Genomic DNA, 576,716 nt, shown 5'->3' with positions numbered 1-576,716 from the left:
CCTTGTGCTTTGCTGAGCATCCCTTTTCATAGTCTGGCCCTGATTGACTGCTTCTAAGCCTTCACCTGGTTGGCTTCCAATAAGTCTTTTCCCCCATGGCTGGGCTTTGCGCAGCAGCTCTGAGTTGCTTTAGCCCCTTCCATACCAGTGTGGAGCAATCATCTCACTTCAGGCTCTGTCTCTAGTGGTCCTCATGGGTGGAGGCATCTTTGATACCTGATCAAAAGACATGTAACTATATCACAATTGTGGGAATTCTTGGACAGTTTTCAGTACAAGTCAAGGAACAGTTTCTCCCACAGCAGACAGTTCAACATACCAAGTCAGCTTCAGCACATTTCATCTCTTCCATCAGTCCCTGCCCCTGAGGAAATAAAATGTTAGAAGACTGACACTTTCCACTTACTGCCTTATAGAAAAAGACTTGATAAATGTTATGCTGATTTATTTTTTAGACAGAAACCTAGCACATAACTGGAAATCAAGAGTGTTGCAGTAGTTAGCCTCTCTTACGGATACTTGCCTTAGTTCAGTTTTTGTTTTGAGAGCAAGTGAGTCTGTCAGAACAGAAGAACTGATAAGCAGAAGCAAGCCAGGGCCCTGTAACTCCATCTTGAGCTAAGGGAATTATAGACTATAATTTGAATTTGCTTGGTAAGGTCAGTCCTTAAGATACACAGCAGCTTTCACTGCCAGGAATGAAACATCAACTTAAGGTGATGAAGAGAGCTCTACACTGCAGGATTCAGATCGTTAGGGTGAAAGCCTGGGTCCTGTGAGGTCAATGCAAAACTCACATTGCTTTCAAAGGGACAAAGTCAGACCAATAACTGGGCACTTTTAAAAAATCCATCCCACATGGACTCTGTTAATTCTCCTGTGCCTCTGAAAAACTAACATAGGAATAGCTTTCCCTGGCAGATATTTTCAGCCTGGACTGAGGCTGCATCTACATTATGAGATAAATTCAAATGTCAAGGCTTTACTCAATATTACAATGTGGCTGTCTTCACACATAATACTGTTAACTCGATTTATTAAGCCATAATGCCAATTACAGAATATCACTATTATGGGATGGGTATAGCGTCTATCTCAAATTTAAAATCTCGAATCAAGGATAGTGTGGAAGCACCATGTCCTTAATTTGAATTTATTAGCTGCCAGAAGTGTCCCGTACATATCCCACAAAGCTACACGGTGACCCTCAAAGTATGGCCACTTCATTGTGCATGGCTGTCAGGTGTGCAGGAAGAAGGTCAAAGTAAGCCCACAAAGTTTGGTTTGAATTTGCATTGGAATGAAAATTTGAATTGGACTTTAGCAGCCCAGCCCTGCAAATAAGAAGGGCGTCCATTTTGAAAAAATCCCTTTGCCCATCGTGTTGCACCACATTGGTAGGCATCGCGCCACATAGGCGGCAATTATTGGTAGCCCTGTACTGCGATCATGAGCACTTACTGTAGTTATCTGACCAGCACTTCTCAGGCTCACAAGAGAGCCCCAGCTTGGACCCACCAGGAGATTCTGGATCTCATTGCCATTTGGGGAGACCAAATGGTGGTGAAGAGACTTCAGGTGGCCAAGAGAAACGGGGCAATCTATGATCAGATGGCACGTGAGATGGCAGCCTGAGGTTACTCCCGGGACTCTGTGCAGTGGTGGGTGAAGGTGAAAGAACTCTGGCAGGCCTATCAAAAAGTCCATGAAGCCAACCATCTGTCAGGGGCAGCTCCAGAGAACTGCTGCTATTATCAACAGCTCCACATGCTGATGGGGAATGACCCCACCATGGAGCCTGAACTGAATTACAATACTTGTGGAGGCGCTGATATGGATTCCGAGTTGAGCATGGAGGAGCAGTGTAGACCAAAGGAATAGGGCAATGGAGAGGAGGAAGTGAGCAATGAGCAGCGGGGAGAGGAAGTTTTTCCGGACAGCCCTGAGCTCTTCACCACGGACCTGAAACCAGTCTCCTCCATGCCAGTCACCTCCACACTAGTCCCCCAGCCCTCTGAAGCAGGTGGTTTGGGTGAGTCGTTATTCTGCATGCTAGAAACGGGTTGGGGGTTGGTACAGCTATAGGGTTTTGCATAGGTACAGGTTTGCTAGCTTTGCTTCTGCATCCCTCAGAACAGCGTGTTACTGTTTCTTGTGATGGAGCACGTCTCCTTTTTGGAGATCTCCTCAAAAGCCTCATCCAGGCACTCTTGTATTTTTTTCCATGAGATTCTTGGGTAGCTATTTTTTATCCATATTTGTCAGTGTTAGGAGGGTGATGTCTTCTTTGACAACCTGTGGAAGTATGGGAATTTACATCTTTTTTTTTTTTTTCAAACAAGCTTCCTGCCCCTTTACATTGGCCTGCAGCAGCTGGCGGGTGCTCCATTCCCTACCCCACAACACAGTTTGCAGGCTTTGGGGGGGCTCTTCCCCGCATGTCTCTTTCCAACTGGCATTTCTTTTAATTTTTCATGTTCCCCCACTGCCCCTTGTGCCACACAGCTGCTGTGCTGTGCTGGGTGTTTCCCCTCCCATGTCCCTTACCAAGCAGCACTTGTTTTCATTTCTCAGGAATCCCCCAGCACCATGCGCGCTATTCCTCTGCTGTGCTTTTCCTCTCCCATATCCCTTTACTTCCAGCCTTTCTTTGGATATTTTTTTTCTTTATATTATTTTTATTGTTCATCGAAGCCCCACATGCAGCCGTCCATTTGTCACTGCCACAGGACACCCAGCCAGGACACCTGGCCGCTGCCCCTGCTTTGCAGACTTTCCCATTCTAACCAAAATCAGGGGATGCAGGAAAGCGAAATAAGATATGATCATGCAGCACATACAAGACGTTCATGCAGAGTGTAAGAACTTGACAAAGGACAGTGTTCAGGGGCGTCACAGTACAGCTGAGTGGCGTCAGAGTCAAGTAAAATTCAGTGAGAGAATGCTTGACCTGCAGCAGCAGCAATTGTCCAAAATGAATGAGACCATGGCAAAGCACACTGAGGTCACGGCAAAGCAGACCAAGGTTGCTTTAAAGCTTTTAATGGCCGTTACTCAGCAGATGGAGATTCTGCGCTCCCTGCTTGAGTTGCAGAGAAACTCCCAAACCAGCAGGGCATCAGCTGATATCTGCTGGTGAGAGTCCCCTGAAGAGAGGCCTCCCCCCCACCCCCCATCATCAGGGTCCGTGCAACAAGTCCCCTGAGGGGAGGCCACCCACACCCCATCATTGGGGTCCCCACACACAGGGAGGGAGGGCAAGGCTACCCTGCCACTTCAGCCCTGAGGGACATTGCAGAAAGCTATTCAAGCGCCCTTGAGAAGTCTTCTTTTTCCATCCAATTAAATATCTCCTAACCCCAAAATAAAATCATTCCTTTCAGCTGGGTGTGATTTCTTGTCCTGCAGGAGCGTATGTGTGTGGCGGGGGGTAGGGGAACACAAATCAAAATGGGCGGGTGGGGGGAGGGTGAGTACCACCAAACGTACAGATGCCCAGTGATACTCCCTTGTCTGCAGCAGACACGCGACTGAGGGAACCAGGCAGTGTGGATGAGGATGAGTGCTGCTGAAGGCACAGCTGGGCAGTGAAACTCCCAGGTCCACAGGAGACGTGGCTGAGGGAACTGGGCAGGTGTGAGGAGGTGAGTGCTGCTGAACGCACAGATGCCCAGTGATACTCCCATGTCCTTAGCAGACATGTGGCTGAGGGAACCAGGCAGTGTGTGGGAGGGTGAGTGCTGCTGAAGGCACAGCTGGGCCATGAAACTCCCTGGTCCACAGCAGACGAGCGGCTGAGGGAAATGGGCGGGGAAGGGGGAGCAGTGAAACTCCGTTGTCCCACCAGACAAGAGCATTCATTACAGCATGGTTGATTTATTGGCATTATGGTAGAAACATACATAGGTACGATGTGAGTTACAGATCATTCATAAAGCTGTTTTATAAAGCAACCCTTATTGCTGAAGACTGAATGTGGGTACTGGTGGATGGCAGTGTAGACAGCTGTGAGTAAGCCCTGCCTATTGTCTCTATTTCAGAATGCCGTATAGATGGGAAACTCTCCTGCCTTGATTCACATACGTTGTGAAAAATAGCGCACACTGTAAAAATGGTGGGGATATTAGTTTCATAAATGTCCAAATGAGTTAATAAACATCTCAACCTCACTTTCAAACATCCAAGGGCACATTCTACAATCATTCTGCACTTGCTTAATCTGTAATTAAAGATTTCTTTGCTGGGGTCTAGGTCTCCTGTGTAGGGTTTCATCAGGCAGGGAAGCGGAGGATAAGCAGGGTTGACGAATATAACAATGGCCATCTCCACATTGTCAATATTGGTTTTCCAATCAGGGAAAAAAGTCCCATCCCGGAGCTTTCAGTACAGTCCTGAATTTCAGAATATGTGCCTGTCGTGAGCCCTCCCTGACCAGCCAACATTGATGTCAGTAAAATGACGTTTGTGATCTACCAGCCCCTGCATGACCATGGAGAAGTACCCCTTTTGATTAATATACTCTGACACAAGGTGTGCTGGGGCCATGATGGGGATCTGCGTGCTATCTATTGTCCCACTGCAGTTAGGAAAGCCCTGGGCAGCAAAGCCATCCACTATGGCCTGTACATCTCCCAGGGTCACAGTCTTCCTGAGGAGATGCCAGAAGATTGCATGGGCCACCTCCATCAACACGGATCCCACTGTAGATCCGTCCACACTGAACTGATTTGCCACTGACCGGTAAATGTCAGGGGTTGCAAACTTCCATAGTGCAATTGCCACTTGCTTCTGTACCATTAAAGCTGGCCTCATTTTGGTGTTGCTGAGCTTCAGGGTGGGCACCAGTGCATCACAAAGTTCCATAAAGGTGGACTTGCACATGCAAAAGCTCTGCGTCCACTGTTGACTGTCCCAGGACTCCAAAACAATGTGATCCCACCAGTGTGTGCTGGTCTCTCAAGTCCAAAAACGCCACTCCACTGTCATCAATGCACTCATGGCAGCCACCAGCTTGGCATTCTTGGTACGCAGTTGACACAATTGCTGTTCTAAAACACCATCGTCGTCATCATCATCGTCGTCGTCACCATCATCATCAGCAGCAGCAGCAGCACTACTAGGATAGGCAAGCGCCATCGAGCTTTGGAACTGAAGGACAAATTGCGTGACAGCCGCTGTGGTTGCTGAAATGATCTGTACTATGATGTGGAGCGTTTGTGGATCCATGCGTGTGCTGGAATGCTGCAGCAGGAAATGGCGTGATCTCCAGTTCTTTTTTCGCCCTGTTACTGATGCAGTGAATTATGGGATAGTGATTGGAATTCTGGGATTCCAACATGAAACGCCCACAAGCAACCAGGGCTAAGGCACTGTGGGATAGGTACCTACAATGCAGTGCTCATCCTGTCGAACTTGCCCGGGGCAATGGGGACACAGAGATTCAACACAGACAAAAGGTGGGTCGAATTTCAAGAAGCTTTGTGGATACTTTTTGCGCATTCATGATATCGAGATTAAGCATTCCATTTTATTATCTATCAAATTTATCTTGTAGTGTAGATGCAGCCTTAGATTGCTAACAATTCTCTGGAGTCCTCAGAATTACTAGAATTTGCACTGGCTTTTTAATTGCTTCTGCATCGATTCATTGTGAGAAGAGCACCTCAGTGCTGCCTGCCTGCACCAACATTGCTCAGCTGCTAATGCTTTTATTGCTGGTGATTTTTTGAGAAGAAATTAAGTACCTCAGCAAACCCACCAACTACAGAGTATTCTAAAACCATGGTTAGAGAATGGTTACAAGAAATCAGAAGTAAAGCTTAATTTAAAGAAAAGGCTTTAGCCTGCTGGATATTCAAATGGTGATGGCTGCGAGTGAAATGCCTACTAAGGCAGCACCGTCTGCAGTTGGGACCCCTGCTCCAAAACGTGAACAAAAATATCTCAGTAAATTATAGAAAGCTTTTGAAAGATCAACTTATTCTAGGAAGCATTTTGAAATCTCCTCTCCCCAGGTAATTAAAATGGGTGTCTTACGTTTCCTTCATTTCAACCCTTGGCCTAATGCAGTTAGCTGTCAGAGAGCAGGGTGCGAGTAAACATTTTGATTCTCTTGTGTTGTCTTAATTTTATGATTTCTGGCTTGGCCTGTGATGGAAATATCATATGTCTTTGTATGTGAACAGTCTGTGACAGCACATATAATCCTCTTTGTTCTTTGACCAAGGAGTTTTTACTTTCTGGAATTTACAATTTGCTGTAGTGGTTCTGGAGAGACACTGCAAACATCAGAAAGTAAGATGAGGGTAAAAGACGCCAGAAGAGCCTGAACCATAACACCAGACTTAAACATCTCTGAAATTCAGTACCAGTCAGAACTCACATTTGGTTTTCCCAGCTGGCTCCTGCTAAACCAACCCCCTCTCTGATCCGAGCACCTTCCCTGATGAATTTGGGGGCTTTGAAATTTGCATCCCTATATTACTGCTTGAGCCCACATCAGTTCCAGTCACATTCGCCATGGACTTTATGTTACCACAGCACATTTATATAGGGCTTAAATGGGACTTGTGTCTCACAGCTTTTATACAACCTCTCCAAACAAAGGTGAATTCCCTTTAGGATTAATTATGATTTATTTATAAAGCTCCACAAATGTGCATGTACCTTACAGGCAAATAGAATATGCTACCTGATACCCTTCAGTGAGAATTGTCAGAGGTGCTAAACACTAGCAACTTCCAGCAATGTCAGCAGGAACACAAGGCCCTCAGAATTCCTGATAATCAACAAGACGTAACAGAAAGCACGAGAAACAATGGAGTGGAAGGGACAAAGCAGATCAACCATCCTTTTTACTCCTTACTCAGATTCCAGCCCAGTTGTCAAATATGGCAGCTCCCTGCCCTCTGTGTCTCAGGGTAAAGATGAGGCTGCTTAATTATTGGTGAACTCAATCAATGACCAATTTATGTTAAAGTGTAAATGAAGATACATGTATAAGCAAAATATAGTGGTTATTTATGTCTGATTAAGGCAGTATATAAGCAATGCATGCAAATGATGTGCAGTACTCTGATTGCTGGCAAATGGCCAGCACATTCCTCAGATTTGTGGAGCTTGAGTACCCCTGTAGTGTAATCATATGAAAAGCTTTTAATTTATAAATCAAAACTTTGATGTATGATGTGCGTGTCTGGTTGTAAGAGCAACTGAAATCGATTTCTATTGTGGGGTTCACTTCTGCTACTTAAAACCACCAATGCAGCTTCCTGTGATGAACATATTTATAATAAAGCCAAATATGGTTTCAAACAAGAAAAAAGATTCTTAGGTTGAGCACGTAGTGCCAAGTATGCATTGGGCTCTACATAAAGAAATAATCTTGTATGCCAAATTTTATCCTAAGAACAAATCCTTCAAGATGGAGGAGGGCAAGTGTGGCTAGTAACAGAAAGTCTGATAGTGCTTCCTGTAAAGTACGCGCAGCCTCAGAACCCATCCTACAGCTGAGCCCTTAACGTCTAACAATGCATTGAAATAGGTCTTTTTGTCGTTGTCTCTAAACTTTTAAGAATACAGGACAGGAAATCATTTCTTTCTGCCTTCACTGAGAATTTTGTGCAGACTTCTTTGAATGGAAAGGCCTGTCTCTGATCATCATAGCAGAACTAAACTTTTTAGTTGTAGAGAACATGAACAGAGTGCTGGTCTACAACTGAAGGAACTTGTAATGCAACAATTAAAAATTCTTTTTTTTTCACTTTGAAGTGTTCCATGTTTTTCATAATCCTTTTCAATTTATTAATTTTATTGAAAACATCATGGAAATGTTATGTGTACTGAAAGCTTAGTAAATAAATAATATACTTTTGATTTTTTAAGAAACAAAATATTGTTTCATGAAAATGATTTTAAAATAATTGGCAGGAAAAACATCATTCTCCAAAAAGGCCATTTTCATCCAAAAAAGTCAACCAGCTCTATGCAGGATCAAGATATTTCAAAAAAATAAATGTCCAACGTTAGGTTTCTGTATTCATACTTTTAAATCAGCTTTTTTGAAAATCAGGCCAATTATTTGGGCATTTACCTGTGGACTTAGTTATCTATTTTAGATACGCATTTTTGAAAAATCTTGACCTGTAAGCATAAGTGCCAGAATACTTAGTGCACTAGTAAAAGTTAGCTAACAGTTAACTTCAAAGTAATCTATTAACATTAGCCAATTAGTATTACTATATTATGTGTTCAGCAGAGCTATGTTATAATAATTTGTTTTAACACACACCTCAAAATCTTTATTGGTTAGGTGCTGATATCAGGTATTTAGTCATAATTATAATCTAATACGCTGATCAAATGCAACCATAACATCCATATATTTTAGTGATTAATCATCACTTTTAAAATGTGAAAGGGCTATTGTGCTCTATCCTAAAACCCTTTAGGACAGAAGAATGCATGTGTTTTATGCCATACACATTCACTAGAAAATCAAAAACAAGAAAATTGAAGCATCAGCATCAGCATTAGCATTATAATGCATTAATGGAGGGTTTTGCTGTCTCAGTGACTGATATTAACAAAACATCTGTTAAATCATTTAAATTATGCTTGGTCTGACCTAGTTTATATAATAAATATTTTTGGCAAGTCTGGATTGAAACTAGGTATAGAAATTATAAATGACCCGCAGATGTACAGTCAAAGAACAATAACGATAAAAACTCTGCACAGTAAGTGTATAATTTGAGATGCAGCATTGTGTGCTATGATTCCATATTTAAATACCATAGATGAGCATATATTGAAACACCTGAGCCAGGTGGATTACTGAACATCAACAGAGAACCACTAGTAATTCAGTAACCTGTTCCCAGAAAAGTGCTGGTCAGCTTTTGAAAGGAATTAATGGAAATGTATCTGCTCAGAGCTTGCAATATTTTTTGAATTTGTTTTGTCTGGAGTTAGGTCCACTAGCATGAAGAATTAAAAACAAATTAAAGGAAATATGAAAGTAAAAGTGATATGACCCCTCCTTATTTCTCACCCTGCTCAGTCAACTAACTCCTTCCAACGAATCTGGTCCCTCCATTTTCCTAGGTTGCATATTCTATTGATTTTAGTAGATTCTGTATACCCCTCTGACTGCTGCTTCAGAATCAGCTGATGGGAATAAGGGGACTTGGAAGTAGGCGGGGTCCTTTTGAAAAGGAGCCCCGTCGGGATGAGCCGCGCGGCGGCAAGGCGCGCCAATTTTGAAGTGCCGCGGTCGCCCACATGCTAATGAAGTGCTGAATATGCATTTCAGCGCTTCATTAGTAAACTTCGAAATGGCCATTTGCGTGGCCATTTCAAAGTTTGGGTCTAGTGTAGACACGGCCAAACTGTCTTCCTTGATGTTCCACTTGCTGTTAAAACCCAATATGGTGAAATCAAATGATGCTTTTTCTTCAAACTATCACTGCTGATTAGTTCTCCATTCTAGCTGGTAGTTTTGCTATCCTCCTTGTGACAGGGCTGTGTAACCTCAAGCATATTTGTACCATTTTGAGACTGGATTTTACATTTCTTGTCTTCTGATCTTATGGTCTGAACTGTATTGTTTCCAATTTTGTTCACAGATCTCAGATTGCAGGGATTATGGTTTTCTCTATGTATTGTACAGTACTCCATACACTGACAGGTGTTGATAAATAATAAAGATGGCTAGACATAAATACACTGTGGGCTTCCTCTCTGTAGGAGATCTCCACTACTTCTGTTCATAGTTAATGAATTAGCACATGGTACATTCTATAGATGAAGCATAAGAATGATCATAGTGGATCAGGACAGTAGTTTTGACACTGAGTTATGGGATAAACTTCCTACATTGAAATTGTCTCCATAATCCCTTCAGTTACAGTTCATGCTTTGAACAATGAGGGATTCTTTTGTTGTTTAATATTTACAGTTACATTACATTAAAAAGTAACCATTCTCCGTGTACATATCAAGCCTTGTGTGACTCCTACTGAGCTCTCCGTCTTAGTGCTATCTTGTGGCAGTGAGAATCCATAAGTATGTGTTGTGTCGAAAGGTATTCTTTTATCTATTTTGAATTTATTGCATTTCAGCATTATTGAACATTCCCTCTTCTTCTTGTACTACAAAAAGAGGTAGAATGGGTTCCTGATTTACTTCCTTTTGTTATTCAATATTGTCCTAGTTCTGTCATGTCTCCTCTTATTTGTGTCCTACCTCAAATAACAAGTTTTTCAAGGTCTCTTAGTACAAATCCCCATTTCATGCCTCTCAGCCTTTTCACCACTTTTTCCTAATCCAGTGTCGATCCATTGAACCCTTTTGAGACAGGCTGATGAGAATTGCACACGACATTCCAGTTTTTTTTATTTTCAGCCGCAGAAGGGTATTGTTTTCATAGCTCATGTCTCTCTATATTCTACAGGTGTGGAAGAAAAAATATTCAGTGAAAGATAGGTGGCAATATGTTAACATTGCTTCTCAGTAAGAAATTCACTGTTTGCACTCTGTAGTCATTAGGCATACTCCCATTCACTTGACTTTAGGTTGTCTGAGTCTGGCTGGGTCTACTTGCACTGTGGAAGATCAAATGCCTGGGAACTCCTTGTGAACTGGCAAGGATTAAGGAATGCCGACAGGAGGAGCACTCCCATAGGCATTCTGCAGTGAGGACAGAGATGAATATCAATGGCCGTTAAATCGATTTTTGGAATGCAATTGATGTACCTAAGATTGTGTAGCAGCCCTTGATATTCAAGGTAAGTGTAGATGCAGCCTCTGTTTCTACTATTCTGCACAACTGGGCAGTAGATTCCTAGGGCTTCATTTAAATGGCCAAAAGGTAGTATAACGCCAATAGATATGGGTTGCTAGCCCTAGGGATAGAACCTGTGAGCATAGGGTTTAGAAGCCCTGCACTGTACCACATGAGCTAAAGGCTAGCTGGCTTTCAGCTAAGGCTGTAGAGCAGAGCTTTCACTCACCCCAGATGAGGTCTCAGTGCCTCTGGGTACTACATTAGTATGAACCAATCACTCCTCTGTTAAAACTCTTGACCTTGGTATTTCCTCAGCTGGCTCTCTTTCTTTTCTCACATTATCAGCACAGGGTATTTTGGTGTAAATTGTGTTTAACATCATCATTAATTCTAGTTATCTCTAAAGCAAACTGAAAAGAAAGCAAACAACTGAATGTTTGTCCATGAGCATGTAGAATAACCCCCCCATTACACAAAAGGAAATGAATGAAAAATGGAAAGGAGATGCTGCCTGATTTCTGAAGTAGCTGAAGAACTGTAAGTTTGCTATTCAGACACTGAAGCTCTACATTGATTGTTGGTTGTCTCTGAAGGCACAGTTGAACCAATCACCTGACCTTACCAGGCCAGACTTCTGTAGGGAGTTCTCATTCACGAGCAATGAAGAGTCCTGTGGCACTTTATAGACTAACAGATTTATTTTCTCTCTAGTTACAGATCATGCGCCTTTACAGTGGCTACACTCTATCTAAGAAGTATTCTAGCTCACTGACTATGTGCTGGTATCTGGCATATTCTCCTGAAAGCTTACAAGTGCATAAAAACATAAAAAATGGCCATACTGGTTCAAATCACAGGTTCATCCACGTTAGTGTTCTTATGATAGTGTCCACTGTATTTACTTGTGCTTCTGCAGGTACAGGTGATTGCAACTCCTGTTGGCTGTGGAGTGCCATTCCTGGCCACTTGGACCTGCAGGAAGTTGTGTTCCAGACTGTGCTGTTTCCTGCAGTTCCCATTGCCTAGAAATGGTGATCCACAACCAATGGGAGCTGCAATCATCTAAACCTTTGGAGGTGCAGGTAAATATAGTGGCTGCACCCTGCCAGAGGCCAACTATGGTGAACAGCCACTCTTTTATTGCCCACTCCTGCTTCAAAATTTTGAGATAGCACAACTGCCAGGCCCATGTCAGATGTCTCCAGGTAAAGAGTGCACTCACAAGAGAACTCTGGCTGGTGAGGTCTGGAGCTTGGCTCAGGTTGTTAAGAGCTTCAATGCACTGCTTCTCCCACTGAGCATTTTTGGTGTCATTGCCCTTTGGCAGAGCAGACAGAGGTGCTGCTGTTAATGAAAAATTGAGACTGAACTAGCAGTAATGATAATGCATGGCCCAGAAAGCAGTGTAGTTGTCTTCCGGACAGGGCTTCAATCCATCCAGTAATCTCTTGCCTGTTTCATGAGACCTTCTTGTGTCTGATACCCTACACAAATCACTTCTGTCATGGCCAGCTTGCACTCAGCTAGGTTAACTGTGAGGCTAATCTTTTAATAAAGTCAATATTGCTCTTATGTGATGGAGGTGGTCTTCCTATATATGGCTATAGATTGCAATGTCTTCAAGATAAGCCACAGTGTTATTGCAGATGGGGTTGATGATTTGATGTATTAGGTGATGGAAGGTAACTGCAGCTAGTCAAATAGCATGTTTTTAAAGTGGAAGTGAGAAAGAGGTTGTGATCTTCTCTGCAAAGAATAGAGACTTGGATTTGCCCATAGCCTTTTGTGAGATCCATTGTGATGACATATTGTTCCAGGCCTACTTACTCTTAACAGCTCCTCAAACTGAGGCATTGAGTAAACATGGAGATACACATCTCAGAGACCTAGAAGAGACCTCAGGAGGTCATCAAGTCCAGTCCCCTGCCCTCTTGACAGGGCCAAGCACCCTCCCTTTTTTTTTTTCCAAATCTATTTTGCCCCAGATCCTTAAGCAGTCCCCTCAAGGACTGAGCTCATAACCAGGGGTTTAGCAGGCAAGTGCTCAAACCACTGAGCAATCCCTCCCCCAGATCCTTCAACCTTTGTGATGGACTTAGCTTTACAAAACTCAATATAGAATCAGTGTGTGCCATCCACTTTGGGGGTCATGATTGTCCAGCTCCATCAGTCACTCTTGGACTCCTCAGTGACTCTCATTCTCAGAATCAGCTGCACTTCTTTACTTTTTCTAACCATGTCCGGTACTCTCTAAGATAAGTGTTGAAGATTCTTTCTGACTAGTTATTTAGAGCCTGCACTTAGTCAGTATAACATAGGTACACAACTGAGAGCTGAGTGTTTTAAGAAGGATTTGAGAATGCTTGTGCACTCCTTGGGTGTCCAAACCCTCACCAGAAGTCCAGGAAAGGCCTAAATGTACACAATGTTTTGAATTATGAAATATTTAATTCCAATTAAACGTTCATTTGTTTGAAACTAAAGTAAATAGAAAATCCAGCACAGACTGCATTTCAGTGCTGCATCCGGGGAGTACTCTACAGTAGCTCACAATGCAAGATTCGTGATCTTTTGTAGCATTGAAAAAAAATCCTCATGTGTATCACCACAAACAGAGGGGAAAATGCATAACTGAATCTAACTTGTACAACATTCATGAACTAACAGATCACATTTCCGAACCAGTGTCTGGAATGAATTATAATGACAGATGTTGAGGTTATGTAGCACTCTTTTCAGTATTAACAAGCACCTGACAGATGCTGTAACCTTGGTGCTGGTAAAGCAATTATTTCAGTATAAGTTGTTATTTCATTTGATTGCATCAGCTTTACCATCTCACTTTGAAAGTGGAGGATTCTTGAAGTGGGGGATTCTTGGTGCTTTTAGGTTTCTCTAAAAATATGATCAACCTCTACTTGTCCTGGTTTGTGCTGTGTATTGTAAAAGAGTGGCCTGCTCCTTAGGAGGTTGGGGGTGTGGGGACAGCTAGCCCTGTTCTGAGGCAGAGCCCCTTTTCAAATAGCTTTTTGGATCTGGCAGAGGTATAGATTATCAGACTGAACTGGAAGGAAGTCAGGTGATGCCTATAAAGGGTTCAGAAGGCTGACTCCTATGACTGGTTTTGGGCACCCAGACATATGGCCTATAGGAAGAGTATGGAACAGATGCCACGAGAAGAGACATTCTTGCCTACGAGACCTTGGATGAAGTGGACAAATAGGTTTACGTGTGGAACATATATTGGGCTCTTTTTATTTTGAAGAAATAAAACTGAAGCCCTGCAAAAGAGGGTGTGGTGTTTAGTGCTTTCCAGGCAGGGTAGACAGGCCAGTGGTGTCCAGGTGAACAATCTTCTAGACTTCATTATGATTTTCTTATTTATTTATTTCACACTACAAGTTAAAGAATCTTTTTAAAAAGCACAAGCTAAATCTGCCACGCAGTCCAGTAAGTACCTCAAGCCAGCTGGATCAAACCTGTGAATATCAATGCTCTAAAAGCTGCAGGCCATCATGTAGGTGACTCACTAGAGTGTGCTCTTCTCTCTGAGGCGGTATTAAGCCTGAAATAGTCCAACACATTTTTACAGAGCATTGTGATCCTGGAAGTATTGTTTTAATATGTTATAGGCTGGAAGTGTAAACCCTGCTGCCCTGGACTAATTTCACCTGTTGTCTTATGTCTTCTGCTGACCAAAACTCCTCCACAAGTCTTGTATGGGTATATCATTCTTCTGCCCTTCCTGTCACAGAGAGTTGCATAGTGGTGGTAGACTTGTCATATTGCATCCCAATGTGGGGTGCAGTCATTTCAATATACTTCTTATTTACCTAAGGGGCACATTGTGAAGCTTCATTACTTAATGATCTATGTTTGTGAGGATGAGATAAAAAGTGCTAAAGAAGCCCAAGTATTACTATTATTCATCTAGTCCTTGGTTTCACAGGCTATTGTATTCTGACTCAGTTTTCTTGGTGTGAAACTTTAGGTAGGAGCGACTCTGAAGAAACATAATTTGGTAAAAACCAAACATATTGTAATCAATGTGTTGCTAACTTAAACTCCATGCTCGTTGCTATGTTGCACATTAGGGCAACTCAAAACTTCACAGCGGTGGTAAGGATTGAACTCAGATCTTCCTAGTCTAAAACAGAACCTTAAATGTTGGTATAATATAGAATCATAGAAGAGTAGGACTGGAAGGGACCTCGAGAGGCCATCGAGTCCAGCCCCCCGCCCTCAGGGCAGGACCAAGCACTTTCTAGACCATCCCTGAAAGCCATCTATCTAACCTCTTCTTAAATATCTCCAGTGATGGAGATTCTACCACCTCCCTTGGCAATTCGTTCCAGTGTTTGATCACCCTGACAGGAACTTTTACCTAATGTCCAACCTGAACCTCCCCTGCTGCAATTTAAGTCCATTGCCTCTTGTTCTATCCTCAGAGGCAAGGAAGAACAAGTTCCCTCCCTCTGCCTTATGGCACCATTTTAGATACCTGAAAACTGCTATCATGTCCCCCCTCAATCTTCTCTTTTCCAAACTAAACAAGCCCAATTCTTTCAGCCTTTCTTCATAGGTCATGTTCTCTAGACCTTTGATCATTCTCGTTGCTCTCCTCTGGACCCTCTCCAATTTCTCTACATCCTTCCTGAACTGCGGTGCCCAGAACTGGACACAATACTCCCGCTGAGGCCTAACCAGCGCAGAGTAGAGTGGGAGAATGACTTCTCGTGTCTTGTTCACAACACACCTGTTAATGCATCCTAGAATCATGTTTGCTTTTTTTGCAACAGCATCACACTGTTGACTCATATTTAGCTTGTGGTCCACTATAACCCCTAGATTCCTTTCTGGTGTACTCATTCCTAGGCAGTCCTTTCCCATTCTGTATGTGTGACACTGATTGTTCCTTCCTAAGTGGAGCACTTTGCATTTGTCCTTATTAAACTTCATCCTGTTTACCTCAGCCCATTTCTCCAGTTTATCCAGCTCCTTTTGAATTATGACCCTATCCTCCAAAGAAGTTGCAACTCCTCCCAGCTTGATATCATCTGCAAACTTAATAAGTGTACTTTCTATGTCAATATCTAAATCATTAATGAAGATATTGAACAGAACCGGTCCTAAAACAGACCCCTGCGGAACCCCACTAGTTATACTTTAATACTTTTTATACTATAATACTTTACTACTTTACTTTACTTTAATACTTTTTATACTATAATATTGCTAACATTCAATGTTGCCATTGAATGTTAACATTGGGCTTATTGCACGCAGTTGTATTCAACGTTTCTTCCATCCAGCAGCAGACAAAGGTACAACTAGTCAGTTTATTACAGTTATATGGAATCTGTAAACTGAAAAAAGAATGGCACATGTAGTACCAGCATGAACAAAAGGTGCTGTTCTTGGACTTCAAAATATGCTGGTTCCCATTTGTCTACTCAACTTTGACCTATTAAACAGTGCATCAAGCAGAGCTCCTGAGCCTGTCACTGGCTGACAACACATTTACAAATGGAATGCAAGAGCTTGGTTTAAATTTAAGCAGCAACTTGTCTGTCAACTGGCTTTTTGAGAAATCACCTCTCTACCTGTGATCATGCCACCGCTATGGTCTTGTGAGATACACAAGGGCGGTGAGATGGTGCTTATGGACTGACAGAATAAGATTTTCAAGGGTCTGAAGTAGGGGGTAATGTGATAACTGATTTATCCAGCTATGGTAGTTAGATGGCCCTCATTATTGGATTGTTTGAGTTTTTCAGAATCTTCATTTTATTTATGCTCCACTTCCCAGCGAGACAGGAATTATGATTGTTTTCAGATGGGGAATTGAGACATAAAGGCTAAGAACAAGATCCTCAAAGGTATTTAGGTGCCTGTTTCCCACTGATTTCAGTAGTAGATCTGTAGCAGAGCAGGGAATTCAAGCCCAGTCTACCAAAGACCATGGATTAGTGCTCTAACAACTGGACAGTACTTCCCTTATAGGGTTATAGCCAGGGGAAGGGTTAGCTCGTGAATGTGATACTTAATTTTCTGTGTAAAAGGAAATGATAATGTTTGAGGCAGATCTTTTAATTGGTTTTCTTTTTCGTGATGTGATGTGCACTTTGGAATTTGCCAACCATACCAAAGAACCAGATGAGCATTTAAAATTTAAATTTGAAGACAAAGGCTATGTCTAGACAAGACTAACAAAGTTGATGCAGATATACAATTTTAGCTACACCTCTGGCCTAGCTAAAATTGACATATCGGAGCTTGGCTAACTTGTCTGTCTATACAGAGGAAGGTTGACGGGAGAGTTTCTCCCTTTGACTTCCCTTACTTCTCACATCTTGCATGGAGTACAGGGGTAAACTGTGACACCTGACAGCATGATTTTGTGTGTCCATACTAGATACATGAAATTGAACCCCAGAAGATTGGCCCTGAGAGGGTCAACCTTTTGTGGTAGTATAGATGTAGGCAAAAAAGTTATGGTAAACGACTAATGTGAAAAAAGTTACAGCTTGAAGAAGCACAGAGTAAGTGAAAGTTTTATTAAACTACATGGAATGAATGAAACTATCAACATAGGCTAATGAAAGGATAAAATATTCTAAACAGGTCTGAAGAGGTGCAACCAATAAATATTTGTAATAGGGGCATGTGGTGGGGTCTACAGGCCCCATGTTGAACCACAGCTGGAAGGACAATAGTGGGCTAGGGATGCCCTGCCACTCAGCAAGTGCAGGGCATGTTCCTAGTGGAACAACAGTTTAAAAGGACACTGGTAGCAAGTGGGGAACAAGTGGTATGTGGTGTCAGGAAGCAAGGCTGATGCTGGGCCAGGAGTAGAGATAGCTTTCTGAAAGCTGTGCTGGCAGCAGGGGCACGAATTCTCCTCCTCCATTTCTTTGAGAGTCAGTACTCCAAGGAGAGATTAATAGCCCTTGAACATGACACCAAGAGATCAAGACTGAGGAGTGACTAAGCCTAGTGACTATGACCCATACTAGAAGGAAGTGACCCAGTAATATAGCTTAGTAAATGGGATGGACACTTAAGTAAACCTCTAGGACCTGGTGTTAGGACTTGGTGGAGTGGGTGGGCCAGGCTGCCACTCCCTCTGTTCCTTAATAGTGACTGGACTCTGGAGGTGCAACTGGAGCATGATGGGGTGATTGAGGCTACAGCTGGACCCCCCTCTGCAATGAATACATGGGCAGAAACTGTAAGACCCTGAGCTGACCATCAGACCTTCCTACTGCAGGATGTAACACTTGTATTCCCAAGTTTATGCAGTCTTATTGGTAAGGAAAATTTTATTCTGAATTATACTTTATGCATTCTTCTTTCATTATTGAGCAACATCAGGTGTATAAAAAATTCTGGGCCATATGAGTTTTCATGACTGTTGATTTTTCAAAATGAAAATGTCTCTCTGAACTCCATTTCATTTCTTTCATATGCTGAATCATAACAAAAACACCCTCTTTACAAGAGCTATTAGTGAAATGAGTCAGAAGAAGGAATGGTCTCTGGATCACCCTGGAGAGTTTTTGTTTCATTTTTGGAAAAATATTTTATTTGACTGTTTTGTTATCTTTTTTAAACTGTGAGTTTCCTGGGAGTTTTTTTTAGTGTCCCAGGGGTCCTGCATGATTAATTTTTCATGTATGCTCGTAAATACCCTTTTGTCTTTTGTACAAATTGGTTATGCCTGCTCACTCTAACTAAATAGCAGTCCCAGATTTTAATCTTTTTCTCTGCACAGTCAGTCTCATATATTCACCATTTGAATAAAATGGAGTTGGGAAGGGTCATAGTCCATTGGAGAAGGGCATGTGAATGATTGAACTGAGCAGATTAAAGCAAATTACCCAAGCAAGTTACACCCAGAGAAAAGGGTCTATGTTTCCTCATTGCCTGCCACCAAAGGCCTCAGCCTCAGATGAAGTAAAGGCTCTGGTTCTGGATATTGAAGGACTGTCCCCTGTCAGATCCTGGAGTTGGGGTGCTATCTGGTAGGTTGCTTAGTATGCTTTCTTTTATTGTTTTTATCTGTAATGCTTTCACTTTAGGAATAAATGTGTTTGCTTAGAAATGTTTATGTGATAACCAGTAACTCAGGCAATTACATCCTTCTTACATAACCTCTGGAGATGCTGGCCTTTCAGGTAATGTGGCTTGCTGTAGCAATCATAGAAAACTCCATTCAGGAGGGAGACCCATGTCTCCACTTGAGAGGTGATGGCTAGGAAGCCAAGAGTCCAGTGTGGGTGCCCTAGAGGAACCGTAGAGGAGAATTACAGGTGTAGATATCCTGAAATTGTGACAGCTTGGTTCCACCTTCCAGTTTACCTACTAGTGTGGCTGAGATAGAGTGGAGCAAGTAATCTATGCCTCGTATAGGGGCATAGCAAGTAGGGAAGCAGACACTCATAGTACATTGTCCCATCTGTCTCTGGGGCTGAGAAGCTGTGAGATTGTTTTTTGTTTATAAATTAAGTGCTCAAATTAGAGCAGTTGGTTGGGAGCCAGGAGGTTCGAGCCCTGCCTCTCATTTGTAATGAAAAAAATGAAAGAATTTGAAGGGCAACAAAAATGATTGGGCCATGGAACAGCTTCTGTGTGAGGTGAGATTAAAAGGACTCAGGCTGATCAATTTAGAAAAGAGATATCTCAGAGGTGCAATGATGAATGAGATCTATACAATTATGAAAGGTGTGGAGAAAGTAAATAAAGAAGGTTTATTTACCCTTTCAGATAGCACACAAACCAGATATCATGAATAGGCAGCTGGTTTAAAATAAACAAGAGGAAATATTTCTTCAGACAACCCACAGTCAGCCTGTGGAACGCATTGCCGGGGCTGTTAAGAACACCAAAAGTGTAACTGGGGTCAAAAGGAACTGGAGAAGCTCAGGGAGCATAGGCCCATCAATAGCTATTAGCCAAGATGGTAAGGGATGCAATATTGTTCCTTGGTTGTCCCAAAAGCTTGAACTTGACATGGGACAGATCATGGGTGGAAGGTATTGTCAATGGGGCAAGGCAATCCCTTTCCAAACTTCCTGACTTGGCATTGCCCATGCTCTAGCAGAGACCTCCAGGCTCCATTCCCCTAGCCTGCTCTTGTGGGTGGTAGAGGCACACTGGGGCCAGGCAGCCATACAACTCACCTGCTCCCTGGAGCTCCAGGGCCAGCTGCAGCCATGTCACCTTCCAGCTCCCAAGAGCTCTGGGAGCCAGAAGCTCCACTGTGTGCGCGGGGGAGAGGTTTGGGTTGTGACCACAGTGGTGCAGGGGCCTTGGGTGAAAGGGGCATGGCTGGGGGTCTTACCTCCCCAAGCTATTGGGTCACCCACCATCCATGGGACAGATCCTTGACAATTTCTCTGTTCTGTTAATTTCCTCTGAAGTATCTGGCATGCCACTGTAAGAAGATAGGATCAGGGACCAGCTGGATCACTGATGACTTAGTATGGCCATTCTTATGTTCTTAAAGACAAGAATCAGGGCAAATCAGAAAGGTTTTTCAATTACTTGTAGTCATAAAAAACTAGAGTAAGATGTCTCCAGACTCCAGCATAGCTCAAAAGAGCATGCCACAATTTGAGCAGGACCAGGAATGATTGATCCCTATATATGAAGAAAAAAATCCTACTTGAACAGCAAGGTTGCTAAATCCAAAAATACCTTTACCCTTTAATCTACTGTTGAAATTACTCCACTTTATTGAGGAGTAATATTTAGAACTGTGCATCTGCAATGAATGCACCATTATAGCTTCTGTAGAGAGGGGAGGTGAAAAACAAGATCTGACTCACTGGAGCCTTGGGTCAAGCCTCAGTGACTTTGTTTTGGTGTGACAAATGCTTTTCTCAATACTGGTAGACATTTTCTGATCTATTGCTCATTATACATGTACATCAGAGGGTTCCCCCTCTGCCCAGGAGCTTTACTTTTCCTTTATTCTGGCTTCATAGCTCAGGCAGGAGAATCTGAAAAAACAGTGTATTGAACAGTCTGGAAGGAGAAGAAAGTGAGATGCATTTTTGTGGGAGATTGTCAGTTGCTTCCTAGTTTCACTGGTTTCCAGATAGGGAGATAATCTAGAAATTCTGTTTGTCATTGTAGGGACTGCTTGCCCTACCTTTTTGACATTGCTCCAGCAAGGGGTAGCACCAATAATAGTGTATGGAACTTAATTATATGATAAGTCCATAGAATTTAAATCCAGAAAGTAGCGGTAAGTTCTCTATAGTCTGTTCTCCTGTAGATCACAGGCCATTACATTGAACACAGATACCTCTCTAAGAAGCTCTAATTAGACCTTAGCGTTTCAGGCCACAGGGACTAACTGTTGTGTTGCCTGTGAGAGACAAAAGGAGAGACCAAGGTGCCACTAATCCTGGAGGAGACTGCATAGGTGATATTTGTGCAGATGATCCTTGAAAGTGAACTACATCCCGTGTTGCTAGGGAAGGTGAAAAATTCCCTGACAATCTGACTTACAGGAAGATTGCTTCCTGACCTAAATCCGGCAATCTGAGCTTGGGAGCAAGACTCACTAGCAAGGCATCTTAATTAGAAAATTCTCTCTACCGTGTCAGAACACCAGTCTGCCTTGTCGGATGTCTTGTCTCCGGTTGTGACCAATCGTTGATGGTTCAGAAGAAGGTGCTATAACCCCATCCCGGCCCTCTTGAATACATTTGGCCATTGGCTATTACTCAGTTTTAATTTAGAAAAAAGTTCCATTGACTTCAGTAGCTTTGTCTGTGCACTCAGTAAAAACTAACTAAAGGCTTCAGGGTTTGGCCAACATACCTCTAGGGAAATCTGTAGTGTATGTGCAACACATTGGCTAGGATTCTTTGGCTACATCTACGCGTGAAGCCTACATCAAAGTAGCCTATTTCGATGTGGCGACATGAATAACGTCTACACGTCCTCCAGGGCTGGCAACGTCGATGTTCAACATCGACATTGCGCAGCACCACATCGAAATAGGCGCAGCGAGGGAACGTCTACACGCCACAGTAGCACACATCGAAATAAGGGTGCCAGGCACAGCTGCAGACAGGGCCACACGGCGGACTCAACAGCCAGCTGCTCCCTTAAAGGGCCCCTCCCAGACACACTTGCACTAAACACCACAAGATCCACAGAGCCGACAACGAGTTGCAGACCCTGTGCATGCAGCATGAATCCCCCGCTGCAGCAGCAGCAGCCAGAAGCCCTGGGCTAAGGGCTGCTGCACACGGTGACCATAGAGCCCCGCACGGGCTGGAGAGACAGCGTCTCTCAACCCCCCAGCTGATGGCTGCCATGGAGGACCCCACAATTTCGACGTTGCGGGACGCGGATCGTCTACACGTTCCCTACTTTGACGTTGAACGTCGAAGTAGGGCGCTATTCCGATCCCCTCATGAGGTTAGCGACTTCGACGTCTCACCGCCTAACGTCGAAGTTAACTTCGAAATAGCGCCCGACGCGTGTAGCCACGACGGGCGCTATTTCGAAGTTAGTGCTGCTACTTCGAAGTAGCATGCACGTGTAGACACAGCTTTTGTGTGCCCAAATCTCCCAATAAAGCGAATGAGATATGTAGGTTGTACAAGGAGCAAAGGATCATACCTCTACATCAGAATTTTTCAAACTGTGGTCCTCAGATCCTTTGGAATCTGCAGACAATGCCTAAGATATCCAAAGCACTCTGTACCACCACTTGAAATTTTTTGGCAATTCACAAATGGAAAAAAGTTAAGAACTATTGCTATACAGTATATTCCAAATTGCATTGATATGATGCATCAGATATGGTATCAGCCAGATTCCAGTTCACTTAAACAAGTTTTATTCTAGTGTTAATTTCACTGATTTTGGTGATCTGACGGAGTGGGTTTTACCCAAGAAAACTACTGACCGAATAAATTTGTTAGTCTCTCAGGTGCCACAGGACTGCTTGTTATTTGTAAAGTTACAGGCTAACAGAGCTACCCATGAGACTGATTTCAGCTGAAGTTGTTCTGGATTTACATTACTGTGAGTTGAGAAGCTGGCCCTATACCTTGTTGTACTCACTTTATGTTGTATCCATTATTATGCATGTATTACTGCTTTTTATTTTGTATTGAACATCAAAAGCATGCTTTAAAAATACACAGGAAAAGAATAAAGTGCTCCAGTTTAAAACAGAGTTACTGAAAGTAGTAGGCCCAGGGTTCCTGCCTCCAGATTCCTATCGTCTAATGTGATACAGAAAAGGAGGTCAGACAATATTTCAGATAATGATTTTAAAGATAGAATGTTTGAGGCTAGTAAGACATGATCCTGAATGCTTTTGCCTTATTAGAGTATGTTATGCTGAAAGGTGTTAATGGCTGCCTGCTGGTGAGTTTTACATGCAAGCACAATCACACATTTCATTTCAAGCAATGGGTGTGCCAAGGTCAAGGGCTGTCAGGCCACTTTGTGGTTGTTTTCACTACCATAGCAGTGGTGACTGTTGAAGAGAATAGGCCACATAGCAGCCTTGAGCTGACTCAGGTAGGATCACCGTGGTTTCCGTGACTGCAAAGACAGGGGCTAACATACTGATTGGTTGCAGACACTGTGTGTATTGGATGCACAATTCTGGGAGAAGGTGTTGTGTGAGCCTGAGAAGAAGCAGTGTGACACAGATTCGTGAGCACAGAGCTTGCTCTAGTGGCAGACTTAGGGATTTGCAAGCAAGGAAGCTGCCTTCATTTGCTAGTTTCTACCATGGTCAGAGAAACTGGACTTTGTGTACATGTTTGTAAATAAGCAAGGTTATACTAAGAAAATGCCTGCCTCAGATCACTAATTCCCATCCCAGCATACCAGCCCTGCAATTTGATTCACCACTCAGGTGAAAGAGGTAACAGTATTTCTTTTCCTTTTGATTTTAAACTTAGCTTTCCTTGGCATTTTTTCTCCCCTTCATCACTCTGTCCTCACACGCTGACAGCAACATTCGTGTGCCTTGCGAAAGCACTTAGTATTCAGTTGGGATTTGAATGAGAAGAAGGAGCAGTGGCTAGCGCCGGCTGAATGTTTGGATTTTAGATGAAAAAAGTGTGGAGTTTTGGTTTTTCAGCTAAAACCTGAAAAAGTGAATGGAAATGAGGAAAAAATACATTGTTTTTCTCAGGTGGGTATGAGAACACAAATTTCTTGACCAGCTCTAGGAGGGATTTCCAGGTAGGTGAAGCAGCCTGGAGGAAGGCCTGGAGAGAAGAATGGGGGAAGGAAACAGATTTGTGGCCTTCATTAGAAGAGTGAGATAAAGAGTGAGAGGAGACATATAGGCAGGGACAGAAAAGTACAGAGCCTTGGAGGAGAGGATAAGAAACATGACTGCTCATGAGAAGAAACCAGTGGAGGGAGAGAACAAACTTTGCTATTGGGTTTCACAGATTGTAAGACAGTAGTGGAACACAGAGCATCAAGATTTCTTGGTTTCCAGCTCTGAGAGCAGATTATGTAAATCAGCGGTGAAAGCTTTGGTATGAAATCGTGGCAGTGAGTGGCATAGATTATGTAATGTGCCTGGAGGTTAAAACTATGTTGATTACCCTTGCAGGAATGAAAAATACACACTCATGCTAATATATTTAAAGGGCATCATTGTATATGGCAATACGTTGTGTTGTAAGTGCGTATGGATACTGTGCTAATTGTTTTCCTTTTGCATTTTTACCACTCTTTTAAGAATATGGTGCGGTGGACTCAAGGGTATGCTTGACTGATAGTGATCTGTGGGAGGTTTTGCTTAGGTGGCAAGAGAGTGGGCAAGCCTGCCCAGATACGCCCCAGAAAGGTCAGAAATTTATCTGGTAAATTTATATTTCAGAACCCATATGTCAGCCAGAAAGCTGTACCCTTAGTGCCTCAGGGGGACAGGCTGCCTCAGGATATTGTTAGAGCTGTGAAGCCTTTTTCCTGACAGTTACTAGTGAAACCCATCCAGCTCAGCAAGGACAAAAAATAGTTCTCATCTGAAGAATTTTTGGTAGCATCCACCTGAGCTAAATTTGAAACCCAGCTCCTATGTTACACCCTTGCAACTGTCTCTTGTACAAAGCACAGCTCAATGGGAGCATGATCTCCACAGCAGCTCTCTCTGAACAACCCAGGGACACGGACATGACACGACCTTATTCACTGTCAGTCTCAGGGATTGACAAAAACCAGTTGTCACACCCCCTCATCACAGATGGCTTCAAAAGGCTGATAAAAGACAAAAAACATTATTTAATCTTAAAAACAAACAAACAAACAAAAACAAAAAAATGCCTCATAGCTTTGGGGCCATTTTAATAATTTTGGATGCACAATTTTTGAACTGCTGGGATGGGCAAGACTGAGACTGACTTGCTTGCAATGATGTCTATACAATATATGCAAATATGACTATATTTCGTTACAGTAGCACATCTTTTCAAAGATGCATGAATTACACAGTAAACCTAGTGTACTCCAGAAGGGACATAGGATTGAGTCTCATCCCATTGATGTAAATGATGCAAAGGCCAGTGACCTCAGTGGGAGAGGAATTTGCATCCATTTTTTATATTTTGTGATGAAACAGAACACTTATTTGTTAAATTTCTTTACATTCATTTCTCTCACCATATTTTTAGGATTAGGTTCTAATATACCCCCTCTCACATAATTTTTGGATAGAAATATAGTAGCAGTCCCAGCATATATCTATTGAGTGATTTTTTGCTTTCCTCTCACTGGGCCGTGAATCATATGCGATATTTCAGATTTTAATTCTCTGTGATATGCACGGAGGATGGTGTGGGGTTTGACAGCAGATTGTGAAAGAGCATCTGCTGGTGCAATTTAAAGCCTAAGTTATTAAGCTTTTCTGCTGAAAGAGTCATTTGAACTGTTATGTTCCTTAAGAAGGTGGATTTAAAGAAATAAAGTGAATCAGACTACCTGGTTCACAAAGTAATGTTCAACAAATGGAGCTTCATAAGATGCATTCCCTCCGGGCTGATTACTTGCTATGAATAAAGGGCATGCCGTTCAGTTGCAGGTTTCCTTTTATGTGTCTTGTCATTCAAAGACCCTACATGCTCCTTCAAAACTATGTATGCTGATTTGTACCTTCTACAGAATTATAAAAAATGGAGGCCTAGGGAAACAAAAATATTAATTCCTTGAATTTTTCAGTAAAAGTTTGGGAAATATGAAGAGAATCTTTTTGCCTCAGGCAGGAAACTACAGTGTTGAAAGAATTGATTATTTCAGTATTCTGTTTGATACAACTATATTACGTCTTCCTGCTATGGAAAACAGGTGCCAAAGAAATGTGAAAGCACTGGGGAGGTGTATTCTGGACCTGGATTCAAGGACCTGAGTTCCATCCTACTTCTTCAGTAAATGTACTGAAAATGTCAGTAAAAATGACCTGTTACCCAGTGGCAACAGCAACAACATTAACTTGGTCCCAATAGAACACGTGCATCGATGAAAATTCCCTCTGTTCCCATTTTGTTCACTCGACCCCTGGTGTTCATAAGACATGGGACTACTGAAGGCTAGACCAAGGGTAAGAAGCTATACAGCGCTAATATATTGGTTTTCAACATTGGCTGCTTTATAAAAACTTCATAATCTTTGTAGAAAGATATGTCCGTTCCTCCAATAGACTGGATCAGACCCCAAGTGATGTATCTCCACAAATATGTGCATATAGTAAACTCTTTCACATCTGGCAGCCCCAGGTCCAGGAGGTTGCTGGATATTCAACTATTCCAGATAATAGACGGGTATACCTAACAATGCATAATACTAAAGAAAAACAAGATTAGATATTAAGAAACAAACAAATGTATACAGAGCACTTCATTTACCAACAACAGTAGTATTGCACTCTGTAAACATACTGTATTTGCTATATTCATTTGTATTTGCTATATTCATTTGTATTTACTTTCACTATACCGTACTTATGGAAAATGCAACTAAAATTTACTTATGGTTAAAATGCTTATTATTTGGGAGTTCTGGATAGTAGAATGCCAGATATGAAAGAGTTTACTGTATCATTTTCCCATATCAAAATGCTCATCTCCAGTGTTTTTATACATACATATCCCCTGTAAGTTGGCTCCAATTCAATCATTTTGAATGGCTAAAATCCCTCACTCCGCATCACTGATCTCCACTTGTGACACATTCAGAATTCAGCCCAAGCCATCTACCTTTCTATACTCTCACTCATTCATGCATTCTTTGCAATTTTTACTAGACTATGCCAGCAGAGGATTTGGCCCATAATGTAGCATGGCTTCATTAGAGACTGACACTCTGGAGACCCTGTAACTACTGGCTTTGCCATTGGTCTTCATGGTGGCCTTGGAGAAGTCACTTCACCTCCCTATGCTTCAGTTTTCCCGTCTGTAAAACTATGATAATGATACTGACTTCTTTTGATAAAAAATGATACAATAACATCTAGGTATCTTTTTATTGTTATTACTTGGTGACTTTAGTGTTATTCAAGATGTTTCCATGGATGTCAACATTTATAGAAAACTGCCAATTGCAAAGGAAGATCATACGGGTGGATGTCCGTGATCTGGAGAGGTATGGTTGGGAGAATAATGGATGTGACTCTTCAATAATGTGCTGAAGTCTGAGCGAGATGGCTAACAGTTAGAGTGCCTGTCAACGAGGTGAGAAGGTTGCACTGATATTAGGCATTGTTGTGTGAAAACGGTACGGGAAGTATAAGTAGACAAAATGTTGGAAGGCGCGGTTGGTGAGCAGGGATATTTGAACATCTTGTGAATGAGTGTGAGGGTGGTGTGTAAGTAAAATAGGTAGGTATTGTGTGTTCCAGTTGTCTGTTAAGTTGGTATGAATGTCAATGGTGTCTACAGCTGTTATACATTCAGTTACATAGGAAAAGGACCTAGAGCAGTCTCATTTTATTTTCAGAAGTATGTTACAGTGCTGGGCTTGAGTTAGGAAGGGTTCTCTATTAACAAAAGGTGTCTGTGATATAAATTACTTTTATTAGTAGTTACTTACTGAATTTTTTTGCTGCTGTAGTCAGCTGGTATAGTTTGACTTGGAAAAAAAATTGAATTGGCTAGAGATTCCAGTGTATCCAACAGTTGAGAAGGCATTTGTGCTGACATTATTTTGACAAGACTACTTGATTTACTATAATCATACTTGACCTGGAAGCTGAATGTGCTTCCAGTCCACTTCAAAAGGAAGCTCTTGTTAGACTGACAGTTGTAAGGCACTAACACGCCTGTCTAATTAAATCTTGACCAAAACAAAATTCACAGCTATTTTTGGTCACCCATTTGTAGGCAATGTATTAAGAGACATGGATTATTGTTCTCACAATTCTAATTGTGATTATCTTAAAACTGAGTAGACATTCAATCGCTGTTCAAAACAATTTAGTCAATGATAGCATTTCAATTTCTTGTTTCATTTTTTCAAATCTAAAGTAGCTAATCAGGCCGTTTAAAGCCTGAACTGATGCATGCAGCTAATCTAATGCTAGTTCTGTATGCTTTGGAGACACAGAATCTTCTGCAGCCTGATAATCTAGTCCAGGGGTCTGCAACCAAAATAACGAGAAAAGCTGTTTTTTCAAATTCAGTCACAAAAGCAATAAATTAAGAGCTGCAATGCACTTGAATACAAGACTGTGCTAAATAAACAGTCAAGCCATACTTTTTGTCACCCCTGTTTTAAGAACAGCACACACACACACAATGTTTGTATCAGTTAGAAAGTTGTTACCCGGATCTCCGGGCTTTACCTGCCTCAACACCCAAATCTGACCCCCATCCACAAGCTTTACCCCCACATCCTGCAAACCTGCTTCCCCATCCCCAAGTTTAATCCCTTCAGCCCCAAACTGCCCCCTCATCCCAGGATTTATCTGCCTCATATGCTCTGCACACTGCCCACTCCCCCAGCTGCTGAGATAGAAGGCGGTGGCCCAAAGCTGGTGCCCACCCCACCCCACTTGCAGTGCAGGTGGATGGTGTAGTCCAGGCAGTGGTAGTGCCGAGTGCTGCAGGTGGGTGTTTCGGAGCAGGCAGCAGTGGTGGCAGCAGGGAAGCCGGGGAGCAAACAGCTGGCAGAAAAGCAGCCTATTTTCTTCCCCTTTTGGCTGTGACTCCCCGCCATGGCTGGAGGAGAGCCGCCTGCTCTCTCCCTGGCTGCTGCTACTGAGCGCAGCGCTTGGAGTGGGGTGCAGCAGTGCCAGCTGGGCTTCTGGGCTGGTTTGATTCAAGGTGCCCCTCCTTTTGCTGTTATAACTGCATGCCACAATACAAGTGGAGAAGTGGATCCTTAATGTCAATGTATGTGTAGATACATGTAGACATGGATATAGATATAAACATAGATGTAACACACAACCCAAATATAAAGATCTGTCCCTTTTTCCACATAACACACTTTAAATTAAAACAAAAAAAATGTTCCTCTCCACCAAATGACTAGTCTAGCTGAAAAAAATCAGAGAGATTAGGTGGGTTTCTGTGACATTTCACATTGGCCATGTCTACACGAGCCCCAAACTTCGAAATGGCCACGCAAATGGCCATTTCGAAGTTTACTAATGAAGCGCTGAAATGTATATTCAGTGCTTCATTAGCATGCGGGCGGCCGCGGCACTTCAAAATTGACGCACCTTGCCACCGCATGGCTCGTCCTGACGGGGCTCCTTTTCGAAAGGACCTCGCCTACTTCGAAGTCCCCTTATTCCCATGAGCTGATGGAACTAAGGGGACTATGAAGTAAGTGGGGTCCTTTCGAAAAGGAGCCCCGTCGGGACGAGACGCGCGGCGGTGAGGCGCGTCAATTTTGAAGTGCCGCGGCCGCCCGCATGCTAATGAAGCGCTGAATATGCATTTCAGTGCTTCATTAGTAAACTTTGAAATGGCCATTTGCATGGCCATTTTGAAGTTTGGGGCTCGTGTAGACGTAGCCATTGTGTTAGAAACAATAATTTGCAGACTGCCACTGAGATTATTGGAAGCAGCACAGGAATATTTGGAGATAAAATTGGACATGCATGTGCACAAGGGTAGGTGGTATGACTGTGTACAGATTGGTAACTCTACACAGCAAAGAGAAACAACTAGGTGAAATTCCCTTTTTTATGTTTATATTAATGTAATTCAGTAAACAAATAGCATTTATAATAATAGTAAAGAAGGGAGATCCACATCTCATGGAGCTGGAAGGGACCTGAGATCACTGAGTCCATTTCCCTGCCCTTTTGAGAGGGCCAAGCACCATCCCCACTGTTTTTTTAAATCTGTTTTGCCCCAGATCCCTAAATGCCCCCCCCCAAGAGATTGTGCTCATAACCTTGGGTTTAACAGGCTAATACTCAAACCACTGTGCTATGTCTTCTGCCTTCTCTAGGGCCTGCAAGGCTGTGGCCACACTAGCTCTTTCTTTTAGCCTGGCTGTGGTAATGTGCCGCTTTAAAATATGCTAAGGAGGCACTGCCATGAGTATGCAGCACTCCATTAGCATAATGGCAACCCCGTGTACTTTGAAACTGCTGGTTTCGAAATTCACACCACCCATGTAGCTGGGGGCCTTTTGAAACAGCCCCTTGATTTCAAAATGCCCTTCTTCCCGTCTGGTTTGGGCTAGTGAGGGGCTAATGCGGCCACAGCCCTAGTGACTGGTAACCGCTTTTTATTCTTCCCTCCTTCCTTCCCCCTCCCCACTATATAACTCCTGGATTCTAATTGTCTGCTCCAGTCATCTGAAAAAGTGGGTCTTACCCATGGAAGCTAATGAACGAACACATTTGTTCATCTTTAAGGTACTACAGGACTGCTGTTATTTGTAAAGCTATGGATTAATGTGGCTGTCCCTCTGAGTGTAAAATAACGTACATCTCATGGAGTTTTTAGCTTTGACTTCAAAGGCTCCATCATTATCCCTCTTACAAATGGCAGGCAACATTCCTCCCTTCATTTTTTTCAGATTCCTTTATCAGTCAAGCAAGGTGTTTTCCTTCTATATGTTATGACTGGCTGGAATTTTTTAATTCTAGTTCATTGACTAGGGTCCAAAGCAGATGTAATAAAAAAGGAAGCAGGAGAAAGAAACAGCAAACCGTTGAGAAGCTTGATTTCAATTTGTGCTTAACTCTCATTAATGGGGGGAGTGGGCAGCTGGGGAAAGTGGGGGAGATAATGCAAGTTAAGTGCAAATTGAAACTGCCCCTCCCTCGAGCCCCCAGCTCCCCACATCTGGGGAGCCCGGCAGGCACACAGATGTTTGCAGCACGGTTTCTCCCTGCTGGGAGAAATCACAGTGCAAGCAGCCATGTGCCCCCCAGCTGGGAGAAGCCAGGAGCTGCATGGCTGCCCCCTCCCACCTCCCCCAGTTGCCCACTCCCCCCAGCCACCCCCCCAATTTGCATGAAATTCGATTTATGCAGAGGTTGCACAGCACAAAGCCTTCACGTAAATTAAGGGATTACTGTACAGAGAAAACAAAACATTTGGTTTCATTTCAGGCTATCAAACATTGGGCTTCATGTCAGCCAGCTTTTTAATTTCAAATTCTGAGTATATTCCATGTTCACCTCAACTTAAAAACAGAGAAAGAGAATTAGTGTAAGATCACCTTCTCTTGTTTCCTTTTTGAATAGAACTATTTTTAGCTGAGCAGAAGTTAAAAATAACAAGATTTTTTTTCTTCTCTAATACAAGAGCATTTGTTGGCAAGCCACCAAAAAAGGTCTCTGCAGCTCTCCTCATTCCGCTAACCTGGCCTAGCCAACAAGAGGGTTTGTGCTGTGGATTGCTGACTCTTGGCTTCTGTGGATTTTAGTTTCATTTCTTAAATTTTGTTCAATAGCATTGATGGCAGAAGGTCTGTGGAGCACAGCGTGGGATGACACTGGATGAAACTCATTAGCTTTGTAAATTTGTATTTTCCTCTAATGCTGGTTTTTTTGTTTTGTTTTTGCTTTGTTTTTTTGTTTTGTTTTGTTTTTTCCACAGGGGTTGGCATGCCTCACCCACAGCCTTTGATTTACAGATGCCTCTGGGCTGGTAAAGATACTAGTTGACAGGTGGCAACATTAAATATATAACTGAACATTCTTGTTTCGAGCTAAAGCCAAATCCTAAATCTAAATCCTATTTCAAGGCAAAGTCTGGCATAAGGTATTTAAGTGATTCTGCTACTTTGCCATTTACATTACCATGGAGTTCATTTTCCTAAGGAAGTTCCCATATCTTCTGACTTTGCATGGGATCTTGACCATTCAAAGGCACTTATATGTCATAGATCAGAGATGAGCAATAATTTTTGCCATTGGGGGGCGCTCCAGGAATTTAGTAAGCAGTCACTGGCTACAGTTTTCCACTATATTAATGGGGGGATGAGTGGCCTGGGACAGAGTTTGGATGCAGGAGGGAGCTCTTGGCAGGAAATTGGGGTGCAGGAAGGGGATGTGGAGTCAGTAAGGGAGTTTGGGCGCAGGAGGGAGTACTAATCTGGGGCACAGTTGCAGGAGTCTGGATCTTGGAAAGATCTTGGGTAGAGGGAATTGTGACCTGAGGCAGAGGGTTGGAGTGAGCGAGGGGATGCCAGATGCACTCTCTGGCTGGGATGCACTCATAGACTGACCTGTGGTCTCAACAAGAGTTTTGTCCAAAGGCAATGAAATGTAATAGCTCATCCTCAGTGATGGCTCGCCAGAAAGGAAATGTTTTAATCAACATTATTCTGATTCATTGACAGTCACACTTGGAAAGGATAATCTCTGATAGGTATATTTTATGGAAGCTTACATCTCAATAAGTTCGATAAGTTTGGCTTTAAACATGAAAAACTAATGACAAATTTAAAGCAGTGGCCCATTGGGAGAATGCAGAGACCCTCTGGCTAAGAGTCATTCTGTGAAATTTCAGGGGGGACACAAAAGATATTGAAGAGGAGAATGCTACCTCCTGACTCCCCAGTACCCTTTCCTGGGTATTCTGAAGTGTCTTGGAATGGCTGTCGTGCACATGAGCTGATGAGATTTCAACCATCTTAAGTTTAAGCATCTGTCTCCTTCAAACTGGTCTGTAGAAACTGTAGCCATAGGAACAGAACTATCATTCGAATGAATTTGTTAGGTGGTTTACTCCAGATGGAGATTTGGCAAACTGTTGATCCATGATATGCCAAAATGCTTACCTTCCCTCTGGATATTGTAGGACAGTTACATGGTTAGTAAGTCCTAGATTTAAGGGTAATAGCTACAGGTAGCCTCAAAAAGAAGCAGCAGCAACTGAAATCAACCCTTGCAGTTTGGAAGAGTATACTTGGGTTGTTTTAAAATGGGAATAAAGGTACTTTTATGTCCACTTTTAAGGCCCTTTTATACTAGCCGGGTGTGAAAAGCAAGCCTTCTGTTCAGTCACGACTAATGACTTTGCTGTTCAGACTAATGACAGTTGTAAACTCTTTCATGTCTGACAGTAGTAGGCATGCAATGGGGATACGATCCTTACTGAGGCCTTTGGGGACTACCACAATATATAATATCTCAATCTATAAAAATACAGAACAGTATAGATGGGATCAGACATATTTTGTAAACTGTATCATGGGAAACCTTTTTCTCAAGTGACTCTGCTGACTGCCACTTGGACTGTACACCTCAGATGCAAGGCAGAGAAGTCACCAGCCATGATATGACTGAAATCCCAGCTCCATCACCTAATACATTATTTTGTTAAAGTGCTACATGACTGCTTTTTTGCTCCATGACAAGTGCATTTCATTCTTGTGAAAAAGGAGGAGGGGAATTGCACTTGCTGTAAACTTATTCCTCATTTTTGGTAGCTGACTCTTGGAAAGACACTCTGAAATATGGAACCATTAAGCTGGAAGCCAGGAGTCTTGGAATGTAAATTCTAAAACATACCTTGTTTTCTACCAGAACTGCAAATCAGACTTGTATGGTGTATTGTCATCCGTGTTAGCTATTGTAGGATCTTATTTTAGCTCACATTTTCATGTCAGCTTTGCCTGAATAAGGAATGCAAAGTCTAGTCTAATTAAGTAGTTTTAAGCTAGCTTTGATATGACTGTTTTTCTCTTTCAGAACTACACACCCATTTTTAGTGAGGCAGGTAGGAAGCTGGGATGACTAATTCATTAAGTATGCGGGCCTAGATTCTTAGCTGATGTAAATAGCTAGCACCAGTGACTGCAATGGTTCTGTACTGATTATACTAAGTGAGGATTTGTCTGTTTCCACCACTTGTGCCTTGTCTTTGTCCTGGACTGGGAGCTCTTTAAGGCAGGAATTGTCTTTACTTACAGCCTCTAGAACAGAGTAATTTAAATAATAAGATGGTCTGAACTTGTATGTTGGGGCAAAGTTGCAGCACATGCACTTGTTTGGCATGCAGAGATATTTAGCAAATTAAAAAGCAGAGTTCCAGATGGGCTGAAAAGATCAAGAAAACTGTGTGGTTTTTTTCAAACAACTATTTGTGTTTGATTTAGAAATAGGCTTACACTGAAACAGATTTCTTTAAAGTTGTCTCAGATCAAGAAGCCAGATTTTCCTTTCCTGAGATGATAAAAGTCAAGGGAAGGCTGTCTGAGGAGGAAATATCTACAAGGGTCCCCTTACTAGGAGCTTTTCTCCCATATCATACCTCTGAGGAAGCAGGGGTTGCTGCCTTGAGGAAAAGGCTGCAGCTTTAATAATCCAATAGATTTTAATGCCTATGAATGACATTTCTCCAGCTAGGTATTCTCAGAACTGAAAGCAATGTGTGCGAGGGATACTTTGTCTCATTACTATTCTTGCAGGGGAGCAATAAACAAACAGGTAAATTGATCAGTCATTGCCTGTCTGGTTTGATAACTCCTAAATACAGAATGAGGTCTTACTCTGTCACATTCAGTGTCAGTTATCTGACCCTGATGTCATTTATTGAGTCTATAAAGAGGATTAGGGTCGATACTACAGCAGCAACTCATATGGTTCTAAAATGGCACATTAACTTAATTTTATTAAGTATGCTTAAGTAATCACTCATTGCACAATCTGTCAAAGAAGGCAACGTTTCAGGCAACTTGGGCTTTTCAAATAAAGCTAGATGATGGATACAAGTCCCTTCATTTGTGGATAAAAAAAGACTTGGTTTTACAGCTGTTTGAACAGGCTCAGTTTTGATTTTAGGTTGCATATGTAAATAAGAAATAGTGGTGGTGAGAGGAGGGGAATATTAGAGAACATCTGAAGAAAGGGTTCAAACTTGGTGCATGGTGAAAGACAGAAAATGTATCTGAAGTTGACAGGTATCTTCAACTCCCCCTGGAAATACTCTACAAGGACAGAGAAGCCTTTGCTCACTGAACAGTAAGTGCAGATGAAAATTGATTCCTTCTCTCATGCTGCTTTCATTTTACCCAGAAAGCCACAGAAGTATGGCAAGACAATGTTCCAGTATTAAAAATCCTCAAGGCCTTAGCCTGACCTCCTAACTCCAGATAACAACAAAGAAGCATAAAAAGACACATCCTTAAGAAATATAGATGAAGCAAGTGCTAAATTATCTCACATAGACTACTGAAGCCCAAATGTTAGGGATTGGCACTGACAGGCATACTAAAGCCTTAGGTTCAGGAACTGTGTATGCTTTTGTGAACATTGGCAATATTCAGATCAAACCTTTCAAAAAGGAATGAACCAACACACACTCCCCCCATCCTGCTCCTGAAAGTGGTTCTTTCTTCTGCCATGCTGCAGGACTGATGGCATTGGGGACTGTGTATCAGAAAGGTATCTTGTACTTCAAATTAAAGGGCCAAACCTGCCTTAGCTGGAGCAGAGAAATATATCAGGCACTTCCCTTCTGCAATTTCTATTTCTACATACATCTCCATAGTTCGCCTCACTAATGGAGGTTGTCAAGAGGATGCAAAGAATTGTGCTTCCTCACTGGCCAGCGATTTCTGCTTCAGTTGGTTCCTCTGAGTGGAGTTTCCATTTTTGTGTGGATGACTACACTTCAATTCAAGGTGTGATTGCAACTCAAACAGATGTACCTGTAATAGTTTTACCTGAGCTGAAAATAGCAGTGTAGATGTTCAGCAACTTAAATAGGTACCCAGGGTTCCAACAGGCCTCATAGAGTTTGAGACCATCAGTATAATTCAGGTGTGACTTTGCCCCCCAGTGTTACCTACCAGCTCTGTGTTTTTGGGGAACCAGAGTATGACCACCTGTCAGCCCTGTGCTCTTGGGGAGCCAGGGAGTGACACTCACAGAAAACAAATCCTCTTCCTCCAGGCCTCTGCTTGAATCAAAGATAAAGCACTGAAGCTGGCAGGGGTGGACACATCTACATCCTACCAACAAGCGTGACTGGATTAAGGAAATGCCCCTAGCCTCATCTGCATTGAAGACAGAACAAGAAGACATCTCCATTAGCATGAATGGAGAACAGCTCTTCAAAAGCAGGAACCACACCGAACTATGGGATACCAAAAGCAGAAAAGCACTGCTTATGGGAAATCTCTGCTCCAGATGCTAATGAACCTGGGCCTGCTAACACCCCAATTAGTCATTATCAGACCAGTTCTAGTAATGGAGCCTATTGATACCCAAAATAGTGAAACTCCCTAGTTTGCACTGTGAGCTCAACATCACCCATAGCCAGGCATGATCAGTCTCTTTTTTCTCGCCTCTGGTTACCCATAATCAACTCCAGTGTTCTTCTGGAGCCATTGTCTTGTCTCTACAAAACCACCATTGCTTGAGAAACTGTTCTGATGCCTGGATGCAAACTCTACATCAGTTCCACTGAGACCTCATCATGTGCTGCCTGATCATGCTAGGGGCTCTGCTTGTCTTCTGCCCTCTGGACCCCTAACTACCATCATCATCTGGGACCCCCAATCAGTGCAAGCTCCAAGGAGTGGTGAGATCTCCCTCTCTGCATAGCCTCCTGACTTTGCCTTAGGTAATTAGTTATACGGTTTGGTAGCCCTAACATTTGTAATGAGTTTGTTTATTATTGTAACTGTTAAATATATATTCCCTACCCAGAAATAAATAACTTTCATTGTTAAACTAGCTGGTTCTCCCTCTTTTTCTTCCTCTCTGGCTCACTCTTCCTTGGGGTGTTTTTCTGGCTTCCCCATTCACTCGGCAACAACGCTTCTTGTACCTAAGCTAAATTGTCCCTTTGGTGCCCAGAACTCCTGTGGGGTTTGCCCATCGAGTGGGTTACTAGTAGAATGATTGTGCTGTGAGAGTGGGGATTGGGGAGGGGGTGCTGAACTGGAGTGGCATATGAAGTTGGCAGCTGCGAGTGCTGTTTCAACCAGCCACTGAGTCCAAGGGCACATAAGGACCACAGCTTGGCACTGCTGTGCAACCCAGCCCACTGAGTAGAGGGACATATAAAGCGTCAGCTTGTAAGTGCTGATTAACCGGTCCTCTCAGTGTGTGTTCACTTGAGTTCAGGGTGGGAAGAACTTAATCCTGTGGACCCTGGGTAGGACAGAATAGCTCCATTGGGAGGGAATTAGCAGAAGGGAGAAATAAAGCTCCTTAGGAACACTAGCCTCACAAGCAGCACACTGATAGAATTATTTACCTCTCCCCACTGTAATCCCAAATAAATGAACATACCTCAGAGTAACAGGCAAATCTGGTAACATCAGGACTGACAAAAGATTACAAGTGAGCAGTGGGCCTGATGTGAAGATAGGGCGCTTTGAGAGCTGTTTCCAGCCCTATGATTCACAAGGCTCTGGCATGTCCGCTCCTGGCCCTAGAGCAATGCGTACTCTCAGTCCAAAATTACATTTGCACCAGCCAGAAGTTCTTTGGACAGCTGGAGCCATTTCGTGGCTCCTTTTTTGCAGCCTGAGTGGTGCAAGGGAGACAGAGCTAATTACAGATTCTAGGCACCTGTCCATAATCAGTGGCTGAATACAACTGTAGCAATGTACTTTAAAATGCACTTCTGAGAAAGTACTTATCACTAGTTAATGCCTATTGGTTATTCTAGCATAAGGCAATTACTGTACTCGTGTATCTTCAACCATATTTGGAATTATGCTAGTACACTCCTAACCAAATAGTTGCCTCTGTACAAAAACTGTTTGTTCACCAGTCCTTATTTAGAGCATCCTTTTTAAGTAAAAATCCTAACATTTCTTTCACCTATCCTGTATTTTATACAGCATGTGAAACCCTTTTGTGGGAGGACATGAATTTTGGAAGAATATCAAGTTCACAGTAAATCTGCAGGTGACATGCAAGAATGGCAAATGAAGTGTTCGGTCTCTTCCTCTGTGTCTAAGTTGCATTTCATGCTCTGATTTGGAAACTGGTTTGCTGTTAATGTGGCTGCAGTCATTTTTCATTCTAAAGTGAACAAGAGTAATGTCATTGTGTCCATAGTTTTAAACAGGGGCTGGTGGACAGTACATTCAGTGCTGGGTTTCACCTGCCAGAACGAGGTGTGCTCTTTTCAGCGACTCTGAGCTGCTCATACTAACCTATGACACACAGACTGGTGTCTCCAGATAGTGCTTCATGCATAGTAGTAGTAATTATGCAGCTATTTCTGTCATACTGTGGGAAGTCTGACATTCAGAATTGTGAGGTTAGAGGCTGGAAGTTAGGACAACTAACATTGTCAGAGAGACCTAGAATGACCTTGACGAAGTCACTTAGCCTCTTTGTTCCTCAGTTCATTCATCTATAAAATAAGAAAAGTAAGTAACGGTACAGTCTTATGATGCCCTCTGACACAAAGTGCTCTCTATTCACTCTTATTATTCAATACACTTCTATAATAGTCTCCATATAAAATATGCCTTGGGAACAATTATTCAAAAACTAATAATTCACTGGTCAATGATATCTTGGTGAAATGTAGTTACCAACATTTTATATATATGAAGGTATGAACAACTAAAATGGACAAGCTGTAGCCAGATGTCAGGAAAGCTGATTGGCAATCACTGGTCAGCTGACCGTTCTTTGGCAATGGAGGTGGAGGCAAGTACGAGCAAAAATTAATCTGCACTTTAACCAGAAGCAATGAGGAACCTCTTTCATGAAAAATACTTCGTCTCCATCCTTATAGTATCAAGGAACTTCCCCCATGGGTAATGAGCAGGGAAAGTAGTGGGGAGGGATAGCCCAGTGGTTTGAGCATTAGCTTGCTAAACCCACACTGGTGAGCTCAACCCTTGAGGGTGCTGCATAGGTATCTGGGGCAAATAGATTTTAATTATAAAAAAAGAAGCATCAAGGACCCTGCTGTGAGGGAAGAGGGCTGGACTCAATAATCCAACAAGGTCCCTTCCAGCTCTATGAGATAGATAGGTCTTTCAAACAGTAACTGCATTATGAAAGTGAGGCCCCGGCAGCGTGGGGCTCAAGCAATTTGGGATGGCAGGTAGGCAGCTGGCCCTGGCATTATGGGGTTCAGGGTGGTGGCTGGTGGGTGGCCAGCTGGTCCTGGCAACATGGGGCTTGGGCAGGTAGATGGCTGGCCCCAGCAGCTGGTGGGTGAGTAGGTGGCTGGCCCCAGTGGTGTGAGGCTCGGGCGAGTGGCTCTGACAGCACAGGTCTCAGGCGGGTGAGCAGCTGGCATGGGCGGCTCTGGAGGCTGGCACAGGGCTCAGGCAGCTGGCAGCTGGGGCTGCACCAGGCAACCAGAAGGGGCCAAGAAAAATTATTTGTGCTTATTTTTAATTTTAAATAACATTTTAAAATCAAGCTTTTATGTTTATTTCAAAGTATGAATTGAATTTTTTATTAAGCGGGGTTGGATAATGGTAAAGAAGAGGTGACGGGGTGTGAGGGTTTCTCAAACATTGAAAGGCAGGTGTGATGCCAAAAAGTTTGGGAACCACTGCTATAGAGCATAGGGTTTAACATCTTTATTGGTGATAATCTAACAGAGGGAATACACAACACAACAGTAAAATGAGTAAATTATTCGAAATTGAGAAGACTTGGAAGTCAAATCTTAGCAAGGAAAATATGAAGGAGCATAAACTCTGGCAAGTGAAATCTAAAACTGTGATTAGGCAGACAAAAATAATATGAAGCAGAACTAGTAAAAGACACACAAACTCACAGCAAAGTTTTTGTTGTAAGAGCATTAGAAGCAGAAAGCCTGCCAAATGATCAGTGAGGCCATTGGATGATCGAGATGTGAAAGGATTCAAAGATGACAAGGTAGTTGCAGAGAAACAAAATTAATTATTTGTGTTAGTCTTCGCTGCAAAGGCTGTGATGAGTAAGGGTCCAACACCTGAGCCATTCTTTGTCAGTGATATATCTGAGAAACTGTCCCAAAATGTTATGTCAACAGAAGAGATTTTGGTGTATATGGATAAATTAAATGATAATAGGTCACCAGGACCAGATGGGATTCATCCAAGAGTTCTGAGGGCACTCAAATATGAAATGACAGAACTACTATCTGTGGTATGGAACCTATTGCTTAACTCAGACTCTATATCAGATGATTGGAGGATAGCATATGGAATGCTTTTATTTTGTTTCTTCTCTAGGGGTATGTGTGTTTATGTGTGTGTATATATCTATATATAGCTATATCTATAGCTATAGCTATATAGATATAGGTATAGATATATATATATATATATATATACACACACACACAAATCCTTCATGCTCAAATAGCCGATTGCTACCCTCAACAGAGGGTGCATAGCTGGCCATATCCACAGCTGGTATAAATCCACATAATTCCATTGTCTTCATGAAGCATACTCATTACTACAACATTTGATATTTGATTTTGTGTGTGAGTGTTTATTTTGTTCTCTTAGATAATGGTGTATAATTTATGGTATCAATATAGCTGCATTTTAAGTTGCTGTGCTCTGCTGATTTATGCTAGCTATGGATTTGCCTCATTGTATTTTGTGAAAAATGAGCAATGGGGGCCTGCTTTGAATGGACCATGAGGGAAACCCACTTCACCATGAATTGTGATGACCTGTGTTTGCCTCAAACCCAGCATTTCCACCATAAGGGCACAGAAATAGGGGCATTGACATTATCCCAATGTTTTATGGATGTAAAATTCACTGCCACTTTGTCTGGACAGAGGGGCTGTCAAACCTGGGGGCTTCTAAACACAGGGAGAGGTTTAGAAGCCACAAAGAAGCAGGGAGAGAGATTTGTTAGGCCATGGTGCAAGTGGGGAACAGTGATTCAAACAGTTAAGAAGCTGTCAAGAAGCTGACCTCTCCTAATGTTAAAATCCAGAAATACTATATTAGGATAAGAAACTGTAGCTTCTACTATATTATTCCTGAAAGGAGTAGCAGCTATAGTCTCCACTTCAAAATTCAGTAACTATTTGAAAGGGTATATTGAGCACAGATGGCCTGTTTGTTTTTTTTATGTTCTTGTAAAAGCATAACTTGCAACCCTAGGAGATTTTAGTCCTAGAACATTACAGAAAATAGCTGACTATTGATGTTAATACATGTCTTTCCTGCTCTGGTTAGTTGTCCTTACAGTGACTCTGGCAGATGCCATCTGGCCATCCTTATGTGACATTGAAAAAAGTAACAACACTCTTACTACCCTAAATTTTGTCTAAGCACTGAGTTTTGTGGCAGTTCTCTCTTGTATGTGCAAAGCCAGAACACTCTGAAATATTCTTGCACTGTGGATAAACTGATCATCACAACAAGATAATCCATGTGGCTGTAACATTCGGCTGCTTTGACCCAGTTCCTTTTCTTAGCACGACAAAGCAAAGGGAGTGGGCAAACTGCTACATAGCCCCTGACATGGGGAACCCAATACAGCCATACAGCCTTGTATGGTCAGTTCGCAGGCCATCCTCCCCCTGCAGCTTCTGGTAAAAGAGTGAGGATGCATAGCTGAAGTTGGTTCTTTTGATTATCACCAGTGGCGGTTATGGAGTGATCCATCCGGTCTTCTCTTGGCTTCTGTGAGTCAGAGGTTTAGAAGCCCTCACAGCATGGGGTTGTGTGCCTAATTATCTTGGCTAACACCAATAATGGATCTATTCTCCATGATGCTGATGCTGATGACTCTGTGACAAAATAGAATTGCCAGGTATCTGGTTTTTGACCTGAATGCTCAGCTGAAAGCAGACCCAGGTGGCTCCACTTAACGCTGCTGACTGGGCTGTTAAAAGTCCAGTTGGCAGAAGAACAGAGATTCGGGATTAAGGCAGGTTACCTTCCTGTCTTGGCTCCGCCCAGGTCCCATAAGTGGCCTCCTGGTGAAGGGAGGGTCTGTGCATTTGCTGTCTACTTTAGACATAACTATTGAATATTTTTATCCTCATCAAACTTTGCCACTTCACTGTTTACCTCTTTTCCAGATAATTTATGAATTTGTTGAACAGACAGATGCTAATACTGCTCTTTGGGGCTCAGCTCTGCTGTTCACTTCTCACCATTGTGAAAATGGATATGTTTATTTCTACCTTTTGTTTTCTATCTTTTAACCAATTATTAATCCATAAGAAGACCTTCTATCTCATTCTATGGCTACTTAATTTCCACAAGAGCCATTATGACAGACTTTGTAAAAGGCTTTCTGAAAGTCCACTTATTGACTGAATCACTTTTATCTACATGCTTGTTGACTTCCATAAAAAAAATCTGAATGGCAATGCAAGATTTTCCTTTACAAAAGCTATGTTCACAAATTATTTATCTACTTGACTGATAATTCTGTTTGTTTTTCTTAATTAGAGGTTCTACCTTTGTTCCTGGTTGTGAAGTTAGGGTCACTGGGCTGTAATTGCCAGGATCTCTTCTAGAGGCTTTTTAAAAATATTGGCATGACATTAGCTCCCTTCTACTCAAGGGTATAGAGGCTGGTTTGGGGGATAGGTTACATGACACACTTAGTAGTTCTGCAATTTCATGTTTGAGTTCCTTCAGAACACTTTGATGAATACTGTCTGGTTTTGGTGACTTGTTACTGGTTAGCTTATCAATTTGTTCTATAACTTTTTCCATTGGCATATCAATTTGGGGCAGTGCTTTGGATTTGTCACCCAAAATAATAGCTCTTCTGTGAATATCTCCCCCACATCCTCAGTGGTGAAGACTAATACAAATAATTAATTTAGATTCTTTATCTTCCCTGAATTCTCTTTTAACACCTTTGTCATTTAGTGGCCTTATTGGCAAGGTACTGCCTTATTTGCAAGGCCCCCTGCTTCTGATGTACTTAAAAATACTGCTGCAGTGGTGGGGGTTGTGTCTCTGATAATATGCTTCTCAAATTCTCTCTTAGGGTTTGTCTATACTTACTGGAAGATCAACTCATTTAGGGTCAATCTTCCAGAGTTTAATTTAGTGTGCCTAGTGAGGACGCGCTAAATCGAACCATCAGGGCTTAACAGTTGGCCCTGATACTCCTCATTAGCTGCGTCTACACGTGCACGCTACTTCGAAGTAGCGGCACCAACTTCGAAATAGCGCCCGTCGCGTCTACACGCGTCAGGCGCTATTTCGAAGGTAACTTCGACGTTAGGCAGCGAGACGTCGAAGTCGCTAACCTCATGAGGAGATAGGAATAGCGCCCTACTTCGACGTTCAACGTCGAAGTAGGGACCGTGTAGACGATCCGCGTCCCGCAACGTCGAAATTGCTGGGTCCTCCATGGTGGCCATCAGCTGGGGGGTTGAGAGATGCTCTCTCTCCAGCCCCTGCGGGGCTCTATGGTCACCGTGGGCAGCAGCCCTTAGCCCAGGGCTTCTGGCTGCTTCTGCGGCAGCTGGGGATCTATGCTGCAGGCACAGGGTCTGCAACCAGTTGTCAGCTCTGTGTATCTTGTGTTGTTTAGTGCAACTGTGTCTGGGAGGGGCCCTTTAAGGGAGCAGCTGGCTGTTGAGTCTGCCCTGTGACCCTGTCTGCAGCTGTGCCTGGCATCCCTATTTCGATGTGTGCTACTTTGACGTGTAGACGTTCCCTCGCTGCGCCTATTTCGATGTTGGGCTGAGCAACGTCGAAGTTGAACATCGACGTTGCCGGCCCTGGAGGACGTGTAGACGTTATTCATCGAAATAGACTATTTCGATGTTGGCTGCACGTGTAGACGTAGCCATTCTGTCCAGGAGTACTGGAGGTCGATGGAAGGGTTTCTCTCATCAGCCACCCTCTGTGTGGATGGCCAGATAAATTGATCTTTGATATGTCAATTTCAGCTGTGCAATTGTCGTAGCTGGAATTGCACATGTAAGATTGACTTCTAGGTATAGTATAGATCTCGCCTTAGCCTGCCTTATACTTCTGCAATTTACGAGCCAGAGCTTGTGCTCCTTCCTATTTTCCTCAGTAGGATTTACTTCCAAATTTTAAACAATGCCTTTTTGCCTTAAATGGCTGCCATGACTCTGATGTTTCACCATCTGATGTTGGGTCGTTCTTTTGATCTTCCTACTGTCTTTGATTTGGGATGTACCTTTACTCTGAGCCTTTATTATGCTGTTTTAAAAGTAGCTTCCATGCTGCCATTTTATTCCTGTAACTGTTCTCTTTATTTTCAGTGTAACTCCCTCCTCATTCTTGCATAGCTCTCCTTTTTAAAAGGCATCGTGGTGGTGGGTTTTTTGATAATTTCCACATTATAAGGAGTTAAATTTAAATTACACTATGGTTGCCATTACTGAGCAGTTCAGCTCTAGTGACCTCTTGGATTACATTCTGTGCTCCACTTAGGACTACATTAAGAATTGTATCTCTCCTTGTGGGTTCTAGGAAGCGGTCCAAGAACCAGTCATTTACAGAAGCATAATAACCAGCTCTGTGCCATGTACCTCCCAGCAAAATCATGTCATGTGGCTGGGGAAAGGATATATTGCTGGAGTTATGATGGAAATCCCCCATTGCTGGAGCAAGGGCCATCACAATAAGATGCACCTTGCCCCAGCCCAAAGGCAGCTGTAATTTGGGTCAGGGATTGCAGGGTAATAAGGTTCCCTAAAGCCACCATTTGTTTGCACAGCCTCTTTGCTGTTTGCAAGGTATACTGAGTATAAAACCCTTTTGACAGAGGGTCATGGTGCTGATGTGAGTCCTCAGGCAGTTACTAAAAGGGCTGTGCTTTCCTCTCCTAACAAGCCTGCTCCTGTGTACATTAAATAGCAACATCTTTGGTAGTTGTTTGACTGCTAGTTGTCCCTAATCTGTATGTTGTGGGACCAAATTGCAACTATCATGCCCAATAAAAGGTGCAGCCTACAAAGGCAGCTGTACTTTGGTCACCCATGTTGGAATGAACTGCAACAGAAACCCTAGATTTTATCTGAAGTGCAACTCCTCAGCTGGGCAAGGTAGGGGGCCTGCTCTTTGTGCCCAGAAGCGGTAGAGTCTGATGTGGAAGGGGCTGGGCTGGGGGGCAGCCAGCCCTCAGTGCCACCTGGACCATGGCACCCCTCCCCCCAGTCCTTAGCACTGCCTGAAGAGCAGCACTCCAGTGTGACTTAAAGGGCTCCGGGCTCCATCTGCTGCAGCTGCTGTAGTATTAGTGGTGTCTGAGAGCCGTGGGCCCTTTTGTAGTACTGGGCTATGCAGTAATTGCCCCTTTTGCCCCACCACCTGTCAGGGTACCTGACTCCTATAAAGCAATATTGTACTTTAGGTGTCATTTCACCTCAGAATAGCTTCTGCTTTCAAATCTTTTCTTTTCTTTTTTTTTTTTGTACTGAATATCTATAGCAATGCCAGAGCTCATGTGATAGAGATACTGAATTAATCTCTGTGGAAAAAGCAGACTGGATTTTTTGTGAGGATATGCAAATTGGATTCATTTGTTCAACTGTAAATTTAGAGACATAGAGAAAAATATTATTTTCACAACTGAAAGAGAAACGTGTATTCAGGAAAACAGGATTTTTTAAAATCTGGAAAACTGTGTCTTGATCCATCAGTGTTAGGGATTTTTGTCCGAGGCCAAGATCCACAGCTGCAAAATGGCATTTTACTTTGCATGATTCGAAAACGCCAATTTCAAAAAAGCTAGATTTAACATAATCTCCAAAATATCAATTATTTGACTCAACACTGATGAGAGCCGTTGATGTGTTCTTTATGGCCTCTCTACTAATTGTGTTATGATACATTCAATCTACCTTACCATTTCAATTAAATTCCATAATTAGAAAAATGCCCTCATTATCCAGTCAGTGACTTAAAAAATCTCTTCATTATTTTTTTTTTAAGGGTAAAAGTTCATCTACAGTTTTTAAATCCGGCCGGAGCAGATTTGTGTATTTTTCTGAAAGCATCCTGTTAACCTATGGTGTCATTTTTACTAATCCGTCCTGCTAGAATTACATTGACATATTGCACAGAAAATTGGCAGCGGTATAAACAACAATGTGTAGAGAGACAATAAAGACCTGGCAATCAAAAATGCAACAGGTTTACCTGGAAAAGTCAAGAAAAGTTTATATGCTCTCCCACTATCAGCTTGTTCAGCAAAGAATTTTTATATCTGTAGTTCAAACATATGCTACAGATCTAACGCTCAGAGAGGTAGCTGTGTTATTCTGTACCTTCACAAAACAAAAAAGCAGTCCCTGTAGCACCTCAAAGGCTAACAATGTAGTTTGGTAGGTGACGTGCTTTCTTGGGACATACCCCCTTCTTCAGCCATGGAAAATCCTGGTAAATGATAACAGAGACGAAGAGAATGTAACAGAAAGATGGAAAAAAATGAAATAAAAACTGACAAATCAGAACAGAGGGAAGTGGTGTGGGGGGAGTTTCTGCAGAAACTGGTTTTCTTCTCCTGTTGTTATCCCCCGGCCCCTTCTTCCTGTCCCATCCAGCTGGCCCATCAGTTTTATTTAATTTTGTTTATATCTTTCTGTTAAATTCTCTTTGGCTCTAATGCTATAAACAATTTGTGAAATTTTATGATAATGGTGGTAATGCAGGAGGTCAGATTAAATGATCAAATGTTTCCTTCTGGACTCTAAATATATAAATCTATGACATGTACTTAAGCTTGCCTCCCACAGAACTAGAACAGAGTAAGGGAATGTTGAGGCGGTGTGCTATTTCGAAGCTGCCCCCATCTTCACTGTCAATTCGAAAATTGGTTTGTTCGTGCGGCTGCCATTATGCTAATGAGGTGCTTAATATGCACATCAGCACCTCATTAGCTTGCTTCGAATTGCCTCATTACCATGGCCCCTCTGACAGGACCATGATAGTGTAGCAGCAGCTTCAGTTATCACAGCACTTAGGAGCGTGTTATTAAAGTCAGTACGACCTGAGACTTGTTAAACAGGGAGGGAATGTTCAGTTTGGGTTTATTCTTGGAGTAAAGTTAAGTCTTACAACTAGCAATTTTAGGAGACCCAGTTGCAATCCCATTCTTGTGAAAAGAAAAGAAACATATTTTTATTTAAAAATTTCATTTTGCATTTTTTTTCAAAAAGCAAAAAAGGTGTGTGGGTGTGTGTATGTGTGTGTGTGATGGGGGAGTGTGTGCAATTCTTATTCAATAAAACACAATAAACAATAAAATAAAAAAATTTTAGATATTTTTCCTAAAATAATAATTGACTACCTCAGTGTAAATTCAAAATGATGCAGGCCAATGACAATCCTTGTGCACTTTGCAGTAGTACTGAATTGTATGAGCTCTTTATAAGGAAGAATGAAACCTACAAAAAAGTCTACAAATATTCCTGTGATATTTTTTTTAAAATAAGTTTGCTTCAGCTGCGGTCAAAGTCCTTTTGGGTTTATTGCTGTTAATCCCTGCCTCTCTAGACCACGCAGGTCCTCAGCCAGTCTTACAACTTGACCTCTTTTCTGTCATGCACATATTTTTTCCATTGATTGTAATTCACATTACCAGTTAAGATCTTGTTTAATATATTATCCTTCTGACTTCTCTTTGGTTGCCCACAAATTCCAACACCATAACTGTCCTTCCAAGAGATGCTTAGCTGATCTTTTTTCTGTCATCCTACATAGATGCACTGCTCACTGAAATTGTTGGGATTTAACTATGTTTGCTGTTCTTGGCTGTATCTAGAACTACCATGGTTCCAGTAGGTCTTCTCTAAACATCCTTCCCTCTACTGGCTCAAAGAATTCATCTCACCATTATTTCTGAAGGCCCTGTCTCACATCTATATAAGAAAATGGGCCTTCCAGTGATCCTGAGTATCTGATACTTGGTGTTTCTCAGTACCTCTTTGATGCTGAAAAGTTTCTGCAGTGAAAAGACAGAGGTATTCCCTCCCTGTTACCATTCTTTAATTTCCTTTACCACCAAATGCCTTTGACTTTGCTTTTTGCAAATCTTTGGCAAATGACCTTACTGATATAAATATTCATGCAAATCACAAATTTTGAACAAATATTTTCTTTCCATAAATACTTGGTAATTTCAAGATGTTATTTAGCTGAGCTGTGGTTAACACAACAGGTTGGCACTCAGAAGATATGGGGTCAATACCTGGCATTTTTGTAAGTGTCTCGTACGGTTCATGGGCAAGTCACTTAATTTTTCTGTTTCAGTCCTCCATCTGGAAAATAAGAAATATTTTATTATTTTTTCCTACCCTTTGTCTTGTCTATTTAGTTCTATGATCTTTAGGTGACAAACTGTTTCTTGTGATGTTTATATAGTTACTTGTACAATGGGACCCTTAATTCAACTGGGCTCACAAACTGTACTGTATTTTGTGTGTGTGTGTGCGTGTAAACGCTACATTAAAAGACCATTACAACTCCAAAGTCATGTACCGTAACAATAGGAATTTCAGCATTAAGATTGCTCATACAACCTTCTTGGAATGCCAAGTACATTTCTACTATAATAAAGTATTATCTGATTGTGCTGTTATTTTTCTGAAGGATACCTGCCCTATTCAGTGAGTAGGAAGGATGGTGCTTAATGAGCAGCTATTCAATATTTAGTTTAATCTTTATTATTCTCTGAGTCTTGTTTACTGTGCATTATTCAAAGCCTGCACTGAAGACATAATTGTTAGTTTTCTCATGAGCAGTTCTGTGGTACTTATCACTGCAACATCCGTGTGCTTCATAAATGTTAATGAATTTATTTTCACAACACCCATGTGGGGCAAAAACCTATAGATTGCGATATTATTCATCTGTAAGATAGAGACCATTCAGTTCCACAGCACGGACATCTACCCCTTAAATTCATGGAGTAACTGATAGCAGCAGTAGGCTGTCATACTTTCCATGGGCCAGCTACTAACAGAGGATGAGATATTTTTTCAGTGGGTTTCACAGCCATTTGTTGGCACCCCAGGAATGATTAGAGTAGTTATAAATTGCTTGCCCAGCACTAATTGTCGTATTTGTCTGCTTTTAAAGCTCCATTTTACTCAGAAAAAGTTTGTAAAAACACAGTGGAATTCCACGGTGCTAAGTCATGTCTCAGTGAGCTCCAGCTCAAATGTGCTCAATTTAAAAGAGAAAAAAGGGTGTCTGAGTCTATGTGGGGGTCTGTGAGATTTGCAAACAAAAACTGGCTCATTGAAGATTTGTTATCTATTTGTTTGTGCTCTTCAGGGCCAGCCACAATCTAGTTCATGATATAGTGATTGATCTCTCATGTTTATCTCCATAGCTGGGTCTCCAATTTTTACAGGAACAAAAGTTCCGCTCTTTGAAGCACTTCACATAAAGAGCTCCCAGTGAGTTCAAGGGAATTTCTGCTCGCAAGTCATTTCAAAGTCATAAGAATTTGTGGTTCAGTTCAAATATGAAGGCAGAAGCTGAGGTGTTTATGCAATTTTCGTCTGAAACTCCAAATCCATCCATCCCAACCTGCACCCACACTCTAAATATTGCTAAATACACTACTAAGGCCAATATACCAGAGCTCAAAGGACAGGTAAAACAACTAAAGTGTGAACTTTAATTCCCTAATCAATTTGTTCAACATCTCTCTAAACACAAACTATGAACTAATCCTCCTGGTTGGGCCAAGTGTCCTTGCCTGAAAAGTAAAAGATTTGATTGGCTGTGAGAAGAAATGTGGCACTCAGGGGGTTGCTCAGTAAAAATGAGTAGAATTATGCCTGATTTAGGGGTGTGGAGCTCCAGCTGCTGAGGCTGCCAACATAGCAAAGGTGGTGGCTGGTGCTCTGAGCCCCTTTGAGTTGCTGCAGTAGCACAGCTTTGGCTGAAAAGGGTGGGAGGGGGAAGCACCACAGTCCTGGTGGTGCCAGAGGGGTGAATATTCTAGGCGCCGCCCCTTCTGCCATTGGCCTCACTCCTTGCAGTGTGCAGAGCCCTTGAATAGAAGAGTGCATGCTGAGCCTCCTGATGTGGAGAGCTATATACCACAGTTATCATGTAGCAGATGTGGTGCATATGGACACAGTTTCCTGAGTGTGTGCAAGGGACAGGATTGTAGCAACACATAGGGCAGGAGCGAGGAGCCATACCTCTTGCAATCCAGGAGGCAATATATGCATGCAGATGATGTCCCCCCCACCAAATTCCTCTATGGCTACAGGCTGCACACATAAGCTGCGTCTACACGTGCACGCTACTTCGAAGTAGCGGCAGTAACTTCGAAATAGCGCCCGTCACGTCTACACGTGTTGGGCGCTATTTCGAAGTTGAAATCGACGTTAGGCGGCGAGACGTCGAAGTCGCTAACCCCATGAGGGGATGGGAATAGCGCCCTACTTCGACGTTCAACATCGAAGTAGGGACGTGTAGACGATCCGCGTCCCGCAACATCGAAATAGCGGGGTCCTCCATGGCGGCCATCAGCTGGGGGGTTGAGAGATACTCTCTCTCCAGCCCTTGCGGGGCTCTGTGGTCACCGTGGGCAGCAGCCCTTAGCCCAGGGCTTCTGGCTGCTGCTGCTGCAGCTGGGGGTCCGTGCTCCATATACAGGGTCTGCAACTAGTTGTTGGCTCTGTGTATCTTGCACTGTTTAATGAAAGTGTGTCTGGGAGGGGCCCTTTAAGGGAGCGACTTGCTGTTGAGTCCGCCCCGTGACCCTGTCTGCAGCTGTGCCTGGCTCCCTTATTTCGATGTGTGCTACTTTGGCGTGTAGACGTTCCCTCGCTGTGCCTATTTCGATGTTGGGCTGAGCAACGTCGAAGTTGAACATCGACGTTGCCAGCCCTGGAGGACGTGTAGACGTTATTCATCGAAATAGCCTATTTCGATGTCGCAACATCGAAATAAGCTATTTCGAAGTTGGGTGCACGTGTAGATGTAGCCATAGGGTCCATCTATGGATAGGCACCTGGCAGCTGCACCCTGATTTCACCAGCAACTAAGGTGACAAAACAGAATCTCTCTCCACTGAGGGAGCCATTAGTTCCCCTGAGGCACATGTCCTACTTTGTTATAGAGGCCTGCCTCCTGGCATGTGAGCAGATCCCTGTGCATAGATAGGCAGGCTTTGGATAGTACGGCACTCTTCCAGGTGCTCAGCTGGCTGGCACAAGGCTCTGTATAGTAGGCCACATGCTGTGATGGATGCAGCAGCAGGATTAGCGCCTTACAGCACTTCAAGCATACTTGAGACCTATACTGCTCTTCTGCCTGTGATGTTATTGCTTTCTTAGCACTGAATGAAGAAGTTGGTTACGTTGCCCTGTTGCCTCATGGATGGCCATGCTAAAGAGTTGAGTAATGTCAAGACAGAACTCATACGAGGTGAAAGTCTATGCAACTCCCATAGTGAATTTTTTGATCCTAAGAACTGTAGATGCAGTAAGAGGAGTAATTGCTATTTTACGTTATCAGATGCTTTAAGATTGTATTATTGCTATTGTTGTGTTTAGATGACATTGTTGATAGGCATATGCAAAAACCACCAGTGAAACTAATGTTTCATATCTGGGAGCTTTAGTTACTCAAAAGATGAGCTATAGATTTCATTTGATACCCTCTAAGACAATGTTTCTTTAACTTTTTTTGAGAGCACAGAATACCACACAATAATATTTTTATGCGGAACACCTATGAAAATATTCTTAAAAATTGTTGATATATAAACAACAACATCTACAGCAAAACCAAAATGAAATCATTTAATCAGGTATCAGCAATGAAGAAGTGACATTGTACCTGGTTTTAATAACAGAAAATATGCACCGTCAGTGCATGATATCAAAAAAAGTGTCAGATGCTAGTGGCACACCTGCAAGTTGTTCACGGAACACCACTGTTCCGCAGAACATAATTTAAGAAACACTGCTCTAAGACAAACACACCATGCCTGACATAAATGTAGACTACCTTGTGCCATCTCCTGGGGCTGCAGCCAATAATACTGAGCATAATAATTAGCTGAACATTAGCCCCTCTTATAATACGGTCCATGACTATTTGTCTAGGGAGCATGTGTAGTTTGTAGAGTATGAATAGAGGGGAGACAAAAAAACAAATACTGAGATGCTGAGTGAATCTGAAATCCCCTGACTCTAATTAAGACTGGCTTCTGTGATCATTAGCTTTGAAACCACACAAAAGAAAGAGAGGCAGGAGATATCCCCCTCCCCATCAAATAATGATTTTTCATAGGGTAGACCAGTGGTCCCCGAAGCATGGGACAAGCCCCGCCCCCAGGAATGTGTGGAGAAATGTTACGAGGGGCGTGGCAGGTTGAGGAGGAAATGCTACCCAGCTGCAACTGCAGCTCTGGCATTGGTCTCTGGCTCTCAGCCTGGCACCAGTTGTGGCTCCTCTCCTAGCCATGACTATAACCCAATAGTGCCTGGGGGTGAGGCACAGACAGCAATAGAGGGGGCACATAAGGTAAAAAGTTGTGGGACCACTGGTGTAGACTTAGGGTACAACTTTGGGTGCAGTCTAAACCACCCTTCCTAGAAATACAGTCACAGATGTGTGGCTTAATGAGGTGTTAACAAGGATGTGAAGATCCATAAATAAAGAGCAGTGAACATCTGAAAGAAATAGCCTAAACATGCGGGAGCTATTATTCTGATAAATCATTTTCACTTTACTCATTGGCACAATGGTCTCTGAGGCATTCTTGTAGATGATATTCCTGGAGCATATGGAAACCTGCTGGCTCTTGACTACAGTTTTGCATGTAAATATTGAATATAGAAACCAAAAACCTCAAAGACAACGTCAAATGCAGGGGATAATTTGTTCTCTCACAGGTAATACTCTATGAGGTTGTCTTGTTTTCTGTGATAGTTTCTTGACAAATATGTGGTGTTAACTTAGTTTTGATGTTGCCTAGTGGATGCTAGTGGGTAATTAGATACCCATGCCATTATCTGCCCAAAGAGCAGTGTGTTTGCTTTCAAATAATTTTAAATAATTCTGTACATGCTGTCTCCAGAAGTATTCCTTCTACAGTTTTTCTTTACTTCTCTAAAATATACACTCAGATACTCCTGGAAGAAAAGTAAAGTGTTTCATTCTCTCCAAATTACATTTTCACAAAAAGATCAATTTTCCATCCATTTTTCAGGCGCAAATCACATCTGTAAATTTAGCATCCACATCTTTGAACCTGCAATTAAATTATACATATAACTCTGGTTACTGGTGTCAGAGCTTCAGATAACTGTACTTTCATCCCTCACCATGATTCTCTCAAGGAAAGCTCATTCAAATCTCAGAGAGCTAGCCTTCACTTTTCTCTGAACAAGTGTGCATGCCTCACTGCCCTGTCACTGCCTTGTGATCACAGTTGCTCTGTGATCTGATAGCCTCATCTACATAGATGGAATACTACTTAATTGTATATATATATTTTTCCATATTCTCTGATAGATAAACCTTTTAGGGTTACTCTATTTTCTATTGGAGAATCACAATAATTAATACTAGAAACACATTGTACCCACACAGAGACTGAATATAAACCTTCATAAGTTAAAATTGTTGCTATTGGCATGTTGTCATTTATCTGATGAAGAGAAATCCCCTCATTATTTTTTCTCACTTTGTCATGGGATGGGTTTGAATTTTAGTGACAAATGTAGAAATTGCCTTCCCCCCGCCCCAACCCCAACCCCAGAGCTTGTTGAAATTTGGAGTTCAGTTAATGATACTGAACTCCTCATCATTGTGCTTCACATACTGCTGTTGTCATAGATTTAAAGTATAAGTCATTTAGGATATTGGACTAGTATTCCAAAGGTCAGTTTCTGACATCCAAATCTAGTTTATCAGCCAAACCAATGAAGTGGTGGCCCTGGTCGGCACAGTAGGATGATAAAACCCAGCTTTGAAGTATATAATCCTCTTATTAGTTATATAAGGTAAGCTAGCAGGAAATTTCCCCAACGAGGACTTAAAGTTGTTTGTTCCTCAGTCATTCAAAACCACTCTTAGAATTCCCATCACAATAATGATATTTCAGGCATTTTCCTGGACAGAAAGGATTCACCACAATACCGTATGTGATATTTTAACAAAAATATGCCTGTCACTTCTCTCCATAACAGACTTTTTATGCTTTCATTTGTTGCCAGTCTTCTCAATAACAGCCAACTGAATACTTCCTTTTAAAAATGCTGAGACCCTAAAGAATTAGCCTGTTTTTCCCAACAAGTGAGACTCTTACCAATAGGAAGAAGGACCTACCTATATCTTCATATTTCCTTATTTTTTGAACTTACATGGGTATATACCTGCTGGATCTGAAATACTGTGCATGCTGCTATGAATGTTTTTGGCTTACAGAGAGTTGTTTGGATTTAGAGGTTCCAGAGTTCGCTTCTCTTGTTTAATGCTTTAAAGCTTCTTAATATATTTTTCCACAGAAGGGTCATGCTGTTTCAGCAGATGATAATGGTTTCGATTAATTCCACTTGCTGCACCAATTAAAATCAGGGCATGTAAATTAAAATATTTATTGTGGGTGAACGAAAGATGGGGGAAGTTAAGAGCACAAATACAATTATTTACAGTGTGCATCTATTCTGAAAATTGTCTCCAAGAATTACATGTGGGTGCTCCGTGTTTTTTATGTCTCAGTGAGTCCTTATCAGGTCCACTACCTTACAAAAAAAAAAATTATTTCCCTACTGGCAGCCTTTATCTTCAATCAGGTGTCTCAAATTGAGGCTGCGATCTTTCCCTCATGAATCAGAACATCCATAAGAAAGATTCTTTAGGTCAAAATCTGCCCTTCATTTCACCTCTACAATTCCAGTGCTCTCAGATTACGTTCTCAATGACACATGTGCAAATCCATTAAAAGCACAAGGGTGTACAAAAGAGACAAACATGGAAACCTTTTTAGCAAACTAATTTTTTAAAAGGTTTATCCAGATTTTTCATTGAAAAGTTTCAATTATTGCATAACTTTAATGGACTGGTGTTTAGTAAACAAATCTGTTGATGATGCTCAAGAAAGCACAGAATCCAGCTCACTTGTTTTTTGTCAGCATTGTTTGGATTTTTGCTGTTCTGGTAACTGGAAAATTAAATTTCGTAATGGTTTTCACTTTTCATTTGTTCGCTGTGACTTGAGTTGGCTGAATTACTAAGAATGAATATTATGAATTTACCATGGTTTTGGATTAACAAATCATCCATAATCTGGTCCTGATTTTCTTTGAATATACTCATTACTCAAAAGTACATGTTCAGAGAAGTTTGGGTGAAAGAGTTTAATACAAAACTAATTGTACACTTCAGCTACTTGTAACTTGGTTTTTGTATTGCATGTAAGGCCCCACCAAACTCACAGTACAGTTTAGTCAATTTCACCATCCTGGGATTTCTGTTAAATATCCAGTTTCACAGTTTACACTGTTTACATATGAAATTTCAGGGTGTTATAAACATAGGCTCCCTGACCCAATAGGGAATGTCAGGGGGTTGCAGGATTGCCAGCCTTACATCTGCACTGCTGCTGGCAGGGGCACTGTCTTTACAGTTGAGCAGCTAGAGAACATTGGCTGCAAGCCTGGTTCTGAAGCACAGGTAGCACTTCCTACAGTGGTGATGGTAGTGAGGGGATGGGGAGAAGACAGGCTCCAGGAGTACAGTCTGACCCAGCTCCTGGCACCTGTCCCTTCTGGGGAAGTATTTCTGTTTCTTCCCCATCCAGCCAGGGGTAGCAGTTGGAGCCTGGTGCACAATAGAAGCTCTCCTCCACCGTTATAACCAGATTTCACAGTCCATGACACATTTTTCACGTCCATGAATTCGGTAGAGCCCTCAGTAGGTGGTTGGCAAATAGTGCAGGTCCCCACCTTCGCACAATCTACATCCTTTTTACATACTTTAGGATCTGGCCTATGTTGTTATTTCTGTGGTCTGGCAAGAAGACTAAAATACATTTTAAAACAAGAAAATAGCAAGTAGCAAATAAGTACTACCAGTATTAATTTTCAGCCAGATTATCTTTCATGCTGAGGCTGGTGAAACTTTCAGAATGTGTGAACAATTTCACAAATCACTAACGATTGTCCAAGTATTCAAGAATATTGACTATGCCTTCATCAATTACATCTAACCAGCTAAGTATTTTTATTTGTCCAAACATTTACAAATTAGGGTTTGTTTGTTACGAGATTAAAATTGCTCAAATTCTGTTTCCCAAAAGAAAGTTATAAACAAGTATGAATTTATATTTTTAATATAACTACAGATAATCATCTTTATATTGCAATCTTGAATAAGTTGGCCATATATGGATTGAGTTCCTACCTAATAGCATGTTTTCATATACGACTATCTAACTACCAAATATTACATACCCTTTATACTTTTCACAAAACTTTATTAGAAATAAAATTTTGTTGTTAGGTAAGTTTCAGCAAAAGAGCAATGTTGGAAAAACATTAGACCATCACTGAGCTAGCTATCAATTTTTTTTGGGGGGGAAAAAAAGTAAGTAGCTTTAAGAAAACCACAGCATTTCACTTTTTTGGGAGCTGCACTTAGATTGTATTCTGAAGTTCTCCATGTCTTCTTCACTTGAAAGAGATAAAATCTTTGGTGACAGGTTAGCAGACTAAACTTCTCGAAATGGATTATTACTACTATAAAACCTATTTAATAAGTGGAAGTGTAGTCACAAGGGTACAAGATTGAAGAAATTCAATCAGCTTTCCTCTAGTTCACCTTTTAAATCAATAGAGGAGAAATAGTCACTTTGAAAATTTAATTAGAGAGTCTCAATACAATTTTCTCCCCAGGTCAAATATCAACAGATCCAACAGAGGTACCCACTCCTGTAGTCTCCATGGAGTGTGTGTATGCCTACGGAGAAGAAACTGAGATTTTGATCTCTTCTGTTCTGAAAAGTCACTGTTCATAAAGTATGGGTACAATACCAGATTAACAGCCAAAAATAACTAAATATCAGTAATGGTGAGACATTCATATATTGGAGTGATATGTGGAATACGCATAGGCTTAATTTGGAAAAGTCTTTATATGGTATGAATACCAAGCACAAATTGACTTGCTATCTAGGCTTCCTTGTAGTGACATCTGCTCATCCTCTAATCTAATGGTGGGCAACTTGTGGGTGATCAGGGTTCTCTGCTTCACCTGTGAGACATTTTGTTTATCATTGTCCACATGCAGAGCTACCAGATTCCACTGGTTTCCTTCCATGTAGTTATTTGCCCACCAGTATTACTAAAGTGACTTTCCCTAAAGCAATGGCATGTGAAGTGAGGTATGTGCTGATTGCACACATTGACTGAGAGCCACATGCACCCTCTGCATCCAATCAAAGCGCTGCTACGGTTCAGTTGGCACATCCCACAAATCTGAGGCATGCAAGCATAGTTAGCAAAACTACCCTGCCTTTGGGGACTGTCTTGGTTGCAACAGTCTTGTGGCCAACTGAGATGGAGGGCGACTCATGTGGCCCACTCATCAGCCTGGTTTTCCTATCACTGATCTAATCTTACTGCAGAACATAAGGGTTGCTTCCGTTTCCTAGATGTCTTTCTATTGGATGCACTTCAACATGTTGTGTCTATTTTTCCATCTAGAATTCTGAATGGGTGAGTATTTTGAAGTAAATCTGAGGGGTTTATTTTTCATTTGGTTTATTATTTCTTATGTAATATATTCCTAACTCCCATGGCTGAAAATCCCTCCTGCTTTCTTGAAGGGGTATATGCAGGCCTTTGAGAAATTGGCACAATACTTGGGCTCTCAGATACTTTGTACTCATGGCACTATTCTTTCTGGTATTAATTTCTCTTGTTGTAGAGGCAAGATAACCCCCTCAAAATTAATTGGACCAGTTGGATCACTTTTTAATGCATGTCCCAGTTTGGAAAGGGTCTTTTGGAACTTGTCTATGGTTTTGGCTAATATCTTTTTGTTTCTGCCATCTCTTCTGATTGCTTCTCTGCACTTCTAATATGAGGAAAAGTCGTGTTGATTTTAAGTGTAAAATAAAGAATTGGCAGCATGATCAACTTCAGGATTGTATGACTGACTGCTGTATTGGTCAACCTTAAATCCATGTACAGAATAGCTCATACATTAGAATTTTGTGAGGATAAAAATATTTTTATCTATCCTTGCACATATGAACTGGTTGAGAAGTTGGTTCAGAAATTACTGATCCAGAATCACTGAAAAATCAATGAGAATTTTGTCACCAATTTCAGTGGGCACAGGATCAGAACCAGTCCTTTGCAGTCTCGGCAGCAATCCTAACAAACCATTTCCCTTAGTGGTGGATGGAAATTTCCTGCAATACACCAGACAATCCTTACTGAATTAAATTTGGAAAATTCAACTCAGTATTTTAGGATTAAGTGCAAATATTTGTGTGCTATTGGGGGATTGTATGGAACTTCTTCAAGAGACGACAAGATCACTAAACAGCAACAAAGGGTCCTGTGTAACCTTATAGACTAACAGAAAAGTTTTGAGCATGAGCTTTCGTGAGCACAGACTCACTTCATCAGATGCTGGTCTTGGAAATCTGCAGGGCCAGGTATAAATAAGCCAGAGCAAGGTACTATACACCGCACCACAGTCACTCTAACTCAGGGACCCATCCATGCAACAAACCTTGTTGCCAGCTCTGCCCACATATCTACACCAGCAACACCATTACAGGACCTAACCAGATCAGCCACACCATCGTGGGTTCATTCAGCTGCACATCTACCAATATAATTTATGCCATCATGTGCCAGCAATGCCCCTCTGCTATATACATCGGACAAACTGGACAGTCTCTACGTAAAAGAATAAACGCACACAAATCAGATATCAGAAATGGCAATATACAAAAACCCATAGGAGAGCACTTCAATCTCCCAGGCCACACAGTAGCAGACTTAAAAGTAGCTATCCTACAGCAAAGAAATTTCAGGACCAGACTCCAAAGAGAAATTTCTGAGCTACAATTCATCTGCAAATTCGACGCCCTCAGCTCTGGCTTAAACAAAGACTGTGAATGGCTGGCTAAATATGAAAGCAGCTTCCCCTCCTTTGGTGTTCATACCTCCAGATCAACTGCTGGTAGTAAGCCTCACCCTTGCTGACTGAGCTAACCTTGTTATCCCCACCCTTGCTCTGGCTTATTTATACCTGGCCCGGCAGATTTCCAAGGCCAGCATCTGATGAAGTGAGTCTGTGCTCACAAAAGCTCATGCTCAAAACTTTTCTGTTAGTCTATAAGGTGCCACAGGACCCTTCGTTGCTGTTACAGATCCAGACTAACACGGCTACCCCTCCTATACTTAAGATAATTGAAGTGTCTGGAAAGTATTGTGAACCTCAAAAGATTATGCTGAACAACACAGAAGACAGAATTGATTTTTTGGGACAATATATGTGAAGTGCAATTCCTCAGAAGTACTAGAGAAGAGGATTGCAAACTCCCATATTTGGATTTAGTCTTTGAAGTTTCCTCCTGAATAAGGGCACTTGACTGCTGAATGGTATCCCTAGCTCCTATTTGTAAGAGGTTGGAAATGGATGACAGGAGAGGGACCATTTTGGAGATTACCTGTTCTGGTCACATCCCTGGGGCATCTGGCATTGGCCTCTGTCAGCAGACAGGATACTGGGCTAGATGGATCTTTGGTCTGACCCAATATGTCCATTCTTATGTTCACTCTGATCCAGCAAACAGATAAGAACTTCTGTCCAAGGTAAGGTCCTGTCCTTAGGGAAGGGGTAGATGACAAACACCAATCAGAGCCCTTGAGAGATGGCATTGGGGAGGTGAACTCAAGTAAGCATTATTGTGGTTTCTTCTGTTGCTTTTTCATACATCTTATCTCTAATACTTTTAGCTGAAAAAATATTCTTACACAGAATGAACTGGATACATGCTCTGTGTATAGTCACTGAGGAGAAAAGTAAAGAAGATCTACTTAGCTCACTATCTTTTGCTGAGAATAAGAAAGTTAAGGCAGGGAATTGTTCACCCTCCTGACTGGGGTGAGACATGGGTCTCATGAGAGGCAACAGCTGGGGAGCCTGAGAATAAGGGCCTTAATTAAATCACTGGGACAGGTGGGAAATATAGGTAAAGATGCTCTTACCCATAGGGTGCGTCTACACTAGCTGGCTACTTTGAAGTAGCCAGCACAACGTCGAAATAGCACGCATCATGTCTACACGCACCATGTGCTATTTCAACATTGAAATCGATGTTAGGCGGTGAGACGTCGAAATCGCTATTCCGATCCAAAGATGGTAATAGCACCCTACTTTGACGTTCAACGTCAAAGTAGGGCATGTGTAGACGATCTGCGTCTTGCTACTTCGAAATAGCGGAGTCCTCCATGGCGGCCATCAGCTGAGGGATGGAGAGAAGCTCTGTCCAGCCCCTCCAGGGCTCTACGGTCACTGCGTGCAGCAGCCCTTAGCCCAGGGCTTCTGGCTGCTGCTGCTGCTGCAGCTGCAGCTGGGGTCCATGCTGCATGCACAGGGTCTGCAACCGGTTGTCGGCTCTGTGGATCTTGTGCTGTGCAGGGCAAGTGTGTCTGGGAGGGGCCCTTTAAGGGAGCGGCTTGGGGCTTTGCTGGCCCCTTATTTCGACGGGGAGCGCTTGTGTGTGTGGACGCTCCGCATTTCCTTCTGGGGCAGCTCCTTTCAATGTTCCCTGTCACTACTTCGACGTTGAACATCAATGGCACCAGCTCTGGAGGACGTGTAGATGATACACATCGAAGTAGCTTATTTCGATGTCCTAACTTCGAAATAGGCTACTTCGACGTAGTGTGCTAGTGTAGATGTAACCATAGTTTCAAAAGTCATTGTCCCTGTGTACTTACCTAGGCCCTGTCACATTTGAGTATCTTCCAACTTCTTAAAAATAGAGATAGCAATATTAGCGGCCATGATATCAGAGGTATCATTACTGCTTTGAACCTGGAAATATCCTTTGGGACAGTGGTGATTACTGACTATGTTCCATACTAGTCTGGGATTTGGAAGTAACAATGTAGACTGTGAGTGCAAATTATTTCTTAGAAAATCTGACAGATGCACTAAATTACTGCTCAGTCCTATTTTTATTTTTCCTAAGGGCAGGAATAGTGTTAGAGAGTTCACAGGACAGTGTGGAGATCATCCTAAAGGAAAGTAGACTTTGTAAGTGTCCTTCTTGGTTTATACTGAGAATTAATAAAATAAAGTGACAGTCCATCTGCTGCTATGGTCATATTTATAGGTTTGCCAGGAAAAAGAACCTCAAAACGCTTTGAACAAGGTGGTTGATCATGTCTTGGATATCTGCCAATTCTGCAGTATTAATACCAAAGAGGGAAGAAGAGTTTGAAAGTGTTTGGGAAAAAAAAAGAAACCCTTATGTTAATTCTTTGTTTGCTCTTTTGAAGCTTTACTGATATCTCTAAAGATGTTGTGAAAGAGGATTGTTTTAATCAAACATTTGTCACAAACCCATTCCAAATAGTTTATAGGCAGGTACTCTTTCTTCTTACATGAACACAATGGGGTAGATAAATAATTAAATATTCCCACAGCTTAAAATTCAGTATATGTGGAGCTTTATGCAAAGGAAATGAAAACCCTTAAAAGGCCACAGTGTCTCGAAGCAGAACCAAAATGCATTATTTGTCTAAAAGCATAGTGGAAATGGTGGGAAAATGGAGAAAACAATAAAATATATTACTGTCCAAAACAATAAGTTTTCTATACTAAAAACATCACTTTTTCTTCTTTCAGGAAAAAATATACCGAGCTACTGTAAATATACCCAGAGGACATTTACAATTGAATCTGAAAATACCTTATTCTTAGTTGTGTTTGGAACATTCAGGAGACAGCTGCTAATTCAATTATAAGCACCCTCTGGCACACTTGTTTGTTTCTCACATATCTTGTACTGGTACGTACAGAGTGTGTGTGTTATGCTAAAAGGGTTGACCATTTGTTTTGTGGGGCCTTCATGTATATGAAATATGATATGCTTGGCACAATCATCGTTCTCCTGTTCTGTCATTGGGCCACATACAACCACTCCTAGAAACATTTTTCTTGTCTTCCTCTCACTTAGAAGAAACCCCCCCCCCGAAACCCCCCCCCCCAAAAAACCTCAAAAAAAAATCCCACCAAAACCAAAAACACACCAACCACCAACTTCAGGCTCATGTGATGCCCCATTCATCTGGAATCCACGCAGCCTGTACTGACGGACTCTGTAGAGGGCACTAGAAGGTGTCAAGTTAAATTTAACATCAATTTTGTTGATTTTTCTCCAAATGATATTTTGATCACATTAAGGAAGAAAAGTTAGTTATATGTTTTTTGAATCACATACTGGCAAACAACATGAAAGAACTCCACACTTGTAAAACTAAATTGGCTCTTTATCATAACTCTATATTATGAAAACTACTGCAGCCAATATTCTACCATGCGTACGTAGACCGGCTTCCTGGACTCATCCAACCTCTTCCCTTTTCCAAACTGAGGTGCTCCTTCCTAGTTACATCCAAGTTGCTGCACCCAGCTATATGTCTGTAGTAGCCACTTCCCGGATCAAAAAGGTATGTAGCATTCCTGTCATTTTCAAAGTGCCTGAAAGACTGACTGCTGGTGTTCAGAGATGGTGCCCATCATGCTGACCAGTTGTTGCTTATTTGTACTGCTTGTGTCTGTATCCATCTGCTGACTCTTATACAGTACTTATATTGTAAGGGCAAGGACAGTCTTGTTAGACATTTGTACATTGCCTAGTGCCGTAGAGACTGGGGCTCCGAGGTCATACAGTACTAATATAGAAATCCTAAAGGTCCTATGGCTCCACTGGGGTGCAAAATTAGACCCAGAATTAATCATCACAGTAAGGAAGAGATTTATGGTATAGACTAACAGGAAATGGGAAGACATACAGCCAAGTATCAGTGGAAGTCACCTGAAGTTCCTTCACAGGTGGTATCAGTTGATGGGAACCCCTTGACAGCAGTTCATTGACCACATTTTAAATTTAATATGTAATAAATTGTTAGCTCTTTCCCCATTATTGTCTTATTTACTAACTCCTATTGTATGAGCAGGAGGTGGGGTTTTTTTCTAAATATTGGGGTTTTTTGCTTCTTATTGTTTAATTTGTCCATATTTTTATTGAACGGCTTTGATAATCAGTCCCAGAGTCTTTTATGTAAATTCTTTGTCCTGCCTGATCCACATTCACTGCAAGAATGTGAGGAGGGCAGAGGGGTTGCTTTATACTTCCTGTCACGTCATATTCTTGGCCCTGGCAAGGACCTGGCAATCCCCACCTGAGCCTGGCAGTAGTGGACCCCTAAGCTCTGTTGATGCTGTGAAAAAATTGCCAGCTCCAGTCTGACTACCTCCTTCCTTTCCCAGGCTACTGCCCTTATTTGGGAGACTAGAATCTGCCACACTGGCTCTATGGCACACAGAGAAGCTGTTATGTCCCTCTACAGCACTATACTGTAATAAAGAATTGGAATTGTCTCAGTTTGCTAACTGATAGTTCATACTTCCTGAAGACATTGTAATTGTTCCTCTTTACCCTCATGCTTAACATCACACTGAAACATAAAATGATTGTGCGCTGATTCTTTTCATGTCTTACCATCTAAATTCTTTTTCTCTTATTATTATTTTTTTTTAGACACCCAAAGTCCATCTATGGCAAATGCTACTGAGCTCTGTTGTACAACAGAATGTATGTAAAGAGCAACACTTCTGAGACCTTTTAAAATCAAAAGAATGCTATACTGGGAAAAAATGAGCAGAAGATTCATTAGAATTTTGGCACCTTACCAGGTGGAATTGTAAATGATAGTTATCACACAGATTCAGCCGTAGCAATATATTGCCAACTAATTATCTGACTGCAGTAGACATGAGCCGAGAATGGCAGGTATGTGGGTCTGAAGTCAACAGTCTTTTTCAGGATCCTCAGTGTTTAAAGGGGATACTTTCTGGATGAGACCATAAAGTTTTTTTCAATATTTTGGTAAAGATTGTACTGTACAAGAGATTCTACCCTTTGCCAAAGGTGGTTTTTATTTAGGTTTAGTCACAGCCAGGAGATAAGAAAATTAAGCTTTAAAACTGGGCTCAGTGATTTCGACTCTGCTGCCTTGATATAAGTGCATATTCAGTGTCATTTTATGAGTTGAGTTATTTAAATTTTACATCAGATTGGGAATGTAGTGAGTGTGATGGCCCTATATTCTTGCAACCATCTGTCACTGGGAATCTGCTTTAGACTACATCCTCCATTAGAACATTCAGGTCCCATAATCTTTCTGAGCAAAGAATCAGGCATAATTCCTGTTGGGAACAATTTTTGAATGAAACTTTCATAGCAGCCTGCAATGCTTTATTCAAGTGCTGCAAGAGTAAATGCCTTTGAAGCGAAAGGAAAAAAAATATGATTCACAGATCAAATCTCATCATCAAATGGATTTTTCTTCTCAGGCACAACACTTAACACCCCCCATCCCTCACCCCCTCCTTAAGTTCATATATTTGATTTGTCAGTTTTTACTGCAATTTTTTGGATCTCTGTACTATATAATTGGGTCTGGACTGGAAATTATCTAGCTCTGAAGAAGTGGGTCTGTCACACAAAAGCTCATCACCTAATAAATCATTTTATTAGATTTTAAAGTGCTATATGGCTGCTGTTTTGTTCGGTCAGAAAACTAAGTCATTTCCTGACTTCTTGAGAGCTACCATTGGCGCTCTCCTTAGGTCTGTATGTATTAGTTAGATAAGCATCCATGGCTATTGAGAGGCAGTGTAGTGTAGTCTTATAGATCTGCCACTGGGATTCAGTGACTTATTTTCTCTTTTACTATTTGTCTGTCTTGTCAATTTATACTGTAAATTCTTCAAATTGAGGACTATCACTTGCTACCTGTTTGTACTAAGCCTACTGGGCCCTGCTATTGGTTGAGGCTACCATAGTATAAATAGTATCAGTTATAGTTATTTTATTTCCTCTGTCCAGCTCCGAGCATTATGATAATGGAGTAGGACTTCTAAAAATAAATATACAATATGAACCTTCAAGGTTTCTTATACTGATATTTTAAAACACAACTTTTTGTATTGTTTCCAGTTTTCTTTCCACTGTGGATCTGGATCTCTTAACTATGATTACTATCCTACTAGTCAGTTCACACCACCTCAGATTGTTGGGTATTTTGGAAATAGATATTTTGACAATCTCTGACTTTGCTAATGATCATGAACAGAGCCTCTGGAAATGTGCAGGCTATCATATAAGATAAGGTCATCTAGGAGGTAAGCACAACACATTCATCCATTTTCTATATCACTCTAATCCTTACAAATAAGGGGACATGCTCTACTGCTTTAATGTAATAACCAGGAGTGCTGCAGTGATATCCAAAATAAAAAGTGGGGAGTAAATCTGTAAGAACTCAACTATTTCTATCCTGTTCCCTAATCGCCAGCCTCCAGCTCCTGTGATCTAGCTTTCTGAAATTGTGTTCTGGTCATAGTACTCTTGCTATCTTTCTTTCCATTAAAGTGAGCCTGCATTGCTAAAGGAGAAAAAGTATATATGCTTCCAGCATTTTTCAGTTCTTTCCATCATCAAGCTCTGCCCACCCATGCATGGTGACTTCATTGACCAACATTGACTTCCTGCAAAAATTACACTTCTTTCCTGCAGGACAAGTAGCATTTCAGGAGTCGGACCACAGTCCCTTGAATCACTTAATTCATTACTCACCAACCAAAAAATTGTTGTAGTGTTAGTCCCCAAAAGAAAGTGTATTTTAACCACTCCTTTCAAAACTGTGCTTAGTTTCAAAACATTTGCCCTCTTATTAAGAAATGATTTTAATACTGTGCTCGCATTTGTAAATTCTCAGGGCCACATTTCATGCTGAATCCCTTGCAAATCCACTGAAGTCAAAGGATAGATAGATAGATATGTGTCAGAGCAAAATTTTTCCAAAGCATCATGCTGTGCGAAAGACTGAGTTAAAGCACTGAAAAACATAATACTATAGTCTTCAGTATTATGACTCCTCCTTCAAAATGTTTTTGATGCATGTTTAATTATGAGGCTACCAACCGCTAGTTTTCTATTCTTATTGGAGTTTCAGGTTTACTCATGATGCATTGTCTTTATCTATCAATGGCCTCTGTAAGCATTTTTACTTAACATGATATAAATCTAGAAGTTTCATTATTAAAATATTTGTCTACCAAACAGGTAATGCCCCCTCATGCCACTCTGCCTATTCCCACATTGGGAGGCAGAGGGGAGATGAAATGTCTCATGCCCTCTTGGGTTCCACAAATCCAAACTGCTCACAGTTGCTCAGGTACCAGAAAGTTTTACTTTCATTCTCAACCCCTACCAACTTCTAGAGATATATTTCTGGCGCAATCAAAATTGAAAACCAGGATAAAAATAAATTTGATAACAAAGAGCTAACTTTTGCATGACCTTCCATAGTTTCAGAAGAAAGTATGTATACTTCCTTCCATTCAAAGGAGCACCAGAAACACAGTCTCTGTGCTTGGGAGATGCAGGGTCTGCTAGTGAGTTACTCCTCAAAAATGAAGCAAGGAGAGCACAACAACATAACAGCCATATTGGGTCAGACCAGTGGTGCTGTCTACCATCACTGTCCGGCCTTCTACAGCACCTAGTGCCAGGTGCTTCAGAGGGAATGAGTGGAACAGATAATTGTCAAGGGATTCATTCCCAGTTGCTCAGCCCCACCTTCCGGTAAAAAGAGGCTGCGGACACCACCGCTGCCCGTCCTGGCTATTCAAACTTTTTTATTAAACATTTTTCCATCATAAAATACTGTTTTGTTGGAATCACACATTACTGGGGGCAGGAGAAAGTTGACACAGCATTTCGTTTGGAAACATGTAATTAAACAGGTGTATTCTGGCAGTTTTGGAAGAGTACAGTTTGTTCTTTTCCATTTTGAAATGATTTTTTCCACAGTGTTTTAAAATTTTATGTTATATAACAGCAGCTTTGGAAAAAAGGCAATATTGGAATGAAATATTTCTTTGTTGAAACAATAATTAAATCAATTTCCTAAATATCATTTTACGGTTCTGGCAGGGAGGGGAGACCCCTTTTAGTTCACAGCAAGTTCATTGTGTCCATCCAGTTGTCCTCTGTCTCAAAACTGTGAGATCTAATGGTAAGTGCCAGTGAAAATGCTCTGGTCTGCAGAACTATATGGTCCGATGGCTAGAATCTGTGGAGTCACCTTGATCCCCTGGGCAAAAAGATCATTTGATTCAAATCTGAAATAGCCTTTCTCTGCCAGGCAGTAGAGTTAATGGTCCAAGTCCACAGGCACTCCCAGTCCATAGTTGGGTGTTCAAGGCAATAAGACAGTGCTCAGAAACCTTTATCACCTCGTGACACACTTCAGCACTTGTTACAATTTCATGGCACACCCAATATATATATATATAAATAACCCAGTCCTCTCCTCATTGCCCTAAGCCAGGCACCACCAGCCCACCCATTCTTACTCAGTCCTCCACATCTCCTCCAGAAATAGGCACCCCCTAGCTCCCCACTATAAGCAATCCTTTACCTCTCCCCCAGAGCCAGGCACCCCCCAAGCCTCCCCACTCTAATTCAATGCTGGCAACTCACCAGAGACTTCCCTGCCATGCTTGTCTCCCACCAAATGGAGGTGTACATGCACAGAGCAGCAGATGGCATTCCCAGCATGTGGGTCTGAGGCACACTAACCCCTGCTTTGTGGCACACCAGTGTGCCATGGCATACTAGTTGAGGAGCACTACAGTAAGACCTGCTGGCCAGAGACAATAGAGATTCCAGATCCATGGGGGACGTGATGCCTAGTGGTGAGAGTCTAGCGAGCAGACTGTGTGGTCCAAAAGCCAGCATGGCCAAACAGCTCCTTAACGGGGAAGGGGAACACACCACCTGAGGGGATGGCAGCCAGGTAGGAAGTGTCATGAAGAATGGTGATGAAAGAAAAGAGGCAGAGAAGGCAGGAGTGCAAAGGCATAAGAAGACAGAAACTGCTTTGCTCAGACATAGATGTGAAGGAGGAGGACAGCAAAAAGGAAGACTGAGAATAGAATATAATGGTGCCAGAGCAGGTAGATTTCAGCATCAGTCTGTTCCCACAAAGCCCTATAAATTGTGTTATGCCATTAAATTTCCTGAGGCCAAACAGAGAGCTCCATGCTTTCAGTGTGCAGAGGAGTCATGCCAGGGCTGGCTTGCCCTCTTTCTCTTCCTGTGGCTGTGATACTGCTGCCAGAGGACATGCAAGGTCTAATCTCTCCGCTGGATGCACCGGACAGGAGTGGGGTATGATTTAGTTTGTGTCCCTCTCCTGTGCATCAGGATGCTTGGGGAAGAGCTGTACCTGATTAAGCCCTAATCAGGCCCAATGCCATTCTGAGCTGTAGTGCCAGCTCACAGCTTTAAAGACAAGTCTAACCCTATGTGTTTAAATTTAGAAGGAGAGATTTTCTAAGCTGTCTAGGTGATTTGGATACCAACTTAATTTTAAATTGGACATGAATGTCCAGATTCCTTAAAAATGACTTTTAAAATCTCAGCCTGAATCCGAGTGAGTTGAAAAAAAGATTAGAGTGACACAACACACTTGATTGTCAGTCTGCAGAATGACTCAGCCCCATCACTTTTTCCTTACTTGCATCTTCCATTATACTTCAAAGTACTCACTCATTATGTGTCTTAAGAACATAAGAATGGCCATACTGGGTCAGACCAAAGGTCCATCCAGCCCAGTATCCCATCTGCCGACAGTGGCCAATGCCAGGTGCCCCAGAGAAGGAGAACAGAAGACAATGATCAAGTGATTTATCTCCTGCCATCCATCTCCTGCCCCTGTACTGAGGGCTAGGGCACCATACTTCACCCCTGGCTAATAGCCATTTATGGACCTAACCTGCAAAAATTTATGAAGCTCTTTTTTAAACCGTAATAGAGTCCTGGCCTTCACAGCCTCCTCCGGCAAGGAGTTCCACAGGTTGACTGTGTGCTGTGTGAAGAAAAATTTCCTTTTATTAGTTTTGAACCTACTACCCATCAATTTCATTTGGTGTCCCCTAGTTCTTGTATTAACATCTATTTTTTTCTCCCAGTTCGTTATAGGGACATATTTGTTCAAGATCTGGAGAAAAGAACATTTGCTTCAAGGGCATTTAGAAACAGAAAACTTGTTTGTACAGAGCGTGTCAACAATTTGAAAATTGAATAAAAACATAAAAAACCTATTTAAATGCAGAAAATGCATAGAAATGGAGAAATAATAATATTATTTTTTGTACATTAGTAACAAACAAACCACATGCCATCATGTACACTCATTTCCCAAAAGAACCATCAATTTCATATATTTGCAATTTTTTTTCAATACCTGGAACTAAGCTATTCTAAAATACAGTGGTACTACACACAGCATTCTGCACTAGTTGTGTGGGAATAAGATTTTACTTATGTCTAATGGATATAACTTTCCAAATCATGGAAAGAAAAGTCCTACATGCTCACTTGAAGCTTGCAGTAATATAAGCAAAGAAAATCATTTATCATGTTATGTGCAGAAGGAATACAAGAGTTCTGAGTACTGTAGACATGCCATTAGTTATCAAATGTGAAGACTGAAGCTACATTGTGCAACTTCGTTTTATAAAACAGAAACCCAACAGATGACTTTTTCAAAAATGAAACAATGCCTCCTTACTAATTCTCTAGGTCAAATAAATATTACATTAGATTCTGTGTGCCTACAAAGCCATTGAGAAAAGGAATATATCAGTAGACTAGTTTCTTTTCGTCTGCTAGTGTGTTTGAGACTATGCAGTTAATTTAAAATCAGCCGGGTAACCTTTTCCTGAAAACATTTAAATGTGTAATGTTGAAGATAAATTAATTTTCAACCTTGATTTTTCTCATAAGCTGCAGATTTTTTTTTCAGCTGCATCAAGGTGAAGACTGTAAATTTCATATTCGTGATACAATTTAATTAACTGGTTTTGATTTGTATATTTTGTTTCCGGTTGAAATAATGGGTCAGAACTCAGGCCTGTATGTCCAGTTTGTCTCCTTTCCTCCTTGCTGTACCATGGAGAGGGAGCCTGCAGGGCATGATGGAGGGGCCTCAAATGGCTAAAATATCCTGGGTGAACGTGTGGAGCTCTCTCATGTTGAAAACTAGTTGGCGCTGTTACATTGCTGTGTAAGACACCTATCCTTTTTGGAGTGTTCTTTCTGGCTCAGGGCTATGTCTACAATAGCCCCTTCCTTTCAGAAGGGGCATGGTAATGAACGAGTTGGGAAGATGCTAATGAGGCACTGTCATGAATATGCAGTGCCTTATTAGCATAATGCTTTTGAATTGCTCACCACCCATGTAGACGGGGGCCTTTCAAAAGGACCCCCCCCCAAACTTCAAAACCCCCTTATTCCTATTTGGTTTTATTTTATTTCCTAAAACCAAATAGGAAGAAGGGGCTTTTGAAGTCGGGGGGGGGTCCTTTTCAAAGGCCCCCTCTACATGGGTGGCACGTGATTCGAAAGTGGTGCTTTCGAATTGCGCATGGCTGCCATTATGCTAACGAGACACTGCATATTCATGGCAGTGCCTCATTAGCATCTTCCCAACTCACTCATTACCATGCCCCTTCTGCAAGGAGGGGGCTAGCATAGACACGGCCTAGATGTTTCCAGTGTGTTTCTCAGAAGACGGATCACTGAGATTATTTAAAGATATCCACCTGATTGTCACTAATGGTCACGTTATTTTCCAGAGCTCACAGTCTGCCACAAGCGAACACAAATCATTTGCTATGAATGAACCTTCCCTAATTGATTACAGATACTAGGCTCAGTAGTTCTGTTTGAGGCCTGTCACGAGGGAGCAGCTAGTAGATGATGCATTCCTGCAAAGCCTGCTGCTGAACACAGTTTTCCTCGTATGTCCCCGTTTTGTATTTTTAGCTTTGCTGTGGCCCATTTTTTAGATATTTATATTTCTGACGCATGACAACTTTCCCGACTGTAAAATCCACACAAAGGTGTCATACAATAAAATGGGAAAACATCACACAATATATTTTGTCCAGTCTCACTAAATTGTTGCAAATTAAATTCCACGTTCATTGTTCAGTGGCTGAAAGTGCCTCACGACGACATTGTGGATTCCGCTGCTTGTTGAACAATACTTTCAAGCTCCTTTTATTTTGACAATAAAATCAAGCAATAGTTAGTGCAATGGGTACCTGATTCACAGTCAATAACTACAGTAGATTTTTGAGAAATAGTAGTCATTGGTAATAATACTAGAAGGCATGATCTCTCTTAATTAGGATTATCAGCTGTAAGAATACTGAAGGAGAACATATATATCAAAGATGGGTCAAAGTTAGCAACTGCTCTGGAACCAGAGAAAACATTATGTCAGTAGATGACTCCTAGAATAGGGTTACCATATAAAAAAGAGGACACCTCTGTGAGGGAGTGTATCTGTGTCAGTATTTACCAGCTCACGTTACTATGTATTAATGTGTTATAGTATATATAGTACATATATATACTGTATATATATATAGTACGGGTTGAACCTCTCTAGTCTGTCACACTCTCGTCTGGAAACGTCCGTAATCTGGCTTGATTTTAATTATCTGTACAACCACTTATTTTGGGAGTGGCCAAGTTTCCTGTGTTCCCATAAAGTTTGTTTACAACCACCAGTCCTGGCTCTCAGTGTTCTGTGCTGTTATTTAATTCTAGTTTATCCCCAAATGTCTTCTAAGACCCCAATAAGCAGAGGGAGTGATGGTAATGCACTTAGCCAATACTGTCCTCCCATAGTCCAGGACCACGGTGTCCAACACACTCCCCATTTGCCACATGGGGTGAACTGAGAAGCAGTTAAAGGCGAATGTGGTCCAGAGTCACACAGTTGGGTGCCCCCCTTGCAGTCACTCCATGTGCGTGCCCCACCACATGGTGGGACAAGTGGGTGAGTGTCTGAGGTGGCTCTTCTGGCCCTGGTGGCTTGGGCACTCAGTGGTTGCAGTGCAGCTCAGGCGGCTTGGGGCTGCAGCGCAGCTTGGGCAGCTCAGTGGTTGTGGCACAGCTCAGGTGGCTCAGCGGCTGGCTACAGCATGGCTCTTATAGATAGGAACAAACAGTTTGAAGTGAGTTACTAAATCAAACAAAAGAGAAAATTCAAAGCTCATTCTGTTCCCCTAAAAGCTAGTTACTTGTGAGGTCTTACCCGTAACAGCAGCCTTTACATCAGATAAAATCTCCAGGTCTTCTGGGTTTTCAGTAATGTTCTGTTTTCCTTAGGGCATGTTTCCAAGGCAGGTTGAAGGCAAAAGATGGAGGAACCCCAAGGTCCTCTTTCAGGCCCATACACAGGAATTTCTGGAGGGAGATTTAGTTTTTTTGTACATATGGACCATCCCCCCATAGTGGGCCCTACCCTTCTCCTCTAGACTCCACTCTCCAGCTGGTCCTACCCTTCCACCTCCCCCTCCACTTGGCTCTTCCCCCGCTCCTCCAGCCATCTCTGCTTTGGTCCCTCCCCTTCCCAAGCAGCACCCCTCACAACCACCCCATTTGGTACAAACACCCCAGCCTCCACTCAGCCCAAGGGCCCTTCCACCCCCAGCAGAGTGAACTCCCCTGAGCCTGAACACCCCACCTTCACCCCTGCTCATACAGAACCCCCCTCCCCCATCCATCAAAGGCTGGAATATCTCCCCTGCTCAAACACAGTCGCTCCCAGAACACAAACACCCTACCCTCACTCAGCCTGAAACTCCCCACCCCTTCAGTCCCTCACTTGGCCTGAACACCCCAACCCTGCTCAGCCCCATACACCACCCTGTCCTGAAGATACCCTCCTCACTCGGCCTGGGATGGTGAGAATTACCTGGGGCATGGGCCAGGCTGCAGATGGTGGAAGCAGCCAGAGGGGATTGCCTCCCAGCTGCCAGTGGAGAAATGGGGCTCAGAGGGCTGGGAGGCCTAGGCACTGCATGGTGGGAGGGTGTGGGTGGGAAGGTGAGGGAGGCCAGAGGAGGCAATCATCTGTGGCTGCCAGTACCATCCACTGACCAACCTCTGCCCTGGTAATCCCCAGACAGGCTGGCCAGAAAGGAGGCTAGGGGCCAGGGTGGGGAGCAGAGTAGGGAAGTGACAGGGCAGCCCATTGGGCATTCACACCCCTCACAGAGCCCCAGGATGAGCCAGTCTTTCCCCTGTGGAGGGCGTTCCACTTTTCTCTTTGTGTAAAAGTATTCCCCAAGATGGAAACTGTCACATCAGCAGGTCACCTGTCCAAGTCCATTTTAGGCAATCAGCTGTCTGCTGGACTGCATGGTCACAGCCAAGCTCCAAGGGCACTGACAAGGCTCTTTGGCTGCTGAGGACTGCTAAGCCTCTCATGTGCCATACTCTCACAATAGAGTAACCACATCTCCTGCAGAGATCTTCATGGAGACAAACGTTTGTAACATGCACAAAAATAGGATTTACAGAGCCAGCGGAACAACAATTTACAAGCCATGTTTTGTTCAAAGCATCTCTGAGTTATGCATATTTATATTCATAACCCACTTTCCATAAAGCCGGGGGTAGGGTGAGGGGGTGAGTTGTTGAGAAGAAACTCATAAAAATTATGGCACTTCTACCCTTACCCACCTTTAGATTCTCATATTAATCCCCATCTTCTCTAATTTAACTAATAATTTCCCATATGAAACTACATCAAATGCTAGAGCCATTGCTTTTCCTTTGTCTAGAAATTCAGGTATTTTCTCAAAGAAAGCAATCGGTTGGGCTGGCATGGTCTACTTTATATAATACCTTGTTGTAGCTTTATACCAATTACTGTTTACCTTTATGGCCTGAACTAGCCCACATTTCAAAATTTATTCTAAGTCCTTGCAAGCAACTGAGGTCAAGCGAATGGGGCTGTATTTCAGCCTTCTGTTTCCTTCTGTCCATCATCCATTCAAATTCCCCTCAAAACTCAACCAAAGTGTCTAGCTGCATCCCCAAGCCTCTGATCTTTTCTTCCACCAGTTCTATCAGGTGGCACTGTGAACAAAAGAAACATTTTTCCGATACCCTGTCTAAAATAAAGTATATCCTGCAGCTTCCACATCCAGTCATCTTCATTGTCTCATCCATTTCTGTGGTCACTGCCACTGCTGCCTCTCTAACATTTATAGGCTTCCTTCCTAAGTCCCCATAGAGAAGGAAAAAACACAAAATCAAACAAAAAATGCCACTCACATCATCCCCCAAACACTTTTCACAAATTCTCCAGTCTTCAGCTCTGTTGGTGGGCCAGCTGACTGCCCTTGTAGGCTTATTGGCTAGGGATCCCCTCTACAAATAAATATTCAGTTGTGATCAAGGCTCTGCTTCTTTCACAACACGCTGCCTCCTGCCAGATTTCACAAACTGAAAACAAACCAGCATTCTCCACCCCCACCCTCCTTCTCAGTCCTCAAGAACTCACTCACTTCCCATAAGGAACAGGTGCTCCACTCTCTCCTCCTTCAATAAATCTCCACTCAAACACCCCTGATTTCTGCTGTTTGCTGCCTCCAGTGCTGCTGCTTCTCTTGTTTATTTAGGCTGAATTTTGATATAAGAACCCTGAGCAAGCAATGGTATATAAGTGAGGAATTGTAACATACAAAAACCTGTCGGAGAACACATCAGTCTCCCTGGATACTCAGTAACACATTTAAAAGTAACAGAGAGATAGCTGTGTTAGTCTATATTCTGTCAAAATAAAAAAGCAGTTATGTAGCACTTTAAAGATGCAGTCCAACAATAAAAGAACTTCAAAAATAAACTCCAAAGAGAAACTTCAGAACTGCAATTCATTTGCAAATTTGACACCATCAGCCAAGGATTGAACAGAGACTGGGAATGGTTGGCCCATTACAAAAGCAGTTTCTCTGCTCTTGATGTTCACACCTTCACATTAGCTACTGATAATGGGCCACATCCTCCCTGACTGAACTGACTTGATTTCTCCTCTCTTGATGTTCACAACTCCACATTAACTGCTGATAATGGGCCACATTCTCTGTGACTGAGTGCATCTTGTCAACTCTGGCCTTCCTTTTGACTGAGAGTCCCTCTTTAAACCCTCTTCTGAAACCCCCATAGTCATACATCTGAGAAAGCGGGTCTTTGCCCATGAAAGCTCATGCTCCAAAATATCTGTTAGTCTATAAAGTGCCACAGGACTTCTTGTTGTTTCTCTAGGAGCTACTGTGACTCAGCGACATACCTCTGTGTTACCAGGCCTCCATTGCTTCCTCATGGTTACTGGTGGAGCAGGTAATAAATAACATGCCATGCTGACTCAGCTACTTTGGCCAGAGAACAAGGAGATGGGGGTGGAGGGTAGCAGGTAAGTAATGCCTACTGAACCCTATATGCCTGGAACTGACGTCTGGCTAGTACTTATTGGAGTGTAAACTTAGGGTTTCTTACAGCTTTGTGAGTTGTCTGAGAAAGAGAATTTGCCTTACTCTCTCCAAAGCCACAGGCACCACCAGAATGAATACAAGTAGTAATAAATAGAGAGGGCAGATATTATGATTAAAGATACAGTTTGCTCATGGAAGTCAGGGATTCTGTGACTTTAAGAGCCCTCCGTGAGTTCTTTGGCTTCTGCTTCAGCCAGTTGCCCCAGGTTAACAGGCCCCACAACTGTCAGCCACCGCGGGCAGTGGGAGTCCTGATGCAGGAACTGGAGCTCCCCAGCACTTCAGGGCTTGAGCTGTCAGTCCCCCATTCCATGCAGGGCTCCAGCTTCAGCCCCCCAGGTGGTCCTCTGCCCCTTGTCCCATTATTTTTGGCAAAAGTCCTAGACGGGTCATAGCTTCCATGAATTTTTGTTTATTGCCCCGATCTGTCTGTGACCTTTTGTGACAGGTACCTTGACGAAATCTTAACCTCAATTATGATATATAAAATACCTGAAAATCACTTTTTGAATAGCACTTTATTTTAACTACAATGAGTTGACACAGAAATCACGTCTTCCTGTTCTCAATGCTATTTATATCTTTTTTCAATTAAAAACAAATTATAGCAACTGCTTCTATTGATGTGGTTGCACAAACATCCTGAGAGGTTAGCAGTAAATGGGTTGAATTCACCATGTCTTACCTTAATGTTATGCTAAAGCCAGTCCATTGGTTATGCTGGCCAAATACTGGAGTAATGCAGCAGGGTTTATTATAAGCAAGTCTGGTATTAGGACTTGTAACCACAACTTATAGACCTCTTTCTGTGAGGTACTGAGTTCCCTCAACTCCCAGCTGACATTCATTCTCTTTCAAAAGAATCTTAATCCTCAATTTATTAACTAAAGTGACCTTATCTATGACATCTGAACCAGTGGGATACTGCATTTTTGGTTAACCAGTCACATTCCCCTAAGGCAATCACTCCTCATGCTACAAGTACTCATATTCAAGCGCTAAATTAGCCACATGAGAAAGACTAGGAAGTCGTGAAAATCTATTTGAAATAAAATGAGAGGAGAGGAAAAAAAGTTAATTAAGTATTTTTATATAAGAATAACTGAGTGCAGTCAATGAACATCCATTAATTTATGATACTTTCTATTTGCATGCAGTAGTTTCATTAATTTGGGATTTAATTTACTGTATATTTTATTTAAATTTTTCACTCAAAAGGAAAGGGTAATGATGAATAATCTGGCTGTTTCCACTTTTTTCATGACTAAAAAAAATACACTTCCCTTTCTGTGTGCACTGCTAGAGCACATAATTCTATAGGAGGACACAAAATGTGGGATATTCTACCATAAAAGGGAGGGTGACCAGATATACCATTTTTAAAGGGACAGTCCTGTCCTTAAACCCACCTGCAGATGTCCTGCCTTTTGTTAAAAATGGGCAAATTATCGTGTATTTTCTGTTCCCCACTTCACAATATTGGTGGGTCCTGTTGCTGGCCAGCAGCCACCTTCCCACCAGCAGTGGGTGGGGAGTCCTGTGGCCATTGATGGCAGTAGGGGTAGAAAGCTGATGATGGGGAAAACCTTGCAAAACCAGTCCCTGTCTCACAGCAATGACATCTGGAGCAGCCAGGCAGCACCAGTCCTGGAAGCATCCAGGAGCTGTCTGGCCACGGCCTCAGCTCTAGCCCGCTGGGAGCAGCCAGGCAGCCCTGGCCATGGCCTAAGCCCCAGAAGCAGCCAGGCAGCTCTTGCCCTTAGCCCCGGGAACAGCCGGGAGGCCTCATGCTGGTCCAAACCCCATCTCCAAGAGCATCCAGGCAACAGTGGCTCTGGCCCCAGCCCCAGCTGCAACTCTGGAGCAGTGGGGCAGCTTCCCAGTTGGCAGGCTGCAAAGCCATACAACAGCTAGAGCCCCTGCCTTTTCAGCCATCTGGAGTGTGGTAGGTGGTGTCACTTCTGTCTTTTTGGGAAGGTAATGCCTTCACTTCCCCATATTACACACCGCCCATGAGTGGCATTCTCCTATAAAGAACATTTCATTGCCCCATCCTCTTATAAAACAAATGTGCCTGCAACCCACCTAGTGGAAGAAGAAAAGACCAGTGAATTGTATATAACTTGCTGCTTATGGGCTATTTTTATAGGTCCAGATTTGTTAATGCATTGTTTTAGAAACAAACCAAAAGCAAACAAACAACCCCACCATTTTAAATGTATTGCTTGCGATCTGCTGTCCACATCATCTCTCTCTCTCCCTCCCTCTTTGAATTTCAGAAATGCATTTTGAGTGTAGGAGTGGAAAGAAATACACAAGTGCTTCTTGAGCTTTAGACATCAGCCCAGAAAACACTATGGCACTCTTTACTTGGAATACACAGAAGCAATGAAACGTCCTATAAGCGACTATGAATGTGGAGTGTGACTGTCCTAGTGAACTTGTTTAGTTTACTCACCAGCCAAAGATAGCCTCCATCATTGTGATGCAGTTCACCTCCAATTACGAGGAAGAAATTTTAGACTTCTATTGACTTTTAAATTTTTGCAAGGTTATACATCTACAATTAACAGATGGCCTAAAAATATGTGGCCATCTCTTCTATAGACCTATTCTATAAGGTATCTGTGATGCTTTGGGAAATTTTTGACAGTTTATGAACTCTGGTTGCCATTGAGAGCTCTCTGTGCATCTACATCAGACTGCAAACTACATTTCTGATATGGAGCCTGTTTCCTTTCTCTGCTGTCCTTTGCTCTGCCTTGAGCTAAAACTCACAGGAGCCGACTGGAGAAATTCTTGGGCCTGGCATGAATCTGCCAATAGATGGTTGTTAAATTCTGACAGTCACCCATTCAAATTCAACAGCCTTGAACAAAGAGAAAACTGAGGTAACTATACAATAGATCACCTGTGAATGACTTTGATCACTTGTATCAGAGAGGTAGCTATGTTAGTATGTATCATCGAAAACAAGAAGTCCTGTGGCACCTTATACACTAGCAGAAATTTTGGAGCATGAGCTTTCATGGGCAAAGACCTGCTTTGTCAGATCTGACAAAGTGGGTCTTTGTCCACGAACACTCATGCTCCAAAATATCTGTTAGTCTATAAGGTGTCACAGGACTTGTTGTTTTTGATCACTTGATGAGGCAGTTAACAGGGTCAAATAACAAAGGGTAGAGAAAGTTACAAAAAGAAGGAGCCTCTGACTCTCTGTTTTGGGAAATGATGAAATGGCTTTCTCCCTCCCTCCATTCATAATTTGGAGGGGAAAAAATGTGAGCTATAGGAGGGCCCATACACGGCACCACAGTGCAAATAGTTACCTAGTACAAAATGTTGCAATGCTTCTCCTTGGCAACACAAACTACTATAAGCACATGATACCAGTCTTCTGTTCTCTACACTGTTCTCTACTGTGGACTTTCAAATCAAACTCAAGGACGTGGTCCTTTCCTTCAAAGCAATCTGTGGCCTCTGCCCAGGATACCTAAAAGACTTTTTAATGGTCTGAGACAAACGCCATGGCTGACTACTTCATTTCTCTGACACAATGGAACCCTCAACAATGAGAGTGAAGCTCACCATTGTGGGAGATAGGACATTCTCCCAGGGTGGCCCAAGACTATGAAGTGAACTCCATAAGGAACTATCATAAACCTCATCACATTTCACATCAAATGCAAAGCACATTTCTTTCGCCTTGTCTTATCTAATATAAACATGTACATGTAACAAAATAATCAAACCAAAACTCTACCAAAACAAGATGATCCACTCCACATGCGTCAATCACTGGAGAACCATGCAAGAACAAACAACACATGAGAGATATGTGGTTGGGTAGCTAAGGCACTATGGAAAGGTGCTTTGACTCTACAGAGACAAGAGTAGTATAAAAACCTATGTAGGATAGAACTGAATTTATTAATGTTGGAAAAGTGCTTTGAAGACAAGAAGCTCTAAGTATTACTACTGGCATTACCTGTGCTGCTGCTACTGCCCATTGTTCAGTTATTAGTAGAGATGAACCATGATCTGCAATGCTGGCTCCAGTCTAGATCCATCTTGCCTGCTTTTCCAGCCAAATATATTGTAAACTAAGAAAAGGCCAATTTCTTTTATGTATATATATATGTGTATAAGTTATACATGGGTGCCACTGCAGTGTGTGTTTGTGTGTGTGTATCTATATATTTCAGTGGCACCTAAGCACCACAGTCATGGACCAGAACCTCATTGCGCTAGGCACTGTATAAATGCAGACCAAAAAGACTTGAAACTCTTTAGACTAGGAACTTTTTCTACTGTATACCAGACAGGTTCTCTAGAGCATGCTCATTACTGTAGCATCTGGGTGTTTTCCAGTTGAGCATTAAGCAGTATGACTAGCATCTGTTATGCATTTGGTCTCTCATCATCTCCCCGAGGGGGAAAAGTGCACTGGAGTGTTTTGGTTTTTTTAATGTATATTTGTTTTGTAACACACACTCTTTATCTGTTAGAGAGGACAAGCCACAGCTACACTGCTCCTCCCTTTCAAAAGGGGTATGCAAACACGGTGGGTCAAAAATGTAAATGAGACACAATTTGCATATTCAGTACCTCATTTGCATAATAGTAGCCACTTCCAGAAGAGCTGCTTTTGAAGTGCAAAACAGCCATGTAGACAGGGTTCCTTCAAAAGGAAGCCCCACTTCTGAATGCACCCTTCTTCTTGAAAACCAAACAGAGAAGAGACAGAATCTCAAATCACATATAGTCCTCAAATTTAACATAACGGAGCAAATGTTGAAAGCGATTGAATCAAGATTAGCCAGAAAAAGAGGATGAAGCTGGAATAGGATTGTTTCTCAATAAACCTTACAGAAAAGAGATTAAAATGGAGAAATTTAGAGTTGTTCTCTGCTTTGGCACAGCTCAATCAATGCTTAAAATTTGAAAACTAGAAGAAAATTTTATTGGAAACTAAATTGGCTAATCAAGTGACCAAAACCTGTCCCCCACCCCCGTTTTTGTTCTCGTTAAAACATAGCAAATGGTAAGCGTTTATAAGGATGAAGAGAAAACAATCTTGATAGAATAGACAAATTAAATAGACAAATTTTAACAATCCCTTTTTTAAGACATCCAAAATAAAAATTAAGTTAATTAAAATAACACTATAATTTTGCAAAATTTGATCATTTAACCACTGCACCTACATCTTCCTTCTGTTTAAAAAAAATAGTTATGTTAAGGACCTGAGCAATGCTGGCTAAATCTGCCAGTGTAACTATGGCTATGTCTACACTAGAAGCATCTATCTACAGAAATTACTGTCAGAAAAGATGCTTTGACAAAACTTCTGTTGACAGATCATGGCTACGCATAAAAGCAATTGATCTCTTGACCTACTCTGTCACTACAAGGGCCTGCTGGAGCATCTACATAGCTTTTTTGTCAAAAGTTTCTGTCAATAAAACACATTTTGTGTGTAGATGCTCCACGAGTTTTGGCTACAAAACTCTCTAGTGTAGACATAGCCTATATATATATAGATAGATAGATAGATAGATAGATAGATAGATGACCTCCTGAGGTCCCTTCCAGCCCTATGATTCTGTGATTTTATATGTATTAGCAGGAGTGTTGTAAGCAGGACACAAGAAGCAATTCATCTGTGCTACTCTGCACTGAATGGGTCTCAACTGCAGTATTGTATCCAGTTCTGGGTGCCACATTTCAGGAAAGATGTGGACAAATTAGAAAAAGCCCAAAGAAGACCAACACATGAATAATATCTAGAAACTATGAGCTATGAGGGAAGATTGCAAGAACTGGATTTGTTTAGTCTGGAAAAGAGAAGACTGAGAAGGAACATAAGAACTTTTAAGTACCTACAAGGCTGTTACAAAGAGGAGGGAGAAAAGTTAATGGGCTTACTTTGGAGTGAGGGAGGTTTATATTGGACATTAGGAAAAACTTCCTTACTCCCAGGGTAGTTAACTAGTGGAATAAGTAGCATAGGGAAGCTGTAGAATCTCCATCCCTGCAGATCTGAAAGAGCAGATTAGACAACCACCTTTTAGGAAAACTGATTCATTATATCACAGGATAGGGAGAGGCTCTCTGGCTCCATTCCCTGAAGGGGGTACCTTGATAAGCAGTTTTACAAAAGACTGCTTCTAGCTCCTTGAGGCTAGCAAACACTGCAAAAGATTGACTGCTCCATTACTGAGGATGAGTAACAATTAATGCAAGCTCTAGTTCATGTTTTATGAAAGTCTGTAGCTTGTGATCTGAAGACTTTTTAGTACTCCAGGACTCACATCCGTACAGTAGCACATTCTTCACATTTGTGTTGAAGATCCGCAGTTTCGTCTTCACAGATATTATTTGTGAACTCCACGTGGACAAAGAGTCTTGAATGCAGCTATTGCTGTCCCTATCCTGGCACTGATATCCTTGTCTGTTCCTCCGTCTCTGCCCATAATACTCCCCAAGTAGATGAACTGCTTCACATCTTCCAGGTCATCCCCTCCCAGTGTGATAGTGTTGTTGTTGGACTGGTTGATTCTCATTGTCTTGGTCTTTCCCCTGTTAATGCTTAGTCCAGTCATTGAGGAAGTTTTGTCTGGTGCTGTGATCTTTTCTTCCATGCTTTCATATCAGTGTAAAAGGTGGGGCGACATCACCAGTAAAATCAATGTCCTCTAGCTATTTAAAAAATGTCCGCTGAATGCCCCATTGATGCCTATCTGTTGTGGTGCTCTTAATCCAGTCAAATCATAAACTACAGATTTTCATAAACAGATTCCTGAGGTATATCCTTTGCATGAAATGGTAAGACTTGATCACAAATGTGGACCTTTGGAACAGAGCAGGGCAAGAATCACTTGATGTTCAAATCAAGAGAAGAAAGTGGGGATGGCTAGGCCACACTCTCAGAAAACCATCTCAGAAAACCAGCTTAGTCCATCTAGCTGTCAAATGGAACCTGCAATGAATACACAAAAGAAGACGACCTCGGATAACGTGGACAGAGATTGAGATTGAAGGACAACTGGGGTACTCCTAGAGTCAGCTAGCAGTTTTGTCCTGAGATAGGGTGAAATGGAGGAGACTTGTAGATGATTTATGCTCCACTCAGAGTAAAAGTGTTTAAGTCAACTAAGTCCAGTTCATGTTTTATGATTTTTGCATAGAGGCATGTAACCACCTTGGTCACACTTGTTCTTATTTGAATCTCTGTTCTTTCTTAAATTAATTCCCTTTTGTTTTACTATCATTGAACTGAAGTGTGGTGTGTCATGGGAGTGTGTTGGATTAAAGTAAATCAAGGGTATACTGTTCTTCTGGGAATGGAGGATTTGTTATTTCTGTTGTATGTAGTGATGAGGGGCAGGATACCACAGGAGAACACTTTGAAGACACTCAGGGATTGGGGTGCATCTATTGTCAACGTGCAGGAATTGGACAGCAGAGAGGAGAGTGCTTGAGTGGCTGATAGACTGGTTGCATTATGAAGCTAACATCTGTCCTACACAGGCTTTAAGAAATCCCCCACTGCTGCATAGAAAACATAGCTGATGCAGCCACTGCTGAATTTCAGAGGGATTCTCCAAAATGCTTCTGAAAAAAAAACCCCATAAATTATTTGTAATCTTTCAAAAGAATCAGACTATGTAATCCACTATGTAATCTTTCTTACCCTTTGTTGTTTGCAGTCCCTCTGGGTTCCCAAGCTCTCTTCCTTTGTAGTTATCTTTTGTATCTCTCATCATCCCTTACAGCCAGTTTGTACATTTTGATAAGCTACAAACTATTTTCCTACTAGTTGGTTTCTTAGGGATTTGTAGTCGTAGACATTCTGTTGGCTGATTTATCGACCATTCAGTAAATTTGAAATCTTACAACTTTGCTAAAGCAAGCTGGCCAAAACAGGACATTCTGGATTCTGTATCTAATTGTGCAGTAAATCATTGCATGCTCTTGGACACATCACTTAGTCTCTCCCTCACTGAGTTTATGTAGATCTATGTGAAGTGTGTAATCACATTTTTCAACCTGCCAGGGATGCTCCAACATTTCACATCTGCACTGTGTTTTGAAATCTTTGAGGAAAGCGTAAGGTGATAAACCTTTGCCCAACTTTTTGGGTGGCTAATGAATTTGAAATAGATTAGATGATGTCATTCTTTCTAGTAGCTTAGGTCAGCAGTTGCCTCTTTGTTCAAAGTTTTGACATGTTTTTGGTAACTGTAGTACACTGTCTTCTCTGAACTTGTGGTTTGTAAATTTAGACCAAGCAAGATCATATTTTGCAAGGGTAGCAATACGGACCTTTCATGAGCTGTTGTACTTAGTGATGGGAGTTAAAAAAAAAAAACTTTCTCTAAGACTCAGCATACCCAATACCTTGCAAGTTTTATATTTAATTTCACAAATTAACCCTGAATCCAAACAGTTTACATGAAAGGAAAGGGGGAAAGAGTTTTTTTTAACTGAAAAATGTACACACACTTTTGTATTTGAAAGATATTTTAACTTTTGGCTTGTTTAACAGTAGACCATGTTTTATAATAATTTCCATGCACAAATAACAGAATCTCTTCTATATTCTGTAAGGCTATGTCTAGGTTAGAGTGATTTGTTGGCTGAAGTTTTTGTCGGAAGATATTTTGCGACAAAACCTCTGACAAATCGCATCCAGATAGCAAAAGGTAGGGGTAGCTTTCAGTGGGGTTCCTGGGGAGCTCAGGGGAGGGTGTGGAAGGGAAATGAACCTCCCCAGGGCCCAGAGCCTCCCTCCCTCAGTCCGTGATGTGTGTGTTCAGTCCCCTCCCACTGCAGGTCACGATGGTCATCAACACCATCCTGCTTTTGAAGTTCACACATATGGGTGATATGGATGCAGTCATGGCTGGATTCACCACCCTGGGGTTCCCAAACTGTATTGGGTCCATCAATGGGACAGACAGTCCAATTCATGCCCCGGAGCATAGCACGACCAAGTGTATCAGCCACAAGGGATACTTTTCAATGGTGCTGCAGGCCCTGGTCAATCACAGTGGGCTGTTTGCAAGCATTTACGTTGGGTGGTCAGGCTGGGCACATGACTCCTGTGTGTTCTGCAGCTCTGGCCTTTGATGGAGGATGCAGACAGACACATTGATCCCTTGCAGTGAGCTGGCAGTTAAGCATGTGCAGATACCACTCTGCATCATAAGGGGATGCAGCCTCCCTCTCCATGCTGTGGCTCATGAAGCCTTACATTGGCCAGCTGGACCGCAGCTGGGAACTTGTCAGTGTCCACCTGAAATGGGCCAGGATGCAGGCTGAGTGCACCTTTGGCTGCCTCACAGCGTGGCTTAATTGCCTGCTCACCTGCCTCAATGTGGGGGAGCACAACATCCCCCAAGTTGTGATGGCATGTTGTGCCCTGCACAACATTGTGGAGGGAAAGGGAGAGGCCTTCCTTCCTGGGTAGGTGGTGGCCACAAGCCTTAAGGGCTGTACATACGAGCAGCCATGTGCAGTTCCCATCTGCCAGGCCCATCAGGACAGCGTGCAGATCCACAAAGCCCTGAGGGAAAGCCCCCCCAGTGGGAAGAGTGAAGTGCCTTTTACTCAACAACAAAAAAAAATTGTGCAAAAAATAAACAGTGCAGTTCAAAACTGTTTTCAGCAAACCAGAATGCAGCGGACTATAAACAGAGTGGAAAGCTTAGGATGGGGGTATGGGGCATCAGAACTTGGACTGGGGGGGCTGGGACAAGTAGTGGAGGGGCCTCAAAACATGGAGGGGGTAGGGAGTCACAAACCCAAGGGAGAGTGGGACTCCAAGTGGCGTCAGCCTTGGGATTCCCTCCTGCCGTGGTTTGAGGCCCCCATCAGGGCTGGGTTGGGGCTGGGACCAGAGGGAGGTATGGAAGGGGTGGGGCTGGGGCAGGGGCAGGGTGGGTGGAGGGAGCGGGGGGGCCTGGGGAGCAGTGGGGGCATCATTGTTTTCAGCCACTGGAGAAGGCCCAGGGCACCCTACAGGATGGCCAGTGGGAGTGGAGGGGCGGGGGGTGGAGGGGGCTGGGACAGGATTGGGGGCATCAGGGCCATCATGTCCCACCAGATGCTGGTGGTGGTGTCAAAGCAGGGCATAAGCTACTCCAAGACCTGCAACCACCACTCCATGTCTGCCTGCAGCCACAGGTTCATAATCAGGGTCATCCATTAGAGGGCAGCATTGTGGTCCCGGTGGAGGTCTTCCTAGATGCACTAATGGCGTCTCCAGCTATGGGCTTGCACTGGTGGTGACGTGGGACTTGTCCTGCCCTCGGATGGGGTAGGTGCAGCTGTAAGGAAACCAAGGAGGAGAGATGGTGAGTCATTCATGCAATGCAGCCCCTAAAGCCCTTGAGCAGTGACCAACACCCCCCAGGCCAAGGGATGGGAATGTCTCAGGAGCAAAGCTATACGTGACCTGCACAAGTGGCTGTACCGCATGGGGGGTCTGCAGTGCCTCTGGGCCCCTGCTGACTACAGAGGTCCCCCTAGCCTCCCTGCTCAATGGGCTAGTGTCTGAGTGGGGTGTCCAGCCACAGAGGAGTCTTCTCCTGGGTGGAGGGTGAGGCAGGAGCCTCCTGGCCCTCCCTAGAGCCCTCCCCAACTACACACCTGTGGCTCATAGCGCTGTCTGAAGGAGTGGGTGCAGCTTCACACTTGTGGGCATTCCCATTTGCCAGGTGCCACACTCCTCAGTGTGAATGGGGTCAGGCCAGCAGCCCTGTGGCCAGCTCACTTCCACATGTGGCAGGTGCTGGCAGGGTCTTCCACCCCCCCCCCCCAGCATTCTGGGGCTTGTCCAGCCTCCTGTGAGGCTGGCAGCAGGCTGGTGCCCATCCTCAGTGTGGTCTGCTGGGTCTGGGTGCCACACACTACTTTGCACGTGGTTCCACATGCTGAGATCGCAGTGTGAGGTCCCACTCAATCCAGATGCATGATGCTTGCAGCACACCCTGTCTGTGCCCACCTCTCACATCCTGGGGTTTGTGACGTGCAGGGTACTCACTGGAGGGCCCCTCACCCAGCTCTGAAGATGTCCAGAAGGAGGCCTGGCTGGCAAGGACTCGCTCCAGGACAATAAAGAAGCTGCTGCTGGCCTCGGGGACTGGAACTTGGAGGCCTCCTCCAGATGGTGCTCCTGCTGCAGTGGGTGGGCCTTGAGCGCCGTGTCCATGCTGTGGCATGGTGGGGCTATGTCCTGCCCAAAGAGGGTGTGGCGTTCATGGTAATATGGGCAGGTGGCAAGTCCTGTCCCAGAGCAACGGGCAGTGTCCTAGGCCCTGATGTAGCCCTGGTAATGCTCTTTCACCTTCACCCTGACCTGCTCCATGGTTCAGGGTGGTGATGGCCCCATTTCACCAGGGCAGTGGCCAGCCGGGTGTAGATTGAGGTGTTGCAGCACTTCGCTTTGGGGTCTTGGAGGGTCTCCCCTCCTCCCACAGGTCCAAAAGGGCCTGGATCTCGGCCCCGGTCCAGGAGGATCTCTTACTGCCCCTGGTGGGGGAGACTTCTGCAACCCCTCAGGCTGGTCACTCAAGGGCCCAAAGGGGTCATAGGCTGCCTGCTGCTCAGCCATAGGGAACACTTGCTGCTCAGGAGTGGCTGTGTGTTGCTGTGGTGTTCTCATGCTCTCAGCTTCCTGCCACAGGGTTTCCTGGGCTCCCTGAGGCTTTAAGAGGGACTGGAGACAGGGACCATAGATCACTGCTTTTTGTGAACAGGATGTCTCCTGGGGCACCTGCACAGCTCCCTGGAGGCCTTCTCTGTCGAGATAAGGCCCTCTGGAATGTCCAGACCTGCATGTTGCTGACAAATTTCTGTCAACTGAGGTGTTCTTTCTCATGGGGAGTGGGGTACGGCACCGAGTTCTGTCCGCTTACCGTTGACAGAATCTATTTGGTAATCTGGACATTCCCCTAGTTTTGTTGACAAAAGGGCCATTGTGGCGACAAAACCCTCCAGCCCAGACATATCCTAATTTACCAGGCTTTGTCAGGGCAAATGAGCCATCTTCTAAATCTTTTTCGGTCTGCTTTACCTGGCAGCTTATGAATTTTTACAAGTAAAGCTTTGTCATGTACTCTGCTTTATGCTGCCATCATGTTTGTTATAATAGTAACAGATTGTGCTCCCGACTCACTCTAATGGACTTGGATGTGTTAGGAAATGGCTATCTAATGCTTACTTAGAATAGATAAATACTCATTCCACATGATAAGCCATATCCAGAAGTCATTATATACCCCAGGAATAAAAGCACTTTGCTTCTAAACCGCTTAGCATTTGCACTGTCTATTCTGCTTATTACAATAATGTAGTAGATATGCTGAGTCTATTGCCAATAAAATAGTAACAAACAGTAAGCAGTCTCCTGTATTCTTCAGAGTTTTTTACAAACCAATTCTGTATTTTTCAAACTACATTTTTGATTTGTTATCCCACATTGAAATTTTATACCATAGCAGTGGTCTGTCACAGACTTCTCCGGTTCTTTGAGTGCCTTTCTGTCTCTTTTCTATGCCTGTGTTTTTGGGCTGGAACTGATGATTGGAGTCAATGGGCTTTAGATCAGATTCTGCATCCTTTAAGCAGCTATTTCTATACCCTGACCAAAGGAACTCAATGTAGTGCTGTGTGTAACTGTGAGATCTGATGTGTTCCAATATCTTCCTTTGGAAAACTTGTCATTTTTCTAATAAATTCAGAATGAAGCCAGTTCTTCCCTGGATGAACTGCAATTACCATCTCAAAGTCTTATGAGTTAGTATTAGGCACAAAGGGGTAATGGCCCAAGGTTATACATTAGAACTCTTATAAAAAGTGTAGATTCCAAGAAGTCTATTCTAGCGAACACATGGAATTCATGTAAGGCAAATATTGCAAAGAGACAAGTCCCTTTAACTGTGGTTAAATGTTTCACAATCCATATCAGTCATGTCACAACTAATTTTTTTCACATTTAGCAGAGACCAGGCAAATAAAACAATGTTCTTCAACCATGAAACCACATTACTTTGCTCATTGCTTAAATTTTTTCTATATGCATGGAATATGAATTGCTTTTGAAAACACTCCAAAGAATTTTTCAGCTAAGTTCTTATGCATGAATATCCAAGCTGGGCATTGCTAATTCACAACAAAAATGGGACAGCTTTATTCAGATAAGAATATGATCAAAATCTTGAAATGAAGCTGCCAGCTATGCCATGGGTATGTCATTCTGCCACACTATGGTTTTCTTTAAAAATGAATTAAAACCCTCCCTAATATGATTACATTTTCAGGAAGAGATAGAAGGCAAACCAATTAGGGAGCTGCTTTATAATGTTCTATTATAATCCAGTCTAAAAGATCTATAAATGTTACCAAATAGTTCCATTTCAGTTCTTATCTACTACTGTTGCTTTTTAGGTCTTTCACAGATGAATGGTTATCAGAATAAAAAGTTAAGGCTTTTTAAAATATAAAACCCTGAGCTACTGCAGTTGAGGTTACAACCTGCAATTTTCAATGTCCTCTCGTAACCTTAGTAGCTACTAAATGAAAACTGTTACTTAATTCATTTGTCACTAACATCCACGTTGCATATATGAAGGTCATATACAAAACAGATAAGCCAGCCTAGCAAAATTTGGCCAGACTTGTCTGCTTGCTGTGATTTTTATTAAAGCACAGCTATTCACAAAACTATTCTTAGGGTCAAGCCAGTGTGTCTGAGGAGTTTATAACTGAAGAAAGGATGCAACCAAAGGGGAAACTGTCCTGGATTCCACAAACAGACTGAACTCTTCACCAGATAGACAGATGCAAATAAGAATGTAGTAAAACTCAGCACTTATTGTAATGGCCAGACAAATGAATAAGACTCTGAAATCTTTTTAAAGTGATTAGAAAAGCAGAAGAGAAATTATCAAGCCGCTGATGTCCACTAACAACACTCCTCTATCTCAAACCAGTAACTTGTCCACACCACAAAATTCAACTGTTGATAATAATGGTTGCTAACAATAGCTGAAGCTGAACTGGTAGTACTGGACACAGTTCCTTCCTTATGCTGAACTGTGCCGAACCCTTGGTCAGCCATAATTATGCTGCAGCCCTTATTAATAACTATCCTTAGCTGTTGGTCTACTTTATAAGGTAACACAGCACTACCAATGTTTTGCTTCTCCAAACTGGATTTGTTTCCCATGGGATTGTTTATCATACTTCTCTGGAGTTAGGAATCTGGCCATCCTTACTTTCTAAGGACTCACGAAATCCAGGAAAAGATATATATATATATATATATATATATATATATATATATATATATATATATATATATATATATATATAAAGAAAATATTGTTAACAGGCCTTTGATATTCCAGATTTGTATTTATCAGCAGAAATAATAATCTATTTGTTAAGAATGCACCAGTTTTTCTCTTGAATATTACATTTATGGAGGAATTTATATGATCGTTTAGATCTGCTGAAGATCACATCAATCCACAAGGACTGGATGCAAAAGTATCAAATTCCACCCACTCCTGCCCCGCCAGAAAACACCACTTGTTCAGATAGTGTGGTTTGTTTACTATTGTTATATTCTGCCCTCTCAATACTGACAAATAACTTCATTAATGGGACAACTGGCTCATTTCTTCATTGCTCTGATAGGCAAAATCATGCACTCACTCTTTTCCCTTCATTTTGGCTGTGTCTACACTACAGTTCTGTTTCAAAAGAATCTCTTTCAAAAGAGATCAAAAGATACTCTTTCAAAACAGAGCATCCACACAGACCAGCAGGGACTGAAGGTTTGGTCTGTTCTTTCGAAAGGCCCCCAGCACAGTTTTGAAAGACAGAGTCCACACATGCCAGGGCACTCTTTCGAAAGATCAGGGACAGAAAGCGCCACGGGCAGGGTTGCATGGTGGATGAGCCCTTCCGGGTCAGCTACCCACCATCCCCTTAAAGGCCCCCCACCCATACCTCAGCCTGCACAGGCCGAGGGCCAGCAACCTTGCTCCCAGGAAGCAAGAGAGAAAGAGAAAGAGAGAGAGAGAGCAAAGGTGGCATCCCGGGTCCCCATGGACCCCGAGCAGCAGCCCGTGCCCCATTGCAGCCATGGCCAGTGCCCTGGCCAATGTCCTGGCCGCTGAGCTGCAGTGGCTTCAGGTGGCCACCACGATATCCACCCTCCTGGATGCCATCCTCAGGGTGCAAAGGTCCCCAGCTGGTCCCCTGGCTCATCCACTGCCTGTGGAGCTTCCCCACAAGCAGCAACTGGTGGGACCAGCTGGTGCTGGAGGACTGAGGTGACAACCAGTGGCTATAGAACTTCAGAATGACCAAGGGGACTTTCCTGGAGCTGTGCCACTGGCTTGCCCCAGTTCTCCAGCACCAGGACACACACCTGAGGCCAGCGCTCCCCCTGCAGAAAAGGGTGGCCATCGCCCTATGGAAGCTGGCCACCCCGGACAGTTACCAATCCATAGGCCACCAGTTTGGGGTGGGCAAAGCCACCGTCAGGGCTGTCCTCATTCAGGTAAGCCGTGCTCAGCTCACACCTAGACTGCATGCAGGGGGTGGGAGCCAGCCTGGCAACAGGCACCATCAGGAGAACAGCGGGCACCCCAGGGCCAGGGGCGGGAATGGGGATGGGCATGGGACAGCACCCTGGGGCCAGAGCAGGGATGGGGATGGGCATGGGCGGGCAAGCCGCACGCCACCCCACACTCACGAATGTGCCCCCCCATGCCCTGCAGGTTATTCAGGTGATCAGCAAGGTGCTCCTGAGGCAGCTGGTTCACATCAGGGACCTGGACGATGCCATCTGGTGATTCCAGGAGCTGGGCTTCCCCAACTGCTTTGGGGCCCTGGATGGCAAGGGCTAATACTCGGTGGTCCTTCAGGCCTTGGTCGACACCAACAGCCAGTTCCAGGACATCTATGTGGGCCAGTCTGGCCGTGCCCATGACGCGAGGGTCTTCAGGAACTCAGGGCTGGGACGTTGTATGGCCAAGGGGACCTTCATCCGACGGTGGGAGCTTCCCATCAGGGACATGATGATGCTGACCTGCATCATGGTGGACGTGGTCTACCCCCTGCAGGCCTGGCTGATGTGACCATATGCCGAGCCAGGACCTTTTTAATGAGTGGCTGAACCGCACCCGGAACACCATCAAGCGGGCATTCAGCGGCCTCAAGGGGTGTTTTAAATGCCTCTAAACCAGGCTGGAGGTGGGCGTCCCCAGTGTCCGGGTGGTTTTCGGGGCCTGCTGCACACTCCATAATCTGGTGGAGGAGAAACACGAGCCCTATATGCAGAGGTGGGCTGCCAAGGTGGGGCACAGGTATGAACAGCCCCCTGCCACCCCATGCCACCAGGCCCAGCAGGACGGGGTGTGCGTAAGAGAGGCCCTACGCCAGGCCTTTGAGCAGGGACCACGGTAACTGACCCCCACCCTGCACACTCCCCCTGCACACACTCTGCACACACACTCTCCCCCTGCGCACACCCTGCATGTGTGTGTGCATGCACGCGCACACACCCACACCAGCACACATGCAGAGGGGGACACAGGTTAAACCATAAAAATAAACTATTTACTTAACAAAACTGTGCCCCTCATTTACTATATACATGTGGGGGGAGGGTAAGTGGGGAGAACTATTTACATGGGAGGGGAGAGGGGGGAAGGGGGCCAGGGTAGGGGGGGGCCTCACCCCTCCAGGGGACTCGATGGCCAGGAGCCCCATCGACCATGCCTGCCCCTTCCTCCTTAGGTCCGGGGGCCCCGCTGGGGCCAGGCTGGGGCCGATGGCACAGGGTGGTATGGGCGCGGCTCAGGCACGGGCCCGCGCCTGTGCCGGGCTCAGCGTGGGGGCAGGGGCTCGGCTTCCACCTGGCCAGCCCTGCAGGATGACCCCAACACACACCTCATCCAGGGTCTTCCCTCAGAAATCTATGTCCTAATCTAATCTTTTAGTAGAATAATATATGATCTTATTACCTTAATCAGTCACCCGGACAATTCTGCTTAGACACAATTGATTAGATAAACAGTAAAACAAGGTTATTAACTGCAAAAGGAGAGAAATTTTAAGTGAGTATAAGTAACAAGCAATAAAAGTCAGAAACGGTTATAAGAAAAATAAAAATGAAACACTTATAATATCAACTTTTAAAACTATCTTATTTGTCATGAAATTTTTTCAGCGGGTTACTGACCATGCTTTCAGGTCAGGACTGCTCTTTGGAGTTTAATGTCTGCTTCCTTTTTTCTTCTCAGGTGCAGAAAAGGAGGTGGGTGGGAAGGGAGAGAGAGTCCCTAGTCTGTCCTTTCCTAATATTGTTTTAGCTCCCCTCTTGAAAAATCATTTCCAGCTGAGTTCCAGGAGACAAAGGGACATGCCACTGCTGTCCTTGGGGCCATGGTCATCTGGGCATGTGGAGGGCCCTGGTCATGTCTCTTGTCCCTGCCCCTCAACCCCAGGGGTGTGCACCGGGGCGGGTACATACCTGACGGTCCGCTCCCACGTTCGGGGGACACCCTCTGGGCGGACGCCCTGCTGGAGCTCCAGGACAGCAGGAGTATTTGGAGCCCCCCCGTCGCTGGAGGAGGATCCCCCCTCCTCCTCCTCCGGTGTCCCGGGGTGGGCTTCTGGGGGGGGCCCTGGGGTGCGGGGCTTGCCTCCAGGGCGGACTCCGCCTCCAGGGCCTGCTGGGGCTCGTCGGCCGAGGTGTCAAGAGTGGCCGGCAGGGAGGAGGTGTACCGGGGGCCCAGGATGGACCTGAGCTCCCTGTAAAAGGGGCAAATGGCAGGGGCGGCCCCAGATCGGCTGGCTGCATCCCGGGCCTAGGCCCAGGCATAACCCTGCTGCAGCTCCTTAACCTGACGTGGTCAGGAGTGCGGGCAGGGTGACCCCGGGCGGCCAGGCCCTCGGCCAGCCGAGCAAATGCATCCGCATTCCACCTCTTGCTCCCCATTACCTGGAGCACCTCCTCCTCGCTCTAGAGCCTCAGCAGGTCCCGGATCTCAGCCTCCGTCCAGGAGGGGCCCCTCTGCCTTTTCCCAGGCTGGCTGCCAAGCTGGGAGCCCTGGCTCCCCTTGGGGGGGTGCCCTGGGGGTGCTTGGGGGACTGGCGGGTGGCCATCGCAGCGGGGGGGGTGGCCTGGGGCTGTACAGATGCACGCAGGCTGGCCGCGTGGTAATGCTGCCGCTTGCACGCTCTCTCAGCTTCCTGCACAGGAAGGCAGGGGGCAGGGAGCTTTAAGGGGCTGCTGCACATGGTGACCATAGAGCTCAGGGGCTGGAGAAAGCGTTTCTCAACCCCTCAGCTGATGGCCGCCATGGCGGATCCCGCTCTTTCAACGTTGTGGGACACGGATCGGCTACACGTGCCCTACTTCGATGTTCAACGTCGAAGTAGGGCGCTATTACCATCTCCTGATGGGGATAGTGACTTCAACGTCTCGCCGCCTTACCTTAATTTCAACCTCGAAATAGCGCCCGCCACGTGTAGACGTGGAGGGCGCTATTTCAAAGTTGGCGCAGCTACTTCAAAATAGCCGGCACGTGTAGACGCGCCCATGTTAAAACCAAAAAGTACCACATTAATAAAGTGACAAAATGGCTTGCCTTAGATTTTGCTATAGTCTAGAAATGAGTCACTTTTCAAACCTCAGAAATTAGGGATTATTTCCATGGAAGAGCTTTAAAAGGGGATTAGATGTATTTAAAAAAATCCCAAAGCAACCCATTAAATTGTGTTCAAATAATAAACTAGTTAATACATTCACTTTAAAATTCTTAAAAAAGTAATTCTATACCCTGAAAACAAGAACTGCCCCTTCACAAAGCATACATTATAATTATTTACGAAAAACAAGGACATTTAATCCCTACTTTAACTGCAAATCTATGTAACCTTAACTGTGCACCATAAAATAGTATCTCAGTCCATGAGATAGCTACTGAATGCTAACAATCCATTTTCATAAACCAGGTGTTGGGCAAACAACCAAAATGTGATTTTTCCCTATGCTTCTTAGCCAAATCTCTTCATGCTGAAATAAAAGACCCATTTTTTTTCTAGTATTGAGAGGTAACTAAATTCCCAGGATTGTTCCTTATTGGATTTTTTATTTCTAGAGCTTATATCTAAGCCACAGTATATGAGTGGTTTCAGAAAGACACCTGCTCTTTTTATGTGCTAATATACCCATGACTGGTACAATCTTTCAGTAGCTACCTTTGACTTATTTTCCTGCATGTGCAGCTCCAGTAGTATATTCTCAGAACAACTGCAGAACAACTAAAATCATTTACTTATAGATTTCATGAATATTATTTTTAAAACATCTATTGCCTCTCTATATATAACACTTAAGTGAAAAAAATAAGAAAAAGTACTACCTAATGTGCAGTTCCAAATGTGCCTTATTCACGTATCTGATGACAAGGAACGGTATGAGAATAAAATTTGCAATGGCACATATATAAGATTCAGAAATCACAGTTCAGTTACAGGAAAGTTAATTAGTCAAGTGCTCACACTCTCCAAAAGCAAAGACATGCCAGTCTAGAAAATAAGAAATGTTCTCCCCTAAGAAGTTGTTAAGTCTTGGAGGGAAAAAATGCATGGCTATATTATATTGCATTAGTATCTTCTGATTAGACATGGACCTGAATAATAATCCTGAATACAGCTATTCCCCCTCCCCACAATACAAAAACAAAACAAAAAAGCTAAGAAAAGTTAAGCTTGGGTTTAAGCCCATCTTGACTGTGCAGGTGCATCAGCATTTTGCAATCCAGTAGCATTTAGTTGTATTGCCACAGAAGAGGACAGCTACCAAATTGTGGTGGTCAGCCTCACAAGTTCAGCTCTAATTCCTCCTTGCTCCAAAGCTTTTCCTGGTACAGCTTGCTTTCCCCTTTGTGGTTTTCCCCCTAATTCCTTCTTGCTCCAAAGCTTTCCCCTGGTACACCTTTGGTTGGTCTGTTTCTTTCCCTCCTAGGTAGGACAGAGAATAGCAACTCGCTGGGGGCTGCTCTTTCCATTACGGCAAGTGTGAGTAATGTAGGTAGTTCACACAGTGGGCTCTTTGGACCCCATTATTTCCTTGCCCAGGCCTGGATTTAACACAGGAACAGCCGGCATCTGAGTGCAATGTGCCTTTTGCATCAGTAAGAAGTCTTCAGACGAGCCATAGAACACACATTACACTGCTTTGCTGTGTAGATTTTATTAGGAATTTTTTTAGTCTCATAACCAGTGAGTCATGCCCTTCACTACTTGACCAAGACAAGTTTGTTTATAGATAGTAATAAACCTCAGGCAAGTCTGCAGTTCAGCTGTGCCAAACACAGCAATTTTTTTTCACTGAGGTTCCATAGAGGTCATTTCTGTGATTTCCATACACATGAATTTACACTCTGGAGCTTCTTTTTATGATATGGGCTCAAGCCTTCTACAGTTTCAATCCCAAGGAATAGATTAGCTCAGGTTCACTCAGCCCTGAAGCAGAAATTGCTCAAAAAGCTTTCATGCCTTAGCAAATCTTCAGTGAGTCTGTTGAATTGTAAATTGGTGGCCTATCTGCAATAAAGAGAAACTGATTTAACTTCAGTTGAGTTAGAAATACCATGCTAATTCATTTGAATTGTATCCACACCATGGATGTGGCACTAGTTAAAGGTAACACTTACTTTTTCCCTGGCCACGCTAGCACTGTGCAGCATCACTGGGGATATATTGCCTTCTGGATACCTATCCCTGGTGCCCTGGATTCTCAACACTGCACAGACCAACTCTGCAAGACAATGGAAGAGCAATTTGTCCCAATGTGTTCCCATGATAGTACAAAACATCCACAATGGCACCACATCAATTGAACCAACATCACAAGGTGGATGCTTTCAATGGGATCACTTAGGCAAGTCAGTCCATTTCTACAGCAAAAAAAATCCATTTGCACCAACATCGATGTGGTCACAAGGCACTTTCCACTGAGTTAAGAATTAACCTGGTGTTGAATTTCTTTAGTTCAGTCAGGCCCTGTGAAATCAGGGAAGTTCTACATGTGGGTGTATATGATGAGGACGATGTGAGAATTGTTTTAAGAGACACCAGTTTCTTTAATTTTGCTTCTCTCATCATCTCATCTGGAGGATCCTGCCATTCATTAGCTTCCCATGGGGTTCAGCTTGTTCTCACCTTTTCCATCTTCCTATTTGGAAAGAAGAACTTACATTATTATTACAGCTTCCAGCTCCAGAGGGAATTGCCAATGGTAAAGAAGAGCAACTTATGCAACCACACTGGACATATTTCCCTCAAAATGGCTTTTGAGCATGACTCAGGCTGATAGGGGATTATTTGAAAGGACCATGTTTCTATTCACTACTCCATAAAACTCCCACTCCTTCCACCATTTTGTGTTGTCTTGTTCAGTTGCAAGTTACTTTTTGTTTACAGCTCAATTGTGGTGGATTAAACCTGAATGTCCATTGCCACTGCCTGACGAGTAATGGATTAAACTGCAAAATAAAGAGTGAAAGACATAGTAATTGAGCAGCTACTAATTTCAACTGCAAAAGGCTCAGAAAATTCATATCCAGCTGATTGTTTTCTTTTCTATTTAAAGCTGCTTTTCACAATGGTTACAAATTCCACCTGAAGCCAAAGAAGCCAACTTTTCTTTCTCTTTTAGGGCTGAATTGGTTTTGTGCATCTCCTATGGACAACTTCAGGTGTTTTAATTATTGTGCTAGGGCATATCTAGTTATGCCATCAGCTATCATGTCTATTTGTTACATTGAAGGCCAAATTCTGTCAGCAACAGATGTGGTGGTGCAAATCTGGTGAAAACCCAATGGATTTATTAGTGTTAGGCTGGATTTTACAGTAACCAGTCTTAGAAGTTTCCCCTGCCTCTCTGTGCAATGAAGGCCATTAGAGCTGTGCAAATATTTGTGATACTGATCTACCTGAAAGCAAAACTGTCAGATTTGTAAGTGGGCAGGAAAGGCTGCATATATATGAACTAGCATATATCAATGTGTATGCCTACATGTGTTTGTGCTGAAGGGAGGGTACAGAGAAAAGGCTGGTGTATTGAAAACTTGTTAAAATTATTAACTATCACTTTACATTTTGAGGGGTTTTACTCATCGTGTTTGCAGGCTAAGGAGGTCTTTTGGAAAGCATACGATTAGAATAATTTTTGTAGAATGTCAGCCTAGGACAAGAAGGTTGAGCTATGCCTCTCTGATTTTAGGGAACAGCCTGCTTTCTCTCTCTGTTTTGGATTCTTTTATCTTATTCTGAGCTATAAAATAGTGTTACATAGCAATCATTCAGCAAGAGTATTTAACATGTATCTAGCTTTTCTGTTGGTGTGCCATGAACATAGCAGACTAGAGATGAAAGATAGGAAAATAGCTCTTGAAGTGATTCTTCTGCTATAGTTTAATATGCTGAACATGGAACTCAGGGGCAACACAACCTCCTCTTCAGTGGCAAGGAGTGGAACTGGCGTGATTTTGATGAACACAGAAATTGGAGGCTGGTTGCAGGGTTCAGTAGAAGAGTGAAAAGAGGAGATGAATGCTCTGTTGCTGTATACATTCCGTGTATAGACTGTGTAGATCGTAAGTACTCATGTAGACTATTTCACACTTTGTCCTTGGTTAGTCCCTATGGAACAGCTGCAGAGTGACCCATTAAAAACAATACAGTTGGAATTATAATTTTGGATGTTGCTCACATGCAGCTGTAGTGGTCTTACACTCTCTTTTACTACCTTCAATAACTTTGTTGCAGTAAAGGTCACAAATGCACTAAAAAGCAATTAAATCCAGAAATACTAGCTATTGTCAATGCCTGTTTTCACCCATTCCTTACAAGCAGGCAGCACAATTTAAAATTGATGAGTTTAATGGTCTGGATGTATTCACCTTCCATCTGACTTAGTCCCCTTAGAATCATTTTTTACTGTAAAATAATCCTTACAATGTCAGCTTCTCAGTATCATCAGTGTCACTAATACATCTTTCCCAGCAGCACGTGGCTGGAGTTTTTGCTGAAGTTGCTGATACCTCAGAATCCTCTAGTGACTCATTGTTTGAAATGTACTAATAAGTGAACACATTTCATCAGCAAACCCTCCTAAGGCGTGAACTAGACCAAAATACCGAGGCCAAACCTTGGCAAGTTCCTTTAGTAACCAGTTTACGAGCCAGTGCCTCTTACATGTTTTAATTTTATAACAGATCAGCGTAGATTTGGCTCCAGTTCTTGATCAATGGGATGCAGAGGTGCAGTTAATGGCTACACTCACCTATTCTGTAAGTAGTTGCTGTGATTTCAGCAGGAATACTCATGAGTAAGTCACCAAGCAATGACTGTAAGAATAGAATCTGGCTCACGCTGCATTGTGCAAACTAGGAAGATATCATATATCTCAGATTGTAAAATATCCCAACTGAAGTAGAAACCGGCACTTTCATGCTCTTATTGCTGTCTACTGTACTTTCTTTTTTAGATTATTATTTTTGAATGAAAACTGAGAGGGAAAGACTAATTAGGTTAGCTTTACAGCTGAGCTTCCTGTCAAATGAAAGATTATTTTTAGACCTATTTCTGCTTCACTTAGCGTTTTACCTGTGGGATATATGGCAATAGTATATATAGTGCAGCACAAACTCCTCATGATGTGATCTTATGATTTATAATAAGGTGGCCTCAGCCAAGAAAAGGAAATAATGGCCAAAACATTCAAACGTTACAGGAGAGAGAGAAATACAGGATTTGCAAATGCCTTCATTTCAGAATTAGTTGTTATAATTGATGTAAACCATAATAGACTGCTGCTCAATTGGTATAAATCAGCATGCTTTCCTTGAAGCCAGTGGAATCATGGTAACTTAAGGGAGCTGAGGATCTACCCCAGAATGTTGCTAGTTTGATTCTAAAACTAACAAGCTGCTAGGCTATGCAGACAGATGCTTTCCTGAAACAGAAAGTGACATGAAAAGGCTACTGACAATGAGTTTCAGTCAGGCTGTGGAAGACTATATGTAGGGCTGGGCTGGAATTTCACCATAAAACGGCAATTTGATGAAGTGAAACTTCATGGGGCAGAATTTTTGGAGGTTTTTGGACAGATCGACAGTTTGCAAAAGTTTTGAAAAATCTTGAAACATCCACTTTTTCCATTTTGTAACGGAAATATTCCATTTTCAGTTTGTACCCAGTTTTTTTCCTATTCAAGCTAATAAGAGTAAAGTCAAAACATAAACAAAACCCTTCGAAAATGTCAAAACAAAACTTTTTGACTAAACCACAGCAAAATTTGAAATTTAAATTTTTGTCCTAATTTTGGACAGGAATGAAAATTTAAAGTGTTGTACATTCTAGTTATTTCATATACTTTCTAGAGATGCAAACTATATTGGTATAGATCATGAACACCATCAAAGAGATTGGAGGTAAATATACTAAAGCCATGGAACAGTCTGCACTATACAGAGAAGATGGGATCTTCAGGAACAATCTGATCCTCAGATGTCAAAGGTTTAAAGAAGTTCATGACCAGCTAGGATTGTGTTTTCAGTTAAAAATATCCACATTGTTTTTCCTTACCTCAAGAGATCGCTACGTTTTCAATATTCACCTTCAGAATAGTCTGTACGTCATTCAGCGATGACTGGTACACAGGGATGGAGAGGGACACCTCAGCCACTAGCCCAGGGGAGGGCGGGGACAGCCTCATCCTACCCTGTCTCTTCCTCCCACCCCTATCCTGCCCCTGCTTGGCCCCCTTCCCTGCCTCTTCCCCATCACTGCTCCACCCCACCCTGCCCCAACTCCTCCCCTAAGCTCCCCAGCCCGGGTGACTAATGGGTTCCTGTTACTGACAGCAAAGATCAGGTCCTCCCACTCATTGGCTGGAGCAGGGGGATGCAGACCAATGCAGCCCTAGCCCGCTATGTTCCCCCAGCTTCGAGACACATTCTAACACTCAACGCACGCTTTAGAGAAAATGGTGCCCTGGGAGACCTTGAATGTTGGTCCCTTGTCCCCTGCTGCCTCCCCCACAAGCTCACTGCCTCCATAGCCCCCACCTCCACCCACACTCACCCACCATCTCACTTAGCTGGTTCCAACTACTCCCCCAACCCCACACTCATACATCCCAGCACCCTGGCCTCACTGCTTCCCCTCCCCCAACATGCCCCCATCGTTAGCCCCTGGCCCTGCTGCTCCCCCAGATGCCCACCCAAGCCACAGGACTCCTGGGTCCACCAGACTCCCAGAAGCTGAATAGTTTTTAACCCTGCATGTCAGCAGCTGAGGGACTATGGGAAGAATGCACTGGTTCAACCCACTGGGCAAAAGTTAAAGGTGTTTACAGGTCCCAGGGCCTTTCTCAGAAAGAGTCCTGCATCCTTACACAAATAGAAGAAAGTCTTAGCACTGCAGAGTGGGAGCAGGCGTGAGGCAGATGACTTATACAGTCAGGATCCCAAAAGCTGCACGGGGTGCTGAGCTGAAACAGCAGGGAAAGTGTCAAGGCAGGAAGCTGTTGTACTAGTAAACTGTGGATGGGGAAGGAGAGCTGTAAGCTACCTGCTGTTTCATACTTAATGGCTTGGCCTTAAGTTTCTCTTCACATTTTAGTTTGTATTACACAGAAACTGTGGCTGCACTAGCCCGTCCTTTCGGAGGGGCTATGGTAACGTGGCACTTCAGGATATGCTAATAAGGTGCTATCATGAATATGCAGCACCTCATTAGCATAATGTCAGCTGTGCGTGCTTTGAAACTGCTGGTTTCGAAATGCAGCCACCCGTGTAGCTGGGCGGGGGGGCCTTTCAAAATAACCCCCTGGTTTCGAAAGCCCCTTATTCCCATCTGATTTTGGGAATAAGGGGCTTTCAAAATCAGGGGCCCATTTTGAAAGGCCTGCCCCGGTGACACGGGTGGCATGCATTTCGAAACTGTCAGTTTTGAAGAGCATGCAACCACCTTTATGCTAATGAGGTGCTGCATATTCATGGTAGTGCCTTATTAGTATATCCTGAAGTGCCACATTACCATAACCCCTCTGAAAGGAGGTGCTAGTGTGGCCACAGCCAGAGTGTAGGATCAAACAATACCTAACAGTTCAATGCTGAAGATTTCTGAAACAATGTAAGCGATTAGATATTTTTGCAGTAGTACAGGAAAAAAAAATCTACTAGGGTCATTTTACTCCCTGGTGTAATTTCACCAGAGCCAGTGGATTTACAACAGGTACATTATTAACCCCCTAGCTATTCACGCGTAACAGTGTTATTCCATTCCTGCTTACTTTCCGTACCTCTCTGTAATAAACTGTAGCATACCTTCAAAACACCCTATACACAATAGCCATACATGCCAACCGGTCACCTTTGCACACAGACACAACATACCTACCTTCTAATACCTCACTTTATATGCAGTGTTTTCAGAGCTTTAAACTTGTAAGTCCTTATTAGGTACAGCACTGAAAAGCTTGGAAATCCTGAAACCATGCCCCCATCCCCACCCTGTGCTAATAGTGCTATCCCTTGTCTCCTACAGCAATCACCTGTCATAGTTTTTTCTCCTCCAAGGAGTGATCTGACCTCCCATCTAACCCCTGGGCCCAGTTGCCCCTCTTCCCACCAGAGAATCCCAGGCCCAGGGTGAATGGTGCTCTTGGGAGCTCTGTCTCAAGCAGTGTATGTTTACTCTCCCAGGAGCATGACCAGAGGTTTCGCGAGAGAGTGATGTGATGTAACCTTTTGCCCCTCCTTCTCCTCCCTGGTGTCTGGGGGGCATATGTCCTCTTGTTCCCCAATGCATCATCCATTATGTCATTGAAACATTCAAGTTCTTTGTGTGATGTACCATAATAATATATGGTGAAGGGCAATAGTCATGAATATTTGGGTGATGAATGCAGATCTCAGTAATATATTTACCAGGGTTTATTATACTTTGATCCTAACACCTTTTCTAAGCGATACCGGGCTAGAAAGGGAGATGCATGCTCTAATGGCCTGAGCATTGTGGTGGAAGCAGGAACCACTGATTCCCTCTATGAAAGATGTGGGAAATAAGCAGCCCACTGACTACTATCCCATGCTTCTCATCCACGTGGGCACTAATGATACAGTAACAGGAAACTTCGAAATGGCAGAGATGCTCAATGACTTCTTTGTTTTGGTCTTCACTGAGAAGTCTGATGAAGGAATACCCAATGTAGTGAATGCAAGTGGGAAAGGGGTAGGGTTAGAAGATAAAATTAAAAAAAAAAGAATAAGTTAAAAATCACTTAGAAAAATTAGATGTCTGCAAGTCATCAGGGCCTGATGAAATGCATCCTAGAATACTCAAGGAACTGATAGAGGAGGTATCTGAGCCTTTAGCTATCATCTTTGGAAAATCATGGGAGACAGGAGAGTTCTAGAAGACAGGAAAAGGGGAAGTATAGTACCCGTCTATAAAAAGGAGAATAAGAATAACCCAGGAAACTACAGGCCAGTCAGCTTAACTTCAGTGCCAGGAAAGATAATGGAGCAGGGAATTAAAGAACTCACCTGCAAGTACTTGGAAGGTGGTAAGGTTATAGGGAACAGCCAGCATGGATTTGTAAAGAACAAATCATGTCAAACCAATCTGATAGCTTTCTTTGATAGGATAATGAGCCTTGTGGATAGGGGAGAAGCGGCAGATGCGGTATACCTAGACTTTAGTAAAGCATTTGATACGGTCTTGCATTATATTCTTATAAAAAAACTAGGCAAATATAATTTATATGAGGCTACAATAAGGTGGGTGCATAACTGGCTAGAAAACTGTACACAGAGGGTGCATCTACACTTGCATCCCTCTTTCGAAAGAGGTATGAAAATGAGGTATATCTAAAATGCAAATGAGGTATAAATTTGCATATTGGCATGAATTTGCATATTCTAATTTCCTATTAAAAAGGGAAGAAGGAGTCTTTTAAAGATGGGTTTACTTTTGAAAGAGTGGTGTCTATACTGGCTTTCATCTTTCGAAATAAGAGTATGCAAATGAGGCACCAAATATGCACATTTACACCTCATTTGCATTTTCAATTTACCTCATTTGCATGCCTCTTTCAAAACAGGAATGCAAGTGTAGACGCACCCAGAGAGTAGATCTTAATGGTTCTCAATCCTGTTGGAAAAGTATAACAAGTGGGGTTCAGCAGGGATCTGTGTTAGGACCGGTTCTGTTCAATATCTTCATCAACAATTTAGATATTGGCATAGAAAGTACACTTATTAAGTTTGCAGGTGATACCAAGCTGGGAGGGGTTGCAACTGCTTTGGAGGATAGGGTCATAAGTCAAAATGCTTTGGATAAAGTGGAGAAACAGTCTGAGGTAAACAGGATGAAGTTTAATAAGGACAAATGCAAAGTGCTCCACTTGGGAAGGAACAATCAGTTTCACACATACAGAATGGGGAGAGGCTGTCTAGGAATGACTAGAGTAGAAAGGGATCTAGGGGTTATATTGGACCATAAGCTAAATATGAGTCAACAGTGTGATGCTGTTGCAAAAAAAGCAAACATGATTCTGGGATGCATTAACAGATATGTTGTGAACAAGACACGAGAAGTCATTCTTCCGCTCTACTCTGCGCTGGTTAGGCCTCAGCTGGAGTATTGTGTCCAGTTCTGGGCACCACAGTTCAAGAAAGATGTGGAGAAATTAGAGAGGGTCCATAAAATTGTGACAAGAATGATTAAAGGTCTAGAGAATGTGACCTATGAAGAAAGGCTGAAAGAACTGGGCTTGTTTAGTTTGGAAAAGAGAAGATTGAGGGGGGACATGATAGCGGCTTTCAAGTATCTAAAAGGGTGTCATAAGGAGGAGGGAGAAAACTTGTTCTTTTTGGCCTCTGTGGATAGAACAAGAACCAATGGACTTAAACTGCAGCAAGGGAGGTTTAGGTTGGACATTAGGAAAAAGTTCCTACCTGTCAGCGTGGTCAAACAGTGGAATAAATTGCCAAGGGAGGTTGTGGAATCTCTATCGCTGGAGATATTTAAGAACAGGATAGATATTTGTCTGTCAGGGATGGTTTAGACAGTACTTGGTCCTGGCATTGGGGCAGGGGTTGGACTCAATGGCCTCTCGAGGTCCCTTCAAGTCCTAGTATTCTATGATTCTATGATTGATTATGATAAAATCAGCTGCTTTGCCAAATAGGTTTTGATAAAGTTTAAGAAAAATGATGGAATTCTTAATCTCAGTCAAACTTGGATCAGTACAGAGTGGTTCATTAGCAAATTCTGTTAAATTTGAGACACAAAATGTAATTTATAGGAAATGTAATAGACACAAAAAACTGTAAGGGGGAGAAAAGAAATCCTCTGTCATGGAAAGCTCCTTTTTATGACCCGTAGTACCTCTAGATGGTGTCTTTTTTACTCTTTTACATTGTAGTAATGTTGGGAAGAAACAAGATGAATGAAAATAAACAAATAAATCACAAAACCTAAAATAAATAAAAAACTAAAGTTTTTTTAGGTGTTAAGTTTTTGGACTAACTTCCCAAAATATTTGATCAAAATGTCATTTTTATGGCTGAAAGTTTCTGTTTCTGTTTTCTCCCCTACTAGTTGTAATCAAAGGGAATTGACTGCAGTGGGAGAAAGTTTCATCCCATCATTTCCAAAACTCTCTATCTTTTCATACTTGCCATATGTGGTACTGATTTTCAGCAGTATGGAATTCAGTATGACACATGCTGCGGAGGCAGTAGATATGATCCATGCTGGGAAAAAAAGTTATCAAACACTGTTCAAAATATTGGGTGATTTATCCCTGAAAAATACAGTGTAGGGCCAAAAAATATCACTGGAGAACACACACACACAAATATATGGACTTATAATTCAACTATAGGAATAATAACCTCATGTTCTCCATTATGAACTACACTTACTCCCACACATTGATTCCAGAAGTCCATGGTCCTTTTTCTTGGCCCTATCCCTCTGAATTGCAGAGCCAGAACACACGAAGTCTGATTTCTAGTTCCCCTCCTAATCAGTCACACAAGACATGCAGAGCAAGTCATTTCCTAGCTGCAACTCAAAGGTCTCTTTCCTGGAGGACAGAGGAGCTTAATGGCACATCATGTATTCCTGTCAGCCAGGGCCCTCTTCAAAAAATTCCCTGGTATGAAAAAGGCCAGAGAAATTATTTCAGTCCGAATTTATACAACAGAAAAGCTGTTGGTCACCTCCAAAACACCATCATAAGCTGAGTAGAAAGGATGTATTAAAATTAGCCCATAGAAATTCTACAGTCTTCTTGTAAAGCCTTGGTGACCCAGTTAAGAATCTTATCTAAAATGGAAGCAAACAGGCCATGTAGGGGATCTAGGAAATTCATGGAAATGTTAGGTCATGGTTCCTACACAGGTATCTCCAGAGGGACTCTCCATGTACAGTAAATCCAGTTAATATTAAACATGTATCTTGAGCAGAGGCTAGACCTGTATCATGTTTAATACCAGTTGCTGACAAATTGCACCAACCAATTAAATCTGAGGACACATAATCAGGCATTTCACTCATTATTTGTGGCTTCCCAGTAGATTCTTTCTTCTTCTGTTTCAGAAAAAAATGGTGGGTTAATTTACTACCTACAAAAGTAAACGTCTATGGATACTGTTTGTTTCTAGAGTCAGATTTAGGCCCTGATCCTGGAAAAATACTCTGTATGGACACAGGTCTCTGTGGAACTCTGTTTCCCACCTGCCCACCTAATTCCCAGGCACATCTCATGCCTCAGGGTTGGTGCAGCTCAACACCAAGCCCCAATGAAGGTTTGGTTCCAATGGTATAAACTGGACCTTACTATTTTTGAAGCTACATGAAGTTAATCATGGGATTCATTGAAAATAGACATGATGAGTCTTGTCTCGCCTTGGTAAAGGTTGTCTTTTCAGGCTATAAACCTTGTGGTTGACCAGAACCTGACAGGCAGATATTGCATGTGTTTTTTTTTTACTTGTATTTCCATGCTAACGAGAGTGAAGAGGAAGTTGCTCTTCTGTACAGTCTGTTGTGGAGTTACAGTCATTTTGACAGAACATACAGTAATTTCTTCATGCTGCGCTCCCCTCTCCTGCAGTTTATTCCATTCCGGAGCTGCTTCTTGATCCAAATGGGACCATCTTCAAAAAGCTGCCAGGTAAAAGTTTATGCATTTGCTAATGTCTTTCCCCTTCCCAGGGGAAGGATTTTCTGAGAAATACAGGGGATTAGTAGATGTGCCCAAGATGTTGCTTGGCTCTTTAACTGAAGCAATTTTTTGAAAATAAATGAAAAATGTACATGCTGTTTTCAATTGTAGTATTTTTCAAAAATGAAGAAAAATGAGGGCTGGAGTAGGGGAATGGATTTAAAAAAGGGATAAATGGGGTGATAAAAATCACATTTTTTCTTCCTTTTCCTTTTTTCCTAACTGGGAGAAGTTAGAAAACAGTACTTGAGACTGGGAGGGAAAAAAAGACATGTTTCAACAGTGCTGAAACAGTCTCAGTTGGAAAAAAAAATTGCATTTCATCAAACTCTTGCATTGGAATATGCTGACGAAAGCCCTTTTCCAAGGGGAAAATTTGCTATTAAAAAATTGCGCCAAAGCTACCTAGTTTTACAAGGTACCAATGAGCCTGGAGAGACTTATGGATTGTCATAAGTATTTTTGTTACAAGGAAAATAGTCTCTTCCACCCCACACTGCCTCATTTTATGGGCATCCATAGCAATTTCCATTCTGAGCTATGTCTCATCAGGGAAAGGGGTCAGAAACTTAATTTTGCTTTAATGAAACTTTAAGTCTCCGTCAGTCCTGCCCTAAGCTTGCTGAAGCCAGTGTTCCACCATAGCACTGCAAATTCAAAATGTAATAACTTTTAAAATTAGATATTAATCAGAAAACTTGGAGTGCTAAGTAGCAAAGCGAAATCCAGCAAGCTTTTATTTCTCAGATATTTCTACCAAACGGGAGAAAAAAAAAGCTTAAAAAAATGAGAAACCTTTTGAATTCCAGTGAACACTTCCCTTGTTAGTGCACTATAATTTAGGACCTCAGCTCCCCAGTCAACCCACCAATTCTGAAACAATGTACATTTTTGGTCAATTTTAGTATGCTTTATATTAAAAACTTATGCTACTAGAGTGACCAAAGGCCCAGATTTCCGAGGGACAGTCCCAGGGCTGTGTCTTATACAGCTCCTTTCTACCCCTCACCCCATCCCATGTTTTTGCACTTGCTATCGCGTATTTCCTATCTTAGTCCCTATTCTACAAAGACTTACACATGTATTTCAGTTTTGAGGCCTTAGAAACTTTACACTCAATTCTACTAAGGGAACATGTTTTTATTATCAACAGTAGATGACTCAGAGAATTCTGTATATTCTATACATGATTTTAAGGTATAATGCTAAAAAGCAAAAACATTCTGGGTAAATGGTTTAATTCTCTTGGTATTTGGGAGAACTCAGTAGGTGAATCATTTTGCCATGATAGAAATATTCCAATTCATTTTTTCTGGACATGGCATTATGAATCTTTTCCAACTGTGGTAATGTCATTATTATGTATTCATTATCTGCATAGCACCAAAAGCATTATCTCCTGCAGTTTTTACTTATGTAGGCCATATTGCATTGTTAACTCCCAGGCTACATGTACACTAGCATTCCTCTTTTGAAAGAAGCATGCAAATGAAGGAAATCAAAAATGCAAATGAGGCACAGCTTTACATATCTGGCACCTCATTTATGTATTCTTCTTTAGAAACTAACCCCCATCTTCGAAAGAACCCTTCCTATTTCTTTTTGAGGAAGAAGGGTTCTTTCGAAGATGGAGTTTACTTTTGAAAGAGCCATGTCTACACTGCTTTTCTTCTTTCAAAAGAAGCTATTTCAAAAGAAGAATATGCAAATTAGGTGCCAGATATGTAAATCTGTGCCTCATTTGCATGGCTGATTTCCTTCATTTGCATGCCTCTTTCAAAAGAGGAATGCTAGTGTAGACATAACCCCACTGTTCAGCAGTTGCACTGTGGTACGACTGTACCATACAATGGTGCAACATATATCTCCCTTTAGTAAAACAGAGTTCAACCCCTCCCTCCGCTAAGTCTGGCACTGTACTGTAATTTGATTTGAACATAAGAAAAACCTTACTTATACCTCTTTCTATAGGGAAGTGATTTCCCTTGAACAGCTTTTGTTTTAGTAATTTTGTAAAAGGTAGCCTGACAATGCACTATAACAGATTTTTAGCATGCCAGTAATGCTCTGTCAGAATACCAAATAAGTTTACAAGAAATTGGCTTAAATTTCTTGTTTATCCAATAGGAAAATATAGTTCTTGTGAAGATGGCCACAGTATTCTTAGACTTCTATTAATAAAATCTTCTGAATGCATATGACAAATAATGTTAACATAGTAATTTTAATACAGATCACTATAAATCGTGTTTATGTTCTTTCACTCTTCCTAGCAACAGTACACAGGATAGATTCTGAGGCCATATTAGAAGTACTATAGAGAAAATGGCATCTGTTTGATAGGAACTGAATAATAAATCAACTTCTAAATAAATTACTTCTTTTGCTAGCATGGAACTGAAAGTTACAGTGAGTTATGTATACCAAATATGCTATACTACAATAGTATTGTTTTATGTCCACTTCAGTGTAGTTACAGTAGGTCTGATTCAGTAAATATAGTTTTATTTCAGTGCTCTGGTTATGTGTAGCTACACTATATCATACTGAAGGTTTTACAGTAATGTAACAAAATTGCATTTGGTGTGCTTGGGAACTGTGGGAGTGGACTTGTAATTGCTAACCAGAGGGATCAGCGTGTATCTTGACAGTAGAAGGCAAGGTAACATGGGGGTGAGCAAACTTTTTATATTGGGCACCACTTTTCATCTCTGCAATTAGCAGCCCTCCTGTGCAACATGTCTAATATAATCCAAACCAATGGACATTTCAGTTATGTACATATGAGGAAAAAAAACACTTTTGGCACATGTAAGAAAGTAAGTATGTAGAATGTAAAAACTTTATGAACACATATGTGAATGTGAGTACACATACATAACTTATTTCAACATTTTTAGGGAGATGAATGAGTCTGATCATGTCGACAAAACTGGTGGAACATCCATACACAACATGCATTTTTGTTGACAGTTTCGCTACAAAACTCAGCACTTTCACTGGCAGCATTCTGCCTCTCAGCCATGAGGCATAACACTGCTGTTGACAGATATTGTTGGCAAAAAAGCTGTGTGGATGCTCTGTGGGGGCCTTCTATAACAGACAGGGGATCCAGAACAATGGGCCGCCCTGTCTGCAGTGCTTCCAGGAGCCTGTTTTTTTGAGAGAATGGCTGGGCAGTCCGCCTGCTCTGTTGACAGAGCAGCATGCTCTTCTGATTGACTTTTGTGTGTGGCCACATTCTGTCAACAGAATTTTTGTTGGGAAATTTTATCCAACAGTGACTTCAGTTGACAGAGTGTTGTAGTGTAACCATAGCCATACAGTATAGTCTCCTATCTTATATGGCTCTTAAATAGGCTGAAGATAGTCTTGATCAAAATTTTTATGTCAAAACTTTTTTTCAACAGAAAGTTGAATCTTTCACGTAGGTAAAGAATTTTATGGGAAATAGGGTTCCTGATAAAATCCATCAACCTTTGGACTGAGATCGGGAGCCCACCATTGGCATACACGGTTCTACTCTATAGTAGTTTGAAAACATGGAGAGAGAACACTTCCAAGCAGTGGTGATTGAAAGCCATCCTGAATAATGAAAAACAGATGAATTCTCACCATATTGTCTGAATGCAGCCTTTCAGTACCTAGACTATCCACTTTAACATAAATATTTTGCAAAACTGGAGCTTACTGCAGTCACAAAGCCCCATTCCTTGGCAGAAAACATGAAGAAGGTCTATTTTTAAAAGTTTTTATTGCTTTTCTCTTCTAAGCAGACCACTGTCAATGAAGATGCTGTGATATAAAGAAGAGAATGAACTCCAAGTTAAAAAAGTTATATATTGTTTATAAGTTGCTAAAACCATCATGACAACTCCTTTAAAAGGAAGGAGAAATTGTTCAAACTAACCCAACAGCTGGATGGATCAGTTCCATTGTTCAGTCTTCTATATCTGTGTTGATAGATTGAATCCACCCCAGATCAGTGGTGATTGGGGGCTGCTACCTCTGATGGCTCTTCCATGACAAAGAAGTTATTTAGCAAGTGAGCACTCAAATACCTTGGTGATGAACACATTTGAAGAAAACCTAGCTAGAAGGATTCCTGTAGCTGTTCCAGAGAGAAAGACAGAGAGAGAGAGATTCTTCTCCAACCTGACTATGTAGGACAGTAGGTAAAAATTATGACCAGTCAAGTATAGTCCTTATAAATAATCATAGAATCATAGGGTTGGAAGACACTTCATGAGATCATCAAGTCCAACCCCCTGGTGAAAGCAGAACCAATTCCAACTAACCATCCCAGCCAGGGCTTTGTCAAGCTGGGACTTAAAACACCTCCAGGGAAGGAGATTCTATCAGGAAAACAAAATGTATCTGATAGATTGTACTGGTACAGTTTTGATTTTTTATTGGGGTGAAATCCTGTCTGTACTGAAGTCAGTGGGAATGTTGCCAATGACATCAATGAGGTCAGAATTTCATCCTAGATAATATGTTGATGGAAAACTTTAGGACAGATACCTTAGCCATGCAGAAAGAATGTAGTAAACTGTTATCTGATAGGGAGAGAAAATAGCCTATTACCTCATCAAGTTTCAGTCTGGGCTGATTTTTTGTAGCTGAATGGTAATATTCTGCATACAAGGTTTGATAATGAAATTGCATAGTAGCACAAATCATGCTACCTGATAAGTTTACAAATCCCTCTCAAGACTGCCTATATTTAAATGAAAAGGACTCTTCGGAATTGTTCTGACAATGGGGCAACTTGACCACAAAGAAATCAGAAAAATGTTATATTGGTGTCTGAATCTCAGTAAGGCACCCATAAAGGTGATTCTAAAAGAAGAGTCTAATATACTTTTGAAAATAATGCCGTGTACTGTTAAATTTCAGTATCCTAACAACCCCCTTTCACCTTAAGGTGTTACAATGGAACTTGATTCATTGTCTGAGGTACTCTTTGTCCAAAGTTATCAGGTTAAAAGAAGTTCAGTCCATATGAAGCAATCTGTGCTCAGATTTCAAAGCACCTTTATTCAGAAGTGATCAAGCTGAGAAACAAAGCAGTGTTGAGTTTCAAGGAACATGTAAATGACACCTTGTTGAGAGCCCCAGGATGTTTTATAATTCAAGAGCACTGAACACCAATTTTAGATATACATGGGGGTTGTTTTTCAATGAAAAGTGATTCAGCTGTTCCACAGATGTATGTTCTCCTGCTCCGAGCAAAATTGCACGGGAGGATGCAAAAGTACTCTGAAAACTGACTTAATAAAGCAGACTCAGAAGCATCTTTCCTAGACAAGTAGGTGTTTGCAGCCATGAGGAAGGGACAAGGGGACTAAACTTCAAATTGTGAGGAACCTCCATAAGAATCCACAAGGGGAGAAGAGTCCACCCTCCTCCTCACTTCTGTACCTACTGGTAGATAAGCATATGTGGGGCTCACAAATTAATTCACTACTACCTGACCTTTGCAGGAAAGGTCCAGCAATTTTTCAGTTAATACGTATGTCCTTCCCCCTCTTGACTCAGGTAGGGTTCTTGGGCAATAGCCTCACTGCAGTCAGTACGCATACTCAGACTCTTTAGCCTATGTGTTCCCACCTTGCATGGAGGTTCGGGGAGAAGGAAGCAGTAGCTCTCCAATCAGGAGGGGATGCAGGCAACCCAATCCATTACCTCCTGGAAGGGCAGCAGATCTCTCGCTGTATAGCTGCTTGTGCTGCTGGTAAAGGGGTGGTGGCTGGGACTACACTCAGTGAGGTTAACTCACCAGTGGAACAATTCACCTAGGAATATAATGGATTCTCCATCACTGGAAGACTTTAATTTAAGACCAGATATGTCACAAAAGACTTGCAATAGCTCATGCAGAAATTAGAGTCTTGATACTGAAATTACCCCAGTGAGGTGGTATGGCCTGTGTTACACAGGGAGCCAGACTAGCTGATTACATTAGTTTGGGACCCTTTTGGCCCTAAAAATCTCAGATTTTATACCCAATCAGTTTTCACTCAAAAGACTATTGAGGATAAAATAATAATATTTTTTTCATTTAACAAATATGGTAAATCCATGTTTGAAGTGTTGAGAGGAAGTGCTGGAGTACGTTGATAAATCAGAGAGCAACAAGTCACCAGTATCAGCTAGCATAGGTGTGAGAGTTTTTGGTGAACCTTATGAATGAAATAGGTTGAGTTGCTAGCCTAACTACAAAATCTCTTATCAAAATTATCTACTATATGAGAGGACTGGAGGGTAGCATCCATTCCACCAGTTTTAAGACCCCATGGAGATGATATACCACTGAGCTCTACTTTAGTACTGGAAAAATCATTTGACCCATGAATTAAAAATAAAAATGTAAAATACTTAAATGAACAGCATATAAAACTTCAATGCCTTTTGTGTGGGGTGATCATATTTCCCTATTAGAAATGCAGTTCCTATGTTTACCTGTTGCCTCCAACATATCAGAGCAGTGGAAACTCCAGACAATGGTTAAGAAGCACTGCAAAATGATAGGGGCTCAAGAGTAAACTGAAATGTGGTGCTATAATTAGTCTCTCCTTGGTGTTTCCTGTCCTTTCCTTTCTTTAGTTTCTGCAGCTCTGTTTCTATCCTTTCATCACATCTTCCATTTATTTCCTCCTTTCATGAGCCCTCTTCTCTCTTGTCCTTTGCCTTTTTCCCTTTCCACACCTTGACATTTGTGAAGTCCTGCTTTATCTCCTTTCTTCATTGCCCCATTCCCTCTTCTTCTGCAGATCATTTGCTCTCTGTCCTCCTGCTTATAAGCTGTGTCCACACTTTTTCCTTTCCTCACTTTTTGCTCCATCACCTTCCTACCCTGTCTAACCTTCTTTAACATCTTATTCCATAGTGCTCAATAGTTGTCCCCCACGCTCCCAGCTTCAGTTTCACCCTGCCCCCAAAAGTTTGTTGATTTCTGATAGCTAGGTTCTTGTCTCATTCCTAACGTTCCTTTAATATTTGTTGAACAATAACCCTGTGAGAACCTAATCAGGATTGGGCCTCACTGATGAAATAGCAACAGCCTCTGCCCTGGAGAGTCTGAACAAAGACAGACAAAGAAGTGGGCAGAAACAGAGATGTGAAATGACTTGCAAAAGGTCATAGAGAAGGTCAGCGTTTGAACAAGGAATGGAAATCTTAGTCCAGTGCCCCATTCACTAGACTACTCTGCCACTCTTCCTTCAAGGAACAAAGTCAAATGTTAATCAGCTGTCAATAGCACTTTACAGCTACTAGACTGGCCTACCTGGATTCAGACTGGGATTGCAAAATATAAATTACAAGAATAAATTCTTAAACCTTTACGTAATATTAAGTTCTGATAGGGGGCACTCATCTCTAAGTGGCTGGATGCAATACTGCAATCTGTTTCCTGCTTCTGGCACCCAGTCACAGGCCTTCAGTGACTCAGCCCTCTGGGCAAGTTATACAGGCAAAAGTTGCCCCTTTCCAGGATAGCAAAGATTTCTCCCCTCACCAGAGTCACTAGCCCTTCTCTGGGCCCTTTAAATCCTGCACAATGCTCAGGCTTCTCAAGGAGCTTAATCCCCTTTTGAGGGTTTAGACCACTTCCCTGGTGGAGAAATTCAGGCTTATCCTCTACCCTGAATCGCAGCCCAGAGATCATATAAACAGACACGTACTGCATCTTTAATTAAGTGCTGCTGTTATTCCCTGGATATCTTCCCCGTTGATCTCTTTACTGGCCCTAACTTCAGGTTAGAATTCTCAGGTCCTCTCTTTCCCAGATCCAGTAAATGCAGCCAGTCTAGTTTCATTAGCCCAAGACAAGCATGTCTTCACCCTCTCCAGTCTCATCCAGGAACCGACCTATTAAAACTTGCAACTCCTTTTATCTGAGTCTACTGGGCTCCGATTGTCTGCTTCCAAAAGGACTTTCTAGGGAGACCTGAAGGACCCACCTCTATTGCTTATTCCTGGGATGTGATGTAGTAAGACTGGAGGGTCTCCGGCAGGGGGCCATGAAAGGACAGGCATATCCCATCACATAATCCTACATTTAACCTTTTGTTAGCTGAACAGTATTTTCATGTGTGACAAGAGTGATCTGTTGAGGGTATTTTCTACCTTAAACAACTGGCTTTTTAGATCTAGAGCAAAGTTTTAACCAGAAAATTCACCTACAGGCAACAACTGGCATCCATGTATCATTCTGCTATTATACTGGCATATCCAGAAGCCTTTGATCTTTAATAGTTAAATAATTTTCCAAGAATGAAGGAATAGTGTCCATAATTTCAGCCTTTATAGTACCTTTAATAGCTTTATAAGAAATTTTAATTTGCATAATTTCCAGAATGCAGTGCAGCAGCACTTGATCTGAGATACTACACAGATGATAAGAACATTTTATACAATTTGCTTATATTTTACAAAACTGTAACTAAAGTTATTACAGTTAAATCCAAGTGTGAGAAAAAATGACAGCGAGAGTCTTCATGAAATAATTTTGTATTAGGTTTTGCAGAATGTGAAAATAATTAAAAATTAGAGTTAACAACTTTAAATCGGAGTGTGTAGAAAGTGTTATATTCCCATAATGATTAATGCCTGCCTAGGTTTTTCATCATCACCATTTGTTATTTTAATATGTTTATTTACCTCTCAAACATTCATTATGACAGAGACAAAATGGATGAGATAGTATCTTATTGGACCAACTTCTACTGATAGAAGAAACAAGAAGATGACCTTTGGAGGAAGTTCTTTAGAACTGGAAGATATTACCCAGTGATTGATAGCAAAATACAAGGTGTGACAGATTGCTGAGCATAATAATATAGCACGTTGTAAGAAATCACACAAAATAATCATTCTGTATTTCATCTGCCAGTCCTTTTTCCCAAAGGAAACCTGGACGAAATCTTAAAAAGGTGAGCCTCAGAACTTAAATTCATAATTCTGAAAGACATTAAAAGTCACAATCCCAGAGACACTGATTTTATGACTCTGTAACCCAGCAGCAATGAGACCAGTGAGAAGGAGGCATGAAGTCTATTCTCCAGCCTTAGCTGAGATGCAGCTGGCTTTTAGCTAATGCAGCAGTGGTGCATGGCTGTAGCCTTTGAAGTCAGAGGTTCAATCCCTCCTGCCCATAATCAGGGTCTGTTGGCATTACAAGTCATTACAATAATTTGTAACCAACTACCTGCAGAAGTGTTAATTACCTACTGTGAATTTAATAAGCAAACAAACAAAGGAGCCTCCTTTTCATGCTTTCTCCATATATGGTGAAGAAACAGGAGAGGGTACATCCCTATTTTTTTCGGCTTTGAATCATCATCATCATCATCATCATCATCAATAACAGCTATGGGCTCAGCGCCCATTGGTGTCTGATGCCTCTCTCACTATTTCCTTCCATCTTTCCCTGTCCAGTGCGGAGTGGCTTAGGTTCTGTAGTCTAGCTCCACATCAATCTACTTTTTCAACTATCCATAATCTGTGGGGTTTGCCTCTCCTATTTGAACCGTCCATTATGCCGTACACCAGGGTTTTGATTATTCTTTCATCGTTCATTCTGCAAATATGCCCAGACAGTTGTAGCTTCCATTTTATAACCTTCTGCAGCAGGTTTTCTTTCAGCTGTATCTTTCTATGTAATTCCTCATTGGTGACCTTCTGCATCCAACCTATTCTCAGCATCTTTCTATAACAACTCCTTTCGAACGTCAATATTCTTCTTTTCAAATCTTTCGTTATCACCCATGTCTCACATCCATACAACATGCTGCTGAATACACATGTTTTCAAGATGCTCAGCGTTATTCCTAAGCTAATTACTTTGCTTTTCCAGGTCTTATCCATCGCCTTCAAACTCACTCTTGCTTTCGCTATTCTAGTCGTTATTTCCTTCTTAGTCTAGATCACGTTGGCTGTGTCTACACGTGCCCCAAACTTCGAAATGGCCATGCAAATGGCCATTTCGAAGTTTACTAATGAAGCGCTGAAATGCATATTCAGCGCTTCATCAGCATGCGGGCGGCAGCAGCGCTTCGAAATTGATGCGCCTTGCCGCCGTGCGGCGCATCCAGACGGGGCTCCTTTTCGAAAGCACGCCACCTACTTCGAAGTTCCCTTATTCCCGTGAGCTCATGGGAATAAAGGGACTTCAAAGAAGGTGGCGTCCTTTCGAAAAGGAGCCCCGTCTGGACGCGCCGCGCTGCGGCAAGGCTCGTCAATTTCGAAGCACCGCTGCCGCCCGCATGCTAATGAAGTGCTGAATATGCATTTCAGCGCTTCATTAGTAAACTTCGAAATGGCCATTTGCATGGCCATTTCGAAGTTTGGGGCACGTGTAGACGTAGCCGTTATGTTGCTCCCCAGATACGTGAAATTCTATACATTTTCTAGTTCAATACCATCAACACTGATCTTCCTCCCTATTTTCTTATCTCAAAATACCATTGTTTTTGTTTTATTGATTTTCATGATCAGTCTGTACTGCTTCGCTTCTTCGTTTAGCACCTGCACCATTTTCACTAGCTTCTGCTCATCTTCCTCAATGATAACTATATCATTCATGAACCTCTAGTTGTTAATTAGTTTCCTGTGCACAGATATCCCTTCTCCTCTTCCTTGATCTTGTCCATCACTCTCTCCAGATGCGTGATGAAGATACTTGGTGATATTGGATCTCCTTGTCTCGTACCTCTACTTGTTTTAAACCAACTTCCCAACTCCCTGCATGTTCTCACTTCTGCCTCTTCATTGTCATTTGTATCCTTCAACAACCGTATCAGTCTGCTATCCACTCCATATGACACGACCACCACCCAAGTCACTTTCTGATCTATACTGTCAAATGCCTTTTGAAAACTGATGAACCAAGCGTATACATTCTTGTTCTTTCGTCAAGCTTTCTCCGCTACCAGTCTTGGTGCCAATATCTGCTGTATGGTACTTCTTTCTTTTCTGAACCCCACTTGCTTTTCTGCTATATGTTCTTCTATCTGTGATCTTAGTCTCTCAGTTGGTATCATCATCAACACCTTGCCAAGACGACTTGTTAGGGCAATCATTCTGTAGTTCTTGCACTCCAGTGTACTTCCTTTCTTGTGTATTGTCACTAGCATGAATCTTGTCCATTCCTTAGGTGCTTTCCCTTCTTTCCATGCTATATTACATAGTCGGTATATTTCCTGAATCATGCTTTCTCCACAGTATTTGATCATCTCTCCCATGATCTTATTTCCAGGGCTCTTGTTGTTCTTTAGTTGTTTCACTGCTTTTTCTACTTCCTCCTCTGAAATATTGGTCTCAGTCTCAATGCTCAGTGGAGATATCGCTTTCAGTTCCTCAGTCAGTCTCTCTGAGACACTCGGGTCCAACTGTGCTTTGTATAGATCGGTGCAATATCTTGTCTATCACTGCACAATCTTCTCCCTGTTCATGAGTACTTCTTCATTCTCATCTTTGATTGCCATCTGCTTCAGCTGCCATTTCTTATTAATATTCCTGAGCATCTTACACGCCTCCCTGGTCTTACAGTCACCGTAGTACCTCTCTATATCTTCACATTGCTTCTATTATTTCCAGGTTCTGCACACTTACCTGGCTTCTGGACTGAATTCAAAACCCTGTTTCAAATCCTTACTCATACATGGTACTCTACCCATGAGCAAGAACTACCAACATGAGTAATGATTGTAGATTCAAGACCTGGTACTTGTTACAGCTTTCCTCCAGCTCTGATATTTCAGGTACTGTAGTACAGGCAATGCACTCCACTATTATCTAATTAGTTGCAGTCTATTCTCACGGCAAAGAGGCTGAGGACCTATCATTGCCTTTTATTTCATTTTTGAATGCTGAGATATATTCTACCTGTAAATTCAGCCAGAAATCTTAAGGAGATGAATGCCACATTACCTTGATATTTAGATAGTCTTTCTCAACAGAACCACTTGTAAAATTACACCATCTGAATCAACATCAGACGATTAGAACTTTCACTCTGTTTTCTTCTGTTATTATGGCTTGACGAAGAAAAAGTTATTCTCAGAAGGTTATTTACTTTGTGTCACAATTATTTCATTATGGACTGAAATCCCATCTCTAAATCACTGCAGCTTTGAAAAGCTGTAATACACCAGTGAGCAGTGAAAGATATTTAATTAAAAGCATCCCTCCTGGTAAAATGCATATACAATATGCATTCTGAACTAAATGGAGATCCCTTTATACCACCATGACAGCATGAAGGGTCCTTTAAGGGATATAATTAGATTTATACCCATTTAAAGGCCCCTTACACTATATAATGGGGCCTTAGTGTAACTGAGAATCAGACCTACTGTTGTACAGTAAAACAGATAAAACCACTGCACTGTAATATTTGCTCTTCAATACATTTTACGTGCATTGTGTCTTCTTTTCCCACAGGCATCCAGATTCTACCTGGCTTTTACATGGGCTGTGTGGAGGGCAGAAAAGAACTACTATCCCTCTACTTAGGAAGACTACAAAGAGCTCGGCAGAATTACAGTCCCAGTGCACTGCAGAGTATATTAGAAATGGCAGCATTGTTTTGTGCTATACAGACCATCCCTCCATCAAGACCAGATAGTTTTTTACCTAGTACATAAGATGGAGGATGAGGAAAACAATGGGAGCTTTGCTATTAACTTAACTGAAAAATAGAGCTGGCCCCTCTTCCTCATATCCACAACCTATTCAGTTACTTTCCTTATGTTATCTTAATGTTGCTTTATCTAGCGTCCTAAATGTCTTGAGTGATGGGATCTCTACCATTTCCTTTGTGACTAATTCATAGCCTAGTAAACCTAACTATTCAGAGCTACATATATACTTTAAGACTCCACAACACAAAGGCACAGTGAAACTTTGAAGATTTTCACATTGCCAACCTGAACATACCATAACGTGCTCATACAAACAGTAGCTAGTCATAACTCATATCAGCTGGGTCTACATGGTGCAGCTTTTCTGGAAGGTCCATGCTAATAAGCAGCCTCGAAATTGCAAATGGCTGCTCATTAGCGGGGTTCCATGGCTCATTAGCATAGTTGCACGAGAGCTCAGTCTCGGCAGGGGCAGGGGGGCGGCAGCAAAGAGGCTGTGTGGAAGTGCCCATGCTGGCAAAAAGCCCCTCTGAATTCAGGCATAAGGGTCTGGCAACAGAGGGACTTTTTGCCAGCAGGGGCACGTCCACATAACCTCTTTACTGCTGGCACCCCCTTCTGCCAAGACTAAGCTCTCATGTGGCTATGCTAATGAGCCATGGGACCATGCTAATGAGTAGCCATTTGCAATTTCGAGGCTGCTCATTAACATGGACCTGCTGGGAAAGCTGCACCATGTAGACCCAGCCTTCCTGTCAAAACCTAAATAGGATACAGTGGTGATGTGTCATTTTACTGAGATTTCATTATTATGTCAGTACCCATACCACTGACGCCATCATAAAATATTACAAGAAAAGTTCTGCCCACTTTTCAAATAAATGAACAATGTATTTTATGATGCATCATCCTGCTACATTTTACTTTTACTGTTACTTAATGCCAAAAGTCAGTAGTGTACAGCAGACTAAGACAGTCCATGCACTACAACACATGTAATCTTCTTACAAGTAATTGCTCAGTCATAAAAATGTAACAATGTGTCACAGTCCTTCTAGTTATTGTTGCCAGACTGAGCATGTGTAATGTAGGCGTGGTTTTATACATCTGGAAGCTTTTGACTAAAATGCTGGCAAGTTCTGAACTTACTTGGAAAGGACAAGGTAAGTTTGGATGGCTTATTACAGCAATTAACTCATTAATTCAGCTGGTGGTGGAAATGGGTTTCTGGAAGGGGATGGTCTTGGATGTAGGCTGAATAATTCTGAGGGAAGAGCCCATGGAACAGCCAACCCTGGGGAAAGATGATCTTTGCTAGCTTATTGGTTTGCCCTTTATTATAAAGCCAAGCCATTAGCATTTGCATAGTGTGTGGATGTATTTGCAGAGCAGGTAGAAGAAGGCACCTTGTAACACAAATGCATTTCTATATAAAGGAAAACATGTTGTTTGATGAAGAGGATTAAAGATGGAGCTGGGGTTGCATAAACACAAAGTGCTAGATTTTACAAAGTCCATTATGGAGAACTATATGGGGATTCTCTAAGTAGATAAATATCACATGTTCAAAAAGTGAAGAAAGGACATGATTTTAGAAGAGCAAACAAGTAATGTCATGAATTAAGTCAAAAATAAGTTTGAGATGGAAGGGAGCTTGGGTTTCGAATGCAATGACATTAAAACTCTACTTCTGCTAGAAGTTGAACAGTGACTGTACAAAGCAAGTCATCAGGGAGTGCTAATCCTTTTGTATCTAATGACCACAGTGTCTATTTCTGCATGCACAATGAGTGCATTCACAGGAGTATAAATTAAAGAATGCTGCAGTGCCTCACACTTTTCCCAGAGCACCATGTGGGGCTAAATTCTGCTTTCAGAAATGCATACATAACCACAACTTTAGATAAGAAGGAGTATCTTAAGGCAGCAGTGAGCAAACTTTTTACATTGGACCTTGCTTTTCATCCCTGCAATTAGCTGCCCCTTGCCCCTGCCAACCTCTCTAATAAAATCCAGACCAATGGAAATTTACTCTGGTTAAAGAGCCCTCCTACCTCCAGCAGTGCCCGATAGTTCTTCATCTTGATGTGTTTCAATAGCCTGACCCATGCTCCAGCTTGGAACAAAAAAAAAAAAAACCCCACAAAAACCAATGACCTGCTGTATAAAGAGCCTGCCCACCCCCCCTTTTCCAGCCCTCCCAGGAAGCTCTTTAAGGGGAACAAAAAAAAAAAATGAAACAAAAGACCAACATAATTGCACTTAAAAAGAAAAAAGCCTGACTCACTCAGGAAACTAGAGACTGTTCCAGAGACTGCAGGGCAGGGAGGCAGGCAGCTGCAAAGGGCAGGTGATGGGAGAAAAACTGTGTAAGGCAAAGGAGGACCCCGGTGGGGGGAAGGGGAACTAGAAATGAATCTGGCTGTCTGTCGGCAAAGGAAAGGGAGGCTGACAGCGAGTGCTGCACAGAACAGTTGACTGGAGAGAAACTGCAGGAGGCTGTACAGGGCCCCTGTGATGGCAGGAAGCCAATTGCTGCAGTCCCCTTTTGAAAATTTGCACACCCTCAGGGGGCACACCCCTAGTTTGCACACTTCTGTCTTAGGGTTAAGACACTATTCCTGGGACTCAGAGCAGGTGAATTAAGTTTATGGCTATGCAATTGAGTCTTGTCACCTGACCTTGGGCAAGTCACTTAATTTCTCCATGTCCCAGTTCTCTATCCATTAGAAGGTCATAACAATGCATTCTTCTCACCCTTTGTTCGCTTTATTATGTGGGCCTGATCCAAAGCAAGGTGAAATAAAATCTGTCACTGACTTCTATGGACTTTGGATCAGGCCCTTCTACTGTAAGCTGCTTGGAGCAGGAAGCAGTCTTTGGAGCAGGGACCATGGCTTATGCTGTGTAAGTACAGTGCTTAAAAATGGGGCCTGATCTAGATCAGAATCTCATAAGGTTGGCCATACTGGGTCAGAACAATGGTCCATCTTACCCTGTATATTGTCTTCTAGCCTTTACATCAGAGGAAGTTCAGTAGGACAGGGTAGTTTATCAAGTGATCCACCCCTATTGTCCAGTCCCAGATTCTGGAAATCAGAGACTTAGAGACAACCAGAGCATGGAATTCCATTCCCAGTCCTCATGGCTAGTTGCTGTTGATGGACCTATCCTCCATAAAATAACTAACTCACAAAACCTTGAGAAACCAATTCCACAGGTTGACTGTGCACTGTGCGAAGCGCTTCCTTCTGTTTGTTTTAAATCAGCTGCCAGTAAATTTCACTGGGTGATCCTTGGTTCATGTGCTAGGTGGTAAAGATAACTTCCTTATTCACTTTCGCCACACCAGTCATGATTTTATTGACTTCTATCATATCTTCCCTCAGACACCTCTTTTCCAAGCTAAACAGTTTGAGTCTCTTTCATCTTTCCTCATAGGCATGCCATTCCATAACGCTAATAATTTCTATTGCCATTCTCACTGCTTTTGCCAATTCTAATGTATCTTTTTTTTCCCCCTTTTGAGATAGAGCTACTAAAAGCATGTGCAATATTCTAGAATAGTTATGACTATGTTGAATAGCACTGGTTCCAGTACAAATTCTTGTGGGGGAGAGGAGGGCACCTATTTACATCTGTCCTCTGTGAAGACTGTTACTTGTACTCTTTGTTTCCTTTCCTTTACCCAGTTCACGATCCATGAAAGGACCTTCTCTTTTTTCCCACAATGCCATATTTTGCTTAAGAGCCTTTGGTGAGTGACCCTGTTAAAGGCTTTATGAAAGTCCAAGTACACTATAGCCACTGGGTCATCTTGCTGCATGTTTATTTTTTCCCCTCAAAGAATTCTAATAGACTGGTGAGGCATGCTTTACCTTTATAAACATTGCATTGTCTCCCCTTCTACATAGTATGTTCATCTGTGTGCTTGATATTTTTGAGTTTTGCTATAGTTTCACACAATCTGCTTATAACTGAATCTAGGCTTACTGGTCTGTAATTGCTAAGATCACCCCGGAGCCTTTTTTAAAAAGATGGTGTCTCTTTAGCTATTCTCCAGTCATCTGATATGGAGGCAGACTTAAGCGATAAGTTGCAGACCACTGTTAGTAGTTCTGCAATTTTGAATGTGGGTTGCTTCAGCACTCTTGGAAGCATAAGGCATGTTATGATGGATGCACCAGGAAATGACTACTGCCAGAAGCTAGACTTTAGTAGGGTGCCAACTTTCCAACTCACTGTGACAAATCCTGTGTTCTTATGAGGGTGACATTTCATTTATCTTTTTTTCTTTGAGCACTTCTCTTTCATTCCTCTACTGTTGCTGACTGAGTCATAGAATAGGGTTCAGAAAGACATCACCAGAGTAATTGCATGTCAAACCTCACTGGCAAAATTGCAAAGGTGGGTGTTGGTGCAGAAGGAAAGAGAATATCTAACTGGCTGGCTACTTTCCCAAAAGAGCTACTATGCATACAACATATCTATAGTTCAGGCTCACAGTTATAATGACCCTTATTTCATATTCAGCTTTGTGTGTATACCTGTGGCACATCCTACTACTGTTATATAATCCCACCATCATGGGTTTTCATGAATCATTACTCTGATTTGGATCAGAAGTTCCTAAGAACTTAAGCTGTAGTGAATCTGGAAATCTGCCTCCTTAGAGGAAATGTCAAAAGGAGGTTGGTGGCAACTGAGCTCTGTAGGGAGGAATGCTGGCACAAGGTGGTGTAACATAGTAATGATGGTGGCGCTAACACAACAGTGCAGCGTTTAGATACATTTATGCTGATTACTGAATCTCCCATGGTTGACTATGAGCCAGAAGCTGAGTAATTAAAATGTAACCTTTATTTTTGTCTCTTAAAATCTAAATTTTAAAAGCAGCATAATTTCAGTTGAAACAAATCTGAAAAGCCAGAAAGAATCACAATCTTTTAGAAACCATGAAATTTTTGTTCTCTTATTTTCCAGGTTGCAAATCAAATCAATATGGGGGGTGTCCTTTAGGATCTTCATGTGTTCAGACACTGGTTAGCTCAGTTTCTTGCTAACAATATTATAGGTGTAGGTACTAAGTAGACAAAGGTCATTGATGGTTCTGCAGGCCTCCTGTGCATCAGATGGTACAGTAGTACAAAGCAATGTCAGTACTCTGAGCTGCAAAGACAGTAACTAATAGGGGTCAGTGCAGATCAGAGCTTAAGAGCAGAATGTTCCCATCCCAGATGGTGTAGAAAGCAGGTCCAAAAATAAGCATTAAAAGCCTGATTCAGTTCAGCTTTTCTGTTAAATAACATAAATCCTGCAGTGACTCTTAACTAGCACGTGTAAGTCTGATTACATTCAACTTGCTACCAGCACAACTAATCATTCTGCTAACAACTAATTGCGATTCAGTGTAAGGTTAGCATCGCTTATTGAGGCAAAATATTGGCCGGCTAGACCAGGGCTCCACACCCAAAATAGTGAGTAGAACCATTTGTTCAAATTCAGTTACAAAATCAATACTTCAAGAGCCGCAGTGCATGTGAATATGAGACAGTCCTTGATAAATAATGTCAAACCATACTTTTTGTCACCCCTATTTTAAGAACAGCACACACACAATGATTTGTACCAGTTAGACATTTAAGTTACGCCCCCCTCCAGGCTGTACCTGATTCTGCCCCCAAATCTACCCCACATCCCTAAGTTTTACCCTGCATCCCACAAACTTGCCCCCATCCCCACGTATAATGCCTCTCAGCCCCTAACTGCCATCCCAACTGCAGGTTTAACCCCTTCAACCCCAAACTGCCCCCCCTCCCCGGATTAACCTCTTCAGCCCCAAACCCGCCATCGCCATCCCCAGGATTTATTTGCCTCAGCCGATGAGCTCTGTGTGCTGCTGCTGCTCCTCCACGACCGCCACCTCCTTCCTGCTGCTCCCCACTGCTGCCTCCTTGTCCTCCCAGTTACACAGCTCTGGCAGGGGCAGGCTCGGCTGCCCCTTCCCTCAGCTGTTCTGCAGGCTGACTTCCTCAACATGGAGCCCTGTCAACTTCCTCTTTTTGGGCTCCCTGTCCTGATGGCTTCCCCCTCTGCCACATTTGACCGCTCAGTGACTTGCAGAGGCTGCATCTGCTTAAACAAAAAACACTAAAGCCCATTTTAGTGGTGGGTTTTGTTTAAGTGGCAGCAGCCTCCGGAGCCACAAATGGAGTCAATGGTGGCAGTGCTCAGAGCCACAAGTGGCTCCTTAAAGACCTGCATATGGCTCCAGAGCTGCAGGTTGCTGACCCCTGGGCTAGATTGAAAGGACAGGGGACACTTGATACCATTTTGATCAGACTGCAACATTATTATTGGATGTTTAGTACTACCCAGCAAAGAAAAGTGTACAGTGGAGTTAACACCATGTTCATTTCATTAACCACCCAAGAGGCTTCCACCAGGACCTCTTTTTTCTATCCAAGTTCCCCAAACAACCCATTGCTGAGACCTACTATCTCCTCCCTCATTTGGGGGCTGAGGTGGGCTATAGGAAAGAGTGGTTGGCTTCCTGCCAGACCAGTCACAGGAGCCATTAACTCCACCCACCTCCATTATGCACCTTTAACCAACACCTCCTTTTAATTCTTTTACCAAGCCATTTATTCCTCAATTATGGATGCTGGCACTGGACTTTCAAAAGGAGTATTGATACCATAACTAACTCCCCTCCCTACTCACTATAACAAAGCCCAACCTGAACCTTCTGTGGAGATGGCAAACACTCCCTCAGTCCGGTGTGCTGGTGAGGTCCCTAACAACCCTAGTATTATTCAACCTCAGGGAGCAGGGGGTGGGTGCTGCTAGGCGTGCTCTGGACAAAAAGGGGCTTCTTTGCCAGGCTTGCTCTTTCTATCTCCCCAGCCCTTCCTGTACTTTGCGATGAGTTAGCATTGCCACGCTGGCTCGTTTTTCCCCTTTGGTAGCAGCTTCTGAGCCTTCCTGTTCTTCCCTGGCAAGCTGGATAACATGCTACTACTTAAAGGTGTAATGTGGCCATTCTGTTGGGTTAGAGTTTCACCTTATTGTTCACCTGTGCTGTCAAATGCTAGTTTAAATGTAAACATCAAAATGTTGCTTTTACATAAAGGCTTAGTGTCTCCGCTAGTTTACACTGCTGACTTCTATGTTGCTCTGCCAATTTATACCAACTGAGGATCACTGGCCCAGTGATTCTGCTTGAAGATTTTCAAGATTTTGGACACAGACTGGCTAACCAAGTGAGGAGGGCTTTAAACTAGGTTCAACGGGGACAGGGGTGCAAAGCCCACAGATAAGTGGCGAACATGGAAACCTGGGAGATGGGTCAGAAATGGGAGGCAGCACGGGCAACAATGTCAGAATAAAAAGAGGATCAGGGCAAAACGGGGAGGCAAGATCAAATCAATATCTTAGATGGCTATATACAAATGCAAGAAGTATGGGTAATAAGCAGGAAGAACTGGAAGTGCTAATAAGTAAATACAAGAAGTACATCGTTGGCATCACGGAAACTTGGTGGGAAAATACATATGATTGGTATGTTGGTATTGAAGGGAACAGCCTGCTTAGGAAGGATAGACAGGGAAGAAATGGGGGATGTGTTGCCTTATGTATTAAAAATGTACACACTTGGTCTGAGGTGGAGATGGATGTGTTGAGAGTCTCTGGGTTAGACTAAGGAGGGTGAAAACAAGGGTGGTGTCCTGCTAGGAGTCTACTGCAGGCTGCCGACCCAGGTGGAAGAGGTGGATGAGGCTTTTTTTGAACAACAAACAAAGTCATGCAGGGCCCAGGGTTTGGTGATGGGGGACTTCAACTATCCAGATATATGTTGGGAAACTAATACAGTGGGGCACAGACTATCAGTAAGTTCTTGGATTGCATTGGAGATAATTTTTTATTTCAAAAGGTTGAAAAAACTACTGGGGGGAAGCTGCTCTAGATTTGATTTTAACAAACAGGGAAGAATTGGAAGAGAATTTGAAAGTGGAAGACAGCTTGGGTGAAAGTGATCAAGAAATCATAGAGTTCACAATTCTAAGGAAGGGTAGAAGGGAAAACAGCAAAATAGAGATAATGGATTTCAGGAGGGCAGATTTTGGTAAACTCAGAGAGCTGGTAGGTAAGGTCCCATGGGAAACAAAACTGAGGGGAAAAACAGCTGAGGAGAGTTGGCAGTTTTTCAAAGGGACATTATTAAGGGCCGAAAAGCAAGCTATCCTGCTGCATAGGAAAGATAGAAAATATGGCAAAAGACCACCTTGGCTTACCCAGAAGATCTTGCATGATCTCAAAATTAAAAAGGAATCATATAAAAATGGAAACAAGGATAAATTACAAAGGAGGAATATAGGCAAATAACACAAGAATGCAGGAGCAAGATCAGAAAGGGTAAAACACAAAATGAGCTCAAACTAGCTACAGGCATAAAGGGAAACAAGAAGGCTTTTTATAAATACATTAGAAACAAGAGGAAGACCAGGGACAGGGTAGGGCCATTGCTCAGTGCGGAAGGAGAAACAGTAACAGGAAACTTGGAAATGGCAGAGATGCTTAATGACTTCTTTGTTTCGGTCTTCACTAAGAAGTCTGATGAAGGAATGCCCAACAGAGTGAATGCTAGTGGGAAAGGGGTAGGTTTAGAAGATAAAATAAAAAAAGAATAAGTTAAAAATCACTTAGAAAAATTAGATGTCTGCAAGTCATCAGGGCCTGATGAAATGCATCCTACAATACTCAAGGAGGTGATAGAGGAGGTATCTGAGACTTCAGCTATCATCTTTGGAAAATCATGGGAGACAGAAGAGATTCCAGAAGACTGGAAAAGGGGAAATATAGTGCCCATCTATAAAAAGGGGAATAAGAATAACCCAGGAAACTACAGGCCAGTTAGCTTAACTTCAGTGCCAGGAAAGATAATGGAGCAGGTAATTAAAGAAATCATCTGCAAGCACTTGGAAGGTGGTAAGGTGATAGGGAACAGTCAGCATGGATTTGTAAAGAACAAATCACGTCAAACCAATCTGATAGTTTTCTTTAATAGGATAACGAGCCTTGTGGATAGGGGAGAAGCAGTAGATGTGGTATACGTAGACTTTAGTAAAGCATTTGATACGGTCTCACATGATATTCTTATAAAAAAACTAGGCAAATACAACTTAGATGAGGCTACTATAAGGTGGGTGCATAACTGGCTGGATAACCATACTCAGAGAATAGTTCTTAATGGTTCTTAATCCTGCTGTAAAAGTATAACAAGTGGGGTTCTGCAGGGGTCTGTTTTAGGACTGGTTCTGTTTAATATCTTCATCAACAATTTAGATATTGGCATAGAAAGTACGCTTATTAAGTTTGCACATAATACCAAGCTGGAGGGGTTACAACTGCTTTGGAGGATAGGGTCACAAAATGATCTAGATAAATTGGAGAAATGGCCTGGCGATAAACAGGATGAAGGTTAATAAGGACAAATGCAAAGTTCTTCACTTGGGAAGGAACAATCTGTTTCACACATACAGAATGTGGAGAGACTGTCTAGAAATGACTACAGCAGAAGGAGATCTGGGAGTTATAGTGGACCACAAGGTAAATGTGAGTCAACAGTGTGATGCTGTTGCAAAAAAAGCAAACATGATTCTGGGATGCATTAACAGGTATGTTGTGAACAAGACACGAGAAGTCATTCTTCTGCTCTACTCTGCACTGGTTAGGCCTCAGCTGGAGTATTGTGTCCAGTTCTGGGCACCACAGTTCAAGAAAGATGTGGGGAAATTAGAGAGGGTCCAGAAAAGAGTGACAAGAATGATTAAAGGTCTAGAGATGTGACCAATGAAGAAAGGCTGAAAGAATTGGGCTTGTTTAGTTTGGAAAAGAGAAGATTGAGGGGAGACATGATAGCAGTTTTCAGGTATCTAAAAGGGTGTCATAAGGAGGAAGGAAAAAACTTGTTCTTTTTGGCCTCTGAGGATAGAACAAGAGGCAATGGACTCAAACTGCAGCAAGAGAGGTTTAGGTTGTACATTAGGAAAAAGTTCCTAACTGTCAGGTGGTCAAACAGTGGAATAAATTGCCAAGGGAGGTTGTGGAATTTCCATCGCTGGAGATATTTAAGAACAGTTTAGATAGATGTCTATCAGGGATGGTTTAGACAGCACTTGGTCCTGCAATTAGGGCAGGGGGCTAGACTCAATTACCTCTTGAGGTCCCTTCCAGTCCTCTTATTCTATGATTCTATGTGTCTAAGTGAGTATTGAACTTGGGTGTCTCATTTTCTTCAGAACTTTACTTCTCATGCCATAAAACAGCCTGATCTTTATGGCCTGCAACAGAGACTAGATTTTCAAAAAGAGCTCACCTTTCAATTCCTCCTATTGATTTCAGAGGAAGCTTACTGGTTGCTCAACACTTCTGGCCACTAATTTAGGCAATTTAGGAGCCTAGCTGCAGGCACACGTTTTTACAGTTCTCAGTCTGTGTTTCTAGGGTGAAATTCTTCCCAGCTCACACAAAAAACCTGATTGATTAAACTTTGTGTAGCAAATGAAGCATTTTTAATGGGTTGGGAATTCAGCTCCTCAGACTATAGGCAAAAGGCAGAGCAGTCAGTATTCCAGTCTATAAACTGGAATAGCTGCCCTCATCCCTGCATGTTCTTTTCCATTGTCACTTACCTGGAGCTAGTATAAAGCTCATGCCTCCAGAACAGAGATGTGGATGCCCCACTTCAAATCAGCTTAAGTGGGGGTTGAAGACATAGGCCGCGTTTACACTAGCCCCCTGCTTTTGAAAGGGGCACGGTAACGAGGGATTTCATCAGATGCTAATGAGGCACTGCCATGAACATAATGGCAGCTGCATGCTTTTTGAAAGTGATGCTTTCTAAATGTACATCGCCCATGTTGACAGGAGCCTTTCAAAAGGACGCCCTGGACTTCAAAAGCCCCTTCTTCTCAAAACCAAATGGAAGAAGGGGCTTTCAAAATCAGGGGGTCCTTTCGAAAGGCCCCTGTCTACAGAGGTGGCACGTGTCTTGAAACCGGCACTTTCGAAATGCAGGCAGCCACCATTATGCCAACGAGGCACTGCATATTCATGGTTGTACCTCATTAGCACCTGCCAAGATCCCGCATTACCATGCCCCTTCTGAAAGCAGGGGACTAGTGTAGATGTAGACATATTGAATAACTACCATTTAGCTATAAAGGGGGTCCCTGTTATAAGTCCATGTTATGTTCCTAAAAAATGCAATTTATAGTGAAACAACTTAGAAAGGGGAATTAACACCCATAAGGAATAAAATAGTTACCTTGACATATGTTCCCAACACATAAAGTTCACACACGCATATACATATAATATACCTATAACCCATAAAAACAATAAATAGAAATAGATAAGACAAGTATGTTATTCTTACCTTGTAAATGGAGTTGATGTGCTTGATGGTGAAAGTAGGGATACTGAAACAGTAACCACTGCTTGGTGAGAGTTAGGTGGAGGAGAAGGGAGATGGGACAGGGGAGTTATCCACCACCATCTCTTCATTAACCTAGATGTCAATTTCTTCATCCTCCTTGATGCCTAAAGACTGTGCAACAACTGTCGGTCCCACTTCTTCTGTGTCTTGAAGGCCTGAAAGTCCAGCTTCTTACATGACTGGTTTGGGTTTCTTTGCTTTCCTAAAGAAAGACTCTAGTGTTGTCTGCTTGTCACCACAAATTTTTGCATCCAAATTTTCTTGATAGTGTGCCAAGCTGTCATTTAGGAGACATGATCAGTCAGATGATCACGAGTCTTGACTGTGTCAAAGATTTCATCAGCAAGGATAAAAATACGGCAAAGACACTTCACTATGGCTACGTCTACACGTGCACGCCACATCGAAAGAGCTTATTTCGATGTAGCGACATCGAAATAGGCTATTTCAATGAATAATGTCTACACGTCCTCCAGGGCTGGCAACGTCGATGTTCAACTTCGCCGTTGTGCAGCCCAACATCGAAATAGGCGCAGCGAGGGAACGTCTACGTGCCAAAGTAGCACACATCGAAATAGAGATGCCAGGCACAGCTGCAGACAGGGTCACAGGGCGGACTAGCGCTTCCGGGGCAACAGCTAACCGCTCCCTTAAAGGGCCCCTCCCAGACACACTCAGCCTGCACAGCACGCGGTCTGAGAAGCCATAGGCACACAGACCCCGGGCACCGCAGTCATGGACCCCCAGCAGCAGCAGCAGCAGCAGCAGCCAGAGGTCCACCCAGCCCTCCTGGCAGGAGCAGGGCTTGCCCTGCTCCATGCCATGCGGGAGGCAGCTGAGCACCCCCTTGCTACCCCAGAGGAGGAGCTGCCCCCAGGGCAGCAGGGCTCAACCCCTAACCCTGCAGCACCCCGCCCCCCCGCCCCCCTCACACGCCGGCGGCTGTGGAGCTACCCCACCAGCACCGACTGGTGGGAGCGGCTGGTGCTTGGGGAGTGGGACGACGACCGCTGGCTCAGGAACTTCAGGATGAGCCGGCAGACATTTATGGAGCTGTGCCAGTGGCTCACCCCCGCACTCAGGCACCAGGACACAGCCATGGGGTGTGCCCTCACAGTGCAGAAACGGGTTGGCATCGCTGTCTGGAAGCTGGCCACTCCCGACAGCTACCGATCCGTGGGACAGCAGTTTGGTGTCGGCAAGGCCACCGTCGGGGCTGTCCTCATGGAGGTAAGAGAACCCACAGGGGGAGGGCAGGGCAGGGGAGGGGGGCCCGGGCAGAGGAGGGCAGGAGAGGGGAGGGGAGGCCAGGGCAGGGGAGGGGAGGGGAGGGGAGGGGAGGCCAGGGCGGGGTAGGGCAGAGGAGGGCAGGGCAGGGCAGGGCCACGCACACCCTGCTCACCCCTCATTGGTGCTGTCCCATGTGCTTTCTCTGCAGGTTGTGCGTGCCATCAACGCCATGCTCCTGCACAGGCTCGTGAGGCTGGGGGACCCACATGCCACCATCGCAGCCTTTGCCACCCTGGGCTTCCCCAACTGCTTCGGGGCTCTGGATGGGACTCACATCCCCATCCGCGCCCCGCATCACAGTGGAGGACGATACCTGAATCGCAAGGGCTACCATTCTGTCGTCCTCCAGGCCTTGGTGGACAGCCGGGGACGTTTCCAGGACATTTATGTGGGCTGGCCTGGCAGCACCCATACGCCCGGGTTTTCTGGAACTCGGGCCTGTGCCGCCGGCTGGAGGCGGGGACCTACATCCCCCAGCGGGAGATCCCTCTGGGGGACACCACCATGCCCTTCTGCGTCATCGCAGATGCGGCATACCCCCTCCGCCCGTGGCTCATGCACCCGTACACGGGCCATCTCTCCGCTAGCCAGGAGCGCTTCAACGAGCGCCTGAACCACGCGCGCCAGGTGGTGGAGCGCTCATTTGGCCGCCTGAAGGGACGCTGGAGATGTCTCCTGACCCGCCTGGATGCGGGCCCCAACAACATCCCCCAGATTGTGGGTGCCTGCTGCGCCCTGCACAGTTTGGTGGAGAGCAAGGGGGAGACCTTTTTCCAGGGCTGGGCTGCGGAGGCCGGCAGGGCAGACGTCCAGCCTCCTGCTGCCCCCAGTTGTCAGGTGGACCCCGAAGGGACCCGGGTCCGGGAGGCCCTGCAGGCCCACTTCAATGATGAGGCCACGGGGTGAACTCTGCCCAGGCCCCCCACTGCCCGCCCCTTCCTCCACCACACTCCTGCCCCAACGCCCACACTATGGAGCACCCCACCGCACCCCCCTCCCACTTTTCCTGGACAAATGACAGCACGCACTTGTGGCTGAACTTAAACTGGTTTTTCTTTGACAACTTTCTTTTTTAACTGTAAATATATAAAACAAGAACAAACTATATACAACATGTGGAAACAAAGTAATATGTACAAATAAAACAATACTAAGAAACAAGTGTCCTCATTAATAAAAAGAAAACCAGGGAGGATAAAGGGGAGAACTATTTACATGGTGGGGACAGGGCAAATGGGGGGCACCAAATAATAAGTCCCAACTATATACAAGGGGGGGGCCACGTCCCGGGCCCCTCGCCCCTACAGTCCGGCACTGGGCATGGCCGTCCGGGAGCCCCGCCATGGTCGCAGCCCTGCCCGGGGCTGGCTGGGGGCGGGCCGGACCGGAAGATATGCCCAGCGAGTCTCAGGTGGCTCCAGGGGTCCCTCGGCGCTCTGGCCCTCGGCGGTGGGTGGCGGGGCGACGGCGGACGGGACGGCGACGGGCGGAGCAGCTGGTGGTGAGGCTGGTGGAGCAGGCAGGGCGGGCGCTGTGGCGGCCGGCGCGGCATGGGGGGCCAGGTCGTCCACCAGGCGGTTGAAAGTGTCCATGTAGGCCCCCCACGCCTCTTGGCGCCAGGCCAGCGCCCGCTCCTGCAGCTGCAGGTGCTGCTTCATGACCTCCAGCTGCCAACGGTGGATGGCCAGCAGCTGGGGGTCCGTCACCGGCAGCTGGTGGTGGCTCAGGGTCCGCCGTCTAGCCCGCCGTGGGGCCGGTCGGTCCTCGGCCGAGGGGCTGCCCTGGAGCGATGGTCCCTCCGGGACCACTGGTGCCTCGCTGGTGCTCTTTTCCGGTCCTTCTGATGGTGCAGGTGCGGGACACAGGAGAGGAGTGGGGGAAGAAGAATGGAGACAGGCGTTAGTGTGGGCCCCGAGCCGTGGCCTTTGTCCCCCCAGCCCTGTGCTGCAGGTTCCCCATCCCTGTCCCCGGGAGATGCTGCTGTGATGGATGGGGTTCAGGGGTCTCCCTGCCCTGCACCCCGTCCCCTGGTGGGAGCGACTCTCACTTCACTCTGCAGGGTGTGACAGTAGGAGAGGTTTCTTAGGCCACAGATGCCCAGTTTCTCCCAGGAGTGACAGCACCAGCTGTCAGAAGAGACAGTCCTTCCAACCCGTCCTGGGGAGAAGACCCCAAGGGGGGCCCCTCTGGGATGCAGCTTTCCCCCTCCTCAGGCTGGCTGCCTTCCAGCTCTCCCTTCCCCTACCCTCTGCCTGTGGCCCCCGCCCTCCCCCCCAATTCCAAGCCAGCTCGGCTCCTCCCTTCTCTTTGTTCAGGGCAGAGGTGTCACCTGCCAGCTGTAGCCCCAGGATCCTCCTTTGCCCCGGGAGCTATTCGGCTCTTGGTGCTCATATCTAGCCTGAGTCTCCCTTTTGCACTCCCCCCACTCCATCACATGCTGCTGCTGCTGCTGTTGCTGCTGCTGCTGCTGCGGGGTGTCCCACCCCCTCCTCCCGGGGGCCCCTGGAGGTTCCGCTCCCCCCTGCCCCGGGGATGGGGCATGGCACTACCGTGCGGGGTGGCGGGGGGCAGGGGCTGATGCACTTCTGTGGGGGACATGGCCCTGCTGTCTTTGGGGCCATCGCCATGTGAGCATGTGGGGGGCCCTGGACACATATCTATTACCCCCCGCCCCTCAAGCCCAGGGGTGTACACCAGAGGGGGGTACATACCTGTCGGTCCACTCCCATGGTCTGGAGATCCCGGGGGGGCGGAGGCCCGGCTGCTGCTCCGGGATGGCAGGAGGAGGATCTGCAGCCCGGATTCTGCGGAGGAGGAGCCCCCCACCTCCTCCTCCTCCTCCTGCTGCGATGTCCCAGGGGTGGGTTCTGGGGGGGGCCCCCGGGGTGCGGGGCTTACCTCCGGGGTGGACTCCGGCTGCAGGGCCTGCTGGGGCTCATTAGCCGAAGTATCAAGGGTGGCCGGAGGGGAGGAGGTGTGCCGGGGGCCCAGGATGTCCCTGAGCTCCCTGTAAAAGGGGCAAGTGACGGGGGCAGCCCCAGATCGGCTGGCCGCATCCCGGGCCCGGGAGTAACCCTGCCGCAGCTCCTTCACCTTACTCCTGACGTGATCAGGAGTGCGGGCAGGGTGACCCCAGGCAGCCAGGCCGTCGGCCAGCTGAGCGAATGCTTCCGCGTTCCGCCTCTTGCTCCCCATTACCTGGAGCACCTCTTCCTCGCTCCAGAGCCCCAGCAGGTCCCGCAGCTCAGCCTCCGTCCAGGAGGGGCCCCGCTGCCGCTTGCCAGCCTGGCTGCCCTTCTGGCTGGGCTGGCTGCCCTGGCTCCCCTTGGTGGGGGGTCCCCTGGGGGCACTGGGGGAGCTGCCGGGCAGCCATCGCAGCTGGGTGGGTGGCTGTGCTGGCTGAGGGACGTGCAGGCTGGCCGCTTGTCTGGGCTGCCGCCTGCACATTCCCTCAGCTTTCTGCACAGGAAGGGAGGGGGTGGGGACCTTTAAGGGGCCGCTCCATGCGGCCACCATTGAGCTGAGGGGCTGGAGAGAGCATCTCTCAACCCCTCAGCTGATGGCTGCCATGGAGGACCCAGCAATTTCGACGTTGCGGGACGTGCAACGACTACACGGTCCCTACTTCGACGTTGAATGTCGAAGTAGGGTGCTATTCCTATCCCCTCATGGTGTTAGCGACTTCGACGTCTCGCCGCCTAATGTCGAAGTTAACTTCGAAATAGTGCCCGACGCGTGTAGCCATGACGGGCGCTATTTCGAAGTTAGTGCTGATACTTCGAAGTAGCGTGCACATGTAGACACGGCTTATAAGTCCTCTACCTTCCTTTTTCATTGTTTCTTCTTCATCTTCATCCTGACTTTCCTCGTCAAATGTTTGCTTATTTAGCTCTTCCAGGTCTTCACTACTTAGAGGCTCTGAATGAGAAGCAAGAAATTCACTCAAATCATCTTCATCAACATTGTCAAACACCGTTTTGCTAGCGTCACCAACTTCTTTTAAATTGTGGTCTCATTGAAACCAACAAAGTTATTCACTGCTTCAGGATAGATTTTTTTCCCACACACTGTTCATGCATTGAACAATTATTTCATCCCATGCTGTGCCAATGTGCATCACTCCATGCATTATGTTATAAGTTTTCTAAAATTTCTGCTTGGTTGGTTTTTCTTTGCCTTCTGTATCGTTGGTGAATCTCCTGAATGTCCTCCGTAGATAATAGGCTTTAAAATTAGTGATCACACTTTGATTCATTGGTTGGATCAGCGACATAGTGTGTGATGCTAAAAACTCAATTTTAATGTTGGGGCAGAACGATTCATACTCTAACTTATGTGCAGCATCATTGTCTACAAAAGAATTTGAATGTTAGATTTTGCTTTTTGCAATATTTTTTCACTTCCAGAACAAAATAATCCATGAACCAGTCACAGAATATTTGCTTTGTTACCCAAGCCTTTCACTGAGATTTCCATATGACAGGGAGATTAGACTTGACATAATTTTTAATGGCATGTGGATTCTTTCTATGGTAAATAAGCAGTGGTTTAATTTTCTTGTCTCCCTTTTCACTGTCACAGAGTAAGAGTGTCAAGCAATCTTTTGAAGTCTGGTGCACTTTTTTCATTAGCAGAAATGTAGGTTCATATTGGCATTCGCATCCAATAAAGTCCTGTCTCATCCGTATTGAAGACTTGTGGTGGATCCTATCTTCCTTCCTGAATGATCTCTCTCAACTTTGCCTCCTACACTTCGGCTGGTTCTATGTCAGCACTTGCTGCTTCACCTTAAACTCCAATGTTCTTGCACCTATAGTGTAACTGGAAACTGAAACCAGCCATGGCAACCATTGAATGTTTCTTCTTTAGAAGTGCCTCCCATCTCCTGCTTTTCTTTATCCTTCAAGAATTCGAATAATCTCACCGCCTTCTGCTGAATGGCACTGGTACTTATTGGCGTGTTATGCACATGTAAGTCATCCAACCACACAGCCAGAGTTGGCTCCATTGTTTCCATCACCTTGCTTCTTTGCTGAGTGATGTTCACAGAAGAATGCTGTGTCTTATGCTTAGCCTTTTCCATTATATCGTTGCATTCTTGGCAATGGTGTGAACCGTTGCAGGAGGTAGGCCAAGATGGTGAGTGATGTCGGCCGGCTATTCGCCATTTCTGATGCACTTCACCACATCTATTTTCACAGTGAGACTCACACTGAGATGTTGCCTCTTGCAAACAGCACTCAACTTTGCACCAACATTTGATTTCCCAGTCATGGTTAAAGGATTACACACATATATTAAGACGAAGTATGTGCACTCACAGTGTGTTCACTTCAAAATTTACAGACAGTAAGGAGGATGATGCAAGAGACTGTGGTCCCTTGAGAAATGACTTAACTGTGGATCTGTGTGATGCATAATGAATTTAGTTTCCTTGATTAATTGATGACATATGCAAAATGACTTATAATGAGGCAACTTATAATGGAGGCCCCCTGTACTAATCTCTACATTAATCACATTCTACAGCAGGATGGCGTTCACCTCCTGTCTGAGATGGGCACCTCCATCTGACTGAGTTCATTTGCCACACTCGCACTTGTTCTTCAGCTACTCAACCCTCCAGCTGAGTCATACTCTGTGCGAATCAAACAACTCTCCCACAGTACAGTTTAACAAGGGCCCCTCTTGGTACCCTCTGTGTAAGCTCTCAGTCTATTCTCCACTCTGATAGAGAGTGGTGCCTCTAAAGCTGCAGCTTCCCCTTAAAGGTATTCCTGGTTCCTGATTGGCTAATTTCTCTGCAGCCACTCTAGCCTCCTTGGAGGAATTTTCTATGGCTCTTCTTTTTTGGTCTCAGGGCCTGGTTTGCCCCGTCACACCCCAATTCCCATGCCCCCTAGGTTTCCTTATCTTGTTTTGATTAAATGGGGTCTAATGGAGCCGAGAAAAGAGATCAATTATTTATTGCAGGATATGTTTAAAATGTTTTAAAAGTTCCTTGATTTTGCCTCAACAATTGACACAAAAATGTTTTGCTTTTTGAAAACAAATTTGGTAAAACTTCTGTGTTTAAAAACATTTACAGGATTTCGGGGATGTATTTTGGTAAAATAATCAGTTTTCAAAAAACAAAACCCCAAAATTTCTTGCTGAATACCGAACACTGATATATGTGAAAATGTGGGTTTTCATTTTTTGTTTGAAAAAGCTTAAATTTTCAACCAAAAGGTTTTTTTTAATTAATTCAAAATGAGTACTCAAATTTTTGAAGTTAAGCCTTTGTTCATGCGCTGTTCTAGATCAGGTCGGGGGGGTTCAGCATTTTGCAAAGTAGGATTATACTTTCTTTAGGCTTGCATATGTTTCTCTTGAATAAAACCACATGAAAAAATCAGGGCACTAGCTAATACAATTGATGCAACAATCAAGACTCACTTTTTTATACAATCAAATTAAAATGATCCACTTGTCTATTCTGTGGAAGCTTATAAGAATTGTTCCTATGAGGACAGTTTCATGTAATTTGTCTTATACCGATTTAAATGAACCAAGCAATGGAAGCTTACACTATATTCCTCCCTAGGCCAATACATTTCTTCGTTATTTGAAGTGGTGGTGTATCCATGCTGGCCCCAGGATGTATGATGTGGTATTCCAGCAAACTTTCTTATTGAAAAAATAAATATGGCAATAGAAAAAATAAAATAAAAGGCATACTGCCTTTTATTCAAAAGTATTTTCTAGCTTTGCATTTATTAAAATCAAATGAAATAATTTTCTTTTTACATTTTTCTGGCAAATTGACTGCAGCTGATAGTAAATGCCTCAACTGTGCTCTTTAAGACATTTAAAAGATTACCTAAGTACGAGACTTCCACTCTGCTATTGTCACTCTCTTCCTGCAACGAGCTCACAGACCTAATCTTCCTAGTGTATCTTCTCTCCTCGGAACTATTCTTTAAAATGTATTGGAACTATTATTGCTATCTAAAACTTTCTTTTGTGGTGATGTTAAAATGTAACATTTATCAGAAAGCAAACATTTGTTTGATATCATCTACTTATATAGCACATTGAAGCTGCGTCTACACGTGCACGCTACTTCGAAGTAGCGGCAGTAACTTCGAAATAGCGCCCGTCGCGGCTACACGTGTTGGGCGCTATTTCGAAGTTGAAATCGACGTTAGGCAGCGAGACGTCGAAGTCGCTAACCCCATGAGGGGATGGGAATAGCGCCCTACTTCGACGTTCAACGTCGAAGTAGGGATGTGTAGACGATCCGCGTCCCGCAACATCGAAATAGCGGGGTCCTCCATGGCGGCCATCAGCTGGGGGGTTGAGAGATACTCTCTCTCCAGCCCTTGCGGGGCTCTGTGGTCACCGTGGGCAGCAGCCCTTAGCCCAGGGCTTCTGGCTGCTGCTGCTGCAGCTGGGGGTCCGTGCTGCATATACAGGGTCTGCAACTAGTTGTTGGCTCTGTGTATCTTGCACTGTTTAATGAAAGTGTGTCTGGGAGGGGCCCTTTAAGGGAGCGACTTGCTGTTGAGTCCGCCCCGTGACCCTGTCTGCAGCTGTGCCTGGCTCCCTTATTTCGATGTGTGCTACTTTGGCGTGTAGACGTTCCCTCGCTGCGCCTATTTCGATGTTGGGCTGAGCAACGTCGAAGTTGAACATCGACGTTGCCGGCCCTGGAGGACGTGTAGACGTTATTCATCGAAATAGGCTATTTCGATGTCGCTACTTCGAAATTAGCTATTTCGATGTAGCGTGCACATGTAGACGTAGCCTGAATGTTTTGTTTCAAAGTGTAGATCTAGTGTGTGACAAAGGATCCAGAGTCTCCTAATATATATACTGAGGCCTGAGATAGAAAGACTTACATGCCTGAATCCCCTAGTCATATAACCTACACAGCTGTCTGTAAACCCAAGCCATGCCTCTCACATCTACACTGGTATTTTTACCAATCTAGTATTGTGTTCCATTGACTCCCTCTGCAGGAGGCATTCATGGGGCATGTACCACTTATATTCTACATGTGAATAGATATTGCTTAAGAGCTTGAATAAGAGCATCAGAGATGAGATGTGCTCCTCAGATCTGTAAGATATAACTTTCTTCTCTGTAACTGACCTAAGAATGCCATCTTCACCAGGCTCTATAAAGTACCACAAGAGGCAATCTGTGCCTGCTATTTTTTTTAGTTTAGCAGGTTTATTTCTCTGTCTTCAGTAAGTTTTATTTTTAAAAAGGCTACTGCTGTGTGTTTCATACACACCAACTCTGAAGAGATCAAAGTACTTCAGTCTCTATGGAGAGTTAAAGAAGGCAAAAAGAATGTCTAGAGCTTCAACAGCCACTGGTCAAAAGTGCATGCACACAGGTGACCTCTCCCAGTGAGATATCTTACAAAAACATGTGGCAAGCGCACACTTAAAACTCCTAGGAAGAGGCATAAATAGGAAAGGCAGCAGAAGACATGGGAAGCAAGTTTATGCAAGTAATACATACAGCCTCTGCCCCAAGGTATGGCTCAAGCCTCCGCCCTGGTGCTTGCTACTTGGAGTGTCTTCTTCTCTCTCCTTGTGTGGGGGTGCCCTGAGTTCTTTCTCTGTGGTGCCTGGTGCTTTCATCCAAGATGACTCCTCAATATGCCAGAGACATAAGGGATGCTGTTCCTTGGGAAAGCAAGTAATGTTACAAATAGGCAAGGGGTATAAAACCCACTACATGAAAAACAGTAAAGTTACGTCAACCCCTTGCCCCAGTGAATGATTCACCCAAAAACAGGGAACTTTACTGGAAGCAGGAAAGTAGGATCTAGGGAGAATAGGGTTAGGTTTACCTAATAATTTCTAACCATTACTAAATCAACCAAGTTTCTCAGCTCCCAATGCTCATAACTCTTCACCCTCTCTTGGGTCTTCTACCAAGCAGACCATACATGAAGGATAATACTGGTGACAGGTGCTGAAGCATTATGATTGCTGGCCACTTGGCTGGCTTACATTTTTTTTAAAAAAGAGTCCTTTTGTGATGCCTTTGTTCCTATCTACAGTAAGTCCTCTCCTGGCTCACTGCTCTGTAGTTCTGTGCAGATCTCAACTGGTTGTCAGTAGCCAGCATGAGGTCAGATCTCTGCCTCTTTGGATACTGATCTCTACAGGGCTAGATCTGCCTCACTAATGCACTAAATCCCATATCAGTTCAAAGACTCCTTTTGTGGTGAAGGCAGATCAATCAGAGACTACCTGAGCTGTTCTGTTTCCTTCTCAATGACCTCCCAGGCCTGCAAACTCAAAGCTCAAAACTAAAATTAAAACTAGTTTTAAGTTAAGCTGTCTTCTCCCATTGAAGAGCTGAGCAGCCGCCACTCAACACTAGCTCAACAAACTGCTTGATCATATCACTCCATGCAGATACTTCTACACTGGCTTCAGCGGAAATTATTAGTCCATTCTCCTCCTGCCCCTGTCTTCCAGCATGCTAGTAAAAGGAATCATGGGTTCTGCTAGCCACAGTTCTTATAGTCCATAAGATAGAACCCCTTAGAGGCTTCAGCTAGAATTCTAGGAGCTGGCAACACCAACTGAGAGAGAGAGAGTCTAATACATATGCCTTATGAAGGTAAGATATGGTTTTTGTAGCTTAAGGCCTAATATTATTGTGTTGTCATTACCTTGATACATGGTGACCAGATTTTATCATAGAAGACATTATAATAAATAGCATATGTTTAGTCTCTGTCTCTCTCTCTCTCTCTCTCTCTCTCAATCTCTCTTGCTCTCTCTCCATTTATATAATTACCTGTATTGGCAATCTGTTTCCAAAATCTCACCAAGGATTGAGAACCAAACCTCCAGCTGTTGTATACCAGTTTACATGCTGGCTGTTCATTTATAAAATATATTAGTAACTAAATTAATGAGTTCTGGCACTATGTCTAATACATAGAATTCTGAATCTTTCACTAACTTGGACTATTTTTCCTACAGTCTTGTTTTTTAGCTGACTGCTAAGCTCTAAGTCAGTGGGAGTTTTGTTTGTATAAAGGTATGAAGTGAGTAAGGAGTTCAGGATTTGACTAGTTAAAAGAAAAGGGATGTACTGTTTGAGGAGAAACTATTATGATGAAAATCCAGAAAGAACTCCAAACTGCTATGTGACAATATTCTCCAACTTCTGGTTTCCTTTTATCTTTTTATCTCTACTTTGCTGTAGTTCTGTTCCTGTTTTTTTACAGCCTCCTCAGTGAAATCAAAGTGAGAATAATGTGTGATTTCAGGCAACTTTCTTTTTTACGTAGCCCGGTAGGCATCTTTGTTTGTACAAGACTTTAAAAAAAATCAATTCCCCACATAAAATGAAGGAAGGGAAAGAAATCTATGGACTATCACTATATTTTTGAAAACCTTTACTGTCATATATTAAATACAATAAACAATATGAAAAAATCATCAACCAAAGAAAATCACTGTGCATTAAAGCAAAAGGTTAAAATTTCTGCACATTTTATAACTGTAATGATTATGAAGGTTGCTCACTGTCATGGTGCATGCTTCCCATTTGCCAAGAAGCTAGGTGAGGGGTAGTGTTTCATGATGAACAATCTCCGCAGTAGCTCTTAGCCGTGTGTACACATGCATGCTACTTCGAAGTAGCGGCACTAACTTCGAAATAGTGCCCGTCACGGCTACACGTGGCGAGTGCTATTTCAAAGTTGAAATCGACGTTAGGCAGCGAGATGTCGAAGCCGCTAACCCCATGAGGGGATGGGAATAGCGCCCTACTTCGAAGTTGAACGTCGAAGTAGGGCACGTGTAGACGATCCGTGTCCCGCAACATCGAAAGAGCGGGGTCCGCCATGGCGGCCATCAGCTGAGGGGTTGAGAGACGCTCTCTCTCCAGCCCCTGCGGGGCTCTATGGTCACCGTGTGCAGCAGCCCTTAGCCCAGGGCTTCTGGCTGCTGCTGCGGCAGCTGGGGATCCATGCTGCATGCACAGGGTCTGCAACCAGTTGTCGGCTCTGTGGATCTTGTGTTGTTTAGTGCAACTGTGTCTGGGAGGGGCCCTTTAAGGGAGCAGCTTGCTGTTGAGTCCGCCCTGTGACCCTGTCTGCAGCTGTTCCTGGCACCCTTATTTCGATGTGTGCTACTTTGGCGTGTAGACGTTCCCTCGCAGCGCCTATTTCGATGTGGTGCTGCCCAACGTCGAAGTTGAAAGTCGATGTTGCCAGCCCTGGAGGATGTGTAGACGTTATTCATCGAAATAGACTAGCCGAAATAGACTAGATGTGTAGCCCTTGTGGTGGGGTTGGGGGAAGGAAGAAGTGTTGGCAATACTGCAGCAACCCAACTGTGTGCCCCCAGTTAGATACCACAAGTGGTTTATTTCTGACAGGGAATGAAAGGGAAAAGTGACATTCATGTTTTTCTAACACTTTGATGATACTAAGGGCAGGGAACCTGATCCAAATTATTTGACTGGATTTGAATTTGGATATGTTTACTCTCTTATTATTACTGGAGCACTATTCTTTTCTTTTCTTTTTTAATTTATGTATGAAGTCTGAAGATTTTTTAGGAAAAGCTAGTTTGTACTATGATCTCATTTGTTGGCTGAAACATCACACAGTACCTTTAAACTACATCTGAAAATGTGCCCTTCTGAACATTTAATGTACAATATGTAAATACCATCTTGGGTTTCTAACAAGCTGTCCACAATCTATACAATGACTTCCAATATAATTTCCATTCAGCACACTTTTTTCTACTGCAAGCACAGGAAAGAGAGAGAATCTGGCTCAGACAAGCATAACTTCAGCTTACCATTTGTTCAGTCTGTATTGATATCTGGCTGCTACACAGTTACAAAGGCTTTTCATAAGATCTCACTGAAGGCTAGATTCCTCTGCTCTTATTCCATCTGATCAATACCACCTGGTTTGGCTGGTGCAAGCTGTTTCACTTCAAGCTGTTTTACTTCTGTAGCTCTCACATGCTGTGATAAGCTATGGCCTATTAAAGTGCAAAGTTGCTTGTCATGCAACAGACGTTTCTGTTCGACCAAGCAATCACAGGCTTTCTAATTATAGAAGATCAACCAAAATCAGGAACCAGGGTAAAAAACTACTTTGATTACACTGTGAAGATCTTCAAAGCTGCACACATTGTAGGGAACTTCATTTGCAAACTTCATTAATCTAGTTGTGTGGCCAGAAGGAACTGAATTTTGCTTTAAAGGGGAAAAGAAAGTCACAGCACACTCTGCAAGCTGCTGATGAGAAAAGAGGTCTCAGATTGTACCAAGCAAGTACATCAATGAGGCTTTATGAGTGCAGGTATGTACAACATATTATACTAATATTCTTTTCCATGGCTAAACACTCATCATATAGAATGGCTGCAAGCCCCCATAAACTATAATATAATATAATATAATATAATATATACCGTATTAGCAGCTATACCTTGTAACTATTTTCTGCTGTTGCTTGTGTAAAGCATTCATAGCCTGTGTGCTCTTACGCTGGGGCCATGGGAAAGTGGCTCAGAGAACTGTAGCAGCATTACAGATTTTTAAAGAGAAACTGAAGATGGCTGCTGTCTATAGGGTCCCTGGGCAGGGACCTGGAGTAAAGGGTGGTATATTAGTTAGGTATCCAGAGTGTGGAACTGAGCTATAGTGACCCAGATGAAAGGCTGGGGCCAGAAAGGCCCTGGGAGAGCAAAAACATTGCCTCCAGGGAAGGAACCCTGGGCCAGAGCAGGGACAAACAGATACATTACTGAGAGCACTGAGAAAGACCTATGTTGGACTTGTATCCCTGCAGGGGGTTGCCTTGTTATTTCATGTATGTGTGTGTGACTTGGCTGGAGGGCTGAGTTGACAAAAAGATTTTAGCCCAACCAACAATGCTTTGGCACTATGTTGGTAGCCAATCTAGTTTTCCACAATCACTTGGAAACCACAACCTCCAACATGTCTCTTCCGCTGCAACCCATTCTGTGAAGAAACCTCCCTTCCCAAAATGGAAAATACCTGTAAAGGGCAAGGTAAAGCAAACAGTTATCATAGAATCACTAGCAATAGCCATGGCTAAATCAAAAACAGTTAAAAAAGAAGGGTATGGTTTGTAAATAATTTAAATGGGCAACTGCTAGAGGGGTTCTTTAGACTGGAGTCATAGCTTCGTAATTAATTGTGAACATGGGACCTGTCCATATGCTACTGTGGTACTGTCCTTCAAATTATGGGGACCAGATTTCTCTTACATCTGGCATGGCACAGCAGACGCTTTAAGGCATCTTTGCTTTTTCTATATTCTGGATTATTCCAGGAGCTGGGGCAGCTCTATCTTTATGAATTCTATGTTCTGGTCACTCCATCTCTTGCTTGCACCCTCAGTTTCATTCCTAGCTCCACCCACAGCAGGTACCTAGTAGTAGTAGTAGTAGCATCCTTCAGTCTACGGATCGTGCCCTTGCATTCCTCTTTCGAAATAGTATGTAAATTAGGTAAATCGAAAATGCAAATGAGGTACAACTTTGCATATTGACATCTTATTTGACTATTCTTATTTCGAAATAGCTTCTTTTGAAGAAAAAAAGCAGTGTAGCCACTATTCTTTCAAAAGTAAACCCGATCTTCGAAAGAATCCTTCTTCCCATTAAATAATGGGAAGAAGGATTCTTCCGAAGATGCGGTTTCCTTTCAAAAGCACAGCGTCTACACTGGTTTTCTTCTTTCGAAAGACGGTCTTTTGAAATAAGAATATGCAAATGAGTTGCCAAATATGCACTTCATTTGTATTTTTGATTCCCCTCATTTGCATACTTCATTTGAAGGAGGAATGCAAGCGTAAATGCACCCCATCACTAATATAATACAGGAGCACTCAGGCTCCCAGGCAGCCATCAGGGTCCTATTAGATGGCAGAGCACTTGGTATAACGATCCCTGCCCTGAAAAGCTCAAAATCTAAAATAAAATGAGATGCAACAAATGGGGGAAACAAAGCAATCAGGGGGAAGCAGGATGGAAGCTATTTGTAGGAACACAGTCGTATACAGTAACTATGTACATAATAAATTATTTCTAGTCATTGAACAAGTTTTTAAAAAATATAAATTGATTAGCTATACGCTCATCCCTCACTATACGTGCACAATTGGTTCCCACCTTTCTGCTCGCAGACAGAAACTTGTAAGAGGAATGCTAAATTACCATTTAAATACAAGTAAAAGTCTCTGATTGGTTCCTAGTGCTCCTCACTCGGGGAAGGAATGGCAGCAGGTGGCACTGGTTTTGAAAGGTGAACGACCCTTGAGTTGGGGAGAGTTAAATGCTGGGGGCAGTTTGGGGCCATAAGCGGGAGGGAGGGTTAAAATCTGGTGGTGGGGGCAGAAGGGTTCAGGCTGCAGCGGTTTAGGTGTGCAGGGCTGGTGGGGCGAATGGGGGGTTGTTAAGGCTGTGGTGCTTTAGGTCTGCAGGGCCAGCAGGGGATTAAGGCTGCTGGGGTTTGGGACTCGTGGGGTAAGGCTATGGGGTCATGGGGGGTTCAGGCTGCTGCGGCATGGGGCTGCGTGGCTGGTGCGGGGTCAGGCTGTGGAGCCAGCAGGGGGGGTCTGGGTGCCACAGTTTGGGACTGCAGGACCAACAGGGGGTCAGGCTGCAGTGGGTTGGGGCTGTGGGGCTGGTGGGGGGGGTCAGGCTGTGGCAGTTTGGGGTGTGCGGGGCCGATGTTGGGAGGAGTCAGGCTGCAGCAGGTTGGGGCTGCGGGGCTGGCGGCGGGGCAGACTATGATGGGGGTTGGAGCCATGGGGAGGGGGTTAGGCTCATATTAGCTGGGGGGAGTTCACTCATGGAGTGAACTAAGATAGGCATGTGTGTCCCTCGTTGAAGCGAGTACTTGTAAACAAGGTACTCATTTAATGAAGGATGAGTGTATATGAGTAATTCCCCTGAAATTACCTATGCTGCATGCATCAAATATGAGCAGGAGCACAGAAATTATCCTTGAGAGATTTAATTCCTATAGGGCCTGAGTGCCTAGCCTGTCTGAAATGTCACTTAGCATTTGACTGAGAAAATAAGAAAACACCTTTTGTAAGGAATTTACTTGAAAAAAGAAATGATATCACAATATCCTAACAGAAGAATGAGCTATGACCCTTATTGAACAGATGTGCTTGTCTTTTAAAGAATACCTTTCATCAGTCTCATTTAATACAACAAAATCTGGATTCACAAGTGAGAATGAGACCAGAAATAGCATGACACACAGTACTAAGAAGTTGCATAGCAATATTAAGCATGTGTTATAGGAGTTTGACAATGAGCTTACAAAGTGGCTGGAATTCAGACTTCAGGTACAAAGGATTTGTTCAAAAACATGATGGCTATGTCTACACTAGCACATTACGTCGAAGTAGCCTATTTTGAAGTAAGGACATCAAAATAGGCTACTTCGATGCGTATCGTCTACACGTCCTCCAGGGCTGGTGCTGTTGACGTTCCGCATCGAAGTAGCAACAGGGAACATCAAAAGGAGCCGCCCCAGAAGGAAATGTGGAGTGTCCACACACACAAGCACTCCCCATCGAAATAAGGGGCCAGCAAAGCCCCAAGCCGCTCTCTTAAAGGGCCCCTCCCAGACACACTTGCCCTGCACAGCACGAGATCCACAGAGCCGACAACCAGTTCCAGACCCTGTGCATGCAGCATGGACCCCCAGCTGCAGCAGCAGCAGCCAGAATCCCTGGGCTAAGGGCTGCTGCACGCGGTGACCATAGAGCCCCTCAGGGGCTGGACAGAGTGTCTCTCAATCCCTCAGCTGATGGCCACCATGGACGACCCCGCTATTTCAAAGTAGTGGGATGCGGATCGTCTACACGTGCCCTACTTCGACGTTGAACATCTTTGGATGGGAATAGCAATTTCGATGTCTCACTGCCTAATGTCGATTTCAATGTCAAAATAGCACACGGCGTGTGTAGATGCGACACGTGCTATTTCAACGTTGTGCCGGCTACTTCAAAGTAGCTGGCTACTGTAGACTCACCTGATGAGGGAAACAAAAAGGGTGGCAAGGGACTAAGAGGAGAGGACTCAGATCCCTTCTGATTTTTTGTAATGAAACTAATACTCTTTGATAGGAATCATCATGGAAAAGGATAATACATGAAGCAGAAACAACATAATAAATGCTATCGTTTTTAGTAGGGGCCATTGGGAGTGTTTAAAATTAATACCATTTAGCACTTCGAAATTGTAATTGATATTCATACATTAATGCAGAGAAAGTACTATTTGTGCTGTATTTTATAGTGCTTTCATGTCACGGTGCCACAAAGATATTCAGTGGCACTGACAGCCGCCATGGAGCAGGGGGCAAGGTGGGAGGGTGGCTTGGCTCCCAGCCCCCAAAAGAGGTGGAGTCAAACGGGGAGGGGAGAGGCTTGGGGCAGTCAGATCTGCCCTCCCCCCAATGCTTGCCTTCACAGAGTGATAGCACAGTGCTACTGAAGCCTTTCAAAGGGGCCCAGATCTCTGGCTGCCTGGGCTACTACTGCCCAGGGACAACTGCCCCCCTTTCCTCCCTCCTGTTGGCAGGCCTGCAGATATTAAAGAAAACAATACGTAAGATCAGGCTTATAACAGTTTCAGCCTTAATTATGCAGACATCATCATTACAGCATAATTATGCATCAAAAAGAAAGGCCAATACACCCTTTCTTTAAAAAAAATCTGGAAGTGCTTCTCAGAGTTTTCCAGTAGATGTTTGGTTGACTTTTAGTTGAAATCTTCTATGATGTTGATTTTTACTAGTTTTTTAAGTGGCACTTAAGATATACTCAATCTCCTAGCTGCAGAGGTATACAAAACATAAATAGAGAAACATAAATTCAAGTTGCAAACATTTTTGAGTTGTAAAAACCTTCCAGTGAAGCATGTGTAATAAGTAAATAAATAAAATACTTAAAATGTGTATTATGTTTTGATTATGTCATTTTATTGGGGCTGATTTTATCATGTGTTATGGATTCAAAATTAGATTTGGTTTTGTTATGCATTAGCAGTTGATATGAAGACTACATTTGCCAAATACAGTAGTTCATTTTAGCATGGACAGAACCGCTAATTAGCAGGAAAATTGTCTTCTAAATGTTTGCCCTATGAGCTCACTAAAATCCATTTACAAATGTGCAATATTCAGTTAGAATAAAGGCTCCAGACTAAATTAAATAATAGCAGAAACGAGGGACATGAAATAAAAAACCTATAAATAGTCCCAAAAATTGATGTTTTGGATCTTTTCCCACAGCTAACCCATGATTTATCCTATGTTTTTATTACAATGGCTACATCTACACTTAGAGGAAACTTTGAAATACCCATGTTAATGGCCATTTCGAAGAATACCAATGAGGTTCTGAACTGCAGATAGGAATAAGGGGATTTCAAAGTTGGCAGGGTCCTTTCGAAAAGGACCCCTGTCTGGATGAGCCATGCAGGAGAGAAAAGCAGCAATTTCGAAGTGCCAGAGCCAGCAGTATACTAATCAGGTGCTGAATATGCATTTCAGCGCCTCATTAGTGTTCTTCGAAATGGCCAATAGCATGGCTATTTTGAAGTTTTCTCTAAGTGTAGACTTCGCCAATATATAACAACTTGAGGCATTTGCAGCAAAGCAATAACAATTAAGGGTTAAGGATATGTACAATAGTGTCTATGGCTATGTCTACACTAGATGAAAACTTTGAAATGGCCATGATGATGGTGAAATCATAGAATACTAATAAGGCACTGAAATGAATATTCAGTGCCTTATTAGCATGCTGCCAGCCACGGCACTTTAAAAGTGCCGCTTTTCGCTCGCGTGCAGCTCATCTACACGGGGGTCCTTTTCAAAAGGACCCTGCAAACGTTGAAATCTCCTATAGGAATAAAGTCAGGTATCAGATGGGTAGCCATGTTAGTCTGTATCTGCAAAAACAATGAGAAGCCCTGTGGCAACTTATAGACTAACAGATTTTTTGGAGCATATGCTTTTGAAGCAGGTCTTTGCCCACAAAAGCTTATGCTCCAAAAAAAAATCTGTGAATCCATAAGATACTATAGGACATCCTGGTTTTTATGTGGGGGTCAGAAATAAATGACTTAATCAACTGAAACATGATCCAGTAATAAATATGTAGCATTTATAAAAGTTTATATTTGCACAGCTTTGTAAGTAAGTTTCAGTAGTCTTGTATAATATTCACATAGGAAAACGTCTACTATATATGTCAATCCAGTCCCCTGAAAAATGATGTATCAAGTAGTACACTGACACGCCACTAGATTTTAGGGTATATTATGAACCTGAATCACAGGCATTCCATCAATATTTAGAGAAAAGAAAACCGTTACGATGCTAGGACCCAGTATTATTGAGTTTCTGAGCAGAATGGATAGTCCACAGGGTATGAGCCTGAAACATTTTGAACAACTGCAACTCCAGTTGTCTGTGATGGAAGTTGCAGATGCTCAGCACCTCTTAGGCCATGCCCTGCACCCACTGAAGCTTTAAATGATTTGTCATCAACTTTCATGGCAGCAGGATTGAAACTCTTATTTCGATGTGAAGTGGGGGGGGGTCTAGGAGGAAACAATCTCAGGCTGTGGCTACATTAGCCCCCACCTTTCAAAAGAGGCATGGTAATGAGCCATTTCGGCAGATGCTAATGAGGCACTGCCATGAATATACAGTGCCTCATTAGCATAATGGTGGGTGTGCATGTTTCAAAAGTGTCGCTTTCAAAACGCACACAGCTTGTGTAAAGAGGGGCCTTTTGAAAGGACCCCCAGACTTTGAAAGCTCCTTCTTCCCATTTGGTTTTGGGAAGAAGGGGCTTTCAAAATCTGAGGGGCCATTTTGAAAGGCCCCGTCTACAGCGGCAGCGTGCGTTTCGAAAGTGGCACTTTCAAAATGTGCACGGCCACTATTATGCTAATGAGGTGCTGCATATTCATGGAAACACCTCATTAGCATCTGCCAAAGTGTCTCATTAGCATATCCCTTTAGAAAGGCAGGTGGCTAGTGTAGCAACGGCCTCAGAGTTCACAGGTTTGTAGAGATTTCCACAGTGATTTCCACCAGATAGTTCTAAGAGATTTTCAATTGGGCCCACATCTAAGAGTCAAAAATAGAGCTGCAACTCTCCATGGCTTTCATTCTCAGGACTTCATGGGAGCTTTTCCCACATCAGCTTTAATTATAATTGATTTAACCTTCCTCCTTCATAGTTTTATCTGTTTAAGCTTGAACAAGCCCTATATAGAGCCCCAACCATAGGGCTGCTCAAAATTTTTCTGACAATACTTTTTGACAGCAAGTTTGGTTTTAAACTAAACAAAAAGCTTTGAGTAATACATCTCCTTTATTCTAATTTCTTTTTTTTTTTTGAAATTCGAAAACATGTTTTTGGCTGAAAATGGAAAATTTTTGGCTGAAAAATAAAAGTTTTCTGTTTTCAAATTTTCAACAAAATATTCTATTGAAAATCTCAATGGAAACAAAAATTTTCTGAGCAATGCTATTGCCAGATGGTTTTCTGAGAGGTTTAAGAATTAATTGCCACATTCTGCATTAATTCATCTCAGCCATAATGAATAATGACTCTCTTTATAGTGCTTTACTGATGTTTACATCCATGCCTCATTTGCATTGCTGATTGGCCGTATTTTCATGCCCCTTCCAAAAGGGAGGGGCAGTGTAGCCACAGCCCCTGTCTTAACGGCACCTATTTAAAAATAGTTATTTCAAAGTAGACACTATTTTGAAATAAGCACTATAGCCGCGTCTACACGTGCCGGCTACTTCGAAGTAGCGGCACTAACTTCGAAATAGCGCCCGTCACGGCTACACGTGTTCGGTGCTATTTCGATGTTAACATCGACATTAGGTGGCGAGACGTCGAAGCCGCTAACCCCATGAGAGGATGGGAATAGCGCCCTACTTCGACGTTCAACGTCGAAGTATGGACCGTGTAGTCGTTGCGCGTCCCACAACTTCGAAATAGCGGGGTCCGGCATGGCGGCCATGAGCTGAGGGGTTGAGAGACGCTCTCTCTCCAGCCCCTGCGGGGCTCTATGGTCACTGTGTGCGGCAGCCCTTAGCCCAGGGCTTCTGGCTGCTGCTGCGGCAGCTGGGGATCCATGCTGCATGCACAGGGTCTGCAACCAGTTGTTGGCTCTGTGGATCTTGTGTTGTTTAGTGCAAGTGTGTCTGGGAGGGGCCCTTTAAGGGAGCGGCTTGCTGTTGAGTCCGCCCTGTGACCCTGTCTGCAGCTGTGCCTGGCACCCTTATTTTGATGTGTGCTACTTTGGGCTGCGTCTACACGTGCACGCTACTTCGAAGTAGCGGCAGTAACTTCGAAATAGCGCCCGTCACGTCTACACGTGTTGGGCGCTATTTCGAAGTTGAAATCGACGTTAGGCGGCGAGACGTCGAAGTCGCTAACCCCATGAGCGGATGGGAATAGCGCCCTACTTCGACGTTCAACGTCGAAGTAGGGACAGTGTAGACGATCCGCGTCCCGCAACATCGAAATAGCGGGGTCCTCCATGGCGGCCATCAGCTGGGGGGTTGAGAGATACTCTCTCTCCAGCCCTTGCGGGGCTCTGTGGTCACCGTGGGCAGCAGCCCTTAGCCCAGGGCTTCTGGCTGCTGCTGCTGCAGCTGGGGGTCCGTGCTGCATATACAGGGTCTGCAACTAGTTGTTGGCTCTGTGTATCTTGCACTGTTTAATGAAAGTGTGTCTGAGAGGGGCCCTTTAAGGGAGCGACTTGCTGTTGAGTCCGCCCCGTGACCCTGTCTGCAGCTGTGCCTGGCTCCCTTATTTCGATGTGTGCTACTTTGGCGTGTAGACGTTCCCTCGCTGTGCCTATTTCGATGTTGGGCTGCGCAACGTCGATGTTGAACGTCGATGTTGCCAGCCCTGGAGGACGTGTAGACGTTATTCATCGAAATAGCCTATTTTGATGTCGCCACATCGAAATAGGCTACTTCGATGTAGGCTTCACATGTAGACGTAGCCTATGTGTGCAGATCGTAGCTAAGTGCTGTTTTGAAATACATTTTTGTGTGTCGCAGCCCTGCTTCAAAATAGCCATTTTGAAATATCTCTGTCTGAAATCGGGCTGTGTGTACACACACTAGAGTTACACATGTCATAGAACTGGAAGGGACCTCAGGAGGTCATCAAGTCCAGTCCCTGGCCCTCTTGGCAGGACCAAGCACCAGCCCCCCCGCCTTTTTTTTTTTTTTTTTTTGCCCTAGACCCATCAATGACCCCCTCAAGGAATGAACTGACAACCCTGGCTTTAGGAGGTCAACACGCAAAACACTGAGCTCTCCAGCCCTCCAGACCTAGCCTACATTATGATCAGATCACTGAAGGTCTCAGCTGCTTATTTTTATGAATTTTAATCACAGTTCATTTTATTTCCAGTAAAATCAATGACTGAATAAATAAAAATAATTCCTTGAAGCGGGTAAAAAGAATCACTGGGAGAAAAGAGACTTCATAATTCCTATTGTTTGCATTGCAAAAGTTATCTGGAAAACATTCTGATTGATAAATCCCTATAAACAGCTGCATAATTTTTTACCTCTTGAAGTAGCATAAAAAATGACAAAACATAATGTAACAACAGGCTTGTAATGATAGCTAGCTAGATATTCTTTTATATTTCATTATGCAAATGCACATAATTTTGTCAGGAGCATGCCAAGGATAGATTGATAGATAGATAGATAGATAGATAGATAGATGTAAAATTAACAAAAGTCTTGAATCTGAAATGGCAACCAATGCAATTTCTAATCTGGGGATCAGAATAAAGCTACAAGAAAAACAATTGGAGGTTAGGTTTCTTTAAGTCATTTTTTTCTTAAAATAAAGAAGAAAAAATTGCAGTTTCCATAATAAGACCAGAGTACACATATCTTATCAAGTGAACATAAGGAAATAAAAAGTCTTAACAGGAAATTATTTATGTTATTTGTGATCATCCAACTCAAACATACAGGCTTGTTCAACATTAGTATTATATACACTGCTAGCCACAAAAATCCTTAGATCAGGTTTCTCCAAGCATGCCCCATTAGACCACTTCCCCTCTTCCTTGCAAATATACCTGAAAATATGCAAACTAATATAAGATGAGAGAAACCTTCTTGCAGAAACTCCTCCCTCCCACAGTCCTCAGGATGGTCCTGTGCATAATAATGTGATTGCTGGGTGACAGAAGGTTTGGGTTTTTTTCTTTTATTAGGATTGAGTGGGAGAGGCAGACACACAAAATATGTTTCATAGATTTGCCCCAAAATGTATAGAATCATAGAGATGAAGGTCAGAAAAGGTTCTTTAAAATGTGCCACAGCAAGCCTGATTCTTTCTGTTACAGTTGTCAGCATTTTGGGGACAGATCTGGACGCAGCTCACTCAAACAGCTGTTGTGGTCATACACACCCTCCAACCACTGCGTAGACTGCAGAGTGAATTCAGAGTGTGTTTTCTTCATCAACATTGCAACACAGTGCAAATCACATGGGAAGCTGTTCCGACCACACCCAAGGAACACAAATAAAAAGTAGGGCCAAGACGCTACTTCACTTAGTTGAAGTCTTCCTTCCCTCCCAGTGGCTATTTGCCCAATCCCAGCTGACCTCTCCCCTAGCTTCTGCAACAGAGAGAAGCAGATGCTTTAGTTGTGTCTATCATTACCACTAGTGTTGTGAGGAACAACTGCCATGCAGGGTAACCACACTGAGGAATGCCCATGAAGCACTAGGAAGTTGTAAGCAGGAGGAGAAAGAGTGATGTAATTGGTGTACATGGAGTTTTGTGCTGGAGTGGGGAAGGAGTATTTTGCCCAGGGAATGTCACATGTGTAGCCTAGTGAGGTGGAAAATTTTGAAGACGTGTCTTATGCAAGCACATTGCTGCCTTTAGGAGATACAATGTAATTTGATTAAATGCACCGAGTCTTACTGCCACTAAATACAACTCCAAGCTTCCCACGAACTTCAAAGGCAGAAAGATTGGGTCTGACAAGTAGGGACAGAAAATGCAGTTCAAAACCCAAACCAATGCACGTGAAGTTCAGAAATGTCTATTAATTTTCCCTTTAAATATTTTTCATATGTTGGAGACAGAGAGCATCGCTTTTTTTGAAAATCCCCTAGGAGTCGATACAAAAAACGTACCTAAGCCAAACATTCATGTGCCACAGAGATCCTTAGGACCCCTACTCACCTACTGCCTCTGAAGGTGCCTAGCATCTCTACCATTAAGATCCCTGAGGTGTCTAACCGTCTGAGCTTATGCATGGCTGCCTCACGTAGCTCCCCAAGCTCTTGCCAGACATTCAGAATCCACCCTCCTTGCATGTAAGATTCAATATAGCAGGTGTTGTCTTAACTCACACAAAATGAGATGAAGGGAAATAGTCTCTTCCACTATCTTTACCCCAATGGTTAGAGAACGCTCCTGTTTGGTAGGAACCACAAGTTCAAATCTTTTCTCCACAATCAACAAGTGATGCCCTGGCCATTGGGCTAATGGTCATAGGAGATGCTGCTGGAGCTACCTCCTTCCTACCCCATCCTTATATTTCTTGCAAAAAAGTGGGGGAAAACACCAACATGACCTTAGACACCTAAATCCCTAAGAGAGACAGGATTTAGTAATCCACACCACTTCCAGCTGACCAGCTGAGTCAGTTCCCTGCTCAGCCTGGTGGCTTCTGTGGAGCCTATTCTTAAAGACTGCCAGTTTATTCCATTCATTGTATAAAAAACCTGGGGCTACAACTACACTGTAGCCATAACCCAAAATAATTTACAAAATTATTTCGAGATAACGTATTTCAAATTCAATGCCATCCAAACTGCACTGAGGTTTGAAATAAGCTCCTATTTTGAACTTTCCACTACCCCTCTCTTGACAAGGGGTAGTGGGAATGAAATACCCTCTCAAAATAGCCCTGCCATTTCAAGCACAGTGTTTAGCTGCAGGATTTCTATTTTGGGATACAAATGTATCCCAAAAGAGAAACCATAGTGTAACGATAGCCTGGGTTCCTAATTTAAAGCTGGGGATTCCTAGGCTCTTAGGTGCCTACAAATGAAGCACTGAAATATAATTATTGCAATGCCCTTGTGATTTTATCCCCAGATGACTCTGAGTACCAATAAAATAGCATTAGCTGTGCAGTAAATTCATTTTACAATTTCCTGCTTTGAGAGCTGGTGAACTTCTGGGAATACCAGTGTAATCAGAATAGTCAATTAGGTCTTTTTCCATGTCTACACTAGCAAGTTCTTTCAGAAAATCAGGCCCTTTTATGAAAGTACATGCAGAGCGTACACACGCAAAATGTGCTCTTTCAATATGAAATTGAAAGAATTCAGCTCTTCTTCTAGAAGCCCTCTTCTGCTCCCGGATCAGGAAAAGCGCCTCCTTTCAAAAGCCTCTTTCAAAAAAAGCATGTATAGACACTCTGTGGCCCTTGTTTTGAAAGACCAGTTCTTACAGTGCCAGATTTTTCACTCCCTGGCCCATTTTTTTTCCAAAAAACGGGGGAGGGGGGGCTGTGTGGATGCTCAGTATCAAAAGAGGAGATTGATCTTTCGATCCACTTTTTTGTGTGTGGACACAGTTTTTTGAAAGAAGGTCTTCCAGAAGAGATCTTCTGGAATACCATAATTTGAAAGATCGCTGTAGTGTAGACATGGCCTTTGGGGTTATAAAGCTGAAACATTTTCAGTGACTCTGCACTTTGGGAATTTCCATTGTCTAGCACCTGGAGTTTATGCAGTATGTAGTGCTTTTGCAAGAAATGCTCTTGATACATTTGGGTACTAGACAGAGGAATAGGGAAGGATTACCATTGTAAGGGACTGATAAATTCTGTACCCATTTTTTGCATAGGGTAACAATGTGCACAATGTGCACAGTAATAGGGAATGAGGTCTCAGGGGGAAGGAAAGCAAATCAATATAAACTCAGCTACATGTGAGGTATTTCTAAAAGTAGGATTACCTACTAGTCAATTATATTCGGTACCACTTGAAAGCTTGGCTTATTGCTGGTGTGAGCTGGTAACTGTAGGAAAACAAAGTCCGCACTGATTTAATGAACATGGGTAAGTTTTTGCAGAACCATGACCTTTGCCATTAAGCCACTGGTGTGGGCTGAAGTTTTAACTGCTGTAATGGATACAAAGTAGATGGGGTAGGACAAAGGCCAATCAATTTTGTTTCGGAAATGGAAGCTCATGGTTTAAGAAGTACACTATCCAGCAGTAAGTCATGCCAAGGCAATTAAAATGTGCATTATATATGACTGTAAATTTTATATATAATCTGCTCCTTCAAAACTCCTTAAAGTTTCATTAATAAGGCATCCTGGCATTGTGTTTGCATGTATGCTACTGGGGGGAAAGCATTGACAATCACTGACAGTCACATGAATCTGTACTATTTATTGGTGATTCAGGGTGATCTAACTGGCTTGTAGCATGAAAAAAATTAAATATATTAATTTCTACAATGTTTTTTCTTGGTTCATCCTACAGATGATGCTCTGAGACTCAGAGACCAAATTTAGTCTGCAAATATGCAGTGCACAGAGAAAGCAATGACTTTCACACCAAAGGAGTACTTAATACATCTGGCAATAATATAGAAAAACTGATGATGTATATGAAAAGTCTTATTGGCCATATCTACACTAGCCCAAATCTTCGAAATGGCCATGAAGATTACTAATGAGGCACTGAAATACATATTCAGTGCGTCATTAGCATGCTGCCAGCTGAGGCACTTCGAAATTGTCATGGCTCCCTGCCGCACAGCTTGTCCAGGCAGGGCTCCTTTTTGAAAAGACCCCACTAACTTTGAAATCCCCTTATTCCTATCTGCTGATAGGAATAAAGGTATTTCGAAGTTCCTGTGGTCCTTTCGAAAAGCCCCATCTGGACAAGCTGTACGGCAGCGAGCCGTGGCAATTTCAAAGTGCCTCGGCCGGCAGCATGCTAATGAGGCACTGAATATGTATTTCAGTGCCTCATTAGTAATCTTTGAAATGGGCATTTGCATGGCCATTTCAAAGATTTGGGCTAGTGTAGATGTTGCCATTATGTCACATTGTCATCTTCCAAATACTCATTCCCCATGTGCAAAGTTTGGCAGGCAAATTAAGATCAGGATTTTTGTTATGTAGAGAATTAAAAAATAATTGTAATCACTTGGCAAATTGTCTGTCAATCTGGGGATGTGACCCATAGGTGAGATCACAGAGCATTGCCCCATGGGCTTGGTGTATTTCCACTACATAAAAAGTAAAAAAATAAATCCACTTGTTTGCTTGAGGTGGTTGCAAGGACCAAACAGGGAAAAGAGATGGAAAAAGGAGCAACTTCCCTCTTTTGATGGCTACTGTACAAGCTCCACTGAAGCTTCTTGTTCTTTCTCCCTCACCAGCTACACTGCAGAACAGGAATCCTTACAAATAGTAGGGAGCTACCTGAGTACCTCGAACAAAGCAGTCAGTGTGAGCACCCTATATGTCAATGAGAAAGTTTGCGAGTGTGTTGTGACGTTTTTAATATGTGCATGAGCAATCAATTAAAATATTCTTTCAACCAACGGCTAATAACCTTGCCCCAAAATTCCTCCATAAAATGGCCCCCTTTCCACTTCTCCACACAACTGCCCTCAAACACCAATATCCATATTACCACTCAGTGGCCCCCAGCACCTTACCTACCTTCATCCAGGTCCAATCACTGTACTTCCCCTCAGCCTGTCCACCCAGCAGTGGCTTCTGCCTAGTATGCCTCTCACTAGCAAGAACTCCACCAAGCATCCTCCTTCAAAAGCACTCATTAGCCATCCCCACCTGTAGATTTTTTGTTTCCATGCAAGTTACACTATGTAACCTATCCATCACAATTTAGGGACATATTATCTAAAAATAATCTTGGAAATACCCTTCTTCACTTCTCCCAACAATACCCAGGAAAAAATTGAACCTGTTTGGGGAATACAGATAAAGAAAGGGAGAGAAACCCTAATTTACTAGGTCAGTGAAATAAACTGCTGTGAATTACGCCAGCATAATGGCACTGAAGTTCATATGATAGTGCCATGTATTTAAAGACGTCCAACCCTCTGGCCTTAGCTCTGCTAGTATTTAGTTATGCTGAGATTTTCAAAGCCACCATAGAATGTAGATGTCCAGTTGCTATTAAATTTAATAAAAGCTAGGCAGCAATATCCCTATCTGACTCTGGAAATTTCAGCTGAACAATCTGATTTCATTTTTCCTTTTCCCTATTTTCCCTATTTCAGTACTTCAAGCTAAAGTCAGTTTGGCCTAAGTGAGTGCAGCTCTGCTGCCACAGAATGGAAAATGAACTTGCTTACACTTTGACTCAGAAAACATCAACTCAGTGTAAGCTAAACTCCTTGAGCACAGGATTGAATGCCAGGACCGCAAAAGGTAGACAGCTTTGCCATTTGAACTGATTTTTTTAACCAAATTAGCAACTGGCGTTTAGCTCATACCATTAACACCACTGCTGTATTCAATAGTTAGATGTTACAAAATTAAGTTAATTAAATATTTAGCCTACAATATTTAGCTAAACAATGTGTCTGTGTTGTTTTGCAAATGGATTTAACTACTATACTACTAATGTGGGGAAATGTGCTTTCAATTTGGAGCTAACAGGGTTCTCCTGACATGCTATCTTTGGCAGACTTACATCAAAGAGGAGGATAGTTCTGAAATAAAACTCTGAGATATATAGTAACTCTTAGTGAGTTTAGGGAAGATTGTGACTAAGGAGTGTACTGATTTTCTGGTAGCTATATACACAAATTCTATTTGGAATTTTCACCCTGGATCTCTGCCAACCAACAGAAATGTTATTAATATCGAGTTGGCATAATGAAGATTTGTATAGGTAATACTTCAAAATATGGATGTGTATTTCTGTTCTAAATAGCTTTCTTGGTATGGTACTTGCCTGGAATTCCCATAAACAGTAAAGGAACAGTAAGTGGTCATATCATAGGCCGTGGCTACACTAGCCCCCGCCTTTTGGAACGGGCATGCTAATGAGCCACTTCAGCAGATGTTAATAAGGCACTTCCATGAATATGCAGCACCTAATTAGCAAAATGACAGCCACAAGCATTTCGAAAGTGCCGCTTTTGAAACGTACACTGCCTGCGTAGACCGTAGCCTTTCCAAAGGCGTCAAGTTTCGAGGGGTAGCCATGTTAGTCTGGATCTGTAACAGCAACGAAGGGCCCTCTGGCACCTTACAGACTAACAGAAAAGTTTTGAGCATGAGCTTTCGTGAGCTCACGAAAGCTCATGCTCAAAACCTTTCTGTTAGTCCATAAGGTGCCACAGGACCCTTCATTGCTGTTTCCAAAGGTGGGGGCTAATGTAACCACGGGCATAGAAAGACTATACTGTAATTGAGCATAAAATACCACAGCATCCAAGAGTAGAATACACATTGCAATTGTTTTGTTTTATTACTAAAGAGCTGTTCCTTTAGTTCATGGGAAGTTTTATTTTTTGTTGCTACAGATTTTGAAATTATTTTTTTCTGGGTGGCAGAGTAAATTTTACTGTGGTCAGACTCATGCATTGTTTGATCTGACAACGACTTTACTGATGTAGGGCAGGATATCTGAGGGCTAAGAGGTTGTCCACTTCCCACTTTGTGGGCAAACAGAGCAAAATCTTCCTTATGGAAATGTGAGTTAAAAGTGGAAGGTGAGGGAGGGCAGGAGTTGGAGCATAATTTGCAAAAGTGACTTGACCACCTTAAGTTTCCCTGCGCTAACTAGCAAATTGGATAAAGCAGAATCTTTCTCCAAAAAGACCCCGTATAACTGCCTTTAAGTAGGGCTCTCCAGGGAAAGGATGTTGCATTTGTTAAAGAGCCGATAATCTTGTTTCTTCACCATGGATTATGCTGTGAAATAGCTAATGTCCTCTAACAGAAGCCCTGCAAATGCCTGTTAAATATTCTTGGAGATGCACATGGTGTAAGTCTAATATTCTGAGAATGAAAAGACTTGCTCTTTGCAAGTTCCTCAGTTACAAGTGTGAACATGGTGAATGTAAAACTGTGACAGTATTGTTTGATAGTCAGGGTAAGAAAGCACATATTAAAATCATTTTTATACACAGCCTTTATACAGAAGTATTCTGTAGATAAAATGAAGGGTCTTGCACTCCATAAAAAAGTCCCAGAGCAAAGTTAAAATAAGTTTTGTTTGATTTTTCTTAAATGTTTCAGGGAAACAATTCTTGGTAAGAACTGATCAATCTCTTTTTTGGATTCTGTAATAGCTTTATGCATTTCATACAACTACCCACATGGTACTATTATACTTATGCAACAATTGAGTTCCAAATGCTACTCACACATGCTTTAAAATACACATAGCTGTTAAGCACAGTTGATTTTTTTTAATGTAGTTGTTATATCAAAGGCTGCTTTTCAAGTATTATTTGTTAGGGTGCTTGACTCATCACAACTATGATGACTGGGACTTGGGTGATCAAATCTAGTGTTTGGAAAAAGAGTTAGAATCCAGGGTCAAAGCAAAGGTCAGAGCTGGAGATGGACTTAGAAATGGGGGGAGGGATCAGGAGCAAGGCAGGGAAATAGGTGTTAGTCAGGAAGGCAGAGCTCAGGAGATCAGGAGAGACAGTAAGATCCAATGTAGCAGACGGCAAGGAATTTACCCTGTTGCAGAGACAACTTGCTGTATCTCTTGGCAGCTTAAATAGTGTATCTGGACCAACTAAGGAGGTATAAGACCCGTTTTTAAACCTTTATTAAGCCTGATTTGAAACCATTACTTGAAACCAAGTCTCTTTACTGTAGATAAGTGCCTAACCCCCAAGCTATCATGAATTCTGGAGTCAGAGTCTCTAGTTTGTATAAATTGCTGCTTCAGTTTGTATAAATAATAAAATCCTCATTAGGCCAAAGGTTAAAAAAGAGATTAATTCTATAGATGAGAGGTTATTGAATTCACCTGCTGCATGGGAGACTCATGTTTCCTATTGAAATCAGGCAGAGCAGGGATTTCAAAACAGGTCTCCATTCAAGGTAAGTTATCTGTTAGAGCTAATGCAGTGTGTCTCGCAGGCTCTGCCACCAACCCTGATTTTTTTTCCAAGAGTTCCCTTAGATCACCTACCTCCAGGAGAGGGTTCAAAGCTATGACTCCTGAGTGGAGATAGGTATCTCCTTCTGGCCAGAAGATAAGCAACAACTTGAAGAACGGGATCTCTCCATATACTGTTATAGGGAACCTGGGTGTCTAATTCAGGATTCAGGATTATACTGGATGGCAAAGTGCAAAAAAAATGAGTAATGCAAAGCTTAAGCCCCTTTGTGGAACTAGCCCTATACTTCTATACAGATTTCACTTAAAATAAAAACGAACTAGTAACAGAAGTGCCCCCAAGGAGCCCAGGGGGATCAGTAAACTACAAGACATTTCCTCACATGCTCACCAAACAGCTTAGACTGAATAAAAGAGAATATTTTGAAAAATCCCACAACAGTTATATTTCCAATAAAAACTTCCTTTGTCACATTGGCTACGTCTACACGTGCACCCAACTTCGAAATAGCTTATTTCGATGTTGCGACATCGAAATAGGCTATTTCGATGAATAACGTCTACACGTCCTCCAGGGCTGGCAACGTCGATGTTCAACTTCGACGTTGCTCAGCCCAACATCGAAATAGGCACAGCGAGGGAACGTCTACACGCCAAAGTAGCACACATCGAAATAAGGGAGCCAGGCACAGCTGCAGACAGGGTCACGGGGCGGACTCAACAGCAAGTCGCTCCCTTAAAGGGCCCCTCCCAGACACACTTTCATTAAACAGTGCAAGATACACAGAGCCAACAACTAGTTGCAGACCCTGTATATGCAGCACGGACCCCCAGCTGCAGCAGCAGCAGCCAGAAGCCCTGGGCTAAGGGCTGCTGCCCACGGTGACCACAGAGCCCCGCAAGGGCTGGAGAGAGAGTATCTCTCAACCCCCCAGCTGATGGCCGCCATGGAGGACCCCGCTATTTCGATGTTGCGGGACGCGGATCGTCTACACGTCCCTACTTCGATGTTGAACGTCGAAGTAGGGCGCTATTCCCATCCCCTCATGGGGTTAGCGACTTCGACGTCTCGCCGCCTAACGTCGATTTCAACTTCGAAATAGCGCCCAACACGTGTAGACGTGACGGGCGCTATTTCGAAGTTACTGCCGCTACTTCGAAGTAGCGTGCACGTGTAGACGCAGCCATTAAGATATATGGTATGTGAGAATCGCTGAATGTGGAAAGGATGTAGAAAGGTTTAGAGCCCACTTCACATCATGCTATGATAGAGAATACACAATATGTAAACTACGTTTCCTCTCTAGTTTATCACCTCACTCCAGAAGGCTTGGAGATAATCTGCTTAGTCTTCTGCTAGCCAGCTGACAGTCTTGGACCACCCATGATAAGTATTATCTTAAAACCCTATACACCCAAACTGTTGAATTTTGTGGGAGTTTTGCCAGAATAAGTACACCAGGAGCTGACCCATTAACAGTTAAAAGGATCTGTCTTTGTTATTTGTGTGAGTGAAAAGGGAAGTCTGACTAGTATGATGTGTCTGGACACATAGCCAGCAAGCGAAGATAACTTACATCTTTTCTGGAGATACCATCACTGGATCTAACCAGATTATTCACAGAATCACGGGCACATTCTCAGCAACGAAGGGTCCTGTGGCACTTTATACACTAACAGAAAAGTTTTGAGCATGAGCTTTTGTGAGCACAGATTCATGCTCAAAACTTTTCTGTTAGTCTATAAGGTGCCACAGGACCCTTCATTGCTGTTACAGATCCAGACTAACCCGGCTACCCCTCTGATACTGGGCACATTCTCGTGTTCCTCAGCTAACATCACATATGCCATCATGTGCCAACAATGCCCAAATGCTTGGTGTATTGGACAGATTTCAAACTCTCTTAGACAAAGAGTTAATGGGCACAAAACAGACATAAAAACATTCCTGATCCACAAACCTGTTAGCCAGCATTTTAATGGAGCGGGCCATTCTGTTAATGACTTAAGAGTTTGCATGCTACTGAAGAGGAATTTTCACACTACTTTGGAAAGAGAGGCTGCTGAACTCTCTTTTATATTCAAATTCGACACATTAACACGTGGTTTGAACCAGGATGGGAATTTTCTGAGTCACTAGAGGGGCTCATTTGCATGCTTGGCTTAATCTAATTCTTGGCTCCCCTTCACCCCCATTCTCTGATTTGCTCACCTTGATAATTTTTTTCTGATTTGTCCACCTTGATTACTGTTTTTGGTTCTCTGTGCCTTAAATATTGAGTCTGTTCTCGTATGGCTATGTTTTGAAGAAGTGGGTCTGTCCCACGAAAGCTCACCTAATAAATTATTTTGTTAGTCTTTAAAGTGCTACTTGACTGTTTTTTTGTTTTTCTACATCTGAATGTGTGTTGACTACTCACCAGACACCAAGACAAAGATCTGGTTTCTTACAGGAATGAGAGAATCAAGACTTATACCTCTTTTGATCTCTGGCAAGAGTTTGGTTCCCATGGTTTATCTGGCTGTCTAAATTGTTAGCAACAGCAAGGCTCACTTGCTGTGCTAGCTGTAAAGATTATTTTCTGTCCACAGGTGGGAATGGTCATGTGAACTAATGTTTGCTCCTGGGCAAGGAGCCCTAGTAACTCTTGGAGTATACCCAGAATTCTGGAAATTATTGGCTACTGGCAGAAGGCTGAACTTAAATTGAGCTAAATGGCAAACAGAACAAGCTTTCTTATCTTTGTTCAAGTTCTGACCTTAGAATTGGCTTGTTTACCAAGTGATATAGTGCCCATTGAGCTGAAATCCTGGGTGGGAAAATGCCAACTCCATAATAACTAATTAGAAGATACCCCTGTCCTGTTAAAAAGTGCTCACTAGACCAAACACCTTTATTCTGTTTGGATGGAAAAAGATAATAACTCAGTGGCCTAACTCCACTTCTAGAAATACATGTGGGCTTCTCCAAAGGGCAAGAGATAATAAAAAGAGAACTAGGTAGGGATACTGACTATAATACACAACACTTTGTCTGTGTCTACACTTGTCCCCTTCTTCGAAGGGGGCATGGTAATCAACCCGAGCGGGGAATAATAATGAGGTGCTGTGATGAATATGCAGCACCTTATTAGGCTAATTCTCACTGCAACAACTTTGAAGTTGCAAACTTCGAAGTGCCCGCAGGCCGTGTAGCCGTGAGCACTTTGAAGTACCTGCACAACTTTGAAGTGCCCTTACTTCCAGCCAAAGAGGCAAAGGGGATGAGAATTAACAACTTGAGTTTCACAGATGACATAGTTATTATAGAAGAAGATGAAGAGAAGCTAGCAAGAACTGTGCAGGTAGTAAATGAGAAAGGCAGTATGGATTGATTCTGAACATTGATAAAACAAAAACAATGGTATTTGGAGATGAGAAAACAGGAAGGAAGATCAGTGTAGATGGGATCGAACTAGAGAATACAGAGAAGTTCACACATCTGGGGAGCAGCATAATATATGGTCTAGACTGTAAGAAGGAAATAGTGACTAGAATAGTGAAAGCACGAGGGAGTTTGAAGGCGATGGGTAAGATCGGGAAAAGCAAAGCAATTAGCTTAGGAACAAAGCTGAGCATCTTGAAAATGTGTATATTCAGCAGCATGTTGTAGAGATGTGAGTCATGGGTGGTAACAAAAGATTCAAAGAGAAGGATATTGGCATTTGATAGGTGCTGTTATAGAAAGAATCTGAGAACAGGATGGATGCAGAAGGTCACCAAGGAGGAATCATATGGAAAATACAACTGAAAGAGAACCTACTGCAGAAGGTTATACAATAGAAGTTACAGCTGTTCAGGCATGTCTGCTGAATGAATAATAAACTAAAAAAATCAAGACCCTGGTATTTGGCATAATGGACATTTTGAATAGGAGAGGCAGACCCCACAGAAAATGGGTAGACGATGTAGTAGATTGTTGCAGAGCTGGAATACAGAAACTAAAACGCTCCGCATTGGACATAGAAGGATAGAAGGAAATAGTGAGAGAGGCATCAGACACCAGCAGGCACTGAGCCCACGGTTGTTGATGATGATGAAGTCAGGAAAGTTAATTCCCCTTCACTATAATTAGATTCCAATTATATATCTATAGCGATATTGATATAGATGTAACTGGAATTTAATCATCGTATATAAATATATATAAAGATGGTAGAATAAAGTTGTACCTATATGAATTCATATTTTATTTGTGATTTTTACATAGCATATATATTGTAAACATCACAAATAAATTTTGAATGCTTACACGTATATCTTTATTTTACCATCTTTAATTAACCAATAGCTGCTTGGAGGCATAATTAGGGCAATGGGACATTTTTCATCAATGTTATATAAATTATTGTTTAGAGTTTGCACATATGTGCTCAATGTGATGGCAAAAATCTTTCAAATTCTTTGCTTTATTCATCTAGCTTCTCTGTTTAGAAGAATAACCCCCACAAAGGCCTCCAGATAATTAATTTTCGTGGTTATGAAACTTCCCTAATGTGATTATCTCTTCCCACAATAATGAGGATTTTTTTTTAACCCTTTTGGCAGACTTGTATCCCATCTAACTCTCATGCCCTCTGCTGACGTTTAACAGGAGGAAAATACACAGTTAATATCCCACGACTTCTGCCTCTCAACAACAGAAAGGCAGACCTGTACACCTGGCATAATGATGAAATAAATTAAATCAGTGGAGCAAAATAAATCACAAAACAATGGGAGAATGCATAATGGATACTGGTGACATTTAAAATGAGGCAAGTGACTGCACATTCCTCTCCCTGTCTCTATGTATTTGGCCAGATAGTCTACTCTGCTCATCTGAAAATCTCCTGCTAAGGATCCTCCCCGCCCCACCTCACAGCAGGCTTAAAGCCAAACACTGCTGGCTTGTAGGCTTCCCTTCTATTGCATACCCCTGCATGGCAAGAGTGTGACAGCTGTAGATATCTCCAGGGAATGTGGAGCCCCAATGGGACCATAGACATAATTTTTGATTTAGATCATGCCCCAGGTTGTTTCAATTTATGAATGAGCACAGAACTAGCAACAGGACCCAGCTGCATATGGTTCCCATTCTCAGCTTCACTCAGGAGCTATTCAAGTGGCAAACCTGCTAAGGTCTATCAGATTAAGGTGTCAATGAATCACAGAATATCAGAACTAGAAGGCACCTTGGAAGGACATCGAGTCCAGTGCCCTGCACTCCCCTCAGGACCAGGCACCATCTGGATCATCCCTGACAGATCTTTATCTAACCTGCTCTTAAATATCACCAATGATGGAGACTCCACAACCTCCTTAGGCAATTTATTCCAGTGCTTAACCCTCCTGACAATTCCAGAGTATTTGGGTACTTTGCCTTGCCTAAGGTGTCTAACCTGTCACCAATTTTGGGCATAGTATATTCAACACAACACTTTATGGTCCCATCCTCTTTGGGACCCATAACAACTGGAAAAGCCCAGGGACTATCCCCATTTTCAAGATGTTTGCTTCCTCCTTACATATGTACTCCAGCATTTGTCCATGTTCAGATGGTCTCTGCTGGGTGCGAGTGGCAGTCCTTCAGGGTTAATTTTATGGACCACAAAGCCAAGCCAACCCTGGCCTGCTGGTAACTTTCCAACATAGCGGTAATCTGTCTTTTCAGTCAGGGTTAACCCTTTAAAAAAGTAAGTGCTTTCTACTAGTGTGTCACTCTAGCATTCAGTCATTGAATCAATCGGTCAGAATGTCTTAAAAGCCTTGCTGTATTTATATCATATTCACAAAGGTTTCATGGCTGTGATACACATTTTACCTCTTTAAATGCACTGTATGAAGTGCTGTGGTGTAAAACCATTAACCCTTTCTACCTTGTCAAAAGGTGCCTTCCAGGACTGATCTATGAAACCTTTTTAATACAGACCCTTTAAACACTGTATCATTGACCACCTAGATAGCTTTACCAGACAATGTCAGGTGTAAGACATTAGGGATTTTTGTGTATCCTCACATCCTTTCAAATGTGATCAAATATACTTCAATGCAATTTGTCTCCCTGTACAATGGGCATAGGTTGTGCCAACCATGTGATCCCCAAGAAAGGGTACCCTTGCATTGAGGGTTCTGGCCCTGCATTTTCAGCTTTTTTAGCTCATACTGCCTTTTCCATTTCCCCTTATTTTGTGGGGGGCGGGAGGTGCTGCTGCTACCTTCATTCACTTGTCTTCCTCCTGCTTTGTAGCACCTCCCTTTCCTTGGCTTTTGCCTCTGCCTCTCGCTCTTTGGCTCTCCCTGCTATTTCCAGCTCTCTGGTCACCGCTGCTGTTTTCAGCTTTTGGATCTCTATCTTGGCCAGCTCTGACCGTAGCACTTTCTCATTATCTTATTTTTAAACTAGGAAGACTACTGCAGGGTTACATTCATGTGTATTTTATTAAATGCTACTATTAGATTAAAGGAAAAGGGGGAACTAGCTTTCAAGCAAACACCCACACATGCTCATACCTCCCTGCACTCATACCCTTGCACAGATGAAGTCACACAGGTGAAGACAGCAGAGTGACAGCAGAAGACACCCAGGCATAGTGGATTCAGTGTGTCTGACTGCAGTTGAATACAGGATGTTGAGCTGATTTGTCAGCAATAGTACTTAGGAGCAGTCAGTATCATCCACACTGGGGAAGAGGTTGAGGATGTATGTATGTAGGTAGTCCATCATGTCCAATGATGACATCTTGAGCTTGCACAGGCTCATCGGTTGTGGACTCACATGTGGCTGAGGAGTCCAAGCTTTGAACGGCATGGGCATTCACAGTGGGAGCAAGGGAATTGTCCTGTCTCTGTTGGTGTGGCTGCTGCTGTTGCTTTCTTTCTCTCATGAGAATCACGAGAGGTTGAGGAACAAATTGACAATTCAACAGTAATTAATCACCATGACCAGATGATATTCACCCAGAAGTAATGCAGGAACTCAAATGTGAAATTGCAAAAATAGTACTGTGGCATGTAGCCTACCACTTAAGACAGTCTTGTAACAGATAAAGTGTGAAAAACTAACATGGGGAGGTAAATACGTGGCTGCTCAGATGATGTCAGAGAAAGGACTTTGGATTCTCTGCCCATGGTATGCTGTTCCAGGAACAAGGATTGCTAGGAGGAGAAAGGCTCCACCTCCCAAGACACAAGAAGGAGGGTGCAAAAGGGGAGACCTCCTGATTCATACTGAGAAAACAGGGGAATTGTCTAATTGTCTTAAATGCCTGTATATGAATGGAAGAAACCTGGGAAACACACAGGAAGAACTGGAAGTCGTGGTAAAGTCCAGGAGTGATGATGTGTGTGAAATAACAGAGACTTGTTGGGGAACCTCACATGACAGGAGCATTGCCATGAATGGGCATAAACTATTCAGAAAGAAGAGGCAGGAGAAAAAAAGGTGGAGGACTTCCAGTGTCTATAAGAGAGAAGTATAATTGCTCAGACCTTCAATATAAAACTGAAGAAAAACATGTTGAGAGTTAAGATTAGAGGCAAGAACAGCAAGGATGATGTCATGGTAGGTGTCTGCTATAGACCACCAGACCAGGAGGCTGAGGTAGATGAAGCTTTCTTAGGACATCTTATAGAAGTTTCCAGATCACAAGTGCTGGTTTTCATGGGGCAATTCAATCACCCTGATGTCTGCTGGGAGACCACTTCTTCATTGCATAGACAATTCAGGAAGTTTTTGAAGAATGTTGAGGACCACTTCTGGGTGCAAGTGCTGAAGGAACCAAATAAAGGCTATGCTCCTCTTGACCTGCTGCTCACAAAGAGGGGAGAATTTGTAGGGGAAGTAGAAGTGAGTGGCACTCTGGACAGCAGTGACCCTGCCAGTTCCAGGCAAGCAGTTTGTATCTATATGCTAGATTACATTTGCTAATTTTCATTTACTAACTATTAATGCCAGGATAAAAATGAAACACAATCAAATGCAATCCCCTTTTAAGTATCCCCCTTAAATTCCTTAAATAAAATATGGTGTGTCTGCATTAATATGCCCCAATTTAAAAGCTCCTCATACATCTAGTAGGAAAAAAATAGATGTTTTAATAATCCCCTTTAAATACTTCTTATCAATAAATTATCAGTAGGTGTGGGATTTTGCTTCCAATTCTGTCATATGGCACCTTTCCAAAATTTTAATGCTTAAACGAATCTTTATCATTTTGTTTCAGAAACTGTGCTGCTTAATGGAAGGATAATAATTCTAATGAATGTGTTGAATGAAGTAAGAGAAGATGATCATCATCATTTAAAACCATCCCCTAAATGCTTTATCACCACTATGTAATGATGTAGCTTCAGCGTGTATATTGGCAAAGTTTATGCTTCTGAACCATTGTGAACTTGGTGTCACAGCAGCAGTCTCACTGAAAAAAATTGGTTAAATGTTTTTCCTGATAGCTAATACATGCAACCTCAGAGTGATCATTATTGACTCATTACAGTAATAACTATTTTCTAGACCATAAGATTTATGGCGTCTGGCTGTTTGAATGAGAAGATGGCACATGGAATAAGAGTTTAAATTCAGGAGGCACAGGGGAACATTCAGACTATGTCTACACTAGCACACTACATCGAAGTAGCCTATTTCGAAGTAAGAACATCGAAATAGGCTACTTCGACACGTATCATCTACATGTCCTCCAGGGCCGGTGCCATCAACGTTCAACATCAAAGTAGCGACGAAGAACGTCGAAAGGAGCCACTCCGGAAGGAAATGAGGAGCATCCACACACACAAGTGCTCCCCATTGAAATAAGGGGCCAGCAAAGCCCCAAGCCGCTCCCTTAAAGAGCCCCTCCCAGACTCACTTGGCCTGCACAGCACGAGATCCACAGAGCCAACAACCAGTTGCAGACCCTGCGCACGCAGCATGGACCCTCAGCTGCAACAGCCTGGGCTAAGGGCTGCTGCACACGGTGACCACAGAGCCCCACAGGGGCTGGACAGAGCGTCTCTCAACCCCTCAGCTGATGGCTGCCATGGAGGACCCCACTATTTTGAAGTAGCGGGACACGGACTGTCTACACACACCCTACTTTGACGTTGAAAGTCGAAGTAGGGCGCTATTCCCATCTTCGGATGAGAATAGTGATTTCAATGTCTCACCGCCTAATGTCGATTTCAACGTCAAAATAGCACATGGCAAGTGTAGATGCGACATGTGCTATTTCGATGTTGTGCTGGCTACTTCGAAGTAGCCGGCAAGTGTAGACGCACACTCAGAGTATAAGGAATGTGCCAGCAGGAGCCCAATACTGCTGAAGGAGTTGGGGAATGTGTTCTTCAGAGATTATTTGCATAAAAATGCAAAGGTGTGCATATGTAATGACTTGTAAATAAAGCTTGACAATGGGAGCAGGCAAAGCAATGTGGTTTTGTCTATTGTAAACAACATGTTGCAAGCTGGAATCCCAACCATGCACACCCTCCTCAGGCAGCGTCGACTCCGCTGGCTTGGCCACGTCCACAGGATGAATGATGGAAGGATTCCAAAAGACATCCTGTATGGTGAGCTAGCCTCTGGCAAAAGACCTCCCGGACGCCCCCAGTTGCGTTACAAAGATGTCTGCAAGAAAGACCTCAGAGAGATAGACATTGCCCTGGACAACTGGGAAGATCTAGCAGACAACTGCACCTGATGGAGGCAGGGATTACACAAGGGCCTTCGGAAGGGTGAGTTGAAGATCAGACAGCTAGCAGAGGAGAAGCGAGCGCACAGAAAGCACAATAAGGACTTGCCAGACACCCACTACATCTGCAAGAGATGCAGCAAGGACTGTCACTCTTGTGTGGGTCTTTATAGTCACAACAGACGCTGTAAATGAAGTCCTCAATTGAAACTTTAAAGGGCGCGATCCATAGTCTATGCAGACTGAAGGATGCCTACTACTATTACTACAGTTGGTGTAAAGTCACAATTAATACTATCACCCAGTGTAATAATTGTGGAGTCTCAGTTTGTGGGGTTACAGGGCAGTCATCACAACTGTGTAAGATATGTATTGCAGAGGGCTCCCCATCTCAAAGTATTGTGAGGGTGAAAAGTGGGGAGGCACAGTGGTTGAACCAGCTTGCTGGAAGCCTTTAGGGTATACAACTGTGAGACTGGTTTGATTAGTTCTCCCTCCACTGTTTAAAGGTAGACCTAAAAATGGGTCTATAATTATTCTGTGAGACTCCACCTTGGTGGCTACTGAGGTGCTGTGACTAGGCCCAGAGCTGAATTCCTCTATGAGCTGGAATCACAGGGTTTTGCCTAAGGCAAAACCCACAGGACAGCAGTGGGTGACTGGTGGATGGCCGATAAGAGGAGCAGCAGATGAACAGCAGGTGCAACCAGTGGCTGGCCAGTAGGGGAGCAGCAGACAGATGGCAGGAGTGACTGGTGGCCAGCCGGTAGGAGAAGCAGCGGATGGCCGGCAGGAGTGACAGGCAGCCAGCCAGTGGGGCAGCTGGCATGGAGCAAGCGGAACTCCAGACCAGCGTAAATGTGGCATTGCCTTAGGTTCATTGAAGGAATGCAGCAGGGTGATGTTTCAGGAACTGCATGGACTGGACCAAGTTGTAAGTGTGGCATTTGAAAGGAGGGTACACAGAAAGTTTGAGTGTGTGGATTGGCTCTTTACAGTATTGGACTGGTGAGCCTGACAGGCAAAGGACACTGCTCAATCCATTTAAGCTGGGACAGTTATTTGAGGATTGGTTATGAACTCTGGCTGTGGTATTTTCCCGAGCTTATGCAAAATAGCAACAACTTCTAATTTGTTCTTAAAACATTTTTAAACAAGATCTATTAATTAAAGACTTTCCATGATGGAGAGGATACCATATCCCTCGGCAATTTATTCTAATGTTTAAGTCTAGATTTAATATTTTCCCAAAATATGTTACTAAATTACATGAAGGAATCCAACAGGTGAAATGACTTAGTTATTTATGTTGGTCAAAACTAGAGAAAACTAGAGAATTCCAGAGTGATCTCACAAAGCTAGATGATTAGGCAATATAATGACAGATTAAATCAATGCAACAGAATAGAGGGTAATGAATTTGGGAAAGAGCAATCTGAACTACTAACTAAATTACTGTGTTTTTAATAAAATACATAAGCAAGTAAAACTTAAAATAAATAAAATGGTGAACTATTTAGGAAAACAACAAAAATGTCAGTGAAAATGGTAAATAAAACTACCTGTCCAATGCACAGAGGTAAACCAAACAGAAAATGTGTTTAGATATATTGAAAGCAGGATAGGTGGAATACAGGCACTTTATTAGTCTCCAGATTTTCAGTTTCCTCTACAATGAGGCTGTTAAAATAGCAATAGAAACATTTTACTTTTAACTGAAATATTTTCTATGTAACAACAGAGTGAAACTCACCCCACCTAGAGGGCTAGGATCACTTAAGTCCAGTGTTAGTGGAATTAATTTTGCCAGAGAATTTTGCTAAAGAACAGAGATTATAAGAGAGGGGAAATAATTTTGAAAAATTAAGGACTGACCTGTGGTTTGGACAAACCAGGCAGTTCAGGAGTCACAAAAAATAAAATAAAATTAAATTAAAACTAAAATTTGGCTTCTAGTACTGCAAACAGGACACACTTAACTTTCTATTTGCAAACAACCCTACTGATTTCAATAGAGTGATTCATAAGAGGAAGGATGGTCCAGTTAGGCCACTAATCTAGGATTTGGGCAACCTGGTTGCAAGTTCCTGGTCATGCACCGACATCCTGTGTAACCTTGGGAAAGTCATTTAGCATCTCTGTGCCTGATTGGTCCATCTGTAAAATAGCAATACAATCTTTCTCTGGCTCACTGAAGTGATACATATATTAACCAGTTTGAGATGTTCTGATAATACAGTGATGGGCACCATATAAGATTAGCAGATAGAGTTGTTTACAAGATCACAGCCTGATAAAGGGAAACTAGAATATCATGTGTGTTCTCAAGTTACCTAACCAAGTTTCAAATAACGCGGCATAAGCTTGCACATTTGTGTCAGTTTCTCCAAACTAAATCCAACATCTCAGATGAGGTGAGATTAATAGAGATAGCATGCCACTGACTCCCTCATAACTGAAACTAAGAAGTTCAGTGTAGTAGAGAAATCCAGAAGAGAGAGAGAGAGAGATTCAGGTATCTGATTCAACAGTTGCTTCATTTTTACATTAATTTGCCACTCTGAGGCTTGAAGAGTTACACTAGTTTAGTAATGCTGTGTTGACTAGAGTCCCAGATATATCTATATAATGAAGAGTAGGTGACAAAACATCCAAGGAAACTTTTTTTATATCTCGGTCTGCCCTTATGTGATAGTCACCATTCTTTATGTTCCCTACACAGCTATCTTTTGGTGATATCCTAAGTTGTTTTCCCTCCGTAATAAATGATTGTCCTTTAGTTAAGGATTGCTGGATACAAATTCTGCAGTCCTTTTAAAAGAGTAATTGTGAATGCTGACCTTGATCTACCCTTGCTTCTGGTGGTTTTGAGATTTGCCTTCCTGCTCGTGGGCATGGATGCTAAAGTTAAAATGTATTAAAATATTCTTCCACACAGTTTCTAGCTAATTGGCATGATTTTTCTAAGATCAATAACAAGAACATTGGACTGAACGCTGAGCGCTTGACCTATGAATTATAAAAAGATTTCAGTGACCAAAATAGAAAAGATATATTCTTTGAGATGCGATCCAGAATCTCTGAAAATTTTTAGCAATTAACTTTCCTGTCATACTTGTGCTGACTCAGAACCGAAGTCACAGGCATCTAGTTTGTGGTGCACTGTCTAATTGTCTTCAAACTCCTCTCATATTGTACTCAGGAGTGGCTGTTTGTTTGGCAGGCTCTTTCTATTCCTTCCTGTAAATCTCTTGACATGCAAAATTAAACAAGTTATGGTAGAGAGAGAAGACACTAATTTGGGATACCCTTTCATGCTCCCTTCTCTTTGTATTTCTGCATATATTTTGTTTCATTTTTGTCTATTTGAAAAGTGGAATTTCACAGGCAAATATGGCTTTGATCTTTGCATTTTGAAAAGGTCAGAATGTTTGTTTATCTGGTCCATTCTAGTGGGGACTCTAATCTCCAGTTTGAAGTCAGTAGAGAACAATGACCACATTCTCCTAGACAAATGAGTGTTGTTGTACGAAGAAATTGGCTCTCTCTTTGACTAAACCTTGACAAAGATAGTTAAGATAAGAATGTTAGTATGATTTGAACCTCTCTAGTCCAGAACCCTCAGGACCTGACGGGCACTGAATGAGAGAGTTTGCCGGACTATGGGAAATCATCATTGTCTAGCAGCACTACCAACATGTCCACTGCTTATTGTGCTCTTACAAGACATTTAGGGGTACATTACAGCTAAATAACAGCGCTGAACTCTGAGAACCAGGACTGGTGATTGTAAACAAACTTTATGGAACCAGAGGAAACTGGGCCACACTCATGATAAGCGGTCATCCGACTAACTAAAATCATGATGGATTATGGATGTTGCCTAATGAGAGTGTGCTGGACTAGAGGTAGTCAACCTGTATAAATAAAACCTTCCTACTACAAGGCACTGCCTTGATTTTGGAATAAGAAAAAGGATCTGGACCTGAGTTTTAGACCCCAACTCTGAGATAAGTTAGGACTGTCCTCAGGCTGGCTGCACTTGAGAAAGATAAATAGAATGCTGCTGCAACACCAGGGGCTACTGTGCACTAGAATTAAGCTTTCCAGGCATTGCAAAAAGCATAATGAGGGAGAGCTCTTGTTACAGTTTTAAAACAGGTATAATGAGCCCTTTACTTGTCAAGGTTATCCTTTGACACAGAGAGTGGAGTAAAAGTTTCATCCAATGCCAAACCCAGAAATGCACCATTTGGCAAGAGGCAGCACTATGTTTGCATTAGCTAGTTCTTCACCCTTGAGCATCAGAGCACTGACGATTATGCCAGCCCTCTATACACTAGCCCAATCATGTAGAAAAAGGTATAATTTAATCCTGGCTATGCAATTACTGATGTTCATGGTAGTTGCACCACATTTCTGAGGGTAGGACTGAACATACTGTTTGTTAAAGTGAACTCTGCCTCTCCTGTACTGTGCTGGCAGACTGCTGAAAGAACAAATATATCCCACTACTAGAAATAATGAGGTGTAGAGATCTATAGAAAGTACATAAAGTAGCTAATTTGTGGTGTATAAAACATTATCTCTGCCTTGAAGAGCTTGCGACCTAAAGGCTTTTACGTGTCCAATAGAAAGCACCAAAATTCAAAGAAAAATGCAGAATGATTCATGCAACAGGTCTTAGCTGATGCATAAAGATGGCATCATTCCTGTTAACTAGGTAACTGTAGGAAGAGGGAAATCAAATACCAGGGGTATGAGTTCTTTAAAAGGTGAATTAAACAAGTTCTGTGTTCTATTCACATCTTGTACACAAAAGTCCAGAAATAGGTTTAAGGCAAAAAAAATCTGAAATGAAATTGAAAACTTTGAAACTAGGTACAGTGACAGGAAACTACTCAGGACAATCATTTCCAAACTGTAAGCAACTCTAAAGCCAAGAAACAACAAATCCAGGAATGAGGGTAAGGAAGAGTGCCACTGCATGCATTATCTTCCATTACAGACATTTACAAATAAACACCAAACCGCTGAAAGATGGAATCATAGAACCATAGAATTCTAGGGCTGGAAGGGAGCTCAGGAGATCATCTAGTCCATCCCCATGCCTATAGCAAGATCAACACCATCTAAATCATCCCAGCCATGACTATATCAAGCAGGGACTTAAAAATCTGTAGGGATGGAGATTCCACCACCTCTCTTGATAATGCATTCCAGTCCTTCACCACACTCCTGGTAAAATAGTTTTTCCCAATATCCATCCTACACCTTTCCCTCTGTAACTTCAGACCATTGCTCCTTGTCCTGCCACCTGTCACCATTGAGAACAGTCTCACTCCATCCTCTTTCAGAAAGTTGAAGACTGCTATCAAATTGCCCCTCACTCTTCTCTTCTGCAAACTAAACAAGCCAAAATTTCTCAGCTTCTCCTCACAGGTCATGTGCTCAAGCCCCCTAATCATTTTAATTGCCCTCCACTGAACCCTCCCCAATGCATCCACATCCTTTCTATACTGGGGACCCCAGAACTTGATGCAATACTCCAGATGCCTCACCAGAGCCACATAGAGGGGCATAATAACTCCTCTAGATCTGCTGGAAATGCTTCTCCTAATGCACCCCAATATGCCATTAGCCTTCTTGGCTACAAGGGCACACCAACATCCAGCCCACTGTAATCCCCAAGTCCTTTTCTGCTGCACTGCTATTTAGCCTGTCAGTCCCCAGCCTGTAACAGCGCTTGGGATTCGTCCATCCCAAGTGCAGGACTCTGCACTTGTCCTTGTTGAACCCCATCAAATTTGTTTTGGCCCAATCCTCCAATTTCTCTAGGTCACTCTGGAACCTATACCTACCCTCCAGTGTATCTACCTGACCCCCCCCACCTTAATGTCATCTGCAAATTTGAGGACGGTGCAATACATCCCCTGATCCAGGTCATTAATAAAGATGTTGAATGGTACTGGCCCTAGAACTGCTCCCTGGGGCACTCCACTTGGAACCGACCACCAACCAGACACTGAGCCATTGATCACTACCTGTTGGGCCCATCTGTCAGTCTAGTTTTCTATCCATCTTACAGTCCATGGATCCAATCAGTACTTCCTTAACTTATGGGCAAAAATATTGTGGGAGACTGTATCAAAAGCTTTGCTAAAGTCAAAGTATATCATATCCATTGACTTCACTTTGTCCATAGAGCCACTTACCTCATCATAGAAGCTAATCAGGTTGGCCAGGCATGACTTGCCCTTGGCGAATCCATGTTGACTGCTCTTGATCACTGTCTCCTCTTGCAGGTGCACCAAAATGGATTCCTTGGGGATTCACTCCATGATTTTTCCAGGGACTGAGGTGAGGCTGACTGGTCTATAGTTCCCTGGATTGTCCTTCTTTCCTTTTTTTAAAGATGAACACTACATTTGCCTTTTTCCAATCATCTGGGACCTCTCCTGATCTCCACGAGTTTTCAAACATAATAGCCAAAGGCTCTGCAATGATATCTGCCAATTCGCTCAGTACCCTAGGATGCATTAAATCTGGACTCATGGATTTGTGTGCATCTAGGTTTTCTAAATTGCTCTTAACCCATTCTCTCCCCACCGAGGGCAAGTATAACTATGCTTATTGTATGAACTGTGTTCAGTGTTTAACAGATAGCTTTGGTTAAGATGTAAATAGCCATTTTCCATTAAGTGTTGAAGTCATACAGGCTAACCTGATGAGGGGAGGGACATAATCCTATAGCTCAATGAGTTCTAATATAGAACTCATTTTTCTTCTGCTCAGTAGTAGAAACATTTCTCATGTGCTCATCTATTTCACTGCTTTTTATTCTGAATAAGAACTATGTCAGCATAACATTATCTATAGTTGATGAGGACATTGTCTGATGGTGCACAACATGCAGATGATACTTACAGTCTAATGATTAGCAGTAACAGACAGGATGTCTCCCTAACCTGCAACTTACCTTAGACCAAGATATTTCAACCAATTCTTATGGATGAAAACCTTATTACCTTCTATGGTTTCATCCTCTCAAGATTAGGCTACTGAAATATACTTTAGATCTTAAATCTATCTGTAGATACAATCTGGTACAGACTTTAACAGTGGCATACAGAATAATCCCATCCATAGGATGGTTCAGGGTGGCTGCCCCAGGACCTGACCTTTTGGGCAGCCCTGTGGCGGCCCCCTCAACCGTTGTATGGACCAGGTCCAGGGTGGCTTGGGTGATTACTTGGGGGTCTGGTGTGGGGTGGCAACAAAGGTTATTCCCCACTCCCACCAGGGTGGCAGGAGCTGGAGTGACCTGCGCCCACCTCCAGAGTCCTGGGCCCGGCTAGCAAGGTTCCTTTGGTATATCACACTAGCCGCGTCTACATGTGCCGGCTACTTCGAAGTAGCCACGCCAACTTCGAAATAGCACCTGCCACGTCTACACGTGGTGAGAGCTATTTCGAAGTTGAAATCGACATAAGGCGGCGAGACATCGAAGTCGCTATCCTCATGAGGAGATGGGAATAGCACCCTACTTCGACGTTGAACGTCGAAGTAGGGCACATGTAGATGATCCGCATCCCGCAACATCAAAATAGCGGGGTCCGCCATGGTGGCCATCAACTGAGGGGTTGAGAGATGCTCTCTCCAGCCCCTGCGGGGCTCTATGGTCACCGTGTGCAGCAGCCCTTAGCCCAGGGATTCTGGCTGCTGCTGCTGCTGCAGCTGGGGATCCATGCTGCATGCACAGGGTCTGCAACCAGTTGTCGGCTCTGTGGATCTTGTGCTGTTTAGTGCAAGTGTGTCTGGGAGGGGCTCTTTCAGGGAGTGGCTTGCTGTTGAGTCCGCCCTGTGACCCTGTCTGCAGCTGTGCCTGGCACCCTTATTTCGATGTGGGCTGCTTTGGTGTGTAGACGGTCCCCTGCAGCACCTACTCCGATGTAGTGCTGTCCAACGTCGACATTGAACGTCGACGGCACCAGCCTTGGAGGATGTGTAGATGTTATTCATCGAAATAGCTTATTTCAATGTCGTTACATTGAAATAAGCTATTTCGATGTAGCATTCACTTGTAGACATAGCTACTATGAGTATGTTACATAGATATACTCTGATTTGGACTTCCTGTCAACTGTTTTCTGGGTAAAGAGTAAGGTGTCATTCCCCGAGTGGCCTCGGTGCTACCTGCCTTTTTCCCTGTCAGAGTTCCCTGTCATAGTCAGAGTTGAGATCAAGCTTGGAGTTTCCTCCGCATACAACTCTCTGTCAACAGAGGGTCCCCGGGAGTGTATACATGGCATTTTTGTTGACAGAAACGGTTGACAAAGGCATTCTTCGTCATCCCAGAGAGAGAGAAAGCTGTCAGCGGACATGCCAAGTTTAGTTGACAGACAGTCAACAAAACACATTTTGTGTTTCAACAAAACTCTCTAGTGTAGATGTAGCCCAGATTATTGTTATTATCAAGTTCTTCCTGCTACTCCTGTATGGAAACTTTAGGAAAGAGGTGATCTCTTTCTCTGCACACTACTCTTCATGGGAGATAAAAACTCTTGTATGGTTTAGCTATAACTAATCCTGCATCTTGGCAAGGGGTTAGACTGGATGACCCTTGCAGCCCTTCCAACCTTATGATTGTATGGCCCTTAGTCTCTACTACCTTTAAAACAGCAGCCCCACTGTGCTCCTATGTATGTTCAGAATTGCCCTAAGTCCATCACAAGCTACCCCTTCCATAAGAGGAATAATGGATAAATACTCGTTTCACTGATGTGCTCAATATCTAATGTTCCAATTTAACTGCTGGGGAAAAAGGGAAGGAAACCAACTAAGTTTGATAGCAAAAGTCATTGAGACAATAAATATCGAATTTCATGATGTCATTTCAGAGTCATATTTTGACTAGAACTGTACTGTAAGGAACTATCAGAAGGGTATCCATGTTAGTCTGTATCTGCAAAACCAACGAGAAGTCCTGTGGCACCTTAGGGACTGACAAATTTGTTGAAGCAAAATTTTTTTGAGGAGTAAAGGGACTTCAAAGTTGCCCCAGCACTTAGTACAACAGGTGGGTGAGCTGCCGCTAGATGTGCGCCAGTACTCCGAAGTTTAAAACTTCGAAGTTGCCGCAGGGCAGGGGGGCAATTTGCTTAATGAAGTGCTGCCTGTGTTCCGCACCACTTCATCAGTAAACTCCCAACACCCTTCTTACTTCCTTCAAAGGAAGGTGGTAGTGTAGACAAGCCCCTTGAGCCACAGAAAGATAATCTTACTTCTGTTGAACTGGTCAGGTTCAAGTCTCTTCTTATTCCCCACCAGACAGTGTATCTTTTTGTCTCTCTTTATTTTTCTCTCTTGCTCTTCATTGCCAAGGGTGTTATTTTTCACTCTTAACATAGGAGCTCACAATGCAGCATCACGAACATGCTGCAACACGAAATAGTGAAGCTCTGTATTTGTAAAAGCCAATGCTTGTGCCATTAGGAAGAGTATTTCAGCTTCAGGGGTGAAATTTTAATAGAAGTTTAATTTGGAAAAATATTTAAAAACTCACAGACAGCATCATTGTCTGAGATATACAAAAGCTATAAAACAAGTGAAGCTTCAGCTAGAGTATGTGGGTCCAGCTCACTGGAACTCCATTTAATTATTGTAAAGGTTTAGATGACTTCTATAGCACATAAGCTCAGTATTGCTCTTATGTACGTTCAAAGAAATGTAAAAAATTCATGCTTTTCTGCCTGTACTACTAACAAAATATGATTGCGTGAATGCACATGGCATATCTTTAAATTAGTTATTTCTACATAGAATATCTTTTTAAAAACATTTCTCTGTGTCTTAATAAATTACAGACATTTTTATCAATCCTTGGCAAAGGATATGGGCTGTTCTGTCTCAGATACACAGATGACCTTAAAAACTTGCTGATAAGAGTTTCACCAGTGCATGAAGACGGCCTAGGGCTGTACCATCAAAGTCTAGCACAGAAAGAGAGGGAGAGAGTAGAAGGAGAAACAAGATGCCAGAGGTGAAACTATTCAGCATATATAAGGATACCTTATTCTATCAATCTTGTAGGAGGTTTGAGGGTTAACCATGACCAGCCAACACATTTTAAACATAACCTACACTAGATGTGTGTGTTTTTTAAAGAGAGTACTCATTAAAATGTGTTAGCTAGCACATTTTAAGAGCATGAGAATGGCCCTACTAGGTCAGACCAAAAGTCAGTTATCTAAGTATCCCATCTTCTGACAGCAACCTATGCCATATACTCCAGAGGCATTGAGCAGAAGATGTAATCATCAAGGGTATATCTAGAGGATTTTGTCAACGAAATGGCTGGGGTTTTTTTGAGAAAACCCATGGAGCGTCCAGATTTCCAAGGGCGTTCAGTCAAAAGTCAGTCGACAGAACCTAGCACTTTTGTCAACACCTGTACCCAACTCGCCAAAAGGAAGAACACCACTGTCTACAGAAAAAGCCAGTCTACACATTCCAGGAGGCCTTCTGTTGATAGAAAGGGCTTCCAGGACACTGGGCAACCCTGTATGCTGTGCTTCCCATTGGCTGTTTTGCTGATAGAACGGCAGGGCAATCTGGCCACACTCTGTCGACAGAGCAGATCGCTTTTTCAATCCACCTTGTGGGCTAGCTGTGATCTGTTGACAGAAGTTGTGCGGGAAGATATCTTCTTACAAAAACTTCTGCCAACAAATCCCTCCAGTCTAGACATAGCCCAATTGATCCTTTTCCTGTTATCACCCATTCTCGCAACTGATTTTCCTGTTCTAGACAAAGCTTGTATGTCTGTGAAAAACTGCATACTATCACCCCAAGTTATAGGTGGCCACAAGTAACTAGAACTTTCATTGCTCCCACAAGCTGTCGCCTCGAGTGCTTTGGCCCCTGCCTGGGAATTTGGGAAACAAAGACTGGTAACTGAAGTTCTGTTTCAAGTGATTATTTGCTGCCCTGGGGGGAGGGGCTGGTGTATCACAAAAGATGTCAAACAATTAAGTTGAGTAGACAGTCCCTCTAGTCTATCCTGATGAAAGTCTTTTCCACAGCTAGTTATTAGCTCTGTCTGGCTAGGATTGGTATGACACTCCTGAAACACCTTCAGTTCCTACAAGCATCTCCTCAGTGTAACTGGTTCATCGATGACTACATTGTTTATCCATGAATGCATAATGCAAAAAAATTACTTTGTGTGAGCCTTGTTTTTTTTTTTTTAATTAAAACTAGGCACCCCTGGCATTTGGGTTCTGAGCACAGTGGAACTTTTGCATACATATGGTGTGCACCTGTTCATTTATGGCCTTATTCAAAGCTTGTGGAAGATTTCAGTAGATTTGTATCAGGCCCCAAAGAGTAGGTCCTCCACCCAGCCATGGGCTATTTCCGTGGATAGGTTGGGAAGAAGGGAGATAATAAGAGGGTTCCTTCCTCAGCAGCTATGGAATGAGTGTTGAATCAACTGCTCTACTTCTGAAACTAGTGTGAGGCTGCACTCATCTGAGGGGACATAACTGTGCACTCTCTGCAAGGGAAGGTCTATTTAATGGCAAATGATAAGGTCCCACCCCTTCCCTGACCTTGCTGGGTATCTTGCTCACTGGTTTAATATAGAATACATGGCACTTCAAATCCACATTCCACTGCAGAGTGGAAACACACCTGTTTTGCTCCCTGGGAGACATTCACACCTTCTAAAATTGAAAGCATTTGTTATGCTGCAGCTTTTTATCAACGTATATCACACATCATTGTTAACATGTTAGAGCAGGATAAATCTTTTCTTACATCTATGCATTTAATTTAGCACAATTAATGTTAATACAGGCAGGTTCAGCTATGCATTAAAAATGTGGTTTCTTTCTCAATGACCTATAGTATCTGACCACCACAGGGTCACGCACACAAAACCAAAGCACTCAGTGTGACTTAAGGGGAATGATTTATGAATTGCAAAAGCAACCACACTTTGATTAATTGTATCCTGCTGAACATAACCCTCAGTTTAGTGACAAAAGATCAATTCAACCCCAGAAATGCAGGTGAAAGCTTAATGAACCTGCTTAACAAGCATGATAAACTACTGAATAAGTGCTTAGTGAGCAAAAACAGAAAACATTTTCCTGCCCGTGTAACTATTTTAAGAGAGGGGTTTTTTTTAAGTTTAGATATCACAAGCTATTTCTAGTTTTGCAAGGTCTGCTGTTTGGGAATCTCACAGCGTTTGATACAGTAGGCTGGTGTGCACTGTCCCAGATGTGTCTTCTTTTCTGCGTTATAATATATTTGCAGTGTTGCAGTTTGTACTGCTGACTGTTGTTACATCAAAGGCAGGTGCATGCAAAAGTTAGGCAAAAGTTATTAACTACGTGTACCACTTTCCTGTCATTCAGTTCTTGAGAAAATGCGACCTTTTCGATAATTCAAAGACAGCTCAGCTTAGAGTTTTGAAACGGTCAAAATTCACTTTGCTTTGTCTGAATCCGTAGCTCTGAATTTGCTTTAGCTAGAGTACATTTGTTTTAACATGTAATTATTTCAATTTGAGGGTGGAGCTGATGCACAGGACACCTTTTGACAGAGAATTCTTACTGAGTCTTGTGGGTGGCAAATTGCCATGGAATTTCTGTTTTTAGGGTGTTTTATTACAGCCCATTCCCTCAGGAATGGAATGCTTATATGAGGATGGTGGAAGCCATGTAACTATCTGAAAAGCACTATTAACCTAGTCCTGGACTGCATTATCCTTGCTCTTTCATCCCTGGCTTTTTCTTTAACAGCAATAGTCAGCCAGGCCAGAATGGAAAAATGTGAACTATACCTGTAATTCATGTAACCACTTGAACAGTAACATTGAAGTTATTTATTTGCTCAGAGGCTTTCATGGATCAGCACCTATGAGAAGAATCCTCTTTTATTTCTGACCTATGGTAGGATTTGAATTTATGGCCAGACATATCTGTAAATAAGATATAGCTCCATAGACTTCAGTGATGCTACGCCAGCTGAGAATGTGATCCTTGATGTCCAGAAAGGCCAGCCTATTGAATTACCATGCACAAAACCTCCCTTCTTTACATCTAAAAATATCCTTTAAAGTGTTTTCATCAATACTGAACATGGTAAATAGAGGGTGGCTATAGTTTAGATCTAGCTTTCTGCAGCAGCATGGCAATTTTCCAACCCTTTGGATGAATTCAGACAGAAAGTGGTTTTGTTTATCTAATACAAATGTAAGGAGAAGACCTAATCAAAATAACTTTTACTGCTTCTGCAGTCCTGGGAGAAGCTTATTGCCGGTGCCTCTTCTGTTTCAAAACAAAATTTGGCTCAGGTTCACCTTAATTCTCTGATAAGATTAAAGCCTGGAAGCTTTGTAAAGTCACAAAAAGGAAGTGATGAAACAGAGGAAAGAGAAGGTCATTCAGAATGAGAACTGCAGCAAACTGTTTCAGCCTCCTTTGAACTCTAGCAAAGATGCTGTGAAGAGATGGTTGATGCAGTTTACTCACCATTTGCCTTCATAAGTCTTGAGGTAAATGCTAGCTTGCTTTTGACTCTGAGGCTAACAAAACGGAGTCTGAAAAAAAACTGCCCAAAGAAATAAAAAATTTGCAAACTAGGAGACAAAGGAACAACTAGGTAAGAAATTATTCAGGGTCTAAGTATCTGTATCTATAATATTTTATCTAGTGAAGAGTAATGATATCTTCTTGACATTTTTCTACATCACTCAGGACTTGTTCCATGAAACATTCTGGGTGCGTCTACACTTGCATTCCTCTTTTGAAAGAGGCACGCAAATGAGGTAAACCAGAAAGGCATATGAGGTATAAATTTGCATATTTGGCACCTCATTTGCATATTCTTATTTGGAAAGAGCTTTATTCAATAGGAAGAAGGATTCTTTTGAAGATGGAGTTTACTTTTGAAAGAGCAGCATCTACACTGGCTTTCTTCTTTCAAAAGAAGCTTTTTCCAAATAGAACATGCAAATGAGATGTCAAATATGCAAATTTATATAGCATTTGCATTTTTGATTTACCTCATTTGCATACCTTTTTTTGAAAGAGGACTGCAAGTCTAGCAAATACATTTGAAATTAGGATCAGAAGACTGAGATCTTTCGAAAGAAGCCACGGAGCGTCTACACTGACATGGCACTCTTTCAAAATTAACATCGAAAGAACCGCCCCCCCATTCTTTCAAAGTTGGTCCTTCGCTCCTGGGATGGGAAAAGCGGCCTCTTTTGAAAGACCAGTTCAGAAGAGAGCAAGTGTAGATGCTCCACAGCCCACTCTTTCGAAAGAGCGGGTCCTCCATGGCCGTGATCAGCTGGCAGGTGGCGGCGCCACTCAGCACAAGCAGAGCTCTATGGCTCCTGCTTCCGGCTGCTTTTCAGCACGCAGGTTCCCAGAAGCCCTCAGGCAGGAAGCTGAGAGCGTGCAGTCAGCATGTAGCCCATGCCGTCACCTGCATAGCTGTCAGCCGTGATGTCATGAGGGGGAGCCGCAGCACCTCTGGCACCATGGCCAGCAGCTGGGACTCCCACCCATGCCAGGGGCTGTCCAGGGACTGGGGGAGTCCTCCCAGGGGGGAGCCAGCCCCCCCCAAATGTCGGGCACCCTCCTGGACAGAGGCCAAGCTGCAGGACTTCCCTGCCCTGTGGGAAGATGAGGAGGTCCTGCAGCAGATGGGGGTCCAATGCTGAAACACTCCTGCTTTTGAGCACCTAGCCGAGGGTCTCACTGGCCAGGGTCAGCCCATATGGACGCCGGACCAGGTGAGGTCCAAGGTCAAGGAGCTCTGGCAGGCGTACTGCCAGGCACAGGACATGGCCGGGCGGTTGGGACAGTGCCCACCAGCTGCCCCTATTATTGAGAACTGGACCGCCTCCTTAGGCCCAAGGAGATGGGACCCCTGGCTGTATACCTGGACACCACCAACTCCCTGACCGAGCCAGAGGAGACAGGGATGGGAACCAAGGGGGAGGATAGACCCAGACCACCGGCCACCCACAGGTGCCCCCTAGCATCCAGGACACCAGTGATGACGCGGGTTTGAGTGAGGGGGCCCTTGTCATTGATGTCCCCTCAGGCCCATCCAGCCCAGCCCCCTCCAACTGCACCTCGCCTGAGTTCCTGGAGGGACCCACAGGTGTGTACCATGCACATTGGTGGCCTCAGGGTTGTGGGAGGGGGTGTGCAGTTCCGCCAAGGGTGGCCACAGCCCATGCGCAGGGACATCAGCCCCAGGGCACGGGCAGGCCAGACGGCCCCGCCGCCCCGGCCTCACAGGGCTGACGTGCAGCACCCAGCACCATGCGGGCCAGACAGTACCATGGACCGCCAGGCTGTGGAGGGCCAGAGGGGGCCAGAGGAGAGCCAGCACTCCCACAACCCAGACTGGGAACCCCGGATGTGGTCCCTGAAGGACCTCCAGGATGGGGTGGGTGGGAGGGTTCAGGGGGTCCCTCACCAGGACTAATGGCCCATTCTTCTCCGCTTTTGTCTCTACAGCTCCAGCAGCCAGCAGCCAGACCAGCCCCACGACAGGCCCGGGGAGCCCCACCACAGAGGGTGAGTGGGAGCGGCCCAGGCCTCGGTCCGGGACAACACAGGGCCACCGCTGGTCCCTCCACTGGCGCCACCAGGCCAGGGAGGAGGATGAGGCAGGGGACATGGCACCCTCAGAGAGCCAATGGGTGTCACGCGGGACTGGCTTGCCATGGAGCGGCAGGCATGGTACCAGGTGGGGTCCAACTTGGACGACCTCACCCAGGCTGTGGTAGGCCACCTGGCCCCTTATGCCACTCCATTGCGGGTCACTCCTGCACCCACACACCCCCATCCTCCACAACCCCTCACCCCCACATCCCCCCCAGCGGCCCCCCCCCACCCCAATCCCACAGACCCCTGCCTCCTCCACAACGCCCCTCCCCAAGGAGGCTGGCCTGGAGGCCCTACTCCCTCCCCACCAGCCTCATCCACCTGGCCCACAGCCTGCTGGCCAGGGCTAGCCAGGTGGAGGCCAAGCCCCCACCTGCCCCTCCCCCTGTGCTGAGCCTGGCGCAGGCGCAGGGACCGTCCCTGAGCCGCACCCCTACCTCCCTGTGCCATTGGCCCTGGTCTGGCCCCAGCGGGGCCCCCGGACCCGGGGAGGAAGGGGCGGGCATGGGTGATGGGGCTCCCAGCCGTCGAGCCCCCCTGGAGGGGTGAGGCTCCCCCCTGCCCTCCCCACTTCCATGTAAATAGTTCTCCCCACACATGTATATAGTTCTCCCCATTCACCCTCCCCCCCCACATGTGTGTATAGTTCCCCCTGAATGAGGAGCACGGTTTTTCCTCATAAACGGTTTATTTTTATGGTTTACCCTGTGTCCCCCTGTGCATGGGTGCTGGTGGGTGTTCATGTGTGTGTGTGCATGCAAGGTGTTGGGGGGGTAGTGTGTGTGCAGGGTGCGGGTGGAGGGGGCAGTGTGCAGGGGGGGTTCCCTTACATGCATGCTGTCTTGCTGGGTCTGGTGGCACAGAGCTGCAGGGGGCTGTTCATACCCAGTTTTCCAGAGCCAGGTGTCTCCCACCCTGCCTCAACTGAATGTCCTCCCAGTTCCCCAGAGCCAGGTACCCCCAGATTCCCGCCCCTGCCAGCTGAATGCCCTTCCGGTTCCCCAGAGCCAGGAACTTCCAGCCTCTCTCCAAGCTCTAAATCATTGCCCTCCCCCAGAACCTAGCATCTCTAGAACCAGGCACCTCAGAACCAGGCAACTCCCCGCCCCCTCATTCTAAGTCAATGCCCTCCCCCTCCCACAGAGCCAGACAACCCCAGAACTAGGCAACCCCTGCCTAGTGTGCAATGTGTGCAGCTCTACTGAGCTACATTTCACCACCCACACTGCTGCCCCAAATGGGGAGCATAGCCCAGCTGCCTGCCAAAATGGCAGCACTGGGAAAAAAGGTGATGGAACACTGTTCTGTGGCATTCTGGCAGAAAGCCCTGTGTGTGGGTGTGCGTAACAAAAGAACAGGCTGAGCTCATATCTTTTTGTTTAATGCTGAAAGAATGTTAGTCTTAACATAGACCTGTGTTGGACGAGACTAACTCTACCATTCAGGCCCTGCATTCACTTGGAAAAAAATGTGTTCTTAGCTTAACTCATGCAAGCTAACCTGCATTAAATCCTATTGAAGACAAGTTAATATGTAATTTTTACATCAGTTAGCAGGTTGAAGTAACTCTAGGCTTCCCAGCAGCCTACCTTAACCTTCTAACTTGCCTGAAAACAGCAAATTGACTTGTCTTCACTAGTATTTTTTCATGTTCGTTACTCCATGTAATAACAAATTAAGAACAAAGCCTTTTCTCCTGATGAATACGTACCCCTAGGAGAAATTCTGCTTCACTTCTCATGCAGCCCCATTTACTGGAAATGGGGTAAAGAGAAGCTTATGTTAAGCATTTAGGGATCTGTTGTGCCCTAAGTACATATGGATAAGTCCCATTTGCATCAGTGAAGGTTCCAATACTCATGCAAGTGAAAGAGGAAAAGATCTCAAAGATTTTTATTTTCCTAAGAAATGAAGCTACATTAATATGGTTTCAGGTATGGTCAGTAGTCCACCTTTCACTGGGCAGCTTAAGCACTTAGGCTATGTCTACACTAGATATAAAAGTTGACCGTCAATATGCAATTTTAGCTATGCCAATTGCTTCGCTAAAATCGACTTATCTGCAGTCAACTTCCATGCCAGTCCACATGGGGGCAGGTTGATGGGAGCGTTTCTCCCTTTTATCTTTCTTATCGAACCCAGGGGTCAACTATGACCATGGACAGCATCATGTCATACATGCACAAAATCAAACCCCAGAAGATCAGTCATGAGCTGGTCAATCTTCCATGGCAGTGTGGCTGTAGCCTTAGAGGTAGACTGAGTAGTACATTAGTCCATAAGGCAATATTAACAAGACAAAGATGGTGGCAACTGACAAGTTTTTTGTCCTGAGCCTTTTGGGATTAGTCACTCTTACTACAGTGTTAATATATATTAATGTTTTGCAAAATGTTTCTTTGTCCTTTTTACAATTTATGTAAATCTGTGGAATTTGACCAGAGCAATACAGATGCCACCATCACTACATATATGCCACTTGACTTCCTCTTCCTCCAGGGTAATAAATGGTTTGTTTTCACACTACTGAAAATCATTAGATGTCTTACTTTACTAAACAAACTGGTTCAGGATTGAGAGTTGAATCCCATGACCTCTTCAGCACAGAGTCTGCAGCACACACTGGAAATATAGTACAGCTGTACATCCAACCTTCCTACTGCCAGGTATTATAAGAAATCTCAGTAAAGGGCCTTTTTGTCAGATTGCTAGGCAATTTCTCAAATATGTTTAGATACATTTAGTTGAGCATCAGATACCATTCTCCTTTGCAACATAATGGGCTACATTTTGGTCTTAGCTATATTGACACAACCTTATTGTAAAATGTGTTATTGGCTGTGGTATTATGTTGATTTGACCAGAATTGCATCCAGTCAGGAGCAATGCATGGTGTGGAGTGGGTATGAAGGGTTATATATGCCGCCAAATACCCATGGATGGATGGGCAAGGGGGCTAGCAGCTGGTGTGCAGGGCCATTGGATTGTTCAGGGTGATCTAGGGAATTAGCTGGGGTCCTGGTGCCACAAGGAGTCAGGCCCACCCACTAGTCCCTTGGGCAATAGCAGGAAGTGGAGTTTGTGGTTGGAAGCTGAGAGAGCGGAGTGGACTAGGGATGGGTTGCTCCTCCTCCTGTCACTACTAGTGAGTGCAGGGGCGCCTACCCTCTGTTGCCAGCACCAGGTGCCCTACTAGTCCCCTGAGTGTGTGGTTCTAGAAAAAGAGTTTGGAGGACGAGGTGGAGTGGGTGGGGGCCAGAGGTGAACTGGAGCTGAGCAAGGAGGAGGTGGAGAGGGATGCAACGGACGCAGAGGATTGGGGGATGCACTATAGCGGTGGTAGACCAGGAAGAGGCAGAGCCTGGGACAGAGGAGGTGGGTGGGCCACATCAATCACCTATGAATCCAATGGTTCAAGGAGACTGGACCAGGATGGGAAACTCTCACAGGTCTAATTAAAGAGGATGAGAAACTGGGGATATGCTTCTCCCCCAAAATAGGTTTTTAAGTCCTTACTACATCAGTGTAACTGATAGCTGAACTCTGCTTGGGCTAAGTTCTACTAGGATCATATTCTAGGAGAAGTAGGATTATTTAGGATAGCCTTTGGGGAATTACAAGTAACGAGATGAAAGAGAGCAAATGATCGTTAAGACAAAAAACAAAACAAAGAAATCCATAAGGATCATAAACTATTGTGTTGTACAACATTTTCCACCACAAATTAAAGAAAGTTTCCTCACTGAAGATACTTAAAAGTGGACTACAGAAATTATTTAAAAAAAACTGCAGGAAACAAGCAAGGAATTGTCAAAATCATTATTGACCTTTCTCAGCATGTAGGGCTTGCCTACACTAGCTCCATCCTTCAAAGGGGGCATGTAAACGAGCCTACTTGGTGAATAACAATGAGGTGCTGCGCTGCATATGCAGCGCCTTATTAGCCTAAAAATATTTTGGGAGTAAGGGCACTTTGAAGTTTGCGCAGCAGGAATTAGGCTAATGATGTGCTGCATATGCAGTACAGCACCTCATTGCTATTCATCACATGCCCCTCTTCAAAGTAGGGGGCTAGTGTAGAGAAGCCCGTAATGTCTATGGCTACATCTACACATGAAGCCTACATCGAAGTAGCCTATTTCGATGTGGCGACATCGAAATAGGCTATTTTGATGAATAACGTCTACACGTCCTCCAGGGCTGGCAACGTCGATGTTCAACATCGAAGTTGCGCAGCACCACATCGAAATAGGCGCTGCGAGGGAACGTCTACACGCCAAAGTAGCACACACCGAAATAAGGGTGCCAGGCACAGCTGCAGACAGGGTCACAGGGCGGACTCAACAGCCAGCCGCTCCCTTAAAGGGCCCCTCCCAGACACACTTGCACTAAACAGCACAAGATCCACAGAGCCAACAACGAGTTGCAGACCCTGTGCATGCAGCATGAATCCCCCGCTGCAGCAGCAGCAGCCAGAAGCCCTGGGCTAAAGGCTGCTGCCCACGGTGACCATAGAGCCCCGCACGGGCTGGAGAGACACCGTCTCTCAACCCCCCAGCTGATGGCTGCCATGGAGGACCCCACAATTTCGACGTTGCGGGACGCGGATTGTCTACACGGTCCCTACTTCGACGTTGAACGTTGAAGTAGGGCGCTATTCCGATCCCCTCATGAGATTAGCGACTTCGACGTCTCGCCGCCTAACGTCGAAGTTAACTTCGAAATAGCGCCCGACGCGTGTAGCAGCAACGGGTGCTATTTTGAAGTTAGTGCCGCTACTTCGAAGTAGCGTGCACGTGTAGACACAGCCTATGAGTGCTACTAGATCCAAGTGGTACTACCTGTCGGCCATGTCATAGGAAGAACTGGAATTCAAGCCCTGTCCAAGTCTATCATGTCACAAAGCCACGGAGGATAACCTCTTGATATAGTAATCATTTACTCTGAATATTCTTAATTGGGACCTACAGATTGGAAGAATTACCTGCTTTTGGACAACTTTCACTTGAGATGAAGGAAGTTACAGAACATTTACACATTTTAATGTATTTGAGACATGCAAAATGAGACATACAAAAAGGGGTAAACATACAACTAAATGTAAAGGAACATTTTGAAGTCTGAGATGATATGTTGTAGCTAGGTTGTGTACCACAGGGAGATTGACAAAGACTCTTTAGATTTCATGAAAAGATAACAGAAATTAATCACGCTTAATTCATCTTAACCATGAAGTATGAAAGAAAATGCATTTTGGTTCAGAACTCACTTGTCTTTAAGACAAATTTACAGAACAAAGGTATGGGGTTTTTCTTCCAATTTTCCATTGATGTGTCACCTCTCAAAAAAGTGATTTTTCTGTGACTGACTAATAGATACCAAATACCATATTATGCAAGATTCGGAAAAAAAAGAAGTGTTTCACAGCCTTTGGTCAAAGGAATTCAGACCCAAGCTGGACAATCATAAAAATCAACAAGAAGTCGTGTGGCGCCTTATAGACTAACAGATATTTTGGAGCATAAGCTTTCGTGGGCAAAGATCCGCTTCATCAGATGCATGAAGATATCATATAAATATATATATATATATCATCAACAGAAGGTGTTCAATAGGGACATGAAAGTAGGGTTTTTATAGAAAGAAGGCTGATTAGGTAACCAAAAAGACCTGTATTATACTACTTACACTGTAGAGGAAAGAAACTAATACAGATGCACAATATTTGTATTATTATTACCATGCCTTGCAGAAAAACCTGCAGTGTTAGCTATCCTCACAATCATTATCAACAATGTCTGCCATCCTAGCATCTCCTGACCACCAAGACATGCAGGTCAGATTCCGAATGCAGCTTTTGCAATCTGTTACACCATGTCCACTGGGGCTCAAACAGGTGTATGAAAGTTTTAACCCCTTTGTTTTATTTGAATGTTCATAGCTCCGCTAGTTATGCAGTGCCCCAGTTGTCATAGGTTACTATTATATCCCCTTATACTCATAACCTTTATGACACCTTATCATCCTGGTAACAAGTGGTGACCTTCAGGAAATCTCTGACATGTCACCACAGCCAGCAGTGATTATTTTATGATGCCCATTGATCTCTTGTAGACGTCAGCAATTAATTTCAAAACACCACATCACAGTGGTTCCCAAACTGCGGGCTGAGACCCCAAAGTGGGTCACAACCCCATTTTGATGGGGTCACCAGGGCTGGTATTACACTTGCTGGGACACAGTGCTGAAGCCCAAACCCCAAGCCCCACTGCCTAGGACCCAACCCAAGTCTGAATCACACTGCCCTGGGCAGTAGGCTCAGTATACAGCTTCAGTCCTAGACAGCAGGGCTCTGGTTATATGTCCCCCACCTGTGGCTGAAGACCTTGGGATTTGCTCTTTGCTACCCAGTTTAGCAGAGTTCAGGCTTCAGCTTTGGCCCCTGTCCTCAGTTCTTGGGAAGATTCTGGCTTCATTCCCCCTCCTGGGGTCATGTGATAAGTCTGCTGTCAGAAGAGGGTCACCATATGCAATGAAGTTTGAGAAACCCTAACGTGTAACAGACAGACATGCTCAGCAAGTTTATTATATACACACCTTTCTAATATGGCTAATACAGCTTAAGGCCTAATTTGACTAAAATAAATATTTTACAAGCCTGGGACTTGTAGTACAACATGAATTAATATGTCTATTTGTGATGGAGATGAAATATTACTGCTATCTTTTATTCTTGGCTATACTTTTCTAATCTGAATTTATCTAGTGACAGCTTCCAGCCATTGGTTCTTTCACTACTAGCTTCAAGAGACCTATAATCCCCAGTAATTTCTCCTCAGGAAGGCACTTAGACAACTCACCTTTCAATCTCCTTTTTGATCAGATAAACAGACTGAATGCTTCATGCAGCTTTATGTAAGGCATTTTCTTTAGCATCAGGGTGGAGTAGGTTGGTTGATTGGTGGTTGCTTGCTTGCTTTGGTTTGATGCTCTTTTCTGAACCTATGCCATTTTTTTCTTTTAAAATATAGAGACCAGAAGTGTACACGGTATTCCAGTGTCAGTGTGAAAATAGCAAACAGGGAGTAAAATTACTCTACTCCCCTGCTTTTACATCCAAGGAAGGAATTAGCTGGGAGCAGATGCTATTGTGCAGATGCTAACTCTGATCCCTAACTCCTTTTCAGAGTCCCTCCATTGTGTGCAGCTCTTTTTACTAGATAAAGGAGCTTCATTGCTCTTTTGGGACACTTAGGCTACATCTACACTTGCCTTGGTAATCAAGCTGATGGGAGATTACTAACAAAGTGCTGCGATGCATATGCAGCACTTCATTAGACTAATTCTCCCCTGCAGCAACTTCGAAGTGTCAAATTTCAAAGTGCCGGCATGCCCTGTAGCCATGGGGGAGATTTAGCCTAATGAAGTGCTGCATATGCATCACAGCATTTTGTTAGTAATCTCTCATCAGCCTGATTACCATGCCCCCTTCAAAGAAGGGGGCACGTGTAGACGTAGCCTTATTGTCTTTAATGAGGCCTGGAAATGTGTTTAGAATTAAGACTAACCTGATGGCTGTCATTAATTTTCAGATCAGGTCCTGTATACATAGCATGTGTTGTACATATAGCCATAATACAGTCATGCATATATGTATAATAGAGAGGGAGATAATGCGTTTGATTACTCTGCAGGTATAGCTAGTCTTCTATTTTTGTATATGTGGATTTTTCGTTACAAGGCTTAGAAAATTGGAAACTCCTCAGATGTGATGGCCACAATGTCATGAATCTGTCTGTGGGAGAGAGCCCCTATTTACACTACATGGAGAGTGCATACAAGTCCAAGTACCCGCACTGCACATACATACATGCCGGCAGGTGCTGTGGGACATCTTTCTAATGGATCAGCACTCAATCTGTTGTCAAAGCCTCCACACTGTCTCATCCCCTCTCATGGTCTCAGATGTGCCAGAACATCTGCAGTCATCAGAAGGGGTAAAACAAAAGAAATGAAGGGAAAAACCTGTAACCAGCTCCTGCTAGAATATGGTCCTGCACATCTTACTTCAGAGAGGCTCTGGGAGTTTCTCTGCCCACCTCACATTTTACTGGGCTCCAGTCTAAGTCTTGGTCCTTTTCCCCTTAAACTCGGAGATTCTATACTTTTCCCTCTATGCGGGGGGCAGGGCTGCTCAGTCTGTTAGTTCTCTCTTCAGGCCTGGCAAGGCTCACTCTGCTGCAATTCTAAGATTGCCCCCATTGGTATAGGATTCCCATCCTGACCTGAGTTGCAGGTTCAGTGGGACAGGGCCACTCTTGCCCAAACATGCAGAGACATGCTGTAAATAACGGGGCTATAGCCACGCGGCTTTTGAATTCAGATTGACAGTGTGAAGTTTGTATAATCAAAAACTGCTGTGTCATGATCGCCTGTATTATATGCATGTAGATACATCTAGATTTGCTGACAGGTCCTTTAATGGGGACCCACCAGCAGGGGTAATGGGAAATAATTCAGGTTAATGATAATATGTAACCCTCACAAAGGTTATTTTAAAAAAGAGAGAGAGAAAAGCTGTCGCCTTAGAAACCCAATTTTAGCTTTCCTATTCTGAAAGGGAAGAACAGTGGAAACTTACCAGGAGTAGAACAGAAGAGACCAAGTAACCAGGTGAAGTCTAAATAAAGAAACAAATAGAGGAGCAAGACAGGAAAGATCAAGGTCAAATGAGCTGGGTAAGTGGCCATATTCTTCAGTCCATGCCAGTGCTCCCCCACCATGTAACAGCATGCATGAGACAGTTGGCATCCTACCTTCATTCTTGGACAGTGATGGTTCCTAAGGACTCCCCAAGGGAGGGTGAAATAGAAAGTGGCAATGATTGTTTCAGATGATCTGTACTCTCCTGAAATATACATGATTAAGTCTAAAAGAGTGTAAAGCTGTTAGTCTCTGCAAAGTGTGTATGTTGACTGCTTTACAATTGCTGAAAGTGCTTGAGAAAATTATACCGTAAACCACAAGTTTCACACCTTTGGCATGGAGTTCTGGGAGAATGCTTGTTTTTTTTTCAGAACAGTGTAAGTGGATGAAGGACACTCACAAGGCTCTATGACTCACTGACCGCATTTTAATTGTCATAGAATCGTACTTGATAGAAAGGAATATACTTCTACAGAATCTGATCCTTACTGAACTAAAGGATTGTGCTAGCTTGATACAAAATATTAAGCAAAAAACCTGGGCTATTTCCTAAAGTAAACTGGATTCTCATAGAAAAACTTGCACAGATTTAAAAAAAGTGAAAACAGGAGTTGCATACCAAATATTTTAGTCCTTTGCAAGTACATGAGTGCAGCCAACTAATCTGCTTTTGTTACTAAGGCTGTGAAATACAAAACAAATAAAACTTTCATAATTAACTTAATTTCTCCCATTTACGTTATCAGTTTTAGTCATTATTTTGAATTTTGGGCATTGGTCTATCTAGCTTTCTACAATCTTTTCATATGCTGAAATCCTGGTCCCATTGACTAATGGGGTAAGATTTCATTCAGTCTGTATAAATGCACATATGCAGAAGCTGTTATGTCTCACTACACGAAATAGGCATACAGACTTACTATTAAGACTTGCTCTTGCAGCTAGATCTCAGCAGCCTATATATTTAGTAAAGCATGTTGACTGTCTAAAATCTACAGGATTAGGCTATGGATCCTATGTTGTTCATAACTGTTTACCATAAAACACAATACAAGAAAATGAAAGTCTGGGATCTTGGAATTAGGTGTTTTCCCTTTTCTAATATCTTGTTAATAGTTGTTCTATTTTCCATTTAACATGTTACATCTAATTTCACAGCTGAATTCATGACACAAATTTTCAACAGTAGTCTGGTTTTAGAAAGCTGTTTGCTGAACAGACCAAGCATTGGCTTTTTCTAAAAGGACTGGATGCAGAAGCTACTGCAGTCAGTGGAAATTCCCTTTAGACTGAAATGGGCTTTGGATCAGGCTCCAGGGAACACAGGGCCTATCTGTACAAATTGTTAGTGCACAGCAAGCTGGGTTGTAAGTCTACTTGCCTGGCATGCACTGTGTGAAGTCAGCTTCTGTGCACTAAGTACGGTGACCATCCATCCCATTTTTACTAGGAGAGTCTCTTATTTAAGCTGTTTCAAAGGCTTCCCCACTTTTTAAAGAGAATGGGAAAATTGTCCCATATTTCATGAGGCTCTTGTTCCCTGACACCCAGTGTCTCAGGAGCACAGCTCCTGATGCAGAGGAGCTCCTCCGTGGGGCAGCTGCCCCATATCCCAGCACCCCAAGGCAGCAGCCCCCACTGCTGGTGAGCTGCGCTACAGGAGGACTGCCTGCTTTCCTGGCACCCCACACCTAGAGGAGGCAGCTTCCGCTGCAGAGAAGCTCCTCTGTGGGGTGCCAGGCCAGCTGCTGCATTCCCTTCCTCCCACTGCTGGGTAGCTGTGAAACACTTACTCTTGGCACCTCCCTGCCAGGCAGTTGCAGAGCCCTCATCCTCCACTCCCCCCTCATAATAAGGCTGTGGAGCCCCCATCCCTTGTGCCTCACCATGGGGCAGATGCCCCTACTGCTGAGGATCCTTGCCATGGGACAGCAACCCCACCCCCCATCCCTGAAGGCTGGTGTCCCAAATTTGCCATTGGGCAAGGAGGTCACCCTAACAGTAAGATTCTTAGTGTTCTCTGAGCAGGATCCATGTGGACAATTAGCGTGCAGCAGGACAGGTTATTGATAGGTAGATTATGCCCCAGCTTGCCACACACTAAAGGTTTGAATAAACAAAGGGGCATTTTCAGACTCCAACCAGATCCAAAGATCATTGAAGTCAATGTAGTCTGTGAGCATTGGAAATGAACATGCTTACTCTGTGTGTCAATTTGGTTTGAAAACAGGCACGGTCCTGAGCCCCAAATATCATATCTTGAATCGGAAAGAGATCCAGCCTTTTGCACATTTGTTTTCCATCTGGGGATGGGGTGAGTACTACATCCAGGTGTGGTTCTAGTTCAGCTCCCCACGTATTTAAAATGTGACTTCTCTAAAACTATTCCTGTCAGTTAACATTAAAATTCAACTTCCTTAAATCATCAGTATCTACTGGGGGACTTTAGTTCATGAAAATGAAATGTTCGCCTCTCGCTGGTGACAGATGTCTTCTAGGCAAAGCCTGACTTGAACCCCTTATGAAAAGAAGAGAGAGTTAATGGGCTTTGTGATTTAGCCAGTCATTAAAGTATTTCAAAAGTAGTAAAATATTAGTTGGTTCCAAAACTACTTTGATCGGATATAAAATGGGATCAAACTTTGACTGTTCCACAATAAGGTCAGAATCTCAAATTTCTCCTAAATCCTTATTTAAACCAAATCAGATTTACATGGCATGAAGCAGATACAAAAGCAATTTGCAGATTAGGTACCTAACCTCCACTGAAGCCTAATAAGAGGTAGGTACTACCTAGCCTACAAACACATTTTTGTAAATTCAGTTAGATGCCAATCTGTATTTCTTTAAATAATTTGGAAAATGTAGCCCTTAATCCTTACCCTCTCCTGTTCTTCAAACTCATGTTCTTGGCAGTTAATTGCTTCCTCTACAGAGATTCACAGAAGTGAGACGCCATCCCTCCTTTCTCTGATGTGCTGTGCCAGATGGAGTTCTCACTGGGGATTTGTTAAGTTTAAGAACTGTTAAGGTTGAGAACTATCTATCCTCTAGCTCCCTCCCAAAATTTGGCTCACATTGCTGTAGCCCAGGGGTGGCAATAAAAGAGTGGCAGCCTGCCAGGGTTAGTCCCTGGCAGTCTGCCACTGCTATATTTATCTGTCCCTCTGCAGGTATCAGGCAATAGCAGTGCTCGTTGGTCACGGATCACAGTTCAAGCTGCTTCCCGTCACTCCTGTGGGCCACAAATGTCAATCTACGGCCAATGAGACCCGTGATTCCTCAATACCTGTGGAGGTGCAGATAAATATAGATGTGGGGGCCTGTTATACCTTAAAAAATCATACGGAATCTTCTTCAGGTGGATAAGGTAAAACACCACATTTATTGACAATGCAGCATCATTCTAGCATATGCATATAGTGCACTATACCCACACACACACCCCAAACTGCCTTGTCAATGTTACAGTTACCAGTCTGTTGCTCACATCTCGTCACTGGCCAGGTGATTCAATGTGAGGAAATGAGGAGCAGGGCTTGGACTGATGCTCCAAGCTTGACAAGCCAAGGGCCAGAGATTTGTGCAGGGAACTCCATCATTTATAGGACTTTTCTTACATCCAGTTGTATGCATTGTGCTCTGTTCACTCTTTAACCAGTCATAATCAGTTTATGTACCGTCTGTTTAACTGGAAGTTGTTTTTCTTTGTCAGTGCCTCTTCTCAAGGATTATTTCAGCTTGTGTTATCAGTTTTACTCAGGGGTGCTTGCCTTTAACATCAAGACTGTTTATCTGCCCTGCACCAGTCTCCCTTTTATCCGGGGCTCGTTAGATCATGTCTTGGTGCTCCCAAGTCTTTAACTTACACATTGGCCATCTGGACACTGAGACAACCTTCAGATGTTTCTCTCTTTTCTTCAAACACTCATTCCTTGCCCATTCATTCTTTCACTCCCCCTCCTGCTCGCCCAGGACTACACAATTGCTTCACATAGGCAGAATGACATAAATGCCTTTGTAAATGCGTCAATCTAATTCTTATAAAACTTTTGTTAGTATAAACCTTAAATTATTTATTCCGTCTCCTTCACATCACATCCTATATTCTAGTTATTCCTAAGAGCAACAGTGCAATCATACGGGATAGCAGGGACACTTCTGATCTCCTTCTGCTTTGACATCAGATACAGACACAATCTGCCTGATGCATCTCTACCAGAGGCCTGAAAAACTGTTCCTTTCTGCTAAACAGAGAAGGGTGGCCAGCAGCATTACACTTGTTTAACATTTAATTACCAAACTACATTCATGTATTCTACTATTTAGCAGTAATATACATTACAAGACATTATTACATTATAAAACTCTTTTGTCTACAGTTACTTCCAAAACTACTTTTCATTGTCAGTGCCTCTACTCTAGGATTGTTTCGACTTGTGTTATCAGTTTTACTCAGGGGTGCTTATTGTTAACATCAAGGCTGTTTATCTGCCCTGCACCAGTCTTCCAGTAACCCTTGTGGACCAGATTCAGCCATGGGCCAGTATTTGCCCACACCTGCCATAACCAAATTACCATTTTATCTCATTATTAATAAAAAACATTCCACTTTCACGCTGTATTTATGCTCTCACCTACTGTATAACATTACTCACCAGCTCTCTTTTCCTCCAGATCATACCCATCTTATGACTCACACAGGTTATACTGTCTGTCTGAGACACAGAAAACCTGACCTCTGTTCCCCATCCCAACAAAACAGGTCCTAGTGCCAACCCTGCTAGAGTCCTTCCTACTATCCAGAGCCCTTGCAGCAGCTACTCTAGTGTCCCTCCCAGAAGCCGTGGTTTCTCACACACTGTTCTTTACCCCTCCCTGGTGGTGAGCCATGGGCCCTTTCTGTTTCCCCAACACTGAGATGAGTCTGTACAGTTTGTGGTTGAGGACCTGGCATGAGCATGACTCAGGTGTCATCCATGCTCCCTGCTGTGTATCAGGGCCAAAGTTTAGAGCAGGAGTAAACCTCAGGCTGGGAGTGGCTGATGACTTCATTGTGTGACCCAGGCCTGGGTCAATACTAAAGGTCAGAGTGCAACTCAGATTTCAGGGTACAAATCAGTAGGTGAAGTCCAAACCACACTAGGTTCACAGCTAGGAATTCAAGATAAAGGTGCAGAAGGAGTCATCTTACCTAAAAAAGGACCACACTGTTGGCTAGACACTTTCTGGAATGCACTATGGATTTATACGGGCCAGAGAGCCAATCAAGAGCCATGAGGCTGTGTGTCAAACCCTTGACAGAACTTCCCATGGGCTGTGTCCGTAGCAAGTCACAGGAAGTGGAGCACAAAGTTGTTAAAGCTACCACTGGGGGCAGGGTGGAGCTTGCAGTTACGTGGTAACGCTGCTGCTCTGGGTTCTAGATTTGTGGAGCCGTACACCACCATGTAACCACAGGCACAAAATGCCAAGCCATGCATGAACACAAAAAACAAAACCAAGCATGCTAAATTTTTTTGACTACCACAGGAGCACAAAACAAGCAGCAAGGCAAATTAAAAACTTGCCAGATGGCAATCTCACCGTAAGCATCCTGGTTAAGTCTGTTGTGTTCACCACTACCTCATCCCCAACAATTCACATTATTACCTGCTGTCTCCTGTGAACTGATCTTAACTAATATGCCATCCCTTAAATCAACACAGCTTGTTTCTCCCTTTGTAATCAAGAGCGTTTGTATTCTTAACGCCCATGGTAAATGTAATATCCACTGCTATTGCAGTGGAAAATAAACCTCTACTTTGCAGCTCACCTGCCAGTCACCAAGTTACATGCCATGCAAATCATTACATGCCTTGCTGCATTCCCTGTCTGCAGCCACTGTCTGCAAGATCCTGCTTTTACATTTACACACTTTATGGAATTAACTTGAGCTGTCTAAACCACACTTAGATCTACTAATAACTCTTTACTCTATGAAGCAGAATTTCAAGAGTCCTCTGTTCAGAGCTGGAACCAGTATTTTGGAGGAACTCAGCTTCCCTTTAGGTACCTGAATAAGGACCAGATTTTTCAGAGTTCAGCTGCCTTTGATGCTTGCAGCCAGATTTTTGAAAGAGCTCAGAATGTTTTAGAGTGCTCCTGAGCTGTATTGCAAATAAGGTAATATCTGCATGTAAAAGATAACGTTTCCAGAATCATCAATTAATATGGCAATTATCAGTGATGTTTTTATTTAATTGATTTTAAAGAGCTTAATACATTGATACGTATGTATTTTACAACACATTAATCTTACTGCTACATGCGCCTTATGTTTTACAAATCACAGCAGTTACTTTTGTAAATACATCCAAATCCCTACTCAGTTCTAAAAAACCTGTGTTTGTATTTTACATATATAAAAATATTTGGGTTGCCTGTAATTTAAAATATCATTTCTACATTAACAATATGTTTTACCTATTTGCTGATTTACATTAACAATATATGTTTCTGTAAATGTCAGCCCAACATATTTTCTTCTGGCTGGTGATGACTGGACTATAGGATTCTAAAAGGAATTGCTTTGTCTGGTAGCTTGAACAGCTGAGCAGGTTTTTTTTTTTTTTCTTTCATTTCTGGGCAATAATCCACACACAGAAGTTGCATAGCTTTAACTTAACTTGGTTTAAGAACCTCTTTTGATTAAATTGGTGCAAATCTCTGTGTGGAGACCCTCACAAATTGCAAACTGGTTATATCAGGGGCCAGCAATTTTTCCTGAGGCAGAATGGCAAAATTTGACCTTTTGATCTCTATGTGTGGTCTGAATGCTGGTGATCTTTTTTTAAAGTTTCTAACTGTCCTACTGACAACAGCTTCATTAATTAATAAATTAAGATGCAGAGCTTCATTGTTTAGGTGGTGGTTGATAGCATCAGCTGGTCTTTTGTTAATCTACAGGCAGCATGGCTTTGAGCAAGCTCCTGGCTGCATGCGGGGGGAGGGGTAGGGCCGAGCTCCTGCCTTGTGTACCGATGAAAACCGGATCATGTGCCACTCATGCTGGGGTTTGCTGACCTCAGAGTTATAGTTTAGCTTGAATCCATAAATGTAGTAATACAAGTTACACAATTATAAGATTTTTAAACTGGTGTGAATTTTCACGTGAAGCCATGCCTGTTCAAATACATTGGTATAAAATCCTTTTTAGCTAAAGTGCTACAGCTCTGCGTACAGCCCAGCCCACAGAGAAAGCAAGGTTGAAACAGGAAGGAATAAACACACCGCATTCAGCTGTTGGCCTGTGACAAGTGCTGCGTAAAACCGGTGGGTCAACTATACTGTTCTATCTCATCCACCATGGGAGCCTGCCTGTCAGATATGTGCCCTTAGTACCATAGAATCCCAGTTTGGCTTTATTTCACAGACCGTTCATAATTTACATATGTGAATTTAATTTATGCCCAGTTAGCACCTGCCCTGTAGAATTCAGTCCCATATTTCTGGAGGCTCCTTTTCTTTCAGTCCAAGTTTTGGCAGTAGTTCTGAATGCCAGTCACAAAAATAAACATACCTGGTGCATATATAACTTTGACAGTGACTTGAGTGTTACAGTTCAGCCTGAACAACATGTGCTCACCAAAAAGATTAATAGCTCCAATCACAAATGAGGCAGTGGTCATCTCTGATCTGGTTATTATTCAAATTCATGCAAATGACTTGCTCGTTCGGAGTCAGCTTCTCAGTGCCTCTGTAAGTCAGGCCATTACTATATAAATACAGGAGCAACCTTTGGGTCTGATCCTGAGAGGTCACAACCTCCCTAGAGGCATGAATTATCCTGCAGGTTCCAGCACTCTGTTAAGAAGCCTTTGATATTCATACAGCAGCTCAGTTCCTAGCAGGCACCTTTACATCCAGCAAGTAAATTCATGTGCATTCACCATCACCAAGCAAGTGAAAGGAATCAGAAAAACTGCTCCAGTGCCTGAGTTCTGCATGGGCCTTTCCAAGTGGGCAACAACAATGATTCCATGGTAGCTCTCAGTCCTTCTCCAGTGATTACAACTGATGTGTTTTTTCCTGATGAGATAGCTCAGTAATACCAGATCTTTGCTCCCTCCAAACCCTAACAGCAAGCCCGGTTTAGAGCAGCTCTCTGCTGTCCCTTTCAGCTCCACTGAGCTTGAGAAACTTGTATATATTCAGTGAGCCTCTGTGTACAGCTGGGAGAAGTTAAAGAAACAGGCACCTAACACTAATTAAGCTGCCCACTGCTTGCAATTGAAACATGTGATTCTGACCTGGAAAGGGGTGGTAAAAAATAGTTCTGGAGAGTTTCAAGTTTATTGTGTCCTTGTGGCTTCCTCACCGCATCCCCACAGTGTACAGATACGAAGATGGGGTCCTACCCATTACTCAGTAGTGCCAGGGGAGTGGTCAGAGACACTCTCTCCAGTCCTTCAACTGCCAGAAGGAGAAGTGTGAAGGCTCCCTATTGCCAAAAGAACCTTCTGTTTGGGCTAGGTGTGCAATTCACACTCATACTTTGCCTCAGGGCTCATTGATTGTGGTGCTACTGCTCACTCTGACTAAGGATCAGGTGGGTGGGTAGGGAGAGCTATGCTTTGAATTAGCTCGCAGAGTTACGCTAGACGATAGAAGATTGTGAAGGAAAACAGCTGCTACCCAACAAAAGAGATGTAAAGAACGGCGGGAGGCAATTGTTCAGTGGTTCTCAGCTAGGTGGTCTGTGATCCTCTTGGAAGGGGGACAAGCTGGTTTCAGGTTGACCATGGGGCCCCACATTGAAGTACAGGGCTCTGAACACAGCCAGTCCTCAGGAATGGAATATTGTCATTCTCGCCTACTCCAGCCAAGCACTGACACTGCCAAAACATGGCTTTCCAAAGGACAGTGAACCTCAGAAGTTTTCACTTGTGGTTTTAGTTCTGAATGCACAATGTCTGAATGGACCTTTTGTTTGCCCAGTGTTGTCAATGGGATCCTTTCCAATGATTTCACTGGGGTTGGATCTAGCCCTTATGACTAGGGCCCTACAAAATTCATGATCCATTTTTCTGGGCAGTATCAAACAACACCGCCTCTCCCCCAGCCAAGGGACAGGGATTTCCCAGGAGGAAAGCCATGTGTGGCCTGCACAGCAGGCCTCCAGGACTGTGATGACCACTGCGACACCCTCCCCCACTCAATGAGCTAGCAGTGAAGGGAGGTGTCTAGCCACAGAGAGGTCCCCTCATGGCTGGTGGGTGAGCTAGGAGCAGCCTAGTCCTCCCCGGGGCCCACTCACACACCTGCAGCTCGCAGCACTTCCTGTGGAAGAGGGTGCTGCCTCACATCTGCAGGCATGCCCATGTGCTATGTATCGCACTCAATGTGTGGGGGGTCAGGCCAGCGCCCCATGGCTAGCCTGCTTCCAGCTGTGGCAGATGCTGGGAGGGCTCCCTATGCTCCTCCAAGGCCTGACACTTGTCCTACCTCCTGTGAACCTGGCAGCAGGATGCTGCCTGTGCCCTGGGGCTATCTGCATATTGCAGGTGGCACACACTACTGCTGCATGCGGTGCTATGCCGCCCATGCTGGCTGAGTGACGCTCACACCACATCCCATCTGCGCCTGCCTCCTACACCTTGGGGCGTGTGACAGGTGGGGCGCTCACTGGAGGGACCCGCTCTGAGTTAGGAGGCAGCTAGAGACCGGGTCCAGGATGATGATAAGGCTGTTTGACTCGGCGTCCGGCTCCTGCAGGGGTTGGCCCTCTGGTGGCTGGTCCTCCTCCTCCTCCATCATGGGGTCCTCGAGCCCCTAGTCCAGGCTCATCGCAGGGGGGTGAGGGGTCCCCCCCCAGGATGTGGTAGAGCTCCTGGTAGTAAGGACAGGATGGTCATTCTGCTCCACCCCCACAAGCATCCTACCACATCCCACACACTTATGTACCTCTGCCGCAGCTCTTTCACTTTTACCCACAGTTGCTCCGGGGTGCAGCAGGGGCATCAGCTATGTGACTGTAAATGTCTGCATTCCTCGGTGGTCCTTGGGGGTCTTGCAGGGTCTCCTCCTTAGCCTAGAGGTCCAGGAGGGCCTGGATCTCTGCCCCACTCCAGGAAACAAACAACCCTTTTAAGATGGATCCACTGACAACCACAATCAAAAGCTGTGCTGTGAGAGTGGAAGTGGGGCTTTGGGGTGCCCATAGCCAATGCAGGGAATGTAAGCTTTGATGATGGAGCTGTAGCTCTTTCTGTGGATTGGTGTTGATGCGCCTATGCTGATGTTGATATGATCTCCTCCTGGATAATATCTAGATCAAATCCAAAATCCAATGAAAATTGCGCACAACAAAGAGCTCAATAAGTTTCAATTGTAATATCTGCTGGTATTCATCAGACGTTACTTATTATGGTGTAGATGCAGAATTTATGATAGAAACGGTATTCTGTTTCTATAGTGAAAGTTTGTTATTTGTGCAACTATCTAAAAATTAAGGAGTGTAACTGACAGTAAGGAGGAAGCACTTACAGAGCTTGAAAGAGAAGAAAGTTGTTGAAGTGACCACATATTCCCAGTGAAGTTGAGATAGTGGTTTGTTTAAAAATTAAAATATCTGAATCTTATCTGTTGGCTGAACATTGTCAGTAAATTACACTGAAACTGGATGTAAAGTTTAAAAAGAAAATGTAGGGAAAATACTTCAGAAAAAGCAAGGACATTTTAGGCTAAACACAGGATATATTGGGCAACCTTTACATTGCTGAGCATGTACTCACCTGGGCAAGTATATTAAATTGGTGAATAAAGTAATGTGAATACAAACCAATATCATAAGCATTAGCCTAGTCCTATGAGATGTACATCAGTGAAGGAAGAGCTCTACTGATTAAAATAAAATTTAATTTTGTCCAGTTTTGCTTCCAAATCCACCTTTAATCAGGTTGAGTATAAAGTATATCTCAGCAGTGGCAAAATCAAGTCCGAAGTCCTGAAACTGGGGAGGCTTTTTCCATACATAAACAGATTAATGGAAATCCAGTGCTTTCTTGGGTGCTTTAGAAACTTGTAGAATGCACATTATATGAAAAAATAAGACTTGAGGCAATGGACCCATGTTATGCCCCTTTTTACATCTCTATGCACGTTCAGTGTTTGTGAGCAAGGTATATAGCCAGATAATTTGACCCATCACTTAAAAAAAAAATCAGGTGAAATCAAGGGGAGTTTTGCAATGACTTAATTCAGGATATGACTTTAGGAATCTGAGATACAAAATAATTAATAAAAATGTATGTGTGCAGGGAAATACAGAATCATGATGCACATTAAGGCAAAATTTATAAATAAAATAATTCTTTCTTCTTAAAATATTACAAAAATTGCAGTTTACTCTGATAGCATTATTCAGTGTTATTTAGTATCCAGCTCCTCTTCAAATAAGTGGGAAAACTCCCACTGAATTGACCTGTACAGAATAAAGCCTTTGGTTTCCAACCACTTCAGAAAGTTTTAATTAAAGATATGCTTAGTTGAAACAGGCATCAAACGGCATAAAAGTTTGGATATATAGCACATGGAATTAGCAAAATATAGTAAAGCAATGTTATAGAATTGAAAAATGTGTCAGAATATAATTTGTTAAGACAGAAGAACACTCTTTGGATTGGATGCAGGCTTAGTCAAAACTGTATTAAAAATAAACTGCAGTTTCAAATACTCATATTTGAAAAAGTGGGACACTTTATTGACAGTAGTTTATTACTTTATGAGCTTTAGCAAAAAGGATAATATTTTGGAATACAATCTTCTCTTATCCTGCACAGGAGGTATTGCTTGTGCATATTAGCATTTTTTCTCATAATTTTCTAAGCCTCCTTTCTTTCTAAAGTTATTGTGTGCTTGTAAATTATTCATTGTTTGGAGTATTGTTTTACCTGTGTTGGTCCCAGGATAGGAGAGAGACAGCGGGGTGAGGTTAATATCTTTTATGAGACCAACTTCTGTTGGTGAAAGAGACAAGCTTTAGAGCTTGAACAGCGCTGGACTGAAGAAAAACTCTACGTAAGTTATAAAGCTTTTCTCTTTCATCAGCAGAATTTGGTCCAATGTAAGATATTACCTCACCTATCTTTTCTCCGTAATTACTCATGGTTTTCTAATATCATCTGCATATTAATTCAGAAGTTTGTACTATGAAAAGGAAAATACTCAGACACTCCCTACTTCATGGTAAAACAAGACATGCTTGGCTATAAACATATCAGATCAAATCAAATATTCATTTGTATATATTTTGTTCAATTTATTAATAATCTTCATATATATATATAATTATGGCTTTGAGCAAAGACAAAAGAAAAAATCTAACTCATCCCTGATCATACAGTCAATGTAAGAATCAGTTAAACTATTGTTTTCCCAGCAGCAGTAACATCCAAACTTTTCATTAATACATTTCATCCTGTACAGACGTGAGATTCCATACATATGGGCTTATTTATGTACAGAGAAAATAGGTTAATTCTGGAACTAGCAATGAACATTTATATTACAGGAATGTGAATCATTTGTCTCTTAACCTAAGCATATATACATTCATACATACATATATATATATATAATGTATATAATTGTATACCCTGTACCATTGTTATGGAATTAACATATAAACTCTAGATTTTGTCCACTCTTTTACAAAGTCATTAAAAAGATTTTTTATGGTTTCACTGAAAGACCATGTAAGTTAATGTTTCTTCATAGTGCTTAAAATAATATATATATATATATAAAAAATATTTCACTACTAACCCCATTTTACCTATCAAATGTAAACCTTAAATAGTGTCAAGGATCAGAATATGATTTTAATAAATTGGATATAATCCATTGTAAATATTGAAGTAAAATAAGGGACATTTTACTGATAAATAAATGGTCTTGCAGCGTATCCATAATGCTTCATACATTTTAAAAATTGCTTCCTTGTACACTATCCACTCCAATTAATAATGTCAGCAGCACGTTAATGGAATAATTACATTGATTTGTACTGGTGAGTATGAGTTGGCAAAAACTGTAAAAAGTTATTGTTTGTTTTTTTGCTTTTTTTTTAATTTGATGTATCCAGTTTAAGTTAAAAGACATAACAGGCAGCATTGTTCTGTTAGTCGTAGATCATTTTCTTGGCTCTCACGTATATGTGCCCGTACTCCAGTATGTAGTTTGTGATGTTATTTAGTTCTACTGGGCTGCATCCACACATAGGAAAAACTTCGAAATGGCCATGCTAATGGCCAAATCAGAGAATACTAATGAGGCGCTGAAATGAATATTCAGCACTTCATTAGCATGCTGCTGGCCAAGGCACTTTGAAAGTGCCACGTTTCATTTCCGCGTGGCTCGTCTACATCGGAGTCCTTTTCGAAAGGACCTGCAAACATCAGCTGATAGGGATAAGGGGATTTTGAAGTCTGTGTGGTCCTTTCAAAAAGGACCCCCCTTAGCTGAGTCATGTGTGATCGAAAAGCAGCACTTTTGAAATGCTGTGGCTGGCAGCATGCTAATGAGGCACTGAATATTCATTTCAGTGCCTCATTAGTATCCTCCGATTTGGCCAAACGTGGCCACAGCCTTGCTGATCACTAAGGTCACCATTAATAGCAAAAAACTCCTGCTCTGAATTCATTCTTTTAGATGGTTGCCTTGCTTTGATATATATGCTTTGTATTATAGTTTATAGTGCTGTTCTATCAATAATAGTTGAATTATGACATTCAGTTTCAACTTCTATTTTATTGTAACACATCAGACACAAATTCTTATTAAAAAACTTCTTTTGTGGAGAGGTTGTGTAATCACAAGATAAGGTGAGGATCTGAGCAAATGAAAAAAATGTTCACAAAACAGTATGCTTTAAGCCTGCTTTCGGTCACCATTTTCCTTCTATTTTTAAAGACTTTAAAAAAATAAACCTCATATCTATGGGCTATGTTTGACACTACATGCCATAAGATATACTATCAGTTTAATTACAATATACACAGAGCAAATCGTGCAATCCCAGACAGACTAGATGCTATTGTATATTTATTTATTTTTTTAAAATTAACACCACAGTCAACTACAAACCTACAGTGAAGACACAGAGAGCACCTGAAAGTCTAAATCAAGCTGTGGGTTACAAATAATACTTTAAATGAAAAAAACCTCACTCTAACTTTAAAACAGAGATTCAAAGTCAGCTTTATAGGACATTTTAAGGTAGAAACAATTAATGCATTATCATTTCCTAAAGCCAAGAAGATACTGTAAGCCTTTTCCTATAACGGCTGACTGAACCTGTATACATTTTTCCTTTTTTTTTTTTTTTTTTTTTTTGAAGCATGCATGGAACAGTTTCAGATGCTGTTTAGGGAAAGGAAGGAGAAAAGTGATGATATTGTTGAATTATAAGCAGTTTGCAGGATCAAGCATAGAATTTTGCATAAAAACAGCGCACATAAAAGTAAGGTTGTGAGTTTCAAGCCATTGCATTACAATTGAACAGTTGTCTTGCTCTTAGATTTAATAAATATTAAAACTGTAAGTTATGAAGTGAAGAGCTGAAACTAAATTCCTAAACAAAGAACTTGCCATGATAGAGTACACAGCAGCTATGTCTGTTTGAGTCTGACAAGCTATTTACAATGACACTATTTGTAGTTTTCATAAAAGTCCTTTACATTATGAAGCTAGAATTCCACCCAGTTTTCTGAAACAACAGAATGATTTACATGTTTTGATATGAGAAGTATCCAGAGCAATGGTAATTAGTTCTTCTACTGCAGATGGCTGGAGTATATTTCCTCATTCTACTTCTGAATGTAAAGCACTAAAATAAAATCTGGGTCTATAAAATGGGAGATTATAACTAATTTCCATGATAAATGACTTATAATTGCTATACACAAATACAATTCATAAAAGTTAAAAGTTATTATTTAATAGGTGCTATTTCCTAGCTAGCTTGAGGTTTTTTTTTGTTTTGTTTTGTTTTGTTTTGTTTTGAAAGTTTGTTTCCTGGAATAAATAATATTGTCATTTAACCTATAAAGTGTATTATTTTGAGTTGTTTTTGTCTATTCTTCCCCCCACACCCCCAGCATTAAAACAGGACATCTCTTCAGAAGTAGAGAAATAGGCTAGATTAATTTTAAAGTCAATATGCACTAAAATAAATAATACAAAAAATTTAGACTCCTTTAATGATTTCAAGAAAAAAATTCTAAGCAAGTCTTTTAAACTCCTTTTTTGATCTAAATTTTTTTTTATTCACTATGAAGGGCAGAGCTGTCTAAAATATTTTATTTCATAATAGGCTTCCAGGGTCTATCAGGAAACAGGCTAAAATTGTTTCTGGGATGATTCTTGGTTTGTTACAATGTCTCTGCTTTTCACAGTTAACAAGGATCACAAGTTTGAAGCAAATCGTGGTTTGTCTCCTTCTTGGTCTGTGTTTAAGACTGTGGAAGAATCCCTTTTTAGAACAGCTGTGGGTGGTGGGGCTCCACGGTTTGGAGGAATTGCTCCTGAAGACATCTGACGGAAGAGAGCAACTCTCTGCGGGACAGTGCCTCTGTTCCCAACCTGCATACCTGCACCTTGGATACTAGAGACAGGCTGTGGAATTGAAGCTAGAGACTCTCCAACTGTTGGATGAGGTCTACAAATCAAAGTGGAAATCTCGTGGGGCAATGAAGGCTGGGAGGCAGAGAGAGGCCTCACTTCTCTTGTCAGGTTAGTGTTGTGGAGAGCTTGTGTACTCTTGTGAACTTCATTTTTCTGTGATGAACTAGGTGTCTGCTGTTGCTGTTGCTGCTGCTGCTGCTGCTGCATCAGTGATAACTGTGAAGCAGTTGGGGATGCATACTGAAAAGTTCGACCTGCCAGAGGGCTCTGTACTGGTGGACTACAGACGGCAGTAGTATAAGAACAGGGAGAAAGAATGACAGCTTGCTGGGGTGTCTGCGTGCTTGGTGTTGGAGAATGCAAGTTTCCATGAGAGAGGCTGGTTGCAGTATACACAGGAGGAGACTGCGTCCTGATTCGTGATGATGATACAGAGGTTGATGAGCCAGAATTCAGTGCTGGCATTTGCTGTAGACTAACCGGGCTGACAGTCTGCACCATCTCTCTGTCATGTTTTACTATCTGCTTCAAGATCTCATTCTCCTGATTGTTGAAAACTCCAGTATTCAGATCTTTTTGGAACTTCTGCAGGAGAAGTGAATTCTTCTTTCCTTTAGAATGAAGGGGATACAAGAACAGACGGGTTAGCAGGTCTGAAGCCCAGTAACAGAGTCTCACACTCAGCGTGTGAGTGCACACAACGTGTCTTAAAACTGTGATAGAATACCAAGTCCATCATCAGTCATTCAGCACAGCTCAAGCCCTGGGAGTCAGCCCACAGCCTACATGGTAGGGTTGGAGCGACCCTCCTAGCAGGCAAAGGATGACACTGTTTTTCTTTCCTAGCCATGGAGCAGTGTTCAACCACCGTAGGGTTACTTCTGCAATAGCTCTCAGTGTGCATATATAACCCAGATCAACTGACTTTTCTACACACACCACATGTTCTGCAGCTGAACTGCCTGCCTTACAACACCATACACTGAGAGATACGTGAACTTCCTGTAAAAGCAGGTTACCTCTTTATTGATAATGCACCATTACTTTTAAAATCATTCTGATAATGTAACCATGACAATTTACCAAACAATAGGGTGTGGAAAAAACGAACTAGACTAAGGCTGTGTCTACACTAGACATAGAAGTGGACCACCCATGTGCAATTTTAATGACGCCAATTGCATAGCTAAAATTGATATACCTGCAGTCAAATTCCATGTCCGTCTACACAGGAGAAGGTAGATGGGAGTGTTTCTCCCTTCGACCTTCCTTATTCCTTGTCTCTTGCAAAGAGCACAGGGGACAACTTTGACCCCTGAGAGCATCATTTCACACGTGCACGAAATCAAACCCCAGAAGATCGAATTTGAGCGGGTTGATCTTCTGCAATCATGTAGATGTAGCCTAAGTATACAAAATTCTTCTCTTTGTTATCATGCTGTCCTAATTTCCTGAACATTGAACGGTTACATAAATTAGAAATGGATTTTCCATGTTTCCCGTATCCTGGAAATAATTGTAGATATTTGTAACTAGTGACTACCAGACAGACAGAAGTAATCTCTCTCAGTACCTGTGACCTCAAATAAACTACTGCTTATGGGCTACTTGGCTGTTAATATTGTTTACATTGACAACGGTCAGTGTAAACCGAATACCTGGGTTTTTTTCAAGGTTAAGTTTTGCCTAATGACTATCAGTGTTCTGCCCATTTGTAAACGTGCAGGAAGTGTCAGACGAATCAGCCATAGAGAAATAACAAGTCCAAATAAATTGTTCTTATTTTTATATGAGAATGTATAGTACTTTTGTCATTATCTCCTATTAATGGAGATTCTATTAAATATGTCCATTAATAATATTTATTATTTGTTAAGCACCGACCACAGGCTTAGTTCTGTGCAAGACACAAAGATATGATCCCAGAATCTCGATCTGAGAACTCGGTGCAGCTCTTTCTCAGAAGCTTGTCTCCTTTTGGATGCCTGTAAAATGTTTGTACAAATATTTTTAAATTGGTTTACTGATTACATGTTAGCAAAGATCTGTTATAAATATTGAATGGGGTGCTTGTTTTCCACAGTAAATATTTTAAGCTGTGTACACCTTCTGTGCTGATTCTTGTGCCCCTATCACTAATATACTTCAAACTCCCTACAATCTCCACTCGAAGAAACTGCTAAAACGAAACTCCTTTTGTGATGTGTTTAAGCAACACCATCCTGAATAAAAAATTTGTCTACCTTTTCAGTTAGAGTCTGATCCTGGAAGGTACTGGTGCGATTTCAAAGTGTCTAGCACATTGCAAGAGTCACAGATCTTAAAGCGAGAAGAAACTGCTGTGATGATTTTGTATACCTCTTGTATAACAAAAGTCAAATAAGTTGTCTTAAGCCCTCATCTGCTAGTTGAAAGAGAACATAACTTTGCCACTCAGAAAAAAGCTAATGTTTTATGAATGAAGCAAAAATCAAAGAAAATAATACCTATTCTATCCAGTCTGTCAATGGCCACTGTTTCAAAGGCTCGTCTCATCATGGGGTACTCCTCTAGAACTTCATTGAAATTGTCAACGGAGAGCGAATAGAGTCGGCAGTATGTATCGGCTCTTACACTGGCTGTTCGGCGGCCCTTAGTCAACAGGCAAATCTCTAAGGGGAAAAAAAGACCACACACACACAAAAGGAAAAGGTCAGTGAACCATGTGAAACTCCACTGGTAGAAAGAGATTTCATGGTAACAAACAATTCAGTACACATCACCAATTTCATTGCTGCAGCTTATCAGTGTTCCGGGCTAATTCTGATTCTTTCAGTAAACTGCAGAAAATAATATCGTAACAGAGAGGTAGCTGTGTTTGTCTGTCCTCCAACAAAACAAAGGAGCAGGAATGTAGCACTTTAAAGACCACCAAAATGATTTATGTGGTGATGAGCTTTCATGGGACAGACCCACTTCATCAGATCAATTTCATTTCCAATACAGACTGACATTTATTGCAATTTTTTTTCTTTCCTTTTTTGGTCCTCTGTACTTAAAATTGTCAGTCTGTATTGGAAATGAGATTGATCTGATGAAGTGGGTCTATCCCATGAAAGCTCACCACTGAATAAATCATTTTGTTAGTCTTTAAAGTGCTACATTTCTGCAGTTTTATTTTGTTTCAGGAAATCGATTTGATCTAAAGGCAATGGTTTCTGCTTATTTTTTCTAAACATATACACATAACAATTCATTAATATTTTAAATGATTCTCCTTCAGATGCCTGAAATAATCTATTCAGTTTCAAATATAACCTGCTGATCAAACTCACCCAAGTAGGTCCAGTGATTGGAGCAGGAAGATTCAGGTGTATGAAAGGACTGTGTCAATATTCCAACAAGTTTGCCAACACAATTTAATGCTTACAATAAATATAATATTAAAATTTACAACTTTTTAATGTGGGGAACCATTTGGAATATTAATGGATAATTTACTACTTTCTCTCTAAAAGCTATGTAGCAAATGTAAAGCATCTGTGATAGTAGATTCAAATGGGAAAATAAGAGCCTTCGTCTTCCAATTGGCTCCACAGAATCCCTGAATCCTCAGCCACAAATTTGTTGGATTAGGGGCAAGTTACCTTCAGGTACCATACCAGTGCAAAGACAGAACAGGGTTATGCTGTGGAATGAAAGAGACATATAGGCCCAGCTCAGGCAAGGCTTCCCATGACTATAGATACTACTGTCATAGGCTACATCTACACTAGCCCAAAACTTTGAAATGGCCATGCAAATGACCATTTTGAAGATTACTAATGAAGCACTGAAATACGTATTCAGTGCCTCATTAGCATGCGGGCAGCCGCGGCACTTCAAAATTGCCACGACTCGTCCAGATGGGTGTCCTTTTCGAAAGGACCCCACCGACTTTGAAATCCCCTTATTCCTAGGAATATGTATTTCAGCACTTCATTAGTAATCTCGAAATGGCCATTTGCATGGCCATTTCGAAATTTTGGGCTACTGTAGACATGGCCATACAGTACTTTAATGCATTAAAGTAACAGTGTAGAAAAATATTGTTAACATGCAAATTGCTAATATGGAAACCCAATCATTTGCTTGCCCAACCTGCTCAATGAAGATGTGTTTGTGATGCTTTCTCTTACCCTAATTTGTGATGTTACAAATCTTTAACTACCACATATTACATAGCACTAATTAGGAATTTTTCAACTTTTTTTTTTTTTTTTGCCAGAAAGTTCTGATTGGTCTAAAACAAAAGTATTTTTGGCAATGGATTACTGCTGATAATTTTCCATGTTTAAAAATTTTTAGAAACAATTTTGAGCTTTTTGAGTCAAAATGTCATTGGCTTCAAAAGGTAAGTTACTTTACAATAAAGAAATTTAAAATAAAAGGTTGAAAGTGAAAAAATTCATTTAAAATTATGAAAATGAAATGTTTTAGCTGAGCTGTTCTAATTTTTTTTTTTTGATTTTTAGGTTTGCAAACATTTTTAAGACTTTTACATTTCAGAGCACAAATTTTGTTTTTGAAATTTCTAAAACACCGCACTATGGAAAAATAATTTCATTGCCCGCTTTAGTATAATAACATATGCTAAAAACTAAACTACAAATAAATAAAGTATGTTGGTGTAAGTTGCAAAATTCGGAAATCCACAAGGGCTCATCCATAATGACTGCAAATCTGTAAAGTTCTATTATCATTTTTATGCAAATCAATCTTAATTTTCTCTTCATCACATTCATAGTAAAATATATTTTTTCTAGAAGCCTGGATCTGAAGAATCTTGGTGGTAGTTGGCTTTATGCATCTTGCAAATCTTCACATTATATGCTTGCAAATATTAATAATATTTCCAGTGAAAGAATTCAGAAGAAAATTCTTTTCTTGGGATGTAATAATAAAATAATGAATAGATCTTAAAGCACTTTTCATCTTCAGATCACAAAATATTTTACATAGGAGCTCAATACCATTATCTCCATGTCTTCTGGAGACATTCTAGAAGACTGGAAAAGGGCAAATATAGTGTCTATATATTAAAAAGGGAAATAAGAACACACAACTACAGATCAATCATACAAAACCTCTGTTGCAGGAAAGGTAATGGAACAAATCATTAAGCTGCATGGCAAACATCAAGAAGATAATAATGTGATAAGTAACAGACATCCTGAATTGTAAAGAAAAGAAATCATGTCAAATCAATCTGATAGATTTTTTGATAGAATGACTAGCCTTGTACATAAGGGGAAGCAGTAGATGTGGTATACTTAGACTTTAGTAAAGCATTTGATACAGTCTTGCAAGACCTTCTATTAAGAAATGAGGGAAATACAGCCTAGATGGGGCTACTATGAGGTGGCTGCATAAATGGTTGGATAACTGTTCCAAGAGAGGAATTATCAATAGTTCACAGTTATGTGAAAAGGCTTAACAAGTGGGGTTCTACAGGGATCAGCTATAGAACTGGTTCTGTTCAGAAGCTTTATCAATTATGTAGATAAAACTATAGAGAGTGCATTTATTAGGTTAGCAGATGATACCAAGCTGGGAGGGGTTGAGAGTGCTTTGAAGAACAGGATTATAATTCTAACTGATCTGGACAAAGTGGAGAAAACAGGATGGAATTCAACAAGGACAAATTCAAAGCACTCCACTTAGGAAGGACCAATGAGTTTGACACATACAAAATGGGAAATGACTGTTTAGGAAGGAGTATTACAGAAAGGCATGTACAGGTCATAGCAGAGCACAAGCTAAATACGTATGAGTCAACCACATGATACTGTTACAAAAAAAACCAAACCAAAACAAAAACAAACAAAAAACCCCCAACATTCTGGGATATATTAACAGGAATGTTGTCAGCAAGACACAAGGAGCAATTCTTCTAGCTACTGTGTGCTCATTATGCTTTAACTAGAGTACTGTTTCCTGTTCTGTGCACCAAATTCAGGAAAGATGTGTATAAATTTGAGAAGGTCCAGAGAAGATCAACAAAAATGAATATGGTCTAGAAAGCATGACCTATGAGGGAGCATTGAAAGAATTGGGTTTGTTTAGTCAGAAAAAGATAAGATTAAGATGGAACATGACAACAGTTCTACGACTATATGATTTTCCAGATTGGGAAACTGAAGCACAGGAGGCACTGACTTGCTCAACGTCACCCATCAAACCAGTGAAATGTCCAGGTACTCAACCAAAGCTTCTAAATTCTAATCCAGAAGGAAGTCATATGACCATCTAATCTGTGCTGTTGAATATACAAATTATAGACTTTTACCATGTTATTCCTATGCCATGCCCATAACTTCTGGTTGAGCTACAGCATATATTTGTTTATAAACAGGGAGAGGCAGGGTAATTAAGATTACAAAAGGCTTGTTGGTCAAGTAACTGAAGGATCCTTAGATGATCAGGAAAACATTGACAGGTGTTCCATTTCCAAAATCGGAAATGGAGGATACAAAATTGCTCAGAATACTGTAGTTAAAACCAAAGTTGATTGCTAAGAATTACAAAGGGATTTCACAAGACTGGACAACACAAAGACAGGTGAAATTCAACTTAATAAATGCAAAGTAATGCACATGAAAAAATATAATTCTAATTATACATACAAAATTATGTGGTGTAAATTAGCTGTCACCACTTAAAAGAGAGATCTTGGATTCATTCTGGGCAGTTCCCTGAAAAAGACATCTGCTCAATGTGCTGTGGCAATCTAAAAAGCTAAGAGAACACTGGCAATCATTAGGAAAGGAACAGATAGTAAAACAGAAAATATCAGATTGCTTCTATATAAAGTCATGCAGATCTGACTTCCTCTGTGTGTGTGTGTGTGTGTGTGTGTGTAGGATTTGGAAAAGCAGAAGGGCATGAGAAATGATTGGGGTAAGGAACAGCTTGCATGTGAGGTGAGCTTAAACATACTAGGACTTTTCAGCTTGGAAAAGAAATGACTAAGGGTTGAGGGGATATGTTTCTATGACTGTAAACTAATCCTGTTTATGTCAGACACTGCCCTAGTTTAGGGATGGGTTAAAATGATTGTTTTTTTTAAAAAGGAAAGATATAACAGTATGGTATACTGCACATAACTCCACCATGAAGACTCTATGAACTCCATGCCAGTCCCAAGCCTGGATGAAAAAGTAGGGTTGTCAGATGTGTGCCGATGCACTGACTGTCAAACAACAATATGAATGAAATCTGATGCCAGTACAACTAAATGATAAAAGATGCCAGCTCGGATGTCACCCAGATAAACAAGGTCCATGATACCAATTGAGCGATCAGGGTTGGGTCAATAAGTTGGATACCAAAAGAAAATGACAACTAACACACATGCTTCCATTGGAACATGGAACATCCAAACACTGTGGGCAACTGGAAAATTAGAGTTGCTTCAGAAGGAGATGGAGAGATAACTATGAAATATACTTGGACTGGCAGAGATGTGTTGGATGGCACCAGGAGAGATATGTGGTTGCAAAGACATTTGGTCAGGAAACGAAAAAAAAAGCATGAAGCAGGCGCTGGATTCCTTCTTAGCAAGACAGCTAGAAGAGCATTATTAGGATAGAAACTGGTGAATGCAAGAATGAAGGTAGCAAGATTTGAATCAAAACAGTTCAACATCTCAGTCACTCAGGTGCATGCACCCACATCAGACAGTATGGAGGAAGACATAGGGCAATTCTATAAACACTTGACAAAGATGGTGGAGGAGGTACCGAAGAAAGATGAGTTAATCATCGGAGGAGATTGGAATGCAAAGGTTGGAACAGATAACGAAGGTTGGGAGAGAGTCATGAGAAGGTTTGGATATGGAGAAAGAAACAAACCAGGTGAGAAACTACTACAGTTTGCAACAGAGCATGAGATAGTGATCTGCAACACAAGATTCCAACAAAAGGACTGTAGGAAGTGGACATGGCGATTGAATGATGGGAAGTCCAAGAATATGACAGATATGATTTTGATAAGAAGAAGATGGATAACATCAGTATAGCAGAACCCTCCAAGGAGTAGATATAAATGCAGACCACAGTCTAGTGATTGCAAACATCAAGATAAAACTCAAAAGAAAATATAAGACACAGTTTAAGAAAAGAAGAGACGTGGCGAGGCTATGTGAGGAAAAAACAAGGAATGCATACAGAGCAACGCTCAAAGAGAAGATTAAGAATATCGCCACAGATAAAGACCTAGATAAGAGAGTTGCAGGGATAGCCATCACTATACAATAGGCAATTGAGCAGACTGTTCCAGAAGAAAAGATCAATAAGAAGTGGATTAGCCAGGAGACACTGAAGTTGGTTCAAGAGAAGAGAGCATTGAAGATCAGAAGAGATGTTTCTGAGATGGTGGAACAGCAACATAGGGTGAAATGCAATGAGGTAAGGAGAGCAGCCAGAAGAGATAAGGAGAAATGGTTAGAGGAGCAATGTGAAGATATTAAGAGGTATTACGGTGAATGTAAGACAATTAGGAATATTAATAGAAAATGGCAACCGAAGCAGATGGCAATCATAGATGAGAACGAAGAAGTGCTCATGCACAGGGAGAAGATTGTGCAGTGATGGAAGAGATATTGCACCGATCTATACAAAGCACAGTTGGATGCGAGTGTCTCAGAGGGACTGACTGAAGAACTGGAAGAGATATCGCCACCAAACATTGAGACCAAGACTGATATTTTGAAGGAGAAAGTAGAAAAAGCCGTGAAACGACTAAAGAACAACAAGAGCCCTGGAAATGATAAGATCACGGGACAGATGATCAAATATGGCAGAGAAAGCATGATTCAGGAAATACACAGATTATGTACTATAGCATGGAAAGAAGAGAAGGCACCTAAGGAATGGACAAGATGTGTGCTAGTGACGATACCCAAGAAAGGAAGTACATTGGAGTGCAAGAACTACAGAACGATTGCTCTAATGAGTCATCTAGGCAAGGTGCTGATGACGATACTGACTGAGAGACTAAGATCACAGATAGAAGAACAAATAGCAGATGATCAAGTGGGGTTCAGAAAAGATAGAAGTACCATACAGCATATATTGGCAGTAAGACTAATAGCAGAAAAAGCTCGATGAAAGAATAAGAATGTGTACACTTGCTTCATCGATTTTCAAAAGGCATTTGACAGTATAGATTAGAAAGTGACTTGGGTGGTGTTGGTGTCATACGGAGTGGATATCAGACTGATACGGTTGTTGAAGAATATCAATGGCAATGAGGAGGCAGCAGTTAGTACATGCAGGGAGTTGGGAAGTTGGTTTAAAACAAGTAGAGGTACGAGACAAGGAGATCCAACATCAATGAAGTATCTTCATTGCACATCTGGGGAGAGCGGTCGACAAGATTAAGGAAGAAGGGATATCTGTGTACAGGAAAAGAATTAACAACTTGAGGTTTGCAGATGATATAGTTGTCATTGAGGAAGATGAGGAGAAGCTAGCGAAAATGGTGCAGGTGTTAAACTAAGAAGGGAAGCGGTATGGACTGATTATGAACATCAATAAAACAAAAACAATGGTATTTGGAGATAAGGAAATAGGAAGGAAGATCAGTGTTGATGGCATTGAACTAGAAAATGTAGAGAAGTTCACATATCTGGGGAGCAACATAAAGTATGATCTAGAATGTAAGAAGAAAATAGCGACTAGAATAGCGAAAGCAAGAGCAAGTTTGAAGGAGATGGATAAGATGTGGCAAAACAAAGCGATTAGCTTAAGAACAAAGCTGAGCATCTTGAAAACGTGTATTCAGTAGCATGTTGTATGGATGTTAGACATGGGTGATAACAAAAGATTCAAAGAGAAGAATATTGGCTTTCGAAAGGAGTTGTTACGGAAAGATTCTGAGAATAGGATGGATGCAGAAGGTCACCAATGAGGAATTATAGAAAGATACAGCCAAAAGAGAACCTGCTGCAGAGGGTTATAAAACAGAAGCTACAACTATTTGGGCATATTTGCAGAATGAACAACAAACAAAAAATCAAGATCCTGGTATTTGGCATAATGGACCGTTCGAATAGGAGAGGCAGACCCCACAGAGAATATGTGGATGATATAGTAGATTGGTGTGAAGCTAGTCTGCAGAAACTAAGCCACTCTGCACCGGACAGAGAAAGATGGAAGGAAATAGCGAGAGAGGCATCAGACACCAATGGGCGCTGAGCCCACTGTTATTGCTGGTACTGCACATGGCAGAAATGTGTGTATGTATTTTGTTTGAAAGGGACAAAAGATCAGAAACTGTAAAGAGCTCTAAAGGAAGATTTTTGCTTTACTGATTTAATTTGGTGCAGAGATGAATAAGCAAACTGGTTGCTATTTATTTTAAAGATGGCTCAGCATATTAAAGTAATACTGGTTGAAAGATCCTACCTTTATTGCCAAATCTGCTACATACCTGTGAGCGAAGAACTTTAATATGAAGTCCTGCTCAGTCTTTTGCTGTCTGCAACAGAATCCAGATTGCAGGATATAATGAACAGTGTCCTTCCAGCCAAGGAAAGCTGACTACTGGTCCAGTTTCTCAGTAGGGAGCTGGTGTTTCATTATACACTAGGAATCTTATGCTGTTGTCTAAATAGGAAAGCCACTATTTATGGCATTTGGCACTTTTATCAGCTGAAGAAGCAAAAAGAATCACAGCCATCTAAATGTTCTGGGCAGGCAATCCAATCTTTTCATTTTTTGTTAGGTAAAATGGACAGGATATTAGCATACTGTTATTTTTTCATAGTCTAAATGCATCAAGAAATTATTAACTATTTTCAATGGTGCTTTAATGGTTACTGATGGGATTTTCTGCTCCTAAATTTTATGGTAGACTATCTACAAGTCAGGTATTTTTTCCTTTTACTCGCAAAACACTGGATAAAGGATTCAGTCATCAACGTTCCTAATGCGCTGCTCTTCACAGAACTGGAAATGCAATTTCACACTTCCAGGCCCATTGTAAACTTTACCACTATTATTCTTTTAGTTCAGAAGTCAGTGGGAATTAGATTTTCACTCAGCTACCTCAGAAAAGGAAAGGAAAGAGAAAATGGTTTATAGGATAAGGTTTGGTTTATTGAATGTTGAACTTCAATACTTCTTCCTTAACTTTATTTAATTCCCTGCAGATCTTGAGCAGGAGCTACCTTATATGTCTTCAATTTCTCACTGGGGCATAAATTGTAAAACCATGAAAGATTCTGTACTTTGCTTTACATCTGATACATCTGACATGCATAGTATCTGCCATAAATATCCAGATCATAATCTGAATACTGCTGAGGCAGACTAAATGAGTAGTGGTTTCCATGTTCTACAAAAGTAACTATATACTGTGTTCAGATTTTTGATTTGTGAAAAACTGACAGCAAAACTGAAAATGGTGTTGCAAAATGAGCTTGACATTTTGTTGTGATAAATGAAAGTCATCTTTCTCAATCTAGTGTTATGAGCAAATTAGTATGAAAGGGCCACTTGACAGCTGACTAGTTACATGAACAAAGCTCAAAATGCAAACAAATCTCTAAGAGAATACTTTCACAGAACAGAAAAAAATAAAAAGGGAAAGGAAAACAACACTGTCATCTTTCAAAACCAGGTGTTCGGTCAGGAAGGCTACCAACACTGGCTATCAGCAACATCCAAAGTTGATGATCTTTTTTAGTCCTTTGCACTTTCTGGTTCTCGTGAGTCTCTCAGTGTGATCATTGCCTGATTTCTGTTTTTCTTGTTTTGTTTTATTTTTTAATTAAAATATTACATTTATGTGACAGGAGCTGGCACTTAAATTTATAGTTAGGTGTCTAAGGGTACATCTATTCTTACCAGAAGATCAAAGTGCTGGCTGTCGATCTACTGGGGTTTCAATTTAGCGTGCTTGTGGGGACATGCTAAATTGAATGACCTGGGGTAGAGTTTCTCCTGTTGATCTCCCATTGTGGGCATGGTGGCATAAATCAATTTAAGATACGCTGACTCCAGCTATGCGATTTTTGTAGCTGGAGTCATGTATCTTAAATTGCTTTTTTTCCCCTAGTGTAGACCTGACCTAAGTAAGTAACCTGTATTTTCAGAGCTGTGGAGAACCCGTATTTGACTTTGCTCCCACTTTTCATAGCCTTTTTTGTGACGCCATGGTGAATTCTTCTCAACATTAGGCCACTTATTTAGACTTCTTGAATCTTGAATCTATTAGATAGCTTGAATCTATTTAGATAGTTTGAATCTTAGGCCTCCTAGCTTGAAAATTTTGTCTAGGCTGTAAACTCTTCAGGATAATAACTTTGTTTTTCTGCTTTTTGTACAAGACAGAACATAAAAATCAAAATGCTACTAATAAATAATATTAACTATAAAGAACTACAGACCTTGTGCGAAGTGGCTGTGAAATCACATCACTCTGAACAGGTGTAAATGAAAAGGTGCAAAGTCAGCCTTTTTACTGCAATTTCTTTCTGCGTTTATAGGTACAATATACTATGATTGCTTAAAATCCAGAAAAAGATTCTTTAAATTATAGAATTGATTGGAAAGAGTTAAAGTTAAGCACATGCTTAAGTATGAACTCTGATCTAGCATGGCACACAATCACATGCCCAACTTTATGCTTACGTGGTATCCTGGAGCAGGGCTATATACCCCAATTCTTTCCAATAATTATATATTATCCACTAGAATCACCAAATCTTTTTCAGAGTCACTGCTTCCCAGGGTAGAGTTTCTATCTTGAAAGCATGGCCAAATTTGTTCATTCCTAGCTTTATAAATTTACATTTAGGTGTATTAAAACACATATGTGCTTGTACTGAGTTTACCAAACAATCTCAATTGATAGAAAACAGTGACCTGTCCTCCTCATTCTTTACCATTTCCCCAATTTTGGGGCCATTAGCTAACTTATCGGTAATGATTTTAATGTTTTCATCAAAGTCATTGATAAAAATGTTAAATAACATAGGACCCAAGAATCATTCCCTACAGAACTCCATGGGCAATGCCCACTCAATGACAATTCCCACTTACAATTAAATTTTGAGAGCTGCTCAGCAGGCGGCACAAATGAGATTATACTAACTGGAGACATTAAAGGTAACACAAAAACATTCTTCAAATACATTAGAAACAAGAGGAGGACCAAGTACAGGGTAAGCCTGCTACTCAATGATGGGAGAACAAAAATAACAAAACATGTGGAAGCAGCAGTAGTACTAAATGACACTTTGTGTCAATTTTCATCATAATATTTAGTAGTGATTGAACATCTAACATAGCAAATGACAACTGAAATGTAATAAAACATGAGGCTAAAAAGGGAATGAGCAGAAGAGATAATCATCAAGGCTACATCTACACTAGAGGGTTTTGTTGACAAAACTCGCAGATCATTTACACACAAAATGCATTTTGTCAACAGAAACTGTCAACAAAAAAGCCAGGTAGACACTCCAGGGGGCCCTTTTGTCAGAAGAGGGAATCAAAAGACTGATTCACTTTTATGTGTAGACATGAGCTGTCGACAGATGTTTTGTTGGAACATCTCTTCCAACAGTAACTTCTGTAGATAGATGTGTGTCGTGTAGATGTAGCCCAAGTTATCCATTTGCTGTCACTCATTCTAGGGACTAGCATCCCTGCCCATCCTGGCTAATAGCCATTTAGAAACCTATCATCCATGAACTCATCTACTTCTTTTTTAAACCTTGTTTAAACCCCTGGGCCTTCACAACATCTGCTTGCAAAGTGTTGCACAGACTGACAATGCATTGTGAGATGAAATACTTCCCTTTGTTAATTTTAAAATTGCTACCTAATCATTTCATTTGGTCACCCTTACTTCTTTTGTTATGAGAAGCATTGAATAATACTTCTTTATTTACTTTCTTCACATCAGTTACTAATTTATAGACTTTTATCATATCGTTCACTGGCCCTTTTTTTCCAAGCTGAAAAATCCAGTCTTACTTATTTATCATCTTCGAAAAGTCATGCAAGAGATTCCCAAAGGTTGAAAATGGCAAATATAGTGCTAATCTATAAAAAAAAGCAAATAAGGACAACCTGGGGAATTATAAAACCAGACAGTTGTCCAGCTTAATTTCAGCACCCAGAAAGGCAATGGATTAACGGATCTGCAAACACCTAGAAGATAATAAGGTGATAAAGAACAGCATGGATTTGTCAAGAACTACCTAACAGCTTTCTTTGACAGGACATAAGTCTTGTGCATGGCGGGAAGTGGGAGAGTAGTATATCTTGGCTTTTGATACTGTCTTGCATGATCTTCTCGTAAAGTAACTAGGGAAATATAAACTCGATGGAGCTATTGCAAGGTGAGTGCATAACTAGTTGAAAAGTCATTCCAAGAAAGCAGTTATCAATGTTCACAGTCAAACTGAAAAGACATATCAAGTAGGGTTCTGCAAGCATTGGTCCTGGGTCCAGTTCTGTTCAATATCTTCCCTGATGATTTAGAAAATGCCACAGACAGTATACTTATAAAATCTGCGGATGATACCATTTGATGTTTGAATGTTCACCAAGCTTGGCAACTCGATTGAAAACGTTTCATTACCAATCGAGGTAACATCATCAACGAGCAATAAGTTTTTTTTTTTTTTTTGCTGGGGTGGAGTAATGGTGGAAAAAAGTCCTTTGAAGTAGAGGATTAAAATTCAAAATGACCTAGACAAACTGGAGAAATAATCTGAAGTAAGGACGATGAAAATCAAATCAAGACAAATACTAAATACTCTGTTTAAGAAGGCACAATCAACTGCACACAATATAGCAAACGATTGCCTAGGAAGGAGTATTGGAGAAATAGTAGTAGGCATCCTTCAGTCTGCATAGACTATGGATCGCGCCCTTTATAGTTTCAATTGAGGGCTTCATTTACAGCGTCTACTGTGACTATGAAGACCCACACAAGAGTGACAGTCCTTGCTGCATCTCTTGCAGATGTGGTCGGTGTCTGGCAAGTCCTTAGTGTGCTTTCTGTGTGCTTGCTTCTTGTCTGCTAGCTGTCTGATCCTCATCTCGCCCTTCTGAAGGCCCTTATGAAGGCCCTGCCTCCATCTGCTGCGGTCGTCTGCTAGTTCTTCCTAGTTGTCCAGCTCGATGTCTACCTCTCTGAGGTCTCTCTTGCAGACATCTTTCTAGCGCAACTGGGGGCATCCGGGAGGTCTTTTGCCAGAGGCTATCTCACCATACAGAATGTCTTTTGGAATCCTTCCATCATTCATCCTGTGGACGTGGCCAAGCCAGCGGAGCCGACGCTGCCTGAGGAGGGTGTGCATGGTTGGGATTCCAGCTTGCTCGAGGACGGTGGTATTGGTCACTCTGTCCTTCCATGATATTCCAAGGATGCGCCTGAGGCAACGCAAGTGGAAGACATTCAGCCTCTTTTCCTGGCGGGCATACAGGGTCCAAGTCTCGCTGCCATAAAGGAGGGTGCTGAGGATGCAGGCTCTGTAGACTTGCATTTTGGTGTGAGTGTACAGCTTGTTGTTATTCCACACTCTCTTGCTGAGTCTGGACAGAGTTGTGGCTGCTTTTCCGATCCTCCTATTTAGCTCAGTGTCCAGCGACAGGGTGTCAGTGATGGTGGACCTGAGGTAAACGAACTTGTGGACGACCTCTAACGTATAGTTGTCAATGCTGATTGATGGGGATTCAGCAACATCCTGACCAAGTACGCTTGTCTTCTCTAGGCTGATGGAAAGCCCAAAGTCCTTGCACGCTTTGGAGAACTGATCCAGCAGTTCTTGAAGCTGGTCTTCTGTGTGAGACACTACAGCAGCATCGTCTGCGAACAGCATGTCTCTGATGAGGACTTCCTGCACCTTAGACTTAGCTTTCAGCCTTGCAAGATTAAACAGTTTCCCATCAGATCCTGCGTGCAGCAAGATGCCCTCTGCTGAAGATCCAAAGAGATTAGGGATTCATAGTGGATCACAAGCTAAATGTGAGTCAATAATGTAAGTGTTGCAAAAAAAAGACAACAGCATTCTGGCGTTTACCAGCAGGAGTGTTGTAAGCAAGACAAGGCCTGTGTCTATCTTTGAAGAGGGCATGATAATCAGGGTGTTGGAAGATTACTAATGAAGTGCTGCAATGCACATGGTGCATTAGGCTATGTCTCCCCTGCGGCAACTTCGAAGTGTCAAACTTCAAAGAACTGGCTTGCATGTAGCCGCGGGTTTCACACTTCGAAGTTGCTGCGGGGGAGATTTACCCTAACGAAGTGCTGCATATGCACCGTAGCACTTGATTAGTAATCTCTCAACACCCTAACTACCATGCCCCTTTCGAAGTTGAGGGCTAGTCTAGACACAGCCAAGAAGTAATTCTTGTCCACAGATAGAAATTCAACTGGACTACTTTGTCCACATTTCAGGAAAGATGTAGACAAACCAGAGAAAATTCAGAACAACAAAAATAATTAAAAGTCTAGAATATTTGACCTATGAGGAAAGACTGAAAAAAATGTGTTTGCTTGGTCTGCAAAAGTAAAGGTTGGCGAGGGGTCATGATAGGAGTTTTCAAGTATATAAATATTGTTACAAGAAGAAAGGACAAAATTGTTCTCCTTAATTTCTGAAGATAGGATGAGATGCTTAAACTTCAAGCAGGGAGACTTACGTTGGACATTAGGAAAAGCTTCCTAACTATCAGGGTAGTTAAGCACTAGAACACTTGCCCAAGAAGATTGTGAATTCTCTGTCACTGGAGGTTTTAAAAGCAGGTTCAACAATCACCTAAGAGCATAGATAACACTTAGTTCACCCTTGATTGCAGGACCACGGACTAGAAGGCCTCTCAAGGTCCTCTCCCGTCCTAAGATTCTATGATTAATTTTCTCTCTACTCTTCTGGAACATTCCCAGTGCTCCAAGACTTATTGAAAATCAGCATTAATGGTCCAGCAAATGCCTTAGACAGATCTTTCAAAATGTTTGGATACAAGTTATCTGACCTTGCTGATTTAAAAATATCTTATCTTAGTAGCTTCTTTTTAACATCCTCCAGAAATCTTAGTTGAATGGAATGAATGTTGTCACCATATGATTAAACTATATTATCGGTGTTTCACCCCAAATACAAAATGGAAATATTTACTGAGCACTTCTATCTATTTTGCATTATTACTGATAATTATACAGTTTTCTTCTAGTAATGGACCAATACCATTATCAGCATTCTTTTTCCCCTAATGTATTTTAAAAATTCCTTAGTGTCCTTAACACTGCTGGCCAGAGATTTTTTTCTTGTAGCCCTTTACAAGTTTTCTACAATTCCTGGTTTATATTAATTACTTTATTACTATAAATTTCCCCTTTCTTTAATTATATCCATCCTTTTTCAAAGTTGTCTTCACTTCCTTTCTAAATCAGGTCATTTTTAAAAAAAGGATTGATAATGTGCAAGTAGAATAAAGGCCTGATCCCTGGGCTACTGGGAGCCAATAAGTGCTAAGCTGCCACTAAATAACCCGCTAACAATTCTCAGAACTTGACACTAAAATTTGACACAGGATTCCTATCCTGGATTATGACTCACAAAACTCTGGGGATCTTGACTGGCTCTCTGCTTGTACTTAAACTGAATATAAGAACAGGCAGTTTTCCATGCAACTGGGTTTTTGCCAGTTCGGACTGCTTTCAATCAGCTACTTACTCCAACTACCTGACTCTGGTCTCCTGGTAACCTTACCCAACCTGCCTTTGAACATCTGACTCTTAATTTGCTCTTTGGTCTGACTCAGATGCCAATCTCCTGCTATCTGAACCAGTCTGGCTCCTGGCTCCCCCTCTGACCACGAAGACAGACTTGTGATGTCCCAGTTCCTTCTTCCTCAACTATGGCTTTTTCTGCGCTTAGCAAGGTACCCTTAAATGATTCCTAACTCACCGATCAGGCTTTTAGAATTGTTTTAAGCTTGAGAAACAGCTCCTTTATCATCAGAATTTATCATCATCATCATCATAGTTGTCGTTGCCTCAACTGGTCTGGACTTTATTCCACTTGCACATTAAAATGTGATCAAGTCATCATTATTTGTATCTGAGCTACTATTAATCTTTAGTTCGGTGATCAGATGCCCTATATCTATTAGGATAAGAGCTAATAAAGAATTCACCTGTATTGGCAAAGCAAGGCTTTCTGAGTTAGGAATTTGTTATCCATAGTCCAACCTCATGCCTGTACAGCATAATACAGTTTATCATTCCATTTCCCTCTTTAAGTTCTGGTCTGTATTGTGCCTGTAGATGTCATTGGCTGGTTAGTCCTCACGATACAGAAAATTTTCACAGATTTATGAATTTTAAGACCAGAAGGGAACATTGGACAATATACTCTAACCACCTGTGTATCACAAGCCATTAAATTCCATCTAGTTAACTTTTTCTGAGCCAAATAACTTGTTTTTGACTAAAGCATAACTCAGTTGATTGACAGTTTTCACATTGTACCATGATGTCTACATATCCAAAGTTATACTTATTATTTACATACCAATAGCTATATTGAAAGAATGTTAATGAAGTACAATCACATACTTAAAAGTTAGGAAATGACAGAAATTGTAAACCTTAGAAAATGTATTTGCAGCATTAATTCAGGCCCTTTGTGTATATGCACTTTGACATATTTTTACATACACGATCTCACACTTTTTTTTTCTGTAGAAGCCCTGCCTCATTCAATGCACAGGATAAATAGTGTTCACTGAAAGAAGAGCTATTTTTGTGAGACAGAAGAAGGGAGAGATGAGAGAGAAATTGCAGCAGAAAGGCAGGGAGAAATGCTGATGCCGATAACGGGAAGGAGACACAATCTTTCCAGTACTCCTCTGAAATAAATGGGTATTATTATTCTAATTTTACAGATAGGGAACTGAGGCACATAGAGTTTAAGATCCAAATCATCCACTAAATTTGGATGCCCAAATTCAGATATCTAGAGCCTGATTTTTCAAAGTACTTAGCATATCAATTTATGTTTGAAGAACAGCTTTTGGAGACCTCAGTTCTAGCTTTGCTTATCAGTTCCACAAATCAGACTCCAGGGTCTCAAGTTGCACATTCAATATAAGAGGAACACACAATCACTGGCACGTGCACGGAGAGAATCCAACCCAAGAGCAGCATTCATCTGCCTTAATCATGAGACCAGTCTTTCTCCTTTGGCAATTCCTTGACTCATTCACATACACCTTGCAACATCTAAAACAACCAAATCTGGGTCCTACAACCAACAGTCTCATTCAACCCTGACTGATTCCCTGAGAATCATTCATGCTGTCCACTGAATGAGGCTGGCACCTGTGGAAACAATAGCAATTGATTGTGGAATTAAAGACTAGTCTACTGAACACACCCAGAGTCGAGTCAAATTAAAGTTGCGTGGGCAAGCTGGTTTGTGACATTTCTTAATTTTTAAGTCTTGATTTTTCAACTTTATTGCTTTTTAACAAACCCTTTTTGTATGTAATTTCTTCAATTTTATAAAAAGGAAACTAAAGAAAGAATGATCAGAAATGCCATCATGTGGTTCTATATAAAAACCCAGATAAAGTATCAGTAGAGTAGGAACCTTTAGATCCACAACAAAGGCCTCTACCACTTGAGCTAACAAAGTAATTGGCAATAACAGTAAGCTGTTATGTTTGGGGATCAGCCACTAGAGAAGGATGAAATATATTTTTTATCACAATATAATAGTGTATTATCCTTAGGGATGATGCTGCAATTAGTAAACACAGCATACAGGCACACATTTTTGCTCTTTTGATATAGTTGGTTGTTTGCTGGTTGAGACGTATTACTGACATCTTCAGAATACAGCTCCTTGCACCCATTCACTCTCAGAACCAGGAAATAAAAGACCACAAATCCTCATCTTCTTCATCCTTCAACTGTTTATGTCTCCTGAATCTTCACTTTAGCAAATACGAGTTGGTGCCTTGCCTCAAATGCTGTAGGATAAGCACCTGATTCCTTTATTTAACCGCTGCTGCAAGCACTGGTACAAATCACCTGGAAAGGGCTAGTGTGGAGTGACAAGGCCTGCGGGCCAGGACAGCAAGAGCGTTTTCAGTATACTTCCATACGATGAAATTTGTTGAAGAATTTGCCCCAGTTCAAACAAGTATTCATCTAAGTTTACAGCTCTGAGGTTTTCATTTCTGTATAACATGTAAATGTCACCTGTTAGCCTTTAAATGCAACTACAAATTTCTGAAGGGCTTTTGACATAATTTTTAACACTTCATGGGATTCAGTTAAAATTAATACAAAAGCTGATCAGTTATGAGCCAGACCAGCAACTCCAGTTGGATATAATGGTAGCTGCAGGTCCTCAGCATATCTGAAAATCAATTACTATTGCTATGCTTAGTAGCAGATTCCTAGTCCATTGCACCAGAATATCTAACAATCACAGTTGCTATGTGTTTCTTTATTCACATGTAACTATTTTATACACCTTTAATGAAACAGAAATCCACCTGTCATTAGAGTTACCAGTTGAATAAATTTGGACCAAAATTTATGTTTAGTTCTTATTAACTTAAACCTAACAGAGGAGTATCTAATTTAGTCCATTAGAGATACCAGTCTATAATAGCACAACTCTAATCATTGCCGCAAGTTAAAAATTAATGAAAGAGCACTAATATCAGTTTTAGAGCTCCAGAATGCTTAGCAGAAAAATCCCACATATTAACAGTTCTTTATTGACTCTGTTTTGTGCATTGGAGCCTAGCATGTAAGCATACTTTCACATTAATGTCCAAACACCCAAGGATATGAGCTATGCTTATTTTATAAATATTTCTGCCTGTTAAAGATTATGTTGCAAATTATTGCACTCCTTAGTTAGCTACAGCATATTGCCCAAGAGTACTCTTGATTTAATGTCCTTTGAAATCAGGCAATTTAATTGAGACTATTACTGTAGGAAGGACTTGAAAAAGCTACTTGCTGTATAGCAGTGACTCTCAAACTTTTATATTGGTGATCTCTTTCATCCAGCAAGCTTCTGAGTGCTTGCCCCCCCAATTTTTTTTATAGTAAACACTATTAGAAATGCTGGATGCAAAGCATGGTTTGGAGTGGAGGCTGACAGCTCATGCCACGCTTACATGACCCTGAGTTTGAGAACTTTTGCTGTAGAGGATAACCTGTCACTGAAATGGCAAGATATCTCTAAATGGATTATTCAAAAATACTAAAAGCATTATTCTCTGCCATTGGAATTTTCAAGGCAACAAATGCTCACCAGTCATATTACAAAATCTCTGTATGTCTGAAGTCTGAACATGTTTTACTTTAATACAGTCACCTCACATGTTATCATGCATTTCCTTATTACTCACCTCCAAAGTAAGAGCCATCTGTCAACTTCATCTCCTTGCTGGATTTAGTGATGACACCAGCAACCCCATGTTGAATGAAATACATCTTTTTACCCACAGCCCCTTCTCGGATAATATAATCGCCAGGTTGGAACACCTCAAACCGAAGCTTGCTCAGCATGGCTGTCACAAAATTGGGGTCTGCATTAGCGAAAAGAGGCATTGTGGCAACCAGCTTACGACAGTTGAAATTGACTATCTCCTAAATGGAAAGGAAACATAATGAAAGTAACAGTCAGTAAAGAGACATACCAGACTGGGCAGGTAGAGCAAAAGAGTAATACAATAAGAAAAAAATGGTTTTCATTCCTATTTCTACTGATGTTGTAGGCAAAACAAAAAAGGAGCACGCCTGCAGAACAAAAAAATCCTCAAATCAAACTAACAAAAAATCCAAACAGCCTGAAAAATTCCGCCTAAAAGGCCTTCAGTTCCCCACTTTCCCCACACACAACTGATTCTATATCAGTCCCTGTTTCCCCCGTACACCACTGGTTCTATATCATCAAAATGAAAGGTGTTTTCTTTATGGGTCTCCCTGTAACTTATTCTTCTTGGCTTTTAAGGAAAATGATGAACAGACAAAGTACATGTGAATTAAAACCGCTTAAAATTCTGCAACCAGGGCACAGCTTGCAAAGAAGATGTAACAGATTTTCTGCTGGCTTTATAACATCAGAACTGCTGTACCTTTATGTTTTAAAATTTGTAACAAGAGCATCTTCTATACAATTACAACATGTTTACGGCTAACACGAATGCACATTGTGGAGTTTATCCAAAGCCCATTAAAGTCAATAGATTACTTTGGATCAGGAATGGTCAGATCTGAATTTATGGTAACTACACATACCCATAGGCCATAACCCTGCAAAGGAATCCATAAAGTGGAACTTTATATTCACAAAGTATCCTATTAAAGTAATGGAACTCCATGAATGTTTCAATGACCCAAGCTAGCATGCCAGTTTTCATGATTAAGACCATTGGAAAGGAGAACACTACAAGATTATAAATACGCAACTGGTTTTAAATCCAAGCATGTGTCATTCCTGGAACTGAGTTATTAGACAAATCTTCAAAAACAACAAGAAGTCCTGTGGCACCTTATAGACTAACAGATATTTTGGAGCATAAGTTTTTGTGGGCAAAGACCCGCTTTGTCAGATGAATCTGATGAGGCGGGTCTTTGCCCACGAAAGCTTATGCTCCAAAATATCTGTTAGTCTATAAGGTGCCACAGGACTTCTTGGCTGTGTCTACACGTGCCCCAAACTTCGAAATGGCCATGCAAATGGCCATTTCGAAGTTTACTAATGAAGCGCGGACATGCATATTCAGCGCTTCATTAGCATGCGGGCGGCAGCGGCGCTTCGAAATTGACGAGCCTTGCCACCGCGCGGCGCGTCCAGACGGGGCTCCTTTTCGAAAGCACGCCACCTACTTCGAAGTCCCCTTATTCCCGTGAGCTCATGGGAATAAGGGGACTTCGAAGAAGGTGGTGTCCTTTCGAAAAGGAGCCCCGTCTGGACGCGCCGCGCGGCGGCAAGGCTCGTCAATTTCGAAGCGCCGCTGCCGCCCGCATGCTAATGAAGCGCTGAATATGCATGTCAGCGCTTCATTAGTAAACTTCGAAATGGCCATTTGCATGGCCATTTCGAAGTTTGGGGCACGTGTAGACACAGCCTTAGAAAACTCCCTTAGAGAGTATATTCAATTCTGTGCACACAGTTTACAAGCTACAACACTGAAGAACATTTCGTAGGAATGATTGGAATTGTGCATGAAGATAGATTCAGAGACGAGACAATCCACAGAGCATAGTTAGCAGCCAATGTATTAAAAGCACGACAAAATGTTATGTGTGCTCATCCATATATACACGTATAATCACGTTACAAAAACCACATGGACATGCAAACACTGGTGCTTTTTATATTATGGCGATTTCCCTAGAAAGCTAAATATTACTTCAGTAACAACAGTGTGTCCCAGTCATACACTACAGCAAATATAAGAAATTTAGGTAATGCAGCAATAATGATTTAATATAATCTATCAAGATTTTAAGGGTTACCACTAGATGGCAAGATTCACAAAGACTGCCTTAGCATTTACCAGATTCATGTCACTTGCTGACCAAGGAAACATATGTGTGGCATAAGAGTTAAGAGAGAAAATTAAAAATAAAGAATGGAGGCTCCAAAATGAAAAAAAAAAAAACTGGAAAAAGAGCACAAGGCAAAGAAGCATCCCAATGGCAGGAAGTTGTTATCCCCATCAATCTCTTGCTTTCCACTAAAAAGCCCAGGGCAAATGTATACCTCCCACCCCTTGTATGGTGTTACTGACACCTTAGGATACTCCCTCAAGAGAATGTCATTACGTAATGGTAAGGTGAAAACAGCAGGGTCTCTAAGGACAAGGGGACATTGCCTCTTCAAAAGAAGAACTACATCATTCCCTTTGACTTGGGTCTCAACAATTTGATAGCTCTATACTTAGCTTTGTACGATATACGCTGTTGCTTCAGCTTCTTCTCCTTCTTTTGGTGAGGAGACTGGAGGATAAACAAAAATTACATGATAACAAAGAATGCATGGATCCTGCAGCTTTGGCTGAGGAAGTGTCGAATTAGAGAGTGATTGAAAAATATGGCATGCATCAACTTGTGCAAGAGGCACAGCTGTAAAAGAGAGATAAATGAGTTGGATAGGTTCAAAAAGGCAGATGGTGCAATATTGACACCACTATAATCAACGACAGACCTCTGATAGACTTGAATAAGGCCTGGATTTCACAGTTTTATCTGCAAACTCTTCTTTAAGCAATGGAGAGCAAATAAAGACATTCTGCTTTACTCAGTTCTTTCTTTCTTTGTTCCCAACCATGAGTCAGGTATGTTTAGAAAGCATAAGCCCATGTATAGGGAGCAGAATAGTGGTTCTTGCTGCATGTGACCTCTGGGGTCAGTCAGTCAGAGGCAGTGGTAGTGTAGAAAATAAATAGACTGCGCATCTTGACTCCAAAGGCTGACCCTTTCCCTGTGCTTATGCTGATTGGCTCTCAGGAAATCAGTGGAAAGAAGTGAGGATAGCAGCAGAGGAAACCAGGTCAGATTGAAGATCACTGGGAATCGTGACAACTGCCTTGCTGTTTCTCATAATACAGCATTATTGCTTATCTTTCTCACAGTCCTTGACTCTAAGCTCTTGGACTCACATGACATCAGAATCTGAGCTTTTATTTAAAAGAAGCATCTAGCCCCTGTTTGCAAAGATACTTAGAAAATGTGAAGTGAGTGTAAAAATGATGCCTTGACATCCATGTGAATTTGCAGACAGTCTGAAATGGTAACTCTGAAAGGTATGAACTGTCCAATTCTCCATGGGGTGCTAGGAACACAGAATCATTGCTCAGGCGTGGGTGTGGGGGGGCAATCCTTTTTAACACTTGTTCACCAGAGGCCTTTGTGTGGAAGGAGAAGAGTGCAGTAAGCCAGCCACCCAAGTAAACACACCCCATTTATTGGGATAAGTATTGCAGGGAAGGCCCTGCTGCCTCTCCTGTCTCTCTGGGGGTGAATAGATGTCGGTTTCTTCCCCCTATATCCATTTCTTAGTGGGGATTAGGGTGTCCCTTGCTTCTGTCACTGTCTCTCTGAAAACGGAACTGTGTGACATCTCCAATCATAGTTGAGGGTGGACCAATGAGAGGGACCTGTGTCATAAATATGCGTGGGACACCAGATTGCCTTAATTTGTCTGAAGACCAGGAAAAGACAATAGCTATCTGTTCCTGATTTGCCTGCCCCCAGTGATGTCAAGCAGCCTTCTATCCCTTTATCTGAACCCAGCCTAATTTCTGTTTTGGTAGCAGCACTGGTAGGTACAGAGAGAGAGAGAGAGAGGAAGCCACCATGGACATAGAGAAAGTGGGATAGAAAAGCTATAGGAGAGGTGTAAGAACAGGAAGACAAAGAGAGTGAGAAGATGAGAAAGTGCCAGTGGATAGGAAGGGAAGGGGAGAGAAATTGATGAAATAACAGAGAGAAAGAATAAAGATGGAGCTCAATGAGAGAGACACAAGAGATGAGATATGGGACAGAAAGTAGGGGAAAGTCAGAAAGAAGGACTGAGGGGAGAGAGGATAGGAGGAGAAACAAAGGTGAACTGGGAGAGAGAGACTACGAAGTGGATCTTCACAGACTGAGGTGTGAGCGCTGGCCTGGCGCCAGGAGGCTTGGGGGGCCTTCATGCGGACCTTTGAGCAGACTGCGGAGCAGTTGGCTCCCCCCTGCCACCCCTCCAAGCCACCCTCCACCAGCAGCTGTCCTGGAGCCTGCCGCCGAGGAGGACCATGGGCCTCAGGAACCAGCCCGCCCATATCTGCCGGTTCTCCTGGCCCCACCCAGCCTCAATGGGGCCTCCGGCCCAGACATGGGTCGTGCCCCCCCCCACGCTATGCACTGGACAATAGGGGTGAAGGGCCAAGGACGTTGCCCCCCCAGACCCCCCTCCTTTGCACATATTCCCCCCATAATTGTAAATAATTTATTTGTTCCAGCCCCCTTTATGAGCTGCCCCCTCATGTACATAGTTCCCCCCTTCTTAATGTAGAGCTCATTGTTTTGTTTAGTTTATTTACAAAAGAAGTGTGTGGGTGGTGTGTGCTCTCTGGTGCTCAGTGGTGTGGGCATGGGGGCAGGTAGTGTTGTGGGGGATGTGCGGGTGCGGTGGGTGGCTCACCAGCAGCTGGCCCTGCCAGCGTTCACCCCGCAGCCTGCTCAAAATGGGCCCGCAGGGCCTCCCGGACCTGGATCCCCTCAGGGTTGACCTGGCGACTGGGGGCAGCAGGTGGCTGGGCGTCGGCCCTGCCAGCCTCCACAGCCCAGCCCTGGAAGAAGGCCTCTCCCTTGCTCTCCACCAGGTTGTGGAGTGCGCTGCATGCGCCCACAACCTGGGGGATGTTGGTGACCCCTGCATCCAGGCAGGTGAGGAGACACCTCCAACAGCCTTTGAGGTGGCTGAAAGTCTGCTTGGCCACCTGGCGCTAATAGTTCAAGCAGGTGTTGAACCACTCCTGGATGGCACTGATATGGCCTGTGTAGGGGCGCATGAGCCAGGGCCGGAGTGGGTACGCTGCGTCTGCGACGAGGCAGAGGGGCATGGTGATGTCCCCCAGCGGGATCTCCTGCTTGGGGATGTAGGTCCCTGTCTCCAGCCAGCGGCACAGGCCCAAATTTCTGAACACCCGGGCATCATGGGTGCTGCCAGGCCAGCCAACATAAATGTCAAAGAAGCAGCCCCGGCTGTCCACCAAGGCCTGGAGGACCACAGAATGGTATCCCTTCCTATTCAGGAAGCATCCTCTGCTGTGCTCCGGGGCACGGATGGGGATATGGGTCCCATCTAGAGCCCCAAAGCAATTAGGGAAGCCCAGGCTGGCAAACCCCGCGATGGCGGCATCCGGGTCCCCAAGCCACACGAGCCTGTGGAGGAGCAGGGCATTGATTGCGCGGACCACCTGCACGGGAAGGATATGAGAGAGCACCCGTGAGGGGTGTGCAGGGTGTGTCTGGCCCTCTCCCTGGGCTCCCCCTTCCCCCAGGGCTCTCCCTCTTCCCTGAGCTCCCTCTCCTCCCCGGGCACCTGCTCCCACCCGGGCTCCCCTCTCCCCCTGGGTCCTCTTACCTCCGTGACGACAGCCCCGGCGGTGGCCTTGCCCACGCCGAACTGCTGCCCTATGGATCGGTAGCTGTCTGGAGTGGCCAGCTTCCAGACAGCGATGCCGACCCGTTTCTCAATGGTGAGGGCACGTCGCATGGGGGTGTCCTGATGCCTGCTCCAGGGGTGGGTATGTGGGCCTCTGGCTGCTGCTGCTGCTGCTGCTGGGGGTCCATGTTGCTTACATGGGGTGTGTGTGCTTGTGGCTCTGCAGGCTGCTGTGCAGGCTGAGTGTGTCTGGGAGGGGCCCTTTAAGGGAGCGGCTAGCTGTTGCCCCGGAAGTGCTAGTCCGCCCTGTGACCCTGTCCGCAGCTTTTCCTGGCACCCTTATTTCGATTTGGGCCACTTTTGTGTGCAGATGCTCCCTGCAGCGCCTATTTCGATGTAGTGCTGTCCTACGTCGAAGTTGAATGTCGACGGCACCAGCCCTGGAGGATGTGTAGATGCTACTCATCGAAATAGCTTATTTTGATTTCGCTACATCGAAATAAGCTATTTCGATGTACCATCCCAGTGTAGACGTAGCAATTGTGTCCAGGGACTTTGGAAACTTCAGTATATTTTTAAAGGGTTCTGATACACAGTAATTATTCATTAACACTGCACTTAAATATATTTCAGTTATATCTGAAAACTCTAGCGTTATGCATTGATCTGTTAAATCAATGACATTTTCATCTTTTTTTTTAAGAGTATTGACTATTTTCCTGTGTCGTCTGTGATGAAAAACCAGCATGGTGCTAGGTTTAATAGTAAAGGGATTAATAATAACTTTCTTCTACTGTTTGCATATTGGAGTAATTAGCTTTTTTAACAAAACTCAGGTCTCAATCAAGTTTCATGAGCACCAATTTTACCCTAGGGTAATTCTACAGACTTCACGGCTGTTATTTATAACTTACATTAGTAGTAAGTCAGCCTCTGTAAATGCATAAGATAATGCAGAATCATTTAGATAATGTAAATGTGTATCTGCAACCCATTGGATATAGAGTTAACTCAATCAGTTTTTGGGAATCCATATTAAATGATGGTCTTCAGGATACTTATCCTTTTCTAGTTGATTACTGTGTTTATTCAACTTTTCATACACATTTTTCCATATTGGAAGTATCGTTATATTAACTTCAGCTGCAGACAAAATAGTTCCTTGAAGGCTATGGTTTAACTAAGTTTTCAGTAAAGGCAGTCTGATAAAGAATATTCAAATTTCCTCACTGTTGCTTAATTTCCTTGCTTGACCTTTGTGATAGAGCACTATTGAGCTTCCTGCATTGTATTTCTCTAGTGTGTTTCCTAGAGCTCTTTAGAAAGAGAAGAAAAAAGGAAGGAAAAAATGCCTTCCATGCCCAGTCACAAAGCTTTGGTCCCTCCATAGTCTGCAGGTTCTCAAAGCTCTAATGTCATAACACATCTTTTTAATTTGATTCCCAGCTTGGATGAGAACCAAAAGTATCAAAATATCACCTGGAAAGAGAAGTGCTGGAAATATGGTAAGGAAGCCTACAACTGTGAGGTAACCAAGCCAACGTTACATGCTACTGAAGTTCCAATAGGTCAGAAAAGTATCCAAACCTTCTGGATAGTTATCCAAACCTGGCACTGTTTCAAGTCTGTTCTTTGCTAATGTTGATTCCCTGAGAGTGAGTGCTGGCAAAACAAAACTTCCAAAGCTACTCATTTGTAGTCACAATTAACACAAATTCAGATGACAATTCAATATATGTCGTCATTTGGAATCAGTACCATTTGATGTAGTGGTTGATGATGTTCTTGGAGAATTTTAGTACATCAGTAAGGTATTCACAAAAGGAATATTGATTCTTCCCCAACAAATTGTATTCATCTGCGTGCCTGGTAATTCTGTTCTTTAATATATTTTAACCAATTTGCACAGTTCTGAAGTTATACTTGGCTCTATAATCTTTGAATCTTTTAATCATCCCATAGGATATGCAAGTCTCCACTTACCTCCAAAGTGAGTTTGCAAATACAACATAGTTTATAATGACACTTCAGGAGCTGTGCCAACAACTACTGGCTCAAGCTATGCAGCAGCATCCAGACCAGTGCTGACTCTGGTAATCTCAGGGGAATGTACGAGGGCATCAAGAAGGCATTAGGACACAACCAGAACAAGATGGCACCTCTGAAATCCAAATCTGGTGAAGTCATTGCTGACAAAGCCAAACAGATGGAGCACTGGGTCAAGCACTGCTCCGAGCTGTACTCACACGAGAACATTGTGGTTGATACAGCCCTCAATGCCATCAAGCTCCTACCAGTAATGGTCAAACTGGATCAGGAACCCCCTGTGGACAAACTAAAGAAAGCCATCGACAGCATTGCAGTAGGAAAGGCCCCAGGCCAGGATGGTATACCACCAAAGGTAATCAAGTGTGCCATGGACACCCTTCTGGAACCCCTACATGAGTTAATGTGCCTGTGCTGGAGAGAGGGAGAGATTCCACAGGATATGTGCTATGCTAACATTGTAACCTTGTATAAAAGGAGACAGAAGCGACTGCAACAACTACCGTGGAATCTCCCTCCTAAGCATCACTGGTAAACTGTTTGCTCGCGTCATCCTCAGCAGACTCCAGAAGATTGCTGAGAGGGTGTATCCCGAATCACAGCGCGGATTCCGCGCAGAGAGAGCTACCACTGACATGGTCTACTCTCTGAGGCAGCTGCAGGAGAAATGCAGGGAGCAGAGGAAGCCACTCTATATTGCCTTCATCGACCTGACCAAGGCCTTCGACTTGGTCAGCAGGGATGGACTGTTCAAACTGCTCCACAAGATAGGCTGTCCACCACAGTTACTCAAGATGATCCAGTCTTTCCACAAAGACATGAGAGGAACCATCCAATATGACGGCACATTATCAGATGTTTTCAGCATCAGGAGCGGCATGAAACAAGGATGCATCCTTGCTCCGACATTGTTCAGGATCTTCTTCGCACTCCTCCTGAAGCACCCCTTTGGATCTTCAACAGAGGGCATCTTTTTGCACACAAGATCTGATGGGAAACTGTTTAATCTTGCAAGGCTGAAAGCTAAATCTAAGGTGCAGGAAGTCCTCATCAGAGATCTGCTGTTCGCAGATGATGCTGCTGTAGTGTCACACACAGAAGACCAGCTTCAGAAACTGCTGGATCAGTTCTCCAAAGCGTGCAAGGACTTCGGGCTTTCCATCAGCCTAAAGAAGACAAACGTACTTGGTCAGGACGTTGCTGAACCTCCATCAATCAGCATTGACAACTATACGTTAGAGGTCATCCACGAGTTCGTTTACCTTGGGTCCACCATCACTGACACCCCATCATTGGAGACTGAGCTAAATAGGAGGATTGGAAAAGCAGCCACAACTCTGTCCAGGCTCAGCAAGAGAGTGTGGAATAAGATCAAGTTGTACACCCACCCCAAAATGAAAGTCTACAGAGCCTGCATCCTCAGCACCCTCCTTTACAGCAGCGAGTCTTGGACCCTGTACACCCTCCAGGAAAAGAGGCTAAACGTCTTCCACTTGCGCTGCCTCAGGCATATCCTTGGAATATCATGGAAGGACAGACTGTCCAACACCACCGTCCTTGAGCAAGCTGGAATCCCAACCATGCACACCCTCCTCAGGCAGTGGCAGCTCTGCTGGCTTGGCCACGTCCACAGGATGAATGATGGAAGGATTCCAAAAGACATCCTGTATGGCAAGCTAGCCTCTGGCAAAAGATCTCTGGGATGCCCCTAATTGTGCTACAAAGATGTTTGCAAGAGGGACCTCAGGGAGGTAGACATCGAGCCGGACAGCTGGGAGGAGCTGGCAGACAATCGCAGCAGATGGAGGCAGGAACTACACAAGGGCCTTCAGAAGGGTGAGATGAGGATCAGACAGCTAGCAGAGGAGAAGCGAGCCCACAGAAAGCACAGTAAGGACCTGTCAGACACCCATAACACATGCAACAGATGCAGCAAGGACTGTCACTCTTGTGTGGGCCTTCACAGTCACAGTCGACTCTGCAAATGATGATCCCAAATGGAACTATGAAGGGCATGATCCATAGTCTACATAGACTGAAGGATGCCTACTTCTACAGTTTTGACAACATGTGAAATATTTCAGGACTTCAAAAAATAAATATTTTAACTCCGATTTAAAAATTGGGTGGTCTTTTCCACTCACTACTTTTCCCATAACACTCTTCATATAATGGTGTACTGTTTGGTCAATTAGGTTACTGTTTCTACTTCAAACATATTCTTTTTGGTATTTTTAAGCTTTACATTTGTTTTATGAAGAAGCAAACTATTAGAGATAAAATCATAAAGAATAAGGTACAAAATGAGTTTCATCTACTAAGGGATGAAGACAATAAACAGGGTTTCTAGAAATACATTAGAGGCAAGAGAAAGATCACAGAAAGTGTAGGTCCACTATTTAGAGGGGAAAGAGTTAATAATGGACAACGTGAAGAAGGCTCAAGAATTTAATGATTTTACTTGCTTTAATGAAAAAGGTTAAGTGTGAATAGTTCACACAATTAATATTAACAACTAAAGCGAAGGCATACAAGCCAGAATATGGAAAAAAATGTTAAAGAATATAAAGATAGGCTTGAAGAGGCCTGACAAAATTCACCCTGGGGCACTTAAGGAACTAGCTGAAGCAATCTCAGAACCATTAATGATTATCTTTGAGAACTCATGAAGGACATGTAAAGTCCCAGAGGACTGGCGAAGGGCAAACACAGTATCTATTTTTTAAAAAGAGGGGAAAAGGACGATCCAGGAAATTACAAGCAGGTCAAATTTGGAAAGATATTAAACAAATTATTAAGCAATCATTCTCAAAAGTAAACCAGATGAATGGGGTCGAGATGAAGTCACTATAAGGTGCATGTTTAAGTAGTTGAAAAACTGTTCTCAAAAAGAAATAGTTAGAACTTAGGTAATGAGGTGAAGAATGTGCATATAAAATGTATGGATGGGGATACGAGCACTTTGGAGGACAGGTTAAAATTCAAAATGACCTTGATAAATTTGATAATGGTTGTAAAGAAAAAGTTAAAATTCCTTAAAGTGGAAAGTACTACACACTTCGGAACAAAAAAGTCAAGTATAAATACAAAGTAGGGAGTACTTGGATGGACATTAGCACAGCTGAGAAGGATATGGGGATTACAGTGGATTAAAAATGGAACATAAGCCAATGTAGTGAAGCTGCAAAGGGCTAATATCATACTCTGATGCATTAACAAAACTTTCATATGTAAGACGTGAGATAATCATCCTGCCCACCTGGCACTGATGAAGCTGAGTATTGTATCTGGGCTGCTGGTGAGCACCATGCCTTAAGACATGGTCAAACTGGGGAAAATCCGGTGAGAACTACAAAAAGGATGAGTTAGAAAACCTAAATTATGAGAAAAAATTAATAATACTAGGCATGTTTCATCCTGAATCAAGAAATGGGGTGGAGGGGCGGACCTGAGAACAATTTTCCAAATATGTGAAGAGATGTTATAAAAAGGACTGTGCTCAATTGTTCTCCAGGCCCACTGCTGGTAATTTGCAGTGCCAGGAAGTTAGGTCACATGCTAGGAGAAATTTTGTAACTATAAGGACAGTTTACCAAGGGAGGTTGTTGAAACCCCATCACTGGAGGTTTTAAAGAGAAGTTTGGTCAAACACCTGTCAGGAGAGATATAGGTTTACTTAGACTCACCCCAGCACAGGATGATGGACTTGATAACCTCTTATAGTCTCTTTTAGCTCTACATTTCCATAGTTAGCTTCAAGTATTGTAGTAGCATACCAAAGCCCCATTTGTGCATGCACAGATCTGTGACATTATAACATTAGCTCCTAGCTTCAATTGGTTAATGATGTGCTTGGAACAAAATCGTATACACTACCATCTTGGGCTTTGGGGGATCTGACTCAGGATCTGAACGAACAAACCTGACCAAGACTGATGATCTAATACCTTTTATTGGACCAGCTTCTTTTGGAGAGAAAGATATCTGGGCTGTGTCTACAGTGCACTGCCCTTCTGGAAGGGGCATGCTAATGAGTGATGGGGAACATTCAAATGAGGTGCAGATTTAGATATCTCATGCCTCATTTGCGTATTCCCATGAGATCTTGCTTCTGGAACAGCCTTTTCTAGAAGAAAAAGCTGCTCTGTAGATGGGGTTCCTCTTGAAGGAAACAGTGCAGTGTAGAGGCAGCCCTTTTGTTTCTAAAGTCCTGGGACTGACATATTTACAACTACACTACATACAGGATCTGACTGACACACTAGACACTTATTTAAATGCCAGCCCTAGGATACAATCCTGAACCAGCTGACGTTAATAAAAAACAGCCATTGGTTTCAACACAGCCAAGATTTCACTACTAGATCTGAACATGCCAAAACTTTTGATAATTTTGAACCTAATTCTTGATCAGAAGTGTATCGTTTGGTTCCTTCTACACATGATTAACCAACATACTGTACATGATTAACTGACACACTGTACATGATTAAATGAAGTTTGACTTTTAAATTGTAGATGAATTTATTGGTTTCGGAAGACAAGTCAGAATAAAAATGTTATTTTCACACAGTTTTGTGCAATTCTAATAAATGCATCTCCTGTTCTCCTTCTCGTCAGCTCTCCATTTCCTCTTTTTCCTTTCTTTTGAGTGGAACTTGAACAATACTGTTTTGAGTAGTGGGACTGTGACACCCATTAGAAGTAACACATCTCCACTTATTTTCTCCTTCCTTTTCTTACCTGGGTAGTTTCCTCTATTATGACAGCCAGGGTAAGGCAGGATCCTAGAAGCAGTGACTCACAGTCAGAAGGTAATAAGCCATAGTGAGGTAGCGTTGCAAGTGATAGCTCACCGTAAAGCTGAGCTATCTGGGCTGCTTCATATGGGAGGAAACGAGGACTCAGAAACTCAGCATTAGGCAGAAGAACTGGGGGGAGGGATAGCTCAGTGGTTTGCATATTGGCCTGCTAAACCCAGGGCTGTGAGGTCAATCCTTATGGAGGCCATTTAGGGATTGGGGAAAATAGATGTCAGGGATGGTGCTTGGTTCCCCTAAGAGGGCAGGAGACTGGACTAGATGACCAGTCCTAGGAGATGTGTATCTCCAATTTAAAAAAAAAAATCAAGTAGGGGCCAGGGTTGTGAGGAAGGATCTATGTTTAGGGTGGCATTGTGAGGGGGACTGAAAGAAAAGACTAAAACAAAAAAGGACTGATAGGAAAGCCCCACCAAGGCTAGGAACAAGAAGGAAAGTATGTCCAGGGCACTTGGTCTCCCCGGTCAAATTTCAGTCAGTTACTGTTGATAGACATTAGTGTATGTGAGAACACAATTTGACAATGTGTCTGCTGAAAGTGAATCTGCACTCTCCTGTTTCCACTTCAGCCTTTTTGCACCCCTTCCCTTTTCTCTGCTCTGCCTTCCTCCTAACATCATCTATGGGGTGCAGTCCCATTTAGTGAAATAAAATGAGCCAGCAAATGAGAAGTCTTTGAATGGGACATACTTTTTCAGGATACTGCACATATAGGCCTCATCTACATGGGCAGCTTCTGTCAATAAAACTCGGCTTTTGTCGACAAAACTCACCGAGTGCCTACATGGTTAAAACGTTCTGTCGAGAGTTTGTCAACAAAACTCAGCTCTTCAGCTGGCAGTGTTATACCTCTCCCTGACCAGGTAGAGTGCCACTGTCAACAGAGTGCTCATGTAAACACTTCTGTTGACAGAGTGTTTCTGGTTCCCCATGTAGCCCTGTTTGCAGTTTCCAGTCAACCATTCTGTCAAGAGAGGGCAGGGAAGTCTGGCTGCTCCCTGTTGACAGAGCAGCTTTCTCTTTCTATCTGCCTTTGTGTGCAGACACTGTCAACAGATGTACTGCTGAGGTTTCTCTCTTGACAATGACCTCTATTGGCAGAGGTTGCCTGTGGAGACACAGTAAGTATAAAAACTAGCTTTTTAAAAGAATTATTGGTGATTTGTGCACTGAAATTTAAAAATGTTGGAGGACTTTTGATTCAGAAATGCTGCGATGTCACTAATTGATATGTTAACCATCCTTGCATATTATGATTTAAAAGCCCATAGTCTCTCTGTATAAAATGATGCAAGGGCTTAAATTGAATCTTACTGATTACATTGGATAAACCATGGGGTACTGAACCTTAAAACATCAACATTCAGATTATGTTTAGAGTTTTTATAGTTACATTTCTATTTGCAGCTAATGCCATTTCCAGCCATTCAATCATGTTCAAATGTAATATTATGAATGGAAATGAAGTTAGGAATTAATTTTTTCTTAATGCATGATCTTATTGCATTGACACACTTGCACATGCTGACAACATAGTCCAAAATTAGGTAAAAACAGCATTTTTAAGTAGGAAAGCAGCAGATATTTAAAAACACTTAAGAGATTAATTTAGCTTTTTAAGCAGGAGACACAAGCACAAGTGATAATCTTATTTACTACAATAGGAGTTTTCAGATAAAAACAAGGTTCTATATATCCCATGGAGATCTACAGGAAAAGAGAAACAGGGAGAAGAGCATGTGTAACTAGATTTCACTATCATCTTTATTGTTGCTTCACTGTATGACGTGGTGTAGTCACTTAGGTAGTAGTGATGACAATAATGTCACTAGAGTTCTCTCTTTCCAAAAGCAGTGTGGTCAGCTACTGGGAGGGAATGTAGTGAAGCCTTTATTTCAAACTGTAACTAGCTATTGATGTTAAAATTAATGTTGCCTGAAGTTTCCACATGAATATATGACATCTGTTAATCCTGAAAGTACGAACCAAGTGTATCTTCATAAGCTTGCAGAGTTAGAATCATTATAAGAACAGATTTTGGAGCATAAATTTGCTGCAAGGTGTGTGTGCAATGTCATGCAGGAAAGTGGTAGTCAGCTGAAAAGGAAGTTTGAGGAGTTGAAACCAGAAGAGACACTTGAAATAGCTAATAAACATGACTATGAGCTGCCCTAGAGTAGTCTAATAGAAAGACACATACCAGGCTAGGGAGCTGCTAAGGACAAGACAGAAATTCAAGGGTGACAGGAACTATGAAAAGCCACAGCAATTGTTGGGAGCACAAGAAACAACAGCTATCTGAAAGAATAATCTCAGCAGAGAACCAAGGATGCTGAATTAGAAGCAGAGAAGACAGAGCATCAGGTGTAGATTAACCTGGACAAATAGAGGCAGCTAGTGGACTAAAGCAAAAATAAATCTTGGGGCTTTTTAAATGGACAGAAGCTAGCCAGCCTTAAAGGGGTAAAACTTGGAATGATTGCTTGAGCCTTGAGCTACAGTTCAAATTCACAGACTTCTTCAACTAAAGAACAAGTTCTCCAGTGGGGGGGCTTTAAGACAAAAGTGAGGGAGTAAGGCTATGTCTACACAACTGCGGTCTGTTGACAGAAGTTACTGTTGGAAGAGATCTTCCAGCAAAACCTCTGTCAACAGATCACATCCCTACACAAAAGTGGATCAAAAGACGAATCCGTTCTGTCAACAGAGAACAGCCAGACTGCCTGGCCATTCTCTCAAAAGAAGGGCCAACTGGAAGTTCAGCTAACAGTGCTTTCTGGGAAACCAAAAGCCCTGTCTATTGACAAAACCCCCCAGAGCCTCTACATGGCATTTCTGTTGACATGAATGGTCAATAAAGACATTATTCCTGAACTGGAGAGGCACAATGCTGCCAGTGGATGTGCTGGGTTTTGTCGACAATCTGTTGATATCATGCATTTTGCATGTAGATGCTCTGTGGGGTTTTTCAAAAAAAACAAACCCATTTTAGTTGGAAAAACCCTCTTGTGTAGATGTAGCAACAGTGAATAGGGTTGTTTGGGGTGTTTCATTCAGTGTCATCTGAAGTGTGTATTAGAGTCTGACTTTCAGAAGCTGAAATCCACAGGTAATGGATTTTGGCCAACAATAAGAGTGGCGGGAGGACAATAAAGAAGAGTCCCTAATATGACAACCAGGTGACACACAGCCAAGCTTAAGCCTAGATCTGACAGATAGAGGACACAAGGGCTAGATCTTCAGCTGGTGTAAATAAGCTAATATGCATACTGTATATTTCACACACAATATTTCCTTCCAGAGTGTGTGGGAATTAAGCTGCCATATTGATGGTGGGTCTAAGAAGCACTGGAAAATAAATATGGAATTGTATCATTATACTAGACTACCTCTTAGTGGCTTACTACAGAACTATGTTGTATATATATTTTTTCAATAACTAACCACTATGTCTGTAGTATTTGTACCCTTTCTTTCCTGGCAAGCTAGAAGGAAAGGCTCTTTTTGTACTAGATATGTCTTAGGCTACATCTACATGGGCAGCCTATGTTGACAAAACTGGGCTTTTGTCAACAAAACTCGCTGAGCATCTACACAGTTAAAGTTCTCTGTTGAGAGTTTGTCTGTTCAGCTGGCAGTGTTACACCTCTCCTTGATCAGGCATATCACCTCTGTTGACAGTGTTTTGTTGACAGAGAACCCACATAGACACTTTCGTTGAAGAGAAGGCTTCTGGTTTCCCGGGCAGCCCTGTTTACAGAGCTTCTGGTCAGCCATTCTGTTGACAGAGGGCAGGGCAGGGCAGGGCAGTGCAGCTGCGCTCTGTAGACAGATCAGCTTGCTCTTTCAAGCTGCTTTTATGTGTAAATGTGATCTGCCGACAGAGGCTGCTCATGTAGACGTAGTCTTAGTGTATATTGGTATCCAACCAAAGGCTAGAACCTACAGACCCTACGACCTATAGGACTACTAAATATCTGAAATGGAATGCTGTACCCTGACACCCTGTGACCTCAGGAAAGGGGACAGTGCAACATGGCAAACATTTTAAAAAGAGTATTTAAGTAAGGCAAAAACAATCTCTGTTCATTGATGGCCTGAAGCATTACATTTATTTAAGTGTTAATAGCTTTTAAGTTATGTGCTCATTACCTACTTTATGAATTAAATATAGACTGAGGATTATTTCCATAAGAAATATAGTCCCATGATTTATTCAAAAAGTTTCAAATGATGTTAAACAAGGCTACTTCTTAATCTTTATTTCTATGGATACATTTAAATTATATTGATAAAATAGCACAGGAAATCACTTGAAAGTCCTGTTATTGCAATTCGGTATAATACAATGTCTATGTCTATATTACAGCGATTTGTCAACAGAAGTTTTTGTTTTTGTTGAAAGATATCAGCAAAACGGCCAACTGAAAACATAGCAGACAGGGCTGCCCAGTGTCCTGGAAGCCCTGTCTGTCAAAAGAGGGCCCTCCTGGAATGTTCAGACTAGCTGTCTGTCAACAGAGATCTGTTGATGGAGACGTTATGCCCTTTGGTGAGCAGAATAAGGCTGTTGACAAAAGTGCCGCATTCTGTTGATTTCTTGTCGACAGAACGCCTTCGGAATCTGGATGCTCCCTGGGTTTTGAAGCCAAAATGCCGGTTTTGTTGACAATAGCCTCTAGTCTAGACATAGCCAATATATTATAACTACAGGTTTGTGGCATAGATAATGCAGATCAGTGATCTATTTTCAGAGATAAGTGCAGCTCCTGTTTTACTGAATATGGCATACCTTAGTAGTTATTGGAGAGGGTATATATTTGACCATTTGAATTCTTTGCACTACCTGCTAATAATTTCATGTAAAGGCTTTGAGTATATTTTAAGTTTACAAATACAAATTGAATGTTAAACATAATGTATCACATCAGAACTACATTTGCAATTAATTACACTTGATACCAAAAAAGGCTAATACAATTAACGGAAAGGTGCATGCTTGTATAACTAAATAATATAATCTATATACAAAAAGGGCAGAGGCAAGAAGATTCTTCTCTGAGTCCTAATTATGTTCTCTGGAAGTGAAGAATCCCACTGTTCTACATTCTGTGACACATGATCTGTTTCTATATTCAGCCAACATCTTGCACTGTGGCCTAAAAATAGGAACTTTAAATAGTGGCTCAGAAAGGGTATTAACCTCTTTCTCACATGCTCAGTTTGTCACATTGCTAGAAGTATTAATAAAACAAGACTGTGTCTGGGGTGAGAGAATGACAATGCACACTGTAGATCAGCCAAGTTCTGCTCAATGGCTAGGCAAATGTCTTAGTCTTTTATATTCTTTCATGGTTTGTCTGTCATGTTTTTAATGGTTTTCGGCATACTATTAAAAATTTCTCTATTCAGGGCCTTTTTTGTGAAAGATGCCAATGAACACAACATACTTTATTTCTACTAAACATTGATGTAAGATTTTATACTTGTTAGAAAATTTCCACATTACCTACTGTACAACTATTACTTCAGCACCTTGTTCTACTCTAAGCAGAAATAGGTTAAATCAGGGCTCTAAAATACCATTTTACAAAGATCAGTCAATAAAAACATAAACTGTGTTTAATTTTCTCAGTTAGTTCATAGTAATTTGACACCATCTAACCATGAAGATCCCGCAACTTACCGTCTACCCCTACCCCTGAGAACATGGGCCTGATAGTGTGGATGAAAAGTTAACAGCTAGGCTCTGGCAAATCATAATGGAGAACAAGGATATTTTGATGAAAACTGCCATCAACAGCACCTTCATATTTAGAACAGGGGGTGTGTGACTGAGCATCTTCACTGACCATGGATGTGAAAGAGATGGAATCAGATGAACTAGGTCCCAACTCACAATGTCCATGTTCTATGTGAAAACCAACTTAATGATCAGGCACCCATATTCTGCACCTGTTTCCTTTCTCAGATGGTCTCTCTGATAGTGTATTGCACTCGTGTAGTCTTCAATTCATATAGTACAGTGATTCCTGCTAACCATTAGAACTTCCAAACATGAGTCTCCTACAGTTCTAGATACTCCTCATGGTGAATCTTCCTCCTCAATGAACCATCTTATTAGGTCACTGCCCCTATTCATTTGGCTATATGGTCATATGTAAGTTAGCACTAGAAATACTGGAAGACATTCCGGGGGGGGAAAAAAACATTGAAAAGGTGTAAAGTTTCTCTGAGAGATGAACATATTATGGACAAAGAAAAATCACTACTCCCTGTCCCTAATACTTTTTAACCTCTTATTTAAGACTTGCCAGCAAAAGAGATGTTTATACAGAGGTTATGTTTTGGTACTGACGACAAGACTCGCATTTTTTCAGGAAGCAGTAACTACAGGAATAATAAGATATTACTGTATTAGACCCAGTTCAACAGAAAGTAATAGAATTTTGACAAAAATATTCTTGTAACTGTCAAGATTTTGCTTACTATTATAGAATGCCTGTCAATAATAGTCCAGAATACCAACTGATGGTGAAGTTACTGTTGTATTTTGGCCTATTGCTTTATAATTCTGTGCTGTTTGTTGTACAAGAGTGATACTGGAAGGAAATAAATATGTAAGAAATCTGTTCTTATGCTGCTGTGGAGAGGATTAACTTGGCTAACTTCCACAGCTTTAAAAGAATTTATGCTCTTAAACCATCAATGAACCAACTGCTGAATTCATCTATAAAAGAGCAGTCAGGAAACTTCTTGGCTGGTTTACTTACCCTATTCATGCTCTGCATTTATTTAGGGCCATATTTTCAAACAGGAAGGCTGAAAGTTTATATAATGAAAATACAGTTTTTGCCTATTGTAAATATCTAATTAGCATGACTTCCAAGGAAAAGTAGGGACAGTCATTTTCTTCAGCACCAGACAATGCATGCCATCAAGTTCACCTCTTCATTGTGGTAAACAATAACTAGAACTTGCACTTACTGAGGACGAACTTACAGGAACTGAGCCAAAGCTCACTGAAGTTAACTGAAGGAAACTCATTGACTTCAAAGAGCTTTGGATTGAGCCTGTAAATTTTAATTTGAAAGATTTTGCCAGACACAGAAACATTCCCTATCTTCTTATTGGGTTGAATGTTTTTTGTCTACCACTTCCTGCAGCATTTCTTATTTCAAGTAATCCCAAGAGCATTAACTAGTTTCACGCAGATGTCAGATAAGTAGATTTACACATTGCCTTTGTAGTCCAGGTTAAACCTGTATATTTCCATAATGAATTAGGCATCTAAGTTCCATGAATTAAAAGAGGATGCACATTTTGAAACACAAAAATTTCAATAGCTTCATTATTAACAATACAGTTTCCCTCTTTTAATACTCAGCAGATAATTATTTTTTCTTTACCACAAGCAAAATCTCAGACAACAGCCAAGTTTTGGATTTCAAAAACAACACACACGGGAGAAAAATAAAGACTCCTGACATATGCTGTTTGCGCTTTATATTGGAACTCTTTTTCATGTCTCATCCCTGAAGCACCTACCATAGCATTAAAAAATACGTCCTACAATTTGATAGGATGGCCAACCTTTTTTCATCAGGGGCCACACAGCAATTTTTTACATGTTCCAGGGGCTGAACATAAAATAGCCCCAAACTGCCACCCTACCCCACCCCAGGTTTAAATCTCCCACAGCCCCAAACTGCCCCACCCTTAACCCCCACAGCCTTAGACCCCTCCACGGCCCCAAATCATCCCCAGCCTTAAATCCCCTCCCCACAGTCCCAAACCACTCCCAGCCTTAGACCAAATCCCTCCATGCAGCCCTCTAGCCCAGCTTCTCCATATGTCTGTCTCAATACCCCCACTGCTTCTCCAGATCAGCCTATCCATCTATGCTGACAACTCCCCACTCACCATCCAACCCCACCAGTCTGTCTGTCCATCTGTCCCCCCTCCAGCACCCCAACCCAGTCCTGTCCTCCTGTCTGACCCAACACCCTCCCACTGCCCCTCCAACCCAGCCAGTCCATCCATTATCTGTCTGTCCATCCAGGTGCCGCTAACTTGAGGACACCACTCCTCTTGATGAGCAGGTGCAGAACTCCTGCAGCAAGACCTGGGGGTAGGGTAGAGCTGGCCCCACAGCAGTTCCTCAGAGATGGCAGGCTGGCCATAGTACACAGGCTGTGTGAAGACATTCAGCAGTGTGCTCAGCAGCTTGACACCCTCTGTGGGGCTGCTCTGCTGCCATGCCGGCTGTCGGAGGAGTGAGTGAATGAGCACGTGCCAGGACTACTCGTTATGTGGGCCACGTGGGGAGACACTCTCCAATCTGAGGGATGGAGCCCATGTTCTCCACAGTGACCCCTTCTGGCTCCCCCACGTACGTCACGACAGGGTGCTGGGAGCTGTCCCGGCTGCGTTGTACGGGAGCTGGTGAAGGGAGCAATGGTGGGAGCTGCTGTTGGCTCTTTAAAGACCCACATGTGGCTCGGAGCCAGCTGGCTGTCTTTTAAAAATGGCAGCGCTGCTGGGTCAGCAGGCTGGATAAAAAGCCTCTGTGGACTACATTCTGGCCCGTGAGCCATGTGTTGGATACCCCGGGCTTACGTGCATCAAATGATGAGTTCTTTAAAGCATGAGAAATTATAAGATAGGGATAAGGCTGATTCAATATTATATTCAAAGAAAAGACCTCACATAGAAAGAGACTGCCACACAAGGAAAAAGCAAACATGCTCTTAAAAAAGACACTATACATCACTTCTCACAGACAAAATTAGCTCAGCAAGCACATGTAGAGTATGCAGTTTATGCCTGATGCCTAGGAATTCAGTGACCACACTTCCCATGGCAATAGTAGTTTCACATATTATAGGAATGGTCATGCTGTGGTAAGCATAGTCTATCATATACTATTTTCTCCTGGCTTTTTAGTAGAAGCTACATAAGAGAAATTGATGACACCAATCATACTCTGGGCAGGAGCCATGGAGAATAATTTCTCACTTTGTTGGAATTTGACAGGAACTTGGAAGTGTGATGCTGAACTGAGTTAGGCAATAAGGAGGCCTGTTGCAATACCTGTCATTCTCTGAAAGAAGCAGACATTGTTTCCTAAGAAAACTCTTTTGAACGTTGTGATTTATTCTAATTCCATTCTCCAAATTACAAGATATAGATTACTCTACTATAATTGACTCCTCATAACTCCCTGTCATTTCATTTAGTTTTGTGTGTTTAAACTAACATTTTGCACCTACATTTCCCAACATTTTATCAGACAAGTAACCTTTTTATTGAGAACAATTACCTTGCTGATCTGGGATTTGCATTACCTTAATATATTATTTTAAATGATCATATGAAGATCCAGGTTGAAATATTTTAGATAATAACAATGAGCTTGTTAAATTGATAATTCTTTATTGTGAATATATCAGTATTTTTATTGTTGAAGTGAGATACTTTTTCAATTTTAGGCTTTATATGTTTGCTGCTTGTCAGATATCTGCAATATATTACAACACTTAACCAGAGTACATGGTCATGCCAGTCACTGCCAGACTTAGAAGAGAAAAAAGTGAAAGATTTATCTCCTAAAGCTATCCCAGCTATCAAATTTACTGCAAAGTCAGGTAGGAAGTAACCATTCATTAACAACGCCCAGAGTAAACTGAAGGAACTTGCATGGAAGTTTCTGGGACAAAATCAGTAGTGATAAAAATGGTTGGGAAAATCAAAAGTTGAATGTAAATTAGTCAGAAATAGATGTAAATTGATTTAAGTGACGAACCAGTGTAACTAGCACCAGTATCAGAGAGGTAGCCGTGTTAGTCTGTAGTTACGAGAACAACAAGAAGTCTTGTGGCACCTTATAGACTAACAGATAGTTTGAAGCATAAGCTTTCGCGGGTCTTTGCCCATGAAAGCTTATGCTCCTAAATATCTGTTAGTTTATAAGGTGCCACGAGACTTCTTGTTGTTCTCGTAGCACCAGTATGGCATTCATGACAATAAAGCAGAAGAGCTTGGTAGGAAGAGAAAGAAGGGTATATAAGATAGGCAAGAAGTTGGGAGGAGGCTTTTTCCTTAAGTTCCAATCTCCAACACACTTGGTATTCCAAAGACTTGTCTTTACTGCAAAATTAACTCCAGTTAAAATTTAGTGTTCCCCCAATTCAATAACCTCCCAAATACAAAACAACAAGAAAAAAAACTTGTGTTAGATGACTTTGTTCTTAATCAATGATTCTACCACTATTCTCAAGACATATTCTCTCCCCAGACTTTTTTATTAATGACTTTATAATATGTACTTATTTGCAGAGATAATAATCCGTCCTGCAACAGTGACCAGTATGCTAATGTATAAATATAAGATTTCTGGAAACCTAAAACTGAAGTATCATACAATTCAAAAGGGGAAATAGTCACAAGGGGAGTCAGGTTATCTGTAGCTTCATTAAAAAAAAGCCCAGTCCTGTAGCCTCACTAAAAAAACCCAGGCCTGTAGCATCTTAAAGACTAACCATTTTAATTACTAGGCAATGAGCTTTTGTCTTCTTCAGATTTCAAAAGGAGAAACTTTTCAATTTCACAAGGAGAAAAAGTACTCACTAAGCAGCCAGACCGAAAATTAAAATGTTTAGATTAATAAAATCTATTTAAGGTAATTTTAGAGGTTTGTATGACTCATTCTTGTGCAGATAACAATTTGAGAACATTGTGATACATCCTATCTGTGCTTTGCATGCAATCTTTATTGCTGTGTGAGCACAACATTGTTTTTAATTACATGCTCATGTAACACAAGGCAAATGTATCCCCTCTACAATTGTGGAACACCTAATGTACACTAGAGAACCATTTCCCATTAGACTCTCAATCTTACCGCTACTTACAAAGTGCTTAGGAGCCATTTCCTCTGCCATTTTTTAAGGCTGAATGAGAAAGCTACCACTAAAATACTGTCATCATTTTTGAGAAGGGTGCTTCTGCCAGTGTTATTACCACCATGTCTGTGTCCATTTAGGTCTCTAGCCTTTAATTGTACATTGACATTTTCCCAAGAATACCAGCTACATTTTCATTAGGACACTGTGCATCCTGAAAGATTGATGTAGCTCTTGATGGAAGTATTCACCTGAAATGAAATCTTCCTAATAAACAATACGTAGAACAAAAGAAATCACAACATATATTGTAGAGGAAATGACTTCCATAGTTAACATTTCATAACAGTTTCCACTCTTAACATGTTACTTACTTACTCTCTCCAAAAGTTATTTTTCAAGCTTGAACAAACTTGATTGTGCCATTTTTAGTATGTAGTGAGTTAAAAAAATATAAACTTGACATGTTTAAAATACATTGTTAACAATTCTGCAGCTAAAAAGTTTTGCAGATAAAAGTTACAGTTTGGTAGGGATACAGCCCTCAGAGAGAACAAATGTCTACAACTCTCAAAAACAATGATTTTAATTTAATTTACATACGACCCTTTCAAGTTGAAAAAATAGCATAAACGAAAGCTTATTTCAACTACAAAAGAGGCTGCATGCAACTCATGAACCATAGGTTTACTATCACTGGCCTAGATATTTTTTTCTGGACTTCCTTGTTTCTTCATAATTTTATCTGGAATTTAGATGTCAAGGGCCGTGTCTACACTAGCCCCAAACTTCAAAACGGCCATGTAAATGGCCATTTCAAAGTTTACTAATGAAGCGCTAAAATACATATTAAGCACCTTGTTAGCATGTGCGCAGCCACAGCACTTCGAAATTGATGCGGCTCGCTGCCGCGCAGCTCGTCCCAACGGGGCTCGTTTTCGAAAGGACCCCACCTACTTCGAAGTCCCCTTATTCCCATCTGCTCATAGGAATAAGGGGACTTCGAAGTAGGCGGGGTCCTTTCGAAAAGGAGCCCCATTGGGACGAGTCACGCGGCAGCGAGCCGCGTCAATTTTGAAGTGCCGTGGCTGCCCGCATGCTAATGAGGCACTGAATATGTATTTCAGTGCTTCATTAGTAAACTTCGAAATGGCCATTTACATGACCATTTCGAAGTTTGGGTCTAGTGTAGACATAGCCAAGGTGTTAAGAACCTTGTATAGTAAAGTCTTTCATATCTGGCAGCCTCGGGTCTAGGAGGTTGCTGGATATTCAAATATTCAGGATAATAGAGGTATACCTAGCAATGCTTAACACCAAAGAAAAACAAGATTAGATATTAAGAAACAAATGTATGCAGATTACTTTATTTATCAACAACAGAAGTATTGTACACTGTAAACTTATACTGTATTTGCTGTATTTATTTGCATTTACTTTCACTATACTGTACTTAATGGAAAATGTAACTAAAATTTACTTCTGGTTAAAATGCTGCTTATCTGAGATTTCTAGCTTATGGAATGCTGGATATGAAAGAGTTTATTGTACCTTAATATGAATGGAGAGTAGAAAGGGGAAAAAATCCCCTCTCATTCATGCACAGAAGAGAGGGTATTTGTGGTTTTTGTTTTATCATGAATAGAGCTTCAAATAAAATGAAGAACAAGTGCAAAAAAAATCCAACATAACATAATTTGAATATGCTTGTGAGTAAATTATAACCGAGACCCATTATAAAACTGACAACATACTTCTCATGTAGCTTCCCTGCTAATAATTGAGAGAGATTTAGCAATTATATCAGAGTGCACCACACATTACATATAAGTTGCTGTGTCAGCTGCAGGCATGCTGTGGTAATGAGAGCCTGGGATACTCATGACATCTATATAGCAATCCCTCGATTATGCAGAGGTTGCATCCTGGGCAACCTCCATGTAAATTGAATTTCACGTAAATTTGAGGGGGTGTTGGGTGAGCAGGCAGCTGGGGGATATGTGGGGGCAGTTTTTTCCTGCTCCTGTCAGGGACAGCAGCCTCACTCATGGCTGCCACTCCTGACAGGAGCAGTTTCTTGCTCCTGTCAGGGATGGTAGACATGTTAACCTGAGACACACACAACTTGATTGCATGTATCTTGAGGGTTTACTGTATTGGGAATATTGGGTAAACACTGGAAGCTGGTAACACAGAGCTTCTACTCTAAAGATGTGCCAGATCTGAATTACTTACCTTCACTAGAGAGGAAAAACAAACCATTTATTTAATTAACTCTCTGTGAATCATTATAATACCTATTCAAGAGGAAAAAAAAATGATAGACTGACAAGGTGATGGACTAGGTCACTTCAGTAATTTCTATTTTGCCCAAAATATCAGGAGCAAACACTGCCCATGAAAAGATTCAATTTTAATATTTTTTTTAACTTTAAAAGATGAAAGCTGTGGCTACACTAGTGGGTTTGTTGACAAACCTCATGGAACATCCTCACACAAAATGCATTTTGTTGACAGTATATGGACAAAAGTTGGCACTTCTGTGGACAACCTGCTGCCACTCCCAGATGAGGGGGAGCGCCTTTTGTCAACAGCTTCTGTCAACGAAAAAAGAAAAGCTGTGTGGACACTCTTGGGGGGAAGCCTTCTCTCAACAGACGGGGCATCCAGAACAATGGGTAGCCCAGTCTACTGTGCTGCCAGGTGCCTGTTTTGCTGAGAGAGTGGCCAGGTGGTCTGGCTGCTCTGTTGAAGGAGTGGAGCACTCTTCCGATTGGCTTTTGTGTATGGCTGCACTCTGTTGACAGTAGTTCTGTTGTGAAATCTCTTCTGACAGTGACTTCTGCTGACAGAGCACTGTGGTGTAACCATAGCCAAAGTGTCTTGTTTAGTGCAAATTTTGCCAAAGAAAATCCCTCACACATCTTTCAAAATTGTAGAGCTGTCCTGAGGAGTCTTGGTGAAGTGGTTCCCAAAATTTTCAATACTGTGAACGCCCATCAAAGTCAAATCTAGTTACTTCATTAATGTACACTTAATTAAATGAAAAAAGAAACCACAACATAGATTTTCGGACAGCAGTTAATAACATTATTGGGAGATATTCAATTCATAATAATAACAGATTGCAACTTTGCAATTTATTTAAAACTTATTTTCTATGATCATTTTATCTTTTTTTTTCGTGGACCCCGTGAAATACCCTGGTGGATCCCTAAGGCTCCACAGACCCCAGGTTGGGAACCATTGCTGTAGTGAGTTATGATCTATGACATTCAGTATTATAGATCCCAGGGTAGGAATACTAAAAGGCACCCACAGGGACGAGTGACATTTTCACAAGATGGTAGAATAATAAAAATAAATGGTTCTCTCTCCTTTCTTCCTCTCTCTACTTTCTTCCCATTCCTTATTCATTTTCTGCCCTCTGTCATTCCTTCCTCTTCCCTTTTTTCTCTCTCTCCTGCTGTTTTCCCCCATTCTATACTCTTAAAAGGCAATCTTTGGAGCCAGCAGCCACTAGAGAGTGTTATGATGACACACACACACTTGAATAGCTTGACAATGACTTACCATCAAGGAGAGGAATACATGACACAGGGACTTATCTAAATAATTGTTAAATATACATCATGGTTAATATGAGTTAGACCTTTCTTTCTCCCCACTCAATACTTCCTTCCACAGAAACTCCCAACCCCTTCCCCATGAAAGATTTTAAAAAGCGCCAAGACAGACCATATCCTCCAACAAAGAAAGGTCTTTTTTTCATTCTTTTTTGCAGCCACAATGGGTTTGATTGCACTTTTGTGCAGCACAGCTGTACTTCCAAGAGGAGGCCTGTTCACCATGAATTGAGAACTGACTTCTATTCCAAGCTCTTCCACTGACTTTGAGTGTGGCTGTGGGCAAATGATGTCACAACTCCATGCTTTAGTTTCCCTATTTCTAAAATGGGGATAATGAAACTGACCTCTTTTGTACAGCACTTTGAGCTCTATTGATGAAAAATGCTATGTAAGTTATTATTAATTATTATTAATTGATAATAAACTGCTCCTCTCCTGCCCATTTTACGTAGGAAAGGTAGTACCAAGGCTTTTCCATTGTCCACCTGTTTTACCCCATCCTACCAATATTCTTGCAGAGGAGGGTATCAAGTAAATATCCCGTGTCCGCTTTGCTTTCTTTGGTGACACAATCTGAGCAGCCCTGAATAGTCTGAACAGGAGAGTAAATATGTTTTTCTTGTCCTAACAGTCTTGCATGGTCAAATACAGGCTACAACAATACATGGGATACATCAATGAACGCTGGCAGTTGACCAGTTTTTTGCCTTTGCAATTTATGCAGCAGCTTAGCATCAGACTTCTGTTCCTATTCATACATTGCTGTTCATGGATAGGTGTTCAGATACCCTAGTGTCATGTGTACTAGAATAACCTAAAGAGATTAAAATGGTACAGAACGGTCATAGAAACCGGTTTTTCCCCTTAGCCTAGAAATTTCCCATGGCAAGGAGGAAAAGCCTTTCCACATCAAGTAGAACTATTTTTTGTTTGTTTTTGTCTTACCTCCCGAAGGGGATCATTGAGCTCATTGAGAATATTTTCCTCATCAAAGATCTTGCCTTGGTAACGGTGTTCATAGTAATCATGGATTTTTTGGCGCATGTCAGCAGGTAACTTGTGAAATGACATGTATTGTTCCACTTGTTTGTACTAGGAAAAAAATAGAAAATGAAGAAGAAAGTCAATAAAAGATTCAGCCCATTACTCTTTTACAATCTAAAGCACCTGTAAAACGAAACCTAATTCATGCAGTTGCTTAAAGTAAAGCAAATACAAATGTTGAAAAGCTTCTAACACACAAAGAAACACAATATACCCATGGAAGAGAGGGGACAGCACCTATAAAGTTGTTGATTCCAAACGCTGATGATTGATATAAAAAGTTATTGTTAAGGTCTGAGGGCTAACAAAGTATCCTTGCATACTCAAAAAAGGCAAGTCAGAAAAAAAAACAATTGAGTCGTGGGAAGAGTTGACCATTGTCAAAAGAGTCAGATAAATTTCCCTTTAAAATGATCAAATTAAACAAATCTGAATTGTAACATTTTAACAAATAAACATGCTAAACAGCAAACACAGTGTGGCCACTTGGTGACTCAGCTATAATAAGGATAATTTTCAAAGGGGATTAACAATAAGGTGATTCCGAGGAAGACCATTAGTCTGCCTTAGAAGTGAAAACAAAACAGGCTAGTTGGACACCAAATTGAATTTCGGATATGGAAAGCCATTTCAACTCATTTGGTTCTCAGCTTTCAAAAGGTCCTGTCAAAAGTATTTCCTGACAGGTGATTGCAGTCAGAAAGAGGGACAGAGGCACTGAGTGATAGTCTGAGGTGACAGGAGATGGGGAAGCTTGAAGGTTAAAGAGGATGAAAACTATCTAGAAACATTGCTTACTTTTTTCTAAGAGGTCACATTAATTTTTTTATTCCTGTGTATTTTCAGGCTAAATTGGTGATCTTAACTGTGCTTTAAATGAAAAAATCCAACACAGCCTTCATTGTGATGTCTATGGCGTCTCCAACTATAGTAGCACTATAATGCAATTAGAAGTGAATACATCTTACATAGCCTTTCCATTAAATATGGTACTAATCTTGAGCCTGCATGCGCAACTTCCTTAGGGCATGCACACAGATCCCGGAATCAGTTTTTGCTTTGCATGATTTGATGGGTCTAGACACGCAATGTTCTCTCCCGGCATCATCTGGTGACTAGCTTTGTGAGGGGTTAACAGCTCTGCAGCGTGTCTAGGTTAGCTACAGCACTAGTCTAGGTTAGCCTCTCTTTCTGCACTTCCATTTTGCAGAGGAAGGACTCCTTCCCATTTTATTTGAAATAAATATTCAAACACCCATCTGTGAGACTCAGGCTGCGTGCTCACATCTGGTTTGCCCCATAGAAAGTGGAGCCATAGAGCTGAGTTCTGTTCATAGCCACTGTAAATCAGTTACCAATTAAAAATAATCAGACTGAGCTATCTTACAGATTGGTTGCAATTTATCTACAGACTGAAATTTTCAAATGTTATATTTCAGTAATGTTAACAAAAATGAACTCTCAACATTTTGCAGTAGCTAAAAATGTATGCTAGTCAGAAACACTCAGAATAGATATTGCAGAGAAATCTTTCACAAATGCAAGCAACCTTGAAGAAGAGAACATTGATACTAACAACTATTTGTTTGTCATTAATCACACTATTCACCTTCATTAGTGCAGTAATTTGTATATCAGTGGGAATTTTCTCCACACAAATCTGCTCTACTTTCTACTTGATTGTGCTTACCACATGATAATTTTATGGAGACAGAAATAATAAAGCAAATGATATTTTCAAGGTATAGAGTGCTTGTCTACCAGTGGGCCTCAAAGTATTTTTACATTAATTAAGTTATACAATGCCCCAGGTGAAGTAGGTATTATAATATTCACACACATTGACAAAATGGTAATCTGAGGCACAAAGCAGTTAACTGATCTGCCCAAGGTCTTTCAATGTGTCAGTGGGAGAGTCAAATAAAATTTTTGACTTCAGACTGCCAGTTTCCTGCACTATCCACTAGAAAACACTACCTCTTTTGTGGTGTTAGGCATGTAGTATTATCAGTAGAAACTATTTAATATCAAATGCTCTTAAATATGTTGCCAGCATTTGCAATTTTATCATGACTTATATTATTAGGCGTGTTTCTTAAATCCCTTAGCCTTCATTTAGAAAAATAGTAAGTTTCTAGCTCTCATGATGTGGAGAACAGTTTTAATGCTTGAATCCTAAAACTTCATAGACAGAAAGTAAGTAAAAAGAACTTAAGATTTATTGTTTTGAAGATTTTCATGATTTGAGCCAATCTTGTGATTTTGTGGGTGGGGTAGGGGCTAAATATTGATAATATTTGAGTGCTTAGCTTGTCACTCATAGATATTAGCAGTTTGAGTTAAGTTCAGATGTTTCTAGGGAACATCATATTCAGTTCAGTAGAAAAAAGGTGTGAAACGGAGTTAAAAGGGAACAGAGGGGGAAAACAGCAAAAAGATTCATATAGAGTCATCAACCGTAAAATATGTCATAAAGTTGTGTCAGCTAATTAATAGCACAGCCTTCTCTTTCATTACAAACCCAGGTTTCTGGTATTTTTGTTCAGCTGAATTACGATTTAAAAATATTTGCTCTAGTTTTCATTAAAACTATATGAAGCAACTGCACCGTCAATTGAAATATCCTAAGGGAAAGACACCATTTGGTTATATTACAGGAGTAAGAAGTTAATAATTTCTCATTGATTTTGTATACACAAAACTAGTTTGAGATAAAGATCAAACGCACTAGTGTCACGAGTTTTGCCCATCTCTAAGTATGAGTTGATGAACAGTAACAGGTGAATCTGCAGCTTTGTTGAGTATCACTTTAAAAAAGTGTTGATTCATCTGAGTTTACTATTATAGCTTCACTCAACTCTCAACAACTCCTCCCTATTGACCAACTGGCTTCTAACAGAACTTACAAACATTCCATAGGGTAAGGCAAAGAAAAATGGGGTATGCTCTGCCTACTAGACTGTCATTAGCTACTTTAATCATCACTATATCTCATAGTCTTTTGGTCAAAAGACTCCAGTGTGCAATAATACCTTCTGCTTTTGATTCTGAGAAGTGAAGAGCCTGCCCAGCCTGTGCTGATAGAAAGTTGAAAGGGCAGAAGTAATGTATCACAAATCTTTTGAAGCTAGAACAAAATTTAATTTGCTTTGGTGCAAAATTCCTTGTAAGATTCAAGTGTAACTTATTGCAGTGACTGAACCTTTCCAGAATACTGTACCTCCTTCAAGAGTCTAATTTTGCTTGTGAACCCCAAGTTTTGACTCACTTAAAGTATACTTACTTATAAAATCAGACATAAAAGTACAAATGTATCAGCACACTATTATTGAAAAACTGATACTTTCTCCTTTTAATGATTAACATAATTATAAAAATAAATAATTTTGCACTTACATCTCAGAGTATAGTATAATGAATAGTAAAAATTGGTCATTGTACTAAATTTTTGTTTGTACTGACTCTGTTAATACTTTCTATGTAGCATTGTAAAACTAGGCAGATGGCTAGATGAACTGAGGTGCCCCTTGGAAGATGCTGTGCACCTCTGGAGTACGTGTCCCTCCCTCTTTGAAAATCACTATGTTATTGCACACAAACTGATTGTTCTGTCCTCAATTATCATCTCCTTGCAGGACTGAGTAAGGGAAGATGATGGATATGATGTGCATTTGTCAACCTGAATAAATGTGAGAGGAAGGGAAGGCAGGGGTCTATGAAAGAGAGCAACATAGGAACATAGGAATTGCCATACAAGATCAAACCAAGAACCATCTTGTTCTGTATCCGTTCTTAACAGTGATAAGCATCAAATACTTCAAGGGATCCTGTAAGAAACCTCATAATGGACTGTTGTAAATCAAGTCTGTATGTGTATTTGCTTTTTATTTTGTTGATTTTCAAAGCAGCCTACCTCTCATTCCTATGTCTAAAAGCCTGTGGGCCTTTTTTGAAACTCTGACCGCTTACTAGATATCTAAATGAGAACAGCTGGTTTGCTGACATTTTGGAAAATCTGTTTCTCGCACTCCATCCTGCAAAGTGCTTAGCACTCTGTCCCCAATCCAACAAAGTACAGACAAGCATATGCTTAGCTTGAAGAACATGCAATGCAGTCAAAGGAACTACTCACATATTTTGTTAAACACATGCTTATTTGCTTTGCTGGACCATAGAACACTGAGCACTTTTCAGGATTGAACTATAAGGGCCAGATTTTCCAAAATGTCAGCACTTAACAGCTCTCAGTTAAGTATTAATAAGTGGACAGATTTTCAAGGGATCCCAGCTCCACATTAGGCATATAAATGAGAGATGAGCTTTTTGAAAATCCAACCTGAATCACACGTGCTCTGTGCTTGGTGAAAATGAAGGCTAGATTTTCAACACTCACTAAAGCCTCCTCTAAAATTTTCCCAGAGGAAATGATAAAATTATCATTAAAATTATTCTCTTTCCAGTTTACAAATGTGACCCTGCTCCTTGAAACACATTAACAGATTATGAACACTGCTGACACACATATTTTTCAGATGCCACATAAGTTTTCTGTAAAATAAACCATAGGTTGACAGTGGAAGATTCAAAAGGGGCAGAAACAGAAAAATCTACAAAACTTCCCCAAAAGGAACAAAATATAGTTATATTTTATAGCATGGTCTCCCATTTTGAAGTCAAAGAATTATACAAAGAGAATAGCTTATACAGATATTTAGAAAAGAATAAAAAAAAAACCGTCTATAAATTGACGTAAAAACAAACACTAAAACAATCTGTTAAACTCCAAAAGGGAATGACTAACTGATGGGCCAAATCTAACAATGCTCAACATAGCTTGCAACCTTCATATGACAAGAATGGGAAGAAGCTGCAACACCACTACACTATGCAGGCGATAGTGTATATCTGTATATCTGTTACTACTGTGCACAACAGGTATATACAATGCAACAAGAAGGAAGGTAAGCAGAGAATCACGGGGAGCTTCTATGTTCAGAACATTTTGAACATCAATATTTTAGAAAGTGGACTAGGCACCCACTTCATCTCCAAAGCAACTGTAGCTGGATGAAACTCAAATATGAGACTCTCCTGATCATAGTTGTGAGTATAACTTTTTTACTTCAACTTTGGTTGTGAGGGTAGGCTCAATCCAGAATCCCTAAAGCAATGCATCCTTCCCCACACACCACATTAAAAATGGCAAAGCAAGATACTATGCACTGCTCACAAGCAGACTCGAACATGAGCCACTACGATTTGAGCTAAAAGCCAGCTGGCTCTCAACTACTGATGTAGAGGAGACATTCTTTCTCTATAAAGCCGTGTCTACACGTGCACGCTACTTCGAAGTAGCGGCACTAACTTCGAAATAGCGCCCGTCACGGCTACACGTGTTGGGCACTATTTCAATGTTAACATCGACGTTAGGCGGCTAGATGTCGAAGCCGCTAACCCCATGAGGGGATGGGAATAGCGCCCTACTTCGAAGTTGAATGTTGAAGTAGGGCACGTGTAGACGTTCCGCGTCCCGCAACATCGAAATAGCGGGGTCTGCCATGGTGGCCATCAGCTGAGGGGTTGAGAGACGCTCTCTCTCCAGCCCCTGCGGGGCTCTATGGTCACCGTGTGCAGCAGCCCTTAGCCCAGGGCTTCTGGCTGCTGCTGCGGCAGCTGGGGATCCATGCTGCATGCACAGGGTCTGCAACCAGTTGTTGGCTCTGTGGATCTTGTGTTGTTTAGTGCAACTGTGTCTGGGAGGGGCCCCTTAAGGGAGCGGCTTGCTGTTGAGTCCACCCTGTGACCCTGTCTGCAGCTGTTCCTGGCACCCTTATTTCGATGTGTGCTACTTTGGCGTGTAGACGTTCCCTCGCAGCGCCTATTTCAATGTGGTGCTGCGCAACGTCGATGCTGAACGTTGACGTTGCCAGCCCTGGAGGATGTGTAGATGTTATTCATCGAAATAGCCTATTTCGATTTCGCTACATCGAAATAAGCTACTTTGATGTAGGCTTCACGTGTAGACGTAGCTAAAGTGGTCTAGGTGTGACTTCATAGGACAGTGACCCACACCCCTGTGTGTGTGGGATACGGAAAACAAGAAACAAGTTTATAGCTTCCATTTACAATTTATTTTCATCCAAAAAGGTAGCAAACCCATCATGTTCCACTACCATTCAACAAATTGGGGCTAGAATGCAGCAACAGTGACAGTCACCGCAGCTGGGCTTTAAGCTTACAGAACACCATGAAGCTTCATATTTCAGAACCCCAATAAACTACAAGCCTAAGGATAGCCTCCTTAAAATAAGTTTCTCTCTCTTTCCAGCCGAGCAGGACCACCGATAGGGAAAGAGGCAAAGGGAACATATACGCCCAGGCCCAGCATTTCAGAGGGGTCCAGAGCTCTGGCCACTGCCACCATCAAAGTAACACCAGTGACAGCAGGAGCTCTAGACCCCTTTGATGTATTGTTACTGCTGTGCACAGCTGTGAGGGAGGGACGGTGCCCCAGTACTGTAGTCAGGGCGGTGCTGAGGCCTGAATGCCATAGGCCCCACCCCTTCCACTATTGGCCTCTCCCCTTCCAAAGCGCAGAGCCGGGCCCTCCTCCTGCCTTGCCCCAGGGCCTGCGGTGCCTCTCGGTGCCACTGCAATCAAGGTACGGAAAAACCCTGGAAAATATAAACTGACAACGAGGATAAAAGTTCAGTACAATGATGTTATTTATGTTCTCCCTATAACTGACCAATGAGACTTTTGATACTGGCTGAGCTCACAATCTTGGGCCCTTCTGTGTCTTGTAAGAAGTGAGACTGATTTATAGCTTTCGGGGGGAGGGCACCATCTTTGCCTGGAAGCCAGTGACTGAAAACCTGGCCCTTGAAGGAGTTTAAGAAAGTACAGTTCTCCTTTAAGTACATAGTAGAAATCTGAATTAATGTGCTCTTCTGGGATTGCACAATGTAACATTAAAATAGGAGGACTGTGCTTTCATTTCTTGTGTTTAACATTAAAATAGAAAGAAAAAATATATGAAGATCCTACTCCTTCGGGAGTATTTATATGTGCATTCTCCTGCATCACATCAAGAACGTTGGCAGTTATGAATTATATATATGATTACAAGAATAGAAGATAAGCCTCTCATTCATTATATAATGAGTCTTGATCATGCCCATACTCCAGAATGAGCATCCCGGATAACTGTGTATTTAAAATATACACTCTATCTAGATGACTATACGTGTATGACATAAATAAGAAGCAGTAAATAATCAAATGGACAAGAACTACTATGCAACTTCAGAATGCAAGTAATAGCATTTCATCCTCTTTTCAAACTTGAATAAGTTGTCCTCCTAATTATGGCTTTTTAGAAATGAAAAGGATGTAATCCAATTTATAGGAACTCTATGGACTTAAAACAGAGACAATCAGGAAAATGGGGAGCACTCTTATGCTTAATTCCTTATCAGCTGTGCAGACCCTGTGCAAGGACTCAGAGTGGTGGTGGGGGCCTTTGCCCTCTGGCCCCAGCACAGGACTGCTGTGGACCTGGAAAGGCACTTCTGCCTGTGGGCCCCAGCATGGAGCTTCCCTGGATGTGCTCCAACTCAGAGAGAGACACCACTCTCCTGACTTCATCCAGCCTAGTTCCTACAGGCTGGAGCAGTGGAGTGGCACCCCTTCCTGGCCAGGCCCATCTGGAGATGCTGTGACTGTAGAGAGGCACCTCTCACAACTGCTCCCAAGCTTCTGCTGTGGGAGAGGGCTGGGGGCAGTCTTCTTTCCCCAGGGCAGCCTGCACCCCTTCAAAACCCTTCCTCTCCAGATCTACCATAAAGCCCACATCCCCATCTGGAGCACCCACTCTCCCACTCCCACACCCCAGCCCTTATCTCCTTTCTGCACCCCAAACCTTGCATCCCTGACCACACACCAGAACTCGCATCACCAGCCAGAGCTTCCCCCACTCCAATCCTCCTCCTCAACCCTGACCCCCTTCATTTGTAACCCTCAGCCTCTCCCTGCCACTAACCAACCATGGGTGGAACGAGTTTTGCGATGTGCACCAATACAGACATTATGTGTTACGCATAACCACTATACTGGTGCACATTACAAAATTCATTATTATAGAATCCTACGCTGGAGGGGATCTCAGGAAGTCATCTAGTCAAGCCCCCTGCTTCAAGCTGGATCAACCCCCACTAAGTCTTCCCAGCCAGGACCTTGTCAAGCCAGGACTTGAAAACCTCTAGGGCTGAAGAATCCACCACCTCTCTAGGCAACACATTCCAATGCTTCACCACCCTCCTGGTGAAGTAGTTTTCCCTAATACCCTACCTACTCCTCTCCTTCTGTAATTTCAGACCATTGCTCCTTGTTCTGCTATCTGACACCCATGAGAACAGTTTCTTTACATCCTCTTTAGAGCTTCCCTTCAGAAAGTTGAAGGCTGCTATTAAATTACCCCTCAGTCTTCTCTTCTGTAAACTAAACAGGCCCAAATCCCTCACCTCTCCTCATGGGGGTCATGTGCTCCAGCCCCTTAATCATTTTTGTTGCCCTTCACTGAACCTGGAGGAGAATCCACCACCTCTCCAGGCAACGCACTCCAACGCTTCATCACCCTCCTGGTGAAGTAGTTTTTCCTAATATCCAACCTATACCTCTCCTTCAACTTCAGACTATTACTCCTTGTTCTGCTATCTGACACCACTGAGAACAGTTTCTCACCCTCCTCTTTAGAGTTTCCCTTCAGTAAGTTGAAGGCTGCTATTAAATCACCCCTAAGTCTTCTCTTCTGTAAACTAAACAAGCCCAAATCCCTCTGCCTATCCTCATAGGTCTTGTGCTCCAGCCCCTTAATCATTTTTGCTGTCTTTCGCTGAACCTGCTCCAGAACGTCCACATCCTTTCTCTACTGGGGGGGCCCACAACTGGACACAGTATTCCAGATGTGGCCTCACCAGTGCCGAATAGAGGGGAACAACCACTTCTCTAGATCTGGTAGAAATGCTCCTCCTAATGTACCCTAATATGCCGTTAGCCTTCTTGGCTACAAGGGCACATGGTTTACTCATATCCAGCCTTTCCCCCACCATAACCCCTACGTCCTTTTCCGCTGTACTGTTGCTTAGTCAGTTGGTCCCCAGCCTATAACAATGCTTGGGATCCTTCCATCTCAAGTGCAGGACTCTATACTTCTCCTTTTTGAACCACATCAGATTTCTTTTGGCCCAATCCTCCAATTTATCCAGGTCACTCTGGATCCTATCTACCTCTCTCCTAGCTTAGTGTCATCTGAAAATTTGCTGAGGGCACAATCCAGTCCCTCATTCAGGTCCTTAATAAAGATGTTGAACAACACCGTCCTCAGAACCGAGCCTTGTGGCACTCCACTTGAAACTGATGCCACCCAGATATCAAGCCATTGACCACTACCCATCAGGCCCAAACATCAAGGCAGCTTTCTATCCATCTTATAGTCAATGGATCTAATCCATACTTCCTTAACTTATGGGCAAGAATGTTACGGGAGACTGTATCAAAAGCTTTGCTGAAGTCAAGGTATATCACATCTTCCCCATGTCCATAGAGCCTCTTACCTTGTTGTAGAAGCTAATCAGATTGGTCAGGCACGACTGGCCACGGACATAAAAATTAGAGAGAACATGGCCATTAAGGTCTTCATATGTCAAGTATCAGTTGCAAGTCACTTATATTTTCATGTTTCAAAAAAACAGCTTATACTGAATTGTAGATAACAGTCTTAACCACAGAGGCACAGTAATTGGGTTCATCTCAGGATTTCATTAAGCCAGTCGTAGCTAGTCTGGTTGCAACTCGGTGAAATGAGGACTGCAAGGATCCACAGAACTACTTAGATAAGTGCAGATTTATTTTTAATAAAACATGACAAAGCCTTTCCTCCTTTTTCCTAATCTGCCCAGTGCCTATCTGGCCTGAGATGACTGCTGAACTGTATTTTAACTTGCAGTCTTGTCTGATATTTCTATAACAGTCTTGTCTTGAACAGGGAATGACAAAAATATTAAAAAAAAACAAAGTATTTTCAGATTTTTCAAATTTTTACCATTCTGAATGACATATGACATACCTCAGTAATGTGTTTTTATAAACACGCTATACCAATACTGTAATGCTTAGTTTTAACAACTTTCTGGTGTTAATATTAGATCTTGTAAAAGGTCTCTGGTTTGGAATCCAGGAAACTGAAGTCCTCTCTTTTGCCACAGAACCAATACAACATGAAATCAATACAACTCTCTTCCCTGCGGTAAAATGTTGTCTCAGTTTTTGCTGGAAAAAATGGATTTCAGTCTCTGTGCTCATTAAGTGCTTGACTTCACTGTTTATGAGGGTTGGTCAAAAATCAGAATTTACCTCCCACAGGAAATTTAAATATCACATTGCTTTTCATCCCAAATTGGGAGAAAATGTTTAAGTATAAATTTTTCATAGAGTGGGAAGCTCAGAAAAAGATGATTTAGAAATGGCTAATCATTTCATTTTGGCTCACTTAGACTGTGATTACACAAGCAAGTTTTTTCAGAAAATCAGGCTTTTTTTGAACGAACGTGCCAAACGTCCTCATACAAAATGTGCTCTTTTGATCCAAAATTGAAAGAACACAGCTCTTCTTCTGGAAGCCCTCTTCCGCTCCCAGATCAGGAAGAGTGCTCCCTTTCAAAAGCTTCTTTCAAATAAAAGCAAGTGTAGACAGTCCATGGGCCCTTTTAGTGAAAAACTGACCCTCATGACCTCGGATTTTTTGATCCCTGGCCTGTTCTTTCAAAAGAGTTGGGGCTGTGTGGATTCTCTCTGTCGAAAGAGTGGATTAATCTTTCAATCCGCTTTTTTGGGTGTGGACGTACTCTTTTGAAAGAAGTTTTTTTTGGAAGAGATCTTCTGGAAGAACTTCTTTTGGAAGATCACTGCAGTGTAGATGTAGCCCCAGAATATGTTGACACAGCAGCCTTATTTTGAAATAAGCTGTTCTGGAATAGTTTATTTCAAAATACTGCTGCTATACACAAAGGACGTGGTACACTAGACCCCCTTTCGAAAGGGGTATGCTAATGAGCCACTTTGGCAGATGCTAATGAGGTGCTGCCGTGAATATGCAGCACCTCACAAGCATAATGGCGGCTGGGTGTGTTTTGAAAGTGCTGCTTTCGAAATGCACACCGCCGGTGTAGGCAGGGGCCTTTTGAAGGGATCCCCCTGATTTCAAAAGCCCCTTCTTCCAAAAACCCAATGGTAAGAAGAGGCTTTCAAAGTCCAGGGGTCCTTTTGAAAGGCCCCTGTCTATACCAGCAGCATGTGTTTTGAAAACAGCACTTTTGAAATGCACATGGCCACCATTATGTTGATAAGGCACTGCATATTCACAGCAGTGCCTCATTAGCATCTGCCAAAGTGGCTCATAAGCATCCTCCTTTTGAAAGGCAGGGGATAGTGTAGCCACAGCCAAAATGCACTTCAAAATAGCACTTAGGTATTTTGCGACAGGCTCTATGTGTGTAGACACTGTATTTCTAAATACAGCCACTGACTTTATTCTGAACAGCCCCTATTTCAAAATAGCTATTTTCAAATAGACACTATTCCTAATGCAATGAGGTCTACCAATTTCAAAATAAACCAATCACTATTTCGAAATTATAGTGGTTGCATTGTATAGACACTAGGATAGTTATTGGGGTGTCACTTGAAGCCTTTCACAACATCTTGATCAGCATCTGGGAAGAAGAAGACATGCCCAAAGACTTTAAGGATGCCACAATCATCTCGCTCTTCAAGAACAAGGGCAAGAAAGCTGACTGTGGAAATTACCGGGGCATCCCCCTTCTCTGTACTGCTGGGAAGATCTTGTCTTGAGTCATCCTCAACCGTCTGATCACCAGCATCTCACAGGAGAACCTACCAGAGGCACAGTGTGGTTTTCACCCAGGCCACAGCACCATTGATGAGATCTTTGCTGTTCGTCAGGTCCAGAAAAAGTGCATAGAGCAGAACTTAGATCTGTACGCTGTCTTTATAGACCTGACCAAGGTGTCTGACACCGTCAACAGAGAAGTGGATTATCCTGTCAAAACTTGGCTGCCTTGTTAACCTCATATGCCTGTTCCATGATGACATGACTGGCTTTGTTCTTTCAAATGGCGAGTCCTCAGATCCAGATTTGAAATATCCAATGGTGCGAAGCAAGGGCTCATGCTGGTCCCAGTGTTATTCAACATCTTTTTCACGTGTGTCCTCAGCCGCGCAGTTAGGGACCTGGACCATGGAGTCTACATGAGATACAGACTTGATGGGTCACTTTTTGACCTTCGTCATCTGAATGCTAAAAACAAGATGTTTGAGAGGCTCATCCTTGAAGCCCCTTTTTGCTGATGACTCTGCATTTATAGCACACAAAGAATCTATTCATTGTCAACAAGTTTGCTGATGCCATTTGCCTCTTTGGTTTGACCATCAGCCTAGGAAAGACCGAGGTACTGTTTCAACCTGCTCCAGGATCAGCTGCTCTCACTGCTTCAATCTTTATTGAAAGAACAGAGTTAAAAACTGTTGAGGAGTTCAAGTACCTTGGCAGTGTGATAGCCAATGATGGCTCCCTTGACAAAGAAATCAGTGCCAGAATCTTCCAGGCCAGCTGGGAACTAGGACGTCTGAGAGCCCGAGGTCAATACTGCACATTCGATGGCAGGACAGAGTTATGAACCTGGAAGTCCTGGACAGAACAGGAACAACGAGCATCGAAGACATGATTCTGAAAGCCCAGCTTCGCTGGACAGGGCATGTCATACGAATGGAGGAGTCAAGAATCCCTAAGCAACGCCTCTACGGTGAACTCTCCCAGGGCAAAAGGAATCAAGGTAGACCTCGCAAGAGGTATAAAGACTGCGTGAAGGCCAACATTGCTCATGCTGGTTTAAAACCAGTTCAGCTGGAGCAGCACGCAAAGACCAAAGAGCCTGGCATGCTCTCATACAACACGCATATGACAACGTTGAAGAGCAGCAATGTGTACACCTCACTGATGCTCATGAGAGTTAAAAAGCAACAGTGGCAGCCACACCACCAGAGCCAGTACAATTCACTTGCCCCCACTGTGAACGCCCATGCCGTTCAAAGGTTGGACTCCTCAGCCACATGCGAATCCACAACCGATGAGCCTGTGCAAGCTCAAGACATCATCGTTGGACACAACGGACTACCTACAGGATAGGTATTTCAAAATAAAGGCTCATTTTTTGAAATAACTGAAGTACCTTATATGCATTGTTTTTGTGCTCCGTTACTCCATTCTCTTCTACTGTAGAGGTTCTTTACCTTGATTACATCTTCAGTGATGCTCTAGAGCAGTTCAACCAGACAGCAGATTGTGATGCATCAAGGGAGATATAATTTTACCAAGCAGTCCAGCAGAGAGTGAATGAGGATGTTTGAACTACAGATGCATGAAGCATTTTGGCAGCTCAAGAACTTAGTTTGATTCAGTTCAAGAAACAAAAACAAAGGAAAGTTTTATTTTTCTGTAAGTAAATCTAAAAAAAAAAGTGAAAATCCTCATTTTCTCATGGAAAATTTCAGTTTTACACAAACTGCATTATCTGACAAAAACATTTTGATGGAAATTTGCTATCTACACTGAATATGCTGTCAGTTAATACCAACCATGATATAGGTACTTGAGGAACTCTTCTATCACCCCCCTGCCTTCAAAGTGCGAGCAGATGATAAAGCAATGTTGAACTGGCAACTCAAGGGAAAGGCTCTATGTCTTGTTATCAGTATCTCGAGTAATACAACTATTTTCTATTAAAGCTCCCAGCTCTACTAAATAACTTAATTGCTATCTTTCCAACACCTCTTTCTAACACTTGGAATGTTTCAATTTCATACATGATTGAATATTTTGGTGAAGAACGTTGTAATTAGTACAGTATTTGCAAATGGCCTTGGTAAGTAAATAGCAGTGAAAGAAGGAAAGTTCATTTTCAGAAAACATCAACCATTAATCCAAAATGAAACTGGTTTCAAAATCAAATTCTCAGTTACAGCTCACTGAAACATTTGTAACTTCTTTAAGTTTTTTTATATTTAATTAAAGCTTGACTAGCCTGCTTTTAGAAAGCATATGATTGAGACATTTTAAAACTTCAAATACGACTCTTAGAATTACCAGAAGAACACATGGCATTAATTTTTAAATTTTAATATTTTCATCACGGTCTTTCATTCACTGACCCATTACCCGCAATAGCAGCCACTATAATTTTTAGAGCACAAGTTGAATAAAAAGGGAAAATGTATTCAGCAACAGGAACAATAAGGAAAACAGTTTTGTTTTTCTGAAAGCCGACATAACCAACTGCACTCATTAAAATATATTATTTAATGAATAAGAGAAGATTTGTAAAATTAAATCTGAAGGCTACAAAATGGGAAAGAATGATTAGCATTTTTACTGACTACCTTGAATGAAAGTATCTTACAATAACCACACTGTTGAAACACTTTGTAAAAACTAATTTAATTAAAGTCCATATATCCCATTATTCATACCCAAACAGCACATTCAGACTACAGCTGATAAAACAATCATAATGAGTAATTTCCTTGGCAAATTTCCCTCTTGTGTGTGTGGGGGGGGGAGTTATCAGCAAATAAACTATGATTTATATTAATGTCTGCTGTTTTCACTTTTTCAAAATAGTTTTGTTAATATAGATTTTGGCCAATGGACGGATTACCTAATGTTAAACAGAATATTAGTATTCAATAATCCTGAATCAATAACTGATTGTGTAATTAGCTGGGCATATTCATGTGACCTGATAGTAATGCGGGACTTTAACTACCCAATTTTTTGGTGGAAAAATAACATGGCAAACACAAAAGGTTAGACAATACCTCTGAGGGATGGTCTAAATATCCTTGGTCCTGCCTCAGCGTCAGGATGAAGGAGCAGATGACCTTTCAAGGTCTCTTGCTGATTTCAGCTACGTCTACACGTGAAGCCTACATCAAAGTAGCTTATTTCGATGTAGCGACATCGAAATAGGCTATTTCGATGAATAACGTCTACACGTCCTCCAGGGCTGGCAACGTCGACGTTCAACATCGACGTTGCGCAGCACCACATCGAAATAGGCGCTGCAAGGGAACGTCTACACGCCAAAGTAGCACACATCGAAATAAGGGTGCCAGGCACAGCTGCAGACAGGGTCACAGGGCGGACTCAACAGCAAGCCGCTCCCTTAAAGGGCCCCTCCCAGACACAGTTGCACTAAACAACACAAGATCCACAGAGCCGACAACTGGTTGCAGACCCTGTGCCTGCAGCATGGATCCACAGCTGCTGCAGCAGCAGCCAGAAGCCCTGGGCTAAGGGCTGCTGCACACGGTGACCATAGAGCCCCGCAGGGGCTGGAGAGAGCGCGTCTCTCAACCCCTCAGCTGATGGCCACCATGGCAGACCCCGCTATTTCGATGTTGCGGGACGCGGATCATCTACACGTGCCCTACTTCAATGTTCAACTTCGAAGTAGGGCGCTATTCCCATCCCCTCATGGGGTTAGCGGCTTCGACGTCTCGCTGCCTAACGTCGATGTTAACATCGAAATAGCGCCCAACACGTGTAGCTGTGACGGGCGCTATTTCGAAGTTAGTGCCGCTACTTCGAAGTAGCGTGCACGTGTAGACACGGCTTTCCTTTACTATGATGCAATATATACTTTTCTGTTTCTTCACTTGATAATCTAATTTATATAAAGAGAGTGTCTGCACAACTCAACTGGACTTGATTCTCAGAAAGAGGAGGAAGCAGCACTTTAGAAAGAGACTGACATGCACAGCAGGCCCAGAGATTTTTAGAACATTTTAAGTGTTTCTTTTACTGTGTCCACATCAAATAATTTTAAACTTACCTGAGATTGAAAAAAAAAAAAAGAAGAAGAAAAAAACAGTATCTGCATCCTAGAGGGCAGGGAATAGAGGGGAAAAATATACAGACAATACTACTGACTATTTAGCATACTTTGGATTAAATTTGCTCATGTCACTTTCACTCAGAGGACTAGATTTGTTTCTCATTTAGACTGGATTTACACCAGGATATGCCCAGTGTCTTTCAAAGAATCATTCACTTACAGGGTTGTAAGTGAGAGAAGAAACAGCCCCTGTGTGTATTTGCATATACAACAGCACAATTTACAAAGGGGGTGGTGTTACCTCCCCATTCTTGTCTCTAATCTGATTGCCAGGATTGTGGAACTGTTGGGTCTTATTAAGTGCTCCATTTCGCCCTCCATCCAGGTCCACTAAATATATCTGTCAGATTCCTGGTGTACAGATCTCCACAGTTTTGTCACCTCACTGCAATCACTGTCCATCACACAGTTAATGTAGTAACTGCATGCGTGTCTTGAATCCCAGTTAGAAGTGAAAGGAAACATGTATTATGCCTACCTCACTGGAATAGCTGTGTTTGTGCTAGGCCTCCTGATACAGAGCTCCACAATGAACTGTAAAAATTCAGTGAAACATCAGCAAAAATGTGTACTGATTAAAGACACTTTTCATCAACTAAAGAAGTATTGCCTGACTGGTGCAGCATTGGACTTCTTCTTATGCAAAGTTTATGTCGTTACGTAAAACAAAATAATTTATCCTCAGATTGTGTATTCAGTGGACTGTCTGAGTATTTGGTGGAAGTTTATCTGGGGGAGGGATGGGAGATATCCACCTTCCCACGCTACAAGAGACTCTAGGTAAAATTCTGAAAATTGCAAAAGTGACTTAGGAAGCTAAGTACCACTGATTTTCACTTTACTTTTTAAAAGGCTACCCTGTACAGTTTCTATTTTATATTTAGGGTTGGAATAACCTATGTAACATCTGCTCCCGTCCTGTGCAGCATTGACACGACTGCTTGATTTACGTAATAATGGACCCACTGATTCTACCCCACTACCAAAATCCGACTTATGGGCTACGTCTACACGTGCACCCAACTTCGAAATAGCTTATTTCGATGTTGCGACATCGAAATAGGCTATTTCGATGAATAACGTCTACACGTCCTCCAGGGCTGGCAACGTCGATGTTCAACTTCGACGTTGCTCAGCCCAACATCGAAATAGGCACAGCGAGGGAACGTCTACACGCCAAAGTAGCACACATCGAAATAAGGGAGCCAGGCACAGCTGCAGACAGGGTCACGGGGCAGACTCAACAGCAAGTCGCTCCCTTAAAGGGCCCCTCCCAGACACACTTTCATTAAACAGTGCAAGATACACAGAGCCAACAACTAGTTGCAGACCCTGTATATGCAGCACGGACCCCCAGCTGCAGCAGCAGCAGCCAGAAGCCCTGGGCTAAGGGCTGCTGCCCACGGTGACCACAGAGCCCCGCAAGGGCTGGAGAGAGAGTATCTCTCAACCCCCCAGCTGATGGCCGCCATGGAGGACCCCGCTATTTCGATGTTGCGGGACGCGGATCGTCTACACGTCCCTACTTCGATGTTGAACGTCGAAGTAGGGCGCTATTCCCATCCCCTCATGGGGTTAGCGACTTCGACGTCTCGCCGCCTAACGTCGATTTCAACTTCGAAATAGCTCCCAACACGTGTAGACGTGACGGGCGCTATTTCGAAGTTACTGCCGCTACTTCGAAGTAGCGTGCACGTGTAGACGCAGCTATGGTGTTACATGGAAATCCCCATCAGAGCTAAAATCCACAAAACACAGAATGCACACATTCTGACTGCTCAGATTCTGTTTTCCTTCATGCAACAGAACACTGTCAATTCTTTGCAGGCAGGAACCTCAATACACCTAAAAGGGAGAACAAGATTTACCCCTTAATGTTAGCTCAGATACTCAGAACACAGCCATATTTTTTCATTAAACTTACCGTCCTAATAAGCCATTCATTTTTCTTTTTTAACACAAGTATTTAACTGTGGTTAGAAAGTAATTTAATTGAATCTGAACTAATTATTCCCTTTCTAGCATTCACAGACAGTTACTACTTTCACATTGCTTCTTAAGATAACTGGAGCAGGGCAAGATGCCAATTTAGCATGCAAATTTTTCCTAAACGCATCTTACCAGGTGCCGAATTTACTTTCCACAGACATTACAGAAGCAATGTGGTAGACTGCAGCAAACGCTACAGACAATCACTGCTTCGAGCAGACAGAGGGTAATAGACATTTCCAGAAAACAAACTGAGTAAGGAAGTGGTGATGGACACTTGCAACCATTTGTTCAGAAGCCTATTGTCAAGTGATCTGGTGGTATCAGCTCGGTTACCAGAAATCAACTGTTCCCATCACAAGCACTATAGCTGGCACTAGCTGGCCCCCTTGTTGGTAACCAGCAGGGCCAACAGCCGTCGCAGGCCCCAGAGCAAGGTGTAAAGGGAGGCCTGGCTCTGCATGCCAGGAGGGATGGGGCCTAGAGAATTCAGCCCTCAGGGCCACATGGACCTCAGTGCTCCCCTCCTCCCCCACTCCTTCACAGCCACACACAGTGGCACAGCGGCACTGCCACAGCACTTCAGAGGGGCCTGTCAGCAGGCCAGCTGGGAGCCAAAAAAAAGAGAAAGTGGGCAGGGAACTGATTGCTTTTACCCAAATGGTAGAACAAGGAGCAATGGTCTGAAGTTGAAGAGGAAGAGGTGTAGATTAGATATTAGGAAAAACTACTTCACCAGGAGCGTGGTGAAGCATTGGAATGCGTTGCCTAGGGACATGGTGGATTCTCCATCCCTCGAGGTTTTTAAGTCCTGGCTTGACAAGGTCCAGGCTGGGATGACTTAGTGGGGGGTTGATCCTGGTTGAAGCAGGGGGCTGGACTAGATGACCTCCTGAGGTCCCTTCCAGCCCTATGATTCTAAATGATCCCCAGTTTGTGTGGTGGGCACATTTTGCTGTGTTCAGTCTAGGTATTTTTTTCATGGGTGCATGAAAATTAAAATGAGCCTCATTCCTCCCCACACACACATGAAAAGCAAAAAGAAAAGAAACTGAACAAATTAACTAGACATTTATTAACTTTACTTTAGGCTTAAATCCTACCTCTCTCTAATCATGGGTGTGTAGCACCCAGACCGATAGCAGAACCAATGCACGTTCATTCCAGTATAGAGTTCCTTTGCTTGTGTAAGATCTATGTTTCCAGTGCATTGTGAAGCTGAGATTTGAAGTGCCTTTATCTGCAGTATCATGGAAGAAGGATAATTTGACCTTTAGATTCTTGGGACCTGCATCCTGGTCCCATTTAAATCAATGAGAGTTTTGTCCTTGCCTTCTCTTGGAACAATATGAAGTCTTTAATTTTTAAGTAAAAGGCTGATTTGTATGGGAATCTGCCAAGGACAGGAATTCAGAAAATTCACTATAACATAATTAATTTCTCATTCACTGTAACTCAAAAGAACAATAATAAGAGGTTGTAAATTTTTGTGGCAATTGAGAAGAAATGTTTGTTATTACCTGTAGGTAAAACAAAAAAACCAAGGCATTTCTATAAGCAAGATAACTTGTGGGGTGGGGGGGATAATTAGTGAAAAGCAGATATTGCTAATAGACAATAGTTTTTAGACTGAAGAAACTCATTCCATTTTCAGTGATAAAAACTTATGGAAAGACATTTCATACACCTCTTCAGGAAATCAAAGCAGTCACATGTTATACTATTTAAGCCACATAATATATAAGGAATATCAGGAGTCTCCTTGTTTCATAGTCAGGGATCCCCATATGCCCATCATATATTTTATCTTAACGCAGTTATAAGGTAAATCATATTTTTCTATGAAAATGCCTTGTGAGCTAAAGAGTAAAGTAGCAAAGCAAGGAGGGGAAGCTGCAGAGTGCCCCTATATTTTTAACTTGCTATCTAAATGAATAAAGCCATTTTAATCACGTCAGTGAGCTAACTTTTATTAATGTTTTTGATTTTTAATAAATAACTACTTAAAAACATTCAATAAAGTTTTGAACTTTTCATTTTGAAACAAAAATCAAAATGTTGTGTTGTAAATGTTTTGCAACATCCTTTATTTCCCTGACCAAAACAAGTGGGCAAAACAAATATGAATTTGCTAAATTTTTCAATTTTGCTGAATTTTTGTATTTTTCTGCAGCTCCCCCCTCCCCGCCCCCCAAAAAAAACAGAGTGTTGCACATACCTTTTGGCTCAGATCTACCTGCAGGCTAGGGATGAGTTTTCTTATGCTCCACATTTTTTAAATTAACTGTCCTCTAATACTGGAACCCCACACTATTATGATATTTCTAAAATACAGTGTGATTATCGACATTTCTGAGCCCAGTTTGATCTAGAGCAGTGGTTTTCAGCTAGTGATCAGCAGACCTCAAGAGATCTACAGACTATGTGTAAGATTTTCAATGGGAAAATGAGGGACTAAGCCCTCATTCTAAAATCTGTAGGGACCACAAATGAAAATACAAACTAGAACTACTTCTAAACTAGCAGTGAAGTCCAGGCAGCCCAAATGATGGTCAGTTAACAATGTATTTTGGATCCTGGAGGTGGCGTTTGGCTAGCTAAGTGAGTTGCAAGTCACATCTCTGACTACAGTATAGACATACCCTTAAGGGACTGGAGGCAATAGCAGTAATAGGAAAGGACATTGGAAATGCACACCTCAATTTACCTGCAAATCTCTCAAAGATCTGCATTTTTATTACCAATGCTTTGGGGCAAATTCTACCTTAAATTAAGAAAAATTGTAACACTTCTGATGGCAAAGTATTATTTAAATGTATTGACAAGGCAGAGCTATTTTTTCCCCCTAAGCCTTCAAAGAGACTGAAAAGAGAGCTTTAAGTGTTGGGAAATGCCCGTTTTATCCCTATAAGGTTTTAACCCTGCAACTAATTACAACCATTATATTTTAACATTCTCAATTATTTCACTGCTGACCACTTTAGAAGAAACACCCAGCAGCAGTATTTTCTCCAGAGCATTTGGGGTCACTCAAAGAATGCTAATAAATGGATGTTCTAGCACATATTTGACTTTTTTCTGTTTTCAACCGAAGTATGGAAAAGGGGTAAAATGTAGATATATAGCTAGAGTGGTGTTGTGGGTGGGGGACAGATATGGGGGGGAAGCTTTAAAATTGAATGAAAGAACTCAGCAAAGTAGCTAGAATGATTTCAACAAGCTTATTTTATTAAAGCTTTAACAGTAAAGGCATAAATAAAACTGCGATCCCTTCTCAACTAAGCCCATAAACCAGCAAAAACATACACACAAAACAAAAAGAGCCGTGCGACTAACATGATTGCTGCCATCATTTAGTTTATTCCTTGTGTTATGTCTCTTCTTCTAGGCTGTGTCTGCTTATCTATAGGATTGCAAGCTCTTCAAAGCAAAAACAGTCTACTGCTTCATGTCTGTGCAGTGCTATGCACAATAGTAGAATTCTAGAAATAGAGGGCTGGAAGTGACCGTGAGAGATTATTGAGTCCACGCCCTGTGCTGAGGCAGGACCGAATAAACCTAGACCAGGGGTCAGCAAACCTCAACATGGGTGCCAAGAATGGCAGAAAATCGGATTTTCATTGGCACATGAGGTGGGAGCTCAGCCCTGTCCCTCCTCCCCTCCATGCAGCTAGGAGCTTACTCAAAGCCATGCCACTTGTGGATTAACAAAAGACCAGTTGATGCTACCAACCATCTCCTAAAAAGTAAAGCTCTGCATCTTAATCTATTTATTAATGAAGCTGTTGTAAGTCAGACTATTAGTGACTTTTAAAGGTATCACTGCCACTCGGTCCATATGGAGAGGTCAAAACATCAAATTTTGGCACTTGGCCTTGGAAAGGTTCCTGCTCCCTGACCTAGACCATCCGTACAGGTGTTTGTCTTATCTGTTCTTAAAAAGCTGCAGTGATGGAAATTTCACAACCTTTTTAGTAACGTATTCCAATACTTAATTATCTTTATACAGGGGAGGTAACTTAATACTTAATTACTTAAATACTTACTTACTTGAATACTCAATACTTAATTATCTTTATACAGGGGAGGGGCAGTTGCTTACGGGCTCCATGATTCAAAAGGGCCTGGGGTTCCTGCCCACTGCTACCATTACTGCAGTGGTGGTAGTGGCTGGAATCCAGACCCTTTAAGTTTGCACTGGAGCATGCATGGCATGCTGAGAATAAGAAGATAGTCCTGAGTAGATGTTACTTTCCATGTCTATTACCCTTAATTTTTTAAAAAAGAGGAAATATTCTAAAGAGCTCAGAACATACTCATCTTTCTCTTCTGATTCCTAGTTTTCTTCTCTCATATTTTATGTCATAATAAAACAAAATGTAAGAAAAGCAACATTAAAAAGGCATTTCTAGATTAAAAAAGGCATTTGCAGCCAACTGATGTTTCAGATTACTCTTTAACTGTTCATTCAATCACATTGTTACAATAGTCCCCTGAAATGATAACAATTGTGCACATGTAATGCTGGCAGACTCCAGTCATCTGTGGACAGAATCAAACCTGGGGCCTCTGATGCTTAAAAGAGAGCATGAGCATCTACTTCGTGAGCTAAAAGCCAGCTAATTATTAGCTAAGGCTATAGAGTGGACACACTATTCTCCCTGGAAATGGTCCTGGTGCCACTAGAGCATTTGTGAGCTACACAAATACATGTTTGTGAACACACAGATATCATGTCTTCAGTTCATTAGGCTTCCTTGAATCATTGGTACCTACATGTGCCACAACTTCCAGCTCCTCCCCACTACCACATAAGTCTGACTAGATGTCTCAAGCTATGTCTACACGTGAAGCCTACATTGAAGTAGCTTATTTCGATGAATAACGTCTACACGTTCAACATCGACGTTGCGCAGCACCACATCGAAATAGGCGCTGCGAGGGAATGTCTACACGCCAAAGTAGCACACATCGAAATAAGGGTGCCAGGCACAGCTGCAGACAGGGTCACAGGGTGGACTCAACAGCAAGCCGCTCCCTTAAAGGGCCCCTCCCAGACACAGCTGCACTAAACAACACAAGATCCACAGAGCCGACAACTGGTTGCAGACCCTGTGCATGCAGCATGGATCCCCAGCTGCAGCAGCAGCAGCCAGAAGCCCTGGGCTAAGGGCTGCTGCACACGGTGACCATAGAGCCCCGCAGGGGCTGGAGAGAGAGCGTCTCTCAACCCCTCAGCTGATGGCCACCATGGTGGACCCCGCTATTTCGATGTTGCGGGACGCGGATCGTCTACACATGCCCTACTTCGACGTTCAACTTCAAGGTAGGGCGCCATTCCCATCCCCTCATGGGGTTAGCGGCTTCGACGTCTCGCCGCCTAACGTCGATGTTAAAATTGAAATAGAGCCCAACACGTGTAGCCGTGATGGGCGCTATTTCGAAGTTAGTGCCGCTACTTTGAAGTAGCGTGCACGTGTAGACACGGCTTCAGGCTGCAGCTACACTATGAGCTAAAATCAAATTTATTAAAACTGATTTATTAATGCTGGGTTTTATCAGTTCAATTTTGAACATCCTCACATCCTGCATGCTCCCCACAAAATTGACTTACTACTGCGAGACACAAGTAGCTTAAATTGACTCTTGCAGCAGTACATTGTGGGAACCTATCCCCTGAGCCCCGTAGCATTCTGGCTATTTTCACTGGTGCAGCATGGGAAAAAATGCCCCACAAGCGGCTGTGGGTATCTGATGACATCTTCCCACTTTTCCTACATTTCACTTCACTCATTCCCTTGCTGTATTAACCAACTGTCCCTTTTCCAGGAGGGGTCTGCCTTGCCTGAATAGCAGATGTGGTTTTTATAACTGAGGGGATAGGAGGAGTAGTAAAGTGCTTAGGAAAGGTCAGAAAAAAGATTTTGGTTTTCCCAACTGACAGGTTTTCAAAACAGGATGCAAAAGCACTGGATCTTTGCAGGCTTAGCTCTGGATTTAGACCGCCTGGAAAAGAAGATCCTCAAATCAATAATTTTGCCTCAAAGGCCTAAGAGCCAGCCTAGGGCACCAAGAGGCAGGTCCCTCCTGTACTGGGTGAAAGTTGCAGACACTCCTGGCCCTGTGGAGTGAGGAGGATCTACTCCAAGACCCCAAGGTGAAGCTCCATAGTGCCCAAGCCTACATCAGATGGCCACCACCCTGGCGGAATGAGGCCACCCCCCCTCTGCAGCACGGAGGAAGTCCAGGCAAAGATGAAGGAGCTTCAGCAAGGCTACATCCAGACCCAGGATGCTGTCCAACACTCTGGGGCAGTACCCACCATCTGCACCTATTACCAGCATGCCCAGGGGCTTGGATCTAGGTTTGGACCTGGCAAAGAAGACCCTCAGAATAAGAACTTTCATTGCCTCAAGCCTTACTTTGAGAACTGTGGTAATTGTACAGCTGCTACATTGCCTTCAATGGCCTTTGGAAAAAGACCGTGACTATAGCCAGCCCGGAAAATCTTGACTACTCAGGGAGATTTCCCATGGGCAGTGAAAAAAACCCGGAATGCAGCCAGCCCTGAAAATTGTGACTGCCCAGGGAGACTTCCTCCAGGCGGCTAAAAGACCCCAACTACAGTCATCTCTTTGGTCTTTGGATAAAGCCCCATACAAGAATTTCCTCTGAGAGGACAGCCACTCTAGAAACAATTATTATCTTCTGTTGCCTGACAATAGTATCCACCGAGGAAGACTTCTCCCCAACAGCCAAAAGACCCCTGACTACAGACAGCCCCCAAAAATTGTGACCGCGGAGGGAGACTTACTCTGGGTGGATAAAAGACCCCCAAATAGCAGACAGCCCCCCAATAGCCAATCCACCAAAGGAAACTTCCTCTGGCTGGCTACAGGATCCTCACCACGTGCAAGCTGCCTGGCACCTTGCACAGCATGTCCTTTTATTGGTTTGGGGTCAAGCCATGTGATGTGGCTGGGTGTAGGAAAGTTCCAGACTGCTTGGTGCCTCCAGAGGGAGGGAAGGGAGGGGATGTGGGGGTCAGACAAAATGTAAGCTACTGAAAAGAAATTTCTTATCCTATCATACAAGCACGACCTCCACCCACAGCTTAGTTGCCACATGATGCAGGCAAGGGAATGTTCCAGAATGCATGGTGCCTCATGGGAACAGTAGAGAGGAGATGGGGGTGGGGGCAGGACAACATGTAAATGGCTGAAAAGAAGTTTCTCATCCTATCATACAAGCATGTCCTCCAGGAAAAGGACACAAAAATGGTAGAGGGAACAACAAAAATCTCCCACCTCAGACAGTGTTTATAATTTCATTAGAGCTAATGGAGGTGGGGGTATTTTCTGGATCCTTCTCTTTGGCCCAGTCTGTTCAGGAAACATTGAGTTTTCAACAAAACAGATTTTTGTTAAAATATTTTAAGCAAAATAATTGAGTTTTCCCTTAAAAATATTTTCAGCCATGTTTTAAAAATTAGAAGTCTGATTTTTAAATGATACAATTCTACAGAAATCATTTTGTTTTGCTTTTGCCAACATCTGAACTGGAAAAAAAAATCCTATTGTTTAAACCCAGCTCTACCTGTAATGTAAAATGATAATTTATATTTTCCCTAAAGAACAGGTTATTATATTTTTCTAGAATCATAATGGCCAGATTAAATGCTTTTCTTATATAACAATATGCTTTCATTACCATTTTAGAATAGATACAGTGTGCATGAAAACAGTTTTAAATCTTTTCTTCTGTACCTGAAATGAAAGGAAATTTAATACAAAAATATGTATATTGAACATGTAAAATACAGCTAAATGTATTGCATTTTAAAGTTAGCATGGAAAATCTATGTTTACTGCCTGGTTAAGCAGCAGTACAGTGGAAAGGGACCTAGGGGTTATGGTGGATGAAAGGCTGGATATGAGTAAACAGTGTGCCCTTGTAGCCAAGAAGGCTAATAGCATGTTAGGGTGCATTAGGAGGAGCATTTCAAGCAGATCTAGAGAATTGGTTGTTCCCCTCTATTCGGCACTGGTGAGGCCACACCTGGAATACTGTGTCCAGTTTTGACCCCCCCCCAGTATAAAAAGGATATGGATGTGCTGGAGCAGGTTCAGTGGAGGGCAACAAAAATGATTAAGGGGCTGGAGCACAAGATCTATGAGGATAGGCTGAGGGATTCTGGCTTGTTTTGTTTACAGAAGAGAAGACTTAGGGGTGATTTAATAGCGGCTTTCAACTTCCTGAAGGGAAGCTCTGAAGAGGAGGGTGAGAACTGTTCTCAGTGGTGTCAGATAGCAGAACAAGGAGTAACGGTCTGAAGTTGAAGGAGAGGTATAGGTTGGATATTAGGAAAAACTACTTCACCAGGAGGGCGGTGAAGCATTGGAATGCGTTGCCTAGAGAGGTGGTTGATTCTCCATCCCTTGAGGTTTCTAAGTTCCAGCTTGACAAGGTCCTGGCTGGGAAGACTTGGTTGGGGTTGATGCTGCTTGAAGCAGGGGGCTGGACTAGATGATCTCCTGAGGTCCCTTCCAGCCCTAGGATTCTATGATTTACATGAATATGTGAATTAGAACATATTTCCATGGATATTAAAAGAATTCTTCATTTAAAATAATAAATTATAATGAACTAGAAGCCAGTGAACAAAGTGTCACATAATGCTGTGCATTGCTAAGGGAAGGTCAAACTCCTATTAGTTTCCTGTACACTCTATGCCCTTCATAGATCTATACTGCATGTCTTGGTTATACAGATTATTATGTTCTGAAGGCAAAGGTGCATGTGCCCTCAATTAGTCAAAAGCTCAGGAAACCACTGGAGGTCATGAGAAAAGTAAGACAATCCTAGAATCTGCACAGTGAGAAATAATTTATCATCCACAATATGGTATTAGAAAAAACATTGAGACATATTTCCTTCCACACACATGAAACAATCAGGATCACTGGCAGAACTGGGATAATTACTAGCTCGTATCTCCATCTGGCCTGAATCATACACTTGTCTACATTTAAAAGTCAATTTGTACCATATTCTAAGCCATACTTTTAGAAACAAAAATTTAGATGTACCTTCCTCATTTGGAAAAAGTAAGCTACCCTATAATCATAACTGCATGAGATAACATACAGAGAGAAACAATGAAAGGAGGTTATTTGTAAAATCTGAGCCCAGTATAACTTGATCAAAGCTAATTTAATATGTTATGAACATAGCTGCAATTGTGATGAGTTTCCTCCACATTTTCTTATGGAAAACCACTAGAAACCTTATCTGTATTACAAGCCAGAAGATCATTTTACAGGTAAATTACCCCTAGCAAAGCAATAGATCAAGGACTGTCCCATGTATCATTATATGGCTGTGAGGTCTATTACAGTTTGACTCAAACAGGATGCAGCAGGACTGACAGTACTTGGCCACACAATACACATTATCTGAGTAAATTAATATTTGTTTAAAGGTAAAAGATATAAATAATCAGAAACCCCTAAGACAGATTGCAATAAAAGGGAATCCAGGAAAATAAAAATGGAGTATTATGACAAGAGAAAAAATAAGTAACTATTCTAGGAAGAATGTTCATTTATTTATATTTCCTTTATAACTCTCAAAGACTTCTTTTCTAGACAGTGAGTACAATTGATGGACACTGGAAAAGAAACATATGCCTGCAATTTTTTATATCTGATGTGTAAAATGAAGATGTAAAACTTCTGTGGTGGTGAAGTATTTTGAGAACAATTATTTCCCTAAAACACCACAAAAGCAAACATATACAGTGCCTTTCCCCATTTCAAATCCTTGTGTTTCTCAGAAAAAATTTAGGGTCAAAATAGTTATTGTATATACCTTGGGACAGACAAACACACACACACACACACACACACACACACACACACGGCAATAAAATCAATGTATGAAAATCATGCATGCAGAAGTCACAGAATGAAAAAAATGAATAAGCCTGAAAGAATTTAAGGACCATTCTATTTCAGGGGTGGTATGATAACTTTTACAGTGTGTGTGAAAACCCTGACAGCCATTGAATCAAACCGTTAGCCCTGTACATAATGGAAACCACTTCAAGACGGGTTTGACAGCACCCCCAGTTCCAGCATATATAGTCCATTCGCATACCTCCCACAATATTCAAAGCTTTTACTCATAGTGAATGTGCCACTGCACGCTTCGTGTGATGGATATCACATTTAGAATCAAATCTGCAAGAACTCTTTTTCCAAGCAACAGCTTATGGTTGAATAGTTACCTAGTTGATGACATCCATGGCTGTGGCCCCACAGCTGTCCTTAAACATTAAATAATATGTCAGAGATTTAACTTCATAATGACTCAAGGAGCTTTACAGAATAACCATTAATAAAAGAATTTACTAATCAGCCAGAAATGCAGACTTACTGAACAGCAGTACTGTATACCTTTTGAAATAGAAATTTGAAAAGTCCTTCCTCTGAACTCTAGCCATTATTTTTTTCCTTCTACAGCAACACACAGGTGCTATAACTACCACACACTTTTTCAAATAGTACTTTGAACTCATAGCACAACTTTGAATTATGTATCTTAATGCATTTGACAAAGATTAATTGAATGCAAGAAGGTTAGATGCAGACCTTCAGTCAATACTTTGAAAAGGTGATGTCGTGAATTGGTATTCAGCTGCAAAAAATGCAAAAATCAAGATTTCTAGTATCATCTTCTAACCAACCAGTACATCATATAGCAATCCAAACAGGAACATAAAATTGAAAAACAATCTTCACTTACAAAGCAAAGTTAGGGGAAGAAATGTCACCATTCCTCAATTGCTACAGTTCAACAATAAGTTTTAATTTTTTTTTGGCATGGACGTCATAATTAATGTACTTTGTATATCTGAATAGCAGTATTAAAGAAAAAGGAATCTACAACCACTGGAAAAGAGAATCCATAATTTTTCACAGATATTTTCTTGACTTCCTCATGTTATAAGTCAATTTATTTCTAAATGATAATTAATATATTAAATAGCGTATGTAATGTAGCTTAAATTCTGTGCCTTCGGGTATTATTTAACTTAAAGTGTAAATTTATTAAACATTAATAATTTTAAAATGATAAGCACAGTCTTTGCAAACAATATTTGGCTTCCAATTAATATTCATGCAGTCAAAATCAGATAGCACTACACAGCTCAAGTTTAGACATAACAGCACAAAGGCATGAAATTGAATTTTCATTCAACCCTTTATTTAAGTAATTTCTTGAACACATAAATGGATGGAGAAAAATCTCCATTTTCTTTCTTTGTGGCAGTTGTGAATATTTGCAACCTTTTTCAGTTCTTAAAGAGACTTGAAACCTTATTATTTTACATCATCTTAAAGCACTGTGAGGCACTAATGCTGGCACCTTTAGAACCCCTCTCATTTATGGCTTAAACATTTTTATTTAATCAAAGACTGCAATGCTTCTACTGTCTCTGATGATTACACTGATTTTTTCTGTACAAAAGAACTTGAGAATGGCTATACTTGGTCAAATCAATGCTCCTTATAGCCCAGTGTTTTGTTTTCTGACTGTGGCCAATGCCAGGTATTTCACAGGGAATGAACAGAACAGGAAATCATTCAGGCTCTCTCTACAAGACAGGATTTTCCAGCAAAACTGGGGTTTTGTGGGGAAAAAACAAGAAGCACCTACACGCAAAATGCACTTTGTCGACAATTTGTCAACAAAACCTGGCACATCCACTGGCAGCTTTATACCTCTCCTTGTTCAGGTATAATGTCTCTCTAGACTGTGTTTTGTTGACAAAACAGCCATGTCAACGCTCCAGGGCCCTTTTGTTGACAGACAGGGCTTCCAGTTCACCGGGCAGGCCTGTTTGCAGAGCTTCCGGTCAGCCATTCTGTCGAGAGAAGGCTGGGCAGTCTGGATGCTCTGTGTCGACAGAGTTGACCACTCTTTTGATCTGCTTGCATATGCCGATGCAATCTGTTGACAGACGTTTTGCTGGGACATTCCTTCCAACAGTTGCTTCTGTCGACAGATGCTTCTCGTGTAGACATAGCCTTAGTGAGCAATCCCCTCTTACCCATTTCCAGTCTCTAGCAAACACAGGCTAAAGACATTTTGTAGCATGTCTTTATATTCTGGTCTATGCTGGCTAGCAGTCACTGAGGGACCTTCCATAAACATACATAGTTCATTTGGTAACCCTGTTATATACTTGGCCCTCATAATATCCTCTGATAAAGAGTTCCACTGGTTGCCTGTGCATTGTGTGAACAAATACTTTTGTTTTTTTAAACCTGCTGACTATTAATTTCATTTGCTGACCTCTTGTTCTGATCGTATGAGGAATAAATACACTTCCTTATTTACTTTCTCCAACCACTCATGATTTTATAGAATTCTATTATATCCTCCCTTAATTGACTCTTTCTCAAGCTGAAAATTCCAGTCTCATTAATCTCTTCTTTTGTGGAAGCTGTTCCATATTACAAAAGTAGTCAATTCATCATTCTAGCTAACTCTTAATAAACAAACAGGAATTTCCTTATTGTAAACTTCAACAGTTTTCAGATTTTGAGAATTTCACATAAAGTTAATGGAATTTCACCAACAACAGAAAAAGCCAACGTGATATGGACAGCAATAGAAAAAAAAACAATAATGTTTACATCCTGCAAATAGGTGTTCATTAAAAAATCAAACTGAAAATTCTCATATCTTTTATCGAGCAACAGTATAACTAAATTCCGGCAATCCAATATAAAGTTCATATTTCTACTGTAGAGGAAAAACATCTGTCAGGTTAATTGATTTGTTCCTTGAATGCTATGGATTAGAGCCAAAGACCACTGAAGTGAAAAGAAGACTTTCCAGTGACTTAGTGGTCTTGAGATCAGGTAGCTTAGAAATGCTGTTTGAGTCTTTGAGTCTTGTTCATCAGCCTTGTCTGTTAACTGATCACACATACTGGAATGTACTGTAATGAATGATTAAGTAAAGCATGGTCATATTCAGTTAGGAAGTATTGTGTCTGACTCTGGTAAGGATTGTTCCTTTAGCTTGGAAATTGGATACATGGATGTTTCAAAGACTAGTTTTTGCTCTGCATTTCATCAGCATATTAGCTAAAGCTTAGTGGCTTAATTTCTATAGACTAGCTCCACACCAATCTACTATACCATCTACCCATTCCCTTTGGTGTCTGCCTCTCCTATTCAAACCACCCATTATGTCGAATAAAAGGGTCTTGATTTTTTGTTCAACATTCATTCTGCAAATATGCCCAAATAGCTGTACCTTGTGTTGTATAACCTGCACTAAGTTCTCTTTGGCTGTATCTTCCTATATAATTCCTTGCTGGTGACTTTCTGCATTCATCCTATTCTCAGGATCTTTCTCTAACAATCCCTCTCGAATGCATATATTCTTCTCTTCAAATCTTCATTATCACCTATGTATCACATCCGTACAACATTCTGCTGAATACACGTTTTCAAGATGCTCAGCTTCATTCCTAAGCTAAACACTTTGCCTTCTTATCCATCGCCTTCAAACTCACTCTTGCTTTCACTATTTTAGTTGCTATTCCCTTCTTTCAGTCTAGATCATACGTTATGTTGCTCCCCAGATACGTGAACTTCTCTACATTCTCTAGTTCAATCCCATCTTCACTGATCTTCCTTCCTATTTCCATATTCCATGGCATGGAACCCGTAGAGGCTTCATGGTGGAGTTAATCAAATCTGCAAACACCTTATTAGCATTATGTAATATAAATCATGCAGACATGGCTTTATACTGAATAATACTTTGTTGTAGTTGTTGCACTTTGAGGTCAAGATAGTTTGAGAAAAGGGATATGCATAGTGCTTTTATCTGGTTCCTTGATTTTATATATTGGTGTCTTCATGGTGCTTTGTCAGTCTTACATGCTGCATCATGAACTTGTTGGCATCACTGTATCTAAAGAGGAGATATTGCACCTAATGGGGTTAAATTAAGAGCATTTTTAAAGAACATGAGATTAAATTAGAAATGAACAATGAAAAGGGAGGTTGTGCTTAGTTTCAGATCTGGATAGGACTGGTGTTGACAAGATTTTTGCAGCTTTTTCTCCATGCTGGTTACACTGCTCAGGATGCAATAATAGTGAACAGATATTTCTGGAAAAAAATTGAATGGAGGTCCCTTTACAATTTATAATAGAAACCTGTTCCAAGTGACATGTTTGCTGCAATCACCATCTCAGTCCTAAAACAAACACTTCCAAAGTTTGGGACCCAAAAAACTAGAAAAAACATTGCAACTTGAAATTGAGACAGTAAACACAGACATGGACCCTTGCTAAACTAAATATACCAAACACCAGCCCAAGTACAATATGGACTTTTACTTAAGAGAAATCAACTTTCTGGTAAGGAAAACAAATGTTTGTCATTCTCATGCATTGGATACACCGCTCCAGATAGAAGTTATAATTCAGCAGAAATAAGCTGCAGTGACCTCGAGACACCTAACACACAGAGAGCAAACCAAAATAGTGAGTAAAAAGAATCAGTATGAAGCATCAGTTGCTGATACCTTTGTTCATGTAATGTAGCACATTTCTCTATGAGCAGTTCTGTTCACTTCAGTGGAACTATTTGCAGAGTAGAGAGATTCAGACTGAGCAAGGGTATCAGAATCTATTCTGAAAGAGTATCTAATCATCAATATCGCTGCCTGACAATAAAAAACAATGTCCCAGTCTGGAGTCCTCTAGCCATCTCCTCTTCCTAACATGGAAATCTGTTAACCTGTCAGATCCCTCTCCCTTATAAAAGGAAGGGACAAATTCATCACCTGCCACCTACATCACTCTCTGGGAGGAATCATAGATAAATGCAAGTAGGAACTAGCAAACAGATTCTGCATAATATCTCTCCTTTGAAAGCCATTGGTAAGAAGGATTAACGTCATTTTGGATACACTAGATGGAGATGAGTTACTGTTGAGAATGGAGCAAAGTGGATTGCATTAGTCTGAGGTGATTAGATTCTGAATGAAAAATATGATGACAGACAGGTACTTGACTGATAAAATTATCAGAAGCATTTATTACATATGTAATATATAAGATACATACAACCGATGCAATGGAAAATAAAATGTATATGTCCACCTTAAATCTCCGGAAATTATTATTATTACTAGAGCACTATGGCTACGTCTACACATGAAGCCTACATCAAAGTAGCTTATTTCGATGTAGCGACATCGAAATAGCCTATTTCGATGAATAACGTCTACACGTCCTCCAGGGCTGGCAACGTCGATGTTCAACTTCGACGTTGCACAGCACCACATCGAAATAGGCGCTGCAAGGGAACGTCTACACGCCAAAGTAGCACACATCGAAATAAGGGTGCCAGGCACAGCTGCAGACAGGGTCACAGGGCGGACTCAACAGCAAGCCGCTCCCTTAAAGGGCCCCTCCCAGACACAGCTGCACTAAACAACACATGATCCACAGAGCCGACAACTGGTTGCAGACCCTGTGCCTGCAGCATGGATCCCCAGCTGCCGCAGCAGCAGCCAGAAGCCCTGGGCTAAGGGCTGCTGCACACGGTGACCATACAGCCCCGCAGGGGCTGGAGAGAGAGCATCTTTCAACCCCTCAGCTGATGGCCGCCATGGCGGACCCCGCTATTTCGAAGTTGCGGGACGTGCAATGACTACACGGTCCCTACTTCGACGTTCAATGTCGAAGTAGGGCGCTATCCCCATCTCCTGATGAGGATAGCGACTTCGACGTCTCGCCGCCTAACGTCGAAGTTAACTTCGAAATAGCGCCCGACGTGTGTAGCCGTGACGGGCGCTATTTCGAAGTTAGTGCCACTACTTCAAAGTAGCGTGCACGTGTAGACACGGCTTATGTGAGCTTCATACAACAGTTTATTAGAAGGAGTATTCATAACAACTGCAGAGCCTAACTCAGACAAATACTTTACATGGATAACAACTTGGCTGCAAATAAGCCCGGAGATACAACTAATGAAATCAAACAAATTACCAAATTGTGTGTCAGATATTTGGACACGTGTTATCTGGTAAGAGCAACGAGGGGTCCTGTGGCACCTTATAGACTAACAGAAACATATGAGCATAAGTGTTTGTAGGCAAAGACCCACTTCGTCAGATGCAGGTCAGAGGCTACCCCTCTGATATGTGTTATCTGGTGTTTACATGTAAACCAGTTAGTTCCAGATTTGGATCCTCTTTTTCATACCTTACTCCTTGAATGGTTCCAGTGAAGTCTATAGGAGTATTTGTGGTGAAAAGTTCTACTCAACATGACTAAGTGTAAGGGCCTGACTCTGTTCTTTAGTTAATGTGCACATACATTATGAGTCTCACTGGCTGTATGCATGCTCCTTCTTATATTCCAGAACTGCAAAGGCTATAATATTAGAAAGGAATGCACCTGGGTTCTTCTTTATGCAGTGCCCAGAAAATAATGCAATTTAAATTCTTAATGCTGTGTACATAACTGGAGATGATATGACTGTGAGAAAGAATATAGCCTGAAAATCTGATTCTGATTTGGATTTATAGTTTTGGCAATTTAATTTTTATAATTATTGAATGGACTATGATTAAACCACATACTTAATGAAACAGTGGTGTATACAATATGTGCAGACAGTTTGTATGGTATTAGCATTGGAAAGATCTAACACACTTAGTTTTTGTGAAAACTCCAGGATTTTGTTTGCTGTTTTGTTTATTTTGGTTCATTCATTCATTTTGGTTGCTGCTGGGTTTCTTTGGAAGTCTAAAAGTAGCATAACACAAAAGCTATTCACTGACATGTCCCGGCTTTTTTTTCCCCCTAAGTTAACGTTATTGACAGTAACAAAATCTTCCTCATGCAGCATAATTCTAACAGTAAGTCATGCTCAGATTTCTTGAGCTGGGGAGCAATTTTACAGATTTACCTTATCTTTGGAATGCAGTTGTACCACTTCTATGCCAACTTATCAAATACCAATGGACTTATTGATTATGGAGAACTAAGAATGATTTTCTTGTGATAGCATTTACTCTTCAGGAATGATGGAATAATATTACATTTCTCTATTAAATAAGGCAGACCTGCATAACTGCATCTGCACCAAGAGGGGGATATCACTTTAGTTATATTAATGTAAGATGATACAACTTCCATGTATAGACAAGGCTGAATTTCTTAGGAGGCAGTTATTGCCATTCATTAACATTCAGACTGGTTCCCTGGTAAGCATCTCTGATCATTTGGGCACTGTGCAGAAGAGTGCACATCAGAAGGCATAATTCTGCCACAATTCATGCTGTGTGGCACAAAGATGGATCATGCACACACACGGCCCAGCTTGTTTTCGCAGCTGTACTGGTCAGAAGTCGGGCACTAGCTCCAGGGTCATGGTTCTGCCTCCTTGAACTTCTATCCCTGTGACACAATTTGCATCGCTGGGTGTGCTCTGATGGAAGGGTTTAGTTTTTGTGGGAGAATTTTTGGTCAATGTTGAGGTGATGACTTGCTCTAAATTCCCAGATATATAAACAGACAGATTGAATCTAGTCAGATGAATTCTCCTTTCTGAAGATACCACAGTGACTAAGATTCTTAACAAATTTAAGGACCGCTACTCCACCTCATAGGCCTCATCTTCAACAAGGTTTTTGACCCTCTCAATCATCTTGTCCTTCTTGACCTCTTACCCGTACTCAGCTTTCAAGATACCCATTGAGATGTTTGCTGAGTCTCTGTCCTCAGGTATCTTTATACTTGGCACCTGGGTTCTGGATAATCTTCTGTTTTTACACAGTTTTAAGTATCATCTATAGGCCAGTAATAAACAAACCATCTCTGTTCATCCAATCCTGCATTTCTACCTGCCTCTAGGATATCTCTGATACTTGACTTGTTTTGAGTTTAAACATACCATGGCCAAATACAAAACTCATCTCCTCACAAATTCTACCCACAGTTTCCCTCTCTTTTTCAATAGTGAACAAACCACCACTCTCCTCATCATAGAGCTTCCTGATTCCTGCCTTTCTCTTACCCAGCATATTCAGGCCTTAGAGTCTAGATCCCAAACACCAGCAGAAGTAATTATTTACGTTCCATAATCTTGGCCAAATTTCTTGTTCAAGGCCTGATTTTATTCAGCCCGGACTAATGCAATGTCCTTCTCTCCGTCCACCCTAGCACACACATACAAACACAGCTCTTCCTTGCTCATCAGTTTGATCATATCACTCCAGCTCCTCAGGTGTTATCACATCAAATTTGAGATTCTAATCATTACCTCCAAAACACGATGAACTGTGCACCACCTTAGTCTCCCTTGCAATGTTCACATTGTACTCGATTCCTTCTGCCCTGTAAGCATACCCACCCTCCTCTGTCCATTTGCTATGTCCACTACATTTGCCTCTGGATCATCATTCACAGCACCAAATATGTCTATTACAAGTATGTCTGGTGCAAGCTTGAGCTTTTCCAGAAGGCCCGTTACCCCATCCACATTTAAGCAAATCCCCTGTAAATACCTATTTCTACCATTTTCTACCAACAGTGGAGATAATTGTATTAAATAAAGCAAAACAACCAAACTACAAAATGTGTTTATCCCTTTCTCCTAAGCTCTGTCTACCATTCCCTTTTTAAACAGCGAACCCGTTGAGGCATCCATTCTTGAATATTAGGAAAACACTGACACCTGCTAAGTGCTACCAGAAACTAATACATATGATTAATTTAGTGTGATTAAGGACAATAGGATACGACCTTCTGATGAGTTTTCAGAGTTAGCCTCAGATAAAGCTCATTAATCTTGTCAGCCTAAAAGTCTCTAAAACATGGAATACATTGGTAGGGTATTCTGGAAAAAATATCATCTGAATATTTTAGACACTGACAAAAGCCACTGCTGACTACTGCAGTGACTGTATTGCCCATGTTCAGATAGTGGTCAGAAAAAAGCTCCCACTGATGTCTACTAAAACTGATGCAATATTTATTATACTAAACAATGCATTAAAATTCACAAAATACTGTTCACTCATATCCAAATTCTCACCCACGGCACAGGCACAGAGCTGCCTAAGTATTGACTCTCATGGAGTTTCACTAGGGATGAATTTGACTCACTCGCATATTTCTGCATGTTTAGTAGTGTTCACTATAGTATTTAACACTATTAGTTATGTGACTTTGTGTCTTATTTCACATTGAACACAACTTGGCGATCATTCTTGAAATAGGAGATGTATTTTAAGTAATTACCTTCTCTTGATATTGTCGGCGTGAGGAATCCAAAGACTGAATTAGGGCAGTGGCATGACCAACAAACATGGCATAACACGTAGCCCCCACAATCATACTCAACATGGTAATCCACAAATCGGACATGCTGACGGGGGCCCGGGCTCCATAACCAATACAAAGCATATGGCTCATGGCTTTGAAGAGTGCGTACGAATACTGCTTTCCCCAGGAATCATTCTGCAAGGAAAAAAAAAAGTGACTGAGCTAGCAATAAGATGGAGGACAAAGCATTTTGACCTATGTATCAGGAACATTATAGATCACTGGTTTTGAAGGAACATCCTGGTAACATTATCCTGTATGTATAGGAAAGAGATAGTCTTTTTAAGTCCATCCTTAGGTAAAGCATTGGAAAGTCTGTCAATTATTGCTTAGCACAGTGACAAAAAGTAAGTGAACTCCTTTAAAAATAAATATTTTTTGCATACTTGCATATTAACCTAATTCAAGCTAATCACAGAGGTCAATTTTATTTTAAAATCCAGTTCAGAAAGAGCTGATCATTCAGACTTCCCAAATATACAATGGTGACATTACGGTTTAATGTCTGAAGTTGCTTGGATTGTTTTTGTGTATGTTTATGTTTTTAGTTGTTATATTTTACCACTTTAATTTTCTAAAATTTTAGACAAAATTCTGTCTACTGAAAAGAGGTTTTGCTTCCCATGTGTGAAGCAACCATTTCTTCAGTAAAAATCTCAACTATGTAGACCTTTCACGCTCAGTATGAACAAGCATAATTATACCTGTCTGGAAATGAAAGGTATCCCAAAAATATATCTACACATAAGAGTTATGTGGTTCCCACACTGCCCTTTTATACCATGCTCTGCTGGCTGCAAAGATATTTCAATGAAATACATTACAGATGCCCTCACTCACAGTTAGCACAGGAGTCATGAATTTTGTTTTAACCATTTTAAATAAATAAATGTCATTTACCAGTCACTGGCTTTTAATATATATGCAATACACCAAGATAGGCGTATAATAATTTTAACAAACTGCTACATTATTTTCAGATATTAGCTATTTCATTTCCTAAGAGCACATTTAATATTCATAAAAAGCAGTCAAGTAGCACTTTAAAGACTAGCAAAATAGTTTATTAGGTGAGCTTTCGTGGGACAGACTCACTTCTTCAGACCATAGCCAGGCCAGAACAGACTCAATATTTAAGGCACAGAGAACCAAAAACAGTAAGCAAGGAGGACGAATCAGAAAAAGATAATCAAGGTGAGCAAATCAGAGAGTGGAGGGGTGGGGGGAAAGGTCAAGAATTAAACTGAGCCAAGTATGCAGACCAGCCACTATAGTGACTTAGAAAGTTCCCATCACAATTTAAACCATGTGTTAATATGCCGAATTTGAATATAAAAGCCAGCTCAGCACCGTTCTGGAAAGAGAAACAGCAGGGATTCTCCTTGGATTCTTCCAATTTTCTTTGGCAGAGGAATGAAACTATTACTGTTTTAAATCTGTTAAGTGTCAGTGGTCAGTTAAGATTCAGTGGTCACTCAGCAAAGACCAGTACACCTCAGGACATAAACAAAACATTTTTTTCTCTCTAAGAAATCTGAGTGGAGGAGGGGTCTCTCTCTCTCACTCTCGCTCTCTCCCTTACACACACACACACACACACACACACACACACACACACACACACACACACACACACACACACACACACACACACCATTCACTGGAGCCAGAACAGCAGGACGGAGTTTTTATCAGTGACGTAAATATTGATGTCAAGTATCGGAGGGGTAGCCGTGTTAGTCTGGATCTGTAACAGCAACGAAGGGTCCTGTGGCACCTTATAGACTAACAGAAAAGTTTTGAGCATGACCTTTCGTGAGCACAGACTCACTTGAGATGAAGGGACGAAGTGAGTCTGTGCTCACGAAAGCTCATGTTCAAAACTTTTCTGTTAGTCTATAAGGTGCCACAGGACCCTTCATTGCTGTTAAATATTGATGTAAATATATGAACTCCGAGAATTCATCCACTCACTCCCATATTTTTTCTTAATCAATTAATTCCAAAGAAGTGATCTGGAAAACTCTGGGGTGTGAGAGAAGGAGAGAAAGAGAGAGGTGCTGACTTAATACTATTTTTGGAAGGGAAGATTGCCTCTTAATGGGATTTGGGAGGCTTGCTTTCTTTGTCCACTGATATAGCATACACTTAAAATAAAATGATTTTCAAGTTATATACATGACTCTACCGCCAAGTTTAATGTACAGAAATAAGAATAAAGATCATCTCAGTGTTTTTGTGCATGTGCTCTAAGCCTAGGGTTTGTCAGCATCAGCCTTAGATTTGTCAGTGTCATAGGTTGGAATTTTCCACAACTGGATGCCAAAATGCTTGTCTTTGCTATAGACAAAAGTGCAGAATGTATCATTCCTCTGTTACCAGAGTATAGAATTCTCTGCATGCAGCACTTCTCCATGAACTCCATAAGGCAATTTTCATTTGATACATTCTGAACAAATACTGCTGAATTACTCAAAAGCCATAATTTGTAGTGAACCCTGTTTTGTTTACACATTCAGTCTTTCTTTAATTGTTGTCATTTTAAATGCTTCCTCAAATGATCCATATTCTGCTCCTGCTGAAAAATCCCTATCCAGCCTTTAGAATTCATAGGTAAAAAGGGGAATTTAATTTCTTATTTGGCAGTGAATTGATTATTGGATCCAGATTAGCAGTAATTGGTTTAAACTGTTTTAAATGGAATGACATTAATTTGAAAAACTGTTAAAGACAGTAATTGTGAGAAATACCAAAGCTGTTTATTCAAGGATTGATTACACAATTTAGCATGATGACACTAAAAAATACACAGATGTGTAAAAGTAGTGATCACTGATCATTTGCAATTAGTTGTGGAAGTATAAGCATTAATACAGAGCTGTTATCCCACAGGGCACATTCAGCACCGGGAACTTTTGAAGTTCAAGGACTTTATACATCAAGAATACACTTGTTTCCTCAGGTCGAAGGATGTTATTCCCCCCTTCACATTTCCACATAAGCCTGTTATAAATAACTGTTGTATAACTTATTAACTTCCCAGCTCATAAGCATAATTTCACAGAAAGTTTATAGGACACATTTAGGGGTCAAATGCAAACAAAACTATTTTGCTCAATGGACTAAGAGTTTCTGTTTTAATGAAATCTGATGAGGTGATTACTAGGAGATTCTGCTGTCATCAGACAAATCAGTTCTACTCCCACATTGCAGCCATTTCCTTTCGTCAGTTGGCTACCTTAGCCTTTAAGTCAGATATAAATTGATTTTAAAATCTTGCAGCAAACAAGTTATTTCACAGATGGCCGTGGGATTTTCCCACAGTCTGGTTCCGCTCTGCCCACTCCCCCCGACATCTCCAGGTTATGTTAGCCACAGGTGTCAGAGAAAGCTGAAGGTGAGTTTGCAGGGGCATGTTTGCAGGTTTGCTGTGGACCACACACTTTTTTTTTTAAGGTACTCAGGGGAAGTTAAATTGTTGTACCTAAGATCTCTGATTTCCCCCCTGCAATACTGCAGTAGTAGCGAGGGTCCCTGATCAGGACTGGGACTAAACTGCACAAAGTGATGTATAAACTGACATAGATACAGTCCTTACATCAAAGAGCTCACTATCTAGTCACCCCAATATTTTCCAGAACGGACACTGTAACATTTGTGGACTTTGTGGAAAAACTGATAGGGGGGATTTAATCATGGGAAATTGGGAGCTTATTATGGCAGGAAACCAACAGTTTAAACCTCTGGGGTTTCAGTTGGGCCCATTTTTGCTATAAATGCACTGCAGTATAACATAGCATATAAAGCAGCATAAACACAAAGATCAACGAAAAATGTAAAATTTCACTTGGGTCAAAGAAGGAAAAAGGAGGCAGCTATGGTGTATCTCTGCAGTGGCTCTAGAGAAACACCCTACCAAATCTGGTGGACATGAGTCAATGTCCAAGGAAGTCAACTGTAGTCTTTTCAGCAACTTCAATAGGCATTGGATTAGGCCCTAATACCCATATATGACTGTATTTTAACTATGTCATATATTTATCTAAAACGCCATACAGTACCACCTGGAAGCTGACTTTGAAAAGGAGTTCTTAAAATTACAATACAGATAAGAAACTAAACAAGCATGCATAATACATAATATATTAAACACTCTTACAAAAATTAAGATTTGAGAGATGACTGTATCTACAAGTTTATCACAGAATTGGTCATTAACAGCCAAAAGGGGAAGAAGGAGAAAGAGGTCTGAAATAGGAAAGAAGTGTCATGCATTCTTTATCAAGCTCTTCCAGAAGGGGGATCCCCATGTCTTTCCGAAGGAGCCCAGTCTACACGGCAGCTTTGCTTCCAGAAAGGGATCTTCCAGGAGCAAGATCTCATGGGAATATACTAACGAGGCATGAGATATTTTAATTTACACCTCATTAGCATATTTTATTCTGCTCATTACCATTCCCCTTCCAGAAGGGCGGGTGGGCAAGTGTAGACATGGCTTATGGGTATACATAGTCACTATATAAGAAAATAAATACACATACAGAAACCTTTAATGTATTTACTTCACTCAGAGCTGCTTTATGACTTTGTTGACACTACAGCTTATTCATGTTTTTCTGCTGTGTTTGACATGCCAGAAATTAAATAAAACCACAGCAAAATCACAAAGCTTTGTCTTTGTTTTTTGGTGCAGCAGACCCATCTAAAAGGTAATGGCTGGCTGCAACTTTCTTCATTCATGCATACCCAAGTTTGGGTTTGCTTGGCTGGTTGTTTTTCTTTAAAAAAAAACAAAACAAAACTTCCACTCCATCTACTATCCTTAAGAAAATGCATGAAGGGTCTTTTTCCACTATTCCATCTTCCTGACATTCTCAGTAGTCCCTCTAGTGAAAGATCAACTTTCTTTCTGTAGAAGATAACCCACAATGCCACTGAAAATGATCAACAGTTTCCTTTGGTTTTTACACACATTTCATGCCCCTCTTTGTGTCTTTTAAACATGTTTCAGTTATTATTTAGCACACCTATTCAGGCTATAACATGACTTCCCTTTTTCTATTGTGACAGCATTAACTTCAATTTTGAGCCTACGACATAAAACCTTCAACCTTTTGTCTTCTTTGCCCACAGTTCTTCCCATTTCTTCACAAGCTCCTTTTTTACCAAATCTTTAAATTTGTCTCTATGAAAGGGAACATTAGTAGCAACCTCCTCGTGTTTTAGATCTTGTTTTGATGCTTTGTCAGCCACCTAATTTCCAGATGTTTCAATATGCACTGGAATCCATTCTGTTGTTACACAGATGCCTGCTTCCATTATATTTATAGTTAGGTACATTATTTCACTTTTATCATTTCTACTCTCCAAAGTCCTTGTTCTGATTACCACTACACCTGGCATATAAAATTACAGCTGCATATCTCTTACCTAGCTTAGTGCCACTGATATGCCCATTAATTCAGTCATCAGAGTGGTCACATGATTTCATAGCCTTTAAGATTTACAGATTCCAGGACTATGAACACAGTGCTGTCATATTTTGATCCATCTGGATACAATAGTCGTAAATAAATTCAGAAAGGTCATTGGTTATGTGCACTTTTATTCCTTCCCTCCATTTTTCATACTATTCCAAAACCGCAAATGAGAGAATAACTATCCAGCTATAAATTAATTTTCTGTGACTAATAATTTTTAGTTCTCTCATGTATCTTTTGTGTATCTCCTTTACACCTTTTTGACCCTGATAGTATGAGGAAGTCTGTGGCACCCCAAAATCTTATGTGTGCTAAGTCATGCGAATGTGCACCCCCCAGTAGAAACAAAACACCTACATGTGGGTGCTCTGCTAATTAGCAGGGCATCATTTGAATGTCTCCTGAGTGGCCGTACAAGCACACAGCTCACAGGGAACACTAGGACCTAGCCTCCATGAATCTATTTAATTACTTGAAAACCTATTTATAATTTTGGTGTTTGCAATATTTCCTTAAGATGAATTCCACAGAGTAGCTATGCATTGTTTGAAAAAATACTTCCTTAAGACTGACTGAAATTGTAACCCTGTTAACCCAACTATAAAACACAGAGGAAGAGTCAACAACTTTCCCCTAAGGCCCACAAAAGGACAGGAAGAAATATTAAATACAAATAAATACAAGAGTTCATTTTCAAAGATTTGATGATGTGAAATTCGGCTGAGAAAACAAAAGAAGAAGCCCTAAGTAATTTTATTTAACGAACAGGAGAAAAAGTCAAGCTCAAAGCCAAGGTATGTGACTTAATAGAAGAGAATTTATATCCATCAAGAAACCTTTTGAATGAGGATTTTAATAATTGGGGGATAATGACAGTTTTTAAATTTTTATGTAGACTGGAGAGACAAAAACAACTTTATATTTCAGATAGTTAAATGTTGGTAGACATGGGTCGTGTCTACAATAGCAAGTTCATTCAGAAAATCAGGCCCTTTTTTGAAAGAACACATGGAGTGTCCATGCACAAAATGCTCTCATTCGATCTGAAATAAAAAGAACGCGGCTCTTCTCCCAGAAGCCCTCTTCCACTCCCAGATCAGGAAGAGCACTCCTTTTGAAAGCATCTTTCAAAAACAAGCATATGTAGATGCTCCATGGGCCCTTTGTTCGAAAGAGCAGTCTTCGTGTCACTCGATTTTTTGATCTCTGATCCATTCTTTCAAAAGAGCAGGGGCTGTGTGGACGCGTTCTATCAAAAGAGCAGATCAATCTTTTGATCTACTTTTTTGTGTGTGGATGCACTTTTTCAAAATAATTTTTTTCAGAAGAGATTTTTTGCAAGAACTTGTTTCGGAAAATTGCTGTGGTGTAGAGACAGCCATGATGATATGGGTGTGGTTAGTTGACAAGCCTGGAGTAATGAATCAAGCCATTTATGAAGTACTACTCTAATGAAGCCATCAAGAAAATCTTTGAATTTACTATGTTTGATAGTCAAGGAAAAAGCAGATATACAAGAGCTTTATATAGAACAACTTTTGGAAACAGTTCAAAGAGTGAAGTGATAAAAACATGATGAGCAGCTCCACAGTATGATGACTTACTACGAATTGTAAATGAAATCTCCAGTTTGCAAAGATATGTACAAGCATTCTACAAAATGGATTAGAGAAGAGTGAAGCAGCAAGGGTATTTACTAGGTAATGGCATCTGTGGTTTCTTTACACAGCTCAGAGCAGGCATCATAGTATAGAGAGTTCCTGACCTCAAATGATAAAATGTCTTAAAGATAGCTTTGAAAACATTATTTGGCTTTGGGAGGTGTCATCATTAGTCTCAGAATCACTGGTGACTGGGAGAAGTCATGTGCAATAAATCATTAACTAGACAGTACAAAAGATATCATGAATAAGTCTGCCAACAAATATATCTCCATATATTAATCAGAGCTTGTTTGTCTTTCCTCAGGAATGTTTTCAGTTTGAGGCCTTGGTGCACACAGAATCAAATTACTTTACCCACACAAGTTGTCCCAGTGAGCAGGTCTCTACAGCAATGTTTCTTAAACTATTTTCTGAGGAATACTGGTGTTGTGTGAACCACTCACAGGTATGCTGTGAGCATCTGTCACTTTTGATATCATACACTGATGTAAATATTTTCTGTTATTAAAACCAGCTACAAGTTACTTTTTCATTTCTATGATGCCTGATTAAATTACCTCATTTTGGTTTTGCTGTATATGCTGCTGTTTGTTTGTTTGGGAGTCTGACAACTTTATTTTTGAGAAAATTTTCAGAGGTGTTCCATATAAAATATTATTGTTTGGTGTTCCGTCGTTTTAAAAAACATAACAAACACTGCTCTAGGGATTGCACGATCAGGCCCTTAAGAAATTCAGGAAGAGAAATATATGATTGCACATTATAGTCTTTAACAGTGAAGTGGGTATAAGTATGTATTCTTCTCATTTTATATATAATGAAACAAAGGGGCTTGTCTATACAAAGCTGTTGCATTAACTGAACTTCCAGTAAGAAGTGAAACCAGAAATAAACTGAAGCAAAGCCCTTACTTCAATTCAAAAGTGGATGATATTAGGACACTTGGGTCACTTGAACAAAGCAATGTAATCCATCCTTAAATTGATATAGGTGTCCATAATAGGGCTGGAACAAGTCCTATTAAATCAGTTTAAATGGAACAACTTTGGCTACATCTACAGTATGAAAGAAAGTTGAATTTATTAAAGTCGACTTTGTAACACTAGATTTTATAAAGTCAAAGTTGAGTGTCTGCACCTGCTCACAAAGTCGACTTAGTGAATCCCCACTAAATCACCAAACTTCATCGGTTGCAGCAGTAAATTGTGGGCACCCATTCCACAGTTCCTTCAGCCCCGTTGCATTCTGGGTTGATTTTTGCTGGTGAGTTATGGGAAAAAATGCTCTGCAAGTGGTTGTGGGTGGGTGATGTCATCTTCCCAGACTGCATTGCCCTCATTCCTGCCACCATTGAAAACAAACAGCCATTTTTCAGAATTCTATTTCCTGATGAGAGAAATTGTTTGAGTCATCCACATTATGGAAAGAGGCACTCCCCCGCCCAGTGGAAAATCATCTTTACAGAGAGACATCATGGTCTGCATGTGGTGTGGTAGGGCAGAAGCTAGCCTTGCAGTGGTGGTGGGGAACGGGCTAGCCTGCCAGGTGCATGATGCCGTGGGTGTGGAGGATGTAAAATGTAAAACACAGAAAAGAAGTTTCTCAGCCTCTCCTGCTAAATCCTGTGCAGAGAAGAGGCTCTCTCATGCACTAAACCCCACGCAGGACAGGGCATGCCACTGTCTGCAGACACGGTCTGCACAGCCAGGCAGCCATGTGATGGTGGGGAGGGACTGATTTTCACCTGGCACTGCTGAGCATCCCTGGTGTTTACTCAGCACAGATTCATCCCCCCATGCAGAAATGAGATCTGGATCTCCTGCTGGCTCCATGATGGGGCTCTTTTGTGACCCTGAGAAATCATGGCTAGATGTGATCCGCATACTGTCCAAAAAGAAAATGAATTCAAATTACTGGGCTTCCTGTTGCAGCAGAGTTGGAAGCGGCAAGAATGGACATATTGTGGGATACTTTTGAAGGCTGATAAAATCTGTTTAAGGGTAACAATATTTCCACATTAGCATTAATTCAACCTTGTAAATTCAAACTTGGCATGACACCGCACCAGAGGGGTAGGGCAAGAAAGTCAGCATTAGTGCCCCTTAAAATCAACCTAATGGTATTTGAGCAAAGACAGTCACATTGTAAAATTGAGTTAACTGCCTTAAAATTGACTTCATGCTCTAGTGTAGACATGGCCTTTCTTGTGCAGGCCTAAACCAGAGAAGTTAAGAGAGTTGCAAAAAGCTGCCAAGAAAAGTCTATGTAGAATTGATGATTTCCATGTTACTAGACCAGAACTTAAGAATTGGACCTCATCTTTCTCTTAATAGCAACATCAGTATTGCATGGATGAATGAAGAGAATTCAGAAATTTCTCTCATCAGTTTCAGGAAGGAGTCATCGTACACCATATAAATTTTGACTGTGGGGTGCACAGTTGTTATGATCACAAAATTTAGTCCCGGTAAAAGCTTTAAGAATACCTTTGCCAGCTAGCTGACATTCTAGACAGTACTGTTAGATCAGTATCCATTTGATCTAAGTATTTTGTCAACTTTATATCGTAACCAGATGGAACTGACTCCATGACTATGGCTTTTCAGCACCTTGTGAAAATTAGCTTGGTAAACATTTGAGCCCTCATGAGCTTGCTGACAGTTTGGTAAATGTGACCACATACTGGGCCCTGCATGATGCTTTACACTATTGTATTATGAATTGATAAGAGAAAGCAAATGAATTTGCATGCTAAATACTATTTTGGCACCACCGAAAGAAAATGTATTGTCCTCAAAATGGATCAGGGTTCAAGGATAATATTTCTTCCTACTACATTTGAGCTCAGTTGGAAGATGGGATCTTGAATTATGATACCCCATAAAGAAAGGTGCCCAAGAGGATTTGAAAAAGTAATTGAGGACAAATGTTGTAAAAGCATCTCACTCTCATTTTCAAAAGTGATTTAGACATTTATTTGTGTAAGTTTCAATCAAGAGCTTTTAAAAATTTTACCTATAACTTTGTTATTTTGTAGGAATCCAGCCTCTAAAACAAAGAAATAAAAACATCATGCAAAAAAAAAAAAAAGGTTAATTGCACTCCCTTTGCACAACACCAAAAGGTAGATGTCAACATTCTAACTTTCAAAAGATGCTAGCTTTTGAATGTAGAATATCAGAGGATTGCTGGGAATCTATTGAAAAGCTCTGGTTTCAGGCCCCTTTCTTTGCAGAGATATACTTCAAAACATCTCTATTGTTCATTCTCAAACAACCAAGAACTGGTGGCCCTGAGAAAACATACATCACTGCACCTCACACTGTCTGGCCCTCAATGAAGAATGAACAAAAGTCGACTTCATTCTGCTATTGGCCTAGTCAGCAGCTTCACACAGCACACGTATTTAATGAGAAAGGCTTTAAAGCATCCTTATCAGTATTTAGTTAAAAATAAGGCATTCTAGATTTTGCGGTTAATAAAATGGAACTTCCGGGCCAAGAAAGTGAGTTTAGGGAAAACACTGTGTTTTAGGGGAACTGTTGAAACAGCTTAGCATTTTGGTGTCTTGTCTTAAGAGTTTGAAACCTAGGAAATGCGGCCTCCATTTTTTGAAGGGTTTATTTTTGTTCATTCCTTTAAAAAATTCTATTGTTCTTGAAGGTAGCATTTCAGCAGTTTGAGTGCCCATAACCTGAACTTCACCTCAATGGAGTTTTGTATGTAGTTGTTTAAAATTTAACTAGGCGGCTAAATTAAGTACTTGTGCTAAGTTATTCAATCAGAAAATGGGTAAAAGATGTATTACCAGCAGCAAAAAGGAAATTTGAAAAGATGTGTGCCAATCTTTAAATGAGTTGGTTTTTTCTTCATTCTTAGATTTGCATAGTTTAGTGAATACAATTAAGTGTTCAATAAGTAATAAACTTGCTGTAGGTCTAACTGCTCTTTAACTGTTTGTGCATCTCTGAGCTTCCTACAACTCAATAATAATTATTCATCAGACAGCTGTTCTATTCACGGAACGATGGTGCTGCCATTTAACTGCTCTTATGTTTGGAAAGCAAATGGGATGCCTTCAAACCTATAACATAAAAGTACCTACGTAAATCTAAAAATTAAACCACAGTCCTTTGATTACAGGAGCTACAAATTTACTCTGCAGAACCGCTAAACCCATCAGCTGCTAGATAGATTAAAGGAAACCGGTTTTGAAACTGAATATTCAACTTCTGTAATTTGAATGGATAATGTGACGAGATTGGAGAAACAAGTTAAAGAAAAAAAAGCTCTCTGAAAGCAAACACTGGGGAGGGGCAGCTTCTTGGATTTTGGAAAGAAAGGGAGTGATAGTGAATGAAGTGAATGAGTGATAGAATATTTTATTTAGTGTTATATATTTTAAACTGGCAAGTAATTCATTAATCCTGGATACCACCTAGAAGCATGACCACAGAGAGATCTCTTCTTGTCCCTGAACTATTTATAATCTGTGGCTGAAATCCTGCAGCAGCACCTGTGTAGATAGCCATTTTTGCCAGTGTAACCTGAGTGCAATGAATTTCCCTATATGCGTTTATCTGCAGTCTCAGGGCGTTATTTTAGACATGGTATGATGAATTTGAAGCAATAAACAGTACAGAAGGAGTGTGGATAGGCAGGACAAGTCTTCTTGCAATGAAATTAAGAGTGTCCCCACAAAGTTCTATGTACATCTTGTTCATTTCTCTATATTTTTATGAATGTGACACAGTACTGGGATTGAGCTTTTTTAATATTCAGGGCAAATGTTAGGTTACTTCAATGTATTTCAAAAGAGAGAATATGTTGAAATTACAAAGTATTAGAAACAAACTGTAACCCATCAGTTTAATTCTCATTAACAACAATTTTACTAATCAATTACACTTTGCCCAAGTCATGGGAACAGCCATAATTATTAGGATACCTCCCCACAGTACCAATCTCTCCATGGGCCACCTTCAAGAAAAAAATCGAGACAAATGACCTATGAAATCAGTGATATTTTCATCTTCTGAACAGACAACCTAGACTGCCTTATAGATTTCCACCACAATTTCATCAATACCACCCATCCATTTAACTCTATTGAGAACATGGGCAGTGGGTGTACCTGGGGCTGGGGGAGGCAAGCATGTGGGGAGGGTGGGCAGCATGTAGCCCCCACCTTCCTGGGCACCTGGGTGTGAGGGAAGGCACTACTCAGCTCCAGCATTCCCCAGCCCTGGGGCATGGGGATGTGGCATGATGGTGGTGGGGAGGAAACACAGGCAGCAAGCAGAGCACTTCCCCAGCCCTGGAGAGTTGGCCAGATGGACCCAGCCTTGGCAGGGGAAGACATACTGAAGGAGGGGTGGAGGCTGGCAGTCTGGGAAGGTATTGCCTGACCCTGCCTGTTATACCTGCTACCCAGCCTCTATAATACTCCCAAACTTTATGAAGAACAAGATCAGCTTCAACAATGGAGCCCTAATGACAACTCTGTACAAGAAACCCATGGATCATCCTCCCTCAAATATCCACAAACCACCCCAAAGACACTAAGAAATCTATTATCTACAGTCAGGAATTTAGATACCACATAATATGCTTTGAAGAAAAAGTCCAGGATATACTCCTTAACCTCTGGGAGTGGGGGGGCTGGTGGAAAGAAACCTCACCAGAGAAGTAGCTCACATCATGAAACAGAGCTCCTAAGTACCCTGAGAGAATCTGCTTCAAAACAGAAAGAAAATTCCCTCTAACACAACACGTCTAGTTGACACTCATCACTGTGGAATGGAAGGGTATAAAATGATTACAACATGTATTGATAGGGAACCACATCCAGGAAGAAATATTCCCTAAATGCCCTCTTCTGGCCTTCAGACAACCCCCACGCCTCTCCAACTTCATTATTTGAAGCAAGTTTCCCGCAGACCAGGACCAGATGGCACCAGATCTTTCCAGAACAACAGATGAAAAACCTGCAGACACATCTGAAACACTGTAGTGATCAACACACCCAAGAACACACCTTTCATGACCTATGGGTCCCACATATGCCTATCACAACCTGTGGTGTACATCACTAAATGCCCCAATTACCACTATGTGGGTAACATGACACAATTGTTATGCTCACAAATGAATTCACACAGAAATATGCTAAAAAATAAAAATAACCTATGGGTGAACACGTTCACAAAGCAATAACTCTATATTTGACTGCTTAGTCCTCATCCTCAAAAGAACCTTGAAGAATGTTTTGAGAAGATAAGCTTAGGAGTTTAAATTCATAACTTTGCTGGTCACTAACCATCATGGACTAAATAGAGACACTAAATTTATGGCTTATTTGCCAAAATAGGATACTGTCTAAATTAGCTTCCCTCCTCCCCAGCTTTTTTCTTCCCTATGACTGCAGAGGTGTTAACAGGCCACTTCATACTGAATGGCCCCTTGTAGTATATGTTAAGTACTTGTGCTAATTCCCTGCTTGTGTTAGCTGTGAGACTGAGTAGGTATGTGTTTGTGTGTATGTGCACACATGCACACTTCAGTGGAGACAAGATTTCACACTAATAACTTTTAGTACCAAATGCAAGTTTTTAATATGGAGATGGAACTATTTCATAGCACTGGAAGGCAGCTTTAGAGGTCATCGAGTCCAGTCCCTTGTCCTCACAGCAGGACCTAATATCATCTCTGAGATTTTTGTAATATATTTGCCCCAGATCCCTAAATGGCCCCCTCAAAGATTGAACTCACAACCCTGGGTTTAACAGAATTAATTAATATTAATAAAATAACAATAACACCAATTTACTGTGAATATATTCTTAGATTCACACACACACAAACATATTATAAACCCAAACATATAAACCCAAAAATATTTCCCTTAGCCCATGTGGATATTTTGCATTATAATTAATATTTTTCTCTTATTTGAAGGGGAGTAAAGGACTACTTTTATTATGTAATTAAATAATATGAATGTGATACTAACTGCAACTCAAATTAATTTCATTTCTGCTGACTGGTTTTATGATTGTTCTTGTTAAATTAACTCATTTATTGTATATTATTGTATACACATGCAGACACATTCAATCCCGATGATCGTTAAAAAGCAAGGAAAGGAACTTCCTTTATAAAGGAAATAACTTAAATCTTTCTGTTGTATAATGAAAGTAAACAACGCATACACAGTAAATGGGATGTCATAAGAACAGCTGTTTTTTCCACTTTAGAAAATCCTATGGTGATGTTCCTCTGAATATACCACTAATGAAGTAGTGTCAAGTTTTCCTTAACATTAGAAAAACCACACTGAGCCAATAAAATATAAAGACAGCTCTGACAAACCACAAAAATGAATACAGGTTGAATCTCTCTACTCTGGAACTTTCTTATCCAGCAAACACTGTAATCTGGCATGATTTTAGTCACCTGGACCACCAGTTATCATGGGTGTGGCCAAGTTTCTTGCGGTCCCATAAAGTCTACCTACAATTACCAATCCTGACTCTTGGTGTTCTAAGCTGTTATTTAGTTGTAATTTACTCCTAAATGTCTTCTAAGAGCCCAGTAAGCAGTGAAAGTGTTGGTAATGTGCTAGACAATATTGACTTCCCATGGTCCGGCAAAATCTCTCATCTAGCACCTATCAGGTCCCAAGGGTGCTGGATGAGTGAGGTTCAACCTATATTTGGTTATATTTTACATCCTGAATTCTGAGAGTTGAGCCTAAAGGCTGTGAATAAAATTTCTGTACAGATCAGGGCTTATGTTTTTCATGGTGATAAAAAAAAAGTTTTTCTAGCAAAAGTGAAGAAAATTGTGAAATATATATTGCTGGTCTCTGGAATATATTATTGAAGTATACTGTATATTGTATGTTCTTGGAATGAAGACTGGAACCTTTGTGCTCAGGAAATATTTTCTTTGTCTATAAATATATATATTTATCTGAACAGTGATATTAAATAAACTACTGAGGAAAATGGTGTTCAAATCCAGAATCTTATGTTTCTTCTTGCTCAGCAATACACCTGAAGCTTAGAACAGTTCTCATGTGATATAAGTACTAACATCAATTTACTAGCATAATAAATGCAAAAGTACAGTATACTGATCAATCCAAATACATTTTTTTGCTTTAATCCAGCAACTTTAAAATAACATATATGAAGTATTAGAAGTATTAGAATACTGTATGTAAATATGATACAAAATTTACATTCTCTCCTCTTATGAAAATGAAGAGTCATGAATTAAAATTAATTTGCTCACACGGGGCTATGCACCTTTTCCCAAAGGTGATCTTGTGCATGAGTTGAAAGGGAAAGTACTCAAGCAAGAGACAGTTCAGACATTCTGGGAACAGGAGATTAAAAGAACCACAGTTTCTTCTTTATGTATAATTCTTGTGACTAGAGATGTTGTAAAATTAGAATTTCTGTTCCGCAGGTAGTGCCAAAACTTTGGCATTTGGTTTTGTGTTGAATAAAGGCAAAAAGTTAAAATATCTTTTTTTTTAAATGGAACAAAACAAATTGAACTGAGAAATACTGGTTTCATAGTGAACTTTATGTACCTGTGGGGCCTTATATGAACATTGTAATTTGCACTTATGCCCACATTCTACACTAGTAGCCTGGCTAGGAAACTCATTTTAAAGTGGTGGGGTGAATGGTGCATTGTGGGACATGTGGTTCAGCCTACAAGCCTGGTTCATACAAAACAACCAAGGCATAAGCATCCAAACTACAATGCCTCTGAAGCACTGTAGCAGCTCACAGATGGATGCAAATTTATATTAAATTGACACAAATATAATAGTCTGACAAACTGTAGTGTCTCATTTCAGAATAATAATATGATCCAAAGCAGACTGAATTGAACTGATTTTTCCTGTTGGAAAACTGAAACATTTCAGTAACACTGAAGTTTTCCTGTGGAAAATTTTGCTTTTTGCAGAAACTGCACTTTTAGCAAAAAAGGAAACATAATAGTGATAATTTGCAATGAGAGAGGTGGGGATTCACAGGAGAACCAGCTGTATTCACTGCATATTTTATGGTAAAAGCTCCATAGTTCGTAGCGGGTATGATTCAGCACCCACCAAACCTAACAGAGACTTCCTTTGCCTTCAATAAGAGCTGTATCAGGGCCAAAGTGTGCAAGTCAGCATCTCCTATTCTGCATTTCTTCTAAAGCACATGCATTAATGTTTGCCAGTAGCAGCTAGGCATATACAGGGGAAAAAAACGGCTCAAGGACAACCTAAGAAATTGAACTCCAAAAAAGTCAAATTTAGCAAGTTTGCAAACTGATGCATTCGAAGTCAAGAAATAACTATCTTATCTTCCAATGACTTGGAAATACAGCTATGGAACTAAATTAGGAGCACATATATGTGATGGGTTAGATAACAGAAATCCCCTTTGGGCTGTCCCCTGTTGTGCTGACCAAGCCACTATGCCTGCCTACCTGCCTTTCCCACCACCCTGTCCTGCTGGGCCAGAAGCTCTGGTCTCCCACAGCAAAGTCAGAGTTGGGGTTACCGCCCCTTTGCAGACTAGCATGGATGCTGAACCAACTCAGCTCCAGGAGGACTCAGCTAAAAGGCTGTTGATAGGACCAAGGAACCCAACCCCCAAAAGGAAACAAAACCACAACTAAATCCACCAATGTCACTAAGGTCTGGAGAGTCTCTGTGCCTGCACCCTCAGGTACAGCCAGAGGCGACTCTTAACCAGCAGGTAGAACAGAAATTTTATTAGATGATAGGGATGCAGCATAGAACAGACTGGTAGCACAGGAACCAAGAACAGTGAGTACAATCCATCCTGGGGAAATGGAGCCTGAAGCTAGGCACTGTGACCCTCTCCCTGCACCCCAAACCAGTTGAGATTAACTTATGCATCCAGCACCCTCCTTCCATTCCTCCAGCCAACCCCCATCCAAATGGAAAAGTACCAGATGCAAGATGTATTCCAGTATGAGATAGTATGATCACATGTTTTTCTAGGACCAACCACAGTTTGGCCTTACAGTAAAAATAAAACCATTCACAGGTCATTAGTTTGAGTGTTGAGCCAGTAAGATCCTAAAGTATCACTAATGACTCTCATTATCACATTAGCTGTGTCTACACGTGCATGCTACTTCGAAGTAGCGGCACTAACTTCGAAATAGCGCCCGTCGTGGCTACACGCGTCGGGCGCTATTTCGAAGTTAACTTCGACGTTAGGCAGCGAGACGTTGAAGTCGCTAACCTCATGAGGGGATCGGAATAGCGCCCTACTTCGACGTTCAACATCGAAGTAGGGACCGTGTAGACGATCCGCATCCCGCAACGTCGAAATTGTGGGGTCCTCCATGGCAGCCATCAGCTGGGGGGTTGAGAGACGCTGTCTCTCCAGCCCGTGCGGGGCTCTATGGTCACCGTGTGCAGCAGCCCTTAGCCCAGGGCTTCTGGCTGCTGCTGCTGCAGCGGGGGATTCATGCTGCATGCACAGGGTCTGCAACTCGTTGTCGGCTCTGTGGATCTTGTGGTGTTTAGTGCAAGTGTGTCTGGGAGGGGCCCTTTAAGGGAGCAGCTGGCTGTTGAGTCCGCCGTGTGACCCTGTCTGCAGCTGTGCCTGGCACCCTTATTTCGATGTGTGCTACTTTGGCGTGTAGACGTTCCCTCGCTGCGCCTATTTCGATGTGGTGCTGCGCAACGTCGATGTTGAACATCGACGTTGCCAGCCCTGGAGGACGTGTAGACGTTATTCATCGAAATAGGCTACTTCGATGTAGGCTTCACATGTAGACATAGCCATTGAGAATTAAAACAGAGTCACAGTTCATATTTTTAACTTTACCTGCAAGAATACACAGAAATATGGTATACAGATTCAGCAGACTGTAACTTTAAAATGATACTTTACGTTAAAGGTTTTTCATAACGCATCTTTGAGTTATGCATATCCATATTAAATCCAATCACAGACATTTGCTTGGTGTCTGAAATCCATTTCCTATTGGTAAGTAATAAGACAGCATAAAAAGAAGTAATGGAAACATTTGCATCAAATGAGAACCACTGTGAATGTATTGACTAAACATCACAGATTTCCAGTCAAAAACAAACAAGGCTGGAAAGGACACAGGGCACATCAGTGAAAACATGACCTCTCATGACAGGCAAACACAGAAAAACTAGAGGACATGATTAATTCCTCTTTCAGGAATTTTTGAAATGAAGATGGCCTTATAACCTACTACAGAGTGGAAGAAAACATAAGCCAGGACTTTTATGGCCTTCCTAAAGCTTGAACAACTGTTGTAAAAATGAGCACTTGTTTTGCTTTCCTCTTCATTGATCATGACACATTGAGATAAATCAATAGCATCCTCAGTCACCTCATTTTACCAGTATTTCCAAGATTCACATAAAACTTGAGAATTGCTGTGCCTTCCTTTAGCATTAACTGTAACATGCTTCTTATACTGTTTCTAAATTCACCCGTTGTTATAGGGTGCTCATGTTGCATGTGTTAACATATCTGTACTACTATATCCCCAGGCCTACGGCTTGATTCTTCATGCCTTAGGTCATATCACGAACCAAAAAGCTGTGTACATCTGGATGTTGACGTATCAGGTAATGGATTGCCCCTCGAAGAGTGAGTCATTAATTGCTGACGTGAGGAGCAAGGAAGATTGAACAAATCAATTTATTGCAGGGATAGTGTTACATGTACAGGCTCCCAAAATGTGAGTACCTCTAACTTTAAAATCTTATTCCAATGCTATTACTGTATTCATACATTATCTTCCTAATTGCATATTAGCACTGTTTGACCAAAGAAGATGTAATTCCAGTTTCATTAATATCATGCTCATGGACAATCTCCAATAGGAAGTATTATCATTTGCCTGCTGCTATAAGATCTTGCTATAAATTTGTTTCCATTTAATTTGAAAATTAATAAAATGTAACAAAGATAATATTTACCTCAGAACTAGAAATGTTTCCAGTATATTGCACCTCACAAAAGCCATCCAATCTAATGCTATTATAGGTATACTGATAACACAATCTATTAAAATTTCTTGACACTTCCCATTATTAAGTCCTGTTTTCAGTTTGACTGTTTCAGACATTCACCATTTCAGCTATAATATTTCCATAACAGATGCCTGCTTCATGCCAAATTGTTGTGGAAAAATTCAGCCAAGAGCAATGCTAGAAAAAATACATTGTTTTCACCATGGATAAATTTTCTTTTAAAAATCTGTAACTCCCCCATGCTCTGGCCCAGGGACTTGAAAATTTGACAAAGGACTGGCCTTTGTGTCAGGATTGTACCTCGTTGTCCCCATACAATTTGGTCAAATTATAAGCTTCTGGACAAAAAAAATCAGAGCTTGCACATGCTCAGGTTAGATTGTTAAGAGTTTCAGAGCTAGCTTCCCCAAAGGCTGCATCTTCATGTGGAACGCTCCAGCTGAGGAGCATGTGCCCTGAAGGCAAGACTGCGATCGGATACCAGAGCTCAGAGCCAGCAGCCTGTCTGTCCTGTGCTGGGGGTGACCAGAACTGCAATTCCATTCAGTGCCCAGAATATGATGTTAAACCAAGCATTCACAGCTAGTCACTAATTGTGTGTGTTCCTCATTTCCTGTGGGCCAGCTTGACACCCTAAGGCCTGATTTGCAAAACTGCTGAGCCCTCACACCTAAAGTTAGTGGCAGCTGTTCTTTGAACATACAAATTGCTGTACAAAATTAACTACTATGAAAAATCAGGTTTTAGGTGTCTCAAATCAGGTATCCAAAACCAGTGGATACTTTTGACTTTAATTTTCTTTCAGTTTCTCACTGATAAAATAGGTATGATAATGCCTACTCATCTCAGAAGTTTGTTGTGAAAATAATTTAATGATTGTGAAGCATTCAGATATTTTAGGAATGAGCACCAGGGGGCTAGGGGAAAACATGAGGAAATAATTTCCTCTTTAGAGAAGGGTATGAGTAGTGTGCAGTAAGTAACTGGCAGACTCACACCCTGAATGAAAACAAAATTCGGAAGTGAGCGGTATGCATTCTATGTGCCGAATGACACTGGATCCTGTAGAAAAAACAGTGTGTGATCATGCATTTAAAAACTGCATTCCTAACTTTTGAGTGCCTTATTTTGCAACCTTAATCACGTTCTTCTAACAGGGTTTTTAGTGTGCAATAATAAATGAAACACTTTAAATTTTGGTCAAATTATATAAACTGTTTTGTGCATTTTCAGATGTCATTATCACTTCTATAATCCACCTATTCATTCTTTGCCAGAACAGCATTTGAATCTTTTTTTAGTGGCTATGTAAGTGCACAGCCTTCAGGGAACATAGGTTATAATGTCACCCACTAATCAGCTGGGCAGCACCTGAATCTCCCCTGAGCGGCCACCTGAGTGCTCAGTTTACAGAGAACATTGCTTATAACTTCAACTACAAAAATGATACATGCACAAAACAGGATTTATAGATCCAGCAGATTATAACATCAGAACTGATAGGTTACAAGCCACATTATGTCCAAAGAAATCTGAGTCATGCATATTCATATGCATAATCCATTCTCCATAAAGCAGGAGAGGTCCATCACAACCTCACCCAGCCAGTGACCGATGAGTTGCGTGGAGTAAATCTACCAGCTGTGAGACTTGACGGGAACCCCAGACTCCACTGTGGGGCACAAGAGGGTGGGAAGGTGACACTGCACAACCATCTGTAACACAGGCAGATCATGAAATGGCCTTCTCATCTTTATGGGATAGATGAAACAGAACATGCCCAGAGATGAGTACAGACTAACATAACAATAGCCCTGTGAGGTGTAAGTTGGCTCACTCTCAATAGACGGTCTCCTCTGCACTCATACAAAGTCTACTCTGGCTCTGTCTTCAAGACAAGTACCCCACAACAATTTTGTTATATTTTTATCTGAAATATTAAAATCCACTCCTTATTGGCTGGAGCTATGTCTGAGGAACCCACTGTCCAAAGTGCTCCAACTTCATACCAAAATATGACATCACCATATCATCATATACAGGATTCAAGATAATCTCACTCTATTTCAAAAATTAAAAGAAGCTCATAATATGTAGGAGGTTGTATATTTGGATTCTCTTGATCAAAAGGCCCCATATTTATAGAGAGAGATACCTATCCTATCTCACAGAACGGGAAGGGAACCTCAGAGGCCATTTTGTCCAGTCCCCTACCCTCACAGCAGGACCCATCACCAACTCTTACAGATTTTTTTTTAAATCTATTTAGTCCAGCTCCCTAAATGACCTCCTCAGGGATTGAGCTCTCAAACTGGCTTAGGATGCTAATGTTCATAGCACTGACCTATCCGTCCCTCAAAGTTCTCACTGAGCAACTGTGTGTAGTTTATTAATTTTCAGAAGAGTTTCCCTATTCATGTGGATATTACAGCAAGGTAGCTATTGAAATGAAATCTTGATTGAGAGGGAGGAGGGCTATCTCTGAGAAACCTCTTAGTCAAGTTGACCCAGGCTTGCCCCCACAAACTCTACAACCCCCCTAATTTGACACAAGATTCTTATGGTGGATTTCCATTTTAATGGGTGAAAATTCTCTTCAGATGAAAGCATCACTTTAAATGTTTACATTAGCTTGTGCACTTTGAGTATTCTTAGCAATTTGTGGAGAGAAATGTCACTTGAGGTTTGATATAAGTGTTCTAAAAAAGGGTCAAATGCCTGAAGTTTTTCTAACATCTGGCATTTATGCATCAGATCCTTTTTCTCAAAAAATCTTCAGTACTTTGAGGGGTGAAACTGAGGCATGTTCACCCTAGGTTCAGCTAGACTGGATAAAATATTTTATGAAGTTTAAAAATTTGTGCTTATTGCTTCATAAAAAATATTTTAAATTCTTACAGTAACCAGGCACTGACTAAATCCATGAGAAGTTTATACTAGTCCTCAGAATGGCGATGTCTATATTGGTGTTTTCTTATGCACCACATCCCCTTTGATCATGACAATATTGATGAAAGTAACAAATATTTGCTTTTCTTTGATCACACTCAGTCCCATTGCTCAGGAATGATTTCTTTGCCCTTATACTGATATTTATGACAGTCTTTCATCTTCCCTCTCTTTAATGAATGCTAAAGTCCTGGCTCTTGGTGTTCTTTGTTATTTAGCTGTAATTTATCCCTAATAGCCCAGTGCCAGTAATGCTGCTAGACAACATTGACCTTCTGTGGTCCAGCCAAATTCTATTGCTTGGCAGCTTTCCAGCCCAAAAGGTGCTGGACTAGAACCTGCATACGAATGCAAGGAGAGAACTGCCTAATGCGGAAGACTTCTTATGTCATGTCAAAATTGATATTATTTGATGGGCACAAGAACTTTGTTTTATGGCTTCTCGAAAACAGACTTTAGATGGTGCATGTGATCAGTATTTGACTTCCACAAAACATAATTTATAGGTCTGACTCCTTGTAGATTACAGAAATCTGTGTACTGCATGTGGAAATATCGCAGCTGCCCAAAGACAGCAAATGGCAAACTAAAATATTGGCGGACTGAGACAAGAACATTTAAATTAAAATTAAATAAATTCCCCTTACAATGCTATCATGACAAAACACTACATTGCACATGCTTCTCCCTCTGGAGACAGTATGTGTGAACAAACACAACAGTCAGTACTGGAAGGCATTAAGATATTACAAGATGAACATGGCACAGGAACCTATATAGTATATGTGGAGATTTTTTTTTTTTTAAGAAAGACGATATCATTCAGACTGTCCAAATGTCTCTTTCAGAAACTATAACACCAGCTGACAAAGCAACAACAGTCTGAAATTTCTAGGGAGTTGTGTCAGTTTCTCTTCAACCAGAAGGAAAACTGACTGAATGCAGTTGAATGTATCCAGGAAGATAGAAGACAGACCCAGTGGTTGCTTATGGCCCTATGAGAAAAGTGTGACTAGTAGGAATCTCTTTTCTGATCTACAACCTAAGAAATAGAGGTGGGTTGAAGTTGAGATTTTAGCTATTATGGCCACGTCTACACTAGCTGGCTACTTCGAAGTAGCTGGCACAATGTCAAAATAGTAAGAGAGAGGGAGCCGTGCTAGTCTATACACTATCAAAACAAAAAGCAGTCAAGTAGCACTTTAAAGACTAGCCAAATAGTTTATTAGGTAGTGCTACTTGACTGCTTTTTGTTTTGATAATGTCAAAATAGCGCATGTCGCATCTACACGCACTGTGTGCTACTTCAACATTGAAATCGATGTTAGGTGGTGAGACATGGAAATTGCTATTCCTATTCGAAGGGGGCATGTTAATCAGGGTGATGGGATATGACTAATGAAGTGCTGCAGTGAATATATAGCACTTGATTAGGCTAATTCTCCCCTGTGGCAACTTAGAAGTGTCAAACTTTCAAGTGCCAGCATGTGTGTAGCCGTGGGCACTTTGAAGTGCCTTTACTCCTCAAAGTTTTGGGGAGTAGAGGCACTTTGACGTAGCGCAGGCGCTTCATAGTGCCTGTGGCTACCCGCATGCCAGCACTTTGAAGTTTGACACTTCGAAGTTGCCGCGGGGGAGAATTAGCCTAATTAAATGCTGTGTATTCACCACAGCACTTCATTAATAATCTCCCATCACGCCAATTAACATGCCCCCTTCAAAGTTGGGGGCAAGTGTAGACCCAGCATGTGTATGTGCAGAGGAGCAGGTAGTTTTAATGGTCACTTTTCTAACACTGTTACCTTTTTGGCAATCAAATAGAAAAGATGTCACCAAGCAGAACACAAGGACATGCCAGTCAGCATCCTGATGACCTATTTTTACTATAGTAATTACGCATTTGAAGATTTATTATTATATTGTCAGGAAACTGCACAAGGCAATGTCAGCAAATGTGTTGTTTATCATTAAAGATGTTGCTTGATAGCAGCAAACATTTGTCTCTGACAAATCAAGAAAAAAAAAAAGATTCCTGCAGTTGTACTCTATAAAATTAGTATGACAAAAATAACAAATATTGTACTTCTGCAATAATAATGTTTGATCAAACATTTCGGACTGAGCAGGCTACAAAAGCCTGTGTTTGATAAGGTTTTTGGAAGGGGCTCAGAGTATATTCTCCAGAAGAATGTTAGGCAAAAACACTTTTTCCAGGTGACAGGCTAACAGACTTCTTTTGAATAGTAATTTTACTGCTGCTTTGGTTCGGGTGTAATATTAGCTGTATGACAAGGTGTTTGGAGCCTTGCGTTGGGATCTTATTATTTAAATCAAACAGATCAACTACAATAGTGTTGGTTATACTGAGGAACCTAGATAACAACTATAAATTAAATATATACACACAAACATGTTCTTAATGCCTTTGTTTTTATCATAGAGAAGGGAGAAAATAAAATCAATGTGAAATGGCACAATGTGCTAGAGGAGTTACAAGGAGGAAAAATACCTACCATATGTATTGGTAGCAAGGACTTAAAAATGCAAAGGGAGATATACTGAAGATAAAAGTATATTATCAGGGAAGAGTCCAAAATTCAAAACCTCCACAATAGCCTTGCCTGAAATGCTCCTGATTTGAGACATAGAAATGGACAAATAAAGTTCATAGATTAAAAGTGGTATTGAGAAAACGCTTTTAACTGTATTTAATTCTTTGAAGAGGTGAGCATAGCATCCATCTGAATCAAAAGGGAATCAGATAACTGAAAATGAAAGCTTTCAGGAACACTGTAGGAAAAACTAGTGGATGTTGCAGAGGTCTCAGATTAAAAAATGAAATTTGCTAGGATAAACAGTGATAAGAAGTGGCAATGTAGACAGTAATTGTTGTTGGAATGAGAAAAGACAAACAAGTGAAAAAGTAGTAACCAAGCTTATAGAAAAGCAAATTGCAAATAAAAAAGAAGGGTCTATATATGATTATTAATGTGACACACTTGGAAAGCAAAAACACAAGTGATTTGGATTTCCATGTTTAGAAGGTAAAGTTATTATGGAAATTAGGTTGATGTGGCACTCTGTACCTCAAAACAGCACCCTGAACCCCTCACATCCACCCTGTCACATAATAATGCCATGTAAGATATATATGAAATACCATGTTCCATTGAAACCTATCATCCTGTCCAGATAGCTGTTCTGTTAATGTGTATGAAGCGATGAGATTTTGCTGTACTGTTACTGAAAGAGGTTGTAAATTTGTCAGTGACAATAAAGGAGATGAACCATTCTGAGGGTGTTAAATAGCCATTAATCAGCAGGACAGTTATAATCCAGGAACTTGCAATGCTATAAGAGGCCTGTGCAAGCATCACACAATGGCCATGTCTACACTGGCACAAAACTTCGAAATGGCCATGCTACTGGTCCTTTTCAGCAGATAGGAATAAGGGGATTTCGAAGATGGTGGGGTCTGGACAAACCGCACAGGAGCTAAAAGTGGCAACTTTGAAGAGCTGCAGCCGTTGGCATGCTAATGAGGTGCTGAATAGGAATTTCAGCACCTCATGAGTAATCTCTGAAGTGGCCATTTGCACACCCATTCTGAAGTTTTGTGCCAGTGTAGATGAAGCCAATGAGGAATTGACCCAACTCTGTGATGAAGCAAAACTGTAGTGGGACAGCTGCCCCACTCCTGCAGAGAAGGGGTTAAAGCATGCTAGTGGGAGCCTACACAGTGTTCCAGGCAATTAGGCAAGGGCTCCTAGAGAAGCCAATCAGGGGGCAGGTTGCTGGAGCAGCCGTACATATAAGGAACTGCTCAGCAGAACAAGGCAATTGGGTCCTCACCAGGGAGGGTGCAGGCCTGGGACCCAGCAGGGGAGCAGCACCTGAGAGAGAGCAGTGCTGGGCAGACTAAGGGGAGCTGGGCAGAGACTCCAGCCTGACACTGCCAGACTGCTGGCCAGGATACAAAGGCCAGTAGGGTGCAAGGGGGCACATGGGAAGTGGTCCAGGGAGCAGTAGGCACTAGAGGGGGAGAGAGAAGGAGGGCAGGACAAGGCTGTCACCAGGGAGTGTCTGGGCTTGGACTCAGTAGTGGGCAGGCCTAAGTCCCCCATTCCCCTTTGTACTATACCTTGCCACCAAGGAGTGGCCATTATAGACTGTGGCTTACCCCTGAGGTGAGGGGCTAGACTGAAGCTGAAGCTGACCACAGTGATGGGTGTAAGGAGGCAGGACTGCTGATACCCTGGAAGAGGGCAAGCTGTTTTGCTAGTCTTTAAAGTGCTACTTGACTGCTTTTTGTTTTGGAAGAGGGCAAGAGACTGTTAGTGGGCATGGGCAGAGGACAGTGTCCAGAAGAGGGCACTGTGATCCTGGGAGCAACATGGGTTTAGACCAGAGCTTGGCAAGAGCGCACAATGAAGACAAGTGACAGCTGGACAGGACAGGGTGCCTTGGTGACAACTGAGCTAATTCCTTGAGTAACCAGCAGGAAGTGCCGTGGCAGTGAGTCATGCCAGGTTACAGAAGGCCACAAGGAAATGTCTGTCTGGGCTAATATTTTCCAGGTGCATGGACTGAGAATATAAGACAAGGGACAGTGGCATTATGCCTTGGCCTTTCTCATCCCGCACATACACTGGAAAAAACAAGTACACTGGGAAGACAGACTTCACAAGTGACAGCTCCCAGGTTCAAAAGTGGAAGTCTGCTACTAAGGACTACACTACAGTAAACCCTCAATTTTATGTATCCCAATTGAGCAGACTTTGGGAACATCTGACATAAGCCCGTCCCCACACTTGGCCCGGAAGTCCGCTTAATTGGCACCCATAAAATCCTAAATCCCACTCCCCACCCTCTCCAAGAAAGGCAACTTACTGGAGCCACTGCTTCTAGCTGCCGAACCCTCCACCACGTGCTGCCAGAGCCGCCATGTGCTTGTCTCACCAGAGGTGAGGTGAATACGCAGACAAACCACTTGCATACACACCGCACCACTGGTGGGAGGAGCATGTGGTGGCTCTGTGCTGGGCAGCTTCGGCTGCATGGTGGGAACCCTCCGGCCGTGTAGCGAGCTCAGGCAGCTCATCCAGGGGCTTTGTTGGGTGGGCAGGAAAGGGAAGGGACTGGGGCTGGGGGAGCAGTAAACGCTCTTATTTAACGGACTGTCAGGTTTAACAGACACCATTAGTGCATTAAATCAAGGGTTTACTGTATTCAGTAGAGTTGGAAAACTGCTTGATCTAAATACTGCCACTGTAATAAAGTTTTAAGATTTAGATTGCATGCTTACCTTTTATTTTCATTGGTAACTATCTCTGACTTTTTGTGCCTACCACTTATAGGCTACGTCTACACTAGCACAGTATGTCGAAGTAGCCTATTTTGATGTAAGAACATCGAAATAGGCTACTTTGACATGTATCATCTACATGTCCTCCAGGGCTGGTGCCATCAATGTTCAACATCAAAGTAGCGACGGAGAACGTCGAAAGGAGCTGTCCCAGAAGGAAAGGCGGAGCATGCACACACACAAGCGCTCCCTGTCAAAATAAGGGGCCAGCAAAGCCCCAAGCCGCTCTCTTAAAGGGTCCCTCCCAGACACACTCAGCCTGCACAGCATGAGATCCACAGAGCCGACAACCAGTTGCAGACCCTGTGCACGCAGCATGGACCCCCAGTTGCAGCAGCAGCAGAAGCCAGAAGCCCTGGGCTAAGGGCTGCTGCATGCAGCAGCCATAGAGCCCTGCAGGGGCTGGACAGAGCATCTCTCAACCCCTCAGCTGATAGCCACCATGGAGGACCCCGCTATTTTGATGTAGCAAGATGCAGATCATCTATACACACTCTACTTTGACGTTGAACCTCGAAGTAGGGTGCTAGTCCCATCTTTGGATAGGAATAGCGATTTCAATGTCTCACTGCCTAACGTCGATTTCAACGTTCAAATACCGCACAGTGCATGTAGACGTGACATGTACTATTTCGCGCTGTGCCAGCTACTTCGAAGTAGCCGGCTAGTGTAGATGCATCCATTATGACTTAAAATCTAGCCTTCTATCGTTAGTAAATGTGATTATGCTTTACCTAAAACTGTGTGTTTTGGCAGAATTGTTTGGGAAATTTCATTTTAGTTTAAGAAGGGTTTTATAGGTCATCTTCACATTGAGAGTGTGAGTACTGGGTAATAAATTCACACTGATCAGGCTTCTGACCAAGGAAAGAAGGCACAGTTCTGGGGCTCAAGGCTGGGAATCAGCGGCGAGGAGGAAGTGGCTGGTGCCTTTCTCTGTGCAGTTCATGTGCGGGTATCGGGCTCCACATGCTACTATGCCGGGTGAAAGAAGTGCCTTGAGGGCTTTGTTGCTTGTCACTAGCAAAGCATGATGAGAGACAGTCCTGGCTGGAAAGTTAAGAAGGCGCTGTCACCCCAGGAAACCCATCACAGTTGATTTTGTTCTTTCTTCCCCAAAGGCAATAAGAATTGTTATGGATAGTTTAGGTTATACAAATACCAGCAGAAGGTTAAGTGCTCACTAATGGTCTCTCTGCAACCAGAGGTGGATTAGGAATTTGTGCAGTACACAGAAGAAGATGCCTGTGCATGACTTCTTTTAATGTGGGGGGACTGTTGCACTGTTGCCACCACATGGTTCTTGACGGACAGAAAATTCAGGTCCAGTGGCATGGAATCCACAGCAAATGGGAGTCTTCTGTCTGCAAGGGAGTGGCACAATTTGAGAGTGCAGGCGAGAAGAGGCGGAGAAGAAGAAAAGCACATCAAAAACTGCCATCAATGGGCTCACAAATAGAGTGACATGAAGACATCCTAGTCATTATCAAGTGACCACCAAGAATGAAGGGATTTGTGGGGCCCTGGGCCAGAGCAAATGGGGGACCCTTCCCACACCTTCAAGTCCACCCTCCGCGTTTCTGCTGGGGAAATGGGGTCAGGAGGTGGGGGCTTGCCCTGCTCCACTCACCCAGGCTACGTCTACACATGAAGCCAACATCGAAATAGGCTATTTCGATGAATAATGTCTACACATCCTCCAGGGCTGGCAACGTCGATGTTCAACTTCGACGTTGCGCGGCACCACATCGAAATAGGCGCTGCGAGGGTACGTCTACACGCCAAAGTAGCACACATCGAAATAAGGGTGCCAGGCACAGCTGCAGACAGGGTCACAGGGCAGACTCAACAGCAAGCCGCTCCCTTAAAGGGCCCCTCCCAGACACAGTTGCACTAAACCACACAAGATACACAGAGACGACAACTGGTTGCAGACCCTGTGCATGCAGCATGGATCCCCCGCTGCTGCAGCAGCAGCCAGAAACCCTGGGCTAAGGGCTGCTGCCCACGGTGACCAGAGAGCCCCGCAGGGGCTGGAGAGAGAGCATCTCTCAACCCCCCAGCTGATGGCCACCATGGAGGACCCGGCAATTTCGACGTTGCGGGACGCGGATCGTCTACACGGTCCCTACTTCGACGTTGAACGTCGAAGTAGGGCGCTATTCCGATCCCCTCATGAGGTTAGCGACTTCGACGTCTCACCGCCTAACGTCGAAGTTAAGTTCGAAATAGCGCCCGATGCGTGTAGACGCGACGGGCGCTATGTCGAAGTTAGTGCCGCTACTTCGAAGTAGCGTGCACGTGTAGACACAGCTCCAGTGTTGTTGATGAGGAATGGGGTCAGTGCATCGGCTTATAGACCCTGCTGTTATGTCCTGACTACAGGGCAAAGCCCTTTTAATTGTTTTGTACTGCACCCAGTCAGAGGGACTGGATACCTAGACTCATTAAAGCTCTACTCTGACTGCAGGCAAGAGTTCTCTATTTGGGTGTCCCACTCTGCCTGAGGGGCTGGACTCCAAGGTTAGGGACTGCTCTCCCCTGCTAAATGCTGTAGGGTCCTATGTTCATTCCCCCAGAACTGTGCTTCTCAAGAAGCCCTGTAGTGAGGGGATAAGGCCTTCCCCTGACAGATGGAGAAAGAACTGTGATAATCCCACAGGCACTATCAAGGAGGTTAAGGGAACATTTCTGAAACAAATAACTAAAATTTAATGCAGTGGGTATTTGAGTAAGAATAGCACCTTCATCATAAACTAAGATAAAATTACAAAAGTTTTAAATAATTTTTAAGAGTTAGGTTGATCATCGGCTAAATTAGAGAGAAATGCCACTTGGTGCAGCCTGATGACTATGAGGATTTTGTACTTTTCTTTGATATAGCTGCCATCTTCAGAGACAGAACAGATGGTACATAGGAACAAAGAAATTGCCATACTAGAGCAAACCTGTGGTACAGCTAGTCCACGTTTCTGCATCTGAGAGTGGCCAGCACCAGATGATTCAGACAGAGCTGCAAGAAACCCCACAGAAGAGAGATGCAGAATAATATTTTTGCTTGTGAAGGCCTCATCAAAGTCTCTAATAATTAGCGACTGGCTTAAACCTTAGCATAAGTTCCAAATGGCAATTTCTCTGTTCCAAAAAGTTGAGAAGACGACACTTCCAGATTGCTTCTCATCTAAAAATATCTCGTTTTTCCAAATCTAACTGAAGAGAGTTGAGTCCTTGCTAAAACTGGGAGTTTGTAAAACCATGCACTTTGCCAGCAGCCATGTTACAGGACTCTCCATGGCTGTTTATCTACAGATGTGTTGTTATTCATTTTTTCATTATCACTAGGCTTCATCTCCTGTCTCCCAATTAGAAACAAAAGTGTGTGATCAGAGAAATGCTTTATGTAAGTTTTGAAACAAGCAAATAACTCAGCATTCCCCCATCCTTTGGTCCCAGTCACATTGGAGCTGATTCTCAATTACAGTAAGGTCTCTTCACAACATGCTGGTACTCTTATCATGGGCATACACATAATTCAAAACAGCTTTAAGGACAGAGTGATATAAAGGATCCTTTTTGGACATGTATACATGTAATTTCAGGACATTATGAAGTATCTGCATATTACTCTCTCATAATTGGCCTGATCCCATGCCCTTTGAAGAGGATTGGAGTCATTCTATTGATTTCAGAGATAATATATAAAATAAAATGTGCCACAAATAGAAGCCCACATTCAGACTTTATTGATGACACATAGGTTGTGGCTGCAGCTACACTAACTTACATTGTGACAACTTATGGCATCAATGAATTTATACCAAAATGGGTTGTGGCACTAGCCTAGAAATATTGTTTTCATTTTTCTATTTATAGGAATTTTCTAAATATTTAGAACATTAAGAACACAAGAGTGTCTCTACTGGGCCACACCAAAGGTCCATCCAGCCCAGTATCATGTCCTCCAATCGTGGCTAGGTGTCCCAGAGTAAGTGAGCAGAACAGGTAATCACCAAGTGATCCCTCCCCCAGTCACCCATACCCAACTTCTGACAAACAGAGGCTAGGGACATCATTTGCTTGACATTCTTTTATTCAGCAAAATGAATCCCTCCCTTTTTTCCTGAAATTTATTTTTTGATACCCAAAACTGTATTTCCTTTTAAGAAAAAGACTGTAAACATAATTTCTGATTTGAAAAATAATGATTTGTCTCTTTGGATGCTTCAGCTCTTGAATTCTAGAAATGACAGGCTTTCTGTTTTGGAGTGTGTGGGAGGTGGGGACACTGTCCATCTGTTTGCAGTATTGCCATAGCCCTGTCAGTGATGGATTTTAGAAAGACAACGTAAGCGAAGTATTGGACCAACTTCCGTTGCTGAGAGAGACAATTAGTCATACTCACTCAAATGTGTACCTGTCTCTGTACCACCTTCTTCTCCCTTTCACAGAATGATGCACTCAGTAAATGGTGGTATTCAGTAAATTTGTTTATACCTATGGCTATGTCTACACTACATTGATCTGTTGACAGAAGTTACTGTTGGAAGATATCTTCTGACAAAATTTCTGACAACAGATCACGGCCACACTCGGAAGCAGAACAAAAGATAAATCCGTTCTCTCTGCAGAGGGTGGCTGGACTGCTCAGCCACACTCTCAACCGAATGGCTAATTGGAAGCATAGCAGACAGGGCTGTCTGGTGACCTGGAAACCCTGTCTGTTGACCAAGGGCCTCCTGGAGCACCCGCACAACTTTTTTGTCAACAGATTCTGTCAAAAAAGTTATTCTGCCTTGTGGGGGAGAGGCAGAAGGCTGTCAACAAAAGTGCTGAGTTCTGTTGCCAGTATGTCAACAGAATACATTTTTAGTGTGGATGATCTGCAGGTTTTGTTGACAAAACTCTCTAGAGTACATGTAGCCATTGTGTTTAGCTCAGGAGAAACACAAGCTTGAAAAAATTCTCGGCACACCACCCCATTTCAGACCCGCAGGGCATTGATCAGTTGAAAATAAGGCCAGCTAACTTAGCTCATTCTTATTGTGGTTGCACATAATGATGTATTTGAACAAATGGTATGACATATAAGTGCTGCTATTACTGACAACTAAAGGAGATTATATTATATATATACAGTCATACCCTGAGATACACCCATTCGGGTTATGAGAATTCAAGTTTATGAGGAGTTTGATTTAAAACCCCTATCTCATCTTATGAGGCATTTCCTTGAATTTATGAGGACTGATTTTAATTTTGCGTGCCTCAGAGGGACGCGGATGCCCTGTAGCGGGAGAAAGGCTACGGCTCCAGGCAACGGCTGCCTGCAGCTGCATCCCACCCGGCACATCTCTCTGCAGTGCCTGGTGGCGGTTTCCTGGAGCCTCTGGCCCAGCCTTTACCTGTGGATGGTTTGGGTCTCTGCCTCGGCTCTGCAGCATATATATATATTGCATTAAGTATCAGTAGCAGAGCTACTGCTTTTAGATCATATCCCAGAAGAGAGATTCCTTGCTTACACGCTTCCCTAATGTTTTCTATACCATAACAAATTGATACATACTGACAAACTGACCCAGAGGCACTGAGACCATGTAGTAGGGAGAGTGAAGTCTTTGCTCTACAGCCTTGGCTGGTCTTTAGTTCCTGTGGTAGAGCACAGGGCTTTAGCCTCCAAGGTCACAGGTCCAATCCCTTCTGCTGACAATTTGGGTCCACTGGCATTACACAGATATTGCCAAAAATTGTTTTTTTTTATTGGATACATTTACTTGCTAATTTACTGAGTTTCTGTGAGTTAGCTTAGGTATTTCTAATGGGTTTTCTGTTTGATTTCCTTCCACATACAAAATATTGTGTTGTCCCATATAATATGTCCTAATGGTAGAATATATTATACTGGAAAAATTTTCATGTTACCATCTTTTTAATAGTGTATCTACTATTCTTCATCATCTGAAGTCTCCAATACCAATATTACTTAGCTTTCAAAAGCTGTCAGCCTTCAGGACAGTTGTCAAAGTTCTATGGTTCCATTTCTCTCACAACAGATGAGGCATAACACAAAGGCAGCCAAGTTCTGACCTGGAATATACTCTCTCTCTCGCACACGCACATGCACATGCACACATACACAACTTCCACTGAATCAAATCCTTAATTTTTCCTCATTGCTTGTTTGTAAAAATTCCCAGGGACATTTGGCCTGAGGGAAGGAAAAATGGGCAACAACTTCAGCATTTGTCTCAAAGGATATTACACGTAGGCAACTTAAGGCAAAACTGGGATAACATCACATGGATAACATGCCTGTTTAATAGACTGGTGGAAAAAAATTACAAAACTATTTTCTGGTTGAAAAAATGCCATTTTTGGAGATAATGTTCAGAGTTAAGATTGCTCAGGTCCAAGATGCCACTTTTGGTGAGTGAGAAGAGAGTGCAAGATCCCAGAACACCCAATTATCTGGTGGTTAGGGCATGTGGCTGGGATGCTGGAGATATTTTGCCTCCTATGCTCAGTTTAAAACAGCAACTTGCACTTGAGTGTCTCACATCCCAGGTGAGTAGGATACTGGATTCATGTCTCAGCTCTGAAACTAACAGGTTGTTTCTTACCATCTGCTGTCTTGCCACATTGGAACAAAAAAAAATTTTGAAATATTTGTGCAAATGGAAGAGTTTTCTGGTCAGCCCCCCTGTTAACTTTTTTATAGAAATTAACGCTAAATTTCATCCAACATTCTCCTAGACCAGGGGTCAGTAACCTTTTCGAGGTAGAGTGATGAAAGTTGATCTTTTGATCTCTATGTAGGGTCCGAGTGGTGGTGATACTTTTAAAAGTCACTAATAGTCCTACTTAGAACAGGTTTATTAAAGATAAAGATGAAGAACTTTACCATTTAGAAGGTGTTTGGTAGCATTAGCTGGTCGTTTGTTAATCCACAAACAGCAAGCTCCCAGGTGCATGGATGGGAAGGGGTGGGACTAAGCTCCTGCCTCAGATGCCAATGAAAATTGGCTAATGTGCCACTCTTGGCATCCATGCCAGGGTTGCTGATCCCTGTTCTAGATAGTTTGCTGAAAAAGTGAGGACTGATAGGTAATGGTCTTAAACCGGAAACCTGGAAAATAACTAGATATAGCTGTGATTCAGTAGCTCAGTCTGCAAACAAGTTAGTAGTAAGTCAAACAACAAAAGAAAAAAAGGCAACTTTAAAGGTTAACTTGCAGTGCAACATAATTGCTAAGCCCATTTTTACATTAAAGATTTGAACCAGCAGTTTACAGATAATATCAAAAGAATGTTTGAAAAACACAATGAAAAATGAACAATACTTACAACCATACCATTTAGGGACACCCAGCAATCTGGTGGGAAATCCTGAAGTAATGGTACTAAGAACTGAAGACAACCATCCCAGTGGCAAAGAAGGAGCATCATTCCAATTAGATTAAAGATTCGCACCACAGCACTAGCCAGATCATAGGTCATGTGGAAAATCTGGAGACAAAAATTACAGATTACTGAGGTGATCGAATTCAAGTAATACAGCATGACATTTTTCTCATCTAAGCAAACTAAAGAGAAACATGTGACTGATTTTTCTTAGAATACTTTGGGATTAATTTATTATTAACCCACATATCCTGTATAGAATACCAATATTGCATGTCTATATTGCCTTTCATAGACTAGTAGAATTTAGGTCTAGAAGGATCTATCATGATCATCCAGTCTAAACTCCTTCTTCAATCTGAAATTCAAAACTATCTAAATACATCATTCAATAACTTATACAGATTCTAACACTATGTGAAACGTATTTTTAACCCAGATGGGCATTTGTGACAATATTTGTCCCAAGTCCCAATTTTGATTTGAAATGGATGACAGATGCTTATGATATTATTCAAAATGGTATGTGCTACCCAAATACCATTTCACTCCTGTCAGAACTCAGGCTGCAGTACTGGGATTTCATGAGAAATTACTGAAAATGGGAACAAACAGAAAAATGCCCATGCTGCAAGATTTTGCTGTTTAGGATTCTTAAACAGAGGGGTAATTATCATGCTTTGATTAAAAATGTGCGTTTTTCATTGCCTGGAATGCACCTAGAGACCAGACAGGAAATAACTTTATTTAAAATAATTGACAGCAAAAAATTGTGGAGTGTGTACTGTTCCATAATGCCCCAAACTGCAATTGCAACTGTCTGACAAGATACTTTTACTGTAAGCAAATACTTCTGGAGGTGAAATCCCAACCCAGGAGGGTGGCCACTGACTCTAGTGGAGCCAGAGTTTCAGCTAGAGTAGCTGTTCATGTTTTTGAAGTTTTCTGTTTTTTTTAGTTTTGGTTTTTGTTATTGATAGAGGGAAACAACAAAAAAATGTTCAGATTTAGTTATTCCTCCCACCCCCTATATTTCCTTTACACCTCCTTCTCCAAGTAGAAATATGGAAACAGGTTAGAAAAAAAGCAGGGGGGGGAGAATAAAAAAAGAGGTGGAAGAGAAAATTGGTTTTCAATTTATTGTTGAAAAATACACTGGTTTCCTTGAAAGTTTAACAAATATTTAGAAGATTACCAGACTTTCCTCCTCAATATTATATTTTGACAAGCTCTAGTAGCTAAACGTTCTGAAAACATCCATTTAAATAGGCAGGTTTCACAGCATACCCTAATGCTTAATAAATTCAGAATTGATGCAAAAAGGAGAACAGTAGTAAATTCCAGATTTAAGAAGCCATCACTGCAAACAACTTTCTGCCAGGCCCTTCCCATCCATACATTGGTGCTGTAAGGCTGGACTACCCAAAGGATATCAATTATCAACATGAAGAAGGCGAGTTCTCAAAATACCTGGATCCCAAACTACTGAGCATTTTATAAAGCAAACATCACCAGAACCATGATTTGAACTTGTAAATGAACTACAGACACAAACTAAAAAACCCGTATGTGTGTATTGAACCCTTTGATGTAGAATGTGATTACATTGAGTCATAGCATTAATAAAGACACCTTTGATACTTTTTTTTTCCACTAACAGAGCAGAAAACCTATCTTTGAAATTCAATTCATAAGCTCCCTCCCTGTTACAAACCATTTTCCATTGACATAATACAATTGTCTTGCATTGAAGTAAATTAACAACCATAATAATAATAGTAACTGGAAGACATACTGGTACTAGTATACCTATAAGGCATCACAAAGTACTTTAGAAACGTTAATGAATTAAACCTCACCAAAGCCTCTGTAAGGTGTTTAAAATGGGAACAACAAACTTTACCTGCACTAAGTCTGCGTCTACACTAGCATGTGCATTCAAAATAGTTTTAATAAAGGAGAGGCTCTTTCGAAAGATCCCAGGGAGCGTCTACACACAAGAACACACAGCTCCTTTCGAATTCGCTTCTCCTTTCCCATTTCAGGAAGAGTGCCTTCTTTCACAAGGCTCGTTTGAAAGAGAACATGTGTAGATACTCTGCAGGTTGTTCTTTTGAAAGAGGGGTTCCTTCATGGAGTCAGCCAGCTGGAGCATGGATACACCCCTGCCAGCACCCTCAGGATTCTCTGATCTCTGCGTCCAGCCATGTTTAAAGATGCCGGGACTCAGAAACCCCGTGGCAGGAAGCTGAGAGCATGCTGGCAACAGGGACAACATGCGCCCCCACCAGCATGCTCCCCAGCAGACCCTACAGTGCCCCGAGTCCACCCAGTGGCATCATGGCCAGCACCCATGAGCCCCATGACCCCCAGGGAGCCCCCTCCAACCCATCTGAGGGGTCCCAGGGTGCCGGCCAGGGGCTGAAGAAGAGGTGCCCCTCCTGAAACAAGGTGGAGATAAAGGACTTGAGGGCACTCTGGGGGGATGAGGAGCTCCTGCTCCACATGACCGGCCAGCGCCAGAACGGCGCAGCCTTCAGCCTGCTGTCAGCTGGCCTGACCACCTGGGACCACCCTACCTGCACAGCTGACCAAGTGCACTCCAAGGTGAGGCAGGCCTACTGTCAGCGCCATGATGTGGCCAGCCACTTGGGGCAGCCGCCGCCACCACCATCTGGTCTCACTCTCAGGAGCTCAACTACATCCTGGGGCCCCAAGAGGTGGCATTGCCCACCCCCATGGTGGACACTGCCAGGCCAGACCTGGACCCCGACAGTGAGCTTGAGGACGTGCGGGGACCTGTGGCCAGCAGCATCCCCCTTGCCTAACAGGCACAGAACCTGAACTCCCAGAGATGGGACCCCTTATCATCGCTCTGTCTTCTGAGGTCTCCAGCAAAGCCTCTCCACCTGGGCCTCGCCCGAGTTCTTGGAGGAACCCCCAGGAAGGTCCCATATGTTTTGGATGCCCTGGAACATGGGGAGAGGGCACCCGCCTCTGCCACAACTGGAAGTGGGCCACTCACACGGCCACCAGCTCCAGTCCGGATACTCTCTGGGCCATGGCAGGGGCCACAAATGGCACTCAGCACCAGCCCCATGGACAGCACCACTGGCCACACACCCAGGGGGGTCTGAATGAAGCCTGCACATGCCCCACCCTTGTGGGAAACCCTAGTGACCAGGATCCCTCAAGGCCCTCAGACCATTGGATGTGGGGTGGGGAGCCAGAGAGGGTGGGGGGCACAGCCCCCGGGGCCAGGTCACAGTATTAATGGCCCATCCCTCTATCCCCTTCTGTCTCCACAGCTCCACCATCCAGGGGCAGGCTGAGCCCTGTACACAGGCTGGGGAGCCCTGCAGCAGAGGGCAAGGTCACTGGGTAAATACCTCAACCAGTGCCCACACAGGGACACCACTGAGGCATGCTCCAGTGCCAACATGGTGGGGAGGAGGAGGCTGCTGCCACTGCCCACACCGCTGCCCTGCGGGACATGACTGCCGTCCTGCGGGAGGAGCGGGCAATGGAGCGGGAGGCCTGAGAGTAGGTGGCAGGGAGCCTGGACACCCTCACCCAGGCTGTGACTGCCAGCCTGACCCAGCCTCCCCCGCCCTTACCAGCCACTCCAACAGCCACCCCCCACCACAAACAACTCCCCATGCAGTCCCTGATCTTGCTGTCCTGATCCCACCTGACTTTCCTTCAGGGTCACAATTAACACTAGCTGAGTGGCTCATGGCTAGTGCGGGTCAGGGTGAGCCAGCCCTTTCTCCCTGCCCCTCCCTCGCTCCCCATGCCCCCAGGCAAGTGCAAGCCTGAGCCTGCTGGACCCCTCCCGCACCCTACCTCCCCGTGGTCCTGTCCCTGTCCCAGCCCTGATGGAGACCCTGGACCCCCGGCGGCAGAAGTTCCTGTGCCCAGCACAGATCCCAGCCCTCCACCCGGGTGGAGGAGTAAAGTCTCTAAGCCAGCCCCAGGCCCGTATTGTATATAGTTTACCCCCAATACCCCATGTAAATACTTTAGTATTTAGTTTACACTGTTTGGAATCTCTCTCCATCATTCAGGTAAATACTTTACTTGTCTCCACTCCCGTGCCCCTCCTGTATGTTGTGGGGGGTGGTATGGGGGGACAGGATGGGGACTGTGGTGGGGGAGTGGTGAATGGTGAGTGTGTGGGAGGGGAGGGTCATGGTTGCAGGTGCATGGGGGGATCACTGGGGCCCCCAGGCAAAGACCTCCTGAAAGGCCTCCCTGATCCACACCCTGTCCCACTGTGCCTGGTGGCACAGGGCAGCAGCCATCTGCTCATAGCCATAGCTGGTCCTGAAAAGGTCCATAGTCGGCTGGTCCTGAAAAGGGCTCATACTTTGCCTCAAAAATATAGTGGAGGGCACAGTATCCCCCCACCAGGGCTAGCACGTTGAGGAGGCTGACCTCTAGCTGTGTGAGGCAGTGGAAGTGCCCCTTCAGACACCCAAACGCCCACTCTGTGGTGTTGTCAGCCCAGTTCAGACATTCATTAAAAATGTCCTGGGTGGGCTCGGTATGTACTGTGTAGGGCTGCATCAGCCATGGGTGCTGGGGGGTACGCAGCATTGATTATGATGTGGTGGGGGCACGGCGGTGTCTGTAACCGGGAACTCCCATGGTGGGATGTAAGATCCCTCCTGCATCCAGTGGCCGAGCAAGGAATTGCAAAGTATCTGGGCACCATGGGCTTGCCTGGACCAGCCCACACACATGTCCATAAGCTGCCCTTTGGCATCCACGAGTGGTACCCCTTGCGACTGATGAAGGCACCAGCGCTGTACTCTGGGACCTGGATGGTGATGTGGGTCCCATCCAGAGCCCCAAAGCAGTTCAGAAAGCCCAGCTCCTCAAACCCCTTAAGGGCAATGTTGATGTCCCTGATGCACATGACCTGGCAAAGTGGGGTGTCGTTGATCAGCCAGACAACCTGCATGGGGTAGAAGGAGAACACACCTATTAGTGCATGGAGGGATGCTCCATGCCCCACCACCCTCAGTTTCTCCCTCCCACCGAGCCCCGGTCCCTGCCCCACCCCCCTTGTCTTCTCCCCAGTCCCCCATCTCCAGTCCCCTCCATGGCTCTCCTCCCCATCCCATCTCCAGTCCCCCATCCCCTGTCCCCTCGTCCCCCTCCCCGCACCCAGCAGCCTCCTCTCCCTTCTCCATGGTCGGTGTGTGACCCAAGCACTCCTTACCTCCAAACTAGTGGCCAGCCGACTGGCGGCTGTCTGGGATGGCGAGCTTCCATATGGCAATGGCTACCCTCTTCTGCAGTGGGAGTGCTGACTGCATCTGGGTGGCCTGGTGCTGGAGGGATGGGGCTCCAGAAACATTTTCTTGGTCATGCAGAAGTTCTGCAGCCAGCAGTCATCGTTCCAGTCCCCCAGCACCAGCTGGTCCTTCCACTCAGTGCCCCATAGGTGGTGGATGACTTGCAGGAGAGGGCATGGGCGTCACCCAGTGAGGACAGCTTGTGCTAGGGTGGCCATCACTATGGCCCGCCAGAGCCACTGGAGGACAGCAGCTAGCAGTATGGCCAGCAGGCTGACCACAGCCTTGAGGGATTGGACATTGGGGAGCTGCTGAGGGTCCATAATATGCCCTAAGTGGCTCCTCTGTGAGGTCAGGGTCTGAGGTGCTCTGGATGGTAAGCCAGCCCTTAGCATGGGCAGGATGAGGATGTCAAGGAGGGGTCCTTTAAAGGAATGGCAGGCTGAAGCCACCGGAAGGGCTTGTCCGCCACCTGACCCCATCTACAGCATTTATTGGCCCTTTCTTTTGGAAAAGCACCACAGTCCGTCTGGATGCTCCCTTTCGAAAGAGCAGGCTGGTCCTTTGAAAGAGAGGATCACAACCTCAATCTGCTTTTTGTGTGTAGATGTGAGATTTCAAACGGCGATCTTTTGAAAGGTAGCTGTTGAAAGTTCGCCTTTTGAAATCACACCGTGGTGTAGACGTAGAGTAATAGAGGCACAGAAAGGTTAAGAGAAATCTATACTCCTTCTGTTTTCAACCATGAGTGACTTGGCCAAACTGCAGCAAAGCAGTCATAACAGAGCCAGAAATCAGGCTGCCCCTTTCCTTGCTGTCCCCTCCCAGTGGAGAAACAGGTAACTGGACTCCCAACCTGTGGGATCATGAGTTTAAGCCAGAACCAATGATGTTAAAAGAGAGACTGTCAAGATAAGATTAATAGCTAAAAAGTGCAAACCTTTATGCCTAAAGTTAGGCTACTAAATCCACACTTGGACATCTAAACCTGTTTTTCATAAGTGCACTCCACCTACAAATCCTGTTTAAGTCAGGCAGAGCTGCAGGTACTGAATGCTTTTGAAAATCAGACCACTTTATTTGGTACTCAGATATGGTCTTAGGAGTTTGACCATATTGACCAACGTCAGATATATTGGCCAAGGTTTGAAAAAAAAAATTGGCCAATATATTTAAACCATTTGTACGAGCATCACCAAAATTACCTTACTGGGGGAGTAATAAAACCTAATCCTAATGTAGCTTACATTGTTTATCTGTTTTTATTAGCTATTTAAATTTAATTTTGATTAGATAAAGACACTATTACTTCCTACTATTCATCTATTTTGCTATCTGGCCTTTTTGCACTAATAGCGTAAATATTTACGGTTTGCAAAAACTCCAGAAAACTGTTTAACTTATAAAAATTTGTTTTCGTTGACTTCTTAAAATTATAACGATGTTATGTTAATTTTATAGCCCCCTTCCACATCACTGGAGCCTGAAGTTTTCTCCCAAACCTTAACAGACAATGTCCCTTTAATGTGGCTGAAATATAACCCTTGGGTGAGTTAAATTAGCAATGTTTTAGCAACACCTGCTTGTTAAGAATAGAAATTTGCCCTAAGACTCAAAGAGCTTCCATGATTATCTCAGTTTTCACTCACACTTTATTAATTACTCTTTTCACTCCTGTGCGTGAAGAAGAAAACAGACTGCTGCCTTCCTATATTTACAATGCAGCACATACATCAATATACAGAAATTCTGCTAACTCTGATTTTTGACTGAAGACAAACAATTTTTGCAGTCCTAACTAGCGACTCACTTCCTTAATGACATAGGAAAGCCGTCATATTAAGTTAATAGCATATATATATGCTCACTAAAGGAATATAAAATCTATTGAACCCATTTCAGGGCATGCAGTCAGTTAATCCCTGCTGCTTTAATATCGCTCTGTGTCGATTTTCAGGTGTTTTGGGTAAATGTTATTAATGCCCAGAGGAAGGCCAAAACATGAATAGTGATTGGAAAATGTTTTACCAACTGCTGTGATGCCATGTGCAGGTACCTAGTGATGGAAGTGGGCCACTACAATGCAGAACGCTTTATCAACAAAATTATGTTTAGCTGCTAAGGGGTCATGGAACGACCCCCTACTGGGCAACCCCAGTCTGTCACCCGGAGGAGCAACCAGTGTTCTGCTCCGCTCCCTGCTGCCTTCCCAATGGGGAAATGAGCAGAAGTATCCCTGCCCACCCTGGCTCCATACATAGGTGCTGCAGCTCTGTGGAGGAGCTCGGGGGAGGGCTGGGAGTTCTGTTCCTTTCCCCACAGCCTCCCAGGTACTGTAGGATGGAGAACGAAGTGCAAGTGGTTCTGGGTCGGGACAGAGTCACATGGAGGGTCACATGACCCCCCTTAGTTGGTGTGGCCTCCCCTCCCATACTCGTAAGGGATTTTGTTTACTTGTGCCGCTGCAGATACCTTTTCACCTCTACCACTTCGCAGAATTGTCTTGTTGCCAAGGGTGCTCAATATTGAAAGACTGGCACAACTGGCAACCTTGCTTTTAATCCTCAGATCATTATTTGCCTCTTGCTTCAGGCAGAACGATATGATACTTGAACTAAAGGAAAGTACACACAGAGCCTGAAATATTAAATAGCCACTGTGGTCATATCAGAAAAGTTGCTTGGGGAAAGGGATTCCTGAGAGTTTTCTGAAAACAAATCTAAAGTTCAACAACAGAGCATTAAAACAGACTGACTGGCATATTAGTACTAAAAATTACAGTATTTTTTCTGTATCTGTCTGAAATTACTGATTTTATCCTTTAGAGCAACAAATGGAGACAGACTGAAAACTACAGGCTCCAGTATCAGAGAGGTAGCTGTGTTAGTCTGTACCTTCGAGAACAATAAGAAGCCCTGTGGCACCTTATAGACTAACAGATATTTTGGAGCATTTTGCCCAGGAAAGCTTATGCTCCAAAATATCTGTTAGTCTAAAAGGTGCCACAGGACTTCTTGTTGAATAGGCTCCAGAGTCTCCTATCCGGGTTTAGTTTTCACTTGGTTTCTAGAAAGATAACAGCTACACTGTGGCAAAGGGCCACAAGAAATAAAATAATGTAAAGAGGGGAAGGGATAGAGATTAAAACCTCTCTTTCGCACACTGTTTATACGAGTCTGAGGGGAGCCCATCCGAATGAATAACAGCGCTTTGGAATTCTCTTCATTGTCATTTCATATACTCTGCAATACATACTTCAGATACTGATGCTCACAGGAATTCTCTGTAAAGATCAGTGGGGCATGGAAGCCCTGACCCAAATGTCAGCATAGTCTTTTCATTTGACCTCACAGGGACATAGGTCTGGCCCGATGGGTCTATATATTTTGTAACAGATTACAGCATTCCAAACTGAACACATGTCTGGAAAAGTAGCTTGTAAATGCCTATTGATTGGAATTCTTGGATATACCTAAATGGCAGCACAGTGTAATCAACTGCATTCTGGTATTTGTGGTTAATTATTATACATATTTTACAGTTAATAATTATGCAGTGAGGAAAGGTATGCAACAGCATTTAATCTAGTTATGGTCATAACTTTAAAATGCTGACAACTACAATAATGTGCGTTTACTTCAGCTGACCCTGGAGGGAAAACTGCAGAGTTTTGATAAACAGAACAAACAATTTTTAATCAAACATAACTGGAAAAAATTGCCGAGAGTCGCCTATTTTATGTGACCTTTTAAAATTATTTTCTAGATACAGTCACTCAGGCATTCAATTTTATTACACAGCCTACATTTATTCCTCTCCAAGGCATGTACAAATGGAAGCCAGTTTGTGAGTAGCAAAAGGAATTGCAGTAGATGCTCTAAATCTTGGTTAAACAGGCAAACTCTAGTGCAACTAATTTTCTGGAGAAGGAATACACCAGTCTAGTATAGGTCAGAAAACAAGCTTTTTTCATCTGTCATTTAAATTTTATGCAGCAGATTAGCCAATGCTGTGTGAATAAATTAACTTCTTCCACAAAGTCTAACAATGAACCCCCCATGAAAGAAATACTGTTTCACAGCCACAAAACACAAACAAACACAGAACACTAAAACAGGAACACTCTCTAAATTAGCATTTCTTCAGTGTGGCCACTGTGGCTGCATACAGCCACCGGTGGGGGTTTCTTGTAGCCATAGACTCCTAGGCTGTGATGGGAGCTAGGGGAAGTAGCAGCCTCTCTTACTTGACAGTACTCCTGGATGGGGAACCTTGGTGTTGGTAGCGAGGCTTCCAGTTCGGCCTGGCCCCTCTGGAGACACTGGGGTTGCCAACCCTCCAGCACTATGCTGGAATCGGCATCCATCTCCCAGTGAATACTGAAAGCTATCCTGGAGATTTTAATGGGCTATTGTAAGAAAGATGACATTATTTCATGCAAGAAAAAAAGATCTCCTGGAATAGTTGGCAACCCTAGAAGACACCTGGAGTCCACTGTGGAAGGAGGAGACAGGTGATGAGTTCCGTACTTTCCCAGCACGGTAGGGTTCAGGCTTTGGTCTTTCCCTAGGGGTAGTGTGGAAGGGAGGCTCTGGCTACATGGCTTTGGGCTCCTCCACTGCTACCCCCGCCACACCGTTCCCACCATCCCCGGTCCCTGCTTACTTCCTCTCAATTCACTGTCCAGAGAGTAATTTTTCTTGGACTTGCTGAGGCTGAGTAAGTCTGCTGTGAAAAGTTATGTATTTGTTACTATTACTTTTCATAGAAGACTTACTAGCTAGCAATAAATAGATACACTTGCAAAGAATTGCTATAGTGTAGATGTAGCCATAGGCTACGTCTACACGTGCACCCAACTTCGAAATAGCTTATTTCGATGTTGCGACATCGAAATAGGCTATTTCGATGAATAACGTCTACACGTCCTCCAGGGCTGGCAACGTCGATGTTCAACTTCGACGTTGCTCAGCCCAACATCGAAATAGGCACAGCGAGGGAACGTCTACACGCCAAAGTAGCACACATCGAAATAAGGGAGCCAGGCACAGCTGCAGACAGGGTCACGGGGCGGATTCAACAGCAAGTCGCTCCCTTAAAGGGCCCCTCCCAGACACACTTTCATTAAACAGTGCAAGATACACAGAGCCAACAACTAGTTGCAGACCCTGTATATGCAGCACGGACCCCCAGCTGCAGCAGCAGCAGCCAGAAGCCCTGGGCTAAGGGCTGCTGCCCACGGTGACCACAGAGCCCCGCAAGGGCTGGAGAGAGAGTATCTCTCAACCCCCCAGCTGATGGCCGCCATGGAGGACCCCGCTATTTCGATGTTGCGGGACGCGGATCGTCTACACGTCCCTACTTCGATGTTGAACGTCGAAGTAGGGCGCTATTCCCATCCCCTCATGGGGTTAGCGACTTCGACGTCTCGCCGCCTAACGTCGATTTCAACTTCGAAATAGCGCCCAACACGTGTAGACGTGACGGGCGCTATTTCGAAGTTACTGCCGCTACTTCGAAGTAGCGTGCACGTGTAGACGCAGCCATAGAGTTTAGCGCCATAAAAAGACATCAGACCATGTAGTCTGGTGTCCTGTACAACACAACTCAATAAATATGATGTAGATACCCCTATATTAAGGTCAAGTCATCTCAGCCCTCAGAAATCTGAACTATGTGCTACAGGCAGAAAGCAGGCGAGATCAATGTGTCAGCAATCTTGGGGTCACTGCAATGGCAAGGAATTACTCAAGAGACATTTCAGATGATTCCTGCAGACCTGTTGTGCTCTATGCTACAGAGGAACTCCTAAGGTCCCTACCAATTTGTCCTGTAGGCAAATTTCTTTTTAACCTCAAATTTGAGCACTGAAGCAAAAAGACTCACTAACCAGGAATTTAGAAAATGTATTGATCCACTCTATATGATGTCTAGAGGCAGCCAATCTCCCGATGCTTCAGAGGAAGGTATTTTCCCAGAATACATCAAGATAATGGGCATAACTGGAAAAACAACAGTTCCTTCTTTATCCCTAACAGGAGTCTGACTAAAGATCTGAAGTGTGATTTAGCATTGCCTTCCTGCAGTGCTGAAATTATTATGGGCATGTTGAAGGCAATGCAAGCACACTCTTCTTCCAATATCCATAAAGGAAGGGGACAGCAGGGGAACACAAATATTCATAGACTACAAAAATGGAAGGGACCACCGTGACCTCCCAGAGTAAACCTCTGCACACAGGCCACAAAAAACAGAGGCTAGGGAAACCATCCCATCTCATCCTAATAGCCATTGATGGACCTATCCTTCATGGATTTATTTACCATTGCTTTTATCAATCAAAACCAATCAAACAAAACCCCCCAAAACTACATTTTACACCTTAAAACAGTGGTTCTTAACCTCTACTGCAGCCAGCACCCCTTTGCTTCTTAAAATTCGTTCTCGCATCCCTTAACAAAAATAAAAAATGGAGCTGGGGGGGCTATACAGTTTTAAATGCATATTAAATATAAGTAAAATTGTTTTATGTTATTACCCACAACAAATAGTACAGTAGGCATACAAAAATATGCAAGTACTGCCCAGATATGTTGAGGAGTTTTGCTGTGGAAGTAAACTGTAACTGACACGCTAACAGCAGCTAACTGAATGCATACATCGGTTTGATGAAACAAAGTAGTTGTACTTACGTGCCTGGGCTTAATTTGTGTTTTCATTGAGTTACCCTATAAAAAAATCTGGCACTCCCAGAAAGGGCATCATGCACTCCCAGGGGGTGTTTGCACCCCAGGTTAAGAACTGCTGCCTTAAAATTATGTTCACAGACAGTTATGCTAACAACAGGTTTACACTTTGAAAAAGTGCCCCTTTTAAAGGACTGGCAGCAGACTTTGCCAGGCCCTGGGCACTGTGTGTGTATTCCCCTGGGACAAGTTTATGTGTGGCACCTTACAGGAAGGAAGAAGCAAGGCTTGTTTTAACTTTTGCATGCACCACTGTAAAGTACTGAATGGATCTCTGGCAGATATAGGGTTTAAAATTCCCCAGCACTCTTGTAACATGGAGGATAGATTAGCAGGTTGCAGCAATGCCCATTACCCAAAGTCGCATTAGGCACATGACTCCTCAGGATGATAAAAGGAGTCCTGAGTGATGATAACTGAATCAAGATATACCAGAAACCATTTGCATTTGATGTAATTGAAACACATTTAGTCCACTATACTTAATTAGGACAACAGATATGTTTGAGCAATTATGTCCTTACAGGAACTGAGGCCTTTTTTATGTCTGTGTTTGAACTGAACCTCTGCAAGTGCTCACATATTTTAATCTACCCATGCTGAGTGTTTTGCTAAAACTCTCATTGCTTTGATTTGAGTGCACTCTACCCACTCAAAACACAGGAATCATGAATCAGGTTGAGCAGTATTATAATCCAAAGAGCTCATCAGGGATTCTTAAATATGTGTAGCCATTGTTTGTATTGGTCTTACAATAGAAACAGAGAATGACTAATGTTTCAAGTGCTGCCTTCCCAAATGTTTTGGTTCCCCTTTTAGGCATATACCATGTCTCTTGCTAAAACCTAAATAAAAAACAGACCGTTTTGAAATGGGCTGTGCTGCCAAAGGGAGTCCCTGTGTTCATTTGGAACATTCACAGGTATAAGATATTGTTACTTTGTAATGCACACTATTTTGATCATGCAGGATAAAAGCCAAGTATTTCCACTGAAGTCTAGCTTTTTTAAAAAAAAAAAAAAGAAGAAGAAACAAAGTTATAATAAATGAGTTGCTGGAAATACATTACTTTGTACAGAGTTAGTATTACATATAATATTAATATTCAAATTGCATGCACAATCCCCCACCACATGAGCTGAACTGGAACATGCACTATATTTTAAAAACATGGATGAAATACAAAGACTGAGGATTGCATAAATACCTAAAAGTCTGGGGCTACAGTTACACTAGAGAGTTTTGTCAATGAAATACGCCACACATTTATACACAAAATGGATTTTGTCAACAGTGTGTCGACAAAACTCAGCACTTTTTCCAGCAGTGTTCAGCCTCAAAGCTTAGAGGTGTAATACCTGACAGATTTCTTTCAACAAAACAGCCGTGTAGAAACCCCCGGGGGCTCTCTCGACAGGCAGGCATCTACAACAATGGGCAGCGCTGTCTGCTGTGCTTCTGGGTACCTGTTTTGTCAAGAGAGCAGCTGGGCAGCACGGCTGCCCTGTCCACAGAGCAGAGCAGTCTCCCCACTGGCTTTTGTGTGTGGCCACACTCTGTCAATAGTTTTATAGCAAATCTCTTCCAACAATGACTTATGCTGACAGAGTGCTCTAGTGTACCCATAGCCTGAGTGTTTATAAAAACTTACTTTGAGTCCTTATAACCAGGCTGCAACACTCTCAAGTGTAGTCTTTCTTATTAGATTTCTTGGGCATCATGCTTCTAATCAGACAAGAAGTACTTCAATAAACTTCTCAGGCAGATGTAGAGGGGAAAGAGAGAGAACCCACGTATGTTGTACCTTAAAAAGTTGCTCTTTGAACTTTTAGAAGATTATTCATGTCAGGTCTTATTTTATCATTGCTGGGTCTTTTTGTACTGTACCTAACCTCAACTTCAGAATTCCTATATTTCTAAACTGGGAACTAATATTCCAGCTCCTCATAATACATCAGAAAGGCTTGACCCTGAATTACTTAAATCAAAGGCAGTGGGACATAAGGAAGGCTTTGAAGGTGGTAACATGATTGGCTTTCTGAACCAGTTTATGGACAATATCTGAGCATGTATGAAGAAACTAAACAAAAAGCAAAGATGATTTGGAGAAGCACGCAAGAGGTGAATGAGGCAGGCAGTGCTGGTGCAGCAAACATGGCAGGGATCGCTGAGCCAAGATACAAAAGAGAAAAAGGAAGGCTGGGACAGGAAGAGCGTTACAAGTGAGGACAAGAAGTTTGACTTGAACTTGATCCATTTGTAAATGGAGTAGCCAGTGCAGAAGTTAAAACATGCACAGTGATTGAAGATTATCTCAGCCTTCCAAAGTAAATGCTTTGTTTAAACAATATAGATTGTTTCATTCTGATAAATGTCAAAATATTCATATTGACAGTTTTGTTTTGTTTTTGTTGGTGGAACACATCAGAACAGAGTTCCGGCACCTTTTTTCCATTAGTACACCAGAAAAATGTTCACCTGTGATCCTGCGTCAGTGCAGGGACCAGGGCATTAAAACTGAACACCCTCACCCCCATGAGGGATCATCACACTTGAGTTCTGGTACCCTTTTTTCCTCAGTTTTGCCCATCTTCAGTCATAAAGCAGCTGTCATGGAAAAGTCTTTATTTATTAGCAGTTAGCACATAATGGAGTATTTCCAACCCCAGGCATTTAAAAAAATAGCAAAAAGATTGGTTTGAAAACAAATCACAAAATTAAACTATAAATCAACACATTTGGGGGCTACTTTTATTTTGCCTTCTGAGTGTTTTAACCTTTAAGGTTCATGTTTTCAAGCTGTTCTCAGCAACCATGAGGGCTTTAAGAAAAAAAAATAGAAATTAGATAGTCTTTCATAATTATATAACTCCAGTAGCATGACTTTTAGGAACACACAAATATCTTGAAACATGATAATATTGTGAAAGCTGGCAACCCTGCAGTAGTATTATCACAATTTCCCCAACACTTACAAAAGGAGATATGTAATAACTATGTCATAAGACTTGACAGATGTTGAAGTCTTACACTTGCTTGCTGTGTGGAGCTAACAATGCTACCACAATAGAAATGGAGCGGTGTGATGTGTTTACACGATTACCAACAGACAAACGTGAGATAGAAAGTTATATTTATCAGTGTGTGTGTGTGTGTTTTCAGTAGAACAAAAAAATTGGCGATTTATACACATGTCAACTCAGCATGGCAGAAAGCAGTCTTTAAGAGGAGCCTTGTGGAAGAGATCACCTTGGCTGTATGATGCAAAGATGGGGCCAGTGTGGAAGAAAACATGGAGGTGATTGTATGAGAATCAGACAAGCTGGGTAGACAAGACTGGAAATAATGGTGGAACTGAAAAGGCAGCATGCAGTGTGGAGTTCAGGCTACTATAGTTGATAGAGGTATCACACAGAAACAGTAGTGAGTTGCAGTAAGATGGCCAAGACTGACTACTTTGAATGTGAAACAGCATAGCATGGGAGTCAGCTAGTTCTAACTGTTGTGCAGTTCTCCAGTGCTCACATGCTAGTAGCTATCTGGCATTTTTATGGTGATATCAGTGTCTGTCCTTTGTAGTTGCACAGGATACACTGAATTTGATATGAAGGGTACCTGAAGTGCCTCTTATTAGACCATCTGCCTGGGATTAATGGCAGCTTGTTTTCACTACAGAGTGCATTATTTTCTAATGGAATAGTGAAATTAAGGTAATGGATGCCTGGACTGACCCTGCTGTTGTACACCTGGGATATATGCCTGCACCGCGTTGCACTGTGGGGCACTGAATCTGGGCTTGTGGACTTGGTGTTTCCAAGCCAATGCTCCAGCATTCACTCTGTATTGTTGAATCTGAATTTAAATGGTCAGTGGCGTATCTCTACTGCACTACACAGACCTTCTGTGGCTTGACCTACATCTAAACTGCAAAATGATGGGGCTTGGATCTGAGTCACAGCGTGTCTCAGGCTCTACCCACCACTGTTAGCAGGATCTGAGGGGCAGGATTCTGAGTGCTTATGGACCCAAGTCAGACCATTTTGTGGGTGGCAGGAAGGTTTGGGCTCAAATCTTAGAATCTGGGTGTAGCAACCAGTACAGCTGTACCTTAGAAGTTACTCCACCTCTGAGTCTCAAATGCCTTTTCACCACTCTCCACAGGTATTCTGGACCTTACAGCCTGGGGATCAGGGGTCCTTCAGTCCTGTAAAACCTTGACTGACAATATCCTAAAATATACTGGACATGTCTTCTTGGACTGAGGTTAGTATCTTTGGGGTTTAGTGTATTAAAAAGGCAGTAATCTATGTACTATTGGGGACTGTATGTTTTTCTGTGGGTAGGGTTAATCAGAAAACAGCAGTGGGCAATTAGGCAAATTCACTCAGGTTGCAACACCTGCAAAGAAACACCACCTTCTGGAGAGATCCACATACGCCAGTTTGAACTGGATTCTCCAGGAATCAGACAAAGAAAGAATCTTATGGACACAGAGTTGGCACTGAGCCAGTTTAAAACCAGGCTATCTGAATTAGCAAAATGACACAGCCTCTGGTCCAAGGTGGGTCCCAATCCCTTGGGAAGCATTGGAAGGACTACTCACCGACTCACACCCTAACCAAAGTGAGGGGGTGATCTCTGCTAAGCTCATTAGCAAGCATGCAAAGTTCTTTTATTGTTTTTAGTATAGCTTCTCTGTGCAGTTTTTACTGAAGAATAAAATAGGCTTGCACAAAAGGAGCTATGTGGTATCTATAACTAGGCAGCCTCACAATTAGCTGCCTCTGAAGAGAAAACAAACAGGTGTGCTTTGCAGCCCTTTCTGTCCTGGGAATAACAGTGAAAGCTAGGAACTGTGAACCTAAAGTATCCTAGCTATGAGAAAGGGAAGCATAGGTCACCACCTAAAAAATGCAGTGGCAGAGGACCCGGTAGCCTAAGAGTGGTGCCATTGCCAGAACAGCGAGGGGAAACAAGTGAAGCTTCCTGAACTGACTCTCAGTCCTTTCTCCCTCCCGCCGTCTTTGCTTGATGCACATATACTTCAAACAGTTGGCAAAGGCTAGCCTCCTTCTGAAGGGAGTATGTGGAGTAGCAATCACTTTATTCTTTGCTGGGAAACATAATCCAAAATGCAATGTTAAAATGACTTGAGGTAAGTTGCCTGGATAGTTTATCACATACTTAGACCTTTCCCTTGCTCACTACTCCATCTCCCAGGGACTTGTCCTAACATTCCAAAGGTCTGAGTAGCTACAAACTGCTACGGTTATTCATAAATCAACCAACTAGACATTGGGCCAGATTGGACAGTGCTTAATTTATAATGAAAGAGATGCCACGGTACAAGCATTTAGGTACTGCGGCTCATGAAATTTTTTAGATTCAGAACTGATGTAGCATCTCCCAGATCCCAGGGCTTACCCCTTGCAAGCCCTGGCATAAATTAAGCACTGATTGCAGGCCTGTGCCTGGGAGTGAAGGGGTTTCTGCCCCAGCTATTCACACCAAAAATAGCTGCGTGATGGGGAGAGAATATTGTGCATATTGGTATTAAGTGAGTGGGAATAGGTAAGGAATAGGTCGAGCTTGCAACGGTATGCTAGGGGTGCATGCAGCTCCAGGTAAAGAACTGTCACAGTCTACTGTATACACCTGGCTTGTAGCAAAGCTGTAATTGAATTTATTCTTTTAAAACTCTAAAGGTGTGTCTACACTAGGAACTCACTTCAAAGTTAACTTCCAAGTTAGGGGCTACTACCCACATTTTCCCTTATTTCTAAGATAACTTTGAAGTAAGGGAGCCCAACTTCAAAGTCCTTACTCCTTTCCCATGAATGGAATAGTGCCCTACTTTGAAGTGAAACTGCAAAGTAGGGTGTGCATAGATGCTCTACTTCAAAGTCTGTTAGCATACCGTCACGTGATTCAGAGTAAATACATTGAATGCTTAACCCCTTTAAATCATTCTAATTTCTAAAAGGAACATTAGCACTAAATTTCTTTATTTCCCTGAAGTCCTATAGGAGGTCTTAAGAAAGAAATAAAACAGAAATGTTATTTACCTAAAAAAGGAAGAAGTAATCCATTACATCCTGACTCAACCTCCTCCCCGCATCCAACACACACACAAGTAACTAACGGCATCAAGGTGACAATATAATTAGCGTAAATCCTTAAGGTTAGGTAAAAATAAAAGACCAATTAAAAGCTTGGTTATTTTTTCAAGTGATTTTCTACTAATTTGCTACATACAATCTAAACATTCAATTGGGATTTCTCTGAGATTCTTCCTTCAAATATCTTAATTTTCCTTTCAGTTGATTTGTCTCTTTAGCACTTATTGATTTTCTTTCTCCCAGGAAAAAGAACTGTAAAACAATTATCTGGTCTCCTTAAGTATTTCCCTACCTGGTAGAATAACAACAAAAATGTACAAATGGAAATATCATTCCATTAGCAATCTGTTTGATCTTCACTCATTGTACAATAGACGCCTCTAAAGTTGAAAAGGCTCCATAATTTGTATGCAGCTAAAAGGAATGTAATGTACTAGCTAATGCACATTTGTGGCAGTTTAATCTGCTGGATACAATATTAGACCTTTAAATGTGCATCCTAAGCTCTAATCTAAAGCTACCACAAGTGGCTTTCATCTGCATTTTGCTGACCATTGGCAGAGTTCTGTGTAGAAAAAGATCCATAGCCTTTCAACAGGTTGCATTCAAACACCCTACTCCTCCAGAAAAGATATAATTATACAGGAGCACACTGTTATTTTGGAGGGCTACTTGTACTCTTCTTGTTTAAAAAAAGAGAGTTGGTACCTTGGGAAAATCTAAGATAGGAGAAAAGTGATTGCTGAAATCTTGGCACACCTGGGCCGTGTCTACACTATCCAAAAACTTCGAAATGGCCATGCAAATGGCCATTTCAAGTTTACTAATGAAGCGCTGAAATACATATTCAGCACCTCATTAGCATGCGGGCGGCCACAGAGCTTCGAAATTGACGCGGCTCGCCACCGCATGGCTCGTCCTGACGGGGCTCCTTTTCGAAAGGACCCTGCCTACTTCAAAGTCTCCTTACTCCTATAAGCAGATGGGAATAAGGGGACTTCGAAGTAGGCGGGGTCCTTTCAAAAAGGAGCTCCGTCGAGACAAGCCGCGCGGCGGCGAGCCACATCAATTTTGAAGTGCCGCAGCCGCCCACATGCTAATGAGATGCTGAATATGTATTTCAGCGCTTCATTAGTAAACTTCAAAATGGCCATTTACATGGCCATTTCGAAGTTTGGGGCTAGTGTAGACATGGCCCTGAAATGGCAAAACTCTCTTCAGTGAGGTCAATTTCCCTAATGTTTCCCATCTCGTTGCTGCAGCAAATCAGGCGTCTCCACCCTCTAGGGCCCTTTCTACACATGCAACTTGTTCCAAAAGCAGCATGCTAATGAACAGCCCAGAAAATGCTAATGAGGCACAGATGTAAATTTCCAGTACCTCATTAGCATGCGGTCACATGATTCGGAGTCCAGAAGAAGCTCTTCTGGACTACAAAATAGCCTTGTAGAAGTGCAGCCCCTGGGGATCTCCTGGAAGGAAATCCTCCTTCCAGAAGCCCCATTTTCAACATCCACTCTCTCCTCTCATCTAACTATTCTGTCTCCTCCTAAATCCTCTTGGCTGAAGAAATCATAGAACTAAAATGATTCTTTGTTGCTATTGTATTATTCACGCAGTTTGTGCATTAGAGCCTGTTCCACCACCAAGTGTTTTCTATTTATATGAAAAACCCTTTTGCGGGGGAAGGACCTGTCTGCTACACTGTATATATGTCTAGTGTCTGCTACAATGGCCCCCAGCTCTCTTGCCTGATTCTTGGGCGCTACCATAATAAACATTATTTATTAATAGTAAAAAGAGAGAGGAACCTATGGAGAGGTGAAGTAAGTCCTGATCTGAGATCTCTCTGGGGTTTCTGATTTCCCCACCCCCACCCCAAATCTTTATTTAATTTAGTTCTTTTTATTTCCTTCTCTGTAATCTCATGTTAGGGAACAGCTTACTTATACAGGTCTAATAGTAAATGCCTGAATGAAAACGTTGGACATAGAGAATACTCATCCTTTTTTTAATTCATACCTTTCCCCTCAAAATAAAGGTAAGATTCAGATCTTCTGGATTTTTTTTTTTTTTGGTTACTATGTGATACTTTGTTACTATGTGAAACCATATGTTATCAAAGAGTGAAAAAACCGGCAGTCTACTATGTTTTTGCTCTCAGTTTATTTTGTGTATTCATTCATCCACATTAGGGATAAATTGTCCATATTCTAAACATATTCTTTCATAAAACGTAGATTTGGGAATAATTATTAGATTTTGCTTCTTTGGGAGTAAGATTAGTGTATATAGATACCTTTGATCATTTTTCTCACCATTTAGAAACTATTTTAATGGTTGTTTTTACTGTGACTATGTCTTTCATCTCATGACCACTCAGAGAATGACTAATGCTATTTTATATATGCTCTGATCCTAAATTAAGCCCCATGTGATTATATCAATATGAGATAAAAGGCTGTTATGTTGTCTGTTTATTCCACATACAGAAATCCAGTTTTATAGCAGCCTAGAGTGGCTCCTAACAGATGTTGATGTACTAAAGTTTTCTGTAAAAGGGGTAAAAAAAAAGAGAGCTACTAATAAAAGAAGTGTTGAGAAAAAGATCCCTGCCAGACACTCATGTAAAATTTAGGGAGAATGATTGAAAATGTTCAGATAACAATGTTTTCATATAAAATCCCAATCACATTTCAGACAATATTCTCAATAAAATGTAGTGCTTGAGGAATGGTAATATTGGATGGAGCTGAAGGTGGCAAAGGGCAAGTGACAGAACACTCAGAATTTGAAAGTATTTTACTTTAGGTAAGGAACAGAACTTGTGGTATTATGATAAATGCACAGAATGTGGGAGAGGATACAAACTCGGATCTTTGCATGGGACCACAGTAATCTGAGAGCACCTTAACAGCATCCATAAAGAGTATTTCGCAACAGATGCTACATAGTATATTCAGTGTCTGCATACAACATAAATAATTTGATCCCAAAAGAGAAAATACACAGGGCTGACTCCCCCGCCCATTAATGCAAATTTAATTTTTGTGTTTTTAAAGGATAGACAATAACATTCTCATTCATCTACATTAAGGACATGGGTTGGTTTCAAGTTTCCTAGTTGGTTTCCCTTTTAAATAATTTTTGCCTTTCTTGTAGAAGTACAAAAGACACTATATGGCTATCCCGCTAACCCCACCATTATTAAAGAAAAACATTGTACGTGAGCACAGAGTAAACCCACACAATTACTGCAGGCTGGAAATATCTAACAACTCAGGACTTGTTTTAATGTTTATCTATCTGTATGTCACTATAGGACTTATGGTGTAGGCTTCAGGTATGTACAATCCTTACTTCCTCCTAAAGGCCCAATTGTGGATTATTCCACTTTTCACAATGACAGCTCAGTCTCTCTATAAATAGTATCATCTTGCTTGGGAAAAGAGGGACTGGTAACCTGCTTGGTACATGGCACCATCAAAGTCCTATTTGGCAACTTTGAAGAGAGGGCATTATTCCCTCCTTCACACCAGCTCTGTGCAAACAAGTAACAATGGCTAAGCACACAGATTAGGCTTTGCCATTCAACAATCATGAAAACAGTACTTGGCGACTTAAGCCATAAAATGAACACACTGCATATTTTATTTTTTTAACAAAACCTAATATCTTTAGTTTTTATCTGTGTACTATTTTATACCATGAAATGCAGCATTTCCTGTTCTGCTGTAACAGACGTTCACTTGCTATCCTCTCCTCTGGCTTTCAGAATTCCCCTGTTCCTCTAATTTTCCCACTCTGTTTTAAGTGGGCAAAGTTTTCACATTGTAGTACAGTGAGGCCAATTGTGATAGTGTCTTGTGACTGATGTGCTTTTCTATTTTCATTCTAAATCACAAGTAAACCCATTTTTGTTATTTGTTTATTTACCAGAAGATTTACCCATCATTGCCAAGGTTCTTCAAGGCAGCGGACTGGCAGTATGCAGAGGTGCAGGAGTCAGGGCAGGGCCTTGGGGGGCATGGAGTGGGGGCTCAGGGCAGGAGAGATAGGAGTTGTGGATGGACTCGGAGCAAGGGGCAGGAGCCTGGAGATGTGGGAAAGTGCAAAAGTGAGGGCTGAGGGTGAGGAGGAGCTCAGGTCGGGGTTGGGGTGGAGGACTCAGGGCTGGGGAGTTGAAGTCCAGTAATCAGAGCAGGGGACTGGGAAAAGCGGGAGGCAGCACTCAGGCAAGAACCTTTTCTCTCCCTCTCCCCCACAGCACTAAGGCCAAGTGCCGGGGGAGCTGGTTTGGGGACGGGGGAGGGGGCACTTACCTGGTCCAGTAGCCAGAAAGATAGCAAACCCCAGCTAGAGATTCTCTCCTTCCTCTCTGCGCCCTCCCTTTCCATGTTCTGGTATGCATTCCCATTCCAGGTACTTCCCATTTTCCCAGCACGACCAAACCTTGACCATGCTTTAAGTTAGGATAAAAGGAAGCTACCTATCAAATCTGGTGGCCCTGCTTCTTAGAGTCTAGATTTGCCTATGATGACTTTGCAGTTTCTCTATAAAAAGATGCCACAGAACCAATTTATCTCCAGATGAAAGGACAGGGTGAACAAACAACTCCCCTAATGCTAATTCAGCAATGATACAGGTGTCACAGGGTAGCAGCAACTGCCAAAAAATATTGCCATGGAGATAATGGTATTCATTCGTATCACTAACAGCTATAATGTCAAAGTTAAATTAAGTTTATTAGCATATCTGATTAATTTGATCATGTTTTAAACATTTCAGAACATGAACTTAACAGTCATATAAAATGCAGCCGCAACCCAGATTACATATAAGAACTCGGAGTATAGTAATAATACTTTTCCCAAATATTCATAAAGCTGTGGAACTCCCGAGCCGGTGAAAAAGGCCAAGAGAAGGGAGTCAGGCAGACCTACTAAAAGTTGTGTATCTTGCGTGATCTGCAAGCCAACCCTCTCTTATTCCTGTAGCCCAGACTTCTTAGCATATTCTCAACATGCCTCAGCGGACACATGATCAAAGATTCATCACAGAACTTGGTTTATTGGTTGGATCGTTATCATCTCCAGACTTGGCCAATAACTGATGGGGAGTGCAATGTGAATGCTGATCCAAGACTGAGGGTCATACATTCATCTGGGCTGCAGGAATGCACTGCCCTTGTTACTTTAGTTGCACAGGCTGCTGTGACGCTGGCTGTGCAAATAGCAAAGGGTCCCCTGCCTTGCTGCTGGAGCTGAGGAAAGAAGGAACAGAGCTGAGCAGCCAAACCATGAGCTGGGGAAAGGGTGGCAAGAGCAGGTGATAGGCGAGGGAATACAGTACCAGGCCAATGCTTCCCATCCCAAGAACTAATCATCTCCCATTACCAAACACCCACTTCCAGCCAGTCCTCCCTCTTTGGGTAAAAGTCTACTGACCTGAAAGGGAAGGATATTTATGGTTATATTCAAATTATTTATATATTTAATAAACTAATTTTCAAATTTGAAAACTTGCATGAAGTATCATGATATTACAACTACCAGAGCTTGGTAAGTATGGGGGGAGGGTCATTTCAGAAATCTCTGAGATCCCCCTCGTCAGATCACCCCATAGATTTTTCCACTAGGATGGCGAGGTTTGTCCCCTTTACTCATTCTAAAACACAAAATCTGTTTGAACTAAGAATTGAATGAGTGAACTATAAAGCTGCTAAGACAGTTATTCATATCACTTCTTGTCAGTCCCTTTCAAACTGAAAAATAGATATTAAAACACTGTAAAATTATGCATATAGATCAGGGATGGGGAACCTCTGACCCACGGACTGCATGTGGTTCTTCAAGGTTAGCTGCTCGTCACCCACCAGGAGATTTATTTACCTGCATGTCCACAGGCATGGAGTCTCACAATTCCCAGTGTCTGCAGTTCATTGTTACTGCCCAATGGGAGCTGTGGGAAGTGATGGTCCTGCCCATATCATTTTCCACATCTCTCATTCAGGAACACTAAACTGTGGCCAATGGGAGCTGCGAGAGGCCGGGCCTGAAGACACACAGGTAAACAAAGCCTCTGGTGGCCTATAAGTGGGTAACCCTGATGAACCATGTGTGGGCTGGAGTTGCAGATAAATGGTACAGCCAGCTGGGCTAACAGCCACTGAGACCCTGGGGACAAGTTGTGTTTGAGGGGGGTCCGGCTTCACACCTCAGGAAGTGGTGAGCCAAGGGAATTCAACACTTAATTCTGCCTAGAGCATGTTACTCTTCCCCCTCAGCCCTCAGAAGCTGTACAGAGCAGTGGGGTGACATACCTGCAGCTCCACTTGAGCTAAGAATAAGAAACAGATATTAAACATAGTGGCATTTCATATTTTTCCAAAAAATATGCCTGGATATGGAACGATGAGTTTCCTGCTACAAGCCCTAAAACTGTCTGTCATACTAAGAGTCTTGTTTAATACGTGATAAAAGGACATGCTGGAATATTTTAATGTGGAAAATGCAAAATCTATTTTACACTTGACATTTAAGAGTTCATCAGGTGTGTTAAGCTGTTCTGAATTCCCCTCTTTTAGATAAATTATTTAATTTAATTTTAAACAAAAAGTATATAGTGCCACCTTGGGGTACATATTAATTTGTAAATTTGGAATGACAGACTAAATCATCTCTAAATTCTCATGAAAATGTATTCCAGAAGAGACTAGACTCCCAGTCCTTCCTCGGGCACACAAAAATTTCTCCATTTTCATCCTACCACTGCAACTATCTCCTAAATGGGAAGGTTTACTAAATAATTCAGTGACACTTGGACTGTAGGTTTGAATTCTTCTGGTATCTCTGAGTTGGTTTGTCTTAGTCAGAAGGGATACGGGAAGTTTTCTGGGAGAGATAACATACAGGCAAATCCCCTACTTCAGGTGTGTGGCAGGTTAGACTTACAGCTCAGCCTGGCTAACAGTAAGAAGGCTGCTCTTCTGAACAGATCAATATCTATCAGTACCAGCTATCAGTAGACAGAGGTGCTAATACTGTACTACAGGTTGAACCTCTCTACTCTGGCACCCTCAGGACCTTAATGGCGCTGCAACGCTGGAGGTCAATATTGTCTAACAGCATTACCAATACTTCCCACTGCTCATTGGGCTCTTAGAAGACATTTAGGCATAAATTAGAGCTACATAACAGCACAGAACGCTGAGAGCCAGAACTGGTGGCTGTAAACAAACTTTGTGGAACAGAGAGAAACTTGGCCATGCCCATGATAAGCGGACATCTGGCTAACTAAAATCACGCTGGACCATGGATGTTGCCGGACCAGATAGTGCCAGAGGTTCACCCTGTACTGTGATTTCACAGAGCCAAGCTTTATTGCGGTTTTGAGCTGGAATCTGAATTGAAAATACTTAAGAAAAATTAGAAATAGCCCAACATTTCTCTTTTTATTATTATTATTTTATACCAGGAACCTAATATTTACCACAATAATGAAAATTAACCAAGTGTTATCATGCTGCATCAATATACGAAAGGCTGGCACCTCATGATACCACGACATTTTTGAGCATATAAAACCATTTAAAAATCTCTTATAGATCCACCCCCGCAAAACATTTCAAGTCTCTTATCGTAGTGTAACTTCAATATAGTCATCTGTTCAATAATAAATGATTCATTTTCTGCAGTCCTTGTGCTGTTGCTTGTTCCTGACTTCTGTTATATCTAGATTATAAAAAGGCTCTTGGATATTGATTTGTTAGGCAATTATTGGCCCATCTGTAACCTTTCAGTCTTGTCAGAGATGATAGAATGGGCAATGTTGTCACCAGCTACTTAACATTTTCACTGTACAAAATATTCCAAGCACAAATCCACAGTACCACTGTAACGAGACAGACGATGTCATGGTCCTGAATAAACTTATCACAGATTCTAGTCTGCCTTATGTCAATCTTTCTGGTCCCCAGCACTATATTTAACCCAACTGATCATCACTTTTATGGAATATAAGCTTAGGAATTCCATTTCTCTGTTGTTTCTGTATTAATTATTAGGAAAAACTGTTGCTTTACTCAGGTAGATGTCCCTTTTCCTTTTTAGAGCATTTTTAACTACTTTCCTATGCTTTCACTTGCATGCACCAAATCCTTGGCTAAGTTTATTTTAATTAAGGTGTCAAGACTTCATAGCTCATCAATACACTGTCTAAGAAGGGAAGTCAACACTACCTTCACTGCACACATCAGTTATCCTTTTCATGCTCAGCTTCCTCCTTTCCAACAAAATGCATCCACAAACTTGTACACACGTGTCAGTTGTTATCAGAGTGTGTGTGTGTAAAACTCAGTGTATACAGACTTGGGTAGATTCTTCAGTTAACAGAACCCAACAAATGTGAGAATAAAAAGGAATATTTTTGGACACTATTCAGAAATTTTCTTTACAAATGTTAGCAAATATTTCACCTTGAAATATCCATAACAAACAGCCATTGAACTGTGAGCCAGAAGGATTTAGTCCTGCTTTAAGTGCAAATGTGAACAGAAGCATCCTATGGAACCATCTGTATGAGTCTTCATAATCTATTAAATGCTCAGATGAAATCAGTATGCTGCACTAAACTCCAACTATTCAGAACATCACAGAAGAAACAAAAAGCAACCTAGTTAAATATCTTAACAGCATTGGATTTTTCACACACTGAATATGGGTGCAATCCTGCAAAATGCTGACTATTCCAGTCCTAGCCTAAGGAAACACTTAAGCTTGTGCCTTATTTTAAGCATGTGTGTAATGCTTGACCCCAGATGTGAAAAAAGTATTTTTTGTTAACGTTAGGTCAAGTGAGTAAGCTTAATATGCCTGAAAAGCCATCACAACATCTGTTAAGATGCAGGTTAACATGTCTGAATCAGTATTAACTGGTCCTGTTGTATCCTAGTGGAGAGCTCATTAAATCTTATCTCAGAAATCAATTGAACCAATCCGTTAATTACTTCCTGTTCCTCTTCTATGGATGTTAGTCTCACTAGAAAGCCATACAAAGAGCTATCATTTCCCTGTTCCATGATGTGAAACCTAATTGATGCACTCCAACAAGACATTTGTAGTTTTATTGTTGTATTTTATTTCAAATGCATCAACTTTTCTTTTCCCTCCGTTTATAAGAATGTTTGTGCTTCTCCTGTATTCTTTTATGTTGGGGGGCAGTTCTCCCAGTTATTAGAATAATAAAAGAAAATAAAGTTACACAAGTAAGTGGTTGGTCATACATGATAGAGGTATATAAAATTATGACCGGTGTGGAGAGGGTGAATAAGGAGAAGTTATTTACTTGTGCCCATAATACAAGAACTAGAGGACACCAAATGAAATGAATGGGTAGCAGGTTTAAAACTAATAAGAGAAAGTACTTCTTCACTCAGCACATAGTTAACCTGTGGAACTCCTTGCCAGAGGAGACTGTGAAGGCTAGGACTATAACAGAATTTAAGAAAGAGCTAGATAAATTCATGGAGGTTAGGTCCATAAAGGGCTATTAGCCACGGGTAGGAATGGTGTTCCTGGCCTCTGATTGTCAGAGGCTGGAGATGGATGGCAGGAGACAAATCACTTGATCATTGTCTTCAGCCCACCCTCTCTGGGGCACCTGGCACTGGCCACTGTCGGCAGACAGGCTACTGGGCTGGAGGGACCTTTGGTCTGACCCAGTATGGCCATTCTTATGTTCTTAAAATTCTGGCTATCTAACTTGCTTGAGTGACACTAACTACTGAATCAAACCTGTTAATTTCTTTTGACACTATTGCTTTTGAAGTTTCTCCCTCATTAAATATCTGGGTTTCCAATTATTTTCCTCTTGATTTCCTAGTTTTCCTTTTTTCCAAAACAAAGTTTCATTTTAAAAGACCCAATGTATTATTTCTCAGCCTATGTTGGCATACATGTGTAGTACCCAGAAGCACTGAGACCTCATACTAGGATAAGAGAAGTCTATGCTCTACAGCCTTGTCTGAAAGCTAGCTGGTCTTTAGCTCATGTAGTAAGGCACACAGCTTTAGCTCCTATGATCACAGGTTCAATCCTAGTGCTAGCAACCTGGCTCTGTCAGTGTTACAACTAGAGCCTTGTCCAGGATATACTGCTGGAAGGTCTCAGAAGCTCGGGATGCACTTCCTCAGCCCCAGGAAGCAGACAGTACTCAGAGGTACTGAGACCTCATACTAGGGTGCATGAAGTCTCTGCTCTACAGCTGAAAGCCAGCTGGCCTATAGCTCATGTGGTAGAGCATAGGGCTTTAGCCCCTATAATCGCAGGGTCAGTCCCTAGCGCTGGCAACCCAGGTCTGTCAACATTACATATCCAACACCTCCCAACTGAATATCATATTCCATGTGAATATAATATACAATTCACTCCTTCTTCCACAGCATTAATAAAGGTATAAAATAACATCATCCCTAGTACTAATCCCTATAGCCCAGGGAGGATATTTCAGCAAAATCTTTTTTATCCCTCGGGAGGCCCAGACTGCCCCAGTACTTACACCAGTGCACAGTGGGGAGGAAAAGTACGTAGAACCCTCCCCCACCTTGAATGAAACAGGGGAACCCAGAACCATCCCATCCATAGGACGAGGTGGCGTGGCTGCCCAGGCCCCATGCTACTGGGGGCCCTGCAGCAGCTGCCCCAGCTATCCTATGCATGGGAGGAGGGAAGATTATCTGGATCAAGGCACAGACAGCAGGAGACAGGCATCAGCAGTAGCTACAGAGTCTCACCCTTCCCTGTCCTCCCTTTCCTACACTTACCACACAGTGCAAACGCAGTCTGTTCCGTGCTTCTGTGCCACACCCTCATGGCCCACTGAGACCCGCTTCACCATGGGAGCCTGGAAGGCCTTTGATCCCAGCTGCCTGGGGGGAAGTGGAACTTAGTGGGCTGGGAGGGTGTGGCAGAGCGCTGCAAGGTGAGTGCAGTAGGGGAAGCAGGGAAGGAGGCTGGGGGAGGTGACACCCCCGCCCCCGTTGGCTGCTGCTTCCTGCCTCCACCAGCAGCCCACCGCCCCAGGTAATCTCTGGCCAGGCTAGCCAGGAAGGGAGCCAGGGATTAAGGTGGGGGTCAGAGCAGGGAAATGGCAGGGCCTGCAGCACAGAAGGGGGCTGACTAGTGCCCCACACCTGGGGCACTGGAAGGGAGGTTGCCCTAGCCTCAGTCTCCCCTTGAGACAGCCCTGCAGGGACAGCAGCCCCTTACTTAAGAACCTAAGAGTGTGTCCTCTGTGCTCCCCTAATGGTTCTAAAACCCCTTCAGAAACATGGGGAAGGGTGATCCATGGTTCCATATCTGCCCCAGTGTGCACAGCAAGATCAGCATGCACATGGTAGTAGGTGAGAGTATTCTCTGATGCACTGTAGAATGCCCTCTACTGCTTCCCTAGAGGTCACCCAAAACAAAGAGCTGTGCCCATATGGCCCAAATGAGCCTCAGTTGCTTACCCAATAAGCTGTCTGGAACCTAAATAGGGCTATAGACTAAATGCCTAAATCCATTTTGAAAATTAGGTTTAGGTTCCCAACACTGATATTCAGGTGCTGCAACACTGCGAACAGCAGTGCCAAAATGCCTTACAAATCTGAGCCTAAGTGACTTAGGACCCCAAGTCCCATTTCTGAATACAATAAGGATTCTAAGGCCCATTAACTTTCAATTAGAGTCTAAGTCATGTTTGAAATTGGGACTCAGGATCCTGTATCACTTACAGGTATGGGGGTTAAAGTTTCAATAAACATTCATGAGCAGGCCTACGCAGATTAAACATCCGACTATCAAAGAACAGAATTTGTTATGATGTTTGTTACAATTGCTCCTGAAATTTAGCAAGTTTGAGGTGCTGATCTGAAAGAATAAAAGGTAAAAGTGGGAAAAAAATCACTCCAACTAGCTCATTTTTTCAATAACTCATTAGCAGTGCTGTGAAATCTGTTTGCCACCACAAGAAACATTACTTAGAGAACCAAAATTGTCTCAAAAAAAGCTAATCCATGCATTTCTCTGTCATAACTTGACCGAATGACTGTAATGCTCTCTTTGCAGGTCTATCAGGAAAGTTGATTCCTCAAAACCAAACTGCTAGACACATTTCTCTGACTCTAAGCTCAAGACACTGCTTTCCAACATAATTACACATTGCATTTTAGTATTTTACATTAAACATTTTAAATAAAACACAACCTGGCTATAAATTATTGCTCTAGGTTTTTCTCCAAGTGGTTAATATGTTATGCTCCAAAAAACTGCCTTTCATTCTGGTGGAATGCCTCCATCACTACAGAGTATTATAATTTGGGAATGGGTAGAGTATACAGTGTGCCAGGTGCTTCCCAGGCATTTAGTAAGTCTTAATTCCTGTCTCATCACATAGGACAAGAAACATCAGAAGTGTAGAAGGAAGGTTTTGGATTGGCCTAAAATCCTCTCCCACCCCTGTTCCATTTCAGCCAATCCACCACATCCACTGAAACCAAAACGTCTGTTTAGAGGCTCCAGTTCTACTGCTCTACTTAGCTGTGTCTACACGTGCACGCTACTTCGAAGTAGCGGCACTAACTTCGAAATAGCGCCCGTTGCGGCTACACGCGTCGGGCGCTATTTCGAAGTTAACTTCGACGTTAGGCGGCGAGACGTCGAAGTCGCTAACCTCATGAGGGGATCGGAATAGCGCCCTACTTCAACGTTCAACGTCGAAGTAGGGACCGTGTAGACGATCCGCGTCCCGCAACGTCGAAATTGCCGGGTCCTCCATGGCAGCCATCAGCTGGGGGGTTGAGAGATGCTCTCTCTCCAGCCCCTGCGGGGCTCTATGGTCACCGTGGGCAGCAGCCCTTAGCCCAGGGCTTCTGGCTGCTGCTGTGGCAGCTGGGGATCCATGCTGCAGGCACAGGGTCTGCAACCAGTTGTCGGCTCTGTGGATCTTGTGTTGTTTAGTGCAACTGTGTCTGGGAGGGGCCCTTTAAGGGAGCGGCTTGCTGTTGAGTCCGCCCTGTGACCCTGTCTGCAGCTGTGCCTGGCACACTTATTTCGATGTGTGCTACTTTGGCGTGTAGACGTACCCTCGCAGCACCTATTTCGATGTGGTGCCGCGCAACGTCGAAGTTGAACATCGACGTTGCCAGCCCTGGAGGATGTGTAGACGCTATTCATCGAAATAGCCTATTTCGATGTTGCTACATTGAAATAAGCTATTTCGATGTTGGCTTCACGTGTAGACGTAGCCCTTGTGAGTTAACTGGGCAAAAGGAGTGGAGACAGACAAGGACTAGGGGAAGTCACAGATATTAGGTAATTAGTGGAGAGAGAAAATTTATACATTTATAAATTTATGCTTTGCCTGGACACGTGCATACAGACACATTTACTAACCTGGAAAGCACCTGAAAATGTTTTTCAGGCAATAATCCTGCACTGAGAGGGAGATGCAGCAGATACTCTATTAGATCTAATTCTTATCACTAACATCTATGAAGTATTCCACAATTATTCCACAATTAAAGTTTAAGGCCAAAAGGAATCATTCGATCATCTAGTCTGATTCCTTACTTATCATGGGCTACTAAATTTAAACTAGATACCCAAGTACTGAACTCAAATTACTTAGTTGTCATAGGCAGAGAACAGGAGAGTCCAAGGCTCCATCAATGCCTGGGGCACTGATGCAATGACAGGGAATTGATTAAATGAGATATGCCCTGATGTGAAAGTGACAGATGTAGGAAAAGCTGAAGTACTCAATGCTTTTTTTGCCTCAGTCTTCACAAACAAAGTCAACTTCCATATGACGGTCCTAGACAATGTAGTATGGGAAGATGGAGGGCAGCCATCTGTGGGGAAGGAACAAGTTCTGAGCTATCTAGAAAAACTAGATGTGCACAAGTCCATGGGTCTGGATTTAATGCACCCAAAGGTACTGAGGAAATTGGCAGAGGTCATTGCTGAACCTTTGGCCATTATGACTCTTGGGCTATGTCTACACTAGCCCAAAACTTCGAAATGGCCATTTCAAAGTTTTTGGGATACTGTAGAGACAGCCTTGGAGATCGGGGGAGATACCAGATGACTGGAAGAAGGCAAATGTAGTGCCCATCTTTAAAAAAGGAAAGAAGAACAATCCAGGGAACTATAGACCAGTCAGCCTTATCTCAATCCCTGGGAAAATAATGGAGGGAATCCTCAAGGAATCCATTTTGGAGCACTTGGAAGAGGGAAAAGTGATCAAAAGTAGCCAACATGGATTCACCAGGGGCAAGTCCTGCCTGACCAATCTGGTTAGCTTCTATGATGTGGTAACAGGCTCTGTGGACATGGGGAAATCAGTGGATGTGATATACCTTGACTTCAGCAAGGCTTTTGATACGGTCTCCCACAACATTCTTGTCCGTAAGTTAAGGAAATATGGATTGGATCCTTGGATTATAAGATAGATAGAAAGCTGGCTTGATGGTCGGGCCCAACAGGTAGTGGTCCATGGCTCAATATCTGGACGGCAGTCGGTTTCAAGTGGAGTGCCGCAAGGCTCGGTTCTGGGGCCGGTGTTATCCAACATCTTTATTAATGACCTGGATGAGGGACTAGATTGCACCCTCAGCAAGTTTGCGGATGACACAAAACTAGGGGGAGCGGTAGATACATTGGAGGGTAGAGAGAGAATCCAGAGTGACCTGGACAAATTGGAGGATTGGGCCAAAAGAAATCTGATGTCATTCAATAAGGAGAAGTGTGGAGTCCTGCACCTAGGGCGGAAGAATCTCAAGCATTGTTACAGGCTGGGGACCGACTGGCTCAGCAGCAGTAGGATGGAAAGGGACCTAGGGGTTATGGTGGATGAAAGGCTGGATATGAGTAGACAGTGTGCCCTTGTAGCCAAGAAGGCTAATGGCATACTAGGGTGCATTAGGAAGAGCATTTCGAGCAGATCTAGAGAAGTAGTTGTTCCCCTCCATTCGGCACTGGTGAGGCCACATCTGGAATACTGTGTCCAGTTTTGGGCTCCCCAGTATAAAAAGGATGTGGATTTGCTGGAGCATGTTCAGTGGAGGGCAACACAAATGATTAAGGGTCTGGAGCACAAGACCTATGAGGACAGGCTGAGAGATTTGGGTTTGTTTAGTTTACAGAAGAGAAGACTTAGGGGTGATTTAACAGCAGCCTTCAACTTACTGAAGGAGAGCTCTAAAGAGGAGGTGAGAAACTGTCCTCAGTGGTGTCAGATGACAGAACAAGGACTAATGGTCTGAAGTTGAAGATGGAGAGGTGTAGGTTAGATATTAGGAAAAAACTACTTCACCAGGAAGGTGGTGAAGCATTGGAATGCGCTGCCTAGAGAGGTGGTGGATTCCCCATCCATCAAGGTTTTTAAGTCCCGGCTGGAGAAGGTTCTGGCTGGGATGACTTAGTGGGGGTTGATCCTGCTTGAACCAGGGGGATGGACTAGATGACCTCCTGAGGTCCCTTCCAGCCATATGATTCTGTGTGATTCTGATGAGCCTAGAAAAGGAACCACACCCTATGCTGCCAAAAAGGAGAACCACTCAAAATTCCTGCCAATCTGACTTGGGAAATGGGGGTGTGGGAAGGAATTCTTCCTGACCATGTATCTGGTGATCACTCTGACTGTGAATATAAAACAAGACACAGACAAGGGATATAAAACAGGATTCTTTCAACCATCTCAGAATACTGGTCCACCCTGTCTGGGTTCCCATCACCAGTTATGGCCAATTACTGATGCACCGGGGATAAAAAATACACACCCCAGACCAGAATACATCTGGCCAATAGTGTCCTGGAGGAAAACTTCTTCCTTACCCCTTGCAGGTAAGATTTCATTACAGTCAATGTCTTAAAGCAAAGATGCAAGTGTTATGAACATTGACACTTCTAAACAAATTAAGGTGCAGCTGATAAGGCAAAACAAACCAACTGAAAGTGGAAAAAAATCAGGAAGACTAGTCATTGTGCTTCAATTTTTCTGTTCATGATTGCTATGATTCTATTTCGCTTTCTACTTCAGAAGCTGTAATGTAAAGTCAACTTCCAGGATAAGAGAAATAGCACTCTCATTAGCAGTGATTTTTGAGATATTTAAGAAAATGAAATTCAAATACAAATTTCTCCATTGAAAGATATACATTTTTGTTGACCCTAGTGTAAAAGTCCAAAAAGCAATATGTACATGATCGCTCATTTATATTTTATGTTCTACAGAGCCTGACATCTGACTTAAAATTTGAATATTATGTTAATAACGTTGCAGTTTTTTGAACACGCACCACCTTTTCAAAAGGGCATCATCCCTCTCTGTGAGTGAGTTAATTTCATACATATGTAACTGGTGGAAATGGCATTTGAAGTAAGGGCTATAAGTAGTAGAACCCATCTCCTCAGGCATTAATTGCTAAGCACAGGAACACTACTGCACTCTCACCCATTTGGCATACTGTTTATTAAGAACAGACGCATTTTCAGCCTGTGCCATTTACATGCTAATAATTAATAATCTTTGACATTATAATAATTATTTCAGCGAATATAGAGCATTTTCCAATTCAGCTGCCTGCTCTCCTCTCTTCTAGACGTAAAGTAAGTTTTATCCGTCTGTCAGAGTGGGAGGAGAAGAGAGTATTCCTGTTGCTATTCAGTGCAGATGTGGCAGAAGACACGGCCATACACAGACATGCTTCACCCAAGCAATGTATAGTCCTTATTCATTTACCCTTGGCCAAATGAACAAAGGAAAAGGCCACACAGCTTATTGGCCACAAAGGAACAGTTATGAGCATAGAAAAAAAGAAATGTCACCTCACTTTAGTTTCACACAGCCCCTTCCTCTGCTAGCCCAAGAAGGAAAGTGAAGCTCTCACAAGATCGCACCGTTTTGGAAAGGGAAACAGCTGAGCTGGCTTTTATATTCAAATTCGGCACATTAACACATGGTTTAAATCGTGATGGGAACTTTCTGAGTCACTATAGGGGCTTGTCTGCATACTTGGCTCAATCTAATTCTTGACCTTCCCCCCCACCCTTCCACTTTCTGATTTGCTCACCTTGATTATCTTTTTCTGATTTGTCCTCCTTGTTTACTGTTTTTGGTTCTCTGTGTCCTAAATATTGAGTCTGTTCTGGTCTGGCTATGGTCTGAAGAAGTGGGTCTGTCCCACGAAAGCTCACCTAATAAACCATTTTGCTAGTCTTTAAAGTGCTACTTGACTGCTTTTTGTTTTGAAGAATCACCAAGTTTTATTCATGCCCTGATGTCATTTGCTAGACCTGTTCACCCCAAGCTTACCCTGCACCTCATATTCTAATATCTTTAAGGAAAGCTGACTAACTTGTTTCCACTTCCTTTTGGTTTTAGGAGAGCCAGTGGGGTAAATCTGGCCTTTGCCTCATCTGGAGCAAAAAAATGAATCCACATAAGACTACCATACTCTACAGCACCACTGGGTAACACAGAGCCAGCTGTGGTAAAGCTATATGTATCAGAGAGGTAGCTGTGTTAGTCTGTAGCTTTGAGAACAACAAGAAGTCCTGTGGCACCTTACAGACTAACAGATATTTTGGAGCAGTAAAAGGGAGGGCCAGAGCTGACAAGGTCTATTCAGCAAGGTGGAAATGGCCCATTATCAATAGTTCTTAGTTATCAATTTCTTTGCTTCAGGACCGCCACCCTTCAAGAAATTTCAAAAATCAGATGGAGAGAGAAATCTCTGAGCTGATATTTATTTGAAAATTTGACTCCATTAACCAAGGATTAAACAGAGAATGGGAGTAGTTCGCAGCTTACAAAAACATCTTCTCTGCCCTGGGTGTTAATATCTCCCCATTAGACCCTGACAATGGGTCATATCCCCCTGTCTGATCTGACTTGTTTTTTCCTCTTTTGATAAGCACTATTCATAAAGGGCCATTTCCACCTTGCTGAACAGAACTTGTCAGCTCCAGCTCTCCCTTTTACTGGGCCCCCACTCTTTAAATACCCCTCTGAAACCACCCCCCCAACTCACGCATCTGATGAAGAGGGTCTTTGCCCATGAAAGCTTATGCTCCAAAATATCTGTTAGTCTATAAGGTGCCACAGGACTTCTGGTTGTTCGTAAAGCTATATGAATCCTTCAACAGTAGACGCCCCACCCCTTGCTGCCCATCCTCTCACAAGCACACAAAAAAGTGGGGCCCCCAATACATCACAAGAGATACAAAGTAGGGTGAGAAGCCACACCACTCCTGGTGTGATGTGACAAAACTATTCGATGAGCATACTGGGAAGCAAAGAGGAGAAGAAGTAAAGTTCAACTGGAAAAAAACTTTAAAGATGTTTCAAGCTCCCTATTAACTAAACATTACCACAGTATTCAAAATAGCCCTTATACATGCCCCATTCCCCGCCCCCCCAACACACACACACACAATCTAAGCCAGGACATCTTGACATCTTTCCTAATATCTAGCTGGACATCTTTCAACTTTCTCCCTTTAGTATTTATCGCTTAAGACGCTTCTAGATGCTTAGTCATTGCTTAAAGAAGCTATGGAAATTTAGATCCTGACACATTTTGTGCAGGTGCAAGACTGGCTTTTACTAAAATAAAAATTAAAAAATAAACTATAAAGTCAGCCACATGATATAGAAGATCCTTTTTTGTGATAGTGGACAATAAGCATCTTGAACCTAAACACCGTCTTGAACAAACAAAAACTGTTTGTTTGTTTTTTTAAATGATGAAAATGCTTTCAATTATTTTCATTTGAAGAACAGGCAGGCTTTTTTTGGCGGGAAGCAGAGTTTTAGCGAGCAGAGGTGCACTCCCCAAAACTTTGTTCCTCATTCCCAGCAGAAAACTAAGGTAAAAGTGCATAGAGGATTTAAAAATACCAATGTTCCCTAGAACCAGTGAGTGTTTCTGTCTGAGCTAAATATTTATTACTTTGTTATTGGTATATATTTTTCAGATAATGCACAGTGGCAACAACTCACTTTGTTTTCTGTTTTCTCAATACATGAGCAGAAAATTTAAACTTTGTTGCACTGATTGCAGTCCTTTTTATAGTGATAGGAAACAAAACAAAAAAAGGAGAAGAAAACTACACATCTTGCTTTAAATGAACATATGAAGAAAAGCCCTTAAAATTAAATAGTTATGGCATATCTCAAGAACAGAGGAGAAACTACGGTTCCTTATTCAGTTATTCTGATAACCAGGGTTTCTAGTTTTCCATGGTTTTAAAAAAACAGAAAATTCTCTGATTTAAAAACAAACAAGCAAACATAAAAATCTGTTTTTCTTTGATTAAAATGAAATTTTAAATTTTAGTTTCTGTAGCCACAACACACACAAACATTAGTTAAACAAAATATATAATAGACATTTACAATTTTAAGCAAGTTTGAAGCCTATCAGTGCCATTAATCACAATAACCAAATAAAACGTAGAGAACTGTGATTTACATTTCTTACCTTTCACCAATATACCTATGTAAGCTGTGATGTCACCAGCCGACAGCCTCAGTTTGGTTAATATAGACAGCCAGATAATGGAGTCTCAGATAAATAAGTTTCTACTGTTATCCATTATTATTTTTTCACAAAATGTAAAAACTAAAGATTTTCTAAAAGCCCAAACCGACTGTGTTTTTCCAGGACAAATTGATATCTAGGATCCCTGGTGATGGACGTAAATCCATTTACTCTGGTGAAGTCGTTCAAGAACAGGATCTGGAACACCTGCACTGTATATTGCACATGAATGTCTTCCTGCAAACTTCTCCAAGAAACATTTATAAAGCTGCCCTCTACAATACAATCTAATCTCTAATGCCCCACTGGGCTATAGTATGATGGCTCCTCACAGAACAGTTAAGAAAAGAATTTGGCTCACAGCTATAACTAATTCAGTAGAAAGGCTTCCCATAATTGCACCCGCCTTATTTCCCATCCTAACAACAAGGTCTTGGCTGTTACAAAGAGGAACTCATATACTGGAGGGATAAACTCAGTGTAAGATCCTGGGACCACAATTTCCAAAACTAGGCACCTTATTCATAGTGTTTAAATGGCCTAATTTCCTAGAAGTGCTGAACATCCATCAATTCCCATGGACTCAGTTGGGAGCTGGGGTTGCTCCATGTGTTTCAAAAGCATGACATATTCATGGAATTAGTAACAGAACTTTAAGAATCAATCTTTGAAAATTTTGTCCAGAATTTCTACAGGGAGCTCTATAAACACAGAATTTGAACTGTGATTAAACCTGCAGATGAGGAAAAACAGGGAGTTGCAGAATTTGAATTGTGACAAGTCCAAGAAAGCCTTGTGAGAATTTTGTTGCCAAAATCAAATTATCTTCAAAGCTAATGTACAGAAACTGTGTATTTATAAATACAAATAGACTAATATGAAAATGTCCACTCATTTTCACTCCTAAATAAAATAATCCATTTCTCATTTTCAGTTCACTCACTGCTTGCTACAAACAAGCTATACATTGTTAGTTCTACAATATATAGTTAGTTACGATATTTACAGCTGCAGAATAAGACTGTAGTGACAGTGAGACAAAACATTCCTCTGATATTCTAGATTATGTGATTGCCACATGCTGTTGCCAAATGAATACTTTTTGGGCTGGAAGGAATTTGCTTCTCTATACAAAAAGATTATGAAGCCCAACTGGAAAAAAAAAAAAGCAAATTGCAAAAACAAAATGGAACCAAATGCATTTTTTAACATCAGTACAGCTTTCAGGAATTACATAATACATGTGCATTAATTATATTCCTACCTTTACAGGCACTGAAAAAATAACATAGCAACCTAATTTTTTAAAAAATGTCAACCTCTTATTAAAGGGCATAATTGTAATACTTTAAAGTTAAATAACGTCCACTGGCTGTGCTTAAAAACTTTTCAAGTTTGCCTTGATAACTTTACCCTAATGCATTATTTTCAGGATTCTCTTGACTTGCCAACGATACCACAAAGGTAATTTTCAGACTTCGACTGAAAAGAGAGATACATAGGCTGCAACATTTTTGAACGCACAAATAATATATATAGGAAAATACAGAATAACTTGACAGGCAGGTGTTATTGCATCTTATCACTGCACAACGTGATAACAAGGAGACCGCAAGGTTTTTCCCTTCTGGCTGGAAAATGTATGAACTTAGCCATGTAACCTAAAAAATCATTTGGTCCAGACCACAAGCAAGAAAATATTCCTTGTGAGAAAGGCTAAACTAGCCCCCAGGAAGTCATATATAAACAGGTTTTACTGTCCTGAGACATCACAGGTCCCAATCTTCCCAATGTTAGACTGACAAAGGGCTGCTTTGAATTATCATAGCTCCATTGAAGTCAATAAAGCGCCTACCTCAAAAAATACCTCATTCAGCTTGCAGATCTCCCTTGTAGGAACTATTCCTCAAACACTAAGTTGTAAACTAGAACAAATGATAAAAGATATCTCACTTTATCCTCAGATTCACAATACAAACAATAAACCTTCACTCTCAATATATTCGCAAACATACATTTCTCCCACCCCACTCTCATACCCTATATAGTTCATATAGCAAACACAAACTACCAGTCCTTCCATTTCACCACAAGGATGGACAGGGTCAAAGACAGGAGTCACGTTGGGGGGAAAGAGAAAGCAAAAAGTTCCTAAAAAGAAGGTGTTAGCCATATCACCACTCAATCCTAAACTCTTGAAGTACTGTACTCTCCCTCCAGCTTCTCAGCAAAAACACCATAATCCTTGCTGCCTTGAAACAACAGTAGATCCAGCAAAGAGTGATTGACGTTTCCCCTATACCATATCTCAAAATAGCATTTACTAATTTAAACTGTCAAGATTTAAAGCATGGGCATTGTATGCAGAAAACACAACTCCCCTGTCCCTAGATGACAGAAAGACAGGAGAAAAAAATGATACAATAAAGGAACATAAAAATACATGCTTAAACTCAGGCACACAGTAACTGGTATCAGTCTCGTCTAGGTATTTTGTGATAATATAAGGACCCTCATCAAACACATGTAACACGGAATCATGAAGTTATGACTTTACAGGTCCTTTAACTGAGAATACCTGACTTTTTGTGGCCTGATTCTGTACTTCTTACTGTTAAAACCCTGCTTGATTTCAGTGGGAGTTTTGTCTCAAAACAGAATCACAGATCAGGCCCTCCAGGTTTCAACTCCCACCCTTAACTGTGCAGTAACTAGGCTCTGAAGCTAACTGGAAGAAAATGAGATAAGCTTCCTAGGCTCAGGCCTCAGACACACATTCCCTCTGTTCAGTGTTCCTAGTCACCTCAGTAGTCTGTGTTTCCTCTGAGTGACACAAACGGACTGCTACACACTGTACAAATGAAGGAACCTAATCTTTGTCACATAAGCTTCTTTTTTAGGATTAAAGTTAAAACAACAAAATACATAAAATACAGTCCCATCATCCTGCAAGATACTTCAGTCTTTTGCATCATTGGGACTTTTTGGAGTGACCTTGCACCATGGTAATTGCGTGCCTTTCACAATATTAGCAGCACTGCACATCCTAAAGAGAGGTAGTTTCCAAATTACGTCTTTTTGCCACTGATCTCTCCTCTGCTCACTGATGATGTCTTCACCCTGCCTCTCTCTCCCTGACCTGTGGTCAGGAATATCATGGCTTGCCCTCTGTTCTTCACAATCTGACAGGAGATTGTTTTCTGGTTTGAATTACATAGGCACATATATCTTGCAACATTCTCTGCCCTTACTGCAAGTAGCTTACTACATATTATCTTTGCAACAGATGTGAGTTTTGTAATGGTTTGTTAAGTAGAGCAAGCCGTTCAGTAGAGTGGCTGGTTTCTTTCAGGTTAGCAGCTAGAATGGATATACTGCTGATATTTTCCTGAGGTGTTATTGTGATGAATGTTACCCTGGTGACAGTTAACACAGAAGGAGCAGTAGTAATAGAGGTCGTCTGTTACTTAGATTTGGCTAAAAAACACTATCAAGCCTCCTAGACTGTAACTTGTAAGGAGTCACTGTGCGACCTGCTCCCCATGTTTTAAGCGCTGCCATTTCCATCATGTTTGACATCAAAGTTAAGCTGTGCTAGAGATTGCTCCCTTGTGCCATTGCACTGAAGGTACGAGGCTTGATGGAGAGCTAGAACATGAAGTGCACAGACACAAAAAGCAAGTATGTAAAATATTTAAATGGCAAGTGTATTATGGAAGTTGCAGCCTGGTTTTATTTTGAGGCTGCTGAGACAGCTTGTTGAGACATACGGAATAGGAATAGAAACAGACCTCCAGTGTACCTGCAGAAAACTTCTGAAGAAGAACAAAACATTTATCTTTACATTGTGTTAGGAGATGTGTGGGTCTTTACAGTGTCTGTAGCTCATGATAGCAGAATGAATCCAGCCCATTGGCTAGCATGCATTTCATTTTGCAAAATGCAGCTAATGGACATTTCTCTTTTCTACTTCTATCACTAGTTGACATCATTTTCTCATACTCCTGGAAGGAGAATGTGGTGTTATGTTGTGTTTTCAGGTCTCTTTGCACAGATTGTTGTGTTTGACTATGTCTACATGGCAGCCTAAACTTGAAATAAGCTACACAATTTGCACTGTGCCCATTGCATAGCTTATTTCGAGTGTAGTTTGAAATGTGCTGTTTTAGCATTTGGTGCTGTCTAAACAATGCCCAGTGTCAAAATAATGTGCTATTTCAAAGCATCTCTTACTCCTCTTGCAACAAGGAATACAGGAATGCTGAAACAGCATGCCCATTATTCCAAAAATGTTTTTAAATGACGAGCACATGTCAAAGATCTGGAATAGCTATTTCAGGATACCTCTAATATCCCAAAATAGTCTGCTCTGTAGACGTAGCCTCTGTGATTGTGCTTCTTAAATACACAGAAGAACAAGAAATCTCATGATCACTTTATCTTTTATTTATTTATGCCATCGTATGAAATAATGAGGCAACAGATTGATCACGGAGTTTTGAGGAAAATAATAATGACTTTTAAACAATGAGAACACAGAATGACTCTGGATGAAATAACTATTCAAGTGATCCTGATGGTCAGCACAAGTATAGCCCTAGGACAGGGTCAAATCCTGATACTTGCAAAAGGGCCATGAGAAGTTCTCAGAAGCAGGGGAACCAAGTCTTACCATGACAGTTTATTTGTGCCATGATACAGTGCTTTTGGGTTGGAGAAAGAGAGAGCCTAGAGAAGGGAAATCTGTAATCATGACCTAAAACACTCAGGTAGAAGCCCCCTCTCTTCTGCAGTCCTGGTAGGAAAGGGATTTCTCTCCATGCTCTTTAACTGAGCATGTTAATTGAAATCTTTTTTACATTTCCCACTGGTGCTCTGCCGCAGCTGTGTGGCTATGCCACGACACATAGGCACTCTCTCTAAATCCAGCTGTTCTAATATGGAAGCACCCCACAGAGCTCTGGAAGAACTAAGCAGTGTTTTTTCAACCTTTTTTCCCATTTTCAGATTCCTAAAAAAATTGAAGGGAAGGTGTGAACCCCTTTGGAAATCCTAGGCATAGTCTGGAGACCCCACTGGCAAAAGAACAAAGTTTGAAAACCATTCAATTATTTATATACTGCTGTGAACTGGAATGAAAACACACTGAGTTCCCATTGTTTAGATTTTTGGACATTTTTCTAAGCACAATTCCCCAGCCCTTCAGTGGCAGAAATCCAACTTCATATTTTACAGGTGCACACGCTGGCTACAAAAGAGCATGCAACCCATTCATCTTCATTCCAGATGACAGAAGTTAGCACTTACATTGCCAGCAGATTAATTTTTGAATAAGCATACAGTACCTTAGTGTATTCATATCAAATACTTGCCATCCAACATTTACTGAAAAGCCCTATTCTCTCATCTTCAATTTCCAGATTATGCTAATCTTGTTTTAAATATTTGTTTTTAACTGGACCATCAACTATTTTTCCTGTGGCATGACAACAGCATTCCTCATCTGAAGGTATCCATCATGAAGTGCAGCATGGATTTTTCTGATATATGAAACCAGTCACATTTCTTAAGAAAAGGTAAAATTTCCACAGGATTTAGTACTTTGCTCCCTATAATTATCATATTTTTCACACTTACATAGGACTTTCATACAAAAATCATAACGTATTTCATATATATATATATTTAATACACACACACACATACACACACACAGCACAAACATGCATGAAATGCAGCTTCTACTTTGGGAGGGAATGATGAAGGCAACAGCTAAACTGTACCTATCTCAACAGAAGGAATTTAGACCAAGGGGACAAGACAATCCATTCTTCTTACAATAAAGACTCTTTATTTTCCATGAAGAGCACACAACTCCAGTTTTGAAGGTTGCATCAAAAGGAAATCTCCTACCCCACAGGAAGCTTCAACCTTCCAAACTGACTGCTCTTCGTGGTCCCTGGGTGGATTATTGTTATTTGTACTGTGTTAGTGCCTATGGGTTACAGTCATAAACCTGGATCTCATTTTATTAAGCAACACATCTCTAAACTTGAACATTGATCTCTGTCTGATCTACGTTTATCATGCCCCATTCTCTTCACTGTCCCCTCTCGTGTTCTCACTATCATCAGCTGTGTAAGCCTTCTGCATTGCAGGCTCTACCATTTTCCTGCATCTACTCCCCCTATCAAATCTCCACTACTGTCCAATTCTATTTTAAAATATATGCTTTCCTTCTTGCTCACCATGTTCCTGTCTCAAATGGTTAATTGGGAGGAAAAAAGATATTGTTGGGATTCCTCTTTGCTGGAGCTATCAAACAATGCTTTAATTTACTCATCACAGCAAAAACAAGTTTGCTGGGCCAAATAAACATGACAAATTCCTGGAATCCTGTAGAAGCAGTGCAGATTTAATGCATAAGGCAGAAAACAGAATCTAGAGAAATTAAATCTTCTCCTGCAGTGCTGAATAGATCTGTGTTCTGTGGGGGTTTCCACAGTGCCTAAATGCTCTAGATGGTTTTGGATCCACAGCATATGTAGAGCACGTCTGTTGGCCACTTTTCCCTCAGCATCCTGATGTAACACTGAGATTGCAGACAAGTAATAACCCGGGTCTAGGAATTCTATTACCACAACACCCGATTTTCCTTACACACAGACTTTTTATATAAGGAAGGGATTTGGGTCAAAGTTTATTCCATCACTATTTTGTGGTGGAGCAGAAACAGAAAACAAGTATTAAAACTTCACTCTTTCCACCCTCTCCCAGCATGCATGCAGGCGCGCGCGCACACACACACACACACTCTTCTGTTGGTCACTTTGATTTGAAAAAAACAATGAGTATGGCAGAACCTTAAAGACTAACAATTTTATTATAGCATAAGATTTTGTGAGTTGCAGCTCAATCAGATTCATGAAGGGAAAGAAAAGGAAACAGAAAGGATACAGAGATGGGAGTGGTAAAAGGGAGCTAATTCCATCTGAGTGGATATGGGTAAAAAAGGTGAGAAAAACTAAACTGGAAAATTACTTATGGTAAACGAGCACATATTGTAATTAATTATCCACTTCAGATAGTCTCATCTTGAGTACTATGTGCGGACGTGGTTGCCTCATCTGAGAAAAAGGTATATTGGAATTTGAATGGGTTTAGAATATGGCAAACAAATCATTAGGAGTATGGAACATCTGCTATCTGAGGAGAAATTAAAAAGACTGGGATTTTTCAGCTTGGATAAGAATATGAGTAAGGGGGCTGTGATAAAGGCCTATAAATCACGACTAGTGTGGAAAAACTAAATAAAGAAGCATTATTTACTTGTTCCCATAACATAAGAACCAGAAGTCACCAAATGAAATTAGCAGGCAGAAGGTTTAAAACAGACGAAAGTACTTCTTCATAAAATGCACAGTCAACCTGTGGAACACCTTTGTCAGAGGATGTTGAGAAGTCCAAGACCATTAGGGTTCAAAAAAGAACTAGATAAATTCATGGAGGATATATCCATCAATGGGTTTTCGCTAGGATGGGCAGGGATGGCATCCCTAGCCTCTGTTTGTCAGATGCTGGGAATGGACTACAAGGGCTACATGATTTGATTATTAACTGTTCTGTTCATTCCTTTTGCAATATCTGGCACTGGCCACTGCTGGAAGACAGAATACTGAGCTCGATGGACCTTTGTGCTAACCCAGCATGTCTCTTCTTATATTGGCTATGTCTACACTTGCCCACTTCTTCAAAGGGGGCATGGTAATCAGGGTGATGGGAGATTACTAATGAAGCGCTGTAATGAACATGCAGGACTTCATTAGGCAAATTCTCCCCCGTGGCAACTTCAAAGTGTCAAACTTTGAAGTGCTGGCATGCCGGGTAGCCCCGGGCACTTTGAAGTGCCCATGCTACTTCCAAATGCCTTTACTGCTCAAAATTTTGGGGAGTAGAAGCACTCCGACGTGCCCGCAGCTACATGCATGCTAGCACTTTGAAGTTTGACACTTCAAAGTTACAGTGGGGGAGAATATGCCTAATTAAGTGCTGCATATTCATTGCTGCACTTCATTAGTAATCTCCCAAAATGTTGACACAGTCATTGAGTACTTTAATATGCGTGAGGGGGGGAGGGTAATTGGACTTTTTGTTGTTGTTGTTTTTCTCTTTGTGTTTGCATCTCTGTAGCTGCGTCTACACGTGCACACTACTTCGAAGTAGTGGCAGTAACTTCAAAATAGCTCCCGTCGCGGCTACACGCGTCGGGCGCTATTTCGAAGTTAACTTCGACGTTAGGCGGCGAGACGTCGAAGTCGCTAACCTCATGAGGGGATCAGAATAGCGCCCTACTTCGACGTTCAACGTCGAAGTAGGGACCGTGTAGACGATCCGCGTCCCGCAACGTCGAAATTGCCGGGTCCTCCATGGTGGCCATCAGCTGGGGGGTTGAGAGATGCTCTCTCTCCAGCCCCTGCGGGGCTCTATGGTCACCGTGGGCAGCAGCCCTTAGCCCAGGGCTTCTGGCTGCTGCTGTGGCAGCTGGGGATCCATGCTGCAGGCACAGGGTCTGCAACCAGTTGTCGGCTCTGTGGATCTTGTGTTGTTTAGTGCAACTGTGTCTGGGAGGGGCCCTTTAAGGGAGCGGCTTGCTGTTGAGTCCGCCCTGTGACCCTGTCTGCAGCTGTGCCTGGCACCCTTATTTCGATGTGTGCTACTTTGGCGTGTAGACGTACCCTCGCAGCGCCTATTTCGATGTGGTGCCGCGCAACGTCGAAGTTGAACATCGACGTTGCCAGCCCTGGAGGACGTGTAGACGTTATTCATCGAAATAGCCTATTTCAATGTTGCTACATCGAAATAAACTATTTCGATGTTGGCTTCACGTGTAGACGTAGCCTGTGTGTGGTAAGATATTAAGAATGCATACAGCCAAACCGTTACGAAATAATATTTTCCCATGCTCAGTCACATAATAAAGGAGCTCCTCTTCCTTAAAATGTTACTTTACTTTGCATTCTAAATTGAACTCTTCATTTTGTCTTTCATCTTTGTGGACAAACTAAAGGAAAATGACATTATCCTCATGATAACTTAATCTACAGCATCAACTGTTTGAATGGTTCTATAGCATCAAATAAGAGCAACATTAGTCCTCTTAAATAATGCAATTATGTTCTAGTGAGACATAACAAATTAAAATTCAAAAGTTCCATCCTCCATTAAAACTATGGCTTTATTCAGTGTGTTGCTCAAATTGATGTTCATTTTGTCCTGGAGACTTTTGCTGACCTAGAATCCCAGCATAGAAAAGCTATACCATGATGTACAGAGTCACACAAACCTTAGCAGGACATAAAATAAGCCTTCTGGAACCTTTCTCATCTTACCATGTCTTCAGCATTGCAAATTGCCTTCCTTTGATTCTGCCTTGCTGAGCATATGTTGCAGAAGAAAATGGTAATCTAGGCTTCTTTTCAGAATATATCTTTTTCTTTCCTGACTGTTTATAAAGTGCTCCCTTTGTGCTTGATCCTATTCCCAGACATTGGTCAGAGTATTTTACATGCATCAGCAGGGATTGTGTTTATCATTATCATTAGATTAGGAAATATAGGTAACATTATGCTGCCCCAATCTCTATTTTCCAAGTAGTTTCTCAGCAACATTTTGGCCTTTTATTTCAATATATAGAAATATCTGTATGCCCTCCACTCCTTGCTTCATTTCTAACACCAATGGTTTCCCTACAGTATACCTGAAGCTATAATTTCCAGCTCAAGTAGATGTACATGTGCTAGTTTTGAAACAGACAATATGCTAAAAATAGCTGGTTAGCGGTGGTCAGCAGTGCCTGTAGTCACAGCAAGCCCCCAGCAAGCTAGGAGGGAGGCCTGGCTCTGCACTCTAGAAGGGGTGGTGACAAGGGCAGAATGGCTGGAGCCTAGGGCAGTCAGCCCTTAGATGGACTGTGGCACTGGCCTCCCCAGCATGCCTCCTTCACAGCCACATGCAGTCAGAGCAGCCCTGCTGCAGCATTTCAAAGGGGCCTGGAGCTCCAGTCACTGCTGCTACCAAAGTAGCACCAAGGCAGGCAGAGCTCCAGACTCCTTTAAAGTGCTGGGCCTTGAAGCAACTCCCTCATTTATTCCCCAGGCCCAACACCAGTCAGTAGACCTAGCTGCGGTGGCATGGACGGGGGGTCAGGTCAGCCATCTGAACACACATCTAGGATCTCAGATGGGATTGTACAGTGGTGACTAGGCTGAACTGCTGCTAAGGCCAAACTGCTATTTTTAGTGTGTTAGCTCAAATAGAGGTAGCAGGATACTTCAACCTCAGTTAGAAATTACATCTCCAGCCACAGTGTAAATATATACTCATAGATTATTAACTATGAGGCAGGGACTGTTCACTTTTTTCCTTGTCCTTACAGCACTCAGTAGGACACTGATACTTGACTGGCAATCATAGGCAATACCACGATATTAAAATAACAAACACAAATACTGAGTGGCTCTCCTTAGCAGGTAAATTTCTCTCTTCAGAAATGATTTATTAACAAAGTCCATGGAGATAAGACATGCAGGGTTTGTCTACGCTACCACCTTCTTTTGAAGGAAGCATGGTAATTAGGGTGTTGGGAGTTTAGTAATGAAGTGCTGCCGTGCGTAGGCAGCACTTAATTAAGCAAATCCCCACCTCCCACCCCCGCAGCAACTCCAAAGTTTTAAACTTTGAAGTACCGGCACGTGTATAGCCATGGCGCACCCTCTGGTACTTTGAAGTGCTGGGACAACTTCAAAATTTTGAAGAGTAAGGGGACTTTGCAGTTGCCTCAGCACTTCCAAGTACCGGCGGGTGCGCTGAGGCTAAATGCATGCCAGTACTTCGAAGTTTAAAACTTTGGAGTTGCCGCGGGGGAAGGGGGGGATTTGCTTAACGAAGTGCTGCCTATGCACGGCAGCACTTCATTAGTAAACTCCCAACACCCTAATTATCATCCTTCCTTCAAAGAAAGGTGGTAGTGTAGACACAGCCTTAATCTCATGGCCAAATTCTTGAAATGTGAGTCTTTGAAGAAGACTGGAGAAACTATCTGCATTTCAGATTCATACCTCCAACTTTGTCTTTGGATTACTCCACAAGCTGGGATCCCTGTCTCAGATGACTAAACATTTTGATCCACATTAACTATAGGTACATTTATTTTACCTATGTTACCTTACTGACTGGTCAGAGGATCCTGTATATTTTCAGACGTAAAAGGATCTGTCAATACAGCTGTCCTATAATCAATAAGCCTCCAATATTGCAGCTGGATTACGGTGAGGTCCAATGGTGGGAAACAAGCTGGTGCTGAAATTTCAGGCCTAAAAGCTAAGTTATATAGCTATTGAAAGGCCAATCTTTCCATGCTTCATTTTTTGGAGTGAGCACATGACAAGGGGAAGAGCATGTCTGGGTCCTTGTTACCAAATTTTTAAAATCATTACTGTTTCCAAAAAAAAAAATCTTTGTTAAAAAACACACTCCATTATGAATGCTCTAAGCCTTACTTTCTCAGTAGTACCACAGCATTTTTAAAGGATTTTAATATTTTAAGTTGTTTTCTGAGCAACATCACTGCAAAAATAGCTTTTATCATGAACACAATGTGTAATGCAATACTTACTCAACCATTAAAACCAATAAAAAACGCTTTTCCCCTTATGTTAACTCATTACTTCCTGAATTTCATGTACTACAGCTCATGATTATAGAGAAAGGTCCAGATTTCTCTCTCTAAAGTACACTCTGAATGATTTCCAGCCAATAACATTATAGTGAGATGAAGACTTTACCAAACTGATGACCGTTTTTTCTACACCACAAATAGGCTTGAAACAAACAAGACTTTGCACATGAACCCATATATGATCTCACTTGGAGAGCTGGGTCTTTTACCTATAAAGTGCCAAATGAAACCCCTACCTCCAGATATCCCAAAATTTGTATTTAGAGGGTGTGATTCAAGAACAGGATCTGAACTTTACAGTCTTCCTCCTTCAATATATAATATTGACAACTCTTTCAATTTCATTGCAAGTAATAATGTTTTGGCTTGTAATGACAACATGAGGAGCGTCAGCATACACGTCATGTTTGGCCCTGCCTGGGAAAACACCACTTTGATTGGCTGCCTTTTCTACTTCCCTACCTCCTGGATAAAAAAACAGCTATTAATAATATAGTTGACTAGGGTCACATGTAAATTATTGCTGGGATGGGCAGACGTGGAGCCAGAGGAATACATAATTTGTTGTGAATTGGGAAATATCAGGCTTCTGGGGCAGAGCATTGATTCATTAGAATTTTTAGGTCTGGTAGAAAACTGGAAGCTCTGTGCCAGCCTAGAGCCCATAAATGTTCCTGAAATGGGAGCCAATAGTCATCTTACTCTTCAGATTTGGACAGCTGACATCACTAGGTGCCACATACACATTGGAGTGAACGGGAGGGGTCCACAGCAAAAGAAAAACACAACACAATATAATATTTTTTAAAAAATTCCATGATTTGGGGGCCAGTCTCATGATCCTTTGGTGTACAACTGATGATTTTTGAATTCCACTCTTAATGTTGAATTCTACTGTATTCTCTTTGACTGTGCATTAAGTGCCATTAAGCTCCATGGTCAAACATATGCTTCCATTTGCAGAAAAATTTAGAATATCATCCCGTCTTCACTGGCAAGCTGCTTCTCCCATCGTCAGTATATTAATTAATAAAGACAAAGCTCAAAAGAATATTTTAAACTTATAATGCAAAGAAAGTGGAGTGAGAATCAGGACAAAATATTGCTGTAGAAGTTTTGACACATAAAAAGACATAATTTTTTACAATTTTACAAAGTGCATCATATATTTCAGCTACAACTCTTAAAAAACAAAATTGCTCAGCAGCCACTCCCTTTATTTACACACACAGGTATAACATATCCAGGGCTTGGTACTGAGAGTAAATAAAATATTTAGGAGCTACAGGACACAGGAGTATATTGAGAATTTAGAAATTTATCGACAGATAAAGTAAGCCTATAAAGAAATCGAGGAAACTTCAGAACTGCAAACTAAAATACCATGAGGTGTAATATGATCCAATTTACCTTCCAATAATTAAGAGTTATCTTTTTCCTAGAGGTGAAGACTAATTGTTGGAACAATAATATGTATTAACCGTGGGAATTTATGATATCTGCATAAAAGTTTATTCATGCCAAAATCTTAAGCTGAGTTCCTGCAAAGGCTCACACATATGTGCAATTTTAAAGTTAAGAATATGTGTAATTCTTTCCAACATCAAGGTCATAACCTGCAACTTGAAACTATAATTTGCTGCCTTTACAGGGAACACTTCCTTTTACTAACCAAGGATATGTGACAGCTGCCCTGACATCCCAACTTCAGCTAAGACAAATTAACTACACAGCAGAACTAGGTGTGGTTCCTTGGAGGCAAGGCGGGCAGAAGACAAAGGAGATACTTGCAAGCACTGCTTTCACTTTCAGCCATTATGGTCTCATCTGCCACGCCAGGATATTAGGGCAGAAACATTGTGATGAGAGCAATAGATAACTGTTAGAAGTCCCAAACAGTCCCTGGTCACCAACTTCACAATCTTCCTGCCTGACCTTGAAACACCCCATCATCAGAACTGAACAGGTTCTGAAGTGGGCAAGGTCTCTGTGCAGCCAGCCAATATTGCTGGGGCCTTCATGACAGCCCTGTGTGCAGTTGTGATGCAACACATGATGCGCATTGTCGATGAATGTCTGCTATGTTCATCAATGGTCTAGAAGAATTGCATCACGCCTCTGAAGAAGCCACTGCTTGGCTAAATAACTAGGCACATACAAAATAAATACTCTTTTCAGTGTGGAAGTGAAGAGACGTACCAATCTGGATGCAGTTTTAACAGGATACCCAGGGGAGCGGATTGAAGGGGAAACCACAACCTTTCTTTTCAAAGGGACCTCATGTGATCAAACATCCTCAAAGTCTCACAGAGAGACAATCGCCAAAAATAAACAAGAAATTGAGAAACCCATGAGACATGTTAAAATCTGGTACAGATGCACTTGAACAGAGGAATGGTAACTGCAGATACAAATGTAATTGCTCATTGACACTAAAGGAGCATGCTGAGCTAATAATGTCTATGTGCCTAGGGGCAAGAAGAAGAATGGTTTTGGGTTAATTTGAATGGAGTTAAATTAGGAGGTCTGTGGACACGGATGCACAGATATTCATACTGCCACACCACTAGGTGAAAGAGAGCTTTTCCAATATAACAGAGTCAGAGAGTTCATGGAGCCGCATGAGAGAACTTTGAAGCACCCAATGAGTCAGTGTCTATGGGTGTCCTGATAAGACTGCCTTTGCGCAGAGGGCATCACAAAGTTAACAATCCAATCCATATTTCAACCCAACTGGAATGGCTACAAATAACCCAAGCAGTAATTCAAAAGACCTAGCCATGAAATAGGAGAGAGTAAAAAGTGAAGAGAGTTAGCTGTGACACTGTTCTTGGTGGCAGTTCACACCCTTGTTTTAAAGTGTCAGGCTGGAAGCTACTAATTAATCTTGATCATATTAGTAAGGAGAAGCAGGAGGTCAAGTGTATGCTATGAAAGGAGTCAGGGATTTTACAAAGGAAGGCCAGGACAAGAGTTTAAAAATGCATATAAAGCTCCATGGTTCCCACTCCTATAGACTGGTTATCTAGCAGTCCTCCACTCCCTCTAACATGATGTGAAATATGTTAACAAGACTTTGGAAGTCACTAGGGTCCCTCTCTCTCTACGTTTTACCAGTTGTCTTTATAGGACAAGGATTGTATTTTATGGCTCACATTGTCTATGAAGATGTGAATCAAAAGATGCTATCAGATTGTCAAGCCGTTCCTTGTATATAGAAAGCATTAGATGGCTTGGATGGGACACCATGTTTCTTGGTTCTAGACAGAACAAGGCCTACTATCAAGGGTTCATGAGATCTTTCATTATACGCTGAGGGTTGTATGCATATTCCATTTGGGCTTTTGAATGCTCCTGCCACCTTCCAGTGGTGTATGCAAAATGCCTTGAGGTTTCTGAGATACAAGTTGGAATCTATATTGGTATGATACCTTGAGCTATCGCAGAAATTTCACAAACTTGTTAAATTTAAAAGTAGGTCTGATTCCTGGGTATAATTGTAAAAAATGAAAAATATAAAATGGACCAAGCTGACATGTTTGCTATAGAGACAAGGATGGGGGGAGAGGGGAAAAATACCTGACAATGTGAGTAAATTGAAAAAAAGGGGTTCCTAAATTAGTGTAAATTGTCATACTATATCAGTGATTTTTTCTAAGCGACTAGGCCCTTGTATGACTTACTTTCTTTTCCACCTCCCAACATAAAAGGTCACGGGTAAAAGCATCTGTTGGAAGTAGCAGTTTTGAAGAAAGTAAAAAAGAGTGGAGCAGATCAGGTGACTCCTAGCCAACCAATCATCTGGAATGAAGAACTTCAGAGAGGATTAGAAGAGTTTCTTGACATTCTGGTAAAACCCTTAGTAACAGCCTATATGGATTTTTCCCTGCCATTCATTTTACACACTGATGCATCTTTTAATGTATTGGGAACAGTGTTGTATCAGTGACATGAGGGCAAGTTAAGAGTGATAAACAGATGCAGCAGTGCACTGTGGGAAACTATTCCACAGTTCCCTCATTCCCATAGAATTCTGGGTATTTTTGCTGGTATTTGATGTCATCTTCCCACGTTGCATTGCCCTCATTCCTGTCTCTTGGTAATGTCCATTTTTCCAGGTGGAAGGAAGGAAAACTAGTGCAATCAACAAATATCACCAAATGCACAGAAATCTTTCCTCTATAACTGAACTGCTTTTTAAAAACTGTAGCTGTAAGTGAATTACGAAAGATTTTATAAAAAGCCGCAGGTGTCTTCTCAACTGGCCCTCCACCAACTGCCCCCTGCACCTTGGTTACATCTGATCCCTGAAAATAATACAGGGACAATGAAAAGCCTAAAAAAAAAGAGTAGATAGTAAAGATTTGGGGGAAAAAAGAGAGTTGCTGAGAGGAGTGGTCTTGGGTTCCCAGTTCACTATACAGCTTCTGCACACAGTCTGTATTCTCAACTGGCCCTCCACCTATGCCTCCCTGTGTCACAGAGACTGAAGTTAGAAGAAAGAGGATAGAAAAGGCTAAGAAAAAAGATTTTTGTCTTCCCTCTTCACTACACAGGCATTGCTAACACAAGGAAAAGCTCTTGCTTATTGTACATAGCCATTAGAGTCAATTAATGTTCATTTCCAAGAGAACTGGTCTTACAATCAACAAGATGAAATTCAGTAACAAGAGGAGAGCACTATACTTAGCACAGAAAAAACTTCAAACGCAAAACTACACAATTGAGGCTAACTGGGTAGGTGGTATTACTTTGAAAAATAAGGTAGGTTGTAGTGGAATACAGATTGAATATGTGTTAACAATATGATGCAGCTGTGAACAAGGTTAATATTCTGGACTGTATTAACAGGCACATTGTAACTAAGTCACAGAGAGCAACTATTCTAATCTATTCTGAATTAGTGAGGTGTCACAGAGTGCTGCATGCAGATCTGGCTGCCATACATAAGGAGACACAGGGACAAAACTGAGAGTCCAGAGGAAACCGATGAAGAGTAGTTTTAAAAAAATACATGTTTACATAGCCCACACACCTATGTGTGGTTAACTGTTCCACGTAGTGGTACCCAGACCACTTCAGAGAGAAAGAATAAATGTCCTCTACAGCCTAAACTGAGAGCCAGCTATCCTTCAGCTCAAACTGTAGAGGTGCATGCTGTAAGCTCCACAGGTTCAAGACTGCCCGTGGGCAGTTGCATTTAATCTTGACAAAAGAAAACCAAGGAGAGACCTGTTAATGGTCTGCTAATATGATCAGAGCTGTTATTAAAAGAGGACAGTGATTAATTGTTATGCCAGTCTACTGAAGGTTGGATATGTAGTAACAGACTTGATCTGCAGAAAGAGAGGTTAGTTAAATGTTGTAGTTAACCTTCTAACTGTATAGTTAATTTCTGAAATAGGTTTCTAATGAAATTCCCATCAGGTTACACAGACATTTGGAAGAGACAGTCCAGCTATACATTGTCCTGCTCCAGTCCCACACTCCTATGTTCCTCAGAAATACTTTTGGCACAACAGTGTGCATTCAGAATAAGGTCATATATGCCATATCATCTAATCTGGAGCAAGGAACATTTGAGAAAATTTTTAAAAAAGGATGATCACACCTTAAATAATCAAGGGACAGAGAGCAAGCCCAGTTAAAACTGCTATTAAACTATCTTATAGAAAAAATCTAAACAGAAAAGCTAAAGTGGATTTATGGAGATATTCTTTTCTTTTATGGAGATTACAAATTCTTTTCCCATTTGTAGAGGAAACTATTAAAATATCTTTTCAAAATATAAGCCTGAGTAATTATTCTGTCAATGTTCTCTTCTTTTTGGATAGAGACCAAACAGAAGTCTGTCTGGGAAAGCACATACTGAAAGGGCACGGGAAGGAAATAGTGTATCAAAAGGTAGCTGAACATTAAAGAATGGTTGGGCCACACAGTGGCCACTACAGACTGAAGTACTGCAACCAGTGAAATATAACGCACAGCAGTGCTTTCTTTTTTTTTTTTTTTTTTGTAAAAGAAGAGGAGCTGGCACTCAGCCAGCTCCCTCCGCCCCACCTTCCCTGGGAGCAGCTGGGGCTGCTGAGGTGCCAGCACTCGGTACCTGCAAGTAGAGGCACAAAAAATAAAAAAATTAAAAAAAAAAGAAAAGCACTGATGCACAGTATGAAAACTTGCCTGCCTTGTACAGAAGGGCATCACACAGCACTCTCTTATGTGTTATCATGCAACAGGCTGAACCTGACCACTCTGGCACCCTTGCGACTTCACCAGTGCCGAAGGAGAGAATTTACCAGACCGGGGAGGTCAGTACTGTTTTACAGCATTACCAACACTTCCACTGGTTACTGGGTGCTGAAAAGACATTTAGGGGTAAATTACACCTAAATAACAGTGCAGAACACTACAAGCCAGGACTGGTGACTATAAACAAACTCTATGGGACCACAGGAAACTTGGCCACATCCATGATAAGAGGTCATGTGGCTAACTAAAATCATGCTGGATTACAGATGTTACCAGGTGAGAGCATGTTAGATTAGAAAGGTTCAACCAGTGATTAGTAGAGCTGGTGCTTTCACCTGGGATGTGGGGAAGCCATGTTCAAATCCCTGGTTCTTCCTGATTCAGATCAGCGATTTGGAACATGAGTCTGCCTTATTCCAAGTGAGTGCCTTGGGCACAAGTACTATGGGATTATGGTCACTTTCTTTTTAACTCCCCCACACCCCAAGACCTGAGAAATCCTTCCTGATTAAAGTTTCATTGAAACTAGTACATTGCTATGAGAAGTTTCTGTTTGGACAAACCCACATTTTCCATTAAAAACTGCTTCCTTTAAAATTTTCTGACTAGATCTACTGAATAATGCATCATCAAAACATCCCCCAATTACAAATTCCTGTTTTCCTCTTACTATTTTAAGCGTCATTCTAACGGGAGATGTGGGCACTCAATACCACTCAGAAAGAGGCCTTTCTAACAGGCACTTTCATATTAGCATTCTGTTAAAAATTATAAGCCACCATCAAGTTGTTCACTGAACTAGACAAACTCAGACATCTTTTTGAATGTCTGTTGGTAGTACCTCCACTAATTTTCTTTGAAATCCAGTGCCTTCCTTGGTAAAGTATTAACAGAGAGGTAGCCGTGTTAGTCTGTATTCTAACACAACAAAACAGCAGTCATGTAGCACTTTTGTTAGCCTTTAAAGTGCTCCATAACTGCTGTTTTGTTTTGGTAAAATATTGCACATTTCCATTTACGCTGTAAAATGAGCTCTATTTCCCACGATTTTGCCATTCTGTGTGCGTTAAAGTAGGATCATTTGTTAAAATGCCATCAATCATTTTGCTCCCTCAATGCACCACCTTTGCCATACGGATACCCTTGAAATATAAAGCAACCTCATTAACCCTGTAACTATGTATCAATATATTATTATAAAAGGAGAGGCATCCATCCGTCCATCCTACGCTAGCCAGGTCACTGGGGCTGGAGCTGCTGGCAGCGCTCTGCGCCGCAGCTGGCTCCCTTTGCGCCCTGGCTGGCTCCCAGTCCTGAGGCTGGCAGGGTTCACCCAGTTGTGACTGCATCCCTGGGGCTGGAGCTGCCGGCAGAGCTCTGTCTCCCTGCAAGCTTCCAGCCCCAAGGCTACTGGGATTCTCCTGGCCCCAGCTGGGTCCCCAGGGCTGGAGCTGCAGGGGTTCCCCCTAGTCCCGACCATATGCCCATTGCTGGAGCTGCCAGTGGAGCTCTGTGCCCTGGCTGGCTCCCAGCCCCGGGACTGCCAGGGTTCCCCTGGCCCAACCGGGTGCCTGGGGCTGGAACTGCTGGTGGGGCTCAGCTTCCTGACTGGCTCCCGCCTCCAAGGCTGCCCCAGCCTAATCCCCAGGGCTTCCGAGCTTGATCTGGCTGGAGCTGTCAGTGAGCTCCCAACTTGGTAACGACCAAAAGGGGCAGGTCCTGGTAGTAACAAATAAAAGTCAGTTGAAAGATGCATTTGCTTTAAAACCCCAAAGCACATGACCAGGTGACATACTTGCTTTTTAATACAAATGTGAACAAATGCCAAACACTGAAACAGCTTTCTTTCCCACAACCTGCCCCATGTGCCTTGTATAGCTACATGTCGTGTGCAGTAAAATGTTTGAATTATTAATACGTGCAACATTATACAGATAGATCCATTGTATAATCAGACAGAGCCTTCTGGAGACTATGGAGAAAAATAAATCTTGGGTCGGTTTCTGGTATGTGCTTTTTCTTTTTGGGGTTTACTGAACCACTGCCTCCACCCACGCCTGGTTTTATGGTCTCAGATAAGATGATTTAACCATCACTGGTAAATATAATCAGTGCTCTCATCTTTTAGGTACTATCTTTAGCAGGAAACTAATGGCTGAACACTGAATTTGCTCTCTTACCCAAGCAGGTCTAAATGGAGTTTTTTACCTGCATTAAAATCTATAACAATCTTATTCAATTCTACTGAAAATTAATTTTCTTTGCAGGTAAACAAGTGATCTCTCATGCTAGAATAATTCTTGTTTTGAAATGGTCTTAAATAAATGGAAACAAAACTGTTACTTCATCACCACACAAAAACAACCTTTGTTATATATTGAGCATACACTAAATATTCTCCTATGTTGTGAAGATATTATAATCAGTGTGGAAGAATTTTAAGCCAAAATAAAACTGATATGTCATATTACACATTCCTAAAAAGACACAGTCAGTTAAGGCAAATAAGTGAAACATATCTATAATATATTGTATCATGCACAAGCATATTTATACTGTGTCAAATTAACTGAGAAACAGTATTATGTTCATGGTGTAGCCCTTATCTCACCAAAATAAATTAATACATCATTGTTGATTACAATTTTGCAACAAAGTCTTAATAAATGCTTACTGAAACTTGTGCGGATGCACAAATGTACACTTGTCACACCTCAGACCCTATGTCCAAGTTTGCAAAAGTTTCTGTGGACATATGAAACTTCCATAAATCAAGAGTTTCTTACAGTATGTCTTCACTGTGGGCCAGATTGATGGGCAACAAGCAATCCAGTGGAGACTGATTTATCAGGCCACACATAAACATGATAAAGCAACCGCGGCTCACTCTCCCATCAACTCTAGTACTCCACTTCAACGAGAAGCGCAAAGGGAGAACATCTTCTCTCAACACACTGCAGTTGGGACACCCCTTTAAGCACATCTAAGTATGTCAACTGCAGCTCTCTTATTCACATAGCTGAAGATAGATCTTCCACGGTAACGTAGACCAGCCCTTAGAAGTGATGCTATGCGTGATCTCAGAAGAGGGCCGCAAAAGCATTTGAGTCCCAACACCATTTTGTAATTTCATGTTTTACAGATTGGGGTTGCACTCTACTGTGCCCATAGCTGGTTAAGAAAATAGCAGCTTTGTGGGTGCTATCTGAGAATGACAGGTTGGCTGGTGGAAAGTAGCAGCCATGTAAGGAAGCAGGCAGACACAAAGGGGCCTTGAGAAGTGGCAGGCATCCATTGAATAGCACCAGCCGTGCCAGCTGGCCAAAGAAAGGAAATGAAGCTGAATCCTGTCCTGCATGGAGGATGAGACAGGAGTCAGAGGGAATGATCAAGCAGAACTCTGGGAAAGGAGCTGTCAAATTATTGGAGGAGATGTGGCTCACAAAGAGAAAGAAAAGCAGTGCAATGGGTGGAAAAGCCTGAAAAAGCAGAATAATTTGACTTTGCTATCAATGCACTAAACAGAAGCATGACAGAGATAAATATAATTGACAACTATCACTGAAAGACGCTCCCATGAATACGTGTGCCAATAAACAAAAATGGGAGAATGATTGCAAAAGGGGAAGCTTGCAAAGGAAGCAATAACAAATTAGTCTTTGCTTTAAAATAAATATATATTTTAATTAGGCTCTGCTTCAAAATATTTCAGAATCTGCATTCTGATCTGAAAGGGTGATCTATTTGTCTTGCCCATCAAGGATCAGTTTTTAAAGAGGATGCTGTGTAAAGCATTATATAAGAGGAGATTAAATAGATACAGCATTGTCAGTAACTGTACCTTTGACCCTTCCTGGTCTCTTTGGGGTGCACCTCTGTAGGACCTCAGGCCATCATATCCCTTGTGACCATTTTCCTCCCCTCAGACTGAGCTCTGGACTACAGTCCCCCACTGTAACTATGATTACTTTAGCAGACCTGACTTATGTTCAGCACCTACAGTTCTGTTCCCTTCAGGAGCAACCCTATTGCTAACAAATCAACCTGCCTTCTTTAAGCAATATTGTTGTAGCCATGTCAGTCCTAGGACATTAGAGAGACAAGGTAACATCATCTATTGGCAAGAGAGATAAGCTTTCAAACCCACACAGAGCTCATTTTCTGAAGAACTTCAGGTCTTAAGAGCTCTGTGTAAGCTCAAAAGCTTGTCTCTCTCACCAACAGAAGTTGGTCCAATAAACACTATTATTTCACCCACCCTGTCTTTCTTAAAGCAAATCATTTGTTTAGAATAAAAGCATTTTAGAGAAAAAGAGATACTGAAAACAATAAAAATGTAACCTATATACACGTCTGTGTTGCCAGATATCTATTAGTCTTCTACATGGAGATTCTGTAGGGTTGAGCTTCCTATAAACACCTGCCTTCTCCCTTTCCAAGACCTCCGAGGGTAGGGGAGGTGTAATTACCTCCCTAAATTCACTCCCATCTCATTTCAGGAGATCATCTTTTAAAAGCAGCTAAAGATTATTGATCACCCCCCTTCCCAGACAGTAAGTCCCTTTCATCTGTTCGGTTCCAAAACTGCTGTGCAACTTTGGGGCTGGAGCCTGCAAGTAGTCATCGTCCTGCTTTGTCAATCCCTACAGACAAGAAGAAACTAGAGTGAAAAACTGGATCCTGCAATGACTGGCAACTAGAATGCATGTTAAAGCACATTTAAACCTCTGCAGGGAAGAATGCTGTTTGTATCTTTGTACCTTTAGTGGGCATGCAATGTCTTATGTGTACCTCATTTAAACTATGAATGCTAAGACCCAGAATAGGCTGGCGAATGAGACTGCAAGGGAAGGTTATTCACCTGGCAGGACAGATGAGGAACGAGGAATGAAAGTGGGCACATGAGCAAGTGCCCTCTGTGCCACAGACCTGAAAACTGTCAAAAGTCATTGTTTTTGCATGAGACAGACGTCAACGGCACGGAAGGAACAACCACCATTTTGGAAACAAGTAAGGTCGGGTCAAATTGGCAGTGGGTGCTAGTGGAGGGAGACTGGGGCTGGAAACTTGGATGGGTTCTTAGTTCACATGCATCTAAGATGTCTGTGTGTGGAACAGATAAGCAATATAGCACAAAAATACATGTATGGTACCAATAGATGCTGACATGTTAAAGCTCCCTCCAGGGAATTCTATCCCAACCAGGACACACATGTAGCTGATATATAGAGCCCTGTTTGGATGCAAAATTTCTATTGGCATCTGCATCTATACCTGCAAAAACAAGCCACGATTCTCTGCATACTTATCCACAGATGCAGATAATGGTGGATATAAAAAGATAACTGCAATTTTGCAGGGTTCTAGATACAAAATTTGTATTCACATCTGCAAAAATGAATTGTGGATATTCACATCCATAGCCACAGATGCAGATATTCATGGATTTGCAGAGCTCTATTGATATAGGGCAGGAATTAGGGTATATTACAGCAGGAAATGAATGTAACTGGGTTCCCAGCTGGTCACTGACGGTGTCATGGGTCGAGAAAAGATGTTGGCTCTCAGAGGACAGCTCCTTTCCAACACCCTCCTCCTCATCCTCAGGAATGGGTCTTGCTGCTCCTCCTTGGTGGATGGAGGAGTAAGAAAGTTTGTGGCAAGCAGCCACTGCATGTATTGGATGGGCTGTGCAATAAGTGCATAAGGTCACACATCCCCTGCCAGATTGTCTCCTTTTGTCCCTAATTTCAATGTACTTAGTCCTGAGATGCTTGCTTTTTATCCAGTGCTGGTTGGTGTTGGGGTTATGTCCCCCCTCCCCATACCCCCACATCAGATATGTTTGGCAATGTCTACAACATGCTCTTTATTCAAGCAGGTGACCACAGGAGCTTTCTGTACTGATGCTTCTCCCCAGATGGCAAAGAGATCCAGGGCTCCAGCATGATTCCAAGCTATACAAACCATGCAATGGGGCTTCCAGGGTGATATTGTGGTCGAAAAACCAAGAATGCCAATACCATCAAATCCTGAAGTAAAAAACAAATTCTGCCTCCATTCCAGCTTTCCAATGAAGGAGGATATCCTGGGAACTTGACTTTGGAGCAGAAGAGAACACTTGAATGACCAGACTGGTTAGTAATAGTTGACCAGCAAAGCACTGGGAGGATAAGCATTGGAAGCATGGAAAAAGGTAGTGCACAGTAACTGTGTCCACATGAACAATTGCTGCACAAATTCAATCTGCAGAAAATCTAGTCCATTTGGCAGGAGGCCTCCTGAGTTTACAGCAAATGCAGCATAGCATCCAGTGACAGATTATGTTGTGAGTACACAACTATTTTAAAACTCGGTAAACTTGGTTTGCTCCACTTTAAATTCCTCTGATGGACAAATCACAAGTTTCTTGTCCAAGGTTACACATGGAAGAGTCCTAATGCCCAGTTTTAAGCTTTAATTATTAGATTATTTTTCTTAGTACAACAGGAAAGTATGGTATATCAGTACAGAACAAGAAGGGAAAATACTGTAGAAATAATAGTTGAAATAGTTACAAGGTTAAATACTTAAATAATAGCAGCAGGAAAGAATAATTTGGGGATATAGCATAAATGTTTCAAAACACCCAAGTGATTTAGGAGCCTAACTCATTTTTAGATGTGACACAAGCATTCTCCCACATTGATATTCAAGTCTCCTAAGTCATTGTGTGCATTTGAAAATTCTATACATGGTCTAGGGTGAGATGATCCAGATTTCACTTCAGAAATGAAAAGAGATGGAGAGTCTATACATAGAAAGTAAAAGAGATCCATGGAAAAAAATTTCTCACGACTGGTGAAACTTGTCACAAGTTTAGGAAAGTTCCATTCTGAATTACTGAGGAAAACTTAAGCACATTTTGCATAGAAATAGAAGCTAAAGTCAACTTTCTGTTCACAATGGCTGCGTCTACACTTGCATTCCTCTTCCATAAGAGGCAGGCAAATGAGGGACATCGAAAAAGCAAATGAGGTGCAGATTTGCATATCTGCCACCTAATTTGCATATTCTTTCAAAAGATCTTTCAAAAGAAGAAAAGCAGTGTAGATGCAGCTCTTTCGAAAGTAAACACCATCTTCGAAAGCACCCGTCTTCCCATAAAAAAGGGGAAGAAGGGTTCTTTCAAAGATGGGGGTTTACTTTTGAAAGAGATGCATCTACACTGCTTTTCTTCTTTCAAAAGAAGAATATGCAAATAAGGTAACAGTTATGCAAATCTGCACCTCATCTGCATTTTCAATTTCCCTCATGTGTATGCCTCTTTTGAAAGAGGAATGCAAGTGTAGACGCAGCTGCTATGAAAACTGTGATGTATTTGTGAAACTAGTAACTTTCCATTTAGTAGAAAATAAAATGAAAGCAAAACTTCTGTTAGAAGTATGGATTTTTATTACTGTATTTCCCAATTAGGCATCCTGCATGGAATCTAAAATATTCTTGAAGATATAATTTCAAATATCCTCATTCACAGTGCATTTTCATAGCTCTAAGTGCAATTGATATTTCTGGATATTTGACTACCTGATCATTACTGTAGTACAGAACTGTAGCTCATATTCCTGCTGAAGTTTATATCCTTTTAGAAGAACATTGATTCCTTTAGAAGAACTGATTAATTTTCCCAGGGTCTTCAACAACTCAAGAGGAAAAAATATCATCCCTGTCTGCAGTTATTTTAATTTTTCAAACCTGTTTAGCCTATGCCTAACTAGAGAATGATATTTAAAGTGGGGGAAAAAAAACCCTCTAGAAACCACATTTCTTGCAAGGCACCTATGGTAAAACAAGCCAAAAGAAGTCCACTTTTGCTAGCCTTCAGTTAAAACACAGTGGTGCTTTTTTGTGGCAGTACATGCTGTTACTGAGTACCGGGATCTCTGCCACAATAAATCAACATTCCCCGGGTTGGCAATCCCACAGATGGGGCTGCTGGCAGGGACCCACGCCCCAGCCAGCTCCCAGCCATGGTACTGTAAAGTTCCCCCACACCTTGCACAGGTTTCCATGGCTGGAGCTGCTGGTGGGGCAGGGTGCCCAGTCGGATCTCAGCCATGGCCCCCAGGCCAGGGAGCCCTGCCAGGAGCCCCAGCCATGGGAATACTGGTGGGAGGAAAGGAGGGAGCCTGCTGAGTACCAGCTCCTCTTTGGACCAAAAAAAAAAATCACTGGTTAAACATATACAGTGCTTGATTCTGTGTCTACTGAAATCACTGGTACAACGCTCAGTAATCAACTGTGCACACTATTACAGAACATTTTGCTGTCAGGGCAAAGGCACCACTTATTCTGAAACTTTACCTGAAATTCTAAACCTCAGCACAGAAGCTTCTAAATTATACACAATTTATGTAATCTTCTTTTTTGTTTTCCTTAATTTTTAATTGTAGGCTACAGTCCAGAAATTGTTTTCCAATAATTGTACATGCCTTAAAGTCTGCTGCTTGTGGAGTATTGATCTAGGTACTTTGTATTTCAATGGTTCAGAGAAAGCAAGCACCGGAGTTAAGCAGTTTGCTAGTAAGACTCCAATGTACAGTACTGTACAAACATTTACATATCTGCACACAGAAGATTTATGTCATGGTTGGGTCACTAATATGTAAATTTGCTCACCATGAGTATGTTCTTATTTAAAACATTGATTTATGCCAATCTCAAAGAAATAGAATCATCACAGATTCTTCAATATGTAGGATGACATCCGTCCCATATTACGTGGGATGGTCCAGTATTTGGGATGCCAAAAAGGCATCCCAACTTATCTTTAAAAAAGGATGAATTGGACTGTGGTTGGGCCATCCCCACACTGACTTTCCTGCCAGCAGCTATGCAGGTGCAGCTGCTGGTGGGAGTCACTCCCCAAGCCTTGGAGAAGTGGGATTCTGGGGGAGGGCACTGGGGGAGGGCCAGTGGCTACGGATTCCCCAGGGCTCAGGGAGCACTGGCAGTTGTGGCTTCCCTGGAGCTCCAGAGAAGGACTAGTGGCTGATGCTTCCCTCGGGCTCCTGGGGATCACTGGTGGCTGCCACCTCCTTCCCGGCTCACCAGGGCTTGGTGGAGCTGGGCAAAGCCACCCCTCTGAGCCATATTTCTCTGTCCCATATTTGGTCACCCTATCAATATGGCAATGTGACAATAGAGTAGATTGCTTCAGGCATTATTTCACATGCATTGCAACTGTCTTTGCTATACAAAATACAGTCCAAGGAAAACACTGGAAACCAGACATTGTTTTGGACCACTAAGGTGTCAGAATGGCCCCTAAACACAAATGAAAGAGCCACAACAACAGAAGGATCCTGAGGGTAATACAGCTGGCAATGACAACTGATGAGGCTGAATAGCCATTCCATGTGGTGACCATTCTAATGAATAAAGCCGGTCAAAACCCAGAATTTCCATTTCCTGAACAATTGACGTGTGGCAAAATATTTCTGTTCTGAGTCAGCAACAACAAAACACCATCCAGCCCCCAAGAATGATTTTGGGAAAAGAAATCAGAACAACTACCTTTGATTTTTTTAAAACAAAACAGAGCAGATAGACGCCTGACTCCTAGAGAATACCCCAGACTACCCCTGACCCTGGCAGCCTCCAGAGGTGGGGCAGTCCTCCAGCGGAAAGCAGGGAGCTTAGAGCAGGAAGCTGTTAGCTTGAGAGTACCAGCTAGAGCCAGGACCTGAGCTGTCAAGTTTCCAGCTATGTGGCAGGGAACTTGAATCCTTGAGAGGCTGACTTATGCCCTGGCTCCCAGACTCTCAAGTGACTCCAGCAGGCTTCTGCATTGTGTAAAAACAAGCAGGTTTCCACTGGAAATGTTTAGTCAAAAACTGAGCCATTCCTACATGATGTATCTACTGAGATAAACTGGCCTTTTTTTAAATGGAAAAAAAAAATCAGAAAATTTCCAGCCAGATTTATAAATAAGTACCTAGTGCTCTCCACTGGTTCTCAGCAAATGCTGACCTCTTTTTCTCTACTCTTCAAAATCATGACATGAAACTAGATGTCTAAGGGCAGGATAAGAACACCAGAGCTGGGAAAGCCCCGAAGTGGGTGCTTAAATGGGTCAGGAAATGGAATCATGCAATCAGCTTCTCACCTCCTACACAGTTTTTTTCCTGCATAATGAGTGTCTTTGCTTTGATGAGTCTACTTGCTAGCTGACATCTCCATTTGAAGCTGACCTCTACCTCCAGCTCTTGTTGGGAAGGCGGTGTTTCGATCAATGTTTCCCTGGCTGTTAGTTACTCATACCACATGCTAGAAAGTTGGATGAGGTACCAATTCACCCTGATGTAAACTCTCACTCACATATGTAGTTGAGAGGCAGATTCTTTTTTTCCCAGTAACAGGAACATATTGCTGCCCATCTCTTAAAGATAAACTGAAGCTATTGGCAATGGTGCCAAGAACTAAGAGATATCAAGTCACATATTTCTTCTCTTAGCTTAGCTCAGATGAGATGACACAGCCCGTTCCAGCAACACAGAAAAACTAATGATCCAATACACATGTATTTACTTGTCCTCAAGTACTGAGGCTTTGTAACATCAACACTAATCAATACTAATAATCTTGTACTTTTCAGCCAAGCCCTTTATTGTATTAGTGTGTTTCTATGGAACTAATCAGAGGTTAAGCTCAGAAAATTCTAATTGACAGTGAGCAGCATGATAGACAATTGCTTGCCGGTATGGCCTAAAACTCACAGATGCAGATATCATACAATGGATTTATTAATGGGGTCCGATTCTGAAAGCCTAAAGCTTTTAGTTTTACAGACAATGTAACTGTTAGAATGTACAAGTTATTGCATACTTCTGTAGATTCTTAATTGTTATTGGCCAATGTAGCATCATGCGTAAATCTGAGCAAATATTTTTTTTTTCCCAGATTGGTTCTTAGACTGAAAAAATAAAGTCAAACAAACATCCAAGTTCAAAAAATAAAAAAACAAAGAAGGTTTTGTGCAAATTATTTGTTTCTAATGTCTAGTCAAATCAACATTTTGTTTCTAAAACATTGATTCAAAATAAGATGAAATATCTGGACATTTCAAAAAGGAAACACTTTGACACTTCCAAATATTTTTCAGTCTTTTTCCCCAAATTTGGGAATAATTTGGTGCCTCCAAAATGATTTTTTTGTAAACTTACTATTCAGCTGAAAAATGCTGCTCAGCTCTTGTCATGAGATCTCAAATGCTTTTGAACTACTGACCAGAAAACATTTCTGTTATTGAGAAAAGCAGCAAATATGTACCTCTAAACATTCACAAGCTCAGTGTTTTCCTAATGAAAGATAGCAATAGTAGTTAACAAGGAAAAATGTACGTATATAACTGATTACAAACTATAACAAAATAAAAACTGCCCATTTTTCCCCAGTTAACTTTTTTCTAAAATAGTACCACTAAGAAGGAAAAGGATACTAGAGCAGAAATCAAAGGTTTAAAAAAAAAAAACCCACAATCACAATGATTTTTCTATCTCTTGGCTTTTTAAGAATTCTGGCCATCAGAGCAAAGTTTCTTTATATAGGTTATGTCTACATTGTGTGCTATTTCTGGCAGGGAATGCAAATGAGGGCACTTGACAGTGCAAATTAGGTGCTCATTTACAAATCTACATCTTATTTGCATACACTTGAATGATCGTTGTCTCAGCAGAGGCTTCTGTCATCACAAAACAAGCCGTGTAGACGGGGTTCTGTCGACCAAAACCCCCCTTGTCAACTGCTCCTTATCCCTCAATTTGTTTCTGCTGGGACAGCGATCATGTGAGAGTATGCAAATGAGGCACGCAATTTGTAAATGAGCACCTCATTCGTATTGTCAAGAAAAGGCAGTGCAGCTTTGGCGTCATATTAAAAAAACTAGCAAAATATATTGCAGCCGAAAAGCCTTTTACACTTACATTTACAGCAATAAAATCCTATCTAGCCACAGGGCTGTAAAGTGTCATCCAGAAACTCATCCAGGCCAGTTGCTGCTAGAATCTAAGTGTTTGTCTGATACTCTGCAAGACAATTGAGAAGATGATCTTTGTGTGGGAAAAGATTTAAACTTGGCCATGAAGCACCATATAGCTTAGAAATCCTGAGACTTAATACAAATTGTCACACCAGAGTCAGGGATGAAAGTCAGAGAGCATAAGGATTTAAGAGTTGCAGAAGACATTGGTATGTGTATATGACCACTAAAATGAGTAATAGGGATCAGATATTAGAACAAATTATTTTAGACAAAGTAGGATTTAGACAACGTGAACTTCAAAGGGGAAGACAAAAAGAGGAATATGAGCAGTGCCATTCTGTTAACAACCAATTGTTAATAAAATAGCCCACTCTGCTACTAAAGGGCCAAAAATGCTAGCTGTTAGCACAGGCTTTGGTAGCCAGGACCCAGGGTCCAGGATCAGAGACAAAGCAGAAGTCAGAGCCTACGGCCAGCATCAGGTTACCTGAAGCAAGGTGAGGAAGGGCTGGGAACAAGCAAGCACTGGAGTTATTGCACTTGTGTCAATGCTTTGTGCAGACAATAAACTGCTGCTGCTGGGTTTCAGAGGAAGCCAGCTAGCTTTCCCATTTAATTGGGGCTTGTGTGTGTGGGAGGGGGGTGATCCGTCAGTCTAGTTGATTCAGTCCAGCTGTGCTCATTAGGCTGTCAGATGACTGAGCAGGCACAGCTTGCAGTGCCTTCATCCTGACCCTCTTCTTGCTCTCCTCAGTTCTCTTTAGAAAGACCCTGGTTCTTGATATCAGAGCTCATCTTCCCATATCTCTTCAAATTTCTTCGTTTCTTTCTCTGCTATGCTACTGCTGTGGTGCTGAATGCTGAAGACATAATGCAACCGCAGTCTTCTTACCCCAAATCACTTATTTCTTTATTATCATATAGGAATATCATAGACTAAAACAATATCGAAAGTTTTCTTTTGGAACGCATGAGGAACTAAACAACATCTAATGCATTTGCCAACTCATATGTAGATATTTTCAATTCACTCCAGTTTAAGGAGACAAAGAATCTAAAATCTATGGAGAGCATGACTAGCCTATTTAATAACCAGTCTAGAAAAAGGTTTCATAATCCCTGGCATTCAGAAAACTGTTGAGATCAGAGGGGAACAGACTCAGGAGACAGCCAGAGCGTGCAGCTGAGCAGACACAGCAGTCTAGAAGCAGTAGCGTGGAAGCTGGCCATTGAGAGAATGCCCCATAAGAGTCAGATTAGGAACTATAGTTCATTTATTTTACAGTGACTTTTAAAAATCGCTGCATGTAGGACAGTTGCACCCTTTATTTCTGATGCTCCAAGGAAAATAGCTCATTATTTAAAATTTGTGAGCATTTATGGAAACCCACTGAGGGCTAAAAGCATGTAGAGCCCAGTGTTAGAACTCCTAGAGCTTTCCTCCAACCTCTCTATACAGAGCCTTGCTATAGTGCTACAACTGCTTTTTTTGTGTCCCCGTAGAGAAGCATGGTGCCGGACACCTAGGAAGGGCTGGTGCACTACCACACTGACAGTGATACCCTCACACAGAGCAGAGGGCATACATTACAAATGTATTTTGGTTCACATTCCATGAGATCTTGACATAAGGGAATATTTTGCAACAAAGTCCCACTTATGTCCTGGGACTTCTGCCTGACTAGAAGATTACAAATTTATCTCCAAGTGTGCCTGAAGTGAAGTTTACTTCTTGCATTTATTTTCTCCATGGTAGCAGAGGAAGAACAATGCATACTATATGTTAGGTCAAAAGGCTTAAATGTTTCACTGTCACGCCTGAGACTAATATCAGTTTACACTCATTGCCAAGACAAATCAGCAGTAATCACTCTCTGGAATGTGCTTTAAGTCTACTGACGACATCTTTAACACATTGCTGGGAAATACATGGGGTCATGGTTTGGACAGTGTATCTTGTTTATTATATTTATTATAACTTGTGTTAGTGCTACAACAGCTAAGAGGACAGAATGCCAAATGTATTTTTATTTAAAGGTGTGATTCGCTTGCCACATTCAGATCTTCAAGAGTTCAAGTTGAACATTTTAATTCATGTATTTGAACAAGATTTTGCATATTGGAACTCATTTATGGAAAACAATTGGAGAGATTATGTCGTATTCCTTTCCTTCTATTCTAGCACATGATTTAGAATTTAGGCATGGACAGCTAGTAAAGAAGGAAGGGAAGGCGTTGCTTCCCCGAGGTTTCAGTGCCAAACCACTAACCGAGGGCCAGGCAAAATACAGCCCACAGGCCAGGTCTGGCCCATCAAGCTGCTGGATCCAGCCCATGGATGTGGTTGACAGCCTCAGACAGACTCCCTCAGAAAAGCAGCTGTGGGGCCCTGTTTCCTTCAACTGCTGAGAGCCGGAAAGGGGAGGGGGGAAAGAGGCTTCGATCACTGCCCTCATCCCAGCACAATCCCATTGTCTGGCTTCTGGACAATGTGAGCTCCCTGTTTGAAGCACCCTGCCCCACAACCTCAGGCTCATAGATGCATATGGTCTCTGCCTGCAAATTCAGCTGGGCTGCTGGCTGAGGGTCACCCAGTTAAGTCCCCTAGCGAGAACCCGCTTCTGGAATCCCAGCCTGTCCCTTCCTCCAGCCTAATTGCCTCCAACTCCTGCTTCCCTACCCCCACATAATCCTAACCCTCTGTCCCTCCTCCTCAATCCAAACCCCCTCCCAAACCCTTCACTCCAGGTCTTTGCCTCAGGTCTTAATTCCCTCCTGCCCCAGGTCACAACACATCCCAATCCTCTACCCCAGGTCACAACTTCCCCCTTCATCCAAACTCCCCCCAGATCTCACACTCCCCTCCAGCACCCCAATCCCTTACATCGAGGTCCTTTCTGCACCCAACCTCCATTCCAGACCTCGCACCTTGTCCATTAATATCATAGAAGAATGCAGCCCTTGACCACTTTCCAAATTGCTGGAGTGGCTGTCCCTCCCATCAAAAATTATTGCCCACCCTTGCTCTAACCACTTCCTAACCCCATTCTGAGCTTTCCTGCATGCTCTCACAGCAGGCTGTTGCAACCTGGTAAATCTTCTTCCAGAGCAGATCTAGCAACGTAAAAGTGAAAAGTATTCCACCTGTCGAAGAGCCATTAAGTGATGATGAAGTCATTTAACAGGCATGTGTTAACCCCAAAGACAGACTGCCTGTTTCTGAATTTACTGACAAAAACAATTATGCATTCATCTTGTGTATCTACAGGACCTTAGTTTAAAACTTGCTTTAAATATTTTATTACTTTCTTGCAGAATATTATAAAATCAGTTTTCTAAAAAAAAATCCTTGTGCAAGTTTTTTGATGCACAACCTGAGTATTCAGATTTAGCCTTAATATGCTTAGATCTTCAGACATGCAGGTTTTCAATAAGTTCTTCAAAAGTCCACCTTTATCTAAAATACAAATTTTAATTATTATAATACAAAAAAACTTGCTTCTAAAGTCCTCCTGTTCTGTCCTTCCCTGTCTTCCCTAGCGAAGAGAGCCCTTAAAGAAGCATCAGATAACTGGAAAATCAATTTCCCTTTCTTTACTTCTGACCATTTGTTGAACTAGTTTTTAAGAGAACCCTCGACCAAGTAAGATTTTTTAATACAAATATATGGTGAAATATCATAAACATGCCTATTGTTATGGTGGTCACACAAAATAAATTAGTGTTCTCTTTTTCCAAAAGTAATTAGCTTTGTTATGAACACATTAATTACTCTGACTGATTAATTAAAATACTGTCTTTGTTTCGGTGACTTAAATATGTAGTAATCGGGAATGATTACTTTGTGAAGTTTTAAGAGTGCATTTAAAGTATAAAATCATCTTGGAAATACTGATTAAGAAAATGTAAAACAGTGGAGCTGCATTGTATATTTCATAATATTTAATGTTATATTCAGCAAGACAGCTGACTTGCCCTTACTACAAAGTTTTTGCAAATAAATCTCTGACAGACTTCAGGATGTAACAAAAAAACGAGCAACTAACATTTTTTAATTCCCAAATTTAGTGTTTTTACTCTGGCATGCAATGGAAAATACGTTCCATTACCTTTAAAAAGAATTGTGTAAGAGTTTAAAAAAAATTGCTAAATTTGGGTTCAGGGATTTGGCTGGAAGGGGATGTGCAGGGAGGGAAGGGAAAAGAAGAAGAAGACAGCAGGTAAGGGGCTGGGCCTGGGGCAGAGCAGGGCTGGAGTATTGGCAGGTATTAGCACTTCTTTTTTCCATTTTACCACAATTTTTGTTTTTCTTGTTATGTGGTTCACAACTTTCCTTTGCCTTGGCTGATTTGGTTTATCAGTTGTTGCTAAGACATGTAGACTCCTAGATTTTAAGGCCAGAAGAGGTCATCATGATCATCTAGTCTGACCTGCCGTGCATTGCAGGCCACAGAACCTGGTCTGCCCACTCTAGTACTAGACCCATAATGTCTAGCTGAGTTACTCAAGCCCTCAAAACATAGTTTAAGGAGTGCATGTTACAGAGAAACCAGCATTCACACAAATTTAAACCTGAAAATGACCTGTGCCCTCTGCTGCAGGGGAAGGGGAAAAAATCCCAGGGGTTTCTGACAATCTGGACCGCAGAGGTGGGGAGAATTCCATTGCACCCCAAATATGGCAGTCTGTTGGGCCCTGAACACTTCAGCCAACACCTTCTTGCCAGGCACCTGTGAAAGAATTCTCTGTAGTAACTCAGAACCCACTCCATCTCACAAGCCACTGGAGATACTTGCTCCTAGCAGTCACAGATTACATACGTTCCATCATAGGCAGTTTTGTCATAATATCTGCGCATTATCAAGCTCAGTTTTGAAGCTAGTTTAGGTGTTTTGTCCTCCCTGCAACATTCGAAAGGCTGTTCCAGAACTTCACCCTTCTGATGGTTAGAAATCTTCATCAAATTCAAGCCTAAACCTGTTGATGGGAGGGGACATAGGCTCTGAGATGATGCCAGAAACGAAGGGTTCAGGGTGCAATAGGTGGGTTAGAGCTGGGGTGGAGTGTTGGGGTGCGTGGATGAGGGTGAGAAGCATGGATTCTGAGTGGTGCTCACTTCAGGGGGCTTCTGGGAAGAGGCAACATGTCCCTCTGGCTCCCAAGCATAGAGGTGTACTTCCCTTGCCCAGAAGTGCTATCTCAGCTTCTCCCATTGGCCACGCTTTCCAGCCAATGGGAGCTGAGGAGACAGAACTCAGAACAGGGACAGCACACAGAGCCCCTTGGGTCATCTCTATACGTAGGATCCAGAAGGACATGTCTCCACTTTTGGGAGCTGGGTAAAGCCAGGTAAGGAGTATGCCTGCTTTGTGCCAAATTAATTTCAGAGCCACCAGGGTCCCTTTTCAAGCAGGTATGCCAGCTGAAAACTTTATAATGCAGACAGTCAAGTCCAGATAGGAAAAAAATATGGCGAATTCAGTCCTGGTGTAAGAAGACCGAGAGCCATTTTTTAAATGGAGACTCACTCACAGCAGGACTGAATTTAGTCCAGTACATTTATAAGAAATGGTTGTCAGATCATTAGCTTTTACCCAGCAAATGCTTATAAATCAATACAGAACACTTTTCAGTCTAACATGTTTAAGTTTCAGAAGCTCCCTCTTCCCAGGAAGGTTAATTACTGTGTGTTTATCTCATTCTCTTAACAATAATACCCTATGTCACATGGCTTTAAAACATTGCTTTAAAATAGGGCAGATTAAACAAATCTGTTTGCTTCTCCTGTGAAAACAGTGGCTGTGTGTTTAAACTCATTTTCATAACTGGACCATTAATGGGCTGTTTTCCAAAACCTAAAGGCAGGTTTAAATACAATATTATGTGTTTTTCCATAAACCGCCAGGCAATTTTGAAAGCAGATAAATGTCTTAACGCTAACTGCTATTGATTCAGTTTAAATGTTCTATACACAGAGAAGATCAAAACCAAGAAACATTTCAGAATTGCTTATTATGCAAATCAATCTGCTTACTGTTTGCTAAACTCTACTTTTTAGCTGTAATAAGCTTAGTTTTGTGTTTATATTTAACATTATTATGTGAGGAAAAAGCAGAACTGCATAAAGGAAAAAAAAAGAGTCCTCTGTGAGCTCTACAGTTCGACGCTTGATGATGTGCACTGAGCTCTTACTTTTAGGGTCTTGGCACTGAATGGAACTACTTGGCTGTAAAATGAAGTATTATGCAGGAAGGAAAACTGACTGTTCAGAGCCTTTCAGAATTGAACCCTTAACACACATCTAAGTTCAGAATGAGGAAAAGTGAGAGGTTTGAAACAGAACACTAAACCCCTGAGAGGAATGTGAGGGGGTTTTCTGATTTGATTTTTAAAATCAGTTGTTAAACTCCTGGGGAGCATCTACACTAGCTGGCTACTTTGAAGTAGCTGTCACAAATTCGAAATAGCACGCGTCATGTCTACACGCACTGCGCACTATTTCGTCGTTGAAATTGACGTTAGGTGGTGAGACGTCAAAACTGCTATTCCTATCCGAAGATGGGAATAGTGCCCTACTACAATGTTCAACATCGAAGTAGGGCATGTGTAGACAATCTGCATCCTGCTACATCAAAATAGCGGGGTCCTCCATGGCAGCCATCAGCTGAGGGGTTGAGAGAAGCTCTGTCCAGCCCCCATGGGGCTCCATGGTCGTCGCGTGCAGCAGCCCTTAGCCCAGGGCTTCTGGCTGCTGCTGTGGGTCCATTCTGTGTGCATGGGGTGTGAAACCAGTTGTCAGCTCTGCGGACCTTGTGCTGTGCAGGCCAAGTGTGTCTGGGAGGGGCCCTTTAAGAGAGAGGCTTGCTGTTGCCCTGGAAGGGCTAGTCCAGCATGTGACCCCGTCCGCAGGCTTTGCTGGCCCCTTATTTCGATGGGAAGTGCCTGTGCGTGTGGATGCTCTGCATTTCCTTCCGGGGCGGCTCCTTTCGACGTTCCCCATTGCTACTTTGATGTTGAACATCAACAGCACCAGCCCCAGAGGATGTGTAGATGATATACGTCGAAGTAGCCTATTTCAATGTTCTTATTTCGAAATAGGCTACTTTGACATAGTGTGCTAGTGTAGACGTAGCCCCTGGCAGAAGTAAGGATGGGCTATTTTTACCACCTTCATAACTCAATGCAAATCTTAGCATTAATAATGAGACCTACAGATGGCCATTGTGAGCCCTGGGGCAAGGTGTTGGGGGGATGCTCTGGACCCCCAGAAGGAGCAGAGCCTCAGATGGAAGGGGCAGGGCTGAAGGCAGACAGCCCTTCGCACCACCCAGACCACAGCATGATCCACCCTCCACCACAGCTCCCAGAGTCCCAGTGCAAAGCAGTGATCTGGCAGCAATTCAAAGGGGCCTGGGACTCTGGCTACTGCCACTGCTGCAGTAGCAGCAGAGGTGGCTGGGAGCTCCAGAGCCCTTTGACTCTCTGGGCCCCAGTGCAGTTGCCCCCTTTACCCATTCCCCCATGTTGGCAGGACTGCAGATGGCTCAGTATGTCAAATAAAATATGTACGTACAATGAAAAGGAAAGTACAGTAAATCAAATTGCGCATGTCTTGGGTTAACGTGACAACCACTTCTGTCAGGGGCAGCAGCCACGAGTCAGGTTGTCATCCCTGAAAGTAGCAAGGAACCCGCTCTTGTCAGGGCAGCAGCCTTACTTTTGCTGCCCCTGACAGGAGCAGTTTCCCGGTCTCCAAAGTAGCAGGGAGATGGGAACCAAATGACAGCCTGGCTCCTGGCTCCCCTCCACTTACAGAGCTGGGAACCTGAGCAGAGCAGCAGCCCTGGTTAGTTTCCTGTCTCCAAGAAGCTTAGGGGAGGCAGGAGCCAGGCTGCCCTGAGTTCCCAGCTCTCCTCCCCTGGCTGGAGCCAAGAAACTGAACAAGGCTGCTGCCCTGCTCAGTTTCCCCTCTTTGCAAGTGGAGGGGAGCTGGGAGCCAGGCTGCTGCCTGATTCCCAGCTCCCTGCCACTTGTGCAACCCGGGAAACTGATCAGCTGGTCAGTTTCCTGGGTCCTTCAAGCAGCAAGTGGCAGGGAGAAGGGAACCAGGCTGCCCCCTGGTTCCTGGCTCCCCGCCACCAGTCCTGCCGGGCTGGTCAGTTTCCCAGCTTCTGCAAGCCTGGGAGCCAGGAACCAGGCTGCAGCCTGGTTTCTGTATCCCCTCGACTTGCACAAAAATTTGAGTTATGCAGGGTTGCAGAAATGCAACCGCTGTGTAACTTGAGAGTTAACTGTATGGTCTTTTCAAATAGAAATTATGCTTTTTAAATTAGGTAAATAGTACCTATACACTGCGGGATGGAAGCTAAGTAGCTATCCAAACAAACAGGAAAATAAAAACCTCTTCAAACCTTGCTATGACTACTTTGTTTAGAAAAAATGGATTGTCTTTTGGTTAAGCCTTTAGATTGGAACTCAGATGATCTTAGTTCATATCCCAGGTGTTCAGCTGCGTATTGTGTGGTTCTTAATGTGCCTGGCACAGATCCTCAATTGATATAAATGGTCATGAGTCAATTGTTGGGATGAAAGGGACAGTCTCAATTAGGGCTGTTGATTAATTGTAGTCAACTCAACTAAAAAGAATGAATGGTAATTAACCGCACTGTTGAACAATATATTACCCACTAAAATGTATTAAATATATGTGAATTTTTCCACATTTTCAATATTTTTCAATTTCAACACAGAATGCAAAGTGTACAGTGCTCACTTTATATTACTATTTTAACTACAAATATGTAGACTGTAAAAATGGTAAAAGAAGTATTATTTTTTCAGCTCACTTCATACAAGTCCTGAAGTGCAATCTCTTTACCATGACAGCATAACCTACAAAAGTGTAGATTTTCTGATTGGTTCTATAACTGCACTCAAAAAATATATAACAAAATATAAAATGTTAGCACCTCCATCTCTATTCAGTCTGACTTCTTGTTCTGCCGATTGTTAAGATAAACAAATGAGTTTACATTAACAGACGATCAACGTTCCCTGCAATCTGCGCTCTTGTGCAACCACAGAGGGGAGATTCAAATGCTGCCCAGATGATTAGCGGATCACCCACAACGAGGTCTTTTGTCTCTACTGGTGCTGCACATCAGCACATGTCTTGGTGCACATAAACATTACTCTATGCATGGATGGAATGTCAGATTGGAGGGGCCACTGTCACAAGCAAGGCCCCCCTGGAGCAGCTGCTGACCAGGGAGTTCAGCTGCAAGGCAGGGGCTGACGCCACGAGGCTGACCCCCTCAGGCCAGGGGGAAAGCTGGAGTTCAGCCCACAGAGCATCAGCCCCATCTGACAAGCACACAGCCCTGGATTCCCCACTCCCAGGAGAAGCCACTGGCTGGGGAGCACAGTCACAGCCCCTCAGGAGGAGACACTGGCTGCAGAGTGCCGTCCCAGTGTCCTGGAAGGAGCTGCCACCGGAGCATTGCCCCCTTTGCCACTCCACAGTGGCTCCTCTAAGCACCCCATGCATTTTCCTGCCCCATGTCCTGAGCTCCCTGCCCTGAGTTCTGCACCTCCCACCTGCCTCATCTTTTGCACCTGAACTCCATGCCCTGAGCCACTCCAGCTTCCTTCCCCTGCCTTGAGTCCCCACATCTCCCATCCCTCTGCCCTAAGCCACTCATCCCCGAACCCTCATTCCAGCCTTCATTTTCCTTCATTTTTGAAAACTACAATCATTGAAATAAAACATGTACTACGTATATTTGTTTTTATAAAATTACTTCAGTTAAAGACCCAAACAATGTTGGGTACATCTGCTAGTCAAAAATAAATATAAAATGATCACTGTACTCCTTACATTCTGTGTTGTAATTGAAATCAACATATTTCGAAATATTTAAAATAAAAGTATTCTATTGTTTAACAGAGCAATTAAGCACAATACATTTTTCAGTAGCTTGACAGCCCACGTCTCCATGTGTCTGTACTGTGCCTACAGCTATGTGGTCTTGTTAACATGTTGGCACTCTAGGCACAACAGTAATATAAACATAAGTGACATTTGCAGCCTGGGAAGCTTCCACAGTTTTTCAGGCAGTGGGACACCAATATGCTACTGATTATTTGCATTGTGGTAGTGCTTAGCAGCTCCAATCCAGCACTAGTTTTCAGGTGTGCTAGGCACCATACAGAACAAGAAGTTCAGACCCCAGAAAGTTCAGAGTTAAAAATACAGAGAGGACAAACCAGGTGGGCTACATCTACGCTACAGAGATCTTTTGAAAGAAGACCATCCGGAAGATCTCTTCCAAAATAACTTTTCAAAGAATGCATCCACACATAACAATGCAGATCAAAAGAGCAATCTGCTCTTTCTAAAGAGAGCCCCTTTTGAAAGAACGGGACAGGGATCGAGCAATCAGGCCCCATGAGGACAGCTTTTTCAAAAAAAGAATGGCCTGTGGAGCATCTATACACATTTTTCTTGAAAGAACCTTTCAAAAGGAGGCGCTCTTGCCGAAATGGGAAAGGAAGAGCGATTTTGAAAGGAGTGCCACATTCTTTCAATTTACTTTCGAAAGAACACTTTTTGTGTGCAGACGCTCCACAGGATCTTTTGAAAGAGCACCCTTCTTTCAAAAAAACCTTTGAAAGATCTTGCTAGTGTAGACACAGCCATGGAGAAAAACTGAAGTGGTATGGGATGAGTTAGGCTGATGAGAAAATAGAGAATTCATATCACTACTTGTATAACCAGATTAGGAACATATGAGAGACTGTTGGGAAAATGAAGTTAAAGCAGAATAAAAGATGAAAATTATTCAGTAGTATAATATATTCAGAAAATATGGATATTCAGAGGAAGGAGCAGTATTTCACTATTCACTGAACAACAGCTGAAGTGTTTTTTTTTTAAATGTCATTCCTGAAATACTCTGCTCAACCATCAAATGCTGCATTTGTTCAGGTAGGATACTGCAGCAAAGGAAACCCTTATGAGTAGAAACTGTGATAACATTTCCTGGAGTTATTTATTTATGCAGAGACAGCTTTTGGAATGAAATGCCATAGGAAGACTGTTGGAATTCATTTACATTTAAATTCTTTTTTACTTTCTGAAACTGAAGTGGCTCGGAAGTGGTTAGTGAACTGGAAATATTTGAAAATACCATGTCACAGACATTTAAAAAGCCTTGTTACAACTGAATGAGTAAGTATGATACACAGTGGAATATTATAGCTAACCAAATACTGCCAAAAATTGCAGTTAATGTGAATGTGAATTTTCAGTCAAATTCATTTGCATTCAGTTCCCAACCAAATTCCAAACACCTTTCATCATATTCCAGAAAGCTAGTTTATATGGGTTAAGAATAGTTTCAAAATTTAGGAAATTTTAAGCACATACTTCAGAACATCAGAAAGCAATATTTTAATTAATTTGTGTGAGTATTTACCAGAAATCAGGTTCAGCCTTGTATTCTCTCAGTCAGGGAACAAAAACATCATGTAACCATTTGTTCAAACAAACTAGTTCGAATTCAAAATACTAAATTTTTTTTAGTAAACTATTTATCATTATCAATTTATCCAGAAACGGCATGGTAATAAGCAGCCTGGAAGATGCTAATGAGGCACAGATGTAAATTTCCCACACCTCATTAGCATATAGCCATGTGATTCAGAGTCCATAAGAAGCTCTTCCAGACTCCAAAATACACCTGCAGACACACAGCCCATGGGGATCTTTCAGAAGGAAACCCTCCTTCCAGAAGCCCCTTCTTCCTCAAAATTTTGCTAATGAGGCACAGGAAATTTACATCCATGCCTCATTCGCATCTTCCAGGCTGCTCATTACCATGCTGCTTCCAGAAGAATCAGCATGTATAGATGCAGCCTAAGAGGCACAACACCGTGAATCAATAATACTTAGTACAATGGAGTCCTGGTGCATGACTGGTTGATCCAACTAGTCATTCCGTTATAAACAATCTGACATAGTACTGTTCCCGCCCACCCCCCACCCCCCAAAAATTGAAATACGTCTTTTGGTCTGGCAACATTTCACGCCTATTTTCCACTCTTTTTTGCATTGGTATAAGTAAAAACATAAGATAAATACGTTTTTTACAAGAAAGTTTTTAAAAAATGTAATTCCATAAGAAAAAAAAACTATTGTAAAACTTGTACGCTTACACTTAAATAAGTCCTGACAACCATTGCTGAATATTCCTTTTATCAGTCATATTCATAATCTCTAGGTTCAACGTTTTAGAAAGGATGCTTCAAAATCTTTTCAGTTTTACAGAAAAGTATTTTTTAACAAAAAGGAAACATACAACCAGGACCTTCCCATTTGTGTTTCTACAACCTCTGCTTCTTTTCACACCATTTTGACAAAACAGCTGTTTGCCACACTGTAGCTGCGTCTACACGTGCACGCTACTTCGAAGTAGCGGAACCAACTTCGACGTTAGGCGGCGAGACGTCGAAGTCGCTAACCTCATGAGGAGATAGGAATAGCGCCCTACTTCGACGTTCAACGTCGAAGTAGGGACCGTGTAGACGATCCGCGTCCCGCAACGTCGAAATTGCTGTGTCCTCCATGGCGGCCATCAGCTGGGGGGTTAAGAGATGCTCTCTCTCCAGCCCCTGCGGGGCTATATGGTCACCGTGGGCAGCAGCCCTTAGCCCAGGGCTTCTGGCTGCTTCTGCGGCAGCTGGGGATCTATGCTGCAGGCACAGGGTCTGCAACCAGTTGTCAGCTCTGTGTATCTTGTGTTGTTTAGTGCAACTGTGTCTGGGAGGGGCCCTTTAAGGGAGCGGCTTGCTGTTGAGTCCGCCCTGTGACCCTGGCTACGTCTACACGTGCACCCAACTTCGAAATAGCTTATTTCGATGTTGCGACATCGAAATAGGCTATTTCGATGAATAACGTCTACACGTCCTCCAGGGCTGGCAACGTCGATGTTCAACTTCGACGTTGCTCAGCCCAACATCGAAATAGGCACAGCGAGGGAACGTCTACACGCCAAAGTAGCACACATCGAAATAAGGGAGCCAGGCACAGCTGCAGACAGGGTCACGGGGCGGACTCAACAGCAAGTCGCTCCCTTAAAGGGCCCCTCCCAGACACACTTTCATTAAACAGTGCAAGATACACAGAGCCAACAACTAGTTGCAGACCCTGTATATGCAGCACGGACCCCCAGCTGCAGCAGCAGCAGCCAGAAGCCCTGGGCTAAGGGCTGCTGCCCACGGTGACCACAGAGCCCCGCAAGGGCTGGAGAGAGAGTATCTCTCAACCCCCCAGCTGATGGCCGCCATGGAGGACCCCGCTATTTCGATGTTGCGGAACGCGGATGGTCTACACGTCCCTACTTCGATGTTGAACGTCGAAGTAGGGTGCTATTCCCATCCCCTCATGGGGTTAGCGACTTCGACGTCTCGCCGCCTAACGTCGATTTCAACTTCGAAATAGCGCCCAACACGTGTAGACGTGACGGGCGCTATTTCGAAGTTACTGCTGCTACTTCGAAGTAGCGTGCACGTGTAGACGCAGCTCCTGTCTGCAGCTGTGCCTGGCATCCCTATTTCGATGTGTGCTACTTTGACGTGTAGACGTTCCCTCGCTGCGCCTATTTCGATGTTGGGCTGAGCAACGTCGAAGTTGAACATCGACGTTGCCGGCCCTGGAGGACGTGTAGACGTTATTCATCGAAATAGACTATTTCGATGTTGGCTGCACGTGTAGACGTAGCCCATAAAAAAAAAAGTATGCATAATATGACCAGCATTAATTATAAAATCTTATGTGGCTCTACTCAGCAGTGCATCTAATAGTGCTTTACAAAGGAGGTCAGTGTGACTATCCCCATTTTACAGATGCCAAAGTGGCTTCCCAATATCACATAGCTGATCAGTGGCCCAGCCAGGAACAACATCTCCTGAGTCCTAGTCCTGTACTTTATTAAGTCGCACACTTAAAGAAGCCCAAATAACTTTCTTGAAGCAATTCATAACTGGAAACTGCTGATGCAGAAAACATAACATGTACAAAGCCAGGTACAAAGCCATCCACCAAAATGAAACACCTTTTCTTTTAATAAACTTTTATATAAAACTGAAATAATCCGTTTTGCTGATCACAGTTGCCACTTCAAGATTTTTACAGGAGTATGAATGTGTGAGTCTTTTTTGTTAGAAATGGAAGTACAATTGATGTATAATTTTTGCGTGCACTGAATGTTTATAGGTCTCATATATAATCTCCCCCTGAGTACACCAACAAATATATCAGGATGAACATTGTTTCATTGGAGGAATAACTTCTTCTTTGCAAATCTATTGGCAAATGGTTGAGATTATTTGCCTTTTTATGGACATGTCTAGACTAGCCCCCAACTTCAAAGCAGTCATGCTAATTAGGGTGTCGGGAGATTACTAATGAAGTGTTGCAGTAAATATGCAGCACTTCATTGGACTAAATCTCCCCCGCGGCAACTTCCAAGTGGAAAACTTCGAAGTGCCAGCTTGCAGTCTTTTGAAAAAATAAAGTGTTTAGGACCTTTTCTGTTAATCAATAATAAACATAATAATCCTTCTGTCCATATTAATTGTTGGGCATCTTTAGGAGAGGGATCTAAGAAGCCATTTCAGGGGTGTGAGTCTTTTGTTTTCGAGTTTCCTTGGTTTCTCTACTGACAATTCACAACCGTTCATTAGAAATTAGAAAAAGTACAGAAACAAGTGCTTGAGTGAGAAGGCCACACTTCAGCAGTATGTCTTTGGTAAATAATTCTCAAGCAGACAGAGTTTTAACTGCCTCTTACCACATTTAGAAATACTGTCTCATATCTGACAGTTTAATCCAACAACCAGAGGCAGAACACAATACTGGAATTCTCTGTGATACTGCAATGAGCTTAGCAGCATTTACAAATCTTCTATTTTGTTCCTTCCTTAGTGTGATGACAAACATTCCTCTGGGGCCCAGCTAAAATTATTTCTGGGGCTTCATCTCTGACTTTATCAGTTATTTCAGATGCAGTCCTGGTTCCTAGGACTACTTGTTTGATAACATTAATTTGTAGAAGAGGCTTAAATGGATAGCACCCCCACACTACCTGCTTTTTAGTTCCAAAAGTATTTATATGTTTGCAGTAGGGTTCACACACACACACACACACACACACACACACACAAACACACACACCCCCTCTCAAAGTATAGGCAGCCAGCTAAAGTTATACTGTGTAAATTGAGTTGGTATACTTGCTGGAAAATGAATCACATTGTTATTGATTACAAAATACTTTCCCATTATATAAATACCATTTACATTGTGGGAACAGTAAAAACAGAGCGTCCTTGTGGGCTTTATCCTTGGCCCCATGCTCTTCTCATTTGGTTTCCTTTTCTCCGGTATGAGGTGAATAAAAGCACCAACTCCAGTTACCATCTTTACACCAATGGCCTATGAACCTGCCTGTCCAGTATACAGTCTGTCTCCATCCATCCTACCCTGCTCCTTATCTGCTCTTTGTGACATCTCCTCCCATGTGGCTTGCCAGCAGCTCAAACTTATCTTTGCCAGAATTAAACTGCTTTACTTTTTCTCACAAACCCCACTGTGATCATTTTCTTTCTCCACCTCTCCCCTGTTTCATTCACTCATTTATCTTACATTAGGTAGTAAGTTATTTCATTCAGGGTAGCATGTCTTTCTCTGTTTTTGTGCTGCTTCTAAACACAACATGACTCCAATTTCAATTCTATCTGTTAGGCACTACTGCACTGTAGATAATAATTACAGATTTATCCCACTTTTTTCCATAAATGTGTATGCATAAATGCATTTCTCTGGAGGCAGGGCAAGAAGCTAATGCTGTGTGGCCATTTGGTTATATTCTCTTTGTCCTGCTGTGCTGTATGATGCTTTATATGGTGAGGAAGATGTGTAATCTATGCAAAAGAGTTGTCAGCTCCTGGAATTCTCACAATATTTGGCATCTTTCTTCTTGGTGTTCTGAGTTTTGCAACTGTAAGAATCTCAACTTTCATTTACTTAATAGTTTTTTTTTGTTAATTTGTTTTTTTAAGTAGTTTCTATGTCTCAGGATTGCAGGAAAAACATCTTGAAGATGGGAATCCCAAAGAATCAAAATACAGAAAGCAATGCAAAGACACAATGTTTGAGTTTATCTCCATACATGAAGACTATATCAGACTCCAAAAAGGACTGATATTTTTAGACACTTGGAGTTCACCATGTGTCAGTGTTGCAATCTGGTTTGTAGTACTTCTACCAATTTGCTCCTACGTAAGATAATACAAGTCTTTCAGGTAGTTCTGTCAAAGTGTCAATGAATTTATTCAGTTCATTCATACTCTGTTCACTCTCTCCCCCACAGGATCCAAATTCATGGATTTTATTCCATTTATTGGGAAACAGATTGTGATTCATGACTCAAGTAATAGATGTGACAAAATTGTGGTCACATGCATTAACGTCTAATGATATCAAATTACTTTCACTGGAAAAATGAAGACTATTTTTCCCATAGCTTTCATGTTGCTATCTTCATGAATGGCTCCCATTTTATTAATTAAAAATTATCAGTCATAATTCTAGTTACCTTATTTCAGGATTAGTTTTGCAGCTTAATACAGAACTGAATAGCTTTCAATGTTAAGTGAACATCAAACAACTTAAAAGGACTTTATAATTCAGTACCTGACCCATTTTATTAAAAAGTCTAATTACAGACATGCATATATTGGTTTACCCCATCCTACCGATTCTCACAACAAGCTGAAGACCATGCATATTCCCTGCTTCCTTCCCTACCCGTGCATGGAACAGAATCAAATGAATGTTGTGAAAAATTCAGAGAAGGCAATTCATGAAAACTTCCATTCATGCCTATTATATTAAGCAATTTTGTTTTTCCAATCATATTTGAAAAACAAACATGCATGAGAAATGCCAACAACACCACCAGATTTATAGTAAGTAGACAACTGGGTAAATTCACAGCTCAGTTTCAGGAAGATGACTGAATGGAAAAAAATAGACAAAAAATTACCTTAATTTTCACTTCAAAGCCAAACATTTTTTTAAAAAGAAGATGGAAAAAATCAACCTCTCTGGAGAACAGGGTTTATGGAAAAGTCAAATATTGAGAGAGCTAGGAATTTCACATTTACTATTTTTAAGTAAAAGTGAATTTGGTTACAAGTAAAAAAAAAAACCACTGCTAATAAAACATAAGAAAATAACGAAGCTGTGGTGTGCAGGGAGGGATCGGTCACTCTGCTAAGAAACTCAGCCTGTTCCTCCCTCAGCAAAACAGAACTCAATAGCAAGCTGCCTCTACACTATGAAATAAAATTGAATTTAAGGCAGTTAAGCTCGATATTACCAGGTAACTGTCTTAACTGTAAATACAGTTAGCCTAATTTAGGGTGCACTAACCTCAAGATTACAAAATCACAGCTACCTGAGGGGTATAGCATCAAGCTTGAATTCAGAAGTTTGATTAAAGGCCAGTGTGGAAGCACCAGGTCTTAAAAACAAATTTATTAGCCTCCAGAAGTGTCCCCTATCTCTCCCACAAAGCTATCTGTGCTGCACCTGGCCCCCAGCTCCCCACTCCTAGAGGCAGCTGGAAAACTGACCAGCCTGTTGCACTCCTGTGGCATGGGGCCGGGCACACTGCAGCCGGGCAGATTGGGCCACACAGGGGCCAGACACCCTGCCACCAGGTGGTTCCTGCTGCACAGGGCCAGACAGCCATGGGCAGGCATTCAGCCCACAGGTGCCCCCAGCCAGCGAGCTCCAGCAGCTCTTCCACTGGAGCCAGTGAGTGGCAGGGTCTTTTTTTTTGAAGAGGGTATTTTTTTTGGCGGGGGAGTGTTTTTGGGGAGTTGTTTTCAAGAGGTTTTTTTGGGGGCGCAGTTGGGGGAAAATGGGGTTGGGGGAGTCTGCAGGGAGGGGGAGTAAAGCCTCTCATTTAATGGACTATGGGGAAGAACAGACAGCTCTGTTAGTCCATTAAATGGAGGGTTTACTGTACCAGTTGGAGCCAGGAAACTGATCAGGGCTGCTGCGCTGTCAGTGTCCTGGGTATCCCAAACTATAAGACCTGGGAAACTGACAGTGCTGCTGCACCTGGCTCCTGGCTCCTGGCTCAGAATGCAGGGCTGAAGGAACTGTGGGATAGATTCCCACAATGCACTGTGCAACAGTCAATGTTTGGTTATTTCAGCAATGTGTCAAATTTGTTCGGAGTCTGTGGGAAGTGAGGATACCCAAAATCAAATTCAGAAAAACTGTCATTATAAAATTGATTTTAATAAGCTAAAATTTATCTCATAGCGTAGACATAGCTTCAGTCATTATGAGGCTGGAGGAAGGAGAAATCCTTCATTGTGTATCAGTATTAAAGATCATTAAGACTCTAAATTGATTTAAGGGCTGTGTCTACACATGCCCCTTCCTTCTGGAAGGGGCATGTAAATGACACAGATCGGAAATGGTTAATGAGGTGCCGATATGAATATTCAGCACCTTATTACTATAATGGCAGCCAGTCGCACTTTGAAAGTGCTGCTTTCGAAATGCAGACTGGCTGTGCAGATGCAGGGGCTTCAAAATAAACCCCAGACTTTGAAATTCCCTTATTCCCAATTTTCCATTTTAAAATATAATTTGTACCTTATTTTATATGACCTGTAATAAAGTCAACCATTGGAATAAACATGTCAGATGAAACAAAAATGAACAAGGAAAACATAACTGTGTAAGTAGCTGTGAGCATTGTGCTACTATATCTTGTAAAAATTTTATATATTTATGACAAGACATGACTTCCAATAAGACAGGTTGCAGTGAGCCTCCACATTCTTTTAAGCTTTAGGCTAAATAAAGAAGATGTGATCTACTCAAGTCTTGAAATTATATTTTCATCTTCTATTTCACTTCCCTACTCTGAATTATATATGTAGAATTGGTGCACTAGTTGTACAAAGCAGATGAAATACTGTGGTTTAAACCAATCTGAATACTAATTTGCTAATATCTGAAGCCCCAATTTAAAATTCCCATTTCAGGATATACAATATCAAGAAGGATGGTCACTTTACAGTCAGATTATTGTGTACGCTGGCACTGACCATTGTACATCAAAAACCGTGGGAGGACTGTCTTAAAATCTGTCTGTGCTAATAACGTCATTATCCCAGTTCTGATCTCATAAGAGCAACTACTCCCACATATTAAGTTGTTACTGAAGCAAGACAAATGAGTGATGGGGCAAGTGGCAAGTCTCAAGAGCTAGAGCAACCAAGAGGAGTAAGATCCATCTTCAAGGTACTCAAGATGGAACTTTTAATTTAAAAAGTTCCACAAGTCAGCAAGTTCAGCTTTATTACTGGGATTTTGAAGATAGAACCCAAGATATTGTGCATGTCCACTCATGATACTCTGCTTATCCTACCGTCCCCAGAGCTACCAAAGCCAAAACAAATGCAAGACCCAGTACTATCCCTACACAAGCGTAAGCATTAGTATCACTGTGATTTCTGTGACAATAACATGAACTCTACTCCTGTTTAAGGAAATAAAATCAATTCCACTGGACAGTAGGATTGAGTTCTCTCATTCATTAGAATTCCATTTCCCCTCTCCACCACCTACCCTAAAAGAGAGGTTGAACACAAAAACCCACCTGTCTAATGTCAAGAACAACATGTTTGTAACACTTTCTATGCTGGATATCCTGCTCAAAAATTGTTCACTGTTGAACAAATCTTGTCCTGTAATAGTGCCATGATCTGTGCGAAATAATAGAGTATAAACATATTACTTAGATATCTGTTTTTAAAGAAGCTACCCACTTTTAAAAAAAAGTCAAGCACACCTGCTCACTTGGTGTAGACTCTCATCTATGTATTTATTCTCTTCATTCTTTAGGTTACTACATAGCAGAAAGGCCTCTTTCCCAGATGAGGATTTTTCTTAGCACGTGTACTAGTCAACTGGATTAAAACCAAAATAATACCAAATCCAATCCACAGAGCCTGGGCTCCTTTAAATTCTAGCCTTTGTCAAGAAATGCTGGATACAGCTGGTGTTTGGTACTTCTCCAGAGTCAGGCTCAAGATGTGCCAAGTTAGGCACTCAAAATTCAAAGATTACTTTGCAAAATCTGGCCTAAATAAAATCTGAAAATATGTTCACACACACAAAAGAGGGTGGCCTTACAATATAAACTACACGCAGAATATTATTCATATTAACTGGATTTAAAGGCCACAACTGCACACAATGAGGAAAATACTCATTTGTATTAATATAGGATAGCAGCTATTATTAATGCTGGTGATCTGTCATTACCCAAGAAGGTCATATAGTCCTACACACTAACATATGGAAGCCTGTGGATAACGTCACTGATGTATAATATTTAGGCCAAAACACATTTAGAGTACCATATATAGTAAAAAACCTCTGAAGCATGATTATGAAGAGGTGCAGACTGCAGACTTCTGACTCTACCCCAGGCCTTAGAGCACAGTTCTCACATGTTTCTGAGCCAATTTGCCTCATTGCTGTTTGTTATGGTGATTAGTTATTTGGGACAACAGATCTGTATTCTCTGTATCCTTCATCAGGGCATAAGGGCATAACAAATCCTTTAGAGGAGGAGGAGGTGTTACATCTTGACTTTAGTAAGGCTTTTGATACTGTCTTGCATTCCAGTTTCAAACAATGCAGAGAAACACACTATAAATAGAGTTACTATGGGGCGGGGGGCACGTAACTGTTTGGAAAACCATTCCCAGAAAGTAGTTATCTTTCGATCACAGTCAAGGCAGAAAGATATATTGGGTGGGGTCCTACGGGGATCAGTGCTGGGTCCAGTTCTGTTAAATATTTTCATCAAGGTTTTAGGTAATGGCATAGAGAGTAAATTTACAAAGTCTGTGGAAGTTACCAAGCTGGAAGGGGTTGCAAGTGCTTTGAAGGATAGGCTTATAATTCAAAATTACCTAGGAAAACTGAAGAAATGGTCTGATGGAAACAGGATGATAATCAGTAAGGACAAATGCAAAGTACACCACTTAGGAAGGAACAATCAATTGCACACATATAAAATGGGAAATAACTACCTAGGAAGAAGTACTGTGGAATGGGATATGGCGGTCGAAGCTAAATATGAGTTAATAGTGTGACACTGTTGCAAAAAAGCAAGCATCCTGGGATGTAGTAACAGAGGTATTGTAACAAAGTCACAAGAAGTAATTCTTCAGCTCTACTCCACACTGATGCAAATTCAGCCGGTGTATTGTGTCCAGTTCTGGGTGCTGCATTTCAGGAATGATAATATAGACCAACAGACTGGAGTATAACAGCGATTAAAGATCTAGACAGGATGACTTACAAGGAAAGACTGAAAAAATGGATTTGTAAGTCTGGAGAAGAAGATTGAGGGAAGACATGTAAAATGATATTCATCTGAAACCTGTTTATACGTTAAAAGAATTTATAATTGTTCCACCACACAAATGTGCGAGGGATAATAAACCAGCTCAGTGTGATGCTGAAAGACCTGCTTGAATCAAAGAGAAAGGTCAATTCACTTGTGAGTAACATCAAAGAAATTCATTATCTATAACCTGTTTACGATCACATTACATTATGTACACTCTATTCTTAATTAACCTTAGGTCAAAATGTATATTAGTTAGTACATTATTTATTTTATGTGTAGACTGCCTGAAGTTCAATGAAAGACTGTTTGGATTGGTAAAACTAAATGCGATGTGTATATCCCTAATCAGATTGTCCATCAAATGGGATCACAGCCTTGGAACTCTAGGTGAAGCAGCATGCTAATTTCAAAGTATGGGTCACTGTGTTCAAAATGGGAAATCCACAAACCCATTCAGGGGAATACAGCTATAAAAATGGTTCCAGAGAATGATCCTGGATTTCTTAGCTTTTTCGCAATTTTTCAGGGATCTTTCCAGACAGAAGACAGATCTCCAATGTTATTTCGAGTAGCACTGAGAAATGTATAGAAAACAAACAAATTACTACATCTCTGCTACCTCTTTGGACTCAGACTTAGATTTACCTGCAAATGTACATACCTGCAAATATATTCTACATGCTTTAACATAACATTTATTTTTCTTAGCTAATATATCTTTAATTTATTGAAGAATTTGGCTGCCAGCATCGTTTTTAGTGTAAGATATAGACCAGGGATGAAAAACCTTTTCTGGGTCGGGGACCCCAACTTACCGAAAAATCCACTGGGACCACACACAAGTGAGAAGTAAAAACAAAATCCCCTTACTGATGCAGCCTCCAAGTGAGAAAGAGAGAAAAAAAACTCTCTCAAATATGGCCCCCAATTGAGAAACAGGAAAACAGATACTCTTGTTAAGCCTCAGCCCCATGGAGGCAGGGGTGAGGTACTGAGGCTCAGGGTTAACCCCCAGGATCAAATCACCTCTTCTGGCTGCTAGGAGCTAGTAGATTTTGTGGCAGGGCCTAGGTTCTCAAGTGGAGCCAAAATGAGGGGTTCAGTGTGGGCGGGGGGCTGCAGGGGAGCAAGCTGGGGGTGGGAACCTGTGCTGAGGTAGGAGAGCAGGAGCAGAGTGGGTATGGGGGTGCAGGTTATGAGTATGCTAGGTGCAGGATCTGGGAGGGAGTTCTTGAACCCCTCTCCCTCTTGGATGGGTAGGGGCAGGGCCAGAAAGTGAGCGAGCCATGCTGTGAGTTTGTCTCTGACAGCAATGAAGGGGAAGAGCAAGCAATGTTCTGTTACAAAACTGGGGCAGGGGGCTTCAGCCCCTTCTTCCCTCCCTAAATAGCGCCTTTGCCCCACACACATACCTCAGTCCCCTGCCCTAAAACCCTCCTCACACCCCAATCCTGACTCCTGAACTCCTCTCATATACCCCAACCCGCTACTGAGCCCCTCTTCACACCCCCAGCCCCTACTCCAGCACCCCCATGTACCCAACCCCTTACCCTGAGCCTCGATACCTCTAAGTCCCTGCCCTGACTCCTGCACCCCCAGATCCCACCCCCGCCATGAGCTCCCAACACCCACACTCACCACAACCCACTGCCATGAGGCCCCCCCGCTGCTCTCCATCCCACATTTAATTTCATACTGGACCTGTCCTAACACAACATGCCCCCCCCCCAACACTTGCCCCGAGTGCCCCCGATGAGATATGATGCAACACTACCTGGAAGGAATGTAAATTACTTTCGCCTCAGTTGGGAGCTACTCAACACAGCATGACAGTGACATTATGGGTTCTCCCACTTCATCCTGAAAATCTACTCCTCTCCCCACCTCCATACCTCGACAAACGTATGATTGCAAAGGATAGAACATGAGCATGACCTTTGTCATACAGGTATGCATATTGGGCTAATCCAGGGGAACCTCTGGAAGACCAGCTGTTTAATTATCCTATGTTAACCACCTTAGAGGTTCTCTGAGATACAGTAATGCTGCAGCAAACTTTTCCGGTGTTAACAATTAGGTCAGATCTCACCCAGTGACTACTTGATTTAAACACATGAACAACCTAAATAAAAATCATATGCTAATGCGTTTGATTTTCTTGCCATATTTGATAACACTTTTCAATAGACATCTCCCTCTTCCCCTCCCACCACCCCCAACCCATTCCCTATCCCCAGCAGCCCCATGCAAAGTGGCAAACCAACCAGCTAGGAGATATAAGGTTTTATAGAGAATTTTGTCCCTTATATAATTTACACTGCTGCCACTTCTGTGCTTCAGCTGAGTTGCACTGATACAGCAGTAGACCTTGGCACATTAGAAGGAAATAGTCATAAGAATGGACATTACTGGGTCAGACAAAAGATCGATCTAGCCCAGCATCCCGCCTGCCAACAGTGGCCAGTGCCAGGTGCCCCATAGGGGGTGGACCGAAGACAACGATCAGACAATTTGTCTCCTGCCATTCATCTCCAGCCTCTGACAGAGGCCAGGGACACCATTCCTACCCCTTGGCTAATAGCCTTTTATGGACCTAACGTCCATGAATTTATCTAGCTCTTCTTTGAGCTTTTTATGGTCCTAGCCTTCACAGCCACCTCTGGCAAGGAGTTCCACATGTTGACTGTGTGCTGTGTGAAAAAGAACTTTATTTTATTAGTTTTAAACCTGTTACCCATTCATTTCATTTGGTATCCTCTAGTTCATATATTATGAGAACAAGTAACTAATTTTTCTTTATTCACCCTCTCCACACCGCCCATGATTTTATATACCTATCCTATCCCCATTCAGTCTCCTCTTTTCTAATCTGAAAAGTTCGAGTCTCTTTAACCTCTCTTCATATGTAACCTATTCCAAACCCTTAATCATTTTAACTGCCCTTTTCTGAACCTTTTCTAACGCTAAATTATCTTTTTTTAGGGTGAGGAGACCACATCTGTGCACAGTACTCAAGATGTGGGTATACCAGAGTTTTATAAAGCAGCAGTAAAATATTCTTTGTCTTATTTTCTATCCCTTTTTTAATAATTCCTAACATCTTTTTTGCTTTTTTGACTGCCGCCGCACACTGCATGGATGTTTTCAGAGAGCTATCTATGATAACCCCAAGATCTCTTTCCTGATTAGTTGTAGCTAAATTAGCCCCCATCATATTGAATGTATACTTGGGGTTATTTTTTCCAATGTGCATTACTTTACACTTATCCACATTGAATTTCATTTGCCGTTTTGTTGCCCAATCACTCAGTTTGGTGAGATCTTTTTGAAGTTCTTCACAGTCTGCTTTCATCTTGACTATTTTGAACAGTTTAGTATCGTCCACAAACTTTACCACCTCGCTATGTACCCCTTTCTCTAGATCATTTATGAATAAGTTGAATAGGATTGGTCCTATGGGGAACACCACTTGTTACCCTTCTCCATTCAGACAATTTATCATTTATTCCTAGCCTTTGTTTCCTGTCTTTTAACCAGTTCTCAATCCATGAAAGGAGCTTCCCGCTTATCCCACGACAACCTAATTTACCCAAGAGCCTTTGTAGAGGGACTTTGTCAAAGGCTTTCTGGAAATCTAAGTATACTATATACCCAAGCGCCTTTGTAGAGGGACTTTGTAAAAGGCTTTCTGGAAATATAAGTATACTGTATCTACTGGATCACCCTGGTCTGCATGTTTGTTAACCCCTTCAAAGAATTCTAATAGATTAGTAAGACATGATTTCCCTTTATAGAAACCATGTTGACTTTTGCCCAACAAATAGTGTTCTTCTACGTGTCTGACAATTTTATTCTTCACTATTGTTTTGACTAATTTGCCCAGTACTGATGCTAGACCCTTTTTTAAATATTGGTGTTATGTTGGCTGTCTTCCAGTCCTTGGGTAGAGAAATTGATTTAAAGGATAGGTTACAAAGCACCGCTAATAATTCTGCAATTTCACGTCTGAGTTCTTTCAGAACTCTTGGGTGAATGCCACTCAGTCCTGGTTATTTGTTACTGTTAAGTTTTTTCTGTTCCAAAACATCCTCTAATGACACTTCACTTCAGGACAGTTCCTCAGATTCATCACCCAAAAAGGATGGTGCAATTTTGGGAATCTTCCTTGAATCCTCAGCCCCAAAGACTGAAGCAAAGAAATCGTTTAGTCTCTCTGCAATGGCTTTATCATCCTTGATTGCTCTTTTTGCATCTCGATCACCCAGGGGCACCAACGTTTTTTTAGCAGGCTTCCTGCTTCTAATATACTTAAACATTTTGCTATTACTTTTTGAGTCTTTGACTAGCTGTTCCTCAAAATCTTTTTTGGCTTTTCTTATTACATTTTTGCCCTTAATTTGGCAGTGTTTATGTTCCTTCTTATTTACCTCACTAGGATTGGACTTCCACTTTTTAAAAGATGCCTCTTTATCTCTCATTGCTTCTTTTACATGGTTGTTAAGCCGTGGTGGCTCCCTTTTAGGTCTCTTACTACTTTTTTAATTTGGGGTATACATTTAAGTTGGGCCTTTATTATGGTGTCCCTGAAAATTTTCCATGAAGCTTGCAGAGATTTTACTCTAGTCACTGTACCTTTTAATTTCTATTTAACTAAACTCCTCATTTTTGTGTAATTGGCATTTAATTTCAAAAAGGGGAAAGTGTTGGACTGCTGAAGGTGTTCTTCCCACCAGAGGAATGTTAAATGTTACTATATCATGATCACGATTCCCAAGCGGTCCTGTAGTAGTTACCTCCTGGACCAGATCCTGTGCTCCACTCAGCACTGAATCAAGAATTGCCTCTCCTGTGGTGGATTCCTGTATAGTTGCTCCAAGAAGCAGTCATTTAAGGCATCAAGAAACTTTACCTCTGCATCTTGTCACCTCAGTCAATAAAGGGATAATTGAAATCCCCTATTATTATTATTGTTATTATTATTATTATTATTGAGTTTTTTATTTTGATAGCTTCTCTAATCTCTCGTAACATTGCACAGTCTCTATCACTGTCCTGGTCAGGTGGTCAATAATATATCCTTACTGCTATATTCTTATTAGAGAATGGTATTACTATCCATAGTGCTTCTATGGAACATTTTGATTTATTTAAGATTTTTACCTAATTTGATTCTACATTGGCTGTCACGTCCAGTGCCACTCCACTACCTGCACAACTAATTCTGTCCTTCCAATATATTTTATATCCCAATATGATTGCATGCCACTGATTGTTCTCATTCCACCAGGTTTCCGTGATGCATATTATGTCAATCTCCTCCTTTAATCTGAGTTACTCTAGTTCACCCATCTTCTTAGTTAGAATTCTCGCATTTGTGTAGAAGCACTTTAAAAAATTGCCACCGTTTATTTGTCTGCTTTTCCCTGATGTATTACATTCTTTTATATGTGAATGTTTTCTGTCTGATCTGGTGCATATTATATCATCTCCCCTCCTCTCTTTCCGACTAAAACCTAGAGAATCTCTATCAATGGACTGTCCCCTAAGAGAAAAGTCTCCGTTTGATCTACGTGCTCCTCCACACCAATCTGCTTTTCCCCATCTCTTAGTTTAAAAACTGCTCTACAACCTTTTTAATGTTTAGTGCCAGCAGTGTGGATCCACATTAGTTTAGATGGAGCCCATCCTTCCTATATAGTATCCCCCATACCAAAAGTGTCCCCAGTTCCTAATAAAACGAAACCCCTCCTCTCTACACCATCGCCTCATCCACACATTGAGACTCTGAAGTTCTGCCTGTCTACTTTGCCCTGTGTGTGGAACAGGAAGCATTTCTGAGAATGCCATCGTAGAGGGCATGGATTTCAGTCTCTTTCCTAGCAGCCTACATTTGGCCTCCAGGACATCTCTCCCACACCTCCCTATGTCATTGGTACCTACATGTACCACAACCACTGACTCCTCTCCAGGACTACACATAAGTCTATCTAGATGCCTTGAGAGATCTGCAACCTTTGCACCAGGCAGACAAGTCACCATACAGTTCTCCTGGTCATCACAAACCCAACTATCTATGTTTCTAATGATCGAGTCACCCACTGCTACACCTGATTCTTCCTAACAACTGGTGTTCCCTCCCCCAGAGAGGTATCCTCAGAGTGAAAGTATACCACAACATTCTTTGGAAGAAGGGTCCCAACTATGGGATGATTTCCCTCTGCTTCCATTGACTGCTCTCTTCCCCTGAGCCTTTAATCCTCCTTAAAAGTGCTGAGGCTGTCAGACTGGAGGTGGAACAGGACTACACTGTCCCAGAAAGCCTCATCAGCAAATATCTCCACCTCCCTTAGTTCCTCCAGTTCAGCCAGCCTGGCCTCCAAAGCCCAAACTTGGTCTCTGAAAGTCACAAGCTCCTTGCACCAGGTGCACGTATATGTCACCCACCCACCCACAGGGCAGGTAATCATATATGTTACACTCAATGCAATAAACAGGATAACCCCCACTCTGCTTCTGGGCTTCTGCCTGCATTTTCTCCCAAGAATAAATTTGATTATGTACATTGCTTTTATTTAAATGTCTGGGAAACAGTTTTTTAAAGTTTTACATCTAAAGGTGGTCAGAAGTAACTAGCAGCCTCTAAGCCCCTCCTCTAAAAACTCCCAATCGTTAGCAAATGCCCTGTTTACTTACTAGCAGGGTTTATAAAGCTCTGGCCTCCCAATAGTCCCTCCCTCTGGCTCTGATTGGCTCCCTCTGGCTTTGTCTACGGCTCGACCAATGAGCAGAGAGTTTTTTATTTCAAATCCTAACTAAGGCTCACAGCTTCCAACTGCCAGCCTGAGCACACAGCCTTGCAAGCAAACAAACAAACACATCTCAGATACTCAAAACTCTAAACAAGCAGACAAACTCAAGCTCTGAACCCCCAAACACCCACACACTACAGGCAGCCACTTACCCCAAGTTGCTGTAAACTGCCCCTCGTTCACCAGAAGAGCTCCTCTCAAATCTGCCTCCTGTTAGCAAATGCCCTGTTCAAAAGTCTATGAAATTTTCTCCTTCCCTAGACCCCCAAATGATATTTAAATCTATTTCCTCTGTGCACAAGTAGGCACTTAGAGCTGAAATCTGCCAATAGTTGCAGGGAAATAGCCAGAACAGTTAAAGGACAATTCTGTTACATTATCACTTGTTTGGGTTTTCAGCACAGATAACAATTCTAATAAGAAAAGTGAGGAGGGGAATACAAATCTAGTGATATAAATAATTTCAATACCTGTAGAATATCAGCATTTTATAACTTCTCATTTTTGAAGCACCAATAAAGGGCTGCATACGTTGTACAGATGGGGAGACATCTTCACCCTTTCTCTACAACCTTTATTCCACGTTAAGGGACCACAGAGGCAAAAAGGGGCCAAAAAGTTCCAGAACAGGCAGGGGGGATTTTTCTGGCATAAGAACTGAGTGAGAAAGCTCTACAGCTACAGTATATAGTGGTGAGGAAATTCCAAGCAGTGCTGTACACCGCAGGAAGGACTAGGGGGACTGCTGTGAGTGACACATGCCTGCAGCAAAGTCTTGTTTATGTTTACAAAAAGTCTATTTTTGTAGTCTAGCTTCAACCCACAGAAGAACCCAGGAATAGATAGGAGCAAAGATTTCTCAGAGGCATCTGAGATCCATTCTCCCTACTGCTGGTCCTTATTCCTGTGCTCCACTCCTTGCACAGAATCTCACCCATAATGGTCTCTGCCCCAAGGAGTCTGAGGTGTAAATCTCCAAACCAGCAAACAGTTATGTGAATAAAGCATCTCTGCATTCACAAGTAGCACCACTGAACTCAATGCTCAGTCTGAACTACAGGCCAATCCCAAACGTAAGATTAATACTTCTGATATAGAGGAATTCTGTGACTTTTGGTTGCAATGCTAACTTAGATGTACTTAAGGGACCATATTCTTATTAAAATACTGATGAGTTGCACCAGGCTTTTGTTTAGTTCACTGTCTCTTTACTTCTTTCAGAGTTGTGTAATATCACAAACAATACACTTAAAATCAGGAGGAACAGTATTTTGAAATAAGTTGATAGTTAACAAATTATTACTAGCAAGCTCTGACAAAAGTATGTATTTCAGATAACTTTTCAATTAATTGGATCATAATTTCATTGCAGTGCACAAAGATTATAATTATTCTACAAGTTATTAATTTAATTTTAATGGTAGATTTTCAACAGATATTAACATTTCTAAATATATAAATTAATTTATATCTTCATATCATATGTGAATAGCTACTTCACACATTTTGTGCTACTTTTGTTAGCTGAGAATTTCTAAGGCCATTTTTCACTTTTCTGGCAGTGAAGAGAAATGGGGAAAACAAGTTTTTTTCAGTTTGCTGACAGTTCTGAAACACTGTAAAAGGATTATTTCTGGCCCAACAGCAAATAAACTTTCAGAGTTTTCATCAAATCAAACAACCAATAAAAATATTTCTGGATTAGACAAAAATGGTTCATTTTGATTTTGACCATTTAAGATGTTTAGTTATTTAAAAAAAAATCAAAGGAAATTTTGAAATTAATTTTTCAAACTAAAACTTTTGTGTCAACCGTCTATACACAACAGATTTTAAAAAGCTTTCTTTACATATGTATCAATGAAAATAATTCAGAAAAACCAAGAATTTGCAAAACATTTTAGTGTCACTGAATCTGCATTTTTCACTTAAAAAGTTAGATGTAAATGTTTTTTTGCCCAGGTCTACTGAAAATCAACTTTAAAAAGAGGACACTTAAAACAACTTTGCCATATCAGAGAAGAGTAAATTTGCCTTAATGTAAATAAGCTATTTTAAAAAAAAGCTGTCACATGTGAACTCTAACTTATTCAACAAGTAGCAGATTTACCCAGCATTTACTCTTATCTCTCTTTTTTTTTTTTTTGAAAACATAAGGAAAATGTACATGCTCTATTTAAATTATTGTATTTTTCAAACAGGCTACAGTCAATTTGGTTTCCAATAACATTTTTTTCTAGTTTTCAAACCTTAAGCATTGATTTATCTGGGCCAAAACAGAGCAGTACTCCGCATTTCTCCATTTTCTCTCTTTTATTTATTTAGTTAGTTAGTTAGTTTATTGAGAAGCAAGGCTATTTCACGTTCATCCTATTTTCCTGAATGATTTTGCCTCAATTTCTTTCAATATTCACTCCGTAATGTCAGTTTTGAAGACTACGTGATTTGGTGATCCTGTCTCTTTTCTGTTTGGTTTTATGAAAAGAAATTCCATTCCAGACACATCCCATTTTCCTGGGGCAATCAAACCCTTACATTGCTTTAAGTTACACGTGGCAGCTTTATACCAAATTTGGCAATCCTACCTCTTACCATTTCTGAGGAACTCTTGATCAAACAGACAAACTCTCTAAAACAATTAATATGTGACACTGATCATAAGAAGGCATTAGCTTTTCCCTAATTCTTGTTATGCTAGTCAGCCACTATTTCATTGGATCAATTATAGCCAAATGAACCATTTGTCTGGGCAAATGATTTCCAATAAGTTTTGGCAACAGTTTATTGAGAGTGGTCTCTCCTGCTTCACAGCAACTATCAAACTGGGGCTGGTAGGGAGGGGGTCTCTCCCTCTCTGCCCTACCACAGCAGCCACAGAGCTGAGACTGGGAAGGAAGGGTGGGGTTTCTCCCCCACTACAGCAGCCACAGAGCCAAGGCTCAGAAGGAGGGGAAGAATCTCTGCTCATCTGTCACAGCCCTGAAGATGGGGGAAAATAACTGTCTCTCTGACTGCCACATCCCTACCCCCACCCTCCTCTTTTCACCTACATGCCCTCTACCACCTGCTCCTTATTTGCCCCACCCCAAGGCCACCACCTTCTCCAGGGACCAGGCACTTAATTAGTCCAGCCACACCTGAGTGGAGTGGGCATCCCATCATTCTCTGATGTGCAGATGCCCAGGAACACACCTTAGAGGGAGCTATCCATGAACCACCTGACTGGAGCTCATGGTGGCCTGCAGACCACTGACTACAACATGAAGAAAGGAAAAGGTATCATAAAATACAAAACCACGCTGTGATTTTTAATTATGTTACACATCATTTAAGCAAGAGTTTTACCTTTCCACTTATCAAGTAAACGAAACAGGATCCCTTCCACTCTGTTACATTTCTGTTTCTATATTACCTCACATTGTGATGAAACAGGCATTTGAGGATATGAAACCTGTAATTGGGTGGTATAGTTCATGTTTCATTCCGATCAGAATTATAGCAGAACAATTCAGTTTAGGTATGGTGACCCAAAAGGGGTGCTCATCAGAACTTAGGTGCCATGCTGTTACAGATAGTAACTTAACTTTTCAAAGAATGATTGTGGTATAGTTACATTAATCCAAAAGCTCAAACCTTAAGAAAAACACCAAATATCATGAGACCTATAACATGATGAGAGCTGGCATTGCTCTTTCAAAAAGGGCCATAAATTATTCTTTCAAATAGATAACGCTTTCAAAAAGAGCCATAAATATGGCCATGTTGTTTGTGGCCCTTGGATATAAATTGGGGGTACATACAGGGGAAAAATAACTGGCTGAGAAATGAGAATTTGTAATTAGCAACAAAGATGTGATACTATAAAAGGACAGAGGAGGTGGAAACATTTATGACAAGTTGGATTTGTTTTGACATGGGCAAAATAAATAGATGGCAATAGAAGACAATCACTATCCGACTGATGCTGAAGAAAAGCCAGCAGTTTAATATGTTGGAGACAGACTGTTCAAGAAGACAGCAGCTCACATGTTGTAAAAATATCTTTAGTAGTTCAAGCCATTTAAGCATGGATCTGCTGAGTAAATTGTGGTCAGGAAAATTCATTCCTTTTGAGACAATATCTTAGCATATTTAAGAGAGAGTAAAACATGTAGCCCACAGGAATACTGACCCTGTCTTTCTAATGATCACTTCCATTTTATTGCCACAATATAGCTGGTCTATTTCTCAAGACATAGGAGAAGATCAACCTCATATTGCTCCAACGAGAGTTCTTCCTTCAATACTACCTTTTAGTTCAAATTACACAAAAATTAGAGAGGGACTATGAGGCAGGCAAAGAGAGGACTTTGTGTGTTCATGGACAGTTACATTGACATTTTATTTCTCGCCACATGAAACTGCATTCTCATCTTTTCAAATGCACAGGGAAATGAGTCAAATGAAGAAAAAAGACTGCAGGAAAATACGTAAAAAAAAAAAAAGCCTTGCAAAACCAGGTCTCCCTTTGAACACTCTTGGAAGAAAGCATTCTGGACTTCCATCTTAGTCTCCCAGATGGAGTTTAATTAAATGATGTGTTTCAATGTGCTTGTTGATCTTTGATTTTCATTTTGTTTAATCTGTAAATTATTGCTCATGTCAATAAGAGACTAGTGTGATTGTGGCATAACTGCGGTTGGTTAACCCACATGGACACTGGATTTTCACACAGTGGGAAGAGGCAACTGAGTGGGGGAGGGAGTAACCACTCAAAATCTGGAAGTCTCTGACAAACCTTTGTTTTCACCTGTTTTGGGGGTTTGCATACTAATTTGAAAGTCACAAAAGAAACTTTTAACAAACATTTTGTCTGAGATTCAACTCACATTTTTCCTATTTTTCCCCACCCTGTGAATTCCCTCTCAAATAGACCTGTGTTTGTTCCTCGTATTTTATTCTCATGTTGTTAGTCTGCAAACCACAGTCTGGAGTCTTTGGGGCTGAGCAAGGTAAACCTGCAACATCTATTCATGAAAACACATCTCATTGCTATCTGCAGGAGGGTGGTCTACTTTGCTGTTCCCTGATTCAGCAAGACCATATACCTGGCTGCTGCCTTCTTTCTTAACTGGCCTAATTCAGTGGCATCGTGAACCATATCAAGAACCTTTAAATCACAAATTAATAAGAAGAGGTGCAAAAACTATACAGTATATCAATTCTCAAGAAAAATAATTGTTCACGATGCCATATTTTCATCATTCACCTTTTAAATACTTATTAATATTTTATGCGGACACTTTTCCTATTGATTAGCAGAGAAGATGGTGCGGTACATTCTTAACTGCTCCCTTTGTCAGATAATTGGTTTGGAATTGAACATTGTAGGGATGTACATCAGGCACACAAATGTATTTAACATTTTGTAGCTTTTCTCACCTTTATGATGATTTGTGTTGACAAAGCAGTTCATACACACGATTTGTGCCTGCATTTGTGTGACCTCCTGTAAGTTATTTACATGTATAAAATGTCCCCAGACATTAATTCTCTGGTATCTTGTAAGCCACTCAGCATTTTTTGAAGATTTTTATCAGAAGTATCCTGGAAAACAAAGCCTCCTGCTTAAAGGCAAGAGTTGTGATATGTCAAAACTTATGTAGAGCTTGTTACTGAAATAATTGCTCTGGGCTCTTGAGCACAGAAGTTGGACTGACACAAAACAAGAAGGTTTTAGGTGACAACTCTATTTTTGACTAACAATATAATAAAGGCAACACTAACAAGGCATACTCGTTTTGATTTTCTTCTTTGCTTTCTAGCTATAAGAGAGAATCTGATCCACTCTCTTGACAGATATCTGGATTTACTAGCATATTAACTTCGACAAATGACATACGTGAGTAGCACTGTGTTCCAGATGAAAATTTACCAGTAGAGCATTCACCACTTACGGCTGTCACAATTTCCCCAATGTCAATTCTCTTCAAGAATGGCATTTGCTTCATCAGACTGGTATAACTGGCTGTGGAGTAATAAAAAAATCAAGCAACAAGAGCTTTGTATGCTAACGTAGGCTACGTTTAAGCTAGCACTTTCATCAGTCAGGGACACACACACACACACACACACCCCGACCAAAAACTTACACCCACAGAAGTACCAGTGTAGCCAGCACACGTGCTGACATCGCTACTTCTGCTCATGGGGGGTGGTTTGGTTATGCTGATGGGAGAACTGTCGCCCAGCAGCAAAGAGTAGTTACATAGGAGGTCTTACAGCATAGCTGCCACATCAGTGCTGATGTGCCACTGTCAGGTCTCTAGTGTAGCTATACCGTAAATGTTCATGTTTTTCAGTCACAAGTGGCATGAGACTAATCAGCCCCTCCCATGGAAAAACCTGTGGGAAGAGAAGTTTCTTTATGAACACACACTCAGCCAAAAGGGATGCTCACAAGAGGTGGGTGCCACACCACTAGAGCTAGAAGCTTTTTTAGAAAAAATTATTCTGATATAATCATTTTAATCCAAGACCTGGGACCTTAAGGAAACAAAACACCAAATATCATGAGACAGTATTAAGAAAATGATGAACTGTCAATGCCGAACTCTTTCAAAAAGAACCAGAAATGTGCTCATATTGCCTGTGGTACTGGACAATAAATTAAATCCATGATGGACAGGGGTGGACAATAAGAGGTACGCTGCAGGAAATTGTTTGCTTTCTGTGGACCCTTCTATTCCCAGTTTTCCAGCTGGAATACTAAGCAGTTCAGATCCCCTTCTGGAGGTTTATCATTGTCCAATTGTAGGTCACCTCACCAGTAGCCTAGGAGGGGGAGGGAGACTCAGACCTGCCCACTTCTCTGGATCCCAGTTTAAGAACCCTAAGACTAGAGAGCATGTGCCTTTAAGGAAATGGCTTTCAGTTCCCTGTCTCCCTTCTCCACAGCCCCAGCTTTCACCAGTGATTCACCTTTACGTCAGGACTCTTATGTTCAGGACCAGCTGCCAACTAGGATCTCTTTTTCACCCTCCACTCTCTGCCAGCATTAAGTTGTCCATGGTGCGCAGCTCCCTACAGCCAGCCAGCAAACCAGCCAGCCAGGAACATGATCTACACCAGTGGTGGGCAAGCTGTGGCTGTGGGCCCCATGTAGCCCATCAGGGTAAGCAATGGGCAGGCCACAGGACAGTTTGTTTACAATGAATGCCCAGAGGTACAGCCCTCAAGTGCTCCCAGCGGTTGTGGTTTGCTGTTACCAGCCAATGGGAGTTGCAGGAAGTAGCAAGTGACAGGGACATGCTGGCCACTGCTTCCCACACCTCCCATTGGTCAGGAGCAGTGAACCACAACCCCTGGGGGCTGCAGAGGGTAGTGCCTGTGGACATTCAACATGAACAAACCATCTTATAGCCCACCAGTGGCTTGCACTGATAGGCTGCATGGGGCCCACAGGCTTCAGGTTGCCCACTTCTGATCTACACTCTTCAAACTCCAAAGAGAAACTGACACCAGCCCAGTGATGGGCAACCTAAGCTAGTGAGTGGGCTTCATGAGTGGCTCTCCACCTCAGTGGGCCACCAGATTGTTGAAACCAAGATGGTGTCCTTCGATAGGGTAGTTTTGCTAACTGTGCTTGGGTACCAAGAATTTGCAGGATGTACTGATTTAACTGTAGCACCACTTCAGTTGGCTGCAGAGGGAGCACTTGGTTCTCAGAGTCAACACTGTGTGCACTTGTCAAACCTCTCACTTCACATGCCCTTGCACTATTTATATGGCTGTGGCCACACTTGGCCAAAACTTTGAAATGGCCGTGTTAATGGCCAAATCGAAGAATACTAATGAGGCGCTGAATTGAATATTCAGCGCCTGATTAGCATTTGCATGCTTCTGGCCATGGCATTTTGAAAGCACTGCTTTCGAACACACATGGCTCGGCGTGGCTACATGGGGGTCCCTTTTTGAAATGACCCCACACATTTCCAAATTCCCTTATTCCTCTCAGCACCTCATTAGTATTCTTCAATTTGGCCATTAGCATGGCCATTTCGAAGGTTTGGCTAAGTGTGGCCACAGCCATATAAGGAACATGGCCTTGTATTCTTAAAATATTTGAGAGAAAATATAGCTTAATCCATGTTCCAAGCTGAGTGTGCAGTATTCGTTAAATATAGAACACTAATAAAAACACCACACTGGCTAGGTCACTGATTAATGGATTAATCATACATTCATTAGGACAAATTGTTTTTGTGAATACAAAGCCTAGCACTTGTGTATCTGACTGTATTTCAATTTTAAAGTATATGCACAAGTTAAAAATGCAGGCGCATGTCTGTTTATATGCAATTGTGTGTGGCAAAATAGAGTCCAGGTAGAAAGGTAGTTGAAAATTTGTCTCAATAAAACAAACCTATATGCAAAATTAAAACCTGGAGTGTGTGAACTGAGCAGCAACTTCCTGTATGCTGTCTGAATGTGGCACCATTGAGTTGGTTAATTTTCCAAATAGTGAAATGTGCATTTTTTTTCCTAACATAGTCATATTTTGCTCCTGATTTTCAAAATGTGAGGCTCCCAAATTGTTTGGATATATTGGAGGTATGCAGTTATATCAAACAGACATTATGACTGTACTCACTAATTGGATATTTTAAAGAATCAGTAACCAGATAGAATGCTAGATAATCTGAATGCACACTCACCCATTTTGCAAAGTCATGGTAATTGCATGCATAAATTAGGTATGAAGTTATACATACATTTGTGTAAGTTGTTGTGCATAAGGCAATGGAAAAAATCAGGAATGAAACACACATCTCCAACCTGATAATTTTTATGGATAAATAAGTTATACACATGGCTTTCCAGATCACTGAATGTTATAAAGAAAAATTGCTTACAGAACCAAAATGTATACATAATTGTGTGTTATTCTAGTTGCTGTAATGCAATTTAAATAAAGTAAAACATACCTCTTTAATATCAAAAACACCATTACATTTTAACAAGTATTATATGTATGTCTAAATTCACTTACCTTGATAATGCCGTTTTAACATTCATTTGAAAAAATGAATATAAAATTCATTGTCTTAAAATGCAAAGTACTGTTCCTTTCTCCATCTCTGCTGAAATATGGAATATACATCTGGACTAGTATTGGAGTGCTATTGTAGCATAATATTTTGTAATACTTATGAATTTCCTTCATGGAAGAAAGAAGGGAAAATAGTGCCTAAGTGTGGTTGTTTTCTTGAAAGAGCCGAGTGACCTATTGTAATTAGTCAATAAGCATTTCTGTAAGAAGTCATAAAATTTCCACAGATGTTACTGAGATACAAGCCATAGAAAACTTTAGATGACTTAATCTGCATCTCATTGATGTTTCACGTTGCTGGATACAGAGCCATACTGTGAAAATAAAATTAATCACCAGACAATTTCATTAAATAGCTAAATAAAAAGAATTAGTACAGACTCATTGGCTCTTGCCAACTCCTTTTAATGGTAAACCAGCTTAATATTAGATGGGACCAATTATCCAGTTTTAAAACTTGTAGCTTTGGTCAGACTTTGAGTCACAAGTGAATGAAAATCTAATATACTATTTGAATTCCTATGACATAGTAATTCAGTGTTGTCTGATTTTAAAACAATTTACTGGTGTTCTGAAAGGTAATAAAATCAGCTGTTTGTGGCTGTTCCAGCTCTGGGATGGAAGGGGGGGAGAAAATTGGGGATAGAGTGAGAATCAGTGGATTCACAGTGCTCCTAAATACTAGGAGGGAGGGGAAGGAGTAGGAAGTGCAGGACTCTGGTGCTCCAGTGCTTAAGAGACACATGGGAGTGCAGAGCAGGGGCCCGTGGGATGCAGGTAGAGCCCCAATGGGCAACATATGGCCCACAGGCCGCAAGTTACCCCATCTACTATAGAACACAGGCTCAGGATTTCTATAAAGTAATTCCTAGAATGTACTTTTTGGGGAAAACCAACTACAATCTTGATTTATACATAGCCTGTGACAGAGAAGCCACCTCGCTTCGTGGTAAATTGTTTCAACGGTTGAATACTGTATCTGTTATAGTATTTAAATTCCTGTCAGTGAGCCATGTTGAGCCCATAGACACCTAGAGGTAATTTCAAGAGCACCTATTTGCCTAAGTCCCACTGAAAGCCATGGAAGTAAGGCACCTCAGAACTTCTGAAAAATGCCACCAGGTGCACTTCTTTAGATCCCTGGCTACTTAATAATCTGTTCTAATGACACTTTTTAAAAAAGTTCTCCCTGGGCAATTAACAGTGGTTTTAGGCAACTAACTGAAAACCAGGTACCAAAGTGCTGGCCTCAGTTAACAATGCTCTCATCTCCTTTCAATCTCTGCAAGGGCTTTGCCAAACATGGAGCATGCAGTGTGGTGGTTTGGGAGCATTCAAGTCACAGAAGTCAGAGAGAGAAAAAGTCTATTAGGTCATCTAGTTCCACTCCTGCCAGTGCCAATTTATTCCCTATAGTATGTACTCAAGGGCTTTGACTCAAGCACCAGGACTTCCATGTGTTGCCTTGGAAGATTATTTCCACAACTGATGAATTTCATCTGCATGTTATTCTATCTCGTTTCTCTCCCCCCACCAGTGATTGTACCAACCAGGAACTGTTCTGAGGCAGTGGGTATGGGTTTCCCTTTCGGCTCCTGCAAACCTTGGCTGGTAACCCACCTTCATGAATTAAATAATGCACGCTGTCCAGCAGGGTACCGCCACCAAATATCTTTATTACTGCTTGTACTCCAGGTACATCACAGCATAGCTTCAGTTACATGACATCTCCCTTCCTGCTCCCTAGCATAGCTTTTATGCCTTCTCTCAGAACCATCCAGAGCATAAGGTAGTAACCTTATTAGCTCATCAAGCTCCCTACAGGTACAAGTGATCCCTTTTAGTGTTACTACATCAAGTACCCTGGGTGCTCTAAGTGGCCAGAGTGCTGGGTTCTAAAAGACTCAATGTATAGCTTCCAACATCATTGTGAAACACGCTGAGAATTCATTGTTAACTGTATGTTAAAGATACACGCTAATACAGCTACCTCACTGTGACTGTATATTAAAGTGTCATGCAGATCCATGGCACTGAATATGTAATAGATTATTTTGCACAACTCTAAATAATAATACTTTGAGGGCATGAAGGAAAATAAATCAATCCACTGGGAGTGGGAATATGCAGGCCACATTCACTGTTCCCTTTCTCACCAGCATCCATCAATACATGCAATTACATTGTATCACTGTTTATCCACTGCTTTTATGTACTCTTACACTATAATGGAATAGAAAGCCTGTCCAGCAACTCATGCCTCTATCTGAGGAGGAATTGACTACTTTATGTTAAAACCCAATAGGAACTATTCTCCTATTCTCTTGGAGGCTCAAGAATATAGATTAATTTTAAAATATACCTTTACTCACTCTACCTGCTTTCAAGCTTGCACCATATTTTTTTTCAACAAAAGAAAAATCAGTAAGTGTAATGATGGCCACAAAGGGCACGTGGAAATAGTTGGCATTTACTTTACCTAGGTATTTTAAAATGCTAATATGTACATAAATATTGAATAATTTAAAGCACTTATTTTGAAAATCACAAAAATTGTATTGAAATATTTTTAAAAGCTCAAAAACAATATATCCTTTTAGGTTAAGCAATTTTTTTTTAATTCTGACCTCGAGAAAGTCCATCCCCTCACAAATCCAAACATAGTGTTCAGAGTGGCTGAAGAACCAAGAACAAAATGCACTCAAGGTTCTGGAGGGACCTCTCGATACTATAGAAATTAGCCTCTGACTATTCTTTAAAAACTGCCACATTTATGTGCATGTTTCTGAACCATGTGTGCCCATATAATTTACTGCAAGCTTATTTTGAGTCTCACATTTTTTTCATCCCGCTCTGCACTGAACATAGCACCACTACACGGTATCCTTGGTTCAGGGCAGATTGTGAAAAGACTCCCACCCAAATCAATAGACAGAAAATTTGTCAGGACCAGCAAAGAGCAAGAAGGGGGACACACTGAAGAATTCAGGGAGTGGAAACTGCATTCTGGAGAAACTCAAGGGTGGTTGCTCTTCCTCTATGGGCTTTCTGCCTCCGATTGGCATGACCAAGTCTACCCTCAGATACTCTCAGGCCCTGTGTACACTACCATGGGCTGTTGACCTAATTTACACAACTTCAGATACATGAATAATGCAGCTGAAGCCAACGTACTTCAGTCTGCTTACTACAGTATCTTCACCACAATTAAGTCGACAGCTGATGCTCACCCATCAACTCCACTTACTCTTCTCATTTTGGTGCAGTGCCAGAGTCAATGGGAGAGTGCTCAGTGTGGTGGTAAATTTAATGTATCTCTAGTAGACACGATAATTTGACCCCCTCTGGACCGATTGCTGCATGTCACAAAGACATGCCCTCTAAGTGGGTGATGCAATCACACAGCACTCTCAAAAGAGTAGTTCATTTCCGTTTTGTAGAACAGCACTCTGCTTCCACTCTTTCGTATTCAACAGTACCCTGTGCCCTAGTAAAAAAGCAATAATGCCAGAAATATTTAAAACAAGCAGCTCTAGTCATGCAGTTGTTGTAAACTTTATCATCACTAAGCTGAATGAAAAAGCAAAAACTCGACGTTTTTCATAGAGTGCAAATCCTGCCATATTTCCACCAATATGTTCCCATGGTGGGAATTTGTCAGTGTTTCTGAAATCAGATATATTCTCTGTGATGCCAGAGTCTGCTGTAACCAGTCAGGGAGCCTGCCACAGAGCCATGGAACAAAGAAGCCTATGACGAGCTGTAGAGGCATGAAAGCCTTGGTTCCACAAGAACCTGACAGGCGCATTCCTGAGGACTCAACAGCTTGGGAAGCCATGGTTTCTGAACAGTACATGAGGTCAGGTAGCCAGGAAGATCAGGCTGCTCAGGAGCCAGGGGGAGTAAGCAGTCGGGTAGATGAATTGTCAGGAAACCTGACTGGTTTCCACTGAAAGACGTGTCCAGGTCAATTGCATGCTAGCAGAAAGTTTCAATTTCAACCAGTTGGCCTTTTTAAAAGAAAGTTCCATCAGATTTCAACCAGCTCTGTTTAAAGTTTTTTGTATTACTTTACAGTTGAAAAAATGTAGGGCTTGCTGTGGATAATTCTGTTATTTAAACAGTACTATTACACATTTTGTTAGCGCCACCCATTCTGTAGACACTAAAGCACATTGGTATCATTAAAAACCAGTAAATCCCACTGAACTAGCACTACTCACATGCATGAAATTACTCCTGTGCTATGTGTTTACAGGTTCAATGTTCAAAGCCTAGGTTATAGAAGTGTTAATTATTTCATTTGATTATGGAGAAAACAAAACACAAAAGTTAAATGATTTTTCCCAAGTTCATTCAACAAGCCTATGGCAAAGCCAGAAATAGAACTGGCATCACCTGACCATCGTCTGCAGAGGATGGGAGACAAGAGCTAACTCAGCATTAATTTTGCTATAAAGGAACACACACAACAGCCTTATGGTTTTTCCAGTCATAGTCATGTTAGCTAAGAAATTAGAACAAGTTATTCATTCCTCTGCCTAAATTTTATTTTGTCAAGTATAGCTGCATATTCTTTCTGTTATGTACACCATGTTAGGCTCCTGGAGTCATAATTATGTGCAAATTCCACTTGATTACTAAAAAGACCTTATGGCTGAGAAGTAGTACTTGAAAATGTCTGTACTAAAATGCTCAAAATCCAAAGTCAAATAAAAAGACTCAGCATTATTTTCTGAACACTTAAGGTCAGCAGTGCTACATGGCTGTGTCTACACTTGCATTCCTCTTTCAAAAGAGAAATGCAAATGAAGGAAATTGAAAATGCAAAAGAAGCACTGATTTACATATCTCCTGCTTCATTTGCATAATCTCTTTTCAGAAGAGATTCTTTCAAAATCATAAAAGCAGTGTAGATGGGTCTCTTTCAAAAATAAACCCCATCTTCGAAAGAGCCCTTCTTCCTATTTTGTTTTGAAAGAGGAGTGCAAGTGTAGACACAGCCGATATGATAGAATCGTCCATTGTTTTAAGACTCTAAAATATGGTAAAGTTTCTGCATGGACACAAGGTACTTTCCTTTTTACTTAGAACCTTAAATATTTTGGTATTTGTTTAACATGTGTTTCCCTTTTAATAACAGTCATTCTACATACTTATTTTAACATCCATCCCTACACCTCCTCTAAATGGCTTGCAAAGAGCACTGCAGATGTGACAAGCCATGATTAGAGAATGAATGAAAGAATCTCTTTTAAATCTGCAATCAAAGTTACCCATGCAGATTTCAGGAGGAATCATAGCAAGGGTAGAATCACTCACTACAATTAAGTAATCATCTGTAAAATAGTACAAATGAACAATCACATTAAATCAAGTGATTTTTTTTTAAACTTTGGGTCTCATCTCATTTTCACACCCAAGAAGACTTAGTTCTGATTATTTCCAAAAGTGACTGACTGGAATGACTGAGTAATGGTACTATAGGTATGATACAAAGAGGCAGTGTAATGAAGCTATGACTGCAGACAACAGACAATATTGCTGCACAAATCACACAGTCACACACGCTCAGTGGGGAAAAAGCACTACTGCAACCCTCATCCTTAAATGGCCAAAACAGAGGCTAAAGGAAAACTCCCACAGTTTCTTGCACTATTAGGGCCTTCTTCTTTGTGTCTGAGCTGCTAGGGAAGTCAACGTTGCATAGTTATAAAAATATATACAGACACACAAAGTTTAAACTATAGGAGGCCCAGTTCAAATAATCACAATGCAACATATAAAGATTATGTAAGCAACCTTGCTCTGAAAATATCTCAAAATCAGTATTTTATTATCATGAAGTAAAAGGAAGTTTTGCTCCCCTTCACAACAGTAATTATGCTTAGATCATTTCCATAAAAGGTAAAAACAAAAAACAAAACAAAAACAAAAACAAACCTTTTATGGTCTTGCCACCATTTTATTAACTACCTGCTATAAAAGCATAACTGTGTTGTTCCTTTTTTGTACCTGTTAGTTCATCAAGTGGGGGTGGGGTCCAGTGGATCATAAATAATAAGGCCTCTAATTCTATTTTCTAGCTATGTGCATTTTCCTGAATTTCAAAATCTACTGTGCTCACCAAATGACATCACAGTACCTCCATAAACCATGGGTGCATATTTCTGCTCCAAAATTAAATTTGCATATTGGCTAAACCAATGTAACGTCACTGAAGTCAATGGAGTTGTTCTAGTGTAAGTGGAAAGGACTTTATCCCACAGCACGGTGGATGCCCAACTTAAGTGGAGGTTGCACTCCTGCACAACCCCACGTAAGTCAAATTTCACATTACTCCAGGGGAGCCAGGAAGCTGACCAGCGCAGAGATAGAATCACCAAACCAAGTGCTCAGAATTGACACAATGGAGTGAATGTTGAACCAAGATGTGCCAGAAAAATAGGACGAACCAGGAATATGACTGCTTCTCAATAAACCTTATATAAAAGAGAGAAAATGGAGAACATCTAAATCAATGCTTAAGGTTTGAAAAGTAGAAGAAAATGTTACTGGAAACCAAAGTTACTATTTCTCTTTTTTTGTTGGAACATAGCAGATGATAAGAGTTACCAGGGATGAAGAAAAAATACACTTGATAGAATTTCCATTTAAAAATGTACGAAAAAATGAAACAGACACATTTTAACAATCCCTTTTAAGAAATCCAAAATAAAAATTAACTTCATCAAAATAATACTGTTAAAAATACATTCATTTAATTAAAGCATGTACATTTTCCTATTTTTCAAGAAAAAGCCTGAGTTAACGACAAAATCAACTTTGGGTAAATCTGCTAGTGATATACAAATTAGACTTCTAAACAACAAAATAGAAAAATTTAGCATACTGGGAAAGCAGCTAAGATTTGCATACTACTATATTTAAGGACTGATAATTATTCATCGAGAAACTGTGCAGTTATTTGGTCATCTTTTGGATCCCATCCCATGCTACGCTATTTTATTTAAAACTAGCCCAGCCCCACCTGCAAAATAAGATGGAATTTGTATGTAACCTGACAGTCAACAGGTTCTGGCTCTATAGGATCAAATACCTTAACCATTTTCAAGTCCTGTAAGAAGCTCAGAGTCTCTCTAGATCCACAATCCAATCACAGATGAGCACCAGCATTGTAGTTTGCAACAAGAAGTGAACTGGCAGTTACTGCAGCATGTGAGCAAACTTCTTTCCCCACAGGAAACACAACTATGCAAAGCTAAGCATGCTGGCTTCTGCACTGTGCACTACTAGGAGTTTCTAAATAGTCTTTTGGGGAAGCCTCTACTAGAGCAAACTATAGTAATCTGACCTTGATAATCACCTGTGACAGAATACACCCTCTATTCACAATTTATGAACTATTATAGTAATCTTTGTACAAAGTATGACTTGTAAGGTATCATTTGACAGTCTGCATTATCCTGGCAAAGTATGTGTAACAACGCTACGTGAAGTTATAAGATTCCACTGTATGGCATTATATGGATTCCAAACCCCCCAACCCTCTCCATGCAGAAGTCACATCTGTCCTGAACAAAGGAAGTAATGTGTGCTTGCCCCTTAATTTGCATTTCCGTAGTAAACAGAATCATCTAGCATGGCGGGAAAACATTTCTGTGAAGTTTTGTCTTGATAAATATAAGTACTGGGAACACTTCTGCAACCCCCACATAACTCAGATTTTCACCTAAGTCAAGGGGCTGGTCAGTTGCCTGGCTCCCAGTGTGGCAGGGAGCCAGGAACCAGGGGGCAGCCTGGCTTCTGGCTCCGGTGGGCCTGCAGAGAGGGGAAACTGACCAGGGCAGTTGCCTTGGTCAGTTTCCTAGTTCCCGGCTCCCCTTCATTCCTTGGAGCCAGGAAACTAACCAGGGTTTCTGCCCTGGCCTAACTCCCAGCTGCACCCCTGACAGCAACAGTTTCCTGTAAGGGGCAGCAGCCACCAGGGGTGCTTTCCTAGTCTCTGGAGTGGCAAGGGGGCTGGGAACCAGGCAGGAGCCTGGTTGCTGGTTCCCCACCACTTGCAGAGCCAGGAAACTGAGCAGGGCAGGGCTCCAAGGAATGAAGGGGAGTTGGGGAGCCAGGAAACTGACCAAGGCTGCTGCCCTGGTCAGTTTTCCCTCTCTGCAAGCAGAGGAGGGCCAGTAACCAGGCTACCCCCTGGTTCCCACTCCCTATTACACTGCGAGCCGCGAAACTGACCAACCCCTCGACTTGCACGAAAATTCGAGTTACACGGGGGTTGCAGAAATGCAACCCCCAGATAACTCAAGGATTTCCTGTATTTATATTTGGCAACACAAAACTTCACAGAAATGTCTTAGGCTGTGTCTACACTAGCAAGTTCTTTCAAAATATTTTTTTAAAGAAAGGGGCTCTTTTAAAAGATCCCATGGAGCATCTACACACAAAAAGCACTTGCAGGGGCAGGAAACTGAGCAGGGCACTGGGAGCCAGGAAACTGACCAGGCATGTTAACTCGAGACATACACAACTTGGTTGTGCATATTTTGAGGGTTTACTTTATCAGCACAAGGGCAGAACTGAAATCTATAATCTTCTTGACTCATTAGTTTCAGGTGGTTCAGGTAAAGCTTAAACTAGATGTAACTCACACTTTATTTCTCGTTTTACTTATATTTACAGTTATTTTTGGTACAAAACAGTTTTCTTTGCTCATTCCCACTCAGGTGAAACAAGCAGGTGATTAGCTATTTTAAAATATGTTTACATCCCAAACAACTCAGATGTTTCACTATGACAGACTTAGGATGCATTTCTAGGAGTATACTTTTATTTATTATTAGTCAGGAAGGTATTAGTGCCCATCAGGTGGGTTTTTGACCTATAAAAAAATCACAGACTTTCTTTTTGAGCAAATGGAAGTTGATTAAGTCCCTTTACGCACTGAGATCACTGAAAACAACAGAAGCAGCGTCCCAAATCAGTGGGCCATATGCCAAGATTTCCCTTCCTTTGATGCTCGTAATTATCTCAGGCAGGACAATTAACATCCCCCCACCCCTCCTCCTCCTCCTATGTATTTGATTTGTCAGTTTTTACTGCAATTTTTTTTTTTTGGTCCTCTGTACTTATAAATGTCGCTGTGCATTGGAAATGAGATTGATCTGAAGAAGTGGGTCTGTCCCATGAAAGCTCATCACCGAATAAATCATTTTGTTAGTCTTTAAGTGCTACATTTCTGCTGTTTTGTTTTGTTGGAGTACAGACTAACACAACTACCTCTCAGTTACTATTCCCCATGTCAAGAAGTGATCAGAAATTCAATGTGTGGGTTCCTTCATTGCAAATGCAGGGGCTAAAGAATTGTTTGGCATGGCAGACATATTAGGGAAAGAAAGGAAGAGAAAGGTGAGTAGACAGCAAGCGAAGCAGGCATCAGCAGAGGGAGCAGAGAGACAAAGCTCTTCAAGGCCCAGAACTGACAGAAGAGACAGTCTTGGATACTGTAAGCAAAAACTGCCTTATGCTGTTTGTTTCTACCATGTTCAGGGAAACACGATGAATATATATGAAAGAGGAAGAGAGACTGCAAGTAAATTAACTGCCTTGAACCCAAAAATATACCTAACTTGCATCATTAAATTTCCACTTCTACCTGAAACAAACCTGAAAGGACCTAGGTATTGGCTAAGCATCCAGGCCAAAGGAGCAATATTAATGATGCCTGCTCTGTCATTACAAGTAGCAATATAAAAACAACAATTTCTATGTCCATTACAAATTATTTTCAGAAGTACCTTGCTGAAGAAAGTGGGAGTTTGAAATAAACTTATCCAACCAAAATAACTGAACAAAAATCTCAAGAATAATATATCAGATTAATAAGAAGAACTAAAAGTGCAGTCATTATAGTAGGAATTTTACAGAAAAAAAAGTAAAGCCATGAATGTAACATAAATTATGCCCTACTTAATTAATAATCCATTCCTTCAAGCTGACAGAAAATTTTCTTGAATAGCTAGTAAGGCCATACGGATCTCTGAACTATTAAAAGTAAATAATTTGATAAACATACCCCATTTTCCACTGGAAGTTTCACTATGGAAAGTAGTTTTAAATTTGTTAATTTAAATTCAGTTAAGAAGCTTCCCCCCCATCAGTCTGTGAACATAATTTGATTATTCACTGTCTATGATTCAATACCTGTGCTGTGTAGTTTTTAGTCCTGGGGAATTCTGCAACTGTTACATTTCGAACCACAATAAAGCCCCAGGACCGAGTATTGTCCCTTCCATCTGACTCTTTGAATTCTGCTAAGTTATACTAGGTAGAAATTTGGTCCAATATTCTGTGTTCACTATTTTTGTAAATCCATGCTAAGCTATCAGAGGACAAAAGGAGTCTATTGCCAAAAAGATTACACTGCATACTAATTCTCTCTTTTCTTTAAAAATTTACATATTTAAAAATTCTATGGTTTTATTTAACAAAGAACCATCTATTTGCATTACAAGTGTAGGGTACATTAGCTGGAGTTAAAAATAAAAGGCCAATTTGTTAACAAAAAACTGAATTCCTGTCAAATTATCCACTCCATCTTTGTTTAAATGCTTTCTCTTATTTCATTCATTGATCAACAAGGGTCTAACATTGGTTCTATACTACCTATATGGCCTTGAGAGTGTCACATGGGTAGCAGCTGTGTGATGTTTGGGCCACAAGTCTCAGTTTAAGAACCATTGGGTGTAACTACTAGCATGAATGGACATTAACTATGCTAATGTGACAGGTTGTGCTGTGCTCTTCATCCTGTAACTCAATTCCCCCCCAATATAGGTGAATTGGGACCTAACGGGAAGGTCAATCGACACAGCAGAGCTACAGCTCAGGGGTCAATTAGTGGGAGAAGAAATCCCAGCAGCTGAGAGTACATAAAATGAGAAGGAAGTGGGAGAGTAGACAGAAGGCAGAGCTAGTTGTACTACCCCAGTTCTCTTCCTCAGAAAAAGTGGAGAGCTTGCGTAAGTCTTGTCATCATTTCTGAGAAGACTGACTCAGTTAGGGTTGATCTAGTTTGATTTAACGCATCGATAAAGACGTGCAAAAATCAATCTCTTTGGGGTCAGCAGTCAACCCCTATACTCCTTGCTATTGCTATTGCGAGGAGTAAGGAATGTCAACAAGAGAAATGCTCCCATCAACCTTATTTAGTGAAGACAGTCAAATAAGTCCATTTCTGACATGTTGATTCTAGCTACGCAATTGCCGTAGCTAGAATTGCATATATGAAATTGAATTCTTTTCTTAGTACAGACGAAGTCTTAACATGTAAATGTATGCAAATAGCTCTACAGGTGGCAGCTGGCTGGAACAACAAAATACAACGTGGTGATGAAGGAGACCTGAAATTTTGTGGCTAGTGCTTAAATTGTGAAGGACTCTCAGGAGACACCCCATTGCAGTTTGCTAGAATTTGTATAGACTACATTACAGGCTGCAGCTGTTTCCCTTCATAATGGTTTACGTTTAAAAGGAAAGCTTTAGGATTCCACATATTGCTGCCTCAAAATTGCTGAATGTGGTTGCTAGCAGCTGGATACTAAATTATATAAAAATGAAGAAAGAGAAAGGAGCATATGTGAACCTGTGTGAAAACTATAAAATAAAATTTATGTTATAATAGTAGCCTATTCAGGAGATCCCAAACAATTCCAATGTATCCTTTATAGCTCAGGTTATGAAAGTTTCTCAGCAGGATAAGTGTTCTTATCCAAGTTTGTTTATTTATTACACTTTTCCTGTGTGTATTCCGTGGGCAGTTGTTTTGAAACAAGGACTCGCTTATGGCACATCTAGTGTTTTGACCTATTCTTGATCAAAATAAGTATGCAGTATTTCTGATTTTTTTCTAAATCACCTTTAAAATCCCACTTCAGCGCATATGTACAAAAGATCAAACCCTTTAAATTGTAAACAGAGAAACAGGCATTAACAATTGTTCTCTCTCACACGTGTAAATAAATATCAATTTGAGACCATACAGCTAAGGTTCTTTCAAGCACAAATCACCCTACATTTAAACCATAATTTGTTTCCTTTTAGGCCACCATCAACTCCTAATGTGCAGCCTATAATCTGTAGCTGAGATAGTAATGTAGAACACTGTCAAAGACTTCACTAAATTTAAAATAGCAATATGCTATTAGAGGACACGAAATCAAAGTATGAAAATCCATGAGGAACTTAGCTAAAATGACAAAAATGCATACAGTGGGAAGATAAATATTTTCCACTGGATGAATTTCATTCATGTATTCATCATTTCTTGTGGTGCCAGTCTCTGATTTAGTCCACATTGTCAACATGTACATAAAAGGTCCCTTTGCAAGGTCATTAGGGCCTTTTGTAAAAGCAAAGTGTTTGTTTATTAAAAAGCAATATGAATAACTTGCTTTGTATTTTTGTCTGTCTTCCTAGAGGTGCACAGATAGCAAGATGACAGGCCTGGTAGAAATTCCCAGAGAAATGGATTACCATTGCCTATACACTAAACAAGCACACAACTGTCAACCCAAAAACATTTCTAAGGAATCAAGGCTGGAATTATAATTTGCCAGCCCAGGGGAGAGCTTGTTTGCCCTGCGGATTCTCAATGACTGCCGATTGTAAATTCGGTTTGTTTTTGGTGGGAAGGAATGTTGTTTCTGCCAGTTTATTATCCAAGAGAGATGATGCAAAACATTTGCCTTTTGAAAGAGAAACCTTTCTGAGTAGAAAAGTTATGGGCCTATATTAGATTTGAGATGTCACTTCCAGAGTGTGTGTGTGTGTGTGTGTAAAACTCATTTTGGTCTGAAGCAAAATAAAGTAATTGAAAATAATATCCCTCTAGAAAAATACTGTGAGAGTTCTTAATCACTTGCCATAGCTAAACTGAGTATGAGAATGAGCTGCATTGTTAACATTTAAACAGTAACTCCTTTGTAAAACAGTAGTCCTTCTAGAAGTCAAAAATAAGCCAACTTCAGGAAGAAAATGTAAGGACTGATTCCAACTGGAACTGAACATAAGCAGCTCCCATCACCCTGCATTATAGGTGTGTTTTCCCATCACCAGCAGCAACTTGAACAAGAGATTTATACTTTGCACTTCACAGGATCAGGCCCTTAAGACAAACTGACTTGCATGCTGGATATTATGGACAAACTCAGTGTTTATTTTTTAAAAGGCCCAGGAGAATTTAGGGCACCAAAAAGGATACAGCTGATAAACATATGGGAGATGGAAAGGGGATCAGCATATCCCACAATGCTCATTTCATACAATTATTATTTAGAAAAAAACCTTCTTCACGTTTCTTGGTCAGCTGAAATTAACAGCCAGTAGTTATGGTTTAACTGTTACTTTCAGCAGTTCCCGCAAATTAAAAAAAAAAAGGAACACACTTATCGTCTGCAATTTCAAAAATGGAGATAAGCAAGAATCTAAATGGCTGATTTCTAATCATTTGTACAGAAACCTTTCCAAATACATTTTCCTGGCTATAATAATATTTCCTGGCATGCCAAACACTAGGGAATACCATTCATTTCTAGAATGCTGGAAATATAACCTCTGCCAAGTTAGCAGACAAAATAAGATTGTTCCCTAAAATATTACTGTTAAAACTGAGTAGGTGAGAGGGAACTAACTCAAGACTGGTAATCATCTTTTTACAACCAGGTCAGTAATCAAAACATACAACCTACACACAAGCCATCAGACCTCTGTGTTCCAAGAGACTGCAAATGCCTTCCATTTTCACTAGCATAAGCTGGAAAGTTTAATACGCAGTACAAATTAAAACTTTCATCATTAACAAAATGGTTTAGCTGCACAAGTCCTATTGATTTTTATGGGGATCAAACCACAGTGGGCATCTCTATTGCTTCTGGAAGCAATCTCCCAGCTGAAGTTGACAGACAAGCTGTCTGAGCTCATGCTAGCATGATAAAAATCTAGATAAATATAGAGATTCAGGCTCTTGAACCAGAGGACTGGTAGGGTGGACTTGAGAGCCCCAGTTCCTGATCAAGACACAGTGTTCACATAGCTATTTTTTGGCATGCTAGGAAGAGCCAGACTAATACAAATCTGTTAAACTAAGCTGAGGGGCTCATTCCCAGATGCCATGTAGACATACCTGAAATTATCACAAACAAACAAATAGGGACAGCGTCAAGAATTTTTTTTTTAATCAAACAGGATTTCAAATGGCTCCTAAACTTTACAACATCTTCTCATTCTGAGCCGCTATTCATACTCAGACTTTCTGCAACATATGCTACACACTTTTTTATATAGAAGGAACCTGGTAATACCAATATGTTTTCTTCATGAAAACTTGCACATCAACTAGCCCTTAATGTGTAAATAATCTGAAGATACAGTGAAGGTGCCTTTTTCTGAGTCATCGCTTTCATGCTGCCCCATACTTGTTTTATCTATAGCTCTTAAAGAGTTTTAATTCTTCATTTTAAAGGAATAGAATCCTAGTGAATGGATATAAAAAAGTCTTACCTCTTCCCACTGGTGTATGTATCGGATTAACCTTGAAAGTCGTAATAAACGTAACAGGCTGAGGATTTTTGTAAATCTCACAATGCGAAGTGCTCTAGCAGTCTTGTAAACCTCTGAATCCATCCCTTTTTCTACAATGAGAAAAATATAATCCACTGGTATTGAAGAGATGAAATCAACCACAAACCAGCTTTTTAAGTAATTCATTTTGATGACCTTAGGATCCAATATTATTTCAGAGCTGTCTTCATTGACAGTCCCAGTTCTAAAATTCATGATCAAGTCCAATAGAAAAACAGTGTCTGATGCCACATTGAAAATAATCCATGGTGTTGTTGTTTGCTCTGTAAAGAATGTGATTCCAACTGGTATGATGACAAGATTTCCAACCATCATGATAAGCATTATTAAGTCCCAATAAAACCTACAAGAAATAAAAAACAAACCAAATTATGCAACTATAAAATAAAAACTATTAATTTAACACTGGGTATTTAGGTGTCAGCCCACCGAGATAAGGCACTTGTCTTTGCATCTATATGTAAAGCATCTGGTACACTATAGCTAATATGCAAATCAGTGGCAGTTTTGCCGAAGACTATGAGACCCATATGTAATAATTTCTATGTATTTATTTTATTAAGGCTATGAGAGTCCTTTTTTAAGCTATTTGAAACATGCAAATCACTGTAAAGACTAATAATTATATGAACATTACACATTCTATCTACTACTGATTGGCATCTGAGATAAATGTGGGATTGTGACAAGACACTAGTTTATTCCCTCCATGGCATATCTGAAAGGTGAATGTGTGATTCAATAGATTTCCCCAGACTTCCTGTCAAAACTTATCAGTGTGTTTACATAAAAAGTACTGATGCCTGCTGTCAATCATGAATGCTTTAGCAAGCTAATTAAGTTCTCCCTTAGCTTCCACCCAAATGGAAACCCAAAATGTAGCAGATAGCACACCAACGACACCCATGTCATAACTGTAAACCCAGAAACAAAAATAAGACACAAACAACACCCACATCTTCACCCATTTTTATTTCCTCAACAAACCTGTCTTTTGTGAGGCACTGCAATGCACGGTAGAGCTGGGAAAATATTTCTGGAAAACAATTTATTCACTCGGAAACGCAACATTAGTCATCCAGAAGCCATTAACAAATTTAGATGGAGTTCAGCTAATATTTTCAGCCAAAGCTGAAATGTCAAAGATTTGGAACATTTTGCTTTAATCCAACTTTAATTTTTTTCCTTTCAGTTTTGGGAATTTCAGGGGGGAAAAAAAAGGACAAGAATCACAAAACAGCTGGGGTGGGGGCTGGGAACAGCAGGAGAAAGCCTCCATTACAACTTTTATGCTAGCGGTTAGAGAACACCGGGATATTCCAATGTGGGCTATTCTCAATCACTCCTGTTGGAGCTGTCCCACTCTGTCGAATTACATAATCATTGGAGCTGAGACTTGATCTCAGGTCTCCCATATTCTAAGTCACAGGTGAGCAAACTTTTCATGTCACTCCCCACTTTTTGTCCCTGCAATTAGCAGGGGTTCCCCCAACCAGTCTACTGTAATCCAAACCGATGGAAATTTCGGTTACGTTCATACGAAGAAAAACATCTTTCTGCAAGTGTAAGAAAATATGTAGAATGTAAAAACTTTATTTACTAGTAAAAATGTGAATACACATATATAAAAACATATTTCAACATTTCTAATCAGATGGATTAGTCCAAGACCCAGCAGATGATTGTGCTGCACCCCCTTTACAAAATTTCAGCCCTCCCCCTACTTTGTGCACTGTTCTAAGTGAGTGCACTGCTCACCAGGCTATATAGCAGGGGTCAGCAACCTTTCTGGGTAGAGTGCCAAAATTTGACCTTATGACCTCTATGTATGGTCCAAAAGCTGGTGATACTGCATGTGCCCCTTGGCAGGGTTTCCCTGTGCCTGTGCCCAGTGCCCCCTGCCCTTGCAGAGACTTATCTGGCTGCAAGTCACCTCCCTGGGCCGGGTAGGGCACTGGTGGGGACTTATGCAGAGCCAGATGGCCAGGCAGCTCCTTGGGGAGTGGGACAGTGAAGGTCCAGAACCCAGGTGTGGCTGATGGGCCAGCCCCAGACAGGGTCCCTCTTTGCCCAGTACTACCACATGAAGCAACATACTGGGCAGCAGGTCACCTTCACACGTTTTGGCACAGGTGGGGACTGGATGGTCAAATGACTCCATGGGGAAAGAACGGAGTGAGAATGAGGGGGACAATGCCCGTGCAGAGCCCAAGTGCATGCTCCTCCGCCAGCTGGCTTGTGCGTAGGGTTTGCCTTTCTCAATCTGTGCTCTACCACGGGATGGTAGTGGGGCTGAGCCCCCACCGCATTCCACTGAAAAGTGGTTTGTGTGCCAAGAATGGCACGTGTGCCAGGGGTTGCTGACCCATGCTAGCTAGATGCTCTCAATCTTCTCTCCTGGCCTAGCGCCTGTGAATTTTCAGTATAAATGAGAAAACTCATTGGAACAGGTTTAACAAGAGAGATTGAGAGACCAATAACTAAGCACCCCATCACTAGTTAGATCATTTATCTGGGAGATAGAAAACCAATATTCAAATCATTTTCAAGCAGCGATGGGAACTAATCTTAGGACTCTCACAACTTGAATGAATTCCCCCAATCAGCAGACTCAAAGTTATGAGCATTAGCCTTCTCCATATTGATAATCTAGTCCTATTTTTTCTTTTGTCAAAATGCCCAAAATCTAAATGATATTTTTTCAGTTGTTTTGTTTCAATTCAACTTGAAATTTTCTTGACCTTTCGATCTGCTGAAAATGTCTAAATATTTTTGGTCACCCTTAAATGAAGCATTACGATTTCTCAGAATTGCCAGTGAACTGAAAAAAATCCATTATTCGCCCAGCTGTATTGCCTAGTTTTAGATCTCCCCCATCAGAATCCCACTACTTCAGGAGTGGGCAGGATCTGGTCTGGCAGGGTTAATTGCTGGTGGGTCTCCATCTCTACATTTATCAGCAGCTCTGCAGGTATCAGGCAACTGCAGCTCTAATTAGCCCTGGATCACTGTTCCTGGCCAATGGGAGCAGTAGGAAGTAGTATTCCAGTTCATGTCACTTCCCTGCCACTCCCATTGACCACGAATGGCAATCTGCAGCCAATGAGAGCTGTGATCACCTGATATCTATAGAGGTTCAGGTAAAGATAGCAGTTGCAGCTCACCAGAGACTATCACTGGTGGGCCACCACTTTTTTATAGACTGCCGCTGCACTAGTATCTTCTTCTGGATGCCTGCTGGGTAGCATATTTCTCCATACTGCACTATAAAGGACCAAATCGGCTCTACTGGCCATTCTATTGCAAATGTTCTTTACCTATAACATTTTGAGGCTGCCAGATTGGAGTGTGTCATTTTCAAATCCTTTATGTTTATGGCAGAACTAGGGAATCAGGCCGGTAACCTGCCATGCAGAACATGCATCCACCGTGATTGCGATAGAAGGCCTTCAGGCTGTGACTTTAGACGGGTGAATGACCTCCCCACAGTAACAGCAACGAAGAGTCCTGTGGCACCTTATAGACTAACAGAAAAGTTTTGAGCATGAGCTTTTGTGAGCACAGACTCACTTCATCAGATGCTGCTCATGGAAATCTGCAGGGCCAGGTATAAATAAGCCAGAGCAAGGGTGGGGATAACAAGGTTAGCTCAGTCAGGAAGGATGAGGCTTACTACCAGCAGTTGATCTGGAGGTGTGAACACCAAAGGAGGGGAAGCTGCTTTCGTATTTAGCCAGCCATTCACAGTCTTTGTTTAATCCTGAGCTGAGGGTGTTGAATTTGCAGATAAATTGTAGCTCAGAAATTTCTCTTGGGAGTCTGGTCTTGAAATTTTTTTTGATGTAGGATAGCTACTTTTAAGTCTGCTACTGTGTGGCCCAGGAGATTGAAGTGCTCTCCTATGGGTTTTTGTATATTGCCATTTCTGATATCTGATTTGTGTGTGTTTATTCTTTTACGTAGAGACTGTCCAGTTTGTCCGATGTATATAGCAGAGGGGCATTGCTGGCACTTGACGGCATAAATTATATTGGTAGATGTGCAGCTGAATGAACCCACGATGGTGTGGTTGATCTGGTTACATCCTGTAATGGTGTTGCTGGTGTAGATATGTGGGTGGAGCTGGCAACAAGGTTTGTTGCATGGATGGGTCCCTGAGTTAGAGTGACTGTGGTGCGGTGTATAGTTGCTGGTTAGGATTTGCTTCAGGTTGGCAGGTTGTCTGCGGGCAAGGACTGGTCTGCCTCCCAAGGCCTGTGAAAGTGGGATCATTGTCCAGGATGGGTTGTAAATCCCTGATGATGCACTGTAGAGGTTTTAGCTGAGGACTGTAAGTGATGGCTAGTGGTGTTAAAAGTAGCTATCCTACAGCAAAAAAATTTCAAGACCAGACTCCAAAGAGAAATTGCTGAGCTACAATTCATCTGCAAATTTGACACCCTCAACTCAGGATTAAACAAAGACTGTGAATGGCTGGCTAAATACAAAAGCAGCTTCCTCTCCCTTGGTGTTCACACCTCCAGATCAACTGCTGGTAGTAAGCCTCACCCTTGCTGACTGAGCTAACCTTGTTATCCCCACCCTTGCTCTGGCTTATTTATACCTGGCCCTGCAGATTTCCATGAGCAGCATCTGATGAAGTGAGTCTTTGCTCATGAAAGCTCATGCTCAAAACTTTTCTATTAGTCTACAAGGTGCCACAGGACCCTTCGTTGCTGTTACAGATCCAGACTAACATGGCTACCCCTCTGATACTCCCCACAGTACACATCTCAAAGGAAGGTGGGTTTCATGTCAAAGGTGATAGAAATTGAAAAGGAATAGTACCACTTCCCATGACAAGTTACACAGGTTGACGGTGTTTTGTGTGAAGGTTTTCCTTGTGTTTGTTTTAAACTTGCTGCAAATGACTTTAAGTACGTATATGAGGGAGACGATAAATGATGTAACCAGTTATACAAAGGACTAAAACCAACTAGAAACTGCACTACAGGACAACCAGGCAGATTCTACATGCTAAAAATTTTGCTATAATGAAATTTAAAAAAAAAAACTCTTTATTACCAAAGTATCTTTAAAATGAAATTCAAAAATTCACACAGATCAGACCCTTGCAAATAATTCTCTATTTTGTAAGCCCTTATTTATTTCTAGTACATTGTAAATCTTACAATAAGCAAAATTTACAAAATTTTCCTATTTTTCCCAGACAAATTTTGCGGCTCCAATTTGATTAACAACTTGATAACACTGCTGGAAGGGTACACAATAATTTGAGTAAATGCCTATCAGTTCATAGCAAGACTAGTACAAAAGATCTTGAACTTATATACAAGAGTAGGTGTTTGGACATGCTCGAACTGCTGCACAGAAGAGAAAGCTGTTCTGCTTTCACAAACAATAGTGCTATAGCCCATAATTACTATCCTTGAAATCACTTCTATAAAATTATCCCTATTAGTGATTTAACTGCTTTTGAGAGAATTTATGAACCTCACCAAGATATACTAGAAACTGACAGAACAGAATTAGAATTATTTAGCATAAGCATATTCATCTATAGTTCACTCCCAAACAAGTCATTGCTTGACTTCTAATTGACCTTGAGGTTTAAGGGCCACAGAAAATAGTTATATGACTAAGACCAAACACAGCCAAGCACCAACTAAACAAAACCCAGAATGCTGAATGGAGAAATTTCATCCCAGACAATCCAATGTATAAATGGATTAATTATACATTGTGATTATGCAGGCCACTATGCTCTTTCTAGCCCTGAATGTCAGTAAATGTTATACTAAGATCAGGGTTTACATAACAAAATAAGATCAAAAGCTCTAGATTACAGGGTTGTATCAACCTTATGAATACTTTATTCCACAAAATATCATGTAATCGGGTTATTAAGAAATCGGATGACTCATTTTGAAAGTATTCATTTTCCTTTAGAAAATTCTCTAGAATCCATCTCTTTGTTCCCTACTGTATGATTTCTCTCTCAGGAGAGATGGGCTGAATGGACACACACACCCTTGCTTTCTGAGTCATAGATTCTAGGGCCAGAAGGGTCCATATGATCATCTATTCTGGCCTCCTGTATGGCACAGGCCACAAAACATCCCCAAAGTAATTCACAGAATATTTATTTTAAGAAAAAAAAATCTAAATTTAAAAATTGTCAGTGATGAGGAACCCACCATGACCCTTGGTGAATTATTCCAGTGATTAAAATTTACACCTGAGACTGTGAATTTGTCTACCTTCTATTTCCACTCACTGAATCATGTTATACATTTCTCTGCTAACTGAAATTCTTCAGTTACCAAATGTGTTTTCCCTGATTAGGTATTGATAGAATGTAATTAGGTAAGCCCTCAGTCTTCTCTTTATTAAGATAAATACATGGAGCTCCTTGAGCCTATCACCAGAAGGCATATTTTCTAACTTTTTAATCATTCTCGTGCCTCTTCTCTGAACCCTCACTGACTAACCAAAATCCTTCCTGAACTGCGGAAACTAGAACTGCATACAGTACCCCAGCACAGTGCTAAATTCAGAGGTAAAATAGCCTCTCTTCTCCTATCTGGAAAGCCCCTGTTTATTACCTCTTTTGGCCATGGCATCATATGGAGAGCTCACGTTCTGCTGCACAACCATCAAATCTTTCTCAGAACTTTTTTATACAGTCTCTACTGCAGAAAGGCAAAGGGAACAACTGGAAAGGAATAAAGTCCATTTCCTACCTACACTTACAGGCCATTCTACTGTTCAGGTAAGAGATTGCATGCATAAACACTTCATGAAGCAGTGCTGTGAGCTGCCACTAAAACAGAGAAAGCATTTAGTTTTAAAACACTATTAGCTGTTGTAAACTAACCCCCCACACACTTTTTTTTTTAAATTTGGAGTTCCATGAAACCTCTAAAGATTCCTCTTAACCTAGTACAACTCTAAGCTTCTTTAAGAGGAGAATTTGAGAAGAACCTGTGCTGTATCTCATTATTTTTTAGTGTGATGTTCAATTCAATTCATTACTTTGAAAACATCATAGTAGAAACTACAAAATGTCATATTTCCATAAGGCATAACACAGTTTCTTAAATCCATTATTGGGTTAAAAGGACAAATTCTTCCCCAGCCTCTGGAAGTCCAGAGAGCATCCTGGTCATAGCACCAGTACATTTCCATTGCCCAGAGCAGCCTGCTTTGGGTGAGTCCAGCTCTGCAAGGACATCCTGCAAAGGAGTTTCCAGATGGTGTTTGGGAACAGGTGAATGGAAGGGTGTGCTATGTCAAAAACTGCTGGAGTAATTTCCCTCCTTCTGCTGAGGAACAACCACAACAGCTCTGCGGTTGCTTTACATTCTTGAGCTAGCGGACATCCCTGGATTCAGTCTACCCTGTGCCTAACCCAGTTATTTAACCTGGAACTAGAGTATAGATAAGGTATGGTCTAAAAGTCCAGTAAGGAAAGAAAGCATGCAAGGGTTTTACGACATTGTGGTGGGAGTATGGATATAAAGATATAGAAATCTTGCAGTAAGTAGTAATTAAGGTCAAGTGAACTTTTAAAATATCTGTGCTGAATCCCAGAGGTTCTTTCTAATTTCTGAACTTTTACACTGCACATCAGAAATAGCCACAATGTAACTAACTGTCTATCAGCCTTTTCTCCAGGCCCCTCTTATTCAGGGTTTAAAAACTCAGTCCAGTAAAGGTTCTTTGGATCTAACTGATCATTTACATCTCTGTGCCTAAAATTTCAGGTTCATTTTTTGCCATAGATGTTATTGTGCCTGTTAAAGTATTGTATATTTATTCCAGGTGGGGTCGTTAGCTCTTCCTCTTAAGACAGCCTGACACTTCTTACAGATCCAGTTTTCAGTTGTTTATAACTTTGCCCGCTTAAAAATATTTGGGCTGAAATCTCATATGGGTTTATGCATCAGATTGAGCTCTCTCAGTTCAACCATTTGCAAGAATGAGGGCTGGGAAATATGTATTGCTCCCTGTTAAAAAATTCTAGCTATCTTTCCTCCAAAGTGCACTTGCAGTCTTTCCTCCACCCCCACCCCCACCATTTTAGAGCAGGCACTTGAAATTTTGTACATGGATGCTCTGAGTCACAGATGTACCCTTGGCATTTCCCACGAAAATCTGCCCAAACCATAAGCCTTTGGAGGGACAGGAATTCACATACCACATGCTCACTGTAGACGTTAGATTTTAGCAGCTAAAGTCTCTGAAAACTCCATCCTCCTGGAGCACATTCCACCCTCTTGTCATTCCTGGGGTAAATAGGCTACACATGTCCCCACAGAATGTCTGAACACATTCCATTCCCACAGAGCTCTTGCATGTGACCAGGCTGATATTGCACCATCCCATAGAGTAAAAGAGTGTGGCCAAGGCCAGGTTTAAAGGGGATAAGATGGGCTTTCCTGTAACTGATGCTCCCAGTTACTCTGGACCTATGTGAGACAGGGCACTAGAATTGAAACAGACTGGTTCCCCTTTGCTCTCTGTGACCCCTGCCCCTCCAAGCTCGTACTTGGGCAGTATAGAGAAGGAAATAATTTGATCTGCCTGATGATGGAAAACTAGCAAAATGGGGTGTGTGGGGAGAAGAGGAAAAGGGCTAGACTGGGACTGGACTGGGGGCATAAAAGGGAGAGAGGAAAAAGTCAACCTAGTGACTGAGAGCTGGAGCAAGATTCAGAGTGGCTGGGAAAGAGAATTGACTGGAAGCCAGAGAGCTAAATGAATGGGGTGGGACTGAGATCATTGCAGCAGCTGGGGGAAGGGGAGAAACAGACTAGGTGAACAAGGAAACTGGGACCAGTAACCATTGCGTGGAGAAATAAAACGGATGTATCAAAGCATCAGGGTGCAGGGGAAGAGTTGGGACTGACTGACGGATGTTAGGGTATGTCTACACTAAGAGGCTGAATTTATCAAAGTCGAATTTTATAAAGTTGAAGTTGAGTGTTCACACCTGACCATAAAGTCCACTTAGTGTAACCCCAAATTACCAAAGTTTAACTGATGCAGCATGCATTGTGGATACCTATCCCACAGTTCCTTCAGCCCCATTGCATTCTGGGTTTTTTCACTTCTGCATTATGGGAAAAAATTCCCCATGAGTGGTTGTGGGAGTGTGATGTCATCTTATCACACTGGTCCCCCTTCCCTGTTCTGACTGTGTCATGGTAACAGGAACCCCACTGGTCCACCTGGGTAAAGAACAGCTGTACATTTTCTACATTCAGTATGGCTTTGCACCTGTGTTCTCCCCTCAAGGAATATTCTTCCTGTGAATAGCAGTGGTGCCTTTCCTGTTCTGACTGTGCCATGCTAACATGAACCTCAGTGGTCCCCTGAGGAAAGAACACCAATGTGTACAGCACCCAAGTCGATTGGCAAAGGTGCTCAGGCTACAATAATCTGTGAGCCTTTCTCTGTTCTGACTGTGCCTTGCTAACAGGAACCTCACTGGCCAGCTGGATAAAGAACATCAATTTGTGCAGCAAACATGACACTGCAGCTCCCTGAGCCACACAATTTGGGAAGCGAGGGGTGGGGACCAGCCCACAATTCCACTTAGGCCAAGGCTAGCCCCCTAATCCTATGGAGCCAGGGGAATGAAGGGGGTTGCATGGTTCCTGTTAACATGGTGCAGGCACCAGGCTAGCCAGCCCTTGAAGCGCTGGCAAGCCATGTAGCCACAGGCACTTTGAAGTACCTGCACAACTTCAAAGTTCCCTTACTCTCGCAGCACCTCATTGCTGTTCACCAATCTGGTTTGTTCACATGCCCCCTTCAAAGGAAGGGGCTAGTTTAGACAAGCCCCTAGTGTAGAGCAGGACTCAATTTCATTCCCTGAGGCACTACTGGTAGTTGATCAGACTTTACGGTGATAAGCATGGAATAAACACATATAAGGAATAAAATAAATGGTGAAGTTGGAAGGACAAGGGTGGGCTATACTGAGATTGAACAAGCTTTCAAAGGATGGAAAAGCAGAGATAGTGGTGGGTGGAAAAAAGGGGAGAGAAAAAGAAAAACATTGGATTCGATGGGAGTAGGAGGAGTAGGACTAGCTGAGCCAGGATAATGGTGCAAAGGAGTCTGGAGTGGTGGAAGAGATTGGAATGTTAAACTACACTGTTCATGTGTTCTGTGAAGTATGATGCTAATTTTTAATTTTACATGCATGTCTCTGCCCAGAAATTAAATAGCCTCACCTGTAAGTCAGTGGGAGTCCTCATATTTCATAATCAAATTTTCATAAGCAAGTTTTAAAATAAATTGGATGGGTTTTCAATTATGAAAAATTGATTTAAGAGCAAAAATCCAAAATTAGCTAAGTCATAGTTATTAAAGTGTTTTCTGTTTTATTTAACATATGAATTTTGCTTTTACTTACATCTCTTCCACTACAGATTGCTAAACCTACTTTCTTAATGTAATTCTACTAAATTCTGTACATTCACCGAAGATAGAGTGATCTTGACACCTCTGGAATCTACTGAAGCTTTGTTGGTTTATTTATTGCCACAGGATATCCTAGTTAAGATGAAAAGCCAGTTTAAAATGCATTCCTACCCAATAATGATTAAGAATTAATTAGCATTACTTACTGTTTGTACAGTGCACTGAATTGTAAAGCAGTATATGAACTCTATGTAACATTTTGTTCTCTACCTTATTCAACTAGCTTGGGGGAAACTGAATTTTATTTAAAATTATTTCAACTGTGATTTATTTTAGTTGTAGAGACCTCACTTATCCCAACTGAAAGGGCCATGCATCTTTGAGGGAGCAATCACTCAGGCTTGTTTTTCCTTTCAATATTCCACTGTCTTGGTGCATGGGGAATAATGAGAGATTCAACAAGACACAATGTCTTTGATTAAGTTTATTTTGAATCTGTGATTTCTTCTTTCAGGCAGTTCCAGGTTTATCTAACATATTGTCAATGGGCTTACCACGCCAATAAGCAGAGGGCTTCATCTCGTAACAGGACACAGGCTGATGTGACCTGAGGCTACACAACAATCAGAGCTTTGTCAACAATCAGACTTCTCTGAATTCCATAGAGTAGCAAAATAAATCTGGATACAAGACTTGTGTTAGAGTTTAACAGGTGCAATATCTCAGAAGTACACAATATGAATATCCTTCCTAATTTAAGGACTAGCATCCTTGATTCCTAAATACTTACCATGGAAGGTCATCACAGCACAGAGTCACAGAAAGATCTTTCACGGAGGAGATGAATACACTATGTGGTTAAATAAAAGGCTATGAGGACATATAGAACACTTACACGTGAGCAAGCATTATATGAGCATAAACTCACATACCCTCTCTTACCCGCCTCTCCCTTTTGTGCTCAGAAGCTATCACATTACTTTGACAACCTAAACAACAAAAATGTGAGTTCATTATCAGAGTTGAGGAAAACAAAAAAAAAATTGCTTCACATTTTATTTGTACAAACTGCAAGAAATGTATAAACAAAACTTCATGTTCAACCAGTTGTATAAACTGGAAAGTCAATGAAAAAGTTAATTAAAATACCAGAAAAAATGAATAAATTATTCACTGACACATGAACTGAGATCAAGAAGCAGTAAATAAGCTGCCCAAAATCATACATTGAGGCTATGTCTAGACTGTAGACTTCTGCTGACAGAAGCATTGTCAACAGAGCACATGTCCAGACCACAGATCTCTCCGAAGAGATCTGCCAGTTGGGAGCATTCTTTCAGCACTCCTGTACACTTCATTCCATAAGGAAGAAGGGGTGTCTTGACAGAGGAGGGTTTTCTGACATTTGGACCCCTGGGGGATGGGCCAAACATTGGAAAAGCCTCTCGCAAAAGAACTGTCAGCAAAAGATACACAAATTGTGGTGTATCTTTTGCCGACAGTTCTTTGCACTCTAGACACAGCCTGAGCCAGTGACAGAGCCTAGAATACAAAGAATGAATCTCATAATGCTGATTCCTCTCCTCTAACTGCTAGGTTACACTTCCTCTAAATATGTAGTAAGAGTACATTACTTCAGAGTTTCTCAATCAGGAGCACTTGTACCCTGGGGGGTACAACGAGGTCTTCCAGGGGGTACCTCAGCTCCTCTAGATAGTGACCTAGTTTACCACAGGCTATGTAAAAAACCACTAGTAAAGTCAGTACAATCTAAAAATGCATTCAAACAATGACTTGTTTTTACTGTTTCATGTGCCTTCTATTGAAACGTAAGCACAATATTTCTATTTCAATTAATGTATTTAATAATAATATGGCAGAAAGTCAGCAAGTTTTTATTAGTATTCTTCTGTGATTTTCTTTGTAAGTAAGTAGTTTTTAAGCGAAGTGTAACTTGTCAGTATGCAAAGCAAGTTGACTCCTGAAAAGGGCACAGTAGTCTGGACATGTTGAATGGCACCTGATTCAAGACCTCAGATTACCTTAGGACCATGTTTGTCAACCAGTGGTACACGTATGCATAGGGGTATGTGAGAGAAATCTGGGGCACCTATATTTTTTAAGAGGTACTTTATATAAAAAGTTAGGAAACGCTGCATTACTTCAAAGTAATTTGTTTTACTTGCAGAGTACTAACCCTCAATTAAAAATCACACATTGCCAGTATGCTGATTTACTAATTGTCAGTAAAACTTCTGCAGTATATCACTTGTAAATATCATTCTTCCTCTCAAATTAGAATGACAAATTTAAAAACATTAAAAACTATATTTAGAGACAGATCTAAAAATATTTCATGTGCAAATACTCTAGTTCCTTGTGTTAGAACACATGCATTAATTAAGAATTTTTTGGTGTCTAATTTTAAAAGTCTGGTAGGAATTGCACAAATAGCAAGAACTCACACTCAGGAAAGAAAAGGAAGTTTAAGTTGCAGAAAGCCTTCCACAATTCTTGCCCACAAGGTAGACAGTGAAAAACAATTCCAGGCAAAATCAAAGCTAAGGCAGTCAGTATGTTCCCATGGCTTAGAAATATGAAGTTCTATGTACAGTAAACCCCTGAAGTAACAGACTAATGGAGCAGAGGGGTGTCCATTAAACCAGAATGTCCATTAAATACAAGGGTTTACTACCCATCCATTCCTGCCAGGATTGCCCAGCCCCAGTTCCTCCCCACTAGCCCCCGCAAAACATAAAACCATTCCAGAGACTCACCAGACCACGGCCACTGGAGCAGGAACCACTAGAGACTGATGTGTGGCTGCAGCTGTGACACCACAGATGGAGGCACCCCACCACACATGGCTGGAGGGGCTGCTAGGCACTCCTCCCACCAGGCTGCTCTCATACATGCCCCACCCCTAGTGAGAAGAATGCATGGCTCGAAATGGAGGAGGCAACGGCAGTGGTAAGTCCCCTCACTTTTGGGGGGGCAGGGCGGATTTTTAGATTTTACTGACCCTGGTGGACTTCAAGAACAATGGGGTTTTCTGTTGTTCCCTAAGTCGGGGTCTGTAAAATCAAGGGTTTACTGTAATGTGTGTAATTGATAAAAACATGATGAATGGCATGTCAGTGTTAATATGGTTATACCTCCAAAACCAGCATTCTCTGGTCCAGCAATATCCATAGCCCTGCTGGACCACGTATGTTGTTGGACCCCAATGCTCCAGAATGCAGATGGTGGTAGTGGGGCTGGCATCTGGCAGCCTGGCAACGGCCAGCATCTGGCTGCAGGGCTGGGGCCACAGCCCATAGCAGCAAGGCTGAAACAGCAATAAGAGCTGGCACCTGTAGCAATAAGAGCTGTAGCTTGGAGACTGCAGACGGTGGAAATGGGGCCATGGCCAGGACTGGAGCTGGCAACAGAAGGCTGCAGCCAGGCCAGGGCTAGCAGTTTGGGGGCCTGTAAGGGCTGGAATCAAGGCAGAAGCAAGCTGGGGGCAATCAGCAGCAGGGAACCTCCCCTAGTCTGGCAAATCCCCTCATTTAGGAATGACGAGGTTCCAAGGGTGCCAGACCAGGGAGGTCCAATCTGTACTCCCTCATTCCAACTTTTTACACTCATCCCTCATTTAACAAGTACTTTACTTATGAGTACTCGCTAAAATGAGGGACATACATACCAACCTTTGTTCACTAAACGAGTGAACTTGCCCCACTTATATGAGCCAGCTGCAGGGTCTCTGGCTGGTGGGCAGGGAGACCCACAGGCCTGTGGCTGGCTCCACTCCAACATGCCTCAGCCCTGTGCTAATAACACCATTCTGGTGAGATTCACATTCTTTTGATTTTTGCTGCCTCTTCCAACAACTTTTTTATGTGCACTAAATTTTTCACTCCAGTGTCTGTTTCTCATGGACAGAGATGTTAATATAGACCACCAAAAAGCCATGAAATGGTAACTACTTCTGGTTGCTAACAACCTGGGCTGAATTTGAATCAACAATCTAGAAGAACTACTCCATACCAAAGTTACCAAATAGTATTTAGCCAGCAATAACAAGCCACTTCACTTGTCAATATGTGTCTTGCTGTCACATGGTAAAATTGGGCCTGTTGTATGTATAACACACATACGTGTGGGGTGTCATTAACTGTTCCATGGAGCAGCACTTACACCACTTACAGAGAGACAGAATAAGTGTCCTCTACAGCCTTGGCTGAGAGGCAGCTGGGCATTAGCTCAAGCTGTAGAGTCTCATGCACTAAGCTCCAGCAATCCCAGGTTGGAATCTACCTGTCTGCTGTTACCGTCTGGGTGTACAGTCAAGATCACACTAAAATGGTGTTATAACCTAAAAATGAGAACGCTTTCTATATAGTTTGCATGCAAAGTACAAATTGCACAAAACAAAGGTAAGATATTCAATGTTTTTGTATTATTTACGTATCATATTAAAAATCCGCAAAAGGCCTGGATGGCAAATATACTTAGTGCTGTGTGTGGTGTGGTCCCCCTGCCTAGTAACAGAAACATATGTGGCTGAAATGTGACATTGGTGCAGACTGTGAGTAAATGTAAGTAGCAGCATGATACCATTGCATCGAATTGCATAATTACCGGGTCTTATCTCTTTATGTGGCTGCTCTTCTGCTCTGAGTTCTCTTTTACTCTGGCTGTGCCAATAAATACAGAAAATGTAATGTAACAAACTTTTACATAATCGTTTTTCTATGATCATCTGCAACACATTCAGATAAAAACATCACTGAAGGAAGCAACAATTTTTTAACTGTAACCTTATTCTAGGGTTATAGTGACCAGATTTTGTATTCAACGACACTGGAACTTTTTTTTTTTATAGTTGGGATGCTGATAGACAGCTAATGAATCTGTAAGCCATGGGAATTCAAAAGAAAAGTGAAAAAAAACGCAATTCCCATTCACCACTACATGGTTGCAGCACAGCTCTGGAATTCTAAAGAAGCACAAAATAACACAAGCTGCATCGTGAGAGCACCAGCAAACTTTTCACAGTAAAACCTGGGGGAAGCTGCAGCACCTACTGCACTTCTAGTTTCCATGCCTGTATTTGTACCTGAAGCTTTAAGTCAAGGTAACCTTTTTCAGACATTGGTTAATATTTCAGCCTCAATCAAATAACACACGTTTATAATATTTATTGAGCTTTCAATAGATAGAAGGTTTTGTACATAAATATTTTATGTCCTTCTCTGACAGCAAAGCAGTAAAGAATACTTAAAATTATACAACGTACACAAAAACATACAGAAAATGACCACGTTAGAGTTGTGTAAACAACCTTAACTCTGCCCCCTGATTGTATAAATTATGGTGTGACTTTAGTACATTATGAAAATCTATTTTCTGCAGGAAATGCAGGATGGACAATGTTCAGGGCTTGATAACACCTCAATATTTTGTTTTATCTTCAACTTTCAAAGCTAGGCAAAAGTCATCCATTCCTACACTGTATGAGATAGAAGTCCTTACCATTTCTTCTTCCACACCCCAAATTCAAACAACACTGCCTTTTTCAACATCCAACAAGTGCACTGATGAAGGTCAAGAATCCTGTACTCTAAAAATAGCAAATGTACAATTTAAGGCTGTATAATCATGGTCAAATACCTTAAAAAAAGTGATTTACTGAAGATTAATCTAGATTTTTCAACCTCATTATTGATACTGTGATGCCTAAAATGAATCAGCCAAACTTGTCAGCTAAAGTATCACTGATATCTCTTATTCATCTACAAAAATGATTTTACAAATGGGAGTGTGCCATAAAAAGTATCTTTTTGCCTGTATCATGATGTAAACATATAAATATTACCCTTGTCCTTAAATATTGTACTTGTCTCCTTAAACTCCTGCAGTTCATTACAATGCTATGAAGTTTCATGTTGCTTCAGAAAAGATCTGAAGATTAACTGAGCTCCATACAAATAGAACTGTACGAATCCCACATTATCCATGAGCCTGAAGCTCAGTGACTAAGCTCTTTGGGAGATGGAACCGTGTGTCATGTGCCTGTGCAAAAACTAATGTAACAGAGCTCAGTTTCTCAATTTCTTCATAGACTACTTCAATCTAGTGTATATTTAAGAGAGTTTGTGCATCCATCTGCGAGTCTGTTCAAGAACTCCTTCTAAACAGTATGAATTAGGAACACCAACTTTGGTATGTGGGTTCCTCTATCATAACTTAAAGCAAGGTCAGGGTCTGGTTGTGCCAGGACAACAGGGCATATCTGGAATGTGACTGTTTCCCATCAAATGCAAAAGGAGAAATCTGGTAGCTGTGACAGTTATACTCCATAATGACCACACAGGAGCATCAAGTTAGCACAGTCCTCATCACCCTGGGCCAGCCCCAAGTAGCAACACTGCCAGCCACACATTGTCCCGCTCAGATTTGGGAAGGCATAATTAAACTCTTTTACTGCTTTGACCACTACTATTCTCATATGCAAAGGAACTGTCTGATTTTTGTCTTGAATAGGTAAATGCTGAAATAAGATACATGACAAACACTCGTTTGAATATGCTTATTAGTGATATGTTTCTATATTTACAAAACATGTTGATATGATGCACTGTGTTGAAATCTGTTAGGATACCAAAAAACAACTTATTCAATAACATACTTCATTGGATAAGATTTCTCTGGAAGATAGAGAGGAAGGGCCAATAAGGGCTAGATTCTGCTTTCAGTTAAACAGCTACTATCTCCACTGAGAGAATTTAACCAGTGTAACTGTCACCAGAATTTGGCCTTAAAGTTATTTTATGCTTAAGATTGTTGTGAATCATTCTTGTGAAATTGGAATGAATGTTTCCCAAAAATACATCTATTCTGGCTATGTTCTAAGTTGCACCATGAAGAAAGTAACATTAGAGGTCTTGAAAAAAAAAGTCCATATCAAAATGTCATACAGATTAGCTGAACTTCTGAATCAAAATTCTTTCATATACAATTTTTGCAAAAGCTAACTGACAATGTCCCTGAAGCATCACAGATGTTGACTACAGCTGATATAACTTTTGTTCATTAATATACCTTGCTGTATGTCTAGAATGAGCCTTCCAATAATTAGAACTGAATACTTTAACTTTTAATATTAAATAAAACATTTGGGAAAAGAGGAAACAGACAGCTAAAGGACTTTCAAGCAGCTAACAAGCACTGTAAGGCTAAAAATTAAAGGTTGAAAAGTAGGTTAAGAGTTTCTTCTCTTGAACATTTCATGTTGTAGGGCTCTCAAGCACAAGAAGCTAGGCCACTATGTGACAAGTTCACACTTCTGCAAACTAAGTGAATTTTCACTGCTTGTAAATTTATATTTTTCTCATAAAAACAATTGTTTGCATGTATTGCCGTCCATCTGAGACACGCACATTGGACACTCAGGAGAGAGACATCCAAAATGAGAGACGCTTTCAGAAAAGCATGAGCTGTTGCCAAAGAGCACACACAGCAAGTTATGGGTGAAGCTGGGAATAAACCCAAAAGACCTTGGCTCTCAATTCTGTACTCTAATCATTATGTCATGAATTCACCACACAATACACTAATTTCAAATTCCTCCAACTGGGTCACTCCAAAAATATCTTCATAAAATGACAAAGCTCTGTGGAAGTGGATGCCAGTGCTGCCTAAAATAATTGATGAACAAAAAGACTGCAAAATAGAGCAACTGGAAACTTCATCAGAACAATAGTTTTTCCACTGCTATTGTAATCTGTATCTTCTGGCCCAACTCTAAATACCACATTGATCTCATAACATACACATTTCTAAAGAAAATAAAATCAAGAACTCTATAAAATCATAGTCCAAAGAAGTCAGCAAATAGCCCAGGAAGCAAAGGTGAAAAATTACTATGATAGAATTAATCACCATGTACAAAATTTTACAGATTCGAAACTGCCCAAGATACACCATGGTTTAGAAGCACCAGGGAGAACAGTACACTATGAACATTTGTTTACAATGTGTGGAGACTGGATGAATATGAAAAGATGAAAATTTCCTTAAGAACAAAAACTGATGCAAATGCTCCATGGGTGTCCACATTTTATGGGGAAAATCTAAGTTAAACTGAAAGGAGGTTGAAAAAAAAAAAGAGTTTGGATTTTTTTTTCTACTTCCTTTTTCTGCTGTGACTGGACAGATTGCTGCACTTAGATTACCTTTCTTAGGATTTGTTTGTAAATTGGAAATACTGGCCCGCCTGTAATAAAAGGAAAAAATGCTAAACATCATCATATATTTTAATTCTGACAAGTGCCAAGATGGGCAATCTAGGCTAATAAGTGGGCCACGTGAGCGGCCCTCCATCTCGTGGGCCACAAGATTGTCCTAACCAAGGTTGTCTCCCTAGACAGGGTAGTTTTGCTAATTGCATTTGTGTACCTAGAATTTGCAGCATGTGCCAACTGAACTGTAGTAGCGCTTTGAATGGATGCAGAGTGAGTGTATGGCTGTCATAGTTCATATGCCCTTGCTTTACATGCATGTCACTGTTGGAAAAAAACTACATGAATAGAAACCATCAGTGCATGGGCAATGGTAAACAAAATAGAACCACATGTAGAACCCCGATGCATCACTGGTGGTCCATGCTCTAGTGAAATACTGGAAGCGTGTTTGTGCTATTTTCAGCCATAAGGATAATAAATCAGTAAAACAAAAGCATATCTTTAAACAAGTAAAGACATAGTACTTCCCGAAGAATTAGCGTACAAAGGTGTATGCCAGCTGCAGTAGCCTTACACCAGGGAAACATGCTTTCACTTGCATGTCTGATCAGCTCTTCTGGCTGATGGGCAGAGGACCAAGAAACGTGTTCCTCATCCTCGTGGGACAATATAGATGAACCTAAATTTTCATGAAAGTGTTTGCAACTGCTATTTAGATGACTAAATTAAGTATCAATAACTACATTCATCAAGCTGGATAACTGAGCATTAAACAAACATGTCCTAGAGTGAGTGCCATAAGTGAGGCATTATGCAAATTAAAATGCTAGAAAATAGATGGAAAACACTATTGTGTCATCTAGTACATCCCTCCTCCATGAAGATAAGGCTTAGGCCCTAAAATACACTTCTTATTGCTTTGTCCAATCTCCTTTGAAATATCCAAAATGGAGGAGATTCTTCTACTTCATTTGGAAAACTATTTCAAAACCTAGTAGATCTTATTGCCAGGAAGTAATCCTTGATACTAAAGAAATGCTTGAGCAATCTGAGTCAAGGCTCCAATTTTGCCATGTCTGCTTTTAGCACAAGCATTAGGATGGATTGAACAAAAAGTGAAAAAGTGGGAATATAGTAAGCAAAAGGCCAAAAAAAAAAAGATTAATCACATTTTTATAAACTAACTGTCCTATATTTTGCCATGCCCTACCACACCCTTCTCTGAGATCACATCCCAGCTCACTCCATCCCCTCTTCTCTCTATCACTCACTGTTTCCCACCCTCACTCACTTTCACCAGGCTGAGACAGGGAGTTGGGGTGCAGCAGGCCACGGTGTGCATGCAGGATGCAGACTCTGGGTTTAGGGAGGGGATCAGGGTGCAAGAGGGGGTGCAGCATGAGGGTACCAACCAAGTGGCACCTAACTCAGGTGGCTCCCAAAAATGACTGAGACATCCCTCTAGCATCAGCTCCTCGTTTGGAGGGGGGAAGGGAAGGGGGTCTTTGTGCACTGCCACCCATAGCTCCTATTGGCTGCAGTAATTGGCACTGTGGGCAGGGGTAGCATACAGAGACCCCTTTCACCTGAACAGGGGCTGCAGGAGCCTGGCAGCTACTTGCAGGAATGACACAGAGTTAGGACAGATAGAAAGTCTACCTTAACGCTGCTGCTCAATGAACTTTTAGTGAAGGAGGGGAGGCATTAGAAGGGAAAAGGAGATGAGGGAGGGAGGAGTGTAGGACCCCCCAGCTTCCACAGACTCCAGTTGGGGCAGTAGTAATGCACATGCCAGAGGCAGAAACATAGGCACTTAGGAAAATTTTACTGTGAAAACTTAGGCACCAAATAAATATGAGTCCCTACCAGGCTTGGCAGGAGTTCTGTAGAGCACAGTGGAACCTAAACTTGGACTAAGGCACTTTTCTGAATCTGAGCAGATGCAATATAAACAAACACCACTACTGTTAGTTGCATTTAATCTTTGAGCCTGGTACATTCTATTCCATTTACTAAAGCCTAAATATTTTGCTGAAGTTTCAGAATTGGCTTTATTTTTTTCCTTTTTTTCCATGTATCATAAAAGAAGGAAGAGGATTTGCACTCCTAACGCAGATGTCAGCATAGGGATTCTGACAATTAAAACCATCAAGAGTTGAATGCCATTTTTTGTAAGGCGGAAAATACCCAGACTTCTACATTTTAAGATTTTTTCTCTTATTTACTAATTCACTTTTGTATGCATACCAGCCGATACTACATAATATATTCACAATTCCGTAGATTCTATGAAGATGTGAGCTGATTTGTGATTCTGCCATACGGAAAAGAAAGATTTCATGGGGACTGATCCTGAGAGCCTAACACAAATGAGCAGTTCCCATGAAGATAATAGGACTACTGATGGGTCTTAGTGTTGTAGAATTGAATAATGCGGGGCAAGCACCTGAGTGAACATCAGCCATAAAAAATATCCCTAATAGAGGAAGTGAATAATGAATGTCACACTACTTCAAGATTAAACATTAAATACAATAATCAGCATACTATCAAATTATTTAATATATACAAAAACAAGTGAGTCATGCAAAGTAATTCAAATGTCTCTTCAGCTGCGTTGCATTTAACAGCATGTTTGATAGATTAAGGGCCCAACACTGCAACTCTCTTTTACTTGGGTAGTCCTTATACTTGCGAGCTGGTTCTTTGATTTCAATGGATCTGAGCACATGCTGCATCCCACAGAAGACACTCAGCATTTTAATAAACATGTTATAGCCAAAACATTTGTATGAGTTACAACAGTTAATCACAGCCGTCATATTGAAATCTTATCCAGGGTTACAGATTCAGTAATCACTATTAGATCATGAAGTGCTAAATGGAGGCATTCTACAGAGTTTCTGACATGCTTTTTAGTACACAGCTTACCTAATGGTTTGCTAATTAGACATGAAATCCCAGAAGACTGAATTGTTCTCTCGCAAGTGACTACCGGAAACAAATGGTCCCTTTATGGGGAAATTATATAGCAGTTATGGAACTTCTTTCCCCAAAAGCATACAAAGCTGATGGAGAACAGAGACTTCTCAGCAGCATAGATACGCTTATGCTTCCAGAAAACAAGATGCAAAAACAAAGCAGCAATTTTAGTAACTGAATCAAGTTACTAAGTTTTTTTCATATTATGCAATGAGCTTTCCACACTAACGTTCACACCATGAATGTATGTTAGGGAGGGGGATGAAAGAATTTAAAAACATGATATCTGCACAACAAAATATTATGCAGTAGGTAATCTTACACAAAAGGCTGCAGTGTATTTTTAAGGGGAAATTGTGTCAATATTTTATTTAAAACAAAAAAGAATAATAAAAATAAGTTTGATTACTCAGTGTCTTTCCAACCTGATGCTGTTAAATATTTAATTTGTATATTACCTTGATAAATAAATGGAAATATGAAGAGGAACTTAAAGTAGGAGCACAATGAGAGGTGAAAGATTGTATACTATGTTAAAATGCTCATATAACAGAAATTCATAGTGCAGTTCTGACTCCAAGGCATTTTCAGGCCTCATCTACACACAGGAACTGAACCATTTTGCTGAGCTAAAATTGTTCAACCATCCTAAGAGAGAGGCTGTTATAACACTGTAAAGGTTTATAAATTGGTATATCTAAATCTGTAAATAAGAGAAATAACCTCTACTTATATAAGGCCCCTTTTGCATTCACACTAAGCTACTTGTACAAGAATACCTATTCCAATTAAAAAAAAAATCACAGCTCTCATTGAAATAGTCCTACTAGTAAAAAAACTGTACAGATCTGGCCTAAGAACTACCACTAGGACTCTTAAAAAGAAACTATGGGTCTAATCTGCATGAATGATTAAATATGATTTTGACAAAGTATGTTTCTCTCTCCTGCTCCTGTTGCTTATTTATTTTGCAAAATACCACTAGTTTAAGCACATATCAGACCTGATACTACCAAGGGTCAAGCACCATCTACTTTCCTTGGAATAAACATTAAGAGGATCCGGCTCTTATTGCATGTTAGTATATCGTAAGTATACTTATCACCTACTTCATTTGAGTCTATCAGCGTCAAATGTTTTCATCTGTAAAGATGAAGTCTATTTAATTCATAAACTAACAGAAATTATTATTCCATTATGTATAACACTTGAGTGCAATTCTACAGCTACTTATGCTGCTGAATAACTTCAATCGCATGAGTATTCCACTTGACTTCAAAGATAATACTCATCTGAGTAAAGTTACTCATGTTTTTCCATTTGCTTAAAATTCAAGACTCTGCCAGAATTACTCATTTTAGTTTGAACTGTGAGCGTGGCTGTCCATGCATACAGGGAAACAAGGGAGCATAATGAACCTCCTTAATTGCCTATGCATGCTGTTGGTATCATCAAACCCTGTGCTAGCTGATGTATATCCCTATTCTAGGCAGGAAAGCTGTGGGTGGGCAAGTGGGAAATAGATAGAGCCTTAACTCCCTGTTCCCCTCTCCCCATGCACCTGCCAATGCAGCTGAGCTAACATGGAAAGGGGGAAAATTATTCCAAGAAAAAAAATTAATGCAGCTTACTTCCACTAGGGAGGGAGGCCAAAGCAGGGACTGAGGTGTGACTCTGAAAGTCACCATTCAGTGACTGCTCTGTTCCTCACATAGCCAGCACGGGTCCTTTACTTGGGCTTGAAAGCAAGATTCTAGTATACCCTATTGAGTAACACATCACTCTGCAAACAGTCCCTTTGGAACCAAGGCTTTAATAGGAATATCTAATCTCTTTTGGGAAAATGTGCTATTTAACCTATTCCTTTAGCAGATCAACATAACTACCTGATTTAACTAGGTGTATCTCTTTATATGACAGTCGCTAACAAGTCTGTGTATATGAAGAGACTGATAAATTACTTATTTGCATTATAAACTATTTAAGTACATTTATAATTTTTAAAAGTACTACAATTGTGAATAATACATTTTATAAAAGGCATTCCAACCAATTTTATTAAGTTGTAAAACTGAACTAATTCTTCACTAGAATTAATTTAAGCATACATACAGTTCTCTCTCTGTTTATTGTTGTACCATCTAGAAATATACTTAATTCTAATGGTGTATTTTTGTTTGTATTTTTGTTTTGTGGCCAAAATAATTTGAAATTAACATTCCATTTCAATATTACATTTACCATTTTAAGTATAAAAAGTAATTTGTAATCCAAATTTATTTTATTTTAGGAAAATGTGCAATTAAAGACTTTAATATACTTAAATCATAAGGAAATTTGTATAATATTGTAAAGAAACCAGAAATAAGTGATTTCTTAATCCTTAGACTTGAACTCCCATGTGACTCTATGTGAAACAAAACAAGCTTTTCCTGACGAGGCAAGGTCATTTTCCTGTACTCTGAGGATACTACGAATATCATGAATTTGGAAATGCTTTCCCACCAACCATTAATGGGTTAAACTGAAAAGGTCACGGATTCTTAACATTGCCTTTTTCTTCAGCATCATTTATTCCCTTTCTGCAGCATTTAAAGAGCTAAGAAAGGCACAGGTGTATTTTCCACGGTATACATGGACAGAGATATACTTTGTATGCCAGGAAACACAAGGGCAGAGATTCCAAGGTTAAGCTTAGTATTGGCCCGGAATTTCCAGAAACCATCTCGTTCAGCACCACGGCTAGCTCCCACTTAGGGACCGAGTAGAAATTCTACCTACTCTCCTTCTCTCCAGTACATAACGTGATAGGCTCAAGGTGGGAGCGCTCTCTAAATGACTTTCAGGCTGGAGTTAAATAGGACCCAACCCCTCTCTGTTAAAGGAAGCGCGGAACAAACCTCCATGCCCCCTCAGTCCACCGAGTCCTTGCTCAAGTCCATACATTTTATTTTGTTCACCTGAATATCTGCTCTTTAACTATTTCCCATCCGCTCCGGCCGTGCGGTCAGGCTTCAGTGGCAAAGCTGGCAGAAACAACAGTAAGTCTTATGGCACCTTATAGACGAGCAGATCTTTTGGAGCATAAGCTTTCTGCTCGTCTATAAGGTGCCATAAGACTTGCCGTCGGTTTTGCAGACACAGACTCCCACGGCTCCCCCGCTGAAAGCTGGCAGGGCGAGTTCTCACGCGACAGCAACGTGGCTGTCTCAAGTGGAAGCTCTGGCGTTTGCAACCTTCCTTCCCACGATGCACCGGCCGGCAAAAAAAAGAAAGGCCCCCCGCCAGCTGGCCCACGCCGGCACCCGCTGTCCTTCGGAGCGGCTCCTCTCCTCTCCAGCCGGTCAGTTTCCTTCCCTCCCCGCGCGCAAAGACCCCGCGAAAAGTTTGGCTCGCGGACTGGGAGCCAGGAGCGGCGGCGCAGGGACGGGATTGGAAACACCCCCACGCACCCCAGGGGACTGGGCACACAGCGCCGGGCAGTGCTCCTGCCCGCGCACAGCCCCGCGGGGCTCTCCGCCCAGAGCCACGCTCCACACCCGGCTCCCGTCCCCTACGCCCTGCTTCCCGCGCCGCCGGCAGGGGGCATCCCGGGGCTGGCGCGCTCGGGCGGCTGCGCGCCAGCGGCAAAGTTTGTCCAGCGCGGGGCCCGGCCTCACCTGAAGTCGCTGTAGGGGTGGATGATCCAGAACCCCGCAGTTTTAACCCTTTCCTGCTCCTTCTCCACCGCCTTCTGGCTGCCGAACATGCGGAGAGAGAATTTGTTGACCCCGGGCTGCAGCATGGAGGTGAACTGGCGCTGCATGAAGCCGTACTGCCGCCCGGCCCCCTCGGCCTCCTCCAAGGCCGCCCCGGGCTCCTCGCCCCCGCCGCCGTCCACTTTGAAGCAGACGGAGTTGCCGTGCTCCTTCCCGCCGCCCGGGCTGCCCAGCGCCTTCTCCGCCGGCTTCGCCTGCGAGGCGTTGGCGCCGCCGCTGCCATCGTCCCGGCTGCCGAGCGAGGAGCTCGCCTTGCCCGCCTCCATGTTGCGGGGCGAACCTCTCCAGCCTGGCCCGGGCTGCTGCGGCGCGAGGGTGCGGGCAGCGGGCCGGCAGCCTCCCTGCCCGCCGCCGCCGGTGCCCTTCAGTAGCTCAGCTCAGCCCCGCTGCTGCTCCTGGCATTGGGTGCCCAGCCGGCACTGACTCGCCGGGGACAGGGGGAGGGAAGCCGCGGCGCTCGCACCGCTCCCGTCGCCTGCCCTCTGCTGGCGGCAGCGCCGCACCGCGCTCTGCCCGCCCGCCCGCTTCCCTTGGCCTGACATTGAGCGCCGCGCAGTCCGGGAGCGGAAGGGCGAGGGCTGGGCGGAGGGAGGGAGGGACGTACGAGTGTGTCTCCGTCCCTGCTCCCGGGGTCTGCCTCCACCGCACGTGTGCCCCTCGGGAAGCGGGAGTGTGCGTCCGTCCCTCCCTGGCTCTACCTTTCACTGCACGCGTGCCCCTCGGGAAGCAGGGGTGTGCGTGTGTGTCTTTCGCTCCCTGGATCTACCTTAATTGCAGAAATGCCCCTCTGGAAGCAGGAGTGTGTGTGTGTGTGACCCTCAATCCATAGGTCTGCCTTTCACTACACGCGTGCCCCTCGGGAAGCAGGGGTGTGTGTTTCACTCTTTGGGAATACCTTCACTGCAGGAGTGCCCTTCTGGAAGCAGCTCTGTGTGTGTGTGTTGTCCTCACTCCGTGGATCTACCTTTCACTGAAGGAGTGCCCCTCTGGATGCAGGAGTGTGTGTGTGTTTTGCTCCCTGGGTCTACCTTAACTGCAGGAGTGGATATGTGTGTCTCTCTGGCTCCCTGGCTCCACCTCTCACTGCACGAATACCCCTCTGGAAGCCAGTGTGCGGAGTTATGTGTGTCCACACAAGTGGGAGTCACAGACTCAAAATCAGGTTGTGTTGTGCTTGGTGTAAGCAAGCAAAGTGTGTGTGCATGCAAGGAAAGCACCAGCTCCTGCTCCTGCCTGTATTGCACACGGGCCTCTTTCTGTGGTTATGGTGTGTGGCCCATATGCAAGGCCAAAGTGTGTCTTGTGTCTGTGATTGTCTGGGGCTGTCATGCTGTGCCTGTGGGGGGAGAGAAAGAGAGACTGTGTGTGTTGTGTATATGCACATCTGTGTAATCAATTTGACAAGAGAGGGACTCAGAAGAGATATTTAATCCCGTGTGTGACATATGTGGGATGTCTAGTATTAAAATTATAACAAATGAAAAAAGGGTGCAGGGTGACTATGACAACCCTTGTGAGAGAGGAAAGAGAGAGCTGGCAGGGCACAGCAAGGCATAGCAACCTGCCACCAGAACAGAAATGTATATTAATGGTGGTGAAAACTCCTAATCTTATAGGAAGCTCTGTCCTGGGCAGTCACACCTACCTAACAGGCCTCCAGGGATTATGTTTCCTGGAAACTTTGACAACACTTGTCAATAAAATATTATTGACCTTGCCTGTGTTACTTTATGCATGTGAGAAGCAGCAAGCGATCTGTTATAATCTAAATTACAAATCTCATTCCGAAGAAGCACCACTCAGATCAATAAGAGCAACGAAGGGTCCTGTGGCACCTTATAGACTAACAGAAAAGTTTTGAGCATGAGCTTTGGTGAGCACAGACTCACTTCATCAGATGTTAGTCTATAAGGTGCCACAGGACCCTTAGTTGCTGTTACAGATCCAGACTAACACGGCTACCCCTCCGATACTTCAGATCAATAAGGTTACTCTGGATTTACATAGCTGAAAATGACATGAGAGTCTGGCGCTATGTCTTTGCACAGGTGTATTCTGCTATGTGCACGAGATTCATAGTGGCTGTTATTTTTTTACACACACACAAAATAACCTGAATGGTGATAAAGTCACACAAGCATGTATCTTTCATAGTATCAAAACAAAAAGCAGTCAAGTAGTGCTACTTGGCTGCTTTTTGTTTTGATAGTGTACTCTCTGTTACTATCTTTCACAGTGTGTCTATGTAACTGTCACTGATCATAATGGGTGTATATGTGTTACTAGAAGACTTGCCTGATCTGGTGGGGACCCTTCAAGGCAGAGGGCTGGCAAAGGGTGCAGGGCCTTGGAATATGTGTGGGGTGGGGATGTGGCAGGAGGCTGGGGGTGTTTGAGAGTAAGGGTTGAGGTATGAGGAGGGATACAGCACATGGGGTCTCGTCCAGGGGGGCTTTTTCTTCCTGGCCTCAGCTCATAGGGCATTTTCTGTCCCCTCCAATCCAGCACCTCCCCCTCTAGACACCAGGGCCTTATCTCACTTTTATAGGGAGAGAGGGCTTAGAGAAGAGGGACTGTTTCTCCAGTCTGGTGGCAGGTGAGATGGCAAAGCTGCAGCCCTGCTGGACATTGTCTTGGTGGTGTGACTGTCTCCAGTAGCGACTCTAAGTACCGCTTCCCTTCTTCCCATGCTCCTCCCTTTCATGGCCCTCCTCTCTCTGCCCCCTCCCTTTCCACATTTTGGAAAATAGTCCCATTTCAGGTACTTCCCATTTTCCTGGCATAACCAAACCCTGACCTTGCCTAAAGTTAGGATGAGAGAAAGCTGCTTGCCAAGTTGGTTGACCTATCTCTTACATTTTAGGAGTTCTTGAAAAACAGGCTCACAGATGCGCAGACAGATGGACTCAAATACATAGAGAGATTGTACTGTACGTTGCACTGTGACTTACGGTATGTTATGTGAGTGTGTGTGTGTGTGTGTGTGTGTGTGTGCGCACTCTTATATACAAAACTAAATGTATATGCATGAGCAAGGCTTTGTCTCTGAATGATATTAAAATATGTTTTATTATGTTCCTGCATGATTATTTGTTTCTGAATGACTGTTGACTATAAGAAACTGTAGGGGTATGCAAATGGGTAGAACCTGTACATGTTCATGTCTCTGTGTGGTTTCTTTCTATCAGTAGACCCCTGCAAATCAATAGACATCTGTTTTATATCCACAGCTGGGTATCCACACCCATGGATGTAAATGTGGATAGCTGCAACTCATTTTCATGGATGAGGATACAAATTTTGTATCTATAACCCTGCAGATTTGCAGATACCTGCTTTTTTTCTGAGGGTGTCCACATCTGCAGATGCAGATTTCCACTGATCATTTTTGCAGATACATATGTGGATACAAATTTTGTATCCACACTGGGCTCTGTCTGTGGGTAATAGGGTAGGTATGTAGGCTCCTTAAACATTGGCAAAGGTCCCGCACATTCCTTTTAGTATGTTCTGCCTCAGACCTGTGGTGAGGGAAGCAGCCCGGTTATGTAAACCAGGTCCTTGGTGGTCTGGGGCCAGGACACATTGTTGGGTATTTGTAACTAAAATACCCGGGGATGATTATTGAAGATTCCTAAAAGGATAGCCTAAGTGCTGAGGTAAGTACCTCAAGGAAGGTGGGTGTTTGGAGTTAGAAAGCCAGAATCGGGGAAGAGGAGGGAAAAGCAATGGAGCTGTGTACTTGTAGGTAGCCGAAAGTGTTTGTAGGTCCACCTTTCTTCCAAAGAGCTGTGGAAGAAGCACAGTGGTGGTGAGATTACTCTGTGTAATCCCTGGGTGAAAGGCATGATTTTTAAACGCCACCTTGAAAGGTGAAAATTTTAGGCATCTCTTTAAACTGAAAGAGAAGTAGTATACTCTGTTTTGGCAAGCGCAGGAGAGAGACTGCCACAGGTGAAGGAGCAGCTGATGCAATGGCCACAAGTGATATCAGAGAGGCAATTACTAACCTCTGCTACAGCGTGAAAAGATGTGTGGTATTTAATGGCATAATTATATATGACTCTATTATGAGAATGTGTTATCACTTAAAATGGATCACTTTAAAAATCACTCAAAAGTACTTCTCTTTTTTTAAAAGGAGTCCAATCAGTGTACAGTTCACTTTGACTTCATTTCCAGACTATTTAAATTCTCTACATCGGATTTTGTGTTATTAATACACTTACTGTATCCTCTGAATCCAGGGTCAGGGTGAAAATTTTCCTCAAGAGTTTTATTCTCTACTATTCTCCACCTTCCTTTAAAGTCTGGCTACTCAAAGCTTGCTAGAGAAGTAGATTAGATTGTTGTGAAACTTGTGCAAGGAGTAGCTGTTAGATTTTGAGAGGTTTCTAATGTTGGATTTAATGTTGCTCTTAGCCCATCATATTATGACTGAGGGTTATACTCTCCACACAAACTTGATTGTGGGCAAGGCAACAGAGTTGATAGATGATTGGATTGGGAGTAGGTAGACATCCAAGACTGACTGACAGGAGCTAAGCACATAAGCATGATTGATGGAGGAATGGATGATTAATTGATGGGAGCCCAGTGCATGTAAAAGCTCCTCAGTCAGGAGCTAGATGTTTCTGTCAGCTTTCAATCTACAACAGAGAAAGATGCATGCGTAGCTGCAGTTAGATAAAAATGTCCTTTGATATATTTCTGCTCCCACAGGGCTTCCTTCCAGCCAATGACGACCTCCAATTAATGATTAAAAATCTCAGAAATTAATGCACGAGGATTGTGAAGCAGCTAGGTTTGTTAGTCACACATTGTGCCTAACATAAATCCACAAAAACAAGGAAACAAAAAGCCAAGTCCTTCTCTGGGTACAAACACACTTTACCATTATCACATCTACGATATGTCAGACCACATGTTGCAGCCTTGACTTTGTCTCTTTAAGGAAGTTTCCATTTCATCACAACCTTTAAATGTCCTTCCACAAACAATCCTTTGCCAAACAACACTTACCCCCCACTCCCCCCCAAAAAAAACAGATGTCAATCACAGCCGCTAATATTAGGGGGAAATATAATTTTGTATAGGGCTATATACAAAAGACAAAATGGAGACAGGGTGAACAGCAGATGTGATAATGGTGCCTGTGGAAGAGGATATGTATAGGTAGTGGACATAGCTTTTGAGTGTCTTTTTGCAGGGGTTGTGTCAGGAAGGTTGTGTGTGTATATAGCAGCACTTCTGGCTTCACAACAGTTTTCCTTTGAGAGTGGATGTGCATTAATAGGGGTGTCAAGGCTGATCCTCACACTAACACTTAGAAAAAGGTGGGAGCCTGCAAGAAGTCCCTGTCACTAAAGGCTTCTGATTTACAAAAAAAAAAAAAAAAAAAAAAAACTCCCTAAGGATGCAGAATCCCTGACCTTGGGACATATGTTGGCACTACCCAAGTTCCAAAATCCCTTTTGAGAATCCAGAATGACACCCTTGGGATGTCTCCATGTGGGGTAACCCCAAGCTCTTAGCACTCCCTCAGGAGAGAGTTTGAAAACAAACTGTAATTTCTTAATAGCTGACCTTTTAATTACAGGCACATGCACACACACCCTCCGGCCTTCTAGGACACAGGAATCAGAGCCTAGTCTTAAAAGGTGATTTTATTAACAAAACAAGACATATCTGGTAAGTATACTTGTTTAAGGGCAACTTAAAAGCTAGATTCAAACACAGAGAATTACTTCCCTGAGATTCAGTTTAAAACTCAATGTATGGGAGGAGGGCCTACATCAGCCAGCAAAGTCTCACAAACCAAACCTAGAATTAATAAAAAAAGAATGTTATTGCTCTAACTAAACACTCCATTTCTGATTACATATCAGTTGTTCCAAGATTCCTCCCTAAGTGCAGATCTTACTGAAAAATTCCATGCCTGGTTCCAGAAAATCTCTCTCTGTTATCTCCTCTGTAGGGCCAGGCAGGTGCCCATAGCAGTGCCGCTGATCTGAAGGTATAAGTTGTCCCCAAATTAGAAATAATTGTGGGTGAGAACAAAGTTACATAGGTCAGCCACCACATTTGCTTTGGCTACATCTGGGATAGTGTTCCTGATAGCTTATAGCCCATCTTCTTGTGGAATATTGATATAAAGAGCTTCTACGTCCATGGTGGCAAGGATGGTATTTTCAGGAAGGTTTTGAATGCTGTGTAATTTCCTCAGGAAGTCAGTGGTATCTTGGAGATAGCTAGGAGTGCTGGTAGCATAGGGTTTGAGGAGGGAGTCCACGTATCAGGATAGTCCAGTAGTAAGGGTGACAATACCTGAAATGATAGGGCATGCAGGGTTTCCAGGTTTATAGATTTTGGGTAGCAGATAGAATATTCCTGGCCAGGGCTCCAAGGAGTGCCCATGTGAATTGTAGAGGCAGGGAGTTTCTTAAGCAGGTGTAGTGCAGGACCAACAATGGAGGAATTATTAGACTGAGGGAACTAAGCACTTGAAAACTAGATGTGACTCCATATAACAGAAAACAGGAGTGGCAGAGTGTGCCATGGATCAAACCAACATTCCAGATTCACCCACCCTGTTGAAAATACGTGTCTGTAATGTGACAGAGTCTGTGGCTTTAGAGTCTAGGCTCTAGGCCTCAGCAATCATAAATAACTTGAAATGAACAATCCTTGAAAGGCTGTTATCCTCAGCTTTGAGGGACTGCCAGTCATGATTCCTTATGATTTCAAAGAACTTGTGCAAAAAGTAAGTTCTTCAATGTATTTATCACATATGCTATGTATATCACAAGTACATGCTGTATATCTGTCCTATTTACGATAAACAACACAGACCACAAAAGATGCCTATATAATCTAAAAAGTTTACTTTCTCATTGTATTCCCTTGAGCTCTACAGATATTATCTGAGCATATGCAATGAGTCATACAAATCTAACAAACATACATGAATCAAATATAAAATAAACATACATGGCCCAAGGCACCTTTTATTCACATACTACACACCATCAGAGTGTATGAAAATCAGTGATTTTTAAAAAAATAAATCTCATGTTTTATTTAAAAGGGATTATTAAATCATCAATACTAATTTCTCATTTAAAAATAACCAAATAGGAATAAGGGGATTTCGAAGTGTGTGGAGTCCTTTCGAAAAGGACTCATGTAAATGAGCCACACATGGTTGAAAGCAGCACTTTCAAAGTGCCGCTGCTGCCATTATGCTAATGAGGTGCTGCATATTCATGGAAGTGCCTCATTAGCATCTACAATTAGGTTCATTATCATGTCCCTTTTGAAGTTCTGGGGCTAGTGTAGACATAGACTCTTTGTCTAAAGTGATTTGCTCAAGGTCATTCAGAAAACTTGTGCTGGAGGAGAGAATTGAACCATGACTTCCCAAGTCCCCATCAGGCACGCTAATGTAGGTGGAGGATCTTTAGTTTTACATTTCTAATATATTGAACACAAAGGATGAGACAGGAGCAATGGGAAGAGCATGTCCATGTAGGTCTGAAGAATGTGGTTAAGGAATATATTATGGCAAGGTGCTATCTTTCCAGAGATCAGTCTGAGGCTTGGTTTCTGTAGAGTCAGATTTGGGATTTCATTTCTAATTTTACCACAATTTAGTGAATGGACCTGACATTTCTCACTTGAAGTAAAGAATTGAAAACCTAGGCAGAGAATCTAATGCAAAAAACTGAGGAGAAGTGACTTGCCCAAAAATCAGACAGGAGGGCAGTGGCAGAGTTAGGAACAAAACATAGATTTCCTGAGGCTCCGTGCCATGCCTGAAGATGTTGCCTAAGATTTTAAATAATTAAAATATTTCATAGTCTTTTTCTACTGTTTCATGATACAAAATATGAGGACACTCAAAGTTTGTCAGGTAATTCTAAAACAAAGTTCTTCAGCTAGCATGTAGAGAACCTATGGAATTCACACGGTAGATGTTCACCAAGTCAAATACCAAAGTTGGATTAAAGAGGAAACAAGGTAAGCAGCCACCAAAGAACATTTTCAGTCTCTATTCCCTCCCTTGAAGTTTGAACCATACTCCATTTGACTGTGTCCACACCCCTTTTGTAATGGTTTCCATAAATATTTCATACAAATTTACTGGCAAGAATGTGTGTTTGACAAAACAGTGTATTTTAAGTAATGTTGCACAGTGTCTATAGCAAGGGAATAATTTTACACTTGTAGTGATCTGTAAACACAGCAGGAAGCTAATTTTAAATTATGCTTACCCACAGGGGACCATGGGACCTGTGTTCATGACAACAGGCTGATTTTGAATACTTAATGAACTGCTTGTAAATGAGACGTACACCACAAAGTATTCACTGAAGTTATTGAGGAAGTAATTTTAATTTTGAATAATAAATTAGAGGAAATGGTGGTCTAGCTGGGGGCAGTTCTCAAATAGTAAATGAGGCAAGACTAGCTAAATCAATACATTAAACTGTCATTTATTCATATTTCTAATAATGATAACTGCCATGTGGACTGGGCTTCAACTCCCAAATTTGACCTGTGTCTGGTTGCTTACCTCACGCTTCTGATCATGTGACTGAAAGCTAGGCCTTCTGAGAAATATAAGCAGCCTTTTTTCAGTACTGGGAGATAAAAAAGCAGTACAGTGAGGTTCTTTGGAAACCATATTCTTTGGAAGGACTCATGGAAACTGTCCTTCTGAGAGAGAGAGAGCTGGTGACTGATCAAAGTTAAGAGACGGTGTCTAGAAGGACCCTGGAGAAGGTATATCTACTATACTTGACCAGCAACAGGAAATGTAGGAAATGGGTGGACCCTGGCACCCTTGGGTTCAGGGCATTCTGCTAGGCTCAATTTAAAATGCCAGGACTGGTATCCTGAGTAGGTGAAGGACTTGGACATGATACCCTACAGAAAAGGGGTGTGGAATTTGGTGAAGAGCTTGTTCTTCTCTGTACTTATTTTGGTTTGTTCCAGAAGAAAGGGACTTGCTGTAATCTTGCAGGACTGCCAGATCAGTTTACTAGCTCTGAAAACCATCACTGAGTGAAAACTGAATCTGTACTTGTGCCCTGTGTTGGATGTATCAGATAAGCTCCTGATATATTAATGAACGTCCGTACCTTAGGACAACAGTTGACTTGACAGCTAAGGTGGCTTATAGTATTGCCATTATTCCTGATGGAATGTTGGCAATGAAATTCATGTTTACCAGCCATCAAGCCTCTGGACATGACTGTATGTAAAATTTACTTTAAAATCAATGGAGTTTTCATAAACTCTGAAGGCTTATACTTTGGATTTTACCATCTTTCAAAAAAAACTAGTGGCTATTCTTCATCATGTATATGAAATAAACTAGCCCATCTTCACCTAACCTTCTTTGCCGAAGCAGCACTGAACTTACTCCTGGACTATTACACCAAGAGATAATGAAACAGAGTAAAAAGACAGCACTGAACTATATTTGAAGCCCTTGTACGTATATTTGAAATCATTGTACGTTTTTCTTGGTTACCTTTGGATTTTCAGACACTTGTAGTCTTGCAGAAATTATTTTTCTTATGAAATTTGTACAAAAAATTCAAGGGAGTTCTGGAGACAAAATTGTTTTGTAAAGAAACCTGCAGCAATCAGCAATGTGATTATTAGACTACTTTGTGTATTTTGCATGTTGACCATACAAATATTCAAAATAATTCAAGGGTTAGTTACTGCAGTGAAAAAACTCATGAAATAATACATGCTGAAACTTTTAATTGTGATTATATATATACTGACACTATAGGCTATGTCTACACGTGCAGCCAACATCGAAATAGCCTATTTCGATGAATAACGTCTACACGTCCTCCAGGGCCGGCAACGTCGATGTTCAACTTTGACGTTGCTCAGCCCAACGTCGAAATAGGCACAGCGAGGGAACGTCTACACGTCAAAGTAGCACACATCGAAATAGGGATGCCAGGCACAGCTGCAGACAGGGTCAACGGGCGGACTAGCGCTTCCGGGGCAACAGCTAGCCGTTCCCTTAAAGGGCCCCTCCCACATACACTCAGCCTGCACAGCACGCAGTCTGAGGAGCCATATAGGCACACAGACCCCGAGCGCCGCAGTCATGGACCCCCAGCAGCAGCAGCAGCAGCAGCAGCAGCTAGAGGTCCACCCAGCCCTCCCGGCAGGAGCAGGGCTTGCCCTGGCTCATGCCATGTTGGGGGCAGCTGAGCACCTTCTTGCCCCAGGGGAGGAGATGCCCCCAGGGCAGCAGGGCTCAGCCCCTACCCCTGCAGCACCCCGCCCCCCCCCGCCTCACACGCCGGCGGCTGTGGAGCTACCCCACCAGCACCGACTGGTGGGAGCGGCTTGTGCTTGGGGAGTGGGACGACGACCACTGGCTCAGGAACTTCAGGATGACCCGCCAGACATTCCTGGAGCTGTGCCAGTGGCTCACCCCCGCACTCAGGCACCGGGACACTGCCATGCGGCGTGCCCTCCCTGTGGAGAAACGGGTCGGCATCGCTGTCTGGAAGCTGGCCACTCCGGACAGCTACCGATCCGTGGGGCAGCAGTTTGGTGTCGGAAAGGCCACCGTCGGGGCTGTCTTCATGGAGGTAAGAGAACCCACAGGGGGAGGCCAGGGCAGGGCAGGGGGGCCAGAGCAGGCCAGGGTAGGGCAGGGCAGGGCAGGGGGGCCAGGGCAGGGCAGGGCAGGGGGGCCAGAGCAGGGCAGGGCAGAGCAGGGCAGGGGGGCCAGGGCAGGGCAGGGCAGAGCAGGGCAGGCCAGGGCAGGGCAGGGCAGGGCAGGGGGGCCAGGGCAGGGCAGGCCAGGGTAGGGCAGGGCAGGGCAGGGGGGCCAGGGCAGGCCAGGGCAGGGCAGGGCCACGCACACCCTGCTCACCCCTCATTGGGGCTGTCCCATGTGCTTTCTCTGCAGGTCGTGCGTGCCATCAACGCCATGCTCCTGCACAGGCTCGTGAGGCTGGGGGACCCACATGCCACTGTCGCCGCCTTTGCCACCCTGGGCTTCCCCAACTGCTTCGGGGCTCTGGATGGGACTCACATCCCCATCCGCGCCCCGCACCACAGTGGAGGCCGATACCTCAATCGGAAGGGCTACCATTCAGTCGTCCTGCAGGCCTTGGTGGACAGCCGGGGACGGTTCCAGGACATTTATGTGGGCTGGCCTGGCAGCACCCATGACGCCCGGGTTTTCCAGAACTCGGGCCTGTGCCGCCAGCTGGAGGCGGGGACCTACATCCCCCAGCGGGAGATCCCTCTGGGGGACACCACCATGCCCTTCTGCATCATCGCGGATGCGGCCTACCCCCTCCGGCCGTGGCTCATGCGCCCATACACGGGCCACCTCTCCGCCAGCCAGGAGCGCTTCAACGAGCGCCTGAACCGTGCGCGCCAGGTGGTGGAGCGCTCATTTGGCCGCCTCAAGGGACGCTGGCGATGTCTCCTGACCCGCCTGGATGCCAGCCCCAACAACATCCCCCAGATTGTGGGTGCCTGCTGCACCCTGCACAACCTCGTGGAGAGCAAGGGGGAGAGCTTTCTTCAGGGCTGGGCCGCCGAGGCCGGCAGGGCACACGTGCAGCCACCTGCTGCCCCCAGTCGGCAGGTGGACCCAGAGGGGACCCAGGTCCGGGAGGCCCTGCGGGCCCACTTCGAGCAACAGGCCGCGGGGTGAACTCTGCCCAGGCCCCCTACTGCCCGCCCCTTCCTCCCCCACACTCCTGCCCCAACGCCCACACCACCATGGAGCACCCCACCGCCCCCCCCCCACTTGTCCAGGAGAAATGACAGCACGAACTTGTGGGTGAACGTAAATGTTTTTTTTGTCTTAACGAATTTTTTTTTTTTTTTGTAAATAAATAAATATGTGAAACAGAAACCAAAAAGGGGGGACAAACGTTCAACAAAAGCAAGATGTGCACAAATAAAACAATATACAACAACAAAGCAAAGAACTGTGCGCCATCAACAAAAAAGAAAAGCAGGGAGGAGAACGGGGAGAACTATTTATGGGGGGGGACGGGGCAAACAGGGGCACCAACATAAAGCAGTCCCCAAAGTCTGTCCAACAAGGGGGGGGCCACGTCCCGTGCCCCTCGCCCCTACAGCCCAGCAGTGGGCGTGCCCGGCCGGGAGCTCCGCCGGGCCTGCAGTCTGGTCCGCGGCTGGGTGGGAGCGGGCTCCACTGGAAGGTAGCGGCGCCGGCGAGTCTCGGGTGGCTCCAGGGGTCCCTCGGCGCGGGGGCCCTCGCGGGGAGGTGGTGGGGCGACGGCGGACGGCCCGGCGACGGCTGGAGCAGCTGGTGGTGGGGCTGCAGGAGCGGGCATGGCGGGCGGTGGCTCGGCCGGCACGGCATGGGGGGCCAGGTAGTCGACCAGCCGGTTGATGGTCTCCATATAGGCCCCCCATGCCTCCCTGCGCCAGGCCAGCGCCTGCTCCTGCAGCCGGAGGTGCTGCTCCGACACCTCCAGCTGCCGGCGGAGGATGGCCAGCAGCTGGGGGTCTGTGGCCGCCGCCGGTAGCAGGCGCGGGGTCCGCCGTCTGGCCCTCCGCGGGGCCGGTCGTTCCTCAGCTGAGGGGCTGCCCTGGAGCGAGGGTCCCGGAGGGCTCTCCGGGACAACCGAGGCCTCGCCGGTGCTCTCTTCCGGTCCTTCGGATGGTGCAGGTGCAGGACACAGGAGAGGAGGGGGGAAAGAAGAATGGAGACAGGCGTTAGTGTGGGCCCCGAGCCGTGGCCTTTGTCCCCCCCGCCCTGTGCTGCAGGTTCCCCATCCCCGTCCCCGGGAGATGCTGCTGTGATGGATGGGGTTCAGGGGTCCCCCTGCCCTGCACCCCGTCCCCTGGTGGGAGTGACTCTCACTTCACCCCGCAGGGTCTGAGAGCAGGAGAGCTTTCTTAGGCCACAGATGCCCAGTTTCTGGCAGGAGTGACAGCACCAGCTGTCGGAAGAGACAGTCCTTGCAACCCGTCGTGGGGAGAGGACCCCAAGGAGGGCCCCTCTGGGATGCAGCTTTCCCCCTCCTCAGGCTGGCTGCCTACCAGCTCTCCCTTCCCCTAGCCTCTACCTGTGGCCCCCGCCCTCGCCCCCCAGTTCCAAGCCAGCTCGGCTTCTCCCTCCTGTTTGCTCAGGGCAGAGGTGTCACCTGCCAGCTGTAGCGCCAGGATCCTCCTTTGGCCCTGGGAGCTCCTCGGCTCGGGTGGCTCATATGCAGGCTGAGTCTCCCTTTGTCACTCCCCCGACTCCATCACATGCTGCTGCTGCGGGGTGTCCCACCCCCTCCGCCCGGGGGCCCCTCGAGGTTCCGCTCCCCCCTGGCCCGGGGATGGGGCATGGCACTGTCATGCAGGGTGGGGGGGGGCAGGGGCTGATGGCTGCAGTGCTGTGAGGGCCATGGCCCTGGTGTCCTTGGGGCCATGGCCATGTGAGCGTGTGGGGGGCCCTGGACACATCTCTGTTACCCCCGCCCCTCCAGCCCCGGGGTGTCCACCAGAGAGGGGTACCTACCTGTGGGTCCACTCCCACGGTCCGGAGATCCCCGGGGGTCGGAGGCCCTGCTGCTGCTCCGGGATGGCAGGAGGAGGATCTGCAGGCTGGATTCTGCGGAGGAGGAGCCCCCCTCCTCCTCCTCCTCCTCCTCCTGCCGCGATGTCCCAGGGATGGCCTCCGGGGGGGGCCCCCGGGGTGCTGGGCTTGCCTCCGGGTCGGACTCCGGCTGCAGGGCCTGCTGGGGCTCGTCAGCCGAGGTGTCAAGGGTGGCTGGAGGGGAGGAGGTGTGCCGGGAGCCCAGGATGTCCCTGAGCTCCCTGTAAAAGGGGCAAGTGACGGGGGCGGCCCCAGATCGGCTGGCCGCATCCCGGGCCCGGGCATAACCCTGCCGCAGCTCCTTCACCTTACTCCGGACATGGTCCGGAGCGCGGGCAGGGTGACCCCGGGCAGCCAGGCCATCGGCCAGCCAAGCGAATGCATCCGCGTTCCGCCTCTTGCTCCCCATTACCTGGAGCACCTCCTCCTCGCTCCAGAGCCCCAGCAGGTCCCGCAGCTTGGCCTCCGTCCAGGAGGGGCCCCGCTGCCGCTTCCCAGACTGGCAGGTCTTCTGGCTCGGCTGGCTGCCCTGGCTCCCCTTGGGGGGGTCCCCTGGGGGCGCTGGGGGCGCTGCTGGGCAGCCATCGCCGGTCTCAGGGGCTGAGCCTGCACGTTGCCTCAGCCTCCTGCAGTCAGGGCGGGGGAGGGGACCTTTAAGGGGCCGCTCCACGCGGCCACCAGTGAGCTGAGGGGCTGGAGAGAGCGTCTCTCAACCCCCCAGCTGATGGCCGCCATGGAGGACCCGGCAATTTCGACGTTGCGGGACGCGGATCGTCTACACTGTCCCTACTTTGACGTTGAACGTCGAAGTAGGGCGCTCTTCCTATCTTCTCATGAGGTTAGCGGCTTCGACGTCTTGCCGCCTAACGTCGAAGTTAACTTCGAAATAGCGCCCAACGCGTGTAGACGTGACGGGCGCTATTTCGAAGTTGGTGCTGCTACTTCAAAGTAGCGTGCACGTGTAGACGCAGCTAAAGTCTCCTGTAATAATTTTTGGGCAGTTATTTACAGATGACCTTGCAAATGATTTTGCCATGCAGTTTTGACCAATCCTGAGACCATTCTACCACTTGACTTGTTTTCTTTGGGATATCTGACAAACTAAGTAATATTACCTGTTAATCATGCATTTGTGGGAGATATGGGCATTTCTAACAATGTATGCTTCTAATTATATGTGAGAGTTCTGTTCTTTATTGACTAATGCTTCGACAGTGCAGGCTGAATGATAACACTGAACACAAAAGTCAGGAAGAACTGCTCCAATTTTTGCTGCTATTGACAAGTTTCCTCCCTTTCCTTTTGCTAAAGCCAGTGTTAGGTGCAAGGGAGGTGAACAAGCTGTCACAACTGGCAGAAACAAAGAAAAAAACATGAGCTGCTAAAAAAATGTAAAGCCCCATCATTGGCATAAATGCTTGAAGGGAACTACCACCACTTCAAATGCTAGAAGTTTTTGGAAGCAGATTGCCATGCTCACTCACTTTCCCTCAGGGAATATAGATTAGTGACTGATGAACAGATACCCAGAACTAGAACTGTGATATTTATGCTTTTAAATTAACTTATCAGTGATGCTGATATTACTACAATAGTATCTTAACACAGTATTCCATACTAGCATTATTATATTTCTATGAGAAACACAAACCAGCCTGTGATTTACAACAATCAAAATTAGGAAATTAGAAATGTGCTTATCTTGAGCTATTATGAGTAAAAGAATAAACTTAAGCGCCAAGGTATACGACACTAAATTAGCTAGCTAGATGATCTTCAGATGAGATTAACTAATGTAGCTCTACTGACATCAATACCACTTTATGACAGCTGACTAGCTGGTTGACAGAGTTTTAATGGGGGCACTGACAGAGTCTCAGCTCGTGGTCTGATTCTGCAAATGGTTTCACAAACACGATATTTTACCTGCTCAGGAATCTTCAGTGAGTTCTGACACAGTGTATGATCCAGATATATCAATTCCATTGCAAGCTCAAGTACCTAGTTGTATAGATGATCCACGTTTTCAAATGTGAGTGGCTAAAGCAAGAGTGGGGAACCTCTGGTGCACAGGCCACATGTGATTTGTCAAGGTTAACCATTGGTGGGCCACCAGATACTTTGTTTATTTGAGTGTCCACAGGCAAGAAGCCCTGCAGCTACTAATGTGTGTGGTTCACTGTTCCTGGCTAGTAGGATCTGTGGGAATTGGTGTGGGCCAGGCCACCACTTCCCACTGCTCCTATAGGCCAGGAACAGCAAATCTCACAGCCCCCGTGAGCTGCAGGGCTTTGTGCCTGCAGACACTCAAGTAAACAAGTGTCAGACGGGTAGCAAGCAGATAACCATGATGAGTCACACGTGGCCTGCAGGCTGGCGGTATCTCGCCTCTGTGCTAAAGTTAAACACTTAATTGGTGAAAACAATGGTTGAAGGACTACTGTACTCTGCACCCAAAGACACTATTGACACTTTAACTATCTTATCATTTAAATCTGCTCAGAGTAGGCACAGTTGTTGACAAGCCTACAATGTTGACAAGTCTACAATGTTCTCAAGCCTTGATGATTCCAGCTCTCCCATTCTTAATACGACTAGTAAAGCTGACTCATGGTTGGCAAAGAGGGGGACATTTTGGCAAAAAAAAAGTCTGGTGTGGACAAACCCCATTATGGGAAGACCAGATTTTTTTCTAATGCAAAACAAAGCTGAAAAACAATACCTGTGACCTTTTTTAGGATGCATAAAAATCAATTAAGTATACACAAACTTGTGTATGATGCGTGGAGACACTCAGTTGTAGCTAATAAAAAATAAGAAATAAGTAAATCATGAGTAGCTGAAAGTATTGTGAGGGGTAGCTGTATTAGTCTGTATCTGCATAAACAATTTGGAGTCCTGTGGCACCTTAAAGACTAACAGATTTATTTAAGCATAAGCTTTTGTGGGTCATGAATCTGGCAAAGTGGGTTTTTGCCCATTGAAAGCTTATGGCAAAATAAGTCTGTTTATGTTTAAGGTGCTACTGGACTCCTCCTTTTTTGAAAATATTCTAATATTTGTTGCTTTGCTATGGCTATTACCATAGACTTAAAAATTATAAAGCACCTTTAGTTTGCATAGTGACTTACGATTGGATAGGAAATTAAGCTTCTTGCTCAAAAGCATTTTCTAATTTAGCAAACTTTCTCAAATAACTTCCAGATAGTCAGTCACTAGATAGTTCAATAGAGAGCTTTTATTTATTTATTTTTTATTTATTTATTGCTTTTAATAAAAGCATGAGACTTTCCTATCTAACCAAATTGTCTCTTTAGGGCAGATGGTGAGCAGACTTTAAGAAAAGAAAAAGCACATCTGTCTTATATGGTGCAAAAGTTTCAGACTTACTATACAAAACTCATGGAGTTGAAGTATGAAAGTGTAACTGTAATATTTTATTATGGATACTCATGCCATGTTGCTAGAAAGGGAAAGGTAAGCAAAGGGTTTTCAGGTCCATCTGTAACCAGTTACCAATAGAGATGAAGCAAAGAACAAAGTAAATCCTCAGAACTGGCTTCCACTGGGCTACTGTTAGAAACTACCATGTTTAGGATTAAGCAGGTGACAAGCTGTGATTGATATAACTAGTGCTAAACAACCCTGTTATCCTTTTTACTTGTTTTCCACCCACCTCCTACAATTTGCCCCTTAGATTTTAAATTTCAGGGGCAGGGATTTTTCTGTACAGTCCCAAAATAGAGCTCTTAATTCATTATCAGAGCCTGACTAAGCCACAGGATCTCGTCAGGTAGCAGAATTCAAATTCTCACTGACTCCTACTGACTCTCACTGACTCTCCTACTCCTACTGTTTCATCACATACATACTCTGTATTTCACTATTGTGAGGATTGTCTTCCTATTGTTCGAACCAGTCCTCTTCTTCTAGTTTTAAATTCTACTCTCAGGTTCCATTTCCAGTGTGTCTGAATCATCCATTTTGGATGGATATGCACCTTACATTTTTCAGCTCATGTTAGCTGCTCATCAACATCTCTGCCTTAGAATTCTGTGCTGTCCCTCACAAATACACTATCCACTTTGTGGTGGCATCCACCAAAGGACTTAGGCAATGCAATACTGATAAGCACAATATCTAGCTTTTATGTGCTTGAAAAATCACAGGAATGACACTCAGAGGGGTAGCCATGTTAGTCTGTAGCTTCATGAAAACAAGCAGCCTTGTAGCAATAGGAATAACACTGTGATACATAACACTGAGTTCATGACTAGGCTACAACGAATGAGGAGAGACAGGTACCTTACAACATGATCTGCTAAAAATAGCAAGCTAGAGAGGGAGCTATAGCCTAAGCTGTCCAATGGGAGATGCTGGCAAGAGAGGTCTATCCTAACTCCCACCCTTCTCTGAGATAGATACCAAAGCAAGGTTGCAGTGTGGTGAGTGATCCATTTGGAGTCAGACACCTTTGGTGCCTAAGCCAATTTTTGAAGGACAGAATTATGTGTCTGGCCCCCTCCAGGCAAAGTCTTCAGAGACAAAGCAGGAGGTTGTGGTCCGGGTGCTCATCCTGTAAGTTTGAGTCACACCATGGGTGTGTGGATTTTGAATGGGACCTGATCTGGTAGAAGGTCACTGAGCACGGAGGTCTGAGATGGACATCTAGCAACCAAGAGGGAAAAACATAGGAACTGTTTACTCCAACAAATATAGATGCTGACTGGATTTGTGTGTCTGTAGGCTCAACACAAGTGAGATCAGACCGAGACTTACGTACTTAAGTACCATCAGGAATCCTACCTTGAGTGCCTTCTATGTAAAGCAAAACTAGTAAAATCCTCAAATATCCTTTTCTGTTACTTTCCACAGTGATTATGAGATATTCTCTGTGGATCTCTGGTGAGTAATGAAATATCCAAACACAACACAATCGTCTTAATTATATTTTTTATGCCTTAAGTAGAGGGAATCCTTGATTTAGTCTTACTTGGAGTGTGGGGTCTGGTCCAATGGATGAATATAGCTGAATTATTCAGTAATAGCAACCATAATGTTATTAAAGTTAGCAACCTGGTGTGTGGAAGGAGGGATACCAAAGAAGTGGCCCACAGTAGAATTTAACATCAGAAAGGAGAACTACACAAATTTAGGAAGGATGGAAATTAAAAGGAACAGCACAAGTGAAATCCCTCAAGCTGCATGGGAATGTTTTAAAAACACCATCACTGAGGTTCAAATTAAATGTTTTTCTCAAAATTAAAATAGCCATGGGAAGAGGACAAGAAACATGGGCAGAAGAAGCAAGGCACTTAAAATTCAGCAAGAACAGTTTAGGCTGTATATTAGGAAACAGCTGCTAGCTGAAAGGCTGGTTAAGCACTTGAATAAATTGCTTAGGTAGGTTGTGGAATCTCTATCACTGGAGATTTTTAAGAGCAGGTGAGGCAAACACCTTTGAGGGATTGTCTAAATAATACTTAGTCCTGCCATGAGTGCAAAGGATGGGATTAGATAACCTCTTGAGGTCCCTTTCAGGCCTATGACTCTATAATTTTTCTGCGTGGGTCCCTGTGAGATTAGGCAACGAGAGAGGGAGTGTGGAGGTCTGGAGTTGGTTGAATAATGTAAAAAAATCTGTTCACGATCATTTTACTCATGTTAAACAAAATTTTGTGTTCTGCTTTTCATACTTTATTATGGTTTGTTCAAATGAATAATTTGAGAACAATAAGATTCAATAACAATAATTAGCTGGGTTTTGTTTAGTCAAGAAAAAGGCTTATTTTGCTATGGAATGAAACTTGTTTGAGTCATCTTGTAATGATTAACTTATCTAATCAAGGAACAATACTATGTGATTTAGATAATGAAATGCTATTCTAACATCACATTCCAAATATCTACTCCTGAACACTTGTTAAGAACACGTTATAGACCCAAATGTGATCACATAAGCTGTTCATTAAGCGATTTAGAACAAATCAATTCATAAGGACCAGTTATTGTAAACAATTTAATACATACAGCTTCATACAGTGGTTAAAGGAAACGTGCAATTTGAACAAAGATCACTGGAGAAAGCATAATGTTAATCCACACATTTACATGACCTGCTAACTTGATTATAAAATGAGTTAGGCCACTAGGTCATGTGACAAGCCTACCCATCCATCTCTGATTTCACATACCACTGCTAAAATAAAAGACACAGGTATTCACTTTGCTACCCTTTCAATTTGGTTTGAATAATTTTTTTTTTTTTTGCTCTACCGGTCTGGATTCTGAGATGCTGTCATACTGGAAGCAGAAACCCTATGCTTTGTGAAACCAACAAATGCAGGTTGCTAACCACAAGTATTGAGCACGTAGAAGGAAATGAGAAAACATTGACTGATGTAACTGTACCTTTACAGCACTCTAAGGAACAACTAGGAAAAAAAAAAGTGAAAAAAATTAAATGGATGTTCCCTTTACTGTATAAATTCTTCATCTCACAAGGTCCAGCACATAGACCTCTTCAACTAATGGAACACCTGATAACACTGGTATGCCCCCAGACCAGGATTAGAAGGGAGAGGAGTTGGTAGCAGATTTCACAGCTGTTTGCTGGCAACAGGGAATAGCAAGAATGTGGAATCCTGGGTTTCACGCCAGGCTACAGAAGGCACAGTCTCTGTTCCCCTATTCCTCTCACATTGAGGGCTACCATTTTTGACATAATGCACCCATGTAATGTAGACAACAGCTAAGTTATTTTGAAATAACTGCAGTTGTTTCAAAATAACTGGGTAGTATAGATGTAACCTTTGAGAGCAGACAGTCTTTTTCCATCCACTGGATAATAATTCATCATACAGCAGAAAGGGAGGCTAAAACAGGACTCAAAAATATTACAGAATAATCCCACTTCATCATGAATGCTAGTGGGAAAGGGGTAGGTTTAGAAGATAAAATAAAAAAAAAAGAACAAGTTAAAATCACTTAGAAAAGTTAGATGTCTGCAAGTCACCAGGGCTTGATGAAATGCATCCTAGAATACTCAAGGAGCTGATAGAGGAGGTATCTGAGGCATTAGCTATCATCTTTGGAAAATCATGAGAGACGGGAAAGATTCCACAAGACTGGAAAAGGGGAAATATAGTGCCCATCTATAAAAAGGGGAATAAGAACAACACAGGAAACCACAGACCAGGCAGTTTAACTTCTGTGCCAGGAACGATAATGGAGCAAGTAATTAAGGAAATCATCTGCAAGCACTTGGAAGGTGGTAAGGTGATAGGGAGCAGCCAGCATGGATTTGCAAAGAACAAATCATGTCAAACTAATCTGATGGCTTTCCTCCATAGGATAATGAACTTTGTGGATAAGGGAGAAGCAGTAGATGTGGTATGCCTAGACTTTAGTAAGGCATTTGATATGGTCTCGTATGATATTCTTATCAATAAACTAGGCAAATACAACTTAGATGGGGCTGCTATAAGGTGGGTGCAAAGCTGGCTAGATAACCATACTCAGAGAGTAGCTCTTAATGGTTCGCTATCCTGCTGGAAAGGTATAACGAGTGGGGTTCCACAGGGGTCTGTATTGGGACTGGTTCTGTTCAATATCTTCATCAACGATTTAGATATTGGCATAGAAAGTACACATTAAGTTTGCAGATGATACCAAGCTAGGAAGGGTTGCAACTGCTTTGAAGGATGGGGTCAAAATTGGAGAAATGATCTGAGGTAAACAGGATGAAGTCTAATAAAGAAAAATGCAAAGTGCTCCAGTTAGGAAGGAACAAACAGTTTCACACACACAGAATGGGAAGCGAGTGTCTAGGAAGGAGTATGGCACAAAGGGATCTAGGGGTTACAGTGGACCACAAGTTAAATATGAGTCAACAGTGTGATGCTGTTGCAAAAAAAGCAAACATGATTCTGGGATGCATTAACAAGTGTGTTGTGAACAAGATACGGGAAGTCATTCTTCCACTCTACTCTGTGCTGGTTAGGCCTCAGTTGGAGTATTGTGTCCAGTTCTGGGCACCGCATTTCAAGAAAGATGTGGAGAAATTAGAAAATGTCCAGAAAAGAGTAACAAGACTGATTAAAGGTGTGGAGAACATGACCTATGAAGAAAGGCTTGTTTAGTTTGGAAAAGAGAAGATTGAGGTGGGACATGATAGCAGTTTTCAGGTATCTAAAAGGGTGGCATAAGGAAGAGGGACAAAACTTGTTCTTCTTGGCCTCTGAGGATAGGACAAGAAGCAATGGACTCAAACTGCAGCAAGGGAGCTTTAGGTTGGACATTAGGAAAAAATTCCTAAGTGTCAGGGTGGTCAAACACTGGAATACATTGCCTAGGGAGGCTGTGGAATCTCCATCTCTAGAGATATTTAAGAATAGGTTACATAAATGTCTATCGGGGTGGTCTAGACAGTACTTAGTCCTGCCATGAGGGCAGGGGGGCTGCACTCCATGACCCCTCAAGGTCCCTTCCAGTCCTAGCATTCTATGATTCTATGAGAATAAAACTTTGCAGCTCTCAGATGCTAGTCTGTAGTCCCCATTGGAAAACACCTGACTTATTAGTGGTGAGTGACCACCATGTGTGCTCAACTTCTACTGAAGTCAAAAATTGTGTAGGTACATGGAAGAGCACAATATGACACAGAGCAGAGGTAAAAGAGTAAAAGTACAGCTGCTTTTGAGGAAAATGTACTTAAGCCATCAGTGTCCTTCTGGAAAACTACTTACGTAAAACTACATGCATACACGCACATCACATCTTTATTGTACTCAAGTACCCAGAAGTGAAAGCAGCCACACTTTTACTCAAGTAGCTTTTTGGGTACTTTTTCCACCTCTGACGCAGAATTAGATCTCCAGCCGGTGAAGCTGCACTTCACTGCTGCTATGCTGAGCAACACTAGCTGACAGTCAGGCCTTTTATCTTTCTAGCATATAACATTTGAAGTAATTGTACTGTACGCCAGGGGACAGATCCACCAGAGTAGAAAACAAGCATAGGTCCTGGTTGGAGTTTCTCTCTCTGTGAAAACTTGTCTGCACAGAGGATACACAACATGCCTACAATCTCTTCTCTTTTGGGAATTCCAGAACCTCTAGCTGAGATTACAGCTGATCTCCTGGATGGAACTCTGAAACAAGGTGTAGTGGAGAAACAGCCTGTCCATTCCTCAAATTAAATTCCCTATGCTGGTAAAACAGCTCCTTACTTTATACCAGCATAATTCAACCTTCTAATTCAACTGCTATAGACTATTGAGACTATTATGACATAGGCACATAAAATAATTGCTGCCTTTCACTGCAATATAGTCTTTTTCCCCCAAATCTTTCTTTTAACTATAAATATAAATGTAGATAATATAGGGCTGCGCATCATCTGATCTTATGTGATTTAGACAAGGCAAAATATACCAGAATGTAAGATTGCTTACTGTACCATGATGGGAAACTAATCAGCTGCTTGACCACTGGCCTAGATAGCAGCGGTGATTAAAATGTGGTGTGCTTTATCTTTCTCTGTAAGATTGTCCCTGATTGATGGCCAGAATGGCTCACTGAGCTATAAACTGGCATTTCAAGTGAAAATACTAAGAAAGAGCACAGCCACATGGGTCACTTCATCAGCAGCCATGAATTAATCAAAAGCTTTAGCAGAAAATGACAGTATATTCAAGAGATTATCCACCGTGTTTGCACAACATTTTCATTCCAAGCTTTGGAGGCTTACCGTCCACAGCCACTCTCTGAAGATATTGATATTTAGAAGGTATTGGTATCAGCCTGTTATCAGAGATTGGTGGCACCAAAGAAATTATGATTATTTTTTGTCTTTATAAGATACACATAACTTTGAATAGTATTGGAGAGGTGGCTGAGTTAGTCTGTGTCTTCAGGAATAACAAGAAGTCCCTAACTAACAGATATTTTGGAGCATCAGCTTTCATGGGCAAAGACCCACTTCATCAGATAAAATAATTTTGAATAGACTTCACCAGTTGTTAGTATTACAGTAGGGTCTCAACATTCACGAACCTAAGATTTGCAAATTCAAGCTTTTGCGAGAGGCTGCTTTCCTGGGGTTCTGGGGCATGGAGCGCCAGCAGCTGTGTCTTCCCCAGGGCTCCAGAGAGGAGCACTGACAGCACCAGCTTCCCCAGGGCTCCAGGCAGGTAGTCCTGGCAGCCGCAGCTTCCCTGGGGCTCCGAGCCCCCCGTATTCGTGAAATTCAACATTTGCGAGGATTCACAACATGGAACCCTCATGAATGTCGAGACCCAACTACATCTGTGGTGACATCTTTTACATACTTCTCATCTGCACTTTTAGGAGAAGATTCTCAGGTTTTCTAGTCCATACTTATTTAGGCTTTGTTTCAGCAAAACATTTGAAAATCTAAATGGTCCCATTAACTTCAGTAGAACTAAGTCACATTCTTAAAGTTAGGCATCTGCTTAAGGACTTTGCTGAACTGTGGCCTTAGCCATATTATTCTATCCACAATGATACAAGTACATTGATACATATATAATGATACATTTACAGAGTTCCTGATACTGTGTTAATCCCAGTGGACTAAACAGAGCTCCTGAGACAAAGATGTTAATGTGCACATGACTACAGAAATGTGCTCTTTCTTCTAGCAGCCACTCTAAAACACTGATGCCAACATTTGAAAATGTCTTGGTTTGGGTGCAGAAAAGGGAAAAAAAACAAAAAACAAAATGTAAAGTGGTTTGAAAGAGGTTTTGAAATAACAGTCTATTTCAGAGAGAAAGTTATCAATTTGAGTCTTGCTCTGAGAAGCCATCATAAGTAGAAGGAGAAGAAAGAGTTGTTTCTGTTGAAGTTTGGCCTAGCTATGAGTTTTTGATCACTATTCCTGCCTTTGACAAGACAGAATCAAGGAGAAAGAAGAGCTAGAATAGCAAAAAGGATTATATTTATTGTTGATATTCTCAGGCTTTACTTGTTACGGATGGACGCTCTGAGTCACTGCAGACATTACTCTGGACCCCAGCTCAGGGACATCATCTGGCTGGTACAGTTGGGGTGGATGGGCATCTCATCCCAGTGGTGGTCTGTGATGCACCTGGTCAGTTTAAGCAGAGGGGGAGGGGAACAGGTAGAAAAACTAGTGGGGAGTGGAAAGGAAAGAATAAGGGAAAAAAGAACAGAATAAGATATCATGTATCAACCTGGGGTCCTTCTTAGTCCAAAAATGACTTATCACCACAAGTGTGCTAAATGTTGGGTGGCACAGTGATTTTAGATGCTCTCCACCAAAGGATAGAGTGTCTGAAGCAAAGCAGAGGCTACTGGCCTTTCTCAAGGGAATTCCACAGTGGTCCATTTTGCTGCCCAAAGTCTTTTTAAAGACCCAAGAAAAAAGAACGAGCAGAAAAAGCCCTTCCTTTGTTTTTTCTGCTCACTGTTGTGGAAGCTTCTTATGGCTGCATTTGGGGACTAGCTCTGCCTGTTCTGATGCCCCCTTCTGTCTTATTTGTGTTGCATCCCCTCTCACACTCCAGGACATGAAGTGCTTCCTCTTCATAGCTTAGACTGTGTCTAGTGGCTTGGGGTATCATACATCCCAGTGGAATGCCTGTCTAGCAGGCAGCACTCCGGTTTGAGGATATGCTGCTTCCCCAATGGCTAGGTTCCCCTACCACACCATGTTCCAGCCTAGGGACCCTACAATCAGCAGCCAATGTCTGCACTGCTCCGGACCTTGCTGTGGTTTCCCTGGCTGCTTCCTACTCTGTCCCTATGAGGCTTCCATCTCCCACTCCCACAGTGTACACTCTTTCCTTGGGCCCAGGATCCCAGCACTTCTCCCACTGCATATTTCTTTCCTACCCTAAGGCCAGAGGACAATAGCAGACCCCCTGCTGCTGCACACCTCTTCACTTTATACCAGCCCACCCTGTTCCTGACCAACCAAGGTGCATTTTCAAACAGTGCTTGCCTCTCAGCCTAACTGTCCCTAAAGAATGGCCCATTGCCTTGTTTAGCTCCTGTTGAGCTACACTAGCCCTTTCTAAGTTAGTGGGAGGTAAACATCATGCCAGGTGAATAGTAACAGAGAAGGAGCTTAATGTATAATAACACCACTGAATCAATGGAATTACAGAGGAGAAACAAAGGATCACTGTTATGTCATAGTATTTTAATCTAGTAACAGAGACATAGCCGTGCTAGTCTATATATTATCAACACAAAAAAGCAGTCCAGTAGCACTTTAAAGACTAACAAAATAATTTATATAACCTAATAAATTATTTTGTTAGTCTTTAAAGTGCTACTGGACTGCTTTATTTTAATCTACACACTTCTATATTCTTTGAGATGTCATTATTTCAGATACAGAGTGCTTATAAAGGGCATAGTGTCTAGAAGCTACTAACTGAATACTTTGACAATCTGTACAATTGTGTTACGGGTCAAAATCTGATATGATACATCCACATGTCAATTGGCATTGAATTTAATCTGTGCAGAAAGAAATATCACAGGAACACTTACCTCGAGGACTATTCCTGCCTCTGATTTCCAATCTTTACTAATAATCTTAAAAGCTTTTTCTATGATTCTTGGTAAATGCTTGAAACACCATCAGTTTTTCTTTAAACTTGTATTTGACCATAGTGGATAGCATCTGCATGTGCCACTCACAGTAGCGTCAGGCAGCTTTTCCTTTGTGCCTTGCACAGTACAGGACATGCTGCCAGGGCTTAACATATATAATAATGGATGCAGACTACAGCCATAGTTGAGTGGCGACCATGCTAGTTTTGCACAGCACGAAAAACTCTTCCTGTGTAGTGGGGTGGACAAAATATAGCCGGAAAGCTGCATGCATTCCTTGCAAAACTTCCAACCTGGCCCGCCACAATCATCTGGGCTGCCATTGTTCTGTGCCCCAATGGGACCCTCAGGAAGGTTCCCTGACCCCATGGCCAGAGACTGCTCAAAGTGGCCAACTGCTGGGGCCATGTGCGTCTCTCTTTAGGGGATGGGGGAGTCTTCGTGTACTGCCCCTGGCCCCAACACAATGGCCGTTGCCTGGGCTGTGCTTGCGGTGCAGGCAAAGGCAACATGCAAAGACCCCTTCTCAAGGGGTGTGCACTGCACAGAGATACATGTGGCACCAGCAGCTTTGAGCGGTGAGAGGCCATGGCATGCAGGAACCCTGCCTGAGGTTCCTGCTGGACTGCTGGCTGGCAGCCACCTTCAGTAAGTGCCTACCAGCCACAGCCTGCACTTGCCATCCCACCTCTTCCCATATCCCAACTCTGTGCTCCAGGTCAGAATCCCTCCTGCCACAGCACAGAACACAAACCCTCTGCACCCCCTTCTGGACCCCTGCCCCTTGTCACAACTCCCTCCCAGACCCTGCAATCCTTCATACATCCCTCCTCCAGGTCAGAATCCTCCCCTGCACACAGGCACCCTCCCAGACTGTGCACTCCCCTGTATCCTGATCTCCTTGCACAGGTCCCAACTGCCTCCTTTACTCAAACTCTTTCCCAGACCCCATGCACCCTCCTGCACCCCAATTCTCTGCCCAGAGCTCCCCTCTGCACCCAACCTCCATCCCATACCCTGCACTTCCTCCACTAATATCATACAAAAGTTTGGCCTTCACTACTTACCCAGTTCTTGGAGCGGACCCCCATCAAAAGTTATTGCCCATCCCATCCCAAAAAGCAAATTGCAAAGCTCATTTTGAGTTGGCTGTTGTGTAGACATAACCCAGAAGACCCAGAGTTGAAAGGCTAGCGTGAAACCCTTTGTAAATTCTAGGAATATTGTCTTCAGCAGGGTAAGACTGACTACCACAGAAAAGAATATGAATATTGTTTGCTCTCCAGTGAGTTCTGCCAAGGACTGACTACTATTGCTGCTGCTACTTGGCCCAGTGATAACAGAAGTAAATAATGCTACATGGGCTGGGTCTCTGTCACACCACATTTTCCTTAATTCTCTTCCAGAGAACAAACGGAAGTTGATGTGCACATCTGGCAGAGAGCAGTCGAACTGAGCAGAACAGTACTGAGTATTCCTTAGCTCCTTGTAGCTTACGTCCTGAGCTGGTGGCAACTGTTTCAATGTTCGTATGTCAGACTTTGAGATAATAAGTAAGACAGATTCTCTCAGCCAGAATTGGCTGATTTAGCTACCAGTGACATTATTTGAAACAGACACCAAATCGTAGAGATCTGCATATCAGTGGATAGTGGAGCAGATGCCTGCACAGGACTCTTCTTCCCATGTTCCACCCCCACTAAGGCAGGGGGCACCAGGGCAGGGAAAATATGCAAGAAGCTGCATCCTAAATCTGCCTGCAGGAGGCACTGAATACTGGTCCTGCCCAGCCCCTCTTCCTGCTCACCCTACCTGTTAAGCACTGACCTGCAGATACCCTATTGCCCCGTATCCCCCATCCCTACTTTCCTGCTGCCTGCCTCTTTCTGCATGACCCTGCCCCCTCCTCGCTGGTCTGTTCTCCTTCTCTTTTCCTCCCTCCAGATTTGCTGTGAGGGTGGAAGTAAAATCTGGATTGCAGACTGGATGAGGAGTTGAGCCTGGTGGATATAAATGAGATGCAGGTCCACATTTTTGCACCTGTACAAGGCTCTACAAATTCATTGTTTCTAGTGTCACACAGAACCTGAGAAAACACACTTTGTAAAGGCAGTGGTCTGTGTTTACTGCAGCACAAGAACTCTAAATGTCACTCTGACAGAAATTTCATTGTGACACAGTGATTATTTATCTCTACATTTTTTGCAAGTATTTCTGTCAGACGATTACTTCAGTAAGGCCAAATGCTAAGAGGTGTTAGTCTTCCTCTGGTGCACTACATAGACTCCCTTCCTCCTCCAAAAAAAGTTTTAGTTTTTGGCGATTTATTTAATCACAGGCTGGAAGTGAATATAAAAGGCATTCACGAATCCAGTTGCCAGTCCACACGCTAAAAAAGAGGCATAGAGCAATTCAGGGTATTAACTTAAAAAAAAACCCATAAAATGTAGTCATCTATTTCCTCTATAATAGCTGAAGTTCACAGGCTCTCTCTACACAGAGAAAGTCTGTACTGTAGCCTCTGCTTTTTTCTTCCCTGCTTATAAAAATCCATTAAAAGAATAGCAAACAGGTTTTTTCCTACTTTTGGGTAATATCATCAGTTTCCTCTTATCACTGTTGTGCAATGAGTTATTTGTCCTTCTAGCACTCTTTCCTTTCCTTTTGCTCTGGTGAAGGGATTCCTGTATGCACAATTTATATGGTAGGACATAAAGCATTTTGGATTCTCTGTGGATGAAAGTGCCTTGTTGCATTTGGATTAAAGTGATTTAAAAATCCACATGCAAGTCAGAAATACAGCAACGGAGTTCATTTAATCTTTTTAATCTTAAAAGCTTTATAGAAGAGAAAACACCGATCTTTCCATGCAACGGTTCCAGCAGCATGTCAAGAAACACAGTATTCAGTCACTGATTTATCAAACCAGAAATCTAATGCAGCTCCAATTAAAGTCAATGGAAAGACTCCCATTAACTGTATCACTCCATCATCAGGAAAAAACTCTTCTTGGCTGATTTTAACCTGAGGGCATGATACTGCTGTCAGCTTCTAGTTCTAGTTACCAAATTTTTATATAGAAACATTGTCTAATTTGCATCAACACTTCACAAATATCAAATTGTGCTATCAGATATGTGGTATATGCTAATTCCTTTCTGCAACAGACGTTTGGTGTCTGTTGTCTAGCCTAAATGTAGAACACCCATAATGAATATCTTCAATCATAAGAAGATTACTAGTAATATGAAAGGGAAAAATATTAACATAATATTTTAACTAAAGCTGGACAGGAATTTTTGGTCAGAATAATTTTCCAGTGACAAATGCCCTTTGTACAAAATCAAAGTCTTTTGTAGGAAAAAAATCCTTATGCGAAACAGAAAAAAAATTAAAAGTATGAAATTTTTCAAGGGACTAGAACTCCATTTTCTAGACAGTTCTAATGCTATTACAAATACTTCTCCTAATCCTTTGATACTTATGATCCAGATTCATATACTACAATATAAATTCCAAACTAATCTTTGCTAGTATACACTTCGGGTTAGTGTATTTTACAAACATTAAGGGTGCGTCTAAACTAGCTGGCTATTTCAAAGTAGCTGGCACAACGTTGAAATAGCACATGTCGCATCTACACACGCCGTGCGCTATTTTGACGTTGAAATCGACATTAGGTGGCGAGACGTCGAAATCGCTATTCCTATCCGGAGATGGTAATAGCTCCCTACATCGACACAACGTCGAAGTAGGGTGTGTGTAGACGATCCACGTCCCACTACATAGAAATAGCAGGGTCCTCCATGGCGGCCATCAGCTGAGGGGTTAAGAGACACTCTGTCCAGCCCCTGCAGGGCTCTTTGCTCGTGGCATGCAGCAGCCCTTAGCCCAGAGCTTCTGGCTGCTGCTGCAGCTGGGGCGTCTGTGCTGTGTGCACAAGGTCTGCAACTGGTTGTTGGCTCTCTGGACCTCATGCTGTACAGGCCGAGTGTGTCTGGGAGGGGCCCTTTAAGGGGGTGGCTTGCTCTTGCCCCAGAAGGGCTAGTCCAGCCTGTGACCCTGTCTGCAGGCTTTGCTGGCCCCTTATTTCGACAGGGAGCGCTTGTGTGTGTGGATGCTCTGCATTTCCTTCTGGGCAGCTCCTTTTGACATTCCCCATTGCTACTTCGATGTTGAATGTCAACGGCACCAGCCCTGGAGGATGTGTAGACGATATGCGTTGAAGTAGCCTGTTTCGATGTTCTTACTTTGAAATAGGCTACTTTGATGTAGTGTGCTAGTGTAGACATAGCTTAAGTGGGGCAAGAGATGGAAGGCTAGCTCAGTGGTTTGGCTTGCTAAGCCCAGGGTTGTGGAGTCAGTCCTTGCAGGGGCCATTTACGGATGCAGGGCAAATGAGTTTTAAAAACATCTGTCAGGGATGGTACTAGGTCCTGCTGAGGGCACAGGACTGAACTTGATGACCTCTGAAGGTTCCTTACAGCTCTATGAGGTTGGTATATCTCCATATGTAATATGTAAAGTGGAATAATCTTATTAGCAGTGCTGAATAAAACAATGAATTCCACTTTAAAATAATCACAAACATAAAAAGGTATGAAATGCTGTTAGTTGGCTCCCCCCAAAAAATTGGACGTTTTTAAGATTTCATATTTTCACATTAAAATTGATTTGTAGCATCCTCTATTTAAAGCAATTTGGAGGAGACGAATGAAAGATAACTACAGATAAAGGATATGGTACACAGGAGAGAAACTGGAATTAGGGTGGGCAATAGATGGCCCACAGGTTACAGTTCAGCAAGCTTAGCTCTTGGTGAGCCACCAGATGCTTTATTTACTTGCATGTCCACAGCTCCCATTGGCCAGGAAAGCAGGAATGCATTCGCAGGTACCAAGCCAATGGGAGCTGTGGGGAGTAGCATCCCAGTCTGGTTCACTTCCCAGAACTCCCATTGGCCAGGAATAGCAAACCACAGCCAACAAGAGTTGTGAGCAGCCATACCTGAGGAAACACAGATAAATAAACCATCTGGCAGCCCAACAGGTGCTATCCCTGGTGAACAGCATCTGAACTTCAGGCAGCTTATTTCCCATCCCTGGACTAGAGTGAAGCAACTCAACCTAGATCGTAGCCTTGCTTGGCAATGGGTGACTGCTAAAGGAACTCTCAGCAGACCATGATGAAGGATGTATACATTCTGGCCATTATGAAGGTGCTGAAGCTGGTACAAAAACTTCCATCAATTATTTTCAACAGAAAATCAGGCTTTCAGAAAAATTAACTTTTTTTATGTAAAGTGTAAGCTTTCCTGGAACACTTTTGATTTTTAATGCATCCAAAAACATCCCTTCTCCTGGCCACAAGAAAAAATGATGTTTAGGGTTTTTATGAATGTGTGAAAATTTCCACTGAACATTTCAATGAAAAATTTGTTTTATTGTTAAAAAGACGTGGGGGGAAGGGGAAGACCACTTTGACCCAGACCAACAAAGGTACTTAGGACTCTCAGTCCTATTTTTAGGCATCACTTAGATTTGGCAGCAGCTGAACCTTGTAAGTGTCTAAACTCTCTTGGCACCTCTATTCTCACATTTAAAGTTCCTTAGGATCTTATGTTACTGCCCGGGGCAGTTACTGCTGCCATGCTGTAAATGCTTTGACACCTGTTTCCCAGAATAATCTATGAACTTGGGGATCCCAGCAGCTGTGCTCAGAAGTTGCTTAATACCATACAAAACAGCCAGAGCAGAGCAGCAGGCAGGCCTCCATTTATAACTGCAGGTCCCTGGGTTAGTATATTCACCTCATATGTAAACAATCCCCACTTCAAGGCCCCTGTGTTCCTAATGAGAAGGGATTTGAACATTTGTGGTTGGTGCTGTAGGTACTAGACGTGGAATATTTGGATATGGGGCTACCTCAATCGCTGCTAAGGAAGTTGTTCTACTTGAAGTCTATTTTGGTGAGAGTGGAGGGGTTTGGAACATACATCAGTTCTCACCATCTCCCATTGGCCAGTGTAGGTATGGTGGATGTTATGGATCCCATTTTAAGAGGAGAGAGACAGGTATCTCTTCCCGTTTGTTGCACCCTAAACCCCGAGTTATGTGGGGATTGCATTCCTGCAACCCTTGTGTAACTCAAATTTTCATGTAAGTTGAGTGGATGGGAGACAGGAACTAGGCTGTCACCTGGGAACCCTGGGCTTGCAAGAGCTCAGAAACTGCCCAGCCCACCAGCTGAAATTGCCCATAATCGGAGTAACTGACTACTAAGAAAAAAGTTTCTATCAGGTTTCCATCCAGAACTTGTAGGTAAGTCTGGTTGGCATTTTTTGATATTTTTTGTCAGAAAAATGCCAATAATTGAAATTAACATTTTGGGGGGAAAGATTTTATTTGGAGAAAGTTTTTGACTTGAAGTTCATATTTTCTGGAGATGTTAGACAAAACCATTTGAACATGGAATAATAAACAAAGGTAAAACAATTTTCCCCAAAATGAAATACTACTTGTTTTTTGAAGTCACATTTGTCATACACTGGTGATCCAATCTGTTTCAGCCTTCACCAAAGGAATAAATAATTTATGAACAAGAAGAGTAACTATATTTCCCTAAACAAGATGCTTATTGCCAGTTATCCACACAGCTCTTCTTACTACTGATTCACTATCACATCTTCAAAATACTCACAGGTCTGTGGTTACTAATTACTTTCTCTAGTTCCTTGTCAAGCTTCCTAAGCCATCTGTGTTGCTTCATTTAGCATCGAAGAGCTGTATCAGCTGACTACTAGCTGCTCATGTGATAAATCTTCTGAATTAGTCAGAATTTCCTTTCCATTGCAGTATCCTAATAATAAAAATATACAATTAGATACATTTGTTTCTGTTGGTATTTTCCAATCCCCCCAAAACTTTCTATAACATTTCATTTTTTTAAAGCTCAAACAAAAGAAGGAAATAATGAAACACTGATAGCGAAGAGATTTTCATTCATAGAAAATTAAGGTCTGATGCCTTAATTGGTTTTGGAAAATTTGCATTTGCACAACTTGTGCAAGCAGATCCCGCATTTGTATGAATATATGCAAACATAAGCACTATTTGTATATTTTATATTTTACAAGCGTTGTGTGAGTGTTAAGATTTCAAAGTGTGGCTATTACTGTCAAAAGGAAACTAAGAACACAGAGAAAATAAAATAGAAGTGTCTAGCAAATGGAATATTACCATTGCAGTTATCATAATCAGCAAGATTTTTCAATTCATGAAAATGCAAGGATAAAATAAATTCTGAATGTGCACATAAATCGGGAACTGTTAAAAGGACTTAAATAGAATTAAACAAAATACCAAATTCTTAAATTTTAAAATCTGGTGGGTTATTTAGGATTAAAAGTGAGGCAGTTTTTACGGTATTTCCTCGGGGGGAGGGGGTGGGAGTTAATTCAGATCCTTCCAAAAATCCTATGCAGCTCTCAGCCAGTCTCCATTTAAAGATTCTTAATATGTTTGAATAGTCTCTGAATAAATATCTGTAATATACCATATGAGATTAACCTATGGTGCTAAACTGAAATATGTATGCTATAATTACAAGAAATGTTGTAAAAGGAATTTATTAAATGTTTTAGCATTTATTATGAGTCATTCAATGTGCCTTGTAAGTAGAACAAAATTCCTATGCTTATCTGTTGAGTAGTAACTAAATGTAATTATCTGTGTCTGAGTCAAATCGAAGTACAAAGATGGGCTGTGGTTGGAATACAGACTGGAAATCTGACTGATTTTTAGTGTAAACCTGGGTAAATAACTTTACCTTGCTCTGTCTTATTTTACCCATCTGTAAAATAAAGATAGTAAAAATTTACCTTGTCACAGCCCACATTCAGATTGGAATGGAGAATTCAGTAATAGGTGAGAAGTGAAAAGAAGATACCCTCTTAAACTTGTGCTATGACCTTACATTCTGCTAGATCCCCACCCAGGTTATTGTTGATTATGAAACCAAATAGGGTATGTTGTGTATATATTAGTGGTGAGAGGGATAGAACTGTTAATAGGGCACATATGAATGATTTTTAGACTTATTAATAATTCCTTTTGAGGAGTGGGAGAGATTAATCCTAGAATTTTCTTTATGGAGGGAGAAATAGGAATTGCAGGCAACATTTCAGGTGAGACCTTGAAAACCTTAATCATATTTCATTGCCACCCACTAAGTTTCTTTAAGCAGTAAGAACAGAGATTGTTTTTAAAAGAACTGTATTAGCCAATCTGCACCAATAACCCGCCTAGGTGGTTTGAGTAGAGTTTTCTAGCTCAGATCTCAGAAAGTTAAAACAAAACCTCAGGCTAGATGCATGCTAACAGAAGCTGTATTTTCTACTGTAGTGTGGACAGAGCCAAGTGAGAAAGAGATCCTTATTTACTGGGACTAATTTTGGTGACTGCAGTCCAGTGTGCTTGAAAGAGAGTTATATATCTAATTACCTCTTGTTCTGATTTAGCAATTTCCCTTTCCGCCCCATAAGTAAGGGCAGAAACAACAAGATTCCTACAGGAGCAAAACTACCTGGAAGTATGAACTCAGGCATATTGCTGTTCTAATCCTTTCTCTGCCAATGATTTGTAGTATGAACCTGGATGACTCCCAGAATCCTAGATTGTGCTTTTAAAGCCTATGCCTGAATGCAAGGGGTGGAGTGGTACCTGACGAATGCCATGGGAAGTATTGTGCCTTACAGATGTCTCTCTGAAGCACACTTCCTCCCTTGTTTCCCCTTTGCTCCTGGGGTGTGAGTGAGTAAGAAATATAGAAATTTGCTGCTGAAGTACGCCTGGAAAGAAGTAAAAAACCCTGAGGTTGGCTTAGCTGACATCTTGCAGGGAGTAGCCGAAGTTCTGCCTCAATACACCTGTATGTAGCCATCTGATCTTAAAAGGACATACTCATTTTCTTCCACATGTCTAGATCTAGAAGCTGTGTAGTTTATGTTGTGGTGCAAGATGAGTTATAACTATAATTGAATACATCTCATTTGGATGATAGCTAAGCCAGCAAGGCGTGGAGGGTTTTGCTGCAAAAATACTTATTTTCCCTGCTCTGTATGTATAATTCATTTGTGCAAGAAGGTTTGGTGGGTTCTCTTGTTCGTAGTTAGCATGTATTTAATAAACAATTTACTTGTGAATAGCGGAGCTGTTCTAAAGACATTTCCAGATCAGATAGAAATAAGTTTTGTGGGCATTCTAGCCTAATTTTGCTGTGCTCAGGAGTTAGCCACCCATAAAGTACTAGTGGCTTATGATCCAACAATGTTTTCAATCTTTCAAAAGAAAAGGCAAATGCAGAGAAACTACTTTTAACCAGGTCTATTTCCGATTTTAAAATATTTGTATGAATTTCACTATTTAGCTGGAAACTCTGTAAGGCCCTGCAATTCCTCCTCCCATGAGAGGATCTCAGTGCAAAACTCATTTTTGGCAGAGAGAAATTGACAGAGATAGAGAGCACCATTGTCCTGCCCTGTGTTTTGTGTTGGAGGAGTATCCTTATATGCAGTGTTAAGAGCCCTCTTCTCCCACTCCCGTTGTTTGCCATGTGACTTGCTCAGACCATGAAAGAAGAAGAATAGGCATGTGTGTCCAGTTAGTAAAATATGATTTTTTTACAAAAATTATTGCTTGTAGTTAGGTAGCTATTTTAATTTTTTGTATACTTTGTAATATACTGTTTCCAGCCAAACATAGTAGATCTAATGAGGACAGAAGTGCAATTATGAGCATGAGGAAGCAGAATTGCATTCTAGGTAATGTCTTCTGCACAGTTACAGAGATTTTAAACTAATGAATACATAATACATCTGCTACCTCCCAGTGGTTAAGGACAGGAACTGACCCAATTATAACACACTGAAACATGAGCTCAGAATTAAAAATTCAGGCTTGCATATGATTTTGAAACTGATGTTAGGAATTATGCTGATGAAGCAACATTTTTATATTTACTGTGATTGGTTAGACTGGATGGTGAGGGGGAAAATCTTCTAGGAATTCATAAAGAAAAAAATGCCTATATGCTACAATCCTTCTGCCCATAAAGGAAAATACTAAAATAAAAGAAACATTCCTGGTGCCATCTGGTGAACTCACTCACCTGGGCACAAAAGCAGCACTAGGTATTAATGAAACTGCTGTGAAATCAGAGAACCAATCATTCATGTTGGCAACAAAAGCAGCTGGGGATGAGTAAGTATCCTGGTAAGAAGTCCCAGTCGAGCTTTTTAAGCATATTTCATAAGAATATTTCATAATTAAGCAGTCTATACCACAAGCACCGTTCAAAAGTTTGTAGTTTTGTCTGCCAAAGAATACCATCCAGAAGCCTTGCATACAGACACACTTAGTGGGACTGGTGCTGACATTATAAATGATAGAAATGCCCATAAAGAAGTACTAAAAAACCAAAACAATTTTCTTACAATGCAGCTTATGGCTTCCCAGCAGTGCCCAGAATAACAAATTTGTTATAGCACCCAGACTTGAATGCCGGATGAAACTGTCAAGAAATGTAATTGATTAGAAGTATGCATTGCATATAAATTATTTCCCAGAATCAGCTAAGTTACTGCAATGATAGCTAATGCGAAACACCGTGATGCTGAGTAAAACAGCTCATTCCACACAGCTGATTATTTCAGTACAGAAATAATTAATCAGCTATTCCACTGGGTGGATGATGTGCAACTATGTGTATTATAAGTGTCATTAACACACACTTCAAACTACCTAGCAGGGAGCAAAATGTTACCATACTGAGTCTCCATGACAGTTTGTGACACTCTTTACATAGCCTCAGCAGTCTGAACATTGGGCTTCCTTCTAAAAACTGTTTGATGACCTTCAAATCTCTCCCTCCTTTTCAGGAAGAGGAAGACCTGTTGATCTGCACTTGGTGTTGGGTTCAGATTCTGAGTTTCTTTGGAGTTTGGGGTCCATTGCTCTTTTTAGTCCTGTAACACATGCATCTAGATTCAGGCCTGTACAGAGGGATTACTGCGGGGGGGCGCTTTTTTGTGCACTGCAATTTTTTAAATATGAAGGAGTTCAAAAGAGTCATGCAATGAGTGTGCATAAGAAGAGCTAATGAAAAAATGAGTGGAAAGTGATTTTAAAATGATTTTATTATACTAAAAATTTATACAGTAATAAAGCTTTTATAGAAATTACCTTCTGAGATCTTGTTTTTAGTCTTATGCTATTACAGCAGTATTCCCCTATCCCCTTCCCTTTCTGGTTGCTAGTGGCCAACGACATGGTGGGAAATTTAGCCCCTTCACTGCTCCAAGGCAAATGGTCTTGGCAGGGAGTTGGCCCAGGAACACTCCTGGGCGCCTTGGGTTCCCCCATCATGCCCTGCAGGATTCCCCCCTACATGGCACAGCAAGAAGAAAGGGAGAGAAACTGGACATGGTCGGGGTCATTTGCACCTTTCCTCCCCATGTATAGTCTGGTGATTAACATGGCATTGTTTACAGCTACTAGTGGCATTTTCACATCATACCTTCATTATGATGGGCACATAGATCATTTGTTGCATTGCCATAAATTGCATTTCATTAGTTTATTGTTTGTATGCTGGTCTGGTGCATATCATTCAGGTTGACCTGCCCGTCTAGCTCTATGCACGGGGATACCATATCCCTGTGTGTTTTTGCTTACATATTGCACATTTTCACCTGGTCTGCATGTTACTTGCTCCTTGTCTCAAACATATCTCCTGTCTATGAGACCACAGGGTTGCCCTTGACTGTTTGTTACCAAGATTCAGTACTTCCACAGAAATAAAAGGGTTTGGGATTTCAAATTGTGGCCTTGAACTACTTATTAATGTATTTACAGTAAGGTCACACCAGTATAATAAAATTAGCTTAACCTATGAAATCCTTTATTATGTAACTTTGGGCCCAATGTGAAAGCAGTGGGGATGCTTCCTTTTCAGGGAAGCTAAGTGTGGAGTTGAACTAAGCTTATAATGGAAACCTAACTTCAACCTTAACTAACATGGCTCAGCAATAAAAATTAATTTATGAAGGCTGTGGGAGACTTACAAGATTGTAGGTTTCCCTAGCTATCTTGCTCCTCTGTCAGCTAACCACAGACTCTAGTACTTAATGTACAGGTTCCTGGTATGGTGTAGGAAGTCCGTGGAAGTGACTTTTCTACACTATAGTGGAGATCATTTTAGGTTTGTTATTTCCTTAAGTTTAAATGAAAGCCATGCTGCCTGAACATTCTTCTCTGTGTGTGGAAAAATAATGATGTTGGAGCAGGAGCCAAAAAAGAATACAGCACATAGTACCAGAGCTTACTTCCTTGAGACCCAATGATCAAGATGGAACCTCACAGAGTCATTTTTAGAGTCATCTTCAGAGGAGAACTAAAAAATCAAGATAAGCATTTGAGCATCTGGAAGTTTGACTGAACAAAGACTCTGCCCAGGTGTCTGGGTGTGGTCTGAGGTCAGTTACTTGTCACCATAAGACACTTCTACCCCTACAAAAGGCTTTATGATATTTTCATGGGATGAGAATCAATCTCTTTGTAGTTTCATATCTGCCCAGGACTACAGCCCCTGTTAGAAAGGCAGTAGGCTAAAGGCTTTGTAAAGAGTTTCTCATGTTTTGGTTTGTTTCTCTTGAGCTATCCAAGCTGTTTGTGTTTGATAAATCATTGCACATACATTTTTGAAGCTGTGCAATAATATGACTTGTTTATTTTAATGTTTCCTTTGCATTCATATTACATGCACGGATGATTGTTCAAGATGTGTTTATATGACATTAACTGGAAAGCAGGATAGGGCTTGAAGAAATAAAAAGACTGAGACAGATAATCAGTAGTTGTTGATGTTGATAGTTTTCAGTCCCAAAGTCCAGTCCAGAGAATAGGGATAGGAGCTCAGGACTCACACTAATCCATCTCTATTTTCTTGACTTGAATGGGGGTCTGAAACCTATTGACATCCACAGCTACTGATTATGCGTATCACATGACTATTCAATCAACAGATCTGCGCACTACACAGTCAGCACCTGTCATCCATTTCCATTATTTACTTCCCATCCTATACCCCTGATTGCTTCAGTATTTAGTAAGTTACTTATCTAGCCCCCCAGGGAAAATCCCTTGTATTCCTTATGTATCTGTCAAATGCCATGCATGACAACAGTCGCATCTAGCAGATTAAATAATTAACAGCAATGATGACTATGCACACTGGCAGGGACAAGAGATCCTGCCAGCATTAAGCATTTGTATGTTTGTTTGATTTTTTTTGCGCTCTATAGCATAGTTTCCCAAACTGGGGGCATGCCTGCATGGGGGTGTGTGACAAAACTCCAGGGAGGGTGTGAGGTGATACAGCCCACCCCCCTCATTCCTCCCATCCAAAGAAAAAGCTGGCTTTTGCTTCCAGCTGTCAGCCTCTGCCATTTTACATGGGCAACCCACAGCAGCCACAATAAAAAGCAGGCAGCCGGCAAAGACCCATATGGAGCTAGCTGCCTCTTGCAAAGGGGAGTGAGTGTGGGTTGGGGAGGGGAGGGGCAGAAGGATGGGGTTACATGGGGATGGGGGGGTGCTTGCCTTGCATGATGGGGATGGAGTGAGTAGGAGACTGGGGGTGCCTGGCTTTGGGGCAGGGGAGGGGAGGGGCTTGGGCAGGGGGGTTCGTGGTGCTCAGGTGGCTGGCTTGTGGGGCTCATGGGGCTTGGGAAGCTGGCCCTGGCATTACAGGGCTTGGGTGGCTCAGGCTGGTGGGCAGGTGACTGGCCCTGGCAGCGCGTGGCTTGGTCAGCTTGGACGGGCGGCTCTGGTAGTATGGAGCTCAGGCAGGCAGGCAGGCAACTGGCTCAGGCAGCTCTGATGGCTGGCACAGGGCTCAGGCAGCTGGCCAGCAGGGGCTGCACCAGGTACCCACAAGGGTCCAAGAAAAACTATTTGTACTTATTTTTGATTTCAGATAACATTTTTATATAAAGTTTTGTGTTTATTTTAAAATACAAATTGAATTTTTTGTTTAAAGGGGCGTTGAATGATGGTAAAGAAGAGTTGGGGGTGGACGTTAGGGTTTCTCAGAAATCAAAAGTGGGGGCATGATGCTGAAAAGTTTGGGAACCATTGCTCTATAGAATGGTAACATAATCAATACACGGGTCAAGGTGTTCAGCTGACTCTAGTCAAGAGATATAAAGGTCTAGAATAGGAAGTGCAGTGCCACTCAGAACTGAGATATGGTTAATTAGTTGTACAGCATCCACCCACACTTTGCCAGGCTCAAGTATATTTTATTAGTCATTAGCACAAGAACCAAATTCACTCAAGAAAGAAAACAAATTATCCACTGGCATTTTTTCACTGTACCAGATAAAATGGCATCCGGAGAATCTTGACTCTTCTTCATAGGGGCCACATCTACACTAGAACCAGAGAGGTAGCTATGTTTGTCTGTACCTTCGAGAACAACAAATCCTATGGCACCTTACAGACTAAGAGACATTTTGGAGCATAAGCTTTCACTGAATAGACCTTGTCAGCTCTGATCCTCCCTTTTACTGGGACCCCACTCTTTAAATAGCTTTCTGGAACCCACCCCACCCCCACACTCATGCATGTGATGAAGTGGTTCTTTGCCCACAAAAGCTTATGCTCCAAAATATCTGTCAGTCTGTAAGGTGCCACAGGACTTCTTGTTGAGCTACACTAGAGAATTTTGTTGTCAAAACCAGGTTTTGTTGACAAAACTCATGGAGCGTCTACACATAATGTGTTTTGTTGACAGTCAGTTGACAAATCTTGACACTTCTACCAACAATGTTCTGCCTCTCCATGATCAGGAAGAACACCTTAACAGCTTCTGTGGACAAAAAAATCCATGTAGATGTTCGGGGGGCCCTCTGTTGACAGACAGGGCTTCCAGTTCAGCAGGCAACCCTATTTGCTGGGCTTTCAGTTGGCCATTCTGTCAAGAAAGCACCCAGGCAATCTGGCCACTTTCTGTCCACAGAGTGGATTGCGCTTTTCATCTGCTTTTGTGTGTGGACATGATCTGTCAACAGAAGTTTTTCCAGAAGATCTCTTCCAACAGTAACTTCTGTCAACAGATCGCTGTAGTGTAGACATAGCCAAGAAGGCATTGGAGGTGTGGGGGGGATGGTAATACCTCTACCAATAATTTTACCTGACAATATAACATTCTGCTAACAAAGGCTCCCTCCATGATTTAAAGTTAACTTGACTGCTCGTTTTCCTCCATGATTATTAGTTCTAAACTTGTTAGCTCCAAGGGGTATCACAAGGAGCTAAAGAATTCTGTAATGACTTTTTTCTCATCAGAGTCTCTATTTATACTCACAATGACATAAAACAAATATTTTTCCCAATTATTTAATCCATCTCCGTATTCCAGTATATCTGCAGAGCTGAATGTTGCAACAACAAAACAATGTAAAACCATGAGCCACAAGACTGACAAGTGCCCAGGAATTTCATGAATTCTTTTGTTGTCTTTTTATTTTGAAATTCTATATTGCATTTTTCCATACATCTTTTACAGTAATATGTTTAAACAATTGGTGCATTTAACTTCTAACAGAAGTGCTGAGATATGCTAAAATGGATGTAAATATTATCAAGTAGCATATACTTGCAAAGAGAGGTATTAAATTATAGCTGAAGATAACCTTTCCTGTAGCTGTATTGTCCTTGAAAATGTATCATAACAATAAACACAAAAGATGTTAATCCTGAAGGGATTATATTTTTGCTGAGGTCTGAAATGACCAGGAAATGCAAATCCTTTATACTCTGTAAGCAAGTCTCAGAAACCCTCTGAAAATTTAGAGTAATTAGTCACTATTTTAACACAGTTTTCAATACACCACAGCAGTGACAAACATTAATACACTTTCCCTTAACATTCACATTCCCAGAGGCTCTGCTTGTATTGTCAGTTGTGTGCTCCCAGCACTTACCAGCACAGAAATCAAGCAGTATTGACAGGTCTCATGAATTTACCAAGAGTATCATGAGATTAGTTTTTGTTAAAACCCTAGGCACTGGAAGAAAATGCTTGCAGGAAAACTTAAGAGTCCATCCCCATAATGGCAACTCCTTCCCTGCTGAAACCCTACAGCCAACATGCCCTTCCACCGCCACCACACCTGTCTCTTGTGCCCATGCTCCTATGCCATTAATGAGAATGAACCACACAATCGCCATTCTTATAATACACAGGGTAATCGTGTTTTTCCTGAAAACCAGGAATCTCTCTTAACTTTGCAGAAAACACTGTTTTCTCCTGACTTTTGAAAACATTAGCAGACTGGCCACCTGAAGGAGAAGACAGTCATCTATGCTGATGGAACTGACAGTAAACGTACAGGCAGCTCAGGTACCACCTCAGCATCTGACATATAATATTGACACCTGACTCCAAGGGCGTCTTTATGGCCAGAGATCATGCTGTCATCTCAGCAGAAGAGCTTTTTCAGTCATAGACAGGTGGCTGATATGGACAGTGGACCTCCTGGTGTGCTATCAGCAGTATATTTGGTGGTATTTCCATTTCTAGGTGTGATCTGAGCAGAGGATCTTTCCAAAATTCTAGAGATTATTACCTATGATTTTGCTAGATCCAAAAGCCCAGACCAGGCTAACTGTGAAGGGGTATGTAAACATCATGCAGTGTTTTAGAAAAATATAGTAGTGATGGATGTACACTGGTGATGGTGGGTTTTACCCACGTGATCTCATGACCTAGTATCTAAGGTACCACATGACTGCTTGCTGTTTTCACAGTTTCTCAAGCCTCCCTTCTCAAAGGGAAGAGCTAGACACTAAATTTTCTTTTTTTGTCAAATGAAAGCAAAGGTTCTATTTTATAGTTTCAGGTCCACAAATCAAGAGTGTTTTGCAGATTCACATAGTTTATGTGGAGAATTAGAAACTGAGAGTAGGAGCATCTTTAATGGTGTTTCTAAAAACTTTAAAAAAATGAAACCTCCACTCACAGTCTAGCTTTTCTAGTTTGTGCCCGTTCTCTTGATGTATGTATTTCTCATCACTGTTAATAGGAGTTAAGTTGGTACAGCAGATAACATTACTATTTTGTGTATTTAGTTCCATGGGATTCTTTTCTGATTGGCAATAAAATATTTTTCTTAATGGCTACGTCTACACGTGCATGCTACATCGAAATAGTCTATTTCGATGAATAATGTCTACACATCCTCCAGGGCTGGCAACGTCGACATTCAACTTCGACGTTGGGCAGCACCACATTGAAATAGGCGCTGTGAGGGAACGTCTACACGCCAAAGTAGCACACATCGAAATAAGGGTGCCAGGAACAGCTGCAGACAGGGTCACAGGGCGGACTCAAAAGCAAGCTGCTCCCTTAAAGGGCCCCTCCCAGACACACTTGCACTAAACAACACAAGATCCACAGAGCCGACAACTGGTTGCAGACCCTGTGCATGCAGCATGGATCCCCAGCTGCAGCAGCAGCAGCCAGAAGCCCTGGGCTAAGGGCTGCTGCACACGGTGACCATAGAGCCCCGCAGGGGCTGGAGAGAGAGCGTCTCTCAACCCCTCAGCTGATGGCCGCCATGGCGGACCCCGCTATTTCGATGTTGCGGGACACGGATCGTCTACAAGTGCCCTACTTCGACGTTCAACTTCGAAGTAGGGCGCTATTCCCATCCCCTCATGGGGTTAGCGACTTCGACGTCTTGCTGCCTAACGTCAATTTCAACTTCGAAATAGCGCCCAACATGTGTAGCCGTGACGGGTGCTATTTCGAAGTAGCGTGCACGTGTAGACGTGGCCATTCAAAATTTCATTCTATTGCATTCATAATACATTTGGGTGGAGGAATAGTCTTGTTAGATATTTAATGAACAGTCAGGAAAGATTCTGAAGGGCAAATTTTTTTCCCTTAATCTATTTTGTGTGCATGAATCTATTTATGACTGAACAGAATAGCACAAATGGAAAGCATTAGGCTAACAGTCCTAGGCTGTGTCTACACGTGCCCCAAACTTCGAAATGGCCATGCAAATGGCCATTTCGAAGTTTACTAATGAAGCGCTGAAATGCATATTCAGCGCTTCATTAGCATGCGGGCGGCAGCGGCGCTTCGAAATTGATGAGCCTTGCCGCCGCGCGGCGCGTCCAGACGGGGCTCCTTTTCGAAAGGGCCCCGCCTACTTCGAAGTCCCCTTATTCCCATGGAATAAGGTAATAATAAGGTAATTCCATTCCCATGGAATAAGGGGACTTCGAAGTAGGCGGGGCCCTTTCGAAAAGGAGCCCCGTCTGGACGCGCCGCGCGGCAGCAAGGCTCGTCAATTTCGAAGCGCCGCTGCCGCCCGCATGCTAATGAAGCGCTGAATATGCATTTCAGCGCTTCATTAGTAAACTTCGAAATGGCCATTTGCATGGCCATTTCGAAGTTTGGGGCACGTGTAGACACAGCCCTAGAGAAATGTATTGTCTGTGTATCATAGAATAGCCACAGCAAGGAAACAGACATTGATATGCCATGCTTTCTCATGTGCATGTCTCTCCCACTTGATCTAGAAAGACCATTTTTATGGGTTGGGATAGTTAATGCTCTTTGGAGGAAATTCACTCCAACTCTCATGACTTAACTGGAATTTAAGTAGTGTCTCACCCTCGTGCTTACCCCTCTTTACTAGGCTGAATTACAACCGCATTATTAATACACTTCTAGTGAGGGAACACATTCATGCCAATGCCAATGACTGTTTTAGAGATACAGCTCTTTGTCCCTTGGGTACTTCACTGAGAAAAAAAGAAATCAGTTTATGTATGCCATCTAATAGCCATCGGCTGGGAATAATTTTTGGTAAATGTCAACTCAGGCCAGATACAAAATGTCCTGCCTTTTAGGGACCATCTCAACCTTGCAGAAGGTTTGTTGTTGCAGTTTTGCAGCAAAAGAATTGCTTCAGTATGCTGATATCCATAGAATTGTGCAACAACAGCTGTTACTGTACTGAAGTATCATTTTAAGAAATATGCTTGTATTTTTAACTCTGCTTTTAATTTCTGTGTTTGCAGTAAAGCTACTTAGCAATGTAATTATCATATTTCTTGTTGAGACACTAAACAAGCAATGTAACTGTACACTTATTTCATGCCTTTCTTGAGCTTTGCTGCAAAAAGGTATGTATACACTGGAACATCTCAGAAGTATGTTTACTGTCATATTCAAAGCTGTGTCTGGGAAATCTGAGTGTTTACAGGAGGATGTTTATGATAACTATCATGAGGGTCTTTTAGCGTAGTTTAAACACTTGACACTGGCAACTTTCAGTGTGTTCCAGCCTCTATACTTGCACACATGTATGTTCATTCTAGCAGTTCCTTTCTCCCCCATTTAATACCCCACTGGTGTTTCATGGCTTCCCATTGCTCATACACTATACATTTTAGGAGAGCTCTCAGGCCCAATACAGTTTCTCTACTATGGGAAAAACCAGAGGGAAGCACTCAGAGAAATTCTCCTGTCTCTATTGCACAAGGTTCTACTCCCTTCTTCTTAGGCCAAAGGAGAATTAAATTGCAACCAAGCACAAAATAAATCCAGTACTTGATTCAGTTCTTAGGAGATACAGTTCCCATTACAAAATTGCCACATGTTAGGCAAAAGTCAGCATAACTGTCAGATTCTGCTTAGAAGAAGTTCTCTATTGAAGTAGCCTAGGAAATGAATAATTTATCATTTTCTAAATAGGTAGTCACTCTAGATGAGGGTTTTAGTCATTGATGAAGCATGGTTTGCAGCAGCTTGTATGCTGTCCCTTACACCAAATTGGTTCTGAAAGACGATAAATAAAAATTCAGTATTATTTTGGGCTATTGTGATCATTAAGACTATTTAATGCTGGACTTACACTGAACCAAATATTCTATTAAGATTCTTTGACATTACTGGAATGTTAGTATGTACATGGAACTAGGGATGGAACTAGGGATGTAAAATCCTGTTTAATTGGTTAACCCAGGGGTCTGCAACCGAAATATCAAGATGAGCCATTTTTTCAAATTCAGCTACAAAATCAGTCCTACAAGAGCTGCAATGCATGTAAATATGAGACAGTCAATAAATAACATCAAACCGCACTTTTTGTCACCCCTATTTTAAGAACAGTACACACACAATGATTTCTATGAGTTAGAAGGCTGTTACCCCATCTCCAGGTTTTACCTGTCTCAGCCCCCAAATCTGCCCCTTATCCCCAGGCTTTAAACCCCCTCATCTTGGAAACCCATCTTCCACCTCCAGGCTTAACCTGTTTGAGCCCCAACCTCCTCCCCACCCATCCCCAGGATTAACTCACCTCAGCACACGCAGCTCCTCTGTGGCTGCCTCGCTGCTTCGTAGCATGGCTGCATGGCTCTGGCAGGGGCAGGCTCGGCTGCCTCTCCCCCACAGCTCTCCGGCTGGCTTAGACTACCGCCCACATGGGGTGGCTCCTTGACCTGCCAGCTTTCACTTCCAGGTCTCCCTGCCCTGACACAGATGACTGTTGAGCAGCTCCAGCTGCTGCCGCTTAAAGAAGAACCTAAGTTCAGTTGGCCTAATGGCAGGCAACTGAAGTTAGTGTTTTTGGTTAAGCGGCGGCAGCCTCCAGAACCACAAGAGTAGTCAGCGGCAGCAGCTCTTGGAACTGCAAGTGACTCCCCAAAGAGCCACATGCAGCTCTGGAGCTGCGGGCTGCTGACCCCTGGGTTAACCTGTTAAAGGTGTGGGGCAGATGGAGGCCCACTGCAGTTTGGGGATTCGGGCTGTTCTGGCTCTTACCAGTTATCCATGAATGTCCCTCCATGGAACTTCACTTCAGCAGAGCAATAGGTACAGTCTAGCTAACTGATTGTACTTAAAACATTTGCAAGTGGACTAAATCCACAGGTAAGGAAAATATCTTTTTTAAGGACAACATTTAAGAACACGTTTATTTTTTATTGGTCTTAGCGCTAGCCAGTCTCAAGGTGATACCAATATTAAAAGGACCTGGTTTTAAAATGTTCACTATTTTTGTGGATGAAGTTTTATACTTGGAACTAATTGTGCCATCAGTGAACTGTGAAGACATTATCATTCAGGTGTCTGAGTACCTGTCTGTGCCTTAAAAGTTTGTACTTAGTTTTCTAAAGGACAGAATATGATAATGTCTACAATGAAGTGTGGGTACAAAATGTCTGGTGCAGTTATGTATTTGGGTGTGTCATACAGGGCCAGGAGGGCCATTTGTCCTTTCCAAGCTCAAAAGGGGGCCTCAGATTGTTTGTACATCCCTGAATAATTAACACATTTACACAGAAAAAGGCTAGAAAAGTTTGTTAAATAAAAAATATCAAACTATGCTTCACTCAGTTTGGTGCCTTATTTTGTTTTCATGGATCAACTTTTTTTTATTTTTATTATGGCGATGGGCCTGAAAAGCTGGAAATGGCCCGAGCCTCTCTGGACCTGCGAGAGAGCCTAATATCATACTGCATCCACCAAACACAGCCTAGATTGAGAGCCCTTTTCTAAGAAAAATTACTTCTATATTTTCTAATTTTAATGATTCAGTGTATGGGTAGAGATAATTGACACTTGGGAAAAAGGCTTATTTTTACTTGTAAGGCTTAGTGTGCCATGATAAAGGAAACCCAGAAAGAAGACAACCACTAGTCTTCTTTTCCATTTTCTTAGTTATAGGCTGGAATGATTAATTTAACTCATAAGAAAATGCTCATTTTAATTTCTGTCTGCATATCAACTATGCAGATGTTTGGTAATGACATTCATCTGCTTTCCCAAAGTAATGAGCAAATTAAACAGACTTTGAATCTATTTCTGCTCATTCACAACATTGCCATCTTGGATTTGTATCAGGATATTTAGGAGGGCAAATGAACCTATTTTTGCATGGAGGCTAGTGAGACAACATTCCAAAGCTGAATCTGATCTGGATATGTAAATACATCACTTAAATTTCTATTTACTGTATCAACTTATGTGGGACTCTACAAAAATAGATTAAATAAAAATGGCCATATTCTTATATCCATGCAACCTAATTCTTCAGTGTATTGTATGGGTGTCAGTGAGAATTCACTTTGTCCTAGACTGTTTCAAAATGTATTCCTTCACCCAGGTTTCTACAAGCTATGCCTGGAGACCCCATTTGGTTTTATTTTGCTATCATGCTGTCAAGGTCAAGCATTATCACAACCATTTTTCTCCTCCCTCCAGAACTCATCAACACCTCTCCGGAGTCAGACAGAAGGAGCTATGGAGCTGCAGAAGCCAGAAGAGACAGGCTAATGAGATTCTTCACTATTTCAAGTAAAGAAGATTACCGATGTGATTCAATGGCCTTAGAACAAAGCCATCTGCCTGATGTCGGACAATACTGCAAAGCATGAATCTGCACTTGACTTTTCATTTGACCCATTGCTACTGGTCAGGAACAGTGCACACAACACAGACTCTTTTCTGATGCTGAGACCAATTCAATTTTGCAGAACAATTTTGCTTATTCTCTCTCTCTCTCTTTCTCTTCCCCACATTCCTTTTTCGCTTCTCTTGTTTCCTCTGTTATGGCCTTTGGGTGATCTGAAGGTGGGTTATACCATTAAGGCTTTCTAGGGTTGAACTCTTCTTTATCTAATATTGCTTTTTTAATATGGCAAATTTCTCTAAGATCTCTGCTTTTGAGGGTTTTAAAAAGAAAACGACAGATCAAAAAAGTTTTTTTTTAAATGAGGATAAAAAGCTAACAGCCTCAAACACCTTCTTTTCCCCAAACCCAAAAACAGTAGCAATGGTATTTCTGTCGGGTTCCTTTAAATCAACAATCACTCATCTTATACATGAACACCTGTTATTGTATTCTTACATATGTTTACTGTTAATAGCACAAAGGAACTGAGAGTAGAATTGTGACAGATTATACCTGGCCTTTCCAGCTTCCTACAACAGGTCCTGTATTCCTACTACAGTCCTCCCCTCTACTGAAGTAATGAAGTTACAGATAAGGAACAGCAAAAGTGAGTCCTCCAGGCTTGCCTAGAGGGGCCTTATGGAACCACACAATCGGACTCCAGAAGGCACTAATAAAAATGTCTGGTGCAGCTGTGAGGGCTAGAGGCATAAGGAAAAGTGCTCCTAGGTCAAAGTGATTGAGGAATAACCAGAGTTTTTTCTTCCTGCTTTTTGGATATCTGGGTTTGCAGGGAAAAAAGGACCTGAAAATGTTACTCCTGAACTAAGGGTGAAACTAAAAGGGGCCAGAGAGGGAGAGGGCTAGGGAAGAAGTAGCAACTGAAATGAAGCAGTGTGTAATTGCTGTTTCCAGGTTCTCTGAGCTAAAACCTAGAGTTCTGGGTAGGCTTGAGTTCTCCTACTAGTCACAGGCAAACTGCTATGAACCTGAAGTAAGGGACAGGCCTTACCTTGGATACTGAATAAAGAGCTGAATTTAAAAAACCTGAAGTTGGAGAGGAAAAAAGCTAGTGAGCGCAAATAGTTATCAGTTATTGGACTCTGATACTCTGGAAGGGGCTCATCTGGACGTTGTGAGTTGGCCAGAGGGCTAAGCCCTGGAAGAACTGGCAAGGTCAGCTGGCAACCAGCAGTGGGTGCTGGGCAGGAAAAGTACAGCAGCACTAACCTCAGTGGCTAGGAGGAACTCAAGAGGTGACTGACGCATATTACAGGCATTTTTATCCATGATCAGTGTGGATGGTATTGAACTAGAAAATATAGAGAAGTTCACATATCTGGGCAGCAACATAATGTATGATCTAGACTGTAAGAAGGAAATAGTGACTAGAATAGCAAAAGCAAGAGCGAGTTTGAAGGCGATGGGTAAGATCTGGAAAAGCAAAGCAATTAGCTTAAGAACGAAGCTGGGTGTCTTGAAAACGTGTGTATTCAGCAGCATGTTGTATGGATGCGAGACATGAGTGATAACGAAAGACTCAAAAAGAAGAATGTTGGCATTTGAAAGGAGTTGTTATAGAAAGATTCTGAGAATAGGATGGATGCAGAAGGTCACCAATGAGGAATTATATAGGAAGATACAGCCGAAAGAGGACCTGCTGCAGAAGGTTATAAAACGGAAGCTACAACTATTTGGACATATTTGCAGAATGAACAATGAATGAAAAATCAAGACCCTGGTATTCGGCATAATGGACGGTTCGAATAGGAGAGGCAGACCCCACAGAGAACGGGTAGATGATGTAGTAGATTGGTGCGGAGCTAGTCTCCAGACACCAAGCCACTCTTCACGGGATAAGAAAAGACGGAAAGAAATAGTGAGAGAGACATCAGACACCAACGGGCGCTGAGCCCAAGGTTATTGATGAGGATGATGATGAATTGATATGGAAATAAGTGGGAGAACAGGAGGTTCCAAGAGTCTGAGGCAGGTTAGGTTTAAAAAAAAAAATCTGTCAGGGATGGCGATAAGTCCTGCTGTGAGTGCAGGGGCTGGACTCTATGACCTCTCAAGGTTCCTTCCAGGTTTACGAGATGTGTATATGTCCATATTACCATGATCATAAAATAAAATACCAATATCAAAACCAGCTTTGCCTCTCTCAAATTGTGCAGGGGGACTTGTGCACAACACTCCCTATCAACCTTAAGGGGAGCTGCTCAGTTGTGAAATGGTTTTAAAGCTGCTCAGAGGGTTTCAGTGTTAAGCAAAAATGTGCTTGGGCAAAACACTTACTATGCTTATTAGCATCTGAGTTGTGCTTGGAGAAGTAGTACCGGGTGTGTTACTAAAGGAGCATATCAGCAATACTATAGGGAGGAGAAGTGATAACTTTGCTAAACTTGTTTCTGGTTTCACTGATTTAAAGTAACTAAGGCTGTGGCCACACTAGCCTCCCTCCTTTTGGAAGAGGCACACTAATGAGGGATTTTGGAAGATGCTAATGAGGCACTGACATGAGTATGCAGCGCCTCATTAGTATAATGGCAGCCGTGCGCGATTTGAAAATGCCGCTTTCTAAATGCAGGCCGCTCGTGTAGCTGGGGGGCCTTTCAAAAGGACGCCCTGATTTGGAAAGCCCCCTCGTCCGATTTGGTTTTAGGAAGAAAGGCCTTTCGAAGTCAGGGCAGTCCTTTCAAAAGCCCCGCACCTACCCAGGTAGCGTGCATTCCAAAAGTGGCACTTTTGAATCACGCGCAGCTGCCATTATGCTAATGAGGTGCTGCACATTCATGTCAGCACCTCACTAGTATTTTCTGAAATCCCTCATTAACATGCCCCTTCCAAAAGGAGCGGGCTACTGTGACACAGCCTAACTGTTCCATTGCTCCTGGTAACATATATTTCTGACTGCTGCTTATTTTTGAGGCTGTTTCTAAAACACAGCAGCAGCAAACTGAGCACTGAAAGTTAGCGCAGTCTTTTCCTCACACTCACGCAATAGCAGAGAAGTATTTTTAAGAGCTATTTCAGTAAAGTGCATTCACATCCTAAATAATGTAATGGAAATAACTCTATCTAGCCTGCAAATAAATGATGTTCCTGTTCAGTACATAGCCAGCTGATTTTTTTTTCTTCCTCTTTACTTATACAGCCAGTTCAACTTGTGTTGCTGGTTTCAGGAACAGCAGAGAAAGTGCCATGGAAAGTGTTCTCTATGTAAAGTAATGTACTCCCTGTCTCTGCGCATTTTTGTTAATAAAGTTCTGTTGAAGTTTGTTAGTACCTTGCTTGCATGATACAACATTTAGTGACAGGGATGACTCTTCTGCCTCTGAACCCACCTGCACTCTTTCTGCAAAACCTAGGTGAGACTCCAATTGCTTTTTCTGCCTGGATTCAGATGTTTGAGGCTCATCTGCTTGCAATACAGGGATTTCTGAAGTAAGAAAACATGCTCTGCTAATTCACTGCCTTTGGCAGAAGGGCAGTGTGTATTTTATACTTTTCCCCTTGCAGATGATAAATATGAGACTGCACTCATTGCATCGAAGAACTTTTTCGTGCCATAAGTCAATGTAGTAGCTAATCACTACAGATTTCACCAGCGTGAGCAGAAACCAGGGGAAAGTAAAATGTAGTATGTTGCTTTTCTGAAGAGTCTGATTGTGACTTTGGGAATATGGCAGATGAGATGATTAGAGACCAGCTCATTGAAAAAACAACCATGCTTCCTGTAAGAGAACGCTTGCTTCTAGAACCACAGCTTACATTGGAAAAAGCTATAACCAATGCTACCCAGATTGAGTCATCTTAGCAGAAGCCAAAATAATGAGCATGGATACAGGAGGTCCAGTCCAGGCTGTGACTCCTTTGTTGAAAGGTCCACTGTCACTGCAGACAAACATTTACAAGGAGAAAGCTAATGAAAAACCACAGAATCAGCAAATTCCCCACAATACCTCGCAAGTTACACAAGGGGCTTGTCTACACTACCATCTTCCTTTGAAGGAAGGATGGTAATTAGGGTGTTGGACTTTACTAATGAAGTGCTGCCGTGCATAGGCAGCACTTCATTGAGCAAATTCCCTTCCGTGGCAACTTCGAAGTTTTAAACTTCTAAGTGCCAGTACGTGTCTAGCCACGGCGCACCCGCCAATATTTCAAAGTGCCGGTGCAATTTTGAAGTCCCCTTACTCCTCAAAATTTCCGCTCTTGATTTGCATAGCACACACTACCAGGTTATGTTGCATGAAGACATCAGAGACCTCATAGCACTTATTACACATGATGGACTATTTCAATTTAAACGTGTCCCATATGGTCTTGCCTTTCAAAAATGATTCATTGATTCTGAAGAATCAAGATGGAGTTCAGTGCTATCTGGATGATATTACTGTGTTTGGAAATGCTCCTGGTGAGCATGAAAATAATCTGCAGTCTGTACTAAACTGCATCAGTGCAGCAGGCCTCAAGCTCAATAAAACTGGCTGGACTATAACCTGATCCAGATCATATCCTAGCAGTTTCAAAGGCTCCTCAAAATTCTGAGGAGTAGGGGGGCTTCAAAGTTGCCCCAGCACTTTGAAGTACCAGCGGGTGAGCCACGGCTAGACGCGTGCTGGTACTTAGAAGTTTAAAACTTCAAAGTTGCCACGGGGGGGAATTTGCTTAATGAAGTGCTGCCTATGCACAGCAGCACTTCATTAGTAAACTCCCAACACCCTAATTACCATCCTTCCTTTGAAGAAAGGTAGTAGTGTAGACAAGCCCTTTGTGCGCTATTTGAAAAATAAAAAATTCCAGTACTTGGCTGCCTGGCAGCAATGGTGACTTTTGGTGATTGCTGTGTAACTGCGGAGTTCTACAATGTCCACAAAGGCAATCCTATCCTTGGAAGAGATTTATTTGCTGCTTTAAACCTCGGGGTAGTTAATGGATGAATTCATCTTCCTCAGAAAAGCACTCTTGCAGGACAAACTCCAGTTTCAACTGGGACCCAAGAACAGGCTGAGGAGAAACTTGGCTGTGCTTATGGGTTTGTGCACAAAGTTAAAATGCTATATTATGTGATGCCTGTACAACAGAAATTGTGGTGCTTACCATTTTCAGTCAGGGAAGCTGTTTCAGAGAAACTTAAAAAACATGTACAAAAAGACATTATTGAAGAGATTGACTCATCTGAATGGGTTTCACCTGTAGTTGTGACACGGAAGAAGAATGGAGGCATTTGCCTTTGTGCATTACTTACGCGAGACAAATAAAGCTGTTGTGACTGACAGCCACCCACTGCCTCACACCCACTGCTTCACACAGAAGAAGTATTTGCAGAACTTCTTGGAGCAAAGATGTTTTCTACTCTTGATTTGCAGAGCACCTACTACCACGTTATGTTGCATGAAGACATCAAAGACCTCATATCATTTATTACACATGATGGACTATTTCAATTTAAATGTGTCCCATATGCCCCAAGTACCTTCCGAAAACAACGTGTTGATTCTGAAGAATCAGCATGGAATTCAGTCCTATCTGGATGATATTACTGAGTTTGGAAATACTCCTGACGAGCATGAAAATAATCTTCAGTTTGTACTAAACTGCATCAGTGCAGGAGGCCTCAAGCTCAATAGAACTGGCTGGACTATAACCTGATCCAGATCATATCCTAGCAATTTCAAAGGCTCCTCCTCCAACAGATTTGCAAACCTGTCATTCCTTCTTGGGTCTCACCTCCTGGAATGCAAAATTATGCTTCTGCCATTGAACCATTATGAGATTTACTACAGAAAAGTTCAAGCTTGGTGTGGACAACAGATGCATGAGCTAGTTTGGAAACTGTGAAAGACTTGGTTGTAAATAGTCCAGTACTTTCACTATGCACTCCTGCATTGCCCCCAGTTGCTTCTAATTACGGACTTGGGGCTGTCCTCACACAGCTTCATGAGGACAACGTGGAGAGAACTGTTGTATTTGCTTCAAGGACACTTAGTGATGCTGAGAGAAAATATTCTACAGTTGAAAAAGAAGCTCTTGCTTGTGTCTGAGCTACTGAAAAATGGAGAACTTACCTATGGGGTCACACATTCAAGCTGAGCACAGACCACAACCCTTAGACAACATTACTAACCACAAAAGGACTAGGAAGAGCAGGAAATTGTATTGCTAGATGGTCTGCAAGACTACTCTCTTTCAATTTTGAAATGAAATATAAGCCAGGAAACCAAAACATGACAGCTGATTGCCTTTCTCACCTGCCTTTGACTTCACCAGATGGTTTGCTGGAGGATGAGGATGAAGTAGTTACGCTTATTACAAGCACTCTTAAGCTACGTCTACATGTGAAGCCTAAATCGAATAGCTTATTTCGATGTAGCGACATCGAAATAGGCTATTTCGATTAATAAAGTCTACACGTCCTCCAGGGCTGGCAACGTCGACGTTCAACATCAACGTTGCGCAGCACCACATTGAAATAGGCGCTGCGAGGGAACGTCTACACGCCAAAGTAGCACACATCGAAATAAGGGTGCCAGGCACAGCTACAGACAGGGTCACAGGGCGGACTCAACAGCAAGCCGCTCCCTTAAAGGGCCCCTCCCAGACACACTTGCACTAAACAACACAAGATCCACAGAGCTGACAACTGGTTGCAGACCCTGTGCATGCAGCATGGATCCCCAGCTGCAGCAGCAGCAGCCAGAAGCCCTGGGCTAAGGGCTGCGGCACACGGTGACCATAGAGCCCCACAGGGGCTGGAGAGAGAGTGTCTCTCAACCCCTCAGCTGATGGCCACCATGGCGGACCCCTCTATTTTGATGTTGCGGGACACGGATCGTCTACATGTGCCCTACTTCGACGTTCAACTTCGAAGTAGGGCGCTATTCCCATCCCCTCATAGGGTTAGCGGCTTCGATGTCTCGCCGCCTAACGGCGATGTTAACATCAAAATAGCGCCCAACACGTGTAGCCGTGACAGGCGCTATTTCGAAGTTAGTGCCGCTACTTCGAAGTAGTGTGCATGTGTAGACACGGCTTTACTGTAGGTACAAGAGAGCAACTCCAAGATACTTGTTTAGCATGTCTAATTCAACAAAAGCTGTGGGAATTTCTGACAGAGATGGCCCAGCAGTCTTAAAAAGCTTGATCCAGTTTTGCTGCTTTGTTTTAGAGCCCATGATGAACTTTCTTTGCTTGATGGCTGTGTGCTCCAAGGTACACACCAACTACTCATGCCAGAAGACCTACAGTCAAAAATCATACATCTGGCACATGATACTCATCAAGGAATTTTCAGAACCAAACAACGATTATGTGATCTGTATCAGTTGCCAGGGATGGACTCCCAAACTGAAGCAATCATAAAAACCCGTGTCATTTGCCAAATGCATGATAAGACAGTAGTAGCATGTACACCACCACTACAACCTATTCTTCTTCCAGATTCTGCATGGGAAAAGGTTGTGATTGACATTGTAGGACCATTTGGTACTGCTCCAATTGACTGTCATTTTGCTATCACCCTAATATACTATTTCAGTAAATGGCCTGAAGTAGCATTTACATGACAAATCTCTTCTGCTACAGTGATTAAATTCCTCTCTAAAGTTTTTAGCAGGCTTTGGATAATGGTAGTCAATTTACTTCAGTGGAATTTGAACCTTCTCTAGCAGAGAGGAACATATTACACAGAAGATCATCTTTGTATTACCCTCAAACCAATGGGGAAATTGAAAGGTTTAACAGAAGCTTGAAAGAAAGTTTGCAAACAGTTAAACTGGAAGGGCAATCATGAATAACCTTCATTACTGACTTCTTGCATGCATACAGTGCTCCACGACATGTCACAACAAAGATCACCTGCAGGGTTACTGCACGGGAAACATATGAATACTAATCTGAACATTGCTGAATTGTTAAAATCAAGACTAGATGCATCAAAGGAGGGTGAAGTGAGAAAAACAGTTGAACAGAAACAAGACAGACAAATGGTGGGGTGCTAAGGAACCGAACTTTGAGTGTGGTTTCTTTGTTAGAGGAAGAAAACCTGGGATTCTATGCAAAGGGGACCGTACATTTATATCTTTGAGAAAAGGGGACCTTGAACCTATCAATTTTCTGATGGGCATGTATGGAATGCTTCTTGTCTTGCACCTGCCTATGCACCAAGAGGAGATGATGCCAATCCCCAGCCCATGGTGAATGACTTCACCATAGTACCACCACAAAAAGACATTGTACTAGAAACTGGATTTGAAAGACAGTCTGCCAGAGCCAGACGACCACCTGTCTGGACTAAAGACTACGTTATGTAGCATCTAAAGTGTTTTTAGTGTAATATTTCTGCCAACAGCATAACGGCTTGTTCCATGTTTGTTGCTGTAGTTAGAACAACAATGTTCATTTTATAATTAAGACTGCTTCTTAAGAGAGGAGAGAATGAGGTGTTTTAGATGTAATACTGCTTGCATTTACTAGAACTGAGAGCACTGGCTGCTGGGAGTCTGGAAGCACAGAAAACAGGAAGAGGGAGGGAGGAGATTAGAGTGAGCTACAGAACAATGCAGCAGCTTTGTAAAGAGGTTTCACTTTTGTCAATAAAGTTCTGTTGAAGTTTGTTAGTGCTTTGCTTGCACAATACAACATGTTTACAGGTCTCCCCTGTTACTGTAAGTTGGATGCAACGCTATCTGGCTTCTGTCCCTCTGCCGTTCACTCCAACCCCAATTGTCTCTGACTGCGTCCTGGAAGGAGTGAAGACATCCTACTGTTCCTACACACAGACAATCACGATTTAACATAGTCTTTGAGAGCTATTAAAAGACACTACTTCATTCTATTTCTCCAGTTATTTTTATTTGTATTTGGAGGTTAGGTCCACAGATGGCTATTGGCAAGGGGTAAGGTATGGTGACTAGCCTTTTGTTGAAGGCGGCAGATGGATGGCAGGAGACAAATCGCTTGATCATTGTCTTCGGTTCACCTCCTCTAGGATACCTGGCATTGGCTACTGTCAGCAGACAGAATACTGGGCTAGATGGACCTTTGGTCTGACCCAGTATGGCCATTCTTATGTTCTTATGATAGGGCCTTGGACTATGATCGAGGTCTCATGTGATTGAGGGACTATCATATCAGATGCTCAACAAAGCATGAATAGTTGCCAGTCTCTGCCCCAAGAAATTCAGTTTGTCAGTTTCACCAGCGTGTGTATTCCTAATATTGTCTTACCTGAGTATACGTCCATCCCTAGTGCTCAACAACTGATCTTTTACTTATTAGCCTATCTTTAATGATGCTGTACTGTCCAAATCAGGCCTTACAATGTATTCTTGCTAGAATACATTCATTCATAAACTATAATATTATGGTTATGGTTTATTATCTTTCATTCAGATTTTATCAAAAGTCTAATTCCATTAAAATTAAGGATGCAGATTCTGGTGTACAGTAAACCCCCAAAATGCGCGACTTCAAGTTGTGCTTAACTTGTGTTAATGTGAGTTAAGTGCAACTCGAAGCTGCTTTGCGGCTGTCTGCCTGCCTGGCTCCCCCAGCTGGGGGAAGCCAGGAGGGCAGCCGTGGTGGCATGGTTTCGTTCTGGCTTCCCCCAGCCGGGGGAAGCTGCGCTGCTGCAGCTGTCTGCCTGGCACAACTTCTCCCAGCTGGGGGAAGCTGGGGAGAAAGACAGCCATGCTGCTACGCTTCTCCCTTGCTTTCCCCATCTGGGAGGAGCTATGCTGCTGCAGCCTCCCTGGCTTCCCCCATCTGGGAGAAGCTAGGGAGAAAACATCCCAGAGTGGTGGAGAGCTGGGGACCAGGTAGCAGCCTGGTTCCTGGCTCCCCACCGACTGGAGTCAGGAAACCGACCAGCAATGTGCTTGTCAGTTTCCTGGCTCCTGCCAGCAGATGGGAGCCTGGAACAAGGCTGCTGCCTGATTCCCAGCTCCCCACCTCACTGTGGGAGCCAGTGCTGGTCAGTTTCCCAGCTTCTGCAAGCAGAGGGGAGCCAGAAGCCAGGCAGCTGCCTGGTGCCCTGCTCCACTCCACTCCCAGGAGTCAGGAAACTGACCAAGGCTGGTGCTCTGGTCAGTTTGCTGGCTCTCCTACTTTGCATGGGAAATTTGACTTTTGCGGGGGTTGCAAGAATGAAACCCCCGCATAAGTCAGGGATCTACTGCATTTAAAATCAGTTAATTAAGTTATTTCAGATTGAAATTCATCTTCACACAAAATCTTGAACTTGGAATGCTCCCATTTAGGCTCAGTTTCTAGCAGCTCCCATTATGCATCTTACAGCCAAATAATTAAAAGAGTTGGTTGGCTTAGCAAGCAAAATGCAAAGTTCTTTTGAAAATCTGGATGCTTGTCTTGGTACCTAGAAAGAAGATAAAGTCTTTGAGGCCAGATTTTCAAGAGGATGCAGAGTCTCTGATCTCAAGATACACTGATAAAATTAACTTCCAATTAGTAATGACCAAAGTTCCTAACATTTGAGGGGCTTTTTCTGGAGAATTATGTGAAATAAGTGTGGCGACCTCAGTCCAGATGGTAACACATACACAGTTGGTATGAACTGATACTGTTATTGCCAGTATTGGCAGAGAAATCAAGGATGAAATGAATAAGTGAAGTGCGTTCTCACCCACCAGGAATGCCTCCCAGGATTTCTGGCCAGGGCTGAGATATGTTAATAGGGTATTGAGGGTATGGTGCTCACCTTTGTACTACCACTATCCAAGACATCCATTCTGTGGATAAAGAGAAACTTTTGATCTGAAGGGTTGGGACAAAACAAAACAAAACAAAACAAAACAAAAAACCCCACTTCATCTCTGGATAAATAAACATTACCTTCCAGATTCATATAAACAGACTACTTCTGCCTCTCAGCATGATACATGACAAAATATCCCTTTCTCTGGAAGTAAAATGGTCATCCTGTTAGAGTGATTGCCTGTAAGCAGAGATGTTGAAAAGTGGAGTCTGATTTCCATATTGCAGGCAACTAACATGGCTCCTTTTCTAAAGAGAGAAAATTAAACTTGTTTCCTTCTCTTTATTTTTCTCTATAAAAAGCTGGTACTTTTAAGTAGTGCTAAATCTTCATTTCCTATACCATTCAGTCTGTGAGCTGCCCCAAGCTTCTACAAATGCCCTTAGAACACTATCACTTCTAACAGCTTTCTGCTTAAAGCAGATGAGAGGAAAACAAGTTTACTATCCTTATACAGCTGGGTGGAACTCTCTGCCCTGTCACCTTTTGCTCTTGTGCCCCAGTGCAATAAGCAATAGTTTGGTTCTAACCTCAGTTACATCCCTGTAAGTCCTGCATAGCTCCATGAAAGTGAATGGATTTACTATGAAGAAAATGCATTTTCTGTGTGGTGATCTGGCCTGCACTACCTCCTCTAGCTTCTGTTGGCCAGAAACAGCCAACCACAGTCACAGCCAGCAGCTGTGCCTGTGGACTCTCAGGTAAACACATTGTCTGACAATCCGCTATCAGCTAACTGAAAAATCACAAGTCACCAATGAGCAAGAGGCTTCCCACCCCTGCCTTAAAACTAGAGGGTGAGAACTGCATATAGTCTTGAAAAAGCAGGGTTCACAAAAACTACGTAAGTTTCACACTAAGGGAAAGCAATGCTTTTTTAAAATCTTAATCTTCAAAGGCAACCATATTTCCATTGCCTTTCCACAGCCCAATTAAAGTTTTGTCTGCTTTTTTAGGAAAAAAAAAAAGGTCTAGGAAACCTTTAAGATCTGAGCAATAGTTTTGTTGTTCGCACTCTGAGCTGCATAGATATGAGTCAGAGCAACAATATGGATTTAAACTTAATCTGTTATGTTTTGCGCAAAGCATTTTCTGTTAAAGGTCTTGTCAAGAATAAAATACAGGGAAGCATACCAAGGCAGGTATGCTTTTGAAAAATGCAGCATCAGTTGCTTGTGAATGAGGTCCTATCTGTTTAAAGCTTATCCACATATACTGAAGTAAAGCCACACCTCCTAGAACCTTGTTGCCTCTAATTTGGAAAGGTAAGAGATTAAGCTCTGAATATCTTAGTACAAATTTTGATCTTATTGACACTCATGAGAGTCAGTCAATTCAGTAAAGTTAATGCTCGTTTAAAACAGTGTAAAGGCCCCTGGATATGAATCTGATGGCAAATATGATACAAGGAAATATAAATGTCACTTACAAATTTTCAATAAAGGGAGCCCTAAATATCTGTGCCATGATATTGGTTCACTGTTTTCACTTCTCAAAACTTTCCCTCATTTTAGTCAAACTTGCACAAACCTGTTCTATATTACCTTTCATATGGCCCATTAGCTTTATCCAAAATAGTCTGTTAGAAATGTTCAGGAAGCTGAGAAGTTTGGTACAATATAAGGTTATATCCTGCATGGACTAAGGACCAGACTGTAAGATCTGCAGTTGTGGAATGCCAAGCATCCATCTGTCTGTTGCTGGCGGTCTCCTCACGGAGCCGATCATGATGGAAGCAGTGGTCTTTATTCCAAAAGGAGAAGGCTTGGAAGAAGCAGACCCATGGCCTTGTCTCCTCTCTGCTCTGGCCAGAAGCACAGGCCCTCCATGGAGGAAATTACATGTTGTACACACTTAGAGCAACACAAAGAGACTGATGGCTTTCAGGGGACCCTTTGAGGTGGCTCTGCATTACCCTCAACACAGACCTCTCCCTGATAGGCACAATGTGGTACAAAACCAGTGAACTGCATATCAGGGTGTTTTTCTACATGTCCTATATAGCAAATGGTTCTTGCTAGTGAACACAGCAGCCTGAAAACAGTAAATGTGAGTGGAATTGTAATTGTATGAGGGTTGTTGAGTATTCTCTCAGGAAAGACAATGAGTTGGACGGAGCTCCTAATAAATTTCTTGCTGCCTTTTACAACTCTTTTGAATCAGATCTTTTAGCCCATACACACATGGTGAAGGAGAGTAACTAAGCAAACAATTTAGGCCTAAATTATAGGGCGGGGTGGGGAACGTCTGGCATGCCAGCCGCACGTGGTTCATCAGTGTTAGCCACTTGAGGGCCACTAGATAGTTTGTTTACCAGAGTGCCTGCAAGCAGGATGCCCTGTAGCTCCCAGTGGCAGCAGTTTACCATCCCTAGGACCTTCAGAAAGTGGTGGCCTCTCCCATGCCACTTCCCACAGCTCCCATTGCCCAGGAACTTGCAACTGGGAGCTGCAAGCAACCATGCCTGTGGACTGTCATGTGAACAAGCTGTCTGGTGGCCTGCCATCAGCTAACCCCAGTGAACCTCATGGGGCTGGTGTGATGGAGATTCCCCACCCTGCTTTAGTGTATGTCTTCAGTTCAAAATTAGCCTTTGCTCTTATATGGGCTATCCCCCAAATCCTGTTTTGTTTGCACACAAATACACCCACCAGCTTTGAAAGTCTTGTAAAACTAGACTGGTGGACCAATGAAAGGAAATGAAGAGCTTGGCTTACACTTTATAAGGACTCTTACCCACCTGCCTTGCAGTCTGAATGTGGCCTGCTTACGATTAAGAAAACTAGCTTTGAGACAGAGCAATCACAATCCTGGCCAGGCAAGGGCCAATGATAAACACCCCTTCGCACACAATCCTCTTCAAGCTGTCAGGGTAACGGTCAAAACCTTGGGCTGTGCCACAAATTTCAATATAGTCTGAAATCAGTGGGAGTAATTCTGAAGATGTCTTGCCAAATACAATAGAAGTTTTTTGTTGGTCAGTTTGTTTTACAGTGGATGCTGATGCTAAACGATTGCTATTCACAGGCATTGGCTTGAGCAGAGTTAGCACAGGTGTGTTTACTCAAGTTGGGTACTACACTTCCCAAAGTTTGACAAAGACCACCTTTACCGGGGTGCTGGCAGACACGTGGCTGGAGAGGAGGAGATGGGCATTTTGGAGGAGTTCCAGTCCCCTAAATCTCTTTGATGCCTCACTCCAGTCTCTTCCTCACCAGCTCTTCATCCAGTCCCCTTCTCCCTTGACTCCTTGCCCCAGCCTCTTCCATCTTCCCAGGCCTAGATCCTCATCCCTACGCAGTCTAGTCATGTAGCTTCCTTCTCCTCCAGTCAGCCTGAGTGCTGGAAGGGAAGCATTGAGAATGCAGGAAATGCAATCTTTCTGATCTTATTACCTCTGACTCTCACCACAGTAGTCCCTGGCTCCCAGGAAAAACTCTGGTGAAACCAAGCAGCGCTGTACTGTAGTCAGGCTCAGAAGCAAAATCTTCGGAACATATGGCTGCCAAAGTCTAATTGAGACTTTGGAACTGAGATTTTTCAAGGATTACATCCTGGAAAAAAAAACAAAAAAACATACCTTATAGACTTTCACAGGGACAGCAAAAGAAAGCACATCCTTGACACTAGAGCAACATGACTGTCAAATTTCAAATCCCAGCTCCAAAGCATGTAGGTGTTCAAGACCATCAGTTAATTGCACAGAATTTAGCATTTTAAAAATGTATTTTGCCCCTAAAACCTTGTCCTCAGAAATGGCTAAAACATTGTTCTGAAATAGCTCCCTGCCTATCACTGCCAAAAAAAATCCTCTTGAGGCAGACACCTAGAAAACGTCAGCTTGAAAGCTGACAGAAGTTTATAAGCAAATGAAAATGGCTTCTTGTAATGACTACAGAAGACTATGACAATAATAAACACTAGTATAGTGTCAAAATAAGGACCTTTCTTTCAATATATTGTGAATTTTTACAATACATGGCTTCTGATATTCTATCATGGCCATACAAAGCTATGCAGAAAATAAATCAATCTTGATTTTACATATCAGAAGAAAAAGTCCACTTAAAAAGCACAGCATCAGTAATCTGAATTTAGTTGAGTTACACAAGAGATTCATTTAGTCCATGCCATTTAATTCCTATTGTGATGCACTGTTTTTCGGTCTGCATTTAGGTCAACGTTTATAAATAACCAGCAGAGAAAGCATTTATAAACCAGAAAAACAAGATGACAAGAACTTTCTGAATCAAATTAGTTTAATATCATACAAAATTAAATGATCTTCTAGTTGCCACCTAAGATGTTTAATTTCACTTTTTCTTTAGTTGTAGATATTATGTTTAATTTTCATGTGGGGAGGGCAGGAAGGCTCTGAAACTTACTGGATAACTTCCTAAGATTTTGTTTATAAGACTATATTCTAGTCTCCTTTGCACCACAAGTACCTTCATTGATATCGGTATTTCCATAGGTGAAAATAGCCCATAATGTTCAGAATGTAATAAAACACTATTGAAACTAGTTAGAAGATTTTTTGTCTATTTATGAATATTGCAAATATCTGCTGCCATTTAAAAACATACTGATCTTTCTTCTGTCATCCATTTCCAGCCTATGACAAACAGAGGTCAGGGACACCATTCTTACCCATCCAGGCTAATAGTCATTGAAGGACCTAATCTCTACACATTTACCTAGTTCTTTTCCGAACCCTTTTAAAGTCCTGGTCTTCATAACATTCTCTTGCAAGGAGTTCAACAGGCCTACCATGAGCTGCTTGAAGAAACACTTCCTTTTGTTAATTTTAAACCTGACAGCCATTAATTTCATTTGTTGACCCCTAGTTCTTGTGTTATGGGAACAGGCAAATAACTTTTCCTTGTTTACTTTTGCCACATCAGTCATGATTTTATAGATCTCCATCATATCCCCCCTTAGTATCCTCTTTTCTAAGCTGAAAAGTCCCAGTCTTTTGTAATCTCTCTTCATACAACCCCTACATGGGTCCCTGGTAAAAAACGGGGAGCAGAGCTGCATACTACCCAACATGTCTCCAGGTAGTGGATAGGAGGGGGCCTCTCCTGAGAAGTTTGCTGCAAAATAAGTGTGCTTTTTTTGTGCAAATATGCAGCCATAGACCAGCAATGGCAACATTACCAGGGTGTGATGGAACACTGATTGGCATCCAATGTCCCAACTAAAAATCGCAAGTACCCAACAACAATGTTGTGGCATGATGAGAGTAGCCCACCATCAAATAAAGCTACTGCCCCCTCATTCTGCATGAGCTGAGGGTCTAGGATACTTCAGTTCCTGGATTATTTTAGATAATACAAATGGCATATGATGACCCATGATATGGTCACTAGCATCCAAGGGAGCATGTCTTCTTACATCACCCCAGGGAAAACAACCCTGTCAGAACATTCTCCACTGCCTGGGGCATAGTCTCAGGAGATTCATAGGCTATGGCAGTAAACCCAGACAGAAAATCCATAGTGGAGACCCTAAGGCAGTTATGAGGGAGTATTTGTCCAACCTGCTTTGCAGCATCTCCTTGCAGTCACCTCAGTTCCAACTGTATTGACTTCTGTCTTTCCTTGGATTCAGCTGGGATGACCAAGAGGGGATAGTGCCACTTGAGCAATGCACATGCTCCAAACACTAGCCCAGGCAATGTAACTTGTAAGAGGGACACATTCACAAGTACAAGCTAGTGTGTGACATTACCATAACACTCAAATAAAGATTCTACAGCTAATAGCCAAATGGAGAGGACACTCCATCCTTGCTGATTGCATGGAAGCAACACAGAAAGTGGAAGTTGTGGGTTATAAGCCCTCCCAAACTGGCAAAGAGAAGAATGCCATGGGTCATTTTCATTGGTGGGAAGATTCATTGCACTCCACTGGTTAACTATCACCCACCTCAAGCCAGGCAGCTTCTGGTCAATAAGGAGCTGATCTGCCACATCTGCCTTCGTCATTGGGTGCATAGAATAGACCAAAAATTGAAAAATATATGTTAATGACATTCTGCCATAAAACAAAATAATAAATCAACACACCTCTAGCTTGGTAGTTGAAATGTTCTGACCATGTGTCTGGGACTTGAATCTGCCTATGACCTTACAAACATTGTCTCAGTATGCAAAACAGCAGACCAACACATAGACCAACACAACACAACACATAGACCAACACAAACTGAATGTCGACATAGCTGCTCTCCAGGAAACCAGGATGGCAGATGCTGGGTTAGTGAAAGAAACCAACTATACTTTCTTCTGAAAGGGTGTGAGTTCAGAGGAATGCTGTCTCTATGGAGTTGGATGTGCTGTTTGGAACAATCTGCTGAAATGTATCAATGCTCCCACAGCTGAATCAGTACTCATTATATCCTTGAAGCTCTGCACCAAGTCAGGATATGTCAACCTAACTTATGCATCCACATTGGCATTGCGTGCTGAAGATAAGGACTGCTTTTATTATTATCAACTCCTTTCCAACTGGTGAACTGTACATCCTTGGTGACTTCAATGCAAGAGTTGGATGTGACCATCAGTCTTGGCCTGTCTGCCTTGGTCATCATGGTATTGGGAAAACGAAAGCAAATGGTCAAAGGCTTCTGAAATTCAGCTCTCAGAATCAATTCTACATCACTAATACTTGCTTTAACATGAAAGAGTGTCACAAAGTTTCATGGCGCAATCCCAGATCCAGTCACTGGCAAAAACTTGACCTTGTATTGGTATGCAGGAAACATCTCAACACTGTCAAATTTACATACACATACCACAGTGCAGATTGTGACACTGATTACTCTTTGATAATCAGCAGAGTGAAAATCATCCCAAAGAAATTCTAAATGGCAAAGAAGTGCAGAAAGCTCAAGATCAATATCAATACTGGAGATGCACTGAAATGCTCTGTCTTTGCAGATGATTTTACTCACAAAATGGAACACAAACCTGAACGACAAACTGTTAATGAAACATGGCCCATGCTGAGAGATGCAATATATGAATGTACCAAATCTGCCTTTGGAACACGTAAATTCTCTAACAAAGACTGGATCATTGAAAATGCTGATATTCTTAGGCTTCTCCTTGAAGAGAAACACTAGGCACATCTGAATAACATAAAGAACCTACCACAGACTACAAGTGATCTACTTTGATAGGCAAGATCTGTTCTTCAGAGAGAATCCAGTGGTGTGCAAACAAGTATCGGGCCAATCTAGGTTCTAATATTCAAAAAGCATCTGTTTTGGGTGACCTGAAAACTGTGTGTGAGGGATTGCAGAAAGGACTCGGACCAGACATTACCAAAGCTGCCCCACTGAAGCGTTTAAACATACAGGTGATCACAGACAAAAAGCAGCAGATGTTCAGATGAGTGGAACACTACTCAAGTCTTTATTCCCATGAGCGTACAATACACCCTGAATTTGACAATATCATCCCAGCTCTTCTAGAAATGTCAGAGCTAGATGCAGAGCCTACAGAGGAGAAACCTTCTCAAGCTCTTGATGCTCTCTCCAATGGAAAAGCACCAGGAAATGACATAATCCAGCTGAAGTCCTGGAGGCAAACAAGGCTGTGTTCATCCCTTTCCTCTACCACTTACTCCTAAAATTTTGGAGAGTGGGAGATATCCCACATGACATGAAGGATGTAAACATCATCATTCTCTATGAAAACAAAGGCAACAAGGGTGACTGCAACAACTACAGAGGCATCTCTTTACCGAGAATTAAAGGAAAAACATTTCCCCATGCCATTCGCAAATGGCTGCAAAAACTTGCAGATTGAGTCCATCCAGAAACATGCTGTTTCTTCAGAGCTGGCAGGTCAACAATGGACATGATTCTCTCTCTCTCTGTACAACCTGGCAAGACTCAAGGCTAAAACTAGGGTCAAGAAAGTCCTCACTAGGGAACTACTCTTTGCAGATGATGCAGCTCTTGTCACTCTTAATGAAGACACGCTACAGTCACTGATGGATTCTCTGTCCAGAGCCTGCAAGTTGTTTTCCCTTGAGATAAGCATGACGAGAACTGTTGTATTCACTCAAGGTATATCTCATTGACCCAATGTCATTCTGGCTAACAGCCCATTAGATGTGGTTCAACAATTCTGTTACCTTGGATCCACTGTCACTGCAAACCTACCCACTGACAAAGAACTGAAAATCAGAATCAGGAAGGCAGCTACTATTTTTGGCAGACTTATGAAACAAGCATGGAACAATCCTAAGCTGACAGAGAAAAGAAAGATACTAATCAACCAGGCATGTATTGAGTATCTTGTGAAATGGATCTGAGACATGGACCACCTACACGAATGAGGAGAAAAAACTGAACAGCTTCCATCTTTGTTGCCTCCGCGGAATTACGAATATCACCTGGCAAGAAAAAGTTTCAAATGCAGATGTCCTTTCAAGATCTGGCATACCCAGCCTCATAGTGATTCTCAACCATAGAAGTCTATGATGGCTTGGTCATGTGAGAAGAATGGGTGACGAACATCTTCCCAAAGAAATCCTCTTTGGTGAACTGTCATGTGGGGTGAGAACAAGAGGAAGACCAAAGCTAAGATTCAAGGATATGTGGAAAAACACTGAAAAAATTCAACATTGATCTAAATTCCTGGGAATCTATATCATCAGACTGAAATACCTGGTGACAATTGCTATGACAGAGCACATCATCCTTCGATAGTATGTGTGAAAGTCATGCAAAAGAACTTCATCTTAGAAGGAAAAATTCTCAGACTCAAGAATTCAGAAATAGACTGACATGCGGTTATCGCAATTGACCGTGCAAATCCAATATTGGATGGATAAGCCAAGGAGAAGCTGCAGGCTTAAACACTGCCCATAGATCCTCATTTCCACTGCTAAACACCGTCTCTTGAGATGAAAGGGGAGCCATGCAACCCCTAATTATTTTTGTTGGAGATATGGACTTAGTGTGAGAAGCGTTTTCTCATCTCCATCTTGATAGGGAGGAAGGTTTACCCCTACTTTTCAAAGGATTGCTGGGCCAATATGATCTGTGCATATATCATCTGCACATTATTACAGTAAAAATCACAAACTGGGGCTAAAGTTAAGAAAAATGTGATGGTCCCAACAGTTGCAAAATATGGAGGCTCATCATAATGAATACATTTCTGCTCCATTCTGTGATCTCTTCTTTGGCTCCCAGATATATATGTCACCAGTTCAAGATCATGTTCCTTGATCATAAAAACAATCACCAGATCAGGACCCAGCAGTGGTTTCTCCTCCCTAACCCAGCAAGACAGTGGTAATGCTCTTGAGCAATGCTTCTTGCAAAGTGTGTGACAAATCATGCTTGGTCAAAGGAGCCGGGCTCTGGAATGAGTCCCAGAGAAGATTACATTAATAAGAGTTGATCCAATGGTCAGGGAAGGCAAGGAAATCTGAGTTATTTAGGACACATTAAAAGTTCCTCCTCTTTGATTTAAAAGTATTCCCAGCATAAGTGGACTGCAAAATTAATTAAGAAAATATAAACATGTCATCCACAGAAGGGGAGAATGCTGAGGACTTCATAAAGTCTATTAAGTGCCCTACATGCTACAGTGATATGCACAGTGACAAATCACGAGAAAAATTAATCATTTAAGAAGCAAAGCAGTAGGTTACTATGTGAATGGTACATCTTGTTTTGTGCTAGGTTATTTTGGAAGAGTGCCAGGAATAGCATCTATACACCCTTTGGCTGGATGCAGGAACAACATTCACAAGTAAACAGCTGGCACACTTTTTTCAGTCATGCTAGTTCACAAACTGGGCCATGACTGCAAAAAATAAATACGTACCACAACTAAAACTGTTCCAAAAACACTTTTTGTTAGATATACTGTTAAAATGGATTTTTCTTTACTATTTAAAGAAATTATATAAATTCTTGGGTTTGGTATGCTAAGATTTTGGGAATTCCAAGTGTTACACATAATGAAAATTTGAAAATATTAAACATTACTTTCCCCTTCTATACAAGCATCAGTTTGAAGGAACTGTACTATTATGTGTGTTCTCAGTTCTGGAACACATCTCTTTCATTTTTTGATTATTTTAAATTTTAATTGTTTTCCTATATTTTTTCTGAATAATAAAGTACTTCCAGTGACACATTAAACAAAAAAAGCCTGCTATAATATTCTTTTTGATTATTAATTTCTCAGATCACAAATTCCACTACATTGTACCCTGAGACTTATGTAGTGTAGGGAAATATTTATTTAGGGCTTGGGTTTTTTTTTAGGTTTTATGGCTTCTGCTTGGTATGATAAATCATTTTAGTCCAAGTTAAAGAAAGAATGGATTTTTTATTTTGTTTTATTCCAGATACATGCAATGTGCTACCCGATGAAGAAAAATGCATAGAAATTTGATTATTAATTTCAGTAATCAAATAGTTCTAAAAGGTGCAGAATATCACATTTTTCTCAGCCAAAATTTGTAAACAAATATTGTTGAGAGGCTCTCAAATTACTAAGACTTCAGTAAGGGTACACACATGCTATACTTTAAACAGATAACTAGATTTATAGATTTCATGATGATGCCACATACTTATATATGCGTTATAGTTCAAGGTGAGGAATTTTTTTAAGTAAACATTTTTCATCAGAAAATGCCAGTTCATCAACATCAGACTGTTCAAGAGAGATAGCTTTGATTAATTTCACATTTTTAAAAGTTTCAAAATTATTGAAATGTCCAAATTTAGGTTTGGGTTCAAATAACTTTTTGTTTCCAGGCATATTTTTAATATCCTATAATTTAAGAAAAAAATGGAAATAAAACATTTCAATTGGCTTCATTCAAACTTTTCCTTGGATTTTCAGTTCACAAAAAAGTTCCAGATTAAAGATTTTAACATTTTGTCCCCATGCTCAAGTTGGGAGTGGTTTTGTTGTTGTTTTTAAACCTCAAAACTTCTTAAAGAAAGGGAAAACATTTCCCACCCAGCTGCAATTATATTTAGCCTGTTCAAGCATCAATTCAGCCAAGTTATTTATGTGCATTCTTAAATGCATTGCTGAACTGGGACTTAAAGGTGCTAAGTATAACACACTGGATTTATTAATAAAATATATGTCATCATCACTAGTATTTAAAACCAAACCAGGAGGATAAAAATAAGAACAAAGTACAGAATTTTACAGATCTGAAGAAGTGGTTCTGTCCCACTGAAGCTCATCATCTCATCAATAAATTATGTTGTTAGTCTTTAAAATCTTACAGGACTGCTTTTTTTGCTTTTTTGTTTTGTAAACTACATTGCGTGATTCATTGCTCCTGTCATTTTCTTAAATCATGTAGATTTGCTTACTATTTTGCAAACCCTTGATGATCTCCATTTAAGTATTCACTCATTCATGCAAACTAACAAAACATTTTACTACACCTCTAAATCTACTGTACTGTGCAAGTCTTCCTTACCTGCTTTAGTAATTTTGTCACATTGAACCATAGCCTTAGATTGCTAATTCTGATTTGGTATTTGTTTTTAAAGCAAGACTTTTTATATTTTTTCCAAGTGATAGGACTGTGAAAATAAGGGTGTTTTGTTGTTAAAAGTTTCTTCTTGTCTAGCAGGACTAAGTAAGTGTTTCATAAGAAAGCAAAACTTCTGTTCCTCTAGAAGCTTTCTAGTTGGTGCCAAGTATCATCTCATTGCTTGGACTACAGCTTCCACAGCAGTCAACCACAGAGTCCTACCTGGCACAGCCAGAACCAAAGTGACCTTGCAAAATGCTGAACAGTGACTCACAATGGCTTCTGAACATCCCTCTATACTCAAATCATAGGTGTATTTCACTTACCTCAAATGTATTGTTTCCCAAATTCCAATAACAGTAGTCCCCTATCTTGTTTGTTCTCATCTGGTGAAAAATACACTCTGCATAATGTTCTGATCCTGCATGGACTCAGTCATGTTCTTAATCTGGCTACTCCTGTTCTTCAAATTATCTGTATATATGACTATTTGCAAGCTTAAAGTAAAGCAAGCACTTACATGCTGACAGGATCAGGAACTATAAATGTGACAGCTATCAATGTGTTGATTTTCCATCACTAGCTAACACCTACCTTAGTTAGTACTAACCTTCTAATATTTACTGTGTTATAGTACGGAAGCTCATGAAGACTTAAATCCATAAAATACTACAGGAAAGGAAAAATATATGAGCTCACTAAATAATCATTAGGGTCCCGATCCTGAAAAGGGTTGAGCACTGTCAGATACTGATGAAATGAATAGATTGAGTCCAAACTCAGCATCCATTATCTTTTCTGCTGTTTGCCACTATTACACCTGTTCTTTTAGCAAAATGGAGCCTCTGTCAGGCCTACCAACATACACACGCAAGTATATTGCTCTTGGTATGCCCAAATATTGTTAAATGCCCTTACATTTGTTTATATTCACTGGCCACTACAAACATTTTAAGTGTGTGCATATTTGGTAAATAATGAGACTCCTCATTACAAATCTTATCTGAATACTATCTCGGTGGTCTGTATTGGAGGGTAAGGGTAATAAAAAATCACACTCCATACAATCATGATCAGGCTACTGGCTGCATTGGGGGATTCCCCAGTTCAAGTCACTGCTCTGCCTATTCAGAGAACAATTTATCACTGGTGCTGGCCTTAAAGAGAGGAGAGATTTGCAAGAGGATCATCATAGGAGATATGTTAGTGACCTAACCACCAAGGTACAGGCAGTCTCACTTCTTTTGCCATACTGTGGTTTTACATGGTTTGGTTTTGATGAAGTATTTTCTGATGGTAAAAAAATTACTTACCAGCCCTAGTTGTATCTTTGTTTACATTGCACATCTCACTCATACACAATTACATAGCCCATCTACATGTCTTCTTTGTAATGCTTCTTTGTTGGTAAAATGTGTTTTATATCAAAATATCATGGTTTTCCACTTCCCAGCTTTCTTGTCGTTTCTGCTGGATCATTTCATTATTTCTCATATTATATATATATATAAAAGTTGGAAAGTGGAAGCGCATGATATTTTGATATATATGCACACATTTCTTCTCTGCAGTTGTGTAATTTTCCTGCAGTCTTACATATTTCATTCTTGATTACTGTTACCATTCGTTTCTTTCAAGTCCACTATGCAGAGGAGATAATTTAGCTTTGCTACTTCTTTTGACAAACTTAGTAAATTAAATACAAACATGACTAGGCTCGTGCATTAGGAAATCTCTCACAGAGATGAAATGTGGGAAGCTTTATAAAGGCAATTTAATTATTTATTGTGTTGATTTACATAGATCATTTACAATGGCTGAACAAAGTCCTAGAGGACATTTATGAATACATTAAGGGCTGTTTAAAAACAAACAGATTTTTCTTCCTTACACAGTCATTTCAATGGAACCTTCTGTGTGTGTTTGTGTGCTCATGCATGCACATATACGCGTGTGTGGTCTCAGGTGTCTGCATGTGTCTAGAGGAAATTTGTTTTGTAAGTATGTGGTTTCTGTCTGTAGGCTGGATCCCTGGGTCTGCCAAAGACTTCCTGTGCAAATCTCTTAAGTGGCTTGTACCTCATTTCCACCCACATATGTAATGAGAATAATGGAGGCGAAGGGTGTAACTAGCATGTTTATGAATTACTTTGAGATCTGTGATTGTAAGATGCTATAGGAAGGTGAATAAACCTCGTCTCTTTTGTTTTGCATTTCCATTTCAGGGGGTACTTTGTGAGACAAATCATGTCCCTGCACTAGGAAAAGTGCAAAACAAGGAGAATAAAATATTTAACTGGGTTAATCCTCTACCAAGGGATTATTACCTGGTAGGGTAGAATGCCATAAAGTGTCCCACAGCAGTGTTTGATGGAGCTCTATTCTGCTCAGTTGAACTGTTCTGTTTCTGATATGTCTATTTATGTTGATGGCAACAGATGATTTAACTGTCTTTGTCTCCCGTCCTGAAGACTGAGACATTTAGGAGAGTGGTGCACGGGTTGTCACATTCATAAGACAACTTTCAAAACCAAGCCAGCAGATGGGAGGGGCAAAGGGGTCAGATTTCAAAGGGATCTGGAGCTACAGCTACCCCTGGTGCTGAAGTATCACTGCCTGGACCTCTGGGCCCCTTTGAAATGCCATGGAGCACTGTGCCATTGCTCTGTGTGTGGCTCTGGGGGAGCATAGGGGGCCTAGGGCTGCTGCCCTAAACCTTGCCCCTTCCACTCTTGGCTGGCCCTTCCAGGGGTGCGAGCCAGGCCCCCACCTTCACCTTGCCCTTGGGACCAGGGTAGCTGTCAGCCCAGCTGCTCAAAGCACCTCCCAGAGTGCTGGACTTCAAAAGGTGACGTTTATTTGAGGATTTATGCCTACTTCTTTCCTCCCTTTAACCCCAAACAAGGAGGGGCTAAACATAGTATTAAGGACTTGTTTTATTCCTTATTTAATAGAAAACAATAAAGAAAAGCATTTCTATTCATCATGAAAATACTATGTTTTACAATTTCTTCTAGCTAAATGTTTTCATGTCAGTGATTCATAGGGTTTAAGGCCAGGAAGGCCAAATAGATAATCTAATTTGATTTGCAGTATATCGCGAACCATTTACCTCTCTACTGAGGTTGGCTAAAGTGTAACTGAAGGCAACAGGTGAAGAATCCATCACTTCCCACAGTAATTTGTTCCAGATATTAATCATTCAGCTCCTGACTTAAACTAAACATTCTGTCTTCTTCCAAAATACTAGGCAACCTGAATGGAATTCTCCTTAAGACAACTTTGAAAAACATTTGTGTTATCATAGACTGGGTTCAGTTAATCTTTATGGATAATTTATTTTAAACTCACAAATTTTGCTTCCTTTTTCCTCCTGCTGTGTCATAATTTATGCCAAATTCATATTAGTCTGAACCTTCAATACAAAATCAAAATCATTCTGTTTCTTTGAAAGCATCAGCTTAGGTCAGACTTAGGAGGCAGAGGAAAAGCAAACTAGTATTTGAAGAATTTTCATTTGTTTGTTGTCATACTGTGCTACTTTTGTATTTAAAAACAATGCCCTGTTAAATTCAATACGGTGGTCTGCTTTCAAACAAATCAATAATGCAATAGGGTCCATTTTTATTAATTTAGAGCAAAGTATGATGACTAGAATTAGGAATTATACTGCTGAATATCAGGAAAACAATGACATAAAGAAATTTGGGGTTTTAAGAAACTTGTAGTCTGTTGTTTTTAGAAGTTGTGTCAGAACAAAAAAAATGAAATGCTGAATTCCTTCTTGTCTGTTTTTTCTTTATTTTTTTTTCATTTTTTGTGTGGGTGGAGGGAGGCACGTGTCCATGTGTGCTGGATTCAGGTATATTGAGATGAAATTATGATGTTTTGTCCTTTTCCTTGTGAACACACAACTCACTTAGTGAGATGGTGAGTTTATGCTAGTGAATAGTGTTTTAAATTAATACATTTCAATTGATGTACACGAAGCCATCTTGTGTCAGCAGAACCCACAAGAAAACGGATACAGTGAAATCTGCTCATCATTTTGCTACTGCTCTATGAGATGACATTTAGGCCCACTGAAGATCTGGATTATTAATTTGTGGAAGTAGATTTTGCAATTAAAACTAAAATTAATATACTCATCAGGATAAAAAGGGGTTTCATTAAAGTCAAAGCCATGTTATCGAAATATAGATTTAGCTTGGTTTGAAATGCTTCCATGACAAGCTTAGGGAGCTGACAGGCCCAGCAGGATTGATCCTATGTCATAAAAAGCTACTATTAATGAATATGAGCAAAATTAGATTCATCATCAAAATACGGTCAGACATGAGAGGTTACACTGCAATTTTCCAGTTCTCTCTCTGGTTGATGAAACCTGGATTTCTAACATTGGTTCAGATATTTTTAATATCATTTAATATGCACTGTCAGGCTGTATATTAACAGAATTGACTGGAAACAGACAGCCTTACTGGGCCTTACTGCCTTATTGGGAGGAGATCAGTTACCTGCATATGAGGGATGATTTTTCATATTAGGAAATGATTAAGGAATCAATCTGCAACTATCTGGAAGATAATATAGTAATAAGTAAGAGTCAGTATGGGTTTGTCAGGAACAAATCTTGTCAAACCAGCCTGAAAACCTTGAGTATAGGTGGGAAGCAGCAGATGTGCTATATCTAGGCTTTAGCAAAGCTTTCGACACCGTCTCATATGACTTTTTCATTAACAAACTAGGAAAATGCAACCTAGATGGGACTACTATGAGGTGGGTACACAAGTGGTTAGATAACCATTTCCAGAGTACTCATCAATGGTTTGCTGTCATGCTCTAAGGTCATTAGAAGTAGGGTTCTGCAGGGATCAGTTGTGGGACTGATTATGATCAATGTATTCATCTATGATTTGGATAATGGCATAGAAAGTACACTTATAAAGTTTATGGATGAGACCAACCTGGGAGAGGCTACATGTGCTTTGTAGGATAGGATGGAAATTCAAAATGACCTGGACAAAGTAAAGAAAAAGGGCTCCAAAGGAGACCCTAGCAATTATAGACCGGTAAGTCTAGTGTCAGTACTGGGCAAATTAGTAGAAACAATAGTAAAGAATAAAATTGTCAGACACGTAGAGGAACATGATTTGTTGAGCAAAAGTCAGCATGGTTTCTGTAAGGGAAGTCATGTCTTACTAATCTATTAGAGTCCTTCGAAGGGGTTAACAAGCATGCGGACAGGGGGGATCCAGTAGACATAGTATACTTAGATTTCCAGAAAGCCTTTTACACAGTCCCTCACTAAAGGCTCTTATGTAAATTAGGTGGTCATGGGTTAGGAGGAAAGATCCTTTCATGGATTGGGAACTGGTTAAAAGACAGGAGACAAAGGGTAGGAATAAATGGTAAATTTTCACAATGGAAGGGGGTAACTAGTGGCATTCCCCAAGGGTCAGTCCTGAGACCAATCTTGTTCCACTTATTCGTCAGTGATCTAGAGAAAGGGGTAAGCAGTGAGGTGGCAAAGTTTGCAGATAACACCAAACTGTTCAGGATGGTCAAAACCAAAGCAGACTGTGAAGAACTTCAAAAAGATGTCAGCAAACTGAGTGATTGGGCAGCAAAATGGCAAATTAAATTTAATGTGGGTAAGTGTAAGGTAATGCATATTGGGAAAAATAACTCCAATTATACATACAATATGATGGGGGCAAATTTAGCTACAACAGATCAGGAAAGAGATCTTGGAATTATCGGGATAGTTCTCTGAAAACATCCAGGCAGTGTGCAGTGGCAGTCAGTAAAACAAATAGGATGTTAGAAATAATTAAAAAAGGGATAGAGAATAAGACAAAGAATATCTTACTTCCCCTATATAAAACTATGGTACGCCCACATCTTGAGTACTGCGTGCAGATGTGGTCTCCTCACCTTAAAAAAGATATATTGGCATTAGAAAAGGTTCAGAAAAGAGCAACTAAAATGATTAAGGGTTTGGAACGGGTCCCATATAAGGAGAGGCTAGAGAGACTGGGACTTTTAAGTCTAGAAAAGAGGAGACTGAGGGGTGATATGATAGAGGTATATAAAATCATGAATGGTGTGGAGAAAGTGAATACAGAAAAGTTATTTACTTGTTCCCATAATATAAGAACTAGAGGACACCAAATGAAATTAATGGGTAGCAGGTTCAAAACTAATAAAAGAACGTTTTTCTTCACACAGCACACAGTCAACCTGTGGAACTCCTTACCAGAAGATGCTGTGAAGGCCAGGATTCTAACAGAGTTTAAAAAAGAGCTCAATAAATATTTGGAGGTTAGGTCCATAGATGGCTATTAGTAAGGGGTAAGGTATGGTGACTAGCCTTTTGTCGAAGGCGGGAGATGGATGGCAGGAGACAAATCGCTTGATCATTGTCTTCGGTTCACCTCTTCTGGGGCACCTGGCATTGGCTACTGTCGGCAGACAGGATACTGGGCTAGATGGACCTTTGGTCTGACCCAGTATGGCCATTCTTATGTTCTTATGTTCTTAAGAAATGGTTTATGGTAACTAGGATGAAATTCAATAAGAACAAATGCAAATTACTTCATTTACGAAGGAACGATTGGTTTCACACATAATGGGGAATGGATATCTAGGAAGGAGTACTGCAAAAAGAGACCTAGGGGTTATTGTGGACAGCAAGACGAATATGGGTCAAGCTTGTACCACTGTTGCAAAAAAACGCAACATTATTCTCGGATGCATTAGCAGGAGTGTTGCAAACAAGATGTGAGAAGTAATTCTTCTGCTCTACTCCACTCAGCTGGAGTAGTGTGTTCAGTTCTGCCTGCTCCCTTTCATTGGCCCTTCTGATGGGGTGGAAGTTGGTGAACAGACCTTCTGCTCTGTTCTTATTACCTTCGCAGTGCAGGGGGAAAGCACTTGCCATTCCCACTTTCATGTAGAGAGATGAAAAGAATTTAGCTAAAAGAGTGGGTGGGACAAGACAATGCAAAAATCAATGAGTCACAAAATCTGTGAGTTAACCATAATTTTCCATGACTCATTTATAAAATATTTTGTAGCATTTGCTCTAACAAAACCACAGCTCTAAGCATAATCATTAGAGCCTACTCAAGCCTATTTTACTGATGTGTGTGTAATTCTAACATTTAAACTGGTGCAAATCAGCTTAGATTCACTGAAGTCAGTGGAATTTTCCATATTTGCCCCAGATGAGGATCTGGCCCGTTCTTTATGTTAGGCTCAAATGATCCTTAAGATACATGGGAACAACACCCCTTATTTTCAGATAGAATCCAGCGAAAGAATTGCATTTGCTTATTTTAACTTGTGTCCACATAATGTGATAGTGTGATAAAAAGCATCTTGGTAATACTTTGCTGCTTGCTATACCAGGGAGAGCAGTTATACAGCTGCTCTCATAAGAATAACTTTTAGATGCAAAATGAAAACTTCATTACATCAATATCATAACTTCTTGCATAAATAAGTTTAGCATAGGGGGGAAAAAACGATCAAGGTAATTGAAGAGTCAACAGCTTTAAATGTGAAACTCAGATGGGACAAAAAGAAGGGGCTAGTACATTTCCATTGGCTTCAATAGAGCTACATGAGTCTACTTCAGCAGAGGATTTGACCCGTATCTTTTATAAGAAAATTGCGTACTGATAAATCAAGCCCAATATTCCAGAACTTATTTTAGGGCAATTTTAGGTATATGGAGTTTCCTGTATTAGTAGTAGAGAAAGACAAAACATCAAATTTTTGCTCACAACGGGCCATCTTCAAAATCCAACCTACAAGGTGATTGCAAGTGATTTTATTGGGAACTATTGAGAATTACTGTCATTTGTAATTAGCAATTTACCCATTAGATTTAATGTGTTGGTTTCTTTAAGCACTATCAAAAACTAAATATTAAAATATATCTGAAGTACATAATGCATAGAAGTTGTCAGTCACTGGCTCTCAATGTTCATGAGCATCCCCAGCAGTTTCCTAGGAAGTTGTTTTCCAGTTTCATTTCCATGCATCTGGTTTCACATGGACTCTGAATTTCTATACCTCTGCATTTGGGTGTGCTTCACGTGGCCAAAATGCTATAAACCATGTCATGTATTCTTATAATACCCCCTTTCAGGCAGCATAGAAGCTACCACCAGAGATTCAGGTTCACATCTCAGTTTAAAGTAGCTAAATATTTTGGTGGTCACAGTAAGGGAAAGGCTGAGAATCCCCAAACAATACAATATCTATGGGTCTGAAAACCTAGAACACTTATCATTACCCAAACCTTTTAAGACCCAGGCCACATGAGACACAACAACATGTCTTATCAAACTAAGAACATAACAAACTTTGTTAGTTTAGTCTGAAATAATACATACAGTACAATGGTATGCACGTCATACGGCTACAATGGAAGAAAAAGAACTAAATATAATCAAGGAGAACAAATTTAAGATCTGGATGATACAGTTTTAAAGACAATGGCAATGTTAGAATTCAATGCTATATTTGAGGGTTTGTCACAGTATCCCATTGAGACGGAAAGAAATGCAGATATCTGAAGTGTTGATATTATCATTAAGAAAATAAAATGGATGGAATTTAAAGTTATTCTGAGTAGCTGGAAAACAAAGCATGTGACTCTTATGGAGGAGGTCAGACAGCTGGTACAATACTGTGGTTTTTAAAATGCAAATAAATGAAGAATTAGTAAAATAATAAGATGCAAATTCTTTACATAACTAGTGATCCCATTGCATAGGTATTCATTATTAAGTATATATTTTAACACTTTAAACCTAATTTGCAACCAACAAATATAGGAAATGAGACAGTTGGATGATGCTCTCATTGACTTGTTTTATTTTATTGTGGTAAATGCAACAATCCTGTGTTGAAGTTTGAGAGCCATTTTTTATAGGTTTATGTTTTTCTTTTAATACACACTTCTGCACCTATCAAGGATACAGGTAAATGCACATGTACATGCAAAAAAAGCCCATTATAAATGAAATATTCCTGTCAGAACACTATTGTATTCTTTCAGAAGAAAGTAAATAATTTGGGTGAGGCCAGGGGAGCAACTTCCAAGAGGAAAAGTAGCTCAAAACAGCTCTGGCAATCAGGGAGAGTGAGACCAACATGGAAGAGGCTGCACTAAATCAACTAGGGCCAGCTGATTCCACTTGAGGCTGCCTTTTTAAAAATCTTCCTCCACTAGAGCGGGGGAAGGGAAGTGTAGGAGGAGGTTGGGGATTCAAACAAGCAAGGAGGGAGTTAGAGAGAGGTGCAAACAACCAATAGTAACAGCAGAGCAGGTGAGCAGCTCCTGCAGGAAACCTCAGGGCTCAGCCTAACCATACTGGGGGATGGGGGCTTTGACCCATGGCCCTTCAAGTCCAGGGACAAAAGCCCAAGACCCAGCAAGGGCAACCAGGTCCCACATGATGGGACCATGGACTGAGGCCCAGGAGATACATGGACCCGGTCACATTTGTTATAGCATAAGTAACAGTAAAAAAGATGAAATTTGATTATACCATGTTTCTCACCAATGGATATTTCAGTTCTGGAAAGCTCAGGAGACAAAATAAAAAGGAACAAGGAACATTAAGGTTCAATCTATAAATAGTTTACAATTTACTTAGGTTAATGCAGAAATCTCCTGCTAGGAAAAAGGAAAGCCAAACCTGGTGGCTGTTTGAGGCCATATCTCTTATGTAGGGCGCTGTTTTACTTTTTCAGTCTCTCTTTTTTTTTTAAGGATGTAACTAATTTGTATTGATCTCTTCTGTGTTTTTTAAATTGAAAAGAGTCATAAGCACCACACTAGAGTAGGGGCTGAGAAACACTGGCTGACCTGATAAGTAGTATCCCAGCAGAACTGTTTTACTTCCCTGTATATAAATGTAATTAAAATAGAACTATAAAATATAAACATGGAATTTATTATGTCTTAAATTTTCTATTTGCCTCATTCTAGAAAAAGCTGCAGTGTGGAAGCTGCTCCAAGCTTTCTGTGCTCGAGCATGAGAGAGATTCAAGACCTGGCCTTATCCTTTGAAGAAGTATCTTAGAAGAGGCACAAAGAGTGAAATAGAGACACTCAGCCATTGTCTCAAAAACAACTAAAAGTCAGCATAAATAATTCAACAGACTAACATTCCTCTAATGCATTTTGTCCATTAAAGCTTTAGACAATTTTTGGACCAGAAAGTTTCTTTTTGATTCTTCCACTTTTTTCCCCCTTCCACTCTCATGTCAAAAGAGTGCCTAGTTTTTAAGACAAGCTCAAAACCAAGTTTGATCACGTATAAAATGTGAGTGGGTTCCTAGGTAAGAGAACTATCTTTTAATTATTAATAGCTACCTACCTTTAATCTTTCTCTTCTTATTAGTATATACAAGCACAGAATTACAAAAAAAGCTGTCCAAATTTTCCATAGCTGTTTAAAATGGATTGAAAAAGATAAATACTCATATCCTTGCAGGGATACATTGCATTCCTGAGTAATCATCAATGCAGGGTTTCATTGGTCATAAAAGACCACCTATTGAACAACAGCGGGGGCAAGAATGATAGTAATAGTAGCAGCAAGATATTGCTAAGATGACTGTATCTAATGTTGTACCAATAATACTTTTGAATCACTAGACTATAAAAACATAAAAATGACCACACTCTGTCACAAACGGCCATCTGACCCAGTATCCTGTCACCTGACAATGGCCAGTGCCAGGTCCCCCAGGTGGAATGTGCAGACCAAGTAATCATCAGGGCTGTGTCTGCACTACATTCCCCTTTTGGAAAGGGAATGCAAATGTGGATGATCAGAAATGCAAATGAGGTGCTGATTTTCAGGAAGAAAGGTTCTTTCAAAAATGGGGTTTGCTTTCGAATGAGCTCTGTCTACACTGCTTGTTTTCTTCCAAAAACAGCACTTCAGGAACAGCGAGTGACTGCCATTATGCAAGTGAAATGTGATACGTAAATCAGCACTTTATTTGCATTCTCGATCGGCCACATTTGCGAAGGGGAATGTAGTGCAGATGCAGCCCAGGTGATACATTCCCTGTTGCCCATTCAAAGCTTATGGCAAACAGAGGATAGGGATACCATCTCTGTCCATCCTGGCTATTAGGCTTGATGGACCCCGTCTCCATGAGCTTACCTAGTTCTTTTTCTTTATAGTTGTCGGGACTCTCTTGATGGACAGGTTATAAATATGGGAATTTAAATGAGTCCCTGAACGAGGAGGGTGTGAACCTCCTGTTCACAGGTCCCAGGACCCGACCAGAACCCTGCTGCAACCCCAAGATGGGAGAGTGCCACCCCGGTACGCTCTGGTCCCTGCTAAGGCCTCCTGGAAAGAAGTGGCTGGCGGAGACGAGACCAGGACAAGGGTTAAAGTTGTAACAAAGTAACTAAAATTTTTATTTGAGGAACACCATTAAATTTAAATTGTATCAACTCTGAATGACTCTCATAAACTTACAATAAACATTGTGTCCTTGTTGATTCCTGACAGATGTCTTCAGACTTTGTTTAACCGGAAGGCAGAAAATTGGTTAGGAGAATAGATACAGGTAAGTATACTTAGGATTAGGGTTTTGAATCCCCGCTGTTCCCTTTAGAAAGGAGGGGTGAGGTTGCTACTCTCACCCCCTACTGGGGGTAGGGTCCTCGCCTGCCCCAAAGGGGTAGGGCTAGGAGGCTGTCAGGGCTGTCCCTCTTTTTTCTTCTGGGGGCACCTGCTACTCCAATAAGCCTTGCTAGAGGATACCTGGGAGGCAATATGCTCTTCCTCAGGTCCCTTAGGGTGAAGAGTAATTGGGGAGGCAGGGTGGCTATGCCTACACCTTCAATATATTTTTATATAGAGATGGGATAGGCAAAAGGGGATAAGGGAGGTTGAACCTTCACCTATTTTTACACAACAATTACAATAACTAAGAGTCTAATAAATACTAATAATACTAATTATTAAACAAATGTATACCTAATAAATATTAACAAAATTATTAATTAAATCTGCTTTTAAAATATCTGAAGTAATATCCCAGCCTGGGCTTTCAGGCCCGGCCTCAGGGGTCAGGCCCCCAGGTACTGCCCCCTCCCCCGCCAGGGAGGGCACACAGCAGGGGAGCTACCCCTGCTCCCTCACTGAGGGTCCTGGTATCCCAGGCTAGTTTAAGAGAAAATGTCTATGAGTGCCACATAAAGACGTGGGCTGGTGAATAAAATTACACGTCAAGTCCGGTAGCAGTTGTCACAATCAGGTAAGTCGAGGTCTAATCCGGTGAAGTCGTAGGTGGTGTCGAAGGCAGCTGGTGAAGACAAGATGGCAGCCTCAGGTTCCGTGACTGGGTACGCAGTACCCACCATGAGGTGGGCCAGTTCGCCACCCGGTCACTTCCCCATGAGGCCGCTTGCTGCTCCTGGCGGTGGTGAGGGGAAACGCTGCTAGCGTGCGATGGCACCGCGGTGACAGGGCAATGCTGTGTGATTTAGCTCTGCCCAGGTGAGATCAGCTCTGCTCCAACAAATCTTCGCAAAGCCTTCACCACCTGAGGGCTGGTGGATGCCACAAGTGGCCAACACCTCCCTGTGTAGGGTGCACAGTTTGTACTGCGCTCCCAAGGGCCACAGAGCCCTCTGCAGCACCTGCTTTTATTCTGTCCCCTCATGTATTATTCATGATTTAATCAGCATACTAAAATTCCATCAACCTGTTTTCAGTCAGGTCCTCCTGGGCTCAGAAGCTTCCAGAAACCTGGAGTCTCGCCCAAACAGAGGCCATGATTTTGAACACCTGTTCATTGATTATTCATAAGTTCAGGTTACCGGGGAAACCAACTGACAAAAAGTGACCGTTGAAGCTGCTGCTAAATGGCAGCCTATGACACTTTGGATTTTTCATGTGCCTGCACTGATTTTATATGGCCAAAGGCTTGTATTCCCTGTCCCACAGGGACAATTATACCTAGGGAATGGTAAAAATCCCTGACAATAGTATTGGACCTCTGGCAAGGAGTTCCACAAGTTGACTGTGTGTTGTCTGAAAAAATTCTAGTTTTAAACCTGTTCCCTATTGATTTCATTTAGCAGCCCACATTCTTGTATTATGAGAAGGAATAAATAACACTTCCTTATCTAATTCCTCCACACCAGTCATGATTTTATAGTCCTCTATCATATCCCCCCTTAGTCATCTCTTTTTCAAACTGAAAAGTCATGGTCTTAATAGTCTCTTCTGTGTTGTATACCCCTAATCATGGCTACATCTACATTAACCTTCCTCTTTTGAAAGAGGCTTGCAAATGAAGGAAATCAAAAATGCGGATGAGGCAAAGGTTTACAGATCTGGCACCTCATTTCATATTCTTCTTTCGAAAGAGCTTCCTCCAAAACAAGAAAAGCAGTTTAGATGCAGCTCTTTCGAAAGTAACCCCATCTTCAAACGAACCCTTCTTCCTTTTAAAAAAAAATAGGAAGAAGTTTGTTCTTTCGAAGATGGGTTTTACTTTCAAAAGACCCACATCTGCACTGCTTCTCTTCTTTTGGAAGAAGCTCTTTCAAAAGAACAATATTAAATGAAGTGCAAAATATATAAATCTGTGCCTCATTTGCATTTTTGATTTCCCTTATTTGCATGCCTCTTTCACAAGAGTAGTGCTAGTGTAGATGTAGCCCATGTCTTTTTGCCATTTTGTGAACATTTTCCAATTCCAATATATCTTTTTTGAGATGGGGGGACCACATCTGCAAGCAGTATTCAAGATGTGAGCTTTCCAATGGATTTATATAGTGTCAGTATGGTATTTTCTGCATTATTTTTCCCTTGCTCAATGGATTCCCAACATTCTGATTGCTTTTTTGACTGCTGTGGCACACTGAGTAAATGTATTTCATTCAAGCATTTCCACCTGCTGTAATTGCATACTAAGTTTCAGCAACATTTCAACTCTGTTAACTCCTGAAGTCCGTAATTGCTTCATGCCTTTTTTAAAGTGGGAGACTGAATTTATTAATCATTCTACTTTAGAGCAAATATGGCTTTCATTACTCTATGCTACAGTTCCCCCGTACACTGAATTACAATGAAGCCAGTGGTGCCAGAGCAGTTTGTAATATTCATTCCTATGTGCTGATTACACAGGAACAAATCCCTGGAACTCACACTACTAACATCACGAATAGTAACAGAGAGGAAGGCATGCTAGTCTATACACTATCAAAACAAAAAGTAGTCAAGTAGCACTTCAAAGACTAGCAAAACAGTTTATTAGGTGAGCTTTCGTGGTACTGACTCACTTCTGCATACTTCTGCTCGTCTGCATACTTGGCTCAATCTAATTCTTGACCTTCCCCCTCACCCCTCCACTCTCTGATTTACACACTTTGATTATCTTTTTCTGATTTGTCCTCCTTACTTACTGTTTTTGGTTCTCTGTGCCTTAAATATTGAGTCTGTTCTGGTCTGGCTGTGGTCTGAAGAAGTGGGTCTGTCCCACGAAAGCTCAGCTAATAAACTATTTTGCTAGTCTTTAAAGTGCTACTTGACTGCTTTTTGTTTTACTAACATCATGTGCCAACAATGCCCAGATGCGTTGTATATTGGACAGACTTCTAACTCCCTTAGACAAAGGGTTAATGGGCACAAAACAGACATCAAAACATTCCAGATCCACAAACCAGTTAGACAACATTTTAATGGAATGGGGCATTCTGTTAATGACCTAAAGGTATGCCTGTTACTGAAAAAGAAGTTTCACACCGTTCTTCAAAGGAAAGCAGCTGAGCTGGCTTTTATGTTCAAATTCGGCACATTAACACATGGTTTAAACCAGGAGGGGAACTTTCTGAGTCACTATAGGGGCTTGTCTGCATACTTGGCTCAATCTAATTCTTGACCTCCCCCCCCACCCCTCCACTCTGATTTGCTCACCTTGATTATCTTTTTCTGATTTGTCCTCCTTGCTTACTGTTTTTGGTTCTCTGTGCCTTAAATATTGAGTCCGTTCTGGTCTGGCTGTGGTCTGAAGAAGTGGGTCTGTCCCACGAAAGCTCACCCAATAAACTATTTTGCTAGTCTTTAAAGTGCTACTTGACTGTTTTTTGTTTTGATAATGTATAGACTCGCATGGCTTCCTCTCCGTTACTGTCAAAGTGCTGCACATCGTGACCACTCAAAACTTAGCTGCATCTCTTTCTCGCCATGAAACAGCACCCTGCCACTTGATCTAAACGAAAGTCACCAAAAAAAAAAAGTCACCAGAAAAAAGATGCATTCAAAAGAGAGGTTATAAAGTTGAGCAGAAGCAGGAAAAAAAAAAAACAATATACATCCAGTGGCTAAATATCTAAAGTATCAATATATAAAACAATTTCATATTAATGAAGTGTGCTCAGTTTCATAGGGAGTTACAGCTCCTGCAGCCAAGAAAGAGAGGGAGAGATGTTTCTTCGGTTGCAATTTGCAGCTTTGTGGAAGGCTGAACCTCAATGAACTTCTAAACACTAGGGCAATGTCTACACTAGCATTCCTCTTTTGAAAGAGGCATGCAAATGAGGGAAAATGAAAATGCAAATGAGATGGAGATTTATATATCTGGAACCTCATATGCATATTCTTTTTTCAAAATAAGAAAAGCAGTGTAGATGTGACTTTTTCGAAAGTAATCCCCATCTTCAAAAGAACCCTTCTTTCTACTTTTATCTTTTTTTAAGGAAGACGGGTTCTTTCTAAGATGGGGTATACTTTCAAAAGAGCCACGTCTACACTGCTTTTCTTCTTTTGAAAGAAGAATATCAAATGAGACACCAGACATGTAAATCTGTGCGTCATTTTTATTTTTGATTGCCCTCATTTGCATGCCTCTTTTGAAAGAGGAATGCTAGTATAGACACAGCCTAGATGGCTTTCAGCTAAAAAATAGAGTGAATAATGCTATTGAGTCTCAGCAGACTCCAGCCGTGTCTACACGTGCACGCTACTTCGACGTAGCGGCACTAACTTTGAAATAGCGCCCGTCATGGCTACACGCGCTGGGCGCTATTTCGAAGTTAACTTCGACGTTAGGCGGCGAGACGTCGAAGCCGCTAACCCCATGAGAGGATGGGAATAGCACCTTACTTCGACGTTCAACGTTGAAGTAGGGACCGTGTAGTCGTTGCGCGTCCCACAACATCGAAATTGCGGGGTCCTCCATGGCGGCCATCAGCTGAGGGGTTGAGAGACGCTCTCTCCAGCCCCTCAGCTCAATGGTGGCCGTGTGGAGCGGCCCCTTAAAGGTCCCCTCCCCCTCCCTTCCTGTGCAGGAAGCTGAGGGAACATGCAGGCGGCAGCCCAGACACGCGGCCAGCCTGCACGTCCCTCAGCCACCCAGAACAGGGCCAGCACCTGCCATGGCTGCCCAGCAGCCCCCCCAGCGCCCCCAGGGGACCCCCCCTAAGGGGAGCCAGAGCAGCCAGGCCAGCCAGGTGGGCAGCCAGGCTGGGAAGTGGCAGCGGGGCCCCTCCTGGACGGAGGCCGAGCTGCGGGACCTGCTGGGACTCTGGAGCAAGGAGGAGGTGCTCCAGGTAATGGGGAGCAAGAGGCGGAACGCGGATGCGTTTGCTCGGCTGGCTGAGGGCCTGGCCGCCCGGGGTCACCCTGCCTGTACTCCTGACCACGTCAGTACTAAAGTTAAGGAGCTGCGGCAGGGTTACGTCCGGGCCCGGGATGCGGCCGGCCGATCTGGGGCCGCCCCCGTCACTTGGCCCTTTTACAGGGAGCTCAGGGACATCCTGGGCCCCCGGCACACCTCCTCCCCTCCGGCCACCCTTGATACCTTGGCCGATGAGCCCCAGCAGGCCCTGCAGCCGGAGTCCACCCCGGAGGTAAGCCCCGCACCTTGGGGGCCCCCCCTGGAGCCCAACCCCAGGCCATCGTGGCAGGAGGAGGAGAAGTGGGGGGGGCTCCTCCTCTGCAGAGTCCGGGCTGCAGATCCTCCTCCTGCCCTCCCGGAGCAGCAGCCGGGCGTCTGCCCCCCGGGGATCTCCAGACAGTGGGAGTGGACCAACAGGTATGTACCCCCCTGTGGTGTACACCCCCGGGGTTGAGGGGCGGGGGTAATAGATATGTGCCCAGGGCCCCCCACATGCCCACATGGCCATGGCCCCAAGGACAGCAGGGCCATGTCCTTCACAGGAGTGCATCAGCCCCTGCCCCCCACCCCGGCACGACAGTGCCATGCTCCATCCCCGGGGCAGGGGGGAGCGGAACCTCAAGGGTCCCCCGGGAGGAGGGGGTGGGATACCCCGCAGCAGCAGCAGCAGCAGCAGCAGCAGCAGCATGTGATGGAGTGAGGGGAGTGCAAAAGGGAGACTCAGGCTAGATATGAGCAACAAGCTGAATAGCTCCCAGGGGCAAAGGATGATCCTGGGGCTACAGCTGGCAGGTGATACCTCTGCCCTGAACAAAGAGGAGGGAGGAGCCGAGCTGGATTTGAATCGGGGGGAGGCGGGGGCCGCAGGTAGAGGCTAGGGGAAGGGAGAGCTGGAAGGCAGCCAGCCTGAGGAGGGGGAAAGCTACACCCCAGAGGGGCACCCCTTGGGGTCTTCTCCCCAGGACGGGTTGGAAGGACTGTCTCTGACTGCTGTGCTGTCACTCCTGGGAGAAACTGGGCATCTGTGGCCTAAGAAACCTCTCCTGTCAGACCCTGCTGAGTGAAGTGAGAGCCACTCCCACCAGGGGACGGGGTGCAGTGCAGGGGGACCCCTGAACCCCATCACAGCAGCATCTCCCGGGGACAGGGATGGGGAACCTGCAGCACAGGGGTGGGGGGACAAGGGCCACGGCTCGGGCCCCACACTAACGCCTGTCTCCACTCTTCTTCCCCCCTCCTGTGTTCCGTAGCTGCACCATCGGAAGGACCGGAGAGCGCCGGCGAGGCTTCAGTGGTCCCGGAATCCCCTCCGGGGCCATCGATCCAGGCCAGCCCCTCGGCGGAGGACCGACCGGCCCCACGGCGGGCAAGACGGCGGACCCCGCAACACCACACGGTGGCGACGGACCCCCAGCTGCTGGCCATCCATCGCCGGCAGCTGGAGGTCATGGAGCAGTGTCTGCGGGTGGAGCAACGCTGCCTCCACCTGCAGGAGCGGACGCTGGCCTGGCGCCAAGAGGCATGGGGGGCCTACATGGAGACATTCAACCGTGTCGTGGACTACCTGGCCCCCTGTGCTGTGCTGTCCGCCGCAGTGCTCGCCCTGCCCGCTCCACACGCCGCGCCACCCGCTGCTCCGCTCGTCACTACGCCGTCCATCGTCGCCCCTCCACCCGCCACCGAGGGCCGGACCGCCGAGGGACACCTGGGGCCAGCTGAGACTCGCCGGATATATCTTCTGGTCCGCCCAGCCTCCAGCCAGCCCCGGACAGGGATGTGGCCGAGGTGGGGCTCCCGGCCGCCCACCCCCAGTGATGGACTATAGGGGCGTGGGGCCCAGGACATGCCCCCCACCGTATATAGTTGGACTTATGTATTTGTGCCCCCCGTTTGCCCAGTCCCCCCCATGTAAATAGTTCTCCCCGTCCTTGCAATCCCTGTTTTTCTCTTTTTTGTTACATGTAAATATATGGAAACTTTTTTATTATTCACTCTTATGTTATGGTTTAGTTAGTAGGTCTTGTACATAGTTTTGTCGTTATTAGTTCAAAAACCAGTTTCATTTTACCAACGAGTGCGTGCTTTTATTTGTCCAGGAGAAGTGTGTGGGGGGTGTGCTGTTGGGAGCTCTGTGGTGTGGAGGAAGGGGGGGTGTGCAGTGGGGGGCCTGGCGGAGTTCACCCCGCGGCCTCCTCGAAGTGGGCCCGCAGGGCCTCCCAGACCCGGGTCCCTTCGGGGTCCACCTGGAGACTGGGGGCAGCGGGTGGCTGCACGTCGCCCCTGACGGCTTCCACAGCCCAGCCCTGAAAAAAGGCCTCCCCCTTGCTCTCCACCAAATTGTGCAGGGCGCAGCAGGCACCCACAATCAGGGGGATGTTGTTGGGGCCCGCATCCAGGCGGGTCAGGAGACATCTCCAGCGCCCTTTGAGGCGCCCAAATGAGCACTCCACCACCTGGCGCGCGTGGTTCAGGCGCTGGTTGAAGCGCTCCTGGCTGGCAGAGAGATGGCCCGTGTACGGGTGCATGAGCCAGGGCCGGAGGGGGTATGCCGTATCTGCAATGACGCAGAGGGGCATGGTGGTGTCCCCCACAGGGATCTCCCGCTGGGGAATGTAGGTCCCCACGTCCAGCCGGTGGCACAGGCCCGAGTTCTGGAAAACCCGGGCGTCGTGGGTGCTGCCAGGCCAGCCCACATAAACGTCCTGGAAACAGCCCCGGCTGTCCACCAAGGCCTGGAGGACCACTGAGTGGTAGCCCTTGCGGTTGATGTACCGTCCTCCACTGTGTTGTGGGGCGCAGATGGGGATGTGAGTCCCATCCAGAGCCCCGAAGCAATTGGGGAAGCCCAGCGTGGCAAAGCCCGCGATGGTGGCATCTGGGTCCCCCAGCCTCACGAGCCTGTGGAGGAGCATGGCGTTGATGGCATGCACGACCTGCAGGGAAAGCACATGGGAGAGCACCAATGAGGGGTGAGCAGGGTGTGCGTGGCCCAGCCCTGCCCTGCCCTGCCCTGCCCTCCCCTCCCCTCCCCTGCCCTGCTCTGCCAGGGCCCACTTGCCCTCCCCACCCCCCGTGGGTCCTCTTACCTCCATGAGGACAGCCCCGACGGTGGCCTTGCCGACGCCAAACTGCTGTCCCATGGATCGGTAGCTATCTGGAGTGGCCAGCTTCCAGACAGCAATGCCGACCCGTTTCTCTACTGGGAGGGCACGCCGCATGGCAGTGTGCTGGTGCCTGAGTGCGGGGGTGAGCCACTGGCACAGCTCCATAAATGTCTGCTGGCTCATCCTGAAGTTCCTGAGCCAGCGGTCATCGTCCCACTCCTCAAGCACCAGCCGCTCCCACCAGTCGGTGCTGGTGGGGTAGCTCCACAGCCGCCGGCGTGTGAGGCGGGGGGTGGGGTCGGGGAGCTGCAGGGTTGGGGGTTGAGCCCTGCTTCCCTGGGGGCCGCTCCTCCTCCGGTGTGGCAAGGAGGTGCTCAGCTGTCTCCCGCATGGCATGGATCAGGGTGAGCCCTGCTCCTGCCAGGAGGGCTGGGTGGACCTCTGGCTGCTGCTCCTGCTGCTGCTGCTGCTGCTGGGGGTCCATGACTGCGTTGCCCTAGGTCTGTGTGCCTATGGCTCTTCAGACCGCGTGCTGTGCAGGCTGAGTGTGTCTGGGAGGGGCCCTTTAAGGGAGCGGCTAGCTGTTGCCCCGGAAGTACTAGTCCGCCCTGTGACCCTGTCTGCAGCTGTGCCTGGCACCCCTATTTCGATGTGTGCTACTTTGGCATGTAGACGTTCCCTCGCTGCGCCTATTTCGATGTGGTGCTGCGCAACGTTGAAGTTGAATGTCGACGTTGCCAGCCCTGGAGGACGTGTAGACGTTATTCAACAAAATCGCCTATTTCGATGTCGCTACATCAAAATAAGCTACTTCGAAGTAGGCTTCACGTGTAGACGTAACTTCCATGTTATGAATGAATGCCTGTAAAGGATTAAACCCAGACATGGAGTTCTATGTTACAAGCAGCCAGGTGAGGCAATGGGAGAAGAGAGGGGGATTTGATTCCTGCATCCTAGAGAAGGTTCTGAATGTATGCATGCCTGAGACTGAAAAGTCAGCTCTCAGAGATGGCAGGCTTTTCTTTTTCCCTCTTGTTGTTTTCAAGCCCTCTGCTAAGGGAGGTTGAAGAGCTTGGGGATACCCCACAGGGACACATCCCATGTTCGTCTTCCAGTTTCTAAAGAGAGGTGCTCACATGGATGGTGGCAGCTGCCTCTCAAGGTCAGGGAATCTGTGACCTTGGGAAACTTGTAAGCAGAAGCCTATAGAGGCAAGGTACTTTTAAGGTCTCTTGCGAGCCCCCGCCCTCTGCACTTGGAGTAAAGTGGGGAACAGCCTTAACACTCCAAAATAAACACCCTTGACAAGAAAGCAGTAACTGACCACACACACCAAGCCTTTTTGTCCTCCCTGTTGCAAAAAACTGAATGCCTGTGACTCACTGTAGTTTCCAATCTGCATACACAGGTGTGTTTAGTCTAATGGCAGCCTGTGCTATTTGCCACATCACAGTCAGGTGAAAATGTTGCTAAGCCTCATAGATGTTGCTGATACTCTAGAGAGAGGGAAAAATCATATTGCATCACATTTGTAAGAATTTATTTGGCTGACATAGCCTCTCCAGAACAATTAGCAACATCTTCACAAGGCACATTAGAATCTGAATAAATATTCTCAGAGCCACAACTGTCAATGAAATTCAGCATTTGATCAAATTTCACAGTCAAAGACTGCAATTTATTTGGTAACTCCTAAAGCAATTATGTCAGCGTGATTACCATCTGCACCAGGCACAATTTCAAATCAATGTCATTCTTTTACATTGTTTTTTCTCGAAAGAAAAAAGCCTTTGTCAATCGTATATCACACTGGAAATAAAATAATCACCCAGTGCAACTCTATCTATCACGAAGAGAAAACAAATCGTCTTGGTAAGGCACAGCCTTTATTTCCTTATTCATGCATTCACAGGCAAAATGTCACATGCATGAAAGGAAAAATTGTTCAGATTTCCCATTGCAGGTGACTTGATAGCCTGAGTTCCAATTAGGGTTTGTCTTGAAACAATATAGTGCATTTAGCAAATCACACATGTTAATACTATTTGTGTTTTAAGTCTGTATTCTGAAATTAGCTCCTCTGAAAACAGCTGCCTTGCTATGCATTCAGGGCCAACAGCAGGAGGTAGGAGGAGGAGAACAAAGAAGGCAACTGCCTTGGGGCTCAGTGATTTAAAAGGGCCTGGCCCACCACTGCCATTACTGTCCTTTAAATTGCCACTGGAGCCCTGTGTGGCAGGGTCTGGATGGCACTCAGGGCTGGGTGGAGGATACTGTCATCTAGCCCTGCACCTTCTGGGAGGCCCACAGTACAGAACCCCCGCTTTGCCCAGGATTCGGTGATGTCTGTCAGCCACCCTTTGCACATTGTAAATTGCAGCTCTGGGCCCTACAAAGCATTTCAGATGTATACAGCTTCACAACTCTATACATGGGTGCATCTACACTTGCATTCCTCTCTTGAAAGATGCATGCAAATGACAATTAAATAAGGGGAAGAAGGTTTCTTTTGAAGAGGGGTTTACTTTAGAAAGAGCAGCATCTCCACTGCCTTTCTTCTTTTGAAAGAAACTCTTTCGAAATTAGAAAATGCAAATGAGGTACCAAATATGCAAATTTATAACTCATTTGCATTTTATTTACCTCATTTGCATACCTCTTTCAAAAGAGGAATGTAAGTGTAGATGCACCCTATGGCTGGGTCTACATGTGCCCCTTCCTTTTGAAAGGGGTATGTTAATGAGTGGGTTCGAAAGATGCTAATGAGGCACTGTAATGAATATGCAGCGCCTCATTAGCATAATGGCAGCCACAGTGATTCAAAAGTGCGGCTTTTCAAATCATACACCGCCCATGGAGACAGGACCTTCCGAAAGGACCACCCCAGTTTTCGAAAGCCCTTCTTTTGATCACCAGATAGGAAGAAGGCCTTTTGAAAACTGGGAGCATCCTTTCAGAAGGTCCCGTCTCCACAGGTGCACACAATTCGAAAAGCCGCACTTTTGAATCACTGCAGCCATCATTATGTTAATGAGGTGCCGCATATTCATTGCAGTGCCTCATTAGCATATTTAGAACCTGCTTATTAACATGCCCCTTTTGAAGAACTCCTAAACCGTAAGAGCTAGGAACACCACATTTGGTATGCAGCTTTCTCTTACCTTAACTAAATCAAGGGCAGGGTTTGGTTATGTCAGGCAAATCGGACATGCCTGGAACTGGAATATTTTCCAGCACGTAGAAAGGGAGGGGTTAGAAGGGAGGAATGCTATATTGCAGAATGGCCACCGAGGGCAGAAAGCCTGGGGGACAGCTATACTGCAGAATGACCAGCTGGAGCTCAGGTTTACCATCTTGCTTGCCACTGGATTGGGTCAGTGGCCCTCTACCAAAAGCCCATCCCTGCAACTCTTGGCCACAGCGCTGGACCCAGGGATGGGAATCAAGGAGAAAAGGCCCCTGCTGGATGGGGTGGGGAGAGAAGCCCTGTCAGATGGGGAAAGAAAAAGCCCATCAAACAGGTCAGAAGGTGTCTGGGAGGGAAAAGGCCCCGGGGAGAAAAGCCCCACCAGATGTAGGAGAGAAGGTGGCCAGGGGAGAGAAAAGACGCCTGCCAGATGAGGTGGGATGGAGAAAATTCCCCTTCCAGATGTGGGGCTGAGGGGGGAGGAGACAAGGCATGGGGTGTGGCAGAAAAGGATCCTCTGGATGGGTGGGGGAGAGAAAGCTCTGCTGTCGCTGAGGGAGCCACAGCCCTTCCCCGTACCCAAGCACTACTAGACAGCTCAGTGCACCCACTCCCAGACAGCCTGTGCAGCACCCTCTTCCTTCTCTGGGCCTGACCTGGGGAGCACCAGCAGAGCTGGGCAGCATGGCTCTCCCCTGCCCTGCCACACCCGAGACCCTGGGAACAAGCTGGTGGGTGGGGTGAACAGTTCCCCTCTGCCCCAGGGACAAGCCAATGTCTGGGGTGCACAGTCTTCATTGCCGCCAGGTAGAAGCTGGCAGCCATCGCCACCACCCTCACCTGAGTTGTTCCTCCATTTTCCCCAACCCTCACTCTCACCCCCACACCTCAGCATCTTGCCCTGAGCCCCTCCTCAACTGGCTCCTGCTCCTATCCCCACAACCTCCTGCCCCAAGCCTCCACATCCCCAAGGTCCTGCCTGGCTCCTTCACATACCACATTGCCAGCCCCCTGTCCTGAAGGACCCAGGCAACATTGGGTAAGTCTAGTAGAAAATATGACAGGCCCCCTCCCCAGGAGTTTCCAGTCTAATCCAGAGAAAAATAAGAGGAATACTGAAAGTACATAATTCCAATGCACGTGCTTGTGTCATTATCCAACTCACAGACTAGACTATGAACATGGGTCAAAGCTGGTGGGAAGTGATTGGACACAAGGGAGGAGACAACCCTTCTGTTTTGACCAAAGAGTTCAACTGGGCATCACCCCTCATCTCCATCTCTAGGGGAGCTGCATTGTGTGGAGAGAAGACTTTTTTCCCCTAGCCCCTGGGAATATAAACCCAGGAGGCTTGAATGGTTTTAACAGAGCTGTAGTTTGTCTATCCTAATTCAGCAGAGCAAAAAATTCACAGCTGGCTGAAGTGGTGCCTCAGCAACAAAGTCTAGCTTCAGATCTAAACTTCTCCTAGACTTGGGGTGGGAGTGGGGGGTGAACTTTAGATCCTAAGACTGTAGCTTACTCATCTGACCAGAAAACCACTCTTATTTTGTAAAGTACACACCTGATTGCTAAGTTCCTAAATTAGTGTTTGTTGTCTGAAAAAAGTGCCCTGATCATACAATCAACTCTCAGAGGATAAGATAGAGGACATATGTACTAAAGCATATTGATCCACAAGTCATTGATAGTGAATACATTATCTTGCATCATATCATATAATTTCTTAATTTTAAATATTGTACTTGTTAAAGTTTTAAAAGTAGCATTAAACATGTCATTTTACTTACCTATTTGATCTCCCTTTGATCTCGCATATGCATATTTCTCATTCTTCCTAATGGAAGTCATACCTAATATAAAGAAAACCAGGCTGCTTTTGCTTTTTTCTGTGCATGTAGTTTTTTGGCATCATACTAAATTGTGTGAATCATAGCTGTAATGTGGGATTCAAATTCCTGCATGATTTTTCCTCTATTGACAGTATTGCCTTGGCTAATAGAAAACTTTCTTTTCAATAAAAATCTAAAAGAGTAATTGACATGTTTCTAAATTCCCAATTTATATTAACTTCTCTGTTAAAGTAATCTGTTGAACTCCCCTAATCAGCTGCTCCTCTCAGTTACATCATTTAACTTCATTGGCATCAAGCACCTGAATGCTTAATGGGACGGAAGATGTATAAATTAGGAGGGAAAGCAATAGAAGGGGAAAAGCAAAGGCTTGCACTGTTAGGTTTTTGAGAGCAATGAAAGGTCTCTAGGTTCCTTTTATTTTCGTTATGGCTGAACTTCCTACTTTGTCCTTCCTGTGTGTGTTTATACTATGACTGAGGCAACCCCTTTTCTATAGTTTTTAGTATTTGGATGAAAGAAATGTTCTCTATCTTTGTGTTTGAGACTTTAAAAAGGCAGAGAGATTGCTGCTATGGCATTCAACTTTTCCAATAAATTGTACCTCACAGGGGCTCAGGCTCAGGCATACATAGTACCTTGAATCATCTGTCACAGTTTGGCTGATCTGTCATGAGCTTTACAAGTGAAAGATCAAAGGGATTAGAGTCTGTATGGAAAGAACTGCAGATCAAGCTTTACTTTCAGCCAAGTAGCAGTGTAGCTAAACAGCACATGAAAAATATTAGGCTTAGTTTGAAACTGAGAGCAATAGGTATCAAGTACAATAATGCCTTCAAAAAAACATTTCCAGAGTTTTATCTGCACTCCTAGGTTGCAGAAATCATGAGGCAGAGCCTTAGTATAGCTTCCTGCTGTGTCCTTGCTAATGCTGTCATGGGAGAGCAAAGGTAGCTTCAAGCTGGAGCTGTGGAAACGGACTGTAG

At 42.3% G+C, this 576,716-nt stretch overlaps 1 protein-coding gene across 1 annotated transcript; it reads right to left on the bottom strand.

Moving 5' to 3' along the window:
* Positions 1 to 212,384: 212,384 nt before the first annotated feature.
* On the bottom strand, positions 212,385 to 480,092 carry HCN1 (hyperpolarization activated cyclic nucleotide gated potassium channel 1). Its single transcript, XM_074994298.1, has 8 exons — positions 479,728 to 480,092; positions 454,341 to 454,764; positions 334,540 to 334,701; positions 299,590 to 299,808; positions 262,123 to 262,269; positions 234,026 to 234,266; positions 215,090 to 215,254; positions 212,385 to 213,214 (listed from the first exon to the last, which is right to left on the bottom strand). The coding sequence occupies exons 1-8, from the start codon at positions 480,090 to 480,092 to the stop codon at positions 212,385 to 212,387; spliced, it is 2,553 nt and encodes an 850-aa protein (XP_074850399.1).
* Positions 480,093 to 576,716: the final 96,624 nt, after the last annotated feature.

This window comes from Carettochelys insculpta, chromosome 5 (genome assembly GCF_033958435.1).
Source record: "Carettochelys insculpta isolate YL-2023 chromosome 5, ASM3395843v1, whole genome shotgun sequence".
Taxonomy (NCBI): Eukaryota; Metazoa; Chordata; order Testudines; family Carettochelyidae; genus Carettochelys; species Carettochelys insculpta.
Note: the sequence above shows the minus strand (reverse complement) of the source record. Positions and strands in the feature narration are given on the sequence as shown.

Bases quoted from the DNA above. Each gene is read 5' to 3' on its own strand.
- HCN1 (XM_074994298.1), bottom strand. From the start codon at position 480,092: ATGGAGGCGGGCAAGGCGAGCTCCTCGCTCGGCAGCCGGGACGATGGC. The intron at 334,702-454,340 runs GTAAGACTTTTT...TTTTGTCTCCAG, and splicing joins ACATACACCAGTGGGAAGAG to ATTTTCCACATGACCTATGA. The intron at 262,270-299,589 runs GTAATTACTTAA...TTTTTTTCCTAG, and splicing joins GCCGACAATATCAAGAGAAG to TACAAACAAGTGGAACAATA.